This window comes from Labrus bergylta, chromosome 21 (genome assembly GCF_963930695.1).
Source record: "Labrus bergylta chromosome 21, fLabBer1.1, whole genome shotgun sequence".
NCBI lineage: Eukaryota > Metazoa > Chordata > Actinopteri > Labriformes > Labridae > Labrus > Labrus bergylta.
In genome coordinates this window covers 15,762,773-16,291,873 of record NC_089215.1, presented here as the reverse complement: position 1 = coordinate 16,291,873, position 529,101 = coordinate 15,762,773, and the positions used below count along the sequence as shown (strand labels likewise).

The 529,101-nt window shown below is 40.2% G+C and overlaps 17 protein-coding genes across 40 annotated transcripts; 7 read left to right on the top strand and 10 right to left on the bottom strand.

Annotated features, from left to right (window-relative positions):
* Positions 1-48,590: 48,590 nt before the first annotated feature.
* Positions 48,591-296,216, bottom strand: cacna1g (calcium channel, voltage-dependent, T type, alpha 1G subunit). Of its 18 annotated transcripts, XR_010664891.1 has the most exons (41): positions 295,474-296,207; positions 294,366-294,682; positions 210,401-210,513; positions 192,619-192,752; positions 175,907-176,004; positions 157,159-157,318; positions 154,754-155,048; positions 154,113-154,205; positions 153,080-153,986; positions 151,895-152,295; positions 135,551-135,702; positions 135,251-135,436; positions 132,640-132,754; positions 129,776-129,931; positions 126,784-126,849; positions 118,879-118,972; positions 117,597-117,778; positions 116,777-117,130; positions 114,956-115,135; positions 114,528-114,628; positions 109,509-109,632; positions 104,513-104,581; positions 101,227-101,411; positions 93,159-93,285; positions 91,029-91,154; positions 90,095-90,184; positions 89,755-89,947; positions 88,012-88,062; positions 71,580-71,731; positions 68,796-68,905; positions 66,335-66,468; positions 63,329-63,399; positions 61,278-61,356; positions 60,752-60,873; positions 60,100-60,528; positions 58,570-58,722; positions 56,021-56,143; positions 53,553-53,748; positions 53,009-53,178; positions 52,432-52,683; positions 50,248-50,386 (listed from the first exon to the last, which is right to left on the bottom strand). XR_010664891.1 is itself a non-coding variant. In XM_065949277.1 (40 exons), exons 2-40 carry the CDS (start codon positions 294,673-294,675, stop codon positions 49,352-49,354), a joined length of 7,788 nt encoding a protein of 2,595 aa, XP_065805349.1. In that variant the 5' UTR covers positions 294,676-294,682; positions 295,474-296,197; the 3' UTR covers positions 48,591-49,351. The 18 variants fall into 18 exon arrangements, 17 of the variants coding, with proteins under 17 accessions (XP_065805349.1, XP_065805343.1, XP_065805344.1 ...); XM_065949277.1 differs by lacking the exon at positions 52,432-52,683 and having other exon boundaries at positions 48,591-50,386; positions 58,570-58,674; positions 295,474-296,197; XM_065949271.1 differs by lacking the exon at positions 52,432-52,683 and having other exon boundaries at positions 48,591-50,386; positions 295,474-296,196.
* A 21,700-nt stretch (positions 296,217-317,916) lies between these two features.
* spata20 (spermatogenesis associated 20) lies at positions 317,917-356,792 on the bottom strand. 4 transcript variants are annotated; one of them, XM_020650324.3, is made up of 16 exons: positions 356,543-356,792; positions 355,381-355,509; positions 355,229-355,293; positions 354,979-355,133; positions 354,760-354,903; positions 354,408-354,609; positions 354,163-354,293; positions 353,736-353,840; positions 353,481-353,555; positions 351,471-351,683; positions 350,650-350,842; positions 349,041-349,209; positions 344,722-344,930; positions 337,553-337,752; positions 336,231-336,311; positions 317,917-318,843 (listed from the first exon to the last, which is right to left on the bottom strand). In XM_020650324.3, exons 1-16 carry the CDS (start codon positions 356,740-356,742, stop codon positions 318,649-318,651), a joined length of 2,466 nt encoding a protein of 821 aa, XP_020505980.2. In that variant the 5' UTR covers positions 356,743-356,792; the 3' UTR covers positions 317,917-318,648. The 4 variants fall into 4 exon arrangements, with proteins under 4 accessions (XP_020505980.2, XP_020505981.2, XP_065805878.1 ...); XM_020650325.3 differs by having other exon boundaries at positions 356,631-356,788; XM_065949806.1 differs by lacking the exon at positions 354,979-355,133.
* A 798-nt stretch (positions 356,793-357,590) lies between these two features.
* LOC109996270 (PI-PLC X domain-containing protein 1-like) lies at positions 357,591-362,270 on the bottom strand. Its single transcript, XM_020650318.3, has 7 exons — positions 362,102-362,270; positions 361,469-361,591; positions 360,517-360,641; positions 360,309-360,440; positions 359,120-359,275; positions 358,844-359,027; positions 357,591-358,176 (listed from the first exon to the last, which is right to left on the bottom strand). The coding sequence occupies exons 2-7, from the start codon at positions 361,581-361,583 to the stop codon at positions 357,944-357,946; spliced, it is 945 nt and encodes a 314-aa protein (XP_020505974.2). The 5' UTR covers positions 361,584-361,591; positions 362,102-362,270; the 3' UTR covers positions 357,591-357,943.
* Positions 362,271-363,402: 1,132 nt separating this feature from the next.
* Positions 363,403-375,128, bottom strand: LOC109996281 (polycystin-1-like). Its single transcript, XM_065949980.1, has 21 exons — positions 374,853-375,128; positions 374,514-374,709; positions 374,260-374,427; positions 373,840-373,980; positions 373,305-373,515; positions 372,897-373,020; positions 372,566-372,715; positions 372,066-372,474; positions 371,779-371,893; positions 371,464-371,675; positions 370,774-370,976; positions 370,486-370,683; positions 370,227-370,381; positions 369,795-369,995; positions 369,165-369,339; positions 368,913-369,089; positions 368,120-368,224; positions 367,889-368,023; positions 367,608-367,810; positions 366,590-366,701; positions 363,403-366,493 (listed from the first exon to the last, which is right to left on the bottom strand). The coding sequence occupies exons 1-21, from the start codon at positions 375,060-375,062 to the stop codon at positions 365,576-365,578; spliced, it is 4,518 nt and encodes a 1,505-aa protein (XP_065806052.1). The 5' UTR covers positions 375,063-375,128; the 3' UTR covers positions 363,403-365,575.
* A 971-nt stretch (positions 375,129-376,099) lies between these two features.
* Positions 376,100-377,178, bottom strand: LOC136177315 (polycystin-1-like). Its single transcript, XM_065949984.1, has 2 exons — positions 377,073-377,178; positions 376,100-376,965 (listed from the first exon to the last, which is right to left on the bottom strand). Exons 1-2 carry the CDS (start codon positions 377,176-377,178, stop codon positions 376,229-376,231), a joined length of 843 nt encoding a protein of 280 aa, XP_065806056.1. The 3' UTR covers positions 376,100-376,228.
* Positions 377,179-377,984: 806 nt separating this feature from the next.
* LOC136177314 (polycystin-1-like) lies at positions 377,985-379,540 on the bottom strand. The gene is made up of 6 exons (XM_065949983.1): positions 379,520-379,540; positions 379,142-379,424; positions 378,934-379,036; positions 378,702-378,830; positions 378,404-378,554; positions 377,985-378,241 (listed from the first exon to the last, which is right to left on the bottom strand). The coding sequence occupies exons 1-6, from the start codon at positions 379,538-379,540 to the stop codon at positions 378,065-378,067; spliced, it is 864 nt and encodes a 287-aa protein (XP_065806055.1). The 3' UTR covers positions 377,985-378,064.
* A 536-nt stretch (positions 379,541-380,076) lies between these two features.
* Positions 380,077-384,881, bottom strand: LOC136177313 (polycystin-1-like). The gene is made up of 3 exons (XM_065949982.1): positions 384,775-384,881; positions 384,458-384,576; positions 380,077-384,266 (listed from the first exon to the last, which is right to left on the bottom strand). The coding sequence occupies exons 1-3, from the start codon at positions 384,879-384,881 to the stop codon at positions 380,590-380,592; spliced, it is 3,903 nt and encodes a 1,300-aa protein (XP_065806054.1). The 3' UTR covers positions 380,077-380,589.
* Positions 384,882-385,235: 354 nt separating this feature from the next.
* LOC136177312 (polycystin-1-like) lies at positions 385,236-387,025 on the bottom strand. Its single transcript, XM_065949981.1, has 3 exons — positions 386,878-387,025; positions 386,529-386,731; positions 385,236-386,402 (listed from the first exon to the last, which is right to left on the bottom strand). Exons 1-3 carry the CDS (start codon positions 387,023-387,025, stop codon positions 385,629-385,631), a joined length of 1,125 nt encoding a protein of 374 aa, XP_065806053.1. The 3' UTR covers positions 385,236-385,628.
* Positions 387,026-393,722: 6,697 nt separating this feature from the next.
* LOC109996268 (ankyrin repeat and SOCS box protein 12) lies at positions 393,723-397,107 on the top strand. 2 transcript variants are annotated; one of them, XM_020650316.3, is made up of 3 exons: positions 393,723-393,860; positions 394,969-395,739; positions 396,792-397,107. In XM_020650316.3, the coding sequence occupies exons 2-3, from the start codon at positions 394,977-394,979 to the stop codon at positions 396,941-396,943; spliced, it is 915 nt and encodes a 304-aa protein (XP_020505972.1). In that variant the 5' UTR covers positions 393,723-393,860; positions 394,969-394,976; the 3' UTR covers positions 396,944-397,107. The 2 variants fall into 2 exon arrangements, with proteins under 2 accessions (XP_020505972.1, XP_020505973.1); XM_020650317.3 differs by having other exon boundaries at positions 393,732-393,860; positions 394,972-395,739.
* A 2,587-nt stretch (positions 397,108-399,694) lies between these two features.
* Positions 399,695-430,771, bottom strand: LOC109996278 (zinc transporter ZIP11). 2 transcript variants are annotated; one of them, XM_020650327.3, is made up of 10 exons: positions 430,703-430,771; positions 429,015-429,131; positions 427,496-427,534; positions 426,844-427,002; positions 417,776-417,920; positions 405,653-405,820; positions 403,845-403,914; positions 401,608-401,706; positions 401,362-401,520; positions 399,695-400,852 (listed from the first exon to the last, which is right to left on the bottom strand). In XM_020650327.3, the coding sequence occupies exons 2-10, from the start codon at positions 429,120-429,122 to the stop codon at positions 400,774-400,776; spliced, it is 1,026 nt and encodes a 341-aa protein (XP_020505983.1). In that variant the 5' UTR covers positions 429,123-429,131; positions 430,703-430,771; the 3' UTR covers positions 399,695-400,773. The 2 variants fall into 2 exon arrangements, with proteins under 2 accessions (XP_020505983.1, XP_020505984.1); XM_020650328.3 differs by having other exon boundaries at positions 417,797-417,920.
* Positions 430,772-435,579: 4,808 nt separating this feature from the next.
* Positions 435,580-438,528, top strand: LOC109996266 (somatostatin receptor type 2). The gene has a single exon (XM_020650314.3). The coding sequence runs from the start codon at positions 436,105-436,107 to the stop codon at positions 437,122-437,124; it is 1,020 nt and encodes a 339-aa protein (XP_020505970.1). The 5' UTR covers positions 435,580-436,104; the 3' UTR covers positions 437,125-438,528.
* A 3,097-nt stretch (positions 438,529-441,625) lies between these two features.
* LOC109996276 (somatostatin receptor type 2-like) lies at positions 441,626-448,025 on the top strand. Its single transcript, XM_020650323.3, has 4 exons — positions 441,626-441,967; positions 444,786-445,214; positions 445,552-445,877; positions 446,945-448,025. Exons 2-4 carry the CDS (start codon positions 444,827-444,829, stop codon positions 447,374-447,376), a joined length of 1,146 nt encoding a protein of 381 aa, XP_020505979.1. The 5' UTR covers positions 441,626-441,967; positions 444,786-444,826; the 3' UTR covers positions 447,377-448,025.
* A 7,540-nt stretch (positions 448,026-455,565) lies between these two features.
* Positions 455,566-465,991, bottom strand: cops3 (COP9 signalosome subunit 3). Its single transcript, XM_020650329.3, has 12 exons — positions 465,819-465,991; positions 464,926-465,055; positions 464,610-464,722; positions 463,026-463,075; positions 462,447-462,539; positions 461,983-462,162; positions 461,717-461,857; positions 460,424-460,597; positions 458,078-458,164; positions 457,149-457,262; positions 456,938-457,018; positions 455,566-456,377 (listed from the first exon to the last, which is right to left on the bottom strand). Exons 1-12 carry the CDS (start codon positions 465,871-465,873, stop codon positions 456,324-456,326), a joined length of 1,272 nt encoding a protein of 423 aa, XP_020505985.1. The 5' UTR covers positions 465,874-465,991; the 3' UTR covers positions 455,566-456,323.
* Positions 465,992-467,615: 1,624 nt separating this feature from the next.
* Positions 467,616-475,535, top strand: LOC109996267 (5'(3')-deoxyribonucleotidase, mitochondrial). Its single transcript, XM_020650315.3, has 5 exons — positions 467,616-468,286; positions 468,745-468,845; positions 469,939-469,999; positions 472,013-472,127; positions 474,944-475,535. Exons 1-5 carry the CDS (start codon positions 468,014-468,016, stop codon positions 475,081-475,083), a joined length of 690 nt encoding a protein of 229 aa, XP_020505971.2. The 5' UTR covers positions 467,616-468,013; the 3' UTR covers positions 475,084-475,535.
* Positions 475,536-481,297: 5,762 nt separating this feature from the next.
* Positions 481,298-485,892, top strand: LOC109996272 (low affinity immunoglobulin gamma Fc region receptor III-A-like). The gene is made up of 5 exons (XM_029280485.2): positions 481,298-481,328; positions 481,412-481,456; positions 481,554-481,817; positions 481,895-482,134; positions 485,164-485,892. The coding sequence occupies exons 1-5, from the start codon at positions 481,298-481,300 to the stop codon at positions 485,283-485,285; spliced, it is 702 nt and encodes a 233-aa protein (XP_029136318.2). The 3' UTR covers positions 485,286-485,892.
* Positions 485,893-488,488: 2,596 nt separating this feature from the next.
* Positions 488,489-496,033, top strand: LOC110005622 (low affinity immunoglobulin gamma Fc region receptor II-a-like). The gene is made up of 5 exons (XM_020660938.3): positions 488,489-488,524; positions 488,803-488,847; positions 488,940-489,203; positions 489,281-489,520; positions 495,208-496,033. The coding sequence occupies exons 1-5, from the start codon at positions 488,494-488,496 to the stop codon at positions 495,387-495,389; spliced, it is 762 nt and encodes a 253-aa protein (XP_020516594.2). The 5' UTR covers positions 488,489-488,493; the 3' UTR covers positions 495,390-496,033.
* Positions 496,034-507,620: 11,587 nt separating this feature from the next.
* Positions 507,621-525,550, top strand: LOC109996275 (low affinity immunoglobulin gamma Fc region receptor III-A-like). Of its 2 annotated transcripts, XM_065950071.1 has the most exons (10): positions 507,621-507,744; positions 508,029-508,073; positions 508,164-508,427; positions 508,505-508,747; positions 509,220-509,321; positions 509,744-509,800; positions 511,691-511,771; positions 513,408-513,476; positions 513,590-513,684; positions 525,170-525,550. In XM_065950071.1, exons 1-9 carry the CDS (start codon positions 507,684-507,686, stop codon positions 513,682-513,684), a joined length of 1,017 nt encoding a protein of 338 aa, XP_065806143.1. In that variant the 5' UTR covers positions 507,621-507,683; the 3' UTR covers positions 525,170-525,550. The 2 variants fall into 2 exon arrangements, with proteins under 2 accessions (XP_065806143.1, XP_065806144.1); XM_065950072.1 differs by lacking the exon at positions 513,590-513,684.
* The last annotated feature ends 3,551 nt before the right edge of the window (positions 525,551-529,101 follow it).

Here is a 529,101-nt window from a genome sequence, read left to right as displayed (position 1 = left end):
TAATGGTGGCTGAAGAAGTCCAGTAGAAGAAAAACACCCTGTTATAAACACTGACATGTGAGACTACTCTTGTACAATCAGTTAGTACATACTAGTCAATCAGAGACAGAGTAGTGAGGTCCATCTCTTCATCATCCTATGGGAAACAAATGCAGCAAACTACTGAATATTGTCAATCAATCAATGGTGTGAATCAGAGGAGATTAAGAAGTGGGTATACTCTATGGAGACTGAAAAATAAGTGGGTATTCATATATATTATACACACACTGTAAAGGAGGTAACAAGATGGAAGCTATATTTTTGCTAAAATTGACCAGTGAGTGATGTAAAAAAACAAAATCTAGTTTGTGATTTTTTTCCTGCATAGATTTTGCATGCAAGTAAGCATCTTATGATGCCCATACCATAATGAAATATAAAGACAAAAGATGTTTTTTTAAACTCTTACACTTGCGCCTCCTTTATTATGAATAATGTTGTATTCCATATAATGAGTGGACTGCCTTTAATTTTTTATAGTATCCACATCGTTAAAGAATAGGGGTATGTATACACTACACTGTGTATTTTCATTTCGGTTGACAATTTATTTTTAATGAGTTGGTCCACTATAAATAAATGTTTTTTTTCAATACCAATCCAAAGCTGGAAAAACTGTTTGTTTTTTTGTCAAGAAATCCTGAATGTAATTGTGCAGTAAGGATGTGCAGTACATTATTACACATAGAGAAAAAACAGACATGAACACAGCCGTGAGGATATAAGAGGGATAGACTGAGATCATCTTTGAGGGTTCCCTGTCGTTGCAGGGCACTTAATAAAAGTGATGTTCAGGTTGTCAGATAAAAACAGAAAGGTGGGTCCCACCAACACTATATAAAGTATTAACACCTTAAATAGTGTTGGTTGCAGCCCCTTCAAGAAGGGATGCTGTGGCTCAGTTGGTAGAGTCGGTTGACTCTCAACCAGCTCCTGCAGCCACATATCCAGTGTATCCTCGGACTAGACACTTAACCTAAAGTTGCTCCTGCTGCTTCGTCCGCGGCATATGCATATTTTGTATGTACGTACACCTTCAGTCTGGTCTAGGATGGATGCAAAGGAAACTTACTCAAGCTTTAAAAAAAACTGTCGCAATCATGCCTGGAGGCAAAGATGATGCCTGAAAAAGACGATATAGAAAAGTTATTAAATAACACAACTATTGGCCTTTGTGGATTACATGCAATTTAAAAAGAGGCCGATTTGCATTGGAAGGGGTTAATTTGCCCAGAATTTTTGAATATTTTCAAATCTACATACATGCAAATGGTACAGGCACAACTAGGATGCCATCCGCTTGGCAGTGCAGTTTGGGTGCATGTCACGCTTTGCACATGCTTTGTGGATTCCACGCTATATTTTCTCTCTCATGTGCACAGATTTAGTGCCAGCAAAAGCAACGCAATTCTTTTGTGGCCTTAACTGTGAAATCTTTTGTTTTTTAAAGATTTATATTTTAGCTTTTTATGCCTTTATTGTAGAGAGAGGACAGTGAATAGAGTCGGAAATCGGAGAAGGGGAGAGAGTGGAGAATGAAATTAGGGAAAGGAGCTGCAGGTCGGATTTGAACCCAAAGCTGTCCGCGTAGCGTCTGTACATAGGAACTGCAAACTAACCACTGGCTCACCATGTTTAACCTTGTAAGTTTTTTCAGAATTGACCATGGCTTTCATTTAGCCAATCATTTTACTGCTTTTAAAATTCTAAATTAGTCCTCTTCTTCATCAGTTGGTCATTTCATTGTAAACAGTTGTAACCCTGCTCGACCCCAGTCACCTCCAGTCCTCATTAGTGTACACGTTAAGTTCTTCAGGTGTCCCCCCCCCCCCTCATATCCTGCAACCACCCTTCACCAACACCACTGGACTTCACTATCTTATCCTGCTCTCTGCCTTGCCATCTTTTGAACACATAAAGACTTTGTGATGGAGTCTGATTGCTCATTTATTATCCATACGCTTGTAAAAGGAATACTCTTAATGAAGTCTCTCCTGATTGAAATGAACGCCAAATAGAACACGGTTATAGACTTGTTAATGGAAAAAAAGAAAATGCCAGAAGACTTTGACAGGTAGAGGCATACAACCTCCATCAGGGTGTAAGAATTCATGAGGTCTCATTCACATTCCCCCTTTATCCTCATGATCAGAAATATGCAGTGAAAGTGTAACAGCTAAGCAGGACATTTAATAGAAAGCGACAGTGAGCCGTCGCTGTGGATGCAGTTCCAACTGAAGGATAAAACAGACTGTTTCTAAGTGGAAGAAATAATAACACATACAAATGGGTGAAATTATTTATTTATTTTGTCAAAGGAATTAAGCAGTTAGCGTGCCATTATGGTAGAAATTACACGAGATTTATAATCCCTTACACATTTTCTGTAAAGACTTTTTTTTCTGCTGAGGTGTAATAGTCCTTATTTACTTTACTACCTTAAAAACTAAGCAAGATCTACCTAAACCTTTCCCTCTTAAATAACAGTATTACATTTTTTGTTGTAATTATGTATAAAAAAATAAGTACGGTTTGGCTACATATACTGTAGCATATATATACAACATGTAGCTGTATGCTACTTTTCAGTGGTGTTGTGATTAGAAAAAATGAAACTGGTAGACAATGGAAAAAAATCACACATGCAGATAATCACCTGTACCAAACTGACAGCTGTATGTTGTACATATGTGCATATGTCTGGATGTGTTAGCGTGTTGATCCTTGTTTAGCATACCAAATGTCAGGCGAGTTGCTCAGGGCTAATTAATGTATAAACTTGTAAAACACTCCTTACAGACTGCAGAGTAAAAGTCCCAGGGAGAAAACTTTACTTTTCAAAGAGTGAGTGACTCGAGGTGATGGAGTGAAAACAGAGGGATGAAGCAGCAGGGGAAGCTGGCAGGTATCCATTGTGCTGAACCTGTCGGCTTTCACTGCTAATAGACACAAACGCTGTGTGGAATCAGATTGATGAGTTAAACTTGCCCACAAGGTGGCTGTACATCTGCTTACGTGTGTGAGAGAGAGGTGGTATTGATTTCTGTCTGATGTCTGGTGTTTGTGGCTTTGTGTGTGTGTGTGTGTGTTTGCAGACAGATGTGATCACAATCTAATCACTATGGGTTGCACCATTCACTTGAGCCAAACCCCTTTGAAATGGTCCCTGTATGAGTTGGTTGTACTGTTTTACTTTCCTTTCAGTAAACCAGAAAAGAAAGTGATTAGTACATGGACAAATGAGAGTAAAGAACAACTGAAAGCCTGTTTTGACTGGACAAATTGGGAAATTTTTCATGAGGGCTCCATAAATGACATAACTGATGTTACAAATGATTATATCAATTTTTGTGTAGAGCTTGTTGTTCCAACAAAGGAAATTGAAATTTACCTTAATAATAAATCATATGTCACTAGTGACATAAAGGCAGTCATAAATACAAGAAAAGTGGAATCCTGGAGCACTAAAACTTACAGAAAAAGAGTTGAGAATCAGACTGAGAGAAGCAAAAGTGGCACACAGACAGCTTCTAGAACAAGCCTTTAAAGCTAAAAACCCTAAAAGAGTGTGGGACACCATGAAAGCTATGACGGGCATGTCAACTCTAATCAAATCAATTGCAACAGACAATGAACTTAAATTTTCCAATGACCTTAACTCTTTTTTTTACTAGATTTGAATCACAAGACAAAAATTCCCTGAAATACTCAGAACCATCATACCTGCAGCTTCAGACAGAATTATTATCACTGTTGAAGATGTAAGGAAAACATTTCAGGGTACAAATACAAAGAAAGCAGCAGGACCTGATAAGTGTAGCAGTTTTCTGCTAAAAAACTTTACAGCTGAGTTGGCTCCAGTATGGCAACCAATTTTTCAGTCTTCAGTTGACACACACGAGGTCCCTATGTCATGGAAAACTTCGTACATAAAACCCTTACCTAAGATTCCATGTCCAAGGGATCATAAAGACTTCAGACCAATAGTTCTTACCTCAGTGATCATGAAATCGCTAGAAAGAATACTGCTCAAACATCTTGTTAGCAAAACAAATCACACACTTGATCCATACCAATTTGCTTATAAGCAAGGACGTGGAACAGAGGATGCTGTTGCCACTCTGGTCCATATCATCACCAAACATTTAGATAAGCCAAATAAGAGCCCTCTTTCTAAACTTTTCATCAGCATTTAACACAATAAAAGCAGACATCTTAGTAACAAAAATGATTCAACAAAAACTTGACCCCTACTTGACTCTTTGGTATGCTTCTTTTCTCACTAACAGAATCCAGTTTGTGAAGGTGAATAACACCCTTTCATCTGCTGTCACAACCAATGTTGGCGCTCCCCAGGGTTGTGTGAGCTCAGCTGTGCTTTTCACTTTTTATACAGATGACTGTCGGTCTGACACACAAAATCAGTACACTCTGAAGTACTCTGATGATACAGCTCTGATTTCTCTGTTAAGTAACTCTGACGACCCTGGACTGCACCAACATGCTGTGAACAAAATGGTTATGTGGAGTGATAAACACGCTCTGAAGATCAATGCAAAGAAAACAGAGGAAATTGTATTTAGTTCACCTTCTGATGCTCATAAAGCTCTTATTCTCATTCATGATGAAAAAATCAAGCAAGTGTCATCTTATAAATATCTGGATATAATGATCGACCATCTGCTGTCCTGGAAAGATCAAATCGATTACATCTGTAAAAAGACAAAACAAAGAATTTATTTCCTCCACCGTCTGAGATATTTTGGGGCGAGTCAACAGATTCTTGTTTTGTTTGTTACCTCTGTGATTCTAAGTGTACTACAGTATTGTAACACCTCATGGTATATGTGTCTGTCCACCACTCTGAAGTCTAAACTGCTCCAGCAGTTGAACATCTGCTCTAAGATTGTAGGCCAACCCATGCAAAGACTCTATGAACTGGCATACAACAAAAGCATTTTAAGACTGGGTAACTGCATCACTTCTGACCCTGACCACGCCCTGAACACAGAGTATGAACTATTACCATCAAACCGGAGATACAGGGTCCCACGTTTTAATAAGGTCAGACTGAAACACTCTTTTGTTCACCAATCAATCCTAAAATTTAATGTGGAGCTGAATCCTCGACCAAAGCAAGTTTAGGGTCTCTGGGTATTTGTTTGGCGTTTGAGTGTTGTTTCAAATGTTTATATCTTGAGTGTTGTGTTGTGTTTGAGTGTTGTGTCAAATGTTTGTATCTTTGTTTCCTGTCTTAATTGTTGTGCCGCAAACGGAGCCGCTGGGACACAAGGCAAATTTCAGACTACGTCTGACAATAATTCTATCCTACAACAAACAAAAGTAAGACGGGCCTCCCTGTGCACGTCTGTTTGTTAGACCGACGTCAAGTAGCTATTCAGGTATCTGTGAAATCTTACTCCAATATTTTACATTTTTGCTTTGAATTTCCTCTGACCTCGGTTCTGTTTACATCTCACCCATTGTGTTTCTGAGATTTCAACCTGCACAAACACAAGGACTTCCTGTGGGTGAAGCAGGAGAGACTGAAGAAACATCAAAGCCCAAAACAGACAGCCAAGCCTGAAAACAAGCTCAACAATGTTTTTTTGAAGACTAGACCATGTCATGCAAAGCTATATTTTACTTGAATTCTCATAACTTCATTTGATTGATGGATGCTGTCTAGTGCATCGACTGCATGCATCCTAAAATATTTAGGCAGTATTTAAGCAATATTTCAGAAATGTTGAGGTCGAGAGCTCGGTTGTTGTATGACGTGTCTCACATTCTTCACTCTAAGTTTGAGCTCTTGCCATCTGGCAGATGATACACAGTCCCCAGATTGCAACAGAACTGGATCAACATTTTGAATAATGTTAAGGCTTAAGGCTGTATGGATTGTGCAATAGTGTTATCACATCATCAGTTGCTGGTGCTTAAAGTCCATAACAGACAGCACATCGCTGATAATCACAGTCCATTACAGCACATTACACACATGAACATGAATCAAGTCACATGAACAATTGATTCATGTGACTTGATTCATAAAGTTTGCCTTTTTTATTTTTTGTCAAGCCGCAAAAGACTCACATTCGGCATTGGTTGCAGTGTTTCCCACAGAATGACAAGACCAATTTTATGAATAAATGAAAAATTAAATAAAAACAAGTCGGAAATATACTTGGGCGGCCCACCCAGGTATCATCTATGTGTGGGAAACACTGGGTTGAGTATCACAGCGCTAGGGCAACCAGCGCCATAACCTAGAACTTCCACCAGATACACATGGTAAACATTATACTGTAAATATTAAGTGACATCAGCCGTCTGTTACGGCAGGGGGCTCTGGAGGCTCATCAGCAGCAGCCGCCATCCTGGATAAACTGTCTCGGCCTAACGTTCATTCAACTTAAAGGGATATATATATATATATTTATTCAGAGTAGTATTACCGTTGGTGCGTTTCATATGCGCTCCGCGGTGTCCCGTTTGTGTGCCAAACAGAGGCGGCCCATTTCCGCATTCTAAATAGGCGGATGCGGCGCGCATTGGTGATCACGTGATTGATTGGTTTATTTAATGTTACAGATACATTGCTGTGGTGTTAATAAAATATGGATTCAAATGTTTAATTCAGTGATGAGTAGGCCATATGAATGTAACAGATTATAAATTGCTCATTCATGAGAAAGTGTGTTTTGTTTAAAATGTTATGCAATTCATAACGTCCAGTGGGAGGGGCTTCTTGCTTTTAAAAAATGGCTGCTTGCTGCTTTCAAGCATGATGAACTGTAGGATTTTGCACTTCTGCATTGGCTTCACTTATCAACACCGGAAGTTGCTTTTCAGGTTCTGCTCTCTGCTCCTTCGTCCATCAACACCCGCAGGCTTCATTTTCAGAGTTAATTATAGTTTCTCTGCGAGGTATAGTACTAATCATTCACTTTTGTACAGCACCCAGAGCAGAGGAAGACGATTCAGGGCCAGCGCAGCATGTGTCTGAGCAGGCAGAAAGCGAGGGAGTGTGTGGTGCTGTAGCTCCCAGGCCAGCAAAGAGAAAGAGCAGTGACAGCATGCTGGAGGAGTATTTGAAGGAGGAAGCTAGAGAGGCAGAGAGAGCTCTACAGAAGGATTACATTACACTATTTCTTCTGAGCTTGGCACCTGCGATGAGGCGCCTGCCCCCAGAAAGGCAATCGTGTCCAGCTTAAGATGCAGGAGTTGTGCCATGAAGCGGAGTTTGGTGCTGTGTATTCTTCAAGTTCTATCCTAATTTAACTTTTATTTAGTTGTGCTACTTTAATTAATGTTTAAACTCAAGTGTTTCATGTTTTGTTCTGATTTATTACTTGTGTTTATTTTTCTCATTAATTGTTGTCATGTATTATTATAATGTTTTGCTCTAATTGATAATTCTTATTCTGTAGGTGGCAGTAGCTCAGTCTGTAGGGACTTGGGTTGGGAACCAGAGGGTCACCGGTTCAAGTCCTGGCAAAGACCAAGTATGGAAGTTGGTCTGGTAGCTGGAGAGGTGCCAGATCATCTACTGAGCACTGCCAAGGTGCCCTTGAGCAAGGCACCAAACCCCCTCCCCACCTCCAGCTCAGGAGCGCCCACTGTGGGCTGCTCCGTCACTCTGACATCTCTCCCATGTCCATATGATTCTGTTTGTGTGCATGTGTGTATATACTTCAGCCTATGTGTGTGTTGCATGACTACAGAGTGTAAAAACTGAAATTTTTCCCTTGCGAGGATCAATAAAAGTAAATCTTAATATTTTTATGTATTGTTATCTATTAAATACTAATTGATTGAGGCAATGTCCTGTGTGCATTTGACTGAAAAACAAGTGGTAAGGCAAGACACATAGCTTTTATTTCTATTTACAAATCAAAGCATATTTACAGAAAGTTTACACACTTTCTATACAAAAGGCATTTCATTTAATAGTATTTGAATCTTTAAAAAGCCTGAACATTAAATTAACCAGGGTTAATGCAGATTGCTTTAAGGAGCAGAACCACGGCGTACATACGCATATTGCCGAGGAACTTCTCCGGCTGGGGAGCCCTGGGGAGCCGGATGCCCTGTTCCCCCGCAGGTTCCTGATTGGTTGAAGGATGCTCTCTCCAGCATCATCATCACCTGGCTCTCCATCATCTGGGTTGTGATCCCCTTCAGCAGACCGCATGAAGTTGGAGAGGATGCAAGTGGCCACTCGACGGGCTCTGGAGAGGCGGTAATTAAAGACGTGGATGTATTCCTGATGGTGACGCGCTGGATAGGGCCACAACCACAAATAGTAATGGCCCCAGCTCTGATGCAGAAGGAAGGGGGGGGATGGTGCATCAAGCTCACATTTGCCAAGATTGGAGTTAGCAAAGATCCTTGTGTCACTGTTGCTGCCAAAGCCACCGATTTCAACAGCAAGGAACTTTTGTCTAGCTGCAGCACTGTGATGGAGTGTCTCCAAAAGCACTGCATATGATGAACAAACGCGCTTCATTGCCTTTGCGCGCACAGCCCATCTCGTTGGGCATGATGACATCGTCGGCTCCAAAAAGTGACAGGAAAAGTGTCTTGCATTTTGATGATTCACCAATTGCAACAGAAAGGCCCTGCACAAAATTTAGCATGTCTGCTACCAGGCGTACTTCTCTTGCCAAATCAAATCAAGTGCGTGATTACTGCAGTGAACATGCAGCGCAGTGGGGCACTGCGTCTTTAGTTTTGCTTGTACACCCACAAAACGGCCAGACATCTTGCTTGGGCCATCAAAACAAAATCCTTAAAGGCGATCTATAAAACGGAGCGCTCTGACGGACAACTGCCACCAGATGCGCGTTTCGTCCGTCGCCACTCCTTTGAGCTGATAGGTCTTCACTTTATTCAATGTGTGCGCTTCCACTCGGTCCGCCCCACTGCGTCTCACCTCCGTTTGAGCTCTGGACAGACACGCAGGGCTTCTGTTTTTGCTGGATGCCGGAGCCCGGCGCATCAATTTAGCACAGAAAACAACAAGCGGGACGGGAAGTCAGACACCGATACGACATTAAAACATCCGGTTAATTTTCAAAATAAATCACTCCGTTTTGATGTGTGTTTGTTTATGTGTTCATGAGGTTTATATAGCGTTTTATACCACATACATCGTATTATCTAGCGAGTTCATTTGTAAAATTACCACGGGAATTCCTTTGTCTCTGCACTCCAGCTGACGGCTGTGCACCGTTGAACGCAGCCGGTGGGTACTGACGTCCGTCGAGGGTGCACAGAGCTGAAATGGACCGGAGTGGACGCGCACTGCACACGTATCTGGTGGAAGTTCAGGGTGAGAGAGCTGGTTTATACAGGGTCACAAATCTCCTCTGGTGCTTGATTCACGTTATATTTTGACCAAAGCACAGATGTTTCATTTAGACCACAGGGGACTGTTTGAAAAGGTGGAAAAAGGGTATAATATGTCCGCTTTAAACAGGCAGCCCACCACATATGAATGCTGCCAGAGCTGTTTACAAACTGGACTTAACTATGTATCCTCTTACCTCAGACATACGGCTCATTGCTGCTCCGGGTCAATCGGTTCCCTAAAATTGTTCCTCTGCCTTCACAGCTTGGAGTTAGCTGTCGGAGCTAGCTGTTGGAGCAGTGTTTCAAACTGTCCCACAGTCATCCTGAAGTAGGTCCTGAAGCGGCTGTGCTACAGTTTCAGCTCCTGAACCAAACAGTGGAACTCACCAAGTCCTCCTCTCTTTTTCAGGATCTGACGTACCCACTTATCTCATTTATTTCTCTTATTTAGTAAAACAAGCACCAGATCATCGTCACCTGATGTCGAGTCCATGATTTTTTGCTGTCTGGGTCTTGACTTCTGCAACGCGATGGTGAATTTACATAAATTGTTTGTAAAATCGCAATGACCCTGATGTGCATAGACTAAAATGTGAGAACAGGTCTAACCCAACACTGACCTGTAGCACCTGCTCTTCCTCCTTCCTACCCTTTGCTATTTTATTTTTTTGCAATATCAAATAGATTTTATTTTTTTCGAGTTGAAACTGATTTTTTTTAGCCCCGACCATAAAAACAGTTTCCATAGAAACCAAAGAAAATCATTGTTTACATAGGGGTGGATGACACATCAATGCTGCCCTCTCACTATATGTACATGTAAAATTGAGGTACCACTTTGTACATATACTTTACAAAGAGTGAGTTTGTTCTTTATACAAGAATGTGTTTGTGAACCTTAATAGCTGTCATTATTTTTACCCTATTATAGCCTGATGATCCTTGTATCATCAAATCCATATAATTCTTAAGTAAAATTGCATGACTGTAAAGAAGTTTGTTAAGTTGTTCTCATCATGGACTGTCATCCTTATATGCACCTTGTTGTCAAGGTTGAGCTGTTTCAGCCGTGGGGACATCAATGTTTCCTTCAAATATTCTCTTTGTTTAAATAAATATTTTTTTATGCTGCTCTCATCTAACAGTATGTTTGTTCTATGATAGACTTCCCAGAAATAAAAAGTTGAGTACAGCTCCTGGATAAAAAAAAACAACAGCAATAAAATAAAGGGTTAATTTTTAAAAGTAAAATTGCTTTTCTCATATTGAAAAAAGATTTACTTCACATCCATGTCATTTGATTGCTTTTTAAAACGGGGCTTTGTGTTCTTACACCGCGCCTACGGGAGAAGTGAATCAGAAGTGGAATTTCCTGATGCTGGGTTCGCCTATCCTCAAACCTGACTCCCTGAGGGGTGTAGATTGGCCATTGGCGGCTCAAAATAAACAAACAAAGTCAAAGAAAAGAAGTAAAAGACAATGTTCTGTATTATAAAGTCAATCGTTTTTAGTGTTGATGCTGCAATGCTTTAATGCATTTGCCACAAATACACATTTTTAAACAAATGAAATAGTTTAATTAGTTAATTATAAAACCTACACTCTTTATTCAGACTCAACAGTTACTACAGATGAGATAGACATTGAGCTGACACAATAAAAAGTTGAGTGTAAACTGTTGAATTGGATGATAACTTTCTGTGCAGGGTTCATTACTGTGAGCCGACTTTTGACATTCCATGGTTATTTGACCCATTGTCATAAATGTAAATGCTCTCGGGATTTACGAGCTGAATCTCAGTTTCAGACCCGATGATGAGCAGTGCAGTCATCTCCAGACTATCCCAAGGACATTAAGCTCAAGTTCATCACTTGGGTACAGTATTTTACCGTCTGTCCATCATCGTCCTTAATCTAGTAATAAATGTAATTTAAATGAGGATTGGTGGACGAGACTTACTTTGGACTGTTAAAGATATGAACTCACTGCTCTTCCAAACTGCCACATTTAAATATTCCTGAAAAGAAAAATGTAGATACGTGCAGGTGTTTTTCAGATACTAAGGCCCCATCCACATGTATATGGATTTTTTTGAAAACATAGTATCTTCTCTCCCTTTTGGCCTCCCGTCCAGATGAAAACAATGGAAAACAGGGTTTTTGGGCACTGCAAACGAAGTCTTTGAAAAACGCAAGGTGGAGATTAAAAAAATGCTTGCTTGCGTGTGAACAGGTAAAACTGAGCTTTTTGTAATACTGACGTAAGACACATCTATTAGCGCCCCCTACTGGCTTTCCATAATTTTTGAGTTGCCATGTGGACAGGATTTGTTTTGCAACCGGAGGGGGGAACAGGTTTTTAGAAAAATACCTGTAAACATGTGGACGTGGCCTGAGATAGAATCAGCTTGTGGACTTACTTAATTTTATTGTGAGCCCACCAATTATATAATGGATATGGATGTGAAGATGTAACACCATTATTTTGTACATTCATTAAAATAAATGTGATTAATGTTACACTAACACAGTCCATGTGTGGTCCTGTTCAGTTGATGTATTGCTCGGATTATTGCTTTTATGGCCTCAGCAGCTCATCAGTATGATTCTACAGGCAACCTGGACTCAATATTAATCATATTAAAATGTTGTGCGCAGGATAATAAAATTAAGTGAAGACTCTGTCATGGTTTACTCTTTTTGGGTTTTATTAGGGCCTGTGTCCACAGACTTTTTTGCGCTGGAACTGTGAGCGCAGCCAAAAAAATGCTGATGCCCTCTGCATCGTCTTGGTGCTCAGGACGCTGAGCCCTGAAAAAACAACATTTGGTTTTGTATTAAAAACGAGCGCCGTCTGTGGACACAGGCCCATAAGAATGTGTTTTGGTAGTTCTTTAGGTTACCTTTTATTATTTTTGCTTTTCCTTCCTCATGTTTCTAAATCTCCCTGTGTGCATTTTACCAAACATTACTATTGACTTTAATGTTTCCTGTCTTGTTTATTAATTAATGTATTTTGTTTAACCTGTTGCTTGTACTGTTTCATTTCAAACTTTAGTCTGTTTCCTCTTTTATTTTGTAGTTCTCGCCCCTGTGTATCATGTCTAGAGTTACTTCCTTTGGTGCATTTCCATCCGTTTTTGATTGCATGTGTCATTTTCAGCTGTCTTGTCTTGGTCTTGATAACCCACGCCTCTGGCCCTATCTGAATAGCAACTGTTCAGTATGGAGTGCAGACTTTTCAGTAGACTGAACCCTTGCGGGTCAGTGGGTATTTTTTGGGTCCACCTCAGTAGTCTGAACATTTCAGTATGGATACTAACTTCTGGGTTTTGTGCAGTCTGGTTTGGATACAACCTTTCAGGAAATGAGTTATATTTTAACACCCACAATGCTGTGCAAAATTAAACATAATCCGTCACTTCACAAAAAGAAATGACAAGAAAAAATTGTCTGTCACTGGTGGTCTTGACCGGTCTTGATTTGAAAATCCGGAGTCCGGTCAGTACAACATTGAGATAAGACCGAGTAAAAAAAACCTTCAAAACATGGTCTCGAAACTGGTCTTGAGACCAAGACTGATTTTGAGTTCTGCAGCACTATCATGTATAGTTAATATACTGTTAATGTTATTATTGAATCAACAATATTAAGTTCAATTAATTAGTTATTTAGTTAATCAGATGGATCGAACATGATATAAATATTGTAAAGCATGAAAACATTTCTTTTAAGAGCCCATAATAAAGTCCACAACGAAAAAACCCAGCATGGTTCAATAGTGTAGCTACATAAAAAAATCACTGAGGTAATATAATAACTATATGTACAGATTGGAAAATTCAAATACCAATTCCATCTTAGTCAAGAATTTGAAGGCCTTAATAAATTAAACCGCAAATAACCATTTCCTGCGCCAGCATTATGGGTGATTTTATACTTTAACTGCATTTGAAATGCCTATTCTGAAACATGTCTTTCTTTATTAAAAAATGAATCATCAATATTACAAAAGTTGAATATTTATGTTGTGTATACAATTTTACCTTTAATTTCTGCTGTTTTTGTTTGAATTTTTTCTTGGCCAAGACTTTCTGCTCTGACTTCTACATAAAATTGGATTATGAATCATGTTTGCTTCACTGCCACAGGAGGAGATGAGTCAAAGCTGTATTAGAGGCAGGTCCTGTAAGGACACAGATAAATAATATCAATAGCACTGCAGGATCTATGGAGGTACTGCAATAGTGAGTTACCTGGAGCTGCCAAGGTTCATGGTCTATGGGTCAGCAGATTGCACCAATGTAGTTTTAATTCTCTTCTGAATTCACTCCGCTCTCAAACTCAAACATCTGATGATCATTATGAAATGATGTGCCAACACATTTCAGCCATACAAAAACTGGGTTGTGGGATGATGTTAGGACTCATCGGACATGTTGCCTAGCTGGGGATCGAACCCCCGTGGCTGAGCCACAGCCGCCCCAGTTTATCATACATTAGGTAGTTAAAACTTTTAAAGACATTTGAACTTTGGGATAAAAACACATTACAATGAAAACGATGTATGAGTAACATCAAGGACCTTCATGATTAAAGGAGATACTTCTTTTTTTCAATGAGGGCTTGTATGAGGTACAAATATGTGTTGCGGCCACTACATAAGGCTAGTAGAAAGGGGCATTCTGACAGTGAAGACATTTCTAAATATTGCAAACACTTAACATTTGCTAATCATGTGATACAAGCGGCCCTGTCTGTGTACTTGGTTCCATTCTGGTTTACCCCGGACGTTTTTTTTAATTCAGGAACTTTGCTGACCATCATCTCCTGTGGATAAGTTACAAACATATTATTGAATACAAGTACCTCATCCAATCCCACTTAGAAAATACAACAACTATCTGACTGGTAATACTTTATACTCTAGAACGAAGCAGTGTTTTGAGTCCATACCAGAGGATGTTTGGACACAATATAAAGCCATACTACATGCAAGAAGCAGCATCAAAGCATAATGCAGGAGATTAAAAAAAACAAAAAAAAAAACAACAATCTGCTCCCACTGAGCTTTTGTTAATGTTGAAAGACACTTAATCACATTAAACACGAGAACAAAGTGTTCATGGTGGCTTAAAAGGAAGAAGTTGCTCTTTCAGGCAGGTTGTGGTTTAGCTCTGTAAGATAATAACATGCTGAAAGCTGTCATACACCCGAGAAAGTCAAAGAAAAGAGGGTGGAAGAAGGACGTAAACTCTCCCAAGCATTAGTCATCAAGAATTTGTTCCATTTTTAAAGGTTTAAAAATAATCCTGTCCACACACGCTAAGCTCTCAAAAACATCTTCGTCCACATGAAAACACAAAACCCACTGCTACAGCTGTCATGAGTATGCCAAAAACGATGTCCTTGACATGCTAACAATCTCGTCATTCCTCTGCAATGACCATTTATTTTACAAAGTTGTCCATTCAGGCGCCTCAGCTCGTCAACATAGTGGGAGAGCAACTGAGCATGTATGTGTAAGCATGTAGAAAGTCCAGTTAGCAACGTTAACACGAGCACTTGTTTGATTTTGTCTGTTATCACACTGATCTCATGTAAATAAAAGTGACAGTGTTGGACAATGACGTCAAAAGGAGAAGAAACCAGCGCACAGTTGGACATTACAATTACAATTATCCCAGATGCACCATGAGCACCTCAAGTCTGTCAGCATTACCGTTTTGTAAGGTTTCAAGAGGCTGAACCCTCGTAGTCATTTAGTTGGCTTTTTTTGGGTCCACCTCAGTGGACTGAACATGCATGGATACTAACTTCCTGGTTTTGTGCAGTATGGTTTGGATGCATACTTTCAGGAAATTAGTTGTATTTTAACACCCACAATGCTGTGCAGAAATCCCAAACACTGCACCTTTCCTAAAAAAGAAAACCCCTTAATTTACTACTAAACATCTTTGTCTCTTATTGATCTATTGATATCGGAATTTCCTGTTTATTTACGCATACTAGCACAGGCCTTGGTCAGATGGTATATTAGAATGTTTTTTGTTGTTTTTTGTTGTTTTTTTACTTCGGATATCGCCCTCTTTTTTTCACCATACATGTTTGCTTTAATCACGCTTTAATTACCTGACTTAATTCTGAACTAAATTAGCTACAGGTGTTATGCAAATGAGACAGCAGCTCCCTTCTCTCATGGCTGTGAGCATAGACTCTCGCTATGTTAATTACTTGTTCACAGGAAATTATGCTGTGGGAGAATGTGAGGAAAGTGTTCTTGGCATGGACATGTGTTCGGGAAATTTCATTCACAACAACAAGGTGTTTACATCCAGATTTTTAATTACTTTCCATTTTCTTCACTCTCTCAGTGGATTCAGACGTTTTTCCTGGACAGCTGTGCTACAGTCCAGATCTAATTTTGGTTTAAAGAAAGTGTGAATAGATATCTGTTTATGAGTTGATTGAACTGGCTGCTTAATATGTGCACTGTAAAAACTGTTACCTAGATCTAACTAAAAAAGGCAACATTTTTAGATTTGTGAACTTTTTATTTTGTGCTGAAAAAAACCTAATATGTATTTTACTGTATGCAACTTAATTAAGTAGAGTCTACAAGAAACAGCCAAGAAATTGAGTTCAACCATAGTCAAGGAGGATACTTAATTATCACGTTATTTTGTGATACTGAATTATCACGTTATTTCGTGATACGTTTTTGGCGGTGTTGGACTCCACTGTTGACTGGCACTTGGACTTTTGCAATGAACCAGCGTCACCATGGACCGAAACACGGGTACACCGCTGTTGAAATTTCTTCGTAATCGAGGTGTACCAGAAGACTGCCTCTCATGCATGGGACAAGAACGTGTAAGTGAAATGTTATGTTTACATGTATGTATTTCATTGCTCTTAAGGGTCATCCCACGTTATGAACGGATAGCATAAGTTAGCTAGCTTAGCTAGCCAGCCAGCCAGCCTTGGTAATACAGTCCTTCTTTACAGTTACGTCTTTACTTTAAGCTAAAGCGTTTGCTGTGGCCTGGTTTGAGCTGTTGATGACTGGGAGTGAACTGCGTTGTTGGTAAAGCTAGGTGACTAAAGTTAACTGACGTTAACTAAAGCTAACTGACGTTAACTAAAGCTAACTGACGCTAACTAAAGCTAACTGACGCTAACTGAACTCCGCCGTGACACAGCGTTAAGGAACAGACAGGCGGTGGATGAAGGAAGACTCTGGAGATGTTTCTTTGTTTTTAAAAACACCGGCATAGCCGCCGCCGGAAACACGAACGATTTACTCCACGGGCTAAAGCTAAAGCGTTATCAGAGAGTACGGCGGTACGGGAATTGAGTCGGGACGTTAACCGGGAAAAGTGGAAGTGAAAGGTAATTGGTGAAGCTGTCATTGCTCGAGGCGTTGTTTATGACCGGAAAAACATCAGAGGAGTGGATAACGTGCCGCCGGTGTGACGTCATGTTCCTGTGTATACAGTAGTGACAGACGGTTCAGATGATTGACACACTGAACCAGGGGCGGATTGGCCATCTGTGTGTTCTGGAGAATCACAGAACGGCTGGTACTCCAGGACGCCACGCAGTCATCACCAGTTTTTTTTTTTTTTTTCCTGCTGTTTTACACTCCAGTCCGATAGGTGGCAACAATGCGTCTTTAAGTTGGATGCCAGCTGGCAGCCGCCCGTGCCCACCAGCTAATTGAAAAGAAGAAGAAGAAGTAGTAGCAGCGAAGATGATCTTTGGTAGTAGTAGTGAAGCACAAAAATATGGATAACGTCGGTAAAACACACAAAGAAAAGGGTGGGGCTGAGAAGGCAAGGGAAAAAAAATGCGACATTTAGAAAGTGAAGCCGCTAAATGTCGCAAGCTCACTGAAATGTTCAGCAGCACAGCCAGCAGCAGCAGCAGCACAGCCGGCAGCGGCACAGCATCCAAGAAGTTAGCAGCATGAGTGAAGAAGAGAGTGTTGAGGCGAGCCAGACTCAGCATGGTAGGGCCACATGTGATGATAAGGGACAGAGAGATGAGCTGGTTCCACAGACAGATACAGGGCAAGTAAGTATGAAACATGACATGAGAGAGGGAGAAAGAGAGTTACTTGCTGGCTGATGTTAGCAAATGTTATTCAGGTGTTGCTTTTATCTATACCCAGTTTGTGTTGCTCAGTACAATGCAAAAAATTAAATGAAATAAAAGAAAGTGAAATAATGATTATAGTAGTTAAAACAGCTCCACTTTAAACATTTTAGGTGTAAAATGCCACATGCAGTAATATTAAGAAATAGGCTATATACTGTATATAAAAAAACTGTTGTGCTGTTTTTCTTACCACCCTCAGAAGAAGACATAATACCTGACAGTACAGCAAGTGTTTAAACACAAAGATGGGACTGCAGTGTGATGACACCTTCATTTCTTTGTGAGTATTCAAGTAAGACTAGAATACTATGCTCTTAACACAACATCTATTCAACATCAGTGCTATTGCTGTAATTTGGATGGTATAGTGTCATGAGTCATGATTAAAGTATTGTGATACCCGTGCCAGGCGTTGATGACTTTCCGCGTACTGATTGTTGTGGGCCAGCCGAGTCAAAGTCCAGGGCTGTTTTGTAGTCCCAGTCCGTCCCTGCACTGAACTCAGGTTAGACTCGCCTGATCAAAACATGTTACACAGTGTTTATGTTTTATAAACTGTTTATAAAACATAGGTGTGGCGGAAGGATGTTGCAGGTGTCTCCAATCTTGTCCTTGAGTTTTCATTTTATTATGTCTGTCTTCACAGATTGATGCCACAATCATTGACTTTATGGACGACAACAATCTGGCTCGCTACATCCCAACATCTGGAGATCAGATAGCAGCAAGACGCTTCTGTGTGGAAAATCACAGTACAAGTGCAAAAGAATCCAAAAAACATTCACTGCTTGAAAAACTAAAGACAAAGATGGGTATCAATGGAAATGATGATGAGAAATCTCATTATGAGGAGTCTTCTGCTCCAAAGTGGAAAAGAAGTTATGGAAAAAACAACAAATGGGCTGAAAAAAATACCAGAAAAATTGAGTTGGGGTGGATTCATGAAGGTAAACAATTATGAAAACGCAAAGGAGGGGGAACAAGGGCTCTTGATGTACCCAAAGAATCAAAAAAAGCAGACATATTACAATACGCTAAAGACCTTTTCTTCCCAAACGGAAAAAGTACATTTGGAAGATTTGAGACATTCAGTCATGACATATTAGACTATTAAGAGGAGGCTGTATTTGATGAAGATATCACAGTTGGGGAACTGTACACAAAACTAAGAATGGGAGTGTTAAGATTTTACCTGTGCACTAAGAGCCTGACCGATGAGGATGATGAAGAATCTGATGGGCAACAATCAGATGTAAACAGAGATATACAACTGAGAGACATACATGAAGAAGATGAGCAAGCTACTCAAACCATTGTCATCTTGTCACCAGATTTGAAGGAGGTTGATGCAGATGTATTATCAGACACATCTGAGGTGATGATTGGCGCCGTCCTTGGAGAACCCACGGCTAGTCAACTTGATGACACTTTGATACATCAACCCAGCCTGCAGTATGAAGGAGATGAGCTGTTCGTAACATCCATCGCACTCCCCTCAACAGGCACAACACCTTTTACTCCAAACACAGCACCTCTAGGTGATGAAGCAAGCAGTTCTACATCTTCATATGATGTTGTATGTATCACCATTAAACTTCACAGGGTCCATCTTCTGGAGGAGATGATTAGCCAGTTTAAGGATCCAGTACTCCTCCAACACACCCTGAAATACGCTTACATAAATGAAAAAGGAGCTGACACAGAAGGTACCTCAAGAGATGTTTATGCTGCATTTTGGACTGAGTTTATGGACCACACAGCTGAAGGCGAGGACCTGAGGGGTTCCATTACTGTCTCCTAAATGGCAGGAAGAAGAGTGGAGATCCATTGGCCGAATTCTGTTGAAGGGATTTCAAGACCATGGATACTTTCCCTGTCGCCTTGCCCCTGTTTTCACTGTGGCACTTATTTTTGCTGAGAATGAAGTCTCTGATGATGTGCTGTTTGGAAGTCTTCTCCTGTTCATAAACCAGTCAGATAGGGATCTGATAACCACTGCCCTAACAAAAGATCTTTTAGATGAAGACAAGGATGAACTACTTGATGTTTTCGACCGCTTGGGTGTAACAACGTTTCCAACACAAGATAATTTGAAAAGTAATTAATAATTTGAATTCCTTCTAAAAGTGGCACACAAGCGGTTGATCCAAAAACCAAGATATGCAGCAGAAAAAAATGTCATTAATTGCTAGCCACTTCCTTAAAGAAGCGTTTGTGAGCTCATAACATGTCCTACAAATGTATGAGGATAAAAAACCAACAACAAGAAAACTTTTGAAATTGCTGTATGCATCTCCTACAACTCAAGCAAAGAACCAGAGCTTTCGTTGTCTGCAACAGTACATCAGAGGTCTGTATGATGCAGGACTAAGAAGGGTGTTAAGGTTTGTAACAGGGTCAGATGTTATCTGTGTTAACAAGATTGAGATCCTGTTCACACTAGTAGACGGACTGGCAAGACGACCAGTAGCGCATACCTGTGGGCCAACCCTGGAACTGCCATGGACATACACCTCCTACCCAGAACTACGAACTGAAATGGACAGTATACTGGTCGCTGAAAGCTTCTATTATTTCAGCATAGCTTAGGTCAGTGATAAGTTATCTTTTTGATAGCCAGCCATACAATCAAAAGTATTGATGGATTCATGAAAAACAGACATGTGCAGACATATCAATTGATAATGATGTCTATGAAAAATAATACATCCACTCAACAAACACAAGGTAAAGCCATTGTAACACTAACAAAGAGGGTAAATGTGGAGGGAACATGTATTTAGGTTGGCAAAATTTAGAAGAATAAAGAATTCCAATAATTGCAGTTCTCATAATCTGTTTTTGAGGGTACTGTTAGACATTTCTAGTTTACTCGTTGGAGTAATGTTTATGAAGTATGTTAAAGCAATATAGTACCTTATGTTCTTGAGAGCTGGAGGTACAATAACTATAGAAATACACACAGCTTTTATATTTGCCAAGTTTGTTCGAAATCACACTTTGTGATATTGTGATGGCTGCTCTGCATCTTGTTACTGTGGTTTACTGGAAATAAATGGGCACAATTGCACCTTTGACACTGAATGGTTGCTGCATTTTTGGTCTGGTGTAAAATGTCACTTGTTTTCTCCATGTGTATTCATAGGGGGTGGTTTTCAAATGATCATTCCAAAAGTCATTACCAATTATATGCACATTTATTAATGAATATATTGGTGTAATCAACAGATATCTTACAGTCATTTAATAGGCAGACAAGGGTCCCAGCTGCAAGTCAGAATGGACTGACCCATGGACAGAATGATGGACCCTGACTCGACCTGGGGACTCTTTATACTCCAGCAGAACTTTTTGATACTGTAACACACACCCATATTTGGGCATATAACACATTTTCATAAGCATTGTTAACCCATAGTTAATTTCAACAAATACCTCTCTATTTTGTTCTCTATAAATGAAAATACTTTTCACTTTTTTAATATATTTTAGCAGTTCACAGAAACCTGTCACTAAGTGTGGCTGTAAATAGTTTTACTGAATATTGTAGTCCAAATTTCAAATAATAGCATTTAAAATCAATCCTCATTGGAAACACAGGAGTTGACAAATGTCTTTGGTATCAGCAATAAAAAAAAGGCTGTTTTGTATTGTGAAAATGAAAAGTGATACAAATCCAGTTTTTAGAGAAATACAAGCAAGAGCCTTAAGGCTCCAGAGCTCCTGAGGTAATGTTTAAGTCTTTATATATTTATGTTCTCAGGAAGAGATACAGCTCTATGGCTTCATCTGCTGTTGTGGGTGAGAGTAAGAAGTTTTCTGCCATTATAAGGCTACACAAGCTGAAAACTGTTTCATCACAAGGATAAGGTCCTCTATGTTGGCATTCTTCTTTACAAGCCTCCACTGCTTCCTGAGAGACCTCTTTCAGGTGATCTTGTCCTCCAAACAGACGAGGGATGGTGTACATGAGAATTGGACGTCCACTTGGAGCTACTGCATTTCTGCTGTTGCAGATAATGTGGGTATTCCACATATGTTCAACTCACTGCAGCTCTTCCTGTTAAAGAAAAATACCAGTGAGAACAAAGATTAATGCAGTGCTCCCTATTTTGAGTCAATATGAAACATGCAAACAGATACTCTCTTAGGGGCAAGGGGGGTGACTTGGCGGTGAGGAGTGGGCCTTTTATATGCCACAGGCAAAATGTTTAAATCAGGAATAAAAATATCTCTATGTCCAGCAACGTGCAGTCAAAGTCATTTATATGAAGATTGCCAGCCCTTTGTAGAATTCTTTGCCTACAAGGTTACAAGTGATAATAATTAGGGTGACATTATGCCTACATTGTGTTGTGGAAAGTAAGCTACAGGACTATTGCTTTATTATTAACAAATGGTAATATCTTGTAGCATCCCCAAGGGATTGCTATTGGTTCCTTTACCAGCATGTTATACGAATGCTGTTAATAAAAACACCTTTCTTATGGAACCCACATTGTTGTAATTCAGTGTGCGTTACATTAGCAGCAGCTGTTGTAACTACTGGAAATTAGCTTACGCCAATTAATTGTAGCTATGAAAACAAACAATAAAAAAGCTGTTATTGGCTTTTCATCAGGGCCAAATTTCAAAACCATCTTCAAGTGTCTGCACAATTACAATGGTTATTCAATGATAATATCACCATAATTTAGCTAAAATATGTACCAGCGCAACAGCACCCTGGACGAGAGGTCAGGCTAGCCGGACAGCAGCCACTACCCGGCAATGCCACTGTGAGTATTCTCTACGTACGTTTGGCGGGTAGTAGAAAGTGGCTGATAAGAGAAAAACCTTTTTTTTTCCCGTACCGGATACTGGCGCACCTGTGTTTTTCTCCCAGGGGCTGGGTTGGGGTGTCGAGGCCGCAGCGGAGGACAAGATCGCCAGAAGGGATTGCTGTCCGTGCTTATCTACTTTTATATCAACTGTTTTTATTGGACTTTCAACAGACTTTTAATCGAGTAAAATAAAATGATTTGATTGATTGTTATCTTCTTTTTATCCAACTCTCCCCTGCTTTTAAACAGCCGGTTTTATTATTGGAGTCCTAGGCTCCCTTAAACACCTAGGTGGCGTTGTCGGCATTTTAAACATAATGTTAAAATTATTTTAACTTCTCTAGGTCACGTCTATTCTTGGCCTTTTTAATAAGTATTTGTAAATCCACTAACACACACACACACACACACACACACACACACACACACACACACACACACACACACACACACACACACACACACACACACACCACACACACACACACACAGGGACAGAAGGAGAGTTATAGAGACATAGCCTACCTCGATGATTTTCTTACAAGTAAACAACATAAGCTGTTTGTCCAAGAAGTCTCCAGAGAAACAGTCATAGTCTTTCAGTTCCTGGAAATGATTCATCCACTACTGGGCTTGATGGGTTCTCAAGAAGGCCCACCAGCTTTCGATCCGCTGATTGTGATTACTAGACCCAGAAATATAACAATTATGGGCGTGGCGATGCGCACTCCATCGTAGGAATCTCTGCATCTCTGCCATGGTGACATTTTCTGTTCCCAAATGTGGGAATTCATCAACAGTGATGATGGGTAAAGTCATCCGTCCCTTACGTAGTGTGGATCCTTCACAGACGGAATACCAAGGGCTAATCGAGGTCGCAGAGGAAGGTGGGGTTAAAGGTTCAAATTTCCGCGAATTCTGGCAGCTGTCCCCATCCTCTTCTCAACTTCTGTTATGAAATAGCCAGCGATGATCTTGGGATTGCTGTTTGTTGAGTAGGCATGAAGCCATACCATGAGTCGAGAAAAGCCATCAATTTCTCCATTTATGCATACACCAAATGGCTTTAGTTTGTCGTAGGAGTCAATGTGCCACATATAATTAGGCCCAGGGTTAATGTATCTGCGTCGCATCAGGCGAATTCTCTGTCTTTGCTCAACACCTCGGGGTCTAGAAACTTTAGCAAATGCCTCACTGTACTTTGGGTTACAACATACCCAGCTTGGATGCAGCTGAGATGGTGCAGCTTGTATCCATGGAGCCTTTCGTGCCCCTCCAGCTTGTCCATGATAAATGAAGCTACCTCCAGAGGGTCGGACTTATTCTTCCTTCTGTAGAGCCCCATGCATTTTAAAATTTGTCTTAGTGTACGCATACTTATCGTTATGTTATCCAAAGTGCTCAATAACAACAGAATCTCTTCATGTCTTAACCCAAGCATGAAGTAGAATTTGATCAAATCATCTAAGTAAGCCATATTCATCAAGTTCTCCTACTCCTTACAGTTTCCCCATTCAAACTTATCATGAAATAACGTGATAATTCAGTATCACGTTATAATGTGAAACTTATCATGTTATCATGTAAAATCTGGCATGGCAACAATACGCTTCCGCAGCATTCAGTATGAGTTGTACCATGAAATACATTTGTGACCTCCGGTTTTTAAAATGCAGCCTTTGCAGTTCACTCTTTTACTGTTCCTCATACATTTTAAATGGTAAATGGAGTTCAGCTTGTAAAGTGCGTTTCTAATCTTCTGACTACTCAAAGCGTTTTTACATCTACAGATTCACAACCAGATGGTAGATGCTGCTATGTAAAGTGAGCATCAGAAGTAACTAATCCCATTCATACGCCAGGTGACGAAGCAGCGGGAGCAATTTGGGGTTAAGTGTCTTTCCCAAGGACACATCGGAAATGAGGCTGCCGGAGCTGGATATTGAACCCCTGACCTTCCCGTTGAGAGATGATCAACTCTACCAACTGAGCCACAGCCGCCATTTAACAGTAAAGAACTTCTGAAGTCAGCTTATAAAATCCAGTTTAGCAAAACTACAGTCTTTGACTGTTTCAATCCATTAATCTTTATTTGTATAGCACCAATAAATAACAAACGTTATCTCAAGACACTTCAAGACAGATGAAAAAGCAGGTAAGAGACCTTACTCATTGTTAAATATTTTTCATGCAAATATGCATGCTATCTTCGTTATGGACTGGGGCAACAACAAGCTCAATGATGCCTTTGAAAAGCATGAGCAGAAGCCAGGCTGGATCACTTCAAGGTATACTGTAGCGTGTCTAATAATGATCGTCAGCAGTCATATGAGGGCTCAATTTGTGTGCATTTCCTCTGATCCTCTTCCACGAGGTGGAGGTTGGCACTGGCTGAGGAAATGTTTTTTAGGGGATTGAACTTTGATTCTTCCACTGGATATGTAACAAACGTGTTTTCAATGGTTTGTTTTTGTTTGGGATCCTATACACTCTACTACCACTTTGCTTCCATGTTCCTCTTCATATTGTGGCTTTGGGTTAGGGGATTCATGATGAGCATCACTGAGGTCATTATCCTCTTCAGAGGATTCAAAATAAAGTTGTTCCTCTGATTCTGTTAGCTGCCTTTGACAGATTATGCATGGTTTGAACTCCTGTGATGTATCTGGTGTTACGACTGTGAGCCGTAATTTGTACTAGAGGATGTGTGGCTTGCTGTGTTAGCCTGGGTTAGCCAGACCCAGGAGCCGATTAGCCGATCAATTTCCTGCTCCTACCAATCGTACGCTGTGGAGAGGGCTTTCTCTCTATAAGAGTAGGAAGATGATGTTGCTGCGGTGCAGGGGGAATCCCATCTTCTTGGCTTCCCAACCTGCCATGACATGTACACTGTGTTCCGTTCTTAGTACTTTAAACTTGTTAGCTCATGTTTTGGTTAGTTAGGGAGGCAAGTTGGTTGTCTTTTGTTTTCCTTGATTTATCAGGTTAGTTCGTTTCACCAAGTTAGCCTCCGTATTGTTTGTTATGTTTGAACAGCAAATCACCCTTATCCTTAGTTATTGATATTGTCACTATTATATCCGTGTTTAATATCTAATTTATCAAAATAAAGCACATTCTGATTGAAAGCTTAAAATGGTTCTCCGTGGCTGCTTGGGAAGTGAGGGATTTGGGTCTTTGTTCATGTTGTGTTTTGGCTTCCCCTTGACAGGGCATAACAGTGAAGTACGTTTCCTGTGATTGTGTGTTGCAAAAGTCCCACAAACATTTGTTTGGTGTTCAGACTCTGCAAAGTCACACTTCAAAGTGTCATTATTCTACAGATGATGACCGATGGGTTCACGAAATTCCTTTTCATTAGGAAATCCAGGTCGTTGACATAATAGGCATGTGAACAAAAGGTTTACTTATGGTTAGTTAAATGAGTAGACTTATCAGAGGTGTCTTGACAATTGACAGCGAAGGGAACTCCAGTTTCTAAAAGAACATAGGCAGTCTATTTTTAAACAAGGCAAGGCATGACTGTGTCCAACAGCTCCATGATGATGGAGTCAAACCCATTGCAGCGCTCTGCTAAGCAATTCTGATTCTGATACATGGGAAGTTGTTTGGAAAAAAACATGGATTTGAACAAATATTTATACATGAAAACAGGTCGTTTTCATCCAATGCGGCCATAATAAAAGACTCCTCATCTGCATACCTATCTGAATGTATTGCTCTGCTTTAAGTCTGCTTTGCCTCACTATTTCATTACTTCTATCTGACCTTTCTCTGTAACAGTGTGCCATACAGACTCTAATCAAGCAAGACAAATCACTGTAGACTTGTGAGAAAATAAACCCTTTAAATGTTTGTTAAGAAGATCATCAAGAAGCAACTTTAAAGGGGCTATATGTAACTTTCAAAAATACTGCGTTTGCAGAGATACCGCATGGCCGTTAGGCGAACTGCACCAGTAACCTGTCGCTCGCTCTCCCTCACGTGCTCGTCATACGTGCTCGTACGTACACAAACGAGCATCATCGGCCGCGAAACACTGGATATTTACCAGCATAATGTTTACAGAGGAGGTAAGTGGTCATACACATGAAAGTCTGTGAAGGAGTCTGTGTGTCTGTATTCATTCTCCATCCTACAAACGACAGTCTCTGCAGGCACTGGTTGAGAGCAGGAGTGTGTGATGAGTTTGTCCACCTTTGAGAGCTCCTAGGGCGGATAGAAGTGTGTGGAAGACGGCCTCTGGCTGTATCGGGAGTGTGTGATGAGTTTGCACTGTTGATCTCTGTAAGCGGAGCGGAGTGAGGAGGGCGTTGAGAACACACATAAAATGTCACTTCCTGGAGCTTTCGCGACCCGGGGAAATTTTATATACAGGCAACACAGATAGACAGTGAACATCTACTTTTTCACATCAGTTAACCGTTCGCTTATTAATGGGCATATACATGTAAAAAGTTACATATAGCCTCTTTAAGAAAATTAGAATCATTGAATGTGTGCTTTTTTATCTGCTGTCTTCTCTTCATATAAATCTTGGATTTGTGTCTGTATGGAGTGCAAGTGTGTGTGTGTGTGTGTGTGTGTGTGTGTGTGTGTGTGTGTGTGTTTTAACATTTGAGGAAAAACAGACAACAGATGGTATTCATTGGTTCAGAATCAGAGGAAATTCCGAGACTGCTACTGTAATGTAAGACTTCTTATGGCGGAGCCAACTATGACAAGCTCCATATCTCTGCACAGTGTGTAAGTACCCTGTCTCCTGTGAGGTATGCACTGTGATCAAAGTAAAGATGAACTAATAATTAAAAAAAAAAGGTTTTTGAGGTAGGCCCCATTGTCCTTACATGGCCTGAAGATATGCAATACAGCCCATTTCAATCAGGTGAGAAAAGTAAATGAAGAGGAGAAAGACATATTTAAGAAATACAGCAGCAATATGATGGACTGACGATGAGGGAGTTGTGCTATTTATTGAATAGATGTGACCAGGTGACATAAACAGCTAATGACTACACGAAAATGAGTGAGCATGTGTGGAGGAGTGATGTGACAGTATGAGAATGAACATTTAAACCAGCGTGCAGGAGATAGAGTCCTTCCTGACTGAACTTTCATAGAGCTACATTTAAATGTCTACAACATTTTATCACCTAACAGTAACCAGAACGCTATCAAAAAAGTTTCAATGAGTTGTAGATTTTCAATTCAGACGTGTTATTTTTAGTTTTCTAAGTCATCATGGCCTCTTAAGAACTCAAATCTATTCCAAACATATAAACCTGGCAGCAGGCTGTCCTCTGTAGTTACCCTGTAGTGTGGTGTGACAGTGTACAGCATGGATACATCATTCTGGAGCAATAGCGAGTGTGACATGGCATCTGCACTAGAAATATCATATCAACAAGACTTTAAAACCTTATCAAGAATGTATAAATGCTCTGAGACACATGTCCAAATGTCTCATATCAGAACTACTTTCTTTACAGTGATTCATTCATTAATATCATCATACAAGTGTTCCTATGTTATAGGAATAACTCAAATGAAGCGGTCGAGCAGTTGACCAGCAGCTTTGTATTTTGTGGGGTGAGGTGAAGTTACGCTTTGTTGTCAAAGGGGACCGATGCCCGCGAAGTGATGGATGTTACACGTGTATCTGGATAACAACCTGAACATCTGCTTTGATCATTTCCATCAGACGCTTAAAAATAACAATCTGTGCATGTTAATGAAACTTTGAGTCGGTGTACATTTTCCCTGAAAGATCGAATTGAAATCATTCCAGACCTTTAGCCTAAAAAATGAATCTATTTTTTTAATCTCATGTCTGCTGTTCTATCTCTTGTTCTTCCAAAAATTAGAAAAAAGTTGACATTTTTCAACTTATATTATTGCATCCTCACTTTGAAAGGTAGACCTTGTTTAATATAAAGTAAAAGATTGGCCAACCGGGATGAAAGTGAGCTGTATGACGTGATCCTGAGGGGAAAAAGCAAATTGAAATACCAGATCCCGATCATTCTTACCAAGATTACATCTTTTGAATAACTGGCCCTTGGACACTACGTATGTGTCAAAAGATTTGTGTGCCTTGAGTTTTTCTCTAGTGCAAACGCTGGATAGAAAGGCTGTTCTTCAATTTCAGCAGGCTTGAATGCACCAATTTAATAATAGTAGTTGTCTGCACTTTCTACTTTTTACTTCTTGAATCAATGTCAAGCTGAACCATAAATCTATTTCCCACCAGGTCTTTTATCTGCACACTCCATGCACCATTTCTTTCTTTTTTTTTATTCTTGTTACTGGGGTTTTGAGTGAGCTCATTGAAAGAGAGAGTGCATGTGTGTGCTCCATGGGGGAGAGAAGTAAAGCAGCGGTCAGTGCACAGGAACGATCCAGACTCACCCTCCGAAGTGCTCGACATGCCCGTCTTAACCTGCTGTATCAACACACGCTGGGATGAAACGAATTGGAGAGATGTGTCAGAGCGTATCAGTTGTAGGGGCATCATGCCCCGCAGGCGTGAATGGAGCTGTGTGCATAGACCTTTTATAACAGAGGGAGATAGCAAAGGGAAAAATAGAAGAGAAACAGATAGTTTTAAGTCTCTTTAAATGGTATTTACTTTGCTTTTCTGTGCCCTCCTGCTAACTAACGTTGATGATACATTTAACACATCGGTGCAGTGCCCTTCCTACTTCTTCTCCGATATGCCCCTGGTCAGATCACTTTGGTTGGATGACAGCATCTGTGGTGCTATGTGCTCTTCTCAGAGAAACAAGTCTGAATATCCTCTACGAGCAGTGGACCATGTAGCCATGGTGGAGGGGTCAAGTTGGAGTTTGACCTGCACCACTTCTGATGAAAGGGCAACTTGTGACTTTTTTAAAATCCTTGTAGGTTTAATTTACATCTATGAAGTGGCAATCCTCAGAAGAAAAGTGATTCTGGTGACATCTGTTCTTTGAAAGGATGATTTGGTTGACGCCTTTAGCTGTCAGGCCTACAAATGTGGATTCACTTAAAAAACAAGGAACCTTCTCAATAAAGCAGTCATATTGAACTTCTTCTGAATATCTTCATGTTTGAGACGTATTAATTCTGTGCCATTTATGCAAAAAAATTTGCTAAAAATGTCTAAAAAAAGAAGCACGTATTAGAGAATATAGCCAATGATTCAAGCAGATACCTTTATTTGACAGAACATTAGTTTCCTTAGATCCGGTCCGATCCCGTCGGCGTTACTGGAGAGTTTAATAATTAATGAGGAAACGCTTTTGTGCCTCACGCGGAAATGTTCACTGTAGTTGCCTGATGGTTTCTGATGTTGTGGAAATCATTCAGTAAAATAAATCTTCAATCCGCCATGAACATCAATTTCATACAGCGTCCTGTGTGTGTTCTGTATGTTCTTCAGGCGCACATGAAAGGAGAGAAGTTAAATGAGCCGACTGGAGTTCAGTCTGTCTCTGAATTAAAACTGAAATCTGCAACGTCAGTATCAACCCACCAGCCTGCAGGCACATCTGGCTCTTTAATGAGAGTTTAAACTTTGATTGGTTTGATTAATGTTACATCTAAAACACACTAATGTATAACCAAGAGACTTAATCTAAGATTGTGCGCCGCTTAGATACCAAAATGTAGTCGAACACTCTGTGGAGTAAGGACTTCTCAAACAGAGAGTGAAGTCAAACTCCCTCTGGGTTTATTGTTCTCAGCTCTGTAAACACTGACGGGACGACGCTTCCTTCAGCTCATTCATGTGTCACTCAGAGGATCAAACATGTATCGTACATGTTTTTTTTGTTATGCCTGAGTAACACATTATGGTGGTATTTGTCTATGGCAGTGAGTCGGGAATAGGTTATTAAGGAAGTTGCTGTGTGGTTCTATGCATGTACAAACTCGAGGAATTTAGCATTGACTCTGATGTTTTCACTCTGTCCTTCTCATTTTGCATTAAATGATTTGAATTCTACATTACTTTTTTTAGACAATGTTTTTTCAAATCTAAATATACAAAAATAGGAGATTTAAAGTGGGTTCAAGATGGACACAAGAGGCTTCAGTGTGTGTGTGAGAAAGAGAGAGAGAGAGAGAGAGAGAGAAAGACAGACAGAGAGGCGAAAAGACAAAGAGGCTGAACAAAGGGATCAGGAGACAGAACAATGATACAGAGGTGTGTGGAACAGTTAATACATTGAGAAAGAGAGATGATGAGCTGGGAAAAGGTTAAAGGTTAGAGCGGCTGAGAGACAACTGAGCTTTCATGATCTTCAGTGTCCTTAGTTGAACACAACATCAGTACAGGGGCAAAGCTGTTTCTGCAGACGGGTCACAGAGGGAGGAACAGTGGGAGTGTGTTCATCTCCAGTACAGAGGGGAGGACCTTAAATCATTTTCATACCCTGCTATGGACACAACAGTACACACACACACACACACACACACACACACACACACACACACACACACACACACACACACACACACACACACACACACACACACACGTTTTTGAGTAAGTGTGATGTCACTGATGTCAGGCTTCATCACCTCGAACTACACCAGTGATTTATTTTTTGCAAGCATTTTAGAGACTTAATTATAGATAAAATAAAAATCATTATGTGGCATGTTATGTATTTTTTTTTTAGCAGAAGTATCTTATTTATGATGCATACAGACAAGAAATAATCAACTCATTGTTTAGCAGTTACATTCTTGCTGTACTATCTCCTCCATCTACTGTCCTTATATGAGGATGTACAGAACCGAAGGAGGAAACAGACCGTGTAGAAACTGAGATAAAGTAAGGAGATGACAGGAAGGAAGCGAGAGATAAGGTTGCTTGAAAGACAGGGCCACACCTGGGCCTATGCATACACACACACACACTAAAGAGATGTGTGGAAGGTTACGCAGCACAAGTCATTTTGTCACAGTTTAATGACGTACTTGTTTGTTAGGAAGCTGATCAAATCGAGGCTTTCCTGAATGGCTTTCCTAATTTTGATCATTTTAAAACATAAAGCATTTGATAGCTAACTTTGTCTTTTTGTCCGAACAGTTTTCATTGGCAATAAGGGCTGCACAATCAATCCCTTAAAAACATGAAAACAAACTGAAAAAGTTGAGATTTATGTTTTCGCACATCATGTTCTGTTTAACAAGAAAGTAAGATAAGGACTGATGACAAACTGGTTGCTTTGCAAAAGCTCCTCTGGTTATGTTTCCCACTTCCATTAAAGATAAGCAGCAGGCGTTTCCCTGCACTTTACAGGAAGCATAAGACCACCCAAACAGTGAGATTATAAAGTCCCAAATGAGCTGTGAAGAAATAGGACTAATGTGTGGTGGCCGGAGTTGAACTTTAGCTTACAGTTGTAATATTATACTATTATAATATCCATGGGGCGTTTGACATAGAGCTCTTGAGGAAACAAAGACACAAGGCAGGGTCGGTAACCTTTTCTATCAAAACAGCAGCTCATCCAAAAAAATCCGCCTGGAGCTGCAAAACTCTCCACATTACAGGAATACATCTAAATGAGTGTTCCTTGATATCTCATACCCCATTACATGCAAATGCTGTCCAGTGTGTGATGGATAACAATGACCCGCTGGAGAGTTGTTGCATGTAAAGGGGTAAAAGATATCTGTTTATCTGTCTGTATAACATACAGGAATGTAGTGGGTTCAGATTCGTTTAAACCCGCTAAAAGAACAACAGACCCAATGGTCCGATGAAGAGAAATGTACATCATATAATAAAACAACTTTAAATGAGAAGTCAATACAGAGGCTTACTCTCTCTTTTATCCACAGTTAGAATTCCTCCTGATCTGGAGCGCTCTGTTGTCTCACTTGTTGTTATCAGGGAGCGACGTTAACGACACACTGTAAAACCTGATGAGTTAATTGAACTCATTATTAGCTTTTTTAAGTGACACTAACTTCATTTGCATGTTATTGTTGCATGTATTAATAAGTATTATTTATATGTTTTTTTTATTTTGAGTTTAATTTAGTTTTGAATACTTTGGTAATTAAAAACTCAGCTTAATTCAAACTCAAAACAACATTTTGCTTAAAACATTTGTTGAAACCGATTGCATCAATGTTTTTAAGTTGCTTTGACACAATTTTCCTAAATACACAAATTCTTAGTGAACATTAAAAACATTTTAACACAGAACTTTCAATGCATTCACTTGACTAAAACATTAGCCAAACATTACAGTAAAAAAAACAAACCTTAAAAATTAGTGCAAGGACTTTGGCAAACAGCCATCCTATGATCATTTATGTTCAGAACATTTACATTTTCCCCAGTTCAAGATTTAATGTAACAAACATTTGTAAATATTAAAATGATTGCCTCAGTATGAGCAGCATGTCAAAACATCAGAATTACATATACGTGAGTAAAGATGGTATCTCCTGACCTGTCCTCAAAACACAGGAGCAAAATAAAGTATAGATATAATATCAAACTTCAACCAAAGAAAGTCTGCTATTGATTGAAAGACACGTCAAAAGTTCAGAAACAGTAAAAACTAAGAAATAGTTCACTAATGTAGGAAAATGGTCAGATTCTGTTGCTTGATATAGCACAAAGCCGATGACGACTTAATATACAGAGAAATATAAAAAAAATACCAACTTCAGCAAAATCAGTATGGCAAAAAGGTGTAGCAGTTCTGAACATCCATACACCACAAAAACCCAAACATTTCCAACAGAAACACATTCATACTTCGAGTTTAACAGGCATCTTTTCAAAACACATCTTTACCATGAAAAATCCCCTCACTTAGTTTACTGCTCTATGCAATGCCAAAATTAAACAAGCACGAATTACACTTGTTGGTTGTGCGTGCGTGCGTGCGTGCGTGTACATGTCAAAAGGTCGTTTTTAAGGCTCAATACCCGAGGCTTCCACTTGTCATCCTGGAGGCCCATCAAGACTCAAAGTCTTTCGGGTAACTTAGATGCATAAATTAGTGCAAAAAATTATTACTCACCGGATTAGCACGGTAAATAAGATAGCAGCAATGCTACATCAGTCAGTGCATTTAGCAGAGTGGAGAAAGAAAACTCCTGCATGCCTGAACAAAAGTCACTTCAAAAGTCTCAGTCTCAAACTAAAAAATATCTCCTTTGTGTATCTAAATTGTTCTGAAGTTGCAAAGTTCACTGTGGCTCATTCTTACCGACTGGATGCGAGAGCAAACATGGCGGGCTCTCCGCCAGGTTTGGTGAAAGCACGTACACACATGACCATGACGTCATGTAGATCTGATCAAATCATTTGAGTTCAAATACGAAAAATAATTAAATTGGTTGAGCATTGTTTACTTGAAACTAAGAACGTGTTCTAATAACTATTTTGAATTTCCAAGTTCAAACAACCCAACAGGCTTTTACTGTTTGGTCTTACAGTGTAGGGCGAGTGACTGAGAGAGAGAGGGAGAGGCGAATGGGAGCGTAGCAGAGCAGGGATGTTGAATATTTAGCGATATGCTTCATTAAACCTCATGTAAGGGTCTACATTCAAAACGTTCAGGGGTTAAAGGCAGCACCCTTCAGTTCGGAGTGCCTAACCTCTTTCTCCAGTCCGCCCTACATCTCGGTTCAGTTTTTGAGGTCTGATATTTTATTAAACATTTCTTTTACGTTCTTCTGGTCTGTGACGCTTTCCCATGCATTCTGATTTCCTGAGCGGCCACGAGTCAGTCTTAGAGGTTAATGAAGAATTAATCAGATTCTTAAAAGTACCTTTGCTGTGCTCTGCCCTCTGCAGCAGTACAGAAGTCGCTCTCTTTTTCTCTCTCCCAGGCGATCAATTTTCACAAATGCAATGTGCTGTTCTAGAGATGTAATACATTACTTTTTGTTGTTTTCAAATTTTTGACCACAGATAGCCTAATAAAACAATGAAAGGCCGCACATTTTTACGGTACCTGCGGTGTAAAAAGCACTTTAAGTATGAGTGGACATAGTTCCCACACTCATACAAACATGCACGTTTGTGTCTTTAGATTTTTTTCTCTCTCTGTATGTCTTTTTTGATATTCTGTATGCTAAACATAAAAAGTATGGAGCGTTTCATTTAGGTGGTCCGCTGGTACCTACCTTTTCCAATAGAAGTTAATGTTGTTGTGTTTTCTTATTTGCTGTTGGGCTTTGCACTTCAGGACCACCATAATTTAGCCCTGTAACCCTTTAAACAGCACAAGTCACAATAAAAGATTAAAAAAGGCTAACAAAGAGATTAAAAAAAATCAAGCTTTCATACATTGCAAAATGTTTTAAACCACTTTTTGTTACTTTTTAAATTCTATTCTTTAGTTATATTTACTCATTTCATTCTGTCAGTCTGTCAACAATAAAAAAAAACAATTGTTAAGCTCACCAAGTGTTTCACTGATGTAGAGGTCATTGCATCACAGTCGAGTTGAACAATGAGCTTGAGGCCCCCCCCCCCCCCCCCCCTGAGTGATGTAATGGTAAATAGTGCAATTTGCTTTTGCTTTCCATGCTTCCATGTACTTGTCTAGTAAGACAGGCGAAGAGATAAAAAACTAAGGAGTTGCCATTTAAACATTGGCAGCGGTGACTCATATGGTAGAGTCAGTCGTCTCTCAACCAGAAGGTCGGGGTCCGACCACATGTCCGATGTGTCCTTGGGCAAGACACTTAACCAAGATGCCCCCGCTGCTTCATCTACGGTGTATGACTGTGGATTTGTTACTGTACTTCACTTATAGCATCCTCTGCCATCAGTGTGTCAATGGTTGGGAATGTGTAGGTGCGACCTGCGGTGTAAAAGCACTTAAAGTAATCAGAAGACCAGAAAAGCGTTATACAAGCATTACCATTTAAACCCCTTTTGAGGTCTGATACCATTAAAGATATAACGAACGCTGCGGCTGTTGCTGAGTGGCAGAGTCAGAGTGAGTGATCAGAAGACTAGAAAAGTGCTGAGTTAATACAGTCCATTCACCATTCACAATAACTATTCAGTGGTCTGCTTATTACACTTGTGTCTGGGTTTCCAGGGTCTTTAATCTGAGCAGGATTTGAGGTTTTCCTCAATCGGAGATCTGACCAGGAACAGACTGATAAAATATGGAAGGCAAAACAAATCCAAAACCGAATCTTTGCATACCTGAATTGCCAGATTCCATAAAGAGTCATCACTGCCACAATAAATGATGCCTGAAAAACCACTGAACAATTCTGAATGAATCAAATGACCTAAATTGAGAAATCATACTTTAGAGCAGTCGACAAACTACGGACGCTTGCAGGACGTGCTCGTCCCCACATTTAGCCCGGCTCTCAGAACAATTCCAAATGCATTTTGAAATAAAAAAATGTAATATATTTATATTTATATATATATATATAAATTTAATATATAGACCTATAAAAGTTTGGCTTTTAAAATAAAATGTTCCTTTGCCGCTTAACTATTTTCATTATTAACTATTCAAGGCTTAGTTAGTTTGTAACTTTTCACACACGCACAGAACATGACATTTGACGTGACATTCCATGGTGATCGAGAATTCAAGTCTGATCAGGTGCAAGTGAGCATGCTAAAAACCTCAACAAGACAAAAAAAAAATGGCAAAAAGGTTAGGGAAGAGAAAAATTGATTCAGAATGCAGGGTATTTCACTAACAGTGGAGGAGTGATTATTTTTGTGTTCGATGTAAAGAAAAGGCTGTTTGTCTCGTCAAGAGGCGGTGGCTGTGTTCAAAGAATACAATCTGCAGTGACATTATGAATCTGGTCCACAAAGACAAGTAAGATAGCGTGCAAGGCTGAATGCAAGCAGACAAACTATCAAAGCTGAAGAGTGGGCTGTTATCCACTCTCTCCATTAAAGGCACAAAAAAGCCCAAAAGTAAATCTGCATATTTTTTACTAAAAGGACCTCTTCCCCGCCATTATTTATAAGTGTGGAAGCTTTATAAGTTGAAACCTCCCATTCTGCTCCTGTCTGGCATGTACATAGCTAGAATACTCAACTGGGATTTCTTCACACATTTGAATATGAATCATATCTGTTAAAGTCAGTGTGTCCAATTCAAAATTAACAAACGAAGGGTCTGTGGCTGAGAGAAACGAGAACTAAATGGGCAAGTCTAGAAACAGGACATGAACAGATAAGCTTGTGATTAGTCAGACGGTCACAGGCGAGGATATGACAGCTGGAGGCAAGGCCACTGCAGGCTTCATTTCTTGTAATCATAGAGGAGTGTTTGGTGCATGTCAGTTGGCACGCCTTGGGTTGGCTTCTCATTTCAGGAGTGCCTTTTTGTCTGCTACTCTGCTGTGCCTACGTCCTTTGTCCTGAAATGCTTGTCCTCCGTAATGGCCGCTCTCCCCACCCCCCCCCCCCCCTCCTTTCCTTTGTAGAAGAGCCCGCAGTTCAAGTGAGGACACTAAACCAAATCAACTTAATCAGATTCATTTCCGTCACTAATGAAAGACAACATCATTGAAAACTAAGGTACCTTTCCAATCTAATATATATGGTACACATTACAAGGTCACATCTGATTGGCCTGTCAAAGTCCCTTCATGGAAACTTACTTTATTTGATTTAGCCAGAAGTCTCCTTCAGTTAGTGCAGAATGCCTCCATTAAAAAAACTGCATTTAAAGCTAAACTTAAAAAAAAAAAAACACAATGGCAGCAGCTTGTCTGTTTTATAGAGAAGCGTTCAGTGCCCAGCTGTGTGTCTGTCTCTCTGTGAGTGTGTTTAAATAATGCACAAAAGAAGGTCATGTCTCAGGCAACATAAAATGATAGATGGTATGTATAAGTTATAGGCATAGTTATAGTCCTGAATAATTTCCTACTAAACTTCCTGTCCAGAGGCGATGAACAACATCAAAAGAGAAACATAAAGTATTCAGGTCCAGCTCTCTGAATGTCACTCAGGTTAATAATTGCGGTGCTCTGAGGAAGTAGAAGTGAAACCTATACTCACCACTGTACAATGCTTTGCTGTTACACATCAGCAATATCAAATTGCTTTTACACAACATGGCATTATTTTTCATTTACACACACGCACACACTGATGGCACAGCCTGTGGGAGCAATTTGGATCCAGGGATTAAATGGTCAAACTGTTGCTCTGACATTCTAACTCATTAGGATGTAAATGGGCTATGTGGTTTATTTTTGACTCAGTCCAACATGCCCCATCCTGCTGCCGTGAATTCTCAGTGGAGCACTTAACTAGACCCCAACAAATACACAAATTACTCTGAAAGAGTCTGTTTGTTAAAGAGATTATGAAGCTTATTCAAGAAAATATTAGGGCTGTCAAAATAACGTGTTTAGTTTGTTTAATTACAGAAAAAAAACGCAAATTAGTTGCAATCTGACCTTAGGGGCTAAAGGGAAGCAACTTGACTACTCAAAGCGCTTTTACGCCGCATGTCACCCCTACGCATTAACACACTGATGACAGAGGTTGCTATGCAGTGAGACCATCAGAAGTAACTTATTCCATTCATACACATTCTTGCATCTCTTCGATGAAGCAGCAGGATTCAGGGTTAAGTGTCTTGCCCAAGGACACATCGGACATGTAGCTGCAGAAGCTGGGGATCGAACAGCCTACTTTCCGGTCGAGAAACGACCGACTCTACCAATTGAGCCACAGTCGATTAGATAAAAGTAAATTGTGATTTCACTCTTAATGAGATGAAAAACAGTACAATAAAACATGGAAGCTATAACCAACTAGAAACAGGGTTATGCAGCTAATCTAATTGTAGTGCAATCCTTCTCACATTATGGATGTATGCGATTAATTGTGATGAAAATCCTTTTATGAATGAGAGTTTTTGGGGGGCTTTTGTGCCTCTATTGGAGAGACAGGACAGTGGATGGAGCCGTAAATCAGGGGGAGAGAGAGCAGGGAATGACATGCGGGAAAGGAGCCACAGATTGGATTCAAACCCGGGCCGCCCGCCTGGAGGACCACAGCCTCCACACAAAACCACTACGCTACCAGCGCCTGATTAATTAATTATTTTTTTATTTACTGACAGCACTAAAAACTGATTGTGACAATTTACATGTAGTACAACATATTTGATTGAAAATACATTTTTCGTAACAGGAAGTAGTACTAATGTTTTATGAATTAAAAATAAATCCTGGTATATTGTAATTGTGTTACATAAGTACTAAGAAAGAGAGATATTGCTTGAAAGGCTGGTACACTAAAGCCATGAGGGTTCAGTACACAGCAAATAAATCCAGAGTTGCAGGCAAAGGCAGGGTCAAAAGGCAGGCGAAACTCGTACACAAGAAGTAACTCGCAAGAAAAAGGGCAAGTTAACAAGGAGGAAGAGGACACAAACTGTCAACATGAGGGAGGACACAGGGATATACAGACAATCAGGGGAGGTGAGTTCATTCAGGAGCTGACACACAAAGCGAAAGGGAAACAGGGAGCAGCTGCTAGAACACAGAAGCAGTGCCTAAAACTGCAAACTTTCATACTATTTGTATTTAAAATGACATCATATTGAGTTTGTAGTATGTTCCAAAAATCATAGTATGCAATTTTTCCGTATATGAGAAATGCCCACATGCATGTTAAATTTGCCATGTAACGGGAGCACACTGGTCATACTGAACCACCACGTAAATGCATCGCGGCTCTCATGCTGCTCCAAGTTTCCGAGTTGGGAAGTCGTTCTTCAGTTCGGAAAAGTCGTAACAACAGCAAAAAACTGTGTTGATGCGATGAAGATCTGTGGAATGTAACTGTTAAAAGTTTTATTTGAGCAAAATGTTACGGAGCCCCTCTGGTGACGTTGGTGAAAATTGTATAATTTGTGCCAACGAAATAATAATACAGTCAGCATCAAGAGCAACACCTTCAAAACATCACATCCGGTTAGCGCTGAGGGGAAACGTAAATAAACCGCCAGGCACAATCAGCACAATGCTGAAGGGCTGCTGTGCCCTTCGTCACAACAGATAAACTGAAAAATCTACATCCAAGGTTTTATATATATTTTATATATTACCCAACCGCAGCACAGAGCTGAGTAGGTGAGATGGGAGGCGTGAGGACGAGCTTAGTCGCCAGTTGGATCCAAAATTCAGCCGTGTATGTCTGTAGTGAGCACCGCAGTAGTACAGTTAACTTTAACGTTATTTTCACCTTATCCAAAGTGTGTAAGATTGTTTCAGGGGATGTGGATTGATCTCTCATGTACACGAACAAACAAATCAGTGACTCGCTCACTTAATAAAGTACACAGTATATCCTGCATTGATACAAAAAATATAGAAGACTAGACGACTGGTTCAATAACATAACCGAAGCTTAATCTTTACATTTGTAGATACATTCATTCAGAAGCAGGAGTAAGTTCACTCTTTGTAACAGCACATATGACTGTGATATATTGAAACATCATCCAAGAGACTCTTGTTTCTAAGTTCAAGAATAATATTGGCCAGAAAGGACACATGCAACGAGTTTAGCTGGTAAAGTGTGCTCACTATGTATGAACATTAAAAGGAAGATAACATTATGATAAATGCAGTATTGTATTAGATCGTTTTACAGTATTTACATTAAAGCAGTGTGGATAAGATTGATGTCAGAGGGAAAGGATAATAATATCTACATGGATAAGTGTGTGACTGTAAAGTAAAGATAAATAACATTCACACAGTGACAGTTCTGATGCTCTGTGTCTGTTAAGCAGTTGTCAGAGTGACAGCCTGTTTAAAAGAAACTGTTTTTCTGTCTCATTGTGTGTGCGGTTAGTGCTCTGTATCCCCTACCAGACAGGAGGAGTTTAAACTGTGATGTGGAATTAAGTTAGCATCAATGCTTTTTTTCCTGCAGCCTGATTCTGCCCTGTTTGGTGGTAGATGCTACCAAACATGGAAACTGGATTATGTAGAATTATGGAGCAGAACGTGATCAGCAGCTCCTGAGGCATATTGTACTTCCTGAATCTATGAGGGAGGTCCACTATACACTGCTATGCAAAGTGTCCGTCAGTATTAACTAATTAATTCATACACACTCACACAGGGTTCAGGGTCTTGCCCAAGAACACTTCAACATGTGTCTGCAGGAGCTGGATACTGATACTGAGACAGCTTGCTAAAGCCCTCCCACCCTGGTATTCTATCAAATGACTCTTTCTCCAATGACACATCAGTTATCTTTAATTAGGACATCATTACTTAGCAACACTATGCTGCTGCATGCTCAGTCTAAAACACTGTTGCCACTAGTACCACAGCATGTTATCAACCATTCACAGCATCAACCCAAAGACTCTGACTCTCTTTTTTATTATCTCTACCAGCAGTCTCCACTGCGGCTTAACACTTCATCATTGAGCAGTGCCGTTGAATCATGAATCAATGAGATCCGTTCAGAATACTGCCACTGAGCTCCCCATAGAGCGCAACAGTTATACAATCAATCAGACACTTTGCTGTTTGATTTGTGGAATAAAATAAGTCTCAGGTTCACAGATCTGTCTTAGATTCCACAGCGTCAATCTGACATCAACTTTAAACACTGTTGATTCCAGATAAAAGCTTAAAATGTTGCATGTGGCTTTAGCTGTTGAAAGTTGATGGATATAAATATCATGGCATATTGCTTGGATCCTAAAGGAAAGAAAGTAAAACGTTTAGACAGTAGTTTTCTCCAAGGACAAAGAAGAACACTCCATACAAAGCTTGTCACCAAGTGCAAGTACTAGAGCTTAAAAGACCCCTGATTGGATACTGAACTTTCTGACAGGCAGACCTTAGGCAGTCTGGAAGGGCAGTACCCACATCCTCCTCTCTGATTGTCAACATGGTGCCCCTTAGGGCTGGATGCTCAGCGGACTCCTGTTCTCTGAATGTCACAAGGTTGAAGTTGCCATCCATGAAGGACCTCAGTGCCCAGCGGTGTATGAGGTAGGCTGACAGGATCATTAAAAATTCCTCTGCTGACACAAACATTTCTACCTGCTGTTTTCCTGAGGCACACCATCAGATCAGTGTCATTATGCACAAAGATAGATGTTAGGTATTTTTTTTCTTTGCATCATTTACATTATTCACCTTCACAGCGAGATATTTGGGCACCAAAGTAACTTTGATGTTTATTAAAGAGGATTTAACAGAATGTACTGGGACATTTATTCCAGGGCATTACAAACTGTTCATTATGTGCTCTTTAAAAAAAAAAAAAAAAATCAAGGCCTTGAACCAGCTCTAATTAGTAAGGTGATGAAAGTGTTGACTGAAATTCATGGTGTCTGGCAATAGTCTTCCAAGTTAGTTTAATGCACAATATTGAAACCACTGCAACTTTTTAAATAAGTATGAATCATGGATCACAAACAGATAGAGAATATTTAGCTGTGTGCTTCTTTTTTTCTTCAACTGAAACATATACTGCTTGAATCTTTTACTCTGCTGACAGCTCCACCAATACATTTTTTTTTTTTTTTTTAAGAGTGACTCTCTTTGTTTCTTTCCAGAACTTTTGTGTTTGTCAGTGGATTTCATAGAAAACACTTTTCTCATGTTGTAACTTGCATCTTATTTTTGGCATCAGTGCACTGCTTTAGTTTAGATTCTTTGATGCAATACCCTTCCAACTTAAAATAGTAGTTTCAAAGTTGATCTAATATTACAATGACTTTCAACAGGAAAAGAATGGGGCCTATCCCTTTTTCACAGAGTGCTCTTTGCCTGCTATCAGCTCTATATTCATTTTTGTCGTGGCTCTCGTGAGAAGTGCTTACTACACTGGTTATTCCCCAGCCCTCAGGTAAAAAGAAGCCAGTTAGCCTGTCTCAGTACTACAATGGCTGAGGCTAAGAGACAGAGGAGGAGGGTGATTGATGAAGCTAAGAAGAGAAAAAGAAAGAGTGACTGAGCAGGAAGCCTGACTAGAGTAAATATTGGACCTTGTCAGTGATATGGTTCTTTGGCTTCTCAAAACATCTTTGCCATTTTCATGTCAACAAATGTTGTCTTTGAAGGGAGGCACAATGCGTTTTTCTTTACAACAGTGCAGTTGCAGTCAGAGATCTATGAGCAGTGCCAAAGTTTACCAAAAGCAATTCCTACATAATGCTTCTAAAAGTATTCTGTGGGATCAGATGAGGCAAGTGCAATGGCATGTGCAGTCATGATATATAAAAAATAGTTAAGAAGTAACTTCACACCTTTCCTTCTCTTTGGAACAATCAGGATACATTGCATTTGGTTTTTTCCAAATTGATCTGAACGCGCTGTCATCTCTGCTTCCTTGCATCGAGTTCATTTAGCAGACGCTAAACGTCCAAAGCGACATACATCAGAGAGTAATTACAACACGAGCAAAGGAACAAAGAGAAGGAAATAACATCAGCAATGAACAGTTTTAAGTCACATTGGACACACGTGCTGACAGGCAGCGGACAGAGTCAAAGTAGTTTGTTTATTATTTTTTAAGTAAAGTTAATATATCACCATCAACATCAGCATCTGCTGTTAAGAGTTCTAATCAGCATCAAACCCATTCTACATATCGCCATCATTATCAAATTATTATGTCCGTAGTATGCATATCCTTAGCCATTGATGGGTCTACAGATGTAACAGATAATGCCTCGCTTATGGTGTAAGACTTTTTCACAAAGAGAAAAAAGGGATCTGTGAGGACCTGTTGGGTGTAACACCACTTGAGACACACACAAGAGGAGAGGACATACTGTATATGAGGAGATGCTGATAAAGAGGAGGATTGATCTGAAACAGGTAATCTAAGTACAGATGGTGCCCCGCCCTGGTAGGAAGAGTGAGGGGGGCTGTGGCACAGATAAAACAAGACAATCCTGATCTCATAGCGTACCACTGCATCATCCATCAGACTGTTCCACTTGAAAGGAAGTGTTTTCTGAAGTCCTGAGCACATGACTAAACTCATCAACTTCCTCAGTGCTTCATCATTCCATCAGCATCGCCTGCTGAGAGAATTTCAGAGAGAAGTTGAAGCAAATGCAAATGACCTACTGCTGCACAACAACGTAAGATGGCTTGGCAAAGGAAATGCTTTGGGACGCTTCAGGTCCATTCGATAGGGAATGAGCACAAGATGGATAGGTTGCTTTTTTTGACATCACAGCACACCTTAATGAGCTCAACTTAAAGCTGCATGGCTGAAACAATTCCATTTCTGATTTGGCAACAGCTCTCCTCTCCTTCCAGAGAAAGCTTGACATTTTCAAAGGAGATCTGGAGGTGAGATTGAACACCCTTCCCACAAGTGAAGGAACAGTTTCAGCGTGAGAGAGACATTTCTCCGTACGTTAACTTCAGAGACCAGCTGATAAGAAACTTCAGTCGAAGGTTCGACAGCTTCAGCCTTGGTAAACAGCTCCTCCGGCCAATCCAGAATCCAATTTCTCATTAGAGAAGTCAGAGGATTTTAAAACGTAAGTGTGTATGTTGAAAATATTTTACTTTAATTTTTTGGGTTTATTATTTTTATTCTTATATTTCTTATATATATATATATTTTTAACACTTACGGAGAAATATTGAGAGACAACAGGTGATCCAGTGGCTGAGAGAAATGAGTAACTGTTACACTATGGAGAAAATAACCTATATTCTGAACAGGAAAGGTGAAACCTTTAAAAGATATGGACACCTTCCACCCGTTTGCTGGGTAATGTTGACGTGTCAAATATATTGTAAAATGATGAAAATGAAATTCCATGACAGACTTGATTAACAATTAAATAAGAATATATGTTGATGTAGTTTTGTTTCACAGTTGTTGTTTTTTTCCCTTATATATAAACTACATATTGACTAGCAAGCAGCCTTTTTTTTATTCAATTGTCATTTGTATACCACAAAAATGAATTTTCCATCTGATGTGACTGTGTGAACTATATAGGATCTTGCTGTTTATGACCAAATTATTATTATTATTATCTATAAATGTTCTATGTTCTGTCATGCTGTCTTGTTTTCTTTTTTGCATGTTTTTTTAAATATATACTGTCAATGTTATGTCTATATGTTTGTCTTGTTTTGTTACTGTGTTACTAAATGAGAATACAAATAAAAATATTGCTTAAAAAAAATGTATATCTTTAACATTTCTTTTTTAACTGTTTAAATAAAGATTCACATCCATTCATTCACTCACAGGAGTAGACACATACCTTCAAATGGGTGCATGCTGGATCTCTACAGCTGGACCTCAGTGATCTGCAAGCAGATGTTTAACTTAGAGGGAATTTCTAAGCAAGTGACCCTGCTAATTTCTGGCTACAGACTGTGCCTGATGTTTTATGTACTTACAGTTGTGAGTCAGCATTCTCTGCTACATTATTAAAAACAAGTACTGTTCCAGGCGCACCACCGAGTACCTACATATATGCATGAGAATGGCACTAACTCCATTCAATCCAATATTCAAGCTACTGGTATAGGGCAGTCACATTTCTCTCACTAGGTAAGGATTTACAGAAATATGTTAAAAATAATAATGATATTAAACGGAGAGGGGTTGCTCAAAGCTCTGTTTAGACTTAGAAGAGTATTTTTATTTTATATAGTTTACTGTATTTGAGTTGAATAGATGCTGCAGCTTAAAGACACAGCTCAGTGAACTTAACTTCAAGTTCCCCCTCTGTTATCGATACACACTTGTGAGTGTGATTGTTGACAGCAAACAAAAGTTTTTTTTTTGCCGTCCCAAAGAAGCAGAATCTACTTTCTTGTCTCCCATTAACCTGCAATATGCGTCCTTCATGAGTTTGCCAACATAACAAAGAGGCGCTGTTCTCCCATCTTCTTTAACTTTTTTTTCAGTCGTCTCCTTGTGGGCAAGGTTGATATCCTGACTTTGATGAGGCTTATAAAGTAAAATGATATGTAACAAGTCATCTTGACAATAGTTGCCTTAATTTAATTGAGATTTCACAGCATAGCTCTGAGTTATATCTACTTTATGTGTTGTTCATATAAAGTACACATAGTGTTTACACCTCTCCATAAGGGTTACGAGAAACTTCATCCTAATAATTATAGACCTAACCCTACCCTATTATCTACTCCATTGTTGAAGTGTTTGAAAAGAAAAATACTTATAATCAACCTTCAAAGTACAATAATAAAGTCCATTCTCAATATCAATTTGGTTTCAAATCAAATTGCTCCACAACTGTTGCTTTCTTAAAATTTACTAACAATTTCTTCTCAGCATCTGATCATTGTCAACTTACACGGGTAATATTTATTGATCTCTTTAAAGTCTTTGAACTGGTCGATCACTATCTTCTATTGGATAAACTACATAAAATTGGTATGTCTCAACATGCATTGCTATGGGTTAGCTTGTATCTTTACAACAGAAAGCAATGTGTGTTTTTTTGAGTGTGTAAATCAGATGTGTTAACACCAGCAGAAAGGTGTGCCTCAGGGCTCAACCTTAGGACCACTTTTATTCTCTATTTGCATTAATGAGCTTCCTCTCAATTTGTCTGATTGTTATGCAGATTTTACTATTATACATCCAAAGCCTAAACATAACTTATTTAGTAATCTTGCAATCTGATTGTAACACCCTACATACCTGGCTGTCAGCAAATAAATCACAGCTAAATAAAACAAAAACCTACTCAATGACTATAGACAATACTGACATTGTTTACCATAATGCATCTCAAACTGATCTTTCTCCTAATTGTTATATATAATAGACTCTGCAGATCTATACCAAGCAGTTCTTTTTTGATCACTGTACAATGTAAGATACACTAAGTTGGCTCCCTCTCAGTTTAAGATGCCAATTGCATTGGTATCAATTTGTTTCCAAATGCATCAATTTTCAATATCCTTACTGTCTTACTAGATTTTTTTTTATTATTGCTATTTTTGGGCATATTGAGCACATTTTGTATTTATTTCATAATTATTATCCTTTTTTTATCGAACACCACTTTTTATCCAAATGGCTCAGCACACAGCCAATAGCAGTAGCACACTTGTTAATTGTTTACTAATGGCTTTTTGGATGCTTTTTGTGTGTGTGTGTGTGTGTGTGTGTGTGTGTGTGTGTGTGTGTGTGTGTGTGTGTGTGTGTGTGTGTGTGTGTGTGTGTGTTTGTGCAGTCCACACACCTACTGAGACACGTTTGCTTTGACACAAGTTGGCCTGCATGCTCCTGATGTGACAACTCCATTGTATCATTGTATTATGCAGTATAGATAAAATTTGATAAGGCACCTGGAGGAGGAAACACACAAAGGACCAAAATATCACCAACTGTAGCCCAGGTTTGTATCTCTCCTCATGGCACAAAACTAAGTTTCCAATTAATACAAAAAAAAAAAAATCCCAAACTATGAAGGTTTTTCTCATAGACTCAATTTATTTGAATAAATATTCTGTGCTGCAAAATGAGATTTTTTTAAGCTACTTTACAGTTTCAAGTGAGTTTATTTAATTCATTTTTAGTATTAAAATATGTAATATCTTGACTATACCAACCGTATAAAGCGCTTTCTAAAGTTCTGATCACTCAAACTGCTTTTTTTTTTTCAACATGGCGCAATTATCCATTCACACACACATTAATGCACTGGTAGCATTACTGGCTGGAACATTAACACCTATCACATTATGACACCAAAGGAAACTGGGGTCCATGTTCACTGCAGGAGCTGGGGAACATACTACAAACCTGCCGTGTCACTTCCTGTTAACGTCATCATTTGAATAAAGAGAAGAGGCACAAACCAGGCATATAGACAAACAATTGCTAATCTAGCAACATATGGACGTATACATTAAGGAGGTTTGAAAAGTTTTAGCGAATTCTAAAAAAATTCATCCTTAAAGCAATATTATGTATGACTTTAGTTTGGTACGCTTTGGTGCCCACCGAAGGTCTCTGAGTGCAACTGCACTGTCAAAAGTCACACCTGGTGCTGTTTTGTCATTTGTTTACAGGCATCAATCAATGTTGGGTCTTTGTAGATAATATAGTAATGAGTAAGGTCTTTTACCTGCTCTTTTGTAAAGTGCCTTGAGATAACATTTCTTATGAATTGCCGCTATACAAACAAAGATTGATTGATTGAATACGGCACAGCTCTTTAACTTGCTGCTGCAACTCATCTGCTGATAACAGCTGAGGAAAGAGGTTTTCTAAATGGAGGCATCTTGTGAACTTAATTGACAGGACATTAAAACATGCAACATGTTTGGGTGTGTTCTACTAGGCAGCTGTGATTCTAAAGACAGAAGGGTTGCAAACTAATCACAGGCTTCTCAAGTTCACATGACGAGGTAGGTAAGTTACCCAAAGTTGATTTTTATTAAACATATCCAGTTGACTCTTCCAAGACCTGTAAACATGAAAACTAGATTTACATCCAGGTGACTTTTGTTTTGCCTTTTCTCCTTCTGAACAGGAGACTCCTGCTGTACCATCAGCTTGATTTTGATTCTTTCATTGATAATGATAATTGATAATCATAATAGAGTGAGAGTGCAGTCAGGGCTTTGTAAGTCGTAGGTTACACTTTGATCCATTGAACCAACACAAGTACGCAGGCTGAACAGTTGGCATCTCTTAGTCACATACACCATCACTTGTCGTTACCAGATAATGTAGACACTGAAAAAGACAGTTTTATCTTTTTTCATTTATGTCACTTTTTTTTTGTATAGTTAGAAGTCCCTTCTATAAATCTGCTCTTCAAAAAACTATTGACATTTTACTTACCTTTGTTGTCCACTCTGTGTCGTGAGTTCATATTTACTATGCTTGTGTGTTTGTGCAACTAAGAGTCATGTGTCCGTTCTTCAGATGAAAAAAATGTGAGGGGTGGAAATCAGGCTCTGATGTCCAGAGGGATATGAATCTGCTGCAGACACAAACACAACCTGAAGATGAAAGATTGGATGAGCAGCTTCTATGAAGTCAAGCTCAAAGTCATGTAAAAAAATAAATAAATAAGGAGAAACTCTATAATCAATTTAAAATTGTGTTTTTCTTCAGTCTTCTTCACGTCCTGCGTTCAGAGGCTCTCAAGAGAATCACGCAATCAATGAAATAAACAAGAACAAATGTCGCCTTCTTTTTGTTCCAACAATCAAACCACAAAGCTCGAATGAGTGTGCTTAAAAATCCAAGCTCAGTTTAATGACTTGATTTTTATATATATATTTATATATTATTCCTACAAATACATAGTTTTCAGCACTTTGAAAAACGTTCACGTTCCTCAGTAAACCAAGAAAGCTAGAAATATCCTACAGTGAAAAAAAAAGAACAAGGACAAACAATTTGACAACAAATGAAAAGAAAATCACAAAGAAAGACGAAAAGATAACTACTGAGTGAAATAAAAAAAAAACACATTCTGTACAAACACTATGGCCCAATAATTTAAGAAAATAGTGTCTCTAAAACGTTCATATTGCTTTGTACCTCCACTGACCGGGCAAAGCCCACCCTGTGCAACACCAGGCAGTTCAGATAGCAGCCACAGAGGGCGCCAGATCCCAGGTGCCGATGTCACTCCAGAAGTTCTGGGTGAAGCTGCAGCCAGTGGCATGCAGGCATAGCAGAAGAGAAACAGTCATGTTTTTGTTGTTTCGTGTATCTTCTTCTCTGGTTGTTTTGGCAGTAACAATACAAAGACAAGGGATGGTCACACTACTACAGTACTTCAGTCCTTATGAAACAAAGGATGTTTTAACTGTTTCTTTGTAGTTTACCATTATTACTCTCTACAGCATTATTACTAGAACTATCACCATCACAGATACACAGAGTGCATCGTGTGTTTGTGTGTGTGGAGGCTTCGTCCAGCTGTGTGTGTCAGTATATGTGTGTGTTTGTTTGTGTTTGTGTGTTTGACTATGCTTGTTCAGTGCTCAGAGCTCGTCTTTTCAAAGGAGAAACTGGGAAGAGTCAATAGCTTGGGGTTGGTGTTGGGGTTTGGTGAGACTCCATCCTGTCCCGATCCCTCTCCAACTCCCAGGTCAAAGGAGTCCTTGGATTCACTCGAGGGTGCTCTCCTCCTCAGGCAGCTGTCCCGGCTGGGCAGAGGAGGAGGCATCCCTAATCCTCCCAGCCCCATCCCCCCTAGTCCACCAAGGCTTGGGTACAGGCCAGAATGAGGCTCTAGTCCTTCAGGGGGGTCCACAGAGATGCAGGGTGGGCTCATCTTCTTCTTGCGACGTGGTGAGAGCAGTGAGGTCTGGGTTGGGGTCTGGCTGTGGATCTGAAGGCTGTCGGCCCGCGACACAAAGCCAGAGGAGGTGGAGGTGGTGCTGCGTTGGGGGCTGGACTCCACTGAGGAGCAGACTTCTACAGAGTGGCGTCGCGGGTCGTCCAACCAGGAGTAAGGGCGGGGCTGGGGCAAGAGGGCGCTGCGGCCATGTGTGTCAACACTATGGAATCTCTTCAGCTGCCTCAAACATGGACTCTGACTCTCCTGGTGGCCTGGGTAGTCACTGTAACCCTCATTACTGCCATCGCCACTGTCCTCTGCCATGACGTCATCACTGCCAGCAAACCCAGCACAGGTGATGAGCGACACTTCCTGATCCACAGAGGCCTCCTCCTGTTGGTGCAGCCTGGCTGGTAAAGGTGGAGGAATCGAGGAGGAGGACCCAGAGTAGGAGGCGAGGCAGTGTTGGTCGTGAAGCTGGATGTGCACACTGCTGGGGCGCGAGGGTTTAGGGGAGGCACCAGGTGTGGCTGGGACCAGGCAGAGAGCAGGCTGCTGATGATGATTGGAGCAGGGTGAAGGGGAGGTGGAGGAGGAGGAGGAGGAGGAGGAGGAGGTGGTGGAGGGGGATGGAGGGAGACCTAGAGAAGCCACATTCACAAGTCCTTCTATGCTCTCCCCTCTGTCTTCTGAACACAGGGCCTCCTGAGAATCAGTAGACACTGCGACCTGGAAGACGCAGCAGGGAGTGGTAAAATGGGGGTGGGGGGTGGGGGATTAGGAGAGAGGAGTGGGGAGATGCAGGTAAATATGTGATGACCAGGGTTGGGAGAATTTAGGGAAATGGGAAATGAAAGGGGAGACTAGTTAATTTAAGGAGATGAGGATGTGAAGCAATAGTTTGGGTCAGAGTTCATAGTATTGCTGGCATTTTCCCAGAGTTCTCTCTTGGTTTTTCTTATTGGAGGAGGCGGGTTGACTTCAAATGCAACACTCAAAAGGAACAGCTCAGTAGGGATGTAATAATACACTCAAATCATTGAATTGGGATTACGATATGATTTTATCCTGATTTTATTTCTCTCTTACTTTTCATAAAGAAGAGATCGAAGTCGATTTATGAGTAAATGCAACTATTTGGTTCAAATTATCTGACAATAAATATGCAAAATATATTTTTTTCTTAGTACAAATAAGTAATACATTTTTATTGTGAGGTTGCATAGTTACTAAAAATGTTTTTTTTTTCTTTATAAAAAGTGACACTGATAAATATCTTACAAAAACAGCTGTTTGAATTTGTTATTCAAAATGTTTTTTTAAAACAAATCAAACAGTAGAAAAAGGAGCACACCCAAACAAAACTCTTCAGGTACACAACCACAAAAGCAAGTAGAAAAGTCAGCACACTTAATGTCAGGCTCTTTTCTGAAACACCCTCGTTGCTTGTCTGTACTCTTGCTGCTCTACGTAGATTAAAAGAGGTTAAATGATATTAAGTGTGCTGACTTTTCTACTTTCCTTTTTTTTTTTTAAATCCTCAAATGAATACATATATGGCACTGACGGGGAAACTTATAGAGATTTCAGTGACACTGAAAGTGTCCTCAGTGTCTTCTTTAGCTACTGACGTTGATCAAGAGAAGCCTAAACAGACAGCACCCTCTGCTGGTTAGAAAACAAGTATCACAATATATATTTATTTATTGGTTTAAATTGTCCCTTATTTGTATCGATTTTTTTTTTATGTATCATAACATCCCGAAAACAAAGAGTTATTTTCTCAACGAATTGGTAAGTTTTATAGTCTTAAAATGTCCTAAAAAATTGTCATGAAATATCGATCAGTGTTTCTTAAAGCAAAAGAAACTCACCGTTGCCCAATGGGTAATGCTCAGAGAAGTCTTGGTAATTGGATGGTAAAAATCAGTTACTCAACACTGATACAGTGAACTCTGAACCAGACAACCTGACCCTCTGACTTTTGACCAGTCACACAAAACCCTGTAAAGAATCAGCTGTGCTGTTTTCAAATAAATTTGCAACCAAATTCTCATTAGTGTTTTCCCTTCTGTCACTCCTATCTCTAAACCATCCAGAGTGTTGAGGCCAATAGTCAGAGGGTAAACAATATGTAACTGCTGTAGGAGAGGAAGGGTTAGTATAAGCACAATGGTTGCTGAAACTCATAAAATGTTCTCATGAACTAATGACTTGAAAGTAGAACTCAAAGTGAATCAAAGTATTTTGAATGTACAGAGATGAGGAAAAAGCATGCATTGGTTATAAAGCTCTTTGAGAATTGTTTGTAGTCATGGGCTTCCCTGCTTGAGCCTGAACAATGTGACCACAGGGACACCTGGTGGTGAAAGATATCACACTAGACCTGGCCAATCACCAGCCACAGTACCACAAAACAAAAGTGTATACTTTAACATTACCAAAAAGTTACCAAGTTTATTTTTTAAGCAGAGTTTAGCAGTTAACAACTATGTACTTTTAAAGCACTAGCCTAGTCAATAGAAAATCACAAGTGCTCCATCACTGTGGTACTGTGGGTACAAAATGGCCAAATGCATATGGACAGCACTTGCTGTTCTGTAGCAATCCCCTGAGTTGTATAGTTTATGGTGTAGTAAGTGCACTGCATTGTGGGACAACCTCTCTGCCAAAAACATCTTTGTCTGGCTTTAATACATTCTATTCTGCAGTTACTGAATATTTAACAGATATAATGTAACACCCAGCTCCTGCGGCTTGTATAAGATGAATACCTTTGAGGTCCCATCAAAGTTTCCTTTAGGCAGAGAGTTTGAGATGCTTTGTGGCTGATGGATAGCAGTACACTAATTCTAATGAGTGACAAAGGGACAGAAGCTTGGATCGTTTTGTCTTCTGGAAATGAAAATGGAGTCCAGTGTTTCTGAAAGGCCAAGCGTTCTCTGAAGTTTGTCACTGTTTCAGAAACAGGAGTATCTGTGTTTGTGCAGTAGCTCAGGGTCAGGAGGCTTTTGGGCCCAACTGAGCTGAGGTCAGAGAATGACAGATACAGTAAGGTGAATGAAAGAGCAGATACGTTAGCAAGAGAAAGGAATACCAGGAAAAGGGGGAGAAAGAAGGAGAAAGAAAAGTGACACTGTTTAGAACATGCAATAAGGAAACAGATTCAGGATGAAGCCATTTTTTTATGTGTCAGGGTCACATACCCACAGTTTGAAGGAAAAACAAAAATAAAAACTACTGACATAAAAAAAAAAGTTTTCATTGCAAACGATAAAGATCACAACAGAAGAAGACCAATTCACTGATTGCAGAGTAAAGTGACAAAAAGAAAGACTATGAGTTAGTCACCTGTCTACGGAGGGTCCGGCTGAGCGCGTGTGTGCGCCTGGGAGGGGGTAATCGTGGTATACTTTCCGAGTCCGAGTGGCTGTGAGGGCTGATGGGTCGGAAAAAGTCTCTGGGAACAGTCAGCTGCTGGGAGGACTCTTCAGGTTGCGAACGTACTGAGACACTGGAGCCTGAACATGACAAGCGATGGATTAAATCTGACTGGAAAATAACATCAGGTGTGTTGCTTCATAAAGGTGAAAGTATGGAGGAATGCCTGTCCATATTTTTATGGTGAAACACAGACTGTATAGAACTGGACATAGTATCAGTGATGTCATACATTGTTTTCATTGTTTTTATTGTAGAAGTAGGACACTGGACAGAGTCGCAAATCAGGGAGAGAGAGAGAGAGAGAGAGAGAGAGAGAGAGAGGGAAATGACATGCAGGAAAGAAGCCACAGGTCGGATTCGAGAAGCAATAATACGCCATCAGAGCAGAAATGGCCACCATGTACTAATGGAGAAATTAAATCAAAAGGCAAAAGACAAATTTGAAAATTACCTCCTTGGGCCCTATTAGTGCCCAGTATGTGCTGGGGCCCCGGTGTCTGTCCTTGTCCTTGTACTGGAGCCAGATTTGACTGCGGGGGGAAATACATGTAGCTGTCGTTGGGCAGGGAGTGCGTGCGACCCACTGTTGGCTTCTTGACACTCAGCAGGTTGCCTTCCAGTGACTCCCCAGGATCAAGCTGCTCTGACTGGGGAGAAATAAAAGAGGGTCAGGGTTCCTTTGGAGATGGGAGGTTCGGGGTTCATTTTTCACTCAAGCACTCTCACACTCTTTCAAACACAACCACAGCTAACATGTCGTACAATGTGAACAAAGAGGAAGGGGGTCATCAGCATACACGGAGGACAGACGTGAGATCTTTGAACATTGGAGTAGACTGGCACAGAGCTGCCACAGATCATAGACAAGAGACCATGCTAGGTTGGGATCTCAAAGCCCCTATTATTTTAAAAGTGAGACATTCTTCATCATAAAATGTGTTTTCCTTTGCATTAATAGAACTTAACATGAGTCTGTCCTGTGATTGTGCGTCAGCTGGGGCAGTGTCCGGCAGCCTCACCAATTACAAAACCATTCATCCCAGAACACCTGGAGCTCCAACCAGGTTTCAAACACGACAATTAAGAGAGGACTTCAAACCACTACAATGCCGGAGGACAGAAGACAATTGAACACAAAACAAGTCAGGTTGGGAAGGACAGTGAGAGAAGACTTGGACTAACATGTAAAGCACAGAGGAAAAGACAGAAAACGGAGGAAAGGAAGAAGGAAAGGGACAGAGAGAGAAAGAGCTGAAGAATTAAAGAGTAAAGAGAGAGACAGGAGAAAATAATAAGAGAGAGGAGAAGAGACGACGGAGAGAAAACTGTAAACTGGAAGGAGGCGCACTACTCTACTGGACTGGACTGGACTGGACTGGACTGCAGAGTAACACACATTAGGCTGGAAAGGTGGAATGAGAAAGTTGGAGGGCACATGATTAGATTCAACAGGGTCTTTCAGCGCCTCTTGCCCTCCTCTCCCTCTTTTGTCTCTTCCTTTTCTTTAACATTCTCCCAGCACAATCCAGTTAACAGTGATTTCATGTCATGTGTTGGCCGAGGATCTCTGGTCCTGAGATCAATGATATAACTTAACAATACCTTTCTGCATCACAAGCCTGATGGTGCAGCAATGGCCAAGGTTACTGTGACCCTCTTTGGGTGGAGACATGATAACTCATGGATGTGATGCGACCCTTAATGAGCAAAAGTGGTTGTTAATTATACGCAGACAACCAGATGACATTCAATTCATTTTCAATTTGGACGGAGATGTCCTTTACCTCAATGACAAAGGCATGATCTCTAGGTATGGATTAATCCAAAGCCAATGCATGACAATGTGCCCTGGCAACAGGGATTAATGGTAGAGGTGGTAAATAAGAGCACTATAAGTGTCATCCAAGCAGCTCTATCAAAGTTCAAATCAAAACATTTAGAGGTTGTCAATGTGGTCATACCATGCCCTCTTAATGCAAATGTTTGCCAAGTGGCATACAATGTACTTCTAAAAATTTGAAACTTTATAGCCCTCATTTTTAATGGTGGTTTACCCTCGACAGTGGTGGAAGAATTGTAATATATTATTTTCTAACTCATTTCCTGTCAGTCAAATCTGGATTTGTAGATGCATTCATGTATACGTTTACAGGGTAAGACCTATTTTTATTTGGTTCTGTTATGTATTTAAAGTCAAGTTATTGAACTTAGTAAGCTAAGCTTTAATCATGGACTCCAAAGTTGTTAACATGCACCTTTCTTTGTTAACATTACAATACTATAGAAAACTATTGAATCTAAATGGTAAATGGATTTGAGCTTGTATAGCAGTTTTCTAGTCTTCTACACATTCTCACACTGATGGCAGAGGCTGCTATATAGTGAGACCATCCGAAGTATCTAGTTTTATTTATACTTATGCGTGTGATACATTTGTCATTACTGAGCCATTGACCAACAAACCTCTGGTTTGAAGTCTATGGGACAGTATTTTTTAAATTTCTTTAAAGGATATTTTTTAGCCAAAAATGCACTCGTGACAGTTAAAAAAAAAACAGTGACGTGAGAATACAATGAGATAAAAAGAGATGACGCTATTTGACCTGGGCAGAACTGAAGTAAGGGAATAATTTTCTGTGTCAATTCATAGGAGAAACGCAATAAGTAGTCATGGGATCCTTTGTAATGTAAACATACTGCATCTGCTTTAATTTATTTTTATTGTGCTGGGAGTAAAACTGCAAATGAGATGTTTTTCTAAGTAAGCACCCCCCTGAGTCTGTAGTAATTCTGTTTGTGAGAGTAGTGGAAGGACAAGAGGCTTTGGAAGTGCCCTGGGAAAGGACAAACTGCAAGATACTGCAGAGGGCAAGAGGAGAAAGACAGGTGGAGAAAGAGAAAGAGATGAACTGTCAGTACATTGCATTCCAGACTGGTTAGAAAGAAGGGGTTAAAATCATCGGGGGCCGAGTCGTCTGTCAGAGCTAGGGACCACGATTTCTCAGAGGCCAGAGACAGAGCTTCCATCTCCGCTAGAGGGATCTAGGCAGGAAGAGACAATGGCTTGTGAGCAGAGAAACACATGCACACTCTGTAACACACAGAAATAAGGACGCTACACATTGATAAGACCTGTAGTTTACAACAAGTACATGTTTGAAACATAAAACTTGAAGTATGTAGTCGAGCAAAGCAACAGTAAAAAAAGACAAAATGTATGAACTAGAAACCACATGCAGGTTCTTCACCTGCTAGACTTTTATAACTGTGTCGCTTGTAATGAGGGGTTACCAACATTGATATAACATCATCTAGAAACACAGATACCAAAACAAGGGCAGATCCAGACTTTTTTGACTGAGATGGCCCAACTTGAGCATCTATACAGGCGGGGAATGAGGTTCTCTATCGTCTCGACACTATCTCTCCAGCCTCGGACGTGTAATGTAACCGGGTGGAGAGATATTCTCTTCACTCAGAGAACCAAGGTTACAATGTAACTCTACGTTCTCCATCGTCTCGAGACTATCCCTCCATCCCGTTACATCACACGTCCGAGGCTGGAGAGATAGTCTTGAGACGATAGAGAACCAAGGTTACGATGTGGGAGAATAACAAATCACAGTTTGGGATTTTGCAGGTCACCCCTGGCCATGGCCTGGATTTACCCCTGACACACACACACACAGAATACAAACAGCAGCCTTATGAATCTGAACAGCAAACAAACTGTTTGACAGGATTTAAAACACACTTTTTTGCTAAACCAAACATGCATCTGAGCTGGGGATCGATGACGATTGTAGATTGTCTTTCTGTGTTTAAAAGATAATGTAATGTTTGCCTTCTGTTTATAGAAAAACATTATATTTGGCATTATGAGGAGTGCTCTCTGAAAGGCAGATGGGCCATCTAAGCAAAGGACGAATAGAAAACATTTCTGTCTTCTACTTCAAAGTTGAAGTAGAGCGAGGTTTTCCAACAGAGTCTATAACGACACGACGTCGCAATCCCAACAAAGCTCTTAGAAGATGGGAGCATGCTGATGTAATTGGTCAAAATTCTCAATCAGTTGAGGAGAGTCCCCCTGATGAATAATTCAGTGACTCAGCGATCTATTGTTTATTGATTGAGTCTTTGCTCCGCAGAATTCTGTGTAAGAGGCTGAACTAAAAGCTTTAGTAACACCTTTGTTGTGTTGCCATTTTGCTGCTACAGTTTTGCATACACACATTTATATACACACAAACATGCCACATTTAACTACAGACACCGTCTCACACACACACAACGTTGTATCAAAGAGACAGAGCGAACTCTTAACTATGTCACCGAGGTTGATGAACAAGACACAAAAGCAGACAGGCATGGATGAATATGAAGGAGTGGAGATGTGAGCTAGGGAGTTCGATCACAGCTGAGGCGGGTTATGACGCACTGCTGTTTGTTGGGCTATCGGTCTGGGAAGAAAGGGAAAAGCATTCATTGTGGAGGAATGCATATTATAAAGAAACCATCAGAAGGATTTCTTTTTTTTTTTTACATTTTCCATGACTTAGTCTGAAAACTATCAGTCTGTAAATAAAAAAGTCTGGTACTGAGTCATACAGTTTTATTTTCATTAATGTAAGTGGTGTATTTTGCCAAAAGAGTTGAGATAATGTCCTCTGTTATCCATAAAAATCTATTACTTCAAAAGTTAGCCAAGCTCATTTCAATATCTGTGAATCAATCGTCATTATAGAATTAGCCATTTCTTCCTAATTATAATAATGATTTGTCTTACTTAACTCTAGAGTAAAGTGAAAGCTTTCTTGGTGATATGTCCTTGAATGACGGAATATTAAGCACACATAGATATTTAAAAACAGACCTAATGGTCCCTACTGAGGATGGCAGAAGTTCTGCAACATAGCAACAATAAACACCTGTAAGAAATGCGTTTCACTGAACAGAACACCCTATGGATATTTTTGTAGGCACTTTACCTTTAGCTGAAAGTAGCAGTAGTGAAAATATATTTGCTTTTTATTTGACATGTTATTAAATGCCATGAGAAAAGAAACCCCCCAAAACCCTCAAACAAAACATTCACTACGTATGTTGACATTGGGGCTCGGGGCATAAATCTTAAAGCCTGAGATAAAATGTGTCTTTGGATTTTATTGGGGAAAAACACTGTTAAACTGAGATTTTATATAATGTAAGTGAACATAACCTGACTTAGGCATTTAAAACAATGACTATGTGGTCTTTGCTTTGATTAGAGGAAACTAGAGTATCTGAAAACTTTTTTAAATTTTTTTTATAGTGTTTTTAATAATCAAAAACTAACAACTGTGTACTTTAATTTTCTTCTAGTTTAACCCTTCTGATCACTTGTGCAGCCCTACATGTTTGGACAGAAAAAAAGGCCCAATAAATGTATGAAATGGAGGAAGTGAGTCATCGCTCTGGTGATTATTGACCTTCTTGTCGGTGCTGTGCTTGCTCGGCATGGGGGGCAGTGCGTAGTAGTGGCAGATTGAGCCGGACAGGTTGTCCATCAAACTCAACTCTCCCTCCATTGAACCCTGGATGACCAGGGAAATCGAGTCAAACAGCGCCCTCCGTTGGACAAACTTATGTAAAAAAAAGAGAGAGAAGAAAGAGAAAAGGGGGGGACAACAGAAGTTTCAAAATAAGACAAGGACCAGGGGGAAGGACAAAGGTCGAAACAGACACACATATATAAACATTGGAAGAAGATTGGAAGGAAGAGGACAATCAATGAAGAAGAAACACATCGATACAAACAGAAATAAGACAGCAGGAGAATTTATTCATCTATAAAACTTAGCCTTATTTAGTGTTTGAATTTGTGTTTTAACCAATAACTTGTTAAGACTTTTAAGACGCACACAGACACAAATTATAAAGCACATGCAAATTTCACTCACACATATCTGGCTCTTTTGCAATACCATTCAATTCCACAAGAGTGCACTGCAACACTGCAGTGGAGCCGGTCTCCCACGGGTGGGAGGGGAGGCAGCCGCTTAAACAAAATGTTTGGAGGAGAAGTGGAGGAGGTACTGATAACATCTCAGACAACGATTGCGAGACCTCTATTTCCTATCCCCAAAAAGTTCCCTGCTGTCTAGAAATAGCTGTTGAAGTGAACAACAAGGCCCTGTGGTCCAGCTTTCCCATGGCACTGTGACCTCTCTTTGACTGGCATGTCCTCTAGGGAACAGTGACAGACACACACACACACACAAAAACACACACAGCCATGCGCTCACACAAACCGTAAACAGTCCTGATGTGGGTCGGCATTGGTTTCAGAGAATACGTCGGCATAATGTGTACATTATTACACATGACAGACTTTACAGAAATCACAACAAAGTCACTTTCAAACAAGTGTGTCGACGTGAGGAGACTGTATGGGGGGGTGGGAGGGGATGCTATTATGGTGCCGTGTAGATGGCATCAGATTCATTTACAAACTTCTTTTCAATAAGTTAAGTAAATATATATTTCTTAATATGGCCGTATATCCACACATGTGAATTTACTGTTACTACATTGAAAAAGTGAAGAGACATTCCTCTGACGCATTCTCATCATTTAGCAAACGAAGCAGCTTTCTCAGCATCCCTCCACCTGCCAGAAAACTAACTTATGGTTTGGACTGCAGTCAGAACTAATGACCAGAGAGTTAGGGGTCACCTGACCAGCTGCACAGCCTGGCCCCCCAGCAGGAAGTGACCTCAGAGCATCTGTCATGGCAACATAGGACGCTGTGTAGACTACTGAGAAGTCTCAATACAATATTTACAGCAGCTATACAATAGAGAAATATTGTACACTTTATCGGGAAATAAGCTGTAATATATTTTGAGGAAGGGCGCTGTGCATTCAATATGCTTTAAGAATTTGTAACCAATGTACAATACAGTCCACATGGAAACTCAAATATAATGCTTGAATCCACTAAAACAAAGATTCCTTACCTCTGGTTGGTGCTCTAGGCATGAAGGGGAATCTGCTGTAATGTTTACTGGGTCTCTGGGTATATTAGCAGTGGGTGAGTCCATGGGACCGTCCCTGTCCTGCTCCCTGTCCCCTCCTCCTGTGGACCTCGAGGGGGAACCCCCAGAGCTGGACCTGTCCATGCCCAGTGCCAGAGGGTTAAGCTGGGGCGACCTCATCATCGCGTCTCCCCCGTCCATCGCGAGTCTGTTCTCCAGCTCCAGCTCGGCCTCCAGCTCGGCCTCTTCCTTGGCTTCCTTGTTGCTCTCCTCCAGGTGCTTCATCAGGACAGCGATGACGACGTTCACCAGCACGAATTGAGCAGTCAAAACGAAGGAGACAAAGTAGAGAGGAGAGACCACAGTGTTGTAGCAGGTACCGGATTCGTTTGCACAGTCTCTCAACGTGTCCTGGAAAAAAAAAAAAACGTGGAAAAATGACAAGAGCAGAGAAATTTAATTTCCCCCTACAAGTAGTATCCACAGAATTGACAGATATTCAGCCATACAGCTTGCTGAAATAGATTATAGCTATTCCAGTAAATGATGTACAAACACATTAACCCTTGATTTTCCTTAGGTGGTCCTCAATGCCACTTTAGATGCGGATCTGAGACTGCAGTGTTAGTTTCACCTTCATTATGCCATTCCAGTTGTCTCCAGTGGAAACCCTGAAGAGCAGCAGAAATGCCATCCCAAAGTTTTTGAATGTAGCATAGCGCCCTAAACCTTCACATGGGTGAAGCTCATCACAAACTGGGGAGACAAGGAGGGGTAGGGGACGGGGACGGGTTGTGAGACAGAAAACAAAACAGAGACTTCAACATTTGGAGATACTTCCGTGGCTTTTCAGTTATCAAAACATAATGCTTTGAAATGAGATGATAATGAGCTCTAATACTATTTTATTGCTCTGACAGCTACAAGCTTCAATTAGAGAAATCCATATGGCGTTTCAACAAAGGGTTTTAGGAAGCAATTAACATCAGATAGATTAGAACTCACAGAGGGGTGAATTAACTACTCGGTGCATGGCCCGAGTGGTGTACAGTATGTGTGTGTATGTGTGTGTGTGTGTGTGTGTGTGTGTGTGTGTGAAGCTTTGTGTGCGCTTGTCTGGTGTGCCTGTCTGCCTGTATGCACGGTGCATATGTCCTTACTCAAGTCACCAAACAGCTCCACTCCCAGTGCTGCGAAGATAAAGAACAGAAGCATGAAGAGAAGACCCAGATTCCCCACCTGCAGAGACACAACAGGAAGACAGCCAGATTAGTCAGAGCAGAGACAATCAGAGGCAAAATAAAATCCAGTAACAAGGGACTACAAACAGAACATTCATGTCAGAGAGAAAACAGCAAAGCAAAGACGCAGCGAGCAGAATATAAAGGCTAGAAAATGACTGTTGACTAAAAACCCACCCACATTATTGCCAATTTAAAAAAAATAGCTAAAGTTTAGGATATCTCTGCAAGTTGAAGCTTTGAGAATGTGGCTCCAATGGGATCCAGCGTGAGAGTAAGAAACTTAAGAGACATATTTAAAGCTTATTTGCCATATTTGATATGTTAGTTATAAAGAGAATGACCGCGCCGATAGCCTAGCGGTGATGTAGCGCGCCTCATGAACAGAGGCTTTAGTCCTCATTGAGTATACACTTATGTCAGGGCAATCAAACTCATTTTAAAATAAAATGTTTGGCAATCATTGGTTAAACTGATTAGGTACATTGCATAACAAAAACAGGGCTGTGCCTTTATTTGCAGGTCTTCTATAATCAAAGTGTTGCCAACAGATGGATGGAGTATTTTAAACGCACTCATTCCCAGTGGTAGCTTTAGAATGAAGCTACAAGTTGTTGACATATCTGTCAGACACAGTCGGGATTTGAGCCAACACAATTGACAGATAGCTTGAGGACATGTGACTGCTTTGTCTTGCCTGTCAATCATCTCAGACTATATGTGTCTTCCTTGACTTGCCGTGATTGACTATTGCAGGAGAGTAACAGTAGCTAACTCTAAGATCGAAGAAAAGATGAGGAGAAAAGGTTTGATGAGCTTTGGAGTGGCAGTAGCTCGGTCTGAAGGGACTTGGGAACTTGGGTTGGGAACAGGAGAGTTGCCGGTTCAAGTCCAGGTAAGAATGGATGTTGCTCTGCTGGCTACAGAGGTGCCAGATCAATCTTAATTTATTTCGATCAATCCTTATTTGTAAAGCGTCAACTGATAACAAGTGTTATCTCGAGACACTTTACAAAAAGCAGGTTAAAGACTTTTCCAGAGAACTGCAGAGGTACCCTTTGAGCAAGGAAACCCCCAACAGCCTCGGGCTGTCCCTGTGTAGCAGCCTCACTCTGACATGTCTCCATTAGATCCTGTTTGTGCATGTGTGTATTTCGGGCCTATGTGTGTGAGAAGCATGTCTCTCAATGATGGAGTGTAAAACCAGAATTTCCCCTCAGGGATTAATAAAGTATGTAAAATAAAGAAAGGCTTTTAGTTGTGCTTCTCCTGCTGTTAATGCCTTTTAGCACAAGAGAGCTATATCATAGTGCAACCTATTCCCAGCCTAATCAATTAGGAGCACTTTTTATAAGCTCTAGGAATGAATGAATGAATATTTTTTTATTATGGTCATTTATTATGTCATGCACCCCATGTACAGAGGCTATAGTCCGGATCAGAGCGGCCATGGGTTCAAATCCGACCTCTTCCCTTTGCTGCATGTCATCCCCCACTCTCTGCTCCTGAAATATCATGTCCCTCTCTAAGTATCAAAAAAACTCTGACTAACACACAAGATTTCTCTAAGTGATAGAGGTGGTATCAAAGATGGCTGAGAACATAGGACTTAGTGTTCTTTTTTTTCCAATTACAACAGAGTTATTCCAATTTACCAACTCCACCACTCTAAAATCAACCCACCATTATTCAGAACAAAACCTCAGGCTTTTCAGTCCCTGTTGGGGGACTGTCTATGCAAATTAAGATATCTAAAACTGGCAAAAAAGGGAACTCGAGGGAAACAACGGCACACTGAGACAAGGGAATATGTTCCAATGAGGAGATGCATGTGGGATTTAACTCTAGGGGCAGCTTCAGGGGGGACATGTTAGGTAGTGAAATATCCATGCAGAGGAATGCAAAATGTAGAGCGAGAAGAAATGTCAGTGGCTTTAGTGGATGTTATTCTATACAGGATTGACGATTACCTGGGGCAGGGCTTGCATAACGGTGTCGAGCAAAGCTCTCATCCCGACAGCCATCTTCAAGAGCTTCAGTACTGTGGAGACACACACACACACACACACACACACACACACACAATGACATGAATATTCTGCCACCACGCCTTTTTGTGACACTGAAATTAACCAACATTTTCCTCACTGACACTCTAATCTTCTTTTAATGTTGTTAGAAATGTCCTTTTATTGAACAACATTAAGCTTTCAGACGGCCTGATTGAGGTCATGTCTTCCTGAATGGGGTTGCTGCTTGATGAGGGGAGGCGTTGGCATAACCTAACCGTGGAGTTACACCAGGAATAACAGAAAATGAATGAAAATAAATGGAGTAGTAGAGGCGTATATAAGACTGAGAATGTTTCTTGTCCTTGTTTAAACCTCTGCTGGTTACCTTGGAGATAAAGAAAGAGTTACAGGAAGTAGAAACCTGTTAAACCAGACAGTAGTTTTTTTACATTATCATTTTATCTATTGGTTAAAGAAACCATACAAATGTGTTTATCTGCAACATGTATGGGTGAGTAAGCAGTAAGTAATTGATTTCTTCACCATCTGAAAGAAGTTAGCTGTTAATATATTACATTGAGTATGGCTATAAATGTATAAGTAGATGAAATATCAAATCTTGTGATCCCTGCGTGAGCCTGTAAGTCTTTGTGGTGTAACAATCCATTGATATGTTCTTCTCTGAAGGGCGATTGAAAACTGCACCAAAACTAAAGGCATCCTGATTCTTGAGTGGCCGCCCACTCTGCTACTTTCTGAGATCCAAACAATCAGCCCTCTGAAAATTGCTTCTCTAACTCACTGCAAGGCAACCTCATGCTCTCCTGGGTGTAATGAGGCCCAATCCTAATTTCACCCACTTGGTCTTAACCCTAGATTTTGGAGTGCCCTTGAGTGGAACGCTGCCCTTTAGAAAAGAGCTAGAGAGGGTATGGGTTGAAATGGTTACCTAGAAAATGGAACATAACATGTTATGTCATATTTTTGCAGCGTCTTGCATGCATTATGGATCGAACTATACTGTCAATTAGATTATAACTGAAGAATGTATCCAAGTTTTATCACAGCAGCACATACAGGTACACTACGGCAGCTTTCAGTAGCAGCTCCCACTTCCTAATGAAGCGGTCTTTGGCGTAGCATCCGGTGTTTCCTTGGCAACGATAATCATGTCCGGGGCGTCACAACTATATTCTACTATTTCTCTGGCTTTGATAACTGTTCAAAATATTCAACAATATTTTTCATGAAGGAAAAAAAGTAAGATTAAAGAAACAAGAAACAGAAAAAGTAACAAAGCTTCTGAGGTATCTACGAGAAAAGTCAATGACAATGAAGGTGACAATAAACCCCTTCTGCAAATTAGTGAAGCTTAACAACTTCTATCCAAGATGAATTTGAATGCACCTTGAATAGATGACAGAAACTGGGTGTTAAACTTTGATGCCCTACTAATAAAAATCAAACAATACCAATACCTGTTTGGATACATAGCAACAAAAGTAGAAGTCCGAATATATCCACCAATTATTGGGTCATTTCTTGTTTTTAATTACCAAGAATTGCCACTAAACTTCTGCACACAGTCACATACAATGATGAAACGTTGACGATGTATTTGTGGAACTTAATGTCTCGTCCGCTGTCGACTCCTCTGCTCTCTGTTTGATTAGAGAGTAACTAACATAATAAACAGTAGCAGTCAGTTACAGACAGAAACTAAACATAGACAGACAGTAACTTAACATAACTTTTGCATCTTTATGAGACTCCAAAATAGACTTTCCACTGCTCTCTCTCTTTTGCTCGAGGCAGCTTTGTTAGAATTAGATTAGTTAGAACTGGTTAGATTTGACTGAAGATCCCCCCCCCCCCCCCCAATTAAAATCAATCATGAGTATTATTATTATTGATCATTAAAACAGATTGTATCATTTTGGTATGAAAAGTATCATGTTCTTGAAGATGGTTACAACCGTAATGACACCAAACTTAATCCCACACACTCACTCCACACAACAGCTCTGGGCCGTCGTCTGTTTGACAGAAATGAATATTGATTTCTGTGTAACTTCTCTTATTAAACATTCAGTCCTCAGCCAAAACAGAAAAGCTTCTCTTCTGCCACATTTATCTCTTCTTTCTCCCAGCTTTAAGGGTCTCCTCCTTCTGTTTCCTCCTTCCAGCTTTCTCTTATCTTTAATTACCTGGACAGCAATCAGCCTGAAGAACACTGCAGGTTTAGCCTTCTCCTCCCTCTTCTCTCCTCCTGCCAAGTCCACCCCGTCTTTATAACTCAACCTGCCTGATTCCCTGCCTCCTTCACCCTTTTTCAGCGTTTAATCTCTCTCCAGATACACAGAATGTTCTCTGTTTCACGCTTGCAGTGACATACCTTATCTCAGTTAATTGATCTTTTATTATCCTCACTGACCTCATCTTAACTTTTTCACTCTAACATCAATTGTTCCCAACTTCTTTCCATCTTTCATTATCTAGTTACTGAAAAGTAGTTATTCATCATCCCTGCCTGCTCCTTTCATATCTCCTCTCTTGCCCTCCTCCTCTCATTTTCCCCTTCATACCTTGTCTCAGTCTCTCACTGTTTAATTCACTTACTGTCATAATGTTTCTTGGCTCCCCTCCACCCTCAGCTATCTGTCCTCACATCTCTTCTGTTTTTCTCTCAGTATTTCTCTCTCTCTCCCCTTGCCCGTTCTCTGAGCTTTGTTTGTCAGCTGAGTGTGTTTCTCTGTGCCATCTGGTCGACTCACACCCTGCGCAAAACCTGCTGAGACCTGCCATGCAAAAATGACAAAGTGGGGAGTCCCAGAGACGCGGCTGTTTTACAAAGCATCTTAAAAGTACAGCCCGAGCGTGTGTCTGTGAGGGAGTGTGCTGGGGCAGGTTTTAGAGTGGAGGCAAAGTGGAGGGGATGGGCACACAAAAAGCAGGGGTACATACCACGTGCAATCCTCAACACTCTCATGATGCGGATGATGGTGGGGTTGATGGGCAGAGAAGCGTTGACCTCAATCTCCTCCAGAGTGATGCCCATGATGGACAGCAGCACTATGGCCAGATCCAGCTGGTTCCACCTACACAAAAACACAACTTGGGTTCAACTGGAGCTGAAACGGATGCAAACAACCCATTTCTGATACTCTCACATAGTAATGATATCGGTCACAGAGACCGGACTTAAGGTGGTATAGGTTAACAGGTCAGATAACTTCATTGTTGTCTCATGTTTAGCAGCTTTATCGGGTACAGCAAGTTATGTCTCAGGCCTGAATCCAAATAAATAAATAAATCCATCTTATGTCAAGAAGTTGTCTCTTTCCTTGTTGATCTTCAAGTTAGATGTATAACTGTTTAAGACATACTGTAAATTTGAAAATATAAGCCTTACATATCTATATAAAGTAGCATGGAACAAATTAGCCTCTCCGATGTAGCCATTTACTCACTGACTGTCATGGCAACAGTTGAATAAATATACTCCACATGCAAACAGGCTGAAGACGCTTGCAGAGTCCTATTAGCTCAAAATCCAGTAAGGTTACTGAACCTTGTCAGTCGACATGGTTCTTCGGCTTCTCACAACGACTTTGGATATTGTATATAAAGGTGCATCAATCCTTGGCGCCAAAGCGCACAGACTGAAATCCTACATATCGTTTCTTTAATAAGGGTAACTTTTTCACACGTGTTAGCTCCCAATGCCCATCTGAGCACCACTCAACCACACATTTAGGGACGCCAACGTTTATACATTAGATTCAGACAAACACCTTAACTGACGTGCCAATTAGGACAAAAAAACACATATATTTAAACCCTGGGTTTGAATACTTAAAATTAAAAGTCTCTGTTAAGATAACTCATTTTGCTAAAGTAGCTGTTCAGGGGAGCTGATTAACAAAAAAAAACATCAATAAAGCATGAGGAATAGGTTTCCAGTTTTCACTAGAACTTAAGAGAGTTTCACTTAACTGAGCAACAGAAGGCTATAATAGACTTCTGAAGATAACAAAACCCACATACCTGCTCCCCTAGAGCTCAACAATCAGCATCACTTATCTTGTTTGTTTAATCTGTACAAAAACTAAAGTTACTGAAGGTTGTGTGCCAAATTGTTTCTTGGCTATGTGCCGTTACTCCGTGGAGTCTGTGCTGGTCGCCTGGCAACTTCCCAGTGACGAGATATAATGTGTTAATTAGTTAGCTTTAGAGATAATGGAAGGTGGATTGTATTCATCTTTATGCAGAGCAATGCTTGCTGTTTCAACCTGGTGTGTGTCGTTGGGCTAAGCTGACCAGACAATCTACTGGCAGTATCAAATTCTAACCATTGTTTGTGTAGCCTGCTGGACATATGGCTCAATTAAGACAAGCTTAAGGATTGGTTTGATGAGTTATATTGGATATTTCAATACTTTTTTTATCATGTTCTGTTTTTGTCATTTAATGTCAACAACAGGAAGCCAAGCTCTGTGAGGAGGTGAGCGATTGTTTTTCAACCTTGAATGGAAAAAGGGGTGATTGATATTGCTCAAGAGATATATTTTTTAAATATCTATAAAAGAAAACAAGAATCATTCTTTGCCAGATACTGACTTCACTTGAAAATGGAAGTGTTGAGACCAAATTAAATGTTCTCGTCTGTTTGCAATAAATGTGTGCTGAACAAAATGTTGGAACAATGTGAGAAATGGTCAGCGTAAATAGTCTTGGGTGGTCAAACTGATCCGATTAGTCCATTTCCATTATTACTTTTCCTTAATACTCCACTCCCTTCTGTATCCCTCATATCCTCATTAAGATGTTCAAAGTGTATGAATCAAGTGAGTGGGTAGTGAGCTGATATCCAACTGAACCACTGCCAAATGCAAAAACCAAGAAAAAATGGCTTACTCTGGCAAAGAGAATGGGCTTCATGGAGCCATTGGTGGTCAGATCTGGTCCAAAAGAACATTTCCTCCTGTGAGATGTGTAGTATAGTGTGTGTATCTCTGAGTGTGCAATGTGTGCTGGTATCTATTTGCACTGTTGTGATTCATTTGTGCATTATTGTGTGGTTTTCAGCAGGAAGCCAGGGATTTCAAAGCTATGAAATCATCTAAGGCTGCAGGTTTTATGGGTGTTTAACGAGGCAGTTTGTATTCATACAAGACTCGCTGAGAACCGTCCACTGGAGCACCTTAGAAAAAAGCTCATTTAAAGTCTCTGAAAGCAGCCTCACATTTTCCACTTGAAAAAACAATACCTTTAACCACAAGTCTGTTAGAAGATCACGCCCACTACAATGTCGACCCCTCAAATGGGGGGGTAAATGGTAATCCAGGTTTTTAGTCTCTAATATGTGCGGGATTCATTTGGGAAAAGGTCATTACATTTGGGAGCAAGGTATTTAAATACTGACTTGTCCTTGAAGAAGCGTCGGAAGCCGAAAGCCACCAGCTTGAAGACAGACTCCAGAACAAAGATGAGGGTGAAGATATAATTACAGATCTTCAACGCCTCATCCAACTCCTGAGGACGTCAAGGGAGAAAGAAATGAAGGATTAATAAAGTGCACAAGTATCAGTCCTAACAAATCAGTTTACCAGATATTCTATTTTCTTTCATTTTAGCAGACAGAGTTATTTGTTTCATTATAAGAAACTACATGAAAAAACAATAACACGTTGAAATGACAGTTATTCTCAGTGGCTTGTATGGTTGATATTTTTGCTGAGATGATATATAATAGTCCTGAATTTGCGGTCTTTGAAATTCCAGAGGGTCTACAATTTACATTTCTGCTAGTTCCAAAATGCACAACCTAAATATTATGAATGATGTTCCTTGTGACTAATTTCCTAGTCCGTTAAACGGATATATAAATTCAGACTTATAAGTGTAACAAAAAACTCTGAAAACAGTAAAATTTAGAACAATTTATTTTTTTCAAATCTGCGGGTAAACACTGTTTTTTGGTTTGCAGAGTGTGGCTAAAGTTAGCAGTGCTAGCACCCAAGCCTTTGGTCCTCCTTGTAGATTAACGTCAACATGTCCGTACTAAATATGGTAACGCCTTACTCCGGTCATATGCCAGTTTAACCTGACCTAGTTTTTATCTTGTTTTTCTAGATCAAAATACCATGCTGCTCTTATGAGATGCTATTCATTCACTGGGCTTGTTTACATCCTGGCAGTAGAGCCAGAGGAGAAGGCCCACTTTCTGGGCATACAGCCATCTATTGCTACAGTCTTCACTAGTGCTGGGTAGCTGCGTTAAAGTTTGAGCACAATATGTGACCGGCAATGTTTGCTTACGTTTAAATACAGTAATAATTAATCTAACCAACTAGTAATCCTGGTGCAAACTAGCGATGGTTGACGACATTTGTCTGTTCAGTTGGCTAGTCACGCACATTCCTAACTATTTTATGAACTACAACATATTTTACACATAATTAAAAATAGCCTGTCTTTTCAGATACTTGTATCTTCCTTCCTTGTAGCCTCGTTGAATGTTGACAGTTGTAACTGTTGTAGTCTGTAAAATCAAGCCGAGCAAAGAGTCCAGTGTAATACATTAACTTAAATCAAAGATTTATTGGCATTTTGTCAGAGCTGTCTTTTAGTGAAATTGTTATATATTGTATTTTTTACAAGTTTGTTTTTTTCCCTCCAGTAATTTTCCCTCACATACATTTTCAAAGTTTTGGACGAACTTAAAAATTAGAGATATTCTTTTAGCGTGTTGCATATCAGGTTAGTGTGAAATTTGTGAGGCAGCATCATTTCTGTTCTCCAATATTAACAGCTCTATTAATAGATTTCTCACATCGCCTTCCCCACCCTCTTTCTTAATGAAAAGGCCATAAAAATCAAAGTGTCCAATTTTGCCTATGGGAGAATTCACAGCGCCCATCTGGATGTAAAAACTGACCTTTAGAAGCGAAATGGGGGGGTGGAATTAGTGGTCTACAGGGGTTTTTCTAAATCCTGAGTGGTAGAGTTTTATCCGCTAACAGCTACTTCTAGTTTGGGATACATCCCTTTCTACCTCCACCCTATTTTAATCCACCATGCCTTTACCGGCACTGTGTATCCTTTAACCCCTTTCTATATTCTTCTGTTTTACCTTTTTTAAGCCACATTTGTCTCATCTTCTCTGTCACTGAATATGGACTTAAGTCCAAAGTATCTTTACCACACCATGGTGTAAATATATATTAATACATTTGACTTGAATCTAATGATGAATACCTTTGGCAGCATTCAAACCATTTATTTAACGTCTTCTCTTTTTTTCTCAACTGTTTAATTATCTCATCTTTATTACTTTGACCCCACTTTAAAGTTAATTATCACTTCCCTTATCAGGTTACAATGATTCTTATCTTACTTTCATTTATTTTTTCTATTGACCTCATTCCTTTTTTTAATGAACAAGTGTGCCCTTGTGACCCTCTGAAAACCTAGATCTGGTCTTCTAGTGAAGGATTAATGAATATTCCAAATGGATTCATCTTTAAAGGCCAATGTAAGACCTTATTACAGTACATTTATTATTAACTAAAAACAACCTGATCATTCCAATGTTAAAAAGAAAAACTTAATCAAATAGGATAAGCCTCTAGCGTCCCCCCCTTTACAAAATGTCTTGAGTTGCTTGTACATTATAATGTAAAATATCCAAAAATGTCTCAATACATTTCCTTATATCCAATAACAATCTTGTTATTTCTTCATTTTATAGCAATTACTTTTTGTAAACAGTCTTCTGTCTTAACAAGTAAACATATTATCATTGAGAAGTTTTCACTCGTGTTATTCATTAATAATAATCAATATGCCTGTGTCCTGTAATAAAGAGATTTTGTTATTACATTTTGAAGATATATATTTTTTTTTTTATGAAACAGGACATAGGTAGCTAGTTTTCATTGGTACAGCAGATTTCTGATTTATCTATGTCAGCCAAAGCGGTTGCTCGATTCTGATTGGCTAACGTGGTGTGTGTTATTTTTTTAAGATTGGCACCCCAAAATAACACGTATTTCGATATGCAGTGATGAATAAAAAAACTTTATTAGTTCATTTTTATTTTTGTTCCATTACTTTTCTCTATTGTTTTCATGACATGGTAGCATCCCCCCCCCCCGACAACCCCCCCAAGGCCCAGGACCCCCACTTCACATCATCAACATCTGACCTTGGGCTGCTGGTAGTGCTCCATGGACATGGTGATGACGTTGAGGCCAATGACGATAGTGATAAACAGGTCCAGGTAGTGGCTGGTGCACATCTTGTGGATGAGCAGGCGGGTGGGGGAGTAATCTGAGTAGTAGGGTTTACTCTGAGCTTCTGTTGGAAGTGGGAGTTTGCAGGGGGGTGGGGTGCAGGGAGCAGGGTAATGAAAAAGAGGAGGAGGGGAGGGGGGTTCAAAAAGTGAGATAGTAGGTAATATACTGACGCACGCTACACTAGACCTGCTTGGTAGAGGACTTCAACCACCACAGCTGCTTGTAAAAAAAAGATGGTTAGTAACACAATACTCTCCTGTGCACTTCAAACTGTTACAGTCACTCAAGGTGGCATTTAGAATACGAGACGTTTCAGAGAGATGGGAAGAGATTAGGAAAAGGGAGAGGCAGATCAGATAACGGACAGAGAGGAAGAGAGACTCCAGCCTAGCACTCCTGGGGTTTGCAGTCATGACTAATCAAATCAATTCTTCTGCTTTGATCAGCAATTATTAAAATGAACTCTCCCCTGAGCGAGTGTGAAGGGAGATAAAGAGCACTGCTTAAAGTGTGTGTATGTGGGAGAGAGAGAGGGAGAGAGAGAGAAAGAGAGAGAGAGAGAGAGAGAGAGAGAGAGAGAGAGAGAGAGAGAGATTATTATTTTTCATTATTACTATTGTATTATATGTTATTATAGGCTTTGGCAATATATTTTACACATTTATGCCAATAAAGCTATTTGAATTGAATTGAAAATTGAGAGAGAGAGAGAGAGAGAGAGAGAGAGAGAGAGAGGGAGAGAGAGCGAGAGAGCGAGAGAGGGGGGGGGACTCCTTTGAGGGGACTGCTGTCAGGATATTTTTGTCTTCAAATTTGACTATGTCTCTCTCTGACTCCCTGATCGTCATGTGACTCAGCCTCACCTTATTCCTTTCACTTCCATCCTCAGGAGAACATAACGCAGGAGAAAACTTTTCCATACTCATCCATCACTCTGTTTCTCACCTTTTCCCCGCTTTGGAGATGACTGATGGATGTATGGGACGGGAATTAGGATGAGGAAGAGAGGAGAAGGCTTGCTCTTGCTCTCTCTCTCTCTCTCTCTCTCTCTCTCTATCTATCTATCTATCTATCTATCTATCTTATTGCTTTATCAGTGAAGGAGAGGTTTTGGGTCATACGGGAAAGGGAACAGCACACACACCCACACACTCAAAAGTCCTCTGGGTGTTTGGAGTTAAATTAGCCCAGGTGTGCTGCTGTGGCTGTTGCCGTGCTGGGCTGGAATGATTCCCATGGGTTTATTTATTGTATGTATGTGTGCAATGCATGGTGGGTACCCTCTGGTTTCTATGTCATCTGGGAGAGAGGCTCTTCCCAGAGAGCTGAGGTACACACTTGGCACAAATTACTACCACCATATTGCATCTCCTGAGTTATAACAAACACTAGTTCCTACTCGCTTGGACTGCAGTGTGGTAAACTGCATCAAATACAGACTTTAGGCTTAAAAAATCTGAATTGGACACAGATGTGGAAGCCTTTACCCCCCTGTCTAGAATAAATGCTGCTCACCTCTGCTGTTAAGGTAAATAATGAACCCATGCAAATAAGAGGGTTGCTTCGGTTTGTCAGAGGGCTGCTCTCTGCTGAGAGCCTTCAAGTTAATTATTCTGCATATGTGTTCAGGGTCATTTTTGCTGAGAGCTTATTTTGCACCTGCTGGTAATTATTGATATTTACAACAGGGGAGATGAACCTGAAAGCTGGTAGTACTGGCTGAACCACAGGGCAGCTAGTGTTGAAATTTGAACTGCTTCTGAACTCCTATGGAGATGTGCGTGCCAGAAAGTGGAAATAATGTGGCCTCTGGTGTGCTTGGTTCGGCTTTTCAAATACATGCACTAAAGCAGGATGACATACTCAGTCAGCTGCTTTGCTTCTCAGCAGCTCAGAACCACTGCAGCAATACCTCCTCATCTTATCTTCTGCTGGATATAAATGAGACTAAAAGTTGGACCTTTAAGACACTGATGAAGCAGGTTTAAAGAACCTGGGTATGTCTGAGAACATGTCTTTGAATCAGGACAGTCAGGTTTAGCCCTTGTGGAGTACAACAGCTTAGTTAGTTCACTAGGGGCCCCTATTTGCAGGATCCTCCATCATCTATGGGTGAGCAAACATTGTTTTTACCCTGTTCTAGATTCTGTCTGCAGGTGCACTGTAAGCTAAAGCAGACATTAAAACTCACAAATAGTATTAGTTATTTTTCCCCCTCCTGCCCTACAGTATATTTCCTCATTCATCTAAATATGCTCCAACATTCCCTGCTGTTATTCCCTACTTATTTCTATTTTATTTCAGTAAACTACATTTAAGGCCAAGAGAAATACTTTTATATAACTGAGAATGGAAATATATTGGTAAACTTTCTTAAAAAAGTAATTTCAGACACTAAGCGTGCAACGCCTCTCCTGTTACAGATGTGGCAAAGACAGCGAGACAGACCAAGAGACAAGAGGACAAGAAAAAGAAATGGGAGCAAAGAGAGAGAGAGAGAGAGAGAGAGAGAGAGAGAGAGAGAGAGAGAGAGAGAGAGAGAGAGAGAGAGAGAGAGAGAGAGAGAGAAACCTTTTGGTTAAGGCTCAACTATTCTCCGGGGGGAAAGAGTAAGGAAGAAAGTGTGGGAAGAAAAGGTGAAAGTTTAGGAGGCTAAATTACACTGCATGCTCCAACTCCCCTGCTCTCACTTCCACTCTTTTCTACTCCACAGAGCGAATAGGAGAGGCGCTTTCTATGAAGAAAGGAGTTTAAGCTGCTTTTGCTTTAAATTGTGCTGGCATCTATGTAATTAGTTTTGAGTAAAGAACCAACATGGGAAAGATATTTGGTGTAGAGATATTATTTAGCTCCCGCTGTCTCTCCTCTCCCTCACTGATTTAAGCTCATCTCTCAATACTTTGCACTTAATCCTCATTTTGAAAAGCAATGACGATGGATGAAAAGGCACCTGCCTTCTGCATTTCCTTCCTCATATTTAACACCACCTCTGTGTTTTTTTATTGACCACCCTGGCCGGTCAGGTCATTGGGTCTACATTTCCTAGACATGATTATTTGTGTGACCCAAAGGCATTTTTGTTGTGTTTTCTCTTTAATTTGATTACCCTCTCCCTGTTGGGTTGAGACAAAACATACTTCATGCAATACTTTGCATTCTATCTTCTGCAGCTTTTATTATTGTAAATGTCCACCAGATCCAGTTTTAGTGCATTGTGACTCCATTGTGACTCCAATATGGCTGCGAGAAAAGTTACAATTCTCTAAAGAAATGTCCACTGTCTTAATGACATGAGCGTATGACTTGCAGCTCGTAACTTCTTCAGTGCTATGTGTGTGAGCTGGTTCTATTTCTCGAGAGTAAGTTCTATACAGTCCCTCAATGAAATCCCAATGTCTTAATTGCAACTATTGATGCAAATTAGGGTTGCAGGTAAGTCTAGTGTTTGAGGGGAGGCCGTATGTACAGAGGCATAATCCTCTAAGCGAGACCAGTGGTGTATCCGACCTGTGGCTCCTTTCCTGCATGTTTTTCCCCGCTCTCTCTCCCTGATTTCTGACTATACTGTCCTATATAAAGGCATACTGTATATAAAATAATAAAAGCATTAAAATCCTCCCCAAAACATAATTATTAAAAATGATTTTTTAATTAATTAATTATGAAAAAAGCCTACAAAATCCTGGAGGGACTGTCTAGAGTTCTAGAGCCTGACAGAACTTGTAAATGGTTAACCAGCATAAATACAAAGGGCATTTTTCATGTTTTGAATGGGGCAGAGTGGAGAGCTGTTATGAAGTGTGCTGTGTCGATTATGATGGAAATAATAGTATTGACCAGAGTGCCTAATTAGCTCAGCCATCCATGTAGCCGTAAAAAGATGCAGTCATTAGCATTGGAATTGGAGATTAGCTGGAAAACAGCAGCTGGATCTTGTGGACAATCGGTCATGAACTTTATTGACTATAAGGAGATCAAAAACCCCAATTGATAAAAATGCCTGAGGTTCAACACAAAAGCAGAAGAGAATACATTTTTAGAACACACTGGAAGACGTATAAAAAAAAAACCCCGTCCAAATACAACCCCAAGAGCCATTTCCCTTACAGTGCACTCACCTTCATCTTTGTTGATGTGGTCTAAGAATTCACTTAAGGGGGTGAGGATTAAAAGGGCATTAGATTTGACCTGGGGATTGCTTTTGGACGTGGACACTTTCAGAAACATAATCCATACATTTCCAAGGCGGTCTTTGTTGGGAAATACAGACACAGTTTGTGTCCATGGTTGTTGAATTGATGAGTAGAACGGCACAGCTGTAAGGCTCCACTGTGAATGTGCGGGTGAGTGCGGGCTGGACGTGTCGATAATGGGTCTTGAACTCAGTGGACCTACAGCTGTTGAGAATGTGGTGATCATGTGAGTTCGTCTATAGAAGGTTGTGATGGAAAAGGGAACTTTAAAATGAACTTTAAACAACACTAGACCCCGCTATGACTTTGATTCAATACTTTGTGCTTTACCGGGTCTCCTCTTAATGTGACCCCCTCTGAGGGTTTTGGTAGCTCTGTCAGAGTTTTATGGATGATTGGAATCGCCGTTAGAAATGTTGATTGAAATGGCTGCGGGGAATAGAGGAGATGTGGGGACTAAAAGACAACCAGAGTTTATATTCTGCATGAAAAAACAATGGCTGTGAAACAAAGAGAAGGACATGGGCAGTAAAAGCAGCAAAAGTGAACTTTAAGTAAAAAGGTCTGGATGAAAGTGAATAAACCCGGACAAGTCAGAAGTTAAGTTGGCTGCTGCTGCTGTTACACCCCTGTCCTTCTTTGTAAATGGCTCTAGAGCAGGGTTGGAAATTAACTTTTTCTTCTACCTGCCACTGTGGTTGGTGGATTCAGAAATCCACCAGCTGTCATTTATTTCCTGCCAGACACTTTTTTTTACCAGCCACATTTTTTATGAGCAGCATTTTGGAAAGTTGTATAATTTATCAAGGCTTATAGTATTGAAGTAACAGGCAGGGGAAAATACTAGCATGCTCTTTGTCTAGCTTGTTTCCGATGCAGCAAGGCTGATTTTGCTGCAGCTCAACCTTGTCTGAGATAATCAATGTCGTTTTAAAATTATGAGCTTATATGAGATGTTTTAAGTCAGTGTCTTCAGCTCTCAGTACATTGAAGCTCCATCTGAACCCTTGTGGTGGTAAACACACCCACTCTGGCACAAGTAGGAGGCAGCGTTTTCTGGTCAGTGAGTGTGCAGGAACACCTGGCTCTACTAGTGAAGTCAGACAGAGCAAGCAGAAGACTTCAATTCAATTCATGTTCCTGTCACAAACCACTCCATTATGATGCTTTGATTTACCGGCCATGTGGCAGGCAAGTTGAGCAATTTCACCCAACACTGCACAAAAACAACTGCATTTGACGGGAACTAATTTCCAACCCTGCTGAAGAGTTAACCTTGATACTCAGTGTCTGCCAGAAAAATTGTCATCCGTCAATGTCTTGGACTGGATTTCACACTTTGATATTCAGCAAACACTGAGTATAAGAACAAAAACATTTGTCAAAATAAACAGTTGCTGTGAAACAATCAAATAAAAATTGAACAGGAATCCTGGAATGCTCTGCTGCCTTGGTTACATTTCAAACAGGGAGACACAGATGAAGAGAGAAAAAACTCTACAATGATAAAAAGAAAAAAAAAATTAAACAGGGGAATAATAGAGAGGAATAGCAGAGCAAATTCAGGAGCTCGGAGGAAAAAGAAATAATTAAAGAAACAAGGAAACATGACATTCAAAATGACAAGGCATGATAACACAACCACACACATCTGCACTCTAGCACACAAACACATTGTGCTGGTTCACATGGTTGACTGACACACCTCTTTCTGAGTCATACTTGAGCAGAATGGACCAATTGAAATGGGGGACTGAATGGTGACGGCAAGCGATTGGACGGCGTGAGTGGAGGGCGGAGTAACGGGTAAAACAGTGATGACACGGTACAGACCAATGGGAAGCTTTTTAATAGAACTATGACAGCGTTTAACCCTTTCTCATTTAGTTGAGACAACCCCCCTTTGGTTATTACCTGAGCAACAATGTTAATACAGTCCCTATCAAGTGCACGCAACAGGAAACACGAACCATTCAAAAGTTGAATTCAATGTCTTAGCCATCCTGACTATCATACAATACAGTCATTGTGAGTCTTTTAAGTAAGCTGAAGTTGATGACTTTAGCACGTGGTGTACTTTCACCTAGAGGTAAAGACTAAAGACATGATTATCAGTTTTTGTAGGTCACAATCCAATGTTACCAATACTGCCATTCAGGATTCGGTTGTTGAAATTGTTCCTCAATACAAATACTTGGGAACCTTCATTGATCATACGTTATGGGCCTGTTTCACTAAGAATGGATTGCAGCCGATTATAGTTCCAAAAACTGCCTATTATTTGTTCCCGCTATCTGCACCGTCTCAAGGTCTAATTTACAAAGCATCTAGTGCTAACAATATCCAGGCACAAACATGCCAATAAAGTTGTACTGGTAGGATATCTGACCTCCATGTGGCCTGACTGAAGAGACCTCTAACCATGCCTCAAGGCAGATGGTCTGTGACGACGTATGTGATGCTCTGTATGCACATGAATACAGTCATCATCACTGTCATCCCTCAGTTCTTGTGCTCTTAACCTTGCTAAGAAAACTTCTACCTTATGAGTGCTATAGCTAGTAAGCTCTGTCTCTTCTTAGACTGCTGTTGGCTCAGAATTAGCTTGACTGCCCCTGTTGAAATTAGCTCATGATGCCTTTACTGGCGTAAGTGGCTGCCTGTGGAGCGCTGATTTTGAGTCTCTGTTAGCTGTGTGTTAGCTTTGTGTTTCAGGATGAGAACCAAGAATAAAGTAAGAAGTCTTCCATTTGCCCTTGCCCTCAGGGGTGCAGCTTATCTTTACACTTAAAGGACCGGCTTGCGGCATATCCAATCTGTCTGGGAATAGTCCACCCCAGGAGAGCATTGGCTGAGCCCAAGACCTGTGGTTTTTTTTTGCCAACTCGGGCATTCAACCGTGGAGAGGTGGGTTACCTTTGTGGAAAAGTGAGGGGAAAGACTTTAGTCTAATGGCTCTGCAAGTTAAAGGACCCAGCTTTGTCTGTGTCTGACGACGAGGAGCCCTTGGCTCAACGTCCCCAATGGTTGCAGGGATGATCACATGCCGTTTGTTGATGGGTTAACAAAACGTGAGCGGGAGCTCTCAGAGAGCACTAGACAGCTCCTGCTAGGACTAGCTGCTCATGTGCTGGACATCACCTCCCCCAATGTTCAGGGTCAGACCACCCATTTCCTTTCCTTTCTGAATATGATCAGTCCGGAAGATTGGTTTTCAACCTTCGATTTCACAGAAGCGTACTATCATGTTGGGATACACCCAGACCACAGGCAGTTTATAAGGTTTGCATTAAAGGGCATAGCCTACCAATTATTTCTGCTATCGTTTGTTCATTCTGTCAAAGGACAGAAATTAATCCCCCTCCCAGAGATAAGAAGTTTTGACATTCCTTCAAGAATTGCTTGATAAAGGTCTGTCCTTTTCCACAATTCAGGTTAACTTTGCAACTATATCTGCCGCCCATGTTGGCTTTGATGGAGTGACACCAGGCCCACAGACACTTGCCATCTGTTTTTTAAAGGGAGTTCACTGGCTCAGGCCTTGTGGTTCCATGTGTTAAAACTAGTGAATCAACTGAAAGGAAATAAAATGTTATGACTATAACTTCTGTTCCCAGAAGAAGTGGAATGAGGTACAACACTTAGTTGCCCCACTGCACAGTATGACAACCAACCAACAGCTATCGAACTGAGGGATGACGGCTGTATATACATCATCACAGACCATCTGGCATTATTAGAAGTGTCTTCAGTCGATGTGATATCCCATACTATGTGTTGTACCTCGTTCGTTTCAGAAGTTATAGTCATAACATTTTGTTTTGTGTCCATCTGCAACTTTACTCGTTGAGCTGTCTTATCATGGAGACTGAGCACAAGTGTGTCCACATAAAGATGTTGATCTAGGAGGGGAAGAGAAACCTTTCCAGGGTTTATTTTGATGCTCGACTTGTTTCACAGTTAAGAACAAAGCTTTCCCTTTAAATGGAGCAAACATGTTCAACTCATCATGAGTAACAGCTCCAGACTGTCTCCAAGGATGTGGAGGAAGTGTCGAGCTGCTGACAGTCCCAGACTGGATTCACCCCTGATTATATGAGCTATATTAATGTCAAAGTAATATTTACAAATTTTATATAGAGCTTTGTAAATTTGAGTCATACAGAGGCAGGGTTGTTTGACTGATAATAGAAAGTTGATGAGTGAAATCTCCCAAATACTGTAGTGCAGTTACCACCTATCTCAACAGATGGTCGTTGCTCCGCTGTAACTGGGTGTGGCTATTAGCCCCAGTCTTTGTGATTAGTATGCTATCTGCGATGAGGCACATTAACATAGAAAAGAGCCAATTTTCCCCCAAACGACTGAACAATTTCAGCGTCTGGCTCAGTGTGGTTGAGGTATGCTTCTTTTTCACTTGAGCTGAGAAATTTCTGTATCTCTGCATTAATATTTCTGATGTTTTTTTGTTGACTGTTGTGTCTTGATACTTAGAATGCTTTTAATTTCTTTCTGGCATATATATCGTGTTACAGTTTTGGACTTTTATTTTAAACAGTGAGTAAACGTGAACAAAAATATTCACGTGGTGTTCAAAAGTTAAAAGGTAAAAAGGTACAGCAGTGGCAATGGCGCACCAATCCCTCCCAGTTTATCCAGGAAGTTTCATGAAGGCTCAGCTCAGGACTGCTCTTCATAGTTTAATATTTAAGTGGTGCTCATGTAGGTTGGAGGGGCTGCTGGGTGCTGCCACTGTTGCCCTGCGGGTGGCTTACAGAATGCTTGCCAATCAAACCAAAAGAGAGTTTTAAGGGAGGAGTGATTGAGACAGAGGCTGAATTGCTTTTCAGGTACATTTTTTTAAAACTTTGATTCATGCAAACTACTCTTTAAAAATCCCAGACTATATTAAGAGCTTGAAATTAGCATAATCTGTAATATTAATATCTTCCAATTTGTCAGGGATCTGTTCCAACCCCCATGCAAGTTTATTTCACTGATCATTTAATCTGACAATTAAATAGAGGAGCTATGATTGTCACTTGTCACTTGTTAAATGAACAACCCTTGATGTGTTGCAAATTAGCATTTTGCTATAAACACTTGTGCAGGGTTAAATTATACAGCACCAATACACCAACTGTATGTCCCTGTCAAAAAGAAATATCAAATGCCTTCAAAGATCACAAATCCTCACAATTCCCTTTAACAACACAGAGATACTATTCAAAAACAGATATTTTACTTTTTTAAAGAAAGTAAAAAATTGCATGGAAAGAGTAGGAAAAAACTAAAAAAATTGAGTTATGACATCAGTACAGTGGGACATTAGGTGACCTATAGCTGTGTTAAAAAAACAAAAACCTGAAGGTCGGGGGTTCTTTCTACCACTTTGGTTCTGGATATCTCAAGTCACCTAATCAAATGACCCAATTATTACACCGATTGTTGCAGAAGCCAACAGACTACAGAAGCTAGCTACAAGTATGAAGAACACTCGGAGCTGCTGCTTGTCAACAGGCAAGGCAGGAAACTGCCAGGGGCCCCAGGCCAGTAGTGGGCCCTTGGTGGCTGACAAACCACAGCTTTGACTCATAACACAGATATTGCAAATGACAGTTGGAAAGCTCCTTAAAGGGGCCCCATCTACTCTTGTATCGCTAAGCGTTGCACGCATTATCCCTTTACAAACCTAAGTTTGGCAATAAAAGTCACAGAAGAAAAATTAAGAGGAATCATCCATCTGGTAATGAAAAAACAGAGGAATACAAAAAGAGGAAAAAAGAAAGCAAGATGGTGGTTATGTGGTCAGATAATAATAACTGACTATACATGAAGTAATTGTGGGATGGTGCTAGTCGAGCCTGAAATATACTGTAGGGGATATACTTGAACGGCATACGAATGACAATATGGCACTTGTTCTTTGACGCAGGTTGGATGGGCTCCATATGAACTTTTGTCTCTAATGCCCAAACAGTCTCTACAATCGATACTGAGAGCACTTAAGTAGTTTGAGTTTTCTACCAACCTGACAAGCCAATGCTCAAAGCTCAAAGCCAGACTGTTACCCTCTCCCTGTTTCTTTATCTTGAAATTCATGATTCCTGTCCAGATAAAAGAATTCCCACAGAGTTAATCTGCTACTTCAGCTTTGGTACTGAATGCCTGTCACACTAGGACAGTGGTAAAGGCATGTCTTGTGTATGTGGATCCCTGCATGAAGGAGACCCTTGTTTAAGAAATATTAGCACAAATTCAAATCTAGCTCATATCTCTTGCATCACTACAGTGAGTGCAGCAGGGCAGCCGTACAGTATATCTGCCTCTCTGCTTGGTGCTGTTCGCTCCTTGACATTTCTGTAGATGAAATATTCAGAGTGAATGTTCCCAACATGAAACATTCATAGCGAGTGTTGTTGAGGCAGTTTTTCCTCCCAGAAATCTCTTCCAGCTTTTTCAGTCTAACAAAGTTGGTACAGTATGTTCTTTCACAGCAGGTGCAGCAATAATTCATGGTACAACATTGCCTTGGAAAATAATGACCTTCGTTACTCATTCTGTTAATTTGGATTTTCTTTCACAGGCAGTTTATTTGCATTTAACCTTTCCACTACAGAGCCATTATCACCTATTCATGCCTCAAGATTTATGGTGAATTCATATGTTTAATGTCTCCAAGAGCTAAATAGGCTTTGCTGCATTGTTGGATGTAACAAAAGCACATTGCATGGTTGGGGTTGACTTGACTATCACACTATCTACTATCACACTTCAGACGCAGATATAATTTAAAGGGTCATGCCCATGCAGTCTTGACAGGCACACCACAAAGCAGTCACAGTAACACACTTTTCACTCACTGCTTACTCCTTAAAGTTATGACAGATTCATCCCATTCAACACAGCATGTAGTACTACTACTTACACCTAGTGGCATACAACTTTTACAACCCCAACAGCCTCCCAGACTTTTTACACAGGCATCTCACTTTCTCTGAGGTTTTTCCCCTCCTTTCCCTTCCCAGCTCACACGCTCTATTATTCACCCTCTCCCTGAAGAACTGGTGTTATTAATTACAACAGAGGAGAAGAAGACAGAAAGGGGAGCAATGTAAAACTTCCGTTAGATTCATCTCTGTTAGTTCTGACCCACTTACAGCGAGAGAATGGCGCTGGCTGGCTGGTGTGCCTCCATGTGTGTGAGCTATTAGATGAAAAGCAGCTCTTTGTGGAACGTGAAGCTGCTGTGCATAGTCCCACATTTATATTTTTGGACGTCTGTGTGTGTTTATTTTTCCTCATCTTGTTGTTGAGTGGTGTCCGTGTAAGTGACGACAATGATTAACACCACAACATAGAGGATGTACTCTGTTTACCCACCTCTAGGTGATGAGGAATTACGGCTCTCCATGGGGATGTGACAAACACATTGTCGGCTATTGTCTCATTATCAGCACAGTTTTAGAGTATCTTGTTGCATTATGGAAAAACATTCTATTCATGAAGCAGACGCTTAACATCCTATTCTTTTCTTTCACCAACACAAAGACTTGCTGACCTGAGAATAAAGATGCGGATTATGCGGTGGGCTTAGTTTAAGATTTGCCTATATTGTTGGGTACTCTAAAAGGGTCAAAAGTTCAGAAACTTTGAGAAAGTGTTTGCAACATTACATTTGTTTGATCAGTTCTTAAAATATATTGTTTTTAAGTTGTAGAAGAAGAATCACTGCAGGTCCTGTATGAACGACACAGTGGTACAAAAATGTGCATGGTGACTATTTTTTGCTAGGCATGCACTGCTGGCAATCAGCCCTTAGATATGCCAGTTCCCATGGCAACATGAGACAACAAACAGAGGGGGAAACAAGTTATGCCTTCCATGGCTCAAATGGCCAGCATCATTAATTTAGGGGGCAACAGGCTTGGAAGTAATGGCAGCTTTTTAAACAACACAAACTACAAAGACAACCAAACGTGACATGTATACAGTCAACATGAAGAAGGATGGTTTGCAGGGCTTGTGTGTGTTTGCATTATTCTATCTATGCACGTTTTCCTTGATAAGATGACCGGTTTGTCTGAGATGTTACGAGGTTGTGTTATGACAGAGTGAATTCATGAGGGGGCTGACCCAGACAGAGCTGCTTGGGCTGCAGCGTTGATCTGTTCAGCCTGTTTGGGAAGACAAGGGCCATCTGTTAACATGGCAGAGCCCCGATTCTGACGGCCTTCTAAGGGGAGTACAAAGGTAGCAAGCGAAAAGAGAACAGAAATACAAAGTCACCTCACGAGCTTAAAAAGCAACACCTTACAAAAGGTAAACAACAACTGCAGAGGTTTCAAAATGTTTACAGGTTACATATATATATTCCCTGTTGTTGACAGACTTTGAGCTTGTTCTGACTGCTTCTTCTGATCTGAGCTTTTCTTCTTTCTCTTTGTATTTCAGTTTTGAGTCTTAGTATCATTATAACATAACCCCAGGGATTCAGGCGGCAATGTTTGAGTTGTAAACCAAAACAACCTTTGTTCAGCTAAACTTTTGTAGTTTGAAAGGCTGACACCGACAAGGATATATTTAATATTATGTCCCAACGCCCCAATAAAAATGTTAAAAGATAGTAAACTCAAAATATTGTTTCATTTCATGTCAAATACCGACTTCTGTATAACAAAGAAATCAACAATACGAACAACAACAAGTTCTACTACTTCACTACTTTAGTAAAGGTTTCTTCTTTAACTCAGTGTTTGTAAATCCTGTCTCTTGGAAAAGACGTTTTGTGTTGAACACTCTTCAACTTGATTCTATGCTATTTTTTAGTGTTCAGTTGTTTAGCTTTACCGGGGTACTGAGACAGAAAGCTGATACCGATACACTGATTTCCTACAAATTTCATTTTAAACAGAACATTTTGTAAAAAAAAAAAAAAAGAAGACCCTAACATAAGTTATTGTTGATGATAAAAAATATATATGGCCTATCTATGAATTCTATTTTAATGTCTGTTTTTCCCTTTGTCATGATGCTTTCGATGTCTTCTGAATTGCCTTGTTGCTTGAATGTGCTGTAGAAATAACAGTGACTTGGTTTAATCTGTGGCATTGACATATTTTCAAAAGACTGATTTGGTAGCATGTTGTTAATGGCGTCATCAGACACAAGAGGTGTAAAGAGAAAAAACAATCATTCGTTTCAGCCATTAAAGAATGCCACATCAGGGATGGCAAAATTCCTAGATAATTTCCTTTTTGCTGATTAGTCCAAACTCTTTACAATTAACAGACACGTGTGAACAGACAGTTTGTTTTTACATGTTTTGGTCTTTGTTAAACTTGAACCCCCAACCCTCCAGACGAGAGACAACAGACTCTACCAACTGAGCCACAGTCGCCCCTAATGAAGAGATCTAACGATAACCTGAATATTTACGGAGTCAAGTAAATGACTTAACCATTGTCTTTGTGCATCGATTTGTTTCCCGGGATTGGTGTTAAAATAAGTTATTATTACAGCTACAACTGGATTACTCTCTTCATTGAGTGCTTACGGTTGTGTATTGTTCCCGTATTGGGCAAGTTACTTGTAAAATCATGTGAGCTAAGCTACCAGCACTAAACTGAGACAACACCCCCCCCCATAGATAAATCAATAAAAATGTAGCAAGCAAAGCTACAATAACGTATTAAAAAAGCTTGCTGCATTGAAACTTGACAATGATTGATTCTGAGTGAATGCTACTATGATGGTATTTTAATCCAGACTGCTCTGTACTGAAAAAAGGAGCAACATATTCTTGTTCAAAGTAAGGGCCATAACGTCATTGCCTTATAATATTGCAATCAATTCACCCCAGACCCTTTTGGACTACTTTGCCCCATAGCCATCAGGCAAAGGCTTGAAAGTTAAAAAGGTAGGTTAATCATTGACTGAATTATTAATACGGTTTTATGGTTTACTTTTGGCCAGGATAAAATTGCTTTAACAGAACAGACATTTATCTGATAATGCTACTTGTAGTGCCATTACTGAGTAATTCTACCATTTCTCTGTTTCTCTCCTCTTTCTCGCTCACCATTATCTCCTCTCCTTTCTTTATTGCTCTCTTCCTCCCAGCAGCCACAGAGGGCTGCTCCAGCGCAGTGCAAGCTCAAGATAAGACTCCACAAGCTCAAGACGAATCGATTCAGACCTCCCTCAAACAAACACCTTTTCCTGTGATTGTTAACCATTGCAGACATGCACGGCTGACACACCATGAGCAGATCTGTATTTTATGTGAGTTTTTTTTTGGTTTCTTGGAGCTTCTGTAATTATCTCTGGGCAAAAAAAATAAAAATAATGCACATATTTGTGCATTGCTACATGACTGCATCAACAAAGGGGTGTGGCGGTCCTTCTCCCCTCTCAGGAAGCCGTCCAGACTTACAGGATAGGCGATTTGAGGAAGAGAGCTCCTCCTTAATATTTTACAACCCAGCGCTCTCTAACACATCCGCACATAAACGGACGAAAGGACACAACCACAAGAAAGGCTGCAGTCTAGCACTGTCGAGTGTACTTTCCAGGAATGTTCTCCGACTTCACAGACATCGCAAATGGATGTGTAAACAAAGACATAACCATTAGCACAAGAGACTTTAATAATCTAATGATTGGGGAGAGGTTGCAAGCAGCTCCTACCTCGCATAACCAGATTGAACCAGATTAACAGAGAAATACAATTCAACCATGTAAAACAATACAAATCAGCCAGAGCAGTCAGTCAGTCCTCGGTTGACCTTTATGCTTCACAAGAGCCGACTGCTGTTAGCAAACCTGCTGTGGTCTCACCTAATAACAACTTGAGCTACCATGACCTTTGTACACAGTTCATCGTAGTTGAAGATAAATCCACACAGTGAGGCACAAATCTTAATTCAACATTATAATAGTAAGTTTATCATTCTGATTCCTATCAGATACAAAAGACAGTATAAATAGATTGTTTTCCACAGAGGAAACTTTTCCTGTTCTGTACATAGAACAATCGTTATAAAGACAATGCTGTGGAGAATGAAGCTAAGAGAACTAGCAACAAATCTAAAACTAAATATTGTGTAAAGAGCTCGGGGTAGTAAGCATGCTAACACTATGCCATTTTCACATAAGCACGCCTAAAAATGATAGTAGTGGTCACGTGCATACAGTCTATGGGTGTGCACTTTTTGCACGCATAGATTGATAGACTGATCGCAGGGAATAAACGTCACCACCCCTCCCATTTGCTCGGTGTGATTTCTCCTGATTATCTCCTGCTGTGTTCTCACATCAGCTCACCCGGACTTTCCGCTGTAAATACTAGGGGGCTGGCAGGAGACACTCCGGGTAAAGGTAAAGAGTGTAAAATTGGTGCTGTTTGCATTCACACTTGCAGCTCCTCCTGCAAACACTCAAGATTTCAGTAGGTTTGTGCAAGAGTAACAGTCCTATAAGAGGGTAAACTCAAGTACCATTTTGCCTGTGAGCCTCACAGATCTGCGATGATTGCTGTTAACTCTTAGCCTTGGTTCCAACCCTTACCCTAAGGCTGTTATAGGTTGTGGGCCAGTCTAATAGTTGGATTATTAATTGAAAGAGTATCCAATTTGTAGAGTCATACATGCTTCCAAGAAATAGGAAATTCAATGACTAATGCTCCCCTCCTATGAAAAAAAGCACAGTTTTATACAAAGCAGCAGATAAGATTGCCATCAAGAAGAAATAAGAATGTTAAACACTGGGATTTGTATTTAAACTACTGAAACGATTACAACACTTCCCCATCTCACCATGCCTGCATCTCTGTTTCCCTGCCATCCTAACCTGACCAGAGTCTTCTCCTTTAGTGGTGGTGGAGCTGCGGTGCAGTGCTGTTGACAGTGGATGGTTGCATATGGTGCAATAGAGCTGTGAAAAACAAAGCCACGACAGAGAAAACAGGTAACAGCATGTCCAGAGGACTGCGAGCTGATGGGAGAGAGGCAGGGGGGCGGGAACGCGGGATGGGGCCCTACCTCCCGTGATCATAGAACTTAGAACCCTAGCCACCATGGTGGGTAGTCGTGGTCGGTGGTGGTGTGGGATTTAAAGGGACACACAGAACATGCTGGAAACTCTGTACCTTTCAATGTGCCTTCAGAAAGGGCCCAACTCACCCCCGGAACCAATAAATCTAGAGGAACGAGACCAGGTTAGTCAGAGAGAAGCAGAAGACAGCAAGGAAGGAAAGATGGCTGCTAGTTTGAAACATGAGAGAGTCAAAGAAAGAGAAAGAGGGATGGAGTAAGGCCAGAAGGAAGCGATGAAAGATTAAGCTGGTTTATGTTCCTACGTTTTGTCTTTCCAGTGATTCTGAGTCCAGTTCTTTGGATGTACACGCTTTTTTGTCTTGAATCAGTCGGGAAGCCATCGAATCTCAAATCGAAGTTCTCAAAGCGAAACATTTGAAAGCTTCAGGGACTATTAACACCAGTGAGCTCGGAGCTGTCACTCGCTCTAAATTACCTTGCCGTTTTATCTTGCTGTTTTGTTGTCAATTAAAGCCATCTTCTCACCCTAAACAGCACTGAGTTGAAAACAAATCCTAGCAAAAAGAACAAAGCCAGAAATAAAGAAGACAAACTTTCAAGCAAAAATTCCCAAAAAGGGTTAACTTGGAAATATGGAAGGTTTGTGTGTGCTTTAAGGAAGAAAAGAAGGGTCTCTTGAGATAGAAAGTGTACATGTGTTAAATGTGCACTGGTCAGGAAGAGTTGCTTGATTTTTCATACACCCTGGAAGATGCCCCCTGGAAAAAGGAAAATCAGTTTCCATCTGTATTTCTCAAGACTTGGACGGAAACATTCAGATTTCTAAATTAAATCATCATCTCATATAGACGGCCACAAGGAGATTTATTACAGCTTTAAGAAATCAATCGTGTCCACTGCTCCTTGTATACATTACAAAAAGATCATTTGGATAAAGTGGGTAAAAAAGCAAAAGTATGTATACCCACTAGATTTTCAAAAGTCTAATGCTAGCAGGTGCTAGCGCTTGTTTTTGCATAAGGAGGCAGTGGAAAGAAAAACCCAAACCAAGCAGTTTGTCACCAATTCCTATACAGCCGAAGGGGAGGGGCAACAGGCAGATAATAAACTGACTCCTTTTAATCTACACAAGTAGTGTGAAATCTAAGCTACAGGAAAACTAAGGGTAAACTATTTATTTTCTCCTAGCTTTTAATCTATCCCTGCCCCTGCGGCTGTACTAAACCACATGCAGAAGAGGGGAAGGGAGGGGGGTCGTTTTTCTTTTTTTTTCTTTTTTTTTTTTCTCCGTTTCTGGCGATTTAGAGATCAACAACTCCCCCTCCCTCTAGCTCTGTATATCCACCACCATGCAAGCCCCGTCTCTCGGCACTCACTGGTCATGCTCAAAGGGGCCATCCCAAGCACGGCGTCTGTGGTAGACCAGGCAAGGTAGGGGAAGGAAAAGAAAGGAGCTAACACCAGCAGTCAGCTGTCCTCGCTCTGCAAACCAGCTGATCATGGAAGCCTTTCTTATCACCCAACTTGATCAATATGATGCAGGGGTTGAAGAAGGGCTTCCACAGTCTGTAGCAAGGTCTGTAGAGTCAGAACGGGTGACCACCGGACTGCAACAAAAACTAGCCGGAGGGCCTACAGGGAAAGGATTGTCGACGGAAAGGAAGGGTTCTACCGCAGAGTAGCAACTGTAGTTTGTACTAGCTCACTAATTGGGTTTCTGTGGATTCGGCCAAACCAAATCAAAAAAGCAAAAACAAAAAAAGGCTCAGGCTCAAATCAAGCAGGACTCAGAAAGATGTGGAAAGACTACCGACCAGCCAGCTCCTTCTCCTTACTCCTTCTCTTTTTCTCCATGCGTTTCAGTCTCTTCTCCTCCCTGCGCTTGGCTTCCTCGGCCTCCTGGTGGCGCCGGCACTTGTGGAAGTTCTCCACCACAACACCGACGAACATGTTGAGTACGAAGAAAGCCACAATCAGCAGGAAGGAGATGAAGTAGAGCAGCATCCACGGGTTGTAGTTCATTATCGGCTGAAATAAACACAGAGCACAGAGGTTTTGTAGTTTTGGCAGTAATTATAGAAGCCTTTCACTATTTTTTGCCTTTATCATTAATGTAAATCTTAGTATTAATATCCTGTCATGAGCTTAAATCAAATCAAGTTTGTACATATTTACCTGCTGGTCAACTCCTACAGCATCTAGACCGTCATACATGATATCCACCCAGCCATCTTTCGATGCCAAAACAAACAGAGACATCAAGGCCTGAGACAGGAAAGAAGGGAGAACAGAATTAAATATTGACATTAAAGCCAGGTGAGCACTTGAATTTCAGCCTGTCTAGGCCAAATTGCTTCGTCAGCCTTTTGCATGCATGCAGTGAAAACTGAGGCACAAAGTTTGATCGAGGCCCAATCAGCTGCTAACGACCGGTCAGGTGATTTTCTGGCACGTTTGATATTTTTGTCGTAGGACTGCACACACGCGCAAAATGAGAACAGAGCCACAAGCTGATTCCCCCCTAATTCGGAACATATCTGTGCTTGCACAACTATTTGTGTATATCGGGCCTATCTGTGTCCCACTAACAGAATGTAAACCAGAATTTCCCTCAGAGATTCAATTAGTATGTAAAAAAAAGAAAGAATTTGTGGCAGACAGTGTCCGAAATCACCATGGCATCAGCAGGAATGCTTGTTAAATCTGTCTACCCCTTCCGATCATGAAAGAAATGTTGGCAGGATATATCTGCTCACCTTCCGCTCACAGGGCGTATTTGTCATGATTTTTGCCAGTCACGATGCTGCTTGTTGCTAGTGTTTATGTATGTTACAGATTGTGTGTGTGTGTATGTGAGAGGGAGGGCCGGTGTTTGTATTTAGCAACTGAAATACACATAGATCTTCAACTGCACTCATTAGCAGATTTTCAATTGACAATTGTGAATACTCTGTCCTGGTTAAACTCGTATAGTGTGATCGTTCCCAACCGAGAGCATGTGAATCTTGAGCTTTGATCATGCATCGTAAATGATTTAGTTGTACACAGGGCTTAAAAGGCATTCCATAAAATACTTTATCATCTGAACTTAGTATTTTTGAAGCATCACCTGTCCGAGGTTGTCAAAGTTGTACTTGTGTCTGACCCATCTGTGGCTGTTGAGTAAGCAGTCTGACTTGTTGGTTATGTTCCCTACATCTTCCCCTTGACAAACAAAGAACTTCCCCTTGAAGAGCTGCAGAGAAAACAGACACACAAATGTTTCAAGGTTAGTATTATAGTATAGTATGGTACATAGCATAGTATGGTGTTGGCCATATTGGCACACCTCATCCTTGTCTACGTAAATAAACATAACTATATTTGCGACTGGCATTAATGCAATATCATAAAATGAGCTGCTGGCAAGGTCTACCTGTCTGTCATTTCATGTTGTGATCAACTGAACACAGCAGCATATTTCTACAGGTATACATACATCTCACCATTTTCAAAAATATATATTTTTTAACTTTGTACCGAGGTTTCACAGTTGGGCAACTCATGTTTGTATAGTTTAAAGTATTTATTGAAGCAGAACATAGTTTGTGTTTGGAGTCTAGACTCCGACCTCATCACTCCTCACAATTTACATGCAGACATTTGAGGAGTAATGGGATGATATCTTAACCCCCCCCCCCCCGACCAAGAGTGAAGTACTGGTGCAGGTCAGAGCTGACAATGACAGCTAATTGGAAGGAGATGTTGTCAGATGATTGTTGAGAATGATGCCAAGTTTGAAATCAGTACAGCTCGAGTTGACTGCCTGAACAAGCTTGCAGGCGTCGCCTCATTCCTTTATACCAAGAGCCATTCTTTCATTGATAGTGGTACCACATTGAGGTACCACATTGAGCTGCTCATACAGGGAACAGTCGCCTCCAATGATGGAAAATATAGCACAAAAACTTCCTGAAGCATTTTGTTTTTTGCCTTCATGTTGACTAAGTCAGAGGAGTTTTTGTTTCCTAACGCAGTTTTTATACTAAGCTGACCAGTTTCTGGCTTTAGCATTATATACTTACTTTACAGGCCTGATAAATGTATCAAGCTTCTCATATAATTGTCTGCTAAAAGCATAGCTGTATATATCCCCAAATTAAGTACAATGATTAGAAATGCAGCAATTGCATTTTCTTTGGCCGATTCCAATTTCTGATTTTGACCTGGTTTGACCTGCCGATACCCATTTTTTGCCGGTGCCAATTTTCTGTCTTTAAAGCTTTATGATTAACAGCAAAACAAATGATTAGAGATGAATTGAATGTTCGGTGGACGTGTTTTCATGTACCGTATGTAAAGTAAAAACAAAAAGAGGTATTCAATTATTTTCTTAAATGATACATGGATTGCTTTTTCTGAATTTTCACATTGTAGAAAGATTGAAACAGACATTCAGCCAGAGGATTTGAATCGATCTTATTTATAAATCAAATTATAGAAACAGTGAAGTTTACTGCTTTACTCTCAAGTCTCCCTGACTCCTGAAGAAATGATCCCTTACAGACTGCCTCGGTGAAAGATATTGGCTGATGCAAAGATTTTCAATCCTGTTTACTGTATATGACACTATTACAGGGGTGACCACAATTTGTCGAATCTTGAGGACAGCCTGCTCAGCCCTGACCTCACCAGTCATTTCAAATGATACATCACAGTAAAACAATAATGGAGTGAATTTATATTTCCCCCAAAACAAGGCCAGATAAGCATCCCAATAAGCTGTGTTTGTATCAAAGGTTCAGGTTTTAAAGGCACTTGCTGGTAAAAGTAGTGCCATGAAACTAAAGAAAAAATATGCATGAATCCTGTGGAATTCTCTTTAAGAGCTACAGATCCTCTTTCTAGTCCATCATGGTATCAGCACCGCCATTAACCCTTCATGACACCATTTTACTCAGACAGATGGTTTGAGGACATAAACATGGCATGGCAGGGAGACTGAGATGTGCCACGCCCACAGAGCTGGTGGGAATAGATTGGTCCTTGATAGCCATGAAATCTCTTTTCCCGACCATAAAAGAATTTAAAGCGTCCTAGTGCATGAGTTATAGTGCATGATTTGTTCTTAGATGTCCTTGTGTATGCTTTACATAAACAAGTGAGGAGAAGGTGAAACTGTATGTCTGGTTATCTTCGCTTGGCACTTAACACCTTTTCGTTTTCTCATTATTTCAGCTTTCCCCTTCTCTGCCCTCACCTGTACTCCCAGGATGCCAAAGATAATGAAGAAGGCGCAGCAGATGACCACAATGTTACCGATGGGCTTCAGTGATGACATCAGGGTCTCGACCACCAGCTTCAGGCCTGGGGCTCTGCTAATCACACTGGAAGACAACATACAATAGGATATTAGTGTACTGCCTGTATGTGTGTGTTTGAGTGTGTGGTGTTTGTGCAGATGACCCTCAGGGCACTTACAGCACAGCTCACACCAGATGGAGCAGTAATGCCTGCAGCACTTCAACCTGCAACCACAACACACCCTCAGGCCCTAACACGCTCACACACACACACACACACACACACACACACACACACACACACACACACACACTTGCTTTTTTCCTGATTACTCCAGATTGACCACAGTCAGAAAGATTTATTCTCATTCACACTTTTCAGAGCTTTTCAAATTAAAACTCATCTTGGCTTATAGACAAATGAAATCCTCTTTCATTCACCTTAGCCCTTTTCTACTTTATTTCATATCTTCAGTCAAGTAAACAGACACACATCTAATTAAGCCAACAAGGTGTGGCGACTCGTCATTAGCACCAGCATGGCTCCCAGCACTGCACTGCAGCTGAGCTCCTTCAGCAGGGTAGGACAGAAACACATATGAAGCTCATAAAAGCTGCCAACGCACGCATACACACACTCACTGCATGCACAATTTACAAAGAGGGCCGACGTACATGCACGTGCACACAAATGCAACACACACACACACACACACACACACACACACACACACACACACACACACACACACACACACACACACACACACACACACAAACACACACACCAAAGTCATGTATAATCTTTTGTATCCATGACACAAAAAGGCTTAAAACAGCCAAACAGGCATGGAGACAGTCGAGGCGCTAATCTGCTCTGCTTATGTCGATTAGTCTTTGTCTACATAGTATGTTTTCTGCTGAAGAGACAGCTGAGGGACGGAAAAGTCAATATCACATTAGGAGGAGACATGAGATAATAAAAGGCCAGGACTGACGGAGGCCACTGATCAATAGCCCTGATCAGAGAAAAACGAGTGTATGGCTACACCTCATTACTCCGCAGCTGACTGCCTCTCTTGACAATCTTGCTGGGGAAAATCATGTTGGGATGCAGTACCACTGCCAAGCTAGAGAGGGCACTGTTGTTCAAGGGCTTAGTCTGCGTGTGTATTCTTTCAAGATCAATGCAGGTATGCTGGCAAGAGAATACGTTTTCATTAAATTGTTCAGCACAGGTAGGGATCTAAGCCCAGTTGAGTTGATTTTAGTCTTAAGAAGACTTAACTCTTCAATTGAAGGGCTTATGGCACAACTTTTTAACTTGAAGAGAAATAATAAATGCATGAAGAGTGTTGTCCTTTTCCCCCCCGCTCAATATTAAACCTATTATGATGCTGATTCCATTTTCAATTAGTATTTCATTGGAATGTCTATAGTCCCTGATCTACTCAGAAAATAAAAAGTTACTGCAAAAGAGAATATTCAAATCCCCCCTCCCAAAGAAAACCTAGACTTATTGTGGACATTTGATCCACTCCGCTCTTACAAATATTCTGAAGTGAAAAGGCTTATTAAGGCGGAGAGCGGGGTAGAAGGGCCTCTTTTTATGAGTCAATAGATTCTGATAATGTGGTATATGAAGGACACACGCTGCAAAGGGCTTCTCTCCGTTAATGTCTATTTGCATTTGACAGGAACAAAAGATGCGAAGAAGCTGAATGAAGCTGAGCCGGGGAGAGAAATGTTAGTGCAGGCTTCTTCTGAACTGCCTCTCTACATAAGTTCACAACCGATTACAGCATGCCCTTGTTTTTGTGTGCTACACAAAGGAGAAGAGGTATTCTGCTGCGATACACAACACCATACCATGCACCACCCATCTCTCTCATCCACCAGCATATTCTTCATACTTGGGAAAGAGAACAACAAGTCGGACAGGCGCCTGTGAGCACACTGAGAGTAATTAAGAGACGCAGGGAGAAGAGCAATAGGTGAGTGAGGGGGAAGATAAACATGCAAGGATACAAAGAGAATTAAAAAAAATAAGTGAAGCAGCTACTTTCTTTATTTTGTTGTTTTAACTTGTATGTGTTTTTTTTTCTTTCCCTCCTGCTATCCTCTTTTTCAAGCTACAGCTGCCTTCGTCTTCAGCTGTCAAACTTACTGTGAATGTACCTGGAGCTAAATGTGTGAACTGTAAGCAACACAAACATAATCCAAATGCTTTGAAAAATGGTAATTATGGGCTAATTTAATTGGCAGCTATCAGGACTGTCACAAACAAGGCATGGGGGAAATAAAAATGAAAACACAAGTGTTAAGGCACAGAAACAACCCAATGGAAGCCTGGGGATAATTACATCATCATCAAGTGACGGACGAGCTCAAAGGCAGAGCTGACAGGGACAACCGCATGGGGGATTTATTAGTAAACAAAGCAGTTGGCCAGCATGACCTCACAAACACCACAAAGCTGTTTAAATCAGTCTACCTCCAGTGAAGTCAGGGAGTGTGGCAGGTACAATTAATTGACACACTTTGGTTGAGGCAGTTTTTTTTTTTAGGTCGCAAGCTGAATTGTTGATGAGGTGTAGGTGGTATTGAGTGACATAACAGTGCCACATGGTGAAACAGGGTTCAAACCTCTGGGCCATCCCTGAGGCCAAACCTCAGGTCAGGTAGAAGGGGCTTGATAAATGACTGCGGGGGGGTCTGTGTGTGTGTGTGTGTGTGTGTGTGTGTGTGTGTGTGTGTCCAGTTAAACAAAGCTGATGCATCACTGTGTCTCACACACAGACAGACAGACAAACAAACACGTACTCGTGCACCCCTGTTGACCATCGTCTCTTGTGCATCCTAATCCCATCATTTAGATCTCTAATGAGAGCGAACACAAACAGACACTTGCCTACAAACACAGTCGGACTACAAAGTCACCTGCCTGCTGCAATAACATTCAGACAGACACGCAGCAAGAAGCGTAAGAACATGATGATGGTGCTCCCTGTGTGAACCTCGTGTGTGCTGCGCTGCCAGAGGGGAAAACTGAGACAAGCTGATATAATAATAACAAGCTGATATTGAAACTAACACAGATGCTTTATGGGTTACAAAGCTGTGCCAGCCGTATGGTATGTTGGATAAGAAAGTATTGCTTTTTATTTGAAAATCAGCTTCTTTTTTTTTTTTTTTAACAACACACCATACGGTCGAAAAGAGATACAGTATACGGCGTTTCTGTAACTTTGTTTGTTTGTTTGTTAACTTTGTTGGTCTTCTAACAACTTTTTTTTTTTCTCCAAGATTAGATGAAACTAATAAACCAATGACTGAAACTGAAATGATTTATGGGGGAACTTGTATAGAAGTACAGTCATTCTTAATTGATTCTTAAAGATCATTATTTAACTTGGTCGTTGATTTTCGAATAATTCTAATATTCAATGATTTATTTGAAAAACACAAGTTTGCTGTTTGCCAGCTGTCAATAAACAACAAAAGAAGAAGAACGCAGGAGTGTGGTTACACAACTGTAGCGTCAAACACAAGATAGAATGAAAAAAGGATTTAAAATCTAAAGCTCTTAATGGCCAGGCACCATCTTACCTTAAAGAGCTAATAGTGCATTGTTACCCTTCGAGAAAATTGCGCTCCCAGAATGCAGGTCTGATCGTGGCACCTACAGTCTCTAAATGTACTATGGGAGGTGGAGCCCCTTGTCAACAGGCAAGGCAGGCAACTGCTCGGGGTCCCAGACCAGAAGGGGGACTCTAGAATCACCGCTGCCTCTCCTATCAGTCAGGGTCCAGGAGGCAGACACACTCTGTACCTTTAAGAATAGACTTTCCTTTTTGATAAATCTTACAGTTAGGGCTGGGGCAGGTATGGACCAGCTCCTAGTGATGTTACTATAGGCTTAGACTGCCGGGGGCACCTTGAGCTCCTATCTCTCTCTCCCCCCCTCCCTCCACCCCCCTCTCTCTCTCTGGGCGTTCACATCATATCACTGTATGTCACTATCTGTAAATCTTCATGTGCCATGTAAGTTACTAACCACAGTTTTTCCTAGCATCTCCTGAGCTCTCGTCTAGTACCCCCCCCCCCCCCCCCCCCTTGGTAACTGGTGCTTGGTTTATTTACTGGGTGAATTTAACAGTGGTTCCCTGTGTGGTTTTCATCAGTCAATCCTACAGTCTGCTGTCTAAACATCTTGTCAAGTATTTGAAACTTACGAATTCACTGTATTTGAGATAACAGTTGAAGTTGTTAATTATTTTGCACAAGATCTTATAGTCCCACCTCCCCAACTCGATGAACTTTGCAATTTCACAAAGTGGTTTTCTTCACGACCATAACAAAAGCATGGCGTTATTAGATCTTGATTCTCTCTAGCAGAGCAGTGTTACTACAGTAAGTATGTGAGAACATAAACAGCAGCACATGAATAGCTACAGCCTTTAACTACCTTTAAAAATGATTTTACACTATTACTTTCCTGTAACTCGTCTGCACCCTCAGGAAAGGAGAGAGCCAATCTACAGAGCTGCCCATCACTCTTTTTTTCCTTTTATTTTTCCATCCTCTCCATTTTCTCCCTCACTCACTCTCATCATAAAGTCTTCCTAATCCCATTTGTCAATCTGCCATTTTGCATTTCTCACAAAGTAAAGACCTCCCTACACAGAGAAATTGCCCTTTGCTCAAGATAATTCTTTCACAAAACTTGAAATTTGTCCAATTTTCTGCTGTCATTGCTACATATACTCTAATCTGACTTAAAATTGTTCCTTCTCAACGTTAATTCCGTTTCAGACACGCCTCTCTCTCTGGGCAATAAGAAGTGAGCAAACAGCTGAATGATTCGCCAGCATTTAGACTCAGATACTCTTTTCAAGTGCTCAGGCTGTAGATGTTGCACAACATGTTATAAGACAACAGCTGCATGACAGCAAAGTGCTCTTTGTCAAATACATTTCATTTTGCAAACCATCAGAATACCTTTTTATTTTTCAAAAGGCACGGAAGTTGTGCAGAGTTTTTTGGACGAACTTGAAGTACCTAGTGGTGTTTCTTTAGTATTTTAAAAGACCCCTCTCCAAAAGCATCATAAATAGTCTTTACTACCCAACATGACTTGTTTGATGGAAGTGCAGTGAGGAGGGATTTACCTCACTTCATGTTCTAAGTCATGATTTTTCTTAAAGAAAAAAGAAAACTTGAAAAAAAAAAAAAAAAGAGAAAAATAATGAATTGAACTCAGGGCTCGAATTAAATCGTTGCCTCATAGTGGGTTCAAGCTAAAAGTAGTCCTGTAATGCCCACACGAGGTGCAATATTTACACCCCTGTGATGTCTAGATTCAATATGAATGTCACAAAAGCATAATGGGGGGACCGGGGGATTCCACCTCTGTATCACCACTGTGGTAACAACAGAGCCGTTACAGATGGGAGTGGCAGAGCCAGCAGGACAGAACAGCGCTGAGAGTTTGTGGATGTCTGAGTGAGTGTGTGTGTGTGTGTGTGTGTGTGTGTGTGTGTGTGTGTACTGTATACAGCTCCTGCTGTTTCTCTACACGTCGTGCTTCCGCAACACCATAATGCAATGTGAACGCACAGACTGGGACACCAGTATTAGGCCATTTTTGGATCAATATGAAAAGAACAAAAACACGCAACGATGCGTAATCGCTATATGAAAACAGCCATACTCTGTGTTCACGAGATGTTATAACTGCAGTCGTTTTCACATATGCACTCCTGATGAACATCTAGATAATTTCAGGAGATTCTCCTGACCTCGTTGTTCACATATGCTCCTCACAGCTGGAGACTATCCCTGTCAGAGGGGAGGGGGGACAGGGATAGTCTCCTGAGGTAAGAGGTGACGTGAAAAAAAAAAGACGCGGAAGTGGTGGACGAGTCAACTATACGACGCTATAATTAGAATATTTGCCTTTATATCAACGCTACATGTAGTCCGGAATCATCGGTCCGGAGTCATCGGAATGACATCATCAACAAAAGAGCGGAGAGCAACATACTGACAAACAGAGAACGTGTGTGGAGATTGAAGCAGCTGCATGCAGTCTATGCAGCAGTCACAATATATATTTGTCCCTCCCCTCTCCCATTGGCTAGAGGTGAAATCTCCGGAGAATATCCTGCTGCTTTCTCACATCAGCTCACTCGGACTCACTGCGGTAAAAATAGTAAGCGGCTGGCAGGAGAAACTCCAGAGGAAGTCTGAGCGAAAAATGTGGCCGTTTGCGTTCACACATACAACTCCTCAGGCAGATATCAAGATTTTTCTGCAAGTGTGAAAGCCCTATAGGAGGCTTACGGGAATGCCAATGCTCCGGCACCTGCACTGCAACAGCAGGGAATGAGCTCGGTGGAGTGAATATGGCAGGTGCAGCAGACACACTCTAGAGCGCTACATTAGAAGCTTTTAGAAAGCGAGCTTCAGTAGTACCTCGACCTATACACTTGACACCTGGCATGAACATTTCCCCCTCACTTGCTTCTTTTTATCCTGTGTTAGTCTCTCCCACCGTGCGAGAGGCACAAGGAAACATACAAGAGACACGTCCTTCCCTCTGGTGTGAAGTGAGGGTTACGAGAAATGATTGAGGCAGCTGATCACAGCTGGATAAGCTGTCAGCTTCAACAGCTGCAGACATTTTGGATGGGGCAAACAAATAGAACAGTCCTTTAAAATATGTTACTTTCTAAAAATCTTTTTATAATTCCAAAATGTTTTAAAGCTGTTTGTAAACACTTTGTAACTTTGTTAAATAAAGTGCAACGTAAATAAAGTTTCTCATTATTATAATGAAAAACATTCTACACTATCCCCACTTGTAAGACTGTAACAGTCACTTGCAATCACTACTGATTTTTCTTCAGTTAAGTTCCAATGGCATAGGTCAAAGTGTCACAAAGAATATAAGAGCACAACCTTTGCAACCTTTGACTCAGGGTTCATCTGTTGTTCGACAGAATGATTAATGTTCATACCAGAAGAAATCCTGTTCAGAACATACAGCTCACACAAAAACAACAGTATTCACTCAGAGACAAAAGTAGTCATTGGTTTGACACCAAGCGTTACTGCTGTGCTCATAAAGTCGGTATGGCAATGTACCGTCAAGTGCTCCTTGCAAATACATGTATCGATGCAGGTGTTACAGAATCAATATGATTGAAAAGCTGTGATGAGAGTTTTGAAAGACAATGGACCTAATGGTGCAGCTCACAATAACATCAGTGTGTGTCTGCTGTTATTCCCAACAATAAAGAACAGCTGTTGTAGTGAACTCTGTGTAGGACAGGGTCATTATCCAAAATCAATGTACGTCACAATACTGTATGTATCGTATCTTGGCCTCTGAATCGTCATACATATCGGCAAACCCAATCTGAGGCTAAACCTAAAGGAACTGAAGCAGTGCACACACAACACTTGCTCCTTTCTTTATCTCTTTATCTCTCTCTCTCTCTCGCATTATCTCTATCTCTCTTGCTCTCAACACACAAACACACTAATTGGGGATGCAAATACAAATACACTCTCCAAATTGCTTTCTTCTGCCTTAATTCTTCATAAATAAACATAATTGAGCAATTTTATACACACTGAGAATAACACGCATGAATCAACAATAAAAATTAATTCCTACAAACACTCGCAAACACACACACACCCAAACTTCTCAAAAGCTAAACATGGAGCATGTCAGGGCTGAAAAAAGCTTACTTTGGTTTCAAAAAGTTTAGCAATGGTCTAGAAAATGACGACAATTTAAATATTAATATTTCTACTTCGTTGCTAATTGGGTCATTTCCTTTAAATCATGCCCACAAAGTATGTCAAGTCATTTATTTGTAATAGATTGCGGATGGAAGGTGTACGACGTGGTTGATGGTTCCTCCTCACAGTTTAAAGGGGAAGGTGTCTGATATCTCAGTGTGCTTGGTTTTCCATGAACAGTATTTCAGGATCCTTGTAACAGGCATTTACCGTAGCGGCCTCAGGGTCCTTAGGAGCCTCAGCACTCTGAGCATGCCCAGGATCTTTGTACCAGAATTGGAGATGAGCGACACCAGGATGTCAATAACGGAAATCATCACCAACATCCCATCCAGAATGTTCCAGCTGCTCCTCAGGTAGGACTTGTCCCCGAAACACCAGCCCAAAGCTATAATCTGGACACATAGAAGACACAAAGGAGAAAGAATACTAGTTAGTGTATGATAATTAATCTGAAAGCACAAAGGGCAAACTGGACCAACTTTGTTTTCAATTCACCTAAAATAAATATTTAGAAGCAAGAGGAATGAATCAGATATTATGTATTGTTTTTGTTTGTGCATTTGCAGATCTGTTTGTTATTCATTAGGAATTGATGCTTAACATCCTTTGTGCACAGCCTATTGACTTTTCAGAGCCATTGTTTACTTGAAGCTTGGAATTCAAATGCTGCAAGCGCTCCCAAACCTCATATCGAACACTACAGCCTCCCATTGAATTCTGCCCAGAAAACAATTTGCAATCCTAAAAATGATAGAAAGTAGCTCAGACTTTTTTTCAATCAGGCCACACTCCATGAATATACAAACATCAACTTTAACTGCAGAGATGAAAGAGCAATAGAGAGTGAGATGGATAGATTATGTACATTAGTGGATGCTAATCAACACATAAGGGGTGAAACTGTATATGAATAATGTGGCAGGGGAACGATCAAACGGGCTGATCAAACTTTAAGAAAAACAGCCAGACAGCCTCCTCGGACTCATCTCACTCTCTGCCTTTGAATTAAACAGGAATAAATTACATTTTATTGTTGGGCCTATAATTTATAACACCGAGGCGTGTGATTGGCAGAGAACAAACAAGCAAAGAAATCTACAGAGCGCACAGCAGAGTGCGGCACTTGGCATACGTTTGGCTGCGCATATTCGTAACCTACAGTGTGTGTTAAATTCCTGCATACAAGGCTGCAGTTGTAGTAGGGCTGAGCAAGAGCTGCTTAATAGTAGGGATGATGCTTATCATGATAAGATACATATTGTGAAACTTTGCATTACTCTAGGCAAATGTAAAAGAGGAGCTGTGAATTCAACTTACTGTGTAAAAGACCATATTCCCACGATGCCCATGATGCTGTGACGGCATGCATTAATGTCGTCATGTTATGTTACAGGTTTTAAGTCGTGTAAATGTTGCAAATCTGGGTTACTGCTTTCATTTCAAAACTTCCTGATTGATAAAAACTACACAGACAATGGATACAGAAAATCTGGAGAGACATCGGGCCATTTTCTGATTTAAAGAACACATTTAATAAATCATTATTACCCTTGGAACACAGCTAACATCATTCAGCAACTTCCTTCATTTTTACTTTTGAGAATCACGGAAACTATTGGAAAGGCTTCTATTGCTCCTACATCAGTGGTTCTCAGCTGGTCTCAAAGGTAAATGGTAAATGGACTTGAGCTTGTATAGTGTTTTTCTATTCTTCTCGCTACACAAAGTGCCTTTACGCCGCAGGTCACACCTACCCATTCGCACACTGGTGGCAGTGGCGCCATGTAAAGTGTCCATCAGAAGAAATTAATCCAATTCAGACACACATCATACTCTGACAAAGCAGCAGGAGCTAATTGGGTTAGAATTCTTGAGGTGAAATGTATTCGGGTTAAGTGTCTGGCCCAAGGACACATCGTGGCATCAATGTGGCTACTGTGAAACGACCAACTCTACCAGCTGAGCCAACAGCCACCTCAGGACACACCACCAAATCATTCATGAGAAATTGCAACTAATATTATATATGAGATGAGATTTTTTACATGAAAAAAAGGACGGTTTGGACCTCAGATGGTACAAAGCATGACAGAACAAAGACCCACCTGATCCGTCCTGACCCACCAGTTGAGAACCACTTTCCTAGATAATTTTTTATCTTAAACACATTTATAAAAGTTCGAGATAAAACAGACTGGATTTATCAGAAGATTACAACGTAAACTTAACTGTGTAGTTCGCCCTTCAAGCTCCTTTTTTTTAATTATTATTACTCTTTCTTAAAGTACTAAAAATTCAGTCTAAATATGTCTTATTAGCTAAATGTATTCACAGTATCAAATGCAAAAAATACACCACTTATATTATCATTAAATGTTTTGCACTTCTGGTTCAGGCATGTAAGAATTATATAACTCTTAATGAATACAAATGATGAATATATTAATTAAACTATACAGAATGATAGTTAGTGCAGGGTCAAGAACAATGATTGAGTTTGTCAGATCAAAGATAAAGATTAAACAAAACTTAATCAGTAGTGGCCACAAACTCCAACTAGTATAGACATTACAAGGACAAGATGTACGTGGAAATTAAAAGATGGAAATAAAGAGGTAAACGTCAGTGACATTAATATGGATTATGGTAGAATAATATATATATATATATATATATATATATGTATATATATCTATCAGTTTTGATGGCTGGACTTGCTCTACAGTGTCTTCTGTCTTTGCAGTATTGAAATGGTAATGAGGTTCTGTCTTAATTGTCATGAATTCTCACGTTTCACATGTTTTGTAATAACCAAGCATCACTTGTTTTATTTGCACTTCAGTTAAAGTGATGAAATACTAAATGAAATGATAAAAACCAGTGCTTTTCGTAAAGGTACTGAAGGAGTGTGTCTCTGCGTGTGCAGGTCCTTCGCTCCTGAGCCCACGCATCACACTCGGACCAAAAATAGAGACAAAGGCTTTTCGATGAGTGACACCCATGAACTTTTCTCCCCTCTGCCTCTGCGTGCTCCTGTTCATGCCTGGGTACACCTTCATTGAAAGCTGGTCCATTTGAATACGGTCGAGACAATCTTCCAGGCTCTAATGAAACAGCCCTGTGAGTGTGTGTTCCATGTGGTGTGTGTTCGCTCTTTGAGTCTCAATCTCTGCTTCCCAATCCTCTGACTTTCTTTTGTCTTTACTCGGTTTATTCTGTATTTGTATGATAACACAACATTGAGTCTTTAAGCACACTGTATAGTCTCTGCAGAGACTGGGTTTCAATGCAAAATGTCTTCATTGTACGTGTACAAAGATGAGTCATCTGTTTCCAAAGACAGCAACATACCCCCTTTTTATATGAAAATGATACAAACTGAAAATAATTACAGGTAGACTGCATGACTTAAAAGGTCAATAACTTTTTCACCAGTCTGTCCCTCTCACAGAACTATTTTAAAAACTGTGTCATTGGATTCACAGCGTCTTACCTTAATAGTCATCTCGGCCACAAAGATTGCGGTGAAAATGTAGTTGGACAATGTGAGGAAGATCCGCTCCTGTAGGAGAGAAGGGGAATAGATAGGTTTAGTGCACATACTAATGGATAATTCAAAGTGACTCAAAATACACATTTGAAACATGGTTTTCTACAGAGTTTCATTTCTTCATCTGCCTCTAAATTGATCTAGTGTACAGCTGAATAATGTATGAGGCAGCTATTTTCCTGTTGCACCCGCTAATGATGGCTAGCAGGCAATTACAAACTTTATTATTTATTAGCACTACAGGAAATAGTCAAACAAAGCATCTGAGCCTGAACTGTTTCCGTTTAACAAAAAAAAAAAAGAATTACTCAGGGAACACGTGGCATTATACCACCTGTGGAACACTTGATGAAAATATAATTTGTTGTGAATTAAAGATTTTAAGGCTGACAATTGATTTTTCCAAATTAAACAAGAATTTAGCATCTCACTCATTTATTTTTTCAGAAATAAACAGTCAGTTCAACAAGCTTGCACTTAATTTTGTATGCTAGCCTGCACACAACAGAACACTAGTAGAAATATGCTATTCGATATCTTTGCGCACATAACTTGACATCATGGCTCAGTAAAATGTGTGCACGCAGAAGTAGGTGGGATGATATCTTTACTGAGGGCTGAGAAAAGAAAACAGGCAAACCAGCAGGAATAAGATCCCTTCACAGACTGCTTATGTACCCTACTTCCCCTCTGTCAGAGGAGACACAACTCACTATATGTATAAATGTGTGTGTGTGTGTGTGTGTGTGTATGTTTGTTGAGTGCATGTGAGTGGGTGGAAGTGGATGCCTTTCCCACGGCCTCCAACTAACATGGTCCATGCTCAGAGGAACAAACACACACACAGAGTGACGGCAGTCTGCAGCTCTTTTGCGAAGTCTCTGGGAATGTCGGGCATGACATCACCGGGAATGCTGTCTTTGAGAGGGTTTATAAATTCCAGGCTTGACAGCAGCTAATTCCTGCTGCTGTGAACCATTTTATAATTTCATTCACAATGTACTTACAGGCATGTGGTAGGGGACGAGAGAGGGAGAGGAGAAGTAGAAGATAGGGGAGTAATAGAGAAGAGAAGTGTGGATATTGGTGCCCTAAATCTTATTCAGAATGGCCTTAAATAATTCATTGGGTCAACAGTTTTCCTTGAGGTGTTTAATCATAAGCAGCTCCAGCATACAAGGTGTCATCTTTAGCTATTGCAGATTACAAAACAATGCTGTAATTTGCTACTAGCCAAAATATAGCAAATAAGAAGCTGAAACAATGCTAACAGGTCTTTATACTGTCAATGCAATTAGTAAACAATTCTAGTCCTCCAAAGTTGTGCATTTTTCCTCCAAAAGAACATTCTTCACTGTAAAACTGGAATAAAGGAACAAATATGTAACCAAACAGATAATTAAGGCACAACGTTGTAGTGCCAAAATAATAAATGGCTGAATGTAGGCTACTGAGTCATGCTAACCACCATCTCACAGCTATGCTAGCTTTCAATTGACCATTTTGTACATGTTGTTCAGCAAACATAAGTCCAGCAATTATATTCTATCATCAATGTACAGTACAAATAAGTCATAAATAGCCAAGGTGGAGTAGTGCAAGTGAACTATTTGTGAACGCAGGAGTTAACACCTTACAAGCTCTATTGAGGAACCTTATGTACAGATTTATCGGTCGCTTGAATGACTCAAAGAATGTAATTATAATGCTGCTGTTGAACCCAAGTTATAGTGCAGTACGCTACCAGTCGTACCTTTGGAGACATTGGTATAAGTGCCTTTTATAAGAGGCGGGAATGTTTTTATTCTAATGTATATGTGTGTTGTCTATTTTTTGTATTGTATGTCTTTTAAAATGGACCTTGAGTCTAATAATAAAAGTTGATGATGATGATGATAAACAGAATACTTTCACACAATTTCCACGTGAGAAGGTAAATTGCAGCAGCATTAGCAGCAGAGCCTATCCTCCACACTTTATGTTAATCTCTCTGCTCAAACGCAGCTGCTGCTCATTCACCAGGAGGGGGCACTATACTACACAAACATCTGCTCAACAATTTAACATGAACTAAAGACTGGATATTCAGATTGATGACTGCAACATTTCACTTTTGAACATCCACTTTTGCTTTTTTTATTTACTTTTCGATTCGTACCAAGTTTCTTTTTTGGTGGTTTAGTTTATGTTATAAGCAGGTTGTAAAGGACCCTTAGCTTATGCATGTACAAGCATACAAAATAAAAGCATTACAAACTTTTTTGAAATACAAAATAATGGGATTTCAAAATTCATTAAAAATGCAATTACTGCTGATTAACTATTGAATTTCAGCTTTTAATCAATGATTATGAATGATTTTTTCGACAGCCCTAGTTAATATTGATGGACAGACAAATCTAAAATGAACCACGAGACATTTTCCACTTTCAGTATGAATTCAAACCACCTTAAGCTCTATTTCATCCATGTGAAAATGTGTGATCTCTACATACTGTATATTTGTGGGTTAAAAAAGTCCTGATTCCAATTCTATGGAAGTCTGGAAGTATAACTGGACACACATCCACACATTATGTTTTACTCTGTTTTCCTGTGATAATGTGATTGTTTTGTTAAGATGTGTATAAATGGGATAAGCTCATGCTGATGGCCACTTTACATAGCAGCCTCTGCCATCAGTGTGTGAATGGGTATGTGTGACCTGTGGCAAAAGCTCTTTGAGTGGTCAAAATACTTTAAAAAAAAAGAGCTAAACAAGCACATGTCTATTTACCATTTACAATCTCTACTTATTCACATAATTTTCTCAGGATAACAACACTGGTTTTTCCATGACAGCAAGTTCATTTATCATGAAAATTGCTGAAATTAACCAATTATAGAAAGTAAACCAGTGTTGTAATCTTGGGATATCACAATAAATAAGCTGAGAACTAAAATGTACTCATTATCCTGGAGAATGGAGTTCAATAAAATGTACTGATGCATGCCTTCTTAAGGCTTCGGTAAAATACTGTCATTGTCAATTTTCATCACACACACACACACACAACAAGTGGTTAGAAGATAGACTGACTGGAGATTGTTGTGGACATCTTTCAGTTCACGGTGGCATTGTTTCATATGCAGCCACAAACCTCCTGTGTTATCGAGCAGAGGAGAAAATAAGGGTCAACCCACAGTTCCTGGAAAGCTTTAATCACAGTCCACTGTGTATCACCATCTCTTTGTTCATGTGGTCTGGAGCCAATGATGTGGAAGCAGATAACTTAGATGGATTCTGTTTTATATTGTTGATGCTGATACAATTCAATTTTAAGCCCCAGACAATGATGTATTGTCCCCAAGATCAATTAGGAATAATAATCCATAATAGGTGGTATAATCAACCTAAATCATATCTATTGAGCAACAGGAAGGCAGTATCCAGGCAACCCTCCAGCACCGAATCAAAACAAGCAAGGGACTACAAACCGAATACAAAGAGTGTGACATCACTGCCATAAGGATAAACGAATTATTAAGCTCACATTCCACGACAAAATGTTACTGACAAACACATTTTATCTCTGTTACGGCAAGTACATTTCTTTTTAGGGAATTCAACATGTTCCTTTCGTCAAGCTGGGGCCATGGGTGAGGTTAAGCAGACACTTCAAAAGAGTTGCAGCAGAGTGATAAATTATACATGTTTGGTTGCTATACACAGCCAAAACAGAATCAACGAGTGGAAATCGATTCACAGGCCTCTCCATTAATTCAAAACAACCCACACAGACAAACACACACATTGTGCAATGACCACCCGGGCAAAGGAGATCTGCAGCACTAAGCATCACAGCCCAGAAATGTAATGACAGATCATTTCTTATTGTGGGCTGGGTCTGCTGTGTCATACTTTCCCATCTCAGTGCAGTAATGGCCTCAGGGTGCAGAATGGATTGGGCAGCCACAGCAGGAGGTTGACAAAATATACAGGATGTAAAAGATCTCTCTGATGTTGGTGTGGCTACAGTAGTGAATGTGTGCATTTGTTTTAGTTATATTTGTGTGTGTGTGTGTGTGTGTGTGCAGAGGTGAGAGGCAAGAAATCATCCCATCTATCTGTATGTGTTCTGCTCTGCCGCTGATTAAGCCGGGCAGCCTGTGGGGCAGCCTCCAATTGTTGAACATCTCCTTTCCTGGACATTAGCCACGTACGCCAGCCCACAGATAATTGAATCAATTACAACAACGCTGTCTCCTCCGTGTTTCAGCCGCAAAACAAGCAGAACGGAGTGTTCCAGCGAGGCCGAACCGCAATTAGGCCCATCCACGGAACACCTCACTCAGTGAGAAAAAAAAAATCAAACAGTGATAATTATTGTGTTTTTTTGCATGGAGCGACTTGGCTGCGCTCTGCTGCTATTGCTGGAAGGACAAGGACTGAGATGTGTGTGTGTGTGTGTGTGTGTGTGCAAAGTATTCAGCCAGCCCTCTGAATTTGAAGGGACGGTGCATTTCCTGCAGGAGGTGATGGTATTGCGTATGGCACACTGCCACAAATGCTTGGTAACAATCAACCAGAACGTATTCACTGCTTTATGTTCCACTATTTCCTCATTGAGCTACTGTAGTGATTGTGCCTCATTCGAGGGTGTGGGAGATGAACAGTAAACAAGTTTGGATCTGGTGACAGGTACTTTCTTCCTTTTTTTTTAAAATCCATACCTGTTTGCACTTTAATGAGCTGCCAGGCAGGATTCTTTGTGATTTATTTGTACACTTTCTACACATGACTGTACGCTGTTTGACTGTCAATTAGCCTGGTTTCCTTGTCACTACATTTATTTCTTTGTCACTGAAGGCTGTGAAGACTTTATTGAGTAAATGATCACACAGTGTGACTAATACTTTTTTTTTTTTTCCAATTCCAAAACAAAAGTTTTATACTCACAGCACTGCCGGACTCGATGTGAGGCCGCTCCATGGCGATCGTGATGCAGTTTAGGAAGATGATGATCAACACAATGTGGTCAAACATCTTGTGGTTGATGATCTTATTGCACACGATCCGAAACCTGCCGAGATATAAACATATATTAAACATCGAACAAGGTGCCCGCCTGTCCGTCAAACCAGCCACGCCTTCTGTGCCTAATTAAGCGAAACTCTGAGCCTTAAGAAAAATCCAAACGGATGGGTGATAAAACAATTGACCCCTGTACAGCTTTTACGCATAAAAATGAGCTATAGAGACCAAATGGTAATTTTGAACAGGGTAAATAATGAGGACTCCTTGACTTCCTTCGCACATTTTATTGCTGAGTCATGCCATCACCAGGGGTCTTTGCACCTTTTGTTAATACATAAAGTTTTCATTACTTAATTGATGTTCAAGCACAAGGTGCAAAAAGATGATCCCCATTCATTATATACATTTTATTATCGCTGATGCATTCAGGTGTATGTAACGAAAGCAGAGTCCTTATAGTAGTTGGTCACATTGAATCTTCCAATAAAACGAGCGGTAATGTAATCTACATTGTGTCCTATTTTAAAATGTTGCCATATATTCTGTCTTATAAAGCAGTTTTCACATATGCACTGCTGAAAATATCTAGATCATTTCAGGAGGACTGCTACGGATATTCTCCTGACCTGGCTGTTCACATATATGTTCACAAATTACTAGGGGGTCTAGCAGGAGAAACTCTGGGTGAAGTCCGAATGAAAAATTCAGCTCCTCCTGGAAACATCAGGAGTTTTGCAGGAGTTTTCTGCAAGTGTGAAAACCCTATATATGACATTAATGTGTATGAGTTCAAATGTAGCAATCACAAAGGCACATCCAGGTTGCTAGCTTTGGAACGACTTGGAAAAGAAATGTTACGTCCTTTACAAGGACATTTGCTGAAACACTTAACATGTAATGAGGAATCACATTCAATTAACAGTGAGAGGTCTTGTCACACTCACAGTAAATCTCTAATGAACCCTTGTAGAATTAGGAGTCATTAATTATGTCTGACTTTTATTACACAACACGAGAGGAATCGCAGGCCTTTAGCTGGTGACAAAAGAGATGAAGAAAGAGGGAACACTTGTTATGTGTCTCCAGAAAGGATCAAACTGTGCATGAAATCTGCTCACGTTGCTTATATCAGTCTTAGTGTACAGCAGGGGACAATATTGAAAGGCTCAGATCTGGATCCACAGCTTTGTTTGGCAAAGCAGCAAGCATTTCCGAGTATTGCCGAGTCTGGGTGCACGTGTGGTTCATCAAATGTGGTGATGATTATTATGCATGCAGTTTAAAGACTGGTTGATTTAAATCTTCTTTGATAATTCCATGTCAGTAACCTTATGCTAAATGTTCAAGTGTCCTCTCTTCGTCCTCAGGGAAGAGGGAGAGAGAGAGAGGACACATGGCAAACACACGTCTCTGGTGCCAGCTTCTCCACTCCTCTTTGAAGGGTCTCGCTAGGTTAGGTTCAAACACACACACACACACACACACAAACACACACAAATCAAAACCTCAGGCCAAACCTGTCACAACATGTTCTAAAATAAAGCAAAAATAACCCTTCCAGTCAGACCTGGGATTTGAAACAGTCTCTGACATCTTAATGAACTGGTGTTGATATGCAAAGACTTTGACAAGTGTAGGAAGCTTTTTCCTCTGACGATATTTACAGAAACGTGAGTTGTTAGGATTGACCAAAATCTTTTCTACGGTTTGCATTATATTGTTAAAATATTTCCAACGGTTCCATTAGTTAAAAGCGGGGTTGGTAATTTTCAGAAAACTAGCATGATTTTGAAGGTAGCATTCTCTCAGTGCTCCGTCAACACACCAACCCCCTCCGCTCTTGTTCTCTCTCAAAAGCCACGCCCCTCACTCACATGCACGAGCGCCATTGGTGCAGGAGTGGACCTCAGCTCATAGCTTGCATTGTGTAGAAACTACGTCGTCTCATGTCTCATTCAGCGGTAAATAAACACTAAACTTTATCACAATGCATGTTTAAAAAAAAAAAAAAAACGATTTTACTACTAAGAATGAAAAACTCACAGTATAATCTCTGTCATCAGTGATGATCTTGGAGTGTGGGCTTGTGCACGCTAGAGGTAGAGAATGAGCAGGGAGACAGGGAGGAGTGATTTGTTCATCAGATTGGTACCTCGTGGCAGACATTGGTCGAAATTTTTTCATGCTTACAACTGCTACAGATGACAGATTTTCTTTGTTCCTTTTTCAGAGCACGAGTTATTAATGTCTGTCAGGACTTAAAGACAATTTCAACCAGAATCTTAAAAAGTGTATCTGGAGAAAATAACCAATCCTGCCTTTGAAGCTATGAATCTGTACAGTTTGACTCAAACTATTTATTTTCCACATTTTTTTTAATTCTTTAGAAATCTCTGCTGTGGTTTTAATATGATCTCAGTGTGTAGTATGGCTCTAGAAGATACTAGCCGCTTCTCCTAATCACCAAGTTCTTTTTCTGCGCTTTCAAAGAAAACTATAGAGGCTGCATCACTTCTTGTTTCTTGGATTTCTGCTTTTATCAGGAAAGAGTTGACAGATGCCAAAACATTGAATGCTTTTTCAGCTGAAGGCTCTTATATGTTGAACAGTTTGCCACTGGAAAGCAGGAACATAAAAAGCTGAAACATAAACATGCTGCAGATCATTAACTGCACACATTACTGTACTGCTGAATCCCCGTCCCTGCTGTCTTTTTGTTCTATTCTTATCTGTATCTAATTATGTGTGTTTCATATGACCCATATCTCTAAGGAGTTACAGTGTAGTTCCATGTGAACTAAACATAAACTATATCAACCATATGGACACCCTAAGATAGCTCTGCACATACCAGGACCTTATGTTCACAGACTGCTGTTTAAACATACGGGCCATTTATACAGCTGAGGGACGTATCACAGTATGTATTTGAAGTCAGTCCCACTACTCCTCTCATTCAAAACTTCCCCTGCAGTAATCTGCAGCAGCAGCAGCAGCAGTACAACAGCGAACACAAAGGCAGGTTGAGGTGAACGCGGGTACATTGGAAAAGCCACTGGACTCCCGCCTCCCACCACGCTCCTGTCTCTTGATGTGATTGTGAGCACAGGCAGGCGTCCACATGGGTTCAAGGCCAAAGTGGGCGCCACACAGAGCCCGTGTCCTCGGTGTCGCTCTCAACCACAACTGAACCTTCCAGCCTGCTGTGACGGAAAGCCAGCTAGAGGCCCAGTTTGAGCCAAGATCCTGATTCCGGTTTCTTGATACTCTGACAATAATGGACTAGAGGGAGCTTATCCTATTAACCTTTTTCCAGGTTGTATAATACAGCCATCAGAAAGGAGAACAATCCAGTTGATGACATGGCTCAATTTCAAGATTTTACAGTAGGTCTAAAATGCAACTCAATTGAGCCATTATTTATACTGATAGTTATGTTGGATCCCTGACAATATTTTAAAACACCTTAAGCGGACATTTCAATTCCTTTTAAGACTTTAAAAATGTGAACCATTACCATGAATCCTTTTTGTAGAAACAGTACCTTCTTCGCAAGTCTCTTTGGTGGACCTTTTCTCTCTTTTATCATGTTATACAGACCAAAGCATCTAACTACTTTACCAACTCTTAACACTTCGTGAGGATACTGCTCTTTATATGTTCACATGCACAATGTAGACTTGCATGGTTGGCTAACTTGGCTTCTACCTTGATGAGTGGTGAGTTAGCGCGTCTTCTAACAAGAACATGAATTCTATTTATCTAAATAACCTGCTTTGTAAGTGGCAGCTTCATCACACTGTTCGTCCCTCATGTTATCATGTTTGTTTGATGATATATCGGACGGTCTGAGAGCGAACAGAGAATAGACGAGGCAGCGTTTGAAGCAAAGTAACCGTGCACAAAAAAATACGCTTTACACCCTGTTTCTGTGAGTAAGTCCTCCAATGTCTTCCTATATGTACAGTAAAGTACATAAACACTCACACAGCCTGGGCCGTCAGAACCGAACCGAAAACCATGACGAAAAAAAACGAGGTACATTTTGAACCTTGGGCTGACTGCAGTTTTGCGACCCTAAGACATCATTTATTTGGCACTGAAATCTCCTTCAACTATGTGAATTGTTTTATGCTGTGTCTGAGAGCCATTGCATTGGAAACATCTGCTCATTTGCAACAACATTATGACACCGGTGATGGCTAACATTCCCTTTGGATGTGTGGCAGGGGGCTCCTTGTTTGATGTTTAATTAGCGAGTTGCAAGGCTGTGGTGGCAGGCTGGGGGCCAGTATGTTGCCTGGTGATGCCTTCATAGCCACATCCCCTAACAGACAGCAGCGATGCATGGATCAAAGCCCCAGAAGAGGAGGAGGAGTGAAGGAAATGGGGGCGAGGAAAGGTGGGAGGCAATGTATTCAGCACGTGGCTAAGATAACACGCCGCTCACTCAGTAGGAGAAACTCCCTTCCCTCCCTTTGCTCCTACTTACTCACCCCTGACATGGCAGAAATGTGCAGATAAAAGAGACTTCTGAAAACAGAATGTGGGAGGGAACAGGAGTGGATATAGGAGGACAGAAAAAAAATGCTGTGCTCACACTGCGGCAAAAAAACCCAAAAAAAACATTGCCATTGCATTCAGCATCAGTCAAATGCAATGTTAAAAATGATGATATTCTTGTCAAGAGGAGGGCTCAGCTAGTTCCTGTACACTGATAACACCAGAAAAAAATATTTAACATTTTTTTAAATGAACCTTTAAATACACTTATAATTTCTCTCAACTTCCACAGGAGGAGGTTACAAATCTTCAGACAGCCGTGGTGGACTCAGAACTTCCATGAATATGTTAAAGCCAGTATTAAGGGGAGAGAACCTGCAGGACTAAGAGCAGGGCAGAGAGGTGGAGATATGGAGATGAGTAGAGTTCATATATTACCTCAACTCTGGAGGGAAGAGGTAGAGGGACCAGGTGTCCCTCTGTCGACACCACTCCGGCTGTTTCTTCTCCAGCCAGTGAAACATCCTGGCAACACGACCCTAGGGAGGGTAGGGAGTGCACACTTCATTATTTATTTATTTATGTATTCACTATTGCTTGTTGCATAATTTGGCCCAAAATTATTCTAAACATATACAAGTTTTTTGATTAGTTTTTCTCTTGCACATACTGTATGAATAAATCAGGGATTACCAAAAAAGGCAAACAGATACAAGGGGCATGCTAATTTAAGAAGAAATATGCATTGCTAAGATTCCAGCTGCTTAAATTGCTCCAAACTTAAATATGTCTTTAAACAGGGAATGTTATTGTATTTTTTGTTTGAACAGAGGCATAGGAACAAGCAAACATGCAGACGGACTGACCACGTTGGCCTCCTCCTCTGCATTCTCTTCCTCAGTGTTGTCCTCCAGAGAGACATGAGTGGGGCCCAGGACTGATGGAGAGCCCTTCCCATTGCAGTCGCGATGCTCCGGGGGCAGCAAGTGGCCCAGTGAGGGGGGTCTGGAGCTGTGCATGCTGGCTGAGCGGTACAGGTATGGCACCTAAACGAGGAAAAGGACATTAAGGGCAGAGGAGATGTAGTCACACTTAACTTCTTTGGTCTCATCACTTTATTTTTTATTAATGGTTTTCACATTTGTTTTCTTATATAGCCCACAGGTGAACATGTATACAAACAAACAAGACTGAGACCTAAGAACACCCCAGTTTCCCACTGTACCTCTTGTGGTCTCAAACAATATGGCTGTTTTCCATTTTCAGTCTCCATCCAGATAGATATTTTCCCAGACATCAACTGTATTTTTTACCCCAGTCCCTTATTGGTACAGTTCCCTCAGAAGAATTAATATTACACAGAAAGAGCATCATGAAGCTCAACAAACATTTTCCAAAGATGATAATATTAATGACACAACCCGACATATCTGAATGAGCTGCAGCTATAACTCCACAATCTCCACAGCATGGTAGACTTTTGTTTAATATTTGATCCTGGCCTTCTGTGTGACAAAAAAAAAAATTGATCACATTTTTCCTCCATATCGGAAAATTGCTGGATGTTTGATGTATTTTCCAAATGTCATGTCAGTCATTATCTGAAATTGTCTTAAGAAACTCAGATTCCTCTTTTTCTTGTACATTTGAGTTGCGTAGAAAGACTGTGGGGATAGACGCCTACCAGAGGGGAGGAGTTTGAACAGTTTGTGTTTTGGGGTTGTGGTGGTCTGCAGTGATGTTATCTGCCTGTTTTCTGACCCTGGACCAGTAAAAGTCCTGGAAGGAGGGCAGGTCAGCACCACTGATTTTTTTCTTTACTCCTGACTGTCTGTTGCAGTTATTTGTAATCAATGTCTGATATGGTACCGCAACTGGCGGCCCCAATCAACCCTCAATGTGGCCCCCATGTCAATTTTTACATATCAATTTATTGGAAACATGAAGAAAACATGACAAAATCTGCCATGAAATCATGAAAACCAGAAATATGTCCATAATAATATTTGATCACTGGTATATGTTGAGTTAAATTTGAGACATAATTGACTGTAATTGTTTTTGTATACTACAACTTGGCCCTCTGGCAGTGAGAATAAAATTAATGTGGCCCTTGCTGTGACCAAAGTTGCCCATCCCTGGAATAGACCATTGACTGGTCCGAGAGAACCAACCACTAGAGAGTTGGTGTGGTAGATTCTGTGATGTGTATCGTCTTTATAAAGCAAACACAGGCAATCCAACAGTTGTTACACTTGGCATCATTATAAGCTCAGAAAAGAACCCAGCCTCCCGTGAGCACTTACTCTCGACAGGATAAGGTTGAGTAAAAGACGTGTTGTATCAGTAAAGAGACTTAAATAGAGCCAATCATGTGCTATTGGGAAAGGCCCAGTCAGTCCAGAAGATTCATCAAGCTTACAAGCAAACATTTGTATTATATCTACTATGCATGCATTATCCAAAGTCATAGTTTTTTTGTATTCTTTGATGTTGAACAAAAAAGGGAAAGATGTGTCAGTTTTCGCTGACATCTTCTGCTTAAAGCTGTGACTGGGATTAAACCAGTGAATGAGAATGCTACATCTGAGCATGTGACATGCCAAGTGAGCAGGCCTTACGATTTGTGAAGCTTGAGGTGTCATTATTATTGTTCCCCCATTGTTTGATAGATTTACAGCATGTACCTGCAGCAGAGCATCAGGAGGCAATTCCATGGAGCTCCGAGTCTCCACTGACTCCATCCTCCGATGTCGGGGTCCTCTCTGTGACTGGGACAGGGAGTCCGTCCTGGCCAGAGAGGCATCATCTTCATCCATCAACCCACCTCCTCCTCCTCCTCCTTCTTCTCCTCCTCCTCCTTCCCCTTCCTCCGAGCTGGAGCCACCCTCCCCAGAGAGGAGGGATCGCCGCTCCCCCGACTGCCGCTTCTGTCGTTTGAGTGAAGGGGCACGACTCAGGCTGTTCCAGCTGGACCGGCGACTGGTCCTGCCGCTGCCAGAACTCCATAGGGCATAGGGGGAGACGCTTCGGGCACTGGTCTGGAGCAGGTGGACGACCAGGTGGGCAAGAGGAGGTCAGAGTGGGATGTAGAAAGCAGGAGGAAGGAGAATTACCAAAGGGACTGCATGTCAAATGTGTTGCTAAAGTGTCTTGGTTTGTTGGGAGCTGATTTCAATTAAAGATTCATCCTGAGAATCAGACAGCAGCAGATGCAGAGATCTGGGCTTATGTTTTTCAATCTTGAGGCTAATTATAAGCTTGTCATATAATTAGTGGTGGTAGCAGCAGTAAATGTGTTGGACCAGCATGCAACATTAATCATCATCAATCACTATGACCGCAACACACCAGCAAAACATGGACATAGAGTTCAGAGAGACTCTAAAGGGCACACATCCTCCTCACATACGTATTCATTTTGGCTTCCTGGCATCCTGAAAATGGGTTGTTACGATCGGATTGCATGCATTCGGTGTGAGCTGAAATGATTTTGCATGTACAAACCGGTGATCTTTCATAGCTCGCTGGGTCTATGGAGATGTTGCTCCCTCGGCGGGAATCGAAGCCCACGGCGGGTTCACCTCCGACAGGCAACTTGGGTACGGGCATTGGCGTGGCAGCCGTGTGGGTAATTAAAGGTGGAGTCAGGCTGGTCTTCAGGTCCACATGACCGTTTACTGGCACTACTAGCACAGGAAAGAGGGGTCAATTGGAGCGTGGGGGATGGGTAAGAATAGGGATTGTGTGGGGTTTGAGGTGAAGAATAGAAGACGGATGAATAAAATGGTTGCATCCCAAATGACAGAAGTGTGAAACAGAAGGGACCAAACTTAGAACACTTGATGATAAAAAAAAACAAACAAAAAAAACTTTAAAGGCGAATAAAAGTTAAAAAAAACTTACAAAAACAACTGGGGGAACAGAGAACAGCATGAGGTGGCACATGGGTGCACACTCAGTAATGCAGCACAGCGTACTTAAAATGGATGCCTCGTACTGGTACTGAGCAACATGAATATTTCAGCAGGGCATTAATCTTATGGGATGCGTGGGAGAGGATATTATGTTTGGCAGCAACACAAATACATGACATGCAGAGGGAAATGCAACTTTAATAACGCTAATTCCTCCGTCTTCCGACTTTTATCCGAGGCCTAGAAGATGTCTATTAGACTCTTCCAGCTATGTAAGCAGTTTGATGCAGAGCGTCAGAAGGAGCTGAAGGGGGAGGGTGATACCGTACGTCTGGGACTTGTTCTCCATACAGTAGTGTTTCCACTGGGCTTTTCAGTCTGCGCGAACAGTAATTAGAGGGGATGGGAAACCGGCGTATGAGGAATTATGGATGAGGCTGCTGTTCTGGTTTGATGCTGTGCAGGGAGACAGGCAGACACGTGCCTACTGAGTGAGGTCTGAAACCAACTGAGAAAAAAAACTGAGAACAGAAGACCACTGACACGCAAAAAGGCGGGGCGGATGTTTGACTAGGGCAACGTTTTAAAAGCCCCTGGCTTAACCAGCTGCTGTATTACAATCTTTAACATACATTTTGTAAGAAACACAACAGGGTAAGTAATCTGCGGGGGGTTTGACAGAGATTAGTGAAGCAAAATGCAAACAGCTACAAATGCAAACACAGATGGTTCAAGTTTTGCAAGTGTGTTTAACGGGGGGCTTTGATAAATCACAACCGAGTTGAATTGATTCGCCCACATTCCACTTGATTCATGGAGTAGATAGTGATTGTGTTCCGAATACACAGGTACAGTTTATGTGTGTGCCTCACCTGCAGACGCTGATAAATCCTTCTTGCTGCCGTTGACATCCTCCATACTTCGTGCACAGGAATCAATCTCAGAACCTGATTTAGAAGCATCTCCCTTGACACACAAAAGCACATAAAAGTGTTAGCCGAATACACCTGTAAAAAAAAAAAAAGAAAAAAAAAAATTCTCTCTTTCTTGGTAGAGTTAATAGAAAGCAGCTGGGTTGAAGTTGCCTCTAAACACAGATCCCTGCTTTGCTGTAGCTTAGTCACAATGCATCAATCGTCGTTCAGATTGGACCCTTGGATCACTCCCTAGAGGCAACCACACTCCTGTAAGCGGGGCGGGTGAGGTTGCGGTCTCCCTAAACCCTGAGTTCAAATCTCACAGGGTGCAGAGAGAGGGTGAGAAAGATTAATTGTAGATAGTGCTGGCATGCCAGGAGGGTGAGAAAGATTCTTAAGAGAAACCACACTGAAACTCAACAAGGAAATGGCAACATTATAATTTCAGAGAGCTTGGTCCGTATATTGAGTTAATAAAGCTACAAGGCATTTTGTTTTTAACTCGTCTAGACCCTAAGGAGCTTCAGTGTGGTTGCTAGATACAATTTTCACACTTAAACACACAACTCACACCAGGTGTACATAATTGTATTGTAAGGCACTCTGCAAACCAGCAACAGAAATTGGCTTTTGTCAGAAGAGCAGAAATAGGTATGCCTTGTTTTGATGTCAAAATAAGTTCTTCTCACTGCCTCACGTTCACTTACAGAACATCTCATCTCCAGATTATTGTGTTTCAAAGAGTTTTTCTAAGGCTAACAATTGCTCTCTCCTTGCTGCTGCTTTAACCCTGCCCCCACTTTCCAAACTACTGCAGTATATCTCAGAGTTCCCTGCGTGTATTTGTAGCACTATGCCAGAGCCAGCGGACTCCATTAAGGTGTGTGAGAATGCCAGGTGGATGCTGGATTAACAGAATGCCAAACTGGGTGAGTCAGAGCTCCGTAGCAAAGTGATTTAACTGTATGCAAAAAAGCCTCGGGACCTAATCACCAAGGACCTCCATTTTAAAATTAACAAATTAATGTCTTGATACTTCCTAAGAGTTTAAGAGTAAGACTAATCAAGTGTGGATGTTGTGAATACTGAGTTTGTTTACTGCAGGAAAGGTACGACTGCGTCTGAGGCATCAATTTGTTTTTTTTTTGTAATTAAAGCCACTTATTTTGTGTACCCGACTGATTTCCCCGACACTGTGTAGTGTGGGAAAATAAGTTAAAGAGAACAGATGCTAATGAACGAGCAACCAAGAGGCTGCTTAGAGCCTTCATGTTTTTGCCGTGCTCATCACATTTCCGCAACTCATTTCTCTTTAGAAATGTAGGCTCACGGCAGGGAACATGAAGAGCCCAGGGATACTTTTAAAAACTCACAATATTAGGAATTTAATTTCTATTAATGAATATCTTTAATGGCCCTCTTTCTTCTACATTTTATGATTGCGTTGTAATGCTTTGAGCATTATAGTATGTTGTTAGCATTTAGCTTTAAGCATTACTGAAAGTATTGACATTTTTGATTGTTGCTTTTTTTTAATGGCTGATTTATTCTTCCAGCATTTTAATCAATATTTTCATTTCCTGCAGTTCCTTGTTTCGTCTTTTTTTTAGTTGTGTGTTGACAGAGGAAGCCTTTGAGCTTAATAAAACACTCAGTGAGAAACATCCTTCAATAATCCCAGGGCCTGGTTCACAGAAGAATTGTGCAGCATTTGCACCCACTAAACCTGAGCCTGATCTAATTTACAAAATACAGAAGGGTTCAATGCACTCCTACATTTGCTGCAGATCAAACAGTATCTCTGTGGGCCAGTGCTGTTTGTTTGTATTTTAATGAGCCATTATGTCGTCCTTTAGGGGGCCAATTGACCCTTTCTATGCAAATCCAACTCTATATGAATTTATAATAAATATTCTGTAAATACAGTCTGAAAATATTACTGCAACACCACTCTTATTTTAATAACCAGAGGTTAAATCAGTCCTGGGCTTTTCAACGGCCCTACATTTCATCCACATATTTGGGGAGGTCTGGAGCTGTTACGCATGTGAAGGATAGAAGGGTTGTTGTTTTTTCTTAAAGCTCTCCTTGCTTGCCCCATTCAAGAAGGAAGCTTTTTTTTTAACTTTGAAACTCGTTTTATATTTTTCGAGTTTGGCCTCAGAATACACTTGAGAAGGTTTCCCCAGATCTCTTTGCTCATTGTCATTATGTGGACAACATAGCGCTCGTTCAGCACAAGAGCACAGATCTGTGCAGAGTGAATGTGCAGATAGCCTCTCTCCCGATTCAGACACAGAAGAAAGAACTGTGGAGCAGGACAACGTTGTGGGCGTGCTTGCGCCTCAATATTTTTAGCACTATGTGCTTTGTGAATTAGACGTCTAGACTGAGCAGATAATGGGAGCAAATGATGAGCACTTTTTGAAGCTATTAGTGGCTGCAATCCATTCTTTGTGACTCAGGCCCTGAAAGTGCTCCACCTGCATACTTTCTTTTCAGATACATTTCTCAGAGTAAAATGCAGTAATCAACTGTTCAGTTTTGTTATTCTTGACTGACTAGTATTTCACCTGCATCTTCTATTTTATTTCTTCTTTATATGTTATGGAGCTACCACAAAATGGAGAGGAATTTGTGAACTTAAAACAATTTGGCCAATAGTGCTTATTCTCATTCTAGTCAATTAGCATACACACCATAAGGGCTAATTTTGTCTTTGGTCATGTACTAATTTATTTTAAAACATACAAAAACACATTCACCATTACACTGACAGCAAATACCCACAACAATTTATTCCCAAACATAATCGAAGAAAAAAAACGCCGGTGTAACCTCAGTTAGCGCCTCTTTTCTGCAGGGCTCATCCAGCCACAGGTAATCAGTCAGAATAGAGAGCTCCGATAGGACAATACCAAGTGGAGTGCAAGGCTCATCTGTGCTCTTGTTTTAGAGTTTGGGTGTATGTGTGTGTAAGGGGGGGTGGGGTCAAAGAGATAGTCCTGGCTTTGGTCCCTGCTGAGAGGTGCTCAGTTAGTGTTAGCTTGTGTCTGCAGCAGCCTCTGGTCATTTTAAAGGTCAGTCTGACGGAGTGGTTGGTACTCACTGTAAAATCAAAGTTAGGCCATGGACTTTGTTGTGGTGACCTTGTAGTGTAAGAATAAGGATGAGACCTGACAGGCCTATGTGAAGAGCAACAGGACAACCTGACCCTCATCTCTCCTTTCTGAGGCACACAGACAAAATATTAAAGCCTAAGATTCTCGTATGGTAACAGCTCTGGTTTAGTGAGCACTGAGATCAGCCTTAGCTGCAGGACAAAAACACAGGCACACATTGACTATAAATTTGCGTGCAATCTTTCGCCACTCAGTACAGTTGGTATATTTATAACAGGGCACTGAAACGCAGGCTGCTTAATGTGTCTTTTGCAGCTGTAGTATAACAATTTCAGAGTTTACCTGTTGACCTAGCAGCAGGTCAAGACTGAAACTGTGCAACTATTTTCGCAAAAGCTCAAGCTGACCAAAGATCTGTTCTGCCCTTATCGTCAGGAGTGCACAGTACAATTTAGAAACCCAGTCAGGCAGTCAACAGGCTGCTGAGAAGAAGCCCTCACATCAGTGAACCTACATGAGACTAGGGGGAAGAGATTAATCCAGCTCAGACATGATTCTGATTTTTAAAAAAATATATTTTTCACCCTCTCGCTCCCCTTTTCTTTTTTTTTTTGGCGGGGGCAGGGGGGGGGGGGTGGTAGGTCTCAAGGGAAATCCTTGGTCCCCAAATAGCCGGGCTGTTTAGATAGCCTGTTTACACTCTGCCACCCCAATTTGGGCATGGTGGTGGGAACAGGAGATAGGCCAGACCAGGCCTGCTGCTGATAGCCGGACAATAATGGACACCAGCAGCACACAGGGGGATCTCTATCATATCCCTTTAAAAAAGGGTGTAAATAGGGGGACAGAGGGTGGATGTTGATAGGATGTAATTGTGTTTCTGTATGTGTGTGTCGGCCAAAAATTGCATCCTTCCACAGCAGCATTAGAGACTGAAATTAAATCAGATACGTGTGCTGTTATAGCCCGCTAAACCAACACCAAGGACTTAATGGCATCCACAAGAATAATTAAATGGAAACCTATATTTCAAAATCTAAATACAATTATGTAACCATTATTTCACTCATTTTAATCTGTGTAAACTTTTGCTAAAATGCTATAAAGAACAGCACATGCTGACAGTTGTGTCCCCAGCTGAGCAGGTATTTGTTTTGAGGGAAAGGACTAAAACTTTCATGAAATCCATTAAAAATAATTTTAGTCTCAAACAACACGGTGTGTGTTACCAAACATCACCCATACCACCATGAGGATAGCTGAATTGGATTAAATTCAAAATGGAAATCTAATGGAATTTTTTTTTTCAATTATTCGTCATAACCTCTCAATAGCAAAAATTGTGTTTCAAACAAATGCATTTTTCTTTTTCATCACTAAATCCACACATAATGAGCAGACACATTTCTAGCTGCTTATTGATTGATTAAAAGCTTCATCATTGATTTAATGATTTAAACGTAACATAAATTGGTCCTAGAATACCCAGAAGATGTACAATGTGTGCAAAGTGGTATACATTTCAAAGAGGCAAACAAAAAGAGTAACATAACCGAAAAAACAGGTTAAACCATTAGAATCAGCCAGCAGACTCCGCTCAAACACCCATCTGAAGCTTAGAACTCGATGGTCCTCTGTATTTAAGGAAGAGTCCAAAAGAGATTAGACAAAAAAAAAAAGAATCAGAGCATTTGCCTATTGGAAAAAATGTCCTGGTTTAGTTAAGGATTCAATTCATCAGTGTAAAATTAAAGGACAGGGAGAAGACCATCTTGTTTTCAAAGGCCTCATTTCCCAGAGTGCACTGGCCTTGCCTTAATAGTCATACAAACAAAGCTGATCCGCCTCCTTTTTATTAGCTCTAAACCTGTAGCCTGGTTGGATTTATCTGGCTCTACTAGGGCTTTTCCAAAAAAAAACCTCATTCAGCCCCAACCTGTTCTCCTCTCTTCTTAACTTTAAAGGTCACATATTATGCAAAATATACTTTACCATGTTTTCTAACACTAAAATGTGTCTTTAGCCTGTCTACAAACCCCCCCACGTTTTGAGAAATGTCCATCCTCTGTGTCTTTTGTCTGCGCCACTTTTCAGAAAATGTGTGCTCAAACAGGCTGTTTGGAGATTTCCCCTTCGAGACATCACAAAGGGCAGTAACCCCTCCCCCAGGTGCGTGACACTCCCACAGTTGGGTGTATGTTCTGCCCACTCATCCGCCTTCTTACCCTTAAAAATAGGGCATGGCGAAAGAAAGTCCAAGGCCTTCCAGAGAGGGGGTGTGGTCAGACACAGCTCATTTGCATTTAAAGCTACAGACACAGAAGCAGCCTGTTCGGAAATAAAGGGGTTAATAGGAATGATAAAATATATGGTCAAGTGAATTTGTTAGCAAGAAGCTTCAAAGACATGTTTGGGGAGCTCTGAGACTTATTTAAACTTGATGAAAAGGAGGATAATATGTGACCTTTAAATCGATCCCCCAGCCAGATAAAACTGAAGCTGAGAGAGGAAGACTTAGGCAGCACCAGCGTAGCTTTCTTACCCCGAGGCTGGAAAAGAAAAAAGTGAGGGGAGGGGGGCCTGGTTGGAGTAAAGCATTCGCCCTGGGATTTGATGTGGAGTCTGCTTTTTAAGTTAGACAAGAAAAGAAAGAAAAACACGCAAATACAGCAAAGTGAAGAAATTCTTAGAACTCTTTGTAGTCTCTTCTACTGAACGGTCACAAATTTCCCAGTTAGTATTTTGCATCATGCAGAAAAGCAGGTGAGAGGACTTTTTGGTAATGTGGTACATTCTCTGGCAGCCAGGTTGGAGGTTATAAGCATAGCAACATAGGTGAGTAACTTGACTTCTGTAGTTGTGATTCAACAGCAAAGAGATTTGTTCATTTTGGTATTTTGGAAGAGGCTGGTTGGAGTGACACATTCAGTTCCACATCAATATCAAAATACTAACAATCTTACAATCAGCCAGTCCATGACTGGTGAAGCAACAGACTTCAGTTTGTGGTGCAGAAGGGTTTTAAATATGACTTTAGAAAAATGATTGTCCCTTTAAAACGTTGATTAAATCTGCAATTTCTATTTGGTGGTTTTTTTGGTGGCTCATTTTGTAGACAGCAAAATGTTTTTCTTGAGTCACTCTTTAGAATCATTTCCATTTTCTTTCTTCAAAATCATGATCGGTGAATTCTAATACCATGTTACAAAAGTGTAACAGTACACTACATGCACTCTTCACTTTAGAACTCCAGTTTTCTGGTTGTTACTTTGGATATAAGTTGACAAACACTAAATTATCATCATTTTCTTTAATGTTAAGCTCTCACAGTGTCTTATTGGACTAAATTCTTAAAGTAAAAACAACATTAATACTCCATCTAAGACTCTGTTCTGCCAGTAATTCCTTAAAACTCACAGCTGTGACTCGTTGATCGAGGGGAAGACTGAATTAAACTTTGAACAGAAGACCAGCCTAGAGATGGCTGCCTTCTTCCATCTTCACCCCTTACCTCAACATAATATACATCAGTCTTAATATAAAGAAATCCTGAATTCACATTAAATGTTTAAATACATATTTGTGTGGTGTGGTTAGTTAATCATCACACTAATGTCACAGGTGGATACTGGATAGCAGCAATAATAGACATTTTTAACATTGTCTAAAATGGCTCAATTTCTGGGCCAACTAGCTTGCTACAACTTAACTAACTATAACTAAAAGGCTACCACACTTTCTGAAAAAAAGAGAGAGTCACTCTTGCAAGGACATAAATGGTTACAGTGACCCACAAAATTAGAAGTCTGAACCTTGAATTCTGTTTTCATTTCAGAAACTTTACCCCCCTACAGTTTGGCCTGCGTCTATGGAGTAGAGGGGAATGATTGTTACAGTTAGAAAGAAAGCATGTGTTCAGTGTTGAGATTCATATAAATAGTGGATTGATTTAAAATGCCATATATAAAGTCAGTGCTTCTCAAAGTGTAGTCTTGAGCGTCTTGTTGTTATGGGCAGGACTCTCAGAATTTTAAACTGTTTGGAGTTGTTCCTGACTTCTCTTTTGGCTTGTGAATTTTTTTTGAAAGCACTCGATATTTTCTAACACAGTTACTCATCTTGTGTACTGATGATTCAACTGCTAGAGTTTTTGTCCATTCAAGCCTTGGAAAAGCTCCAATTGCAAGCTATTTGACGCTCTCTGCGAAAGGAGAATGAACTGGACTTGTACTTTCTGAAGCTCTACTCTGTGCAATTGGGTTGGCAACGAGACACTTCTGAAAGAGCAGCAGCATCTGAAAGAGTCTGCGTATAAAATAAACTTTATGCACGGCTTTATTTAATGAATGGCCTAAAACACAGAATATTTTGTTGTTTTAATTGGGTGAATTTGCATATAAATTATTAAAAATCTGCTTAAGTGTATTCAATGAAAAATCTAGCTGGTTTGTTAATCAGATTCAGAATCAGAAATACTTTATTAATCAACCAAATAATGCACAAAAGCAAAAGTGAGAACAGACCTACACAGTCTCTGCGTAATCTTGCAACTATTAATAAATGAGATGCATATAACCTTCGAACTGTGGCTGTTTCGAGATGTGATACATCATCACAAAGCCTCTACGGGTAAGGGTGTTGGGAGTGGGCCAAGAGGGTGGGCAGAGGGGAGGTAGAAGTAGGACGGCAAGACGATTAAACAAGGGGAGGGAAGGGAGAGCTGCAGTGCTTTACATACCCCTGACTCTACAGGCAGCTGAATCAGGCTCGGCTGGACATGCAAGTCCTCCCGCTTGGTCACTTCCTATAGTGGAAGTGAGAGTTGCAGCCGGACAAGGGAGGGAGGCGCACACAGGAAAAGATGCACAGAGGTGAGAGGTGGAACCATTGCAGTGGATAAGAGCAGAAGGAAACAGTTAAAAGGAGATTCAGCCTGTTTGTAACATCTTGACTTTACCATGCAACAGAGCAAATCAAAGCTACTGTCCTGGATCACAGTGTGCAGTCATGTGCTGCACATGTCGAAAGCATGAAAAGTCAGGACAGCAAAGAGCAGACGTGAAGAGCACAGCTATGTTTTTACCTTCCATTCGTTGGTCCGGTCATGTTTAGTATGAAAGTCCGACAGCAGTAATGAGAATGGTCTTGACATATACATTTAATGACACTGCAGTCCAGCTATGCATTGTTCAGGACATTTTGTGCTCAGAATGGAAGCATGCCTTTGCAGCAGACTGTCATGTAAGCTCTTATCCTGCGTGTGTGCGCTTTAATGTGATGTGCATGGTTGCGTGTATATTTATTGGCATTGTGAGAGGTGTTATAGAAAAGAACAACTTCAGTCTCTCTGCTGTTAATAGGTCTCCATGAAAAAAGAGATTGGTGTGGTTGCACTCTCTGCAGCGGATACTGAATCCTCTCACATGTACACACCATAACAACCTGACACACTGAGAGAAAGTGTGTGGATGAGATGAAGATGATGGTTGAAGGAGACAAATATAAAAAAAAGTGTGGGGGAAAAAATACCTCCTTAAGAATATTTCCCCTTTGCCTTTACACTCAAAGCAATAAAGACATTGAGCGATACACTTTTTTTGTGCATGGCTGCGTGTGTCTCAGCTCCACAGCCATGTATCTCTCCTGGCTTGGCTCACGTCGTACAAGCGCCCGTTACCTAGCAACCCTGACGCAAGGAAAGTTTGGGCCGACTAAAAATAAACTTAGTGTTTGCAGAAAAAGGATGTTAAGTTGAAAAAAGAGAGGGAGAATGAAGCCGACAGCTGCGGATACGAAGGGGGGGGGGGACAGATCACAAGCTGAAAGACCTAGAGGGGGCTTCGACATTCGGTGGTGTGTGTGTATCTGAGTGCGTATATTTCAGTGTTTTTGAAGAGTTCTCTCTTACCTCCCATAGATTTTGACAGAGGTAAAACTTAAACAAAAAAAGACACTTTTTCTATTTCTGTTAAAAAGTGACTGCACAGTATTAGCTTTAAAATTAGCATCATAAGCAAAGTGCCTCTTAATAAAGGTTTGCAACTAATATTTTCTTCTCTCTTTAGCTGCCCATATATTTGACTCTCAGCAGCTTCAGTGGTCAGTCAGTTGATATTTATCTGCTGCAACGTTAGCTTACATCCTTCAGCAGGGAGGCAGCTGGGGCTGTTTTGCCCTTTGTGGGTGCTTTGAAAAGAACATACAGTACTTTCTTTTTGTGGTATTTTTTTTGCAAATGGCTGAAACGCCATTCTTTTCTTAAAAACGTTAAAGTTTTTTGGGGGCTTTTTATGCCTATATTTAAGAGACAGGACAATAGCTAGAGTAAGATTGAATAAAAAAAAAAGATTGAATACATTTTCCTCTTATTGGATTTGACCAAAAAGAATCACATGTCAAGACGAAACATTAAGTATTAAAGAATGCTTGGCTTAACCTCAGCTTCATTTTAATTCTGGCACCTTAGTCTGGTCTTAGTCTGCATTAAAAACCTTCATCCTATGCAGCTCAGTGTCTCATACCTGATATTTGTACAACAGATCAGCTCAATAGCAATAGAAACCCATTACAATGAATCAATTTTTTATACCGCTGTCAGCCTCTCCCTGCCACCCCTTGTATTCTCTCTCCTCTCATCCAAAGAACCAAAGACCATCAGAGATCAAAGCGGAGGAGCCGACACCCCTTACAGACAGAGGGGGGGGAGGGAGACTCTTCCCATCTGTCTCACCCTCTATTTCTTACCTGTACTAAATCTATCAGTCCCAAATACAACTTCCTTGTTTAATACGGACCTACATATTTCAGGGAAACTACTCTTCTCAGCAGCTGTCTCTTATAAAACATATTTCTATATCTTTTCGTTGTCTCTTGGTTTTTATTGTCTCAAAGAAGAAGAATGAGAAAATATAGTTTGTGGGTGGACAGCGTACTACTCTTCAGTTTTTGACAAACGAAGAGTTATACTAGGGATCCCGAAGATCAATGTGATGAAGGTGTTAGGTATGACAAGAAGGCATCTGTAACTCATGTAACAGGATATGTTGGTATGTAAACAGTCACTGTCTAGTCTAGCAGACATAGTTGTCTTATGATGTACTTTATGGCATGACTGCATTGGCAGAAAAAAAAAAAAAAAAAGAAGCAGAACAATAATAAGGTTGACTGCTGAGATAGTGGGAACGAGTGGGAGGACAAGAGGCTGACAGAGAGATGAAGATGAAGAGGAGAGGATAAACACTGCAACATAGTGTGCTCTCATATCTTCACCCACTGCAGAGAGTACAAGAAAAGGTACAGGTTAATGCCTACAGGGTCTGTGAATGTGTTATGTAGCCTGTGTGGGCATGAGCATCCATCCATTAGGATTATTATGGTTGCCTTTACTGAAAAAAAGGATTTTATTGAGTAATGTAGCCTCATATTTCTGTCTTGAAAACTATTTCTCAAAAAATAGTTACATCAGGGTGTGATTAGAGTATATAGACACTACTTTCCGAAGGACTTCCTTTTTTACAGAAATAATTGTGGTTACGCCTGGAAGCGAGCCAGCTCCGTCTGCAAGGTTACTTAGCTCACTTGTTATCAGAAGAAGAAAAACAATCTCACCCAGGGGGGAAAATCAGACTCTAAAGACTTAAGGAAAAACTGGACTGAATTTCAGGAAAGAATAGTGAAGTTGTAATACAGAATGGTTAGTTGTGTACATGTGTCCCCAGCCAACACTGTACCTCTGTCTGGAAACCTTCAACCAAGATGGCCACCAGCAAGTTGAAGAGGACGTAGTTGCCGAAGGTCATGAGCGCAATGAAGTAGAGGGCAGCCACTGGGGAGGTGGACGCCATGCCATTGTAAAGTACCTTGTTCCAGTCCTCCTGTGTTAGAATCTGGTGGAGAGGAGATGGAAAAGTATTACATTATGTAGTAGTTACAGAGTATTTGTTTGGTGTTTGACTGTTTGCTGTTCCAGGTTTTCCATCTCACAAGTTTGAACCAACAGACGGAGATTTGCCACACCAAAGTCTGGGGAGGTTCTGACAACATGGTTGATTTTTCATGGATGGTTGATTTTGGATTAAAGTAGACAAAAGCATACATTTCATATCTAGATAGGACACCAGCTGGCACTAGCCGATTGTACCAGCTGTAGCTAACCAGCTAAACTAATACTAGCTCCACAAGTGAATTTAAATTGCTGTCTCTGGCTGGCTTCTAGCAGCTGAAGAGTTCCACATATTCACTTGATTGCAATTAAAAAGTTAGCTCTTGCACCAGCTGATGATTTAAACTTAGAAAACATTGCTGACTATAGAAAGAAGCTGCATAATATATGTTTGTTCCCCAATGTGGCACTAGTTAGTCTCTGTATTCCACATACTGCTTTTGTTTCCTTCTTACAAAACCCTCTTAGGCCTTCTAGATTACATACTAACATCGGTCAATCATTTCACCAGTATAGCTACTGTGCGGGTTTTTACGACTGAAGAGACGACTTGATATGAAACTTTGCTTTAATCATGAGGCCTCTACAGTTCTGTATACCATACGTGACATATAAGAACAACATCTCTTTTAACCCTGAAACATATGTCTCCTCAGGGCACTGAATTATCACAAACTCAGGTCACATCTCCTTATCGAGTCACTCATCATGCAGAGATGTAGTTGAAGCATTATAATGGGGCGATCTGACGTCAAAACTGTCACCTGAGAAGATAGTGAATTTCTATGCTAGTCGGGAAAAGAGGCGCTTTCTGTTGCATTATGTAAGTCACTCAGTGTCTTCTGTTCTCTGGCAGTAATAGAAGGCTAAACATACACTGATGTACCCAAGTCAGGATGTTTGGAAACATTTGGCTTAAATTGGGCAAAGTGTTAAGTGCGTCTGTATTCTTAGTGGTTAGCTTAACAAGCTTGGTGGGCTCAGGACATTTTGTCTGTGCAGCAGAGCAGATCTAGAGGATGACCTTAGGGGCCCTCTTGAAATCTGTTGTGCGACCTGAAAATCGCAAATCACATGTTTGGACCACTTTGCAACAGGCTGCTGTCAATGTGGTACATTTAGAAAAGCCTAAATTCAAAGTAAATATGAGCATTTAAGCTTTGCCTAATCCTGGTTGATGATGGCTAGGTTTGGTGAAGACGAAAACGGCAATCAAGAGTGGAACTGAGCGGATACCTTCTTGAACACTGACAGTATCCAGGTGAGACTTGCAGACACGACTGAATAGTGCACAGAGAAGCTATGCGGCTTTATCCAAACAGGTAACATGCTCACAAAAATATTCTAGTTAGCTTAAAATTCAATCTTTCACTTTTGAACCAACACTGGAAGGATTCAGCGTCTGTTAATGGAGCGCCCACGCTATCTAACTGAACTTCCTGGCTCCCCGCTTGCTTTTTGTTGGGTAAAACAAATAACAAATAAACATGTTTATTTAGTTTCTAGCACTTGAACTTTTCACTTTAAATCACAAGGGCTGCAGTGTGCAGTAAACACCATTAAGCATTCTGCTCTCTGTAATTGTTTTAAACCAGGTCAATTCTGTAACATTCCCATAGTTGTGTGTTGATGAAGTTTGAAGTAAGTGGATAATTCTCTGTGAGTAACATACACTGCTACACATTCTGTACACCATCCATTTTACATTCGACGATGACACAACACTTCAATGTAGAAGCTTTAATGACTTCATAGACTGAACCAGTAGAGTCGCGACGAGTAACATCAGCGGAATGGAAACGAGGGAACATGTCAGTACAATGTTCCCTGCAGCATTGTTCATAATCACGTTTCACTGAATTATAAATGTTTACTATGATTGCAGTGATAAAGACTATATCATAGAAGTGTTTCCCATAAAATGAAGCTGTACCTGGTAGGTGGAGTCGGTGGGGGTGGGGTGGGGGGGTCGTAACAATGTTTTTTTTTTTTTTCCATCTTAGGTTATATTTAAATATGAGGGTAGGCAAACGACTTACCGGTAATCTGCTCATTTTACATCCCTTCCATTCTCTTGTCACACACCTGCACCTCCTTTCTCACACACAGCGTCTCTCTCTCTCTCTCTCTCTCTCTCTCTCTGCTCTCTCTCTCTCTCTCTCTCTCTCTCTCTCTCTCTTTTAAAGAGAAAATAGAAAAAAGGTCACAAATAGTCTTGGTTGGCAATTAATACATCTGGGAATTGGAAGAGTGTGAGGAAACAAGGGAGAAAAGATAAAGGCCAGGTGGTTAAGACGAGTGAAGATACGGGGGTGAGGAGGAATGTTTAATATGATATAATTTATTTATTCGAGGGGGAAATTGTCTTTCAGCCTCTGAATGGGGACAGCTTCAGTCAGGCCCAATGAGGCAGAAGGATGTTACGTTGGTAGCTCACGGGTATTTCAGCAGGTACAGTTTGATCACACAGGAAGTTCAAGCTTACAGATGGCAGATGAGCTTATTTACCTTGAGGCCACACTCTGCTACACTGTTACCATCTCAACACACTGTGAAGTGATACATGAACTGCAGCTAAACTGGCCATAACCCAGTCGAATATGAATATTTAATAGGGAACGGGACGGGTGGTTGGGGGGGTGTTTTGCTCACCTGGAAGACAGTCACTATGGCCCAGAGAAGAGAATCAAAGTTTTTCCTGTCTGGTAGAGTGTCTCCATCCCTCTCTGACCCAAACTTACATCCAAACAGATGCATCCCGAGGATACTGAGGAAGGAGGGACAGGAGAAGACCAAACAGGAAACAGAAGAATAAATGTTTACACGAGACCTAGTCATTAGATACAGAACAAATAAATGGAAATGAACATGCTGCAAAAGGTTGTTTATCTGGTTTTGACTCCACTAAGGATCATACCAACTGCTAGAAAACACTGTGGCAGAATGCATTGCATGTAATTACAAAAGCAATAATAAAAGTATTCAAATGAAACTAGCTTTACAACAGAAATGATAGAACAAAAGCATGAAAAAAACGACAAAAGAATTGCCCATAATGCATTGAGGACGACATGTTGCCAAGAAAGGAAGAGGAAATGGAGCAGTTTTGCCAGATTAAGTTCAGCACCATGGAGAGCGCTGCAAACCCCGGCAAAGTAATCTGATGGATTTTCATGTAAAGCACTAGTTTAAGTAAATAAACGGTAATAGCATTAGAGACAGAAGATACAGTTTCATAAGTCTGTAAAGTTGTAGTTCATCATTATTTACATTTTTTTCTTAGAGTAAGAGGAGGCGATCAAAGACAAGTCTTTAAGTATAAAGCTCACATGAGGGATGGATAACTGTGCTGTGTAAGAAAACTGGAAACAGGAGGGAGTATTAAGCTTCTCTCCATCAAAATGTAACAGAATCTGCAGAGGAAAACATATGTAGTGCACAAGCTTACATCCCACGACTAATTTGTTTAATCTGTACACGAGCAGTACAGTGACAAGAACAATTTGCATTTTCAGGGGGGGGGGGGGCAATGGGTTGTTTCTAAACAGTTTATCCAACCTCCTGGATCATTAGTGCAGCATCACAGTCGGTTGCGTACAAAACCTCGCAGCAAAAACAACATTCTGGGAGGTCAGAAGTTCTTTAGGAAAAGTTAGAGGTTTCATCTTTTTCTCCACTTTCCTGTTAAATGACGGATAACTTTTGAACTTAGGTCAGACTCAGGCTAGCAGGCCTGCCTCAAGTCTTTATGCTAAGCTTCTTTAGTTGCCTCCAAGCTCTTTTCCATAATCACTACAAAGACATTCTGCTTAACAAACCCTGGGAAAGAATGCAAATAACATTTTTTTTTTTTTTTTTTAAAGAAAAAATGTAGCAGTGCGTCTGCATCCAATCTTGTTTCTATTCAGGAACGCAGACACCGAAGCTCAACTGGAGCTGAGGGATCAATGAGCAGCACTGAGCTGTGTCAACTTGGCAGCCCTTCACTCAAACCAAGGGCTGTTTATCTATGAATATATGAAGCCCTTGGAAAACTCTGTGTGTGTCTTTATGTAGATATGTGATGTCACATGCCACTGCAGAAATCAGGATTTTGTGACCTCTAATGACACTAGTCAGTTCTTCTGTCACTTTTTTTTTTTAATCAAATCTGATCGGACAAATCAACAGTCCTGATGACAGTTTTGTTAACAAACCATTGGAGTCTCATCAGAGACCAAAAAAAAAAAAGAAAACAAATGATATATAATCAGGTGTGTGTGCATGTGCCAAGAAACTCCAAGCATGTGTTTTGTTGAACTTAGCATCAGGCCTATCCAAACAGAGACAACAGTAGAACATAATAAGATGTATCGTTCAATCTTTTCATCCCATTAAATCATTTCTGTCTTTTCTCAAGTCTTTTCTGTACTCATGTTGAATGTATTTAGTATTGATCCACCTTTATCTTTTTTACATCTTGGTGCTCTCATCTCAATCTGCAGATTTTTTTGAATGGGTCTCTGATTATTCATTTTTTAAAATTTTTGTACGCCATTCTCACAAACTTTGCAGCTCACACATTCAGCCTACATGCACTGGAGGATACTGTCTCCTATGGGGCACTGAGGTTTATCACCAATCTTAAAGCCCTTACTTACCACTGCTCCTCGTGTGCTTGGATTTCCCCGTAGACTAAACCACTGGCAGATTTTTATTTATAAGGGTATTTTCTGTCTGCTTTCGTCTCACTTACGGAGCTACATACTTCAAGAAAGTACTGGAAGTTACAACCTTCTCTCTCAGGATTTATACCTTTAACTATCCCTCAAGCCCGTACTGAGTTGGGAAAAAGGGCGCTGTATGCTGCTCCCTCTCCTTGGAATCGGTTGCAAAATACTCTAAATCTTCAGGAGCTGGTTTCATTGGATGTTTTTGATCTGGAGACAGGCATTACAGTCTGTAGACTGACTCTTATTGCCCCTTTTTGATCGCCTTGTTGTTGATAATTTAAGACAAATCTTGATGAATGCTTCTTTTATTTTGGGATTCCTGTATTTATGTTAATGGTTGTTAAACATTTTATGTCTGAAACCCAGTCATTTGTGCTGGTGTCTGTCTTGGCCAGGGCGTAAAATTGATTCTTAATCTCATGACACCTTTCCTTGTTAAATTTTTTTTTAAATAAAAATGATTTCCTTGAGTTTGTGGCACCGGTGAAATGTTTCTATTGTACTTTGCATTGAAAGACAGAGTGCACGCCGCTCACTCTCCCGCTGCCTACCTGAAGATGAAAATAAAGAGCATGAGCAGCATGCAGAAGGTGGCCACGTTGTCCATGGTCTTCATCAGCACCACCAGCTGCCTCTGCAGGGCGGGCATGAAACGGACCAGCTTCAGCACCCGCATCAGCCGGAAGGTCCTCAGCACTGAAAGACCACCACCCTGCTGACCCACAATCTCCCAAACACTGTAAACAAAAGGAAAACAACAATGTGTTTTTTTTAAACACACACAGAGCACTCACACGAATTAGAAAGGAGGACATTCTATTGTCTATTAGATGATCTTCTTCTGTGCTCACCTGATGACCACGATGATACCGTCAAAGATGTTGTAGGGATTCTTGATGTAGCCAAAGGGTCCGTAGACTAGAACCTTCAGTAGCATCTCCAGAGCGAACAGGCTGGTGAACACAATGTTACTGATCTCCAAGGCATTGGTCAACTCGTCAGGCTGAGAAAAAAAAGAGAGAGACAAAGAGAGGGGAGTGATTAGTGGACTACTGTGGTTTGCTACACTCTTGCATGATACTCCAAATGGAACAAGAGCTAAAACATTTGTTTTGTTTTCCAGCACTTTGAACGTCTTCCAACAGGGCTGGATGAGCATCATGCATCGTCTATATTAAACCTGCAAACCAGCAGACTGGGTAAGCAAGACATTTATGACTACAGCAAAAACACCTGCTGCTCAACATGTGCACATGGAAATTTGCCAATGATTGAATTCAATTGAAATATGACCACCCTATCTTTTCACACTCGTGCAATACACACACTCGACCTTTATCTTGCACCACACACACACACACACACACACACACACACACACACACACACTGATTACAATGCCGCTGCTGAATATGCCCAGGACGTCTGCTCAAAGCTCATCAGAGAATTGGACTGCCACTCACATCTCAGATCAAACAACGTGAGTGTGTGTGTGTGTGTGTGTGTGAGTATTTGAGCGTGGGTGTGTGCCAGAAAAAAATGGCTTTGCAGACAGACAAGAGAAAAAACTAAAGCCGAAAATAAAAAGCGCAGAACATCCAAATCTGACACGATAAGAACATCAGACAGCCATAACAAGTGTCCATAATTATGGTACAGAAGAAGGGTCAGTGAGGATGCTGTCATGTGTCTGCAGCCTGTGTAGCACTCCAGGCTTCACAAGGCCTTTCATCTCCGAGCAATAAACAGTTTACACAACTCAAACATGGTGTCATACACACTCACATTACACGGACATAACACAGAGGATGGAAGGTGTTCAGGGCCTGATCTGTGTTTGCATGTTCCCCATTATAAAAGTGTGAGTGAATCTGTGCATACATATGTGTACGACTGCCTGGCTGACAGTCTCAATATCCCTTTTTAAGTGTGTGCATAAGTAGAGCTGTCGCCCTGACAGAAGCATTATTCCAGGGCTGCACCAGGAGGTAATGTAATGTAATGTAAATACAGTGTGTGCCATTTAGTCTGCTCTGGCAGGCTGCCACTCATCACTTTACACCCTGACTGTTTAAGCAGTGACTACTAAAAAAAAGAGAGAAACATAGAAAGACATTTCATGTTAAAAAAAAACAGATCCTCATGCTGTATTATGGCACCAGTTTGTCTGGAGCACTTTAGCATACTGACTGAGTAGTTATTTATCAAAAAGTGTTACACTGCTTTAAGGTCATGTTTGAAAGAAATGGTTGCTCCAGTTTCTTTTCTTTGAAGCGGTGAACATTTCAAATGAAATTCATTCTTGGCTTTCATTCCGTGAAGTAAATACTGTGTGCAGACAGAGTTTAGGAGTAGACTATTTCAAAAAGGGAACATATCAGCAATAAGGACGTATTATAAATGATTTAAATACAATCTGAATATCAGCTGAAAATAATGTTTCATTATGTGAAACATAATGACGCATGACGCATGTCATTCCCCACTCTCTCTCTCCTCGATTTCCAGCTCTATCCACTGTCCTTTCTCTACAATAAAGGCAAAAAAGCCCAAAAATAAAAATCTTTAAATAAAAAAAGAAAATAATGTCTCACATTAAGGGATTTGCTCACTTGTTCTCAAGCACAGAGTAAGATTAAATGTTCTATACCAGTGGTTCCCGAAGTGAGGGTCGGGACCCCCTGGGGGGGTCGCAAGACACTGAGAATGGGGTCGAAAGAATTCTTCCAAAAACATATAAAAGTGAAAAATGACTTAAAATTGCATAATTTGAACCACTATTGTAAAAAATATATAAGGAAACTATAGCTCAAGAGATGACTTATGTTTTACTTCAATCATTTCTTACAACAAATTACTAAAATAATGTTACAATGTTACAAATGTGTTACAAAGCAGGTTTGTTATTGTCTGTTGTTATAATGCTAGTGTTTGGATAGGCCTATAAGTGTGCCCGGCTGTGCACACCAGGTAATGTTTTAACCACCTCCATGGACAGTGTGGGTCTCTAGCACCTTATTTCTGGGGGTCATGGGCCGAAAAGTTTGGAAAAACTCTGCTCTAAACAACTCTAGTATCCGTCCATTAAACATTGTATTAACCCTAACACCATTACCTTCCCTCACAACAAAAACACAACAAACAAAAGTCTGTAGCAGGCTTCTCTTGGGTGGTTAGCTGGTCACATTGTGTCCGTATCCGTCAAGAAAAACAGATAATTTAGATTTTAGGCTACTGACCACATATTTGTTCTAGTTTCAATTCACTTTTTTTTAAAACAAAAGTGAATGTCTATTTCTCAAAACTTTTTCTTGTAACTTCTTGCCTTGTATCAGAAGTACAGAAGTGTGACTAAGTGATGTTTAATGTGGCCAAAGTTGCAACAGACTGAATCCATACCTCTCGGCTGCATTTTAGGTATCCATTTGATGTTAGTTAGAAAAGAAGGCATTTTCATAACCACAGCATGGCAGCACATTTCACATTCAGGCAGAAATGTTAAAGTGTATGGTTGAAACTTGAAAGGGGTCGTTCACTATGTGCTCTGAGGAAGCAGTCAAAAGCAACCACTGTCTGCAGATAGCTTCAATAAGAGCATCTTGACAGCATTCCTGAGTCAAACCTTACAAGTCATTTCTCAGTATTAAGTCATTACTCCCATAAGACCAGGATGCAACAGTGAGCCCTGAGGCAGAAAAGATGTCCAGCAGCACTAAAGCCTTATGTTGCAGCATAATGGAAAGCCTGAAACTTCCAACCTGAATTTCACTGACTTGTGAGAACTTACTATCTATGTTAACATTGTTTCTTTTACATTATGGTGACAGGAAGGAGGCTTTACCTTTGACCTTCTGCTCATTTACTCTGTGCATTATATATGTAATACAGGCTTTGTCATGCTCCTGGATGAAAACAAAAACATGTGATTGGGTTGGCCTGTTCATAGATTAATAGAAATCTATGCACAATGTCCATGTAATAATACATGGACATTGTGCCGGGAATAAATCTATAATAAATATTACATACATACATATTATGGCGTCAAATTAAATGTTATCAAATATAAATATATATATACATTTCACCAAAATAATATAACCACAGGTTGGAAGTTGGTCCTGATATATATAATTGAAATGACATTTTCATTTCAATTTTATTGTTATTGACATTTTATTGTTAATGTAATTTTTACACTAAAGTTTGTTTACAAACTGAATTCCAAAATGTGACCAACCCTCGTGGACTTCCTATTTCTGATCCATTAGGTACCAAGCACCAGACCAGTATTGTCTCAGTTTCAAGTATTTCAGGATAGAGTAAACTCTGTATAAGTGGCTAAAACAAGATCATCTTTCAAAATGTTATAGCTCTACAGAGGCAGCGGGTCCTGAATATGTCCTCCAGAGAGGGCAGGGTAAAGTATGGGCCACTTTCGTCCATTCAGACAGATGTTCCCTAATTGAAAGCCAAAGCTCAGTTTAATTAAACCTCCTTTTCACTGGAAACCTGCTCTACCTCTGTGTGACAGCCATGCACAAAAGATGCTAAATAAATAAACATGAATCCATAAAAAGGACATTTCTAAAGTGCTGATTGACAAAATGTGTAGACATTGATTGGAAAAAAAACCATTATTTGCTCTCTTGTGGTTATAGCTTGTCATTTAAATGGTTTTGATTTGCTAAGATACATTTTTGGTAATGAAATGACTCGAACCAATCAGGGGAGAGTGTCTATAATCACCTCTTGTTTAACAGGTTTTGGTAAGAGTTTAAGAGTTTTTTTCATAGGATTAGAAAAGGCTGAAAAATATTTAAGACAACAGTGCAGAAGTGTTGAAGCTGGCTTATTTCTTCATTCAAAATACAATCAAAGTACTGTATTTATTTGTAGTAACTACTAATTATTGGGAAATATTGAACCCTTTCTTTTAAAAATCATCAAGTAACTTCTGGTCTACACCAAACGACTGCATTTTCTTCCTGCCTTCTTTCTTGAAAACATAACTTTACTATGCCTGAATCATCATATCCGCCAATATGCTTCGTTCTTTTGTCCAGTAAATCGGAGATGTGTTAGAATTGTTCTCCTATGTTGGGCAGATTTCTACATTTCAACAGAAAGATGGCGACAACAAACACTTTTGAGACCATGAGTGCAATGACTTGAATTGGAATCAGTGGCAGATAATTAGCTTAATTAAGTGCATTTCACTAAATTACATAGTCCACATGTTCATGCTAGCACCATCATGCAATACATGTGCAATGCAAAAGGGACCGTGAAGAAAATATAATCAAAGAAAAGAGGACTATCTTTTTTTCTACTGTTCCTTTGATAAAAAAAAAAAAGAATAATTTGCCCACGGCCTGCAGTGCAGCCCCTGCCAGGGAAACCCGCTTCCTGCAAAAAAAACAAGCAGTTCTCTGTTTCATCTCACCTCTTTGTCATTGTCTGTGTCTCTTGTGTCTGTTTCTGGGTTCACAGACACAGACAAATCTATTCGTTTGATCCCAGTGCTTTATTGTGTCCATTCATTTGTTCACTGACGAGCGAGGCGGCGGCAAATCCTTTAAACAAGCACATAAGCTTTGTGCGATTAAGAGAAGTTCAAAGGGTAAACGAATGCTGCTGCACTTAGATGTTTATGTGTTCTTTTAGATGAATGCCCTTACACACTGCTATACAGAAACACACACACTCGTGAACAGATGTGTGTAATACCAAAAAATACAGAGGGATCAACCAAGAGATAAAATACAAACCAAGTCGGCCACACACATCAATCCACAACTCACACTCAGCATTCATTACCATGCACATATGCTGCATGCACAAAGCTCTTCATAGAAACACACTTTTAACCATACCCATAGACAAACACATGCACACATAGCTTTATAATAGATGTGATTGATAAGCCAGAACAAAAAGTACACTTTTTATGAGGTGAGACTTGGACTGTAGACATCTGGCCTTGAGAATGAGGTTCAGGTCATTATTTTTCCCCCACTGTTTCGCTCTGCTATTGTTCCAGCTTGTATATTAGACATTCCTCAGACATCATGCAAGATTACTGCAAGAGAATGAGACCATAAAAGTGTTTCTCACACATAGAGAAGCACACAGGAACGGAAAAAAAACAACAATTGGCAGTACAAAAATACACCAACAACCAACCAACCAACCCAACACACACACATGCTAACATCACCAAAGGTTCAAAGCCATTAACTTTTCAAGTAGGGAGATTTTTTAATTGACTAATAGCACTGAGGTGTAAATACTACCTACAGGGAGATGAATGTGGCTATATGTGCACAAGTTTGTAACTGAGAAAGATGTCCTCACTTTTCTAATTGCTTGGGTTGATGGCTGTTACCTAGGTAATGAGGCTGCAGAAGCATTAGGAGGTAAAGTGTGCTAGATGAGGAATAGTGTAATCTGGTTAGTGCTAATGTAATGCCACCTAATCTGATGTGATCTAATCTAAACTGGGTACTGCGAGCCGCACTATTCGAGAATGTCAATGATCCAGCACTGACTGGTACGTTTGTGTTTGTGGGTGTGGGTGTTAGTTTAAACAAGTGGTCTGCTTGGGAATGATATAGGAGAGGACATTTCAAGCATGAAATGTTAAATGATACATTCACCATCATGGTTGGTTGGTTGTGATTTCATAATGATGAGGATATGTCCCAGATGACTGAGTACTGTGTGATTTTACCTTGGTTTTTGGATCATTGAACATGATACAATTAAAGCTACAGAGGCCATAGGTTTAGGCTTATATAACCCAAATAAACAATTATAATATACTTTGCTTGTTCAATTATCCAATCCTTAAATCTGGTGTTACACAGGGATCAATATCAGAACTCTTGCTCTTTTACATTTCCAAAGATTTTGTCTTTACTGATTGTTTAAAAGGCTTACTATATGCGATGTTTAGAGCAGAATTTCATATCCAAACCACGCTGTCTTCAGACACTCCTCCTTCATACATCAGCACCCCCACCCCCTCCTCTCTCCACATCTCCTCCACCCCTCCCATACTCTTTCACCCGCAAATGAGGCAGAGAACATCAGACGAGTGCTAATAAACATTTAAACACCATTCTGCCATAAATTTTAAGGGTGGCTATGAATCACAAAGTTGATTCACTTGGTGCTCCACACCAATTGCCCCAAGAGGGATTAATAAAGTTAATTTAAAGTTAATATAAAGTTAATAATAAATTGAATTGAATTGATTCGGTGATATGTTTTTGTCTTTCTACGCAAAATCAAATCTTAAATTCGGGTTGAAAGTCTCTTAACCCTTGCAACAAAACACCTCCATTGTGTTAACATACTGTACAGCCTTGTCCTTGACTTGAGCTGCATTGTTGTGTTAGCAGGCTAATGGTAGCGCTCTTAAATTAGCTTGTAGCTTCACATTGTATGTAGATTTACACGGAATCACCATGACCTAAAAATGCTTACGTGACATTCAAATAAGCAGTGAGTACAGTAGGTTATTCTTCTTTTTCAGAGGATATACTGGAATTCTGCTATGCCTATGTTAAAAATGTCACACATTCTTCCTTTAAAAGAAGTCACTTCTGTGCAGTTCTTGAAAGCAATAATAGATTAGAAATTAATCCGGACAACATTGATTGGCAACTGTAGTAAAAAAATATATACAATCAACAAAATATAGCAACCAAAGATACATGCTGCATTCCAACACTTTTGTTAATCATTTTGGAGTTATTCTTGATAAGTTAAAATACAATTTTTCTCACATTCTCAACCCTGTTGAACTCTACAAAATGCAGGTTGTTCAGTTTGATATGAAAGCTGAAACCAGAGCTCGACAATCAGAGGGGAGTCAAATGGGAGATTCAGTATAGGAGCTAGTACGGAGAACTTGCAGCATGTGATTTGACATCTCATTGAACCAGGAAATAACTGAATCCACCATTTGATCACTTCATTGATTCTCCCTTTTTTGATTTCATGGCCTTCAGGGCTGGAAAAAGCCATCCTTCCATAAACTGGGATTAAAAACTGTTGTCTTTCCGTTTTGGTCTCAGCATTTTACAAATGAGAAAAACACTGTTCTTCGGTTTGTGTTGGAGGGAGGCCAGAGTCTTTGGATGCCAACTCTATGTTCCACAGGCAGGCAGGATAAAAGCTGAATAAATATTGTCTCCGGAATGGAGCAAGAAGCTTAGTGAAAGGGTCTTACCACTGTCTTTATGGGTTGGCAAGGAATATGCAAATGTGTGAGCACACAATAAAGCATCATAAGCCTTAAACATACTGACACTGGGCATAAATTCCATAGCCTATGGAAATAAAACAAGTCATTACTTTCTATAACCTATGGAAATAAAACAAGTCATTACTTTCCAGAACCTATGGGAATAAACAAGTCATTGCTTCCCATTTATGCAAATACAAGTCTTTAAGGCAACTTTGTCTAATTGTACTTTTACATTTTTAATGCTAAGGTGCTTTCATTTTGGCCGCAGAGTGTAGGGGCAGATAAAAGTGGCTTAAGGAGGAGGATGTAAAATACAAACACAGCATTCAGTTAATCCATAAGGAACAGAGTGACATATTGATTCAATGGGGAATATATCTTCATCCTGCAGATCCTTTTGGCTCACACTCAAACAAGTGGGATCTCTTTCTCTGCAGTTTTAAGACGAGCTGGCCAATTCATTTTTCAAGTGTGACCTCTTGCCACCTACAGCTCCTTTTACAACATCAGTTTTTTAAAGGGGACACATTACGAAAAATCCACTTTTACAGTGTTTGTGAACATATATTTGGGTAACCTGAGTGTATACTGACCCCCAAAATGTGAAATAAACCCATCCAGTCCTTTGTTTGTGGTCTGCAATAAATCTTACAACACAGAGAAAAATGCTCTGTTTCAAATGTGCTCTCCTTGTGCTGTCACAGTGGGATTCTGGTAAACAAATACCCTCCCCTCCCCTGTTATCTCCAACCATGGACTCCACCCCCAGCCTAGAGCAACATTTTTGCGCAGGTCCGCCATTTTTGTTCTCGCTACAGAGGAGTGATGTCTACCGGGAAAACTCGGGGAGGGGGGGCTCATTGCATTTAAAGAGACACACACACCAAAACGGAGCTTTCTGAGAGAGCTGGTTTATACAGGGTCACAAACCTCCTCTGGTGCTTGATTCATGTTATATTTTAACCAAAGCACAGTACAGATGTTAGATTTAGACCACAGGGGACTGTTTGAAAAGGTGGAAATGGTTATAATATGTCCACTTTAAGTAATGTCAGAACAAGAGTTTTCTCCGTCTTACAGCATGACCAAGTTTCTGCTCATGTCATTCAGTTTCAGCTGCATGTTATTTATCATGCTTAAAAGCAAATACTAGCATGCAAGCATGCTAATTCAAGACATGGTAAACATCATGCTGACTTAATGTATTCAAGTTGTTATTGTTGGCATGCTAGCATGCTAAAACTTATAAAGCTGCTAGCATGGTTACTGACTCTTAGATCCATCCATCCATTATCTTTTACAACCGGGAGGGGCTGAAGCCATTCCCAACTGTCATTGGGCGAAAGGCAGGGTACACCCTGGACTGTTCACCAGACAATCACAGGGCAGATCACAGGGCTGAACCCACGCATGCACGGGGAGAAAATGCAAACTCCACACAGAAAGGGTCCTGTCAGACGGGGATTCAAACCAGGAACCTTCTCGCTACAGCGCTAACCCCTGAACCATCGCGCAGCCCATAGACTCTTAGATGTTACACTTTTTTCAGAAAAAAAGCAATCTTCAATGCAGTGTGTCTGCACATGCTGTTTAACTGTGCTTAAGTCAATGCCAAGCATTTGACTCTAACCTACAAATCCAGGAGTAACTACTGCCTTCAATCCATAACACAGTAATGCCTCACTGTTGAGCAGCACTCAGAGGTTTAAAGACCCACTCTACAATATGTACTTTCTTTTCAAGTGCATAGCTTTCAAGGTTAATAAAGTAAAACAACTCTTGAGGGAACTGTTCACCAAATGACCCAAAAGTTACAGTTCAGATCACTTTGTGCTCATGTAACAGCTACATGCTGAATCAATATTCATGTCAGTGCTAAAAAGCTTCAACTATAACGCAGCATCCATTTCTAAAACAGAAAACATGCATTTCACCCCACTTCTCCCCTGACACTCCTGTCTTTTCTATCCCTTTTAACCTCTCCTAAAACTATTTTGGCATGTGCACCATCGCCGAGGGAGGGGAAAAAAAAAGACTGACAGGAGAGCTTCAGAAAAAGGAAGCAGGGAGGAGAGGGATTGGCTCTCTGTGGCCATTAAGACAGAGAAGAGTTTCTTATGTAAAGTGAGAGAGAGGTTGACCTTCCCAAGTAAATAGACTATGGGCTGTGTCACATAGTTGGCAGACGCACAACTATTCCATCAGCTCCACCATAAATGGTAACACTCTTAAACTGAATAGAGATAAAGCAGACACCGTCTCCTTGCTCGTCCAACCCGTCCGCCTCCACTCATCCACCCATCAGCTCCTCTATCCCTTCACTTCCAAGTCCTCACACTCTGTCATCCCTATCCAACGTTTCTATTTAATCTTTTTTTTTATCCCACCATCTCTCCGTCCTGCACATATTTACATTCACTGCACTTGCTTCTTCTGCTGGCCTCAAAGGGAGAGCATGTACTGTATGAACTGTTTCCGAAGAATTTCCGACTGTTTGTGTGTTCACATTTGTGAGTGTGCGTTTAAAAGATAGGAAGCAGACAGGAGGCTTCTGTTGAGTGTCTTGGACAGTAAGGGTTCAGACACATCAGCCCCCGATGGATTGCAGGTTAACATGTCTGTGTTTAAAGAACACGTGTGCATAAACACTATCTGCTGCGGTGCTTCCATTCAACGGGGCAGTTTTATAACTACTACATTACAGAGTACATCCTGTACCTTTATGGGAGTGTTTGTGTTTGAATGCATTACAAAGTCTGATCCAGTTCCCCAGTTTCAGCAGTACAAGTCTAAAGACCTAGTAGAGAGGACTGCAGGAGGAGAATTAAAACAAAAGGAGACTGTGCCGTTAAGGTTGCAGCACCTGAACTTTGGAACTGTCTTCCTCGGGATCTGAGAGAAGTGAAGTTAAAAGTAGTTAAAGGAAGAATGTGTGACTTTTTGATCCAGTAGATGTCACCCTTGAGCACCAGCACTAAACCAAAACAAACTGGTATTTGGCAACACCTCATGTACGCTATTCTGAAGCATTTTTTCCAACTCCAGCGGCACACCTCCAACCCATCTCCACTCGAAGGAGTTGAGTTATGAATTAGAACACACCATAACTACGCACCATTAAGCGCAAGTGGCGGACGGAAATGTCCTTTGCTCAAACTGCAATCGCCTGTGTCCTGCATTGTTGTGTTAGCAGGCTAATGTTAGCACGCTTTGGTCTGACTTTAACTCATAGCTTCATATTGCACATAAATTAACACAGAATGACCGTGATCTAAACACACTTACATAAGCAGTGAGTAGGCTATGTTATGCTTCATTTCTCTAGTCCTTGACTTAAACAGCTTTAATACACCAGGCCATCCCGTCCATGTTAACACGACTCTGACAACATTACAGCCAGCAGGACTCTAGCTTGTCACTCATTGTAGACAGTCATGACTCAGAGAGACATTTACAGAGGATATACTTGATTTCTTCTGTATTTGTGTGTAAAATGTGGCACATTCTTCCTTTAAACACCCATCTGTTTAGTCTTGTCTGCTTCTATGTTATTGTCTGTATCTAATATCTCTGTTTCTATAATCTGGTTCATTGTGAAACACTTTGTGACTTCTGCTCTAGAAATGGTGCTATATGAAGTAACTTTATATGTACCGACGAGTTATGTATGTCAGCTACTCTTTTATGACAACATTTGACAGATATTCAGTACAATGGTAGAACAAAAATAAGTTTTAAGTTAGTGTACGAGTATACAGGGGTATGCATTATACTGCTAGTGGCTTCTAAGAGCACTCTGTACTCAAAAAAAACAAAACATGAAGAAGCCTGCCAGCCAATATTAGCATGGGTTTAAACAATGCAGATGTTTAAAGAAAGCTCTGCAAATAATGAATGAGGAAGGAAACACATTCACAATGTTCATTAAGCCTCAGGGATGCACAGAGAACATCAAAGTGAAACACATAAAATAGAGAAACATCTCTGAGTGTGAAGCTATGTGTGCATTCACTTTGGATAATGTATCCATTACTATTCCGTTATTGCTTACACATCTGGTCAGTGATCAATCTTAGAACTCATTCGGAGTCATGTTTGTAACAACCTGAAGTAAGTCCACTATTCACCCTCAAGCCATTTATCTCCTGATTGTTGCAGTCTTCATCAGTAAGTGGCTTACTCTGGATAACTGCTGTTTGAAGTGGGCATGCAGGTTACATACTTTAATTTTTGCAGAGTGTAATACTCATCTATGGAATCCATAAAGGTACAAACACCAGCAGTTGCAAAAAAAACTCTTCATGACAAACTGTAAGCACATCTTTGAGAGTCAAGTGTACCCACCCTCTTCATAGTCAGCAGAATATATGATGAATCAGCACATCATATGCACTTATTGTTAGTAAAAGCATTGACTGGTCTGTATTGGAAGCTTCAGTTCCAGTGTTTCTTGGTTAAAATAATTGATCTCGTCTTGTACAACATCTACACCCTATGTGCAAAACAGCAGAAGAAAACTTGACTAAAGGATGTATGGAAAAAGAAAACAGTATCTCCACCATGTAGATACATTTACAGAGACAAACAAAGGCTTAGTGATCCATGTGTGTATTGAATGAGGATAGACTTCCAATCAATGCAGCGTCTCAGTAAAGTCTTCACCAGCCTGTCTGGAGACTGAAGGAATCCATGCTACTCAAACTAAGTAAGAGGAGGAAAGTTTTGAGGGGAGTGAGATGTGAAGGAGAAAATTCAAGGTATAAAAAGAATTTAAGACAAAAGGGGGGATTAGAAGAGAAGGAGAACAAGAATAAAGAGAAGGAGCAATGGGTAAAAATGAGAAGGTGAAATATATGACAGAGGCCCAAAGGATATGAGAAAATGATGTAATGTGCAATAACATTATTCAATGTTGTGAAATTAATTGTGGTAAATACACAAATGAAACAGAATATATTACTACTAACTTATGTTTCTGTGTCTGTCTGCTGTTCTTCTTGATCTACAGATTATCTGTGTTTGCAACAAGTGTCTTCTTAATCCAAAAATGAATTAAACAAACTTTCTTTTTTTATTATTCAGAGATTAGCTGATAGTTAGCTTTAGCTTCATCTGACTGCATCAAGAGGGTGTAAATGCATGGCTATTATACACAGACCTCCATACAGCAGAACTGGTACAATGTACATATATTGAGTGAGAAAGCATTGCTTGACTACATTAAAAGTGTTTTTTATTCACTGCGATAAATTCAGACTATTGCAATGCGTCTACTGCGAAGGCTCATATCGCTATAACAATAAAATTGTGATTAATTGTGCAGCCGTATAGTTTGAGATGGCACAAGAAAGATTACACAAAAACAATGCAAAAAGAAAGAAAAAGGGCTGATGGGGGAGAAGAGAGAAAAAGTAAAGATCGAGCAAAAACAGCTATAAAAACATCTGTGTGTGTGTGTGTGTGTGTGTGTGTGTGTGTGTGTGTTTTTGTGTGTGTGTGTGTGTGTGTGTGCGTGTGTGCGTGTATGTGTGTGTAGGTGTGTAGTAGGAGATTGAAGCTTTGCCAGGTTTATGGGGTTACTTTCGGTCCCTGACACAGTGCCTATAAACAAATCCAGATGGCAAACATCCTCAGCAGGAACACACACACACACACACACACACACACACACACACACACACACACACACACACACACACACACACACACACACAAACAAACACAACACTTGTGTCACTTACTTAACTTGTGTTATACAACCTTTTACAGAAATACAGGGTCTAAAACCAAACACAATAGCCTCAAAGACAGCACATATTCAGAATACTTAAACAACACTTGCTAAATAGTTTTAAGTAAAATAATTTAATTTAATTATCTGAGACGTGAAACATGAATTCCTCCTGTAGTATTTGTGTTTAATTATCACAATTAAATGCTGGAGGACAACATAAATCCAATGGAAGAACAACACTAGCAGCAAAACTAGGCCCAAGGTAATGCATATCTTCAACTTCTCCAATTATAAAATTACTGAAGTTTGCTAGACCTTCTCAGGAGTCCACAAGTGAGAAGGCTCATGTCCCATCCACAAACATGTGAATTAGAAGTTGCTAACATGCCCAACTCAAGATTAAATCTGACTAATTTGCATATTTGTAGCTATGCTTTTGCATCAAAGTCGCAGGGAGGATCATGGATTTAAAACCAATTGACTTTACAAATAGAGCGGCTGTGGATCACTGGGAGAGTCGGTCGTCTCGCAACCGGAAGGTCTGGGGCTCGATCCCCAGCTCCTGCAGCCCCATGTCCGAAGGGCAAGACACTAAACCCCAAAGTGCTCATCAGAGGCGTATGAATGTATATGAATGATTTGTTAACTCTGATGTTCACTTTACATTGAAGGCTCTGCCATCAGAGTGTGACTGGGTGTGAATGCGTAGGTGTGACCCAAAATGTAAAAGCACTTTGAGAAGTCAGAAGACTAAAATCGCTATACGAGTTCCATTCGCCATTTACAAACAATGATACCATATATTCGATGTTTTCATCCAGTGTCCCGTCTGTGGTTAAGTTTTGGCAACAAAAGCACTGTTGAAGGTTAATAAAAGATTTAGGTTGGATATAATGTTAAAGACCACATGATTTCTTAAATACTACAGATTGAGTTTTCTGAAACTTGAACCAAATGCTGAGAAGCCACATCCCTACAAGTTTATACTGTACTGCAAGTTTTGATATTGTGGCAGAAAACAAATGACCCACATAGTCAGAGAATATTTTCCCGATGGAGTCAGAACTAATATGTTTAAATATTCCACGTTTATTCATTTCCAACTTTCCCTGTAAGTAATGGAAAAAAAAAACCTCTTGCCTCCATTATGGTTTCCTCTAAAAAGTTATTAGCATAATAAAGAGTATTAGGGGTTGCTTGGGGAAAAATGTTTCTGTATTAATAATGATCTTTACCAAATGAAGTTTGGTGACAGTTCAAGCAGGAAACACTGTCCTCATCCCTCATTCAAACCCACACTCTTCTTTTCTCTGTTGTTCCAAGTTGTCATCCAGACAGAACACAGTAATTAACCTTCATTCACTTTATACTTAAATCATTCACAATGACCTAGATGACTGAGAACCTACACAGACAGTGATTGACCTTCAACCATTCACCTTCAATTTTAGACTTCCTTTACATCCAGAATGCAACCCCATTGTCTCCAGGCTATTGTTGGTGGCTAGGCTTTTCTGCCCCATTAAAAATACACAATGACGGCACAATTGGTTCAACTCTTTCCACATTTTTAATCAGCAGGCTCAACAAGCTGGTGAGGAAGGCACGCTCTGTTGTTGGCCTGGAACTGGACAGTTTGGAGACGGTGGCTGAGTGGAGGATGAAAAACAAAATCACAGCCATACTGGACAACTCCTCTCACCCTCTCCTTGATGAGCTGTGGCAGATGGGAAGTTCCTTCAGCCATCGTCTCATCCCCCCCAGGTGCAAAACTGAGCACTTCAGACGCTCCTTTGTGCCTACTGCCATCAGACTGTACAACAGCAGTGGGTCCTGCAGTCTGTCTTCTTAATCACATCAGACATCTTGCTTGTATTAGTTGTAAATACTTAGTACCTTTATCTTTATTTGTATTTATTCCTATATATTCTAATTGTATTAATACATATGCATGTTCTTCCTGTTGTCTTTTACTGCTGCAACACTTGAATTTCCCCACTGTGGATTATCTTATCTTATCTTATTAAGATATCTGTTGGCGAATAGTTATGTCTTTTTGTGATTTAACATAGTTTGTTAAAATCATAAATGGGCTACATTACGTATGCAAGAATGTGTCATCCAGTTGGACATATTCCTTTATTGCAGCATAGTGAAGAGGAGGAGGTGAAATGGGTTGTGACAGAGGAGGTGCAGTACACTTGAGACTGTTTGATGGAGGCTGCCTGAACTCACAACTAATCCCTGATAGGATTTCTGTTTCATGTGCATCTGGTATTAAAAAGTGTTTCCTTATCCACTGTTCTTATTAGGGACCTCAGGTGGAGTTACAGGACGTATAAACATTTATACAATTGAAGTGAACGTGATGCTGTGGCGTGCACCATAGTGTCTTTGTTTTATGTCTACTGTACTGGAGGTCACCTCTGGTTTTTTGACAGGCAGTCTGAGATGGCAGGACTGGACCTTTTAACTTGTTGGGTGAGTAAGTTTGAGATTGTACAGGTTGCGTTGTAACTGACCCACTCTGACACCTAACTAAGTCATTGTATTGGATCACTATGTGCTCCAAACTACCTCCAGATGTGGTCAGGTCGATCAGGTATACTGTAAAATTCCAGTTGCAATGTGTTCTGCATGTATTTACACTTGCATTAATTTATTGTTTTTAAACAATAACAGAAGTTGTTCCTATAAGGATTGCTGTTAAGATCTGCTGTAAGTACACTCAATGACAACTTCTGTAAAAGTGAAAGATTCAGATTAAGAAATAAAAAAAGAATAGAAAAAAACTCGGTCAGTTGTTATAGGTCCTTCCTGTTCCATTAAATCACCCCTGTTCCCTTTTCTCCCTGTATCCTCTTTCTCTCATACTCTCTCGTTTCTGTTTTCTCTCTCACATGGCTGTAATTATGCTCATGTAAACAAACGAGACCAGAGAGAGACATCAGGAATTCCAGTTGGCCCTGTGGGATCGGTGTGGCTACATAACCACACAGAATGACACGCACGTGCAAAGACGATCTGAGTTAAACTGATACCTTCCTACAAGCTCCAATAAGGTCTCAAATATCACTGCATACTATGCTGCACTTCCTACACCTGTTTGAACTTTGTGTAGGCACTCAGGTTTGCCAGTAACTCAACTGAGAAACATTGATATCCATCTCATTTTAACAATGAAAAACACAAATGTACACTAACCTGCTCATGGTACTCGATCCCCATGCTTAGCGTGTTGATCAGAATGGCAATCATAATCCCTCGTCCAAAGTATTTGCTATCCACAATCTTCCTGAACGTGTCGCAAACCAGCCTCCAAAAGCGAACAACCTTGGCCGCAGTTTTGCCCAGCCTCAGGCGCTTCTTTTTGGGCTGCCGGCTGTCTCTCCTGTCCCTGTGGTGGAGATCCTGGGTGAACTCATACAGGCCCTCACTGTCTGAGTCCCCGGGGGTCTCGTTGCCCTCGGTGCCACCCTCTGAATCGTTGGCGAGGGCTTTGGCGCAGTAAGGGCAGCTCTCGGGGTCCAATGTCAAAGCAGCTGTGTCCATGGCACTGCTGATGGTGCTGAGGTCACGAGCCGACAGCTGGCAGGAAAGCTGGGCTGCAGCGAAAAAGGTCAGACGGAGGGAAAAAGGTCAACAGGAGGAACTGACACAAAGAAAAGCGCATCACATTGAAATCAGAGTGATTAGATGATTGAAGTGGTTAAGACAATTGGTCTTATCAAATTAAAATGATTTGTTAAAGAAAAAAATGTGGGCCCTTGCTTGTGTGTCAGGGGGAGTGTATTTGACAGTGATGGGCACTGTGCACTGAATGAGTAATGACTTGTCTCCACAGGCTGAGGCTGTGTGGCTAGCTGCCAGACTCTCCACCAGGTCTACAAGCTGAACAGACCTTGCCTGACTTTTGCTGAGCCTTCTGTTTTTTATGACTTGGCCGGGGGAAAACAAAGCTGGCAGTGAGCTTGAACATGAGGGATTAACATTCATTGACTGTAATGAGCACTTTCCTGTATCTCACAAAAAACCACTCTGGACACTGTTAAAATTTGAGGCTTAATCACCACAGGTCGATACAATACCCCACTTAAGTGGTGATTGCTGAAAAAAAGATCACATCCAGTGATTTCTTGCTGTATTTGCTTCAACATTGCTATGGAAATTAAACACTTATTGTGCCTGAATGAGACACTCTTGTTATTTTCAAACCCCATTATGCTTTCCAGTTTTACACTCTATGCAAGAGCTCGGGAAATCATTTTTTATTTAAGACAGCTTACTCAAAGGAATGCAGCTAATGGATAAAACCAACTACTTTGCAGTTTTTTGTTGTATTTATGGTTTTTTAGATCAACATATTTGTGAACACATCTCTTTGACTACCTGTGGGAGTGTGTGTTTCCACCAGGCTTGATGGGCGTCTCTCCAGGGGCAAGGGTGGGATATTCAGGTTGAAGCTGAAATTGGTCAGAGTGCTGCCTGCAACACTCCCTCGTCTAGACTCCGCCAGAGCTCGAGCCTGCAGAGTGGGGTAGTTCTTAGGACCTGGGCCAGCAAAGGGCACAGAATTTCTCTTCATATTCCTGGACATGGGAGCTGGGGCCAAGGAGAAGGGGCCCAGGGATGTCCCCAGGTTTGAGGGAGAGGGAGTACAACGAAGAGTTTCTATGTTGAGTACACTGCGAACCACTGAAGAATCAACAGCTCCAGCAGCAGGATTGGACAAAGTGGACAGGTTTGTATCAGAGGTTGCTGCAGCCACAGAAGACGGCAAGGCCAAAGCAAGATGCCCAGTGCTGGTAGTTGCTGCAAGAGCCCCTCCATTGTTGTTATGAGCGCCAACCTCTAAATCTCTACCCTCCAGACACCTGATGCTCCCTCTGCTCCTTACGCTGCCATTCCTCAAGTGGTAGTGATGGTGGTGGTGGTGATGATGGTGCACCATGTGATGTGCGGTCAGGGATCCCTGCCTTGATGACTTCCTCCTCCTTCTCTGGCTTCGTTGGGGCTCCGCTGGCGGGGGTGTGGCGGGGATGTTGAGCCCCGCACGGCGAGCTAAGAATCTGCAGACATGGGCCACTTGTCTGGCCCCCTTGCGAATGATGTGAACCAGGTACTTGAGGAGTTCATCGTAACAGGAGCCCGGCTCAGAGAGGGAGGCAAGAGTGCTGGCGTTGGACATGAAGCGCACCCTCTGCTCCTTCATCAGCTGACTCTCCCTCTGTTTGGTCTCCGAGAACTGGGTTGCAATGACGACTAGGCACAAGTTGATCATGAAGAATGAGCCAATCTATGGACAAGCAGGGGTGCATGATATTAGGAACAGGGTCAGTGGATGGTCATACAACTGTACCCCCAATTGGCCCACTCGTTCAATCATCAGCAGACACACATGAAGACAAAAAGTGGCACTTACGATGATGAGCAGGATGAAGTAGATGAAGTTGTAGAAAGAGTGAGCGTCCATCACGAAGTACATAATGTCCACCCAGCCCTCAAGAGTGATCACCTTCAGAGAATCGTGGTGAAAGGGAAAGAAATAGAGAGAAAAAGAGACAAATGAATTTATTAAGCAACAAATTTAAAAAAGAGAGGAGAATTAAAAATAGAAAACTATAATTCATGGGCCAGATTGTCCCAAATACTAACTCGGTGATAAAACCAATCCCTAACATTTCACACGTGTTCTTTACCCCACAATGGCAAACTGGAGAAGCAGCAAGACTATTGGGAGAAGTCCTCTCCATTCTGGATTTTGCTCTCCATAATTACCCCCCTTCAGCTGAACAGGGATGACTGAACACTCCAACAAAAGGCTTTCCCGATTATATGGAGATAGCAAACAAATGGTGTGGAAAAACTCTGCAGCAGTCGTAGCTGTGGCGACCTGCTAATCCTGTAAGCCCCATTTCTCTGATACACCAGTCTCTCGGGCAATTAGGCTCCCTTCCTAACACTTTGTCTCCATCTTGTATTACAGGCTTCAACATCAGCCAGACCAAGCGTCGCTGCAAAATGTTATTTTTTAATTGTTTGTCATTACTCTCAGGTGAGTACCTGAAAGATGGCAATCCAGGCGTAGCAGATGTTATCGAAGTTGATGGCTCCTTTGAAGGGGTTGACCAAACCAGCAGAGCAGTTGGTGTAGTACTGGTTCCAGTTGACACATGTAGTGTTGTCAGTGCTGTTGTAAGAGTACATGTCAAGGTTGCACTGTAGGACTCCCTCCTCATACAGCTTGGGCACTGAGCCACAGTCCCTCATGCCATTTTCCCGGGGCTGGGAGCAGATGAATGGGTTCTCGTCATCATTTTCAGTGTGGTAGTATTTTTCCAACTGCACAGAAAGAGGGCTATGGGGAGGAAAAAGACTGCTGATTTTAATTGAGACACAATGTAATACTAAATAGAAACAAGTAAAAACAAATAACATGATTTCTGGGATTTGGGTTTTAGCCTCTAGTTTAACTTAGTTTTGATTCCAGCAAATACTTTGGCTTCAATGTGAAGTTGGCGATATGACATGAAATTTCTTTTTTCAATAGATACAAAATCTTACTACATGATATGCCTTTCCACTAAAAAGGACAGTGCAAATAGGTACTTGGGTGAGAACCATTTTCTCCAAAACGATAGGAAAGCTTCGTTAACTATGACTACCTATAAAAAGTTCAAACATAAACATAAAGATTTGCAAAATAATCTGACATGTCTCTCTTTAAAGAATGTTAATGCTGGATGTTTTGAAATGAGGTGATCAAGTCTGGCTTCAAGCACAACCTGGGTGGAATTTAAAAATTAATTCCTAAATTATTGGGGTTTTATTTCCCTGCAAATCCTGCAAAGCATTTAATCACAGATTTACAACAATTTAAGCAGATAGGAAGAACTAATCAGTGATTCCTATCTATATTGTGAAATGGCCACACATATTTTTTTCCCCTGCTACAGCTCCTTTAAGCGTATCTGTTCTATAGTGCTCCTCTGTCTGGAATAAATGCTGTGTCTGGTGATTGTTTGCAATCTGGCTTGTCTTGTCAAGGAAAATTCAGCTGGCATGCTTCGTTAAATTCATAGTTGCCTCAAATACTTGAAGCAACCAGACCAGTTAATCTTCACTGAAACACAACCTTACACTGTATTACTTATTTATACATTCTGAAAAGATGCTTCACACCTTGTGATGAGCTATAACAACATTTACGGAAAGAAACACATTTGATTTATCACACCTAGAATGAATGATGAATGATGGATGGTTCCTTACGTTCCTGTATTCCCAATCAGACTAATAAATAGTCACTGTCATTTATAGCTAACAGCTGTTACTGGTGTATCAGTGATTTTAAGAAAAATTGAGGCAGGCATTAAACAGATATGTTTATGACTTTACACCTAGAGCCAGACATAAATACACTTCATCAGATGCAGACATACAGACCTTGCAAGTAAAAGAAGGTCAAAAATTTGATTATGATGGTGGAAAAATAATATGCGAGTTCACCAAAGTCATTATGCATGATCTTAAATTACAGCTGTGAGATGTCATAAATCCTATAGAGAGTAATGAAGCCAGGATGACCCAGGGAACATGAATAAGTCATGGTGCCCATGTTCTATATGTGATGGGCCACATGAGGTCTTTCTCATTAGGGTCCAGGACTTGTCACTCTGCCATTCATCACTCTGATGGGACTCTATAATCTATTACCTCACTAGCTTTAGTGCATGACCTAGTTTAGTGTGTGTGTGTGTGGGTGTGTGTGTGTGTGTGTGTGTAGCGGGGTCAAGGTTTAGCCTATAGTTTTACATTGTACTTTGATTGGCCTATTTGTGATAGTGATGAAGAGCAGCCAGCCACCTTGTGCTTGTTAGAAATAACAAAATATTTATCTCAGTTTTGGAAGCCAATCTGAGAATACAGAGTTTTTAACGTAGATTAATTTGTTTTGATGTTTTATTTTCCACATATCTACCCACCATTGTAACTGGCTTCAGTGGAGAACACATTGATCATTTTAAACAATTTGAATGATGGTTAAAAAAAATAAAACATCTAGCCAAAATGTTACCAAATGAATGTTGGTGTTTCTTTGAATTTTTTTTTGCTGTATGTTAATGTTTCAGTTTTTGCACATGACCCTAAGAATCCATCATTTCATTCTGTGGTGTTTCAGCCAAATGATTCATGAGACTTATCCCCTTATACTTGAAAGATTTTGAGTCAAAGAGAATTCATTAAGATCCTAAAAGTTCAAGAGAAGTGCAGTATATAAGTTTATTTTCCTGACATTATATCTGACAGATGGAAAGGAGATCAAGAATTCAAATTAACCTCACAAAGAAAGAGCTCATTCTCATGCAAATTACTTTTTAAACATGAAATAGAAACTGGAATATTCTATAAACAATGGAACAAAGACATGGTTAGAATATTGATATGTATACTGTAATAGAACTTACAAGGAGAAGTTGTCTTCTACAAAGCAGCGGTTTCTTAGAAGGCCTGCCCACAGCTGGACGCCAACAATGCCAAATATGAAGAAGACAAAGAAGCAGAGCAGCAGAACATTGCCCAGCATGGGAAGTGTGTCCAGCAGCAGAGTCACCAGGATACGCATACCTGAAAGAATGGGCAGAGACAAGGTTACACGGCTGACAGCACACATCAGTGCAGCTATGCAGACAGTACACAGTAGGATACTTGTTTGGAATAGGGACAGATTAACATTTCAATTGTCAATGTAAACTCTTTGTCTTGTAAGTACTGCAACATGTTTTGCTGATATGAGTACAGAGAAGCTGATTCAAAAGGCTGGATAATATGAGTGCCAATCCAACTACCTCTAAATTGTACAGCCCTTTACACTGCCTATACTGGCTCATTATAAAACACTCACAGGGACAAGTGCACAACTCAGATTCCTTATTCAAGATGTTCTTTTTAGTATTAAAATAAATCAGAAAATGTTGGGATTATCCCTTATATTTATGGATTTCTGATGTGACCCAAATGAAGACAAACTGAAAGTGATTAAAGAGTCGAAATCTGAATTAAAAAGAGGCAGATGATGCCACTAGTGCAAATGCCAATTCATGGTGATAGGCCACTATGTTGTCTTTCTAGTTGTTGTTTTTTTTTGCACAAGTGTGTGTCAATGCATTTTGATCAATCCCACAAAAATTACAACGTCTGTCATTTTCCACAATAGCACATCCCTCTACTTGCTTCTGCTTTGCTTCATATGGCATCACAAAAGAGTACAGGCCAGTTAAGTCGACATGTGCCTCCCCTGCTATGTAATGACATATTATGCTGCTGTTAAGACTTTGGTATGCCTGACTAAAAGCATATTACTTTTGTTTCACTGACACAGTTCCTTCTGACTTACAACCTCAAATAGCCTATTTTCATTTTCAATCACTTCATTCCAGCTATGTGGAGTTTGTCTATTGTTATTGAAGTAAATCTTCAAACAGTAATTTAACAGACTTTGTTTGTTTGGTGGTCTGACTTGCACACACTGGCTCGTCAGTGTGTGTGCCTGCTGTATTGGACATGTGTAATGTTGTTTGAAGGTTACATAAATGCAGACTTAATGAGTGAGAAAAATCAGGGATCAAGTCCTGTAACAGATTAAATTGTTAATCCAAGTCTAAATGATAAAAAGCTTAATGATGTGGTTAAACTCAAATAAGAATATGGATCAATGAGCGCAAAAACAACAACAACAAAACATCTGAGAATCAGTTTTGACTATTTAAATTCTTAGTCAGGCCTGGTTTTAGTCAAACCAATGCTGACTCAAATGACATCAGTGGAGGCTATTTATGAGATTTCAAATACACACATAGAGCCTTTGCTATTAAAAAGAGGATAACCTGCCAACTTAATGGCACTGCAGTTTTCAGAACCTGCTCAAAGTTTTAAACAGCTGGGGTTAATGATATATTGCATTGAAAACACACTGATCTAATCTTTATGTGACATGTAGAATCCCTAAACAACAACAGAAGTGGAAAAACATCCTTTAAAGTAAATAAGAGCAGCATTGTACATTAAAGGTCGTATGTTGGGGCTGTGTAAAACATCAATACAGAGTATCTCAATATCTCAATGCTATATTGGTTTTCCACCCCCACATTGACACATTAAAAGGATTATTTTCCATATATTCCTTAGATCACAAGAACCTTCGCAGCTGTTCATGTAGATGTTCAGCTAGTAGGCTGGCTCCTCCACGCTAAAGCTGCCGCGAGCAAGAAAGAGAGCAGCGGTCGTTGAGTTTCAAAGAGATAAAACGAAGCATGAAAGCATAGCAGCTGTAAATTAGGCATCAAAAGAAATAAACAACTTAGTATTGTATGACTGTTGTACAGTGTTTCAACTCTACTGAACTTATAAACTGACTAATATGGAAGTGTTAAATTCTGGTGCAAAAACCCTGTGTTCTAATAAATTGGATTGGAAATGGTGAATCAAATAGAGTTGACTTATTAACACAACAAGCTGTATTCTCGGCTCCAATTTGAATTTTTCAATCCATGTATGGTGATACATACTGTATATATCACAAGGTTCTTGCCGATTCCCAGCCCAACATGAAACCCAAAACCAGAGACAGGCTACCCCGTGTGTCATTGGGGATCGGTAGCTACCAGTAAAACAGCCTTGGAGAGCCATTTTGAAGTGACACACAACATCAGCACATCACAGTCTCCATTGTTGAATATCAAAATGGATTTTGCTGTTGTGAAGCTATGCTGGCCAACAGAACCTGGGCAACATGTATCATATTCAGTATTTCCATATTCAAGAGTGTGGTCATTCAGTTTGAGAGTGTGACTTATTGATTTCATGTCCTTTTCCTAAAAAACTCCTCTCTTTTAAAATAGACGCTGCTTGCCCTTGGATTGGCTCTGCCGGTGCAAAAACTGTATGCTCGCTCACAGATACATTGCTGCTTGTACAGATTTCCTGAGAAAAATATTTATTAAACTTGAGGGCATGCATGGATGAACCCTGTTCGAGAGAAATCAGCCATACGAAACTGAAGCAAACACAACCGTTGTGAGGCACGGATCATTGCATTGGTCAGCACTACATGGTGTTCTAATGGCTGAAGGGTTTGAATGAGGATTGTTGATCAAAAATTAAAGAGCTCAGCAGAAATCCAAGAGCAGACATTTCAGAAGAGTGCAACGAAGAAGCGTTAATGTCGATGCAGAGAAAATCCGTGTTGGAGACAATATATCTGAGTGCAAGCATACAGTTGAAACACAGGAAGAGCAACTCCTAAAGCAAGCTGCAGAACTTCTAATGAAAGACAGCATTTTAAGTGGAAGCATTGCGAAATCTGAAAATGAGACCAGGAGGTCAACAGTCCAAAACTGAAACTGAACATGCTATGGAATACCATGGGGAAAAAAAGCCAAAAGAAATACAGTTATGTAGTTGAATAAGGCCGGAAAAGTAGTGATAAACCAGAAAATGATCCCTGCACTGCTGTAATAAAGTGCACATGAGCAAAGCACAAAGCCAAAGAGGAAGAGAAAGCCTGTTATTGCATTGTGTCAGTTGTGGGTGTGAATTTGTGTGACTGTATAAATATTAATCAGGACTTTGTAGGAAACAGAAAATGTGCTTAGCAACATCCTTCCTCGGATGAATAAAGGTTAAAAATACATTTGGATAAGACACCAGATTCCTGTGTCAAACGGAAGTGCAGAGATTTAGTTAGTAGCCTGAGCGTGTGTCAGCGGTACACCTACAGTTTGCTCTGAAATAATGCCACAGCAAAAGGCTCGCTTGTTTCGCCTTTCATACAGAACATCCAGGCCTCTGTTAGCTCTGGACAGTGTTCCCTCAAGTTTCTGACAACACACAAACACTTCCTGCCACCCACACACCCCCTCTGCTAAATCTGGCTCTGTCCCTCTGTTGCAGCTCAGATTTTGCACTTGTTTTAATGCACCAATTTCCCTCATTCTATCTATCTATCTATCTATCTATCCATCCACCCATCCATCTATCTTTGTACTGTATTCTCTCGTGTCCTTCGTCGCAGTTCTCTTGCAGCCTACCCTTCAACAGTAACCCAGTAATTCAGGTGTCAAAAATGAGGATCATTTTACTGATCAAGGGTTTTCTGGGTATTTGGCGAGGCAGGAACAGTCGCCGTTGAAGCACCTACAGAGCAATTGGCGGGTTAAATTATGATGAGAGACTTTTGAGTGAGACCTGGTTTGATGAAAAGCTCAAAGTGTTACCGAGCTGTTCAAAAGTTTGTATTCAAACTTTCTCCTGTGTTCTGCTTTTCTTTAAATTGGTTGTATTTGAATCCTTTTTTTCTGAGCAGTCTACATAATGTGTATGGCATCTTGGTGGGTTTTGGTGGTGTTGATAGACCTGCGCATATTGATGGCATGTTGAACATCGGAATTCTGTTTGCATTCAAACACCTTTTATCTATATTGAGCCAGCTGGAAGTGTTGCAACAAACCGCATGAAAAACTTCTTCACTTTTGTAGCAAGATTCCCGAAAAACATCATTTTTTCATGTGGGTACACACACACACACACACACACACACACACACACACACACACACACACACACACACACACACACACACACACACACACACACACACACACACTAACTGAGACAGAGACTCCTGGTGCTGACAGATGGAAGGAAAACACCGAGGATTTTGCAGACTTGCAACGATATGGCGAACAAGTGAGGAGAAGACAGCTAGGAGATAAAGGAAGAGGGAAGAGCAAAGGTACTACTGAAGGACAGGCAAATGAGTGACAGTGAGGAGCATCTATGGGATAACGTGTGTTCGGATTGTGTCTTCCACAGCATCATCGTCTCAGAGGACTAGATCCGAATATGAAACAGGACTAAGGAGGAGAGTGACAGCGGTAAAAACACACAAACCTCTTGAATGATTCCTGAGACTTTTCAAATACACTGTTATTTCAATGTGCGTTATATAGCCACCACATTGTTCCCTGGATGCAACGCTCATTACAAAGAGTCACACAAACACAGTGTGAGCCATAAAGCTTTTATAATCACAGTGTGAAAAAAAGTTATTAAACGCTGTACTACACTGCTGTAAACACGAGGGACATCAAGTCATCATTCCAGAGAAGTGATCCATTGCAGGGAGTTATGCCAGAATGAATCTGTGAGTCATAGCTTGTGGTGATTTTGTTGCCACTTGCCATTCGGTAGTTTAACATAATTACCCTGAAATCGTAAAGAAAGAGTATTCTGATGTATTCAGCTGCAGTTACAGAGGTGTGGAGGCTAATACACTCTGACAGACCTGACTCACTGCTTACACCAGATATCCCTTCTCTCTCTGTTAATGAGCAGTGCGGGTACACACACACATGCAGTGCCTTACTGTAGGCTAACACATATTGCACACATCCACACACACACACACACACACACACACACACACACACACACACACACACACACACACACATATACAGTACAAAGCACACATTAAGCAGCAGCTCCTTCAAGTGATTGCCTTCATAGTGTAATGTGCTGAGCTGTTAGGATGCTGCTTAGCTGCGGCCGATTGAGAAGGCAGCTGGGATTAGTGTCCGCTGCAGGCCATGGCACACTGACAGGTTTCATACGCTGCGATCCAGAGCAGCGATCCATCTGCACTCTTTACAATAATACTTCAACTACCCAGGGCTGGTATTAAAACAGTGGAAACCAAGGATAAAACAACACATATCCTGTCACACTTTGTTTTCTCACTTTTAAAATCATCTTCTATGACATTAAAACATACACTGTACATATTAAAAAATAATGAGCAATTGGCAAAATGTATAATATGAGCCTCACTTAATTTCCTAAAGAGGAGAAAATAAATTGACCTTGAGTTAAGATGTTTGTGTCAAAGTCTATAATTTGGTATTTACATCAACAAATACACTTAAAAAGAGAATCTTTATTTTCTATGCTGATAGTAACTTGTCTATTTGATCTTTAATTATCAAGAGTTGTTCCGATGACTTTAGCAGTTTCAGAAAATGACCCTAAACCTGTTCCATGTGGTGCATCTGGTATAACTGAGTACACCTGAAAACTACTATTTAAGGAAAGTAGAACTGATTTCAGCTCATTTTCCAGAAAGGGGTCAAAAAACAGCAATGGTAAAATAGAGGATCGTTTATAGTCTGCTGACTCCTCAAAGCACATTTTACATGCATTCACTCATTGATGGAAGAGGCTGCTATTTAACAAATCCATTCATACACGTATACACACTGCTGACACAGCAGCGGGAGAACGATTTTGGGTTTAAGTGTCTTGCCAAAGGACTCATCGACACGTGGCTGCAGGAGCTGTGGAATCGAACCCCCGACCTTTCGGTTGAGAGACGACCAACCAGAGAAACACAGCCGCAATGTAGTGCTTTGCTGGAGCTCATTGTACAATACACAATGAATGAGGATGTATTTTTAATCGCGTCAAGTCACACGCAGTGTGTGATGGTGGCTGCAACTTTTTAGATGAAAAAGTGTGTCTTATACACCGGATTTGACAGTACTTTTGTTTAAAGTTTACTTTTGGTTTGTTTAAATAAGCCGTACTAATCAAACTAATCTAAGGGCTGATGAAGGATCTTCAAATTCCCTAAATGCAACTGGAGGAGATGAGGACGGAAAAATAGGAGGCTTAAGGAGGTATGTCAAGTCTTCTGACCAAAGACTTGACATGAATGGTTTGGAGGGATGTCATATGTTGTTTAACTTGGATGATTGATAGTGGTATAACTACCACTAATATTTAAATAAACAAAGCAAATAAACTAAAAGGTTTTGAAATCACTTTTAAATGAGGTGTTCAGCGGGGTAATGCAGGTGAATCAGTTGTGCATCTTGTCATCAACTTATCGTCAGACTGATGCTGCGTAGAGTAGGAGGAAGTGTTAGATTTCTCGTTTGGTAAATTTGTCTCCCCTGTCTTCATGTGTCTTTCTATTCCTCCCTGGGAGGAGCTAAGACGCAAGGACACAATGTGAGTGATGGCCGTATAAATGCATGAATTGAGAAAGGCCCAAGGTAAAGCACTAGCTGAATACTTTGCAGCAGTTCATACCTGGATATGAGCCACACTTGAGTGCATCTCTTTAATCTGCAATGCAGGGAACCATAATCAAACAGGAAAACCTTTGTTTGTCTCACACAGGTAAGAGAACCAATCCCCTGAGCCCCTCCTAACCTGAATAGTGTGTTCATTCCAAGTGATCGACATTTCATATTTAATAACAATCATATCCTCCTCCGCCTCTATGCCCTCTCCAACCTCGCTGTTGGGCGGCCACTCCATTCCAACATGGCTGGCAGGCGGGTGGCTGTGTGTGATTGGGGAGCCATCTGTTAGCAGGCAGATTAGGTCTGCTTCCTCTGCTCTCCTGTCCAGGTCTAGCTTAGGCCACAGCCAGCTTTGTAATCTCTGTACTGTGAACTAATGGGCTTTCTGAGTCGAGCGCCAGTGTACACCTGCGTCTCTTCTTATTTGCTCCGAGTGAACGGTAACTAGCTCCATGTCAGTGGCTCCAAACGGGGGTGACTAGACATCTCTGAAATTGAAATGTGTCTCTGAATACGTGTGCGATGTGACCCGTAATGAGACTTAAGAGTTCAGAGGCTTTTTATACTTTTCTGCTTTGTCTATAGAACCTGTTGTTTTCTTTGCCTGAGTGGTCTGATCCGTCATGAATGAACCATGGGTACACAGTTTGGTGCTTTAATAATGGGTGAGCTCATCTCCATCTATGAATTTTAATAAAACTATCCCGTTTACTTGACTAAGTTTAAAATCAAAACTGACCATGCAGACATTAAACACAAACTTCTGGTTACAAAATTGTGTTTTACAGGGTGAATTTATTCCACAATTACACCCACAATCCCAACCTTTTCTTTCAACCGGATGATCACCATTTCCTCCAGAATTTAAGGTTTGCTATAATTTACTCTTCTTCTTGTTTTTGTGGGACTACTTCACTAAGAACCTGTGCCTTTACTCTGTTTGTCAGGATAATTGTTATAATTCTGCAGTATTAGGGAAATGTTGAGACCATTTTTTTATCTGATAGGATTAATAAAAAAAAAAAAGTCCATTAAAAAAAAAATCAACATTATGTCCTCAACAACCTGTCATGATATAAAGAAATGACCCAAAGAGCATCGACATCCTCCAACAGTCGGGTTACAACTAAGGCATGTCGTTTAGGGAGATGGAGAGGTTCATCGTTGGTCTCCAGCAGGTCCAGCATGGAGCTGCTATCGTTCCCCATCATGAGAGCCTCAGTAAAGTTTGTTGTGGCAGTTTGCTTCTTGCTGATAATTGTGCTGGCCTTCACTTACTGAGCAAGCCCCCTCCCCCCCACCCCAAGCTAATGTAATGTATACTCAACTTATTTAAAGAACCAAATCTTTACCTCACCTTCAAACATTATACCCTTTTTTTTTTTTTTATCTTTACCCCTATCAGATTAAACACCTTGGTTACACTGATTTTATTTCAGTAATGTGGCGAGCTGAGATTCTCACTTATAAAAATACCTTCTTGGGTGCAGCCATAGATTGCTTATAAATAGTGGAAGTAGCGATGGTAATGCCACCAACAAGTTTGTGAAAAGACTGTTTTAAAGCTTCAGGTTTGGCATTTTAGATGTCCATATATTAATTGGCTAAAAGAAGTCACCCTACAGTATACGGACTAAAAGGTTGGTTCACTGAAACTTTTTTCCAGCATGTTTTTTCCAGACAGGGGCTCTCTTGTCATGAATGTCTTCCTGGTCATTCTTGGTGAACTTAAAATGCTCCCACACTGTGGTCTTCACTTGTTTCCCTCTGTCACGGTAAAGCTAATGTAGCGTAGCTTGAAAAGGATGCCATGTATTGCTGATGAACAACAGCTGGTGTCCCTCTGGTTTCGTTTTGTGCAGGTTGCACCACAATTAATGTTGAGGGCCCCCTTCTTGAGAAGGACAACAGAAACATGTGGTGCGCGGAGCCTTTAGTGACGTTTTAAACTGTGATTAACCGTAAAACCGGTTAGCTGCTTCATCTCAACACTCTCAACAGAATGAATATTTTTAAAAGAACATTTTTCCCCCCATCTTTACGCATCTAGTCAATCAAAAGCTGCCGTTGCAGAGCTTTTACTGAAATCTCTTTGACATATCACAGCTCTGTGGGGGAGGCTTGCCTACCTGTCTTCAGGCTATTTGGGATATCTGAACCACAGCGCATCAAATGATCAAAGAAATGAATTTCAAGCCTTAAAAAAAACCTGTAACAGGGTAAAACTTGAACTGAAGCAATTCAGACAAAAAACCCAAGTAAAACAAAAATCTCTTCTCCTTTTAAGTAAAAGATAACTTGCATGCCAAGAGCTTCTGGGAGTGTTCTTTATCATAGTGAGATTTGACGAACAAGACCTTTCATTTTCAGATTGACAGCAAAGAGCAAGGATGACTCTGTGACCTTTTCTGCTCCAAGCTAAAAACTTCCTCTTCTGAACTCCTTCTAACCTTATCAGTCTTTCATTTCAGCTTCCCAACTCTCAAGCAAGGAACCCCCGGATCAAAGCCGTCCCCTGACTCCTCCAGGCTCTCCTACTCGCCCTCAGAAAACAATACAACAGCATAAGGGGAGACGTATAGTTCTTGTGTAGAATGGAAGCTAGGTCGTTCTTGTCTCTTTAATTACAGTAATGAGGCCCTGCAAACAATGTTCTATAGGAGAAGGAGGGCAGGAGCACGCAGGGAGTTGGGAGGTCGATGCTGTTGTGTTGTTGTTGTTGTTGTTGTTGCCTTTAGGGCTTATCCGGACAGAAGAACAAGAAGCCGGGGCTGCTCAAAAACCAGGTCTGACAAAGCGTGGCGAACAAGACGAAACAATCTGTTACTTGGGTGAAAATAACTGGAGCAAAGTGCAAACACTGCAGGTCTGTTCATAGGCAAAGGGTTTAGGAAAACATGTCTTGATAAGACTTTGGGGAAAGGAATAGGATGTGCCTGAACACCTGAGAACCTAAAGAAGGCTTTTCTGGAAAGACACTGGTCAGTATGTATTTATTTGTGCATGTGTTTAAAGGTTTCTTTGTCCTGCAGTATTACTTTTATTTTTACATCACTAATTTCCAAAAATACGTTTTGGAAAAGTGTTACATTTAAAATTGGCTGTGATGGACACAGTAAAAGGTTGTAGGCCGTACAACTCACCACAACACTCACTATGTTTGGTTAATCATTGGTTTATTAGAACTTTAGATTTAAGTACACACAGCGGATTTATTTTGTCACTACTTGTTTATCAAGTAAAGTTCTATTTATTAATTTCTCTTTTCTTTTGAGTTAGCTGGCTGACGTGCTCTCCTTCCTGGTTTGAACAAAGGATGAGGCTGAGGGTGGAGCTTGGCTTTGTGGAAGAGGACCATACCAAGTGCTCGGACAGCATGGGAGGATCTGGGCTCCTCAACCTTGTTAACTTTTAGTTATGTTGTGTGAAGTCCTCGCCTGTGCGTTGGGTTTGGTTTGGTCAGTTGGCTTAAATATCCCCCTCGGGTCTCATTCTGTTAGGTCTGTTCGTTGAGTTCATCTCCTGTTCAGTTAGCACAAAGTTTCACTAGTGTTATGTTATTTTGACCTCTTTGAACAAATCCTCTACTTGAATATTTTGATTCACTTACTTTTTGCTTTTGTTAAAAATCATTTTTGAATTAAGAAACCTGACTTTTGAACTTTTAACCTGTGTTCTCTTGCCTTGACTGTTTTGTCCACGACATTGCCCTTACCAGTCTTACTGTGTTTTCATTTTACTTGATTAATGCAGATTAAGTGACATCACTCAGCTGATAGGTAACAACGATGATAATGTTATTAGTTTGTCGATTTTGCGCAAGCAAGACGCAAACTCCGCTGTAAACAGTTAGAATCATCTGATATGCTCCACTGATATAACCTGATGCATCTTCAATACATTCTGTCTGACTACGGGGTGACTCAAGAGAGGCTCAAAATAATGTATCCCAACAGAGAGTAACTGAGGTCCTGGTGTTGAACCGCTTCCACCTTGATACTCTGAATTCAGAGAGTATTATCTCATAAGTCAGAAAAACAGATTCAATGATTTATTTTTCATGCACACATATCTTGTAATTATGTGATAATAAGCTCATTAATTTAGAACGGAGCAGATTTTCCCCCTAATGTGAATTCAACACACATTTGTACCATTTGCCGTCTTAAAACAAAAATTGAGTGATCAAAGCTGAGGGACTCGCTGGAAATCTGCTTTCCCTCCATGAATAATCAGATCCCAGCAGAGTATTCAGTCTTGGGGATTGTTCAGGGTAAACAATATTTTACAAAGTATAAGATTTGGTTTTCTTATCTTTTGTTTGTTTATTTTAAGACGGATGATGAATTAAGTGTAGAAGCTATCATTTGCAGTCAAGTACAGTAAAGTCCTAAAGATGTGTGACAGCTCTTTGGATTTTGCTTCCAAAAAGCCTTCACAATTATTGGTCATTTGTAGCATTCTTAATTTTAATCATGAGAAACCAGTAGTATATATCCCTTTAACCATACTGTTATAAGACTCCATGTCATTTATGGTTCCATACTGTGGTAATTTATTGTCTCCAATAATAAATAATCCTCAGTAGATTTTTATCTGTTAAGGTGTTTTCACACATGGAGAAAACTCCTGAAAACTGACGCTGCATGTGTGAACGCAAACAGACACATTTTTCACTCCATTTTACCCAAATTGTTCCTGAAAGCCCCGTCATTTTCTGTGTGAAGTCAAAGTGAGCTGATATGGAAATAAACAGGAAAACTCAGCACAAGTGAGCAGGAGGGGGTCGACGGTGTTATTGCTTCATTATGCTTTCTGTCCGCCAGTATGTTCTTCTCCACTCCTTGGTTGATATCATGAATATATCAAACTTGCACATCGAAGCATTAATAAAAAGCACAAAATCACATCTGGACTGTGTTGCTTCGTTCTTCCACTTCCATGTCATTCTTTCTACGTCATGTCTCCTGAGATCCCGACTCCTCCTGTCCGACAGGGACAGTCTTAGGCTGTGGGGTCATGTGAACAAGCGACCCAGGAAGATTGCAGGGTCACTCTGCCTGAAATGTTCTTAACATTCAGGAGTGCATATGGGAAAATGGCTTTGGATGCCATTTTACAAAACTCTGCCATTAAAGAAAATCATAAATAATATTTTCTGAAGTCTTTGTGACACTTTCTAGGACTTGTTAACTGGCATTTATAAATAAATTCAGTAAAAGTTCTTTTACTGCTCTTGGCAATAAGGTAAAAAATAAAAATGTAAAAAAACATTAACCCCCGCCAGCAGGAAAATGATGAATTGCAAATTCAGACTGCAGCCGAAACACGCATTGGCAGGTGAGCAGCTGGGTCCTTTTATATTCCAAAAACACGTGTAACTTGGAGAAAAAAACGTGTTGGTAGTGAAATGAATGTGGCATTTTACCCTGAGGATAAAGATTAATCAATTTTTCTTCTCTGTATAACTATGGCACCTTTACTCCCATGACAAAGAGATGGAAAAATTACATTTCAGCATTCTTAAGTCAGTTTTCGAGGTTTCACTGCCCTCAGGCTGAAACTAAAACCCATTAAAACAGATCTTTGGTTTTAAATACATATCTTAACAGCTGAATCAGGGTCACAAAAGTAGCATTTTCTGATAATATACACTAAAATGTTAAAGATTTCAATAATAGAATACTTTCCTTAAAAGGGGAGAAAAAATATTGGTTTGGGTTTTTCAATAATTTAGCAAATATATAAGAGAGAACTTATTTTCAATGTATAATCATACCTGTGCAAACTCTTACAACAACATCACTGGCACAAAGTTTGTTACCATACACAAGGATCGTCCTGTTGATGCTTCCATTAAATGTGGCTTGGGAGCTGCACTGCTGCCAACCGCAGGAGCCTGCAGCGCACAGTGAAGGCTGCTGAACGGATTATCGGTGTCCCACTCCCCTCTCTTCTGGACCTCTACGGTACCCGCCTCACCCGCAAAGCAACCAGCATTGTGCGTGACCCCACCCACCCCTCACACAAACGAAATTTAGATTCCACTGTATGTCTGGCATATTTTGACTTTGACTTTGACTTTGACTTTGACTTTGATATTAAGACCCACATAACAGCACGTGTGTCACAAGTTTTCATGTCTGCCTTGATGTAGCCAATTAAAGACCTGGTACAAGGTCCCTGCAGGCTGCTATGAAATGGGGTGAAATCCAATCAAGGGGCAGATTTTGGGTGATGTGTGATGTGTGATGTGATGCTGACACACCTCCTGGGACTTCAGTTTTGTTGGCAGCCTGTGGGTGAAGCCTGCAAAATGTATCTGTCACTTCCACTGACGGTTCAGCCATGTTCGTGCGTCAATCAATGCCAGAACCAAGGACGTGGAAACAAGCCTTGGAAAAATGTGTTTATTAATAAAAGTCTGAGGATGTGTGTATGTGTGTGTGTGTGTTTGCATGTGTGTGTGTGAGTGTGTGTGTTTTCAGATGAACTCTAGCCTTCTGTTCCAATACCCTCTTCAGAAAGGTGTAACAGAGAACGAGAGAGAAAGGATCCATGTTGGCCTCTAGAAAGTGAGGCAGATGGAGCACTCACACTTCAAACATCTGAAGGTCCTATTTGAGCAGTGCACAAATATCAGCGAGAAGATTTGAAGTTTATACTGCCGTGTACTGACAGATTGAATGAACCCTGTTGAGCAAGCTCGTATGAGCTATTGCATCGACAGTGAGTCAGCTAAGGTATGCAGCACTGTCTGCATCTTAAGCTTTATATCAGTCCTGACTCTGTTTTCATCCCAGTTTGAAATGTACCTCATATCTAGACTGTGTCATGTTATGATTTACTGGGCTGCACTCACACTTTGAATACAGTTTTGTTTCAGTGTACACAGTGACAAAAAAATATCACTCCCTCAATAAAACCAAATTTATGACATGTCATTACTCTCATAGAAAAATGATGGGTGAATCTGACAGCTCCTTGTTGAAGGAGAATTATGAAGAGCTGTTCCACACAGTTTATCTATTCGTTCTGACAACCTGTTTTATTTGTCTACTCTCAAGTGTTTTAAATGTGTTTTTATTTACGCAGTAACTACTGTATGACATACTGTAGATCAGATGCTTTTTATATCATAGTAAATTCAGTTAGTAAAGGGGGGCGTTCAACCAATAAATCAGTAAGATAAAGAGGCATTTGAGTGATCAGAAGTCGCTTTTTCCTCAATGTGTCTCAGTGACCTGGTCTGCAATCCCTTTTCTCTTTTTCAGTCTTAATCTACCCATTTCATTTAGCTTTTTTCCTCTCTGTGCTGATTTAATGAGATCATTTCCTGGTTGACCTCTTACTCGACATGGACCACTGGACGGGTCAGAGGTTTTAGACCACAGTCTGAACTGCTGCATTGTCTTACATTAGAGGTAGCATATTGTCAATTTATAAACTGTGTAACCAAAAATCAGACACGCTGTTCCAAAATGCAGCTTGCCTTGGATAGCAGACCGTCATGTTTCCTAATTTTTATTTTTCTCTCATGCAAGTCCAAGCCAATCTCTTCATGCTGAATAGCCAAATAAAGCACCACGATTAACCACCACGCTAATGAAATATATATGAATCTAGAGTCTATTCTTTAAAAGCACAGATAAACTCCACAGTTTTTACAAACACAGAATGATTCATAACATTTCACATTGGGAACTGTCAATGTTACTTAATATATATAGCCTAAGTCATTCTGCATTGATACAACTGTGAACCTGTTGATCTGAACGCCAATAAAGCAGCAGGAGCAACTCTGGGTTGAAGTGTTTTGCACAAGGACACATTGGACCTGTGGCTGCACGAGATGGGGATTGAACCCCTGGCCTTACAGACGACCGACTCAACCAACTGAGTCACAGCCACCCCTGGAATGTATCAGTGCAGGTCATATTCCTTGTCCATGGTTAACTTTGATAGGGGCGGCAGTAGCTCAGTCTGTAGGGACTTTGGTTGGGAAGTCCGGGTGCAGAGCAAAGCATGAAGCTGGAGAGGTGCCAGGTCACCTTCAGAGCACTGCCGAGTTGCCTTTGAGCAAGGCACAGAGCCCCCAACGGCATTGGCATGCTCCTTGTGTAGCAGTGTATAGCAGCCCTACACTGACATCTATATTAAGAAATAAAATAAAATTGGACCTTGTTGGTTTCCAAACCACACAACTGCTTAATAATGGAACAGGAAATATCCTTAGTTAGTGGCATTAAACCAGTTTTAGTTCTTCAACAAAACACACAACTCCGATACTAGAAAAGTACAGCGGTACCCAGCTGTTCAAAACTATAAACTACCACCTTTAATACCATCAATACCAATGCATTATGAATGACAGCGTTTTAACTTTTAACTTCACTGCAGATGAGGGGGTTTGTGTGTGTGCTTTTCCAAGCTCTGGTGCCACTCCCACCGAGGCATTGTGGGCAAGTCCAACATTTGCTTTCTTTCATGGTGAGAAGCGGAACGAGAGCCATGGCTGCTAACGTTTCAGATGCTAGTTTTGCAGACTCGTCCACAGCTTGTTGACAAAGCATGATGCACGGAGCGAAAACAGCATTATTTCGCTTACATCGACGACAGTCAGGGTAAACCCCCAGACACCACAAAGCCTGTGTGTAATAGATGTTTTACACCCACGCAGACCAGTGGAGCCAACACGTCTAATTTGGCAAAGCATCTCTCCAACAGACATGCTGACTTGTTCAAGGAATTCAAAGAGTGACAGGTTGGTTAGCGAATGTCACAAATGAAATAATGAAATGCCCTTATAAGTACAAAGATAGAGGAGACCTCCGTTTTTAAGGAGGTGTAGTTTGTAGATGTCCATCTACTTAAGTGCCCCGCAGTAGTGCAGGCTAATAATCCTGGGTTTGAGCTTTTAGAATACAGAACTGCCAGAGTTGCTGTCATTTCTGTGTATTGTTTTTATAGGCTATCAAACTGAATCATTAAACTATTTAAACAAACATTAGCATTATTTATATATCCCTCCCACACCACAAGGCACACAAAACGATTGCTACCAAAATCAGCAACCATCCAGTTGAGACAGCCTTCCCCTCCAGCTGCATGAGGAAAACAACGAACAGTATGACAAAGACTCAAAAGATGCGAAAAGACTGAACAGAGCAGTAAAGTTAATTTCTACAATAATAATGTTTATAAATTGGTGATAAAAATGCTCAATCGTAGTGAAAACACCTATCATCTGTTGTCGATTTACAAAGCCCTTTATTCTGTCATGTCTGGACTAATGCTTTTTATATTATATCATCACTTTTAGGTTATTTGCCATGGTTTTGTTTCAGTATTGGTATTGAGATATTTTGGGCAGGTATTGTATCTAAGTCATAATTTTGGTATTGTGTCAACTCTACCAGAAACTTTCTAGATGTTGCATGCTTCTCTGCTGGACTGGAATGGGCCAACGATGAGGGAGAGTTAGAAGGCAGATATCAGCCAATCCAAAAGGCTCTAACCTAACCTAGTAACACCACCACTAATTCTCTACCGCCTGACATTTTCCCTGCAGGGCGAGATCCAGACCAAATCATTCACACATTAATGCTGCTATTAGTCCTGTGATTCGGAAGAGGAATGCTTGGATGCTTAATGAGCGTACTGTGCACGCTCTGAGCTTCTGTACATGTCGCCTAATGAGCAGTGGTGGATCCCTACCACGGCTATGATTGACAAGAGGGAGTGATTTCAGAAGAGGTTTGAAGTGCCTTTGACAGAGGGATGGGAGAGCTAGGAAGGGGGTTGACGTTCCATTCATACACCTACATTAGCTAAACACTTGAGTAAAGATACACACACACAAACACACACCTTGTTCATTCTTAGTTTTCCTGCAATCTCCTCTGAGCAATTGAGGGGCTAATGACACAATTAAGGTCTGTGCTTAAATGAAAGCTTTGCAAAGGGTGGGAACAATGTAAGAACAAACGAGCAGAGGGGGGCCTTTGGATGGTATAAAGTGCCTATGATTTAGTTTAACATAAATGTGTTCAGTGTAATTCAATCAATGCCGATTAAACTCTGGTAGCATCTGAAAGGGAGAGGGGAAAATAATATGAGTGGGGTGCTGGGATAATTTGTTAGTGTAAAGAATGGGAGGTGGGAGGATGAACAAAAGAACTAGCAACTCACTGTTTTGTGTGTTTGCAATATACAAGCATGATAGTGTTTGTTTGTGAGTGTAGCTATGAAATCCAGCCCTTTAATAAAAGGCAGTGAATTGGAAAATTGCATATAAATCAGTCTGTTCCAAAGATGGTTGGCTCGGGAAAGCCATAACACTGAGACAAAGTGAAGGCAGCAGACTAAGTATAGGAAGGCTTGGCCCTGACCTACATTCCAGTGCTGTGTAGCAATTGAGTCCACCTGCATGATCACCAATTATATCAAGTACCCTAACAGAGGAGCAGAAGTCCAATATACTGCTAAAAAAAAAGGAACATTCCATCATCACAGAGTAACACCAAGTCCGTTAAACTTCAGGGATATCAATCTATTGAGGAAGCACAAGTGAATCAATTTCAGCAGCTTTGGTGCGAATGGAAGTGACAACAGGTGCAATGGAGAGGCAAATGCAAGACAGCCCCCAAAAAGGGGAATGGTTTTGCAAGTCAGGGAAAACTGATTCTTCTTTATTTTTTTGTTCTCCTAGTTTCCTTCTCTCTAGTGGTAGCATGAGGTGGTACCTGTTGCAAAATCCGGATGCAATGGTAGACCAGTTTCTTCAGAACTGCATATCCATATGTGCGGTCGCAAGAAGGTTTGCAGTGTCGGATAAGGTTAAGCTCTTTAGATTTATCAACCGGCTGGCCAGAGACTATTTCTTGGTTGGGTGCTGCTACAGGAATAACAACCCAAACACACAAAATTTGTCTTTTTTACATGTGTTGTTGTTGTTTTTATCTTGAAGTTAAAACAATGAGTTAACAGTTTACAGTTGCTGGTGAGTGGATTTGACTTCCTTTCAACAGAGGCTGCTAAGATTTTCCAGACTTATGCTAGGTTAAGCTAAATTGCTAAAGTCTGCTTACTGTTTAGTGTTGAATGAAACATTAGATGACTGTGCCTTACGGTCGGAGGTGTTGATGCAGCTGCAGTGTGAGCACAGAAATGTGTTGTGTTTAACTATGGGAAATTCAGTTCATCCTGGTTATTTAGTCAACTTTAAGGACAGCTACAGTAGCTGTTTGCAAGCACTGCTTAACAACAGTTACAACCTAGGTTTGGAGCAAATTCACAAGAAACTTCCAACAGGAAAAACAAATCTACAAACCTTTACACACCAAAATATTCAGGCTGCTCTGGATAGACTGTATGTCAGAGACTGTACACTACCAAATGTTCAAACACCAGATACATCCTCACATTATGTAATGAATATTCTGCTTCAGATAAAAATGTATTTTAGACAAAGGCCCTGCTATATGTATAGTGTTGCACCCACTCTTTGAACTTCTTTGATCTTCTATCCAAAGTAATTTAAATATTTAGAGCCAATGACGGTTTTAAACTATTTACAAAATGACTCTATAATGGTTTTGCCTTTTATCCATTTTTATGATCCAGACATAGCATTGTTGAAACATCAAACCTCAAATCTTTATTTGAACATGGGAATTGTTTTTTTTCCCATATGTACTATTTTTAGTTTCCACAGCATTCTCATACTGGTAGGTCTCGGAACAGCATTGGGTTTTTAAGATGTGTGAATCTTGAAACTCCAACTTTGATCAGGATTTAGTCTTACAAGACAAACATATGGATTTGTTGTGGAGACAAGCTTAAGATAAACGTATAAACCAATCACACTATCAGATTAACACATAGCCAATATTGTAGGAAAAAGTAGCATCTGGTGTTGGCTTCTTTACAGTCTGTTCTTAAGTTTGAGATCAAATAAGTTCACTTGTCTCCAGAGGCAGCCAAAGCGTTGAGGTATTAAAGGATGATATGAGAGTCTGATGAGGGAGGCGAAGAGTGAAAGTTCCATTAGGTCTGACTGTTAACTTACTAGGCACTCTGTTGATGGCTCTCAGAGGTCTCAGCACACGAACCGTCCTCACTGCAGAAAAACTGACATTCTGCAGGTTGAGTGAGTACTCCAACATCCTGCAACATATGGAGAGAAAGAGATAACATGTTTAAATCAAGCAACAACAACAAACCCTTTAATTGCTACTACAGCTTTGCTTTCTGCAGAACCTGCTCAGGGAATAAGAACACAGAAAATGTAAGGGAAATTTATGTAGCCAATTATATATTGCATGTATTACATGCTCTCCCACTCTCTCTGGGCAAGTTATAATTAATCCTCTAATGTCCCGAATTTACATTCTTGCCATTCAAGACAACTGCACTACATGTGTTCTGGCAAACAATATGCTTTCATTCCAATGCTTATTGGGCTGAAACAAACAGAGCAGAAAGTAAGAAAAACACTAAGCTGCATGTGTTTGTTCTTGTATATGGAACACCGCACACACGCAATGTTTGTGGACCTGAAGAACACATGCATATATTCACATGCACCTTCACACAGTCAACCTTCAAAGGTGCAAGCGGCATATGTGCATCCCCTCTGAGACGTCAAGGGTGGCTGAATCACTCGTCATTGAGAGAAGGATGTGGCATCCACTGTACATAAAAGAGCAGTATCAGATGAGTCTTCCTTGTAAACCTTGAGACAGCACAAACACTTAACAGCCTCTCCAGCAACTCTTTAAAGCCTCTCTCAGACTCTGATGGGAGGTTAGAAGGACAGTGCTTAGAAGGAAGAGCAATTGTTGAATGCTCGAATAAAAAAAATGTTTTTCTTGATCAGTGTTTATCGTTATCTCTTCTCCAACTCTCTCTCCCTGTGTGCGTGTGTGTATGGAGCAGATGCTGAGCACATGTGCAGCCTGAAGAGGCGTGCAGATGAAGGAATTCCCTCCTCGCACCAAGTCCAAGTCTGTCTTTCTGACAAATCCCCAACACATGTGGGATTGTGTATGTGTGTGTTAGTGTGTATGTGCAATCCTGTTGGTCACCTTAAGTGCAAGAAACTCCCTTAATGGATGTGTAAACGAGAGGTGTCCCAGTACGAGTCCTTTCTGGTTTGTTACACCAAAGTAGCACGAAACAAGATTACACACACACACACACACACACACACACACACTGTGCATATACACACACATACTCAGAGCTGACAGATGGCTTGCTGCCTACAGAGACAAGGTAAATGGGTAAACAGTTAACAGAACAGTACAGAAATGCCATTTACACCAGCTGAGGGACACAGAGCTAACAGTATCTGGTAGTACCAGGGACCAGACAAATCACATCAGCAGCTGTGTAATGTTCAGTAATGGCCACCACAAGAAGGCAGGTCAAGAAGAATCCACTAGAATATTTATGAAATAACACATTAACATTAAAAAAGAAACACTTTCGGAGCACTAAACAGAGAAAACCTGAGTTATCAAAATCCAATCAAAAAATATCATTCCCAACATGGGGTAAGCTCTTATATACTAAAGGACCATGGTTAGGAGGTGTCAGACCACAACATAGCAAAACACTTTGCAAACGGGAAGACCACATCTGCATGAACAGAAAAAAGATATGCAAACGTCAGAACACAAATGTAAAATCTGTTTGCCAGAGCAAGAAAAATGACCACAGAAGATAATTGGCTATTCAGGATACTTGTTTACCACGAATAGACGTTTGTCTGATTATACACACTACATCATGAGTTGCCAAAGTAATCTTTAATAGTTGTTATGTGAATTTTGTTACAGTCATATGGAGACGGCTAACTTTCTTCCTGTTGTTGTTTAAGCCCCGTTTTTTTTTTTATGGTAAATAGACTTGAGCTTGTATTACTGTTGCAAGGTATAGCACAAAATGTTGTACTACTCAAAACCGTTTGGTACTAGAATTTCCAAAAGTTTGGTTCTCTTCAAAGGACAAATGTGGCTCAAGTTTGAGTGACAGGACCAAGACTGAGAGAATTCAAACACATTATCTGTGTATCCACTAGGGGTCAGTTTGAGCAAGGTAGTCAAGTTAAACTGTTAATGGTGAAGTAGACATGTGGCAGTCATTCATTTAAGTTTAAACAGTGCAAACCATTGTCTCTTCCTCAATATTTCCACTACCATTTACCATGGTAAATGGACTTGAGCTTGTGGCTGCAGAAGCAGATCGAACCCGCATCCATCCGGTGCAGAGACGAACGACTCTACCAACTGAGCCATAGCCTTCCCTTTTTCTTTCAGATGAATAGACCATTTATTGGTTAGCTCTGTACATTGTATACATCTCTGTATTAGTTGTGTGTTAACAATACTGTCCGACCAGAACTAATCAGTAGACATATAAACTCATACAAACACCTGTCACAAATGACAGACAGGTTAAAACATGGCTTATCTACTCTAGACAATAAAAGGTATAGGACGCACATGTCATATCAAGTAATTATGTTGGAGATGAGCCCTATGTCCAGACAAGCTATTAAATAAAAAACACTGGCAAAAACTGGAGATATGCTCCCATTGAGTTTAGTTGAAGGAGAAGGCTTCAGCAAGCACATGGCGTTTGTTGAGCAGGAGTACAAGCCACCGTCATGTCTAACAACAGCTATGAGATTTGAAAGGATGAGGCAGAATTGTGGACAGCTCTCACCACGGAGTCATATGTTACCATCATGTGTCATTCAGAACTGGGATTTGAAGAGCGCTGTCCTACAGACACACAGCACGGATGGGCAACACTTCGCAGAAAACACAGTGGGCCATTAGGAGGCCCGGGTCCGATGGGGTTTTTGTTTTTCACGGGAAAAAATATATAATCAGCGATTACTCATTCATAACGTAATGAGAGTACTTTAGAATTTAAGTTACTGTAAATGCCCAGGCTTACTGGGTAGCACATCTATTGTATTCTGATGACAGGTCAAATACATGGGGCACTGTTAACAAGGACAAAATAATAAAATCTTAAACGCAGGGAAAAAAAGGTGCTGTGAAGACAATATCACACTAAAAGTTCATTTAAAGTAAACATCATGTATAGGCTGATGAGCATGCTTTTGAAGCTTAAGAATATTAAATAAATCCATCATGGCTTCAAAACTGAATATTATAGTTTCTTCTGGAGATATATGGTTATGTTATAATGGATACCAAAGAGAACAGTCATCCGTCAGTGCCACAGACACGCTATAAATCTCCAGAGCAATAGAATATAAATATTAGGGTAATTTTTCGTCTGACAGAGTTACATAAACAAACTTAAAAGGAGATGATGAAAGATGTCTGTTGAACAATAGTCCATGCAAAAACACTTGCTTGCCCTGATGAGAGCCAGATGAAGTTTGGTGTGCTCAGTGAAAACTGACCTATCCCCCCCCCCCCCCATCTGGAATGAAGAAACAGCCGAGGAGAAATGGAGTGTATCAAACAAACTATGGAAAAGACAGGAAGTTGTGCTCCGCTTTCGTCAGAGTCCGTGCCAGTGCTGATGATGCCGTTGCAGGCAAGGGCGGTGGGAGGCAGCCTGAGAAATGAGAAGCAGGAGAGGACGGGGAGGCCTGACCTTGGAAGGAGTTTGCGTGAGGAGAATTCCCGAACTAAAGCAAACAAAGCAGATTTGCGCACAGCAACTGAGTAAAGGGCAAAAAAAAAAAACAGTTTTACATCTTGTCTTACACACTCTGACATGATACTTGTGCACATCTTGATATAGAGGGATCACTACAAGGACAAACTCGAAGGAGACTGTCATGAAATTCATAGACGTCCGAGAATAAAGAGCTCCCATAGAGGTATGTGAACAAAACCACACATACTCCTCCCGCCGTGTAAACCGCTTGTTTCTAAGCTCATCCTCTCTTATCACAGAGTGTGAACGTGTTTGTTTGTGCCAAAGCAGCCAGGCACATGAAGGATGGTATACATACAGATTTCCAGATACACCTCCTCTGAAAACAATGGCAACAGTAGCTTGGAACTGGTTGTGCACAGACAAACATACACACTTAACAGAATGCCACCCAGAAGCCCTATAATAGGAAAAGTACGCAAGGCAGCTTAGTAATGTAGAACATTGTGCAATGTTTAACTAATATATCTTCACCTAACCTTTATATGCTTGCAGTTGTCTATCTTAGACAGCCTAGCAAACTGCCTTCCTGCAGCGTTGCTCTGTTGTTGAATGATGTATAATAATGTTAATGTCCTATAACTGGCAGATGAATAGGAAGGACTTGATACTTAAATATTGAGTCAAAAGATTCCCTAACAGGCTGATAAATTGTAAAAAAAAAAAATCAATGGTTAGATGGATGTAAAAGGAACCTCATGTGTTTATTTTTTTTTCCATTTTTTCCTTGGCTGGGTTTCCAGCACAATATTTGTTTGCAAAATCATCACGGATGGACTTAGAAAACAAAGAATTGAATGGACATATTTTAATGGAGTCCACTCATTTGTCACGCTAGATTTGTGGTTGGGGAGTTTGTTTGAACGAGGAATTATTTGATAAATAATGTGGAAAATACATTTGCTGAATAACAGATGAGGCAAGCTGGGTTATTCTCTCTGCACAGCAGGCTGACAAATGGCTTCGTGTGTTCTGCAGTATTTGTATCGGTCATGCCAGAAAAAATATTTGTCAAGCAGATACAATGCACATCCACTGCTTAACCTATTTAGCATTACATGTAGAGACCGATATCAATATGCCCATTTATATTGGTCATCTTGTTGCCCAGTGTCAGAGGCTAGGCCAGAAATGTATGTAGAGACTTGCCAGGATTTTATAACCCTAGAATAACATTACCACTGGATACAGGGAGGAAACGCTATCTAGTTGAATTGACAAGCTGGTGAACTTTAACATGCACCCATTAGGCCTGAAATATACTGTACATATAAATGTCATGGTGGAACATCAGCTCACACTGTACAAGTAAATCATTTACGACACACGACAGAAGCTCATGAGTTCTGCGCCCTCACTTTAGGCCAATGGCTGAGTGCTTAAACTAAGCCATAGTGTAAGAATGTATAAAATCGTCACAGAGCATTGACAATTGTAAATAAAGTTTCCTTTGAACTCCCTCAAACAGAAGTTAAAGTCCGATCTGTGAGTATTTCAGTTGTCTTATATGCACTGCTCGAATAGATAAGTATAGTCACACTAGGCCCAGTTGCCCCCTACAGTGTTAAAGCCCCAGTTACCAAGTCTAGCCTTTACTCACATTGCTCCAGGCCTGAACACTGATTACTTCTCATTAGGGCCCGACCGATATCTGATTTTTGGGACCGATACCGATCTCAAAATTGGGGAGAAAAAAAAAGTGATACTGATATATTGGCCGATATCTTTCTTGGATCTATGTTCGTAGAGATAGATAGACAGACATAAATGTAGACATTTATTGCCTTGATACATCAAACACTTGTGGAAAAGATGCACAGTATAAACAAGTCAAGATGGTCACTCAACTGGAAACTGCACCTGTACATGTGTTAGTGCTTGACACTCTGGAGGGTGAGCATGTGAGCATGTTTGTTTTAATCCATGTTGGTGAAAGCCAGAAAGAGAACTGCTAGCGGAAGTCAATGCTATTCAAATTAAATGCTATTTGACTGGTAAATAAATAAAGTTAATATAATACTGTCAGATATCTGCAATAAAATCAGCCGATACAGAGAGTCACTTGATGTGCTAATAACGGCCGATATCATTGGCCGGCCGATTAATCGGTCGGGCTCGACTTCTTATACATACTGTACACCTTCAGCATACATGCAGTGATACAGGTGGCCCCGGAACGACACTCTGGATTTTTTTTTCTCCAAGTGAGGAAATAGAACGTTTCAGTTTCCATAATCCAGTTGAAATTCATATACACTTTTTTGAGTGCTTCAAGAACTGATCATCACTTAAGCGTCATGCGAGAGAGACATTAAAAACAAAGACTACGGTCAGTTATCATTTTGACATTGAATGTGGCTTGATTGATTCACGATGTCAACTTGTGGCTTGAGTAACATGACAGAAAAACCGTCGCCTTCAACTTTCTGGGAGCTGTACGATAGCTGCCAAAGACTGTATGATAGCGGCACATTGAATGTTATCTGGTCTAACATGAAGAACATGTCCGCAACTTTACTGACTTTGTCATCCGACTGACTGGGAGCAGCAGATAAATCTTTAACTTTTTAACTTTCTTATTTTTGTTGAAAAGGTTATACAGAGATAAGGTTGGTGGATAACTCCAAACCAAATCAAATTCTCAACACGAAGCCTTATTAAAACTTTTCCCTCAATATGCTCGCTTTGAAGAGAACTCTCATTTCAGGGAGTTCCTGATGGATGGTGGACTCTCGTTTTAAAACATGTTGGTGGGACCATTTTGGATATTTGCATACAAAATGCTTGCACCCTGCAGAGAAATCATCTGAGCATGAAATATCAATTCATATTCATAAGAACTTAGAAATGTTTTCAAGTAGCTAGTTATTTTGAGTTTTGGGAAGCTAAATCCTTGATTCAAATGTCAGTAAATGTTGTTTTTCAGTTGTCACATTAAACGAGATAGATCCACAGTCTGAAGTGTGCTTCACAGTGTCATTCCTTTAGATAATATCTCTGTTACTCGATTACTGGATAATAACCCGACACAACTAAAGCTGCCTATTCATGCATTACATCCTGTGTTGTCATTTATCCCTTATCATAAAGCAACCAGCCATCTGCAATGCCCTCTGATATTAGTCACATATTGTTTGCATCAGAGACAGGCAAGTTGTCACAGTGGCTGTCCCAAAGAAAAAGCCATTTTGAGTGATGGGTAGCTCTACAGTGTATGTCTTTTTTCTAGTGTCGTGCATATGTCTTTGTACACAGTTAATTGTGCCTACAAATGCTGCAGTATAAGCACAATAGAGGCAAGTAACACAAAAAGATGTCTGAACAATAGCAGGTCACTGCATTGACAACAGCTAATGATGAGAGTCTGATAATATCAGAGTGAGTGCATGTGGCATCATTAGGGAGAAAACGCAGAGAAGAAAAACCACAGAGAACAGACAGATGGAGTGTTTTCATGCTGAATCAGATTGAAAGCCTTTCATCATCAACACTTTGTACCATCAACCCACTCTGCTGCTTATCTAACCCAAATGTTAACCAACTTATTCTTCACAGTCATGGGACTGAATCTTTCTTTCTGAGCATATCCGATACTTCAAGGGGATTCTCCTTCTACGCTCCCCAAATCAAATCATATTAGAATCTTACATGTAGCTCTCAGTAGGTGGGAAGTACTCAGCTATAATAGGTGTATTGTTTTCAAAGGCGGGATAACCAGATGGTTTACTTGGTTGTTTGGAGTTTGCAGTGCATTCTGTAAGAGATTACATGTTAGAGAAATGTATGATTACTTTATGACACCCTCTTTCATTTTCCCTGCACCTGAGATCATTTCATCTGTTCAATATTGAGTGCGTGCGTGCACAACGTCAAAGAGATGAAGCCATTTTAGGTATAAATGCCTTGAGTCCTATGATGAGGCCACACAGTACCCATCCACTATATTTATTACACAGTATCAATACTGTTAGCAATATTTCAAAAATATATTTTTTATAGGCTCTACAACAGCATCTTTGTCATGAAGAGAAAACAAGATGCACACATTCACTCACATACACCCATGCACACAAGCAAAAGCAAACCTACAGACTGAGATTATGATAAAGATCTCGTTTTCATGTAATTAGAAAAGAGTAGACTTGAACCTGATCAGCCAAGCCACTGCTCACACAAGCAGAGCATCGACTTTCTGTGCACGGCTAGGGATTCCTAGCAATGATTAATGAAAGCAGGATTCATTTGGTGTGAATAAACAGTGGCTCCAGCACACTCTGCTCTATTAGGCTGGTGGGGCTTCGCTTGACAATAGCCATTGTTTACCTTGCAAATGCATCCCTGTGAAACTTTCCAAAATGCTGCTCACATTTCAGTCGAATCTCTTTTCTGTATATCTTCATCATTATTCAATCTTCCCTGCAGCCCTCTCTAACCTCCCACGCTCCCTTGCTTCTTACATCTGACTGATAACATATTGCAGATCAGCTGACCCACTTGTAGTGGGGAGATAATCTCGCTAATGGAGGAGAACCCAGGTGGATAAGGACGTCAGGACAAGAAAATACTGCAGTCCTGTCCTGTTGCTGTACAGTGAAGCTTACAGAGAGGGGGGGGGCGCGAGAGACCCACTGATGGATTTTCAACGGCAGACAGTTTATTTAATGGCCATCATTGTTCACGGATGCTGTATCCTTGTCTGTGTCCTTTCTCCATCTCTATCTCTCTCTCCGTCTTCTCTCTCTCTCCTATATGGCTGTCATCGGTGAAATAAACTTAATTTGCTTTCTGTCTGAAAGTGAGATGAGAAAACCGATATCAATCTCTGTGTGATTAGTATATAAAGCTGGAAAGGGGACACCTAAGCCTGGCAAAGTATACAGAATGGAGAGAGAAGACAACAGTCTGTCTCTGGCTGCAGTAAATGGAAAACAAATATGAAAACCAGAGAAGTCTAGCAATCGTTGAATCCTCCCCATAAACCCCCCACATTCATGTTTCTTTGCTATAGGGCTGTCAGCATTACCTCATTAATTGTAATGTGATGGAGGTCCTTTTTAACACTTTTATTTTATTTGAGTTTGTCCCTTTTGGCGCACTGTACTTAAGTCGCCGTAGCATTTACCTGCTTGTGTGAAGATGAGAAATAATGAGAAACCACTGTACTTTTTAATGGCATATAACACTTTTTCAAAATCTCCTGTGTACTCAGATTACAAGTCAGAAATAAAATGTCACTGCAGTACTTTGAGTTTGAGCTACAGCCTAAAAGCTAAGCAGCCGAGCAGATTGATGTCAGCGGGGAACCACGTCACCAAAACTGGCAGAGATTCACCAAATCACTGCAGACCTGTGGATGAAACTAAATCCAAGACGTTAACTGCCGCGGTTGCTTAATGGGTGGCGACTGACCGCAGACCAAAAAAACACTGTGGCAGGCTCAGGTGTGAGAGGCGTCATATTTTTGTTTACGGACTTTATTAAAGTGCAGCACATTTTGCACTCCTGCACATTTCTTCATTCGTAACAGTGTCATTATTAATACAATAAAATAAAGACACTGCAAATGCATAGAATAAGCATTCAAAGTCAAGATCATTAGCACATCTTTGTATTCATTTGATTCTCAATTCAAGACAATGACAAGAATAGCTTGACATTATTTGATACAAATTAATGCATTATTTTGCATATCAACGATTGTGCGATTCGATTCAGCGATTAGGCACAAATAAAAACAGTTTGACATCCTTTTAAACAATTCTCTACACCGATTATTGGGGGGGGGGGGGGGGGGAGGAGCCTGGAGGAATTAGCTGGTTAGAAATAACTTTCAAAGTAGATGTTTAGCTTAAATATTAGTTCTGGTTTACAAAAAAGGTAATTCAGTTTTCTTTCTGCAACTCTGACAGCATTTTGTATGTTCCTTTCTTCCACAGTTTTTAATACCTTTCTGCTCACTTTTGTCTCCCGCTCTCCCTCCCTCTTGACATCTCTGCCACCCACACACTCCCTCTTCCATCCTCACATTTTTTTTTTTTTTCTGTCTTCCACTGCCTGCTAAACTGGGCTGGAGCCTGATTCAAAGAGCCATCAATAAATCATGAAGAGAAGAAGAGAGGAGACACTGAGGATTAGGTTCTGTGCTTCTCCCTGTGACTCAATCACAGGTCTGAAATCCAAGAGGATGTGTTGAATATTTAAAGGCAGTTAAAGGTGCTAAGCTTGCATTTAAGATGTCTATAAATCCTTGTTATATTAATAGTGATGCATATGATTACCTTGATGATTAGGACCACAGTCAAGGTAATGGGTGCAACATATGTTCTCCACTTTCTGCCAAACTCTTCTTCAGAACATTCATTGCCATTTGTGCAAGTTGAACTTAAGACAGGCAATTTTCAAGTTGATCGATTTTTGCTTCTTTCCACATTAAACATTTACCACTTTGAGAAACTTTTAAAGTTCTAGCTCTGGGTGTGCAGAAAAACAGAAAGATACCCTCTACTGAGTAAACCTGTGGATCTCTTGCATTATTTAAGATTGTTACGCACAAGACAAAGCAAATCTTTTTTAGCTAATCTTTTTTTATTAATTAGATAATTCATTTGTCCAGAATGAACAAAACAAAAAAAAAAAAAAATCTATTTATGGTGTTTGACCTCCAAAATCAGACCACATAACCAATTGACAAAATGAATCAATCCGACCAGCTTAGCCTCTCTTTCTCTCTCTGTCTGCCTTTTTCTGTCAATCCATCACCCTTCCTCCGGTTCCCTCCTGACTTCTCCACTTCCTCCTCAGTTATCCTTTCTGTCTCTCTCCATGAGAAATCCAGCCACAGAGTGTTAGATCAGATCGATGCACCATGGATAAGATTCCTTTTCTGCTACAGTAAACACCGCTATTCAGACTCCCTCTTCGATCGACCGGGCTTCCACTGCACCAATCAATAGATAAATACATAAATAAATAAAAACACCTTCCAAACAAGTCAGTCAAAGAGCTGGAGTGAAATGAAAGTCAGCTTTGCTACACTTTGGCACATCAGTAGCTTGAGTTGTGTTCACTCTTTTGATAGGAAGAAGCTTTGTCCAAAACTCAATGTGTTCTTCAAATTCAAATCTCTGGTACAATATGTGTCACTCATAGACTCTAAATATTAATAGACGAAACTGAGTGACGTCACCCATCTGTTACAGATTCAAAGTAAAGTTATCACCTGGGGTTTTGTACCATTGCAACCATGAATTCATATCCTTATCTTACATGTAATGCTAATAACTGATGATATATTTGAGTCTAGGTCAAAGTGGTGGACCAATAGACAAAACACACCTGACAAAAGAGACAATCCATAAAGGATTGTCAAGTTTAAAATCACACACTTTGGTTTGATAGCTCAGACATTTAGATCCAGAACACATCTCAATCTTCACACACAAAAAAAAGACAGATGATCGGCTTATTCTGTGTTCACATGATGCACCAAGAACTCAACTTGACAAGTGAAAAATAAATGTTGAAAGTGTAAACACAAGACTCCTGTAGCCAATAAGTAGCCTGGAGGAATTTTTCCATTTACACAAGGTGCTGTCATCAGCTGTTTCACACTTCTCACACAGTCAGCAGAAGGCAGATACGTCCAAGTTTATGATTGAAAGCAAAGTAAGCCAAACAAAGTCAACCAGAAAAGAAATATCACGGCGATCCCAGTGATGCAAATGCAGAATTGACAACATTTATGCACAATTAAAACACTATTTGTCAACTGTGTCATGTTTACCGCCAGCAAAATGATGTAAACAAGAAAGAAGTAAATCCATCCTGCATTCCCTCAACCGTACACTGACCAATAACTCTCTGCACATCTCTCGCTCTTCTTCACACTCCACCTGTTTTGTACACTCATCCCTCCATCACTGCCGCCTGTCTCCCTCCTGACACGGAGGTGATTAGGAGGAGAGAGTACAGACCTGCTGAAAAAGCAGCTTAGCTCTAATTATCGTCTCAGAAAGAAAGAAACAGTTCATCAGAGCCTTCCTCTGCAGGCTAAACAACTGTTGCCAGCATATATTAAATGCTCACAACCAGCCGTTGCCTAGGTTACCGTTGTCTGAGTTGGGCTGGGGCTCCCTGTATAGATGAGATTGCTTTTGTTTCAAAATGGCAACATCCCTAAATACATGGAGACAGATTAACATATGCAGTGTCACTCTCAGAGGTAGCCAACATACATGCAGACATCAGAAGATATGGACATTATAGAGAAGTTAATTTCATATCCCATGTTTTCTGTTACGCTCTATATCATTCATGCTCTGATAAACACACCAAACCCATGGCAAGCTTTTTTCATAAATCACTGTCATGACATTTTTCCCTTTTCATGAAATGGGAAAGCGTGACAGGAAATATGTTCAGGAAGAAAAAGGGCACACCTACTCTGGGTTTTAAAGTTTGCATCATTACTGGACTGAAATCAAGCGGGAGATATGTAAAGGATTTCCCCTTACCTAACAAGTCTCAGATTACATAATTTACATATTAAGCAACGCTACAAGCATGCCGTGCGTGTCTTCATGAAAATGAGTCTAGCCTAAATATATTTCCAACAGGAGGAGCTGCATGTGCACCATGTTGGGCATTACGTACAGTGAGCGGGCTGTAATAAGAGGAATGGAACCCTGACAGACTCACCAGGACTCCAACGCAGAGCAGAGCAGAGGGGTCTTCCCTCATGTAGTCAACTCCATTATTATGATTGACAAGACAATGCAAGTGTCGCTAAGTGTAGCCATAAGTTCATATACTCAAACATTTTTTTTTTTATCAATTTTGCGTCATGCCACTGAAACAGCAGCCACCCTCATCTTTGTAAATTGACACCCGTCACAGACCAGGCTGCAGCAACCTCGACTCGGGCAAACCAAAGACTGTAAATATTAATTTACAAAACCTGAGTGACATCACCCATCAGTGACGACATTGGTTAGGCATTTAGGCTAATCGACAGGCTAAGAGTTGGAGCCGAGGTGGGTTTTAAGCCTCCTGACAAACCATTACATGGCGCCCACCTGTCAACCATGTTAGCTACACGGATAACACGTATCGTTTTCAAAATTGAGCAGTTTTAAAAAAAAAATCACCCCCCAGTAGAGTGTGTGCCAGTGAAGACGATAATGTTCATTTATGCTGTAAAAAACTGGATTTGGTGTGTATGTGACTCAAAACCACTTGGTGCAAAAAATACAGACCTTTGTCATTTGCCTTGAGCTACATTTTTACAACTTGAATGCCGAACTCATCGTCTCTCCCAGTGCACTGCACAGCTCCTACATTACACCTTTTGTATAATTTGTGTCTTTTATTTTTATTTTTTTTAATATTTAATATTTTACATTTTGAAATTCTATAATATATATTGTAATAGCTTCTTATACTGTATTATTCAAGTTGTTGCTAGTTCTGCGTTATATCCTTGTTAATTGTTTAGCACCAATACACCAAGTCAAATGGTTAAATGTACTTGGCAATAAAACCCGATCCTGATTCTGATTCTAACATCTCCACGTTTCTGCACATATATAAGATACCTGTTTATATGCTCGCACGAAGCATATGATGAAAGCTTGAGAAATTACAACTTGGGCCTTAATATTCTGTTCACATGTTGTGTATGTTTTTTCACAGTGTTGAACAAAAACACTGGCAGAAAAATACAAAAGAAATGGGGGTTTTTTTTGCCTTCTTTTTTTCATCAAAGATAGTAAACACAGCCTGCTTTCAGCTTCTCCAATGAATGTTTGTGTTGGACCATGTTCAAAAGGTACATTAATTTAAAAATGTAATTTTGCTGCCATAGAGGTGACATTCATAACGCATAGTCCAGTTATAGTCAAGATTAGAAAAACTATAATTCATTAAATTCAGATACCTGCATTAAACAAAAATATAAACTGTTACTTATACTTAGTTTAACCATTTAAAAAAAAGTTGATACATAAATTTGGACATATTTTCTATTATTAAATTGACTTATCAATGAACACTTCAATACTGTGATAGTTCAAGTAATATCTATTTCTGAAGTACATCCTATTTTCTCTATTTTCAAGTTTGGTTGTGTGAACCACTTCAGCTAGTCTAATTGATTTTGATCAGGATAATAGTATTGGGTATCGTGTTAGAGCCATAGTCTATCTGTTCTTTGGAGGAGAAGGCTGTTCCAATCAATCAGTTGGATGAGCAATGGTGTTTCCATTAAGCATGATACAGCTAGTGCCTCTAACTGTAGCAGAAGCAGAGCACAAGAGAAAGACAGGTGACTTAATATAAAGAACATCTGCATCAAGAGGTGGGTATAGGTCAAACAAACAAAGGGCATTCTCCCAGATGAAACGATTGAAGGAATTGACAATTTAGGAATCATGTTGTTGTTTTTTTTTACATAAATTGCAAATAAGATAGGGCTTTCATTGTCGAACAGTACACACCACTAATATCACTAATCAGGAAATCTCTGACTAACGGGACAACGCAAAAAAAACAACAACATTGGCTTGCATTAAAAACAGAAACAATTGTGAGAGGAGAAGAACCATCTGGCTTGTTGTGAGTGCACAATTAAAAAGCCAGCATCTGCGATAGTATGAAGGTGCATTAGTGCAAATATAGGCTGGGGAACCTGCACATTGATGCTGAACCATACATTCAAGTGAGAGTAGAGTGAACTATGCAGCCAAAGAAAGAACTTCTTTTTCGGAGAAAGCCATACTTTTTTCATGAAGACAATGCCAAACCACATTCTGCATGAACACCAGCATGGCTCCAAAGTTAAAGAGTCTGGTGATTAAACTGGCTTGCCTGAAGTCCTGACCCGTCACCCATTCTTTCATATTTTCCTTGAAGTAGACCTTCCAAGTTTAAAACGAAAACCAAAATTTATCATTATAATCTAACACATTTGTTTTGGTGCCTACACTGCTGCAGACATGTTGGTTATAACAGATAACAGATACCAAGGAGTCTTCTAGTCTACTTGTAGGTGCAGTTTGCCTTGTCGGCGGCGCACAAACTTTAGCGATAACAACTAACAACACACAAAGCAGGTTTCCGCACTGCTACAATGACCTAGTTTCTCCCCCACTGGAAATAATGGTTTCATTAGTATGCATCTTAGGGGGATATCTTATTACATCTGATTTTATTGCCTGTTACTGTAGTGTAATTCTGAACATTGTTTCATTGGCCTTATTATCACTCAGCGTATAAGTCTCAGAATATCAGACATCAAGGGTCCTCTGGTATTCTGGCACTGGAGTTCTCTGAACTGGGACAGGCAATGAGGTAGTAGCTTTATGATCTATAATATTACGAAAAGATTTGCACTGATGGACCCATACAGGTACATAAAGAGAAGAGAGCCTATATTGAAACCTATACCTCATGGTAATCAAAGTTATGCATATTACTGTAGGGTTGTTAACACATTAAAGTAGGTGAACTGTCATCTCTGCGACTGAAGGACCTAAGCACACATAGTGTACCACACATACCATTATTACTGGAGTTGTAACTATAAATCTGTTTTATTCATTGTAGTTGTTGTTGTTAGTCTGTTTGTCTCTAACCATCTCTTTCATCTGCATCTCCCTCTATCCCACTTTCTAAGCCCAGCACAGTTGTTGCTCTTCACCATGATCCTGGTTCGGTTTGAGGTTTTCTTTCTGTTTACAGTTTTTCCTTTCAACTGCTACTTGACTAAAAGCCCCCAAGTGCCTCGTTCATGGTGGATTAATATTGGGTCTATGTAAATAATAATACAAATATCACAGTTTAGACCTGCTCTTTTTCTCAAGTGTCTTGAGTTGAAAATGTTTTAGGAATTGACGCTATACAAATAAAGATGGATTGACAGTGATGTTGTGAACATCCTGTTGTTGACATTTCGGCCTGTGTTTTCCTGCTGAGGTCTAACTGCTTGCTCGAGTAGATTTCTCGGTTGTACTGAAACTTATCGTAACAAATCTAGACTTCTGTAAGTCTAAAGTTTCATGACATAAAGTTTTGTTGATTTGACCAAAATGACATTGACTTTAATTACACGTTTACATAGAAAGAAATGTGCCCTGTTCCTGCTGACGGACAACAGAAGCTGTGGCAGAAGGATGGCATTAAAAGCCAGCAGGGGATGAAGTGTGATGAAAATGTCAGACCAAAAGCAGCAGGCTATGTTCTGTAACATGTTTAATCAAATTACGATTTGTGTGCATTGCTGTGTGTGTGTGTGAGTGTGTGTGTTTGTGTGTGTGTGTGTGTGTGTGTGTGTGTGTGTGTGTGTGTGTGTGTGAATCTGGCTGTGCGTGTGACTGCTGCACATTCCAATTATGCATGCATTATCATTTCATACCAGTAATAGGGTATATACTATTTTTTTGAATATGAATGAAAATGTATAATAATGCCAGCATGTGCATGTGTGTGTGTGTCTTTGTTCTGAGTGTAATGTGCCCATAGGTTTATACATGTGTAGTTAGTTAATAGGAACAGGTTTTTTCTATATCTGCATTCACTCAGCGTAAAAAGTAATCCCAGTCTCCTCAGCTGTTTGACAGATTCTGTATTAAAGCGAGTGCTTGCTTCCATTTTCAGGTTAAAAGGCTTTTATGGGACATCGAGAGTAACATTTATTTAAGAACCAGCCTGGAGGAGGATACAGGGAAGGAGACTGATGTTGCTTAGAGGACTGGTAACTCCAGCTTCTTGCTTTAAATTCATGTTGTTTGATGTGCTCTGAGATCATAAAGCAAATGAAACCGTGCAGCTTGTTGAAATCTAGGACGATCACATTTGCAAGCTACAAACATCTATTACACTCCTGAGTCTGTCTCTGTTCATCAATCTGTCCCTGCACTCTTAAATCCTAATGCCCAGATTCATTGCTTTTCAAATGTGTTGCCTGTGTGTGTTTGCACCGCTTCTTGTGCAAGCCTCCAGTGTTTCTGCAGGGTGAAGTTTGGCCACCTCTTTGTGTTTGTGTGCTGCTCTTGTGTTTGTTCTTGCATAACTCACCCAGCCACAACTATGAAGAAGTCCAAGCGGTTCCACGTGTCTCCAAGGTAACACTTCTTGCCAAAAATCCCCAGAGCCACCATCTTGATCACCATCTCAATGGCAAAGAACGCAAAGATGAAGTCATCAAAGTCCTGCACAAAAACACAGACACAAAACATCCAAGAAAACATGATTATTTGACATAAACCAATGACCCTATAGGTGGTAGAAGATAAAAAAGTCTAAATATTACTACAGTTATTTTAATGTGAATTTACATAAATGATTGTATAAGATTTTTAAGGAATCTACCAAAATGTTCTGAGACACTGGACTCAACCCCAAAAATTCCAAACGCCTCATGATGCTAGAAGAAGTTAGGGATGCCTCAAGACATTAGGTATATAGATATAAAAGAGCTCTGACTGTCTGAAAAAAGGGTCAATACTTAAGTTTTGCGTGTTAGATAATTAATTGGATATGTGTTAATCTGCTGATGGCATTTGATTCGATTTTGCGATTTACAGTAATTGAAAAAAAAATTTGATTGAGGTCTTTATAGTACTTGGAAATTAACAAAGTCATAATCTACAACATGACTTTGAAATGAAATTATGATCAATTAGCAAATAAGTCCAATATTTAAGAGAACAAGTACAACCCAATTTCCTCAACGTTTTAGATGCTGTGTAAAAAACAAAAAATCTAATGTGGAAACTGATACATTTCATAGTTTTTGGAAAATGATATGCCCATTTTTGGATTTGATGCCAACAACATTTTTCAAAACAGTTGGGTCAAGGGAAGCAAAAGATTATTATTATTTTTTTTTTACATAATTACAAATAATCTGGGATTTTCATTGTCTACAGTACATACCACTTATATCACTAAAAGATTCAGAGACTCTGAAGAAATCTCCGTACACAAAGCAAAAAACAGCAACCCAACAGTGGCTGGCTGTGATCGTCAGGCCCTCAGACGCCCCTGCATTAGAAACAGACACCACTGAGAGCAGAGAGACCATCTGGCTTGTTATCAGTGCCATAAAAAGCCAGCATCCGCGACAGTATGGAGGTGCATTAGTGCACATGGGATGGTGAACCTGCACATATGAGAAGTCATCACTGATGCTGAACCATACATACAGGTTTTGGAGCGACATTTGCAGCCAAATAAATATTTTTTTATCTGAGCAGGCCATACTTTTTTTCATTAAGACAATGCCAAACCCACGTTCTGCATGAATTACACCAGCATGGCTCCAAAGTTAAAGAGTCTGGGTGCTAAACGGGCTTGCCAGAAGCCTTACTTGTCATCCATTGAAAATATTTTGAGAAGTATAAAATGCTAAATATGATAAAAGGAAACCCTGCACTGTTGAGCAGCTCAAATCATCAAGCCACCACTTTCACCATGACAGAAACTGATCTCCTGACTGTGGTTAAAAAAAGAGGCGATGACACAAGGCAGTAAAAATGAGGGGAAGTCTAATTCACTTAACACTAAATATATAAATGATAATTATTATTACTTATATGCTTAAGCTATTCATATGTTAGGGTCCAGTTCAGTCATGTTTAATGTTTAAAAATAGCCCACTGGAGACTTTTGACAGAAATGTGATGCTTTATTAAATTCAGCAGGAAACACTTTTCTGTCTGTGATCCTTACTCAGGAGGTCAGACTCCCTGTTGGAGTGGGGAAGAGAAAGAGAAGGGATAATAGCCTTCCTGCATTTGCAAAAAGTTTCTTGCGCAAGGACACTTTCGCAAGGCAGTTGATTGCAGTCAACACAGGTTGTCAGGCCTAATGACGGTTTTGTACACCGTAATGTTACGACACTGCCCTTACAAAGAATCAAGTGACAAATGCCGCCCCTTCCACAGTAAACATTGTAATAACCTGGAACAAGCCACTGATTACATTAATCAGTATTCCTGCCCTCATTACTGCCCGACTGTCTGTATGACTGAGCTTCAGCTCTCCAAGTCATTATCAGACTGGTCTGAGGAAGAAACCAAGGGCGAGAGAATGAGGACGGAGGTTGGAGAGAAATTAAAAAGAGGATAACCATAATTCTTCAAATATGAAAATCCATACATAAATTTGTAAAAGGCAGATGAGAAGGAATTGGAAATGAGGAGGGAACATTCCAGCTCAAACTCAAAAAAATAAAAGAAAGATTCTGGAAGAAGATCAAGGCAGAGGACACCCACTGATAGATGAGTCATCCAAACATGAACAGAAAAACGTATAAATATATCAAATCCTGTTAGCTTGGGCAGAAACTAGCCTCTCACTGCTCTAGAGTTCATGTGGAAAATGTAGGTTCACACGGGAATTTATATACTGTATATATGTGTGTGTGTGTATGTGTGTGTCTGGAGAGCATATATGCATGCCTAGAAAGCACAAGAGATTTTGCTCTACATATAGGGTTGCACTGCTATTTTAGGGCATGCATTGTATCAGACGGTTGATTTAGTTTGCAAACGGCAGTACCACGCAGGTGGTGGTATTCCCTACTCCTGAGCACACATCCCTCAGTGTTTTACACACCACTCATTTCTTCCACAGAGGCGGAGTAGGTTCAGAGAAGATTGTTCAGTGATGCAGAATCCTCTGCAGAAAAGGAAGAGAACATTTTTCTTTAATCGATAACTCTTGATTTGTATAGTGCCAATTCATAACACATGATTATGATTGATCTGAATTTAAGTTAAACTGTCTAAGAAATACACTTTTATATGCAGGAGTACATGATGAATGAAATAAGGATTTGAAGTCATCTAACACGGTTTGCCTCCTGCACCATTTATTATCTTTCTTGGAAATGTCACAGTAAGAAAGTACATTAACCACTTGGTTGGGTACTCTAATTTCTGATTAATGTCAAGCTGCCTAATAGGCTAATTATGTTTCTGTTTGCCATTAGGTTTTCACTTCTTTCTTTTTTATTTCAGCCTGCCTTTGGTTGATCCCACGTGTAATTGTTTTGGGACATTTTGAAGGCTAATACAGTTTTGAAAAAGGAGAAATTAAGATCTACAAATACAGTTGGGGGATAAGAAGTCTGTTTAGAATAACAGATATTCGGGGGAAAAAAGTGCTTTAGAGATGAAACTTTTTTCTTGAGTGTGTTTTTTTTCTCTCCGCACACATTTATGCACAGCTATGAAAAAAGGCAATTTCATTAGAGACGGGGGCGGAGCTACCAGGGTCCACCTTAGAAATCCCAACCCCACATATGTCAGTGCTCCAGTTGGTGATGATCAATCCCTGTCCAATGATCATCACCTGATATCTTCTTCTCATTTGGATTGCCGAAAGTTGTATGCCTTGACCTTGGGAGAGAGTGTGACTGATGCTACACCCATGACACTTGGTGAAGCCAGATTCATTTAGAGGACAAGATGATATACAGGAAGCTTGTGATTTCCTTCAAAGTTCAAGCTCTCAGTGTAAAGGTGTCTGACAAACAAAGAGGAACATATATGGATATATATGGAATTTCAATTGTTGTCTGTAAACTTGCAATTTATTTTGGGTTATCATCATAGTTATTATTTACAGTCTATGGTTTTTATTCATGTGATTTATTTTGTACGCACTTAGGAACTGAACGAAAGGTGCTTTACAAATAAAGCATTATTGTATGAGTAAAGTTGTTTATATTCTTATGCTTTATGATATATTTACACAAGAGAGTATAATAAAGAATTAAATTAAGAAAGGAAGAAGGTTCTGACATCTTATTAAGGAGAGACAGAGGACCAGTTCTTTACCCTTTACGGGTTGCAGGAAGGGTCATGGGAATAAGCCAGTCCTATGTAAAGTCCTGTGTCTTGTGGCCTTAGAAGGGCTTGTGCCTCAGTCCCACTGGGAATACTTTTCATGGACTATGGCGTGCTGGAGCTGATGCTTCAAGCCATACATATCTTGTGTTAGCAAATTAGAAACTGTGTTTGTATTCTCCACACAAAGTCAATAAAATGTCCTTTTTTAGGTTCATTTTTTTTTCAGTTTCTTCTATGTAGAGATAAGATAGTGGACAGAGTCAGAATTTGAGGAGAGTGAGCGTCTGGAAGACAAACAGGAAAGCCACATGCCGGACCCGAACCCAGGCCACGACAGCCTCCGGATCACAGCCTCCGTACAACGACTAACCAAATCGTAAGGCAGTTCCAAGGCAAGGTAACGTCAGGTTTGGGGAGCTAATAATTATCCATAATTTCCATATTGCTTGGACGTGGGTCTGTTGACTTTTTAAGACCATACAGTGGCAGTTTGCAGCAAAATGAAAAGTGGCTGGGATAAGGATGAAGTTGTTCTCTATACCAAAATAAGAGTCCTCCATCCAACTAGAGAGTATGTTTCCAAAGAGTTCAGTCATCCCTGGATGTAGTTCACCAGTAAGGGTAAAATGGTGTGGAGATGGACAGGCAGATTGGTGCACTGTCAGCAGTAATGTGGTTGATTATATTTAATAAGGGTGCCGCCTGCAGGCACTTCCCTTTGAAGGTTTTTCAGGCAGGTCCATCTGACAGTGACCTGGGGATAGAGCAAAAAAATCTGCTGTAGGGATTACATATCTTGGTCAGCTATAGAACACTTTTGTTGTCCCCCAGGAGAAGCTCAAAAATATAGTGTGGGTGAGGGATCCCTTTAATACTGCGCTCAGGATCTTGTTACCATGGCCCGACTCCAGAAAAAAAATGGAATAGGATGAATGGATCAAATATGGGAAAAAAAACAAGGCCTCACATGCAGCTTTGAAGTTTTGTGACCTCCTGGCTACAGGTCAATATTTACCCACAGCATGAGATACAGTTTTTTATGTATATTTTTTCCTGACACATATTTGAATGATTTATGTCTGCATGGCTAAAAAAAGACAACAAGGAACCACATTCACTTGTTAGCATCCGCTCTTTGAATGATGCATTGATCTTGGACCCTGCTTGTTAGGACAGGGCACATCAACTCTCTGTTGTTCTCTGTTGATTTAAGACCAACGACTGACACTGTTCCTGTATTAGATGGATGACCAAAAAGAGCTAGCATTCTTTGAAATACTAAAAAAAACATCATGCTGAGCATAAAATGACTTCTTTCATTGTCCTTTGGTACTTTATAGTTTCTCTCTTTTCTCTTTAGTTTAATGAAGGAGCTGCTTGTCATATCTCTGCTGGGGAGTAATTACTCATCAATTTTGCATTAGCTAAAGCCTGCATGCCCGCAGAGCCCATAATGTAAGGAAGCCCCTTAAGACTTGAAATGATTGGGACCATATCTATATTGTCAAATCGTCACATGCAAACACACTCTACACCCAGCTGGAAATCGAATTCATCTAAGTCAACAAGACATGCTGCCCTGAGGCATTCCCAGAGGAGCATACTGGTGTAGCTCACAGCAGCTCAACATCTGCAATCAGGATACATTGATTCCTTCAAACTTGTTACTTGCATCAGTGGAGCGTGAAACGTGTTTTGTGATTCAAATGAACACAGATTTAATATCTAAATATACCAGAAAAGCTCTGTAGATAGTGATACCACATCAATCACAGGCTTAGGTCTCTACGGCTTCCTGACATTGATGACACTAAGCTGACTATTTACCAAAATGGAAATGTGTGCGCGTCTGTTCATTGTCACCATGGTTCACTGATGGTACATCCATTGGGGGACTAGAGAAGCATACACACACATGCCGGCCTTAGAGTGAATAGACACAGTGACCCATTCTGAATGGCTCACTGCTCACACAATCCCTAATTGATACCCTCCACTGCTTCCACTCCCTGTGACAGACTTACAGAGGAGCAAAATAGTTAGAAAATAGTTCAGCAACTTTTAGAATGTCTGCACAGAATAATGAGATTTCTACATAATGTGAAAACAAAAATGAAAAGTTAATTATGCTATATCATCCAGCCTAATCCGAGCTCTGACAAGCCTCATGAAATTGGTTTTCATCTGCCGTGACAGTCACAAAAGTGTGAAATAGGCCACCAAATGAAAGCAAAGATGTGGTAGTGAGTCAATCAAAACCTCTTCAGAACTTTGAGGGATGTATCTGAAATAAAAAGGTGGATTCAAGTTGTCAATCAGATAATGTAATGCTTTCTTATTTGGCCAGCTGAAAGCCTTTGTTGTGTATATAATATCTCCAACCAGGGTCCACTTTTTACCCCAGTTTTTCATGTGTAGCTTTTACCCATTTTGTTAAGTCCTGCAGTGGGTTTAGCACCGCATCTTCCAGAAATCATTTGTCAATGAAATACTGCTGGCACTACCGTTAAGTCTTTGTCTTTTGTTTTTGTGTGGGTGGCAGGTAATGCTGCTCATGCTCCTATATTTATTCCAAACAAACCGGTTGCTGCTGCCAGAAATGGAAAAGCCTTTACTTCCTGTGCACCAGACAAACCCTGTTAAGATTTACCAGACACTGACTGTTTAGCAGAAACAGCTGCAATTGTTAAAGGGACAAATTATAAACTGTGGCTACAGGATTAATGTCTATTATGTAACGACAAAGAGACAAATCCTGCTAGCAAGATCATGGGGTTTACTCTTTCACTGAATTTGAATTCCCAACAACCAATTGTGTTAACACTGTAAAATGTAAGGACTATATTTCAAATATATAATGTGCAGGGTGGAAGTAAATGGACTTGAGCTTGTTTAGCACTTTTCTAGTCTTCCCTTCCAAAATCTTACGATTGAGAAACAACGACTCTACCAACTGAGTCACAGCCGGCCCTGTGTATTAGGAAGGTATCCAACCCCTCTTTCTGTTGTTAAGGGGTATGTGGGTGAAAATTAGTAAAAGAGTAAAGGATCCTTTGTTAATCGGAACTTTGCTTTGGGTATAAAATGAATCATGCCAATAAGAGATTCATCAGCTAACCCTTTAAAGTTGGTGTTTTGCTATATGTTTGTTGCCAGTTTACTGACTGGGAACACATATCTAACATAGAGTCCTGAATTGCAGTTTTATTTGCTGTAGCAATATTACTATAGCAGCAATGGTTTTACATCAAGACAGAGGCTGTGTGCATTAAAGGACAAGACTGAGCTGTGTCACTTCTTTCATTTTTAAAAACCTTCAGATATGCTCGATAGATTGTTCAGAACATAATTGGAATAAATATGCTATGTGCTTAACATCCACATTAAGACTGGAAATGAATCATTCTGTGTTTCTTCTGCTTGATTGTAGCTTTATTTATCATTGATGTGGAGTGGACACTGAACAGGTTGATATCTGGCCCTTGGCAAGAATCAATCAAATCAGGACAAATCAAAACATGACCAAGTCTTCTGGCATAACCAGAGCAGTCTGCCAAATGCTGTGTAATGATGCCAAGAGACTAGGAGTCTAAGCTTGTACCCCCTAGTCCTCTGTCCTATCAAGAACTCCATTTGACCCTATATGACCAATTAATGGAGGAGTGAGTAAGTGCTTCAACCTGAAAGTAATGAATTCAATCAATCAGTCTTTATTTGTATATACCCAATTCATAACAAATGTTATCTTGAGACACTTACAATAAGCAGGTAAAAGACCTTACTCACTGTTGAACTAAGGACATGATTCCCCTAAAAATAAAAGCATATAACGCTAATGATATTCAGGTCTAAACACACAGACGTCTCTCAGTGGAGTTGGTGGACTCTCAACCAGAAGGTGTAGGGGGGGACACTTAACCCCAAGTTTCTTCTGCTGTGTGTGAATGTGTATGAATGGACTAGTTAATACTGATGGTGACTTCACATGGCAGCCTCTGCAATCAGAGTGTGAATTTGATGTGAATGGGAAGTTGTGACCTGCAATCTAAAAGAGCATACATTTCAAGTCCATTTACCATTCTCACCCAGCAAGCTGTTCTTCTCCCTAATTTACGGAAAAGTGGCAAAAAGGTGTCTGCACGTTTACTCAGGTGATTTTAAACACAGATCTATTTAAGATTTATTTTAAAGTCACACAGAGGCGGAAAAAATACTGGTCTCAGCAGACGGTCTCTTTTGCTCCACTCTAACTGCATGTGGCTGTTAGTGCCAGGGTTTGTGAACTATACTTTTTTTGCAATACTACTTATTTGCATAGAAATGGCACAGTTTTTCCACAAATTACTGCGTAATGGTTAATTTAAAAATGGAAAAACATCACTGATGCACAGAGATACTGTTTGCTCTACAGCATAGTTAGGGGTGCACAGGTTTCAGCTGGCGTACAAGCAGCACAATTCTTCTGTGAATCAGGCCCAGAATGTTAGTTTTTTTATGAACTTGCCAAAGTTGGAACAACTGACTGTGGAGAGCACCCTTTAAATGATACTCATTTCACATTTGACCTCAGCCTAGGGTTTTTGTTGGTCCATCTCCACCATGTTCACCAAGTTCATAACATCAAGTGTTCAGCTCCTTAGAACCTGAGCTCTTCAGAAGTCCCTCCCCCAACACATACATCTTCAGCGTGCCTTCACTACCATCCCCAGAACAGACAACACTACCATCACTGTCCAGAAACATTTGGGGAGGAGATGCATGGCTTCATATTCTCTCAATATATAAATTGTGATGGAACAAAGGAGTTGAATTGACCAAAGACACTCCCATCATTTATCACTCATATGACAATAGAATATACATATAGAAGTAACATGTGCAGTAAGTGTAGTGCCCTTAATACAACAATTACATTCATGATGGATCATATCATGCAAAGATTGTGGCAAGCCATAAACCCATTCCAAGCTGCAGACCACAACTTTAGCAATATGCAGCTGATGTCATATATGTGGTATTTTTCCATCTGTGGACAGTGGTTAAAAACAGAGGCTGCTTAACAGGACGGATTTCTCTTTTAAGATCCTCATACTCATTTTATATACCAGAAACATTGAGATGCACACTTAAGTCTTTTGCCTCCTGCTATCATTATCTGTTCTTCCTGCTTTTGCCCCCAGATGTATACGTTGAATAGGATCCCTACTGTACTGTAAAAAAGCTTGCAACATTCCCCTCTCATTCCTCTCCTGTATACCAATGAGTCCCATCCTGCTCATCTTTATCTCCCTCTTATCTTCTTCTCTCGCTGCCTCGCCCCACTCTTCTGATTATGCCTCAAACTGTATCTTCCTGATTTGCCAGTGTGTGAGGGTGATGGTACACTCAGAGCGTGCATGCTTGTGTGTATTTAATTTTTCATGTGGAAGCTGATAACATCAGATTGTTTTGAGTAGGACAATGTGCTTCTCTATGTCTACGTCTTACACACAATTACACTTTATGGAGACACATAAAACATTCAGCAGACAGCGTCTTTCTTTCTCTCTCTCTCTGTCTCTTTGTGTGTTTAAAGTATTGCTTCATCCTGTCAGCCTAAACATTGACACCACATGTACACCTAACAGCGTCTCACATTCCCTGAGATCATGTGTAAACACATGTGTCCACCAGGCACATGTCAGCGAGCTCTATAACATGTTATCAATGCCTTAAGTAAGTGTCAACTTGACACGCCCTTTCATCACCCCCTGAACAGAGCCTTTATGTACTAAGTGTATTTAATCACTAATGCTGAGTGCACTCAAAACACTTCCTAATGACTCGACTTGGCTTACTCAATAACCTTAAGTGTCAAAGCAGATATTACATACAGTATGGCCGCCAAGTGTGAAGTGCCACAGCTACTGAGGAATAGTCAAGAGCTGCAGATAGGAAACATTTTTGTACAGTATTCAAATATTGTCACAGGTTTTATTTTATTTTATTTTATTGATGAATACTGAGCACTCACGGAAACCATAAAAAGCACAAATAAACTAACCAATAAAGCCTAAACTAACCGATGAAGCCTTTAGTTACAAATGTCAAACCTGTTATGATGTTAAATCTAGCCATGAAACTTTGCTTTTGCTGCAGCCAGCAATAACAATTTCTGCACAGGAAAGGATTTCTCTAGACTTAACAAAAAGTCCATCAGATAGGGTTTCATAAAAAAAAAAAGAAAAAGAAAAGATTCAACGTCTTTTATTGAAATGAACAGGTGCCATCAATTCTGTGAAAACAATTTCCTGCAACCTCTCCCAAAGATAAATACTATTTATGCTATTTATGCTAATTCTGCCTGTCACAAGTTTGAGGGCTATTATCGCAGGGGTCGGATGCTTCCACAAAAACAGACTGAGTCAGACAGGCATGTGAGCAGCCACATGTGCTGGTGAATGAGTTGTATGATTCATGGGGTGAGGACAATAGGGTTGGGTAACCGTATTCTGCCATTCAGTTGGGTTCAACTCCTTGCAGGTGGAGGGAGATAATATTGTGTGACACTACATTCAGCTCAATCGCAGACATTCAAAGCAGTCTGCCAAACAGCGCGCACAATCACATGCACAGAGGCAGACGTCCTGTCTTCATCCTGAAAGCACACATGCCTGTTTAAGATTGGGGGCACGTTCCCCATAATATATAATTTAAATTATTTTGCTTTTTTTAGGTTACCATATTTTGTTTGTGATGTGAAGTTATGATCATTTTGTTGTATGAGACAAAGCGATTTATGTTTATATGTCATAGATTATGCCTTAAACAGTCACACTCCCATTAATCAGTTTACAACAGCAGGTACGACACACTTAGCATTAATCAGCTAGCTGGTTATCAATGCTGAAGGAGATACCGGCTAAAGCCAAAAATGTGTTTCCTGAACTCGTTTTTCCTTCATTAGACCTTTTATAAAACGTAAACGTAAGTTATTTAACAAATTGAATCACATTGGTGAAGTATCAGAGCAGAGTTTGCGTTACAAGATAACGAAGATTTGGTCATTACTAGCTTAAGTAAGCCAGCCCTCAGTTCAGCTGTGAAGCCTTCTGACTCGCTAGCACAATGTGGGAGCCTCCTATTTCATACTGGTATTCAGGAGCTTGGGACTCCTGTGAATTTTCATGTATACCTCTATAATTGACAAACTTACTGCTAATACTGCAAATACTTTACCATTATTGCTGACATTGTAACTATAAATCCATGCTATTCATTGATGTTGTTGTTACTGATCAATTTGTCCCTGTCCTTCTTGCTACAGCTCCCTCTTCCCACTTTCACACAGTTTCAGCAGATGGCTGTTCATCATGAGTCTGGTTTTGCTCAAGGTTTCTGTCTCTTACAGGACGTTTCTCCTTGCCACTGTATCGCTGAATGTTGCTTAGTGATCATTATGGATTAAAGGCAGGGATGGTAATTTTCTCCAGATAGACTTTTTAATATTTTGGTTGAAATTGTCTTTAAGTCCTGACAGAAATTAATAATTCATGTGCTCTGAAAAGAAAATCCTTCATTTGTAACAGTTGTAAACATGTAAAAACTTTGACCAATGTCTGCCACGAGGTACCAATCTGACGAACCAATCATGGCTCACTGTCTCGCTGCTTGTTCCCTACCCCTTGCTTGCACTATCCCACACTCAAAGTGCATCTCTGTTGAAGGAATTTATATTGTGACTTTATTTTGGCCCTTATTGGTCGTAAAATAGTCCGTGGTTCTCTGCAGATAATAAAACAAAGAGTAAGGTCTTGAGTTGATAGATTAATGTCACAGATTCGATAATTTTTTGGTCTCCCAAAAAACATGTGTATAACTCGTACAGCAGATCTCCATGGCGACTACATGCACTAACTAACACTGCTTTCTTTTCACAGAGACTCAGCACATGAATTTATTTTTCACCATGATAATAAAGTTTTCCATCAAACCACGGATCATATGCGTTCTAAACCTGGGGGGATGATCTGTTCGGATCACGGGAAACCTGTGATCTGCAACTGGTGTAGACCATTATTTACAGCTGCATAACTTTATTTGTGACCATTATGGAATTTTCCTTTTTCTATCAATATAAGCTCGCCATTCACAATGGTTAAACAAGAGAATGCCTTCCCGTAGCATAAAAATTGGTAAACATTTACATCTTTTCATATTAACCTTCAGATTTTATATTAGTTCTACAAAATTATTCTTTGTTCAGGTGGACTGGCTGAATATTGTTATTTTTTACCCGTTATATTTTACCCGTTATTTTTTACCCGCTTGTCCCCGCTTGGGGCTCATCTAGAGTCATGGCCTGCATGTCACTCCTGCAGGTACATCCAACCTAAACAAGTGAGTAGCCTAATGAAATTCAATCTACATTGGACCAGCATGTGGTCTATGTAACAACCAGACCTTGAATCTCTGGAGGGATTATTTTAAATGTATGTCTTCTCCTGCCAGACGACTCGTCTCCCTCCTTCTTCCTTTCACTCTATTTCTCTTTGTAGCTTGCTGTAACCAGGTGTTCCCATTGTATTGGCACTGAATTTATTAGATTTTCACAGACATAGTTCTGTATGGGCGCTGCAGGGAGACACAGGAAGGTTAAGTATCTGTGGTGGCATTCAGAGCAGAATGTTTTCCATTGAAATCTCTCCTTCAGGGAAAAAAGTAGCCAATCCTTAGAAATAATTTGGCTGCATATATAAGAGACAGAGTGTGACGTTTTTTTTGTTCTTTTATACTCTTTAAGCTGTATAAACTATATATATATATATATATATATATATATATATATATATATATATATATATATATATATATATATATTTATATATATATACATATATCTGTGTGTGTGTGTGTGTGTTAGACTGCACCAGAAAACTCAGCAGCACTGCAAATTGGCAATAAACCAAATTATTATTTGTTGACAAATCAACTTGCCCATAATAATGAGATAAAAAGTTATGAGATGAAAAGATGAGATGTTAAATGTTTAGCTGATTGTATTTTTTTAACCAATAACCAAGTTTTAGATGAACTTTATAATTATTTGTTTTTCAGTGTTATGGCACTAACAACAAAAAGCTTGAATAGCTTTAAATGTTGTTGTTTTTATAAATATTGGATCAAAATCCATTCGATGGTTGTTACACAATATGTCAGAGTAGACCAAAGTGATGAATTTGCCATACCCAGGGCTATGCTGATTGGTCGAATGCTATTGATTAACTTTTAAATGCCTCTTAAACTATTAAAAAATTCAATATAATTTTACAATCTACTTTGACAATATGAATCATTTTAATGTAACCAAACTGTGGTAATGAAGTCTATTTAAAATAACCTCAAAGTGTCATTATAACAAACTGTAAACAATGCGTCAGCATTGTTGATAATCCATGGGTCAGCTCTCCTTCTAGCCTGCAGCTACACAGCAGTCTTCAACCATTAGCTTTGTCAGGAGATGAGGCCTCATTTAGCTTGCATCAGAGTTGAGAGCCATTGAGAGGCCTAGCAGAGCCCCCTCATTAGTACTTATGCTACCATGGCTATGCTGAGCACAGGCCTGATAGAAGAGTTCAGGGACATGTCCTACAGTCACATTGATGTTAAAGGGAATGTAGCTTTGATGTAACAATATGCCTACAGAAGACAAAGAATCCTGTTCAACTAACCACAGTCACTTTAGTTTCTAACTGCACTGAATCTTCAGTGTCTGATATAGACTTAAACTAATATCACTGTAGCCTACAGGAACACAAGCCAACAGTGAAGCAAAGGAACATATTCAGTATCTCACCAACACCAGACTGTCGGCTGTGATATAGTTTAATTAGTGACATAATTACATTTAAGTGTCAGAATAAATGAATGGAGAGGAAACTTTCTAGACCTGGGAAAAAGTCCATAAAGGTCTAATCTGCCTCAGGATTGATTTCTGAACACAGCTAAGTGAGCCAGCTGAAGCAAGAGCAGCAACCTGCAGTGTAAGTAACAGATTTCTCCCCAAAATGGATTTTGAAGCATACAATGGAAAAAAAAGAAATGAAGCAAGCGGAGACAAAACAGCTGATAAATAGAAAGTCCAGCAAAATGTACTTAGTTTAGAATGATTTGAATGCAATCACACTAGACTTCAAGCCAATGGCATTGTATTCCAAAAATGTATTCAACTATAATAAAATATCAGTATTAGTCATTGTTATAAAAAAAGGAAATTAAACTGTGTTTAACAGCTACTAAAAAAAACAGGTCTCATGTTCTGGTATTACCACTTGGTTTAAAATGAGGAACAGTATGCTGCTACTGAAGTCATTGCTTACCATTGACTTACTGCCTTACAGGTAAGGAAGGTTCTGAAATCCTCATCAGTCCGTCAATGTCCTTGCACCAGGGACATCCGTTCAAACTTCAAGACTTATTTCATACAATGAGACAAAAACGCAATCAAAAGTTGTGTTTCTTCTCTCTTTACCATTTTAGTGCTGTCGCCTCAAAGGAAGGAGGTTTCCTCCCAAAGACCAAAAACGAGCTTGTTTAGTTATATGGTGATGCTAAATTGCTGATAGGGTTCTCTGCTTGTTTATCTCTGTCAGCCTTGTGATTGACTGGCAACCTGTACAGGGGCTACCCTTCCTCTGGCTCAATGACATCTTGAATTGGCTCCAGCCCGTATGCGACCCAAAACAGGACGAGTGGTTTTGAGATAGAATAGATGAAGATACAAATTAATCCAGACTTATGATGATTAAGCACACTTTGCCACAGTAGGACTGTACCATGACATGTGTTTGTTACAGACTCTTTCAATCGAACATGTACAAAGAATTATTTAAATCATAGTGTGTATGGGCTTCATGCAGACAAATCCACAACATGAACTAAAACTAAATCTTAACACATAGCCTTACTTTTCTACAGTGGAACCACTGAACAATGCAATCAAAACCTGTTTTTAAATGACATATTGGGAAAGTATTTGTACCTCAAGTTATAAATAACTACCAAACTCCTGTTCAAGAAGAAGTATGAGATCATGGAAGAAAGTCTGGGGCAACAGCAAGTCGAGTGTGAGATAGAGAGGATGAAAAGAAATAGAAGTGAGAGTCTGTAAAAGTGAGAAGGCTTCAGCATCAGTTTGTGCCAGACAGCATGAGTGGGATCAAAGACAGGAAAGGGCATTCATGTGTGTAGGTTATGTGCCTTCACGACCCCTTAACATATCGGTGGGGATAGAGTTATGAGGAGATTGAAACGGGGGAGGCAAAGAATTAATGAGAATGCATTTAACCTCTAGGCCGTACATTCATCTGTGCTCCAGAGAGGAGACCCACTGAATTAAATCACATCTCATATCCGAGAGCAGAGCTGTGGAAGGAGTTGATGGGCTCCGGCTGCCCTAGTAACAGCAGCAGCCTCTGCAACGCTTCTTCTTTTGCTTTCTTTTCATCACAAAACCGACCCATTCTCCAAATACACCTGCAACATGCCCTTCTCTCCTGTTCATCCATATCCTTTCATTTCTTCTCTCTTTTTGTGTCCCTCATTTCATCCCTCTCCTTTGCTTTCCTTCCTTTCCTTGTCCCTCTCATGTCTTTATCGCCCCTTTCTCTTCTGTCTTCTTTTCCCTCCCCTGTCTTCTTTAATTCCTCCTCTGTCCTCTTTGTACTCTTCCATCCTTTGCTAAATTAATGTTAGATTTAATAAGTGAGCATGTTTAGAACCTGAGAGTATAATCACATTTTTTGGAAATAATTTCAGATCAGTATATGTTTCCCAAAAAAGTATGTCTTGGACATCAGGAAGCATGTAAAGATGCTTAGATATTCCATTTCTGGAAGAAACTGCTCAATTTCACTGAGTCAGTGGACGAGAACATAGGAGGAAATTGTTCTGATTCAATCCATTTGGGACCACTTGGAGAGCAAATGATCCCTTCAACGTGCAAGATGAACAGTGCCAGATAACACAGATCTATCCCACTGCCTCTATCTGCTTGATTCTCTCATCCAACACACACAAAAAAAATAATCATTTTCTATCCTCTGTGTTTGCATGACAACAATGCTGTTCCATTAGTGTTTGTCAGGTTAAAGGGGGTGCATAAACTAATGGGAACGCCTCTCACAATGTTGTTTATTTTCCATCTGAGATGGTACAATTGGAGGGAGCTGCAGAGGCCAGATATGCTGGATAATATTGTTTCAGTAGCTCTCTGTTAGGGCGCTGGTTTAGAAAATTGTGTTTCATATCTTCCTGTTCCCCACCTGACTGACTGCGTTAGAAAATGATATGTGCTGTTTCCTGCTGCCACACAGAGCTGATGATTATACTTTGTTGTTATGTATGATCTGCACTTTCTGACCCTATCCTCTAGTGTCACATCAACCCGCGCAAATGTTTATTTATCCCCGTGATGTGTGTTAGAGTTTTTATTTACCACTCATCCTGCGGGGCTCTCCTTTGGATGCACTTGTCTTATTTAATTAAGATCAAGAACGATTAATAAATCCTTGTGATGGATGTGTTCCTCTGTCATGTCTCAAAGTGCTTTCTTTCAGCCCTACACATCAAACATAGTTTCAATCAAGAGTTAAACCACTGGTTTTGTGTCGACCTATAAAATGTACTTTCTGGACTGATTCTGATCGGGCATCGCACTGCCTACTTTCTGATTCCTAGCATTTTATCAAAGAGCAACTTGCTGTGTTTTTGGTTTGCTGCCTGGAAAGTAAATACCTCTTTGATTCCCTGACCTATTCACCTTTCAGTCTGCTGTATTATGTTTAAACCATGACAGTTCAGATGATAACGTTACAGCTTTTGCAGCAGTAACCACTGATCATTAAGCCTTAAAGATTGTTGTTTCAGGGCAACTAGAAACTTCATCACCAACACATACGAATCATGCTTCATTTCTTCAAAGACGAACTTCAGAGAAAAAACTCTTGTGAGCAATGGTTGCATCATGGAGTTGATGTTGTTACAAAAGTTAAAAGTTAAAAGTTAAAAGTTCTCAGACCACTCATTAACAAACAAAACACTTCATCTGGAACTTCACCTGTTTCACACAGAGTCAAGCAATCCGTCAAAGGGAGTAATAACCAGTAGATAAAATATGTAATGACTCCTTCATGTCACACAAATGATATCATTTGAGGAACTTTAACTTGGCTTAAAGACAAAAAAACGTTTTTTTTTTATTAGGCAGAGAGGGCACACCACACATTAATTTATGGTGTTATTATTGGAACTGTAGGAGGCAGCATTTCTGGAATAATTCTATCGTTTAAAAAAATCATTGAAGCCCACTTAAAATTCGAGATGATTTAATCAGGGCAATTCTTCATGTGGTAAACTGTGTCAGGCAAGTAAATTAAAAACTGTGTTCATGATGAGGATAACAACAAGTAAGGTCTTCCCCTGCTCTGTTGTAACATAATATAACAATGAGTAAGGCTTTTTACCTGCTCTTTAGTGTCTTGAGATAACGTGCTATGAATTGGCACCATACTAATAAAGATTGATGATTGATTGATTGATTGATTGATTCATAGTTTCTACTTACAGGAATACATTACTTTACAAGTTGCTCAAAAGACAGTGTCATAGCTTCCATTAGTTTATCTGCCAGACATAAAACTTGCATCACAGGAAGAGTCAGAACAAGAAATAAACACAGATGGTTCCTGACAATCAAACCTCTGGTCACAGAATAGTGTTGATTTGTTTCTCAGGTAGTGACTCTACATACGTGTGTAGCACCTGTGCCAAGCTAACACATCACAGACTCTTCTCCAACTAAAGCAACATGTTTAAAAGCATCAAAGCCAACCCTTCGTTGGTGTCACTGGGATTAGAAAACGAAACCAATTTACTGAATGTAAGAATGGTAAGCTTTTTACACAGTTTTGCATGAAAAGAGAGCATACTTTTTCAGAATGGATGAAGCAAAAAACTCTTACCTGCAGGATCTTGCACCTCTCAGAGTCACAGTCGATGTCCTCACAGGGATGAAACATGCCCAGTGTCACGCAGTTCAGCAGGATCACCAGCATGGACGCTCGCTCGAACCATGTAGAGATAACGAGTTAAGGATTGTGGCAAATACAGATGAACACGTTTTAATAACAGCACAAATCAAAAGCACATATCTAGTCACAACCCTGCAGTGATGAAAAGCAAGAGATAAAAGCGTTTCCTCAGGTGACTTCATTATCAAGTGTTTAACTCAATGACAATGGTTTACGTTTTTCTGAAAAGAAAATGAACCACTTTTTGGTGGGTTGCTTTGATTACATTGTTTAACCCAGTTAACCAAAAGACTGTCGGCAAGGTGTATTGGAAGATGTTCAGAATTTTAACAAGGGTGCTGGATAGACACGCTAAAGAGATTGTGTGAGTAATAAAAGACAACAGAAGAAGAAGCTGAGAGTGTGATGACAGTTTGTTTTGCACCTCTGTATTGGCTTAATCTTTCATTACCAGATGTTGCTGCATGGAAAAGTCAAAGCCTCTGCCCCCCTTGAGATCTTAAACCAATGATCTAGAGATACTTTTCTTAAGTATATATATATATATATATCAAAAGTTACTTTTTGCATTCAACCCATACATCTCAGAGGCAAGTACTGTGTTGTTGAATTCTCTGCATTTTCTGACAGCTTTATACTTCACACATTGCCATTATTATCGCATCAGGACAGGAAGTGTTTATTCAGAAGTTGAGAAACTATAGAGTAATGAAACTATAAATCCCAAAATATTTAACTTTTTAAATATACTTTAAAAAAAAAACTTTTTTGAAAGACTTGATCAAATGGATGCAGCAGTGATATTAATGCAATCACATCATATTTTACTGTTGTTGTTCATAATGAGTACTTCCCATAATTCAGGGAGACTGTGCTGATAACACTTAGCTTTTTTTAACCTCAGAAATGTTTGAAAGTTTGTCGAGGAGAGCTTTTATTACTGGCTTCACAGTTAGTGATGGTGAGGACATCTTAATAAATTACGAATGAATTTTATTGACCACAAGGTCGAAGTGGGCATTCCTAATGTGGTTAGGTTAAACACAAGTCTGAGCTATGTGACACCAATCAATGATGAGGCCAAACACCGATTAGGCCGATACCGCCTCAGTAAAGGCACAAACCCACACACGCACACCAAACACAAACACACACACACACACACACACGTATTACAGATTGTACTGCAGCCAGCCCTCTTAATGATATTAGACAGAATGGATTGTTTGTCATCCATGTCTGTCTTTGTCTGTATGCGTTGAAAGAAAAACTGTGCATTTTATCTGTGTATGTGTGTTAAAGTGGGCACACAGGCTGTGAGGACAAACGACCCGTCTGTCCTTTATCGCATTAACAGACACTTGCTCGTTTATCCAGCTGACCCATAATGCAGCTGGGTCAGCGTGGCGGCACATAAAAAATTGAGTGAGGGATGAACAACAACACTGAAACCAAGCTTTTTCACTTTCCTACATAATGCTTGTCAGGAGATGCCGAAGCTAGCACAAATTTTAAAGCAGAACACAATGTATCAGGCTGCCTAAACCTCAAATATACCTGACACTCATTCAACAAATCAATCAGGTTTAATCTTCCAATGAATTTGGGTAACTCAAATGATTTATTTTTTTTAATCTATCCAACAGTTTTTAAAATACTGATTTGGCAAATGTATAAATTATTAAGAGATGACGGTATACACAAACTCATTTATGTATTTTAAATATATAGATTGGAAAAGCGCCGGTGTAGCCTATAGCGGCTAGTGCACGCACCCCATGTACAGAGGCAGCGAGCGGCCATGTTTGAATCCAGCCTGTGGCTCCTTTTCAGCATGTTGTTCCCACACTCTCTCTCTCTCCCCAGTTTCACTCTATCCAATCTCCTATCTCTAACATAAAGCATAGAACGCCCCAAAATACATTTGAAAAACAAAGACATGAAAGTCAGTGCTCCTCCATCACCTCTAGTCTCCTTTATACCTCGCTGACAGAGCGCCTTCTGCCTCCAGTGTTGTCTCAGAGAATTCACAACAGACATATATCATGTCCTGGTGAATCATCCAAACTGAATTTAATTCTCAGGGATTCAGGGCTACAACTTGATACACTGTGGCATTTCCAATACAGTATTGAACTGGAATATTGAATAATACATGCAAGGCTGGAGGGAGGTTTAGTTTGTGACCACAAGGAACCTCAGTATTGTTTTACGGGTAATGGTTACATCTGGAAGGCACTGCAGGATTACATTACACACTAGAGAATGCAAAGAAAGTTCTGTTAGTCCAAAGGGATGCAATTAAAAAGATCAGTCGGTATGGAGAGAGGGATCATTAAACAGGAAACAAAAGCTCAGGCACCTCTTGTTTGAGAGTGAAAGTTTTAGGGGGAGCAAAATGCTGTTGACACAGCACACAAAAGCATCGGCAAAGGTTTGCATTAAAGGGCAGAGAAGGTGGGGCTAATTAAAAATAATGAGCTGCATGTGTTGTCTGTGTAAGCTAGTGTTATCATTAACCTTCATCAGGGTGAAATACAGTGTCATCTTAGTTCACTTAACTTTCAGGTCATCACTAGGATCCATTAGACTCCAAACAAAGCAATTCACCTTTTATCTCCAGTTTACTCTGAAAACGAGGTCTACAACAAATACCTGCTATCACCATGGACAACCAGGCCACAGGTATTAGTACTGACCATCCAGTGGCCTTTCAAGAGACAGAAGGTTTAGAAAATAGTCAGTCTGTCCAGTTTGGAAATATAGGAATACAGATATGTACTTCTTTGATGCTAAGCACACAAAGCATCAATATTTAAATCCTGACTTATTCTGTCTGTGTGCCTGGTAGTTCAAATAATCAATGAAGTAATGCAGCTATGACTCATGGGTATGAGAACACAGTAAATCTCTTGATGTGGAAACACTTCTCTGATGCAGATACGGGATCATTATATGTATTTTCATGTTGTTTACAAGGAAATGAAAGGAGGGAAGTTAAATGAGGTTTTGTTAGAGTTAAAAATGTTTTTTTTTCTGGGAGCGCAGATAGCCTAGCGGTTAGCTTGTGCAGCATATATGAAGGCTGTAGACCACCAAATGTGATTTCTTTCACACTCTGTTTGCAGAAGACCAGTATAATTAGCATAAATTAAAATAATGTACAAAATAAATAGCAGGGTCAGGTCTGTGTTAGCATATGCCAAACAACAAATATTTTTAGATTTCAAAGAGTAATTGGCCTTGACTAATTCAAATCTTAACTTTGAACTGAAAATGTATTCAGGACTTGTAGATTTGACCACTGTCTGAGTCACTGCAAGCGCGAAAGCAGTCCTAATTAAGGAAAAGGGTCTTCCTCAGACTTGCAAAGGTCAGCATGAAAACTCTCACAACATTCAAAAGCCACAAAAAAACGACAATGTAGGCTACAAGCAAAACTAGATGCTGCACCTGCAGCGAAACGAGAGCACAAGTGGCTGTAGCGTGCGATCAGGTTAGGGTAGGTTAGCAGGCCAATTGCTTTTGATGCTCCATAAGTTTTCTTCTTAGACATGCACAAAAATAATTGGGTTTCTAAGAGTATTATGATATAGAAGTAGAAAGTGGATCAGTTCTTCATGAAGTGTCTGGACCAAGATGTATTTACTTTAGCAGTTATCCCAAGTGTTTTTCTTTTTTTGGGGTTCACACTCTGTTATTTATAGGGACATGCTTCTCACACACACAGGCCCGAATCACACGCATGCACAAACAGGATCTGTGAACATGCAATGGTGGAGACATGTCGGAGTGGGGCTGCTAGAAGCTGCTAAGCAGAGAGCGCACCAGAGCAGTGGGGTTCGGTGCCTTGCTCAAAGGCACCTCGACAGTGCTCGGGAAGTGCCCTGGCACCTCTCCAGCTACCAGACCAACTTCCAGATTTTGTGGGCAAAATGAAGTTTCCCAAGGACCTCGTTAATACTCTCTCTGGAGGCGGCTGAAACATTACCAAAGAAACCAAGATCCATAGTAACAAACACTTTCTGCAATGGTTACAAATTCCTTAAAGGATGATTTTACTCCAAGGCCGATATAACAAAGACAGTCATCACAGTGACCTGTCAACTTAAATATTGATGCTTAGTATCATTGCCATCTGCTGCGTTGGACAGTCGTCCACTGAAAGCATTTCACTGTCTGTTATAAAGTAAGGCTGCTATCAAGCCACAGTATTAGACAATCATGTTGGGGTTTTTTTGGGGACTTTTACAAGACTTATCCTTTGAACTTAAAGTGAGGCTGTTAAAAAATAAAATAGAAGCGCCTCTTTACGCATATAAGGTTAAATTCAGAATTAATCATTCTGAATCATTCTCATTAATCTTACCTTCCTGTTTGAGTTGTAGAAGGCTACAACAACAAACGCTATAATAAACCCATCATACAGGTAAGCACCAAACATCAGGCATACATCTCAAACTCATATGATGTTCTCCACCCCGAGCACCAGCTCCTCCCCTCAGGCAGACGACACAGGGTTCCCTTTTCTATTAAAGCTTTTTCACCACCTAAGCTGTAAGGTGTGTGTCTATATGTGTGTGAGGGTGGGAGTGTGTGTGAAGATGTAAATGCTGTTGTTCATCACTGCTCCGAATTATTACATATTTATGATTTTATTTATTTCCTTTGTATGGAATTTAATGAGTATTTAACTGGGCATGTTTGACTGATGAATAGATGTAATTGGATATTTTGTTACTGTTATCAGAGCACTGTGAAGTCCAAGGCAAATATCCCACTGGGACAATGAAGTACACCTTATCTTATTGTATCACAGAGCTGGTGGTGCAGTGGTTGGAGACAACAAAAGAGCCAAAAGAAGGATAAACGATGGACCGACTTTTGCACATTTTCAGAAACATGTCGTTCTGCATCTGCTTGGCCAAACATGCTAATGGTACGTTGAAAAAGATGCACTCACACAATGCAGGGCTTTTGGTGCTACAGCCTTTAAAGAGCCTTATAGCTTTGGTTTTGCTAATGATGCGTGTCTGATTTGTCTAAGTCATTTTGCTCATTGTTTTCTGGAGGCTACTTGTACTACTGTCAAACGAAGTGTTAGCATAGACTTACTTTGATGCAGCTAATGCTAATGTTGTGAATCACTGATGTCGTTAAATGTGACAGATGTTTAGAGAAATGACTGAATATGTAATAAATCACAGGACTAGATTATGAGTCTGAATGTATCTAACATGTTCAAACTATGTTTCACTACATAATGAGTTAAAGTTGATCGGGATTTTTAAAAAAATGAGCAAAGTGTGGAGAAAGAACCCAGCCCTGTGAAGAAATTAGACTTGAATTTCTTACTTAATCTGCCAAGGCGAGGAAGCCTCTTTTAAAGGGCAGATGGTTGAATCTGGCAGCCACTCTTCCAGCCCTTGGGCAAACTTTCAGCCAGCAGACAGATTTAACTGGTGCGCTTCAGTCTGGTCAAGTTCAGATGTGTTTGAGAAGTTTTTTTTTTTTTTTTTTTTTTTTTGAGGTCATCAAACTTCGTCATCAAAAAAAAAGAATATTAAAAAAAGAAATAAAGGAGAAGAAAGAGAAAATGGCTTTGGCAGAAGGATGGAGCAAAACATTAAATATGAATAATCTAACTAATTCAATCAATAAGTCTTCCTCTCTTCCCCTCATTCCCTTCCTCTGCGTCCCCAGCTGGTGGGCTATAATTAAACAATAAGGAGAGAGTGATCGCGGTGTTCAGCCTTCATTGTGTACACACACACAAACATGCATACGCACACACCTTCATGGTGTCAGCATATAAACAAGTGGTGACGCCCTGAGGGATGGATTCAATTAGAGGAAAGATACACAGGGATATGCTCTGTCAGAAGTCTGAAAGCGAGATGTCGGCTCTACACCATAGACACACACACACTCACGCAAAAACTCACACACAAGAATGATTTCATCTGAGAGGCAACTTCAAATTAATCAACACCTCCAAAAGTATTTGTGATCTTCTCTCAGAGGTTATTTTCAGCCATTTTTCTAACTTTTTCTTTATCGTACATTATTATACACACACAAACATCAACCTTTAAGATGCTTGTTTGGAATTTGAAAGTCTTATATTCTCCCCCTGCCTCCCTGTATTACACTGCTGATTCACTCTGTTTCTGTCCGCTAATGATGTGACCCCAGACATTAAGACACAAAGAAAAACACAAAAGGGAAACAGTGTGAGTACATGTATGTGCGTGTGTGTATGTGTGTGTCGAGCGGGTGAAGTTTGGTGCAAAAACAAAAGTTTCAGCCCATTTCATCAAGCTCTGTCTGATTCTTCGCTGTTTCATGCGAGTGGGGGAATGAATCCTCAGCAGGATGAGATGAGGTGCACACACAGACGGAGGGCGATCGATACTGAAGAGCCTCTCTGAATAGATATTATTCATTGTGTTTACTATAACTCTCACAGGACGTGGTTCTGCATCTGTCTCTCCTCTGCCCCGCTCACACAGCCTTGGCTTTTTGTGCGCTCTTTCTCCAAATCCATATCTCTCACCACAGGGCTGTGCATGACGTGACACGACTAAATCCGTAGCATGACGCTAACACAAAACCTCAATCGAAATTAACATTAGTGTTTTAAGCTACAATGCTAAATCGACTGTACTTATGTATGACCACCTGAAGCGCTTTTATACTGCATGTCTCGAACCTATTTATACACTCATGGCGGAGGCTGCTATACAAAGTGCCCACTAGTACTTACTAATCCCTTTCATAAATGCTGCTGGCTATGCCACTGGGAACAATTTGAGTTTCATGGATACTTGTACATGTAGAGTGCAGGAGCTTGGAATCTAATCACAACTTTTTAAATAAGAGACGACAAACTCTACCACTGAGATACAACCACCAAGTATGATCTCAGAAGCTGGAAATTTGAATTGGGGTTGCACATAAAACAATTTGCATAAAAGAGCTACATTTTTCCTGTCAGATTCCATACCCATCAGTAAATGTTGAGCTTACATATGACTCCATCTCTCAGCATAACACATTCTTATTAACACTTAAAACAAGGTGTTGCAGGTGTGATTCAGCATAATTATGCAACGGAACTGCCTAGATCACACCTTTCATTTATCCAGAATCAGAGAGATGTCATGGTGTTTCCAGATATTTTCTCAAGTTTTTCAAAAATTTGAATGGAGAACAAAGATTAATTTTACTCTCCAGAGATAGTGAGGGGAAAAAAATGATCCACTGTGCAGCAGAGGTACTCAGCACTTGAATTCAGTCATCTTTGCTGTAAAGTTGAATTCTAACTATCAAGTTGATGAGACATATACTGCACCCTAAATTGCTTAAAAAGCTTTCTTCATTAGTCCAAATGGGATTTCTAAAACATGCATCTAATCACTGCTCTCTTGTACACTACAAACAGGCTGCTCACGAGTGAACGAGCCATTGAAACTCAAGCGTGTCTGACAACACACTCATAGTTGAAACCTTACAATTCTTGGGAGATTGCAAAGTTTCTAAAGAAAAGACAAGAAATGTCAGGATGAATTTGGGTTAAATTTGTGGGGGAAAAAAAGCCGAAATGCTGCATCCACAAAAACATAGAGGCTTCAGTTTAAATATTTCACTTTGTTCAAACATCATTCAGTTTTAAGGAAAAGCTGAAAAAATGGTGACTAAAGAAATACATCATACTTCAGAAAATATGGAATTAAATATTCTTTTAATCTAAAAGGAAAACAGTGTTAAAGTTGCATTTTATTGTATTTTCTTTTACATTCATACACAATTTATACATGAACAGCAAGCCTGTCATAGAAGAGGATAACCAGCCTATAAGGATCTCATTTATTCATACACTCTGGCTCAATGTGGAAAGCGTGTGGAGTCTTTACCAATGAGACAAAAAAATATGGACTGCAAGAGGCGGGGACTGAACCTAAATGCCTTTTTCGTGCGGCCACTCCGAGCGCTCAAGTTGAAAATCTTTCAACTTTTCAGAAAGGCGCCGTTGACGTAACTGGCAATCTTTTCCAAATGTTTGATATTCCATGTATTTTTGCCGCCTTCGGATCATGTCTTGATCGAACGCTAGGTGGACACGGGGCCTTACATGTAAGGTTATTTTCCCGTTAAGTGGCCATCTTGTCTTCATTATACTGGATATCTTTTCCACAAGTGCTTGCACGTGAGGGATCAATGCAATACATGTGTACATTTATATTGATCTATAGCTACAGATTTCAAAGATCTAATAAAGTTTTGCCCAGGTCAGGTCTCTTAGCATGTATGACCCTATAATGTATTCTATAATGCCTGAAGAAGAAGGAACACTGCTTTAACAAGAATGTTGACTTGTTCATTAAAGACGTGAATTATTCTTGTCAACAGAGTAAGTTTAGAGTTCAAGTGTGTTTGTATCTCTGTGCTATGCATCAAAACCTTTTGCAGCTGATGATTTTAAAATGTGTATTGACCCAAGGTAAAACTGCGCCAATGTTGCTAACTCTGTAGCATGCAGGTTAGAGTCCTTGATGCAACCTGCTGTAACACAGCGTCACCATTCTCCATTATATTCATGAAAGGAATACAGATCAAAGTACAGAGGATGAGCATAGGTACCCTTTTTCTTGATTAAGAGTCGCTCTACCCTGAAGTTCAAACATGACAAAGACTGAGTCGTGCATGAGCAGACTCAAGGTGTCCAGGCATGGGCAGCTGCTGGAACACTGAGCTGGAGGTGGGACAGGTGCGCTGATATTCAGCCATACGTCCCAATAGATGAGTATGTGGGGGAGTGGCCTCATTAAAAGCTGTCGGTGACAAAGGGCAGGCTGGACTGGAATGGCTTGGAAGAACTAGACAGTATGAATCCAAGTGGGCTCAGGATGTGTGAAACAGGGATAAAGACAGGAAGGTTTGATCTCTTTATTAACAAGGCTTTTGAATCGTTTTTTGTACATATTCTTCACAATCAAAACATCAAACCTAAGTATTAAGTTTTTTAGATCCAGGTTTAGGTTAGAGAGATAGTTTTTATTGCTACAGTAAAGGAAACCAACGTTGATTGGAAGAAAAAAATCAGAAGGTAACAGCAGTTTCCTGTGTTATACTCCAATCTGTGGCCTCTCTTGTGAATGACCCTTTTGTTTGTTTTTGGGCACACTCTGCTTTGAACAGCCCTTAGAGTTCCTGAGTCAGTAAACGTGGGGAAGTAGCAACATTAGGTTTCAGGACAGAAGCAAGTTAGAGTCAGAAAGTAATTGAAGCTTTTCAAGTCTGTTGACAGGAAATCATTGGGGGACGATTATAAAACGGCTCTGTGAAGTGGAATGCTGACACCACCATCTCTCTCCTCTCTTTAGTTCTGTTTTTCTACTGCGGCCTCACTATTTAACACCCTATTTTCTCTCTTTACCCCTTTTTCAGTTTTGTTTCCTCAGGAATGAAATGCCTTCTCCTCATAAGACAAACTTGACAAGACAGCACAACGCTCTGTGAAGTTGTGCAAAACAGGAAAGAAGGTATAGCTCGGGGTGAAAAGTTAGGGTTTATCTTTAAAGTCAGAGAGAGAAGCTGCTGCTTCACCTTCGCTGCTCATCTTCCCATCGTTGCGCCGTTCTCTCCAAAGCCCTCAAAGCACTTTTCCCTTCTCTGATCACTTTCCTATCCCTCGCCTTTCACTTTTCTCTCTGAAAAAAATGAAACTTTTTTCTGAGGAAAGAATGCTGAACATGCCAGAATAAAATAAAAAATGGAGGAGAGAACTAGGAAGGATGCTCATGAAATATTGACGGCGATTGCCGAAGCCTTTTGTAACGTGCAATCTGTCACTGTCACTGCGTTTAAATGTGATTATGTGTGCTCATGCCTGAGACTGCATTCACACGTCTACCTTTATCTGTGAGTCACAACATAGAGAAACGCCCCTTTATTGTAAAAAATAGATGTCAGATATCATTTATATCTTGCTGCTGTCCTTTACACTTACCACTATGTATGGCCACTTTACCTCTCTCTCTCTCTCTTTAAAATGTCAAGGAGCATTTGTAAAGTCATTGGGGTTTGAATGCTGTGTTAAAATGTGAATGAGAAGTTTGCTGCAAAACATGCCATCTTTCCAGTCATCTGCAGCTTCACAGACTTCTCCCTGTAGATCGAAGTAGAAAAACATAAATCAACAATTCCTTTTCATTCACAACTACTTTGTGGCCAGGGTAACTTAAAAAAAAAAAAAAAAAAGAATTTCCAAATGGGCAAACCAAATCAAGGTTTGATGCTTAATTAGAGTTTCATCAACCACACCGCGTCTATTCAGCTAATCGTAAATTAATAAAAACTTCTCTTGTAGGAATGTAGAGACATCTTGTAGGTTAACACTTGCAGCTATATTTTTCTGTCATGTTGAGAACTGTTCAACTCTCCAGGGTCAAATAGAAAGCTTGAAACCTGTAAGATGCCATCTTAAACTCAGAGGCGTAAGTGCTCTTAAACAAATTCAATGAACAAACGTTGAAGAGTAACTTCATCTGTTTGAAGCTGCTGGAACAGCGCTAAGATGGCTTAACTTTTATGAATGTATTTGTAAAGTACTCTCATGTTTGGTTAAAGCCTTCTTAACTAAACACCTTAAACTGTTGACTCTTGCTACGTTTCATAACCCAGAGAGGCAAAAGGGAGATTTAATACCTGAGAAATACTGGGAGTTTTTCCTCTGATTCAGCTGCCAATAAGTGCTCCTGAGTATAATCAAAAATCATCTCGCTTAAAACGAGTATTAAGTTTGTAAACTAAGCTGTGTCAGCAACATACTGAGAGGCACGACTCTTAGCAAAAGGCCAGCATGTTACAGCAGAGCATCTCGACTCATGGTGTGGAAAATCCTGCTGGTATAACACTGCATATCCAAACCGCTCGCTGACACGGCTTATCAGCAGCCTGAGTCAGGAGCTGGGGAGTTAGGAGGTTGAGAGAAATAGCGGCATATTGTTACATCGTCTGTATCAGTGCCTACCATATGAGAGCGAGGATGAAAAACAGGCAAGAGCTGAGCGGCGAGGATGGATGGGAGGCAGGCAGGCGGTGAAAAGGAGGGAGGAGGGCATAAGAGAGAAGAGAGGAATATGTGAGAGACAGAGGAGGTGTGAGTGAAAGAAGAGGTGACAAGAAACGGAAGGAGCGACAGGAGAAATGTGAAAAAGTGAAATCGGGGGGGAGGAAGATAATACACAGTAGCAGGGAAAAGCTGAATATACTGGCTTAATGCCCTTACAAGGCATTTCACCACGTTGTGTCCGCACTGATACACGAGTGTTTATCTTTATTGGGGAGTGTCAGGGGTTTGATAACTGACCTGAGGATTTAAAGAAAGGGAATGGAAGATAGTTACAAACACCATCAAATATTCATCTGCTTACATTATTAATAGAATCAGTCTCACTCTGAGACATTGTCTACATAAGTGGGCACCAACATAGATCCATGCTCTCTGCTCATTAATATAGATACATACAGTAAACAGACTCTTATACTGACACAGTTGGGACACAATAGGGAACTTTATGAAGAGTTTCATTTCAATGGTAGGTAGCAAAAAAAGCCTTCTTTCATGACCTAGTCACCTGGTCAGTATTACAACAGTTACAACAATTACAACAATACAGTGCATCATCTCAGCTGCTGATGCCGATAGCGTGATGTGCACTCTTGTCTGTGCATTAAAAAGTGAGTTTCACATGTGAAGTGGATGCGCCAAGGGGGAGTTCCTAATGTGCACAATGCACAAACAGATTCTCCACACACACAAACTCTCACACACACACACACACACACACACACACATCTCCCTCATCGGCCAGGAAACACCCCTGTTTCTTGCCACTGCAGACGACGAGTTGCTAAGCAACACAAGCTTTCATCCGGGGGAAGAATTGTGAAGTCAGATCTCTTATGGTGTGGTGTCTGTTGCTGACTTGTCGGAGTGATGCAGAGCAGAATCTTGTAGGAAAGGCTTTCTGAAAGTCTGTGATGTGTCTGATATTTAATGCACGTCATCATCAACCACAGAAAACAATTGAGAACTCCCCCCCCCCCAAAAAAAATATCCTTTTATATCATCACCCATCAGGTAAGACTCAAGGTGTGCTCTTTCATCAGAGCTTTATTTACATGCACTCCTTCAATATCCAAACGGTTTGAGGTGCATTCGGTTGGAAGAAGCAAAACGTGACCAAAGAGTTCATCCAATACTTGTATTGTCAAAAGACTTTAGACTACCGCATTCAGGGCAGGAAATATCTCTCCACTTTACAGAGAGGAGAGAGAAAGGGCCGTTGGAGAGAGATTTCACACTTCAGCAGGAGCTGGCTTGATGACGTAATGTAAGGAAACATCCCTCTTTCCACCACAGTCAGCAAGAAGGAGGAGAGGAGAGACCATGCTACAGTATATCATACTCTGCCACAGTTGCTGCTGCCATTTGGAGTTTCTACATGCACAATTTTTGCGGCATAATTTGTGATTGATCTTATTTGCTCAGTAAAAGGCTTCTTTGCACTGATCCCAGAGTGTCATATCAGCAGCTTTGTAAAGGCAAAGTAACCTCTCGATGCCACTTACGTTATATAGTGGAAATCTTTATTACCCTCGGTTCACGCTCAGGAGCTGATGGAGGGGTTACATTGTTATTGTGGTCAACACTGTGAGTGGACACAATGGGAAGGCTTATAGGTTAAGAAATCAAAGTCTTATAAAGATCCAGATGAGTGAAAGCCAAGCAACTCTTCTGAGCAAAAGGAGGAGAATGTTTTTTCTATAAGCCAGTCAGTATTCCTACCAAATTATGTTACAGACTGTCCAGTGATAGTCCTGTTTTGATTACTAATTGTGGCTTCAAGACCTGCAAAAACTCAAATGTCTTATGTTTTGAGTATATTTACAGTTATACTGTCGGGAGTAGTTTGGATGTCTGAAATGACTGAAGCTTTGTTTTTCTTACTGAAACACAAGATCATCTGTGAGTTAACATATCAGTGTCATGACGTGTGCAGAGGGCTGTCCAGGGGGTGACATGGCCCACCCTTTGAAATAGTTTCTATTTTGTTCCTGTTACTGCATCATCAGTTGCAGTAACAGAAGATCAGCAGAAGTCTTTAACAACTGCACGGCATTCATTTTCTACTTAGCTATTACATTGCACAGCATTTCCATAAAGAGCTGCGAAATAGTGGTACAGTGTTACATCTGCTCACCCAGAGACTGAGCCCACTGGCTGAATAAAGATCAATACATGAATCGATAAGGATCAACCTTCTCTGCCATAGCAGGAAGGTAGTTTTCAAACAACTTTTCAAAAAATCAAATGCAATTTTCTTATCTCTTGAGCCCCTCAGGAGACCCAGAGAAGGTAAAATGGGGGAAAAAAGCCAATTATTTCCTCTATTTCCAGCAACAAAGAAATAAAGCTAGTCAACCATATCTATGTGCCAATGCACCACTACCTAATCCTGACAAAACAGGAGGATAATGTTGCAGAAATACCACTTTACTTGTCCTTTGTAATAAAAAGAGGGAAGTCATGTGAAGGAAATGTTTACAGTAATACAACGCCACTGCTGTTGTTCTGCCGTTGAAGGAAAAGTCTAGGATGAGAAAAACTGGACGGACACAACCGAGAAATATCACAACTGCTGCATTTCTACAAATAGTGCAGGTGGGAGACACAAATAAAAGAAACTAAATTAAATTTGGACACATAGTAACTGAGGACCGCACACAGAAACACCTGTGGCCAGGAAGTGCTCCAAAGGCTCAGAATTGGCAGATGTTGTGTGTTTGTTGAAGAGGATACAGCACCACATCTGTCACTCTAACTGAAAGATATGTACTGGCCAGTGTGTGTGTGTGCGTGTGTGTGTGTGTGTGTGTGTGTGTGTGTGTGTGTGTGTGTGTGTGTGTGTGTGTGTGTGTGTGTGTGTGTGTGTGTGTGTGTGTGTGTGTGTGCATGTGGGTGTACAGGTGCTTCTGAGAGTGAGTGAAAGCAGCAAAAGGGGAACAGATAGCATATCTATTCCATGGATTTAAAAATGAAAAAAGTTTGAGGGCTAGATAAAAGAGCAAGCTACACAAAGTTAACTGGAGATTGAGAGGTGAGAGAAGAGCAAATTAAACAGGCAAAAAGTGAAAGGGAGAGAGAAAGTGAAATGAGGAATGAATAATTGATTCGAAGGCCATGAGAGGCTTATATCCCAGGCAGAGTGTTTTTTATTTCTTTTTTTCACAAGACACACACAATTGCGGAGAGCAATTCTTTAACGCACCTGGTCTGTCAAAAAGTGTGTGTGATTGAGAGAGCGAGGGAGTTAAGAAAGGGCAAAGGTCAGACTGTGTTTCAATTCCCTGAAGCTTCTCATTAATTAAGCACTGGCTGAATCACTCGCTCTCTGTCTGTCTCTCAGCCTATCTCTCCCTCCTTGTCTCTCACAGCTGCCATTTCATTCATACCCATAGCTGTTCAGAGACCTCCTTCCATTCAGATGAATTAGCATTGAATGCACTATCACAGATGAAAACACACACACACAAACACACGCGTATACTTGTGCTTGAAGAAATTCATTGCCAAAGCAAACAAATGTGCTTTGAACTGCTCAAGGAGAAGAAAGAAGAAAAAACCATTTGTCCTGCAATAACAGGTCAGCTAGAGGTCAACAGCAACTTAAACGAGTGAATGAAGAAGGAAAGGAAAGTGGAAGTGAAAGAATGCTGCATTGCTGAACTAAAATATGCAGATTTCAGGGGATTTAGGATAGGAGAAAAATGTAGTGCAGCGCCAGAATCAGCACGATTATCAAGAGGTCAGCTCAATCAATGCAGCTTATCTGGATCCCAAAACAGAACACAGGATAATATTTTTTGAAGTAAGAGAAGGCACGCTACTGTAGTCTGCACGCACACACATACATTACACACAGACCTATTAGCAAACAGAACCTGTGCAATGATGACTTGCAAATGCATTTTAACCACGTACAAATAAAGCAAAGATCCTGAAGTGCTGGAGAAGGCTCTAATAATCCATGATAACTGAGCAATGAAATCAATCTTGGACCACTATGTGTAACCACAAAACTCTTGAGTTAGTGCAAAGGTCCAATTACAATCTTCAGAAAGATTTCAAAGCGTTTGTAGTCTTATAGTTAGTTTGACTCAAACCCAGAGCTATTTGATTTAATATCACAAAAGACGGCCATTAAGCATTTGCATGTAAGGAACTTGATACACATTATTCCTAGATGTTCAGAGAATATCTAAGAGCAAAATCAATAAGGGACTCACCAAATCTGAAATTAAAGAAATAACACTAGTTATTGTAATAGGACTGTAGTATAACCATGGGTTAGGAGCCCAATCAAAACAATAATAAAAATGTTTTTTTTTGCTTATTCAGACCCAAATAAATCTCAGCTCTTAAAGTAACGTGTCTACCTTCAGGGACCTGCTTTTCTTTCAAATAATATGCTTTGATGTCCTGGTAATGTAACTGTATGATCGGATTCTGTACCTTAAACACTATAAAAGACGTAATAAACAATATTTTTCTCAGTTGAAAAGTTAATTTAAAAAGTGGGGCTCTGAGGTTGGTGTAATGTCTGGTGTGTGCTGCGTTTTGTCTGGTTCTTAGTGCAACCTACCCCTCAATCTCCACTTGGCTGCCGCTCGTGACCACTGCATCATGAATACACATGCCCACATGTACACACACACACACACAACACACACACACTTATATACAGTCATTAGAATACAGATCTGGGAAACCTTAGGCTGAAAACAGCAGTCTTTCCTAAGCCGACCTCTGCTTTGCCTCCCTCCCTAGACTCCACTTTCTCCTCTCCTCTGGTCTCTCCTTCCAGCCAAGCCTGTCCTCTGGCAAAGAGCAGCCCCATTATACCAAGCAAATAAGCCATGGCTATAGGCTCCAATAGCTTCTCAGAAAGGGAGAGTGAGGGAGGCAGCAAATGTGTGTGTGAGGGAGTGAGAGAGAGAGAGAGAGAGAGAGAGAGAGAGAGCCCATAAACTCCCGTTACTCTAAAAGCTTTGCCAATCTCAAAGAATGCCTTGTGGATATTAAGTGTTGGATGACTCAAAACTTTCTCTGTAGCTTTACAAGAACCCAAGGTCTGTGTTGTTTGGCCCCTTCTGACATCAGAAAGAAGAAAAAGGAGGGAGAGAGGGAGACTTCTAGAAATTCATCTCTGAGAAGGAGTTGCAAATGCAAAAACAGCAAATTTTAATCTTCAAACATAAGCTCCTTTTCGACAGTCTTTGCCTGGCGGTGATGTCTTTGTCACAAAGTTCAAGCGTGCAGGAAAAACCCAAACAAGAACAAACTGTTATTGAACAGCAAACCCTGCATAACCTTTCCCAGACCTACACGTCAATACAAAGCCAGAACCCGACGCACTCTTAACCACAACCTCCACAGTCCAGAGCATGTGGAGTCTGCTGGAGCATTCCTCCACCTATTCATGACACCCACACTGTGAGTGCCATGAATTATTGCTAGTATTAATATGTTACAACACCCCAGACCTTCTCTTGCTTTCTCTCACACAACCTCGGGCAACACATTTTTTTAACTCTCTTGCACACAGAGAGTGTGAGGCAGTATGAAAAATCAGAACAAATACATGGCATGCAAACAGTGTCCATTTCTCCATGACAACAACAAAAAAAAAAATGTTTACACTCTTGAAAGAGCAGCCTCTTCTTGTTGGTTTCAATTCGGTTTCTATGGCAATGAGGTCGGCATCTCTGTGTTTAGGCATCGTGAGCTGCAAATGTGTTGATGTTACGTACAGTACAGGAATGTGTACACATATGGCTGTAATTACACAAACACACACACATGCAGAGATGCTGCAAGAATATCATGTGTCTCAAGATGATCACTTTGACCAATGGCATGCCTTTGAAACAACTAAGTGCTCTCATTGGCTGGGTGCATTCTTAATTCATCTCATCAGTAAGCTTTACTCTGAAACCGGGATTAGATATAAAATGCAAAGTCCTGCCTAGATGTGTTTCTCACTCTTCTTTAAGTGATCATTCAACAAAATGCATATACTGTACTCACATCAGACAAGCGAAGGGACAGGTTAGAATTAATGTAGGATCAGTCGTACTTTCTATGCCAACAGATAAACAATCAAAATCTCAAATACTCCATATCACACACATACTATACGGCCAAGTGTCGTTCCGCACAGCCGTCATGGAGCAGTGAGGCAGGATGTAGCCATCGGCAGGCCTCTGTTAATGAGGGAACACCAGTAAGGGCCAGGGGAAAAAGAAGCAGATGGAAATAAAAATGGACGGAGAAAGCTGGGGAAAGAATAATTGACAAATGAAAATCCAAACAATAAGAAGCAAACAAGATGGGAAACCTCATAACAAAACAGCTCTTTGTCGAGATGGACAGAAAGAGGCCGATGGGTGTTGAGAAGGGCAAAATAAAGTAAAGTGACATTTTCTTCTCATACTGAATATCTCTTTTGCATTTTAAGGCAACATGGCCCATATCTCAGTCCAGAAGGTTCCAAACTTTTCAGCTTGCGACCCTCAAAATAAGGGACCCACACAGTCACTGGAGGTGGTATATAACATCTACACAATCACGGGTCAAATATACAATTTCAAAATGATTTTAAATTTGTATTCGTTTTTTTATGAGGGCATCCCTCAACCTACTCCTCCAACCTCTTGTGGCTTGCTGGCTTGAAACCCCTACTTTGGGAACCCTTTTGTAAATGCTTCACTAGAAGTGAATAAAAAGGTACAGACCTCCCAGGTGCACACGGCACAGGCAATGCAGCTTTCAGTGACAAACAAAGAGAGGAGCACAATGTAAGTGAGACAGCAAGTCAGATCTACAGCATGAACACAATAGATTTGCACCTTTGCTGCTATGACGTGCATCAAGGAGCCAATATTTCCTCTTTTCCAAAACAATGAAGTAGCACTTCTAGAAAGACACAATACAAACATACAGTGGATTATATGCTTTGTTATAAGCTGTCTAAAAAGTGCGAAATGTTTTCAGGAAACAAATGCAGCTTTTCCGGCCAGTAGGTCTCTAGATGTGATTTAGCTCAGTCCCAAATGTGTTAAAATGTACCTTTAATACAAACAGGGGGAATTGTAGCCAAAACAAGCACATCATCACCTCAAATAACACTTACATCCTTTGAAAAAAAAAGACTGTGAACACTTTGTTTCAGATGTTTCCCTTCACATCAATGATCTATTTTCTGCCAGGGTGTTATTATCCAAACTGTCTACCACCTGTTTGATTTGCATCGGTTTGATCTTGGTTTGATCTGTTTTCCAGCGTTCATGTGATAAAGGAGACATGTGGCACAGACACCTGCTAATGTGACAAACAATAGCTCCGACCAACACCAGAGATGGTTGTGCTGGTGGAGAATACTGAGATTTTCCCTCTTGATATATTGAATGTTTAGATATTTTACAGACAGGGTCTATGGTTTTAATGATGTGCAACCTGATGCTAGAAACAAATAGCTCACAAGGTGTTGAGAACACAAACTGTCTGTGCTTGTGTGAAACATAATAAGTAATACTGCTAATAGCCATTGAGCTAAACATGGATGTCATTGGGGTTCGATGCACATCACTGAAGAGATACATTTGCTAGCGTAGCAGCTGGTAGACAAGAGAGTCTAATAACAGAGTGAAAGAGCCAGCTGGGAATGCTAATTAGCCACACAGGCTAACAATCAGATATAATGGGTGCTGAGTAAATACCAGCGGTTGGTTAATAGCCATTAATGTCCTACAGGAGAGTCAGATAACTGTAGCACAAAAGCTATCAAATGTGTGTCTGTGCATGTGGGTGAGGAACTATTGTGAGGCCGCTTTGTCAGTCATCCTTTTGCACAAGGCAAGTTTAAGATGAGGTGAGTCAGTGAAAAGTGTATAAATGTTTTAAATTGTGTCAGCTTTTAATCAGGATCCCTTTATATGTAAATGATGGGGTTTACTTTCATAGATTTCTTCACACAATTGGTTGTTGTATTTCCATCCATCCATTGTCTACTGCTTATATTTGTTCAGGTCATGGTGGCAGGATAATGGGAAAGGTATTCCTGGTACAGCTCTTTCCTTGAGGGGGATCCTGAGACTTCCTCAGACCAGATGAGCTATAAAATTCCTCCCGTGTGTTCTGGGCCTACCCTGGGGTTCCTCTAAGGTCGACACTAAAACCTCTAAAGGGAGGTAGCAGGGAAACATCAGATGGCCGAATCTCATTTCACTGGTGAAGTGCCTTTACTACATGCTCCTCACTTTATCCCTGAGGTTAAGCCAAGCTAAGGAGAACACTGATTTTGCCTTCTTTTACGACAACCTTTTACAATTCAACAATATTTGTCAGGCACAACAAAAATAGTATTACAACAGGTGATTGTTGGAACATGGATATGCTGCCAAATCAAACGCTTTCATTTCACTCCAAATTCCTCTTCAGAACAATGATTCTGTTCGATCCCTGCTCTATTGCAAGAATCTGTCTGTCCATGGCCCAGGTAGCAATTGAAGGGGCCATTTCCCACAGTTTAACTGGAATGTACATAAATTAAATTGCTGTTGACGGCCAACAGAATTAGTATCTTGACAGTATTAATTTTCTTAGTTTCAGTAAATGAAGACCATTCAACGACACCTTTACACTTAAGTGAGGATGGCAACTTCAATGATGCCTCTTAAACTAAGTGAAAAACAAACTGTCGACACAATCCGACAATGAGACAAGCAAACATTTCTATCAGACCGGTTTTCCTTGGGTACAAAAAGTAATTTTCCAATGCAACAGTGATTACCTGTGATCATTGCATGGTCTAAGTAAGAGCCATGTTTGTTTGATCTCAGAAACACCAAATAGTTGACTAAATGTACCTGAAACAAAGTCAGCATACCTTAAAAAGATTCTTAAAAATGCAAAAAAATTACTTTCTGACCATTTTTCTCACTTCCCCACAATTGGATGAATTTGGCCAGCTGATAAATTTGCTCTGACACCATCAGGGCTTTCCTGTGACAAGAAGTTCATCCAGACCTAGCTTTCTTAACTTCTTATTGGTTTCTCAAGTATGTGTTTCCCCCTCGTAAAATACTACAGGTGTCTGGTCTTGATTTCACCAGCTTTACACATAAGCCACCAAACGCTTGTAGTCTGTGATGCAGAAAAAGACTGACTCATGACTGGAAAGCTGTACTGGAGTTATGTGGAAGTATATTTACAGAATGAATTTGGAAAAACATTTAAACATCCGGTGGACTCTTCATACTGTTCACTGACAGAGCTTATAAAAACACAACAGTCCAGTTGAAATAAGGACACGTGAAAAACCAACAGGACAAATGCTCAAATCTAACTGTCCAAACACAGACTACATAAGCTTAAACCAATTTTAAAAAAGACAACACAAAAGTGACCTCATTGAGGAGATTTTTGAAAGTACGGTAGTTTTTGAAAGTAGGTTCTGTTTCATTGACTTCCACTGCTCTTAATTGGAGGTGCCGGCAGTAGCTAGGCTAACCCTGTTAAGTTGTTTCAAATTAACATCAGTGAGGCTGCTTGACTGCTGCTAATTCCCAAGGATCAGACAGCACAAGACACTTACAGACCTTCAAATGAGTGATCCATCCTCAAATAGGAGCTGAAGGCTTCTTTGTTAACTTTAAAAGGGCTGTTAGCTTTGAAGGGGTTGGGGAGAGAGGGTGTCACTGCATGGTTGGATGCTAATAAAGTGATAGTGTTATACAAATTATTTAAAGGTCAAACTGTTGCTACCTTAAGTTTGGGCATACACTTTCACTATGACTTACTGTTTTTGTCGTGCTTGCCTCATTATTGAAATATGTATATTGTTAAAAGTCGGATTTGCTACCTGTGACGTGCGTTTTCGATATCTATGTGCAGGTAATTACCTGAATAATTACATTCATCAGAGGTTTTCCCACAGGCACACTGGAGTGAAACCGTCTCGGTCTATGTCTCGGTCTATGGGCTACGCTTATTTGCGATGGCACAAAAGAGCAAACTGATCATCAGGGGCCCGGCTCCATTTCCATGTCTAAATGTCACACCGGGTCCCTCAGGAGACTTAGCTAGCTCCTGCTAACATGAGATGACAGGGCTAACACAATAGGCGTCACATAGTTTGCACACAACTGATTCTTCCACTGGTTTGGTGTAGGAAGAAATTAAACAGCAAAACATGTACAGTATGTTGGCAAAAACCTTAAAAATCCATCTATCCTGACAAAAATATAATTAGAGACTGTTGATTTAGTGACAAGTACACAGGATGGACGAGACAGCCTTTTGACCATAGGATAAACACATATCCTTGCCCACGCAGACAAACGCACATTGTCCTCCTGTCAGAGTTAAGTATCCCCTGATGCTCCGGCAGCGGTAATCAATTCCCGTTTGCATTCCAGCCAGGATTCTCATTAACTGGCTGGTCCACTTTTTTTCCTCTGGGACTTTGTATGTCTTTATCACTCTCTCCATCTCTCTTTCATTCACAATCTGTGGTTTGGAAGGAGGGGAATGGGCGGCTTAATCCCGACATCCTTTTATTCCGAGGTAAACAGAAGAAGGAGGCCATTTATCTGCACATGTGCACTCAGTGTTTCATAGATATTGCTATTCTGGGAAATACCTAGTGTGGGTAGGCTTAGGCTATAGTTCATGCAGCATGGAAACACATTTTTCCCCCTGCACCTGCTATGATTCACCATTTATGCAGATCTACTTGCACTAAACTGTTAATCAATTAAATTTTCAGCATTTCATGTTTGATCAATAACTCCTTCATCAAACAAAAAGAACAACCTACAAATTCCAACTGTTTAATGGAAATTACTGGTTGCCAACTTTTCTATGTGCCACAGCATCACCACAATACGTCTTCTGTCTTTTCGACACAAGTAGTAAATGTGTGTGGGCAGCTACAGAGCAGGGATGTGGAGGCAGCAGGTATAAAGCCGTGGGGGCCCGAGGCTTACAGTGCACTTCCACTGCAGGATTGAAACGTGCTTAGAGACTAAAACTCTCTGTTCCATTAGCTCAACGAGCGCTTGTTTCCACACAGAAAAGCCAGATTCAGAAAAGAAATATGCCTTGCACTAGGTGAATCCTAATTAACAGAGGATTCCCATAAAGCTTTGGGGTTTACAGTCAAGCTTGTCGGAAAGTCTGAAACCTAGCAGGATAATAAGCTGAAAGGGGTGTGCAGCAGTTGACAGGATGAGGGGATGTTGATTTTTATGGAATATTTCTTCTTTGATTTTTTTTTTTTTTTAAATCAACTCATAAGCACAGGGGACCTTCCTTCAGTTACTTTAATATGTGTGGGTGAAACGCCTCCTCTCTTTATTGCCTCCTGAAGGTAACCTTGTTCAGAAAATGTTGTCACTTCTTATTACCAAATATGTAGAGTTTACTGAAAGAGTCAAAGGGTCCCCAACAATTCCCTGTAGGGATCTGCATTCCCCATAAAGGAAACGTACAGGATTCCTTCTCATATAGGGGAATGCCCACTACAACTCTGGGCTGGATATGTATAGATCAATCTGCTGGCTGATGTGTGTTGTGCTCTGTAAATGGTTGATCAGGGTTGTCAACTCACAAAAAACATTTCATGCAGAAGAACAAGTATAGCACAGTCTTTGTGTGATTCTATGTGTAGCTTGCCTTTACTTTATACAGTGTTCAGTATGAACATGAACTTACAGAAAACAGGAAAAATAAAACTCAGATGACACAACATGATGTCATGAACTTATTTCCAACAACAGAAATGAAGTCCCCTTGCCGCTTGTTTTTAACACAGTTAATCAAATTGAATAAATACCTGCAGATGAGCTGGGTTTTCCATGTTTCAAGTGGACTAAGTTCTTGTTTTTAACAACATCAATGTAGGAAATGCAACGTCAAAACAATATGACACACCCACAATGGTGAAATGACAGAGTATTATCAGACAATTTGGATGCACCCTTAGCGGTACTATTAAGCTCGCTTCAGCTGTCTGATCCACAACTTGTTTCGAGTCGGTGTCGCAGCTTTCATATCATAGTTGTTGACCGACAGGCAGATGTTTTAAGCCCCCAATGGGCAAGAAATACAGAAAAGAGAAGTTTGTCAGGAAGATATGGGCATCTTTTGAAAGAGTAATTGCCATTAATGAAATATAATATTTACTATATGAGTGTATCAAGGTCTAAAAATAAGACTTGAGTTTGTCTACGATATTATGAGCTTTTTTCTTATATTTCAAAGTAGGAAGTGGGTCACGTGCACAGTGTCCACCATAGTGAAATGCCATGTTTCTACAATAGTCCATAACAGACAAATGAAACGTTGTCTCAAGAGCCAGCCCTTTATCCACTGTGGGCATCCCTGCTCCCCTGCAAAGTGAAGATCACAGGAGCAGTTTTCAGTCTCAGTTCTCCTGAAAATGGCACTAAATTGTTAACCCTTCTCCCTTTAATTTTAAAATCTCTTATTTTGAATAATGAAATCTCTTATCAGTGAGGATTTCAACCTCAATGATGCCCGTCCCTATAGACAGTTTTGCACAGATGGTACTGTTTTGCACTCACATCTATTGAAAAGGAAAAACACAGTTTACGACCATTACTAAATCAATGCTACTACATTGCATGAATGCAAAAAGGCCACACACACACACACACACACACACACACACACACACACACACACACACACACACGTGCAAACACATCCTTATGGCCAATATCCCATGATATACCTTAATGGAATCGTGGTATGCACTGATCAATATCTCATTAACTGGATGTACAAATGGACACCATTCCCATGGGAGAAGCTGATATGCTGTAATGGTCAAGGTAAAACTAGTCACCACCTTTAAGAAACATCCATGGAAAAAAAACGAAACACTGGCACCAATGCAGAAGACATAATTTACCAAAAAGGCAGACACAAAATCAATAATAACAAATTCCAATTTCGCAATCTCACAGGTACCTCGTCTCCTCAAATTGATCATGGGAAACCACAGACTGAGGATGAAGTCTCGAATCCCTCCACCCCTTTGTCTGACTGTCACTTTCTATCTGTCTCCATTCATCCCTCTCCCTCCTTTTCAACGCCTGTCTCTTTCTGTACATCCAGCTCTGCATCATCCTCTGCACAACTTCTCCCCGGTGATCACAGGAGAGCTTGCTGCTTATTTCCACGCGTACTTTGTTGCCTGCTTCATACTTGAACTGCTCCTCTATCCATACCTCTCAAACCATCGATCACCTGATGAAGTCTGCCACATTCAGTGAACCCTTCCATGAGGGGAATCAATAAACATACACAACAACTTAGACCCAAGAAGCTTTTCTTTAAAACATCACATTGCAAAAGGGACATCTCGGCATAAAGAATATCAGGGAACTATTATGTAAAGTATACTGTGAGTACATGTTGTGAGAGGAGACAATCAATCAACATAGTCGTCATTATGAACAGAATCAAAATCAGATACAACTTCCTGTTTAGCTGTTTGGTAAATGGACTGGGCTTGTCTTCTGACCACTCAAAGTGCTTTTACACTACATGTCATATTCAACCATACACAGCACATTCATACACTGATGGCAGAAGCTGAGAGTGCCCAACCAATCAAATGGTACCATTCCATTCACACACATTCACAAGACAGCAGCTTAGCACCGAGAGCAATTCAGGGTCCAGGGCCCAAGGACATTTTGATATATGAAGCAGGAGCCGAGGATCAAACCCCCGGAGGTCTGGTTAAGAGATGACTGCCTTCACCACTGAGCAACAGGATTCATCCCCTGGTTGAATGTCTCCAAAAAAGGTCTTGGCAATTCATTCCGTTGTTTTGATATTTCAGCCTGAACAAAGCTGATCAAATTGTATACAAATCAGTTGTAATTTTCAAGGAATTTGTAACATTGTTGTTTTTTTTTGCGTGATCAATTTGAAATCTGTTTATGTTCCATTTGAAGTCATAGGAGGATTCCTTGTACTTTCCAGCCAGTGTGTTCCTTCAAAAGTCACTAAACAAAATCCCTCTTTTTTGAATGTTGACCCTGCTTTATTCATTGTATTTGAAAGTTTTCAAATACAAGATGTATCTTTGTATTTTTACTTTGTAACCTTATGAACTTCATTCTATTCACTTTAGCTCTAAAACAATCCACATAAGTGAAAGAAAAAAGTATTTAGACAAAAATCTTGAGAGCATTTCGTTAACCTTGAACGCCATCACACTCCATGCTAAAGGCTGGATGACGGTTATAAGGGGATATCAGAATTCCCCCCAGCAAAAGTCCAGAAAAGACTTCAGTAAGCACAATGTGAATGTACGTGTTGTATTTCAGGAACAAGCGACTGGGGGTCTATTGTGGCTCACAGTGGATAGCTGAGGTGAATGAGGGAAAGCCATGTGTCACCGTGTTCTTATCTGAACCTTTCTTATACTCTCTGCTTCTCACACAAAAAAAATCTGCAAGCTCTGCATCTCTTTTTCCAAAAAGGTAAAGGCGTTCATTACATGCACAAGCAGAAAGTGTGTATCAGCGAATAGGCATTTACAAAAACACATCTAGTAGACTTTAGCCAACACAAATGCACACACACACACACACACACACACACACACACACACACACACACACACACACACACACACACACACAGACAATCACATATACACATATATACACACACACTGCCCATCTGGTTTGCGTTACTACATCGACAGTGGAGAAGTGCATTGGCGCCCCGCTCCCATTGGTCCGTTGCTGCCGGCACTGGTTTTAATTGGACATCTTAGTGCCAGACCCTCAAGCTCTTGCACTCATACACAACAACAATACAATCTCACACACACACACACACACACACACACACACACACACACACACACACACACACACACACCACACAAAACCACCTCTGGCTGGGGGCTGAGATGGAGAATGTTATTGAAAAAAATGGTGAATAGTGGCCAAACTTTCAAAGTTGAGCTAATTCTGAGCCATCCCCCCCCCAAAAAAATCTTTCGCTCTCATGGAAGCAGGCCTTTGACTCAGCATTCTGTACAATTACCAGAACTACAATACCCTCCGGTGTGTTTGTGAGTGGGAAAACAGAAATGCAGCATGTCACAGGGCTACCCCCTATTAGATACACCTACACACACATACGCACACTCGCATGGGGTCTCCCAGAGTCAATGCCAGACAGAGATTTTCCTTTAGTCTCAAAGTTGCTGTGAAGGAATACACACAGCTGGAGAGCACATGGCGACTGGCTCGAGGCTGAACAATGCTCATAAGCACTTTTGAGAAATCTTTACTTTTTTTTTTACTTTACTTTGTCAGCATTAACAATCGCAATAAAATAAGGTCTAAAATTAAAGCATGATTTTTTTTTTTATCACGATTAATCACATGCTATTTTGTCCCTTTCGGTGAACCGTGGATAAGCCTCAGCAGTGCCTCCCTGTAGTCATAGTGATGGAAAAGAATGACACTGCTGCATCTTTAAATGTCTCCTTTCACATTGTTAATGTTCCTTTTGAGCAGTTTTCATTCACTCTTTGATCAGTAACTAGTTCCTTTTTCCGTGGGTGAGTAAATGTCGTAACCTTCAATCTACTGGAAGGTCCTTGTTTTATTTCAAAATAAAAGCAGGGTTGAATTCAAACTGTAAGTAAAGTACTCACCGCTAAATACAGTATAAAAAATTCAAAATGAAAGCTTACATTTCTTTTTTTTTTTTTTAAATGCGGCATAATGGAATTTCAAACCTGCAATTAAAAATGTGAATAATCACAATTAACTATGAAAATTTAGTGATTAATCACAATGTATTTGTTGTTGTTTGCCAGCCCTATACTTTAAAAATACACATTCCAACATGTCAATACATCACAGATTACTCCCTCTGGTAAGAACATATATTAACTAAAATCCTCATCCCTTTATTACTCCTTAATCACTATCCAGCTTGCAACCTGTTTTATGCTCAGCCAGACTTGTTATCATGTACAACTGTGACTCATCGATGGACGAATCAAGCAGACAAAATCCATCAGAAAAACTTTGATGCATGCAGAATCATGCTGTGCATTATCTGTCCACTCCTATTGAAAGTGGCTCTTGGGGGAATAAAACTTAAGCGTATTAAATGTGGCAGCAGCACTTGCAGTGGGGCTGTATTTCCTCGGGAATAATCCACACAAGGATCAATCAATATCTGGGATCTGGTCAGCAGCCAAATAGGGCTCTGTTACCCCACTGCTACTTCTAAAGACATATACAGAGCTAAGCTTGTGAATGTGTCTCTATCTCTCCTCTGTGTGTGCTAGCATGTGTTCTATAACCGTATAAAACAGAAAGCCAACACACATGATATAAAAATAGCAGCGAGACAGGGGAACATGAGAAAACTGTAGATCAGTAAGAAAAAAAAAACATGTTGGTATTTGTGTTTGTGTTGTGAAAAGCTTGACAAGTGATGAAAATCCTGCATCTCTATGCGTTTAGTTTTGACCTCTGGCATGAGGAGGAGAAAGTCAAATTCAGGAACAGCAAAGTGAATCCAGACAACTATCCAAATACAACACCCTGTTCTGACACTTTTATCAATGTAACTCATGTTTATAGCAGACAGCTGACAGAATCAAATGAAGAAGCAGCAGGTCCACTTCTGAAATGACCATTGTCTGTTGTTGTGGAGGCCAAAGCAAAGACATGTTCCAGATTAGGTTTTCCAAGAGGCAACACAAATCTCATCATATCTTAATAAAGCTCTTTTTTTTTTTTAAGATTTATTTTTGGGCTTTTTGTACTGTTCATTGAGAGATAGGACAGTGGATAAAGTCAGAAATCAGGGAGAGAGAGAGTAGGGAATGACATGCGAGAAAGGAGCCACAGGTCAGATTCAAACCTGGGCCACCCGCTTGGAAGACTACAGCCTCCATACATGGGGCGCGCGCACTGACCACTGTGCCACCAGCGCCCCAGCTTAATACTAACATCTCTGAGCGCCTCCTTCTTTCAGGCTATTGCCCATCCACACTGCTGCAAATTTTAAATCTATGCAAATACAATTTTAATCAAAAATAACTAATTACACTTATTGTAAATCACATTAATCTGCCAAAAATAAGGCCTGAACACCCGACAATGAGTGAAAATTAGATGTCTATATTTAAATGAGTTAGTACATCTTATTCAGGCCTTATTTTTTTTGCTGGACTTGTCAGATAAATATGGCTTATAATAAGTTTGACAAGATATTTCTTTTTAGAAGTTAGACACAAACACTTGCTTAAATTTGAGTTTTTGCAGTGACAAGATCTCTCTATTATAACAAAACCTCCTCGTCCATGGGAGAGCACAGGTTGTGATCCAGGTTCTGGTCATCTCAGGTAAAGACTACTGAAGCTTGCTCCTGGCTGGTGTGCCATCCAAGCGCTATCTCATCTAAATGCAGCAACATGGCTCGTCTTTTCCGATGGTCACCCACACAAATACTACTACTGCTCTGTCTTCCAGAATATGCTTCCAACCATACAACCCTGCCTATATCCACTACACTCTGATGCTGCAAATTGGCATGCTACCCTCTCACCGTGAGTGGGGACCAATCTAGAACTCAAACAAATGACAACAGTTGCTGTCCTGGCTCCTAAATGGTTCTCAAAAAGATTCACGTAAGCCCCCAAGGGGACAACAGAGGCTTTAAGCATTTTTTGTCAGTGACTGAAAAGTCAGCTATTTGGACTGCACCCTGGCCCATAAAAAAACATATCAAAATCTTTTTTTTTTTTCTTATGTTCAAACAGATAGCACTTATAACAATTGTATCATATGTATGGATGTAATGGTAGGCTACACACGGGTCACGGTTTGGTTTGTACCTCGGTGTTGGGGTCACGTTTCAGAACAAGTTCGGTTCAACAGGAACAAAGCAGCAAAACGTCATAGGAAAAGTCATATTTTATTTGAACTGATAGTAATGCAAGTTACAGTTTGTTCCATCTTATGTTATTTATAATATACCTGTGATGGTTGGTACAGCCTGTAGTGTATTAAACATTCATCAACAAAAGAAGAAAACAAAACAAAAAGATGCAAAATAAATATTATAACATCTCCTGAAGTGAAAATGTGAAATGAATACAATTTCAAACACAATACAAAATGAAACATGTGCCTTAAGGAAAGATGTATCATATTTATGATTGATGAAGTGTGCGGCCACATTGTGTGAGCGGTTATGCTCAAACACGCCTTAAAGAGTAGAGACCACGGACTGGTTCACGTGCACACGGGATAGTAGCCTACGTCGTAAGAAAAGCTTGAGCACTTTTAATACACACTTTAAGCCTGGGTCCTCTACTCCTGCATGCGCTCACAAATGCTCGGCTGTCTTGCTTTCACAATCAGAGGCTCTTTAAAAACAGCGGGATAAGTTGCTGGACTGTTGTCTTTCCACTCGCTCCGGTGGTTGGCACCTCTCAACGATGCAGTTTACTGCTGACATGTTTAATGTGGATCTAATCTAGTTTGTCCACACAACTGATGCAGGTTGGTCTTGTAGCTCTGCACTGTCAGGCTGCTACCTGTACTGCTTACTGTGTGCGTTTTGTTGAGTCCGCTTCTTGTTTGGCTGTTGTTTAAAAGCAGTTAGCAAACAGTTACGAGCATTACCGCCACCTGGATTGGGGTGTGGGTACTGCCTCCACTCAGTAAATGAATCGTATGACTGCATGACCAAACCGTGACATCCAAACCAGGACAGTACAGGAAGAACACAAATACCGTTAAAACCCTTATCACCCAACACCTACATTTTAAACAACCATGGTCAGACCCTACATGTAGCCATTCCAAATCATCAGGGTTCTGTAGTGATAGTTGAGGGGATATCCCAGATTTACTCTTTTGAATCAAAGTCCAAATAATGCTTTTGCGCTGTTAATGATAAATGAATTGGTTTTGCATCTTTTTGGGTATGAGCAGGCAGAGACCGCAGTGACTCCAGCAATCCTCCAAGGAGAAGCACACTACAACGTTTTCAAAGCTATCTTTCGAGACTACAAGTAAATAAAGGTAAGTGTTTTGAACTCAAAGTAAGATCTTTGTTGTGGTACTGCTTTAAAAAGATCAGTGTTTAGTGAAGAAAACATTTCCATGACAGGACAGGAGGAAAATAAGCAGGAGAAATTGTAGACGAGCGAGGGGAATTATTAGGCAAACCATAAAGCAGCAGAGGAAGAAAACAAGCCCCAAAAATGAAAGAGCGAGCACAGAATAGAGAGGGGGCAGAAGGAGAGAGAGAGTGTTCTTTGAAGTGTCAGGCTGCAGGCTTGGCTACTGGTGGCGCTTTTAATGAAGGCTGGGGCTGCTGGATATGTGTGTGTGTGTGTGTGTGTGTGTGTGTGTGTGTGTGTGTGTGTGTGTGTGTGTGCTTTTGTGATGTGTGTGTTTGCGATGTAGATCATGAAGACTGAAAGGTCTGTGCAGTGCTTGACTCTCCATAAAAGTTCAACAGCCACAGGGCTTTGGAGGAAGGCCACACCACGCTGGCCCCCGAAACCTGCCTCATGCCGGCTCCAAACACCCACACATACAAACACATACATACACACACATTCAAACACAACGTCAACACAAGCTTACAAGGCACGCAATGCTGACATCATCTATAAAGCCACAAATATGGGCAATCAAACTAAAGGAATAAAACACATTGATACTGACATGCGCACACACACACACACAGCACACACACATATTCACAAAGTGCAGCCGCAAACTTGGCAAACGCCAACGATCTCGTCATACGGTCCGAACCATAACACTAATGCAAAAAAGATGGAAAGTATGACAATCAAACATCCCCACGAGTGGAAAGAAAAAAAAAAAAAGCAGTGTGCATTAAAAGTAGCACATCAAATATTATTTGAAGAATGGTTTGACCTAATACGAACCAAACCAATGTCAGACAAGAAGCTACACTGTGTTTCCATTTGAACAGAGAGAAGGAATGACTCAGACTGCTGCTAACTAGACCATCATCCACCGGAAGCTCCAGTGTACTGCGGCGTTCACCCTGTTGCGTCTGTTGCCTGTGGGTGTGTTCATTATGTTAGTTTCCCTCTGGCACTCCGGACTCATTCACGTCCTGTCATCTTTTGTGTTTTGAGGTCGTAGATTGTGCACAATACAAACACATACTTTTTTTTTCTTTTTAGTATTGAAAGAGGGGATTTTAATCAATGCACAGAATATGATGAACGAGAAAGAGTTTATTATGACCCTATAGACTGCAAACACCAATCAGACCTGTCATTGGGAGAAAGGCGGGTTACACCCTTGACAGAGATGCAGTCATTCACACTGCTGACACAGAAACAAGCACGGGGAGAACATGCAAACTCCACTCATAAAGGCCCCTGTCAGGCAACAGCACTAAGTACTGCAAGTCTGAAACACCCATCAATCCAGTCCACACACTCCAATAAACACTGATGGGCGACAAAGTAGAAAAAAAAACAATTGATTGTAGAAAAAAAAAAAGATTCTTGAAAATTCTTGTGACAATGTCACCGACTCACAGACACCATGAGTCATAGAGTTTATCCTTCAGAGAAAAGAGATCTCAACTACTTGAACGACTTTAATTATCATTATTTATTGAAAAAAGCTGACTTCAGAAATCTTGATTATTTCTGCCTATTTATCCGTGAGATGAACACCACACATTGCTTGCAATGCTATCAGGAATGTTAAATAGATAATCAATGCCGTGCTTTTGGACACGTCTTCTATGGTAAAGGAATACTCAAGCTTGCAGTGGCTGCAAATTCTACTAAATTGGCTTATTCCAAAAATTATAATGACCCAGAAAGAAAAGAAAAGAGAAGGAGTAGAAAGATTTAGGCTGGTGAAAAGGAGCGTGAGGTAACAAACGACCATTTCCCAGTGGTGATGTTTACATAAAGTATAATGCATCTCCAGGGACTAAAACATAATAAAGATAATATGCAATCAGTCATCAAGTACTGCCGCACATTTACACATGAGCTGTTCCCGTTAACACACTTGAAGAATGGTGCTTCCTCCAAAATACACACACTTCAGTCATTTGCCTGTGGTGTTGTTGACCTTTTTTGCAAACAGTTTCTCAATGATTGCAATCTTTTCTCTGTAACGACACAACCAAAGTACCAATAGTTCTTTCAATAAAACAACGCATACAAATATACACAGCAACTAAACCACCCACTAATCCTATCACTTACACATAGTGTCGCTTTGGTGCCCACAGTAGTTACAAATCATTTGTTAGAGTGCATGGGAGTTTGCAGGTAGGAGTCACCAGCTTAAGCCCAGAGCCATAAACTGCATTGATAAAAGCTATCCATACGGAGACTGACAGCTGGGTTGAAGCCCTGCAGGCATGTGGTCAGATTGGGCTCCGTGGATCAATGGCAGTTAAACAGAGTGTAACAACTGACTTCTGATCGTTCTCTGGGGCCAGATGTGGTGCACAACTGTCTTCAAAAATACAATCCAAAGACTTAAAAGGCATATTTCCATTTTTTTTTTTTAAGTAGGGTTTTATGAGGTATTTGAGTAACTATATGACTAACAAAATGAATGTGAATGGGGTATGAATCAAAACCTGCCAGCAAAGCAGAAACATGTGTATATGAAATGTTTAAATATAACTGCCTAAACCCTCACATCACTGAAAAAGATGAATATGACCAAAGTTATACTTTTTAAGGATTGTGCCGTGGTTGTAGAAGAATTGCAATCTTCATATGTTCTTTTTTACTGCATCCTGGAAGATGAGGCTACAATTATTCATAGCTGACTTTGTCCATCAAGATTCTTTAGGAAATGTAATGCTAGCCAATGGGGTTGTGCAATATTTCACAAGTGTATGCAAAATGCAAACGTCCACATGGAAGCTGTGTTGTTCTGCATTGAGTCGTAATGTGTTGGTTGGTGAGGTGTTTCTATGCGGTATATTTTCTTCTATCTCCTGTTAAACCTCCGGAAACAGTCCAGAACAAATGTTCTCAAGGGGAATAAATGTTATATGACACAGTGAAATAGTAGTGTGGGAACATGTAGGGGAGTTTGATGTTTAAAACAGTGAGGATTAATAAGATGAATGCGGCAGAGTAGCAGGGTGCTGCTGTGCTCATAAACACAAAAGGAGATTCAGAGGGAAACTGCAGCTTGCAGCACTACCCTGGAAGGTAACAGTATTGACATTCAGTCTGTAAGAATAAACTTCACCTTCTTTTTTTTTTTCCACCCACCCACCTTCCTTTCTTTCTTCTCACCCCTCATCCCATCTCTACCCCCACCTCTCCCCTTCCGCTTGTCAAACCAGGTGTGAAACTGTCAGCTACGAGCACTTTAGGAAGCAGCAATTAGAACAAGAAGAGAGACTTTTTGGGACGGGCACACACAGGCGTCTGGAGTGTTTTCCAGCAGGAGCGACCTCAAAAACGGTCCTCATCACTTCGGATAATACATTCTTTGAACAGAAATAACTTCCTGGAGCTGTGTGTTCTTGTCATTAGGGTTTACATGCAACTCCAACATTAAAAGAAAATTGGGCCGACACACCGGTTTCCTTTTTTTTTCACAGGATGCTCCTGTTATGTGCCCCTGTGTTTCAGCACATATAGTAATGGCAAATGCAAATGTATCCATCTGCAGCCAAGTATATGTGAGAAAATGTTTTTTTTTTTTTTCTATACAGCAAATCGAGTCTCCTCCCACACTGCCTCCTTCTGTCATACATAGACATATCTCACAGGGCAGATGTAATGTGACCCATAGCTCTGCCCTATACTACTCAATCCATGATTCATTTAGCAGATGGGATGTGAGCATGGCTGTGTATTTGACATACGTCACACTATGTGACCTCGATCCAATGGGTTAATGAAGTGTCAACTGCTAAACAGTAAGGGATCATTGATGGCTACACCACACTGTTTTACTAGCTAGAGCAGCTAAGACTTTCATACCATTTATTTAAAAAGAAGGTATATAAGATGCATTCTGATATCTCAAGTGAGCAAAGAGGTGACAAAGAATTAGAGGTCAGAAAATGTAGCGTTAAATAATGTGAGTTGCTAACGACTCCAACAATGGACAGGAAAGAAAGTTTCTCGGTTAGGATTTCTTCAAATCAAAACATGCTAGACGTTTATAATATTTTATAACAACACCAATGTCCATCCTGCCCAAAAGAGGATTAATATGTTCTAGTATCTGTTGTGCCTAAGTACAAAACACGTTTATATTAGAAATAAACATTCTTCAAGAAAATAATGGTATGTAACTTGAAGACATAGGTCATATTATGAGTTTGCAGAAAAAAACTGAGAAGCCATCCCCCTCCTTCCTCCTTCCTCCCCCCAGAGGAGAGCAGTTGTGACATGGTGTGAACATGCTAATGGTCTCACTTTCTCAGCCACACCTGGGCTTCCCACGCACACATAACGAATAAAAACATAGAAACACAGAAGAGAAGGCAGCAAAATACATGTCAGAAATAACATGTTGATAACCAAAAAGCAGCGCAACTATCAGCTTCAGAATAACAGCAAGCTCTTAGAAACTGATTTGTTTCACTCTCAAATTCACCCTTAAACTCTAACTCAGTAAAATCAATTGCAGGGCTGTTTTTTTAATTTAAGACACCTAACATCACAGCATACTGAGAAACTGAAGATGAGCTTAATTAAGACAGGATAAGAAAGACTTCAAGTTTGCAGTATCACAACAAAAAATGATGCATAAATATAATGGAAATATCCATGAAAAGGCTGAAGAATAGGCATTACGATCGCAGTCATTTTCACATAAAGATATGCTAAATTAATTTAGCCCAAATGATATAAAGTAAGTCCATGGGCTCTTCATTGTAACTATTGGGTTTGGTTGCTACTCTATGTTACACCAAATTTAAAACAATGCAAACTCAAGAATTCTGACTACGAGTCAAACATAGAATCTAGTGACAATAAAGGGTGAGAAATGCAATAAACGAAAGAAACTAACAGGATAGGTGACTGTAAAAGGAGACTGGCTACTGTACTTATAAGGTTGACTGTTCTGGAGTTACCTCCATGTTGTGCAGCTAACTTCAAACTAAAAGGCCTCAATCAAGTATCCCATCGGTCTGCCATATAAATGCCATTGACTTTTCAATTTAAAAAATAAATATATTCACATCTTCATGGACTTTGAATCAGAGTTACAGTATTTGCAAGTTTAAGAAAACCTTAGCTAAAGCTAATTTACCCACTTTTTAATTTGAAAATGAAGAAGATAGAAGTAGAAGATATAGACATTTATTATAGAGAAAGGTCAAAATAAATGCTATTCTGTCATGTTTTTTTTATGCCTTTTCCATGTTCATATCAAGTTTCACTAAACTGGATTATAGAGATGAAAATCATTTTTTTATTTATTTTTTTAACATTTATTTTTGGGCTTTTTGTGCCTTTAATGTAGAGATAGGACAGTGGATAGAGTTGGAAATCAGGGAGTGAGAGTGTGGGGAATGACATGTGGTAAGGGAGCCACAGGTTGGATTTAAAACCTGGGCCGCCCGCTTGGAGGACTATAGCATCCATTCATCGGGCTCGCGCACTAACCACTAAGCCTGCAGCGCCCCTATGATGAAAATCAATTTTGAGTTCATGTGAAAATGAAAATTCCTTTGAAGAAGCAACATATTAATTACGACCTTAAAGCTGCTTGCCACGGTGGTAAAATGGTGATGTCTGTCAGGATAAAAGAAAAGGCTTACGGCCTCTAGAAGGTGAGGGCAAACATATTTTTCCCCAAAACATTGAATATAAAATGTTCAACTGTAGAATAGTTCAGTATAAATTTACTTGGGTGACAAGCTAAATGCATGGCTTCTGCTTTTCAAAGACTTGCAAAAAGTCTTCTCAGCCACGTTGATGTGAGCAGGTGATTCTTCTTTCCATTCCTGTCATTATGAACGTAGCAATTTTCACAGTACATTTACTTTCTAGATGGGTGTTGGAGGCCACATGCGGAGAGAGAACAGGGAGGTGGATGAACACGGATGAGTTAAATGTAGACAAGTACTGATACATTTATTTTGCCTCAGCTGGTTAGGCGAGGCCTCGGCACACAAGAGATTAAAGCCCACTCCAGAGCAATGAGCTCCAGCCAATTAGAACCATTAAAAATCATGAGATTCATATACATGCTAAAATATGCGGAGTGCTCCTAGATGTGAAGAGCTGGAGAATCTGAGGATGGAGCAGAGTGTGTGTGTGTGTTTAAATGTGGATGTCAGAGAATTTTCAAGCAGTGGGCTGATTCTTGAACACACTTGAGTGCTTTTCGGCAAAAAAAAACAGGAATTAAAATCAGAAAATCGTTTCACTGGTGGCCGATTGCTTTGTCTGCCTTAACGGTATGAGCTAACAGCTAATATTTATTTATCAGGTTTCCCCTTCAACCGTGTTGGCTGATAAATGCAAACAAATACAGAACGTTTCTGCCACCTTTTATCTCTGCCACCCACTACGAAGCCACTTACAATTTTCTTAAGCAAGAATGACTATACGAGATGAATGCAGCAGCCTCCCACTGGGAATGATATATGCTTTGCACGATTGTTTCTTCAAGCGCATGGTGAGTCTTAAATCATACATTTTCTTCTGCCCCGGAGCTGAGATAATTCCACTCTTACAGGGATTTTATGAGTCAATGGTTGTTTTTTCGTTAGGAGCTGCGTTAGAAATGTACGTATCAAAATATGTGCTGCTATTCATTGTTCACATTTTGAAAGTTGTGTGCTTCTCAAAACACTGCTAGGCTATGTGTACAACACTAAGATCACAAGGAAGGCAAGGAGAGGAAAGAAGAACAAGCAGAGGGATTTGAAAGTTTAAAAGCAAAAGGTAAACAAGAGAGGGGTTGGGAAGAAATAAATGGAGGAAGATTTAGAAAGAAAAGAGCTTCAAGAGGGGAGAAATGGGGGCAGACAGAGGATAAAAGAGTAAGGTGACGGGGGGGGGGGGGGGGGGGGGGGTGAGGGGTAATGTGGGGCATACGAGGTTTGTTAAGACAATTATATTTGATGAAGTAGGGACAGAGGCTTGGTGCATGGATTATAATAGTGCAGGTAGGGAAAACACTGAGTGTGCAGATCCCTCTGTGGTGTGTTGCACTGAGGCTGCCCTTTCACAAAAAAACATGTCCTTAATGAACAGCTAACAACAAAGGAAGTGTTCATTAAGCTGCGGATATTAAAAAAAACATTCCAAACTTTCCAGATGACCTTGTGCAAAATACCTTTTCAAGCATAAGTTTGTTAGTTTTGCAGTTCTGGCTCTCCTCTCTAACAATCATTAGAGTTGGATGGAAAACGAGACATCTACTGTAAGTGTAGTAGGTCTGAATTGACACATAAAATCTGTTTTAAACATTTGGGGATGTTTCCAAAGGAAGGACTGAGTAATAATTGTTTTTTTTTTTCTTTGAATAAGGTTTACTGTGAAGTTTTAACCCTTAAGCTGCTGGTGTTTCCTCACCTGTCTCGACTTACTTCTTTTTCGGCCATGTCGTTAAATTCCTGGATTTCAGAAATGACATTGAATAAACAATGTTGATAAAAAAGGAATGGCCAAACGTAGAGAAAAGAGAGCCATTATCCTGAAACTGACAAATAGGGCAGAAATAAATTTGTCCTAAACAAGTCCCATGGTAACCAACATGGCGTACAAGTCGCTATAGCAACAATAACCAAGATCACAAGATACTGTGGCATCACACCACACATTTTATAATAAATGCTGCCAAAGAAAAACATTATTTTTGAATGTTTTTTCAATTTTTGACTGCAAAAGACAAAAACGTCCTGATTTTTGACACTATTTCCAAAGCTGGAATTCTTCAGGTAAGTGGTCGTGAATAACAAAACTGAATAAAATCAATACAGCCAAGGACACCTTTATGCAAACATAAAGTCCTTTGCATCTCCATAACTAGATTGCCAGGGACAAGAAAAGTGTTTGTAATTAGGTGCACAATCCCACTTCCCACTGTCAAATAGGAATCCTTGTACCTCGGTGACATTGTCTATATAAACTGCATATTCCCATCCAATATCCCTTGTCTTTTGACTAATATGTAAATTTCCGAAGTTTTCAAGACTTCCAAGCTTTTTATCATCTGTGGGCAACAGTGTGGTCCATGTTTCTATTCCCTAGTAAGATAAAGATCTTAAAAAAAAAACACAAGAAAAGTAGGAAAAGGCCACAATATGACTTGCTTTGTAAATGATTCATTCAGCCTCAACAGGGCTCGGCTTTGTGTTCAGTAATAGACCTGAGCTCAACTCTGAGGTCAGAGGCTGTGCAGCCATCACAAAAAAGACCTAAGACACATTATAAAATTACAGATAAAAGTGGCTTTGAATTACTTTTCTTGATTCATGTTGAGTTTTCTGACCTTGTGTATCAGTATGATTAAAAAGTTTCTCCTTGCAAACTATTGCAGAGAAAAAAAAACTTTGTGCAAAATGTCAAAACTATCCTATCTCTCCAGACCCAAATACATACTGTAAGAGAAATGTTCCTTCAGTCAAATGAAGACTGTACTGACTTTGTTTGATGTAAAAATAGAGGTTGGTATTTGACAGGAGATGGGGCTAAATTTAATCCATCCACTGCAGGAACATCATGTGAGACATTATTAAATGTGCTCAGCGACAGTTTCCCCCGCTGATAAGTCAGCCCCACTGTGGGTAATCAGGTGTTGAGTAAACACAAACTTTCCTTTAAATAAGAGGGGCTGTGATGAATTATTCATAGAATAAGGTGTTTGTATGTTTGTGTATTGTTGACCTAGTTACCGCCCACTGTTGTTTTCAAAGACGTAGTGAAAAGAACTCAACCCACAGCTGAACTTTCTAGTGAGGGTGTCTGATGATGTTGTTGTGCTCCAGTCACAACTGTGATCATCTCAACCAATGTTTCCCTGCTGTTTTCCCTCAGCGCTGCATGGTGAACTCATTGTACCCCTTCATCATCGGCTGCTGTCATGTTTTAAAATATTTTCATTAGAATAAACTTTAAAATGTTTATTATTTAATACTATAGCCTACACAGAAGTACATCTACTCTTATTATAACAAGATTTCCAAACTTTAGTTTTTAAACAAGTATTGTTTTTGTCATAATGTAAGTGCTGGTGTTTGAACATTTCAACCTTCTAACCATGGTGTATGTTCATATCAACCATTTGAACCAATGCGTTTGAACCATGTATTCACTCTATCTCCAACCATCTGTCCATGACTTTTAAATGGACTTGAGCTTGTTTAGCGCTTTTCTAGTCTTCTGATGACTAAAAGCACTTTTTACACCGCACGTCACACCTAGAGGGGGCTGTGGCTCAGTTGGTATAGAGTAGTCTGCTCAACCGGAAGGTCAAGGGTTCAATCCCCAACTCCTGCAGCAACATGTCTGATGTGTCCTTGGGTAAGACACTTAACCCCGAATTGCTCCCGCTGCTTTGTTGGTGGTGTATGAATGTGAATGAATGGAATTAGTTAAAACTGATGGTCTCACTACATGGCAGAAGTAACTAATCCCATTCATTCACATTCATACACCACCAACAAAGCAGCGGGAGCAATTCGGGGTTAAGTGTCTTACCCAAGGACACATCGGACATGTCGCTGCAGGAGCTGGGGATCGAACCCATCGACCTTCCGGTTGAAAGACAACGACTCTACCCACTGAGACACAGCCACCTTTTTAACCTTTCGATCAAAAAATATATCCATTATTAATTTAACTTCATTACTTTTAGCTTAGACTTAAAGCTGTTAAACCATTTAAATCATTAAGTTGGCAAAGTATTGGAATTCTATTATAGTCCTTTAACTGTTTTAAACTATGGTTTTCAGATTTTAATATATTAGTTGAAAACAAAATGTGTTCCCTACTTCTACTTCATCAATCATTTTCCTCTCACTTTAACCACTGAGATTTGCTTGTTTTTGGACATTAGCAGGAATGAATTCAGTACAATGAGATGATTGTGTTGGAAGGCAGTGTTCAAAATGTTTGTCACTTTGGTCTTTTGTGTACTGTTGTAGCCTAAGATTGTATTTATATCTGTAAAGCAAAGACAAATGTTAAAATCCAGAGATCCCAGTCCACAGTAGTGATTGGTTCATCGATCTTTTCCAATCAATTCAACCATTATTTACAGTAGTGCTGGCACTTTTGTGTGTGTGTGTGTGTGTGTGTGTGTGTGTGTGTGCGCCATTTGCTCCTCTTTCTCACAACAGCTGCTGTGCAAGTTTGGGATTTTTGTTTTGTGTGAAGTGTTTGTGGCTTGGCATTACGCACTGTGAGTGCGGTGTTTTTACCATTGCCTTAAAGCCATCTCTCTCAACAGTTTGGGTGGGCACCATTTCTTTACATGCATCCACAGCTCTGTTTGTGTTGTATCTTTCATGAATTACTTTTCTTTTTATGAAGTTACTACTCTTTGATTAAAAAACAATGTGTCTTTGATGTATCCAACAACAAAAAAACACCACCCTTAGTAAAATTAGAGCTTCTTGTGATTTGTCACTTAATCAAACCTGGTGGCTTTTTGGAGTTTGGTATTTTTTAGAACAGTTTAGCTCTACACATTTCTTCATATTGTAGTATTTCCTTTAGTTGAGAGGTTAAATGTATGGTGACTGTTCGTTAAACTGCTAATCACTTAGATGCTTAGAGTCATTAGCGTTTTCCTTTTGATCAACAGTAACCTTTTTGATAACCTCAAAGTTTTGAAGTGGTCTAACCTTTATCTTAACCTTTATCTCCTTGTGTGTCCTCAGGTACTTCGGCTTCCTCACACATTGGTGGTCATTCATTGGAGACCAGTCCAGGGTGTACCCCCCCATCTCACCCAATTAAGGCCGAGATCGACTACAGCTCCCCGGGACCCTAATCGGGTATATATAATAGATGTACTTATAAAATATAATGAAAGGCGATAGTGCTTCATGATTATGTTACAACTAGACAACAACGACAAGGCTCAGGTGTTTTTTCAGTTTACATGTAGGATGACATCAATAAAGCTCAGTCAGTGAAACTTTGTTTGACGGTCTCTCTCCCTGTACTCCCCTCTGACTGTCAGCTCCAGAGCAGGTTAGGTATAAAGCATAATCTGCCATGGCGGTCTACCCCAGTAAGAAGTGTTGACTCTTGTTTTAAGAGGACCACCTTCACAAATCAAATTCTACCCTACAAACTTGTCTCGCCAGCATTTTTGTCAGCCCTCTTTAAAACTACGCCGACCATGTAGCAAGCCATTTCATCCACATTCTCTGAAGCGATCAGTTAACTGATGCTTCCCTTACATTATGTGTCCCGCACCTTTAAAGACAGTGAAGTCTGGTATCCCTGGTTCCCTACCAATGGCTCTTGCCCATTGACTGTGCAGAGCCAAGCTCTTACTGGCATTAACTATGAAATAGGACCAGTTCCTCTTTACCTCCTACATTGTTCCGCTCTAGGAGCTGGCAGCATTGACAGCTTCTGTTGCCACTCAACAAATTTCTTTTGTTTGTAGCGCCAGTGCTATGGCTACCAAACAAACTTGCCTAAACTCCCCCACAAGAGTCTCAATTTCTCTTCTTTTGAGAGCTGACATTGTGTGTTTTCTTAGCAAAGAAAAGAACATTTACGTGTTTACATATTACTATAAACCACTTTCTTTGAGTGGTTATTGTTGGTGTTAAATCTCTGAGTTTGGCTTGTTCATATGCAGACAGCTCTACATGGATACGGATAAGGATTGGTCAAACAACATCGAAAAGGACATTAGATAATACGTCTTTAGTCGTATCATTGGGTTGCTACACACTTGCACAAAACTCCTGACAACTTCCTCTGATTTTTTTCGGCGTGAATTGCATGTGTGAAAGTGTGAACGCAGAATTATTCACTCACACCTTACCCAGATTTTTTTAAACTGCCAGCCACCGCGTAAATTTTCAGCATGAAGTCAGGGTGAAGAAACCAGCGGAAAAGATTTAAAAAAAACGTCCCTGGATGATGATGAAGATGTGTATATTCTGCGACCGGCACCATAGACTTTATGTGTGGAACCGGTACAATCTCAGCGCAAGTAATGAAACCGCTTCATCATCATTGTCTGTTTCAGTACTCTGCTCTTTGGTTGACATGGTGAACCCCACATAGCGTTGATGTGAAGACAAACACTGTCATTATATCATCAGACTCTTTTGTTTTTTTCCTTTTTACGTCGTCGTGCCTTGCCTCCTGAGATCCTCCCCTCCCGTCAAACAGTGATGGTCTTCCGCTGCAGTGCATGTGTGACAATCAACCAAAATCAACTCAGGAACTTTTCAGGAGTGCATTTTGTGAAAAGTGCTTTTGTGAGTGCAGGCTTATTAAAGTAATGAGTCCATGACCAGCACAGGATATTTAATCACGGCAACTCAATAAGGGCACACTGACCATGACTGGCAATTAACTGCAAGAGCAACCATCAGGAATAAGCCATAACAGGGTCAGGGAGCCAGAGTGTGGTAATCAGTGAAAAAAAAAGTGATCGGCTCAGGAAGGGCTGATTTGCCTTTGTGTGTACAGTATCTGTGTCACTGCGTTTCTAAATGTGTGTGTTTTCTTCATGCATAGTTCTCCATGTTTGTCTGCATGCATCCCCGTGTGTGTGGCTGAATGTCTGTGTCTGCGCTGCAGCTTAGGAGGGAGAAAAAAAAAAAAAGTAACCCTAATCAGAACCATATGCACTGTACTCACAACATGCAATAAAGTCCCGCATTCTAACCAATCACAGGTCTCCCAAGTCATATATTACACAATTCTGTGTCTTGTCTTTGCACAGTGGCTTGCAGAGAGCAGAGAGACACAGCCACAGCTACTGACAACATGTAAATCAACTGGGACTGCGCCACAATGCCACCATGAAGAGGAGGCTCTAAAATGGCTGCCACCAGAAAACAGGAGATTATAGCTCTGAGTCGGTCTCTCTTTGACATTCACTGTGTAAGCTCAAGACTACATTTCTAGAGGAGGATTTTTGCGCGGAGAGTTTTTCCAAGTCAGAATTTACTCCCAGGGTGCCTTGAGAGTTACTGTCAACAAGTAGATAGTAAAATTGTCTTGTGAACGTGGATTGAAGCCATTCTTGTATACGTGCCAGCTCTCTGTTTCAACTGGCCCTTTCTTCCTCTCAACGACCCCCTCTGCACACCACACACACACACACACACACACACACACACACACACACACACACACACACGCTCAGCCATGACAGTATTGATGTGATGCCGCACTTGAGGCTTGTGAACACACACTGTCCATCCATGTAGCCTGTGAGCCTCTGAGAATAGCAACAGATAGCATTAACAGAGAACAAAACAAATCACAGCGCAGCCAGGGAAGTCAAATAGAGAGAGAGAGAGAGAGAGAGAGGCGGCAGGGAGGAGGGATAAAAGTAGACGGGGAAAGAGGGAGAGAGAGAGAGAGAGAGTGAAGCGTAGCAGAGGAGAGCAGAACAAATCTCTCCTTCAGGACTTTCCCACTGTTTGGGACTTGGTGGCGCATTCCCTCCATCCGTCTACCACAAAGTCTATATCCTTTCCGTCATTCCTCCATACCGCCTCATGCTCGTCTGTTTGGATCTAAAGAGCAACAGAAATGATTTAGCACTTGACAAGAGAAGAGGGCTGGACTCATGAGGCTTGGCCTGTGTTTCCACTGGGTATTGTACGCTAATAATGATGTAGAAAATGAGGCTTACTGATGTCACAGGAAAAACTTTATTTTTTTTTCCGCCCTTAAGTTTATTACTTTAAATTTAAACTGAGATATCACCCCTTACAGTTTCTTCGTTATCTGATTATCAAAACCTGAAACTACATATACCCAAAACTCCTATATTAAAGGCTTCAGTTCATTAGGTGGTTTTAGTTCCACCTCATTGTCGCAGGTCATTACACACCTGATGGCTGTTCACCTCACCAAACAGAGACCTGCTTTATTTGAACATAATGAAAAGGAGTAGAACGCCAGAATGGTTAGAAACACCCGATTATACCATTCCCACTTGTTTCAACTAAGTTTATAGTTTCTGATAATGCGTCGAAGACTATATGGACCGTTCTCAAACTGCTCCCTCATCCCTTCAACTCCGTCACAGGGGAACTCCGTCAAGCCCACAGCTGAGTGAAGTAGCCTTTGTTAATGTGGAGGGGATCAATACAGTAGGAAGCTTTGGGGCAAACTCCCCTCACCATGTAACCATTTTAGGTCAATGAAATGATAAGCTATCCACATAAATGATGTCAGATTTAAATAACTCTACATGTTACATGTGTGGTGAAATTTATTTAAAAAAATCGTATCATTTCAATCTATTGTTTTTTATCCATGTCCATCTCCCATGATGAATAATAAAAGGTGTTACACCGGTTCAGTAAGTCAGCATCAGTGCAGACTTGTTTGAGGGTTTTTGACGGCACTCAATGTGGCAGATCCTCCACACAAGCATGGAAACGGAGTAGAAGTGTGTATAGTGAGGATGTAGGGAGTGGTTTTACTCAGAAATACAACCCCAAAGATCCCTTCAGCTCTGCAGAACTTTTCTTCACTATGATTGCATTGGCATTGTTTTTCAGCAAAGAATACACTGATGAGTCAACTGTACGCTGCCTGTCCAGCAGACAAACGGTTCAAATGAACACAAAGTCGGACACAGGACACAAACTGCAGCTCATGACTCAAACTGAATGCAAACTGTTGCTCTGTCTTTTGACAGTACAGAGACATCAAGGTAGCTTTTAACTATCAAGCACGAACATAAATGTCTGGAAAATATTTGAGTCTGAAAAAAAAAACTGTAATGTTCACACAGCAGAACTTTTTAAACAGGGATCTGTGGACCTGTGAAAAAACTTTGACATCAGTTAAATGGAGAGCTACTTCAAGTTGAAGTCTATAACACATTTCAGAAAGAAGGCAATTAAAAAAAAGCTAAAACAGAAACATTAAAGTAAGACATTAAAAACAAACACTAAACCAACAACCATTAACAATAACAGAGATGATAAAATAAGAAAACAATAAGATCCAAAAGAAATACAGAAATATGACATTAAGTGAAAATTAGATATTAATACACAGAATATGCTCTGCGCAACTTTCTGTGTTTTATTGCTCTGGAGTCCCAGGCCTTCTGGTATTGCATAATCGAAATGAGTTCAACATAGAACGTCTTCTCAAGTATTTAGACTTACAGTTTGTTCTGTTTGTGTCGGGCACAGCCCTAAGGCACCCTAAAAACCAATCCCATCCTGGGCTGCTTCCACCTTAAATGAAGAGTGTATATATGCCTAGACACTCAGAGAGAAAATGTGAGGAGCAAAACAAAACAAGAGCCTTAAAAAAAAAATTGAAACGCCAGCCTGAAGAACACATAAATTACCACAATTATTAAACAAAGTGGACGTGCAGGAACAAAAACAGAACAGGAGAACTTGCTCTTGGCACTTTGCAACAATGCACAATCGCGGCCAGCTAGTCGTGAATTTCCCTCGTTCTAATGAAATGCACACAGTGTGAGAGAAAACCGCCTCTTTAAAACCGTCTCTAATAATGATTTCAACGAATGTGAGTCTCTCCTATTACAGTTGTTTTTTTTCCTGTCTGAGCAAGAAAGTAGGAATTAAAGCACTTATATAAAGATGTTTAAACGAGCGACATGGTGAAGATAAATCCTGCTGAGCTGTAAGCATTGTCAGGGAACGAGAGGGAGGAGGAGAGGGCGAGTGAGTGATGATCTTTATCTAGATTACTGTGGGTGCGAAGTGTGTGTGTGTGTGTGTGTGTGTGTGTGTGTGTGTGTGTGAGATGAGTCATCTTCAACCTTAAACACCCCCTATAATCACAACATCAACACAGCACAAGACACACTGCGCTGCCACAAACATTCCCGCACTGATCGGACTGTGGATGGGACTTGAACACTTATATGTCTCTGTGTGTGTGTGTGTGTGTGTGTGTGTGTGTGTGTGTGTGTGTGTGTGTGTGTGTGTGAGAGAGAGAGTGATGATAGTTCCGTTATTGTTCCAGTTGGTTTTGCTTCAGGGATTATCTCGTGCTGTTTGCAGCCTGCACAGTCACCTCTCCAACTCTACAGACAGAAAGCATCCAAAATAGTTATTTCACTCATGTCTTCAACAAGTGTTTGATGCATTCAGTAGTTACGGTGGCAAAAAGTGTTCATGGTTGGGCAAAATCCAACTCTTCAAAGAAAGTAACTTTGGGTTAAATCATTTATTGAACCCTATCTTTGCAGAGAGTCACATGCATATGTTAAGAGTATGCATATCACTAAATGTATGACCTGCACTTCACACCACCCAAACATTACGAGGACTGTTGAGCCAAAATACAAAGGAGTGACTGACTAAAGCTACTGTGAAGAGTTTTAGCTGGTTATTTCACCGACTGAAATTCATCCTATATGACCTACAAAAGCAAAGCAGACACCAACACCAAGACTGTATATTTCTATAGAGATCGTGTAAACACAGCAGGGTGGTTGTCAAACAGGCAGACACAGTCTAACTAAATGGTAAATAGACTTGAGATTGTATAGCTACTAGTCTTCTGACTACTCAAAGCACTTTAACAACTGTTACTTACACATGTACGAATCAAGCTCAGCAAGGAGGAAGGAGGTAGCGCTTTGTCCAAAACTAACACAAACCGAAGGATCCTCACAGGAGCTTCAATGTGTGTTTTCATTTCTGAGTAGCCAAAGACATACTGAAGAGCAACGTGTATGGTTCAAATGCCATTACAAAACGAAAAAATCTACACCTGAGGGATGGGTTATCCTTCACAAGAAGTGTCCTAGTTCTTGTTAATTGAACAACACGAACAATAAAACTGAGTCTAAATAAGTTGGTACTATTGTTTGTAAGTGTGTGTGCATGCACGTGCAGAGGAGTGCGTGTTTGCGCGTGCCTTTCCGAGCATCTTTGAGTGTCCGTCTGCTGATGTGGAGAGGGGTGTGTGTTTGTTGTGGAGATGTGGCGGCACTGTGAGTGGACAGTGAAGGGTGCCATTAGAGGGAGAGACAGCAGCTGATTAGGACTGAACTTCTACTCTACTTCACTAATCCACACATGCACACACACACACACACACACACACACACACACACACACACACACACACACACACACACACACACACATGCACGCACACACTAATGCTGAGAACAGACAGACACACTCCTGTTAAGATAGAAGGTAGTTCGTTTATTAGCCTATCTCAGCCTCCCGCACAGATTGCATGAACGTCTCCCAACATGTGCAACTGTATCCAGGGGTTTGGCATTGGGGTTTTATATTAATGCATGCCAGTGTCGTTCATGTGCAAGTGGGTGTATGGATGTGTGTAGTTCCTTATACACTTGTACCTAAGTGCGTGTATGCATTTAAGTGAGTGTGTGTTTGTGTTATCAGGGCTGTTGCAGGTCCTCTCAGGTCTGGAGAGTGTGGAGCGACTGTGGCTGAAGGACTGCAGTGATTAGGAAGAGATAAACAAGCAGCAGCAGCCCAATGACAAACAACAGCACTGGGACTAGACATGACAACAGAAGACAGAAGACTGATGTTGATCGAAACACATTCATATAACTGTTTTACATGCCTTTAAGGTTAAAAGCTGTACATGCAGTTTAGGATTCTCGTTATTAGAAATTGAACTGACAAATTATTTCAAATGATTTACATCCCACTTGGACTTGAGCTTGTAAAGCGCTTTTCTATTCTTCTGACTACTCAAAGCGTTTTTTACACCGCATCTCACACCTACACATTCACACACTGATGGCAGAGGCTGCTGTGTACTGAGACAATCAGAAGTAACTAATCCCATTCAAACGCATTCATACACTGCTGATGAAGCAGCAGGAGCAATTCAGGGTTAAGTGTCTTGCTCAAGGACACATCGGACATGTTGCTGCAGGAGCTGGGGATCGAACCCTCGACCTTCCAGTTGAGAGAAGACGACTCTACCTCAGCCGCCCCCACTAGTGCATCAATAATGTGTTTGGACAGGAGATAGAGACACGCATTTCTTTCTCATAGAAACATAAAATGGCACTCAATGTGAAATAAGGAAAACTTCTTAAAGAGTACCTCCTCCACTGCATTCAAATATTTTTTTAAATTAGACTTTTTTTTAAATATCCTTCTGCTCAGTTGTCCTGATCACATAAAGTATCTACGCTTTATACATGAACTCATATCAGATCAGAGATTTCTTTGTCAACAAAAAACCACTGTCACAGCTGATGCAGCCACTTCTCCATGTATTCATCTGTCTGAACATTTGATGTGCTAGAAGCCTTTCTAGGGCTTAAGCGCTGAAACTGTATTTAAAGCTGTCTGTTTTGCTTTTGCGTGGGCGGGGGCTGTTCCCGCCAGTCTACAAGTCATTGGTCACTTCACAAAGGCCTCTTGGGTAGAACCAGAAATAATGACCCCTGACCTCAGAAGCGTATGATAGAGGTTGTGGGACGTCTCTCTGACGTAGGAGAAGCTAGATAAACCGGCGCTGTTTACTCAGCTGACCAACTAAAGACGGAAATAGCAAAAGAAGAAAGTGCAAGAAAGGAAAGAAAATGATCGATTGGACAGGAGTGCAGGAATGTCAATCCACTGACAAATAACAGAGGGACAGAGCCAAATAGTTAGTCAAGAAAGGGAAAAGAGACCCAGAGATCCAAAGATAAAAGAGAAAGTGACTATGATTCAATTGACCCTCTTAGGGATGTGAATGTGACTTAACTTAGTGCTTTCCCTTTGATCATAAAAGATGGTGCAAATTGCTGCAATATGAGCTGTGAAAATGCAAGAAAAAGTTAAAGTAAGTGAAGTAACAAAAAAAAAAGAGAGAAAGAAGGTTGTAGAGAGAGCAGCCTGAGTCCAAGGAGCGAGACAGGAGGAGAAGGGGTTAAGCGAGAGAGGGGAAAGATCCTGCACAAATACTAAAAAAGAGAGAATTTTAAGGGCGAGATGATTAAAACAGTAAAGGTGGAAATGATACTATCTTGTCCATCTTAATCACCAATTGCAAGTGGACTGTCTGTAGAAGAAAAAAAATACTTGTAAAGATGTCCAAGTTTGAGAAGAGAACGCTTTGACCATGATTTTTTAGAGAAAAACATACTGAGTTCATTAAGAGAAAGAACATAGTTGGAAGAAATATTTACAACTTCAAAAGCTTAAAGGACAGAGTTCAATCATATTGTTTTAAGTGAAAAAAATGGGAATTAGAAAATGCACAAATTAAAGCCAGATTTTTGTTCTTGGCTGACTAATGCTTTATGGTTAATAGCTCCAAACACGAGGGCCAACATTTTGATACTTGCGGAAAGCCATCAGCACATGTAATACATACCAAATTTGATCGTAGAGAAGTATATTATGTCAATAAAAAGCTGAATACAGTTAGTGAGTCAGTGCACACAAATGCTACTCGAGCTACAGGAACTGGAATAATAAAAGTAAGTTAACCTAACCAGAGAAGAAACACTCCAATTTCCTGGGAGAATTTGTTTTTCTTTTTGAAATTTCTCTGTAATGGAACCTATTCCAAATGCTCATCTATCATTCTTTCAAAGCACTGAAATTCAAGCATGTTCAGCTTCAAAAACACAAAGAACTTTCCCCATTCCCATTTTCGGAGTTTTGCTTGGCTGACCTGCCGATTCCGATTATTGGCGGATCCGCTTTGGGCAGAGATGTGAGGCGGAAAGCAAATGCAGGGAAATCCTCCAACACATCAAACCATGTTCCTCTCTGCTGATGGGCACCTCACGTCTACGCTGCCGACATGGTAACAAAAAAAAAAAAAAATCGGCTATACTTGTGGGTGCCGGCTGATCACCTCAGCAGAGCAGCAGACTCCGGTCACATTCTGATCTATCGGCGCACCTTAAGTGAAAAACAATGGGAAACAACTTTGGTTTTCAATTGTCTTGGAGGACTTTCCAGTCACATTTCATCTTGTCACAACAGCTGATACCATGATGAAAAGCTTACAGACTGCTCTCTGAGATCAATTCTTTCTTCTGATCTGAACCAATACCGCCCTTTAAACAATGTAAATAAATCAATGGGTGGAAGAAAAGGAAAAGAATCGACAGAACTTGGCTCAAACGCCATTGAACAAAGCATGTTAAGTGGGCTCAGTGATCTGCTTTTTGCCTTCTTTGCTTAATCCTCGCAGGCTGCCATCTGTAGCTTTAACATGGTTCTCACGCCACTCAGGGACCTCTCCGGGGGTTTTCCCCTGACTCCCCAACACAGGGCACTGTCTCCTTCCCCTCTCCCCTCATCCCTGTATCCCCTCATGCAGGAAGAGTCTCTCTTGAGTTCTGCTTAGCCTTAATTCATTCTCACCAGCGGCCCTGAGGGTCGACCAGGAGGTAAAACCAGCCGCTGTGAAGTGAGCCATCACTCATAAGCCTCATTCTCTTCTCCTTTTGTCTGCTCTGTCATTCGCTTCTGTTTCTCCTCTGGCCAAATTGATCTATTCCTGTCCCTTTCTGTGCTGTTTCCCCCTCCGCTCCTTCCCTCTGTTCTCCCACTGCCCCAGTCCTACAGCCTCCATCTCTATCTGTACCACCACATCAAAACAAACTATAATTCAAGATGGACCGCCACAACCTCCCACCAGTTCCTATAAAAGACACGGCCAACAAAAAAGAGAGGAGAGGGATGAGGACACGGAGGGAGTGGGAGGTTTGGGGTGGAGCAAATCACCAGATAACACTGACATGATGAGAGAGAATGAGAGTGATAGCAGGAGGGCAAATACAAGAGGTGGACAGTGAGAGGATTGGTGGGAAAAAAAAAAACAGGTGAGATAGGAGGCATGGGGGGGGCTGTAGAGGTGTGTAAAAATGAGGCACTCAAAACCAATGGGAAGCTAGAAAAAGGAGGAGAGAAAGAAATGAGAGGTGAGGGTGAAAAAAAAAAGGGAAAGGAAAATGACTGACTCAGAGGGGAATTGATTAGTGGACTGGAGCTGAGGAGAAATTCCTACAAAGCCAAGGAACCGCAGAGAGGAAAGGAAGAAAGGAAAGTGGGGAAAGAGAGAGTGGATAAAGCACAGGGAGGGAGCACTGAATGAAAGTAAGGATCGAGCGTGGTCAGGGGAAATGCAGAAAGTGAGATGAAAGTGTAAACCGAGGAAGAGTTGGTGGGAGGGGAGGATGAGAGTATTGGCAGACAGCAATTTAAAGCTGGTCACAGGGGATCGGAAAAGGGATGCTGTGAAAAAATAAGCATGCACACATACAGTAAACATACAGGGAGTAGGCAACACATTGCTCTCATAATAATAATAATAAAAAAAGAGTGATCCAAGGCAGAGCGCGCCTTCAGACAGCACTGACAGAGCCCATCCCCACCGGTAAATGAAGAAGTGCATGGAGGCACATGTGAAACTAACCACTGAGACAGAACAAGTTTGCTTCCATTCATCACTCATTAAACAAATGGTTTCATTAAACAAAGGCATTAGCAGTTTTTTTAAAAAGTGTTCAAGACATAGAGGTTGAGGGTTCAGAATACAGCTCCTGCAGTCACAGGTCGAAGTATAGGTGGGCAAGACACTTTACCCCAAATTGCTTCCGCTGCATAGCAGGTGGCTTTTGTATGCATGTGAATCAAGCAGCAACCGCTGGTGTTGGAAAATGAAGCCGATGCAGAAGGGCATAAAAACTGCATTACCTTGCGTTGACCAATTGAGGCTCTCTACCAAACTGCCTTTGTCCCCCACATGACCGTTTTGACAGCAGAAATAAATGTTTACTACCTGGTACAAAAAGCATTTTTTATTCTTTTTTTTTTCATTCTGAATGGCCCATATCTTCAAATGTTCACACTATACCGGGGGTGATTTTGTTTTATAACATCATTTTCCATTTTCTTTTTATGAAATATAAGAGGTATGCATAATTAAGGGCGGGGCTGATCGTACTCCAAGCGAGCATATTGTATCTGTTCGCCTGGAGGCTTGAGGCTGTGTGACAATGTGATAACTCCTTTTTTTAAATCAGCTAACATAACTAGATGATTTCATACAGCTAAAGTTGGAATACTGTTGTAATGATTTCATTTGACCAAGTATAGGTAAAGCACATACCTTCACATACAACTGTGTCTGGCTGTATTGACCGCAATGTGGGTCAGTCACTTGTGTCCTCGCTTCAATATTATTTCAAAATGTTTGCCATGAAATTGTGAGAGACAATTGTGGAAGATGAATCTTGTTGAGGTAGTTACATAATCTGTGCAGACAAGCTGAATTTGAAACGTACAAAAATGTGCATTCCTTATTCCTGATAGAAGATTACTCAATAAATGTCGCTTTTCAAGTTTCTCAAAGCAGAAAGGTTGCTTGAGAGTCAGAGCAGAGAGTATGGAACTGTTTCTGCAGAATGAGTTGTACCGATCTTGGCACGTCACCATTAATCTATTGTTTATGCAGTAAAAAATGCATGCAAAAAAATATAAACTCCTCACTTGAAGATATGGAAGGACAATGTATGCAAAACCTAAACCAGCCAAAATAATGTGGATTTTAGTACACGGTGAAGCAGCATTATGCAACAACCTGCAGAAAACCTATAAAAGCCTTCCATTCCCAACCTCAGCAGGTCATAATCCTGTAGGGATATGACTTTTATAGCTGTTCCTATCAAAATAAAGCTACAGCCAACACCATGACGGGAGTCTCATGCTAGTGGAGAGTCAGCCCAGGACGTGAATGAAGCTTAAATGAGGCTGATTAGATCCCGTCTACATTATTCCCTCCAGCCAAGGAAACACCAAAATGACTTGTTATTCTTGCAACACAGCCAGAACCCGTTCAATGTCTCTTATTTATAACAACGATCTTCATTTTCCAACTTTCACGTCACATTTGGGTCTTAGATTGACTTCAAATATGGGAGTCAAACCGCTAAAGACATACATGCTAACACACTCTCTCTCTCACACACACACGGCAAAATATGATCTCAGGCATACACAGACTGACTTCATCAGAGGAATGCTCTGGGTTTAGAGGTATTTCCTGATATCAGGGTATCATTCAATCAGATTGTGTGTGTGTGTGTGTGTTTGTGTAAGGGTCTACATCTGTGAAGTGGCCTTTAAAGATGAGAAGAGAGGGAAGTTAAACGAACTAAACGAAGAGGAGAAGAAGGAGACAAAGAGGCCTATGTAGGGAAAGAGACTGGCAGAGCCCTCATTTAAAGCAAGCAGGTTTTACAACATGCTGAGGAATGTAGACATGAATCGGCTTTTATTGTTTTACACAGAGCAGCTGTAGGCTACCAGGAACCCATATTTACCTCTATCTTTATACCACATTCAATTCTTTCTGATCCCTTTTATCTTAATGTCTTCTTCACTCCAATCCCCCCCCTCTATTTTCCTCTCTAAGTACTCTTTTTCTGTACTCGCTGTACTCCACAGCTCTGTCACCTACTAAACACATGAAGATACTTCTTGGAGTTACGAAATATACTCTGAGAAAAGGAAAGAAATCTGACATGACACCCCCCCCGACAAGTCACAGGAGGTCAGTAGCGACTAACATCAGTGCAGGGATTTTATCTTTTTGTTTGAATCTGTGGATAAGATCAGCAGCAGTGTTGACTTTTCAAAAATTAGCCAAACAATCAGATTCCTCTCTAAAGGCGCACTCACACTAGGCAATACTTACCGTGCCCGAGCACGCTTCACCCCTAAAGTCCAGTTCATTTGACCAGTGGGAGTGTTCCGATCAATGATCAAGCACGGTACACTTACTTGGCCCTGGCACTCTTTGAAGAGGTGTGCTTCGGCACGGTACAGTTCATGCATGAGCACAAGCACGGGTTCACAACGTTGACAAACCTCATCAAGGACTAAAATGTCTGAAAATAAGCCCCAAAGTCAGTCAAATATCTGTCTTGTTTTTCTCCGATGTGCCGACGCAGTCCTGACAGCGAGTTTTTTTTTTTTCCCCCTCTCAAGTCCGTCTGTATTGTAGACTAAGGACGCTTCAGAATTATGTAAAGCCATTTATGTGTTGTAATCAGACGTTGTGTACAAGAGGTAACCGTGCTCAGGCCCGGGTAGTCCTGGAGGCCAGCGGGGGAATGGGGAGGTGGGAAAAATCGTGCTTCAGCGCGATACAGGACAACTTTGCTAGTGCGCCCTAAGATTCACTTTTCACTGCAATGAGTTTTAAAAATGTATGAATGATTGTACGTTGAGATTTATAATAATAATGAATAATGATTTCCTATAGGATGAGTAAAGCTAGATTTCACGTTTCAAATTATTCCTATAAATGCTCACTACTAACAAAAACATTTTCAAGATTTCCTTTTTGGAATGCATTGATAATTATCCTATTAAGTTTTTTAAAGGTTACTGACTTTTCTCTGGCACCTGACTCCCGGTACATTTACATCTCTCATTAATTGGGTGAAATTATTTACTGATTCAGCTTTTCTAGACTTTTCATCATTTTGAGGTGCTAATGGGTCAAATTCTAATTATTCAAAGAATCACGAGGTGGGGGTTCTGTTTCTCAAAATGGCCTCAAATAACTACTAAAGACTGAGGTTTAGAAAATTAGAACAAAATAAAAACCCAAAAAAGTTATTGAGAAACACCCACCATTTTTATTTATCTTACATAATAAGTTCTATTTTTTTAAATAGCGTAAGTATGCTGAGTAAAGATGTGTGTCTTTGTGTTTGGTGCACATTTTTTCTATTGGAGATCAAAAGTGTTTGTGAGTATCCCCATTTGTTTGCACAGTCTACAGTGGGTTATATAGATATGTATCCCTTGCAGTGTATGCATGTGTATGAGTGTGTAGGTAAGTATGATGGATGATTGTGTCTCAGCAGTAGCAGGCAGAGTGTGTTAGGGGTTGACCAAGGCCGTCTGCTTGTGATACACACTCTCTCTACGCAAACACTTATAGAAGCATGTCAGCTATGATAAAGCTAGGCTACACACTGCAGAGTTCCCTCAGGTATACTTAGCAAGGCAAACCTGCATCACACACTCTGTCATAACGCAAGGGAGGAAGGGGGTAAAGACGGAGCACACACACATATGACACACACTCCCACTGTATACAGCACACACACCATACATTAAAGTCAACTGCAGGGCTGTGAACACCCCCCTCACACACAAACATGGGGAAAGAACTGAATTGGAAATATAGTTACTCATCCATATAGAATAGACCTGGCCACTTTGTCAGTAGGACAGTAGAGTTGTGTCAGATTTTCAGTTGCAGTAAATGATAGTATTGCCTTACAAAGGCAATCCATCACACAGACACAGAGGGGGTGGTGGTGGGGGGGGGTGTATGTATAATCTTCTCGACTGAAATATACAGTAGTTTACCGTAGTTTAATTTTGATTATAATAGTAGTATATGTATCACTAACATCAAATGCAAGTGCTGTTTTTTTCTTCAGTGTCTGCACCTCGCTCTTCTTAATTTTAGTTTTAAAATAACTTAAATGTATCGCAAAAATAATGATTGCATAGTGTATAATAATACAATATCAGTAGAAGCGTCACAGTACTACTATAGTAATATGAGAAGTTTTGTGTTTGATACTCTAACTACATTTTTATGACGACACTTCTGAGTTCATTAAATTCTTGACTACATTGTTGTAATGCTTCTTAGTTTAAGTGATGCATCTAAATCACTTTTTGTGATGCTTTTCTTTTTTTAATCGCTTAACTTAACTAAAAATATGTCCGTTTTCGCCATATTCCAAATTTTATTTTGCTAATAGTACTAAATAGCAGCGCAAAATGTTCAACAATCAATCTTTATTTGTATAGCACCAATTCATAACAAATGTTATCAGAAGACACGTGGAGGTCCAGACCTTGCTCTTTATTATATCATTTGCAAAGACCCACCATGAGCAAACTGCCTTCAGGCGGAAAACTCAAGCAAATCCAGACTGTTTTCCTCACTGAGCGATTATCCTTTCCTTTAGGGCACAAGCAAATGGACTTGAGCTTTTATAGTCTTCTGACTACTCAAAGCACTTATTACACTGCAGGTCACATCTTCACATTCACACCCTGATGGTAGAGGCTGCTATGTAAAGTGACCATCAGTATTAACTAATCCCATTCACTCACATTCATACGCCGCTGATGAAGCAGTGGGAGTAATTCAGGGTTGAGTGTCTTGGCCGAGGACATTTCGGTGACTGCAGGGGCTGGGGATCAAACCCCTGGCCTTCTGGTTGAGAGACGAACGACTCTATCAACTGAGCTACAGCCGCCCTAAGTTGCCCAAATGTGATTATTTCAAATTCACCTGCATTTAAAAAATAAATAGAGTCAATTAACATTTCGGGAATACGCAAATTTAATATCTGTATTGTAGCTAAATATCACTAGATATATGTAGAAACTACAAAGCTGGACCAGTCCTTTAACTTGATTGCTTTTATTTGGAGGTAGAGTATATCAGGAGAAGCAGGTTTCTCACAGCTCACTACATCATCAAAAAATGTGAGTGAGTTGGCATGTTGCTAATCCTTGACTTTCTTTCATTTCAAGCCAGAAACAGGGCTGATGGTAAAACAGCAGCCAGACTGTGTTCCCCCCGGAAGACTAATTCGTTAAAATCACTGTGTAGCCATCCATTTAACACAAATCCTCCTATTCATTTTTTAACACAAAGCTCTTCCCATCAATCTCTGGATCTCTTTATCTGTCTCTCATGAACCATAATTTATGCCAAAACATATGCTGCTACGTCTGTTGCTGCTGTGATGCTTTGTGTGTTCTATGAATGAGTGTGTGTGGTGTGTGTATGTGCCTGTGGGAGGTGTAAAAAAAGAGGAGCAATTAATATGCGTAATCACTAATATAGGAACAAAAGAAGAAAACTTATACACATATATACACACATGCAGAAATTCCACCAAATATGTACTCAATCATCCTTGCACTGACATGTCCATGATGCAATTTTCATGAAGCATCACACACAGACACATCTGCACACACCATCCACCCACACACACTCTAATATTCTTCAACCTCATTGACAGCAGAGTTGCTGATTCAGGCCTCTCGGGGGGTTAAAGGCCGTTAGTGTTGGTGAATGAGCTACTATTGCACACACATATTACATATTAGCATGCGAACATGCAAACAAATAGCATTACCTGAAGAAACAGATGGACATGCATTTTCCAAACCTGCAATAATCGTACATATTTTAAGTTCTGGCCTGTGTTTGCCCGTGTGTAAGGAAAGGCAAGCATGAGGCTTTGATCCAAAGCTCTACAGAGACTTGCTGATGCCTCTCTCTGTATGTGTGTGTTTGTGTGTTTTTGTGTACACGTTGCTAGCGTGGGTGCGTGCATGTGTTTGTCTGATGGGTAAAGGCCTTTCATGTTGTTCAGCTGTCTGCATATGCGGAGAAGCAGCTGAAATAAATAGAGGGATGCATGCAGGGAAAAAAACAGCTTCAGAAACAAGGACTGATCAGTGTCTTTAACCTTTCAAGCACGTCAGAACACAGCTCCAATGTGTAAACACGTGCCAGGCGAACACAGGCTAACTTTAGAGTTGAATTCAAAAGTCAATAAATCAGTTCAATATAATACAACACAGTGTAATTGTGTGTGTGTTTAATTGATTTCCTGATAGTACTACTCCTCTACTCTCCCCAACTGAATCACTATTTAAAGTACGACCATGCCTCAGTGCTCCTGTACACCTGCAATATAGAAAACACACAAATAATTACCATCTTGTGTGCTCACATCAACCTTTCCTTTCTTGACGTTTTGTTTCTCATCGTCAAAGGTCATAAGTGCTAAAAGCATCAATTCTTTCTCTTAACTTTGGTCACAGATACATTTTCTTTAAAAGGAATCTATGATCTTTCTTCTTGCTGTGAAAGTTCATCTCTATATACACATATTGTCTTGATATTTAAAACCTCTTTCAGTATCATTACCTCGCTGTGTCGGTATCTCCTTACACACAACGATTGATTTAGCGTCGCTCTTCCAGTCAAGGTTTCTAAATTCTATATTTGAAGTAGTGTTTAAGGGGCCTGTCACTCACATCATTATGTGTGTTGTTTGCTATGTATTATAAATGAACCTTTCAACCTGAGGTGACAGCTTTTACCACTTAAGAGATACATTACATTAGCTTGGCTTTCTGCCTTTAATTCATCAAAATCCTCCAGTGACAGTCCCCCCCCCCCCCGCACTTCAAACACTCACATATTACCAAATTTGTATTCACTTCAATCCACATTAACATTATATTCTAATATATTACTCGCAAAAAACAAGGCTTTAATCAATGTAATGAGTTGCTAGCAGCCAGCGGTCTTTCACGCAGTAAACAAAATACAGGCCGATGATCATTCAGGCGTGAGCTTTCTGCCTCGGAAATACCGACAAAGTGTTCCCCAGCTCGAGTTAAATGCACTAAAGATAAGAATATAGCAGTGAGTTGTAGTCAATGTGCAGGAGAGAAAACTTCTCTTCCAAGAATGAAGCAGCGAGCCAAACAACAACACACCTCTAGAGAGCCCCGTGCTGCAGACACCTGAGACCCAGGAGCATCTCAAGTTAACCGAGCAGACAGAGAAGCAGCCACTCCATCCAAACTGCTGGCTTGATTTAAAACACCGCCTGCACCACAATCGGTAAACCCGGACTATACACTGGTAGACAGGTATGTTGTCTGGGATGTGCAAATTGAAAAGGACTGCAGTGTTCTTTGACATGTGAGAAGTCACAGCACAATTCTGCCACAGCAACACTAAAAACATGAACGTAAATATCGCTCGAGTTACTTTCCCCAAGTAAATAGTTACTTGTATAATGCAATAACCTGTCAGTCAGTCAGTTACTTTCTGATAGTAGTAACTAGTAACTGTAACTAGTAACATATCTTCAGTAACGTGCCCAACACTGTACACATGAATTTCATATCATGGTAACTTGTATTATGATTCCAAAGAGCCTTACAGGTGTTACATCTTTAACTTATTGGGGATAGGCTTAGCAAACTGTCCAGTATCTTCTTTTTTTTGCGCTTTTTGTGCCTTTAATGGAGAGCTAGGACAGTAGACAGAGCTGGAAATCATGGAGAGAGAGTGTGGGGAATGACATGCGGGAAAGGAGCCACAGGTGGGATTGGAACCTGGGCCGTCCGCTTGGGGGAGCGCTTGGGGGAGCGCTTGGGGACCAGCGCCCTGTCCAGTATCAAACTTGGATGAAAGGTAAGGCAAATTCCTAAACAAACTGTTAATCCAAGACATTTATAATCTATTTATTGTTCTATAACATCATTTGTGTTCTAGCTTGCTCATATGATGTCATTTTTGGCGTCATTTCTTGTAATTAGTTTTGTTTTTTTCTGTTGTTTCCACTCTGAAATATGAACTGTCTTGTTGCCAGCAACCAAATCTCCCAAAGAGGAACAACTGAGTTTTATCATAATCTTATCTCTAATGACTCATCTCACTTAAGTTCATCTTAGCTTCCCTGTGCCAACTCTGATTCCCACATTTCTCCCTAGACAGGGTTTCCCTCTTTTCCTAAATGCTTTTCACTCTCTGAAATTGCATTCTCCCTTTTCCCCTGGCTGCTCCTCCTTACTCCATCCCTTGCTCCCCGTGAGGCAGCATGCTGGGCCCACAATCCCCTGACAGTTACACAGATAGCTTCACACAGTGAGCCCAGAGCAAGACCACTGAGCACACTTTCTGGTGAATTTTGCACACACATATATTTCAATGAGCTGACTGTGGAGAGAATGCCAGTGTTAAGTGGGTGGACAGATGACAAGAGCTGAGGTAGACAGACTGGGAAAATAGAAGACGAGGAACAGTTTGGAGATGGATGGAGTTCAGGTATGGCCAAATAAGAGGACGTTAGCAGTATATAGAGAAATTGGAAAATATTGCATTACTATGAAAAAAAGGGTGAAATGGATAGAAAGTGTGGAAGGGATATGTATGTTTATTCCATGTCATAAAAGGCAGACAAAGATACCTGTCCATTTTACACACAACCACACCCATCCTGAGGCTTTTTCAGACGGCCAATGAACGCAAACAGCAGCTACACACCGTAGCCTTCAAGGCAGAACAATAGCTGCATCCTCTGCCTCGGAAAAACAACCAGTCAGAAACAAAAGGCAAAAGAAAAAAAAACAGTTAGAAGAGGAAAAAAACATTGGAAAAAAATCTTCTAGTATATTAGAAAAAAAAAAAACTTACATCGCCATAGCAACCCTGGCTTAAGGGGGGAGGTAGCATACCAGAAAGATGGAAAAATAGCCTGTTAGACAGAGGAGAGGGGAAGGAAAGGAAAGAAAGGAAAATAAAAGTGCTCAGAAAGATGGTATTGATGACTGAAATTAAAAGATTAGAAGATTGAGGAAAAGTAAGGCTTGTCAGAAAAAGAAAAAAAAAAAACGTTGGAGATTCAAGCCGAATAGTTTGCCTCTTAAATCAGGACCTTTCTATATCACATTCTGTTCTGAGGAAGTTGCCCAGCTGGTCTCTGCAGGGTCAATGTTTTCCCATCAACCTCATCAACATGACTGTTCAAACAAGCATAATTGCTGAAGCTATGACAGAAAGCAACAGCTCATATTTGAACTAAAATTAACATCCTATAGTGCAGATTTGTTTAGATTTGTCATCTCAAAAAGATGTCAGGATTAAAGGATATGTAGGATTAAAACTTTGTATTTATTTTACTTTTTTTTTTATCATGGATTTCTTTCTTCTAAGAGTGCAGGTCTGACCTGACATTTTTGCTGTCATTCTCTGGTAACATCAGTCCTAGTTTTCACTACAATTCATCTACTAGTTTGAAGAAAGTGGAGGCTGACAGTCCAACCAATCATTCTTAGGACAATGTGGTATCCATTGCCGAAAAAGAAACAAAGAGAACATAAGTGATATAAGGCATCAAAAGGCACAACAAAATTCAAAATTCTTTCAGCCAACCCTCGAAAACAAAATGAAACAAAAAAATATTATCCCTTGATCAATGTATCCACAACCCTTCTGACTCTATATTGTGTTGCAATTTCTCTTTCTTTTCTATCTTCACCTGCATTTCATTCTGTTTCTTCCATAGTGGTCATATCTTCAACACTTTTTCATCTGCATTTCCTTGGGGTAGAGATATATTAAATTATTCAGAACGGGCCCTGATTTATAAGAGTGCTTGTAGTGCCCAGACGTCTCAGTCTGGCGGCTCATTATGGTTAACGAATGGCATGGCAGCTTAATCTCTGATGACATGCTGCTGTTCCTAAATTGATGTTTAATATCCCTCATTGTGTTCTAAATGCACTCGTTTCATCAGGCTTGGTGGCAATGGTCGGCCATGATGTGTATTTTTTATATTGTCATGTTAAAACAAAAATCCTAACACCTGATTTGTTGGTTCAGAACCACATCAGCAATCCCCATTCTCCCCCACCCACAACACCCACAACACCCACAACACCCACAACACCCACAACACCCAGCTGCACTGTAGATCAGCATTAGGCCCTTCTGACCAACAAGATTACATTGTTCAACAGAATACCACAGTAAAAGGTTGTAGGCCACACAACTCACCACAACACTCACATATATATATATATACACTATATATATAGGTCTCATTCTGTTAGGTCTGTTAGTTGAGTTCATATCCTGTTCAGCACAAATTTTCAGTATAGATATGTTATTTTGACCTCTTTTAACAAATCCTCTACTCGAATATTTTGATTCAGTTACTTTTTGCTTTTGTTAAAAATCATTTTTGAATGAAGAAACCTGATTTTTGAACTTTTAACCTGTGTTCTCTTGCCTTGACTGCTTGGTACACGACATAAGGAAAAACTAACATTGGAAATTTGGGTTGCAGAATTGTTAATGTTTGTACTGTATCCGGGGACATAATAACAGTGGGAAGAAAGTGTATGATAACAAAAGCAATTCTCATACACTGATTATATTGTAAATTTGGAGCTAATTGGAGCATGGGGAAATCAAACAATTATGCAATGTACTGGGGTTTCCTCTCAAAAACCACAAACTTAAATGAAAAGCTTGGAGCATCTTACAAAAGAATTACCAATCCGGATAGTATACACAGTATGTTAAATAGATATAAACATTGATTTCAAATCTGTCGTCAAAAACTTAAACAATAAACTGTTTGTTTTTTCTTATCCGGTAAAAATCAATGAAGATTTTACTTAAGACAAGTGCAAGAAACTAAATTCTCAATAACTTAAACTCAGAGCTTCCATTAAGATTCCACAGCATCTTCTGTAAGCGGCCAAAGCTAAATCACAAATGTTCAGGGTCTGAATAAAAGGATGAGCACCATTAATATACAATGCTGATTAAATATTTATCACTGCAATCTGAAAGAACATGTGTGGTAACCAACTTTTGCATACTTTACTTTTCATAAGCTACTTCCTGTTAATAAAAGAGATTCAAAGTGAGTGCTCGTTAGGGGATAAGAAATAGTTCAACATTTTGGTGAGGGCGCTACCTTCTTTGCTAGATGTGAACATTAACATCCGCCTTGCTTTTATTTGAGAGGAAATGCAAATGCTACAAGGACTGAAGTCTCTACATGGAGCGCTAGCTCTACCAACTGAGCTAAACCAGCACCCAGTCTTTTTGAGGCAAAATATAAAGATACAGCTAACTAAAGCTTAGCATGAAGACGTTGCAGAGGGACAACCTTAACCTGGTCCATGCAATGGTAACAGGGCAAAATCCTAATATTGCTATTTCTTTGGTAGGCATAGTAACTTCTTTCTGTGTCTCTAATGTTTTATTATATATTTTTTCTTTATCACACTTTGTGTACTGTCTGTAGTGAATCCACAAGGTATAACATATTTCACTTTTGTTTAACTTGGCTTAAAGCATAAATTAGTCGAAACAGGTACTGTGATTCTGTTAATTCTTGAAAAAAAGGCAAAAAGGCATGTCTTCAGTTTATCAATTATCATATTGTTTAATCTGTACAAACACATGACTGTATAAGTGGCATGTTTCTCTCCATGTTGCTGTAGTTTTAAACACACCTGGTGCGCCCAAACTGTTGGACATTTCTCTTCAAACTAGAGATTTCTCTCCGATCTCCCAGTAAGTCTGTAAACTAGAGCTCAGGAAACGTTTTATGTTCTGATCTGATCTTCCCTTCTTTTGGATATGCGGAGCTGCCCCCAAGTTGAACATTTTCTTTACTTCAGTGCACAGAGGCGCTGTTTGTCAAGAGGTAAGGGAGGCAACTGCCTGGGGCCCCAGACCAGCAGGGGTTCCCTGAGAGCTGACAAACTGTAGACCAAAACAGTGGCCCAAAATTAGCAAATTTTGCATCAACAGTAGAAAACCTCCCTAAGGGGGCCCCATCTGACAGAGCTCACTTTTGTTGCCCTGCTAAGCATTGCATGAGTTATTGCTGTGAAAACCAAAGTTTGTCAATGAAAGTCAAGCAAGAAAAAATAAGAGGAATTATCCGTCGACAGGAGAGAACAAAAGAGACAGGAACAATAGGAGTGTCAGGGCAGTGGTAAACATAAGACATACGCAGGTTTGAGGGCCCCCCAATTGTTTTTGCTTAGGGCCCCAACAAAATCTCGACTGTCAGCGCAGCGCGCAAGAGCGGCAAGGGATACCTTGCACTGCACTCAGCTCGGTGGGTAAACTATTACATCCTTCCCACCTTCTAAACCCTGCAGATGTTCTGTGTTGTGGTAGTATTGGTGTGTCCATGAGTGTGTGTAGTTGAAGAGGTCAGCTGGTCATCACACTAAGATCAAAGTATCATGTTCAGTCCAGTAAGCACAGGATCATGGATCAGGTGACAGGAATGATACCTCCAGGGATAACGGACTCCCCGGGGGATCACATGTAACATGTCCAATTAGGCCTGCTAAATGGGGGCTGGGATCTTCAATAATGCAAACACTCACACTGACGCTGACCATCTGTAGATGGCCAGTGTTATCACAAGCTCAGCTAACACAGACAAGCTGTGAACTTGATCCCAGTGAGCTCACAGTATGAGGGTATAGTCGAGGCATTAAAGAAAGCTGTCAGTCCTAGAATGTTTAACTTCCTTAACAGGGAATGAGTTGCTTCACTGAATCAAGCGAGCCAATCAGAAATTACCTCCTTGAATTTTTTGAGGAACAACACTGTTATAATGTACCCATAGTTTTCGCATAGTTGAGTCCATCTTTTCTCTTTGCAGGCTAAATATTTTTTCTCTAAAGTAGACTATAAATACTTGTCCAAAACATACAATTGAAAGAAAAGAACAAAACGGCTGATCAGATATTGTTTCCTCCATGGCTGACCCTGTGGATGTTTCTAATTCTCCCTCAGAAAATCAAGTCAAAGCAATTTTACTATAGTTGTAGAAATTAACACAACATATTTGCGGAGACAAAGAATGAAGATAAGATAATAGTAATGGGAACTCCAGCTATGTTAGTAAATCACATCATCATCGGCTTTAGGATTCAGCCAAATTTAAAAAAGCCCTTACCCATTATTAGTATGTACACAAACTGTACACCAAGTAAATGATTCAATGATTGCATAAAACCATGACATTTCCTGAATACCATCTCTAAACGTTTTGTTTTTTTATATAGAAAACCTTGACAAGACAAAAACAACACACTATTACACATTTGTAAGACCATTTTCGATTGTATCAAAATTGACATTATAGGAATTTCCTGTGATTCTGTCTTGTATTATTATCAAAGAAAAAAAGAAGAATGATAAAAGGAAACGGAAGGAGTCAGCTCATTTGACACTTAATTAGTGTAATTAGGAATATACTGAGACATTGGTTGAAGCAAATATAATACAGCTTAAAGGCTTTATATGCGATTTTTTGATACAGCAGATGTCGCCCTTGAGCACCAGCATGAAACCAAAACAACTTGCGCTGCATTGTTGTGTTAGCATGCTAATGCTAGTGATCTTTATTATGCTCGTATCTTCACACTGCATGTAAATTTACCCGAAATGAGTGTGATCTAGAAACACAGTTAAGCAGTGAGTACAGTATGTTATTCTTCTTTTCTCTAGTCGCTCAATTAAACAACTTTTATACATGAGGGGAGGAGTCAGCCGGCCGTCCCGGCGATGTAAACAAACTGAAGATATGACTCGGAAAACTCGGAAAACATCACAGACAGTGGGACTCGGGTGTTACACCCATTGCAGACAGTCATGACTCACAGAGTTATTTTCAGAGGATACATTTGATTTCTATTACATTTAAGTGTGAAAAATCGCATATAAAGCCTCAGCATATAGCAAGAAACATCCATCTGGATTGTACACAGAGACAGGGGTTCAGCATGTGAAGAGCTTTGAGGTTAAATCTTTCATAAACCTTCATGTCAGTCTGAGCAAAGTAATCTCTTGTACACACTACAGAGCAGCGCATCTCTCCTGCTGGATTGGCAGCTTCTTTGCAAAACCTTCTCAACCTTCTCCCGTATTAGCATCGGGAATACAGCCTCAGCATGTTCATACACTAGTTTGCATGCATTTTTATTCATCCGACCTCAGGTTCATTGGTTGTGTGTTAAGATTCAGCTCCAGGGAACGTGGGAGTGACATTTCTAATGTTTAAATTTACTCTGGAGGGTCATGGGAGCAAAGTCACTGAGTCATATAAAGTATGATACCATTGATACCGCGACATGACGAGTACCCTGGATTAAGAGTCAAAAAGCAGAATGAAACATGGCTGTCCGTTCATAATCATTTAAGCAAGCCAAAGAGGAAAGCTGTTACTGAATGAGTTAATCAAGTAGAACATTTAGAGATCAAGAAAGTGAATGTTGTACTAATTTTAAGAAAAGGTCGGCTTATACGCACATCACAATACAATACAATACAGGGCAAAACACAAACAGCAGAGAGAAGAAGAAGAGATCTCTGCACAAAGGTTTCAAATCATCACAATGTTTCAACTGTCCGACTTCTTCTTCAGGGGAAACATTATGTTTTTTGTTTTTTTTAATTATCACCTGAATTTTCAGACACCCAATGGCACAGAGCCTACCAAAGGTGTGATGATGTACACAAAAAAAATGTTTAATGCTGCCATATTATTTCAATCGTTTCTCCTAGAAACTTTGTTAACATAAGAAGTTGTAGTGACTACCAAGGTTTTTTTTTTTTAGATGGATAAATAACACATTACTGCAAAGAGGATGCAGGGTTGAGGTTTGAAAAAGCCTCAGCTAACATCCTGACGTGTCTTGAGTCACATGTTTTTCAACTGCTATGACAAACATTATCTGTCCTCCCCATTTTTTGTCAAGTCAAACCCAGCACAGTCAAGGTGGACGGCTGTTCAACATGAACATGTTTCCACCTGTTAAAAGGCAGTTTTTCATTGGCACTGTAACTTTGCTTAATGTTGCCAGGTGCTTTGTTTATGATGGATTAATGTTGGGTCTTTTCTGTAAAATGACTTGAGATTCACCTTGAGATGAATCCACACTCTACACATAAAGATTGATTGGTTGATATTTTTGCACACAATAATCTTTCGCTACTAAACACAAAAAAACATATATCTTAGGGCCTGATCGATATGTGTTGTCTGGTTTCTTTTAAGCAATATTACAACACTGTCTCTTAGTAGTAGCTGTGGTTGTAATAGATCTTTACAGGCAACATTAGACATTCAGTATCAGTATCAGTATGATAAGGTAACATCAATACTTTTTCTGTTAGTTAACAAATATTTCCATCCTTTCATCTGGAATATAAAAAAATAAAAAATAAAAATTTAAAGTCTTCAAATAAATGAAGTTTCACAATATGTTTTTATGCTTGACAAAATGCACCGTGATGTAGGAGCATGTCAGTATTAGCTTCCTTTCAGTGAAAACATTATCTTGCCCTTTCTCCAGAGCATGTTATACAATACACATGATGAAGCTCTAACACATCCATATAAGATGAGAGGTGCGACAGGCAATAACAATAACTGCATTTAAATGCACGGAGTGAGGAGCACCAGAGAGCAGCTTTTGTTTAACACACACAATCAAACATAAAGGATGAAGGCAAACAAGCCAAGCTCCCCTCAGAGACACAGGCGAACGCTTTTATTTATGAATTTAAGCTGTGTTTTTCTTAAAGAGGGAATTGGCGGCATGCCTCCACACATAGGGGAGTTAGGACCCAGAGGAGGACAGCCAGGGAACACTTTAAATTAGAAGCAGACCTCTCTCTCTCTCGCTCTCTCTCTCTTTCTCAAAAGACAAAGAGATGTGGAGGAAGGAAAGGGAGAGGAAAAAAGACAGAGGAGTCTGGAACTGGTTTCGTAGCCACATCTTGTAGGAAATCCTGAACAGAGCATGTTAACGAGGGACACCGAAACCATGAATGCCAAGGCACCCTCCCTGCATTGTGTGTGTGTGTGTGTGTGTGTGTGTGTGTGTGTGCGTAAACGTGTGTGAGTTTGGTGTGTGTATTACAAAGTAGATAGGCTAAATGAGCAAACGGAGCCACTACCAACAAATTAACAATGAAAACACACATAAATACTCTGCATCAAGGACTGACAACAACGCAACGCATAGAGACTGTTTAACACACCAACACTGAATTACACTTTGCACTAACAAGTACACGGAACTAGCTTGTTTCATGTAACTGACTAACACACATACAGGAAAACACACACACTTGAAACCCTCACACACCTCTCCGGGGACCAGACAGGGTTTCCCTCTCAGACTACATCTGCAAATTGTAGTTACCAAGGGGTGAATGCAAAACTCACACAAAAACACACAAGCCAACATACACACTCACATGCACACTACTGAGCAGCTAGACCTCCACATTTGCTTGTATAACAGGCCCAGCTATGCTATGTTGGCTGTATGAGGACAGAAACAGAACAGATCTTACATAATGGAGGGCAACAGTATGCACACTTGTTATAAACACATACTCTATGGGAAGGAAAAAAAAAAAAGGCAATGATAAAGTGTTGAATAAAAGAAAAATAATTATCAAGACAAAAGAGAATTACCTCGCTCACTTTCTCATCCACCATGTAGGATGGTCTGCACCCTCGGGTGGAGTACACACATTTTTCTCCCAGAAATGATATTGTCACAGTTATGAATGTGTGGGAGCCTCCGAATTCAATATGAGTGGTGGGGGAAGAAGGTTGAGTTGTTTGCATTAAGGTATCATTTGTATGTGTGTGGGGTGTGGGGATTGATGGCATATTCAAGTGAGCCTCTGTTGCCCTGTGAGTGACTGTGGAAGCTGGTGGGCTTTCAAGATATATAGAATTTTTTATTACTTTGTCTTACTTTTTTTTATTACCTCACAGTCTACGATTGAGTCACTAATCTGGCAAGACCTCATCTGAAGTAAAAAAAAAACCTGAGCAGTATTTCAAAAGGGCGGCTGTGGCTCAGTGGTAGAGTAGGTCTTCTCTGAAGGTTCGGGGTCAAGGATTTCTTTCATATCCCTGAGGGGCAATTTGCTTTACAGCCATTTAGTGTAAAAGCACTTTGAATGATAAGAAGACCAGATCTATGAGTCCAGGTGTATATTAAATGTTAGTTTAATCGTTTTTTGAATACAAGGTCCCTGAAGCTAGAACAGCTGATTGAGTACAGACTCTATTGGTGTTAATACTCAAAATAATAAATAGGTTTATTGCAGGAACTGCTGAGATGAATGAAACAACAAAACTTCAAATAATACAGAAATCACTTTCTTCAAGACCTCTTCACAGAGATGACTCTTTCATCGGGGGCCAAAGCACTGATCTATAATATTATTCTATAGATTACACCTGTTTCACCTGACCCTGTAACAGTCTTTAAATCTGGTAAGCCTCAGGCTCAGGAGACCTGAGCACATTTCCTCCACAACAGATCTTAGCACAGGTGCAGCTTAGGCTCGGTGCTTTCACAAAACGCTGCAGCCACTATCACCGAGTTACCCCTGAGACATTAAGCTCTAATGGCTGCGAAACTGTAAATGTCACAGTGATTTGGGCCAAGCACCAGGGGGAGAGATCCTAAAAGAGTGTGTGTGTGTGTGTGTGTGCGAGTCATGTCAGTACTACTGCTGGAGCAAAACGGATCGCACTGAAAGGGCACTGATGTGAAGCGGAGTAATTACAGAATGACAAAAGAAAGTACAAAGACGACATGCGCTCACATGACGATGATCACACACAGTTCTGTACATCAGCTGCACACAAGGAAACAGTTGCAGCTTTAGCACTGAAAATTATTTTAAGGGAAACTTTGGATCATGAAACAGAAGAAGACAACAGCGGGTTTCTCAATTCTATCAAGTAGCCACTCATTTTCAGCAAAACGACAACCTTTCCATGTCACATTTTTTCATCTAAAGCTTTTTTTTGAATCCATTTAATTCATTTATTTTTATTTCACAGGGACATTGCATGTTAATCAACATTTCTGTGAATAGGCCAGAATCTGCCCAAATTCTGTTGTATTAAGCTTACATGAGATACATCTGAAATGTAAATTTGGGAATTTGGGAATGTTTTTGGCTTGAGGTGATGAGGTAGTTAGTTCTAGTATTGATCATTGAGTATGATAAAAAGAGAAAAAAATAGATCAGCTTTGTCGTTCATTCCAACATAAGACTTTTGACTGTGATTGACACTTCAGAAGATTGAAAGGATTAGTACTACTGGATGTGCTTGGCAAATGTAATGCTGTCTTTTATAAGTTGCGGCATCAAGTGAATGGTAAATGGACTTGAGCTTGTATATTTCTTTTCTAGTCTTCTGACTACTCAAAGCACTTTTACACTGCAAGTCACACCGACACATTCACACCCTGATGACAGAGGCTGGTATGTAGTGAGACCATCAGAAGTAACTAATCCCATTCATACACATTCATACCCCGCCGATGAAGCAGCTGGAACAATTTGGGGTTGAGTGTCTTGCCCAAGGACACATCAGACATGTAGCTAATGGAGCTGGGGATCAAACCCTCGACCTTCCAGTTGAGAGATGTGACTATGCATCGAAGTGTGACGGCGAATACCAATTCCGTTACAGGCCTACATTAGGCATATATGACAAGATTAACAAAGACATAAATGGTATTACTTTTCTCTCAGGGTTTCCCAAAATCAATACAAACAGATGGTTCCTCACGGGAGATTGGCTCCCTTGCATGCCATAAAATTTAGAAATTGTTGTATTTTTTGGATTATATGAATTTGAGTCTGATTATGTGACCTGAAAAATATTTTCTATTTTAGAGGAAAAAGTGTGTGTTGGTCTGCACTTTTAATCTTTTTAAGATGGTTATTTTGTTTTTGTTGTCAATATAATTTAAGTTTGTTTTTTTTGTATTTTACAGCGAAAAAAGGGACGTTTCTGGATAAATCGGTTTAGACTTCATGTCTTTTGGAATATGAGATGAGGCCGAGGAAGCTGTGTCAGCACTGTAGAGATACAGTTCATCTGTGTAATAACGACAGTAAGCAAAAAATCTCGACGTGCTCATGTTTACAGCTTGTGTACGAGCAGACGAGCACACTATTAATCTGTTCCTCTGTAGCTCTGTATGCGTCCGACTCAAAGATGCAAAGCTTTGTAGCTGGCCGGGGGGAAGGTGTTCAGAGAGGATATGCCCGAACATGTGCTCATCAATACAGGGTTAAAAAAATCAGTCCATCCTTCCTTCTGCAGGACATTTCTCACTCACTGCAGGAGGATTGGACACAACAGACGTCCATAATGATGGAGAACAGTCTACCCCACTGTGCAGACATGGCTGGTAAAGTTCATTAAGTTCCACTAGGCCTCTCTTCTACCTGTGTTAACAGGAGAAAAAAAAAAAAAAAACAGGCGTACTGCACATGTTATGTCGAACCATGCAGTGAGCTTCAGGCACACTGTGGAACCAGAATACTAATTGAGGGGAAAGACCATCTTGCAATATGTTTTATGATTATTGCATGTGATATATACTGCATATATAGATGGGAAGGATTTATTAAAGACTGGCCCTAGGTGCAGGGAGGAAACTGACCTCGACATGTACATAGCATGAGCAGGCCACACATGCTGACAGATGTAGGCATCCCAACTTACACACACACACACACACACACACACACACACACACACACACAGAATCTCTTGCAAAGGATTAAAGGCCGACGGACATATCATGACTCTTACATAAGCTTCCCGCCTCCAGAGATATTTATATCCCTCGTTTGTTATCTATAATAAGACATCTCTCTCTTTTTTTTTTTCTCGCTCCTTTACCAGACTCCCCGGTCCTGCAGCGGGAAAATCCTGATTAGTGCCCTGATGACTTGACAGAGAGCGATTGAGAAAGAGATAGAGAGACAGAGAGGAAGGAGGAGAGGTGAGGAGAGGAACAAAAAAGTGCAGAACAAGACAGGAAAGATGTATTCCTGTACCTTTCTGGGTGTATCTGAATTATTGACCCTACTGGCAAGTCCACTGCATGCTTATTTGGCAGATAGTTACATTTCACACCCTACATGTAGTCTCTCAAAGACAAAAGAAGAGGGTTGAAGTATGTCTGTGTACAGTATGTGCTGGTACTGAGATAAGGCCAACAGTAAGGTCTGGTGTGTGTCCACGGCACCTGAGTCAAAAGTCCTATCAGACATGGAATCCCCTTCAGTAACTTATCAATGGCTCTAAAGAAAAACAAGCGGGAGCGGATGAGATGTCGTGTTAACAGGAAGGAGGACCTGAGGTTGGATTATGAATGTGTTAAAAATAAAGTCATAGGAGAGACTCAAAATACGATCCCCCTTTTTTAATCTAGTACATTCTCACATTCAGGACTAGCTGTAAGGTGGCATAATAATAAAAACTCACACATACAAAGAATGACAAATGACAAAGTATGTAGATTGCAGACTGGTCTCCTTTCTTCTCGAAGCTTGTGAGGAAAAGGAGAAAGAGAGGTTGCCATGGTGGAGGAAGCTGAGAAGCGATACGTCTGGAAATAAGGAAAGTATGCTGAGTCTGAACTATGTGTTGGAGTGAAGAATTTTTTTGGGAGGGGGGGAGCAGGGGAGTACGCTAAGAGGTGAAAGTAAAAGGAGTGAGGCCAGGGTTTATGTTAAAGGACAAAAACAACCACAGTGAGAGAGCTGAAGACAACTTCATTCAGGTACCCAGAGATATTTTGCTGTGTAACAGCTTGCCAACCCCCCACCCCTCCCTCCCCCTCCTCCTTTTTCTTCTGTACCCCCACCCCCTTCTGTTGCCACTCTATGCAGCCAAGCTAACGTCTTCTACACTAGCCTAATGAGAAAAAGCTGGTTGGAAAATCTTGGACTTAGTCCTACATAAACTTAGAGCCATCTCACGGAACAGCCCACAGAGCGAGGGGGGGGGGCTTAGAAAAGAGGAAGAAAAAAACATTGAAAGAAAGCGATATTAAAAAGAAATCAAAAAAGGTCCTTATTCCTTCTGTAACTCTAAAGTTTGTCCATTTATACATTTTTAGACAGAGTGAAATCTGTTGTTTCTAGGACCTTTTGGTCTGTTGTTTATACAAAGAACTCTTGAAGTGGTTTAGCTCTCATCTAAACGCTTTGTGCTTGATTTAGGTTAAAGGTTTTATTTTACTAATAAGGTTGTACTTATTGTGAATGATGTGATATGATAATGATGTAAAATGTTATTGAGGCACTGTCAACTAGCTTAACATTCAACCAGCTAACCAATCGCTACCTAACATCCAATAAACTCATTTGTAATTAACTGCATGTGACAGTGACAGAACTGTTTGGTTTTTTTTCACACATCCTTCATTTATAGGCCGTCCTTTGCATGTAATTGATATAAATTACTGACAAATGTGCAGTCTGGAGACAAATGACAAAATGGGGTACAGATACTGGTGCTAGAAAAGAACAAAACGATCATATCCGAATGACACCCAACACGCACTGTGAAGTGATTTTTATAGAGCCGCAGACACGTTCACAAAAAACAACACATCTGTAAATCTCTATCCTCCACCCTCTCAGTCTCACTACCTCAAATATGCGTTTTCCTTTGCTCTCACTCTCCTGCTTGTGCTTGTGTTAGCGAGCTAGCCTGTGGTTTTTACAGGATTCACATTATATGTGAACTAGGCCAGTGGAGTCAAGGGTTGGAAGAGCGCGACGCAGGCTCACAAGGGAGATGAAAACATGTCAAAGTTGGTCGCTGCTGCCTTGAACTCTTTCAGGGAAAACGCACAGTTTAAAGTTTTCAGAAATGTCCATAAAAGTTGTCTTTGTTTCATTCACATGAATGGAAGCAGGAACACAAAAACTTTAAAATGAGTCAAATCAAACAAAAATATCTAAAACATATCAACAAATTTATACACACAAAAAAAAAAACCTAATACATGCACACAAAGAAACGCACGGTGAGAACTCTTTCTGCTAATGTCTGGCAATCTACACTGGAGTTAGCAGTGTGCCTCTGAATCACTCTCACTGGATGTGTAGCAGTGTGCCACCATTCACAGACACACAAACACATAAGACAAAAGTTGGGCCGAGCACAAATACCAATAATTTAATTTAATAGCTCTAAAGCAGATTACTTAGAGAAACCAGCTTACATATATTATCAGAGGAGGCGTGATTGCTTTACCAGAGAGTTTTTATAAACTACAGCTTCCTAGCAGTCTCCAGACATTCAGATTCATTTAGTGCAGTACTCAGATGCATCACTTTCTGTCCAGAATAGGCAGCTGCTGATTTTCACTTTTCGGACTGGAACACAACTTAAATACACACTTAAATAATTTCAGTTCGTTCTGTGATTTTCAGTCAATTGTTATTTGGTTTTGTCTTGTTAATTTGTCTGTTTGCTTTGTCTTTTAGCCAATAGAGGAATGTGGGCCAAAAAACCTGCCGTTCCTCAAGTATCCATTGGCTTAGAAAAAACAGCTGATATCCATTTTCACCCAACTTGCCCATTTTGACAGCGAAAATGAAAATATTTACAGCCTGGTAAAAAGAAAAATGTTTTGGTCTGAATAGTTCCAGTCTGCATCGACAAACACTGTACAGGGGATGATTTTTTCAATAACCCCTCCGTATTCATTTTACCAAGTGGGCTGTTAAAGGCTGTTTGCCAGGAGGCTAAAGGCCCGCCTAGGCTCCAACTCTTTGCCTGTTAGGCGGTCGACCAAATGTTAGGTTGAGACATCATTTCCAATATGGAAATCGCCATTGTTGGGCTTTAAAATTGTGCCTCAGATACCAAGTGCTTGCTTTACTAACACTACGTCCATACTTTATACAGCCTTTGGAGTTTAACAGAATCATTTTGGGAAGGCTATGGGCTTCACCATCATGATGTTTGCAGCCCAAAGCAAATAAAGAAAGAAAAAATGCTTTTTAAATCGATACTATTATTTCATTTTTTATCATTATTGGGTTTTATATACTACAACAAAAGGCTCTCCATCCCAGAGGTTGCTGGTTTTATCAGAGTGAGTGGCTGAGGCTTCAGATTTAGTGTGGCAGTCCACTGATTGGAAGTGACAGACTCCTGATTGAGTATGTGTATATGTCCATATTCTTTTTATGTAGCCACTATAACAAAATCTCCTTGACTTGAAGCAGCAGGCCCTGAGTTTTGGGGGAATGCATTCCCTCTATTATGGACACTAAACTTCAATCTCAGTATTTTTCTGTTTGGTCTGACTGATGAGGATTAGTAAAACATACATCCCATTGAACTAAATGGACATTTTCCATGTAGAATATCTAAACTCGTTAAAACAGACTTGAATAAACCTAACAGTTGAAATGCTTCTATATAATTTCATTTCTACTTTTATTTTTGTAGGAGAGGATTTATTTAGAAACATCTGCGTCTGCAGCAACAATTGGAAGAAGATGCTTAATGCAGCAGTGTTTTTTTTTTTTGTTTGTTTAAATAAAAGACATGTCTCAGCTGGACTGATTGATTTCTGATGTCGGATCTGTGGTGTGTAACAATGAAACACCCTCAGTGCACCGAAGAAAGGGTGTTTCACAGAAAAACTGTCCAAACTCCATGACAGAGACGCGAAATGATTTAATAAGCATACTATAGACAAATAGGTCGCTGAGCATAAAGAAGGATTTATTTGTGCCTATTCTGTTTAACAACTTACACACTGCTCTTCATTACAAATAGACCTCATACTGAGACATCTACTAACACCTTATTGCAGTCTGAGCTTTAGTTCAGTCGCTCTCCTGCCTGCTCTGTCTGATTGTCACTCTTGTTATTCATCAATAATTGGCACTTACAACCCAGCAGTGGCTGAATAACTGAGTTTCTCTCTCTCACACACACACACACACACACACACACACACACACACACACACACACACACACACACACACACACACACCGTATTGTGTCAGGAGGGTTTCAGGAGTTTGGCATTGCTAGTGAACTAATCCGTCACCGTCCGTCAATGAATCAGTGTTTGGAAAGGGTTCAACACATTATGCTAAAAGAACCTTGACTTTATTCAAACCACCTTGGTGCCTGAGAGCGAGAGTTGCCTGTACACATGACAGATGTCAGTTTAGGTTTTAGGACACACACATTAGTGCTGCAGGAAGCCCATAAAACATCATTGCAATGATTCTTGTAATTATTGCAACTGGTATTTAAATAAGGTATTTAGTAAACATTTATTTACTTTCGTCTGAGGCAAGGGGAGCAAAATCTTAGTGACTAACAGTGAAAAATCCCTACCAACCTACAATAAATACTGAGTGTACAACAGATTTTCTAACACAATAACAAATCTCGACACCCACACCCCTGCGTGAATACAAGCTACAGTCAGAACTCGATGTTTTTACCAGAGCTTTCACTACAGAGTCTAGTGAGCTTACAGAAAGTCTTATTGGATAGTTATGTGTTGTCCCCATTTCCCCTGTTCACATCTCAGCTTCTTACTGATTTGCTACATTTCCCAAATCCTACAAGGATGCAGCTAAGCCAATTACTCACGGGTTAAACATTTTAGTGCAAAGAACAAAAGCAACATTTTTCAATTTGCGAAAGGAAATCTCAACCCAAGTTTTCACTGCATTGATCAAATGAACATTTGTAATAGGAACAGGGTATAGACTTTGTGATTTGAACACCTTTCAGCTCATTGTTTTTGGGTTTTTGTTCTCTGTCCTAGTCTCACTGTTTTGACAAGCTTCATTTACACTTTATTTTTAAACCAAAAATCTCATGGGTCACCAAAGCCAAACGAAGATCAAACATCCAAAATGAGCTCCAGAAGGTTTCCATTTTGGATACAATATGCAAGAGTCCTCTGTTTAATCAACTTTTTTTCCAAAATGTTCTCCGATGGATAAAAGATGCACCATCCCAGGATTAGCCTAAAACAATGAGTGACTGGGGGAGTTTTACTAAAATCCAACACATAATCAGCAAGGCTTCTTTTATCCCTTTGTTTTTTAAAAATGTTTTGTCTTTGTGCGTTGCTTGATGTGACAGCTGACAGGATATGTTAACAGGAGAGAGAGTGGGTTGCACAAACATCACAGGGCCATGGCTGGTAGTCAAACCTGCGACCGATAAGGTGATGACTTTATCCACTGTATGTGGGACGCCTGCGCTACCAACTGAGTTTAAGCAGCAGCTCCATCAGAGAGGCTCCTGATTGGTCAATGATACTTACATCGCTTTCATCACATCCATCCACTTGAAATGTAACAGTAAAAGTTGGTTTTTTTTTTAAAGTCTGCGTTTGATGTTAAATTCACCTGTTCAATTTTAATATGATTGTGTGTGCAGCTCATAAAAGTACACACAAAATACATACACACACACACACACACACACACACACACACACACACACACACACACAGACACACACAGAGACAGACACACATCCCTTGCGGCCAGCATTCTACATGCAAAATACATGCAAGTCACATCACATGCTCAGTGAGACACATGAATCACAGACTGAAGTCCCAACGACTCTCTGACACAAACTCCACACACACACACACACACACACACACACACACACACACACACACACACACACACACACACAAACACACACACACACACACACACACACACACACACACACACAAAGCCTTGCGTGGATAAGTAAATGAATACTTCATCAAGCATGATCTTTCAGTGCCTAAGCAGAGTTCACGACAGACTCGCAGTGAGTTAAAGAGAACGTACAGATTGAGTTCACATCGAGAGTATGAGAGATGTACACACACCCCACACTGACAGAGTGCATGTTTTAAAGTGTAGACCCGTAAAGACACACACACACCTATGATAGAAGTTCTGATGGAATTTGCAATGAGGATCAAAACTGCAAGATGCAGGAAATGTCTGATGTTCTTATAGCAAGTGGGAGAGTGGGGAAAGGGTGAGGGAGTAGAGGGAAAATATGTAAGTCAAGTTGGTGACGGGTACAGACCTACTTTTTCACCTCTTAAAAGATGCTCTCTAAAAGCACTCGACTCTACTACTGAGACGTTTACTCCCATCTTCCTTTTTTTCCCCAATATTTTTTTCTTTTGTTTTATTTTGTCTTCTGTTTTTGGAGTTGGAGATGGCATACACACACATCCCCTCTCACTCTCCAGCCAAAGGCTTTTAACTCAAGAGAAAGAAGAAAAAAGCAAGGTATCCAGAAGAAAAAAATAAGCACAGGAGGAGGAGGTGGGGGTGAGAGGAGAAAAGGTGATGGTTAGTGTAGGATTTATTTCCTGCCTTGAGAAAGTATTTGCTCATTATTTGAGGAATCAGAGCAACGAGCAACAGATGAGAAAGTCTGTTTTTTTGCTCAGGAAAAGAGCAAGAGCTAAATAGTAGAAAACGGGAATCAGTCGCTTCTTTAAACAAGAATCCCCTCCAATCCCCGGAGCAGAAGTGGTTTGTCTGTCATCCAATGAGGCAATTTCATTGAGATGACAAAAGCCTAGCCTGACCAGGTGCCCTCCCTCACCGTTCTGAGCCATGTAATCCTCTAAAATCAGTGTAAGCAAAAGATAGAGAGTGCTGGACGCATTCCCAAACTCCCCTCCTCTTCCTCCGTCTTGGCACAACATCCACCTCCCCGCCAGAGAGGAGACACCTACGGGAGTCCTGTGGAAGTGTGTGTGTGTGTGCGTTTATGCATGTGTGCTGCTTACACAACCCCACTCACACAAAAGCCTTCACTCTCTATCGTGCTCAGATTCTGCAGGAATCATTAGCAAAACCAGCAGAGGGGATTTCACACAGGCAATGTGCCGGGCAAAACATCACTCAGAGCATACACCCCAGGGGTCTTCAATTAGACCCTAAATACCTCAGCAAGTATCCAGGGGTCCTAATTACTTCAGACTGCTGAAAAGGGCCGCGGGCCTCTTCAGGCCGAGGGCTTACCGAGGATATGCCTGTTTAGAATAGATTCTGGCCCTGAGATCAGTCGGGTTTTCCTGTGTTGTTTTTCGCTCTGCAACATCAGACAGAGGAAGCAGTCTCAGTGCATCGGAGCTAGGCCAGTGCTGACTGCTGGTGGTGAGCTGGGGTTGTATTTATAGCAGGAGGAGAGGGAGACTACTGCAGGATTTATTCTACTACTACCATAAAGCAAAGAGAGAAAGCGGCTGAGAAGGGCCACTGATAAAGACAGCAAGGACATCACAAGCCATTTTCACACAAGCACTGCTAAATATTTCTCACACCTCACAGAAGGGGACTTTCCCTGTTGTACGGGGGACAGGGGGGGTGTCTCAGGAGGTAGTACGTGATGTAAAAAGAACAGCGTGGAAGCTGCAGACAAAGCAACAGCTTCTGATGCTATGATGACAACGTTATGTTTGGTTTGACATATTTGCAATAGCCACAAAAAAAAAAGCAGAGACGAACATTTGAACAGCATCATGTAACAATTTTATGACATGCATGGAGATTGCTTCCCTTGAATACATACAGCACAGTCTATGGTTGTGCGCCAGTCGCAAGGATATATAAACGTGATTACCCATGCATTCAGGGGGGACTTTTCCTGAATATTTCCTGCTGCGCTTTCATACGAGCTCACACCAATTTCACACAGAAAAAAATCGTCTAAAGGGCTAGCAGAAAAAAAGTCATGGTCAAGTCAGAGGGAAAGATGTGGCTGTTTGTGTTCACACATACAGAGCTCTTCTCCCACGACTTCAGAAAGATTTCAGCAGTTTTGTGCATTGGAGAAAAACGCCAAAAAGTGATGTTGACTACTTTTTTTTTTGCAAGTTACCTGGCCTGCATGATCAGGATGCAAAGAGGTTGGATTGTGTTTTGGATGTAGCGTGGATCAAACCAATCAAGAGTGTCAGCTCTCGCTCACTGCGCTCCAGGCTGGCGATTTTATATTTACATGGCAAATGTCTGTCTTTATTTTCAAATAAACCAAACTCTGACCGGCTCATTTAACTTCTCTCCTTTCATTATGCCCCTCAACATGCAGAACAAAGACAGGACACTTGGAAGTGATTTCATGGCAATATAACGATCAGGGCCTTCATGAACATTTCCACATGAGGCACAAAAGCATATCCTCATTCAATCCTTTAATTACCCAGACACGCTGACAGGAGCGGACAGGATCTATAGTGACTAATGTTCTGTGTCCTCAACATCAAATAAAGGTAGGCTGCAAACATTTATTTACTTATTTGACCTGCTGGAATCCTTGGCTATATTCTCTAATGAGTCTATAATGGACACTGCACAGTCTTCAATAATATCTGTGGGCCCGATTGTCGATGGCACTCATAGTTATGTACGAGACTTACTTAATCCAACTCTCAGATGCATGAGGAAACGTGAGTACGTATGTTTCTTGTTGTATTAGACAATACAGAAAAAGGATTCTCTAGGTGAAGCAGGCATCTAAGACGTAGCAGTGAGCGTTTCATTGTAGTCTGACATCATCAGATCAGAATAACAAGAATAACATCAGACAGGGAAACAGAAGCTTGCAGACTCTCCGCCCTCTGTCCCATTAAATGTACCAGCAAATACAAAAATAATACTTAACTAAGTAGTGCTGTGCTTTCCCGTGTGTCTAGCAGGTAGAGTGAAAGTCTGCTGTGAACTCATTCATGTATGCCCATCTTTCTCACGCGCCAAAATCAGGAATTTACCGCGCCACAGACTTTACATGTTAGACCAGGTCTCAAAGTCGATTTGTGAGTCCTCAAAGCAGAACGAGCCAGCAATGCGTCAGACAACACTTCATTTTAGGTCAAACACACCCCTGGGTGCAAACAGGGGCACAAGTCAATTTGCTTTACACAATGTGGGCGCTGGGTGAGAAAATGGCAAACTGAATCAGGTGGAAAATAAGAAGAAACACCGGCGCAGCACACAAAGATGCTTCGTGGTAAGACAAAGCCTTAAGAGTTACAATGTTAGTAAAATATACATCTGCTCTCTGGCAACAGAGCATTGGAGCATACACAGTTACAAGCACGCGCACGCGCACGCACGCACACACACACACACACACACACACACAAAGGGAAAAGAAATAGATCAATGTCAGTAATGATATGATGCATTACAGAAGCAGTGACCTTTCCCTTAATCGCTACAGATAGACATGAAAGGGCATAAGAGAATATAATCCCTACGGCCCTGCGGATGCATGTCATCACACATACAGAGACACACGTAATCATCATTACCCAGCCGACTTCCAATACTTTCAAATCCTCATTCCACTTCATAGGAGGTTCTGGCAGATTCAAGTCGAACCACACACACAATTTGATTTTGAAATAATCAGCTGTCATCTGAGGAGTGTAAGGCAGGATGGAGCTCATACCAGGTTCCATTCACTAAATGAAAGTACAAATCAGAGAAGACTAACTCTAGTGCAATCTTCTTACATTCAGTACAGATGTTGGCATATACCCAAAGCTGAGTGTTCAATTCTTCTAATCTCTTTGCAGCTAAAATGACAATAGGTGCAAGTGTCTATTTTGACAGAGTTCGAGCTTCAGCCAGCGACAGGCTGATGGAAGCATTAACGTAGGTCTATAATCCCCATTTTAAGAAACCATTAACCCAATGCTTAAATCTCAGCCTTAAAATGATGAATGGGTATAAATATGTGATTTATTCATTTATTGCTAATTTCATGAAGGACAAGCTAAAAATTCACTAAATGGAGCCATGAATGTTATAAATGTTTCAAAAGTTATCCTCATCATGAAATGATCTCTAATTATTGACTACTACTATAAGACAGTACAGTATCTTCCTGACTGAGTAGCAGACATGACTTTACTCCATACAAAACAAGGGTAACACTTTTGTTTTCCTTGAGTGAAGGAACTAAGACGCCCTCCAGTCAGTCAAGTCCTAAAATGAAATGATAAAAACTCCTTTAAGCTTCAGCCCTGCAGGGTGCAAAATGAGATGGGCGGGCCATGGTGCATGCTGAAATCTGACTGGTTAGTGTCCATTTCTTTAGATTTAGGACTGAAACAACTTTAGCGAGACGTTGAGTGACTGTAATGAGCTTTTCTTTTTTTATCTTTTCTGACATTTAAAAATATTACTGTTCATTTCGATGTAACCTTGTAGAAATCAATAAAAACAATCACTGCAGCTCCGACTGTGTCCTTTTCATTGCTTTCACTCAGTACGCCCTGTGATACTTGGTAATTAAATAATTGAATAAACACAACATAATATTTATACTATTATGCAATTTTTCAAGAAACTAATTACACATGCTATTATTAAATGGAACAGATATCATCTATCAGTGATTAGTGGCTGGCAATACAACTGGATTCTTTGAATGTATCATTTTGCAAACATTTTTACATTTCCATAACTACATGTGAAATGATCGGAAGTTGAGTCATGAAAATATATATTATAATATATATTAGTTTAACAATCTATTCTAATTTCACCAGCAGATCAAATCTAAAGGCAATTGGTCCAATTCAAATAGCACTAATGCTGGGGTCCCAGAGGGAGGTCTGTGAAATAAACCAGTTTGAGAACCCCTGACTTGACTGATATTATCAAGCGCTGCTCTGATCCCTTAGGAGCCACAAGGGACTCATCTGCCCCTGTTGCTAAGAAAGTCTATTTGTAAGACCTTTAAAGATTTGGCATTTACAGACATGGAAATTAGCAGTGAGTCGATGGGAGACTAAGGCAGCGTAAAGATAGGAAGAAAAATTAAAGGAGGACAACAGAAGAAAATGAAACAGGGGGCTAACAGGATGACAACTGTGAGCAGCATCTCGGACAACGTTTCCCAGGGGGGAACTGGAGGACACGCCCACTTAGCATCTCAATTAAAACAGTGACAAATGAGAACTAGGGGCTTGGGGATAGGATGTAAAGTAAAAGACAAGGCAAAATGGATGGATGGATGAATGAAGGAGGGCTGAGGCATAGGAGAAAGGCAGACAGGGTAGAGAGGAGTAGAGGTAATCTAACTGACATAAACACACACACATATACACAAACACACACTCATATACACAAACACACACTGCACCCACAAGACAACAACAAAGGCTGAAAAGTGAAGCAGAGCGATATCAGCCAAGGAAAGAATCATTCCAATAGCTTCCTCACATCTAGAAATCAAATTACAAATGTATGTTGCCAAGACAGAAAGAAGAAGAAAGAAAGAAAGAAAGAAAGAAAGAAAAAGTCTTGACATAAAGAAAAGAGTCTCAAGAGAAGTGAATCTGTGCAGGCCTATACAAGTATGAATCAATAACACATTTAACAGGCAGGGATGATTCAATAAGGCTCTGTGACTTGAATAGACTCCACCCTTCTGCACCTCTCCACCCTGAAGGAAAGGCCAGCACTCAATAAAAAGCCACTCCAGGTGTGTATCAATAAACTAATTATAGCACGCAGCCCCTCACTGTAAGCCCAGTCAGTCGATGTCAACAGATCCATCACTTGCATGTGTTATGAATAATCGATCGGAAGCTAACACCAGCTCAGAGGAATCAGAGCATGACATGTGAACAGTAATCTGGAAAGCGTGGGACTGAGGTGCAAAACACACAAACACATGCAGTGTCAGGTGACTGGATGTGGCCCCAACTCGCACTGAATTTATATTCAGTTCAATTCAAATAAGTGAATTTATTGCCTCATATTAAGTCTTTTTTTTAATCACACTTTGTCATGAAGCTCCACTACTCTGTGCACACAAAAGGAATAAAAGGTTGATCAATTCAGACGCATAAATTCATGTCTGTCAAAACATGGGCTTCTAAGCGGGACATGTGCTCACTTTATGATGTCACGTTAATGTGGTCATAAAATGCAACCCAGAGGTCAACTGGAAAGCTGCACAGACACGGTGATATCTCTTACCTGCCACGGTTGCACATGACCAGATTCCTAGCACAAAAGTATCAAAAGGATATGGATTGCAGACCATCTTGAGACACCAACTCCGAGGCCTGGTCGTTTGTTTCATGTAGAAGAAGACCACAGGGGCCAGGGTGGGGTATGGCAGGCTCTCCTCGCCGCTCGCCGACCCTTCCTCCCCAGCTGTAGAGATTCCATCAGGCGCCGGGGACGCTGGCTCCACCACTACATCGGCACGCTCCCCGCCTCCTATCCCAACCCCGGACAGGTCATTTAGCCGGATGAAAGTCCTCGGCAGAGAGGAGCGACCCTCTGAGTCCCTGGCATCAGGGACCCCGGAGAGATTTCCCCCATCCTCAGCCATCATTCACCTCCTGCAAGCAGTAAACATATGGTCAATTGACTGCATAGTGTCCTTCTATTGTCTTTTGACTGCTTAACAAAGTAAATCCCCCCCCCCCCTCTCTCTCTCTCTCTCTCTCACACACACACAAGCACCAGACACAGCTTCTGGTTCAGTATACTTTTCCACATGGAGCCCGGAATCACAGAACCTGTCTCTAGATTATTGATGATTACTCGATTATTCTACCTCCTGAGCAGCAGCCACCCTCATACCATGAAAAATCATGGACGTGCTCAAGTGTCTGCAGCAGCCCAAGAAGAGCACCTTCTTTTGATTTACAAATATATGTATTCATCAAAATGGATTGATTCGATTCTAAAATTAAATGAAATTAATCGATTTTGCCTCCATAAGTAAAAAAAAAAACAACAACAACATATTCTTATAATCTTAAATCTATATGATGTAGGAAGAGGCATCAGTAGGGAGCCCTGTGGTGGTGGATGGGTTATTTTAAGAAAAACTGCGCACAGCTCAATGACAAATTATTTCTGGAAAAAGAAATCAAAAGATGAGAGCGTACCTGACATTTTTCGGATGGATACAGAAAATAAAGTATGTTTGTATCATAGGATGTGAAATTAAAGACTTTTATTAGGGACTCGCATTCCTTTTCCTAAAAAAACAATCACCAAATCACTCTCTCCACAATCAACAGAATATTGTTTTGAGTTGTTTCTTAACTTCAGCTTCATTACTAACACATTTTTTGTGTATTTTCGACAGTTTGTTCTAAGAGCATCTTGTACAATTTATTACCTGTAATGGACTCGCTAGATGTGCCCAAAGCGCGCTCAGTCATCGCATGATCAGTGTTTGTCGTGGCTGTAAAGTCCACATCAGCTTGAAGAAGGAGCCCGGCTGCTTGAATGGGGAGACAGAGTCGCAGGTTGAGGAGAAGATTTGAGAGGGGTCCTCGGGGTTCGGTGCGTCTGGTGGTGACTTTCCAGGTGGTGCGCTGTTGCGCGGGTCCGTCTGAACAGACACGCTGCTCCCAGGCCCCGGTCTCCTCTGTTGAAACCTCTCTAGGGGCCTCACCAAACCTTCAAAACCATACCCCCTAGATATAAAAAAGGACCGAGTGATGCGTCTACTTTTGCAGCGTTCCGCCTCCTAGAATATAGGCAATGCGCCGCGCAAAAAAAAAAACTTCTTATGTTTCCCTCTCCTCAGAGCTGATGGCCAAAGCCTTAAAAGGAGAAATGACAAAACTGAGTATTATTTTTTTCCGTTTTCCTCCGGTGTTTACCCTTTCGAAATTAAGTATCCAGTACTTTTGTTGCATCCACAGGCGGTTTTCATATCCCGCATCAGCGCTTTAAAGATCCATGGAGATGCTGCATCCTGCCGCTGAGAGCAGAAGACGACACTGAGACCACCTCTGATATTTTCTAAATATCACAAACACCACCTCTCTCCATTGTTGCATGTATAAACGACCGGGCGCTCCTGCTCGCACTCTTTTCTTCTCCACACTGTATTCGGTAGGTTCCGTCCATCAGTACAGCTCTCACAGCTGGATGGGGGATCCTAACTTCTCACTCCCCGCCCTGCGAGCGCCCGCTCTGCACCAATCAAGGCGCGACCTGACTCCAATCTCCCTCCTCATTCGTTGAGCTAAATGTCAGTGTCAGTTTTACAGCGGGAAGGAGGGGTGAAACAGCTGGACTCTTAATGTCAACTGTCGGCCAATAAGAAGAGAGGGAGCGACGGTATCAAGAAGCGCAGCTTTGTGATTGGTGTAAAGCTTAATTAAGTTTGAGGGTAAAAGTTCGCAGACCAATTAACAGATGGTAAAAAGTTAGTGGTTTTAAGTCACAGAAAAATCTTAAAAATGAAAAGGGAAGTTTTTCATTTTAATGTAAACATAAAAACTGCAATTCATTATTAAGATGTCAAAAATATTAAATAATTTATTTATTTAGGAAGCTTTAGGGAGCTATCAGCTCTGGATGCTTGCTCTGGTATGTTTGCTGGTGGCCACTAGAGGAAGATGTTTCCTTGACTTATCTGCCTCTATCTCTCTCGCTCTCAGACATACATCCACACACACAAACACACACGCACGCTCACACACACACACACCCACACCCACACACACACACACACACACACACACACACACACACACAAAAGCACCATAGGCACACTCCACAGACAGTTCAGCAGCTTTAGTGAGTATTTCAGCCTGAGGCAGAGCACAGAGTTGATTCTGCTGGGTTCTTAGTGTCACAGTCTCTGAATCACAATGCTGGCCACCATTGCACCTCTATTTCTTGTTTTTAAGGACCCTACAACCCTTTTTAACATACACATACAGCCTCAGCACAAGCACAAAAGCAGCTGAATACTTTTTTTCATTACAGTGTATGACCATTGATCCGGGAAGAGGAGAAAATCAATATAAAGGACCAATTTCTTCTTCTAAGCACCTGCCACAGCTAGCGCATCTGCAGAAGCAGATATTTATCTCCTTGGTATTCACACATAGCTCATTATGAACACATGAAGTACTGAGGATCACATATGCACACATGACCTAAAAAAACACCTGCATGTGTGGGGGGGGGGGGAGTGAGCGCACAATATAGCTTATGTCAATTAATCTTGTTTGTGCTAATATTTGTATACTATCTGAGTTCTCATTAAAACATGTCGATTCATCGGTGCTTGTCCCTTAAGGTAAATTAAATAATGCTCAAAATACAAAGGAGAAAGGAGTTCTCAATCAAGACAGGTTTTGTAAACGTCTGAAGTTAACTCATAAATAATAAACAACACAATTATGTATAAATCATTCATCAAATGGAATAAAGCATTTGCAGTTCAACTCTGAGTACCCACAAACACTTCCCAAGGCGAGCTGTTATGAGTGGTTGATGAATGATGTTTGTTAGTGCGGGCCAGTTCCAGATAAGACCCCAATTTATCAGAGTGAGTGATCTCCGCTCCCAGAGGAAACTTTCTCTCAGGGCTTCTCTGCAGGCCTCTGACCAGCAGAACAGTTTGCACACACACATTACCACTCATCTTCAGCTGACAGAGAAAGCCTCAGTTTGCGGAGCTTAATAAGTTGACTTGCCTTTTCTTTTGATAACAGGAGGCTCAGATTTGTGCTAACAGCACTGTGAAGACCTCTGATCCAAAGAAGAATGTTCATTTTTAAGCAGTTCTCAAACTTTTGCCGTTATGAAACACATCCCGATGTGTGGCGCATAATGACAGTATCTTGATCTATAAAATGGAGATCAAGTTATATCTTGGCTGTGTTGAAAATAATAACAATCAAGACACTTGAAAAATAAATATACATATGCCGGCAAGCAGAGCTGGTGGTTGGGAAAAATATTAAAAATGAAAACAGAAAGATGAAAATGAAAACAGGCGTATCGACTGGAGCATCAGAGAGCTTTGAAATGAAAACAGGCATCACTGTTAACATAGAGGACTGAAGTCTGGTGAAGTTAGCAATGCTAACGTCAGCCACACTCGGCAACCCTATCTGCTCCGGAGCAGGTTATGTTGGAGATAAGAGATCAACCTGTGAAAATCTTCTCCACTGACCAATCAGATCTTTTAATCGTGGAGTGGGGAGGACACTTCATGTGCCCCATTTGCGAAACACATTCAGTTAAGAGAAGAAACACAAGTTATAACCATCAGTTCTACGGTGAACTAACAATGGGAAAAAGATTGATGAGAAACTACACATGCCGAGACGTAAGACCCGCCTGTCAGCGGGACGAGGAGCCAGGGATGCCTCGAGCTGGGCTGGACTGGTGGTGTCGGTCCTCTCACTGTTTACCTATGGACACAGACATAGAGTTTGTTTTCTGCCAGGAATTTCCAAGATGCCAATTCCTTCTGGAAGAAATCTCTGAACCATTTGAGGAGACGGCCGTATGTGTTGTAGTACATGTAAGCAGAGACACCTCCCACCCCCACCAAGGACTGTTTTCCCTGCTGGACTCTGGAAAGAGGTTCCGCAGCTTCTGAAGCAGAACTTCCAGGTTCTGTAACAGCTTCTTCCCACAGGCCATAAGACTTTTGAACAGGAAAAAATAATCCCTCCATTCCCCCTCAAACCCCCACACAGGACTACCTCACTGGACTGTAAAACACAATATAACGTGCAATATATTTATCTGTATAGTATTTTTATATATATTTTTTATATCTATTTATATCTGCACCTTATTTTTATTTTTTATATGTAAATACATGCTGCTGTTTTTATCCTGCACTACAACGAGCCAAATGCAACGAAATTTCGTTCTTATCTGCACTGTAAAGTACAAGTTTGAATGACAATAAAGAAAGTCTAAGTCTAAGTCTAAAGTCTAACATGTCTGTAAATAGAGGAACCTAGCTTCAGTGGGAGTGGCCTGCGGTGCTGTGCATTCTGGAAGCTGTTGTCTGTCAAGAAGGCACCAACTTCAATATGTATTTCACATTTCTACTACATATATGACCCAATGTTAACACAGATTCATGTTTCAACGGGTGAAGTATCCCTTTAACGTTACATGGTCGTTATTACACTAATATGAGCATGTTTGTTGTCCCCCAGCAGTCTCACCCAGAACTTCCACCAGATACATGTGGACAGCCGGAGTCACGAGACCAAGATAATACAATGTATAAAACCATATTAAACCCTTTTGAACACATAAGGTCATTATTCCCAACCCTCAAATCACAGTGTCTTATTCTGAAAATAAACCGGATGTTTTAATGTTGTTTCGGTTGTGTGTGACTTCCTGTCCCGCTTCATCTTCTCTGTGGCCAATTAATGCGTCATGCTTCGGCATCCGGCAAAAATAGAAGCATTGCATATCTGCTGCAGAGGACTCTGGACCGCCCGGGCTGAGATGCAGCGCAGCTGAGACACAGCTCAGCGGAGCCAGTGGAAGTAAAAACCCAACAGCTCCGTTGCAGTGGCGAAAAGGAGACGGATCGAACATGCATCTGGTGGAATTTAGCAGTAACCCTAAAGCGGCATTACTAGAGGTGGACAGACTTTGCCTCTCAAACAAAGAAATAATAATTAAGCAGGAGACAGGCCTGATAATTAAAGGCTCCACCTCCCATGTTAATTGTGGAGATATTCATTACTGCATTCAGAGAGTGCCCCTCTGAGGTATAATCATTTAAAACACCCATCAGAACTATCTTGTGAATGGAAATATTAATCTCCCTTTCACTCACCCATTTCAAATGGAAATAGCGTGACACAAATGCTAAGGCCCCAGTCTTTTGATTAATCTAATTTATTCATTCAAAAGGCTGCACGCTTTGTGTGCAAGTGCAGTGTCCAAACATGCTGGTTCAGTCAAACACTGCACAACTGGCCACTAAGGAGATTTTAAACATGTACAGGACACATCACATACTTCTGTTGTCCTTCGTCTTATGATAAAGAGTCACTTTTCTGGCCTGTTCTGAGGTGTAGCATAAAAAACGTTTCATGCATGATCACAAAGTTTTCTCTGCTTGTGTAAACTTCTGTTTGTCGAGGGAGTAGTATATGTCGGTTTTTATATTTTCTGTGTGGGTGTGTGTGGAGATGTGATAGGCAGTTGAATAGACTTGTCAGATGCAATTGGCAGGTAGCAGCTGGGAGGTCAGAGTTTTAGAACATACACACATCCGCACAAACCCACAGGTCAGGTCACCTTATTAGTACTGTCCCAGTAATGAAGGGGTGGGAAAAGGGACTCTGTGTGGACAGGTCTGACAAACTGGATGGTTAGAAGTAGTCAAAGGCACAGAAGTTTGAACACTTGTTAATGACAGTGACAAAAATGTCCACGAGGGATTGTTCTTCTCAAAGACAGCAATAAATGATCAAAGATGTAACCTGAGACTTCATTATGAGGGAACAAATGTTTATTTTACTGGCTTTGAAAATAGCAAAAAATGGGCAAATTATTGGGGAATACCCCACAATAATGTGTTAGCAATGAAGGAAGGATGCAAACTGATCTGAGGAACTCAACCCATAAGCTGATAAAATGATTGGATAAATGATAAGTTGGATAAAATGGATTGAAGGTGACTGTGAAGGAACAGGGTTGCATCTGTACAGTGAAATGACATATTGATAACAGAAGAGAGGAGGAAAGATTTAAAGTTTGACAGCAGCAAAATGATTGGTTAATTATGGCTGTGGCAAATTCTTGTAAATTGAATAGTTGAATAAACAATGAATTAATAAATTATGTTCCCTCCTGGACAGAAAAGTTAGTGTTGGTGTTGTATTTTTAGATTTGAATAAATCATCACCAAGTTCTACTTTCTAAACTGACTCACTTTTACTTCTCATAGCAAGCTATAAAGTAGATAAAGGTCATACCAATCAAACAGAAAGAGGTGTGTCTTGGTAACTTATGTCAAATCTCTGTACATTAAGTGTCCAGTTGGGGTCCCACAAGGCTCCATACTATTTTATTCTCTTTCTGTATCAATGATCTCCCCAATACATGTCCAAATGTCAATTTTCAAATGTATGCGGATCATGCAGTAATTTTGACACCAGCAGAAATATCAAAGAAGCTTCACAAATTCTCATAACAGCGTTGTCCCACATCCATGACTGGCTCTCCATATCTAGTCTCCAATTTAAAAAAAAACAAAACAAAAAAAACACAGTGTGCATGATGTTTTCAAAAAGTCCAGAAAAGACTTCAAGCTCACATATCTTCTTCTGGGGAGAAGTTGTTAATGAGTTTAGGTACTTTGGGGTCATCTTAGATTCTTCACTTTTACCAAACACCAAAAAAGTGTCAAACATCGTCTAATTTAACCTGGGAAATGTTAAGCAAATTAGGACATCTCTGGCCGTCATGTATTTGCAGTGCAAGCTATTAGGCTTTGACATTTTCCTTAAATGTTAAACTGCCTGTTGTGTGTATAAAGTCCTACTTACCTCCACGAAATGAGTACATCAAACAGAAAGCCATCAGTTACTCTTCAACCAGGACCATCAGAGCCCTTGTAGAGGTGACCATGAGATTCTCCTTATGTGATCCACATTTGTTCAAAATGTTTTGTCTTTCAAAGGGAGGTCACATGATGGAAAAGCTAACCTGCAGCACTTTGCCACTTTAATACTGCGACACTTTACATCCCATAGCAGAAACTTTAAGCACTTTAACTCTGAACGTCTTTTATCCTCGTTTTGAACCACATCCCAGCCGCTTTTTAAGCCTGTGTATACTGTACATGTCTATGTCGACCAATGATCCGTTTATGTTTGGTCATTACTTGTTGTTTGGTTTTTGCTTGTCATTGTGGTTATTTAAATTTGTATGTACCAACCTGCCAAGGGACTACAGTAGGAAATTAGCCTATGGCTACAATCTGGCATATTTACATATTTATGTTCCTTTTTAAAAATCAAATCAAATAAATAAATGTGACGCAGAGTCCGCTGCTGTGGGTGTTAACATTCATGCAATATACTGTATCAATATGATGCATTATCACTTATAATTGGCACAGACAAGTCACATATAGACCTGAACCCCAGTCCAATACTCCCAATAGTTCTGTACACATTGCTAGCACAAGCTCCAGATCATGGCCCTATACCGCCCTGCCCCACCCCAGGGACAGCAGCTCGTCCTGGGTTGACTCACTGAGACCCCCAGTGGGAGCTCTGTGGGAGCCGACACTGACGGAGCTGGAGGATGCTCAAAGAGGAAAGATGAAAGAAAGAGGCAAGGAGGGAAGTGCTGAGGGCCCCTTCTGTTTCTCCCTCTCGTTTGCCTCTACTATGCCTCACTTCTGTCTCTGTTTTGTCATGTTGCAATAGCAACTTCTTGTCATCAATTCACTTTTGTAAAAGAATGGAAGGGGAAGGTATCAAAGAGAAAACAAAAGTAGAATGTGGATTTTCAGTCTCAGTACATATCTATTTGTCATTTTTTCACAGTGCTGCCAACATAAGCATTATTCAACTTTGTGCGGATCCTTTTAAACATTTTTCTCCTTTTTGCTTCTTGTGCTTTTCCACCCTCTTTGCACAGCTGTTCTTCTTCCTCTCACCTTTCTTCTTTCCTGATCCCTACTACCACACCTCTTTTCACATTATTTACTTTCATTTGTTTGACCCAAGATTACTTCATCTTCTATTTTTTCTACTCTCACTATCTCTATCTTGCCCCCCTTCTCATTCCTCATTTTTGCCTCCATGTTATTACAGACTTATAATTTATGAAGTGTTAGAAATGTTCCTCTCCGAGCTGCTCTGCTTTGTAACCAAGGATACCAACATGTGAATCAGTATCACTGAAATCTTCTGTGATTTTTAGATGGGCAAGAAGGAATGGAAATGCCTCAAAGTCACAGCTTTGTATAGTCTGGAGTCTTGTGTTTAACATTTTAAATTACAAGTGATTTTTGTTTATGTGTGACTGATATTGTTGTTGATCTTCTTTGGGCTCCTACAACAGGCCACACACACATGATCACTTTGCATGAGTCACACAGTGCATTGTATTACTGTATTGTTTTGGATTGCATGAGGGCTAGGATAAACTGAAAAGCTTATTTTCTTTTATTTATCATTCAGATGATAAATAGAAAATTGAGACTGGCAGCAATCGCCTCAATCCCCTGGTCCTAAGCCTGGTCATGTCCTCTTATGTGCAGAGGCTTTATCCAGCCATGTGAGTATCTGTTTGTTATTGAGGTGCAGCAGGACCACAGAATCTCCAGTCCTTCAGCATCTCACTATGATCATTGAATGGTAAATGGATTTGAGCTCGTATAGCACTTTCCAATTCTTCTGACTACTCAAAGCACTTTTACACCTCAGGTCACACCTACTGATTAACACACTGATGGCAGAGGCCGCAATGTGAAGTGTCCATCAGTATAAGCTAATCACATTCCTATGACATCGACAAAGTAAGTGTCTTCCCCAAGGACACATTGGACATGTGGCTGAAGGACCTGGGTGATCTAACCTACGACCTTACCTTACCTAACCTATTCTTAGTCTACACTGGATCTGGTCCTAAACATAATAGTAATCATTTAAAGAGTATTTGAAATGAGTTCAAAACCAAATTAGTAGTTTATTACTGATGTGTATTGTTAAATAGGGTTGTTTTTTTAAAGCCATCATTGGGCTTTTAATGTTAAAATGTTATCACAAAGACACCATCACTTAGTTTCCACTGCAAGTTCTTACAGGAAAAGGTGATGAGTGTGCACTAGGATTTTTCATTTTTGGCTGTGGGTTTAAATGAGGGCTGTTAATAATCTAGTATGTCAGTAAACTTGTGCCGAGATTATCGATATTTGATATAGCACTAAAATATTTCAAAACCATAGTTTAGCTCAAAACCATCATTAAGCGTTTCATTTATAGCTTTGAGAGCAAATAGGATCTGAGCAAGCATTACATATTGTAGCAATGCCTTGAGCTGGATTAAAGACCCGGTTTGTTAAGAGTGTTGTTTATGTTTTAAACAAGCAATAAGTTCTTCATGTTTGTGTTGTTTATGTCTGTCATTTGATGATGCTGTGTGCATTTGAATGTAAATTTGTCATTTTTCTTTGTTTTTGGCTGTGACTAAGGAGACTGTTACCTGCATGTTTGGCATCACTGAATACACAACCACTAGTAGTCAAATGTTACAAATATGCCTTTTTGTGTCACACGTGTAAAGCACAAGTGAAAAAATTTGCCATTACATGGAAAGTTGCTTATTGTGAAGACAGACTCCTGCAGAAATTCAGAGGTAGCATATTTTGTTAAAGTGACAACCATAATAGAACAAATTATTTTCTATCTTGAATGCACATCCCTGGAGTGAAAAGGTCTCCTCTTCAAGTGAGCTGAAAAGCAAAAACTGAAGAATTTGTCTGCTTTTTTGTCACCAGTAGCCATAGGCTTGAGCGGGGAAAAGTCCTTCACCCAACCCTTGAAAAAAAGTATCCTGAGATTTATAGCCATGTATGGGAGGTAACTGAACTATTTTCTTGAACACTAGCTGATGAAACTTGAACACATCCACAATGCTTAACCCAGCCTCATAGTGTGTGTCATGTCTTCAATCATGAGTTACCCTCACCTGGGCATCGCCAAGGGGTCCCCGGCAAGTCCTTCCAGATTCACAGCCAAATCGAAGCCTCTTCTGCAGCTTCTGTGATGCTCCTGGTGTATTTTCTCTCCTGCATCCCTCCAATGCCCAGGAGACTGAGAGTCCACTATAGACACTGGCCTGCTTCTCACCTCATTGAGATCATTGCTTCACCCATGGCTTTTGCACTCCTCCACCAGATTGAGATATTTGACCCTCTTGTGCTTGTGGGCCAGTCTTCTCAGGGGACATTTAGTTACACCATGACAACCTGCTTGGCTGACTCTGATGTAAGAACCAGATCTGGCCTGAGTGTTGTCCTTTGCGATCTCAGGCCGTGACCAGTTGAGGCCGTGTGTACCACCTGAAGTCTGAAGCTACTAGCTCCACATTTGACTACATGTACCTCCCCTCTCCCTGCAGCAGCTTAGGATACGTTCAAGGGAACCTTTCCAAAGGGAAAGTAAGTATACTGGCAAACATCAAACACTGTCTGGATAAGAAACTTGAATCTGGCTAGTTTTGATTTCCAAATCTTTGTCCAGGTGATCTAACGGGCAGCTGCAGGATCCCAGTTAGTCTGTAAATTGCCATGGATTTCCCCCAGATGTTTCTCTATCTACTGGCCTCTGTCACACTTAAATCTACTAAAGCTTCCCAGCCTGGCTTGTTCTGCTGCCACTGTGTCATGGACTGGAACTTCATATATCAGCAGTGGCAGGAGAAGTCTTGGCAGGACACCATGCTTAAAGATCCATGCCTTGAGCTTTCCTGGAAGTCTAGTCCTCACTCGTCCAATGCTGAGGGCCATGTTTTCAATTCCATGAAAGTTGACTGGACTACCGCTGAGTCTTTCAGAGTGCAGTCAAAAATCTTGCACATATAGGCTCTGCACAGGCTTCTCAGAAGCTAATGAAATCTGGACTCTTCCTAGAGTTAAGCAGTACTTATTAGACATTTTCTAACTCTCTTTTAACAACAATAAAGATCTATTCTATTCTATTCTACTTTTTCAGAAATAATGTTCTGGATTTGTCTCGCTTGAAGCTCATCCTGGCCCAAGTGAAGACTTTCTCTAGTACTTTGAGGAGCCATTGACATCAGTCAGGTCATCCAGGAAGGCTCTGATTGGATGTTGACGGATGCCAAATTTGGACAGAGATCAGTAATCAGTAATTTTTTAAATAAAGTTAGAAGTAAAAAGTTTTAACATTATTCTGTTTGGGCTTTGCTGATGTCTTCACCTGCTATACTGACCAGTATTCCATGACAAAAGACATCATGTATCATTCATCAGTAACAATAAAGGAATACAAAGGAGAAATCCTTCCTGCACATTATCCCAAATGCTCTTTTGTAAAGCGCCTCGAGATAGCAGTTGTTATGATTTGGCCCTAAACAAATAATGATTGATTGATTGATTGATTGATTGATTGATTGATTGATTGATTGATTGATTGATTGATAAATAGTGATTTTTCTCTAAAGGGATCACCAAAATTGACCCAAAATGAAAGGTCCTCATATAAGCGCCTAAGAGAGGTTATGTCTAAGTAGTTGAAATGTAACATTTGTTAAAATATCCATTTTTAGCAGGTAGCATGGGTCCAAAGTTGTCTGACAATGCCACCCAGGGGAATTTCATCCCCAGGTTGAGCACAGCAAAATCCTGCATCCCTCTACATGCACAATGAAATGAATGCCTCTCCCAGGCAAGCCCCGTGCAGAGCCACCTGTCCCTCCAGACACGCAGTCAGACACGCTGTGAGGATTACTGTAGGTTATCTACATCACACATGGGCTCTGACAAAAAAGGGAGGAACATGAATGCCAGGAACGGATTCACCACAGAGGAGACAATGCGAAAGTGTTACACCCTTGAAAAGGGGGAGAAATAATAACAAGAGTGATTCTGTTGTGTTTCCTATAAAGCATATACATACAATATACAATAAAGAATGAAGTAAATCATGTCTATTCAACTCTCTTATGTACAGATAAACATAACTGCTCTGTTCAATCATACACGTACAGACCAAGCGTCAACCTCTGGTGTTGAAAAATGAAGCCAATGCGGAAGTGCAAAATCCTGCAGTTCGTTGAGGCTGGCTCCAGGAACCCTGGAAGTCACATAAACCCTTTTCACACATGCGGAAATCTCCTGAAAAACTCAGGAGATTAGGCTACCCGGAGGTGCTTTAGGGTATATGTGAACGCAAATGGCCAAATTTTTCATCCGGACTTCACCCGGAGTTTCTTCGGCCAGACCCTTAGTATTTTTTCCTCAGAAAGTCAGAGTAAGCCGATGTCTGAACGCGGCAGCATATACACCGGAGATTTCAACTCGAGCCAATGGAAAGAGAATGACGTTTATATACAGTGAGTGCATAAAGTGAGTGCACACGACCTCTACAATCTCCATGCACGTAATTAAACGGCTGCATTATGTTTTCTGTTCATCAGTATGTTGTTCTCCTCTCTTTTGTGGATGTTGTCATTCCATTGGATTACACATAACATTGATATAAAGGCAAATATTCTCATTATAGCGTTGTGTAGCGGACTCTGTTGCTTCGGCCGCTATTTCCTCTTTGTTTTTTTACGTCACAAATCCCCCGATCCCCCTCCCCTCTGACAGGGAAAGTCCCCCGCTGTGAGGAGCATATGTGAACGGAAAGGTCGGGAGAATCTCCGGAGCAGTCCTCCTGTAACTATCTAGATATTATTCGGAGTGCATATGTGAAAACGGCTATACACACCACAGCCAAAAAAAATTTTTTTTTTTATGTTTAAAGCCTGGTACAAAAAACTAAATAGGTCTGATTAGTTATTGTCATTACAGGCACACACTGTCATTGTGGTGTTCTTCCATTAATATTTAAAGTCTATGGTACAGACAAACATACAGGTATAAGCAAAGCAGTCCATCACTGAAAAGACAATGAGGAAACAATACTATACATACTCATAAATACTCCCGCTAACAAGCCTACTGGGGATCATAATAATGCATCTGAATTATATGGAAAATCTGATAAAGATCCAGTGCTCTGACACAAAGTTATCAACAAAAGGTTGAGACAGAATGTAGCAGTGGGTTCGTCGCCATGCCTCGCTTTGCCAAAAAACAGATATTGTTTACGGCCAAGTGGGATAACAGATATTTGGAAAACTTCATTTAAAGAAATCATATTTTATTTAAAATCCATTTTTACAGAATAGCGGATTTAAACCTCTTGCAGATGGAAAATGGCATTAAGCTGACTGTCACCAACACACATGTCATTCTGTCATTAATGAAGCTAGACTCCTTTCTCCTAATAAACACAGACAACCAGAGTTCCTGTAGGTTTCCATTCATTTCTGTGTCTCAGGATCCAGCAGTTTATTATGTAAATGAAGCCGCCTCGCTCATCATGGGACTGTGATGAAGCTGGCCAGCCAGGAATGTCATCTGGACACAGATCAGAGGGAAGGAGTGGGAGTGGTACCGGGGGAACAGATGTAGTATCGTAGGTAGGAGAGCATTTCCATAAGTCAGTCAAAGCTCGAACCTGTAACACACACACATAAACACACACATACACATTGAGACTGAATCGAGATATTCCTTGATGCCTAAGTGTGTGTGTGTGTGTGTGGGTGTGTGTGGGTGTGTGTGTGTGTGTGTGTGTGTGTGTGTGTGTGTGTGTGTGTGTGTGTGTGTGTGTGTGTGTGTGTGTGCGTGTGTGTGTGTGTTGGAAATATGAAGGCCGTAACCCTCTCCTCAGTGGGTTTTCTGTGCGGGTCTCTCCTGTCAGAATGGTCACACTTGATTAACCTGAGGGAGAGAGCCAGTGAGAGAGAGAGAGAGAGAGAGAGAGACAGAGATGGGTGTGTGTATGTGTGTCAACAATGTGGCCGGCCTTCAGATGTTTTGTCAGTAGGTCTGGAGAGAGTTACTGCCACAATAGCGAGAAGCCACGCAAGTGCTCGCTCTCTCCTGCAAAATGTCCAAAAAAAAACAAAAAAATGATTTGCAGCTTTTCTCCATGTTTTGGTGGTCACAGCACTGTTTGGAGTTTAGTTTTCTCATGAAAACGGAATTCTACTTCCACTTTATGAACCCTATTTCAAGGGGCCAGGAGTCTGTGAAGTAGCTTGCAGATGTGAAATGCCTGCTGAGGTTTGAACCCTGGTTCTGTCATTACATGCAGAAGATATAACATCATGGGTTATAGGTGATATTAAGGGTTTGTGTATAAGATAAGATAAGATAATACTTTATTAATCCCCAGTGGGGAAATTCAAGTGTTGCAGCATTAAACGACAAGAAAAAGAACATGCACAGGAGTACTAATAAAATTAGAATATATCGGAATATATAAGCAAGAATTAGATTTATAGTATCATAATATAATATATCGGTAAAACAGTGAAATCACCCGATTAACCACATGATGGGTTAATCTGGTTAAGGATAATTCTGGTTAAATCAAAGCTGTATCTTATTTACGTTGTCCATTTCTTCCCATTTTCTTTTTTGGGACAATACATTGTATGAGAATGTATTGTATTGACATCACCTTTCTCACAACATCAGATATCCTTTCAAAATAATGTTTTCACCTATATGTACCTTTAGTACTAGCTAGCGTGATTTTCTCCTTACGCTTCTCACGTTTAGCAGCCAGAGCCTGCTTCTTGCTCTCCTCTCGAGACTTCTCCAAGTCTAGCTCCTTCTGAAGGATGCTAGCATTCTTGTTAGCCTTGGCTGCCTGCTGGTCTTTGGCTTTGACGATGGTTTCCATGCACTGGTGGCACATATATATCCTGTGTTTGAAAGGGTGTCACGTGTTCAGGATGAAGTGGTTATTTTACAATCACCTTGATAACTCGTCCTTTACATTTTGACATATGGGCGGCTGTGGCTCAGTGATGGAGTCGGTGGTCTCTCAACCCCAGCTATCCCCGGCTCAATCATGTCAAAGTGCTCTTGGGCAAGACGCTAAAACCCAAATTGCTCCCTCTACTACACCGGTGATGTGTTGAATGCATGTGAATGGAGTAGTACTGCTGAACAGTTGGGCACTACATATTGTACTGTTCTGCCATCCGTGTGTAAATGTGGTTTGAATGGGGGATTGTGTCGTGTAGTGTAAAAGTGCTTTGAGTAGTCAGAAGACTAGAAATACAGAATGCTATACAAGTAGAAGGCCATTTACAATTGTTATAATGGGTGAAGTTACTACAAATTATCCACATGACATCAAACACAGTAATTCCATTTTCAAGCTGCATTATTCAGGATTTTTATATTCAAAATAGATCAAATAATCATTTGTCATGTGATGTGCTGTGGCCTGGAGTGAGGGGTCAAGGTTCTTCTGATTACTAAAAAGAGTAATAATAATAAATTCTAATAATTCAAATAATAATTCCTTCCAATAACAAAACAACAGAGTTTGTGTATGGATTACCAAACATACAAAAGAAAATTTTAACAGCAAGATATTTTCCTCAAGAGATGGTGAAAACTGGCCAATATAAGAGGTGCAAACATGGTACAAAGTGGTGCTATTTCACTGTGTGTGCATTTTATTTTATAGATTATTCTACTGCTGTCCAGTGGCTGTTCTTAAAAGAGTGATGGACATTTCTGTTCCTGGCATATAATTCCTGGCACCTTCTTTTTTGGTTTCCCTCAGTGTCTTGATTAGTCAACACCAGAAACGGGATTCATCTATCTAGAGGCTTATCACTAGTGTGCCAAAAAGCAAAAAAGAACTACATACATATATTATAAATAAGGAGCACAATTCTCACCACACTAACACTGTGTCTGATCAAAACGCATATTGTGTTTAATAGAGAAATAATTGCCTCTATATCACTGCTTTGGCAGACTATCTTACCATAATCTTTATGAAACAGCCAAAGCAGCACAATTGACCAAATACACAGTCAAATTTAAAGTTGTAATTATAGCATTCCATCGAAGCTGAGTTATTAAGCGAAGGTGAACATGAAGTATTAAAACAATTGTATCTACATTGGATACATAATATGTATCTGCATATTATGTTTTCTTATTACAGAAGACAATTCAGCGATGAAAAGTGACACCAAATCAATGGCAATGCAGCAGTGATCCACTTATCATGACACTATGTCTCACTCACAGAATAATATGGGTAGAAATGAACTCAGTTCGATCAAATGGAGCGTTAGATATATTCAGAAACTGTTTTGCATTCTTCAATAAAAGACCATGCGTTGCTGCCAAGATAATTCGGCGCTACCAAGATTATTTCCATTTATGTGCATCATACTCTCATGGGTTCACAACTAAATTGATTGCAGGGATCATTTGTATCCATATTATGAAAACATTCCTCCACTCCTTTATCCATGTATATTTGCAATACATTTCAGCCGTTACTACTAAACTATCAGGTAGATGTTGAAATGCTTCACAGGATAAGAGAAGGGTTAACATGTTTGTGAATCTTCATGCAACATTACAATATCAAAAAAAGTTTAGCACTCATTCTCTACTGACCAAGAATACCTATTTAGGATTTTACAGCAACATGTAGTGAAAAGGCAGATTTGAGTATTCAAAAGACTAGAAAAACCCTTAAAGGACCAAGTCAATGTACCTGTCTGTTGGTTTTTTGCAACACTGTTCAACTTTTTTGTCAACTTGCAAGAAGTTGCACTCAACTAGATGCAACGTTCCTGCACCTCAACATATCTGAGCTCTAAACTCGGATTCATGGACAATAAACTCAGCTGCTACCATCAAACAAATGGCAATAAACAGGAGCAGTTAAAGTCAAGATCAGAAAACCATACATTTTAACTACAGTACCACAAGTCACCAGCAATCTCCTCTCACTCATCTATCAAGGTATTGTCCAACCCATCCTGTTACAGCGTTCATATTGTTTCTTCGTGCTCTGTCACAAACAAGATTTAAAAATTAACCAAAATTAACAACATTGTTACTACACACAAAGTTAGATGCAACTTCACTTTGTCCCCCGGGTCAAGGTTTGGGTCACTGAGGTGTAGAAGAGTTTGATTTGTCATGTTCATTTTCACCAGAACATTCATTCTTATGATCAAAGATCTAACCTTGTAACTACTATTTCCTCAGCTCAGTGGGTGCTATGTTTGAGGAATTGTGCAATGCTGAGAGTCTATATTGGTCCTCCTCTAAGTTACAGCAGGACTGAATCATGAAGCACCATATGCTTACAATAAGTGTCTCACTCAGCATCTGTCATACAACATCTCTTGATATCATTTTCATCAGAGAAGCCTTGCCAGTCACAATTTCTTCATTAGTAAAAATCACTTTTCAGAGGAATGTTGTTTTGAGTTCATTTACTGCTGATAATGAATCTTTTATTTGACTTGCATGCAAACCTATGGCACATTGTTCTATAATAAAACAGCACACAGTTTGAAAAGATGTAATATTCACATGCGTGCATACATGTAATAATTATTCGTTTTGCTGATGCCGACTTGTCATTTTCATCGTCCCTTTGAATATTTATCAATATGTTGCAATGTTTTTCCACCTTGTGGAAATTACTGTCTTTGGGCTTTTTTCGAACCAGCATTTGTAACGTTAAGTTCTTCTGACGATTCCGGTTAAATTAAATTGACAAAAAAATGATTGCAAAAGAGTCAAGTAATGGATAAAATACAGCAAAGGACGGGGCTGCATAGTAAACTGTGATAAGGACTTTGTTTTAGTGGAAAACAGGCTGAGCCATGAAAGGCTTCAAAAATATAATTTTTCAATTTTTTTAATTTGAATTTTTTTTTTTTTTTTTCACAATATGTTCTTTAATAATCTCTAAGGGAAATTCTGGTTTTACATTCTGTTATTAAGATAAATGCTTCTCGGGGGTTGCGGTTGGGGGTTCGGTGCCTTGCTCAAGGGCATCTCAGCAGTACTCGGGAAGTGCCCTGACACTTCTCCAGCTATTACACCATGCTTGTTTTTCAAACACTTAAAGGTCTTGTGATTATCTTTTAGATGGTTATGAAACAGACTTATTCAATACTGTTTTCTCTTTTTGAGGTACAAAAGCAAATGAAACCATAACCGGTACATTTGATTATTTCTTTTTTGCATGAAACTGCTGCTGTGGCGTACATGTCAGACTATTAATTGCTTCCTGCTGGGGAAAAAACACGACTGAAAGCACAAAACTGAGAAAAAGAGAACAACACAAACTTAAAGTTCCTCACATGAGCTTTAAAAAATAATATTACTATACCTAGGGAGTTTTTATCCCAAAAAGATTAACCTCACTTAGATTTAGTTTAAACAACTTCAAGTTATCTGCTAATACTGAAGTTTTATTGTGTCTACATAGCAGACCTTGCAAAGCAGCGACGTGCCTCAGAAAAGAAGCAGCACAAGGGACCATAATGACACTGTGTCACAGTACACTTAACCTCAGATCTGAAGCCATACCACCAGATGGCGGGTCCTGTTGACATTTGGCCATCACTATTCTACTTCCATTTTTGATAAACTCTAAAACCAGCAGTTAACATGTGTCCACAAATGTCACCAAATGTCAAAGAAATGCCAAGGACTAAGACTTGAAGATGGGGCATAAATACTCGGTCTTAGAACGTGTGCTGGAAATCTGTGTATGCATGTAAAGTTGTCCCATATAAAGCTGACTTCCATCTTCTCTCTCACCATAGAAACAGCAGCATGAACACTTTATCTATTAATCCTACTCCTCCAAGTGAAAAGACATTTTCTTCTGCAATTGGTGAACCAAAGTGATTGCAAAAGGCACCAATTATGACAAAGCCTTGCTGTACAGGTATTGACAATGATATTACACACGTTTGCTTGTGTTTCTCTGTGTAAGCATGACAAAAACCTGTGAGACTGGCTGAGAGGAAAGAGGGAGAGACTGAGTAAATTACAAAAACAGCACAAAACAGAGGTGGAAAAAAGGATTTAATGAGGATATCGTTCTCTCTGCTTTCATCTAACTAGGCTAACATGATGAACTAGTTGCCCCTCTTCCCTCTCAGCCTACATCGCTCTAGTTACCTCCCTATCCACTACAGAAACCAGGTCTAGCAACACATGATAGATTTATAGGAAGTGCAAGAAGACAGAGAAATGGATTGAGTGTTCACTCTGTTGCTGCAACAGATAAAATGCTGATTAGTTCTTTTTCTTCTTCATTGGTCGCCCATCAGCAGATGTGAGTGAATATGTGGCATGCATTTTTAATTACAAAAGAAAAAGAAAATCCAAAAACCTGGCTGAATACAAAAGCTGGAGTACTCCAATTTCATCAAATCAATCTAGGTTTTTATATTTTGAACTACTGTAAAACACAAAGATTAATGCATTTTTGTATTATGGTGAGTGCGAAAATTAAAAAAAATCTTAAAACACATTAATCTCAATCATATAAAAAAAGGAGCTTTCAGAAAAACAGAGTACGCAAATATAGCACTACCATGCCAAAGCAATAGCAGTTTGATGATGATCAATATATTCAAGGTCAGTGACCTTAAAAAAATGAATGCAGGGATATGACTCTGTCATTTTTAGAAACTTTCTTACACACAGTATCAAAGCTCAATTTTAAAATGTTGCATCCTAATGATTAATAAGTCCACTGATTTCCAAAGTTCAAAGAACAATTAGGAGTAACTCTGACACCTAGCGTTTAAAAAGTGTACTGCAGTCCAGATAGAAAACATTGGAGGGAGCTGGTGTCTCCCCCCTGGCCCTTCTCCCTGAAGTGGATGCTCACGCAGGTAGCTATGTCGCGGACACAGGAGCTTCAGTGTTTATCCAGCTCTGCATCGTTTTTGAAACTTTTCTGCCTTCTAACCTCTCTGCAATTTTCAAAAACATCTCCAATATTGATCCTAGTTTGAGCACGTTTTCTGCTCGTGGAGCTTATTAGAAACATGCAGAGGCTTTTTAGGTCGGGTACAATCACTTCTATCTGAACCAGTTCTTTTCACGCTTTCATCGCTGCAACACCTGTTGGTTTGTTTGCCTGGCTAACCGAGGGGAGAACAAAATGGCCGTGTGGTTGTATCTTAAAACGGCCTACTTCTCTAGTTTCGAAAAAAAAAAAAATAGGAAAAACATTCAAAATCGAAATCAAAACCTAAAAGGAGGACATAATTCATGCTGCATTGTTGTCAGAGAAGCCATCACTTGAACATAGCATGTTTCCTTAATGTCTGATCATATAGTAAGGTCACTTTATGATCAAATTCAGTAAATATCTTACATATTGGATCTTTAAGGCTTTGCCTGCTACTAAAAGGGGGGCAAAACAGAAGTTTAACTGAATGTCAGTCTTTCATCCTGGGAGCAAGCAGCAACCTGCGGGGTTGAAAATGAAGCCAATGTAAAAGTGCAAAATCCTGCAGTTCGTCGATGGTCAGCTTGAGGCTGGCTCCAGGAGTCCTGGAAGTAACATACACACCACATTCAAAAATTCCCATTTTATACAGCAGAAATTAGCATGTTTACAGCCTGGTACAAAAAGAACATAGTTCTGATTAGCTATTGTCGTCATGGGCACACGATGTATGGGGGGGTGATTTTTTTTTTTTTAATGCATCTGTTTTGATTTTATGAACGTTACTTGTTATCTATAGTTTGGCACTTATCTGACCTGATTGACAGTTGGGCCTGATGTAACGGTACAGTATGACATGAGGCTTAAAACCCGCCTCAGCTCCAGCGCCTAAGTCGATAGGATGACTGAAAGTTTGGCTGAGACCAGTTAGAGCATGGCAGCCCTGCTGTAACAGGTGGATGATGATGGACTGAATGCATGCATACACTCAGTGACTTTGTGATGTAATAGAGAAAAATGATTCCCACAGGAAACTTCTTCAATATGTGTAAATCCTCTGCAACACATGATTTAATAAAACAAATGTTCATGTTCCAAAATAACGTGTTAACATACAAAATACAATTATTGTGTTCATTAACAGTCAATTAGGCCCAGTTCTTATATCTACTAAAATGTTTCCCTTTAGTACCATTCTGAGTGAATCAGTATTTGTTCAATTTAAAGCAGTATTTCCACCTCTTTACAATACGACACATATGATTGTCCCATTGGGAAAGTTTCACTAGGACTCCAAAGTGCTGCATTCATTAAGCTGCCTCCACAAGACAGAAAGCCACAGCAGCATGTGAGTCTGGTTCACAAGCAGAGCGTTCAACAGCTTAGTTTTCCTTTTATGCCCAATGTTAGTCATAGTTTTTTTTTTTATAATCCATTGAAATATCACATCATCTTCTTCATGGATTGGTCAAAAATATGGGTTCAGAGATTCATGGTGCCCAGGTTGTTTTGTGATTCCATTGCTTTTCATCGTATGCCAATATTACTGTTAGACGGACTGCACTGATATTAAGTACACAAGCTCCTGTCCACAGGATGAATTACCTGTTGACAATTCACTAACCTTTTAGCTATCCCAACCACCAGTTTAAAGGTTTGGGACATTCCAAACAGCCACATCTGTACTTGGCATTATCATCATGTGTTCATGATAAAATGATTTATTTTATTTTAAGACAGTGAGCATGATAGACTCCTTCAAGCATCAGCTCATTAGCATGTTGCTATGCTTGTGTTAGCCTTTAGCTAAAAGCAAAGCCTCACAGAGTTGCTGTCATGACTGTAGTCTTTGTTAATTCTTTTCTTTTTTTGAAATCAAACAATTTATTTCACCAAATGAATGCCTCAATTGTATCCAGTCTTTATTTTAGCCATTCTCTATATTTACCATGTACTTACATTGTACTAGAATAAGAGCGAAGTCATCCATCCTTCCATCCATTATTTATACCGCTGTTCCCGTTCGGGGTCACAGGGGGGCTGGAGCGGATCCCAGCTGTCACTGGGCAGGAGGCGGGGTACACACTTGATTGGTCGGCAGTCAATCACAGAGCTGACAGATAGTGACAGACAACCTGCCTTACTCACCAACGTGCAATGTAGAGTCACCAATTAACCTAACTGGGAGGAAGCTGAAGTAACACAAGAGAAGCCATGCACGGGGAGAACATGCAAACGCCACACAGGGAGGCTCCTGTCACACTACGAAGAACTAAATCATCTTCAAGAAAATAAAAAAAATCAGCTCAAAAGCATCAGACAATAACTTTTCAATGTTATTTTTGTTCTCTTTTTGTTTCTTTGAAAATGGCCTATGGTTACAAGTAAACTTTGACTGATAACTTTGCAATCTGTGGTGGATAGAGTACAGCTTCATCACTAATGGGCCAACTGGTTCACCAGGGTCACTCACTAATCTAAGTTCTAATTAAAATTTAGCCTGTGCAGCACATCAAAACAATTAGTGCAGAACGATAATGAGGGGAGTGATGGAATGTAAGTGGAGGCCATAACAAATAGTGTGATAGATTTGTTTGAGTAAGAAGATTGAATAAATAACAAGACAGCCACTCTAACAGGGTGGGATTGAAAGGGAGAGACAAAGACTGTGGGGTCCCAACCTGATAGGAGAAGAGAGAGGTATAGAAGTGAGGAGGAATTACGTTAAAATGCATTAAAAAGGGTAACAACAAATAAAAAAAGTGGCCGTGACAGGATTAAGAAAAGGAAGATTACGGACACACCAGAGCTAAAACAGAACCTAGGGATCCTCGTTACTATCTCTGTCTGCGTCATTACCATGTTGCCCTCTTCTCCTCCTTGTTCATTTTATGATTTTTTTCACAACTGCTCTCTCATTTTGGCGGCAACAAGGACCTCTCTAAATGTAAAAAGAGTAGAGAAGTAGAGGAATAAAGAAAAAGAGGAGGGAAAGAAATGATAGCAGATGTTCAACCAGAGATAATGGCGTTGGACAGGATGTAGATGCATCTTACTCCTCAGGCAAGGTGAGGGTTAAGAGAGTCAAACATTATTTTTTTTCAACGTATCTCCTCCCTTCTTTTCTAAGCCAGAGACCAGAGCAGGGCAGTCTGAGATGTACTCCCTCACTCACATCAACAGTGCATCTGTCTCTCTAGCTTTCAAATACACACAGCATGTAATATGAATTACAACACAGTCACTTCGTTTGAGTGCATCACACGCCTTTATTGAGCCTGCAGGTGGAAGAGACGAGGGAAAAGAATGCACACCAGTGGGGGTTTTCTATCCATAGGACTTGCTGGGAAACATGTACTTCGTTTTTTGCTGACATTTCCCGAACTGGGATGAGACAAAACTATATTGTAAAAATATCACAAAACATATCTTACATAATTTATGATATCAAAAATAATCGTACAGGTCTATAGGTCTCCACTGGAAGATCCCTGTGATACTTGAAGTCAGCGCTAGGAGGGGACAACATGGCCGACTAGTTCATCTGTAAAATACTCCCAGTGTTCTTCCGCTAGTGCCTATTAGCAGTCTGTAGTTTATTTCTATACCACCAGACAAGTTTTATAAGTGGGACTTCTATCTGAATGTACATATTTCTTCATTGCTCTTTAAAGCCTGCTAAAAAAAAAAACTTGATTTGATAAGTGAGGTTACACTTAGCTGGTCTTTCTACCAAGAGAAGGCTGGAGTTAAAGGTCTTAAAGAGGGAAGAAGCCCCAGTTACAACATGGTACTGTAACAACTTCTACCCATGTAGCATTTCTCTTCTCTTAAGCATCAGTATTCTATTCTTGCAAGCCTGACTGACTAGCCAATAACAGCAGAAATAAGCTAGGCTAAGGGTGCACATTGAAAGAGTCCAGGCTTTGAATATTACAAGCCTTTCATTCATTCTTTGTCAGTCAGTTCTTTAACCATCATTCTGTTTGGATCTCCGTGGTTCCATCCAGCAGCAGTCTGCGTAGCTCCTGGGGGTCAGTGACAGGGAGAGAACAGGTAAAGTCCTGGCAGACGTAAGCAGTGGCAACACCACCCTGCTGGGTCATGGAGGCGAGTGCAGGCAGACGCTGGCTCAGGAAATTGTCTGCATCATTGTCAAGAAGCATCAAGACCTGAAAACAGGGAAAGAGGAGTATCAGAGGCAGAAAAGACGTTGGTTAAATATGTCAGTGTAATTTTTTCTTTTGTGCACATTTTGTTGTTGCTAGTTTACAATTACTTTAGGAAGCCCAACGCTGCTTAAAGGCAGAATAAAGCTCTCCAATGAAATAAAAAACACACATAAATACAGTTTTAATGATAGAAAATGGTGCTGTATGAATTTAATAGTAACCTTTTTCATAAACTTTGTCTCATTTTCTTCAATCAGCAAGCTAAGTATTTGTTAACTTATTTTACCAATCATGAGAGAACAGTTAAGTCAAACACATTTAGTGAATGTTTTTACATTTTGAGACCGTACTGAAGGGAACAATTCATGTTATGATGACTGAAGCGTGAGTAAGATACACAGTGAAGGTGAGGGACTATAGCGCTTGATTATGCTTTGAAATGTACATGTTTATATCCCTGTTAATGTTTCTTTTAATGTGGACCCCATGAAGAATATCTGAGCCCTCAGGTACAGCTAATTGGGATCTTACAAATAAACAAAAACGATAGATATGACTGTTAGCAGGATCTTATTCTGTTGCAAGAATTTACAGAGTAGGAGCGTTTTGCAGAGAAATGGCCATAACTTGTTCACAATTTGTCCAATCATCATAAATCTTGGTACAGGTGTTCAGGGCTTAGTATGCAGTACGTCTTGAATACTGCAGACTACGTTTGACAGGAGTATGTAGAAGTGAACCACAGCAAGCTAATGGCCACTGCTTACGGTCTCAAAAAAGCTGAAAAGTGACTAATTTAGATTTTCACGATTTTGAAAATCAAAAAGGATAAGTAGTATCCTCGTGCTTGTATGAGATGTACGTCCGTAACTATCATTTTGATTCAAGTTTGATGTTTGTGTTGGGAATGCTGTTAATGAAGTTTTGTATTCATGCACACCAGCTGGCCTATATTGTTCAATTTATTAGATTTATTTGAGGTTGAGATTTGATTCAATTTCCTTTATTTAGAAATAATCGGTCTGTGTTGAGTTAAATGCTGCCGACAGTAAGTTTCATTTCATGAATTTAAGAAAATGTCAGTATTTAATTTGAGTAATAATTTATTAGACTTAGAAAATCTTAATATGAATAGTTCATGTCTTTTATATGAAGGTAATGATATTGTGTCTATTTCCTTTTATTTCTTGGAAGGTTTTCAACCTAAACGTTTCTTTCTGGAATTCATTTCAGAGATGAAGCCTAAGAGGATATGAGTTAAATGATGTAAAGAAGAGTGAGTTGTACTACCAGTCCTTTTAGGGTGAAGCTGACTTATTCAAGTTTGGGCAGGAGCTGAGGTAAAAAGAATCTAACATTATTTGACACACACTGAGTTTCATTCAAATCTGTGGAAGGGTGGACAAGTGGTGGAAAATTAAGTGTGCAAATATGGAAATGCTGCAGGCTTTGTGGCGTGTGATTGGTCTTCCTGTGTTTTTAAACAGAATTAAACAAGCTGAAAGTGACATTTTTGAAGCTATGTTGAGGCTTGAAACCTGCTGCTTCAAAAGGGCTGGAACCCACTTTTTGCCACTATACTAAAATTACATTTTTATATTTACTTGTATAGAAGCAATAGGGCATCTCAAATGACATAGACCACAGTTTAGATAGTGAGCATTTGCACAAACCAACATAACCTTAATGGAGTAATATTTTCTGTTGGTTCAGTGTCTGCCCATAGGCTCCTGTCAACAATCGATAAAAGAATATGGAGGGATTATATTTATTTGTGGTTCACATGTCCAGCCAGCACATACAAGACTCAATGCCAATTCATCATTGATGAATTCATTACTGAAGAAAAAAACAATTTAAATGTGTGAAATTATTGACAAGTTTGTGAATGTGTGTGTTTATGTGTGCAATGTTCATGTTGTGGTGTTGCAGAGCAAAGCTAAAGGGGACTGCCCTGTGTGTCCCTAAGGCAGCTTCCTGTCAAACATGAGATTTCCTATTCGCCAAGCAACACCCTGGTTCATGCCAGAGTGAGGAATGACAACATAAACAATGACCACAGAAGGAAGTGTTAAGAGGAGGGGGAGGAAGAGACAGAGAGATGGATTGAGGAGCACGGTTCAGTGATACATCTTATCTCAGGTGAAGTTCTCCTAGAGACAACTGACATTCTTATGATGGACTACGGGTAACTGTATTGATGCTAATATAAATACAGAGGGCCAGTTTGATGAATTATCAGAGCCAGACACAAAACAGAAAATGCCCATCATGTAATCACAACCAGAAAGGATTCAACTTTTAGGCATTCACCTCTTTACTTCAATCTTAAATAATTCATAAAGATGATGTACTCATATAAACAGTGTGAAGATTATTTGAAAAATCCAACAAATCTATGGCTCCAGTCCCAGTTGATGTATCCTTTAAAGCAAATCTTATACTAGCATGACACCAACCATCGAGACTGTCAGCTTCCTATTGTCAAAATGTACTTGAAACATCATTGTGATACGTGGTGCATTCAAGCATGGTATTGAGTGAAGGTCTCTTGCATTGTAGTGGAATATAAAAAACCCAAAATTAATCATTGTAGTATGTAACTTGGATTGTGTTTAAATGTGTATATCAGAGAACAACATGAACTATTATGCAGCTGAGTATGCAGGCGAAGTTAATCCTCTTTGTAATGATTGATTGAATGATTGTCATGGGTGTTATTATTGAGCTGATTTCTGTCAGACTTCAGGTAGGACAACATCTATTTTCACATGTTCACTTGATAGTTTGACCCATGTCCCATCTGTTATCATAGAGAAGGCAAAGTTTCTTACCAATACTACAGCCAGTCAGCAGCGGGAACTCTAGATATTTTGGCTTTGCTCCTAGGCGGGTGTTGCTCTGTCCATCTTAATATATAGCCCACGGTTATCTGTAAAGCACCTGTACACAGTGACTGAACGGAACCACTTCACACAAAGAGATGTACCCGTTTAAAGGGGCTAAAACGATGGACATCTCCACAACTCTACATTTCCCTGTCTTCATCCTCACTCTAATCTTGGCCATTAGACATCGATTCCATTAGACAAGACACTCCTACTCTTTTCCCTGTAGGACTTCCTAAAAGCATTTACTCAGGCAAACATGTAGAGTTGTTTGCAGCCTCTCCATCCTGTCTCAATGAGCCCCATGTTCACAATCAGCGGTCGTCTCAATGTGTCCCAGGTGCTGCGCGTAGCCATTTAGACGCTCATTTGTGCAGGAAGCCATCTGCACTTCTAATGTCACGAAACTGCCAATGGGGTGCGCTGTCATTGAAGATGTCTCCTTTGCAGCGAGGTATGGGTTTCTCTCACAAAGCGAGTTACTTGATAAATAAATTCCTCCTGATGGGACAATGAAGTGATGATGTTCCATCTAGTCTCTTACAGTGATATCAGGAAACTTGATTGAGACAGCTCCGTGGGTTGGGTGTGTAAACACACACACATAAACTGAAAGGCTCGCTAGGAGTGTGATGGGCTGTGGTCATAGTGCTATGACTGTTGCTATGGAAACCAAAGGAGGACTTCCCTGCCAAGCTGAACCTTTTCCTCCCTGTCTTGACTCTTCTTCTCACTTGTCAGCTTCATTCAGTCCCTCCCTGGGCCGAGACCACATCAAGCCACGTGCCCTCAATGTAAAGGCTGCGCTGTTGTCTGTCTGTGTCACAACACCACTGTCTACACACACCCCTGAGGACTGACGAGGACTGCTGCTGGTATAGAAGTGCTGGAGTAAGTGAGCAATGGAAAAGAGACAGAGAATACATTATCTGTGAATGTGATAAAGTAAAAGACAAAATGTGTGTTTCCTGTGTTATGTGTAGCACAACATTTGTTCGAAAGTGTCTGTGGGTTTGTGTGTGTGATGTAGCAGACAGCACAGTTGGCTACACATGAGAGCACAGTCTTTCTCCCACAGGGATAATCTCCTCGTACACTGAGCAACCCTGAAACAAACACACACACACACACACATAGGTGTGAAGACACACACACACACACACACACACACACACACACACACACACACACACACACACACACACACACACACACACACACACACACACACACACACACACACACACACACACACACACACACACACACACACACACACACACACACACACACACACACACACACACACACACACAGTCCCTACACTGACAACTCCCTCACACTCTAGTCTAGCTCAGAAACATTCAAAGAACACACCGTACCTGTGTGGACTAATAAAACGGCTCACACATATCACCCACTTTCTAATCAAATTACAGCTCACAGTACTCGTAGGCTGACCAGGTAGAGCCAAAGGTACAAAACAAACACACTGCCATACACACACACAATTTTGAGCGCTCACACACACACACTATATGGTGTGCCGTTTATTTCATACACACACAATGACGCACTCACACAAGCACGTCTGATTATTTCATAAAAGTCCTTTTGTCTATCACTTCATGTGCTTGTGTTGTTTTTATGTTTTTATTGCGGCCACCAGGGTCAGTACTGTCGAGGTTACCGTGTATGAATATTATGCAGGAGAGCAGGGTTGGCGACACACCTGGTGGTTTCCCAAACTTCACATTTATCATTGTTTTTTATTGCCCAACATGCAACTGAAGCACGTTTCATAATTCCTGAAACATGGATTATTCACACAAAAAAAGTGTGCCTGAATCAAACAAAAAGAGTGTTTCATTTTGGTGTGAATAAATCCATGCTTCAGAAATGATGAACTGTCCTTCAGATGCATGATGGAGAGTAACAAACATTATGTGACTCATGATAAATGTGAGAGCTTCAGAAAAGTACCATCACCTGTTCTCTCCCATGATATCCATGCTCGATACCTCTACACTATTGACCCTAATGTGCACCATGTTTAAAGGTCCCCTTCAACTAGATAACAGCACCTGAAATGAATGAAAAAAAAAAAAAAAAAAATGCAGGTCAATCTGTAAGTCATGCTGCGTGCATTATTTACAGACACACATGTCCATACGTGTTGGAGTTTTATGAAATAATCCGACATGCATGCGTTTTTTTGTGCGTGTGTATGAAATTAAATGTGCCCTACACACACACGGCCACACACACACAGACACGCACACACCTGCTCAGTCTTCATAACAACCTGGCATCTGGTCCGCTGCCTCCGGACAGAAACAGACCCACACATTGACACAAAATCTGGATGATTGAGGGGGGCAATGAAGCTAGGCCAAATGTGCTGCACACATTGTCAGTCATACACCGATACCAACTTCACAATCAGCTTCACTCGTCAACTGAATATTCACCAGAAGAGAGGAGACGGTTGCCAAGGGTGAGCTGAGAGGCCTTGAGAAAAATATTATGCAAGAGAAACTTGATTGGAATGACAGAGACAATAAACGGAATAAAAGACATAAAAGGCAGATTGTAAAGGAAGCATTTCTTAGATATAATTAATGAGTTTGGCTCCGAAAAAAAAAAACATGTTGAAATGACCCATATTAGAATATACAGATGAATTGAAGAAAAGATTTAAATGTATGTGTTAAAAATCAAAAAAATAACAGATGCCTACAGAGAGGCCTAAAAGGCTCACTGAATGGCATGAACATTTGAATCATTTTAGTGGAACTCTTCCATATCTTGAGATCTTGACAAACACAGTCGGTCGTCTCTGAACCGGAAGGTAGGGGGTCGATCCCCAACTCCTGTAGCCACTTGGCCGATGTGTCCTCAGGCAAGACACTTAACCGCAAGCCTCTCCTGCTGCTTCAGCGGCGTCGTAAGAATGTGTATGAATGGGATTAGTGAATACTGACTGTCACTCTGCATAGCAACCTCTTCCATCAGTGTGTGAATGTGTGTGAATAGGTAAGTGTGTTTTGTCTTGAGTGGCTCATGGGTCAGATGTTTGGATCCGACCTTAACTACTCGCTCACATATTTGGACTGTTCTGCTATGTTTACATAGTGCAGTTTCTTTATGTAGTCCTCAGTTTATGGGACTTTTTGCTGTATAAACACAAAATAAATGTGTTGGATTAATGCAAAACTAGTTTTCATTTTTTCTGTTTTGTAAGAAGTATTTGAATGTCTTGAATCTAGAACAGTATTACTATTGTAGAACTTACAATAAGGTAGATACACTTGAAATGATTATGGGTTGGAAAATTATGGCAAAAAAAGCAATGCCTAATACTAGTAAGCAATGCTAACTTCAAGACATTTTGTCTCAAAATGCCAATTTCTAATCTTATTTCAAGTTGGTTGTGGACTTAAATTTAGAACAGTGTCACTATTACAGAACTAAAAATGAGTTTAATAGACTTCAAACGAAGAGGACAACATGCTACTTTTGAGAGGAAAAATACAAATTTTGAGCATTCTAAGCTTATTATGAGACACAAAACTTCACAATACTAGAAAAATATGGCTAAGAATGAGTTTTCCCAGCTATTTTCAAGATCTCTCTTATCTTGTAAAGCTTAAATCTAATGTCTTATTTCAAGACATCTTATCAAGGGAATTTTCACTTGTTCTATTGGCAGATTTTTTTTACAAGCAAAATATATCTTGTATTAATTTTGTTTTACTTATTTCTGGAGTGGCCTTTTTTCCAGTGTGACCAGCTGTGTAAAAGCGCTTTTTTCCATTTATTTTGCCAGACATTAATAGTGCAAATCTCAATTGTGAATGCTAGCATAATTACAGATAAGAATGAGTGTTTTTTTTTTTCCCCATGTCCAACCATAAAGGGTGCATTTAGTTTTACAATGAAAGAAAAATAAACTAGGCTGCTGTTATTGGGCATTAAAAAGTCAAGGTTTAAGGTATTGTGTTTTTTCAATCACAGAAACACTTTCGCAAACGACTATGATGCTGGCCCTTTACTGGCCATTATAACGCACTTCTCAATGCTTCATGCATGAACAACTTTGAGGCCATTAACCAAGAGGCTTTCAACACTTAACCAATTAACTGGATACTTTTCAGTTCTAATGTGCTTTCTTAGGTACTAGAATCAAAGACAGTGGTCCCACGATACAGTGAAAAGTGACTTTAAATACTTTATATAGGCGGATATAAGGAAGTTATTTAGTGAAAACCCTTCGAAATGACCTGGAAGTAGGGGAATGTGGTCACAGTGCTTAAAAAGAGAAATGATTCTACTTTGATGGATGTTAAAAAGTAACTAGATATTTGTGAATATGTGTAACCTAATATGAAGTGTAGACAATGTTTTCATCACTAATTAAACAAACACTCAAAAAATACACATACTCATACAAACACACAAAAGATGAATGCTCACTAAACCTAAGCATGGGAGTGAGTAGTTGAGCCTCTTGAGGCGATGTGCTCTGTCCTTTGTCACGCTGAGCATCAGGTTTCAGCTGCTGACAGCCTCTACAGGAACCTCTCATCTAAATCACCATAGTCTGCAGTGAGACGTGATGGTGTCTGAGCAGAATGAACAGCCCGTCTCCTCAATCAGTCCCTGACACCTAGGACGTACTTCATCTGCTTCTGTTGCATTAAAAGATGAAAGGGAGTTCTCCTTTGCTCAGACGGTGAGAGTCATTTCGAGTTTCAAAGTTGAGGAGTCTGACATATTGGGTATTTGAAAAAGATATACAGCTTATGGGTAAAACAATGGACTCAATTCAGTTTAGAATAACCATTGGCAGGTTGTGGATATTACTTCAAGGTAGGGTTGGTAATTTTCTCCAGATACACTTTTTAAGATGTTGGTTGAAATTGACTTTTAAGTCCTGATAGGAATTAAAAACTTATGAGCTCTGAAAAAGGAACGAAGCAGTCATCAAAACTTTGACTAATGTCTGCCACGAGGTACCAATCTGATGAACCAATCACACGCCTCCCTGCCTCCCTGCTCGCTCCCTACCTCTTGCGTGCACGAGCCCACACTCAAAGCGATGAGCCGAGGTCCGCTTCTGGACCAACGGCGCTCGTTAATGTAAGTGAGGGGGCGTGGCTTTTGAGGGAGCACAGAGGGAACGCTACTTTCAAAATCATGCTCTTTTTCCACCCTGCCTTTCACCTGGATTTTCTTTTATTACGCTGAGTATATTCTTTAGAAGTTATTATTAGATTGAAACAATGTTCACACAGAGTACAATCCTTAATGTAGACGGGGTCTGTGATTGTGTTGCATTCGACAAAAACAAGCGACATCCATATGTTTCATGGGATATTTCCAAGATGCTCAGTTATGAACCCTGCATTTAGTTGCCTTTAGTAAGCAGTTGCTATCTGCAGTGACCAATAAAGTAAAGAAAGTATTTTTATTAGTTTTAAGTAGAACTAATACTGTGAAGAAATACAGAACATATGTTTCATGGTCTGCATAATAAAAAATAATTGATTAACCATGTGTGGTTCTCACAATAGTTCTCTCTAATAATGATTTCCTAAAAACAATGAACCTTTGAGGGTATTTCATCAAAAAGAGTCACCATGGCAATGTGTCATTACAGCACATAACACACTTCAGAGGGGTTTGTTGAGAAAGAGAAACAACTTGTTTGAACTGTGAAGGATATATTGAAAAGAAATGGTAAGAAGATTCTCTTCTTTAAAAAACACGACGCACATTTATAAACTACTTTCTTGCTGTCGACTTTGGCTCTTGTTTCAGGGGGTCTTGATATTACAGTTTAAGGTCAAGCTGCTGAACACAAAGGACCCCTAACAACCACTGTCCACTGTATGTACAGTACAGTGTGTGTGAGATTCAAGACTGCTGGACTCCAAGAGAGGTGTTTCATTAACTCTAAGTCACACAGCGGGTCAAAGTGTCAAATACGATTAGAAAATGACTGCTTTTTATCAAACTCATCAGTTGAAGCCAACTCAGGACGGTGTAAATAAACAGAGTCTTGTCCCATGTGGGAGCATTACCAGCTGGGACATGAGGGCTGTTATATCACACCTTTGGGATCATCTGCACACTAGGACATGTCTTACATCATGCTATAATAATATGTACACATATATATGGTGTCTTTACATCGCAGTATAGTGCAATCTAGAAACTACATGATACTGAATTTACAGTGGTGGGAAAAAATAACCAGGAAGGGTGTGAGAAGAGACTTGGACAGAAAAGACCATATGCTATTCAAATTCTTGAAGAAATAGAATAGTACTGTACGATTTTTTAAAAATTCAATTAATCCACAAGGAAAGGTTTTTTAAAAACATTTGCTCAAGGACACCTCTGACCTGATACCTCTCCAGCTACCAGGCCAACTTCCACATTTTGGTTTGCACCTGGACTTGAACCGGCGACACTCCGGTTCCCAACTCAAGTCCCTACAGACTGAGTTACTGCCGCTGATTTTTCTGATGAACAGTCAACTTTTTTTTAATGGTACAGAGGAGCAATGATGATAAGACAAAAACATGCTCGACTGCCTTTTAACGTTCTTCTTTAAACAAGAAAAACGGTTAGGACAGCAGCCTGTTACACGCTAAAGAAGAGCGTCTGCTCGAAACGTTCTGTTTTGGAGTGCTGTCCTAACAGAGGAGCAATAGACAGTGATCTGCCCCTTGCACTCTCTACATTATTACACTACTTCCAGCATTGCGCAGTGTTCTGGTGATGTCAGAAGATGGGGACACGCTCACAGCTCATCTTGCCTATCTTCAGCTTCACTTTTGGGATATTCCTGCTCGAGCCCTTGCATGGTCAAGACTCAAGTGGAGATTGAGATCAAGCTCTCACTTCATTCGGTGCACGCTCACTCTGATGCATGCAGAACACCATGGCCTTGTGAATTATTCAAATGCTCAGAGTTGCATGTATGTCTTGATTGCCAATGAGGTTTTTGATATTGAAGGCTAAATCAACTGATAAGTATAATCGTTTTTAAAACAGTATTTTTTTAAAGATTTCGGGGGGAAATAAGAGTAAGACCACTTCATCTAAATTGTATCAACAATATTTGAAGGGTAAATCTACTCAGTGTTAGTTCTTACTTTTTTCAGTCTATATCCTAATAAAACAATTTTTCCAGGCAACACCAGGTTAAATGGAAACAAAGTCAAAACAAAGTAATAGACAGATAATTATACCAATTAATAAAACATGAAATAAGGTAATATATGCTAGAGTATTAACTGTTTTATCATATTTGTGTTCTCAAGTAGGAATCTGCAACATTACATTTAATAAGTTCCACAGGCATAACAGTAAAACAAGTACTGCTATAAGAAGACGGTGTGTTAAAATAGCAAACACAACTTCTTAATCGCAGTAAACTCTCCCATTTGTCAACAAAAACAATCTTTAACAAAAAAAAACTGTGCTTGAACTCGGGAACTGCGTTAATCCGGACATCATCCCTGATTATATCAGAGGCAACATTCACAGCCTATAGAGATAACGAGAGCGCAACAGAGTGAGGAAAACACAGCAGAGTTTGCTGCTGTGTGTGCGCGTGTGTGTGTGCGTGTGTAAACGCATGTGCACAAGAGTCTTATCTGTTAAGCCAGGTTTTATTTACCAAGTTGGGATATGGATAGGAACTGAGCACCAAGCACAGCTACAGCAGACACACAGACAAGATACAACCACTGAAAGAGGATTATATCTCCAGCAACACCGCTGCAGCTGTCCAATCTCAGCTGGAACACGAGTGTGCGCACACCTCCCCCAGAGCTTTATGAATGTTCAGACACACTACAGAATAACCATCATGAAGGATGAAAAAAAATAATAAATGGAAAGATGTGTAAAATTTCAGATTAAGAAGTCTAGGAAGAATTGCGTGAGATAAATGCATCAACGTGAATGTGTATTTTATAAGACGATGGCCCACAAAGTAGTATAAGAAATCAGGAAAAAGTGGATGAGTGGATATCTGAGAGCGTTTCAATCCGTCTTCAAAGCACTAGCCAGCAAACGTAACCATCTGGGATATTCCAACAGCTGTCAGTCAACCTGAGATCTGCTCTCTGGTCGTTAGGCTCAGTGGTTTGACAACAGGAGGATCAATACCGTGCACAGAGTACCACACAAACGAAAACACACACCTGCAGCTTTTGATGAGAAAACAAAGGGATTTTCATTGAGGGGAGGAGGAGAGTATGAAGGAAGCACATGGAAGTGAGGGAGGCCAAAGGTCACTAAGGAGGAGTGTGGGACTGCTTAGCTATAATCCTTCTCTGTTCACTTCTCTCTTCTACATCCACCCTTATTAAAGAACCTCTGTGTGTGTAAATTGGCCTGGAAAGTTACAGACATGGTCAATTCGCACCGGTGTCTTCTGCAATTATGAGAAATTACCAGAGGTCCTCATGTGACACCAATCCTGTGTGAATAGGGTTTAAGACGTAGTCGGTTTTATGGGGTGTCCCAGAGGGTAAAAAAAGGTTTAGACTTTCTTCTTGCATGTTGATTTTCATTGCACACGGTTCCTGTGCAGCTGTCTAGCTCTTAGGCCCTTCAAGCAGTATGAAATGGTCTGAACCAGTACTCCACGAGGTTTGTTTACTTGACAGTATACCACCATTGTGTGCATGCTCATCGCAAAAGCCATGATTGCCTGACCTCCCCAAAAAAAAAAAAACACGCATAAAATAAAAAGATCTCATTGTCTATCATAATGTGTGACTATCGACTTCAACATGCTTTTTGGTAGGCAGTGCCAAATCCTACACTGTCCCCTTCAGGAAGTCTTTCATTTTGTAATCATACATAATCCCTGTAATACCTTGTTCTCTTTCTTACAAGCATTTTACATTCATACTAGCATGTTGTGGTCCTCCTTAACCTTGGCCACTGACACCTCCCCCTTTCTGTGTCATACAGTATCTACTCAATTGCCTTACTTAAGCGCGCTCCAAAAACGACCTGCACAGTTACCTGCTCTCTGTGACTCTTTGGCTCGAATCCTATAACAAAGACAAAAAAAACTACATAGGAAAGCTTTTTTGGAGGGTAAGGCACAACCAAGACTGATATATGGTAATCTGCATGTAGGCTTTTACTATCATTGGGATTCCTTGTGTTTTATAATATATATTCCCAAGTTGTGAATCAGAGATAACATTTTTCTGAAACCAGTATATCTCTTAAAGTCGTGATTTGCTGTTATTTCAAACCTCCATATGAGGGAATCAGAGGGCTGAACAGCAGGGACAAAGAAAATACACAGGACTGTAGAAAAGGGTATGAGAGGTGTCGAAGGGAGGGAAGAGCGAGCTTTGTAAAGGTGACGTCATCCCTAATTATCTTACTAATTAGGTGACTCCCCTCCTCTTACAATTTCAAAGCCTCCTTAATTAACTCAACCCGACCAAAACCGTAACAAGATTTATTTATGTGTAATAGGAATATTAACCAGAATTGATAGCAGCAATTACAGTCAAGTGTGATGTTTCAGAATGACTGATAATTATTTCCCACAAGCTGAGAGTGCAGCAAAATTGAGAAGCAGAGTGTTGTGTCGAATGTGAACAACAACAAAATGAAATGATGTGAAGAATTTGTAGAATGTGTGTGTGTGTGCTGGTGTGTGTGTGTTAGCGTGTGCACCTCAGCTGGAACACTTGGAGCAAGCTTGTCTCAAACCAGGAAAACAGGAGAGGAGTTATTTGATTCGAATAGGACATGTTCTCTTCTCAAAACAACCTAATAGAACATAGAGAACAATCCCATCACTCTTCCTTCTACTTCTCCTGTTTACCTTATTCAACATTTTTTCTGTCTCTGTTCAACCTCTGCACTTTATTTGACCCTTTGACTCCATCAACACGATTTAATTGACTGATTCTAAACTTCCTTTTTAATCTTTTTTTTTTTTTTTTTTTTAACTTTTCCATTGTTCTGTGTATTTTTTTTACTGCTCTTATTGTATCTCTTGGACCTTCAGAAAATGGTGAAAAAGGCTGCTTTTACAAAAGTAGGACTAATTAGCTTTCAACAAAACTGAACAACAATGCTAATGATTTATTCATCGAGTAAGAAATGTTGGTGTTGCATCTCAAGTTTTAAGCATTGCACTATGTATGGATTAATATAGTGCACATTCAACCATCCATTTAAACATCCGCATGAGTCCCAAGGAAACAATGAGAAGAAGGCAACAAAGTGTTTACAACTCAGCTGAGTTAGATAGCAACAGTTGATCAAATCTGCAAGTGAAGGTTGTAATTTCAACAGATTAACTCATGGCTGCTGGCTACAAATGATGCCCACAGCCACCATTTATTAGATAAGCATATACTGTGTGAAAAACTTAAAAACATGGACGGGAACAGAAAAGAAATGGGGAGGGGCATAGGAAATGTCAACAGACTTCAAGTTTTCTCTCTTCACCAGTAATTTGTGTGTAAATGTAAATGCTTTTGCTTTAATGTGTGTTTGCAGGTATAGAAATGTTTATCTGACTTGCTTGTGGACACACACTTCACAAAGCCTGTGTTCCTGCTAGAAGAGCTGCTGCAGGCAGCGTGCTTTTACTTTGTGAGATTGTGTCTCATATGCCCATATGCATCTGCGTATGGATGTGTGCTTTGGTGATTAGGATTGTGCTGGATCATCACATCTCCGACCAGCAAAGATAGTTAGTACTCTTCCTAATGGCCAGATGTTCTCTCGGCATCTGGACACAAACACACATACAGATAAACAACACATGCACATTCTATTGCTCTCTCTCACTCCTTTGTCTCATTTATTCTTTACCAATTTCCCCCTGAATCTCACCTGATGTCCAAAGAAGATTCATTAGAGCAGAATCCCTTCTTTCAATCTGAAAGTCAAGACTTAAAGTCTTCTTATTAGTAACATCATTCCATACCCAAGTACACTTGCATATGTACACATTCTGATACAGCAGGTGGCATACTATGCACATAGTTTGTTTGCAAATCAGTCAAAAAGCAGAGAGACGAATAAGTAACCATAGCAACCACTCACGGACTGAGTCGATCCTTCTAACTGTGGATGTTTTTGTTAATTCTGAGAGGCCAACGACCTTCTTCCTACTTCCACATCGTGCAGCTCAGAGGATGAAACAGCCCCGTGCTGTGCAGATAATACACTTCTTGGTTTGAGCACAGTTGCATTTACAATCTCCTGCGAGTACACATGAATCGTGTCCAAGACCACCTCTTCAAGCGGACTCGGACTCGGGCTCGATACCTGAGTACAGTACGAGTACAGTACGTTTTGTGTTCACACTAATCAAATGAACCAGACTTTGGGTTCAAGCGAACTCGGATCTGGGCCGGGTCCCGAGTGTGAAAACACCATTAGTCTGGTCAACACAGAGGCACACACATACAATGAGAACTGTATTGTTTATATTAAAAAAAACAAAAAACGCCTCTTCACATTTAGTGCCCCATCTTTCACCCAGCACAAAGAGCAACAACACACAGTTGTCTTTGCTGGGTGCTTTCTGATATTTATGAAATGAGACATTCAAAGGTGCAGTGGAGTTGTTCTTTTCCATCACTGTGACAAAAGAGAGACTATACCGGGTTGGGTTACCGGTGCACCTAAAGAGACCAAATAGCAAATTAAAAACAAATAATACATGATGATGATTATTTGTACATAATACATGATGAAATGATTTCTAGCTTTAATCGCATTGTGGTGACATCCCTTATAAAGTCATCAGACCCTAACCCTCAGAACAGTTTTCCACATTGCCTCAGTCAATTTTAAATGACCGAACTGTGAGAAGGCAGCGGAATTTCTGGATCTGGTTTTTATACGGTTTTCTTTGCATGGTAGAGTTTCAGCTTGCAACTAACTGTCTGTAACTGTGTTCACAGATGATGGTTTTAGAAAGTGTACCTGAGCCCATGCAGTGATGTCCACTTCAGAACTGTATGTGTTTTTAATGCAGCGTTTTCTGAGGGCCTAAAGATCATGGCCATCCAATATTGCTTTTTTGGCTCCGCCCCTGCATACAGACATTTCTTTATATTCTCTGAATCTTTTAATTATAGTCTGAAATTTAGCCAATGAAATCACCAGCTTCTTTGCAATCCTATGTTAAAAAAAAAAACTTTAATTAATACGTGTTGCACTTTTACAGAGTGGACCCCTCCCCATCTTTACTACAGTAAAGAACTTAGCTTCTCTAGGATGCTTTTTATACTCATCAAATCACTTCACAGTTTGCCAGTGAACCTTTTTAACTCTGAAATGTTCCATTAGTTGTTTTCTTATCATTTCTGGAAACATTTCCAAACACACAAAAAATCAGTTTCAACATTTGACATGTTATCTTTTCAATCTATTTTCAATCAGATGTGGGATTTCAATGTTTTGTCAATCATCACATTCTGTTTTTATTTACATTTTACAAATAGGGTTGTACAAGGCACATAAGTGAGATGGTGAGAAAGGGTTTTTTATCGAACACAAGACTCTTTTTGTAAAGTGTCCCATCTGTTGATACCAACGGATGAGGAAACACTCAGCTATCTCCTCAACCTGGCTTCAACGCAAGAGAGATTCCTGCTAATGGCCTGCATGGACCAAAAACTCCAGACGAGACCAACCTCAAGCTCTCCATCATGTTACTTACGCTGATGCCTGCTCTCTTTAGTACATGCTTAAATACAAGCCCTAAACCCAGTCTAACAAAACCAAGAGCTGGATTTATCATATTATAATCCTCAAAGCATAACGTAAGTGTATGCTTGTGTTGATAAGTCAGGCATCTGAAAACAACCATTTTGGAAATACCACACCCATATCGAGTCGAGTCGAGTTTACGACATGGAGGTTTGTAATGTGGCACAGAAGAGAAACTGCTATGACCTGTAGAGTGACACCATAACAACAGAAGGAGGGAAGAACAAAGTTGTGTTGTTTGGCAGCCTGAAAAGTGGAATTAAACGCCTGTGAGGAAATCTCTGCTGCAGTCAGCAGCATTGGTGTGGACAATCAAACTCCAGCAGCCGTTTAATTACGTGCACAGAGATCGTAGTGGTCGTGTGCGGACACTCTATGCATCGTGCAGCAGTAACAGTATGGAAATGTCACTCCCCCCTCCTATTGGCTCGAGGTGAATTCTCCGGATGATATCCTGCGGCGTTCTCACATCAGCTCAATCGGACTCGCTGCAGATAAATGACTAGAGGTCTGGCAGGAGAAACTCCGGGTGAAGTCCGAGCGAAAAATGTGGCTGTTTGCGTTCACACATACAACTCTCCTCAGGGAAATATCAGGAGTTTTTGAGGAGATTTCTGCTAGTGTGAACGCCCTATTGGATAAAGACTCAGCTTGCAATCAGCAGAATCATATTACAGGCTGATTCAATGTAAACCAGTGAAAGAGGTTCAAATACATACAGAGGTTACAAATTGAAGGTGCATCTTTCTAAAACAGAGACAGGTTTATATTTTAGGTATTTAAAGTTCCAAAATTCAATCATCCAGTTTATTGCTATGCTATACTGGTAATCTGCTGTCCACTGTCTTTAGAACAGATATGTTGTTAAGTCATCTTTTCATTGATAGTAACTGACACCAAGAGAGCTAAAGTTAAAGCTAAAGCTTCAAGTTACTTCCAGCTAACTTAAAGTTGCTGAAACTTCCTAAGACACATAAATATGACAGTCTTGGCTACACATTTCAATCTGACTCAGACTGACAGCTGTCCAATTATTAACCAATAGCCTGTGTCAGGGCTGGAAGGGGGACTCACAAAGACACAAAGAATCTCCTCAACATCAGAGCTTATAAATGTTACAAAAAGGACTACGCTTAGATGACTCCTAAAGAGAAAACGCTAGGAAGTTACCACACTCTTGAGACTAAAATAAGGAAGCTCTGGGTGGCCTAAGGAAAACCAACTGGCCCACTAAGCATGTGGCTGTGGCTGTGTCTGTGTTTTTGCTGGAACATGTTTTCAAGGTGATGCAGGATCTGTAGCCGCTGTGAGGGTAAATGGTAAATAGATTTGATCTTTTATTGTGCAACATAGTTAAGGCTTGTGTAGTTGCTTTTAACACAGCATGTCACATTCACCCATTCACAAATTGATGGCAGAGGCTGCTGTGTAAAGTTTCCATCAGTATTAATTAATCCCCTTCACACGCATTCACACATCAGTTGACGTAGCAGCAGGAGCAATTTGGGGTTCAGTGTCTTGCCCAAGGATACTCGAAAACCTCCAAGTGACTCTAATACTGAGCCACAGCCATGATGTACTGCAATTTGTTTTTTTACCTTTAAGGTTTTACTTAGGGGGTTGATGACATGAAAGATTGTAAAGAACATGCACCACTCCACTCACTCACTCTCACACACGCCCGCACCGCACGCACGCACACACACTTACTTTGTGTGGTAGGAAGAGGGAGTTGACTGCTTCTAAAAGACCTGTGGTGTCTGGGGCATCCCTCTGGCCACAGATTACAATCTAGAAACAAAAGTGGAGATAGGTAAGAGGATGGAAAATATGAAGGAAAAGGAAGAAGGATGAAGATAAAGAAATTACAATGTGGACGAGAATGATTAGAGGGAAATGATAAGTAGATAAATAAGATGAGAAAGGTAATGCATAAGAGGGGTGGTGAGTGGGATGAAGTGGTAAAGGTCAGTACTGTATTTGTAGCTGTAATAAGGGAGGCAGGTGTTTTCCCTGTGACTGCCTCACCTCCCCTCCCCCCCCTAAGCTTGTTACCCTCGACCTCCAGCTTCAACTCCCCCGCAGGTCGTATCTGACTGACAGAAGGCTAACTATTCACCTTCTATCTCAGGTTCTAATCCTGTTCCTTTAACTTATGTTCTTCTGTTTGTGCAGAACATACCTTCATACTAAAAGTTTTCTGAGAGTGGCCAAAAGAACTTTTGGGTATCATCTGGTATGCAGGTACAGAATGATGGTTTGAGGCTATCTGAGGGAGTTGAGTCAAAATAAATGTTTCACCTAACAACTCAAATAACATTGTGTGCATGCTGACTGTGAAATAAAGGCTTTCAGAGTTTGTTTTTTTTCTTTAGATTTAATGTGCAATGTATGCAGAGTGCTGAGTGCCGGTGAAAGCACGGACACTACAGCAGCAGGCTCAAGGGGCTTTCCTGAATCTGTGGTGAGAGCATATACTGTAATTATTAAGGTTGATAGCTGGAGTTATATGAAACCCCCTGAACAGCCAATCAGAGTGATTCCTCTCACCAACCATGCCGACAGATCGACGCCGATTCGACATGTGGAATTGGCCGAAAAAAAGGCCAACAGGGGCAGACAGGTAGCAACGGAGCCGGGCACACAGCAAAAACTAGGGCGACGATCTCTCACCAATGGTCCTACTGCGACCGAGGGCTGATGATCTTCTTGGTGTGTCAGGGCCTTAACAACCAAGGTTTTTTTCTTTGCTTGGTGTAAAAACTCAAAGAAAGGCTCTCTGACCATAACAACTTGATAATGCTGTCGATATGAATCAAAAACTAGGGTTGCACTAGTCAGCAGAAAGGCAAGATATCCACCTAATTAGCAGAAATATAGTGTCTTATACGTCCTCTCCATTAGAACACTATTGATTTGAAGCATCTGGAGGCTTCAACGGTGAACACAGAGTATTAAGAAAATGGCTGTTTTGCATTCACTAGCATGTACTCATCATGTCGAATAAGTGTAAAAGTAGATGTAAGAATTACCTGTTTAAGTGTGTAGTGCTGTGCCATTAGAGCCCTGACCATTTCCGGCAGTGCTATGGGGACCCGGGTCAGACGGTCTGAGAAGGCTGCTAGCAGCTGTTGGGACCTCTGGAGCCACTCCTGTCTTCCAGTATAGTGAGACAGACGCAAGAGGTTGAATGCCGACGCAGAGTTACCACTGGGCTCAGCTCCATCCTGATCTGAAACACACAAAAAGATTTATAACAAAAAAAAATCAATACACCTTTATTTGTATAGTGCCAATTCAAAGACAATGTAAAGACACTTTTCAAGGTCAAGGTCAAGGTCAAGGTAAACTTTATTATCCCAGAGGGGCAATTTGCTTTACACCCAGCAGTGAATCTGAAATACACACAACAATAAATTACACACACCAAAGAGGGGGTGGGGGGGGGGTTTACATTATATTGACAAGACAGTTCAGCATGTGACAGCAGAAGCTGGAGATCGAACCCCCAGTCTTCCAGTGAAGAGATAATAGACCACTGACCACTGAGTCACAGACATAAATGGGAGATTCTGATCTTCTACACTTGTGAACGATAATTTACTGGTTCTGTGAAAATTATTAAAAAAAGTTAGATTAGATCCAATTCAGTACAACAAAAGCATATTAGTTTGTATTTTGTTATTTGTTTCAATATTGTACACTGTTTTTCTTTCTGCGTCATAGTGTTTGAATAAAAATAAATATTCTAATTAGAGAGGGGCATTTAAATCAAAATGTGTCCTTGGGCTATATTGATCTCCATCAGAGAAAGTATAAATAAACTGCATGCAAATGACAGAATGTTTATAATATAAACATCGCACAAAAAGTAAAGAAATTTGAAGAAGAATAACATACTGTACTCACTGCTTAATTGAACGTCACGTAAGCGTTTCTAGATCACGGTCATTTCGTGTAAATGTACATGCAGTGTGAAGATACGAGCATAATAAAGTGCGCTAGCATTAGCATGCTAACACAACAATGCAGCGCAAGTTGTTTTGGTTTCATGCTGGTGCTCAAGGGGCGACATCTGCTGGATCAAAAAATCGCATATCCTTCCTTTAAATGCTGCCACATTTGTAAGGAACATGCATTTGTGGGATGAGCAGCAGAGCTGAGTAGTCTTCTTGGGGCCCCCACTTCGCAGCCTGTCTCTGACATCCCCCGTGAAATGGAACTTGGTCTTCAGATGGTACTAGGCTCACTCCAAATAAAGCTGCAACTTGGTTGTGCGGAACACCAGCTTGAAGTAGCCCTATGGCACGGGCCCTATCCAGATCAGCCAAACGTGGCATGCTTGAGGCAGACACCAACTGACCACCATGCTCACAGGTGCTGCCAATCAGGCTCCAATCAGGCACCTGATTGTCAGGACCTGGGGTATCAGAAGCTAAAAACAAGAGGCAATAGCAACAGCAGAATAAGCTGTTTGTTCTTTGTTTGTTCAGGTCATACTGCACAATCATGTTACACTTCACATCAAATGATTGACAAGGTTTTTTTTTACACCTTAAGAAAGAGGCCAGACATTAAGGTCTTAACTCTTAAGTGTTAAATCTTGTAACAAATGTGCCTGGTTGAAAACAAAAGACTTCCTGTTAGAGTTTGTCAACGTAACAGGAAAGATAGCTAGCTGTTAAGTTAAATTACAGACCCTTTGCCTTCCCCCAACTTCCCCTCGTGCACAACCACTTCAGTGGATGGTGTGGTGTGACGTGACGGGACTAACAGATGACCTCATGACTAGGCTGTGTTAAGTGATTGGTACTTATCTCTTATCAGTGTGGAATGAGAGCTTGGAGGGGATCTTCTCATAACCCATGACCTCAATTCATGTCTCCCAAAGCAACGCTCTGGTGTCTGTTTGAGAATGTGTGATGGGATAGGTGGATACTGATGGATACAAAGCAACCTCTGCCATCAGTGTGTGAATGTGACATTAGTAAAAAGCGCTTTGAGTAGTCAGAAAACTAGAAAAGCGCTAAACAAATTCAAGTCCATTTACCATTCCAAGTCCAATTATATTTGACTTTGTATCTTTTAGTGTGGACACTTTGAGACTGTCTCGAAGAGTCTTCTTATATACAATGACAAAAGTGCCAATTTTACTTACTCACTTAACAATGAGGACTCTATAAGACCTTTTATTACAGCAAGCCTGACCATCAGCACGAGGAGTGAACATTTACATTAACTAATTCTTATAGCCTTTAACTGTTGAGTCGATTAACTGCAGGCTGACTTACAAATCTTTTTCACATCAAAGATAATATTCAATTACAACCTGAAACTCACTCATGTAATATTGTTTAAAGGTCACATATTGTGCAAAATACACTTTAACATGTTTCTGAAAAATAATGTGTGTCCAAGGCAGGTCTACCCCCCTCCCCCCTCCCCCCCAATTTAGGAGAAAAGTCAATCCTCTCCTTAAACATGTTCCCTCTGTGACATCACAAAGGGCAGTAACCTCTCCCCCAGGCAACACTTCCACAGCTAGGTGTTCATTCTGCTCTCCGAGTCTGCCTTCTTACCGTAAACAATTGGGCATGGTCAAAGGCTGGAGCCACCTCCGCTTCCAGGGGGGCATGGTCTAAACAGATCCTTTGCATTTAAAGCCATAGACACAGAAACAGCCTGTTCTGAGCAGGGCTGAAATCGAGTGGTTTGTATGCATTCCAAAATACAGGTTCTCAGAGGATTATTAGCAAGAAACTTCAAAGATATGTTTTGGGGAGCTCTGAGACTTATTGAAACTTGTTGAAAAGGAGTACAGTATGTGACCTTTAAATGAAGGAGCTGTAAAAATGTTCAAAATGTGCAAGCAGACAGCTAGCATTATCCCAGGTCAGTCAAAGCAGACCAGTCCTTAAGTATGCATTACCGTACTGTAAAAATGAAAAAGGGATTGGCTGATAAGCTGCCTGACTTGATAATGTTTCTGAACACTTTTTGGCAATTTTTCAAAGTGAACATAGAAAAGCTGACATTATTTAACTGAAGCAGCCCATATTTAGAAGTCATGTGGCAGTACAAAGTATAATTTGACCAGAAAGGTTTTTGTATTGCCACAGACAAAAAGCTTCAACAAAACAGACTACTTTTTAGTATAAAAGTGTAATGTAACCAAATAGGTACTGTTTATTATTTTAACCTCACTCTACAAAAACAAATACACACAGGACTGTCTGGCAGGGCTGAGTTGTAAGTGGAGGAGTAATCCGTCTCGCAGTGACAGGCGATGCTTCTGGGACTGGTGTCCACACTGTGGCGGCTGTAGCGTCACTAATGGGATTCAACCCTACACAACACTGCAACCCCACTGGTGCAGTCAATCTCTCAAGATGAAGACTCTCTCACATGTCAGCTCTATTATTAACACAGTGATGCAGGTGTCATGGCATACTGACATGCCTTCATACTCACACAAAAGCTCAGTCAGATGTTTAAATAGCATCTGTGATGTCAAATGTTCTGAACAAAAACCACAATTATCTTTTCTACCATTCACCCGCCCACTTCTTGTTGTTTTTTCAAACTATTTGCACTGAGCTATCTGTCACAAGCACAATGTTAACATTGAAAACAACTGAGATTATGTGGATTTAAAAATAAAATGATAAATGCAGTGTATTTTCATTTATATCAAATACAATTTCAATCAAACAATTATACTTTAAATGATATCTGTCTTAAAATCCTTCTCTGATTTCAATCTTACCGACTTCTACCACACAGTGGGTCCAGCACACACGGAGAAGTAGAGACAATATATGGAGAGAGAACAGGAAGTGTGACACTTTGCATCATAAACTTTACAAATACTTGGCTTGGCTTGCAAAGGTGTCGTCATTCATTTATAACAATGTTCAAAGTTATGTTTAGTTTGCACCACCAGCCCAGTGACACAAACGTCTGATAAGACAAAAGTTCACCATCTTTAACTGCCCGTTACTCACTTCACTGTGTGTGCTGCCCCTAAAAGTGAACAATTAGCAGCACATCCGCTCTGTTAACGGTGAGTGTATGTGCCCACAGTGAGCCAATGCAGCTGATGTGCTGCTGTGTTGTAAATTAGCAACTGCTATAAACACTATGATACTTGCATTGGATTGCTGTTTTCAGTTTGTATATTGTATATTGTTTCGGTCCCTATCAAATAAACCATCAAACAAATTAAATATAGGGCTGTGTAAGTAATCAAGTTTGTTATATTTTGGCCACAGAGTGTTTATGTTCGATAAATGCATGTGATGCAGATGTTGTGAAATCAATCAGTAATCACGTCTAATAATCGTGATCTCAATTTAAAAAAACATGATTAGGATTTTTGCCATAATTGAGCAGCCCTATGGCCTAAGCTGTAAGCAGGAATACTCATATTTTAAATCGGCCTTTTGTAAACGAGCGTCGGCCTCGAGCGTCATACTAGGATAGGTGACAGCAGCAGCGTTTCCTGTATGTTCTACATTTAACAAGCAGGAGCAATATCTACCCTGCGTTCATGAAGGTCAGTTCAGTGACCACTGAAGGTGATCTCAGACGGACTAAACTAGTCAGAAAACAAGAAAAGTGTTGGTTGTTGTTTTTTTTTTATCTAAAAGAAGCAAAGTGGCATGATGTGCTTCAGGTCACACGATTGCCGTCCCATGTCCTGTAAGGCTCCTGGAGAGAGCAGGAAGGAGAAGGGGAAGAGGAAGGAAAAGGAGCGTCTGGTAAACACTACAATACAACATAATTAAGGTCTTTACTGAGATGATTTAACCAACAAACAAGATCCTTAGCAAGAAGACTGACCACTGTTATATAGAACTTTGGTGCCAGACGAGGCGATATGTCACACAACACTCCTTCAGAAGGTTCAGGACAAGATCAGCAAGGAGATCAAATTCAACGTTTTGTTTGTAAGTTGTTCTTGGTGACCCAAACAGCTAATAAAAGTTCTTCACAGGAGCTTTAAGTTGATTATACTTCTTATAAGAGAAGCTGTTTACCCACGAGACTTATACACTTCTCTAATAAAACATTCAAGACTCTCTCTTTTTTACTGACTTGCCTGCTAATCTGGTCATTTACAACGTGAACAGTTCTGCTAGTTACTGAACTTTAGCTTAGCAATGGCCTCTCTCTCTCTCTCTCTCTCTCTCACACACACACGCTCTAGTTCTCTCCTACTCCATGTTATAAATGTTTAGCAATTCCTCAGTCACATTAACATCCCATGCAAGTCACCCTTTAACACAGCTCATCTGGGTCTCGCACTGATTGCAGGGCCTTAGGACTGTGTCGTCCCTCAACCACCGCCGGACGCCCAGCCACCACCATCGGACTGTGTCGTCCCCTAAACCATCGCCTTCCTCATTCAAGCTCACAGGTCCTGCCAATCAGGCACCTGATTGTCAGGACCTGGGGTATCAGAAGCTAAAAACAAGAGTCAATAGCAACAGCAGAATAAGCTGTTTGTTCTTTGTTTGTTCAGGTCATACTGCACAATCATGTTACACTTCACATCAAATGATTGACAAGGTTTTTTTTACACTTTAAGAAAGAGGCCAGACATTAAGGTCTTAACTCTTAAGTGTTAAATCTTGTAACAAATGTGCCTGGTTGAAAACAAAAGCCTTCCTGTTAGAGAACTGAACCACTTCAGTGGATGGTGTGGTGTGACGTGATGGGACTAACAGATGACCTCATGACTAGGCTAAACCATCGCCTTCCTCATTCACGCACGGCCTTCTCCGACCTCCACCTCAGCGGCAAGGAAGTGTGGACAATAAGAGGCTTATTGCTGCTACTTTTATTCCATTATTAGATTAAGGCGATGTACTGTACATGAATGCTGGATGCTACTTATCATTGTGCGTTAAGATTCATTACCGGCTGTAAATCGCTCACCCATCATTGCACCCTGTGCTCTAAAGTAGGTTGGCTGTCCCTGTCAGCTCGTAGATTTCTTCACTGGTACATCTTCATTTATAAAGCAATTACGGGACTACTCCGTTCATACCGCTCTACCCACCTCACTTTCAAATCAAATCCATCATACAGTTTGCGCTATCTACGTCAGTCCCCAGAACTCGTACTGAGATTGGGAAGAGGGCCTTCATGTGCTCTGCTCCCTCCGCATGGAACAGTATTAAAAAAAACACTGAAATTGCAGAAACTCATCACTATTAATGATTTTAAAACTCGGCTCACAAGTTTTTTTAATGGCTAATTTTGGAGTGTGTAAATGTTTCACTGCAGAGTATTTTATCATCATCACGTAATTGTTCTGTGTTTTGTGGTGCACTGTTGTGTTTTGTTTTTGTTTAACATGATCTCATCCCCCTCCTTCTCGTCCTCCTCCTTCTTCTTCTTCTTCTTCACCTTCTGGACTGTGTTTGTCTCTTTTTCTCATGCCTGTGCTTTCTTTTTAGGTTTGTCTTATATTTCGTTTTTTTTTCTGCTGCCATTTTGGCCGGGCCTTGCTCAAAAAAGAGGTCATTTGATCTCAAGCAATTCTTGCCTGGTAAAATAAAGGTTAAATAAAAAATAAAATAAGTGGACAACAGGAACGTAGGAATGCAAAGGAGAAATCCTTCCTGCATATTATCTCATATGCTCTTTTGTAAAGCGTCTCGAGATAACACTCTGTTATAAATTAAGGCTATACAAATAATGATGAGTGATTGATTGATTGATTAGGGGAAAAGAGAGGTTCAGTGTCCTATATAGCCTAAGGACACTACAACTTGTTTAATATCATGTCCCTTGATTTTTATTTTTTACAATTATGAGGTCATAAATGTAATTTATTCAAATGTTTTGACTAGTTAACTCACTGGCATTTTTTTTGTCTTAACACTGGTATAACTAATGACATTCCCTAAAGCCCCTGCTGTATTTGGGTTTAGTAATAATTAGGAAACATCTGCATGCTCTTATAATGAAGTGAGATTTTAAACATGGTAATCATGATTTGAGTCAAGAATACTAATTCATTCTGTAAATTGAACCTTCTGGCGGTTTTCATTGACAGACAAATATGACTTTCTATGGAAATGTAATAACTTTTTTAGTCTAACTTCTCATGTCATTAGTGTCGGGAGAAACTTAAATTCACTTTTTAAGAAAAGACTGATATCTATTCATTTGTCATTGGTGCACCCCTCACCTTCTTTAAGCTGCAGCAGTACAGTACTGTCAGTGGGATCACTGCAGAAGTAGCCTCCGCCATGGTCGTCCCAGAAGAGCACATCCTGTCTGAGCTGCAGCTCCTCTGCCCACTGCAACCACTCCGTTTGCAGCGTGGCCTCATACAGGTCGAGCAAGCCACAGATGATGAACGCATAGTCATCCAGGAAGCCAGATATAGGTGGAAATCTAGAAAACACAGGGGAATGGAAATCATGTTTTCTCTTAGGAATTCATTGCTAAAGCACAGAGTATGTTACGACCATTTTCTCTTGGCAAATCAGTTCTTCCTCTATTCATCTGGCTTTGTCTATCCCAGACCTATTTTTATTTCCCAAGGTTTAATAATGTTAATGTTTATTGTGAATCCAATGGGGAAAAATTAATTTGAAAAAAATCCCAAGTGCTATGACCCAGCTCGTAAGGGAAACAACACTGTGGCCCCCCCAAAAAAGTTTTATTCATAGTTTACAACAACAGAAGTTTGAGGAAACAGCGTACAAATTAGAGTAGGGGGGGTTTGAGCCTTTGCCAAACCAACCATTAGTCGACACATTCTGAAGGGTGATCTGTTATTAAACTGAAACAAACAGCTCGAATACACTTTAGAAAAAAAACACAAATCTCTTGGTGGTCTTTTGAGTGTGGAGCCGTGTAGTTCTCTTGTTCTGGGTCACTTACTGCCCCCATGTGGTTGGAAACCAGAAAACAACCAAGACAACCGCAGAACGTAAGAACTGCAGAACTGGAGGTGAGCCAATCCTGCTTTGAAGAGCAAACAGGGGGCACGCTAAGGTGACTTTAACTCTTAGTAAGAACTGCTTTACACAACACAAAAGAATGATTGGGACTTACTTTCTTGGAATATGAAAGTCTGGTTAACTTCCCCACTTCTGAAATAGGGTAGAAGTATCCCCCCCCGAAAAAAAAAAAGATTTATCTGGTTTATCAGAACTTAGGTGGTATTTTTCAAGTCTTTGGCATTGTTATGCAAATGTAATTCTAACTGCCATGTATCTAATTATAATTAAATGAAAATGTCAATTTCCTCTCCACTATAATACAGTTAGTTTGAGACAGACTTCTAGTTAAATACATTTCTTAATTACTTTCTTCGGTATTCTTTCCTCCCCCAACACTTCTTGCCCACAATGCATCACATTGTCCCTTCTCTCGCACTCAACATGTTTTCCAGCTGAGGTGACTCCAGCCTCAGAGATGACATTTGAGACAAGACCTCAAGAGGGCTTCACTAACACACAAATACAAAAACACAAGAAGTTATCAGGAGGCTTTAAAGCCTTTTCGTTCGACCCTTGACGTAGTGAGTGAAAAGGAGTCCCTGGTAACAAAGATAAAACAAGCTTATCATATCAAAGTACTCGAGATTATTCTAGAATAACACCTTTATAATCATTCTCTCATACACCAGCTACATTACTGTCCCTTTGAAAAATGACAAGAGGGAGGAACAGGAACCGACTGAAGCAATAGGGATCAAGTTAATACATCGCGGCCAACCTTTTTTAACAGAAGTGATCTTTATGTTTAAGTCTCCGTGAAACAGAACTTCAAGTGTATCTAAATGCCGTGTCAGGACGTATTACTTACTGAAACAAGGATAGAACCAATCAAAAGAGAGAAGGCGGGACATAACGTTGGGATGAATTTGATTATTTTGTTAGCTTTGACAAAGCTTATCTCAAAAATGTGACAATGTCCATGAGTGCAGGATGAGTCATGAGACATTTGAAGCATATCACAGGAAGAGAAAGTACAGCTATTTTGATGTAAAAAAAACCGAGATGATGCTTTATTGTAATATATTTGGCAGATAAGTAAACATGTAACACAGGAACGATTTAAAACTAAAATAACATTTAATCTCTTGTCATGCCTGACCATTACTTATGTAAAAACTCATAATAACGATGGAGAGGAAACCAACTGGAGGGGTGATATTTTTGTGTTTGACAATATTCATCAAGAAACTTTTAAAGGTTTGTGTGCCTGTAACGATCCAGCGCACTTGAAATCCAAACCCCATAGTCATATTTAACCATTTTAAACTACTTTTCTGGACTATTTTCAAACAACTAGATTTCCAACTTTAGCTTGAGAAAACTCTGCCAATGTGCAATAAGCGCTGTCTACATGGTGCATGCAGACAGACAGACAGACAGACAGGCAGACGGGCAGACAGACAGACAGACAGACAGACAGACAGCTAATTTATAATTCCATGCGCTCTGAAACAATTAGACCGATGCCTCAAATAATAATAAGGAAACGTCACCAGTGTTGCACTGAGACCTAGCCACTGTCTCTGCAGTCCCCATTGCTAGGCTCCACTCTGGTCCCTGAAGACAGCAGTAAGGGCAATCAATCATCCAGTGCCAGGTAAGGGCCACAGAAAAACAGAAAGGACCAACACCTCCACAGCCTATTAACCCAGTACATTTCTGCACCTACCATTCTTCCTGGTAAATGACATGCATGGATTTACCCATGGATGGAAACAGGTTTGATAAAAGGGCCTTGGTAAGCATTCTCTATGCTGACACCATACTAAATTGGACAATTATGAATTAGACAGGAGTCGTGGAACAAGGCCAAGGAGTGTTGAGGCACATGTGTGAAACTGTTCCTGTGTGTGTATTTTTCTGCTTATTCTGTGCCATTTTGCACTCACTCAATCGCACTAAGTAGGGCAAGCAGTGCTGGCAAACAGAACGAGGACACCTGGAATCATAGCGTACAATGGACAACAAGGTACTGAGTATTAGTGTCTGAATGTCTGAATGTCTGAATCCTGCCGCCATCCAATCAGTGGATTTATCATTGTGTTTGTTACTGCTGCATAGGAGGACCAAGTCCATTTCTTATATGTTGTGATCAGGGTTCAGAAATGTGTTCTTACCACAGCTACATTACTGATGGAGGGATACTAATTCAATGGCAATGTTACGTTAATCCAAAACATCAACAAAAACTAGGTTAAGTCAGTACAAAAAAGACTTTACAGATGATTATACGAGGGGTGGAACAAAATCTGAACATGTTATCCTGTCTCATGTATCGTATCCATGGAAGGGCTGCAAGATTAATCGTAAAAAAAAAAGTCACCATCACGATTCACAAATACATGCACTCTCAATTTTACATGACGGTGATTCACTCTCTCCTATATCTCCATGCATTCAGAACAAGCTGTGCACTCTGCAGTGTTTCCCACACATAGCCAATACACGGGCAGGCTGCCCAGGTACATTTATGGCCTATATTTCAGACCTTTTTTTAATTAACTTTTTATGTATTAATTAAATTGCAGGCCGCATATAAGAGAGAGAGAGAGAGAGAGAGAGAGATGTTGAGAGCGAGAGGTCCGCTGTCCGTTCTTCTGGTTCATGCTCTGATTGAGGTGCAGCACTCCTGTCATTTCAAACCTGAAGCTTCTCGTGCCTTGGTTTCAATAATGCTTGGAAGTTTTTAAAACTGTACTTTTGTTGTGTGTTGCATAGAATCCCCTGAAGGCTCAGTTAAGGAAAAATGAAAAGCCGTTTGAAAATTTGTGAGTGAGGTCTATCAATTATTTCCATGTAGCAGAGCATACCAGCTCTCTCTCTTTTTCTCTCTCTCTCGCTTTCATCGTGCAGGCAGGCAGGTGCGACTTTGTCTGTTATCTGTCTTGCCCCCTCTTAAAACAAGAGAGAAAAAGTAACCCAGTAAAAAAAAAAAAAAGATCAGGTCCTCCCTGTATGACCATTGTCACAGAAATGCATGTCTGATGAATATATGAGATTTGAAAAAGATGCAAAAAAAGGACAAAAAGACTACATTATAATCGTGTCGTTTTGCAGAAAAGGCACACATTGGTGCATAAACATTGATCAGAATGCAGTGAAAGAAATGTTTGGTGCCTAAAATTAGCTGGGGGAGACCCCAAGATGCTGTTTTCACTTAAAAGGTTAAAAAATGATCTCAATTCTCAGGGAGAAAAATGGTGATTGAGATTTGAAGATTTGAAGATTCCATTGCCACCGAGGAAATCAGAGAGCAGCAAACACTGGTAAATGCTCATGCACTCTTTTTTTATACAATTGCTATAGATTGTTTAAATAAGGGACCATGTCTCTCCTATCGACCACGGCTTACATCAAATCACCCAAAATGATACAGGAAGCACAAACAAAGTGTTCATATCCAGTAATTTGATGTCTAATTCAACTAAAAAAAATAGCTGATTCAGAAAACAGTGGTAAAATCTCAACAGCCACCCTAAATTCTCTCTCTGCTTACATCTGTTGAACCTCCATCTGGTCGCCACGGTAACAGGATCGGAGGATGGTTTGCCGCTCAGCATCCCACAGGTGCTCCTTTAGGAAGTTGCCAGCCTCTGTCGCCCTCTCCAGCAGGGCCTTGTCCCCCAGCACAGCCCCCACACGAGCATAAGCTGAGAGCATCAGACCTGAGGTAAATTAAGCCAAGAAAAAAAGAAGAAAAAGAAATGGTGATTGTGGAGGGATGATTTGATTTCAAAAAGTGATATCAGGTCCACTCTCCCCTGAGGTGCCAATGTGTAGTTCCACAAAAATCTCAGCATAGTTGTTACTCCCACTCTTTGAAGTTACCCTCTTTATTCATTCCTTTTACCCCACACTTGTCTTTCATGTAGTGTATCAAAGTACGCATCCTGTGCTTCAAAGCCATGCAGTGGAGAGCTGGTGATTAATGGAGAGGTTTCTTCATTAGAGACCAGAAAGGGAGTCTTCCATTTTATTGGAAAGTTCTCAAGTTTGCAGAGCCTTCACTGACACACTCAGCCCTGTAGAAACATTTGTTATGAATGTGTTTTTATACATGTGGTTTACTTTTTGTTCCTGTAATGAAGCCCATCCTTGCCAATGTGCAAGACAAACAATGTTGAGAGGTGTCCATATTATTATTATTATTATTATTATTATTATTATTATTATTATTAATAATAATAATAATAATAATAATAATACATTCATTTTATATTGACCATATAACAGTTATAGAGAGTGGTAAAGACTTGTGTCTCTAAAGTGATATATGCACATTAGTTACACTGTTTATAACAAAAACCTTTTCTTCTAATGCATCTTCTATTTATCTTTAAATAATGTATTAATATGTTCATAGCTGGACATTTGCTGATGGTTATTTGGTACACGTGCACACACACACACACACACACACACAGGTAAATACCAATATATCTATCTATCTACTGTATCTCTAGTATAGGGCTGTCAGCATTAACTAGTTAATCACAATTATTAAGGTCTGAAATCTTTCTTTTTATCTCGCATGCTATTTTGTAGAGGTGGGGGGAATCGGTAAGGCACAGTATCGCAATATTTTGCGTGGTGATGTATTAATTCATGTCAGCCAAGTATCCATATTTTGAATATATTAATAGTAAATATGTTTTTTGATTTTTGAATTGCTGAAGGCGTTGCGCAATTCATTTTGAAAAAGTTGCATTGTTAAAAATGACTGCTCGTACAATACGTCCATACATGTTGGGGTTCAGTTAAGTTAGATTAGATTGAAATACTAGCAGGTCAAATTGTGAGGTTTGACTTTTATCACAGTGTTGGTCAGTCTGTCTGCATGATGTGTGTGTGAATTTTTGTTTTCAAATTTTCTCAAAATGTAAAAATCTAGAGTGTGTGTTTTTATTGATGAAAAAGATCCCAGTGTTGAATAAACTTAACAATTCAGTAAACGCGTCTTTATATGAGGGGGGTCCCTTTCATAACCACAGGAAGCCAGTCTGAGTTTGTGGAGGTGAAAATTACACTTTATCCCTTTGATTTAGTGACCACAAAATAAATATGACTGCTGTGTAAACTTGTGTGCAAACTGGTCTTTTCTTTACCATTCCAGGAGGCCAACATCTTGGTGTCCAGGTGTGGCCGGAGCCGACTCGTCCTCACCTCTGCCAATTTTGCCCTTGCAGAGGCCAGGAGCTCTTGGACTTTCTCAATGCGGATGCCGAAGTGAGCAGCAGTTAATTCGACTGAATAACGAACGATGAGCACATTCTGGCCCTGTAGCTCCCCATGGGGGTCCTGGAAACATTTAGAGTGCACTCAATCAGAGGCTGTTCACACAAATGAACACTAACTCCCTGGGAAATATGTATATATAAACATTTTAATGTTTTAGTGGACCAACTTTAGCATTTAGGGGCTAAGACCAACTCTTTGAACATAAGATTAATGCTTGTAATCTTCTTTAACCCATGACTGCACTTTCCTAAAGGACTATAGTACTTTATTTATATCGCTGCCATCCTCTGGAATTTTTAACCAACAGTTACATTTTTCTTTTCTTGGTTGTGTTGCACTGTCCTATGTCTTTTTATCTGTTGTATTTTTGTCACATGCTGGAAATCAAATGTCTCTTTCAGGGACAATAAAGGTCTAAACTGGGTAAGGTAAGTGGGGGGGGGGGGGGTGACTTTATTGTATTGTTGGTAGATTGTGTACAGAGAGTAAAGAGTCTGCAGTGCTTCTAGCTGCAAAATGATCTTAATAACTTTAATTACTTTGACAACAAAAGTTCTATATCTGTGTCTGGTTTACCTGATTTTAGATATTTTCATTTATCCACCAACTCTTTTGTTTTGAACTGTAAAGTTACAGTAAAGTTACAGTAAAGTTACAGTACATGTGCGATGGTAAAAATCACAGATACCTGTTCTGGAGCAACATTGCCTTGCTCCTTCACCCCATAATGGTGCATAAAGATATCGGCCTGTGTGGCAGATCCAGTGGCACCCTCCACCACATCCTGCAACAGTTCCCGAACCTCTGAGGCCGTCCACACACAGAAGGCCCCTTCACGCTTTTCTGGTCCCCCTGACGCTGGTACAGAGTCCGCATCCTCAGCGCTGTAGAAACCTCCACACTGTTTCAGAAAGAAAAAAAAAACAGAAATGGAAAAACAAATGTCATGGTGTGCTGGTATGAAATGAATACAAAAATGTGATGAAATATGTTTAGTAAGGCATATAATGAACAGAATCCAGTTTTCTTAACTGTCTAAGGGTCTTATGTTTAAGCATCAAACTCATTTTTTTCAGAGTCTTTTAGAGTCTTGCAAAGCACCGGCTGTAATCGGTAAATTTAAACTGATCAACTTGATTGGTATTTCAAGGCTTTCAAAGTTTTGTTTGTAGTACTGTTGTGCTTTTTTTTGTTTTGTGTATCTATTGTTGAGTTCAATGTATTTGAAAGGCCCATCTAGGGACGGGCATTGTTATCTAGCTTAGGATGTAGTGTCAAAGCTGCAGTGAGTGGCATCAGTTTACTTGCTCATTAATTGTCCCTATACAAATGAATAATATTTCAGGAGTTTTCTGCAAGTGTGAAAGCCCTTCATGACACAGCTTCATCCAGAGTTGTTATAACAACTAACCAGGTTAGTTTGTTTTTGAGAGAAAGAGCCTCCTGCAGAAACAACAAATCAGCAGTGATTCTACCGACGAAGTGAAGATCAAATGTTACTTCACTCAGCTGATCACTCAAATCCAGGACTTTTAGGATGTCTTTTACTAACTAGTGTGTTCAAAAGTTCATCTTCCATGCATTACGCAACTGATTTACTCTGAGTTCATACCTTCTAAACTCTATCTCAGGATCTTTAAAAAAAAAAAAAGAAGTGTAATCTTTATTTAGTAATGAAGAGAACTGGAAGATGTCCGCCTAGCTATGGGAAGTTCATAGATCTCGTAGCACAAAAGAAACATACAGTGTATAGCAAATTGAACTTGGGGCAATAATTCATGACTGTATAATGACATAATAAATCTTAAGGAATATTAAGATTGCAGGGAGTGTGGTTTTAATTGAATGTCCTGTTTGCTGCTGCGGACACATTAATCAAAAGAAAAAAAAGGGTTGACCCTTAGAGGAGAGCAGGGGGTTTAAGAGGCTATTTATCAGCAGGGTCCCACCCCCTTGACCTAGCGGATGTTTAAACACACAAGTACACACACATAGACAAACACACACTCATCTCCTGGTGGAATAACAGCTGTTGGTTGTGAGCAGTGAGTGGAGCTCCAGGCCAAATCTTGTATAAGTCTGTTTAGAAAAACTTTCATTTGCCATTATGCAATTAGAAAAAAGCTATATCAACCTAACCTTAATACACATCCTAACTGCAACATAACTTCTGGGGCTACACGGTTGGAAAAAAACTGACATTACGATAATTATCGCAATTTAAAAAAATTGAAAATCAAACCTCAAACCTTGTAAATGCAGTGTGATGGCTTTTTAAAAAAAATATTTTGATAACAAAATGAAGGGGAGTAAATAAACACATATTCAAGAGTGCAACTCAGTTTTCATGTCTTTTATCAGATGATATCAGTTAATCTGAAGCATTATGATAAGTTGCCTGGAGCTTCATCTGACTGCATCAACATGTTGTTGAAGAATGACCATCACACCTGGGCCTGCATCAAACAGCTAAAATGTGCACATGAGGAGTGAGAAATAATATCATGCTGCAACAATGATGCCAGAGCAACTTATTGTGCAGCCCTAATGACTTCCATTCTACATAGCTGTAACGCTGGAACACTCTTTGATCTTCGTTTTATCTGAGGAAACCAGGTTCCCGATGAGACCCGTGGCTCACAGAGAAGACACCTTCTTTAAACACACAGAAGTCCTAAAATGGCTGCGTATGATTCACCTTGTCACTCAGGTCCCTGGAGACGTAGAGCAAAATGTCCTGAGCTACATCTGCAAAGACCCGCTCGCCTGATACCTGTAGAAGCAGAAAAAAACGTTCAACTGTATCACATCAAAAGAGATAGGTTTGTGTTTAGTTTGATTTTTTTTCGCTGAATGGCTAATATGTTGAGAAAGTAGGACAGGCACCGAATATTAGAGGGATACCATGTCAGATACAAGAAGAAGAACACATACAGTATATATCCACACATACCTGGGATGCATTAATGTAGGCCACAGCCAGCTGAGCCTGATCGTACAACATCTTTTCAAAGTGGGGGACATGCCAGGAGGAATCTGTAGAATACCGATGAAACCCCTGCAGAGGACCGACATGAAGACAGATGCAGTGTATACTTTCAGACACATGCAGTAGTCTATTTTATTTACTCACTTCACAACAACCAATGTCACATGACTGGCATGACTGCAAAGTGTCATCCATGCATGTGTGAGTAACTTTGCACATACATACTTAGGGCTGCAAATAGGGATGACTTTCATTGTTCCTTAATCTAATGATTATTGTCTGGTTGAACTAAAATAATGATGCCAACAGTGTTAATAAGATGTATGTTGTGATTTCTCTGAGCACCAAATGATATCTGAAAATTTGTTTTCAATTCCATGATGTTACGGACCTGGGACACGTGGTCATGGATGCCCCCTAGCGCCATCATGCGGAGTGTGTGCAAGGCCATCTGAAGTGCCTCAATCCCTTCTGAGGTGGAGCGGTTTACAGACCAGTAAGTCATAAGAAACATCAGATTCACTGGGGAGAGATAAAAAGGGGAAAGGGGGGGAGGGGGGGGTGGAGAGTAAGATGAAGAGCAGACCACCAGGACCAAACCTGAAACATATGGACTGTGGTTCTTGTTGAGGGTACCTGGTGTAGGAAACTTTGGAGCATCTCTAAAGCCACCATACTCTTCTTCAAAGGAGTGTGCCAACTGTTGGAAGCAACGCTTGGCGATATCCGGGGCCAGGGGAGGACTTTCCCCTGGGTTCGCGTCCACAGCCGTGCCTTTTTTCAAAGCCTCGAGGATCCTCTCTCCACTGGACTCCAAAGCAGTACGGTTATTTTGCCACTGAGGATCATAAGTCACACAATACAGACAGAATCCTACTGTAAAATGATTGCACACAGAAACACAACCCGGTACAAAAATAGCAAAAACATAATTTGTAAAACTGAAATACTGGAAACAGGATTTAAACAAAAAAAAAACCCTCTAAACCTGATTTATTATTCTGGTGAGAACAGTTTTGAGCCCAGGTCGTCTTCCATGGTCTCTGGGGGGGAAGTAGGTTCCTCCAATGAAAGGTCGAAGGTCAGGGGTCAACCACACACTCATGGGCCAGCCTCCACCTCCACTAGTTGCCTGTAAACACGAGCAAAGAAAAGCTATAAGAGAGTAAAGCAAATGAAAATCAAACATAAACACACGCAAACCCACCTGCACAAAGGTCATGTAGACCTTGTCCACATCAGGTCTTTCTTCACGGTCTAATTTGATGCAGACAAAGTTTTCACTAAGGATTTTGCCAATTTCCTCATCCTCGAAAGACTCCCTCTCCATTACATGGCACCAATGGCATGTTGAGTAGCCCACTAATAGTCCAAGCATATATCATTTCCATATGAGGAACAATGATAGTGAATCAGCGTGTATATGAAATGAGCATGCTATGAGACTGGCTTCTTACCAGATAAAAAGATTGGTTTGTCTTCATGCTTTGCTTTGTTAAAAGCATCTTCTCCCCACGGATACCTGAAACATAATGACATTTTTTGTCAGTATGCCTGTATGTCATTTTGAAGAAACGTATGCCTACATCTGAAGTTCAAATGCTCTCACCAGTCAACCGGGTTGTGTGCATGTTGTAGAAGGTAGGGTGACCTCTCCTTTGCTAACCTGTTGGTGTGTCTGTGAGGGCTGGATGATGAACCTTCACCCCCTGATGCCATGCTCATAAAAACAGAAGAGCTGCACACATACATAAAAACAATTGTTTTCACTGACGACCAAGAGAAATCTAAGGCTTCAACAAAGTGTCCAGTGTGCCCTTAGTTAAACCACATGTGCCTATAGGATCAGGAAACCAACATTCAATAACAGACTTCTGCTTACAAACACTTTAAGGTGTTTTTTTTGTTATATTAATTTGAAGGCTATATTTAAATACTTATTATTGTTGATTATTTTTGCTCTGATGAATCGATTTCTCCCTTCTGTAATTTTTCCAAGTGATACTTTTCAGGTTTATGATAAAGCTAATCTCTCTAAATCAATAAATCCATCCATCTATATACAGAACATAAATGTATTACCAATGTGGCTGATGGATATATACTTCTGAAACACCTGCCTTTTTATTCCTGCAATATCTTGAAGGTGTTGCAAGTCGTTAGCCAGAGGACCGACGTACCAAACCCCGTTTGAATATTGCTCTATTTTATGCGGTTTTGCTCGTAGGCAAACTACTGTGCCCTGCTGAATATACTGAACACGGTTTCGGACACTTTAGGCAACTTGGTAAAATACGGCGAAATACATATCACAAATGCATTTCGATTTATAAGTTATCTGCCCACCCACGTCACTACATTTGACCGCATGGGTACCTGAGTTACTGCGCAAACCATTCAGAAAAGTAGAGACAGTATTGAACCTTAAGGACTGCGTAGTGGATTATTATCGACGCCGAATTAAGACTCGAGGTGTTTGGACTTTATTGAAAGTGTTAAACTACGAGGACATGTCTTCTGGTGTTGTTAATATCGTGGGGATAATTTTTAGTACGATTAAGTAATGGAGTTTCGCTCATTCCTGCTCACGTTATTGGTCCGGAAGCACGTCCTTAATCGTCATTGCAAATACCATGTGGCGAGCAACATGACACTAAACAGCTTTGGCAAGCAATTCATCGTGTTGCCGAATTAAAATGATACATGTCTGCTGCTTAACAGTGTTACGAGTAGCGTTAGCAATAGCAACCTCTTAGCCGTGGTGGCGTTACCTGGGGTAGTAGGCCGGCTGGAAGTGTAGCAGCGGTGATTTATATCTTGGTAGGTGGGGGTTTTGTGTGCGTAACCTACAGATGTTACCTCCTGAGCTCTGCAGTGTACCGTCGGCTCTGAGAAAAGCTGCAGATGAGATGCGTATATACTCCACACGGCTATATTTGGACGCCGACCGACGCCATGCCAGCCTTAACATCCTAATCCAACAACTGTAGCCTATTGCTGTGTTATGTGCAATGCTTGTGTTATCGCATTTGTTGACACCAGCCAAGAAAGTACAATGCATGAGGTGAACACTTCATTGCAGTACCAAAAACTCCACGCGTCATGGCGCGACAGCTGTTCAAAGTTACTCACAACAATCACACTGTTACAAAAAAAAGAAGAAAAAAAATTGAATTTATTTAACCTCATTGAGATTAAGAATCTCATTTACAAGAGTGTCCTGGCCAAGAGAGACAGCAGCACAATAAAGAGTTACAGACATATAAAACACAGAGTAATCACAAACACAGTTTAACATGTCATGAGTCACAGAGCAGAAAGTCATCAGTCAAAGCATCTACAATCAGAAGCGTCTTCCTCCAACACCTTCAATCTACTTTTTAAATGATTTAAAGAAACCAGCTCCCCCAGACACAGATCATCCTGCAGGAGATTCCAGGCCGCCAGAGCAGCGTACCTGAAACTCCTTTTTCCCCATTTCAAGACGCACTTTGGGAACAGAAAACAGCAATCATTTTTGTGACTGGGTTGCAGAGCAGAGATTGTGTCTTCCAGCACTTTTCACATGAATACAGTTACACAAGTATGAGGGCAGCAGGTTAAGTAGGCCTATAGCCTTATAAATAAGGACATGCCAATGAGTTTGTCTACGCTTAGATAATGCAGGCCAGCCGACTCGATCATACAGAGTACAATGATGAGTCAGGCCCCTGAGATTTGTTATAAATCTCAACACACCATGATATACAATATCCAAAGATTTCAGGCACTGAGACGATGCATGTATATATAAAACATCACCATAATCAATCAGGGGCATGAAAGTAGCAGCAACAAGTTGTTTTTTTTGCAGCAAAAGAAAAACAAGATTTGTTTCTGAAGTAAAAACCCAGCCGCACCTCAAGCTTTTTTACAGGTTGCTGAATATGAAGCTTGAAAGACAGAGTATCATCAATTAAGAATCCAAGGTATTTCTAAGATGATACAGACTCAATCACATCACCCTGAGATGTAACAACAGGGGGCAGGTTTAGAGGCCTTTTCTTTGAGTTTGAAAACATCATGAGTTTAGTTTCATCACTGTGTGTAGGTAGTTACAGTTACAATGTCTTGATTAATTTTAACATTTTAAAGACAGACAGAAGGACAGGTCAGAAATTCCATTAATCATTCTAAGATTTGTGAATATTGAGCTTGATAATGGATGGGACAAAGTCGTCACGAGTCACCAAGTCTGAGGCCACTATGTTGACAGGCGTTCTGGCTGCTTGCTCTTTCACCCACTGCAGCAGCCTTGGCAGACTCCGTTGTATAACCTTTTTGAGGTTGTCACAAAGGCGAAGGATGTACCTGAGGATCCTCACATCTTCTGGTAGTGTCAAGTTCAAGCCACATACAAAAAAACCTGTGGGTCATAAGAAAGTATTGAAAAAAGCACCTTCTTGCATTGTGACGTGTACAGAGCCCCTGAAGTCCTGAACAAGAGAATTATAATTATGATCGGCGAAAAGTTCAGTTACTCAACAAATCAAGTTTCACTTTAACCTAAGAATATCACACGGTGATATTTATGGAAATTAAAATTAACTCTGTTCACATGTGTATGTGTAGCCTACATGTTAATAAAGTAAATTACAGTACAATTCTATAACTCAAAGAAAACGGGTGCTTAGGAAAACCTACAGAGCCCTGGGAGTCCCGAAAAGTAAAAAAAAAAATGTATCTTGTGTGCACAAGATGATTATGTACGTAGCCTACATATTGATACGAGTGTCAATAAGTAAGGTATGCCTGCACTTCAGTCAAATACTTTTCAAAGAACCCGTTTTCTACTAGTTATAGAATTGTACTGTAACTTACTTTATTAACATGTACACATACAAACATGTGAGTTTTTTCATTTTTCTAAGTAGGCCTACACTAAATAATAACCCACAAGTTATTATCTTGTGCCTACAAGATGTATTTGTTTTTACTTTTCGGGGCTCCATAGACGTGTGTTTTGTAGGAACCAAACACATTAAAACAACGACTGCCCAACCCAATGTGCTGAAGGGACAGAGAACACTTACAATTAGAAGGTCTTGATTTCTCTAAAGCCTGGCGAAGCACTGATTCAACTTTTGTTGGGTCCATACTATTGCCATAGAAATATGTGATTTTACTCCATAATTCGATGTGATGAATTGCTGGGTAATCATATGAAACTATGATATTTCTGCCTTTGTCCCAGCATATTTTCAAGGTAGGGACTTCCTGTTGAGACACATTGAAATAGTTGTAATTAAAGTGGTATAAGCTCACAGTATAACTCTAATCATTGATATTAAGATCATGGTTCAGGATACCGTGTTAAGGAAGAGTCTGGCTCCAAACAATGTCTTGATGAATTTGATAAGATGGATGTGGAGACGCTCTTCCATCTCTTTGAAATGGGACAATGCCAAGATGATGATCTCTTTGGGGTGCTTCTCTGCCCAGTCGTGTATGACCTTTAGAACAGTCTGAGTAATGGCAACAATGTGTTGGTTAATAAATATCGAATCAAATTAAGATATTTCTTCTATTGTTGCTCGTTGTTTTTATTGCAGGTTTTTTTTTTCATAAACACATTCAATTTAGTTGAGCATCTGTTTTTTTTTATTGCTCATTCAAATATATTGTATTTTCCCCTTTAATAGTCAAATGTAGGCTATGGTTAAACTTCAAAACACAATTTGAAATCATTTTTGATAGCATCCTTTGTGTATGATAAAGGTCCTGGGATTTTAATTCATACATGTTTGACAAGTGAAGAGAAATGTTGGATTCAATGTCGACCCAGGGACACTTCTGTAGACATGTAGTTGAGGACTGAGCTAAGTAGAAAGGCGAGCAATTCTACTTAGCACAAGCTGCCCTGTTATAAAGTAGACTTGAGTAGTATTTTTAACCAATGTGGTACAGGGATGTCCTACAGTCAATACATTTTGTATTATCGTTTTTTTTTAGAAATGTGGTCATTTATATCTGTATGTTTTTTATTCTATTTTTTTAAACATGCGTCGGGCGCAGCGCTTTTTGAAAAGGCGTCTGTTTTTTAAAAAGGCGTCATCCTTTTTCCATTCTCCATAGGCTTATATGTAAAAAAGGAGCTGGCAGTTGAAAAAAGAAGTCAAGTGTGAACACGGCCTATGAGAGGCTTATTTTAGTTGCATTGTGCAATAAATCCTTCCTACTTGTTGTTTTGTGTATGTCATGTTTTATTTTCTCTCTCTCTCTCTCTCTCTCCTACACACACACGAACACACTCTCTCTTTCAAGTTTCCACCTGTTAAAATATTCTATTCTTTGCCCCGTTGGCAAATTTCTTGCCCGTAGTGGTTCTGTGATATGAGCAAGAATTGGGTCTGGACCTGCTCTGGACATTTTCTCATGATTTCTTTCATGATAAAATTTACCTGACTAGACAAATAATCCACAAATTGTTGACTTCTAAATATTTACTCATGCTGACAAGAAGAATGCATTAGGACAAAGGGATTTTTCCAACTTTACCTCCACATCAGTGCGTGTGTACAGGCCATGATAAAAGAAAAGCCTGGTGGGGTTGGTGTCATTTGGCTTGCGAGCAATCCTCATGTCAAAGTAACGAACACCAGCATCCAGTTGCTTTGCGATGGTCTCCTCCTGTGTTACAAGGAACTACAATAGTCGATCTTTCCCTTATAAATGCATTATGCACTGACACTGAACCAAACTTTACCTGAGTGACCGCCCATCTGTTCACTGTTCGACGGGCACAACAAATCTTGCTTAATATTTTCAGTCTAGCAGGCTCTAATATGGAGGAGTTGATGTCCAAGTCATAGCTCATTGAGTCGTGGCTACCTGGGAATTCACACACACAAACACACACACAGTTATTAAAATTACAATATTACTGTTTTAATAAACCTCACATAGTCTCTGTTAATAAAAACATGTACACGTTCCTCTTGTTTTGTTATCAGGGAAGCTGAGTATTGCATGGACTGCTAAGAAATGTTGTAAAGATGTTCAACAAGTTAAAGAATCCAAACCAGGCACGGCTGGCTATTTCTCTAATGCAGCCACAATGTGCATATTTCTTTGCTGAAGACAATACATGTCCAATCAGATGTCCAATCAGTATTGCTGAAGAAAATGTAAATCCTTATTGCTTATAGACTAAGAAAGCTGAGTGTGTACAATGATACACTGTTCCAAAGCAAACACAGGATCTTCCTTGTTCTTCTGCATTTCATGATATGGCGTATAACCTGAGTCAGTCCAAAGACTGTAAAGGAAATACACCCTGCACTTATAGTCTTTGGTGTCATTTTGGCTGTTGACAGCATTGGTGAGCAGTTAGTTTTCATACAAGCAAAGGCATTGACCAAATACAATTCTGAATTGTGACTGTTAGCAGGCTGATGTTAAAACAAATGTTAAGTCATAAAAGAGAATACTTACTGAGTGTGTTTTGTTAAGCAAAATGATGATTGTTACTTTATGATATTTATTTATACCTACCAAAAGATTTAATTTCCATACTTTTTTTTTTTTTTACAAATCACAGCTGCTAAGTTTTTTTTTACTTTGCAGCAATGAAACAAGTTGCATTATTTAAGAATCAGAATCAGAATCAGAAATACTTTATTAATCCCAGGGGGAAATTCTGTAATTCAGCCTCATACCTGGTATGGCCAGCATGAAGAGAGACCTGTTGTGAAGTTCAGGTGGTAGTTGTGACATCCAGTCACAGTAGCTCGTCACTTCTCTCCTCCTTTTGCCTTGTTTTGACATTGCCATCTCAAATTCTACACAGAACAAGTCAAAGTCAACCCTTAGCCTCTTGTAATGGAAAAGTATATGTTCTTGCTTATGCATTTAACATGTACGAATTTCTGCTTACACAGTGGAAAAATCAAAAGTAACACGTACACAAAACAACACACGAACATAACTTTCATGAGATAATTATAGGCACGTCTCTATAGGCAGATTAAGACACATCAACGTGAGTCAACCAATGAGAGTGCCCTGCTTTGCGAAGTCTGATATAAATGTCTTGATGTAACCGCTCCCGAGCAGGATTCTGCTATGCACTTGTGACGATAGTCTCCTCTGTATAAGTTTCCTCCTTTTTGTAAAAAGAAACCCTTTTATTCTGATAATAAAATACACAAAGACAAATCTTTGACTTGAGAGCTTTTGTTTAATACAGAAAAATCCACAACACTCTCAACAGTACATTTGTAGCTTACAATAAATAGGCTGTGCATGAGACACGTCTAAAGAAAGTTAAGGTTAAGATAAACACCACTTACCCTTCTAAAGTGATTCCCAGTCTTCGTATTGTTCATTAACTCACATTTGAAATTGCAGAAATGTGAAAAGTAGCAATATTGTCTAGGTTTACAAAGTGAAGATGCGTATTAAAAAGCTACAGGTTTACATAACCAACTTGCACTAGGAAACTGCTGCATTGTTTCAGTTCTGTCATCCAGATGCCCAACGATGAGGAAATCTGAAACTGGTTTTTACTGGAATGTTTGATCAGGGTGATATGGCACCAAGGTGAAACTCCCTCATACCATCAGTGTGCTCAGTAATCCAGTTTCTGTGGTGCACTTATCAGAAACTCCAGAAACTCTATAATCAGTCAAAGAAACTGCAAAGTCGACTCCAAAAGATGGTACAAAATAGTGTTTAACATACAATCAGTATGTTTACAAGTTGGTTCACCAAAAAACAGAACTTTTAGAATACATGTATAAATGTAAATCTCTGAAATCTTACAAAGTTAGACTAACACACCTACATAATGCGATTGAGTGTCAATTTATTCTTGCATGTATATTACTTAATCTGCCCCAAACTTGCTAGGGCTTTCTGCACATGCGCCACATGCTTTGACCAGCAGCATAAATGCATAAAAGCCAGTAAGAAAAGAAGACAAATGTATCTGCATGACGAACCACAGACCACACGTTTTTAGACAGATGAGGAGACACAGTTAATGTAAACATATTAATCGCAACTTTCTGTCTCTCCCCTCTTTGCCTGGTGTTATACTGAGAATGCACCTCACACAATTCAAAATATGGCAGACACAATTTCTACACGTCCGTATATTGCATCCACCCTTAAATTGATTCTACAGACACTTAAGTGGTGAAACAAGTTTGTCAACAACATGTTTGTAGGTCTTACGCAGGCTAATGAAAATGTGTATACTACAGACTCTACAGAACTAGTAGACTGAGATATCAACTTCAGATACTTTGTAATCACAGAACTGGCACCTGAAATAAGGTTCATGCAATTCTCGGCAGGAATGCATTTCTCTGCACAACATCTGCACTAGCTATGACATTACACGTGATACTGATGTGTCAGCTGAAAAAAAAGGAGACCAACGCGATCAGCAGTCTCGTCTCATCTTGTCGTTAGGGCGTGTTCACACTTGACTTCTTTTTTCAGAAAAAAGCGCTGTGCTCGTGTGAGTGTTCTGTAACCTTAACAACAGGATCCAGTCTGCGGTGCAACCGTGCCGGAGCTGGCCGGAGCACAACACATCAATTTAGCACAGAAAAGAACAAACGGGACGGGAAGTCAGACACCGATACAACATTAAAACATCTGGTTTATTTTCGGAATAAAAATCTCTGTTTATACAGTTCAGAAAAATAATAATAATAATAATAATACATTTTATTTAAAGGCACCTTTCAAAACTCTCAAGGTCACCTTACAGAGCAGAGATAAAAAAAAACAACAAGGTAACAACACAACAATAAAATTAACATTAAAAAACACAAATGTACAGGATGTAAAGGAGTTATGAGAACGGGTGGAGAATGATCAGACTGAATGATCATTCAAAATGGCTGTTTATGTGTTCATAAGGTTTGTATTGACTTTTATACCACGAACATCGTATTATCTCGTGCTGTCGCGAGTGAATCCGTAAAATGACCGCGGAAATTCCTTTGTCTCCGTACTCCAGCTGTCTGGCTGTGCTCTCCGTGCTGCAAACTGAGAACACATCCGGTGGGTGTTGACTGATGAGGATGCACAGTACTGTAACAGACCGGAGCGGACACGCAATGCACACATATCTGGTGGAAGTTTGCCGTTTTTGGGCACAGGTAACTAGGGACGTAGGTTACTACTCGTCCTGATTGTTCAGCTGTCAGAAAAGCGCTTGACGTCACCCAGCGCTTTTCTGAAAAGTTGAAATAATTCAACTGAAAAAGGCGTCGGGTGCAGCGCTTTTTGAAAAGGCGTCATACTTTTTCATTTTTCCAGTGTGAACACGGCCGTAGGAGCAAATGAGGTCAGTTGGTAGAGTTGTCGCCTCTCAACCGGAAGGTTGAGGGTTTGATCCCCAGCTCCTGCAGCAACAGGTCCTTGTGTCCTTGGGCAAAACACTTAACCCCGAATTGCTCCCGCTGCTTCATCGGCGGCGTATGAATGTGTATGAATGGGATCAGTTACTTCTGATGGTTTCACTACATAGTAACTACTGCCTTCAGTGTGTGAATGTGTAGGTGTAAAAGTGCTTTAATTAGTCAGAAGACTAAGTGCTATAAGCTCAAGTCCATTTACCATTTATTTTAGTTGGAAAAAGAAAACTCAAGAAACGAAAATGACATAAACGGAATCCAAATTTAACCAAAGTTAAATGTTAGATATATCATTTTTTCAAATTAACGTCCATGTTAAAAAAATAAAAAAAATAAAAAAAATAGCAATAATTAACGTCTATCTGAGTCTTTCCCAGGTGCTTGTATACTGGTACAGGGACAGTAGTCCAATTATACGTCCTACTGGAGATATAACCAAATCTCTATTTAACTAGAGAGGTCACGAGCCAATCACATGGCTAGAATAATGAGATAAATAACTGGTCACCCTCATATTCACATCTACTGGCAATTTAGAGTCACTCAATAACCTACTGCGCATGTCTGACTGTAGGAGAGGAAGCTGCATAACAGGAAGGAACCCATGCATGGACGGGTATGGCTGGGGATTCCAACAAGAAACCTCCTTGCTGTGAGGTGCAGGGTGATAGACAGAGCACTGATGGGCAGTCCCACATATTACATTTTATGTACTTATTTAATTGCAGGTCTCATGTGGTCTCTTTTTAAAACAGTGTTTTCTGTTACATGACTTTTATATCAAGGTCTTAACCAAAAACATGAACAAAAAAAACAAGTGCACACACTACTGCAGCTAGTATGACACAGAAGGACATTGTCACAAGGTCTTTGTTCTTCTGCAGAAAAAACATCCACATAATCTTTAAAAAATATGAAAATATATACATACATATACAAACATATAATTGCATTTAAAAGAATACTATAGCGATAAAAAAAGGCAATATTTACAAAGAAATTACGAAACAGAATTTTTTTTTCTGAAGTGTCACTCAGTTTCCAAAAACTTTCCTTTACCCACACACAGAAAAGACTCAATTTACTAAAATAATTGAGAGATTACATTGCAAACCAATGCCACACTTGTTCAGTATCTCAACAAAGGCTACAGGCAAGCTCATGGATTGAACAAAGCATTTCTCTGTGTTCTAATGACCAATAAAACATCGACTAACATTTGTTTAATAATGAGAACGAAGCCCTACCATTGTGCATTGTCAAAGACAACAGCTAAAGTTCAACTGTTCCACACATGCGTTTGCATATAAAATACATACAGAGGTCCAGTGGGTTCTTCTAACCCGTGGGAGAATAGGCTCTTTTAATAAGTTTTCAAGTTTGGGCACATGTTTATTCTTGCTCAGTCTCTGATGGCTCAGAGATCCAAGCCTTCCTCTTTACTGGGACTCCATTGCTAATGTCCCTTCTCACCCCCTGGTCACTCCTTGGTCTGCTGTTTGTGAGTGCTACATTTTCTCTTCCATTGCCACATGTAGCCACTCCGCCTTGGGTCAGAAAAATCCTCTGAACTGCATCCGCTGAATGAGAACTCCCAGAATGCCAAGCCCTTCTTCGATGGAACCCATCAAATCCAAGACAACCTGCAGTATGCAAACCACAGTTTCCAGGAGCATCCTCGGCAGCTTCAAACGTATGGCGGTTGCTCGATCCCTGAGGCTGATATGGTGCCGATTCAGACTCAGAGTAGGCACTACGTGTACGGGGAAACATGCAGGTAGATGCAGAGGGGTTGAGAATTTTAGAGGGAGTGAAAGGATATGCTGATGGCAGGGAGACTCTTGATTTTGAGTAAAAAAAACCTGTCCTCCTGTGTCTAACTTCTTCTGTTTTTCTGCTTTCTCCTTCAAGATCATTAGGGTTTGCTGACTCTCTGTATATATCTGATCTTTCGAGCTTGTAACTGATCGACCTCTTTCTTCTTCTAGTTTGAGCCTCTTCCAGTTTTATTTCAAGATCGTGAATATCCTCAGTAATCTGATTGACCTGATCAAAACGAAATAGCAGTGAACTGACACCGGGCAGCAGACGGTCAAGGTAGGGCTGGATGTCAATCCCAGACTCAGACACTGAAGAGTCCTCTGACCTCACAGAGAGAGCTGAGGACAGGGCACGGTGGGATGAAAATGAGGAGCTAATGGAAGGAGAGTGGTGACAGGAATAAGAGGGAGACACAGGAGAGGGACAGGATTCCTGTGAGGACCTCGAAGGTGGCAAGTCCATACCTTCAAACTTTACCCTGTGTCTGAACTAGAAAAGGAAAAAACAGTATGTAGAGTCAGAAACATTGAATCTAAAAATTCTAATTTCTACAAACAAATGCACCAAAAATAATGCACTACCTACTTCTTTGGCTTTAATGAGTCCCATCCACAACTTGAGTCGCTTGATGAAGAACTCCACCATCTCATAGTCCTGAGGTTCAGTGGTTGGTCGGTACAACTCAGCCCGCTCTCTCCTGAAGGACAGAAAAAAACAAATTGTTGGGCTTCTGGGCAATTTTTGTTTTACTTTTGTAGCAGTGTTCCAGTAGCAAAGTTCTGTGAATAAGGCAAGTTCATTTGCAAAATTATGATCATTTGAGTCTGTTTGTCTGATGTATTTTCAAGAATGGGATGGGATCGAATGAAAACGGGCATTTTAAAAGAAAAGAAAAATCTGAAATGTCATCAAATAATTAATTTTGGCTTTAAATTCCAATCGACCCTGAATATTTGGCAAAAAAAAAAAAATCAAAATTAGTATAATCAGATGGGTTGGTGCCATGATCTCTTGTTCAGTACACTCTTCAAAAATGTTTGTTCATTATCCCTTTTTTTCATTTTGCAGTCAGAAAATATGGTGCTCATTATAGAATACAATAGCACTGAGATCTGTCTATAGGAGTGTTCAGTTATTGCTTCATCTACTGAGTGTTAGAACTCTCTATTGCAACAGGAGAACATCGTTTGTGTTTGCTATGGGCTAGAACTCCATCTCGCTGCAGATTTATTTAAATACAGAAATTTGAGTGACGATATAATATGTTTGTATATGAGTATTACCGTAGTTCACTATCTTTTGAAGGAGCATTTCACATGCTATTTGTTTTTAATCTAGTTGTAGCATTCACCATGTAGCCTAATTATTGAAGTCTGTAAATATGGCTGGTGTTTGGTATTTGGTTCATTTTTAAAGATTTGTAGAAATATTTTTTTGTCATAACTGATCTTGCTGTTTTTCTGAAGTGTTCACCTACTGTAAGTACCAAGTTGAAGTATTTTAAAAGAACTTTGTTTACCCCCTCTTACATGTGCATTCATGGGATTTTATCTGACTTATAAAACCTGTCATACTACTGATAAAGTGTACATATACTCCATACCTGTATGCATGGATAAGAACAGCGCCACAGAGTCTGACTAAGAGCCAAACACCTCCCACCACAAGAAGTAGTCCATAAAGAGGACCCAGGACAGGGTGGAACCTGCACAATCTTTGGAGAGTTTTTCGGCCTCGCAGGAGCGACAGCACTGAGACTCCAGTCTGACAGACTGACGAGAAGCCTTCCACTGAATGGGAGAATAGCTGAAACAAAGAAATTTGCATATCAAATCCAGTTTCTTTTTGTAGATATTTGATTCATTGAAACTTTTCCTCACATACAGTGTTTCCGAGGTGGGTGCAGAGTAGTAGCAGCAAGAATAGAAGCACAGACAGAGCCAACAGCTTCCTCCAGGCTCTCTGGAGAACTTTACCTAACAGCATCCATCTCCGCACAAACCTTAAGGTTCCCAGAAGCTTGAAAAACACAGCAATAGAAATGAGAAATTCAAATACAGTGGAACGTTGTGGCACAAATTGCTGTGATATTAAATAACAGGAGCTGTCATTTACCTTCAGGACAAGTAGGGTAAGCAGGACAGCTGCACACTGAGAATACCTCTGTTCCAAAAGGGCAGCGCTGTGGAAGTTTATGTAGTTTTTTGGCTTGGACCTCAGCTAAAAGGCACAATACAGGTTATTTAAAAGTCATCAAGACATTTTCAACAAAAAAATCATCCTTATTGTTCTTAAAAAAAACTAAAGCATGGAGGGCAACTTCCTCAATGAGTAATGGGAAATCAACTGGCTAGACTCCTAGTAAAGGACACAAAGGTTTTATTCTTGACCCAATCTCTTCAGACAGATATCTGTTAGGGCAAAGATTTGGGGATTGGTAGTCTGCTACTTTCCACATGCAGTCCGAGTTGTATTGTCCTTTAACATTTCAGTGGGTTTAGGTACAGTAGTATGCAGGAAAGAGGTCTTTGTGGAGAGCAAAATGATGCATCAGCTGCTGCTATCTGTTAAAGATTTAACATTTTATTAAGTGCTCTAAACAGACATCTGCATATATGTGCCGGTAACCATCATAGTCACTCTGCTCCTCATCCATTCTGTGGTCTTAAGTGTTAGGTGGACTGTAAAAAATGGGCATTGCATGGAAAAACAAGTCTTAGTCTCAAAGCATTCTTTATTGCTTGTCTGAAAAATGGCTGTCATTCTCAGCCTCTAGCCTCTTGAGATGATAAGGGTTTGATGTTCTTTATATTGGCTAGTGTCTACATTTATTTAAGAGATCAGTTGAAACTCATGTGGAAGTCAACATTTTGGATAAAACAAGATTCATGTCGTCATTTTTTCTTACTTTTGAAACAGAGGACGTAACCAGGGACAGAAAGCACAAATACAGGATAGCTGTTGCCATGGACAACAAGGCCAGAAAAAGCTGGAATAGGCTTTGATGCAGACACTGGGCACTCTCAGTAGACATTGACCACAGTTCTCCAAACAAGATGATGAGGCCAGAGATGAGAAGGAGAACCTGCCGTGCATATGCTTGGATTAATTTTAGAGTTTAAGAATATATGAATGAGTGGAAATGATAAATGATTGTTACCATAAGAGCTGTCTGCAGGTCCAGTCCATGGTATAACGAAGGGATAAGGAATGGATGGATGAAGAGAAAGGCGTTGAGTCTTTGTGTAACAGCCCACTCCAGTTGTACAGACACACACACAAATAAAGCAGACTCTCTGTAGGAGTGTGTGAAGTCCATCGAAAGACTTTTCAACCTGATGTAAGAAGTGAATTTAAATCAATTAAAAGTGTCAAATTTCCTTAATTGTTTGAACTTTTCACATAAAACTTTATTTATAATTACTAAATAGAGTAACAGACCAAATTCATTTTACCCCCTACTCTATAAAAGTTTACATTTCTTCATTGCAATGGGAGGGTTAAGATCAAGAATGTTAATGTTTGAGTAAAAACTCATCAGAACAATTAGTTCCCCAGTAAAATTATAAATAATAATTTGACAATCTGGATGCGGAAATTATCATCTCATGTTGTATTGCTGTCTATTTTTGCCCTTCTAATTGTTGAAAAAATTACAATGTGTTCTTTATTAACTTTATTTTGGTCCGCCAGAGAATGCGCTTCTTGCAAAATGAGTATCTTAAAAAGGCAGGTATTAATAATACATGGTTACAATGAATGCTCCTATAGTTGGAAACAATTCACTCACTGTTTTGTGCTCCATTCTGCAATGTGCAAGTCAGCAACAAGCTGTTTGGTTGTTACGCTGCTATCTCCCAGGAAATATGTAGCCAAAGGACTGAGGGTATGTTTATACTGCAGCCGGGGGAATCCTAAAAGACGTAGTGAAGGGCTGTGGTGTAGAATCGGCACCAAGGTGTGGTTGATCCACTGTTCTGCTTCAGACCAGCTAAATAAAAACAAATCAACACAAGACTTAGATTGTGTGTGTGTGTAAGTGAAACATGTGATGCAGGACATCACAATACCAATGTTGGTGAAGACAAATACATGACATCATCAACTGTCAAGTGGACAACAGGGTCCTCTCAAGGTTTTTCACCCCTTGATCATATTTAAGTAACTGCAACTGGTATGCTGTAGCATTTTTCGACAGCAGAAAGCAAAATGTTTTCCTTACTCTCTGAGTGATGTGAGGTTAGGGACTCCCAAGGGTGCTGTGTGTAGTCGGCGTCTGACAGCAGAATGCAGCAGTCTGCCCTGCTTTTTCTCTACGCTGTCCTGGTAGTTCACCATCAACACCAGCAACAGAAATAACAGCTGGCAAATACCGTGCTGCAAAAAGGATGCAGGGGATCACTTACACAAAACATATATATATAAAATAGATTCTGAAGGCTAACTGCCACTGAACTGTCATGATGGGTTTTAAGTCTCACCGTCATAAGTGATCGCATGGCTTGGACCTTCCGGGCCTCCTCTTTAGCTTGAAGAAGCCCGTAGCCACAAGGTGGTCTAACCTTTCCACCATGCTCTCTAAATGCCCTGACCACAGTTGACTCCTGAGCAAGCTTGTCCTCCACTTCTGGATCCACAGGCCTCCAAAGTGCTGTGTTGATCAAGGCTCGCACACACACCTGAGCAAGACAGATGGAGAAACAAATCAAAGTAAAGATAATCCAAAAATCTATGAAGTCGATTACTTAATTGTAAATGTTTGAACTCACTTTGAGAGGTTCAAGCAGTAAAGCGGAGTTGAGGAAGGCAGAGAGCACTGAAACAAGCCACATGAGGACTACTGTCCTGGACATGTGGCTGCCGTAGACTCCAACCACAGTTATGCAAGCTCCCAGCAGCACAGCCACCACGGGGTAAATCACACACAGCACCCAGCGGGGGAGCAGCCAGCTTGGTTTACCTCGAGCAACGCCTAGAGTGGAGGCAATCGGACAACAGATACCTTAAACTCTGTTCACTCAGGATGCGAAAATGAGATGATAAGCGGCTCTTTACTTGGTGTTTTAAACCCAACCATGTAGTACTATAGTGGGTACTTCTTATGTAGAAGAATTTGACTAGCTCTATGGTAATATGAAAATATAGAAAGTAAGACGATTTTTTTTGTTGAATCCAAATATTAAGTCGATTAACGGCAACTCATGGCTGAAGAAAGAAACAATGTTAAATCTTCTTTCATCTTTAGCAGAATGTAAAGGGGAACTTTTCCAAATGGATGAAAATGCTTAATATTCATCTTTAAGAACACATTATTTTAACAATATGCACCTACAGATACTTTAAAAATCATTTGAATCCAATGCACTCCTAAGCAAAGACATCTCATATTTGTCAATAGCATGTCGGGGATGAGGGAATGTTTGTCTACCATGTAGGATTAGTAATCAGAGGTTTAGTACCTATTCGTGTGGCGGAGCAAGAGCGTGAAGAGTCTGGAGAAGGGCTTGGCAGGAAGGTGCTGGCCATCGAGTCTACAGATAGCACAGAGGGACACTTGTAGAGTCCTGCACCAGACAGGAAGGGGCAGGACTGTGGATCTGGCTTGTGGGTATCACCAAAAAGTGACTTATCCTCACTTTGCTCTGACCAGCTGCTGCAAGAGGTGCTCTGACTGAAAATCACAAAATATGACATAAAAATGAAAATAATTTGGTAAAATGAAGACAACTAATCCATGATCTAGCGTTTGTGCGATTAACAGAAGTGACCCCTACATGTTTGAGAGTGATGACGTGGTTCTTGGGGAATCCCGGCCACTGTCTGAGTTGCTGTTATTTACTTCGACTGGGTCCTCTGATGCCGCTGCTATGGACATCAGAAGATCCTCCTCTTGGATCATAATACAATTGAGAGGTCAGAAACAAGGTGATTTTTGCAATACAATACTGACTTTGACATGACCACATGGCTGAAGACAGGGGACTCATCAGAGGTATTTTACCCTCTCATGGTTAGTATATATTAAATGTGAATTTCTGAGTTAATTTGAGCTGTTACTCACCAGAGAGAGTTAGAAATGTTGTCAGGTTGTGGCTATGAGCTTGCACAAAGTGGGTGTTCAAGCTGGAGACCCTTTGTCCATGTGTTGGGGATTGGTGGGAACTGAAAATGCCTTTTGAAAGAGCAAATGTGCAAACTGGAGAGCGAGAAGCAGCAGTGGGGTAAGTGGAGGAGGATGAGGACTGGCAGCGCTGCATCAGGGCCTTTTTTCTCCTCAGCTGGTTTGACCGGCCAAGAGCGGGTGACATTTCGGTGAGATATGGGTCTATTGGTAGATTGAGTAGGCTTTCACAGGACCACAATGTCTCTGTGCCCACCTCTTGACATGCTCCGTTGAATGTTTGTGGCACCAAGCCAGATGCTGACCAAAAGTCCAGAATACTAGAGTCAAACACCTTGCTCTCCAGTAACTACAGATACCAGAGAAAAAGTTAATGAGCAAGGAAAAGACGACCAATCGTTTCTTTATGTGTACGTGTTCACATGTGTGTGTGCTCTCACAGATTGAGGGCTGTCCCGCACTGGGCCAGAGGAGTCTGCAAGTGACAAGAAGGAGGGGCCAGAGAGCGCTGACTGGCCAAGGTTGACGTCCATCTCAACAGTGTGACACACAAGAGAAGAATGATCTGGCATGTCTTCGGCCACCTGCATCTAACAAACGCAAAATGACCACGCGTATTTGACTGTTCAGTCAGATAAATGGCAATCACTAACTATTATTACATTTTGACTGATAAGAGTTTTGTTATTCCAAGTAAGATCAATCAAACTGATTCAGGTCACTCGAGGACAGAAACAAAATGCATCATGATAGTATGCAGTTTGAAGTTACCTGATTGTGACACTTTCCAAACAGGAAACACAGACAGCACTGGAGAGGAAACACCAGTAATGCAACAGTCATCCCCACAGCAATCGCCTCCATGTTTACTGGGAGCTGGGCTGAAACAGGTCCACTTGTGGTAAAGGGGCATATGTTAGTTTCACCTTGTCAACTCTGTAAAAGCAACTGATATACAGGTTGAATGGAAAATGTTGAATTTGATGTCATGCATTAACTGATGAAAAGACAGTGTCACCTTGATTCAGCCAGAAACACTTTAACATTACATTGTAATTTCTTTAACTCATAATGCAATATATGATTTGAAATAATCAATATTCAGTTTTAATAAAATCATTTTAGTTATAAGAAGAACTGTACTGTACTGTGTATATCAAGGACTTAAAAGAAGCCTACCTGCCACCCTCAGTACCAACAGCCACGTACCACAGAGCACCCATTGCCATGTAGAGGTGCAGCGTAAGGGCACTGCATGTGACCCTCTGACACCTGGTCAAACGGCTGTGGGCAGGGCATTCCCAAAGGGAAAGCCACAGGTGGTGCTCAACCATCCCAAACATGAACTGGGTACTGAAGACCCTTTGAAACTGAGAAAGCTCCTCAGGACCTGGGACAGATTGAATTAAAAAGCTGAAAGAGTTGTTTGGACAAGCGCACCACATCATTTCCTGACTTCATTTGAGTTACATCATGGTCTCTGTGTGCTTGTATGGGACTCTGCGAATATTAAATGTTATAATTCATCGATGACTTCCAACCTCCATCTTTTATTCTTAAACCTGCAAATGAAAACTACGCCAATGCAATGGTAGATTTACATGTTTCATTACGTGCTACACACTGAAACAAACTGCATGCCCCTCTTTAAGGAAAATGATCTAGCTTGTTCTACTTAACATTAAACAACATGGCAGGAGGAGATTCAACTTACAAGAAGCTAGCACTTCCTTCTCCACAGTGCTATTCTTTTGATTCTCCACGGAGAGCCAGTCCTCCAGCAGGAAGAAGAACATGTGGTCAGTCTGAGGGTCCCAGACCACCACATGTTGAACATACCAGGACGGGTCCAGACCTTTATTGACATACAAGATATTCAGCCACATTCCCATCAAGTATTCAGAGGACTTTGCAGTGTAAGTTTGAAGGTTGGTATACTCTCTTCCTCAATGACATAGTTGGATTTGTTGTGGGGATGCGGTAAAAAGTTATCAAATATCTATATCATAGAGGAAGAAATGATTTAGCTTGATTCCATTGCAACTAACAAATTATTTTAAATTACTTGTTTTGATATGGGGGGGAGGGTCATTATTTGTTTAAAAAAAACACCAACAATTTCATTTCCAGTTACCTGTGTTATCATGCCAAATACGAATTTTCCAAATTTCCCCCAGGTTGTCATCTGTTTCCAGATGAAACTGGTCAAGACCGCCACGCTGAAAAGCTCCCTCCCTCTGCAGATGGCGAGAGCCGCTCTTTGTTACACCATACAGACAGATGCCAACATGGGCCGTGGTGCCTGATGTATAATGACACATAGTTATTTCCCTTATATTTGTTTTGCATAAATTAAAACAGTTACATGCATTCTTCTCCTTGGCTGACCTGCTCCTCGCCGCCAGCCAGTCTTAACCAGCACTCTGTAGTGGTACAGCCCCGGTCGGCCACACAGAGGGACCTGGCTCACCCTCAAGCTGTCCAAGTGGTCCAGTTTATGGGCGATGAGACCCACCAGTACGTGAATCAGAACCAGGACTGCGCAAACAATCCCCACCACCATGTTTCGTGTGGGACCACTTGGCTGCACAGATAAGGGATGGCGTGAGAACAAGCAGAGCCTATTGATGACTTTCTCTTTCTAGTTCTGACTTACTCTATTATTTAAGGAAGGGAAATGTTTGAAAAATCTACTCAGAAGTGTGTGTGTATTGTGTTTTCACAAACCGGTGGCAGCAGTACAACAGCCCCAGGATGAACAAACATACTGGCCCCAAACAGTGTAAGGTGCTTGGTGAGACAGTGCGCTGCATGGAGCGTGCTACCCTCTAGTGACTGCAAGCCCTCACTGCTCCAACGCCTCTCCTTCACACTGTAGTACTGGCACAGAGAGCTGAACACACACACTGACACGTGGACAGGGCAGCCGTCTCCCATTGACGAGGTCAGGTTTACAAAGAGAGGCTTGTTCGTCCTGTTTAAACTGGAGAGGTAAAAGAGCTTTTACTTCATTCAGCAAAAGAACAATCATTCAGAGCAGACATTCATTGAGAAGAGTGGTGACTCACAGCGGAGAAAGGAAGATGGTTTCCTCTGTTGAAGTGGTCGAAGCAGAAAGAGTGAGAGACAACTTTCTTACTGACAAATCCAGGGATGTATTTGTTCCTGCCAGTGAGGGGCTCACTTCAATCATTACATGTCCCAGACAAACAGAATTGGGTCCTGTAGAAGTGGGTCATAATGCAGTGACAGAACATCCTTTAAATTTGCAATTCAAGCCAAAATTGACAGATATAAAGTAACGGTGTGATAGAAGGACATGCAGGAAGAAGGATAGGGACAGACATTGAAGCAACAACAACAACAACAACAACAACAACAACAATGAATAAGATTATTGCTACAATGTCAGTAATAATGGTAAAAGTATGTAATATTAGCAGTAACAACTAGTTGAGCAGCTCTAAGATTCACTTCAATCTATACAACCACACTATATTACATTATACTATAGGTGGCCATGCCTTAAATATTGATGTTTATTTCTTATGTATTGGCAGGATTTAATCTAAACGGAAGTAAAACTGTTTGGAAAAGTTATACCTTTAAACATCGACTGTGACATCATACTGTGTTCACAAATTGTACTGCCAACAAATATATTACTGGTTTAATGTTTTTAAATAATGTAAAAAATTAGCTTAAGAATATTCTAATTTGGAGCAGCATTAAACCCTTTTTTTATTGAAATAGGTGCCTTATTATCTACCTACTTATTATCTATTTCAACATGGATAGCCTTTAGCGTTAGGTAATTTGATCCGATTTTAGTAGAAACATTTTAGTAAGTGCAGCTTAAAGTGACCAGGTGCAAAAAATATAGTTTTGAGGTTTATATTGATTGCATTAAATGTTATCTCTGTTTTCCACAAAAGCAATCCTTAGATCTTTAAATTGGAGATATTTTAAAGATTATATAATCACATACAGACCAATTACAGACATACAAGGGCTCTAAAGAAATGCAAACTGGCTTTGTATCAGAAGAAGACATGAAAGTGTAGAGCAAAAGGTCATTAGCAGAACTAAGTGCAAAGTCTAGATTAAAAAAAGTCCAGAGGATTTACTATACCTGAATCATGGCTGAAGTTGAAGGATATATATAAACCTACGTTTTCATCCAGACCGTCCACAGCGTTGACTGTAAAGTTCAACTTTCCTTCAGTTGGTAATGTTACAGTAAGACATGTCCCATTCCCAGATTCACTTATGCCGCCATCTCCACCCAGATCGTTCTGTCCCAAAGGGAACTTGTTTGGCAGGGTGACCCATATGGCCTGATCAGGGTCCAGATCCTGGATGGGTATTGGTTGGCCCTGAGGTGTGGTTAGCTCCATTGCAACCAGAGTAGTGGAAATTGGAGGGTCTGCTGCAGTCAAAAAAGAGTTGGATTCTGTATCTACATCCATACCAAAGAGAAGCTGCACCACTTCAGACTCCTGGTTCTTCAGGTGAGTAGTAAAGGAGGTAGGGATATGAAAGTGACAATAAGAACCCTTCGATTTGTCACTTGATGACCAATCGAGATGGTCAACAAGATGTTTGTTTTGTCTGGATTGGGGAGTGCACAGGAGGTCAGAGGGGTCTCCATGGAAACCCACTGTGTTTACATATGAGCTGGAGAGTGAAAGAGGTGCCTCACCGGGCACACGTGCAAGCATCAGAGAGTGCATTAGGGCACCAGCATGACCCAGCGCTGACAGGAAGATTGTAGAAGCTGGCTGCAGTGTGCTTGAGTAGTTTTGATGAGAACTGAAAGACACAGCAGCCAGCGTATTACCTTGAAACACAGAAAACAGAAAACACTGTCAACTATTCTGATCACAATCAGTTGGTTCCATGCAGGGGATTGTGGCTGACAAGCACCTATGATGTTAATGATGTTACTTCCTGTTTCAGCTGACAAAGCCCCAGGACTCATCTGCTCCTGCATCACATGGATCATCTTTTGCACTGCCTCGAGAACCTTCTCCTGGCAGCTACGACACGCCATTTCACCAGGAACAGCCTTGAGAAAACATAGAATAGTCTGGTCTTTATTTTATAGAATTAAAGCTTCACAGATTGTTCATCTATATGACGGAGTATTAGGGCCATGTTAAAGGAAAGAAATCTCTAATTTTGAGATCAAAGTCGTACATTTTCAAGATAAAAGGCAGGGTTGGTAATTTTCTACAGATACATTTTTTAAGATTTCAGTTGAAATTGTCTTTAGGTCCTGACAGAAATTAATAACTCATGTGCTCTGAAAAAGGAACGAAGAAAAAACTTGTAAAAACTTTGACCAATGTCAGACAGGAGGTGCCAATCTGATGAACCAATCATGCCTCCCTGTCTCGCTGACGTAGTTTCTACACAATGCAAATGATGAGCTGAGGTCAGCTTCTGGAGCAACGTTCATGGTAAGTGAGGGGCGAGGTTTTTGAGAGAGCAGAGGGGAGGGGGTGGGTGTTGACGGAGCATTGAGGGATTGCTACTTTCAAAATCATGCTAGTTTTTGGAAAATTACCAACCCCGCCTTTAAGGGGATTTTTTTTTCATGATTTAAGTCATACATTTACGAGAACAAACTCGTACTTTTGTGAGAATAAAGTACTCAAAATAAAGCAATTGTTGAGAAGTTTAAGGTAAAGCTTTGGTGTAAAATGGCTTTCCTGACCTTTTAGTTTGTGGTCCTGTGTTAGATAGAGTCAAACTGTGGAAATCAACTTGGGCATATAGCAAAAATGACCTACAATATTCCAATCCAAAGTTTTTGCTTTTATTTCATCTAGTACAGTTTCTCACAAGGATATTTAGACTGAGAGCAAAGGTTCTCAACAGACTAAAATTATGTTCTTTTCATTTAACATCTAGCAGATGTCTCCTCTAAAGCACTTTCAGTAGCTGAGAATATTAAGTGGTAGGGGATTACATACAGTGGACAGTGACAATGCTGAGCTGATCTGATCAACGTCCATCAAGGATGAAACAGGCAGAGAGGCCAGGGCTTGGGTCACATTTTCCCGTATCTCTCTCCTGACTTTGAGCTCCCTGGCAGTCTGTCCAGACTCCATCTGTGGACAGGTTAGTTCATATTTGAACAAAATATAAACCTTTAAGAATATCACACACAATACGGTCATAGTTATCAGTTATTCTGATAACAGCAAGGTAATTACTATCAATCAAATGTCATTCCATGAGCTGGATAAGAAGAGAAGATTCTGACACCATACCTGATTGAGCTGGCTGGTGAGGGCAATAGAATAAGGGATGATCTCTTGTGGGTTGCCATGCTGGACTAAAGCCCAAAGCTCTGTCCGTCTCTTGTTTGTGAGCCACTGACTGGCAACCTTGTCTCCTGCAGGATTTTCAACACTCAACACTCTATGGAAAGGAGTAATTGAATTAAGTGAAGGTTCACCAAAACATGACAAAGACAGTTTACATCACATGTAACTACCTAAATGATAAAATAGTGGCAGTTTTTTTTGTTTTTTTTTGTTCTGAACTGATCATGTTCTGGTTACGAACCTGTTCAGAGCTATGACCTTTGCCCCAAGAAAGTCTTCCACCTGCACTGTCACTATAATTACTGGTCTGCTTTTAACTGGTGAAGGAATTCCCATTGGAACCAGGGTGCCATATGTTGAACGAGTACCCCTAGGGGCGGAAATTATACATAAAAATTATTTTGAAAACATTCAAGTAAGGAATATTCCTTTTCCTCAGATCCTTTCTACTGTAAGCGGAGATATATATTCACCTGTACAGAGTAAGCAGGGGGCAGGCTGGGCCAGTGGACTCACATGGTGCCACCTGGAATGTATAGATAAGCTGCGAGGCCTCGCTTTCTTCATCTTGCCATCCTGCCAAAAGGGAACACGTGTTGGCTCAACAGAACATTGTTGAAAGATAATTTATTGGACTGCCACTTGGATTTGTCAAAACTGTCAATGAAACCACAGTATTACCTGAGCAGTTATAGGTTACCAATGTATCCAGCAGACGGATATCTGATTGTGGACTAAGATCACACAGGCCTCCATGAGGGGGATTGTTGGGTAGTATTGTGATGCTGGCACTGCCCCACTGAACTCTGCCAGACTGGGATACATTGAGACTGAAGGTATAACTCTGCCTTGGCTGCAGAACACCTGACCTTATCACCAAGTTAGCAGACTGACTCCCTGTCGAGGTGGATACCTCATTAAGGTCAAGGTTCATGCCAGTCTGGTCCTTAGCACTCCACTTGTACTGTGAAAAGACAAATTGATGAAAAATGCAATTTTCAGTGTTTAGTTGTGTATATCTGCACAGATAGGAGCAAAGAATTGTGTTGCTAAACTAACTTTCTTATTAAGTATCGCCATGATTAGATATAAAGATGGACTGCCAAGTTGCATAATAATTATCTAAGAAGATAAACATTTATTTGCACATAATCATTCTCTATTGAAACTGTATCTAAACTTCAGTGGCTTCTGTATTTACCACTTTAATTTTTCACCCCATAAAAATCTCTTATTTAAATGTTGCCATCCTTTGGAATAAAGGTTGTTGTTTTTATTGTCCATGGACAGTGACATGGACAGTTGTTAATAAGACAACCATAAAAAGAACAATTCAAATTGATCATTGTTAATTTCATCAAAATGGCTGAAAGATAGTATCAGAATATTTACCTTTGCATCGCCATCACACTGTTCACATTTTCCTGAGAGAATGATGGGAATGTTGTAACTTATAGTGTGAGGTGAAAACAGGACAGAGCATGAAACACATTCCACAATCACTGGAAGCAATGTAGAACCGCACACAGTCACCTAAAGATAAGAAGAAGAGTATTTTTAATGTAAATGTTTAAACATAGTTTGTTCAACTAAATGTGTTGCTATGACTATTAAAAGTTATTTCACAATTACCAAAAACACAAATTTGCAATTAATGTTCCATGTGAAAATGCAATTTTTTATCAGCTAAACTGAAATTACAAAAAATGACAGAGAGAAAATATGTTATGTGACAAACCATGCAAAAGTAGACAATTTGTGTCAGAATAGAGTGAAATTAAAGAAAGTACTGACTGTCTGGTTGACCCGGCCATGTTGTCTTCCTGTCTTGTGTACAGTCAGGGTAAAAGCATAGATTGTGCCTTGTTGAAGCTGAGTGCTGAATATAGTAATTTTACTGCTGTTACTCCTGGTTAAAGGCTGCTCTACAAGATGGTACTTGCTGTGATTCTGGAAAAAACAAACATCTGCCAGTTACACCTACAGTAATCTTAAGTAGGATATCAAATAATGAATGTTACAATGTCCACTGTTTTTAAATATCATCATACAATTTCTACTGCTGACCTTTCCAAAACACAATAATAGCATTAAATATCACCTTCAGTCATTACACAAGGTTTTCAACATCATGAGGCCTTTACCAATGTCATCATTGTCCAGTTATACTGTAGTGTATCCTCCACTCCAGGCTCTTCATCAGGGTCTTTGGTGCCAGAACCGTCCAGGACAAGATCACTGGTGCTGGGCCACAGTCTGTGTGAGCCTCCCTTGATTACAGCTACTAGCGGGGCATGGGCCACTTTAACAGTGGTTCTTTGTTGGACAACAAGAGGAGTTTCCTGGAGTGAAACTTTGAATAGAAGGCAATACTGTCCAACGTCAAGACTAAGCTTGGGGACTAAAATAAAAGGTGAAGTTCTATCTACCTTGCTTTTAAGAACAACTTTATTTCCATATAATTCTAAATTGCCATTGGTACAATCTGACTCTCTGAATATCTCCCATAGGTACGTGGTTTTGTAAACTGAGCAGTTGTTGTCCACCCTTACTTCGAAGATATTCAGTCTAGACCTGAAGATGGTAGACTGGTTCTGGACAAAGGAAACTTGTGGGCTGGTACACTGGAGCTCCTCCACTTCCATGTGTAGCTTTGTGGACACATGGCCAACACTATTGAGAACTTTGACCACAATGCTGTACTTCCCAGGAATATAATATGTATGCTGAAGTGTGCTATCATCTGTTTGCATTGTTTCAGAGGAGTCTCCAAAGTTCCAGAGGTAACTGAGGTTGCTCCCTCCATTTACTGTTGCAGAAAACTTGACAGAATGTCCAACAAATATTCTTTCTGAATCACAGACAATGTTAACATGCTTAAGAGGCAAATGAACTGTAAGAGTATAATTTAGTGTCTTGGAGCAGACTCCACTAGTGGCAAACACACTAAAAGACAATGAACCACTATCTTGTGGAGTAAAGATCACTTCTTGGCCTATGAGCCATGTGGGTTCAGACCCCATAAAATAAAATACCCAGGTATAGTTGACTGGAGGTCCACTTTGAACTTCCGCCTTAAACTGGATTTCTTTGAAAGCCTCTAAATCAGCAGAACAACAATTCACAAGTCGTAAACCTTGAATCTGCTCAGTGACCAGAATGCTGGCAGACATCTCAGAACAACTGACCTGGTTCCAAGCTTTCACCTTCAGTAGATTTGTTCCTGCTGGAAGGCTTGATGTGGTGAACTGCCCTTCAACCATTTCCAGACTATGACTCCAGTCTTTATTTATAATTGCTATAGCAAAGCTTACATTGCTTCCTCTAGAGATTGCTGGAGTAAATGTTACTTGTTCTTCTGTGCAGACAGAAGACTTGGAAGTGTTCAGCATAAGCCCTGTGATTGCATCAAGGACTTTAACAATGTGTGAAACTTTCTGCCAATTTATCCCATTTGAGACATTCAAAGACACCTGATAGATGCCTGCATGTAGAAAAGTGTTGATAAAGGTCTGGTTAGCAGCACTAAAAGGCATTTTTTTACTGTAAACATTCCAGATCCAGTTCAGATCACTACCCCCTTGGTTAAGCCCATGCAGTTTGACAGCAACACCCGTAGGTATATAGAATGGAAGTTTCTGTCCTTCAATTTCAAAGTCCACCTCTTGGACCTCCTCCTGAATTGTAAACTCTAAGGTGACATTTCTGTAGCCAAGCGCATTCTGAACTGAAACTTTGACAAGACAGTGACCCAAACTTGCAAAAGTGTGGAGTAGAAATGGGACACATGTCCTAAGGGGTAATATATCAGATTTCACATACCAAAAGTACTGTAGGTGAGACCCAGAAACCACGGATACAGACATATTCACCAATTTACCTAATGCAAAAATGTTTGATTGTTTTGAGATATTTGCTACAGTTATACGCTGTACTGCCTCTAAAGAAACAATGCTGGTGACCTCACCCAACATGTTAGAAGCTCTTAGCTGAACTAAGATCTGTCCAGGAGTTTCAGTAATCATTTGAAACCAATTGCCACTAGCAGCAATTTGTCTATTCACTCCACTTGCAAGCCAGTGATAAGTCACATTAGAGCCCTTGGTGACTGAAGAATTAAACAGAAGCTCCTCTTCTGTAGGTACATATTTCATGTTTGATAGGCTCTGACATTTTATCTGAAGACCCTCTATTCTTTCAAAGACCTCAATCAAAATAGTTGCCTCTCTTCTACTTACCAAGTTCTGTGCTATAACTCTAACTTGATAGACTCCAGGTTTCCTGAAAGTAAACTGAAACTGATAAGTACCTTGTTTGGTTGAGGTGACATCATCAACTGTCCAGTAGTAGTTTGTACTACTGTTGGCACTGCTAAATGCTGAAATTAAAGTTTCTTCTCCCACTGCAGCATATGGCTGGTCTGTGTTAAGTAATAGGTCTGATACAGGAAGTAAAACATTGACTTTTAGGGTTACAGAATGGCGGCTGACAGCATTAAATGCCGTGGCAGTGACAGTGAATTGACCTTTCGAGGTAAATACATGTGACACATTTTGCCCCTGCTCCACCTTAGAGCCATCTCCAAAGTCCCACAGCACTGACACATTGCTTCCAGTGCAGCTGACAACCCAAAAAAATGCTGATTTATTGACTGTCATTGCATCTATTTGACTGTCATGGGCCACTGACAGGTTCCTAACAGGGTTTTGAATGGTGACACTAGTTTTGGCGGTTTTGTTACTGACTCTGTTACTTGCTGTTACTGATATCTCTTCAACTCCTTCGTACACAAAGATCAAACATTGTTCAGAGTTCTTTGTCATTGCACTGAAATTAGATGGACTTCTTAACCACCTAAAAAGGTAACCTTCCATCTGATCAGGGGATACTGACACTTGGAAGCATACCTCTTCTGCTACTGCCACTACTTTGCATGATGACTGCACTGTCATGTTAATTATTCCCAATTCCACACATATACTTGTATTAAATGACACAGATGTAAATGAACTAAACACAGTCAAATCTATATTAAAAGATCCTGGGCTTTGAAATCTGTGCAGGGCTGTTGACTGTCCCTTCACTACAGCCAGAGGTGATCCATCACCAAGCAACCAATGGAAAATTAGAATTGATATGTTCCCATTTACTAGAGCACTAAGCTGTATCTCTTTTCCACTCATGACACAGTCTGTTGGAAGAACTCCACTAACAGCTAACTTATAGACCTCTACACTGATTGACTGATGAGCTTGACTGACAGAGTTTGAGACAGTTGCAATTACTGTATAATGCCCTGGTGATTTATAGATGTGGGCGATTGAACCATCTCTAATGTTTCCCTGCAGGGTCCCATCCCCAAAGTCAAATTTCCACATGAGACTTGTACCAGTGGCCACTGTAGCTCTGAAATATGTAGGAGAGCTCAGTTCACTGGGTCCATTGTTGCTGACTGTCAATCCAGAGATGTTTTCCATGACTTCCACCTTGAGCGAGTTGGTCAGAACTGTAACAGTGTTGTTAGCACACACTGTGATGTTATAAACTCCAGCAGATGCAAAAGTGTGGCTTACTTTACGGTTGGTACCAAGGAACGCTTCAGAGCCATCCCCAAAGTCCCATGTATAAAGGACAGCATGGGTGAATGGTTCTGGGAAAGCTTCCAAAAGGAGGGTCTGTTTTACTAGGGGCACAGCAGGGGTAGAGGAAATATCGAGGTGATGTAGTTTAGGCTGGACGCTTATCTTCGTGAATGCATCAACAGTGTTGTATTGGTTGAAGACTTTTACATGAAGTGTGAAGTCATCTTCATAAAAGAAACAGGACAGAAAATTAAACTTTGAATATCAAGTACAGAACAGTTAAATTACATTTTCTAAATTTCAATTATTATTTATTTTTTATTTAAAAAAATAATACATATATAAATAATTTACAGTCCTAGTTGTTACTATAAAAACATTCAAGTCCCAGCAATGACAGTTAATGTGTGCTTACCTTTGAAAGAATAAGAATGGTTAACTGAGTCCTGAACATACACTTCCTTCTCTTGTGTGGTCATACATGGAGCTGACTGGGTATGAGTCACTTTGCTACTCCCATCCCCAAAATCCCATCTACATGACAAACACAGAATTGGAATTTAATAATAATAATAAGAAGAAGAAGAATTGGAATTTTTAATAGTAAAAGTATTACAGAGAAGTATTTTTTAAGGGACAGGTTCTTGTGATATCAAGGGTACACAGTATGCCATCACAATGATGTTATTTGAGTTTATCTTTGGGTCATCTGTGAATTATAAAAACCCTTACCTAAAAGTGACTGGCAGGGACATGTCAGCTTTGACCCTGAGGCAGAAGAGACTTGTAGCATCCACAGCTACAACCTCTCTGACAAACAAGAACTCTGGCTTAGCCATTGGGGCAACTTCATCAGCAGTCAAGAGGATCAGCTGGCTTTGGGCGCTTACAGGGTTGGAAGCTGTGACCTAGCAGAGATAAGTTACAATTGTTTATGTAAATGGGGATCGGAACAAATAACTTAATATATTATCTAACAATACATCAGTTAGTTTTAATGAACCTCAATTAAAAAAAAAAAAACTATTAAAAAGAAGTAACGAAGCAAATTCAACATTATAAAGGGAAATACAATATCTTACCTTTAACTTATACTCAGCAGGTTTCTTAAACACGATACTGTAAGATTTTCCTTCATGAGCATAGTTATCCAGATTGTCAATCACCCATGTGAATATGACAGAGGAGCCACTCTTCACTCTGGCCATAAAGGACTACAATGTGTGTGTCGGGGGAGGGGGGGGGGATTACAAACATATCAATGTTAGAAAATATAAACATTTATTATAAAGATAATATACACTGTAGTTTAGTTTGTATGTCCAACTTCCTTTGACAGAATGTGAAAGGGTAGAATGAGGTTTTGTTTTCATTAAATTAAGCCTTATGGTTATTGGGTTTTTTGGGAGAATATCCCAAACATTTATTTGAATAACTTTGGGATCATGACGTTGGGTAATAATCTAATGCTTTTAAAGAGATTTAACTCTTGACAAAGGTTCTGGCCAGACGCTGTTAGAGTTTCTTGGTGATCCCACTAATAACCAAGTGATAGTCAAATAAGGGGGGATTTGTATGTTGTGAATTTATTTTTGAATTCTCACCTGTGGAATGCCTACAAGCATCCTCCTGCATCTGTGTGGCTCAACACTGAGTCCTGTCACTGCCGTATAGCCACAAACCTCGACACTCAGATTCTGAGAGCTAACTGCATTGACCACACTGATGTTCAGCATTTGAACTCCCTCTGTTGGAATTACCAGGATCACAGACGAGAACCAGGCATCATGGGACTGCCTCTTACAGTCAGGCAAAAACTGAGTCACCTCTTCAGGGCAATATGGAAGAAAGGGGATTCCTGTCTGCTGAATTGGGGCCGACCATGAGCACATGGCATTTTCCCCAGACAGGACCTTTACAACAATCAGTGTAGGGACATTGATTTGGACATGAATCTGGTTATCTTTATCTGGCACAGGATGAACAATGTTCAATCCAAATGTAGTACTTGGAGTAGGACCATTTTCCCAGGCCCAAACTACTGGAGCTGTGGTTGTTTCTTTAAAGGAGGAGCCTAAGTTATCGTCCTCTGTACCTCTAGGAAGATTGTCTTCGTAAAGCATCCTCAGATCACACACAACCCCATCAACCCACTGTCCCTCTTTGGGCAGAGAAGTGAGTGCCCCCTCCCACCAGCCTCCCCACTCTGTCCCCCTGAGAGACATGTAACTCTGGCGCCATGGGGATTTTAGAGAAGCATCACTGTTCAGGCAGTGTAAAAATGTTCCAAAGTCGCGAGTGTGTTGTATAGCCACAATGTCATCCGGGTACACCAGGATTTCTCGATTTGAAAGAAGCATCTGTTACAGAGGACACAAACAAAACAGGAAATAGCGTCAGGAAACTATTTTTAAAACTATGTTTTTTGCATTCAATCATAAAGGGACCATAATAGCAGCAAGAAAAGCCAATAACATGTAACTCACACTTAATACGCTGAGATCGGGGCTAGGGTTTATTGTCAGAGGCAGGTCTGCCACCAGGTGATAGAAGGGTGGTAATGCAGCATACCTAGGAGGTAGAACAAAGCCCCGGCTCTCTGCTGCAGAGTCATAGGGGCTGCAGGGACAAGTGGTGCACACACAGGCCTCCAGCAGATGGCACCAGTACTGACCCCTGCTGCAGCCCCCTGTGGTGTTACACAGAGGTACTGCTGAACAGCAGCTGAATGGATTAAGGAGGGAACTACAACCTAAGGATCACAAAAGAACTTGTTATCTACAGCACTTGACATACTGGAGCTTTGGGACAACAGTTCTAACAATTGCTCTGTACCTGGAGGTACTAAATGTTGGTTAGGATTGCAGTAGGGTCTGAGGATCTGGACACGGGCTAGAGAGGACTTTGTACTGGGCTGAACCACCAGCTCCACTGATACTAGCTGACCAGCATGACTGAACCACATCCCAGGGAACAGCTGCATCTGTGGGTGTTGGGCAAAGCTGACAAAATTAGGCAACATACATACGATCAAGTCTGTCTCACTAAATTAACTTGAGACTTACAGATTATGACCTAGGTTTAAAAGACAATACCATAACATGATTCTCAAGGTAATGAATAGTTCTAATTCAACATCACACATGATGTGGCTTAGAACACTCCGGTCTTACACATATGATATTGTGTAAACTGTATTGTTAGTGAATTCATAATACACTTCTGTGTCAAAGCCCACTTCCCTAAAATAAATAAATGTATGCATTTTCATACTTTAACTTATCTTTCATACACTCAAACAATTTTGCTGTTTTATTATAGAGTTGTAGGATACACTCAAGTTTCCCTTCAGCATCAACACCTTGAATGTTTACACATGTTCCTTTGAAACAGATATAAATGTGCATGTTTTTTTTTTGTGTATTTACGTTCAGTTTCAGTTCAGTTTATTTTAGTTCAGTTATTAGTTTAGTTTTGTTAACTTTAACAAGTAACCTCTTTGCTATTCCCCTCTATCCTACAACTTAATCTGTCATCCAATTCATTTTCTAATTTGTTACATCCATTTAGCCATTACTTTTGATCGACTACCATTAAACCTCAAGAGAGGCTTACCTCCGCAACCACTTTGAATTGAGCCAGTGTTTAAAGTTAACACCTTACTAACCTCTACTTTCAGTTGGCTGATGTCAGGGGCAGAAGTTAGTGGGTGTATCTGGGTCTGTGCATAGACGCCGGACATGAAAACCAATCCAATTAGATAACTGTCCGCTGATAGTAAAGGCTCTGCATAAGGAGAGATTGTCACATGTCACATCATAGTACTTTTAAGACAAATTTAAAAATGAAGTAAGAAAAGCATTAACTAACAAACATGTCACAGGTTTCGTTTAGGTGTTAAACATTGTCAACGTGTGAAGAGTGTTAGATGTTGATAAGTATCTCTGTTGATCTTGTGAAAAATATGGGTCCTACCAGTTACTTGTTTTTCACAGAGGAAGAGATATGGTGCAGTACAATTAGCTTTCCTCCATCTTCCTTGTGTCCCTAAGGACATTTGAGTACACAACATCGGAGTCACACTGTCTCTGGACCCCCATGCAGGACTTATTGGCTCCACACCTGCAGCCTGATCAGACTGTACTCCCTCTGATCCCTTTATCCAGATCCATGAAGTGGTTTTCCTAAACCAACACAAAAGTAAGCATACATTATTATATTAGTTATAGACATGTGAAAAGAGTCTACTGCATGTAACACTCACATTGGAAAGGAGTAAAATATAAAGGTTTGCAGCTCCAGGCTGGAAGTTGATGCCAGATCTCCTCCTTCGGAGCCTTTGCATGAGTCCTGTCCTCCAGACCATGAAGATGACGTCTCAGAAAGCCAATAGCATCTCTGGCTGCCCAGGTGGATCCGCCCACCTTTTGGACAAGGAATCTCCACTGCAAAGCAAAAGACACATTAAAATAACATTTGTTTCTCAAAAAAGAACAATTTCTGCTTAACATATTACTTTACATTAAATTGTGTTTTTATAGAGTATGTGTGTTTGATTTTCCTGCCGTTGGACTTTAAACACATCAGAGAAGCTCATACACAGCAGATCAACTCAAGCCCCTGTTTGCTCAAGAAAATTAACAGAAACTCTGAAACATGACCTCAGTGGCTGCTGAGTCCTGATAGCTATAGAGTATATGCTGAATGAAGCACAAAGAACAGAAGGTTTCAGAAGGTAAAAAACTATGAATTTAATGTAAAGGAGTTTTTAACAATTGTGATTATCTTTTTTTCAACATCAAATTTAAATAAAAATCTGAGGGTTTACAATTATACGCCTCTCATTTGAACACTTTTATTCATAATTAACTGAGCTTCTTTTTTTTTTTTAAATGTTGCTTTCCAATTCTTAGGGCATGCAAAGTGACGTTAATGTTTTTTGTTTTTTTAAATCATTATGTTGAACAAGTTACAGAAGTGTCCACTAGAGTGGACACCATGCAGAAGAATTTCAATTTTCAATTTCATTCATTTAAAAAATATATTGTTTTGATCAATAAAACTGTGATATTCCCTTTAAGAATATAAGTCAATTGTTTTACTGAAAACTAGTTTCTCCACAACAAATATTATCAAGAACAGCAAAGTCTCTATAATAATATTCATCATAACTGAAATAAAGCCAACAATGATTAACATCCAATTCCAGGGCCCATGGCATAGGCAGTATAGGGAAATGTTAGGGGCACCTGCCATCCATAGGGGGCGCCCTGGTCTCCGAAATGAGTGAGGACGAAAAGTTGAAGATAAGAAGAAAAAGAAGGAAACATGTTTTACTGTTACTTAATGTTATTTTATCTAATATAATTGTTGTGCTAATAAAGCTTAACTACATCACCTATTTAAAAAGGCTATATTTTCCTGATCCCTGCTCAAGCACAGAATGTAAATATGAATCACAACACCGCTGCTCATTGCCTGCTCTTTGTGGGGAGGAGGGCAGACGAGTTATCAGAAGTGAGTGACACTAAATATCAGGTTTACATGAAGAAAAGCTGTAAAACATAAAGCTGGATGCCAGTTTTCTTAAGTGTATGAATATTGTGATTGGTGGTGAATTAGTTGCAATATGGGGCATCAGCTCAAATTTTGCCTATAGGGTACCAAGGCCTGTCCAATTCAGTAGACAGTTGATCAACCACAATTTTCTAGAAACCTAAAGCAATTTCATGTCTTTTTTGATTTGACTTGATGTTACAAAAAAATCATCTTCTTGAAGAGAAAGATTAGCAAGATTGTCCTGTGCTGCATGGTATTTCTGACCTTCCATTTGTCGTTTTTGATTTTAAATTGTGTTTTTGGTACTCTGGCAGTGTACGGGATAATAAAGGTCCAATAAAGTTGCAGATGTGAAAACATTCCATAAAAACCCATGTCAGTATTAAACAGCTGTAACAGCTGTCCACTGCAGTGACCACTATGCATGAAAGAGTCGAGTCTCATATTTACCTCTAAGCTAAATGTTAATTGAAAGCTACTGAGTTATTGTATGTTTATTACACAACAACATAATCATTACTTACATTTGCAACCTCTATGTTAAAAAGAAAAAGCAGTTTCAAAAATTGAAGATAATATGAAATATATAAATGCAGCCACAACCTTATGACTGATTCCAATTATAAATAACGTCCTAATGACAGGGTGAACCGCACAATAGTTAGCTTTAACATGAATTCACTTGCTCAATAATCAGTGCATCATTTTCCAAGGCAGAATGATGACTTATAAAACCATAGAAGACAAGTTGACATATCCAAACAAAGCAGCCAGGGTTGCTTTTCTTAAACACTTACCATTCACATTTCAGGCTGCAAAACAAAAACATTCTCTAAACTAGAAATCGTGTTTTCTTTTAAACTCAAAAATTAAAGTTCTTACCTCCAACTGCTGCGATCAAAACCACACTTAGAATCCACAATCTTTGCGTTTGTGATTTAAGTGTGCATGTCATCTTGTAGAGCACATCAAATCCTCTTGAAATCAAAATAATAATCTACTACCACATGGGCATTCTTGAGCTCGGCACTCACCCATCAGTTCATTAAAAAATGTGGAATCCTTTCATCTTTTTTTACTCTCATTTCCTGAAGACTTGAGCAGGTTTTGTATTCCTTTTAGCCCCTCTTCCTTATCTTAATCCCAACTCTGTGTCTTTCCCACACACTCTCATTTCCTTAGCTGACTCTTCCTCCCCTCATCCTGCAGACACACAATGAGTTATGGTAGTGTCGTTGTGTTAAAGGCCTCTTCCCCACTCTCTCTGAGCGCCTCGGTGACTTATACTTTGTCTCTCAGCAACGGCTATAGAAGTAGAGTAGACAGAGGAGGCCAGCGCTGCTCATTACCATGTTTTAAAACCCCTGGCACTGAATAGAAACTGTCAAATCACTCAGGCAGCCTAGGTCCTGAAGAGAACACGTTTCAGAGACCTGAGAGACATTGCAGTCAGCATTTTTGGTTAAACAATATTTGTTTTCATGTTTAACAAAATAAGAGGTATCAATTTGTTTGTTTGGTTGTCAAAGCCTTTCCCAGTAGAAACACATTTCAAATCATTAAAGTCTCTTTTCCTGCATTGTGCCCTCAGCCTGTTTTCTGTGCACAATTCCCGAGACAAAGACTCTGTGACGCACTTGCAAACTAAACAGACCTACTTTTAAAAGAAAGGATGCCATCCTGGTTGCCTGGAGAGAGAACAGATAGAGCTGAGGGCAGTGATAAGGCAAGCAATAGAGAATTGTCTGTCCAGTGCTATGGATACAAATCTCTCTTTTTAAGACTTTTCCTCTAACAAAGGCAGAAGTTTTCCAGTTATAAATCGTGTCCTACTCTACATACTCTATACTCTAAGTATGTAGATATAGTATAAGGCCAGTTGACTGGCTGATCCCAGAGGCCCAGGATTTTAAACAATCAATTTTTGGTGAACATACCATTTTGAGTTGCTTTACATTCTTGGAAAAGTTTGGATTTGTTAATTCATGATAGCTTTTTAAATGGTTCGACAAGTTTGTTGATTACCATCCAACATTATAGAATTGTAACCAAATATTATCCTGGGAGCTCCTGAGCTCGCAGGTCTTGTAGGGTTCCTCTGGATTGTTGGTGGGGACAGCTTGCTGCTATGGCCCCCCTTACACACTTCTGTTTGTTGCTGGTGTCAGTGTGTTAGAAGCCCAGGAGGCCTTGTCCTGGCAGAGAATAGGGCACGACTACCTCCTGACGTCCCTGGACTGTGTCGCCCCCACAACCACTGCCGTCCTCATTCATGCACGGCCTGCTCCGACCTCCACCTCAGTGGTGAGGAAGTGTGGACAACAGGAATGTGAGGAATACAAAAGAGAAATCCTTCCTGCATCTTATCCCATCTCCTTTATCTAGTTTTCCTTTTGTTACATAACAATGAATAAGGTATTCACCTGCTTTTTGTAAAGCGTCTCGAGATAACATTCATCATGAATTGGCGTTATAAAGAATAATTGAATGACTACAGCTGACAGCTGTAAAGGCTGTTTAATACTGAATTCTCCAAAGTGCCTGTTTGAGCACATGTTTTCTGTGTTGCAGGAGGATGGATTTATCTCATACTTGGGGGTTTGTAGATGGACACATATCGTTAGAAACAAAGGCTAAAGTGTGTTTTGCATAATATATGACCTTTAAGCAAAGAAAGGCAGATTGGGAACTGTTCTCTGAAAGCTATTGAGGAGTTAAATGGGGAAAGGAACATTAAGTGGAATAACAGTTAGTTCAGATGATTATCAGCAGTGCATATGAATGCATACTGATTAAGAAAAAATGCAAAATGAGAATAAGTGCACCATGGTGAAACACGGATTGTGACAAAGCAGTAAGAGGAAGATATTGTGCTTACAGATCACTAAGGCAATAACTTAGAGAGAGAAGTGCAATAGAGTATAAAAGGTTAAAAGACCCAGGCATGGAAAGTGTTTAAGTCTGAAAAAAAAGAGTGTTGGAGAAGATACTGTGGAGGTGTAGAGGAAGAGCGCAGTAGTTTGGAACAAAGCTAAACTATCGAAGGAAGGAAAGAAGGAAAGAAGTGCTACCAAGACTGGCCTGTGAGAGGTCTATGGGGTGGTGAATGGGGTGCATAGAGAGGAACAATTATCCAATCCAACACAATTTATCAAGCATTGATAAGGTCAGTGTTTGATGACCTTATGTTTGGTTATAATAAGTCAAACCTAAATGGCAGTGGTCACAATTCTCTAGTTTTGTGTTTCTCTAAAGAGACATGGAAATGGACTTAATTGCAATGCACATGTATTTGGGCTCCTGTTCCTTCTTGGATAATGTTAGAATCTGATATATAGTTTTGCTCTTTTATCCACTGTTCAAGATGAGGAAAGTGATGTAAGTTTCTGAGTTGATAAATAAATAGTCAATGAAGTCATAAAGATATGTACTGCTGGCTCTACAGACCCAGAGAGAGGTGACACAATAAGATATAAACATGTTTCATTGAGTTAATGATTTAATATCTGTGTTCACGACGGAATTGAAGTAATGATAAAAGTGATATGTTCAGACTCAGCTGCAGCCCTGATGTCCCTTAAGAGGAAGGTGATCAACATCCTGAACATTTTAACCACCGTGTTTAGAGTTGGAAAACTGAACTGTGAAGTTCGATTAGTCTGGATTCTGGGGAAATGGGGTCATGGGAAATAAAGTTGCAGACAGGAAATCATCTCTAGAATGAGTTAATATAGATTTTAATGTAACATTTTGAAAACTGAAGGTAGAAGTAAAATCGAAGAAGGTCTTGAGAGGAAGTGGCAAGAAACTTGGGAGAAGGAAAAAAAGAGGAAGACATTATTTGAATCTACAACCTGTGTTGAAGAAGTCTTCTGGAAACCAGCGAGATGAAGATACTGTAACTAGACTGAGACTGGGGCACTGTGGGTTAAACCAGCATTTACATAATATAAGAAATCTTGTTTTTCAGGTTGCATGGCCAATACGAGAACTTGACTGCATAAGCAATTGTTCATTTTGCCCATTCCACAGGACTTTATAAGTGATGTTTTTGGAGAATGGTTTAGTTTCTGTCTATCTGTAGAGGGCAGCAATACGCGTAGCTGCGTCTTAGCTACCGGGATATCTAAAAGAAGAAGAAGAAGCAGATTGGCCTGTGAGAGGCAGCAATGTGCCGTAAGGTCTCTAGACTGCCGGAAATCCAAAACATGAAGAAGAATATGAAGCTGAAGAAATCAGCTGATGGCGACATATCTGAGGTAGGCCAATCTAAACCGAGAGGGATAAAAACCAAAACAGCGTCTTGATGTTTCAGTAACTCATCTCGACTTTCAAACGCGTTTATTGTCCAGCTTTGTACCGACAGGTTGTTTGTCTTCGCTTATTGTTCGCTAGTTTATCCTGTAAGGGGATCGAGTATTACTAATATGACTTGCGTTTCCGTTTCTGTATGTTGAATGTTGACCGTAAGTAAATGGCCTTTAAATCCAGGATAGTATTTTTTTTAACCTGTTCTTTTATAGCCTGCGTGAATTCATGCAGCTGCTTTACACCAAGGTAAAGTTACAGGCTATATATATATTATACTATTCTTTAAAATAGCAGAATGACACCGTGTTAGCAGATGTAGCCTTCAGGGTATTGAACGGAATCACATGAGGTTTTATTTGTGTGCAGGGTTCTCTAAACGTCCTTATAAAACATGTGAGAAGACTCTTAGACGACTGGTTGAGTATATTAGCGTACGAGCCGACACAGAGTGTGATGGATTCTGGAGGGAGTTTGGTGCAGGCTCACATAGTGGACATTTATCGTGTCCGATGCTGCGTTCAGGTGCTGCTCGGGTGGTCCAGGTTTCCGAGTCGTTCTTCCGACTTCAGTGTGTTCACGTGATTTTAGTTCGGAAAGTCGGAATGTTGCAACAACAGCACACAAAAGCGTTGATGTCACGAAGAAGATCAGTGAAATGTTACTGTTCAAAGTTATATTTCAGCAAAAGGTTGATGTGTAATACCTGAATTAATTAGTATGTTAACATTAACTAATCGTATTTAACTAACACGACGTGAATGCAACATTACATCTAAAGGTAACGACGGATGTTACAGTATGGAACTTGTAACATTCATTGTTACATCGTTTATATAATAAATAAGCCATAAATAAAGAAATAAAAAATTCTCGTTTCTCTTTTTTACTTATTTAAAGGTTGAATTGTTTTCTGTGCCGTTTTAAATAAATCTGTGGGGAGGGAAATTAAAAGCATCTGTCGAAATAGACCACGTTTCATACATTTTACTTAGTGTGCTACAAAAATGTGGTTAAATAAATTAATTTTGTGTTGTTGTTGTTGTTTTTTTCCCCCAGCAGATTCTATGATCTGCTTAAGGACCCATGCAGAAGAAGAAAACAACTGTGAAATATCCCAGCTTAGAAAAGCAGTGTTACAAAACAATGACAGACTTCTTGAGGAAATGCTTTGCCAGGAAATCTACAAGAAAGTTATTAACTGCAGAGGTGGCTGGGGAATCTCAGGCACACCTCTGCATGCTGCTGTGTCCAAAGGCCACCTTAGCTGTCTACAGGTTCTGCTTGCCCATGGGGCCCTGGTTGACTGTGTAGATGTGAAGGCTCAGACGCCGCTCTTCGCAGCCGTGCGTGGGAAATACCTGGATTGTGTATTAGCGCTCCTCGGAGCTGGTGCCAACCCCAACGGAAACTCATCCAACAACTGCTCCCCTGTGCTTACTGCTGCTCGCGAGGGGAACGTGGATATCTTGAAGGAACTGCTTAAACACGGTGCTGAGGTGAACTCCCGCTCCAAAGTCTTGCTCTGGACCTCCGGTGCGAGAGTATCCAGTGGACCGCTGTACTTGGCTGCCGTTTATGGACACATGGAGTGCTTCAAACTCCTGCTTCTCTACGGGGCGGACCCAGATTACAACTGCACTGACGCAAAGCTTCTGAGTTCTATCAAGCAGCCCAAAACCGTGCTCGAGATGTGCCTCAGGCATGGATGTGGCGTGGAGTATATACAGCTTTTAATTGACTTCGGAGCTAATGTCTACCTTCCCACACTGATTATCGAGAAGTCCACCAAGCAGAATGAGGCTGTGGAGCTGCTTCTGCAGGAGAGGGGTAAATGATAATATAACAGGATATTAGTACTTACCGTATAGTAGTAGGAGCAGTATAAGTATGTTATATTACATTAAACAGTCAAACAATTTGAAGTATAAAGCAAGCACAACTCCTTTCCTGTTGCAAACACGAACTGCACAGAGACAATTTAGAAAGAGACGAGCAGAAGGTCCTGAGACCATTCAAGAGAAATGGAAAAGAGCACACACTTAGACCAGAGAACCACATATTGGACTTATCTTTCAGAAGCCAAATATTCTGTCACTCTGACAGTAAATTTACTTTTTTTTTTTTTTTTAAACCGACAGATCAGTAGAAAATCTGTTTCTGAATTAATATAAAGAAAAAAGGAAAAGTTGCTCATCATGTTCCAGGTTTGATCTGATAATATGTAGGCCGCCTGTACTTTCATTGTGTATTTTTTCGGCCTTTCCATAACAGCAAAAAATATCAAAATCTGCTTTTTATCAACCTTAAGGAAGAGATAAATATTGTATAATGAGATGACTGCATCTTTGAGTTGATTGATGCAGATACTACTCAAATTATGAAAACTAGTCACTAAAATCTCAGAGCTTTGTGGAGTTAAAGGGGTCATTTGGTAACCCTAGAAAAGCACTATCTTCTCTTTGAACTTTCCAATGTGCTCAATGATTCACTAAAATTGAAAAGATTTCTTTAGAAGCTGTAAGCTTAAGAAAAGTGCCTGCTAAAACGTCACGGTGATAGACGGGTTCCTGCTGCACCTCATTGGTTGTTGAGGGTTTTAAAGGAACATCCTCCAATGGAATAGTTACTTTAAAGCAATAGATATACATTTAAGTTGTGCATACTCTTTTGCAGATGTTATCCTGTGGTTACCAGTAAATGAAGCCATTAAAAAGAAAAAAAGCAGTCTGATATTTGGATGTGTTGAAAAGGGGAACTTTAGGCATACACAATTTTTGCCTGTAGTTTTGCACAAATCACGTTCAGATTGCTGAAACAAAGAGTCAACCTTTTTAAATTTGACGTGTTAATTATGCTCCCATTGTCTGCTGTGTCTCCAGGAAATCCAAAGGCCTTGACTTCCCAGTGCCGACTTGCTGTCCGAAGATACCTCAAAGATATCAATAAGGTCCATTGTATCGACCAGCTGGATATGCCAACAAGTCTCATTAACTTCCTGCAACATAAGCCAGTCCCAGTCATTGTTCTTTAGGTGATGAAGCTGGTGGCACATTATGTAAAATCATTTTATTTTGGGCTTTGTTTTTCCGGTATAGAATATGGGCTACGTTTTTCTTTTTCAATGTATTTTGTAACATCTGTCTGTTCTGTTAAGACTGATTCTTAATTGAAAACATTAAATATGTGGAAGAGTGATGTGTACTTACATGTAATTGTTAGTCTTTGCAGCTATTGTTACAATTCTTTTTCAAACATTATTACAAATTAGTCACACCTTTAAGAGGAGCTGTTTGCTGAAGTTAAAGATATAATATATATTTGCCTACATTTTGCTCCACAAATCTCAGTCAGTTGGGAGTAAGGTGAAGAAGCAGCAGTTGTACATTTAGCACGACATAAAAGCCGTTTACTAACTCTACATTCAACATTCAGAAACACAAGACTTATTACTAATATGCGTCTGTATGATGATAAGCTGCTGAAGATTCAGTTGGTTCCATTACCCACACTCCTATCGAGAGGTGCTGCTTGTCAACAGGCAAGGCAGACAACTGCTTGGGGCCCCAGGCCAGTAGAGGGGGGGCCCCAAACAGCTGACAAACTTTGAAACCAAAGCATTGCCTCAAATTGTGCAAATTTAGCAACGACAGTGGGGAGTGCTGTTTTGCAAAGCGTCACAGCATGATTCCTGTGAAAACCAAAATTTGTCAATGAAGGAAAATTAAGAGGAGTTATCCTTCTGGGGGTGGAAAAAGAAAGAGGGAAATTCATTGGAAGGGGCCCCCAGTGAACCTTTGCCTAGGGCCCCAACAGACCCTAGAATCGCCCCTGCTCCTATCACATGAAATTTGTAACACTGTGTTTTCTCCAGTAACAACATTTTTATGATTGCACATTACTAAATATCCATTAATAAGTTTATCTGTGTTTCAGAGTCAGTGAACTAATACAAATAAACAATATGTATGACAAATTAAAGTTATTCTAAGGAGATAAACATGTAGACTTTTTCAGGAAATATTTCATTTTTAAATAAATTGATGTTTAGGAACGAGACTCAATCGACAGTGATGATAGCTGCTCTGTGATGCAGTACTGCTCTGAGACAGCAGGGCAATGCTGAACATGTTAAGGAGGCAAAGCCATGAACAAGGTCAACCATTACATTACTGGAGGATCACATTTGATCACAGTATTACTATCAGAAACAACAAATCACTGTTTCAAGCAATGATGGTGTAAGATGATGCTAGAGGAAACTGGCTATTTTACAGACTCCAACCTGCTGGTGGTACAAGATAAAAAGTCCCATGATCACCTCATTCAGAAGGATTCATCCTAAGGGGATAATAAGATCCACTGGATGATATAAAACAAGAGACAATCCAAGAGTTTGTGTAATTACCAGAAGGAAGGACATGGTATTTGTCTTGCGAATATGAGAAGAGATCTAAAAATACTAAACATATAGAGTTTCCATCAGTATCATTGTAAATGGTTAGTCTTCGTTACTCCATATCCAAAGTATCCATCCATCCATTTTCTATACCGCTTTTCACGTTTGGGGACGTGGGGGGCTGGGGCTGATCCCAGCTGTCATTGGGCAAGAGGCGGAATACACCCCGGACTGTTCAGTCAATCACTGGGCTGGTCATATTTAGAGTCACCAATTGACCTCACAAGAGAAAGAGAACCAACACATGCACAAGGAGAACACACAAGCAGAGAGGCCTTGTCCAACTGGGATTTGAACCACAAACCTCCTCGCATTAATTCAACAGTGCTATCCATTGTACCACCATGCAGCCCATATCCAAAGTAGCATATATTCATATTATATTGATAACAGAGGATGCCTTATTGCTTCCCTTGTGCATGTTGCAATATACTGCCACAAACAAGTGTTGAACACGGGGAATGAAACAAAGTCTTAAGCTTGACTTGTGTGCATTAAGTCTCAAGAGACTGCCATTGGTCTCTAAAGGGAAGGTATTCTGGATAGACATTGAATTCTTCTTTTATTAGCAATTAGATTTAAAAAATAAAATAGGATTTACTTTTGAGTTATTCTTTAATTCGCTTTTTTTTTGTTAAATAAGTGACCCATCCTTTGGTGTTTCTTGCATACAGGCCCAGAGCTTCATCCATTAATCTGAGACATAAGGTTGAAATACTTACTGATGGAAGTTGTCGATGTACGTTTCTATTTTTCTGAAGTAGAAGTTACTTTAAATTTCACATATGTGTGAAGTTTCTTGTTCTAAATCCACTCTGATCCTGTATTTGATCATGTCTATAAACCCCTCTATTTCAGCCCTGCTCAGAACAGGCTGTTTCTGTGTCTGTACCTTTAAATATGTAAATGACCTGTGTCTGACCACGCCCCCTCTCTAGAAGGGCTTGGGTTGTCCTCTGGCTTTCTCGATCCATGCCCTATCGTTTACGGTGAGAAGGCAGACTCAGAGGGCAGAACAAACACCTAGCTGTGGGAGTGTCACCCACCTGGGGGAGGGGCTACTGCCCTTTGTGATGTCATGAAGGGAAAATCTCCAAACAGCCTGTTTGAGCACACATTTTCTGAAAAGTGGAGCAGACAAAAGACGGAGAGGATGGACTTTTCTCATAACTGGCGGGTTTGTAGACAGGCTAGGGACACATATTAGTGTTAGAAAAACATGCTGAAGTGCATTTTGCATAATATGTGACCTAATAGTGGATGTCAAACTCAAGTCTTATTTCAGAAATGGGTGTCATGTCTTGAAAAAGCAGACGGATAGCAAAATCCAAGAGAAAAAAGGAATTAACTTGTTTAATCAAATAAACAATTTGCATTCTTTGACATTAATTTCAGCATTTAATAATTAAATGTAGATCACAACATGGAATTCTTCACAATGAGCCCTGATAGCTGTGCCCTCAAAAGAAGGCACTGTATAATCTGAAAAGTGACTGTATCTTATCATATATATTTTGAGTTTGTCATAATATAAGAAAAATGCCATTACATGTATGTTATGTATGATGTTAATTGTTATATCTTACAAAAGTCATAATTGTGAAGAGCTTTACCCCCAATTTCCACATATTCCGTCCGTTTTGCTGTGTCGGATGGCGCGCACCCTACCCCGATTTTTGGAACGTAAGCGCAGCAGACACAGCCATGAGCAGCAGTACACACATCTCAGGAGGAAAACAAGATCACGGGAATAAAGAGAAAGACGTGCAAACATGTTGCTAGGTCTTTCTGAGGATGATATGTTGTTCATGCGGTGCCTACTTTGACGCAATGTTGATAAAGGTATGGAACATGCGATCATGAGTCTGTATATTGTGTTTTATTTTGAAATTGACCGGACGCTTTGTGCGTTTGTCAGACTTCCTGTCCAGCTTGACTCATTGCCTGCAGCGTAAACCGTTGAAAATAGACTCGCAGCGTATTTGAAGCGGAGCAGAGCGTAGTGGCGCAGGTTGCACACTCCCAAAATGGACTTCAGCAAATAACAAATCAAATAACATACTTCAAGTATTGCCAACAAGAGGTCATACATAGACTAGAAGAAGTAAAATAACAAATAGCATTCATTGGATTTTCACAACTGGCAACATGAGTTAAACATCAGCTCTAATAATATGACATTAAGTATGAAACACGTTAAATATAATGTATTACAAAATATATCGTGTCACTTTTATTATTGCTCAATTTCAAGTAGTTTTTTTTTGTTGTTTTTTTCAAAAACTTACAACTAGTGCTTGAGTATAAAACACTTCATATTTTGGTCCCCTTTTAAAAACAGAAGTCAGCAGCACTGATGAAATCGAGGCCATCGAGGGCTCGAGGACTTCTCTCTCTCTGCTCTGTCATCCCAGCCCAACGTCCAGTGACATCATCACCACAAAGCCCAATATGGAGGTTAAGGATGCCAGCTTACCATTGCCACTGTTGATACCAAGTCAGAGCCAAGAAGTGGAAGAGAGAAGCAGAGACAGATGCTGAAAAAAACTGGTTTTGCTATTATAAAAGGCCTTTGCACACTGAGTCCGTTTTTTCGGATGGGTTTTTTGTGATGTTACACACAGACTCCTTGCACACTGATGAGATCTTTCTAGATCCTTGCTTGTGTTGTACTAACTCTCTGATGTACATCACTTTGGATAAAAGCATTTTGTGTGAATATGAATTGTAGAATTTTTAGTTTCACCTGGCAATAAATTAGAGTTTTTCCAGTCATTAAGCGATCCTGTAGTCAGAACAAAAATGTTTTGACGTAAAAAAGTTTCAGACAAGGTGTGCAAACATGATTGACATAGCACAAGATCATATTTCTTATTGTCTGTACCTCAATTTCAGACGAAAAAGACGGACTCAGTGTGGAACGGTCTTAAGGCTGAACTGTCATTCAACCCTAATTACAGTTAATCTAGATTAAATCCTCGTTTATATCTCACCTGACTTGAGCTTCAGGTATGATGTCATCCACAACGACATAAACCATTGCTCCGGCAGCAAATGCCAATGCATATGGCAGAAGAGGTTCGGCCATAACAACAGCAGCAGCACCCAGCATGCCAGCAATAGGCTCTACCATGCCGCTTAGCTGGCCATACCTGTCAGGAAATGGAAAGCTTATACTGTAGTGTTCATATTTAAAATTAAACTCTTTGACACAGACACATGTTTTTCTTTGTGATTACCAGAAGGCTGTCCACGTTGACACTCCTGCACCTCGGAGTGGCAGGCTCACAGCCAAGCCTTCTGGGAAATTTTGGATTCCAATACCAATGGCCAGATTTCTGAGATGACAAAAAAAAGCAGTCAGACCTTTTCTTACAATCCTGACACACATTAACAACCTTCCTCATGGGGGGCCTACATAAAGTACAGTGGATTTGTGATAAACCTTTACTCCATAAAAACACAAAGATTCATAAAAACCCAAAAGTGACCCGCTTTGTTCTAAAAAAAAAAGAAATGCTGAATAAGTGTTAAGACCCTGATTGATTTAGTTTAGCATCATTACAGTTCTGTATATTATAAGCTCCACTGTCATTGTGATTTTGTTTTTTCTGTGGTTGATATTTTTCTTGACAATTGTGAATAACCTTTATTAACCTTTAATACATTATGTAATGTCACAGTATTAGAGTAAATATGTGGCAAAGTTTTTAACCCAAGGCTATTGGATGGTTTTCTTACAGTCGGACTGTAGTTTGAACACACAACCCTGAGAATGTACTTTGGGTTTAGCACTTCTAGAAAATCTAAAACACAGAACACTAACCTAAAATGGGTAGATATAATTTCTTATTGTTAGGATGTTAAGATGAGGATATTAGCTTTAAACTTAAACTGTCTCCTGTTTCTGTGGCCAAGTAAATGATCTATATCTGGGGGCCCTTTAAGTCCATAACAATGTGCCTTATTAACAGAGAAAGGCTCACACTCCATTTAAAGTTCTAGCATAACATGGAGCACTGAATTTGTTTTCAAGGGACTTTTGATGTATTTACAAATGGGAGATTACCTGAGAGATGTCTTGCACTTTTCTCATGCATTTACTTTTTAGAGTTTGTTCATTTGACAAAAATCTCAACAAAAATGACTAGAACCACTTGTAAAGAATGACTGTTCCTTAAGATTGATCTCTGGTGTTAGGTGATAAAAGCTAGTGACCCACACTCAAGACTCAAAAAACCTCCAGCTGCCTTCCCTCGCTGCAATATCCCCATCTTCCCACTAGATGTCAGCAGTACAAAATACAGCAATAAGGCAGCTGCCTCTTTCTGTAACGCTTTCCAAAAACAGTTGTGGTTGATCTAAGTTTACACAACCCAAGGTGAATTAAATTGAAACATTGAGTAGTTTTGTTTATTTCAGTACAATTTTCTCATTAGCTGACTGGAAGGATATCCGACATCTATATGTCTTTATTGGCTACCCAGGTGCCAGATTATGTATGCTATACAATGGCAGATAGGATTCAAAATAAAAATAAAAACAAAATTGTGTGCATTTAAACAAACCTTACAAATATTTCTTCTTGAATATGTGAATATGTGAAGGTCACATATTATCCTCCTTTTCAACCAGTTTAAATAATTCTCAGCGGTCCACAAAACATGTCTGTGAAGTTACTTGTTATAAACTCACTCTGATCCTGTTTTTGATCATGCTGATAAACCCTATAACTGTTGGAAATGTTAGAGGTAATGTAAGGACTAAAAAAAAAAAAGGTTTAGACATTTTTTTAATTAATTTAGATATTTGAATTTAAAAATTCTAAAAATTCTACATATTATGCATTTAAGAGGGCAAAACAAACACCTAGCTGTGGGAGTGTCACCCACCTGGGGGAGGGGCTACTGCCCTTTGTGATGTCATGAAGTGTAAATCCCCAAACGGCCTCTTTGAGCACACATTTTTTGAAAAGTGGAGCAGGGAAAAGATGGAGAGGACGGACTTTTCTCATAATTGGGGGTTTTGGAGTGTAGGGGTGTAGGGGGAGTGTGGGGTAGGGTTCTACCAGGTGAGATGAAAACTTCTGGCTCTTACTGCTCTATGCATTACAGCATTATGTTACAACTACATGTCAACAGCACACAGCAACAGTAGAGTTTTGGGCACATGAAATGGGATGCCTTCAGTCACAGTCAAAGCGTCCTTTGGTTAGACACTGAACTAACATTCTGTAAAATCAGAAGACTAGAACAGTACCTTGTGTGAAACTTTATTCTGGGTATAGATTAGAATTCTATAACATGTGCCTTGATAATACTTAAGACACTAAAAAATGCCAGATCCATCAATAAATCAGGTTTTAATAAGGCAATTAGTTTCCCAAAGAACAGTTTAGAAATATGACATTTTAGATAAATAAAGACAATCACTGTATGTATGTACGTACGTGTATTGGCCTTAATACCCAGCTTACCTAGCGCTTTCAAAAGTAGCAGATGAAGTCTTTCCAATGGCTCCAAATCCTACCCCGACAGCCAAACCCTCTGCCAATAAAAAAAACAATTGTAAGTGTTTCATTTGGTATTTGACTTCTTTGAAGATGTTAATGTGCACAACTGCCGCCCAAGGTTGGATTTCTACTGATGAAACTGGCTATTGAAGCTTCAGGTACCATATTTGTAGGGGCATTCCTTTTCTCTTAGGGCCTGTTTTACAAGTGAAACCAGTTAAACTGAGTGTGACCTCTGTACAGAACCTGTCTCTGTTCCATCTCTGCACATTCTGAGTAGCATACCTCTAATGTGGTGGTCCATTTGTCTCATTGGATGTGACTGTCATGCATACTTTCATTACACATCATCCAAATTAAAAGTGAAAAGGTCATGGTGGTAGCATTATAAAACCACATAGGTAATAAATAGATATGGCTAAACTTGTCAAATCTCAGGATATTTAAAGTACATTCCTCCATTAATCCTTAATTAAAGATATTTCTCTTATTCTTTTCTGGTTCATAAGATCATAAAGCATTACAGAGACATTGTTTAATAATACCATAGACTGTTAATACTAATGGACGAAGCCTGAGTGACGTCATATGATCATTAGCAAAACAACATTCTGTAGTTTCTTCTACTTTATTGTCAACCAACAAATGATGTGCAGCATATTTAACAAAGCGTACTAAAAAGTCAGCTCCTTGGCAACAGGACCCCCCATAGAGCTCAACAGTGACCGCCCACTTTTTTCCAGTGGCTCTGGTTTTGGAAGTACATTTTCCCAGTTATATCCTCCATTGACATTTAACAACCTCTTTATATCAAGAGACTGAAGCATGTAACCATGACAAACAGCTACCGAGCAGCTAATATTCTTGACTATAAGGGTTAGGGGCTGTTGCGGTGAGGTAATTTTGACCGTGGTGATCCAAGGTGGCTCTATAGCGAGGTGTGCTGTATTATTAGTAATGCATCGTTTAAATCAGTTGGTTCTCCTTTTTCATTTGACTGAAAGCCAAGATGTTACCAAAGGGGCAAAGTTACATTTGGTTTACGTAGTAGTGCAGCTGCCTGTGTGTCCCTCTGAACATTATGTAGAGTGAGGGCTATACAAACCAAGCCAACCCTAACCCTAACCCTTAACGTGCGGTTATGGCGGTTGCCGTCGTTCACCTCCATTCACCATTTATAAATATAAACCATGAATTTCTTAAAACAAGGTTGATATACAAACTTGTGTCTTGTACAGGAGCATAAACCACGTTTCACACACAGGTAGCTTGTGGTCAGTCTACCATAGATTGTTATGACATCATGGTTAATAATCAAATCGACAATGGAGAAAGTGAATGGAACCACACTGCTGAGCCCTATAGGTGGCTGGAGCTTTATATTTATTACACAGACATGGGATGGCTAACAATCTTCTCTCTTATTCCGAGGAAGTGAACACACCTGCTACTTGAGATATCTAATTATACTTCTGGCTAGGGCTTTGGCCTACTGATAATATAATAAGTACGTATTGTATTGACTATGTAGTTATGACTTACTTTAGTTAAACCCATTCTTATGTTATTCCACTACTCTATCTCTCTTTTGCAATATACAAGCTGAAGTGCCTAAAACCCTGGCATAGCATCAATAACTCTTGTGATTCTGTAAGTTTTCCGACTCCGAACAACATTTAAATAATAACTTCATTTCAAATGCAAAACCTAATTAGTCCAACTGATACATTTTCATTTCAGCTTATTTATACAGTCCGATGGCTTTTCCTCACCTGGGATGTTGTGAATGGTGATGGCAAGAATGAGCAGAAGAATTCTTCTCCAGCTGCTTCCTGTCTGCCCCACTTGTTCAGGCTGCTTACTTCCTGTTTCCCCCTCCTCTGAGCTTTCTAAATGAGGTCCTCTCCTCCTCTGGTACACTTCCCCATTCTCTATTTTATCTGTGGCACAAACAAAAATAATGATGGAACAAAAATACGTTAACAATGTTTGAATTAATACAAATGCAAAAACAATTCACTACACAAATAAATCTCGGCAGTGATTTATTTATGGTGGTTAGAAGACTGATTAAGCAAATGTACAATAAAAGCTAGTCAGAGTTCTGAAGACGTCGAAAGTGTTGTAAAAAACTTTGAAACTGACAATGATATAGGAAAAAATCAAACATTATTAATTTTAATTCATGAAGCCTCAGATCCCAGCAAAACTTGTCCAATGAAACTCGACATAAATAGCATATCTAGCTAGACTCGCTTCCATAAATTCCACCAGATGCGTGTTCGGTCCATCTCTGCTTGACAGCAGAGCTAATAGGTTTTACATTATTCAATGTGTGTGCTTCTACTGCCTCCACTGGACTGTATCCCAGCTCAGTCATTCTGGAGCCTTTAGCAGCAACTACACAAGGCTTTTATTTTTGCTGGATGCCAGAGCACAACGCATACATTTATCACAGAGCAGATCAAGCGGAACGGGAAGTCACCGAAACAACTCTTAAACAGCTGCTTAATTTTCAGAATAAAACACTCAGTTTGGCACGTGATCGTATTTCACCGGACATTTATAATAGTCTATTAAATCATGGTCATCAACTCCTTCAGTTGGGAACAATGACCTTATGTGTGTTTGTTGTTGTTTATACCTCTTTTATACCATGTACATGGTATTATCTTGATTCTGCAGTAACTGCAGGATCTTGTCTAGCGGTGATGCTCCATGCTGCGCTCTGAAAACGCAGCCTGTGGGTGTGGACGGATGAGAGGGCACAGAGATGTACTGGAGCGGAGCTGGCATGCAACGCACACACATCTGGTTGAAGTTCTGAGTCTTTGTAAAATGATATACAGGGAGGGACCCAAAATCAACCCAGTATTGGAAAGAATTAAATTACTGAACACATGATGAGAAAGAGGAGAAGACAAAAGCTTGGTGTCCGTAGGCAGTCTAAGCATAGCAGCAAAACTAGCCTGGTCCAAGGCAAGTCTGAGCCAGCACTAAACATACGTTTTATAAAAGGAAAGACTTAATTCTGATCTTAAGAAGATGGTCTGTCTGCCCCCCAGACACACACAGGTGGATGATTTCACAGAAAACAGGCCTACTAACTAAAGGCTCTTCCGCACTTACTGCTCTTAAAGAATTTAAAAGTTAAATAGGGATGACAGGTCACTATGAGCTCTTTAAGACATGATGGTGTCTGACTTTTGAGACCTTTTAGTTGACAAACATTTCATAATATTATTGATTGTGTAGGGAACCAGTGCAGATAAGCTAACGTGGATCTCTTTTCCTAGTTCTTGTCAGAACACATATGATATATATACACATAGGTATATATATACATGTGTGTCTATGTATATATTTGTTTTTATTCTATATATTTATATTTTTAGATTTCAGGCATGGCACAGTAAATTCCGTTGTACTCTTGTGCAATGACAATAAAGTCTATTCTATTCTATTCTACATGTTGTAGCAATTTGGACCAGTTAATAAGTCTTTATAAATGTAGAGCAGTCTTGGTACATTGGGATTGCATGGGATTGCAACAATGGTACATTGGAAATGGACTTGTATAGCCCTCTTCTATTCTTCTGTCAATCAAACCTAGGCGAAGAAAATTCTGTGTCATTTAGAGTGGGATGTGTCTGATTTAAACAACGTAATAAAGGTGAGAAAATAATGTCCTCGAAATTTGCATGTGACATATCCCTATTAAATATCACTTCTAGATTGCTTCAATGTGCTGGATGAGGCTAGCAGGTTACATCCATTACTGTAGCAATTTTGGTCCAACCCCTGTCCTTATCAGTTTTATTATGGTATGTTTTACAGGACATGTTGTACAAACACTTGTGTTGTTGCCGCAAATCAACACGTCAGTCATCCATTTATGATGTCCCCCTAACCTGATGCTCCGCGTTAACTGTTGTTGCTATGGTAATGTTAGTTGTACTTTCTGCTTCAGTCAGCTTGCTTCCTGATTGAAAATTCAGAGTCCGAGCACAGCACAGACAACACACACTTTATTAATGTTAATGAATCTTGAACGATTCCTTGTCGCTGCGTATGGGTGCCATAGACTTTAAATATTAAGGTGGGTATCCCGCCGCACAGAACAACGTTGAGCTGTCACTCAAAAACTCATTAGCCAATGGGGACGCATTCCTCAAAAACCCCACCCACTCTAGAGGCTTGTGCCAGAATTGCAAACAAAAAGTCAGTCAGCACAAACGAGAAAGCTGACATTGTAACCGCAAAAGCCGACAGTGAGAGCAAAAGTCTGATCAGTGAGAAAGAATGAGAGGGAACTGTAAACAAAAGGACTGATGATAAAAAAAAAGGTAAAAGGCCGATTATTTACACGATTACACAAATATTTTAATTGCAATTAATACGTTTTACTTTTAAGAGGACTTTTTTTGCTTCAGTGAGTTTATGTCTCTCTCAATATCTTTTTTAAGACGTTTTGTTTGATTTTTTTGGCACAAATAAGATTCCATACAAACTTAATGCTGTAATGTGTGACTATTTCTCATCAAAAGGCAAACGCCTTAATCAGAGCATTCCATCCATCCATTATTTATATTGCTTTTTCCCATTCGGGGTCGCGAGGGGCTGGAGCCAAACCCAGCTGTCATTGGGCGAGAGGAGGGGTTACACCCTGGACTGTTCAGTCAATCACAGGGCTGACATATAGAGACAGACCACCAGCTTCTCTCACATTCACACCTATGGCCACATTTTTTTGAGTCACTATTTAACCTATGTCTGTGGACTGTGGGAGGAAGTCGGAGTACCTGGAGAGAACCCATGCATGCGCGGGGAGAACATGAAAAGTCCATACAGAGAAAACTCTGGCCGATGGAGACTTAAACCAGGAACCTCCTAGCTGTGAGGCAACAGCACTAACCACTGCACCGCCATGCAGCCTGAACAAGACCATTGTAATGTTAAAAAAACAAGAAATCCTGAGAGAATTTCAGATCAATTGTAGCAACTGCCAAAAAAAGAAGAGACCGAGACAAGACCAAGACAATAAATATCACTGAAAAATAATGAATTTGTGTGCAGGGGGCGTGTCACTCAGGACTGTAACACTGGGAAGTTTGCAGCTGTAACCAGGGGATAAAAATCAAACTTTGAATGAATTGAAGTTATTTGTTCTTTTAGAAAGGGGCGTTTTCTTCTAATCACAGTAATGATGTGGAAAAATAGCCTTTCAGTGACCGGTCCTGATTTAAAATCGGGAGTCCACCCAGTCTGAGACAAGTCCGAGTAAAAATGCTTTCAATTCCAAGACGAGACCTTCAAAAAGTGGTCTCGAGACCGGTCTTGAGACCAAGACGCATTTCGACTAGTACAACACTAGCTGATAGGTTTCACTTTAGTCAATGTGTGTTTCCACCGGCTTTGTCCCAGCTCCATCAGTCTAGAGCCCTGCCGAAACAACATTAAAACATCTGTTTTATTTTCACAACAAAACACTGTTTTTCACTGGACATTTATAAAAGGCAAAATTTGAGAGGAAAAAAAGAGTCAAATCCAAGCCATTCCACCATGTAAGCCCTCAATTCTGGTTGCACTTAATTAAAACTGGGACTACTTGCTACTTGGTCAATATTTGTTGTATTGGCATTTGTGGTATTTGCTTACTGTGTGTATGTAATTTTGTATATGTCTGTACTTACATAGCTACAGGAGGAAATTAGCCTGTGGCTACAATCAGGCATATCAAATTATTTTTTATTTATTTTTTTCAAAATTGGGATTACACCATGTTTTGTTGCTAAGTGGCCCAAATTACATATTCAGCAAACGTCAGCTGTTGCTAATATTAACCACTAAAGGCTACGGGGTATAACAGACTAATTAAGGCATATTTTGAATGTAAAATATGTACAGTGTCATCTCCTAGCTAAAACATAAAAAAATATCAGCAAGGGGCTAGAGACGTTTGCCTGGAGTTTTGTTTGTAAACTACATTAACGTGTTCTTATTAAAATATAAATAGGTGACACTGGAGAAAAGGGAAGGTGGTGTTACACGATGGAACATTTTCAAAAGAAGAAGAAACTGAGGTCAAGAAAAGGTTTAATGGAAGCAGTGTTGGTATCGCTGAGAGGGAATAGATAAGGGAGAATCTGAACAAGACATTTCACTTCACAAGACAAATGGTGACCAGTGGTGTTCTGTCTGTCATGACTATATTAATTATTGTATGGATGAAGCCCTCCTACATCTATCCCCTGAAGGGAACACCAGCTGGACAAAGCTTGGTCTATGCTGTTTCTGAAGGGCCATTTATTCACTTCGGGGTCATGTATTGTCCACAAGCTAGTTTTAAGGCCAAGTTTTTTTCTCGTCTTTGTTCCATTTTCTCCATCTTGGTTTCCAAAGTAAACATGCTCTAATAATAGAGGCCTGTGAACTTGTACTCTTCTTCACTTCTGTCTTCAATCTGTCATTTGTGTTTGGTACTGCTTGACCCAAGCTTTCTGGGACTATTGTAAATGATACATCTTTCAATCGTCCCAGTGGATTTCTAGCCATTATTTTTATCTGAAACTAAACGACAGCACTTTAAATTGAGTATGACCAAATAAGATCAATGCAATTAAAGATTTTTTTTTTGCTTTTTATGCCTTTATTTTGTAGATAGGACAGTGGAGTCAGAAAGTGGGAGCAGACCCATGGCGCCCGCCTGGAGGACCAGCCTTTGCACATGAAACGCGTGCATCAACCACTATTCCATTCCACCGGCGGCCCAATGCCAATGCTAATCTAGTTCCACAACACCGAAAGAAAATAAATAATCTATCGGTAAAATCTATGGAGCCCCTGAGGTCTCGAAAAGTCCAAATTTTGGCTAATGGTGTTCCATGCAGCAACAATAATTATATTGTGAGCACAAGTTATGAATGAAAACTTTAATGGCCCTGGGGAAATTTGCATTGTATCGAAAACATAAAAAACCAATATAAATGACAAAAGACATCAAAACCATATACAGGACAGCACAAAAAACTAAATCATATACAAAAAAAAATTAAAAAAAAATACATCAAAGCATCACATGATTATGTGAGGGATTTCAGCCACAAGTTCAAAAAAGTGGAGATTGCCAAGTCCATCCTGTATGATCAGAGCTTATTAAGAAGCTGAATGCTACTTGCTACAAAGGATGTGAGAAATATTGATTTTTACATTTTTAACCCTTGTATAATCTTGTCTGAGGGCCGGAGTAGGAATAAAAAGCCTTCCCTTTGATACTGTCGGACACAAAGACGAATATGCAGTGCTGGTTGTTTTGAAATGCACTCAGCACTCACCGTGGGCAGAGGGTCCCACACTAAAGGGATGCAACACAATTGGGTGCCAGAGACCTTTCAGCCCTGATATTTTATCTTGCCATTCTTCAAGCAGACACAAAGAAACATCGTCATCCCAATGGATGGCGTTTCTTCCCTTAAGCCCTGTTTTGGTGTCTTAAGCTGCAGCATGTTACAACAGCAACTGCACACAGGCAAACATCACTCACAGAAACAGACTCACAGAAGAAACTGTGCTGCATAAAGGCTGTGTAGGGCTGTATACATTTCCCTTTGTTCTCGTTTACTACTTTTTGTTTTCGGACCCAAAGACTTTTTCATCTTAGAAAAGTTAAGCCAATTAAGTGGCTGCAAAGATGACTGTTGAGTAGGGAAACATGAGGACATGGAGAGATTTTACATAGAGTCCTACTACTTAAGGGCCATTCAGACAGGATGCGTGGATGCTGCACACTGCTGTCAATCCCATTCATTGTCTATGTGAAGCGCCTCGCAAGAGGGTATCTGCGCGCAGTCAAGGGTCGCGCTTGCCATCAGTGCGCATTGTGTGGAAGTAGACCTACTTCCACACAATGCGCACTGAGTTTTAAGACCTACTGAGACATCGGCAAGAAAACCGTAGTTTGGGCGTACCAGGTGTTTAAAAAAAGCAGCAGAAATATTTGTCTTGCTTGTGGTCGTTATAGAGCTGCAGCTTCTGGATGAGCCTAAACTCTTCCAAATCCTGTCGTGCCCTGAGGATTTGATAAACACACCCTCCTCCTCAGCAGAAGAAAGGTATTTTTCTAAATAGTGCTGTGCTTCGCGCCCGACCCCACCGCAAGCACAGCGCGTCCTATCTGAATGGCCCTTATGTCATCTGTTGTCAGTCATATGTTTCCATTCCATCCAGAATGAAAAACCTCCTTCAGGAAAAAGCACTTAGATAAATAAAAGATTCAGTAAGCTCTCTGCCTCTTTTTATATCTGTATATCTCTAGAGAATGCTTCATCTAGTTATATTCTACAGAAAACCTAAAACACTGACATTAGTTGTGCTTGCTAACATTTATTCAGACTTTTCTCTGATCTCAACAATTGCATCATCTCCTCATTAAAAAGTAAGTTGTAATGGCAGCAGCTTTTGCCCTAATGCCTGAAAAAGTATGCTGTTATACATTGAGGAAACCCAGATCCAATCCAATTTTTTATTCAATAGTATAAACCCCCCCCAAAAAATGGAAGACCTCAATATATAGAATTCCATAAGGCTCTCTTCAATTCTGCCCAAAACCAATCGAAGTATTTATGACCTGTGCATTTGTATCGGAAGGAACTATACCAGTTTTGAGCATGCATGAATGGGTGTGCCACATGTTTACTAAGGGTGGTTTCACACTAGGGATTCAGGCTCGGATATCCGAGTACACTTGATCCCAAAGTCCGCTTCATTTGAGCAGTGTGAACACAAACTTACCGTCCTCGGGTACTGTGCCCAAGTCCACTTGAAGATGTGGGTACGATTCATGTGTACACGAGTACAGTCCACAGGAGATGTGAACGCAACCGTGCTCAAACAAGAAAGTGATACACTATACGACGTAATTCTAAACGGCTCCTGACAATTCAAAAACCGTATTATCTGCTCAGCACGGAGCAGATTCATCCTCTGAGCTGCACGTTAAAGAAGTAGAGAGAGGGTCATTGTTGACATCTCAGAAATAACAAAAACACACACAGTTAGCATGATGGGGTCAGTCTGCAAGTGGTTGCCATGGTTGCTTCTTATTTTTTCTGCTTCTTGGCGGATGTGACAACCAACTATTTGCATACTTCCACCTGCTGTATCAGACTGTGTACATACGCAAGTGTAACAGGGCATGGAACGATGTTACTAATGTGAATGTGACTAATGTGACCAGAGGGGGAGAGGGGAGGGGGGAGCAATTGTGCTTGGACATGGTACGAAACAATCGGGTCTAATGTAAAAACACCCTTAGTATCAGAAGGAACTAGAATAGTTTTGAGCCTTACTAAAAACTAAAACTGCTTACTAAAACTTAACCTAACCTTGAGAGAAGAAAGGGCCAGGCTCTATTTTACATTACTCATGACTGATAGAGTAAATAAACAGCGATGAAGCTCTGTTTACTGGGTGGATGGTTTAGTACTGAGATTGTAAGGGAATTTTGATAAACTTGTTTTTTATTGCAGAAGTAATTTGGATTACAGAGGGGGGGACACTGGGTTTGCATTTCAGGATTTCCTGAATCACCTCTCTGTGACTGACCAACTGGTAATTACCATCTCTGTTATGAAAGGTTTGATTTTCCTTTAAGCAGATGCTCTGTTATTGATGTATTGTTTTATTGTGTGTAGGTGGGGTTACCTTCGGGCAGACGTTCTGCTGTTGATTGTATGCAGGTGTGGTTGCTTCCTGTAGTGTTTTATTGTTTTAAATGTTATTTGATGTATTTGAGACTGTCGGATTTCTAGCTATTTAAGGTCAGTATGGGTCCTCTGGAGAGGACAGATGAGAATTTTTCTCCTCCGTGTTCACGTTAATTAAAAGTTTCCTGCATCATATTACATTGTGTTCTTATTTTTCAGAGAAATTGAAATTCCCCTGATTTTGGGAGAAATTTATCTCACAAGATACAGCTGGGTGTCGTCAGCATAGCAGTGGAAGCTTAGGCTGTGGTGCAAAAAGGGGAAGCATGTAGCTGTTGTAACAGTTTCCTGTTTGACTAGAGTCATGACCGGAGCCAAGAAAGAGCTTCAGAGTTGAGGCCAAGTCAGATAGGCTGTTAAGGAAGATGATGCAGGAGACTGTGTTGAAGGCTACAGAGAGGTGCAGGAGAATGAGGACACTAATGTTGACAGAGTCATCAGTAATGAGAGGGTCTATGTGATTTGTGATTTCTGTGCTGAAGTGTGCTCTGAAGCTAGATTGGAGGGGTTCATGGTTGGACAAATGCTAATGGAGATGTGTGGCATCTGCTCTTACAACAGTCCAGTCGTGATAGGAAATAAGTGGCAAATGTGCAACCGCTTGAGTCCACATGAATATTGAAGACTCCTAGCAGGAGTGCAGATGAGGGTGTGGATTGAGGTGTGTAGATCAGAAACCCTAGATATTAAGGTAGCTTAGGCCAGTCCACCACCTTACCCATGGAATGAGGCTTCTGTATGTATCCATAGCCTGACTTGATTGAGTGTCACAAGATCAAGTTTCCTTGTGTGATGATGTCATGGATGATTAGCGCTTTACTGTTTAGGGAGCGAGTTTTCAGGAGCATGAACATGGCAGAGTAGACGCCGTGGGAGATGATGTGGAAGGAATGGCACTGTCAACATAGACCAGGGCTTCAGGTTGCCGGTCCTTGTGTGGTCTGTTGTGATGTAGTCGCTGCCGCATGAAAGACTGTCTATCAGACAGTACAGAAGACAAATAAAGAGTGGGCAAACTTATGTCGGAAGCCCATATGCAAAGGCATTAGGAAAGACAATTTGGAGTGATATGCTGGTTGAGATTCAAGAGGTCCATTGTATGGAGTGTTTTATGAAACCCATTTCAAGAACTAGGGAGGGTCACCTAGATACCACAGCCTAGTGGTGTGTGATAAGATGATCTTAGGTCATGAACGATTAGAATGTGTTGTCAGTACTTACCAAAGTGGCCAAAGAAGGAAAGCCAGAAAACCAGCAATAGGGGTCATTGGCATCCAAGGAGCGTGGAGAGCGAAAGCTGGCCAGTTTTGTTTCCGATTCAACAGTAGAGCTTCAGAGATCTTATTTGTTAAGAAGTTTTTACAGGTTGTGAAAAAAAGGTGCCACAGCACACAGTGCCTCGACAAGTCAGGGCTGTTTTGTCAGCAAAAGGGGGATCTCGAAAACATTAGGCAGGTGGTTATAACTTAATGGCTGATTGGTGTAAGTAAAGAATTTGAAAATGGTACCTTGAGAAATCTTACAGTGAACCAAGCACAGTGATAATATAGAATCATATATCCATAATGTAGACTAATATTCACATTGGGTGGAGCTGTGTCTGCTAGGCAAGGCCGCAGCTGAAACAGAAAGATATATAACAACATGGGGAAAGAAAACTGAGGGCAATACCATCCACATTCATATACCACACTTCTGAAGGATGAACATCTACGATTTTGGATTTGTTTAATCCAGAGACCACTGCTTCACAGACAGGCCTTAGAAACCCTGAAGGGCACAGCAGAATTAGCCCCACCAAGTTCAAGTTGTCTTAGATTGAAAGGAGACACCAACCAACAATCATGTTGAATCATTAGAAAGGAGAAAAAGTAAGACCTCTAAAAGACATTAAAAGAGAAAATTGTGTGAGTTAAGGTAAGCGGGATATTCTAATGCCAAGAAAATTAACAGCATATTTTTGTTATTAACAGAAAAAAACCGAAGCCGTGTGGGAGCAGAAGTGGGGCGAACACGAGCACAAAGCATGTTGCAAGGTGAAAAGTCGGGAAAATAGATACTTTTTGGATGCACAGTATGTTTGTATCTGTCCACTATTAAGTAGAAAGCCCTGATCTTTCTACTCCTGAGGATGAGGAGATGAGCAGCAAAGAGGCTATGTGGTCATGAAAACCTCAGGGTTCAACAGGACTTGAGACTCGTCCAGGAGCTGCAGCTCTATAACGACTGCTTCACACTATCGGACATTTATTTTCAAACTGGATATTTCTCTCCGATGTCCTGGTAGGTCTGTAAACTAGAACTCAGGAAAGTGAGACACCATTTATTGTGATCTGATCTTCCCTCCTATTGGACGTGCGCAGGTGACGTCACAGAACGCTGCACTGAAGTTAAAAATGTTCTAACTTCAGTGCAGCGCGCAAGAAAGGCAAACGAGACATTGCTCGGCGCTCGGCGCTCAGCTTGGCGGGGGTATATCAGGATTTTTTCAGGAGATATCTGCAAATGTGAAAGGTCTATTACAGACATACGTGGATACAGCCAATAAGACCTGATTCATATGCTGGAAGAATGGGTAAACTGTGTTTTACAGCTAGACCGTAAAAGGCCTTGTTTGATAATTTTTTAATTCAGAGGATGATCTTCTGTCGTTGGTTGAACCAATTATTTTAAATACAGTATTAACATCTTGCTATTCAGGGAATAATTTCTCCCAGAAAACCTGGGTTAATGAAAGGGACAACAGCCAACATGATAGTCCAACAATATTGTGCTTGTAAATATATATTCTCTTTTCTGGTAGAAGTAGGGTACTTGAATAATTATTTGATATGCTGATATCACTTGTTTTTAGCTTGGTTACATTTTAAGGAGTTTTGCTCTTTGTGTTTATAAAGTTTAGCACCTCGAGCTGCTAACAGTAGCATGTCCTCAAAAATATCATCAAAGTAACTCAGCACTGTTCACACATTCATGTTCAGATCGTACATACAGCAAAACCCTATTGACCAGACTTCTTACATCAATGACTAACATAAATAAAATCTCTGAATTATTGTGAGATCCCAGCGAGGTTAATGGAAACGAAGAGGTGCGACTCAAACACTGGCTCAGACTTCTCTTATTGTTGGTAGATCTGTGAAGCACTGATTGTGAAGTAGAGCAAGAACCTGAACTGGACCAGAACTGATAAAAAATTGACAATTCATCTTTTTTAACTATAAACCAAATGAACCGAGCGGAGGGTGTAAAGGCAGCTTTGCAAAATCTTCTAGCAATCCTAAACCGACATAGCTTATCCATATTATGGTCATGTTTTATTTGCCGACTTCATTATTTGCTTGAGCTACCTCGTTCAAGACTATACTATTTTTGTTATTTGCTGTATCATTCTTTGTTTGCACAGATGGTGAACAATGGGGAGAATATATTTAAAAAAATTAAAAAAAATGCTAGGTGGGCACGGTTGGGTAGACAACAGCAGACGACCGTCATTCTGGTCCCGTCCAGGACAGTAGAGCTCAACAGTGACCGCCCACTTTTTCGGCAGTTCTGGTTCCAGAAGTGAAATTTCCCTTTTTCTTATAACGAGGTTGATATCTTACGAACATGTGATGGTTATGACATTATGGCTAATAATCAAATCAGCTGTGGAGAAAATGAATGGGATTTTTAATTCTGGAAACCACAATGTTGAGCCCTATGCTGCCTCAAATGGAACACTAGGTTACTTTAATTAGAACTGCCCAGTTTGGAAAAAGTTTGCCATAAAACACACCTGATTTAGCGTGATTAATATGTCAGAAAATTGTATTAACAATCCCAAACCCATGATCACACACCACATGTTATGACCTAAAAGCGTTGCTGATTGAAAAAGCATTAAAGTTAGGAAAGCATAAAATATTAATGACAAAGGGACGGATGAGGTAAATAAAGTTAAGACAGAAAAACCAGACAAGACAGAGGAGGCCATCAGAGAAGCAAGAGCTGAAAGAGAAGATATTGCAGTCTCTCTCCCAAAATGTTTAGAATGAGGGTAATCTTAAAACTTGATCTTCCCACTGGAAGGACTGGACTATTGTTGCTACAAATGCATGGCATTGGTGTGGTATATGATGGGAGGCTTGCCTGAGAGATGTCGAGCTCTACCTATCCTGATAGTCATATCGTCTTCACTGTTCCAGGGTTGGAATTGGGGCTCCTCTGATTTTTCTTTGACCAGCTTTGATTCAGGGGGCACAGCCAAGGCAGTGTGGGGGTCAGCACCTACACCCTGATGAAGAGACAGAAACAGAAATGTAATTCAATACACAAGGAGCACAGGAAACGCTTGATGTTGTATGTACCCTTTGTTTTTATTGTTTTAACTGACACATTCCTTACCTATTTCTAATATATGCAACAGAGTGAGGATACATTTTGTTTTTCTCCCTTGCTGGTTTCCTTTTTGAAAGCTCACTTATAATGGAGGATTCCGTTTACTTAAGTCAAATAACAGTGATCACTAGTGATAACCATAGACTGTAAATAATAATGGCCTAAGTCTGAGTGACTTCACCCATCTCTTACGACATGGGCCACCCATGTTGATCACTGAGTATTTTGCGCTTGTATATTTGTTTCACACTTATGCACAATCAAGGTAAAGAAAGAAAGAAAGGGAAGATAAGTAACTCCCTCAGGCAGATGTTGAACGAGTCAGTGTGTCTGTTTAGAATTAATAAGGAATGCAGAGAATGTGGTCAGACCCAGTAAAACGTCCCCAACATCTATTTAAGTGCATCCACTTGCACCTCAATGGTGTTCACGCACGCACGCACGCACGCACGCACGCACGCACGCACGCACGCACGCACGCACGCAGTCAGTAAAGTAGCTGTCACGTTCTGTGTTGTTCTGCGATGTGCGCGTCCCTTTCATTTTGTTTACCTCTTATTTTCCAGTCTGCCTCTCTTGTTAACTGTGCTCCCTTTATGATCACGTAAAGTTTTTAATAAAGATCTATTTTATTCTATTCTATCAGATTCATTCAAATTGTATAGTTTACCCACTTCGCTTTCTATAGTAGTCCTTAAATACAAAAAATGAAATCACAGGCAAAGTCTGTGATTTTAATTTAGAGACACTGCAAAAGTAGAACAGGATAGCTAAATGTGGACTCCTAAACATTAGATCTCTATCATCTGAAGCTGAACTATTAAGGATGTCTTATATACTACCTGTACGTTTAATGTGAACCAGCATTGTGAACACGTTCTCTTCACCACTGAAAAGTGGTAAATCAATGCATTATTTGACTGATATGAAAGAAACTGTTGATATTCTTGTGTGCATGAAGCATGCCCACTGGTGGCAGAAAAGCTGTGTCTGTTTAAGAGAGTGACATAATCATGTGTAGAAAATAAACAGCCAACTCAAGTCGAAGTAATACTTTTTCTAAATCCACACACTAGGCCATGCACTTAACTGTGACAAATCAGAAGTCATCATCATCATCATCATCATCATCGCCCCCCCCCCCCAATTAATATTAGCATGCATAAAGATATAGTCAAATGTTTATAAATGTTTTAATGCTGATAGAAAGAAAGAGTTCCACCATTATGTCTTTAAAAGCAAACTGCCTTGCTCCTGTTGCTTTGCTTTTTTAGTCTTTCACCATCATGCAATGATCTCAGATTGAATCATTGGACTTTCCATTCAACCCTATTGCTACTGTCACATGTGCAGCAGTAGCTCAGTCCATATAGGGGCTTGGGTTGGGTACCAGAGGATCACCGGTTCAAGTCCCGATGCGGCCATAATATGGAAGTTGGTCTAGTAGCTGGAGAGGTGCTAGGGCACTTCTTGAGTACTGCAAAGGTGCCGCTGAGTAAGGCACCAAACCTCAGACCGCTCTGTTGCAGTGTGTATCAGCCCTGTTTGTGCATGTCTGTGATTTATGTGTGTGAGAAGCTTCAATAACAGAGTGTAAAACCTGAGGTTCCCTCAGGGAGTAATAAAGTATATAAAATTTAAAAAAATTAAAATCAATCAACCGCCTCCTATTTGTTTAGTACACAGTTGATAGAATTAAAAATGGTAATCAAACATGAATGATGAACATCTGGAACGTTGACAAAGGACACAGGAGACCTTGAACTCAGACAGAGTAGGAGGGAAAAGAATATAACACAGAAATCAAAACAAAGATTGATTTGAAGTGAAGACAAAAGGTAGAGTGACCCAGGAACATCAGAAAATGTATTTTGTAAGCCACGGAAACCTTTTTAATTTTTGCAGGGATAAAATTGAAACGTGATTTACAGGGAACAGCTTGATTAAACATGACACGATGGCATCAAAGAGGAAGTACAGAATGTTACACACAAAAACTTAATGAACCGGAGGCACACCAGGGATTAGGTTTCCATGGGTAATAATTAGTGGAATGCCGGCTGGAACACACACACACACACACACACACACACACACACACACACACACACACACACACACACACACACACACACACGTGTGTGTGTGTACCTGACACATTACATTTTTATTTTTCATTCCTGGCACATTATCGTTCCCACTTTTTGTTACCGTCCACATCTTGCATGCCAATGGCCACACTCAACAGATGATACCATAGCAAGCACATCACCTGCAGCTGCTTTGGTCTGCAGCAGGCACAGGCAATACAGGCAGTTGCCTAGGTAGCCATGTGTTCAGGGGGGGCACTTCCAAAAACCTCTATGGTTTTGAAGAAGCCCAACATCATGTTACATGATACAGTATACACAGTTTCCTGCTCTCACTCTCTGTCTCACTCCACCACCTGTTTACCTACAGTCGGACTCTGTTCTAGCTTCATTATTGTGTTACTTTCCAGTTGAGTGACCATCTTGTCTTCATTATATATCTTTTCCACAAGTGTTTGATAACTGCATTTCATGAGGGATCAACACATTTAATGTGTATATATTTATCTATCTATATTTACAGAACGAAGATAGATAAAGAATAAAAGATATCGGATTGTTTCTGTCCCTAATATCGATATTGGCTCCAAAATCCCATCTCGGTCGGGCCCTAGTTATTGTGGCATGCCTAATTAAATTGGCAGTTTCCTGTTACACTGAAAAATATAAGTCCATATCATTTTACTCATTTTACCCCCTCTATATTCAGAAAGATGTATAAATATATTTTTTTATATTATTGTTAAAACCATAAGAGACTGGAATAGGACTTGCAACTGCTATCAAAAACACACACACACACCATAGCCCTCAACAGTTATTTGCTTGGGGCCGCTGAGTTTGGAAGGTGACATTTCATCACAATGATTATTCATAGGTAAGCCGAACAGCAGCAAGAACAGGAGGAAAAACATCTTCACACACACACACACACACACACACACACACACACACACACACACACACACACACACACACACACACACACACACACACACACACACACACACACACACACACACACACACACACACACACACACACACACACACACACACACACACACACACACACACACACACACACACACACACTCTCTTGTCATGTGATATTCAGCAGGGAGCATGAGCTCTATATTCATGCAGTGAATAAATGAGCTGGAGAACCGCTGTTAGCTGCATGAATCATGCGGCTCAATTGGACCCTGGCTACCTGAAAAGCAAGCCAAGATCCACCCACTGGGAAAACACTTGTGCTTCAGTTCATACGAACATTCAACACACAAAGGTTCACTGCAAACATCATGCACAACCCTTATACTTTCGTAGATAACTATCTTCAGCCGTTTCACAGGTTTGTAAAGCAACAGGTGAGCCGCAGCACCCTCAAGTCTTTGAAACTACACTGGATGAGTCTGTATGAATCCAGAATCAATGTCATCAATTCATCTAAAACATACATGCCAGAGGACATTTATCTCTGCAGAGCATGTGTAGACCCGATTGGCCACAGGTTTGGTGTTGTTGGGTACCGTTCAGAGCAAGATTGTGATTTAATTAATCACTTGACTTGCAGACACTGATGTTCTCTGGGACAGCAAAAAATTCAAGTTAAAAAGCCAAGTCATGTGCTCTCATAAGGTTTGCAATCCCTCTGTTTTCTCAGTGAAGTTTGAAGGTGAGAGGCATCATAGAGTACATTTTTATGTTTTATTTTTCTTTGATAAACAAATCGAATGTGTTATTTTGAAAGCCCTACTTACAAATTCATTTTGATTCTCTATCAATATATGTGTAACATCTTGGCTTCACATCAATGGCTCTCTATTATTAATATACTACAGGGTGGTGTTGTAGTCAAGACCACACCAACCAAGACCAAGACATACCCGAGACCAGAGTGCTCCAAGGCCGAGTCAACAACAAGACATTTAGAGATAAAGACCGTATCAAGACCAAGATCAAGACAAGAATAAAACCATAAATATCAATTAAAACTCATTATCTTGTTCATGATGAGGGTTTTGAGCTTGTAAGATCCATCCTCTCCGTCTTTTACCTGCTTCACTATTCAGAAAATGTGTGCTCAAACAGGCTGTTTGGAGATTTTCCCTTCATGACATCACAAAGGGCAGAAGCCCCTCCCACAGCTAGGTGTTTGTTCTGCCAGCTGAGTCTGGCTTCTCATCAAAAACAAATGGGCATGATGCAAGGTATCCTGGTGTTCCGAGACACCCAAGCCCTTCCAGAGAGGGGGCGTGGTCAGACACAGCTCATTTGCATTTAAAGGTACAGACACAGAAACAGCCTGTTCTGAGCAGGGCTGAAATAGAGGGGTTTATAGGTATGATCAAATACAGGATCAAAGAGGATTTAGAACAAGAACTTCACAGACATGTTTTGGGGAGCTCTGAGACTTATTTAAACTGACTGAAAAGGAGGATAATGTGTGACCTTCACATATAATCATAATTAAGGACAAGCTGCAAAGAGTGACAGGCAGCTGCCGCTACCTGAACCCAACAGATTGGCTTTTGGAGCTGGAGCCTCAAGTGAACAGTCAAGTGTCAAAAAGGGCGCACAAAGAAATAGCAAAACATAGATATCTAAAATATGATCACACTGCAAAAAGGTAGCAGTTTATAAATAAGGAAAGACAAGTAGAGGCAGGACAAAAAAAGTGTAAAATATTTTAGGGTTGATACTGAAGACAGAAAAAGTTAATCAAAATGACATTATAGTTTGTCTCAATTTTAATAAGTCACAGCTGGCTGAAATGTTACAAATTCTCAGTGTTCATTTTTTTAAATGTGAATCACAGATAGGGTCTTCATAAAACTTGAATGGGGATTTTAAGCTCTAAACTACTGTGTCCTTCATTATGTAGTGAACAAGGGCACAATGAACCAACAGGGCTGATTTCCATCACATCTCAATATGTATTGTGGAATCTTATATTCTTTATACTTTTATGTTTGCTCATTAACTGATCCAATGCATTACACATAGCATTACACATATCACGTATACATGCACTGTGTCCTTATATGACCACTGCAACACACGAACCTTGCACGATACTCACCTCACCACAGGTGTTTTATCTCACGTACACAGACTCAACAACAGCTCCTTATAAGGACTATTTTTTAAACTCTCAAGGACAAGTTACTGCTACATTCACATATTTATACACTGACCACAAGGTGCTGACACAGATAAAGCTGCACCTGTTTCTTTGATCCTCCTCTGTAAGTTTCGATCACACTATATGCTCAAGTATATAAAGATTGTACGCCCCAAGAGCGGGCAGAGAACTTACTTTGTGTATCCTGTACTCATAGCTGAACTTCTCTCCATGCTGCATGTAATAAACTGGGTGACTTAGCAACTCAACAGTTTCTGAAAGTCTCTTTTATTTACTCTCGTCCCAAGGTTCGGAGGGTTTTCTCTTTCTGCTGATTTTCTGCAGGCCCAGTTCTACCACAGTATGCAAAGTAATGTTTGAAAATCTTTGTAGCAGAGGTTGAATAAGGTGCTTTGTACTGCAAGTGGATAGAACGAGCAGCCTCTTTGAAACATAAAATGTGTTTGATAGCAGTTCCCTATCTGACTTCCTTATTGACCAGCAGGGCATCTTCACCAGAGTAATCCTCTGCCTCTTGCTGTTCATGGTTGGACAACACATTGATCCAATTTAGCGAGGATCTCTTTCATGGCTCTGAAGTCCTGTTGACAGCTTTACCTGAGTAGACTGAAAGAGGAAGGTGTCCTGATCTTAGAGAGGACTGGCAGGAGATGATGGTCTTATAGGTCTTTATGTGTGCAACATTTATATCATATATTAATATAGCCAAAATCCATTATATCCTCTGTAAATATCTCTGAGTCATGACTGTCCACAACTAGTGTGACGCACGAGTCCCGTTGTGTGTGATGTTGTCTGAGCTGTTTAAGTGAGGAACGAGGGAAAGAAGAATAACATACTGTACTCACAGCTTATTTAAATGATTTATGTAAAAAAAATCGAGATTCTTCTACCCGAACTTCTACTTGAATCAAATTGATTCATAACTTCCCCAAAAAAAATTTTTGGGAGGGGCTAAGCTAAGTGCTAAGGCTATCTCTTTAACTTAGCAGAATGCCAAATCGCGCAACAAGAAATTCAGCCATTCTCACAGATGACTGGAGTAGATCCTGAAGTATGTACTATTTCATAAATGAATCCCGAATCAGTTTTGAATCGAAAATCGATTCTGAATCGAATTGTGAGACACCCAAAGATTCCCAGCCCTACTAAAGACCGCTACCACTAGCCTGCTAACAAAACAATGCAGCTCGAGACATGGACAATTTTGTCCGCAGCTTGAGCTAAGCTCTTTACTAATGTGAGTCCCAATTTGATAACTCCTTTGTGCAAATGCGAGTAGAGAGGGGTTGGAGGTGTGTCGCTATAGGAGAGCGGAGGATTCAGTGTGGCGGAGGTGTCACCAAACAGCAGTTTGTTTTGGTATTATGTTGGTGCTCAAGGGCGACATCTCCTGAATCAAAAAGTTGCACATGCTTCCTTAAAAAAATGAATTCAGTTATAACTGATATTCCCTTACATTTTTAAAAACTGAAAATGTTGCTTCCTTGTTTACAAAGTTTAAGTATGTAAATTCCGCCACCAGAGAGCCCTCAATCAATACAATAACAAAAGATGAGGTAAGAGGCTGGCGGGGAATCATGGGAGTTCTCTGTGCTACTTAAGCCCCCCCCGATGAAAAGCAGATACACAACCCCTCCCTCAAAAATGCAAACATTATCATTAAAATCCATCTATCACTCCTATTCACAGTGTCCCCGCTCTCCTCTCTTTCCATTCCTGATTTCTGTATTCATTCACTTTCAGTATTTGTTAAGAAACCGGTAAAAGTGGAAGCAGCAGCTGTCCAAACAGTGATGGCCCCTCGCTCAATGTCTCTGTGAGTGTGTATGGGTGTGTGTGTGTGTGTGTGTGTGTAAGAGTTTGAGTGTGTGAACCCCCCGTGTGCCTTGTGTTCTTTATGCTACATTTTATCACAGTGTGTTTCAACTGTATTCCCCCCAGTGTTGCCATGGTTCCAAAAACAAGACAGTGAGTCATTGCAAAACCAAACGTGATCAATGTGGAGTATGTTTTCACTGATGGGTGTCGCGGCACCCAATCCAATTTATTTTATCCACCAAATTCGATAAGTACCAGCATTTGGCAGGTGGTGGGTGCTAATTTTAGGCGCATGTCATGCTTGACATAGTCAAGTCAGGAGGAGTCCTGCAGCATAATGTTGTATTAATTTATTTATCATTCCAAGAATTTCATTACACCTATAAAGTGTCACACATTGCATCCATACGCCCCTGGAGGTGGTGATGGGGAGAAGGATGATACAGAAACTGTTGAACATTATGGACAATAACATGCATCCCTTACACGATCTTGTGTGTGAACAAAAGAGTGTTTTTAGAGAGAGGCTACAGCAGCTAAGCTGCAAAAAGGACAGATTTAAAAATACTTTTTTACCTACTGCAATTGCACTTTATAACGACTCCCCTTTAAGTAAGGACAGAAGACATTTAAACTTTTAAACTTTAGCCTGAGCTGCATATATCAAACTGTATATTTACACAGTTGACTGCTTTTTTATAATAATTCTTTATTTATGTATCATACTATGCACTGGCAGAGCTAGTGTTTTGTACTGTTATCTATGAGTAACAGCTACTTATGCACATGGACCATCCAGAACACTTTTATATCCTGGCTGTATTGTGGGCTCATGTTTTTTTGTATGAGTGGGATATGTATGTATACATGTGTTGTGTTGTGTGTTTGTATCTATGCTGCCTGCTGGAACACCTCAATTTCCCTGCTGGGATGAATAAAGTATATCTTCTCTTATCTTATCTATACATCCCCCGGTGTGTGGGGTTTTGCAAGACAAAATGTGGTCGAGGAACACAGGGTATGTGTTGTAGTGTTGTCCAATTATTGCTATTTTGCCACACTATGATATATGTCTGTACTCTGGACCGGGGAAACTGGCACCTTGAGCCCCTATCTCTCCCTCTCTCTGTGCATTCACATCATATTACTGCTTGTCACTGTCTATAAATCTTAGTTAATAACCACAAAGAAGGAAAATTCCTGGGAGTTCCTGAGGTTTCTTGGGATTGTTGGTGAGGACGGCCTGCTGCTATGGACCCCCCCTCCCCTTCCATGCCAGAAGCCCAGGAGGCCTTGCCCAGGCAGTAGAAGCCAGGCTCTCGAGTAGACGAAGCTCCCCCAAACTTTAGCGAAGTGATGAGGCACTACAACCACCTGAAGTCCCTGACGCCCAGCCACTACCATCGGACTTTGTCGTCCCTCAACCACGGCTCAATAACCAGCCTCAGTCTTTGGACTGTATTGTCCCATCCCCTGCCCAAAACCCAGCCACCCCATCAGACTGTCGTTCCAACAACCACCGCCGTCCTCATTCATGCACGGCTTGCTCCGACCTCCACCTCTGCGGTAAGGAAGTGCGGACAACAGGAACGTGAGGAATACAAAGGAGAAATCCTTCCTGCATATTATTCTTTAGTAAAAATGTCTAAAGATAACACTTGTTATGAATTGGCGCAATACAAATAATGATTAATTGATTGACTTTGCCGCTATGTAGGTGTCTGCAATATTAAAAATACCAGTGCAAAAATGATGATTTACCAGCAGGGGCATAGCCAGATCAGCGAAGTAGACGAAGGCCGCTCCAAGTGTGAATCCCCCAGCCACTGGCATGAAAGCAAACGAGCCGTATTTCCCAGACTCTTCTGCCATTTCAATTGCTGGTGCAAGCAATGACCAATAGGAAGCAGCAAGCATCACCTAAAACATTGAAAGAAAAGGGAGAAGGATAGGGAAATACAGAAGTTACTGTCAAATGTGGTGTATAAGGGTACTTTTAATACCTGCATCCTTTAAAGCAGTGCAGCCAGAATAAATGCTGAGACATGCGCCATCATGACCGCATGTTCAGCTGCCACCAACATCCACTGCACGCTATCTTATATCGTTAAAAATTTGCCCCCATTCATGGTGTATTGCAAGCAGCCGCTTTACTGCTCGAAACGTGGTGGGAGGACAACGTAGGTTCTTCTTAATCATAAGATCATGATCATGCATTGAAAGAAAAGACCAGGACCCCCTCTTCAAGAGGACTTTAGGGTCAAGTGTACTGGGATCCGGGCCCAGGTTAGTGTGAAGCCACCCTAAGCCCTTACCTGTTTGAACTTTGGTTCTATATTTAATTTTGAGCTGTTTTAAAGTCGTTCATTCAAACAAAGAAACACGTGGGTCCGTAGAAAGACATTTTACTCACCCCAGCTGCAAAGCCCAAACTTCCATCCAAGATTCGCTTCTGAAAAGGGTAGAACAGAAGAGGGGTTGTAAAGTTTTACTTTAAAGAAATCTTCAAGGCTTGGCAATAGAAGCTTAATGACAACAGAAACTTTTTATACAAGTATATCTGATCAATTTGTATAAATGTCTCAATTTCTGAAAAAACAATACATTGAGAGATATATTTTCTTATTATGCCAGATAAAATCAAGTATTGTTATGTAGATATAAACAGTTAGCATAATAACTTAATATCATAATTTCTCATGATTGGAAGTTTAAGTCTATATTTGAACAAAATCTTCCTTTTGTTTATATCATGTTTAGTTCGGGACTCTCCATATTATTCTGAAACAGCAGCAATGAAAAGAAGCGAGACAACGGGTACAATTCATTTATCAGAGGTATTTTATCGAAAGCGACGCACATCAGAGACGAAGTACAAAAAAGTAAGGATCTAGAAAGGCAACAACATTAGTGAGTGCAAACGAACAGCTTTAAGTCTGATCAGACAAACGGGTGCTGTCAGGAAGTGACCAGAGGCCGAGCACGACATCGACAGCAGTTCTTGAGAGCTCTAATAAGCATCAAACCCATCCTAAATAATGTCATTATCAAACAAAACCATCAACATCATCATCACCATTATCGTCATCCATAAGATCATAAAGTGCAAAGGTATTCATAAAGAGCTGGGTCTTTAGCTTTTTCTTAAAGGTGCACAGGGACTCTGCAGAATCAAATGAAGTTTAGTAATTCGTTCTCTAGTTAGAGAGTCAGGACCCTGTTGTGAAGGTTTGATCAGATGGCTTTCACTGGCAGAGCGTAGTAGGCGCACAGCGCCTTTTGTCTTGGCCAAAAAGTTTCACTACAACACACCACGTATGTTCTGCACATATGTGTGAGAGGCAATAACGCTCCATGCCAGCTGGCGGCGGTAATCTGTAATCGTCATTTCAAAAAGGGGAAACCGGGAGAGGACGAGGAAGAACGCGGAAATATAAACCGTTGTTAGGATACGAGAAGACAATTTTCACACCGCTGTCGCTAAACACTCGTAATATAGATAATTCTAATCAAGAATAACGTCAGATAAAAAGTTAAAAATTGCCGCTGGCGTTGTCAGCCCTTGGTCTTTTAATAGTGGAACAAAAATAGAAGAAGCGCTTCCGTATTTCGTCCCGTACACTCTCCTGTTTCGCTTAGCTGAACAGCCTATCAGAGAGATTCCTACTCCCAACCACGACACGCCGATTCAACATGTGGAATCGGCCACAAAAAGGCCAACTGGGGCCAACAGGTGGCGACGGAGCAGGACACACTGCTGGTGTGTCAGGGCCTTCAGGGCCCTGTTGTAAAGGTTGGATCAGACGCCTTTCATTGGCAGATTGTAGTGTGCAGAATATTTGCATCTAACTTTTGCCATGACTTTGTTTAAAACAAAATGTAATGTCTTCACTCAAGCCCAGCAGTTTGGTTATGATGGGTTTACACGTTACCTGTCGACTGGAGAAGACAAACACTAGGGCTGCTCCAGCAGCAGTCAGACCCCAGGTGAACAGAGTTCCCAGCAGGGCCTGTGTAAAAGGGCTGTAGCCTTCAATCATGGTCCAGACCTGGCCAAACAACACAGGTACACCATTACTTAACATGTGGCATATTCATATCATTTTTTTAATTTATTTATTTAAAAAAAAAAAAAAAAAAAATCAACAAATGAAAATACAGAATAATACAGAAATCTAAACAGAAATACAGAACATGTCTAATAATATTTAGAGTCAGACAGAAATGGACGAATAATTAGAAACACATTCATGAACAAAACTCAAGCAATGCTAAACGATCAGATTATAATGTTGAGGCTTATCTTTGATGCCCAAGGAAAATAGAAATACAAATATTAGAGCTCAACTGATCAATCGACCAGCCTATATCAGCCAATATCAGCATATCCAGTGACTATCAGTATCTGCTCATTTTAATCGCAGATATGCACCAATATTACTAAATGTATTCAACAGTGAATTTGAGTATCATTGTATTGGCAGGGTCATCAGCAGAGTGTGTTATGGATTACAACGAGCATTATCACACCGATGACTTTAAAGCGGTCTCTACAGATAACAGAAAGATATCGGCATTGGATTTTTGTTCTCATCCTAATATTGATATCAGCCTCAAAAATCGCTTATCAGTCGGGCCCTAAAAAAATATGACAAACAACACATGATCAACATGTTTAAGCTCTTAGATAAGTGGTTTCTCACACACACACACACACACACACACACACACACACACACACACACACACACACACACACACACACACACACACACACACACACACACACACACACACACACACACACACACACACACACACACACACACACACACACGATGTTAAAATCCTGTTTGCCCAGGTTTTTAACATCCTGGACTTTCTCAGGTAGGTGAGAATTCCCCCTTTGGCTAAAATTGTCTGGGGTTAACGCATAACTTCTTAATGAGGAGATGGAGCAGTGTGTTCTCAAGCAGTAGATGGTGTTGAAACAATGACAGTAACTGCACATCACACATTTTTAGATTGATATTAAGGCGACTGGTTTGCATTGAATTGCAATACATGGATCCAAAAATGTGTTTACTTTAGCCTCGTTTTTTTAATTCATTACAAGATAGGCCTTTTTAACATTGATAATTAGTGGCCACTGGGTCCCACTTGACAATTAATGGAAATTATAAGATGCTAAAACATAGTGAAACAGCTGCAGACCCAATGAGAAAGTCATATTGTAAACAGCAGCAGTATCTACCATTAAACAAGCCTAAACACTTTCAGGTATTACACCCACAGCTAAGATATTCCTCGTTGTGGTTTTTATTTTTGCAGACAGTGTTAGCTGCAAACATTACATTTTGTTGTATAACTGTATTTTCGTTTAACAAGTTAAAAACATGATCACACATTACAAAAGACAAACACAACTGACGCCATTAACTAACTCTGTAAATATTTGTTAACCGGCTTTCTAACGCTGTCGATGTTTTTGCACATATTCTAATAAACCTTAAATCTCTCTTTTTGAAATGTTGAAACGATATGTAGTCGTTTTAAAAAGTTTCATTAACTTAAGCTTATATTTTGGAGTCTTTAATGAAATACTTGCAGGTTTACTCACTTGGTCAAGTGGAACCTCTGCTTCTCTGTATTTACTTCCTACTTCCCGGTACACGTGTCTACTGGTGCATTCAAGTGCTGTCGGACATATCGGAAAAATGATTCTCCGAGTTTTAAAATCCTTATGAACGCCTGCTCAAATCGGAGCGACTACGACGGAGGATTAAGGCCAAATTAAAGAAAAAAAAATGTCTAAAATTTAGATTGATTAATGTCGCTATTTTAGTCTATATCAGAAGAGCAGCAGCAGCCTGATAAACGTGGAGCATCTTGTTATATTTGGTAAAGGTTTCACAAATAAGTAAATAGGCGACTTCCTTGTGTAGTCGGTAAAAAACAGTTAGCCTAGTTCAAGATATGTTTTCACTTCCACTTGCAGGGACTTGTATCTTTAAAATGATGTATGAACAGGACACAAACTGGCTCTGCACATAACCTAGACACTTTAAAGAGGTCATATTATGCCCTTTTTGGGGTTCGTATATTTAATCTATGTACCGACTAAAGTATGTTCACAACGGTTAAAGTTCTAAAAAAGTGTCTGTTTTCATGAACTGCCGCTCCATGCACCGGCTCGCTTCTAGCTAACCCTACTCTCTAACGCTCTGAAGTGCCCACGTTCAGAGTCCCCACGTGTGCCAAGTCTGATCTGATTGGTCGGCCTGTCGGCTCTGCGGTAATTGGTCAGTCGCTCAGCACGGTTCTTGGAAATGTCACGCCCCTTTTACCATATTGGGAATGCAGCTACTTTGTCTCCGAAGGGAGCAAAAACATTAGCACCTTAGCACTACTGTGCTACCGCAGGCTACGGCATATCGTGGGCGAGCTTCAGAAGTTAATGGGCGTGCAACATGAGCTGCTGGGCTTGCCACAACGAGCCAATGGGCTTAGATCAGTGATATGACACTGACAAGACGTCACAATGGCACATTTTTTTCAAGGGGGGCTAGAACCAGAGCCGTGAAGGCCAGCGGGGGAATGGGGAGGGGGGGGGGAAGTGCACGGTACGATAACATTGCCAGTGTGACCGCGCCCTGACTTGGAGGAAGTTGTGTCTGCAGAGGAAAAGGCTGTAAGAGTTCTCCTTTCATCATTTTCGTGCAGCGTGGTCTCAAACTCGTAAATTTTACAAGTTTAATCTCGTGGCCCTAATCCTCCGTCATAGAGAGACAACTCGCAAACACGGCAAAGAATTACAGTACCCGACTTGACGTCATATTCATCATAACATGGGGGGGCAAAATATGTTTTTTTAATGCGTTTGATTAATTCACGTATTGAATAGCAACTTTTTGTTGACATATTTATTTAACGAGAAACATAAGGATAAAGCGCTTAACATCTTTTTCTATTTTTTTTATGATTGGATAAACTAGCCCACACCCCACTGCTAATTTTCAAAGTGACTAATAGCTATATCTTAGAAAAGCCCTGTGAAAAAGAAAAAAATGTAAATAATTTAATCAGATATTGATGTTACCCTATCTGCTCTTAAGAAGACTTTATTCAAATCTAATAACTGACATTGATTCAAGAAATTGGGCTGGGTAGTTTTTTTCCTAGAGAGGTGCTTATTTATATAATTTCATCGCGGCACATGATTTTAAACTCAGCATGACTTAGTTAAGTAGGCTCACTAGATATTAGTTAAACCACATGTTATTTCTGTCAACAACAACTTAGCTTGAACTGTTTTTGCACAAATACATTCATAAATAATACACCACAGTTAGATATAAGGAAGGAATAGTTGATAATAATTCAAGAATGATGGAAGTAACTGGACTTCCGCTTGTATAGCGCTTTTCTAGTCTTCTGAAAATTCAAAGCACTTTAACACCGCAGGTCACACCTACACATTCACACACTGATGGCAGAGGCTGCTATGTAAAGTGACCATCAGAAGTAACTAATCCCATTCATACACATTCATATGAGAAAAGACCATCCTCTCCGTCTTTTGCCTGCTCCACTTTTCAGAAAATGTATGCTCAACAGGCTATTTGGAGATTTTCCCTTCATGACATCACAAAGGGCAGTAACCCCTCCCCCAGGTGGTTGACATTCCCATAGGTGTTTGTTCTGCCCTCTCAGTCTGCCTTCTCACCATTAACAATTCAGCACGGTACAAGAAAATCCGAGCCAACCAAGCCCTTCCAGAGAGGGGGTTGTTGTCAGACACAGCTCATTTACATTTAAAGGTACAGACACAGAAACAGCCTGTTCGGAGCGGGGCTGAAATAGAGGGGTTTATAGGCATGATCAAATACAGGATCAGAGTAGATTTATAACATTAAACTTCACAGACATGTTTTAGGAAGCTCTGAGACTTATTTAAACTGGTTAAAAAGGAGGATAATATGTGACCTTTAAATTTAGCTGTGTGAAATATGTCATCCATTTCATTCTACATATATTCTGCTGTCAGAAACTGCCTAAACGATATCAACTGCTGGATGGCACAAAACTTTCTCCAACTGAACAATTCTAAATCTGAAATCATAGTATTCAACCTGTCAAACTCCACTCATATCTCAAAGAGCAGCCTCGGTCCCTTATTCCAAGAAATCTTGGAATAACATTCGATTGCAGTCTCACCTTTGAATCCCATATCAAAACAGTTGTCCGATCATGCTTCTTCCATCTACGCACCATCTCCAAAATTAAAACAATTCTAACCCAACCAGACCTTGAAAAGATCATCCATGCCCTCATTTTCTCCCGACTTGACTACTGTAACTCCCTCTTTTCCGTAATCACGAATAAGTCACTGTCTCTTACTGGTTGTAACAGACGACATCACATCACTCCAATTTTAGCTTCATTACATTGGCTTCCTGTACGTTTTAGAATTGATTTTAAGATTTTACTCATTACTTTTAAAGCACAGACTGGGCTGGCTCCAAGCTATATAACAGAGCTACTGACACCATATGAGCCAGCCCGCAGTCTTAGATCCTCAGGTGGGGGCCTCCTGGTCATTCCAAAGTCGAGACTTAAAACTAAAGGTGACCGGGCCTTTTCAGTCAAGGCCCCTCGACTTTGGAACGACCTCCCTGAGGAGATAAGACTTGCAGATTCCCTCAATTCTTTTAAATCCCTTCTTAAAACATACTTTTACAGACTTGCTTTTATGTGATGTCGTCTTCTTAATGTCTTCTCTTACTAGTTTTACTATTTTTATCTTCTTTTACTTCTTACTGTTCTTTTTTTTATGCTCTTATCTCGTATTTATGCTCATATCTTAATCTCCTCTTGTGTTTTAACTTGGTAATTTCTTATCTTACTTACTTTGTCTATTTATGTTTCATATTTATATTTACTTTTATTAATATTATAGTTTTGGGTTTTTTGATCCTTTAACCACTTGTTTCTATTTCTTTTACTACTCTTACCTTCTTATTGCTGTTATCTTTTTATTTGCTTTTATCTCTTAGTTTCTTACATATTTTTAAACCTTTTGTCCTCTTGGTCTCAGCTCTTGTTTTTGGGTTCTTGTGTTGCCTGGGTTCTTATAATGGTTCTTGTGATGGTCGGGTTATATATGTCTGTTGGGTATCGTGCACTTTGGGTTCTTTTCTGTTGAATTGTATTTAATAGTTTTTTGTATTTTGCATCTGTTATATTCTTGCTGTTGTTAATGTTCTTCTGTGTTTGGTTTAGTTTGCTTCATTCTTGTTTTTGCTGTTTGTCAAAGCACTTTGTAAACCTGTGTTTTTAAAAGGTGCTATATAAATAAAGTTATTATTATTGTTTATTCCACAGCAATGAATGTGTGAGATAGTAAAGAAAAAAGGGAACTTACAAGGGAAAAACAAGACCAGAGAACAGACAACTTCTCAAAAGCTTCTCTTTTGATTAACTGTTAAGTGTAGTAAACCTTTAGCCTTGAGTAATGTGTGAAAGCTGTCATCCATTTTACTCCGCTTGCCCTTGTGCTGCAGGTTTTGCAGTGTCTGAACACCCCAGTGAAATATTGCCTGTGAAATACAAAGCAGTCAAACACCTCCAGAATTAGTTCTATGAAACAAAAAATACTTGTTATGTTTTTACAGGGGGGTCTGGGCTGGGGTGGAAAGGTGGACTTTATCATATGAAGAGCTTGTCTCAAGGGGGAAGTTAAGCCTCGACCCAACCTGAAGTGAAGACTACAAAGGCATTTCTTCCCATTAATTTGAGACCACTGAAAGCTTTAGCCAAGGTAAGGGCTTTTGAAATCTATGAGGGGATCTGTGGCATCCAATGAGAATCATCCTGACATTAGATGAGATTAGCCACACTTAAAATGATGAAGAGCTGTTGACTTGGAATGAGCTTTTCTTGTGGTGTTGATGAATGTTGGTGAAACATGCTGGAAATTCCTGGGGTATTTCAGCTATGCGTGTCCTAGCTCATCTGGGGTCTTTAATCTTTACCAACACCCTTCCCCCCATTTCCAACCAATCAATCTAATTCCAGCCTTCCTTTTCTGCTTGTCTCCTTTTTACCTTTCTTTTATACTAATACAACTCCTGTTTTTATACAAATATAATAGATGGCAGAATTCAAAGTTAGGGGGTGTCAGGAACCAAAGAAGTAGAAACAGCATGTCATTTCAAATGTCTAGAAAAACAGACAGTAGACTTGCCTTCCTGACAGCAGATGTACTTTGATATGTGCGTGTGTGGGTGTTTGTGTGTCTGTGTGTAAGTAAACCAAAGCAGAGGAAAGATAAAGAAAGTGTGGAGGAAAAAAGTAAAGGAAACAAAAGTAATTCAGCAGATGGGGCCAGCGTTTACCTTGGACACAGCATTACCGCACAGGAACCAGGGGAGCAATGAGGGGGGTTACGCAAAGCTGGAGTTTATCACAACCTCTGTAGACTGAGACTGCTGTGTTTGAAGAGGGTGGGGGGGCACACACACAGAACCAGACAAACTCTTCAGAAATGGGTGGGTGGGATATATAAAGGCTCTCAGAGAGAAGGAGAAAAAGAAGTCAAGCAACCGTTCGGGTGTCGCACCTCTTTTCCACAATGAGCGTGTTTATGGCTGAGTGTACACATGGAGGTCATAGACAAGCATGCGGTCTCCACCACAGAGGAACTAACTTTTAAAGTTTTTGAATTTATTGTATTTTTTTTATTTTTTTTTTAAAGGAATAACAATTTGCTGGAGGAGGGGAGCTGCAGCCTACGGTTTTCTGAACCTGGACATGGTGTTTGATTCAAAGGTTTTTTACGGTTGAGTTGTGTTCTTGTCTGAGAACTTTTTACATCCGCAACGGGCAGTCAAGGGTTGACTCTTAATTTCAGGAAGGAATTCAACAAAGGCAGAGATTTTCTCCTTCTTGGCTGCCAGGTCTCTGAGTGTTATTAAGCAACCCTTTCTCTTTTTGGATCAATCATCAATTTGCTGAGGCAAAATGGATTTATCATTTTTAGTTGATAAAGAATACAATCAGACTTATTTGGATGAACGTTCTTATTTAGCAGACAATATTGATGGCTTTGGCATCACCATGGCTATACTGTACTTGGTGGTGTGCATCCTTGGACTAGCTGGAAACTCCCTTGTCATTGTTGCTATTTTGAAATTGGACAAAATGACGTCTTCCACAACAGTGTACATTTTGAACCTAGCGTTAGCCGATGGACTTTTCATGGTTGGGCTTCCCTTCATAGCGAGCCAGAACTTTCAAAAGCACTGGATATTTGGCGACATGGCGTGCAAAGTGGTTATGGTTCTGGACGGCATTAACCAGTTCACCAGCGTCTACTGTCTCACGGTGATGAGCATCGACCGCTACATGGCTCTGGCTGACCCGCTTCGATTTGCTCGCTGGAGAACGCCACGCATTGCCAAGATAGTTTCAGCATTTCTGTGGCTATTCTCACTCATCACCATCCTTCCAATGGCGCTACACTTCTCATCGATAGGGGGCCAGTGTATACCCAACCTGGTATCAGATGCCTGGTGGCTTGGCACCTTAACTTACACCTTCTTCACAGGTTTTGCCTTGCCATTTATGGTCATGACAGTAGCCTACACAGCACTGTTGCTAACACTGCGGTCCAAGCGAATTAGAGCAATTGCGCCGCACAAACAGAGCCAAAGGCTGGAACGGCAGGTCACCAAAATGGTGGTGGCAGTTGTGGTGGTGTTTGGAATGTGCTGGCTGCCTTTTTACACCTTTAACTTCTGCTCCCTGTATCAAAGTGACCTGGTCCAAATCTTTGCCAAAGCTTTTGAGTTTGTGGTATTGCTGTCATATTCATGGAGCTGTGCTAATCCCATCCTGTATGCCTGTCTCTCTGACACCTTCAAGGGGCACTTCCGCACCCTCCTTTGCCAAGGCAACAATTTATATCCAAGCATACACAACAACACTGAACAGTATGACTTACATGACACCGGTGTGCAGGATGTGAACATTTTGGCATAGAGAAAAGACAAAAACTCCCACACTGATTTACTTAATTTGCCATGATGATTTGCCAATTTGTCATGACTGATACCTTTCATATTCTTTAGACATATTTAACTATTGGATTGTTTGTTGACGCATGAACTCAAATTAAGTCTTTCTACACTATAGTTTAGATACAGTTATTTTAAGGCTTGTAACAACTGTCGCTTATTAGGTGTGGTACAGCACACTGAAGTAACAACCTTCATTCGTAAATTCCACAGCAAACATTTTGACTGATAGATGACTGCAGAATTTTAGGCTTCTGTTGAAAAACACAAAGAGCAACAACTTTAACAGGGGGCGCCAAATTTACCGCAAACCCACAAGTTCCCCATAGGAGCTTTAATTTGCAGTGTATTGTTGTAGCTCTAGAAGTCCCGTTGGACTGATTCTATTATTTATGATTATGTCCTTTTCTGATGCAATATGCCATCCTTTTTGACTGTATGTTGACTTTTATGTTCACATGGCATCAGCTCCGTTCATTACTGTCTGAAATGCAGGTTACAAGGATTACATTTAGGAGACTTGTGTTGACCAAAATACACTTTTCTTCCTGTGAAAAATAAAGTTTTTTATATCCTATTCCTTCGGAATTGTCCAGAATCTTTTTTAAAGGTCATATATTATCTTCCTTTTCAACCAGTCTAAATAAGTCTCAAAGCTCCCCAAAACATGTCTGTGAAGATTTTTGTTCTAAATCTACTCTGATCCTATATTTATTCATGTCTATAAACTCCTCTATTTCAGCCCTGCTCAGAACAGGCTGTTTCTGTAGCTTTAAATGTAAATGAGCTGTGTCTGACCACACCCCCTCTCTGGAAGGGCTTGGGTGGCATGGCTTCCTCACTCCATATCCAATTGCTTACAGTGAGAAGGCAGACTCAGAGGGCAGAACAAAAACCTTGCTTTGGTAGTGTCACCCAACTGGAGGAAGGTTTACTGCTGTTTGTGATGTCACAAGGGGAACATCTCCAAATGGCCTGTTTGAGCACACATTTTCTGAAAAGTGGAGCAGGCGAAAGACGGAGAGGATGGACTTTTCTCATAATTGGGGGGTTTGTAGACATACTATAGGAGCACATATTAGTTTTAGAAAAACCTGGTAAAGTGTATTTTGCATAATACACTTTAAGGCATGTTAATCAAAATCACAAGACCAGAAATTCCCTTTTGTTGATCATTTTATCCAATTTGTCCTTCAGCTTTTTTGAGATTAAATTTGTAAATAGATTGTAAATAAATGCAGGTGACTGAGAATTTTTTGGTTTTGTGTTTTTCAGTACCAATTACTGACCAATTACTGTGTCATATTCTGTTTTCTTGTGATGATTCTAGGATACAATTGCTCTAATAATACTGTATACATTTTTTTTTAAAGAGTTACTTAAAAAACTAGACTTAAAAAATATTTATTTGGATTTTAGGGGCGGAAGTAGTTCAGTCTGTAGGGACTTGGGTTGGAAACCGGAGGGTCGCTGGTTCAAGTCTGGAAATTGGTCTTGTAGCTGGAGATACAGAGCTATGTGCAAGTAGGCCAAGAATGAATGATAAGGTGATAATGTGCAATAGTAAATTATACAATGGGAACTAACTAGAAGATCTGTATGAAAATAAATAAATACTGAATGAATACAGTGATAGTGGTGCAATGATGGACAATATACAACAGGAATTGAGTGTAACCAGAGCTGTGTGAAACTGATAGAAAAGAATAAAGTGATAATAGTGTATGAAGACCAAATAAAGCAGAAGACTCATGGAATTATAGAAAAAAAGGAGGTAGATACAATAAACAGAAGTCCAACGCTGCATCAGTGTTTTTGTCTGATAAGCAGTAGAATACCTGATAAATGCTAAATAACTGGTCCTAGTATTACTAGGAGTAAGTATTACTCTTAGGCTCCCTGTATCAAAGTGACCTGGTCCAAATCTTTGCCAAAGCTTTTGAGTTTGTGGTATTGCTGTCATATTCATGGAGCTGTGCTAATCCCATCCTGTATGCCTGTCTCTCTGACACCTTCAAGGGGCACTTCCGCACCCTCCTTTGCCAAGGCAACAATTTATATCCAAGCATACACAACAACACTGAACAGTATGACTTACATGACACCGGTGTGCAGGATGTGAACATTTTGGCATAGAGAAAAGACAAAAACTCCCACACTGATTTACTTAATTTGCCATGATGATTTGCCAATTTGTCATGACTGATACCTTTCATATTCTTTAGACATATTTAACTATTGGATTGTTTGTTGACGCATGAACTCAAATTAAGTCTTTCTACACTATAGTTTAGATACAGTTATTTTAAGGCTTGTAACAACTGTCGCTTATTAGGTGTGGTACAGCACACTGAAGTAACAACCTTCATTCGTAAATTCCACAGCAAACATTTTGACTGATAGATGACTGCAGAATTTTAGGCTTCTGTTGAAAAACACAAAGAGCAACAACTTTAACAGGGGGCGCCAAATTTACCGCAAACCCACAAGTTCCCCATAGGAGCTTTAATTTGCAGTGTATTGTTGTAGCTCTAGAAGTCCCGTTGGACTGATTCTATTATTTATGATTATGTCCTTTTCTGATGCAATATGCCATCCTTTTTGACTGTATGTTGACTTTTATGTTCACATGACATCAGCTCCGTTCATTACTGTCTGAAATGCAGGTTACAAGGATTACATTTAGGAGACTTGTGTTGACCAAAATACACTTTTCTTCCTGTGAAAAATAAAGTTTTTTATATCCTATTCCTTCGGAATTGTCCAGAATCTTTTTTAAAGGTCATATATTATCTTCCTTTTCAACCAGTCTAAATAAGTCTCAAAGCTCCCCAAAACATGTCTGTGAAGATTTTTGTTCTAAATCTACTCTGATCCTATATTTATTCATGTCTATAAACTCCTCTATTTCAGCCCTGCTCAGAACAGGCTGTTTCTGTAGCTTTAAATGTAAATGAGCTGTGTCTGACCACACCCCCTCTCTGGAAGGGCTTGGGTGGCATGGCTTCCTCACTCCATATCCAATTGCTTACAGTGAGAAGGCAGACTCAGAGGGCAGAACAAAAACCTTGCTTTGGTAGTGTCACCCAACTGGAGGAAGGTTTACTGCTGTTTGTGATGTCACAAGGGGAACATCTCCAAATGGCCTGTTTGAGCACACATTTTCTGAAAAGTGGAGCAGGCGAAAGACGGAGAGGATGGACTTTTCTCATAATTGGGGGGTTTGTAGACATACTATAGGAGCACATATTAGTTTTAGAAAAACCTGGTAAAGTGTATTTTGCATAATACACTTTAAGGCATGTTAATCAAAATCACAAGACCAGAAATTCCCTTTTGTTGATCATTTTATCCAATTTGTCCTTCAGCTTTTTTGAGATTAAATTTGTAAATAGATTGTAAATAAATGCAGGTGACTGAGAATTTTTTGGTTTTGTGTTTTTCAGTACCAATTACTGACCAATTACTGTGTCATATTCTGTTTTCTTGTGATGATTCTAGGATACAATTGCTCTAATAATACTGTATACATTTTTTTTTAAAGAGTTACTTAAAAACCTAGACTTAAAAAATATTTATTTGGATTTTAGGGGCGGAAGTAGTTCAGTCTGTAGGGACTTGGGTTGGAAACCGGAGGGTCGCTGGTTCAAGTCTGGAAATTGGTCTTGTAGCTGGAGATACAGAGCTATGTGCAAGTAGGCCAAGAATGAATGATAAGGTGATAATGTGCAATAGTAAATTATACAATGGGAACTAACTAGAAGATCTGTATGAAAATAAATAAATACTGAATGAATACAGTGATAGTGGTGCAATGATGGACAATATACAACAGGAATTGAGTGTAACCAGAGCTGTGTGAAACTGATAGAAAAGAATAAAGTGATAATAGTGTATGAAGACCAAATAAAGCAGAAGACTCATGGAATTATAGAAAAAAAGGAGGTAGATACAATAAACAGAAGTCCAACGCTGCATCAGTGTTTTTGTCTGATAAGCAGTAGAATACCTGATAAATGCTAAATAACTGGTCCTAGTATTACTAGGAGTAAGTATTACTCTTAGGCTACTATTCATTTTTTTAAAAGGGATAAATCTTGTGTGCACAAGATATATATATTTTTTTGTACTTTTTGGGACTTCTAGGGGATCCATACACAAGATGGAGCACAATATGTTAATTTACACAATTTTGAATTGTGCGCTCAATATAATAACTTGTGCACACAAGATATTATCTCTCTCTCTCTCTCTCTCCCTCTCTCTCTCTCGCTCTCTCTCTCTCTCTCCCTCTCTCCCTCTCTCTCTCTCTCTCTCTCTCCCTCCCTCCCTCCCTCTCTCTCCCTCCCTCCTTCTCTCTCTCTCTCGCTCTCTCTCTCTCTCTCTCTCTCTCTCTCTCTCCCTCTCTCTCTCTCTCGCTCTCTCTCTCTCTCTCTCTCTCTCTCTCCCTCCCTCCCTCTCGCGTTCAGTCCATCTGCTCTGACTGTCTTGTCGCGTGGGAAGAATTGGTGTTATTAAGACTGTGTTGTGAGCGCACTATATCGTCATTAGACGTGAAAGCTGCGGTAAATTGTGTTTGCTAGGTCAAAAAAGAAATGACAAGGGAGAAGTGTGAGGAGAATCAGCTCTAGCAAAGGTGGCCAGTGGGCGGCTCAACACCACCGCTGTGCGTAACGGTAACCCCGGACAGCAGTTGGAAGGAGAGCTGGCGACATGCAGCTTTCCAGCAGGTCAGCGCTGATCCGGAGCGCCTGGACTCCACTCTGTGTTGAATGACTTACTATGAGGTTGACGTTTTCTGCTTAAATGTAAGTAATGCTTATAAATTAAGATTTATTTATTTTATTTTTTTGCTGAAGATTATTGGCATTTCTGTGTTGTAGCGAAAATTCAGACCGCTTTATTGTGTCTGTTTAACTAAACAGTTTAACTAAACACTGTAGGCTAATAAAGACTAATAATATCGATTCAAGCGGTAAGCCTTCTTAGTTTTGTGCACCAGAAAGAAATGAACTAATAGCATTTACTTTACGCATATTTTACTTTTTAGTGCCAATTGGTAGGCCTGTATAAGAGGGTTAGGTAAATGCTTCTCACACCTGCTTCTTTCACGGCTCAAGTCTTACAGGTGCAGCTCCAGTGAAGAAATTCCTGTAGCTTCGTACGTTAGTTTACGAGAAGAACTGCTAAGCCTAAAATCCATCCATTTGGCTTGAATGTTTTAGCTGATAGTTCGTGAATGCAGCCAGGGGTATCATACAGGTCATAATTGGAGTGGGGTCAGGGGGGTCCTTCTCAGAAAAAAAGGTAAAAATGATGCCATTTTGTGTTGACGAAAAATAATTTTAAATAAGACACACACGAATAGGTACAAAATCACGAATAGGTACAGAAAATACTAACTAGATTTGCACACTAAGAAGCTTTAAAAGGATTTGTTGATTTATTGAAGTGACGTTTCGAGCCAACATGCTCTTCCTGAACATGTATTTTGTTTGAGGAAGAGCATGTTGGACACATCACTCATCAATAAACACTGGGATCTTCTTGGTGTGCGGATCCTGTATTTTTTTCTTTACCTATTTTGTGTTTTGAAATTAAAGGCATATCATCTCCCTAACTGTCTGAAAGTCTGAGGGAAACCTCAGTTAAATTATGCACAATTCCTCACATCCTTATTGCTCAAATATTTTAGTAGCTTTCATTTATCTGACCAGGTGCGTAGTGTGAATTACAAAGACAGACTGACTAAATCTTTTTAGAGATGAATAGTAATAATATATCTGGCTGATTGTCATTGTTAGATATTAAACAAATTGATAGTTTTATTTTTAAAACACTAAGACATGATAATATATTGTTTGATTTAGTTATAAATAGTTGAAATGTAAAGGTCAGCCTTATCCTGCTCTTTTGGCCTTTTGACTTAAAAAGTTGCATATCTGAAAAGTTTTTTTGAGAAACTTGTTTTCAATAATGAAATGGTAAAACGTTTGCCACATCTGTGCATATCATGTCGCATCATAATTTAGGTAAAAACTGTTCTCGTTGAGCAAGCTGCAGAGGAAGATCAAATGATCCTGCCACGGTGTACAAGCTGTTTGTCCCCGAGATCAATTGAATAAACATTTGCTTTCAGTGGCGCAGTGCCCTTGTTGTTCTCCCACTGAGTTTTAACCTGTTGCATATATGCAGGCATGGGACAGCACACACACGGAGGCACACATGTGCTCATTCCTTGAAGGATTTATAGACCTGAGTTGGACAACGAGAAAAGAGAATAGGACCAGCTGATATTTTGACACTGGATAAAAGCACAAACAGTGGCAAAATTTCCCAGGGAACCCTCTAACCGCAGCGTTCATCACCATAAAATTATAAATACGTTAACAACAACAAAAAATGGAAATGGCAAAAAATGATGGCCAAAGTTCAAATCGGCATTAGTTTATAAATATAAAGAACAGTAATAAAGGTCAAAGAACATAATAATACAATATTAGCGGAAGTTGCAACGTTAAGCAGCAAAAGAGAGTGAGTGCCTTATGATGGGGCCGCCTTAGGGAGTTTTCCTACTGTCATTGCAAACTTTGCACATTTTGGCCCCTTCTGTGGTTTAAACTTTTTCATCCTGGGGGGGCTCCCTACTGGCCTTGGGCCCCAAGCAGTTGCCTGTCTTGCCTGTTGACAAGCAGCACCAAATAAGTCCAAAGTAAAGTGTAAAGTAAAGCTCATGATTAAATTGGTAGGAAACCAAAAAGCTCCAGTCGTTTTAAGTTGTGCCTCAGGTGGGGTTTTAAAACGAAGGAGACATTCGGGCCTCATTCACTAATATAGAAGTAGAAATGTTCTTACTCTGGACATAAAATAAGTGCATATGCAAAATCACCGTCGGTTTCATGACACGTGCGCACTGGCCAATTTTGTTCTCATCACCCTGTGTATATTAGAGAATCGTTCTAAATTGACCTGCAATCATCATACTAACATGCCCCCTTCCCTCAATTAAAGGACATCTGATTGGTGTATCAGGACTACAGTGGTGAGGTGAAGACAAGTAGAAGTTGCGATCATAAAAGGGTGTGTTAACATTTTCTGAGAAAGCTGGTCCATCATCATTTGTGCGAATGCATGGTATGAGGAAGTTCCCTTTGGACACTGTCTGGACTGAATGTCTTGGGCTTGTCTCGGTCTTGGAGTACTCTGGTCTCGTGCATGTCTTGGTCTCGGTTAGTGTGGTCTTGACTACAACACTACTGTCTACCAAGTGCTTGCTTTAAGTGGAATAAGAAGTTTTGTTTATCAAGGAATGTAAATAACTGATAATAAAAAACTAGATACTTAAAGGTGGTAAGGCAGATGTATGAAATAACGTTGCAACTGTTTCCATGGATCCTGCAGGACTAACATTTGTCAAAAGAAATACTCTTTGTATCTCCACTGTAGATACTCATCCTTCACTCTGGACTCTCCTTCCACAGATCTTTTTCACTCTTTCTTTTCAGCAAGAATTTGATATTCGTTGTTCTACATTAAGGATAAATCATCCTGTTCAAAACTTCCAGTTGTTAAGATCTTAAATTATGTAAAAATTAACTCCTTTGTGATTTCACATTTACCTCTTAGGCCCTTTTATCATTTGGATCCATTTGATACCCTAATCTATCATGGCCTTGGATCAGTTGCCTTTCCTCCAAACTCCCCCAAATATCTCCATCCCTGAGGCCCTCCAGTACGACAGCTTCATCCAGGGGAATGAGTCAGACCTGGACCTAAATGTCTCTCATACCAGGGAGCTTCACCAGGACAAGACAAGCTCAATGGTCATCACCTTCATCTACTTCGTGGTATGTGCGGTTGGGCTGTGGGGCAACACCTTGGTAATATATGTCATCCTGCGATACGCCAAAATGAAGACGGTGACCAACATCTACATCCTGAACCTAGCTGTGGCAGATGTTCTGTGCATGATGAGCCTGCCATTCATCGCTCTGCAGCTGACACTGGTGCACTGGCCTTTTGGAGAGGTGCTTTGCAGAGTGATCATGACTGTCGGTATGTATAAAACAAGGATTTACACTGAAATACAGCAGCAGTCTTTCTTGCTTATGTTACAGTATGCCTGCAATATGAAGAAATTCTAGATACACATTGTTATTTAATTTATTCTTGAGTCGAAAGGGGTTTTGTTCACATTCTGGGACATTTAGGGGTCTGAAAGGAACACGTTTATTCATTTGCTTTATTGCTAGAAGCAAGATCTAAATATACCACATTTTCATCTTGACATTATATAATACTAATAATATCATAACTTAATCACTTTTAGATAAACAACATCACTGTATAAGGTGCATAAGTAATTGTCTTTTTGTCTTTCTCCCTCTCCCAGACTCTCTTAATCAGTTCACCAGCATCTTCTGTCTGATGGTGATGAGCATTGATCGATACTTGGCTGTGGTCCATCCTATAAAATCCACAAGATGGAGGAAGCCTCGCATAGCCAAGCTAATTAACCTGACAGTATGGGGTGTGTCGCTGTTAGTCATCTTACCTACTATGATCTTCAGTTGCTTAAACGAGGTGCCAGTGTGTGGGATAGTGTGGCCAGAGCCCCAGGATGTCTATTACAAAGTGTTCATGTTCTACACCTTCTTGATTGGATTCCTTCTTCCACTGACTGTCATATGCCTGTGCTACCTTCTTATTATTGTCAAGGTGAGTGTCAGACACTATAATGTAACATAGTCTGTCTTCATTACCCTTATATTGAATGACATTATATTTTATAAATACATCAAAAAAGACAACAAACATCTAGCAGTCAAGATAGTGCCAATATTTGACCCTGGTGATTTACGTGTCAATTGAATCACATAAATTGCTTGATTTAAAAAGTGATTGAAGCACAAGTGCAGAGTAAATTGATGTTAGCTCTAAAATTTACAACAGTGTTAGTGCTGCGTGACTTTTTTTTTGCAACAATACAGTTCATTTTTACATGTTGGGAGCCAAAGAGATTGTACAAAGAGACAGCCAATAGTGGTCTTTCTTGGTAGGCAAGATGTAAGTCCACGGGGCGGTGCTATGCGCTGATATAAATCTCAAAAACAGCCTTGAAATGACTCTCTTGAAATCCACAGGATATTTAAACATGGTGAGTTTTGTGTTTGTCCTTTATTACCACTGTCACATGGGAAGTGAAGATTCTTTCAACCAATCAACAGACTGCAGTGTGTCTAGCTCCAACCTTTAGGGTTGGATCAGTATGCTTGGCAACCCAACAGAGGGTTACCAAAAAAGTAGGACAGTACGGATCAGTTATTTTGGTACCCTTCCCAACTTTTGACAATGGAAAGGCCAATAAATACATACCGAACCATGTGTTTGAACAAAGGCTACCTAAAGAAACTTTACCAATCTAATCATTCACTAAATAAATCCATACTTGGAGTATTGTTATTATAGTCATTCATGATGCTACTTCTTTTTTGACTACTCTAAAATCATGTTTTGTTATTATTTTAAACTATTAGTAACTAAAACATGACTAACATCTGGTAATCTGATATCCATTTGGCTTTGAATGGTCCTTGAAAAGGGTTATGAGCTAGCTAGTACTTGCTTGGTGAAATTTCTAATCTAAAATTAATAGTTCAACATGGGGGGGAAATTCATTTATTTGTTTTTCTCTGCAAGAATTAGATGAGAATGCAATACCTCTACCTTTCCATAAATGTGTTTCACAATACAAACAAGTCAATGACAGTCCATTCCTTTGACAGGTAAAGTCATCTGGTCTGAGAGTGGGTTCCACCAAGCGCAAGCGTTCTGAGCGCAAGGTTACACGGATGGTTTCCATTGTGGTGGCGGTGTTTGTCCTCTGTTGGCTACCTTTCTACATTTTCAACGTTGCCTCCGTCACCAGCTCCATTAACCCCACCTCTGCTGTGAAGAGCACCTTCGACTTTGTTGTAGTGCTTGGATACACCAACAGCTGCGCAAACCCTATCCTGTATGCCTTCCTGTCAGATAATTTCAAGAAGAGCTTTCAGAATGTACTGTGCCTTAAAAAGGTAGCAGGTCTGGATGAAATAGAGCGCAGTGACAGCAGGGCAGACAGGAGTAGGATGGTCAATGATGCAGCCATCATTAACACCAACTTGGAGACGCACAACGCTGCCCTTCTCAATGGTGAGCTGCAGACCAGCATCTGATTGTTACGGGAAGTCACATCCTAGGAGACAATGAAGCTAAGGGCTTCCAATTTTTTTTGGCTGGCTTTAGTGACCCTATTTACATATAAAGGTGAAGTCAGAAGCATGATGTAATAGCTGCTGCTCACGGACACTGACACATGAACAAAGTCTAAGTGAAAATAAACAATTTCCAGAGAGCTTTCAGAGGTTAAGCAAAGTACACTGACTGAAGCACAAATCTCCTGAACTTGTTTGCCCTGAATCAGAGTAAAACAACTCTAGTGATTCTCAACACTACATAAACAAGTGGTGTTGAAATCAAATACTGTACATATACACACTTGAGGTTTCTATTGATTGATCTATTCTATTATTCTATTCTAATGAGACATCATTTACTGTGTTACTTTTTAAGTAGCTATATGTCCACAATTGGTTTCTGCGAGTGTCTCGGGGGAAAGTTCCCGGCATGGATGAAAATGCAGTATAATTATGTTAATACCTTGATACATTGTAATGCTCCAAGAAAAGCTATGAATGGACCTTTGGGAAAATCCTTACATGAACTTTCCTGTATATTGTATTTTGATCATATATTCTATTTGCTACCCTGCCTGAAGTGCCACTGTAAGAGCCTTTTATTAAATGTGTCCTTTGAATATGTTATATTTCCTCCTGATTTGATTTGATAATGAGTTTCCTCACCTGAGCTTCACATTTGTCTCATGTGGCATTTGCTTGTAAAAATGCTTAGTCTCAAAAAAAGTAGGAAATTATAGCAAACAGGGGTAATGATTGGGGGGATGAGAATGAGAGTTGAGAACAAACAAGCTTGTGACTGTATTGTGTCTTATGTGAACAAAAAAAAAGAAAACTAAGCCTGAGAGATTTGTTGTGTGGATTGTTGATCAAAGCTGTAATGCCTTTAAGTTGAGAAAATGGCTATTATATAAAAAATGGCAAAAATGGAAGCAGCAGGAGTCAAGATTTCCCATATTTTATTCCATAGTAAAGTCAATTTAGTAAGGTTTCTCCATTTCCCAAGACAAAATTGGTTAGCATCTTTGTCAGACTAAACTCGATGCTTTATTAATAAAACAGAGAAGAAGAAAAGTCTTGTGGTGGAATTTATCTGAGAAATCTCCCCATGTTGAGATAAATCTGAAGAAATACTGTAAGCATGGGTTAAAATACGAGACTCTGGCATGTTCTCAGACTCTGTTGTGCTCCTTTTAGAGATCCAGGCAAATACATACAATTTCAAACGTGTTCACAAGCCAGTCATGAAGCACATCCTTACCTACCTCACTTTTTTAGAAAACATAAATTGTATGTCTTATTAGTTTAAATAGTGTAATCATTAAGCAGGCAGCTTGTAATCATTCTTCATCAAGTTTGTGGAGGGATATGGCTGCTCTCTCTGCTCCAGTGTCTGCTTGTAAAGAAATGTTACTTTTTTTTCTTCTTTTTTTTATTTGTCACTACGTATAGCCCTATAATAATTCTGACAAAGTGATGCAAATCTTGGCAGGTTAAAGCTTTTTAATCAAACACATCAAACTGTGAGATGCTATCATGAGCATCAGGGACAATGTATTATTACCACTACTTACCACTCACTGTCACTTGGGATAAATCAAAAATGTTCTGAACTTTGATGGGGACATGCCCATATCATCCCTACCCAATCATAGCCTTGGTGTTCATACATATTTCTGTATGCTCTGTAGCCACTGCTTTTGAAACAAAATTGTGTGAATAATGAATGGAATTACTCAATGATTTTGTGTGTTTGCTTGTTTCTGTATTTTTGTATCCTACCAACAATATCTCAACAATTTATGGGTGAAGTGCTGTACAGTTTGATAAAGACATTCATTGTCTCGACAGGTTGAACTTAACTTTCCATGAAGCCCCTAAATAATACATTTGCTCACTGAATGTTCATCCATCACAAATTACGAGTAGAAATAATATCAGTCTAAGGCTTATCCTCATTTTGCATTTAGGGCCTTTTATCTGTTAGCATGCTAGCAACAGGTTGATGTATGGCAGCATTGTCACTTAAAGCATGGTTGCATGCTTATATAGCATTTAGCTTAAAAATTAAAATTTTAGCTAAAATTTATAGCAGTTTGCTTTGTTAATTAGGCCAACCAAGCTTCAACTTACAGTCTCATAATCAAGCAACAGCTGAAAGTGGTAGCCTACCACAAAAAAACATTTTTGATAATAACCTGAACTTGAAAAACCACCCTATAAATGCTGACTGGAAGAACCCAATTCCATAGCAGATATGTATTTATTTTGTTTTTGTTTTTGGATATAAGGCTGTATGTCTTTTTTTTTACCTACTTCTATGTTGGTGCCAAGCATAATTGTGATTTGGATTTTTGTCAAATAACTTCTAAGCTTTTGGTCATTCACCATATACATCAGTGCCAGTGCATTACTTCATATTAATGTATCAGTCAAGAAATAAGCCGTTAATCAGTCGAATCTAAAGAGATGATTCGTAAACAGGGCTCAAAACAAGAACCACAGCCATGTTTGCATATATTTTTAGATGTGACATTGTAGAATGGTTTATATAAGAAAGTATTTTATGTGTCAATTGTATTAGGTAGAAGGCAGGATCTGGATTTTTTTTATATTACTTTTAAATGTATTATATGTCTGTTTATCTGTCCCTATCACTTGCATTCTAAGCTTTAAAGGTCATATTAAATGCAAAATACACTATACCATGGTTATCTAACACTAATATGTGTCCCTAGCCTGTCTACAAACAATTATGAGAAAAGTCCATCCTCTCCGTCTCTTTCCTGCTCCGCTTTTCAGAAAATTATTTCTCAAACAGTCCGTTTGGAGATGTTCCCTTTGTGACATCACAAAGGGCAGTAACCCCTTCCCCAGCTGGGTTACACTCAGTGTTGGGACTTGCACGTTACTGTTACGCCACTGCTATTTTCAATAACTAGTAACAAATTACTTACTTTCCAGATTCATGTTAGATAGTGTAACCTTGTCCTAGGTTACACTAACGTCAGTACGGTAGCATCCTGGGAGTAAGAATGTCGTGCCACTGTATACAAACACAAACAGGGATCATTCATCTGTGAGCTGTCATGTCAACAGCTGAGTATGTTGCCTTCAGAGATCTAATTAGAAAAATACCTCCAAATAGAAAATGACACAGTTGAAGTTGTCACAGCAGAATTCTGCCACAGCATCACTAAATAATGTGACAGTTATGAGGATGAGGATATGCTGAGGATGAGGATATGCTGAAGTTACTTTTATAATGCAGTAACTCTAATATTTCCACAAGGAGCTGTATGTGAACGCAAACAGCTGAATTTTTCGCTCGGATTTAACGCAGAGTTTCTACTGCCAGACCCTAATATTTTTCCCCCAGTCCGAGTGGGCTGATGTGAGAACGCCGCAGGATATTCTCCGGAAAATTCTCCTCGAGCCAATAGGAGGGGGAAGTGACATTTATATACTCTGACTGCTGCACGGTGGTATTCACGCAACAACTGCGAACTCGGTGCATGTAATAAAAAGACTGCATTACGTTTTCTGTTCGTCAGTATGTTGGTCCGCTCTTTATACGATGTCATTCTGTGATTCTTCATGTAGCATTGATATAAAGGTTAATATTCTCATCATAACCTCGTATAGCAGACTCTGTTGCTTCGTCAGCTACCTCCATGTTGTTTTATATAGCACTTCTTACCTCAGGAGACTCCCTGTCCCCACTCCCGTCTGACAGGTATAGTCCCCTGCTGTGAAGAGCATATGTGAACAGCCAGGTCAGGAGAATCTCCGGAGCAGTCCTCCTGAAATTAGCTAGAAAACGGCTCGAGTCTGCCTTCTTACTGATAGTTCTTACTAAAGTCTGAGGCGTGGCTTTGCCCCTTTACTTTCCTGAGTGTAAAGAGGTGGAACCCAGTGTAGATTAGTCTATAGCAGCTCCTATTGCCCCTCAGAAATTCAAGATGTGCATAACAGTGTGCTGGTGTCCTGAAGATGATTTGGACCCAGAGCGTTTTGATAGTCCCAAACAGGCTAAATATGGTCTGGTTCTCAGACATTCCATCATTGATAAAGAGCTGGATATCTTGGTGACTGCTAGTCCAGAGGGATTTGCTCTCACTGGACCATGAGGCTCTGTTTCACAACTTTCTTTGGGCCTGGCCCCTGAGAGGCAGCTTCCTAGTAATGGGTCTACCTTGCAGAGCGGTGTAGATCTTACAGAGAGGTGCCTGCCAGAAAAGGCCCAAACCTGGGAAAAATTGAGGCTTCATCTGGAGGAAGTGTCAGAAATCTGGGCCCACTTTGGAGTGTCTTGGGCGATCTATCTGCCTCCAGGGGGAAAACACATTTAATTCCTGTTCATCTTCCTGGAAACACTGGAATGGGAACTGGTATTACAAACAATCCCAGTAGATGATTTCCTCTCAATCTATCACTTTTCTTACCCTTGGCTATTTAATTGCCTAACAGTCTTATTTTTAGAAGTGATATGTTTATTATTTTTAATAAAAAGGTTTGTATCTTCTTTTTCCCTTCTTCTGCACCGAACAGATTGTCTTTTCAGATATTGCTAGCTATCTCCATCTACTGGACAGTTTGTGATGTTGTTGGGCCAAATGTCCTGTTTTAAATTAATTACTTGGACTGTAAAAACTAGTCTAACTATGTTCACTTAATGAAGCGAAGGCAGCAAAATAATTCAGGAACAAAAGGTTCTCCAACTTCCTAAGCAAAAGAAATTAGGTGTACAGAAATATGCTTTATCTACTTAGATTTTGAATCGAAGTTTGTTACAAAGACAACTAGTCTTAGTTGAACATCTTGAAGACGTTTCACCTCTTCTCCAGTTCAATTAAGAACTGAAGAAGCCTTTCATTTCAACATTTTCAAGTACAAAGCTGCCCAACATCTTACATGAGTGACTGAATTAGTCCTGATTTGGCTGTTCTATGTCGTCCTTTTTAAAATAGTGTATTTGTTCCTCTTCTGAATTTGACCAACCACCATGTCTCTGGTTCTTATCACATAGCTTTTAAAAGGAAAGACTCAGCAGGTTTGTATTGGTGCTATGCAGTTCCTTGTCAATACATTGTGTAATTCTGGGAAAAAAATACTTTTTTTGGGGTGGACTGATCAAATCCATGCACTAGTCATTACGATATGATTAGACACATCTGATTTTGGTAAGTTAACTATTAAATGAATATAAATTGTCTAATTTACATCCTTAGCCGAGCGACAACCAATAGAATTGTTGTGCCAAGGAGGTATCCAACAGGGATGTAGGCAGTGGTTGTAGTCTTTCAACTTGCATCAGATAATTAATTCTACCGCTTCCTGCAGTATCAGCTCCTACTGACTCTGTGAAGGAGGACACATCTGATCTGATAGCATATCCAACCGCAAGATGATATTGGCACTCAGTCGGGAACGCACTTACATTGCAAAATCAACTCACTTTTTCACAGATAAATATGTCATGGCAAATAAAGGAGGCATTGAAATAACAATTATTTAAAATATTATATTTACAAAAATATGAATTAAGTTGCAAAAGAGACAAAGTTTGGATGTCAGTAGTGTTAGTTAAGTGAGTGTGTGTGAAAAGTGTTTTGTGCATGTGTTGGATGGAGAAGGAGGACACAGTACTCAAACAAGGCACATGCAGAAATTCTCTCTAACAAGCACTTTATGGTTACTTCCCGGAAGAGAAACATAACCATTTCTAAGAAAAAGTTCAAAGGCCTCTTCAACACTGAGCTCCCCCTGGCAATCAACCCAAGGAAACTCACAATAAACCCTTGTCAATGGATTGCATTAGTTTGTTTCAGTTTTAACTGAAAAAGCATGACAGTCTGTTTTCCAGTGACCTTTGTTACGACAATAATTACTAAACAAATCACTGTTGCTCTACTGTCTCTGGATTCAATGTGGGACTTGAACACACCACTAGATATAGCCTTTGTCATGTCCTCTCTAATAAAAAAAAACAATCAGTTACCTACCCAATCAGTTTAGTGTGACAAAACAAACTCATCAACTCCTCATCTGTTTCAACATTCCTGAAGCATGGGCAATATGCTTTTCATAAGCAATGACATTTCATGAGCTTGAAGGTCAGAAGATTTGACTTTTGAATCATTTAAACTGTAAGAGACAGCGCTGAGCAGGCTCCTAGTTCAGCTGCACTGTTTATATTTACGACATTTGATACAAAGGACATACAAGACTCGGAGTGTGGGCAATTTCTCCTGAGCTGAAGGTGGATGTGTTTGTAGTGCTGCAACCAACATGACTTTGTTTAATGTTTCATGTCCAGTAACACGAGATACACCCAGACGCAAACATCAAGGTGATTTATCAAATAATGATGTTGACAAAAGTATTTTGATGCATTCATATATCAAGGATAACGTATGTGTAGTTCTTCACATTCACTCAACATTACTACACTGGCTGAAGTTGGTTAGCACTGGAATTTCAACAGTATCTCACAGGGTGTCATTGATGCTGTTTTCATGTGCTGCTCAGATGGACCAGAAGCAAAAAGTTTGTGCAATACGTTGTTCCCACGTCAATCAAATTTCTGAATAATATTTTGTAAGGCTGTGTGGGGTGTGCAATAGCGTCATGGTGTCCCTGTATGCTTTTAATATTTTCTTACCTTTGTTACTTTGTCTCTCATGCATTATGAGTAAGCATGAGATCTTGTGCAATATGGCTAATGTGCCATATATGTTATGCTGTCCTGCATTGGTATGTGCCTTTTTGTTAATGTGTGGATGGGGTTTTATCTATTGTTTTTATTTACTGATTCGAGTGAAAGCAGCTGAATGTTTGGTAACACTTTGAGTCCAAGACAAATGTCCACAAGGGTACAATGAACTGTATCGTATCGAATGATTTAAAAGTATCTTAACATAAAACATTTTTAAAAAATTATCCCATGTGACTGATATGAAGTTAAAGTCGGGCACCTATTTCTTTCCAGAGTTTCCAACCTTGTGGTCAGTGGGCATTTTTTGGGTCCACCTCAGTAGTCTGAACATTTCAGCAGGGATACTAACTTCTGGGTTTTGTGCAGTATGGTTCAGATGCATCCTTTCGGGAAATGAATTGTATTTTAACACCCACAATGCTGTGCGAAATTACATTTAAAATGTCACTTTGACATGCGACTCCAAATCAAAATAAATGAGGATGGACCAAAAGAAAACAAAACAGGATGGATGCAGCAGGTTCAGATAACGCACCCAAATTGTTTACACACAATGTGAACCTTTGTATTATTTACTGAGCCATCGTGCATATCACATCTGAGTTGGAGTGTCAGTAACATGAGGCGGGCTAATGACACCACTTCCGCACTGACTGAATCAGACGAAGTAGGAACAAATATCGGCCTACTGTGTGTGCCTACTGAACAGTATTCAGCACAGATAGAAGGGAATGTCTACTGTCAGATTGTGTAGGCACTTTGCAATTCGGAAGCACTTAAAAAATGAAGCCGATGCGCTAGTGCAGCGAGTGTCTGGGCGAGTGTTCGCTTGAGGCTGGCTACAGGAGTCCCCAAGTCACATACACACCACAGCTGAACCAGCCTGTCTTTACTGCAGATATTAACAGTCTGGATTTTGGTTAAAACAAATGACCTTCCCTTTATTAGGCAACAATGTTAAATTTGAAAGAAATGTAAACTAAGCAATAACACGAGGGGGAGTGATGTTGTACTGAATATCAGCACTAGTGTGATTATCTTTGGCACTCGGCCAACCTTTTCACGACTTTGATACTTCACCAACTTCACTAGTTCCGCAATTTGACTGAAACTTGACTGTTGGCAGGCAACTGAAACATTGTATTTTACTACATTCTTGCTACTCTGTTTGTGTCCAAGGTTACCACAGAGCAGCTACTTTGACCTTTACTTGTAAGTTCAAATTTATGAATTTTATCATGAAACCAGTCAAATTAGAGTCAGTTGTGTTATTCTGAGGTATGAGGTCGATGAATAAGAAAAACACTGTCAGGGTGATACATGCTGTCCCAGTGATGTTGTTCTCCTACCTCTTGTCCAATCAGATTGCTTGGTCAGAACAAACTGTTGTATAATTCATTTTGAACAATATATAAGCATTTTTCACAAAGACATGTAACCCATAACTATATCATATTGGTAAACAATTTATTATTAACAAGTAGATCCACAATTGCAAACCTCAATTTTCCAAATGAATGACAGTTTGGTTCCATCTGTTACCGTCAAAATGTTTTAATACAATGCTCCATCGATCACTAGTGGATCTTTTCTAAAAGTCTAAAGAAAAGGAAACAACAAAAAGAAAACAGTGCACCAGCTGTTAGCAACCGCTCCAATGTGCCGAAATCAATCAAGGGCACCCCATATACATAGTACAGAATCTCTATTGATGGTATCTACATTTTAACCTAAAGAAGAGCTAGAGAGGGAAACGATCATTGCAGTCTTGACAGATGTAGAATATATCAGGTTTATTCCTCACCAGCCATCTTTTTTTTTTTTTTCGTGTAATGCCCATATTTTACGGCCATCATGCAGCAGGAAAAAAGAATAAACGCCGAGCTTATTCACACAAATGATTGGAACAAAATAGTCCAGTTTTTATTTTTTTGTGGTTTCTGTAAATGTGGGAGTGGTGCTCTGACCTGAACATTGATAAATAAAACATTCACAAAACTGCTATTATGTTTTCCTTTTCTGTCAGGATCTTTTGATATTCTTTAGACACTGAAGAAAGAATAACCAAAAGTATAATCATTCCATACAATTAGATTTTCCTTTGACCAATGTCCTTATGCAATAGAATGTGTATTTTCCTCTTTAAAAAATCCTACTCATCCTGGGAAGAACATGTTGGCTAAAACATTCTTTCCCTTTTTAGGCCCCTCATGAATAACTTGATGTTTTGCTTCCGACATCGTCCTCCTGAGATCCCAAACTCTGAAAAAAAAAAAAGGAAAAAGTATAGAGATATATATATATGTTACAGTCATCCAAGCACCTGGTTGAAAAAAGCTTCCTGCTGCACTTCCATAACACAAGGTCTAACTTTTTGGAATCCTTTTGAACTAAGTAGTCATTTTTTTCCAGGTATTTATACTAGAACTGGTTTGCTGGATTTTTATTGTGAGAAAACACAACAAATCATACTTTAAAATGGTCCATGTTGAATTTGAAGGTTTTACTAGGAAACTCAGTAAACTTTCATTTCAAAACAAATATCCTAAAACGAATAACCATTGCCTTTTTTTGTCACAGTATCAGAGCTTTCATAACACTTCAATATCATTCAGGGCATCGTGTGTTGGCCGTTTACCAAGTTCACATTCCTTAAATCATATATTTCAGCAATTTTAAAATGTAATTGGTGTACAATACAGTTCATCTAGAACTAAGAGAAAAAGGTGGAAACCAGCACATGCAAAAGCAAAAAAATCGGTTCGATTAAGTAGTAAATGTGAATACAACTGACATGTTTGGTGTAATTTAAATAACCTCACCTTTTGCACAAACTGGGGGTTTACTGTGATTTCTTGATCCATAGACTTTAGTTTCTCATCCAGCTCTATACATTTCAACATCTGGACAAAAAGCAGATCAGAAATAGAAATCAAACATACTTCTAGACAGTATACATAACATTAAGATGTATATGATACAGATATCATGTAAAGCAAGACAACATTGAAAATAACAGGAGCACATATTTACCTCTTGGTCTATTTTGTGGAGCATAGCTGGGTTGTTGTATTTTTCTGGGTTGTCGTGGAAGCAGACCATACCATCCTTTTGGTTAATACTAGCGTAGATCTCACCATCTTCAATCTGCAAAGAAGCAAAATATAATAAATGGTGACTAAACTTGACCTTGAATGGCGCTTTTGAGTGGTCAGTCTTCTGACATCGCAGATCACACTTGCCTATTCAAAACACATTCACACACTGATGGCAGAGACTGCTATGAAAAGTGTCAATCGTTCATATCTTTCTTAACATGAGGGGCAGAAATCTCCTGAAAGACTCAGGATATTTCCAGGAGGAGTTGTATGTGTGAACGCAAACAGCCAAATATTTTGCTCGGATTCACCCGGAGTTTCTTCGGCCAGACCCCGAGTAATTTTTCCGCAGCAAGTCCGAGTGGGCTGATGTGAGAACGCAGCTGGATATTCTCCGGAGAATTCAGTTCGAGCCAATAGGAGGGCGGGTGACGTTTATATACAGTGACTGCCGAGTGTGCACGCGACCGCTACGATCTCCGTGCAGGTAATTAAACGGCTACATTATGTTTTGTGTTGTGTAGCGGACTCTGTTGCTTAGTCCGCTACTTCCGCGTTGTTTTTTTTAACTTCACGTCTTACTTCATCAATGACTATTTTTCCAGGACAAAAATGAGATGCTGGCGAGACACCAAAAATTTTATTTTTTTTACCTAAGAACAATCTATCTAACACTAAACAAAGTATTGTTGAACTTATCATTTGTCTTTAGTGCTTTTAAGAGAAGAGAAAATAATGTTGAAGAAAATAACATTCAAATCATTTTATATGCCCTCATGTGCAGTAATAAAACATTTCATTTGATTGCCACTAAATGGGTGGATGGTGCATTGATCTAGGTTATTCATTATTTAATCAACTCACCATATGTAACACATATTTTTCGGCTTCCTGGGGTCCTGAAAGCTGCACTCGACTGGCCATGTCTTGCAAAGACAGCGTCAGGAAGGTCTGCAGCAGACAGAAAGAGAAACTTGCACTTAGAGCATTTACACAAAAAGAATACCAGGTTCAATGACTGAAACCTCATCAATTGTTACTTTTCATTCGATCAACCCAGTTGGATATTTCAAATTGGTCAATTAAGATGCACAAAGCTCAACTACATATGGTTCTTGGAAGTTGACATTCATGTATTGTCATTTTGTTGTCATCTGTCATTTTGATAATGCAGCACGGTTTGCATAGGTTCATGATCATTATTTTAAAAAGTCAGATATACTAAAATAAACACAACCTAAGTAAACCGGTTCATTTTTCAGTGTTCTTTAAACTTGCTCTGAACCACTGGTCAGTCTCAAGTCCCAATTTAGCCAGTATTTCTGATATTGGTTAAACATCCCCGGAAAACAATGTTTAAAGCCACTGTGAGGAACTTTCATTATGTGACTTACTTAAAAAAACGGGTGGACAAAGCAGTTCCCTTTATATCTTTATTCATATTGTCTCGTACATATTCCGTTATTTTTACTGACCAAAAGTCTCATCCTGCTGTCAAATATATATACAGTCAAATGTTTCAGTCACAGTAAATACCTGGAGAATGTTAGATTAGAGGCTGATTTGGGATTGTGCTGTAATTGCCTAGTCTGACACCAAGCCAATGGCAACGCTTACAGGCAATACAGATAGTTATACGGGCAGTATTCTTTTGTAGCTCTTATAGGGTCATCAGTGTTGTTATCAGTCCATTTTATAACAAGCTTAACACTCCTCACAGGAGCTTTACACCTATCCTTCAAATGAACATCATGCCAGTGTTATGCTTGACATGACTGCATTTTTGTTGGTGTTTTATAATATTTCACATTGTGTCATTTGCAAATCCTCCTGCCCCTGTACCAGAAATCTGCAGTGTTTTTATTTGTTGAAAATATATATCTTTTTATTTGTAAAGGGACCATGTACAATATTCAACATAAATGTTGCCATTTGATGCATTGTACCAGAGTTATCTTAGAGCTAGTTTACATCTGCAGTACCTCTACAGGTCACAATTAAAACATCACATAGTAATAAAACATTAATAAAAAAAGAAACTATATCAAACAGCAGATTATCCCAGAGCATGTTATCGACTCCGATGAGTGAAAGTTAATAAAGTGACTTAATGGCTGTGGCGCGTGTGGGAGAAGAATATACTGATGAACGGAAAATGTAATGCAGCCGTTTAATCCAGTGTATAAGACTTTAATATCTATTTTTTCGTCTTAAAAGTTGGCTGCGTCTTATACACCGGTTAGACCAATATATCAGTATAAAATGGTGAAACGCACCGTCATTACTGCGGGTGCAGCAGCCACTTGCACTGCAACCTGATGCAGTAATAAATGCAGCCCCATTCATTGTGTATTGAAGGTACAGTACAGACAGTCTATGGTCATGCAACGATCACAGGAAATAAACGTCACCACCCACTCCCACTCCCACTCGCTGAGGTGAATTCTCCTGATAATATCCTGCTGTATTCTCACATCAGCTCCCTCAGACTGTCTGCAGAAAACAAACCTGAGGGCTGGCATGGAAGGGAAGTTTTTGGTGGCTTCATCTGTATAGTTTGGTATTAAAACTTTCACTTCCTGTGAGTAGATGATCTAAGTACTTTCCCTCTATCTACCAAGGTAAACAAACTCATGTGTCAAATCATATGTGGTATTTTGCATTTTTACAAGGTTAGCACACCAACAGCCTAAAAGAACTAATGTTTTTTAATATAAACTGAGATCTTGCATAAAGTAATTATTTCCGATAACGATTTTTCAGGTTTCTTGAATACGCTAGTGTGTACTAATGCTAGATTATTGTGACAAATGAGAGGTCCAATCTAGCGCTTGTTTCTAGCAAGGCATTTTCTAAGTAAAAATGCTTGTTTCTAGACAAAGGCACCCTTTTTGCTAACATTATTCACATACTAGTTGTGTAACAAAGCAACAGCTGAGTAGGTTAACTGAGAGTAACGCTAGGTCATGAAAATTGAATCACACTCATTCAAACTGATAGTCAGGTAATTTGTAATAGGTTGTCCACTCTGTGCTGATCTGTAGTGCAGCAGTAGTGAAGTTTTTGTAGCAAATGAGAAGCAGATGAAAATGAAAAATTATTCACAAACATTTCATCTTATCTGTCAACCAATTCAATTTGGTACCTGCTTCTAATTTGGAACCTAGAAACATACAAGAAAACAACGAACAGACAGGCAGACACACCCACCTTTGTTAACCTCTGGATGTTCTTCTTGTAGAGGGAAGAGAGGCATTGTTTGACTAGGCCTGTGTTGTTGTCTCTTGTGAAGGTTTCGCTGTGTTTATTGACCAGGTTGCGCAGTTCAGCTGGGTTGTTGGTGGTGTAAACCTGAGATAACTCATGGTATGCGTTGCTCAGGGGCTAAACAATAAAAACAGAAAAAGAGACAGAACAGCGGGGGAAAAAATAAAAATTAATGGAACGACCAACGACCAACAGCAAAACTGTATATACTGGTTTAAGAAATGTGTGCAACATGAACATTGAGTTACTGAAGTCTATTGATCATAGTTTATTTACAGAATTTTGCTATAGCAAAATGAAAATTGCCACTCCTGTGGAAACGCTCTATAATCATATTGAAAAATATCTTGCTAACAACAGAACTTATGATCAGTGTCTGTTAGAGGTGGGGGAAAAAATGTATACAGCATGGTATCGCGATATTATATCGTCTAATAGTCGCCAAGTATTGATACTTTTTTAATATCAAATATGCATTGTTAAAAATTCACATACCAAGTTAGATTAGACTGAAATACTAACAGTTAAGATGGTGAGGTGCATGGAGCATTTTACAGAAAAACGTTTTTTTTTTAACTGAAAAAAGATGCTAGCGCTAGGTGGACATGGGCCTTAGAGGACTATATTATAACCACCAGGCTATCCAATGTCCTGTACATTATCTATCTTGAAAGTAAAACACACAATTTTGCCAAAGGTTGTAAAAAAAAATAATAATAATAAAAAATAAATAAATAAATGTACAGCCGGTTTTCGTTAAATCTTATTTCTGCAAAGTTTACAGTCTAAAAAATGTCATACCCAGCTACAACAGAAAAATAAATCTGGCCTGATATTACATTTCACCATGATTGTACCTCATATGATTGCATGAAACCAATAAAACTTGACTGACTGAACCAAATATTCACAACTGCCTGCTGGAGTGTCAACACTGTCAGGATGAATATTATTAAGCACACTTACCTTAAAACAATGCTGACAAAGCACAACAGTACAATACAACCTGCTTTGAAGAAGTTAATATACATTTTTGTTCAAACTGTTAAAGAGAGCTTATCATTTTGGATCCTGCAGTTTGTGGCTCTATTGAAACCTAAACTCAATTAATGACCTGTTACTATATCACATTAAACAACAGCACCACGAACTTCTCCGTAATGACCGAACATTTAAAAAACATTTTAAACAGTTACAACAACAAAAATGCAATAATTCCATAGAAATGTTTCGTACCTTGATGAACCTTCCTACTATTTGTGAGGTGTATTTAGGCAGTGGCTGCACTTTGCCATGGAGAATGAGTGACACCAAGATGTATTTCTTGTAGGCTTCCAACATGATGTGGCTCACAGCCATAGCTGGAGTGGTTATGGCCTGACGAAAGAAAAAAGAAATCAGGGCAAGAGAAGTAAAAGTGACAAACACTGAAAAGGTTATTGGTCATATTAGCAACTGATTCTTAAGGAAAGTTTGTAACCCTTTAAGATGTGTTGAAGTACCTGTTCATAAAAATACAGTGCTCTTTCAAAGTTTTTGAGTCCGGTGTAGATCAGTCCACCATAGTAGTAGTAGCATAAAAAGTGCTTTGCGTCGTAAGCTCCATTCTCTTTGCAAATGTCCATCATGTCCAACTCCAAGAAGGGCAGGGCGGGCTTAAAGCACTTCGCTAACAAGCACAGCTAGAAGAAAAAAAAAGGTATACATGACTCAGAGAGTTACACTGGACAGTCTTGGAAAAGATATTGCTTAGAGAAAGCCTGTGTTTGAATTACTAAAGACGCATCACAAACAGAGTAAACTATTGTTTTAAGAGGGAATCAAAAACATTTAGGGGTAACTTTGGCATTGATAACAAATGGAGAAGCTAAAAGCATTACAATCTCTGGAAGAAAAATAAAATTCAAACTCAATCATGACGGCATTCAGCATGGGGATTCTATATGGGGGGGGGGGGGTTACTTACCTGACACAGGTCTGCATGAACTGAGGTAAGTTGGTTTGTGTTCATCTGCATTTTGTCTATTGCCTGTTTTAGGACAACAACACCCCTCAATGGCTGTCGGAGAAGGAAAAAACAAAAGTTGTACTCAGTGGCAGCTTCAGAGATAATCAAACACATCAGCCTGTAGAGCAGTTTAAACAACATCAAAATCTTTAAATCAAGGAGGACAAGGATAGCATGCTAATCTTTGATGTTGAATCTCAATGGTGTGCTTATTGGGCAACTCACTTTTCATCAAAATTAAAAATCTGAATTAAATGTACTAGTTTTCCAAGGCTGCCAGAGCATGTGTAAACATCCCATTTAAAAGCTACATCAAATATAGACTCTCTCTTTGCTCATCATGGGTCATGATGGGGTAATATTACCTATTTATAAATTAAATTATCTATCATTATATTTAAATTTATTTTACACTAACTGGGTACTACAAAGAAATCTCTACACTTATTCATCAAATTCATTAATTAATCAAGAAAAATATTAATTTGGGGTAAAATTTCCTTTCAAACCAACAACCCTCAGCATCAGCAGTCTTACCTGTTTACGTTCTACAAGGGCGTTTGTCAACTGGTGACAGAGACCAGCAACTGCAAGAAGAAACAGAAAGGAAATGAAATGTTAGATGATTATCTTGTTCAGATGGATGTGCAGAACACATCCAAACTAATTCTAGGGGGAAAAACTACAAAAAAAAATTATATTTTCTTAAGTAAATGCATGTTTTGAAGTGTGATATTTGTAATGTTTTTATTTGGTTAATAGTCTGTAATTACGCCCCTACTAGTAGCAATGTGGGTTTTACCAAGAACTTTTTAGAGCTATTATTAAGTCCTCACAATCCCTTTGTTAATTGAGATTTTATTCTGTTTTGTTAGCTGTCATTTTATCAATGTATTTTGATAATGATTTAAAGTAAAGCTGAGCTCAAAGAGAATTTTCTGGACTGTGATTTTTTTTTGGTTCTTAAAATCTCCCAGATTGCAGGTAACTTCCTGATTAACAGTGTTTTGAAATCCATACATACCCTAACAGAAGGCTGTTTTTGTGGATATTTTCATCACTTGACCTGGACTTCAACAGCCATTTCTTTTGGAGCTATGTTTTAAACTGCACCACAGCCTTCAATTATTGAGCATGCACACAGTATCAGATCAGATGTTCTGGTCAGCGATGATGAGTACACATTAAAATTACACAAATGAAAAGCTGCATTCCTCCACAGAACACAGTGTGAGCTACATCATGACCAGGAAACTCCCTTTGAGCCTTCTGGAAAAGCACAAGCAAGCACTAACTGACTTTGATATCTTCCTCAAAGTGAATTTTGGGTTCAGTGTGTCATGTCCATGGTATTTTCTGACCCCAAACAGCTGACATATGAAGGGCATTATACACTGCACAGCAGGCATAGGAATGAGAGGCCCTTGTAAAGATTTTAATTGTTGTTTCAGTAAATTGAAGGCTGTTTCAAAGGCCTTTTGTGTGATGTTTAGGTTGTGGACGGGCCAATTAAACTTCAGTGTATTGAAATGACGCAGGTGCAACCCTTTGATTGGACGACTGGATAGCGTTGTATTTTCCTTATTTACAACATTTCCGATATCTCTGCCATTTTCTCAATTCTGATAAAGTACGCTGCAGGCCAACATAATCCACTGCTTAATATTTTTCAGTGCCAACATAATATGATCTGTGGGACAGCTGTGGCTCAGTGGTAGAGTCGGTTATCTTTCAACCGGAAGGCTTTAGGCCAGTAATGTCACACTGATATAGCCATACCAGCAACAATCACGCAATGAAGGCTGAGCTCGCACTTTTGCATAAAGAGCAGTCTGAAAAGGGCTAATAATAATATTCAATTGCAGTTGTTATGCTATACACCATGCTTTCCATTGCTGTTTGATATGTTGTCTTTCTGCTCTTTTCAATGAAACAGGTTTTAATGTTTTGCTAATCATCACATTCTGTGGGGTTGTTGGGGTGAGCATCACCCAACCCTAATACTGATCACTGCAGAGATCTGTTGTTTGTGACTGAAAAATCTTCAGAACAACAAGTAGCCACGACAGACATGATTCAAAAACACTCAGAAGCAGAGGACTTATCAGAATCTTGACTTACAAGTGTCTGTTGCATATCTTATGTGCTCCCCATTGCAAGTGCTGATGAAGAGCTGAACTTGGGAGAAAAGCGTCTCAAAGTCAGGGATGTTTGGCATGGAGAACTTCACAAATCTGAAAAAAACCAAAAAAAAAAATAAATGTGATATAGAAAACACCTTGCAAAGAAACAAGGAGAACTAGTTGGGGACTATGTGGGACAAAAAGGAAATTGCAAAATTGGTAGGTGTATTTCTTACACATCTTCAATGGATACATTGAAGTTAAATGTAAAGGTGTAAGAAATACACCTACCAATTTTGAAAAAGTCTACTTACAGCACAGCCAGCACTCCCAGAGAGTGCTCCTGGATGTCCAATGCCCCTAGCACCGTATCCAGGTGGGACAGATTTTTGGCAAGCAGCTCCCCACTCTTGTTGATCAACTCACACAGCTGAGTCATCTGACCTGGGTGTTTGAGGACCAGGAGCACAGAGAGAAAGTTCTTTTAGACCTTCTAGCATACCATTAAGTTCTTGTATAGAAAGATACAGACACATACACAGGCGTGCCTGTACTATTGTAAAAAGAAAATGCATAAAAACAAATTAAAATTCTTATAATAACAATCCCTCAATATCAATAAGTAAATGAATAAATATTTTTCCAATGGTTAAATTTGTCAAAAAAAAAAAAAAAATGGTCCTGTCCATGACAAACAAGAGGCCAATGTGCACAAATGTACATAAACAAACAGGCGTACAAAATTGTTCATTAACAGCCAGCTCTGGATGTGTATATCAATTTAAATCAGCCGATCAAGTGTTATATCGAGGCCTTGCAGAAGAGCTATTGCAAATGGGATTGACAGATGACTTAAACCAATAGCGTGCACGGGTTCCGTCCGCCAGCCAATCATTTGGGGACGAGGCGGAACTACCGGTAGTCGATCCCCAGAAATTATTTTTCTACTCCAAAAACAAAAAGTGTGTTTTTAACGTAATCATGTAAGAGCTAACAAGTTCGCAGTCAACACTGGAATCTCCGAAAACTGATGTACATTCTTGTGGTACTTTAGAAACTCTATCGGCAGAGACTGTCATTTTTGCGTCATGTTTACATGATAAAGCAAAAAGAGGGCTCTGGCTGCTGAGCGATCGGCAGGGCAGTAGATAGCATGTGATAGCTAACACGCTAATACTTCTCATTCTAACACATTCAGAAACCATACCTTGAGCGGAGAGCTGCCGCACATTGTTCACAAACTGCTCCAATGCAGAAGCCATTATTTCCTGGGTCCGAAGTGGAGAAAATGTGCACTGTTTTTCATTCAAACGTCATCGACAACTCTGTCCGGATTAAACAAGGGGCAACGGGCCACACAGCCGCCACTGAGGTGAAGATATCGCGAGATTATAATACAAGAACGACTGCAACGACATTTACGAATCAACCACTGAACTCTTAAAGAGCCAGTCACACTATTTGCTGACATTTAGCTTCACTTTGAAAAATACTATACCGTACATAAATAAATATATACTATATACATACATATATATGTATATACAATATGAACACACATGAATATGTATATATACATATATATGTGTGTGTGTATACATGTATACATATATACACACATACATACATACATACATATATATGTATATATATATTATACAATAAATTATTTTTTGTCATAAAATAAGCATAATGAGTTCAATAGTTATCTATTTTCAAACTGCTGCTAGTTTCCTCTTTACGCAGAAACGTATTCGGTGTTTAATTTGGTATTGAACAAAGATGTTGGTAGATGTAGGAGCCATAGACTGTAAGGAGCTCATTTCTAAATTGAATTAAAAGACCACTGATAATAGACTGGACACCTACGTTTCTTGTTTTGGAAAAGAGTTACAACTAAATTTAAATCATGCATTTTCGATTAAACTTGTAAATTATATTCTTTTAGCACTCTTTTCGACACACTTTTTTTTTTACACTGTTAATATGTTTCCTCTTTTTCAGTCTAACTCTAACAGTGTTTGAGTAAAATATAAATGTTTCTTGACTTGGTATGGCAGCATATAGCAGCCTTGTTTTTCCGCTTTTATAAACTTTTGTAGCTTCCAGCATTGTTTCTGTTACAGAGCTACTGTATTGTAGAGTATAGTAAATAGTGTAATGTACGTAGTTTAAGACTGAAAGCAAATAAATATTAAATGAGTTGCAATAAATATTGATAAGCAAGGGAAACTGAAGTTTATTTTCTTATTTGACACAATTTCAATACATTCATTTTCATTCAATGTAATAACTTCTGAAAATAGAGAATTATAATATATTAAATAAGTTATACAAATTCCATATTCATTTAGAATTGGTTATTTACATTTGGACAGAAATAATACAATGTGCCTTAAATATACCAACCATTAAAGCCATTTACTTTCACCATTACTACTGCCACTACCACTCCTACTTGTTATAATAATAATAATAATAATAATAATAATAATAATAATAACAATAACAATAACAATAACAATAACAAAACAAATATTGTTAAACTGTGGCAAGTCAACATTGGTCTCATTAAAAACATGGGAGGAGTGAATCATCTCGTTCACCTGCAATATCTTTGCAGCGAGCAGCAGGCAGTACAGTTCTGTTGCATTCAAGTGCTATCGGACACATCGGGAAAACGAGTTGTAAAATGCACATGAACGCCCGCTCTAGTCGGAACAACAACTCGGACACTCGGGAAAACAATTAGGTGCCCGACTTGTCAACTTTAAGTCACATTCGTCATCACATGGGGGGCAAAATGTGTTTCGCTAATGCTAAGACCCTTTTAATAAATTCACATATTGCACATAAACGTTTTACTAAAATATAGCTCATAACATTCACACGTCTTCTTGGTACGATTTTTTTGTAGTTGTTACAACAGTCTATATTTTCGTGTGAACACAGTGAAGTCGGAAGACCAACTTCACAACTCGGAAACTGGGACCTTCCGAGGAGCACTTGAATGCAGCATCAGTGCGTCTTCTGTGCAAAGATCTTCTCGCCTCGACGCTGCAGTGCTTGTTTTGTAAACTTCTAGGTCGTTTTAGTTAAGGTTGCACCAACACATACAACAGATGCAGTGCTTTAAGAATAATATATTCTTGAGATGGCTGCAGTACATGCTGACAAACTGTGCAAACAGCTCCAGTTTTCTGTGGCTAGAGGCATTTCATGTTTGACCTGCCCGCTGCTGTGCAGATAGCCTGAGCTAAAGTTTGCTACCGTCCTTCAGCTTACCTCCAGCTGGCGGACATAAATAATTACAATAAAGCAAAAGGTTTATGACACGGTAAACTAAAGTATAGCCTATGCCGAATTAATTAACTATTTCTACTCGTGGTTTGGTTCGTCATTATGTTTCTGCTATCAAGTGCAACACGTCAGTCCGGAAGAGGGGAAACTTCGCTTCGTTACATGCTACATAGGATTTGCCTTAAAATGTCTTCTTCTGCCTCGGGTAAGGCGCTGCGTGTTTTGGTAGACATGGACGGTGTCCTAGCAGACTTCGAGGGAGGGTTCTTGAGAAAGTACCGGAGCAGATACCCAGAAGAGCCCTTTATCACCCTGGATGACAGAAGGGGTTTTTGGGTGTCGACGCAGTATGGGCGGCTGAGGAGCGACCTGTGTGTGAGTGATGTGCAGAGATTACATGTGTACTCAATAACAACCCATACGGAAATTCAACTTTTAACCCTCCTGAGTGCAAGAGGCCCATGAGAAGTTTTATCAGTGCATGTAAAATTGTTTAATTTTTGAATTAACTTCAGTGTATCCATTGGAGATGTGTAAGATTGAGTGTTTACAGGTGTGAAACTTGTAAAGTTTAGGTGTAGGATTTAAACAAAAGTGTAATCATACTTTTTTATATTGATTAATAATTTGATAACAGAGCAGTTCCTGCTTTGTTATCTTTGAAATAACAGTACACTGTTAAATTGCAGCTTTTACTATTCCTTTGGACAACAAGTGTCATGCTGACCCTGAAAAAGTTTCGCATGAATAAAAGCACATATTATATCAGTGGACATCTATAAGGTGTGTGTATAAGACTTATGTGCTTTGTGGGGGTTTTTTTATAACCTAAGGAAAAAGCCACTAGTATCTGGGAGTCTAAGGACTTCTTCATTGAGCTGGACCCTCTACCAGGAGGAGTAGAGGCGGTCAAGGAGATTGCCAAGATGGATAAGTAAGTCTTGATGATGTAGTTCCCTCATATAATTTGCAAGCTGATTTGGCTGCTGCTGATACAGTCACAGCATGTGATGTTAACATATTGATTGTAACTGATAGAGGGTGGTGACCTGTTGTTTCACTAATTACCATGTTTTGTCAGATTTATATTAGGTAGATTTTATTATAAGTTTTAAAAAAGTGGAGGAAAACTTAAGACCAAAAAACAAAAGTATAAATATTTCAGGTCCAGGCACTCAGGGTGGTTGGAAAAAATAAAATGCCTTTAATTCACAGGGCTACAAATCATTAAAATACTCTTAAGAGGCATCACAAGGAAAAAAAACACATCAAATCCAAGTAAAAATACAAAGAAGAACTATCATTTACCAGGAAAACATAATCAATAAAGTGTATTCAAGTGAAACTCACAATGTCAAAATAAACACTGTAATGGGACAGCAGATGTTGATCATGAATTCAATATGCACAAAATTAGTATCAGTATTTACATTTACCACAACCAAAATGACCTTTAGGTCGCTGAAGCCAACTGTCTACTTTAGGAGCAGGAAGGTAACTTCTTACTAGCTTGTCCTTGATTTTTGAGACTCTTCTAAAACTGATCCCTGGGGTTCAGTAAACGTTACAATGTTTACAATTCACTTAGCAGACGCTTTTATCTAAAGCGACGTACATCAGAGAGTGAGTACAACACTAATCCAGTCACACACCGACACCAACAGTGTAAACACATGGAAAATAAACTGTTTGTGAATTTAAAAATAATAAATAAAATTGTCCTTAAATACAATAAGAGGAGGGGCAGGGTTAAGAGGGACAGACAGTCATCATCAGTGAGATGAGAAAAAGGTGAACTGGCAGCTCTATAACGTTATTTTAACATAAACTATATCGATATTAACGGTATTGTCTTACCCTATATCTTGTTTGAAAATATATCGATTCAGCTTAAAAACTCGATATATTTCCCAGCCCCACCAGAAAGCCCACCTCCTGTAGATGGTCATTAATTCTAGTTATAAAGAATGTGTCTGCTGGTATGTTTTTTTTAACTAAGGTTTTGTTGTGTCTCTGTCTCTCCACAGTACAGATGTCTTTATTTGTACAAGCCCAATCAAACATTACAAAAACTGCCCGTATGAGAAGGTAAGCACTCTAACATTCAACATTACACCCCTTCTTCCTTAAATGTTGGGACAAATAGAGTGTAAAACGTAAATAAGAGTTCTCCATTCCAAACATCCTTGACTTTGAGATACCACGTTCAGCTCTTTATGAGTACTCGCACTGTGAGCGTATTAGATATGTAAGGGACTCTTGCAAGATGAGATCGAACCCTCGACCTTCCAGTTGAGAGGCGAAGACTCTACTAATTGAGCCACAGCCCCCATAATATGGGAATCATATTTATGTGCTTCCTATTTGTAGAAAAGTTTTTCAGTTAAAAACAAAAGCATGTCCTTAATGATCAGTAGGTGGGTTGGGTGATTCAAATCATATTAGTACATTTCTAACTCTTAAAGTTGGGATGTTGTGGGAAATGAAACAAACAATAAAACTCCTTAGCCGAATGTCTTTAGCTGTTATGATGCTTATATTAAATTGTCATATTAATAACCAGTCTTTTAGAATATTTTCAATCACGTGTGGATGCATACTGTTCATATTGCATGTGTTAATGAGCTTGGGGGTCAATTTTGGACAAGTGTGTACGAGGCTGGGAGGGGAAAAATCAGAATATACCCAGTACTATAATCTAGACTGTACCATTAGCCACTTTTACATGGACAGCAATATTACAATAATAACCAGAGTAAGAGAGAGTAAGCCATAATTGAATTAAGACATGTGGAGTATGCTGATCTTTAATCGCATTATTGTAGATGCATGTAAGCACCTTAATTGCATTATGACATTTTTCCGTAGCTTTTTGCAACACATACAGCAGTTACCAACTGCTTTACGGCGCAAGCCCTGAGCGGGCTCCAGAAATCAATTTGGAGATAACTTTGGGCGTATGAAAGGAGTGGGTCATTAATCAGACTATGCTCTTTTTACATTTTGGCTGGGCCTCTTACCTGAAGAAGTTTACATTTTCCACGAACTTCTTTTAAAGATCTTGAACGTTTACAGCTTTGGTTCAACTGCCACCTTTGAAAATGATGACATAAACAGAAGTCTGCTGCTCCTATGATGCAAATAAATATGGATGGGGGTAGACCAATACAACCTTTTTTCACGACACTGATTTGGATTTTGTTTTGATGATCCAAATCGATATATGATTTAGATTCAATTAGATGATCTGGATCTGGATATATATTGATAGCAGGGAGGGAGAGAGATGGTTGATCTGGCGATCTACATTTACTTTTTTCTTCAGGCTCGCTGAATCTTTTAATGATAGTATGTACATTAGATGATGAAATACCCAGATTCAATCTTGAAGTGTTTCACTATTTACCAGCGCAGTCTTTCACACAGTGAACCCCTCTTCACCTTTACTGTAGGGCGCGGTCACATTGGCAATCCGTACCGTGTCTAAGCACGCTTCAACCCTAAAGTCCAGTTTGTTTGGCCAGTGTGACCGCTCCACCTCATGCACGAGCACGAGCACGCGGATAAACAACACTGACAACCTTCATCATGGAGAAATCCGGAGTTTCATGGCTGTATCTGACTAACATGACTCAATATAAGCCACAAAGTAGCTGTCATGTTCTGTGTTTTTCTCTGATGTGCAGATGCGGAATCGACTGCGAGTCCCTTTTTTTTTTTCTCGAGTCCGCCTGTTTGTAAACTGAGCACGCTTCATAATAACACAAAGCGTGCGTGTGCTGTATTACAACGTGAACAAGAGGTAATCGTGCTTAGTCACGGTTGGTCCTGGTGCAGTGTGACCGTGACCGCGACCGCGTGCCGACCAGCGTCGGAATGACGCAGCTGGGGGCCAATCGTGCTTGAGTACGGCACGGTACAGACTGCCAGTGTGACTGTGCCCTTAGAGAGACTCAATGTGTTGCCAGTTAGCGATGTGATGTTTCATCAGGTGTTCATTTCAGCACGTCCCAACTCAGGCAATGGGGTTTTATTATGTAACCTCTCTATTGACATCTCACCATTTTATTTTTGTTTGTGTGTATGTTTGTTTGTCTCCAGTATGCCTGGGTGGAGAAGTATTTGGGCCATGACTTTCTTGAGCGGGTGATCCTGACTAGAGACAAGACATTAATCACTGGAGACATCCTTATAGACGACAAGCCTGATATTCTCGGTAAGAAATACACGTTTTTTGGAATGTGTGCAAACAGTATTTTTTCTTATCAGAATATCTGAAAGTGGGAGGACTTCCGGGACACGTTCAAGATGGCAGCTTCATATTGGTGCTCTCCAACAGGTTTACAAAATAACCCTGAAAATATCTCACATAATACAAAAAGTGCGTTGGATACAGAGTTGCAACAAGAAGTAGGAAAACCACGTCTTCGACTGAAAACATTGATGAATGGGGGACACAAGGTAACTCTATCTGAAGTAGCTCTCGGAACTGATTGAAGAAGCAGAATCAGCATTGCAGGCCACAATGATAAAACTGCTAACATGGAAGCTAAGTTGCTTGACCGAGGCTCACAGAGGAAACATCCAAATCAAACACGAAGAAGCAGAAGGCAAACGGTGCCTGCTGTGTGAACCAGTATTAGCCATCTACAATACTCAAACAACGTGCTGAATATGCTGAAGCTTGAAATTGTTAAAGGAAATGAAGGTGAAGTCTCAGAATTACTTTCCAGCGAAACAAAGGGCGCACTCGCACTAGGCAAAGTTCTCTCGTAACCGTGCTTAAGCACAATTTTCCCCCCTCCCCATACCCCCACTGGCCTGCACGCACACTGCTCCAGGACTAACGGGGCCTCTTGTACTTGATGAATACATGCATGGCTTTATGTAATTATGAAATGTGCTCATTTTACAAGACAGACGAACTCGAAAATAAAAAGTTTAAAAAAATAAAAAGGATGCGTGGTCGAGTCCGCATCCGTACATCGGACAACAACACAGAGAAAATGACAGCTACCTTACGGACCTTGTGGCTTATTTTGAGTCATTTTAGTCAGATACAGCTATAACACTCAGATTTCTCGAAAATGAAAGCTGTCCCACATTGTGTACTGGTGCTTGTGCTTGTACCGTGCAGAAGCACACCTCCTCCAAGGAAGTGTACCATGCTTGAGCACAGAGCGGAGCACTCGCTCAAAAAAATTGGACTTTGGGGGTGAAGTGTGCTTATGCAGGGTTCGAATGGCTTATTGTGAGTGCAACCTAAGGGTTTTCTACAGTGGTACCCCTCTGTATCAGAGTGCAGCTGAAGCAACAGAAGACATGGCTTTGCATGGACTTCCAGTCAACATCATACCCGCGCAGCCAGTCTGGAGGACAAGGAAAAACACTATGGAGGCTTAAATCAGACATACTTAATATGTCACTATTGAAATCACAAATGAGAGCAGATATAAAAACCCTCTTTGAAATCAATAATAATGGTTGGATCACTTCTTGTGGAATGGATTATTGTTTCTAATGAAAGAGTGCACATCTGATTAACTATTTTCTGGTTATTTATTGAATATTTTGAACTGAAAACAACACATTTTAGTTTTAAAGTAGAAATGAACTTCTATAAAACAGTAGAAAATAAATAACTTGCATTTCTTGCAAACCGTTTTTCTGCACTGTTTACATTTGACTTCGGCGTCGTCTTCCCTAAAGACAAAATGTGTCTAAACAATGGACATTACTTCATGTTCTCTTTTTTTTTTTTTAAAGATTTATTTTTGGGCTTTTTGTGCCTTTAATGTTGAGACAGTGGATAGAGTCGGAAACCAGGGAGAGAGAGCGGGGAATGACATGCGGAAAGAGGCCATGGGTGGAGGCGAACCCGGGCCTCCCACTCCAGACGACAGCCTTAATACATGGGGCGCGCGCACTAACCATTGCGCCACCAGCGCGCCCCACTTCATGTTTTCTTGGTGATATTTCCTTAAGTAAAAACAATTATCAAGCACACAGTTCAGTTAAAACCAACGTATCGGCCACTACTGTGGGAAGCTGAACATGCGCTAGTTAGAAGCGCTCTGAAAGCGAGGTGGTCGGCGCTTCCAGCACCAAAAAGCGCCATCAATGGAAACAGGCCCAAACACCATACAGATTTTCTGGAAAACAAAACACAAAAGATACTTACTGTACATACTACTATCGATGTAACCATGTTGTTCAATCCCCAATACATTATCAAAAGATTGCTTGTTATTCCTAGTTTACCTGTCAGTCGCAGTGAGTAAGACCGGGTTGTAACTTTCTATAGTATTCTAGTATTTGTAAACAGTTTTTAACTCAAGATCACTGTTTTGGAGTGTAAACTTTAGATATGATAACATTTGCCCAGATGCTGACAGACACCCACTACAGCATGTCTGGTAAAAACATAAGAATTGTCCTTCACTTGAAACAGTTTAATAATAAAAGATAGTTACAGTCCAGTCCTCTTTACGTGTGTGGTTCCGAGAGAGTATATACAAATGAATACCAATGGTATATGAATCATAACAAAATGTATGTCCAAGTAATCTGGTACAAGTAAATATTCTATTTACAGAATAAAACTGAAATAAATGAACAAGTGACTTACATTAGCTTCACGCACAGTCAACACGCTGAAAGTTAAAGGTCAGCAGGCAGTCACAACTCAGGAACATGTGGGAGCACATGGTGCACTGCCTAATTAAGGTACCAACTGAAAGTGAAACTACATGTCCATTAATATGCCTTTATATAAATGTTCACTAAGGGGCGCTGTGCTATGCCTGAACACAATTGCAGCTTGTCTGTGTAGGTTCCCAGTCATCCAGGTCATGGTCATTTCAGAGCTTGATCCAAAGGCAACTGGACTGGTTGAAGATCTTGAAGATTCTTAATTAAAACATTGTATCACTCATTTTTCTTTTAATATCAATAGTGTGGATCACTTATTAAAACACAGGAAATAAAGACGCTTGTCAATTATGTAACGTTGTACATATGTCTCCTAATCAGGTGTGGAGCCCAAACCAACATGGGAACACATATTGTTCACTGCCTGTCACAACAAGCATCTTTCCATCAGCTCCTCTCAGAGACGATTGCTGTCTTGGAATGATGACTGGAGGTCCATCCTTACCAGCAAAAGGCAGTGAAAAGCTATTTTGCCCAACAACATCAGCAACACGTGATTTCCAAGACCTGGAGATATTCTTGTCTTACCAGAATTCATCCCAAAAGAGAAGAACATTAAAATGTTTGGAGGGAAGTCAACAGCCAAGTACCAATACTGTGGAGACAAGACGGGGAAAAAAACACTCTTGCTGCTATCTGCTTGGAGAGGTCATTTGGGTCACCACAATGGGGCACTCTAAGCCTGAAGTTATGTTGTTATCCAGATTTTAAACTATTTAATTGAAACAAATATGTGCAAAACAGGATAAAATTATTTCAAACTTGTTGCATTGATGTTACATTTGACCTTCTTGGCTGTGTCTGACTAAAGTATGTCTTCTAGGAAATTTGTATTTGTAATCCATCTTCTGTTCTGTATGCTCTACTTTACAAAATACATTAAATTTGATGACTTTTTTTCTTAACTAATAAAGATTTCCCTCCTCTTTTATATACACACACACACACACACACACACACAAATACTGGGAAAATTGTTCCCATAGAAATAAATGGATAGTAGACAAATAACAGCTCAAACATACCGACTTGTGGGTCTGTACACCCTCTCATTTGGCAATGTAGATCATATAGCCTAATGGTTAAACAGATCACAAGACTTTAGACTATAACCTTTCACGCATAATGTCCACTTACAAAAGCCATTTTCTGCTAAATGCAATGGGTTTTGATGGAATAGTTTCACATAAGCCAGCTCAAGGGACTTTAGCAAGTCATAATATACACTGCCAATCACAGGCCAGTAGTTGTAAGCGTACCAAAAATGTCGTCTTTGGGCGCACTCACACTAGGCAAAGTAGTCCCGTACCGTGCTTAATCACAATTGTCCCCCCTCCCCATTCCCCCGCTGGCCTGCACTCACACTGCACCAGGACTAACCTGGCCTGAGCAACACAGAGAACATGACATTCACTTTACTGACTTTGTGGCTTATTATGAATCATTTTAGTCAGATACACAGATACAGATGCACCGTGCCTCTTCCAAGCGTGCCAAGAAGTGTAGGATTGGAGTACTCGCACTAATCAAACGAACTGGAATTTAGGGGTGAAATGTGCTTCACTACGGATTACCTAGGCCCTAGTGTGAGTGCACCGTAAATCAAGTTGGCCTAAATCATAAATGCCATGTGGCTCAGGGATCTTGCAAATTCTGTAATTCTAGAGGAGTCCTGCAAGTGATATTTTTTGTTATATCAAGTAAAACCTAATGTACAATAATCTTAAAATGTCCAAGTATGGATTTGAGATTTTGAAAAAAATCATGAATTGGACATCATGCATCAATATTTCCAGTCCAATCAACAGTAATACTGAGAGTTGGCTGATCTTGAAAGTATTAAGTTTTATTATCAAACTGTAACTTGCAGGCTTTTTTGTTAATAAAAATAAGGTTTTGTGTGAGTTATTACATCTGTTTCATTCAATGTGTTTCAATGGGAGGAGCTCAATTTTCTAATTCAAACCGATGCTATTCATGATATTTTCTCTCCCATTAAATATATTCTGTTGTCTGGCAGTCTCTGGGCAACATCTGTAGAGGTAATTTGACCTAATTAAACATGTTTTTTCCTGTAATAAACTGGAAAATTAAAGACAGAAAAACCTTCAAACACAAATTCAAGAAACTTAAAATAATTCTCCCCATCCCAGTGAAAATGTGTTTGTTTTGTTATTATTTTTGTGTTTGTTTTGTTAATCTTTGTGCCAACATTTTGTAGTCATTATAAAGCAAATTTAACTGCCTGTAGTTGTTTGCATTCAAATGGTCTTCCACAGGTTTTGGCAACAATGATACGATGCCTGTCTGCATTGTAACTCTGAGATAGGGGCCTCAAGTTTTTCTTCATCTTCCTCTTTTAACTTAGACAAAGGTGGATTATTGAAGACATTGTCTAACTTGTTTTTCCATCTTATATTCAGCGTTAGACAGAGATGCACACAACTTCTGAAGCTAACATTAATAACCTCCTGATCAAGTCTTTCAGTTGCTATGAAAGCATTTTTTTCACATTTTCTTACCTTTTTGTTCTCAATTTAATGCAAAAGCAGACTTTTTATGCATCAGCTTGTGCCTGAGCCCTTGCCAAAAGTAATTCCTTAGTCAAAAGAATGTTCTGTGGATCTCCCATATGTTTCAACTCAACATTTTTAAGCTTAGATAACTAATCATCTTTCCTCAGCAGCTTGTTGTTTTTATATGATGAATAGCTAATGATCCAACTACCAAAGGTTGATTAGCTTTAAATGCTTGCCAGACTGTCTGGATTAGGGTTTGACTGTTTGTTGTATTAATGTATTAATGGTAATACATATGTAATACAACAAAGCTGTGGTGTGTAATTTATTTTTTTGTGTTATTTGGTTAAAATTCCATGATATTCGGTCAAGGTGTTGTATTTACTGGGGTCTGAAAGTTAATCAGCACTCCTTAGCTCAGAGGGAACCTACACACCTTCCACAGGAGGCTTAAGTTAATGGATCACTTCCAGGGGGAACAGAGGCGGGAGCCTGTGCCGTTCACTGGACCGTCCCACTGGTCACCAAACACAGACACACTTTCACCTGCTATTTCTCAACTCATCCATAAAAACAACCTTGCACTCACACATTGGCGCCCCCTGCCACACAGAACGCACATTAGTCAGGAACATAAACGCATCATCAGAACATTGGGTAATCACAAACAAATAGTCATTAAGCCAGCAGATAAGGGGGGCCAAATAGTTATTCAGGATAGAGACAATTACATCTTAGAAGCACACAGACAGTTAAATAACAGCACATATTATAAAACACTGACACACTCACTACAATTAGAGACACAGACACTAGTTAGAAAGATTACAGAAACACTCTACAGACAAAACTTCATCAACTTCAAACAAAAACAATATTTGGACGGTCCCAGTGAACCCAGGCCACGCCTCTTCTTTCTGCTCCCCAGGATCCACAAGCCTCCTGAGACCTGGACGGTCCCCTCTGTTGTTCCGGTCGGCCGCCCCATCGTCAGTGACTGCAATTCAGAAACCTACACAATAACAGAATACATAGACCACTTTATCAACCCACTCGTCAAACTTCACCCCAGTTACATCGAGGACACTTACGATTTTGTTAATAAAATAAAACACCTGCAGGTACCCGGTCACACATTCCTCTTCTCCATAGATATAGATTCACTTTACACTAAAATAGAAACACCAATCAGCCTAGCTGCCATACAACACAACACATACTCAATAAACACCCAGACCCAACAGCCACATTTTACAGCTACTACAGATCACCCTCACCCGTAACGACTTCATGTTCAACAGTCAGCACTATCTCCAGCTGTGCGGCTGTGCGATGGGCCGGAGAGATGCCGATATCTACCTGGCCCACTGTGAGGAAACGGATTTCACCAAACTCCCCATCAAACCCCTCCTGTATTTCCGGTACCTGGACGACATCTTCGGCCTATGGGAGGGCACACAACAGGACTTTCTGACATTTCTGGACATTCTCAACTCACACAACCCTAAAATAAAACTCAAACACAACACACAAACATCTGCAGTCGAGTTCTTGGACACCTGTGTCTTCTTCCGTACCTCCAGTCCAAAACACTGGCCACAAAAGTATATTCCAAAGACAGGGACCGCCGTGCACTCCTCCATAAACTGAGCTATCACCCCAGGCACACGTACAGAGGCCTGATAAAATCCCAGCTGATACGCTTCCACAGAATCTGCACCTTCCCGGAGCATGTGGAGGAGGCCACCAGCACCCTCTTTAGTGCGCTGAGGCCCAGGGGTTACTCGAGGCGCTTCCTCAGAACCATCAGGGCGGAGGTCAGCCGGACCTTTAACGACAGGTACAACAACCCGAACGCCCGGCCGTCCAGTCCTACTCTTGTCCCCATGGTGACCACCTACTCTGAGAGTTTAAAGACCTTTTAATCAACTCTCAAGAACAACTTTGAGGGGGCGAGGGAGGGCTGTGACGTGCTGGGCGACTGTCGGCTGATCTCCGCCTACCGCAGAAACAAAAACAAACAAGAAACAATTCTTGTTCACACTAACTTAAATAGAGATGAGCAGAATGGGGAAGCGTCTCGAGGCTCTGACATTGGTTTTATCCGTCTCCCCCACATTTTTAACACCTACGCCACAGTCGGCACAAACCCGTGGCAGGCCTTGAAACCTTGTACAACTAATGCAGTCTATGCTATCAGATGTAAGGCCTGCCACAGACTCTATGTGGGTGAGATCAGGAACGACATAACAGCCAGAATAAAGCAGCACTTTTTCAAAATGAACAGCGGGAATGGTACCAGTGTCATGCACATTTTAAACTCCACGGCCAACACAATGTTGAGAGCATGGGCCTGGAGAGCAACAGGGACCACTGTCCAGAGATGAGCGGCGGAGAGGAAATGGATCCATCTACTGAAAACTATAGATCCAACTGGTCTAAATGAAAAATACTAGGGTGGATCCATTTCCTCCCTTTTAATGAAATAGCTTCAGTATTTATTAGAAATGCTTTACGCCTGGTCTCCCAGGGCCTCTCTCCTACAGGTTTTTATCAGGAGGGCTCCCGTCCGGGGGGAGTCCTTCTCTTAAACTATTTTATTAATAAAGCTCTTTTAGAAAAGCCTTGGATGTGTCTGGTGATGGTTTATTGCACTTTTATCCTTTAATTTATTTTTTTATATATTTATTTATTTATAAAGATCTTTTATGAATTGAATCATGGGTTTTAGCTGTTTTAAATAGGTGACTGCATATATATATATATATTTTACTATGACGGTTGTGTGAGTTTTACTTTTACTATTTTAGCAACTTTTTTATTCCTTTTATTGTTTGATGTGTTTTAATTTATTCTGGGCACTTTATATATGTATACATTTTTTAGACAGCTTTAATTCTTTGAATTCATAGCACTCTTTCTTTTATCTAATCTTTATACTTTCTTTAAGGTTATTTATATATATTTATTTAGCAATGGCCATAGCCTGGACACTCCTCAGATGGTTTAACAGAGGCCCTAGGACCCCGGAGGCTTTTAATTAACAATAGAGCTCCGCCTGCCTCTCCTGCACAGTGGTCTGGTCACCTTTTTATCCAAATTTTAATACTGTCATAGAGGGCTTTTATGAAACACCGTTGTGTGGTTTTTAAGGAGGTTTTAATACCCATCGTCCCCCGAGTGCCCGTGCCCCTCATAGTGTCCCCCAGAGGGGGACCCCTACCTAACCTAACCCTACCCTAACCCCACACCCTTTTACTAAACCTAACTACTCGGGATGTGTTGCAAGTCTCAGCAAGTACACAAGTCGACTCACAAAAGAGACACAACAAACTGGGTACCCATTGACTCCGAATGCTCTGAAACGTGCTCCTAACGTGCTCCTTTTTCACATCACAGCTCAGCCCATTCATTTCAGATGGGCCCACGTTTAGGCATATAACTCCACAACGGACCTTCCGTTCCTGAGATATGGCCAAAAACACTTCAACCAGTCACCGTTTGAACACTTCCCGACGTCATACACACTCATGGGTGGTACCAATGGAAAGCCAGGGCCTGTAAATGGGGGAGCACATCTTGGTTCCAAGTCTGTGCGACCTTCCCATCAAGAGTTATTCAAATTTCAAACATGCAACCCCTTTGCATCCCTATCTAACTGCCTGCTCTTAGTTGACTCGCGGAGGGGTCATTGAGTCTATGCTTCCCCAACCTAACCCTACACTAACCCTAAAACTAACCCAGGGCCGAGGAAGTGTAGCGAGCACTCACATTAGTCAAACGAACAGGACTATAGGGGCCAAATGTGCTTATGTACGGTACAGATGTCCGAGTGTGAGTTCTCTCTTAAAGTGCTGCTCTAGAAAGATGAAGCGCTTAGAAAAAAGATGAAGCTATGGCACTGAGCCTGTGTGTGTTATTTCAGTTTAAACTAGTATCTGCATTTAAACCACAGTTTGCTCTCACAGACAGTTTGTCTCTGTTCATTTTCTCCGCCTTATAACATTTAAATGAACCCCTCAGGGTCTTGATCAGTTTGTCTGTGGTAAAATTATTCAACCCTAACCACAAACCATGTATCACATCAGCACCAAATATAAGCAGGAGACCCCTCCTCACCTGCTGGACGCTTCAGTCATAAGTTCGGAGAGTCATCATGGCGGTCAGTGCTCTTAACATCAGGCCGTGTGAGTATGATTCTTTATCTGTTTGATAGATATTTCCGAACCTCTTTATCTGAGATCTAACCGACAACTCTTTGTCTTTTCAGTGATCTGTGTGTTATTCCTGCTGTGTGCACATGTTCAAGATGTGGGTATGTACCGTTTAGTTTTTCAGTTTTATTATTCAAAGGCTGCATCTTGGTATTTTGTATGGGATAAGAGAACTCGTCTCTCTTTGATTTGTTTCAGATTCACTGATTCTCCGTCCTGAACCAAACATGCTGCAGTTCTTTGAATATGAGTCTCTGACCTTTCATTGTGAGGGCTCTTACGACTCAACTGGACTGAAAATTGTACATCGGTCCAAAGGGGAATTACAGACATGTGAAACTCCAGTGACATCAAAAAGGTCATCCTGCTCCATTAACACTCTTTATTTAGATGAAAATGGACAATACTGGTGTGAGTCTGGAGATGGGAAGACAAGCGACATCATCTATATCACTGTTACTGGTATGTTTGCATTAAGACGAGATCTTTACATGAACTCATCTTTGTTTGATATAAAATATGAACCCTATGTTGTTCAGCTGGTCCTGTGATCCTGGAGAGTCCCATCAGTGTGGTGGAAGGAGAGGATGTGACTCTGCGCTGCAGAAACAAGACGACCTCACACAACCCAGCTGATTTCTACAAAGATGGACGCCTTATCGGAAGAAGCTTTACAGAAAACATGACAATCCCTGGCGTTACCAAACGTGATGAAGGACTCTACAAGTGTACCATCTCTGGAGGAGGAGAATCAGCTGAGAGTCGGATGGCTGTTGAAGGTACATTTCTGTCATTTGGTTTTCAGCGTGGTGTTTAGACGCTCTGTGTATTATTGGATGGGATTAGTGTTTTTATTGGCAATTTTTATAAACACAAAGGAAACATACAGTAACAGTTAAACAGTTTCAGACCTTAAACCCATACATGTATCAACAAAATACACAAACTCACATGCCCACACTCAACTTGCACACATTTTTAGATCAAAAATAAATAAAATAAATTTTACAATTTCTGTTTAGGTGAAGCCTATATTCCTGGCTTCTATAATGTTCATATATGGTTCCCAGAGCTGGACAAAATCTCTCCGTTTGCCTTTAGCAATGTACGTTAGTCTCTCCAAGCCAATACACTCTGAAAGTTCCCTTATCCACATTCTCAATGTAGGAGCATCCATACTTTTCCAACATGTGCGTTTGTGTAAAGTCCTCCAGAAATATTCCAAGTACACAGAGTTTGACATTTAAAGACATTTTTGTTTTAAAAACCTCTGACAAACATTTTACAACATAATTTATAATTATAATTTTATACTTTATTGATCCCGCGAGGGGAAATTCGTTTTTACACTCTGTCTAGTAAACATGCTACACAAACATAGGCCGAAATACACACACATGCACAAACAGGATCCTATAGACATGCACTAATGGAGAGGTCTCAGAGTGAGGGGGCTGCCCACAGTGGGCGCTCCTGAGCTGGTGGGGGGGTTAGGTGCCTTGCTCAAGGGAACCTCGGCAGTGCTCGGGAAGTGGACTGGCACCTCTCCAGCTACCAGGCCAATTTCCGGACTTGGTCCGTGCCGGGACTTGAACCCTCCGATTCCCAACCCAAGTCCCTACAGACTAAGCTAAAACATCTTTCCAAAAGTCCTGAATCTTTGGACATTCCCATAGACAGTGGATAGGAGTACCTTTTTCACTGACACATTTAGTACAAACATCTGGAATTTTAGCAGACATATGATGAAGTTTGACAGGAGTTATGTACATTCTTGTTAACGATTTATATTGTAAAGTCCTTAAAGTTTGTAGTGGTGGTAGATACCGTCATTCAGTATTCACGGGTCGCGGGTGCCCGCTGTTGCCCGTGGGAAAACTTTTCTAATTCTTGTGGTGTTGAGGAGAGATGTATCTTACCACCATATAGGACTCTGAGCTTACAGGGGTTGTGATGAAATCCTCGGAAGGCATTATTGTCAACAAACAGCTTTGAAACCAGGTTGAATCCCCGCCTGATACGAACGTGCTTGACGATAGATAGATAGATAGATAGATAGATAGATAGATAGATAGATAGAAAATACTTTATTGTCAGACGTAGTCTGAAATTTGCCTTGCGTCCCAGCGGCACAACAATTAAGACAGGAAACAAAGATACAAACATTTGACACAACACTCAAACACAACACAACACTCAAGATATAAACATTTGAAACAACACTCATACACAACACAACACTCAAGATTTAAACATTTGAAACAACACTCAAACGTCAAACAAATACCCAGAGGCCCTAAACATGCTTTGGTCGAGGATTCAGCTCCACATTCAAGTTTAGGATTGATTGGTGAACAAAAGAGTGTTTCAGTCTGACCTTATTAAAACGTGGGACCCTGTATCTCCGGTTTGATGGTAATAGTTCATACTCTCTGTTCAGGGCGTGGTCAGGGTCAGAAGTAATGCCGTTAGCCAGTCTTAAAATGCTTTTGTTGTATGCCAGTTCATAGAGTCTTTGCATGGGTTGGCCTACAATCTTAGAGCAGATGTTCAACTGCTGGAGCAGTTTAGACTTCAGAGTGGTGGACAGACACATATACCATGAGGTGTTACAATACTGTAGTACACTACTGTAGGTAATGAACAAAACAAGAATCTGTCGACTCCCCCAAAAAGATCTCAGATGGCGGAGGAAATAAATTCTTTGTTTTGTCTTTTTACAGATGTAATTGATTTGCTCTTTCCAGGACAGCAGATGGTCGATCATTATACCCAGATATTTATAAGATGAGACTTGCTTGATTTTTTCATCATGAATGAGAATAGGGGCTTTATGAGCATCAGACGGTAAACCAAATACAACTTCCTCTGTTTTCTGATAAACAAACTCCTCCTGAAATTTTAGGAAGCGAACAAGCACGGCTCTGTTTTGGTTGGGCTTCCCTGATGTTAGCGTGCGGTGCACCCGCTCCAGCGTGAATAATCTGTTATCATCCAGCCCCAACCACCGTGGTAATATGTCATTAATGAAGTCGAAAAGTGACTGTTGCCCCTCAGCTCCCTCTCAGATTCCAAAGATCCGTAGATTCTTCCTTTTTCCCCGGTTCTCCAGGTCTTCTGTTTTGGACTCAAGAAAAACAATATGTTTGATTGCAGAGTCTAGTGCGGCTTCTGTTTTTTCAAGAGTTGTTTCCGTCTCGTTAGCCTTCAGCTTCTTCGTTATGTGCTGCGTTGGTAAAGACATCTCGTTTTACCTCTGTCACTTTATTTTCCAATGCAGCCATTGAGTTCGCCATTTCAGTCAGACGGGTGTCAATACTGTCCAACTGAGTGCCGAAGTCTGCACGAAGTGATTTCAGCTCGTTCAGTACTTCAGCTATATTAGCCATGTTAGCTTCTATATCACTCGGTGGACTCGGTGAAGTAGTTTTCGTGCCCGTCTTGCATCCTCGAGTGAAAATATCACACTGTTTGACTGCAGAAGTCTTTGGCATATCAAGACCGTGGTTCTTTTTTAAATGTGAAACATTTTTATCAGGTCTTATTTAAGTAAATCATGCACAGTTTCGGGAGCCTCCTCACTTAACTGCCATCTTGGTCCTGGTCACGTGACCCCCTCGGATGGGATTAGGAGGGTTGTATGAATAACTTTTCAATATACTTTGTATTACCAAGATAAGATGACTGTTATCCTGGCCCCTGTTTGGAGAAACCAGTCTGAGTGTAACCACGGAAGCTAAGCAATGTAGGGCTGTGTTTGGGGCTGTGGTAAAATGTACTTTTACTAAAATTTATGTCTTCTTTGTAGAGCCACACCAGGAGATTCACACGTCCTCAGATCTTCTGTTCATCATCTTCAGAAACCTTCTCCCTGTAGTGATGATGGCTCCGCTGCTGTTGCTGCTGGGACGGCTTCACTGTCTCAGCTGATTTCAGATGCCGAAATAAAAGATAAGACAGGCTGAACAATTAAACAGACATTTTCTTGTTTGGTTGCCAGAAATGAAGAACATCCCATAATGCTTCATTCATCTGCTTTCTTTCATGTGTTACATCATCTTGTTAATTATATGTAATGATGATCCACTTATATTCAGTTCATGTTTTGCAAACCAATGAAAACATTGTACATTTCTAAACAGCTAAAAGAATCCAATCATTAGAAATGTTTTGCAATGAGCAGATGAAAGATAATGGCAGCTCTTCCTGTTTCACATGTTTCACATATTTAATTCACATGTTGATTCATTTAGATTTGTCTCCAGCAACAGATGTTCTTTCTGCTTCTATATGAAGGTGTGAAGATTCTAAAAGTAAATTGACTTTGTGCAAACCACAGTTTGTTTCAGTGTCTTTCTATTTTAAGATTCACATCTGAGACCACGTCTTCTCTAACCCTAACCCACGAGCCTCAGAGCTCCACTTTCTGTTTGTATCTACCTAAAATATCGACCTATAATTCGAACATCTGTGATGGTAACATGAACATTTCAACTGTAATATTCCACTGGATGTTTTTATATCAACAACAATTCAAAGAACATCTGTCTATCTGTAATAATAGTTCACATGTTTTATTAAAGATGTGTGATAGAAGTCTTTTTTGTCTTCTTTTGCTGCAGTGAGGTCGGTGAACAATACGATACACTTTATTGTCCTTTGGGGAAATTCTCTGGAACTCACAGTGCTGCCAAACATTCAGCTGATCCCTCCACAATCAATAATAAAACCAATAGACAAACTCATCCACATGTAAACAGGCACATACCAATACAGAACAACACAACATAAAGTGCACATTACCCATAATGCACAGGATCTGCAGAAACACAGCATGGGAGACAAGTGCACAGGTAAGAGAACATAAAAAGCAAACAGGGACCCCCTGATGCTATTGCCCAACCCACACAGCCTTACGAAACATTATTCAGAATTTTTATCAACGTAAGAACAAAATAGTTTTTATAAACGCTCAGTTTACATCAGGAGACTTGTTATCATCTGCCAGAAGGTAGAAGCTCGTACTCAGAGTGGAGGACGTGAGACGGCTCAGACAACACTCTCTGTGCCAGTCTGAGAACAGACTGCTCGTTGACTGTAGGGAGAGACGTCTGCACCAGACGAGCAAGTTTAGATTTTAACTGAACAGAGAGATTACTGTATCATGCTGACATACCATTCCTGAGGACACTCTCCAACACGACCTGATAAAACAAAAACATGATCTGATAGTCAACACCAAACACCCTGAGTTTACGTAAGAAGTCTTTGCTGTAAACGACAACACAAATGATCAACATGACTTTTCCAGCTTAACAGGTTGTCAAGATGTATACCAAGATACCTGTAGGCACCTGGTTGATTCTTTTGTCATAGATAAAAACATGGGTATGATCTCCCCCAGAACGACGATCCAGCACCATCTCCTCTGTTTTAATTACATTTGCAATAAGGCAGTTAGCATCACATCACTGAACAACAGTCTGTACTTCAGTGAAATATGATGAGGGGTCCATGTCCTGGTACAACAGGCTTAGAATGGCAGTGTCATCAGAAAACTTAAAAAGCACAGCAGGGGGCAGAGAAGAGCTTGTTTATTTTTAGTGTGTTTGTGTCAGAGGTAGAAACACAAAAATGGCCTTGGAGACTTAAATTACACGTGGCTACTCAAAAAAAGATGAACATTTTTGATTTCAAATATTTATAGAATCTTGTTTGGTCGACAAAGTAATGTTTACAAAGGAAAACACATGCTAAATATTCAATTGACAATGAATCAAAGCGCATGATGTTGTTTAAGTTGTTCTGAGTCTGATGATGGATTAAAATTAAAGGTCAAAACAGTAATTTCATTCACAGAGAGAACCCATAAAGACCACCATAGAAAACAGCACATAACACTGCAAATAGTGATGAGTGAACCCAGAAAAAGACAAATCTGACAGTCACATGTATCACTCAGTCATGGTTTCTTCAGGAGCTCTGGTTTAGCTCAGAGGGTCGAGTAGAGATAGATAGATAGATAGATAGATAAATACTTTATTCATCTCCTGGGGGAAATTCAGGAGTGTCCCATAGCTTTCAAGTTAGAAAAAACAGAACAGAGAAAACAAAACATCAATATTAATTTAAAACTGATAGAACAGCTCCAACATTTCACTGCACACATCAAAAGACCAGAGCCTCCTCAAGAAAAAGAGTCGGCTCTGTCCGTGTTCACAGTCCACTCAAGTTTATTGTCCAGATGCACATCTAAGTATTTATAGATTTGCACCACCTCAATGACTTCCCCTCTGATGTTAACTGGCTTAAAGGGTGACTTGGACCTGCGAAAGTCCAAAACCATCTCCTTCGTTTTTGCAGTGTTAAGCAGGAGGCCATGAAAACTAGAAGCTACAGTCCTCCAAGGTTCAAGGCACTTTTTGGTACCTGTCTCCCCACATCTTCTGTCCCTCTACATCTGTCCAGTGGAAGAAAAGACCCCCCATTATAATGTAAAATAAATGGATGATTGTTCAGCATGTTTAAAACTGTCTTGTCAGACACCTTTCATGATTTTGAAGGTCAAAACCAGAAACTGTATTTAGTATCACTTTGTTTCAGAACTGTAATGACCTCATAAACATCCCTTTTTTCCTCTTGCAGTGCCAGTGGACTGATCTGTTATTTATTAAATAATTCAAGAAAAAGAACAACATCAAAAAGGACTCATTATGTTCCCTTCAGCCGTTGCTGTAGTTAAGTAAACATGGAAAGAAACAAGCTAGCATGCATAAGGAGGCTGGAGATATGGTGAACCTTTTATCTAATTAACATTAGCATGTTAGCATGGTCATTTCGAACATGTTAGCATGCAGATAATAGCATTCAGCTCAAAGCATTCGTGTTCCTTTGCTCAAAATCCAGAGAATCACTGACTCTGAGAAAAAGTCATTTTTTGTTTCGGCTTCAGTCTTTGGCTCCGCCAAATGATGCAAATCTATCAACTGAGGCTACACCACCACCACAGCAGCTCAGTCAGTGTGAACATTGTTTTAAAAATATCTAAATGTACAACTTGACATGAGCAGCAGAAATAAGCCACACAGGAAGAAGCCCCTCCTCAGCTATAATTCAGTTCAGTGTTCAGACAGTCAACATGGAGGTCGGCGGCCTCCGCATCAAACTCTGTGAGTACGTTTGGTTAAACTAAATGATGTTCTCGTTAAAGGTTAGGATGGTGATAAATAACAATCTCTGAGACCCTTCAGTGGTTTAATGCAGAGGAAGCTATTGGTGCTAGGAAAGGCTTTCAGGTTCAGAATATTTAAACAAAGTTCAGGACCTGAAAGATAAAACTTTAAAAGTCAAACATCAAAGGCAGCTTTAGGAGCTGTAAGAATGAGTACAATATACGACTGTTAAACAAGTCTCAGTGATTTGGAGCTCTTCTCTTTTGTTATTGCAGTGGTCCACATCTTATTCCTGCTGTGTGCATGTGTTCAGGACGTTGGTAAGTACCAGGTTGTTGCTTGGCTGTATTTTAACTTCCTTTGGTAATTTCTGATGAAATAAGAGAACTCGTCTTTCTTTGATTTGTTTCAGATTCACTGATTCTCCGTCCTGAACCAAACATACTGCAGTTCTTTGAATATGAGTCTCTGACCTTTCATTGTGAGGGCTCTTACGACTCAACTGGACTGAAAATTGTACATCGGTCCAAAGGGGAATTACAGACATGTGAAACTACAGTGACATCAACAAGGTCATCCTGCACAATGAAAACTGTTTATTTAGATGACAATGGACAATACTGGTGTGAGTCTGGAGATAGGAAGACAAGCGACATCATCTATATCACTGTTACTGGTATGTTTGCATTAAGACGAGATCTTTACATGAACTCATCTTTGTTTGATATAAAATATGAACCCTATGTTGTTCAGCTGGTCCTGTGATCCTGGAGAGTCCCATCAGTGTGGTGGAAGGAGAGGATGTGACTCTGCGCTGCAGAAACAAGACAACCTCACACAACCCAGCTGATTTCTACAAAGATGGACGCCTTATCGGAAGAAGCTTTACAGAAAACATGACAATCCACGGCGTTACCAAACGTGATGAAGGACTCTACAAGTGTACCATCTCTGGAGGAGGAGAATCAGCTGAGAGTCGGATGGCTGTTGAAGGTACATTTCTGTCATTTGGTTTTCAGCGTGGTGTTTAGACGCTCTGTGTATTATTGGATGGGATTAGTGTTTTTATTGGCAATTTTTATAAACACAAAGGAAACATACAGTAACAGTTAAACAGTTTCAGACCTTAAACCCATACATGTATCGACAAAATACACAAACTCACATGCCCACACTCAACTTGATTACATTTTTAGATCAAAAATAAATACAATACATTTTATAATTTCTGTTTAGGTGAAGCCTATATTCCTGGCTTCTATAATGTTCATATATGGTTCCCAGAGCTGGACAAAATCTCTCCGTTTGCCTTTAGCAATGTACGTTAGTCTCTCCAAGCCAATACACTCTGAAAGTTCCCTTATCCACATTCTCAATGTAGGAGCGTCCATACTTTTCCAACATAGTGCAATAGCTCTCCTTGCTTGTAGAAGTCTAAATTCCAGAAGTTTGGTCTGTTTGTGCGTTTGTGTAAAGTCCTCCGGAAATAGTCCAAGCACGCAGAGTTTGACATTAAAGACATTTTTGTTTTAAAAACCTCTGACAAACATTTTACAACATCTTTCCAAAAGTCCTGAATCTTTGGACATAGACAGTGGATAGGAGTACCTTTTTCATTGACACATTTAGTACAAACATCTGGAATATTAGCAGACATATGATGAAGTTTGACAGGAGTTATGTACATTCTTGTCAACGATTTATATTGAAGTAATTTAAATCTCGTATTTATTGTCTGTTTCTGTGCCTTAAAACAAGCATCATTCCAGTCTGCTTCATCAATATCTTCTTGAATGTCATTTCTCCATGCATTTAGTTTGTCTAGTGTTGACTCTTAGGCATTGGACATTAATACATTGTAATATTTAGAGAGGTGACCCTTTTTCGCCAAATTATGCAGGGTTATCTTCTCTATTTCCGTTAAAGGTGGAATACACATAATCTGCCCAGACTTTGATGACATAAAGTTTTTTAACTGTAAATATTTGAAGAAATGTTTTTTGGGTATTTGATACTTACATAATTGATCGAAAGTAAGCAAAACTCCATCCACATAAAGATCCTTTACTTTCTGAATACCTTTCATACTCCATGACATAAATCCTCTGTCCTTTCTACCCGGTAAAACTTGTCATTACACCAAATAGGAGTAAATTGAAACAATGGGGGCAAATCACTGACATATTTATGTGCAACATGCCAAAATGTAATTGTATTTCTTAGAAAGGGATTTTTTGTAAAAATGTTCAGTGTTTAAATATCTGAAGAATATAGATAAACATATAAAGGTAAATCTGGAATGGAATTTTTCTCGATGTCTGCCCAAGCTGGAGGTGTTGTTGGCAAAAATAATGTGAAGTTAGCTGGGCAGCCACGTAGTACCATCTAAGATTTGAAAATTGAAGCCCCCCTCTCTCATAAGGCAGATATAATAGTTTAAGTCGGAGTCTATCTTTTTTATCATTCCCAATAAATTGACTAAATAACTTACTGAGTTTGTCATAAAACGTGTCTGGTAGTGACAATGGGAGTGTTTGGAAATACTGTAAAAATTTAGGGAGATTACTCATTTTTATAATATTTATTCTTCCGATCATAGATATAGGCAGATTAGACCAGTGATTCAATAATTCAGTGACCTGGTCCACCAGGGTGGTCATAATTTGCTGGGATTATGTTATTGAGTTCAGGGGTGATTTTAACATCCAAGTACTTAAAACCTTCAGTGGTTGTTAAAAATGGAGTGTTAACTTTGGGATTCTTTCTTTCCTCCTCATTGAGAAACATTAATACTGATTTAGAGTCATTCATTTTATATCCAGAAAACCTTCCCAAGTTTTCAATAACTCATCAAATTAGGAATGCTATTTTTTAAATTTGTCAGGAAACATATGATGTCATCAGCATATAATGAAATAAGATGATCTTTCCCCCCTGATGGTAACACCTGATATCCCTATGTGCTCTCTAACCGCCATGGCCAAGGTTTCTATTGCCAGAGTGAATAGTCATGGAGACAGGGGGCAACCCTGCCTGGTTGATTGCTGTAAATTAAAGGGCCTTGAGATGTTACTATTAGTTAGGATTTGTGCAGTAGGGTTTGTGTGTACAATAAACAAATCCATTTGAGAAACATTTCACCTAACCCGTATCTTGGAAGCAATTCAAAAAGGTAGTCCCATTCTATTCTATCAAATGCTTGACATGCATCTACAGATAGCATTGCTGTGTCTCTTGCATTATGTCTCTCATGTAATATATTTAGTACTCGTCTGATGTTGTGATAACCCTGTCTTTTTTGTACAAAACCTTGTTGATCATCAATAGCCAATTTAGGGAGATATGTATCTAGTCTTCTAAAAAGTGCCTTGCAAAGTATATTTTTGTCACATCCCATTAAACTAATTCCACTGTAAGACGAGCATTCGGTTGGAGGCTTGTTTGGTTTTAGTATAAGGGTTATTGTGGCTAGTCTCAATGACTCTGGGAGTGTTCCTAAACCAAGTGATTCTACATACATGTCAAGAAGTGGTTGAACAAGTTGTCTTTTAAATGTTTTATAGTTTAAATTATTTATCTATTGGTAGCCCATCAGGCCCAGGTACCTTACCACTATTTATATCTCCTATAGCTTCACAAATGTCATCTGCTGTTAATGGGTTACCTAGTGTTATTTTTTTCCTCCTCTGATAGAGTCTGAAATTGTAACTGGTCAAGAAAAGCATCCTGTGTCACGGATCAAGACAACTAAGAGGAGGACCCAGATGCAGAATTAACAAAAACTATTTATTCTTAAAACATAAAAAAGGCACACAAAAATCCAACAAGATAAGGAGCCACGGGTAAACTGCCATACAACAAACGCACCCACAAACGACAATGAACTGACACAGAAGGGCAGAAACACAGAGACTAAATAGACACAGGGGTAATCAGACACAGGTGAGACTAACAAGACACAGGTGAGGACAATCAGGGCAAACAACATAGAGGGAAAACACACAGAGGCATGAATACAATACAAGAAACACTGAGGACAACTACAAAACTAAATCATGAAACACTAAAGACACACAGAACTCAAGAATGAACAAAACACACTAGAACATAAAGAAACACTAAACACTGAAATACAAAACTAAATAAGACCAAATCATGACATCCTGTGCTTCTCTATTTCCTGTACATTCTGACTTGCAGAGTGATTTGTAAAATTCTTTAAAATATGTCATTTATTCCTGATGGTTCTATAGTTAGACTGCCAGATACTGCATTTTCTTTATCCTCCAAGCCAATAATTTCCCTGCTTTTTCCCCTTGGTCATAATATGTTTGTTTAGTCCACATTAGACTTTTAACCACTCTCTCAGTTGTTAGCTTATCATAATTAACTCTCATTATAGACAGGATATGTCGTTTTTCAGGGTCGTTGTTCAAATAAAATTCTGTTTCAGCCTTTTTTATTTGGCTTTCTAGGGCTTTTAACTCTTGGTTGTGTCGTTTGTTTTTAGAGCTTCTGAAACCAATAATTTCCCCTCTTATATTGGCTTTAAACGCCTCCCATCTAATACTGGCTGTAGTTTCATTCTTATTTAATTCAAAGTACTTCATACTCATACTTATCAATACAACTTTCTACAAACTTAACAAAGGCTGGGTCCTGCAAAAAAATAACTATCTTATAACCTCCATCCCCCTGAACAATGCTCAATCCTACCTAATTGAATCTCCATAGAGACTACTGCGTGGTCACTGATTACAATACTATTGTAACAGCATTTTTTTACACAAGACAATAACTCCACATGAGAATGAGGACCCCCCCTCGCATGACTATTAAAAGAAGCATGAAATACATGGCCTTGCCATCTTTTAGTCAGGAAATGTATGTCTGAGGCAATCAAATGTGATTCCTGCAAGAATACTATTTTAGATTTTAGATATTTAATCCTGTTTCAGACTTGTTTCAGTTTAGCCATATCTCAGCATCTGGTATAGTAATATTATAATTATAACAAAAATTGTGCAAGTACAAGAATGTGCTTGATGATAGATAGATAGATAGATAATACTTTATTGTCAGACATAGTCTGAAATTTGCCTTGCGTCCCAGCGGCTCCGTTTGCGGCACAACAATTAAGACAGGAAATAAAGATACAAACATTTGACACAACACTCAAACACAACACATCACTCAAGATATAAACATTTGAAACAACACTCAAACGCCAGACAAATACCCAGAGACCCTAAACTTGCTTTGGTCGAGGATTCAGCTCCACATTAAATTTTAGGATTGATTGGTGAACAAAAGAGTGTTTCAGTCTGACCTTATTAAAACGTGGGACCCTGTATCTCCGGTTTGATGGTAATAGTTCATACTCTGTGTTCAGGGCGTGGTCAGGGTCAGAAGTGATGCAGTTAGCCAGTCTTAAAATGCTTTTGTTGTACGTCAGTTCATAGAGTCTTTGCATGGGTTGGCCTACAATCTTAGAGCAGATGTTCAACTGCTGGAGCAGTTTAGACTTCAGAGTGGTGGACAGACACATATACCATGAGGTGTTACAATACTGTAGTACACTTAGAATCACAGAGGTAACAAACAAAACAAGAATCTGTTGACTCGCCCCAAAATATCTCAGACGGCGGAGGAAATAAATTCTTTGTTTTGTCTTTTTACAGATGTAATCGATTTGATCTTTCCAGGACAGCAGATGGTAGATAATTATACCCAGATATTTATAAGATGACACTTGCTTGATTTTTTCATCATGAATGAGAATAGGAGCTTTATGAGCATCAGACGATAAACCAAATACAATTTACTCTGTTTTCTGATAAACAAACTCCTCCTGAAATTTTAGGAAGTGAACAAGCACGGCTCTGTTTTGGTTGGGCTTCCCTGATGTTAGCGTGCGGTGCACCCGCTCAAGCGTGAATAATCTGTTATCATCCAGCCCCAACCACCGTGGTAATATGTCATTAATGAAGTCGAAAAGTGACTGTTGCCCCTCAGCTCCCTCTCAGATTCCAAAGATCCAAAGATGGTTAGGGATAGGATTGAACCTTTGGTCAGGGTATGAGACCCAGGATGGAGTGTCTTCACGAGAAATGACCCTCCATTGGAACCATAGGAAATACAGTACACAAGCATATTACATCTTGGAAATCTTGTGAAAAGTTGAGTTGGAAATCCATCGAGCTTGTCAACACATCGCTAAACCAGCAAGATGATCTACGGCAAAACATACAGCAAGGTCAAGATGTCATGATAATGTCCTGAAGACCCCAACCAAAAGGCTTTCTTTGAAAAATCTCGAAGTAAACTTATTGAAGCCACATTGTCCTGAAAAGTCCTGTAAAACATTTTAAAAGATATATAAGCGGAAAGGCCTGAATTGAAAATGGTGAGTATCCAGACATGTCTAGTAGATCGCATTACTCAACAAGTAAACATTTGTCCCCTGTTGGCATGATTTTAAACTTACTTAAAGCAATTCTTTCCTCATTTTATGCTTCAAATGTCTTAAATTACGATTTTCATCCTGTCATGTCAGGTCATTGTGACTCAAAATGAGTGTACGTTGACCTTTATTCTCAAGGCTACCTCCCATACTACGTTTGAAAACTTGAGGCACCACGAGAAGGCGTGCATTATTTATATTTCTGTCTTCTTTGCAGAGTCACACCAGGAGATTCACACGTCCTCAGATCCTTTGTTCATCATCTTTAGAAACCTTCTCCCTGTAGTGATGATGGCTCTGCTGCTGTTGCTGCTGAGACGGCTTCACTGTCTCAGAGGTAATCCAACAGGTAATCAACGGCACCTCGTGTGCTCTCAAACCGAGATGGAGATACCGTAATAAAAGATAGGACAGGCTGAACAATTAAACAGACATTTTCTTGTTTGGTTGCCAGAAATGAAGAACATCCCATAATGCTTCATTCATCTGCTTTCTTTCATGTGTTACATCACCTTGTTAATTATATGTAATGATGATCCACTTATATTCAATGCATGTTGTGCAAACCAATGAAAATATTGTACATTTCTAAACAGCTAAAAGAATCCAATCATTAGAAATGTTTTGCAATGAGCAGATGAAAGATAATGGCAGCTCTTCCTGTTTGACATGTTTCACATATTTAATTCACATGTTGATTCATTTAGATTTGTCTCCAGCAACAGATGTTCTTTCTGCTTCTATATGAAGATGTGAAGATTCTAAAAGTAAATTGACTTTGTGCAAACCACAGTTTGTTTCAGTGTCTTTCTATTTTTAAGATTCACATCTGAGACCACGTCTTCTCTAACCCTAACCCACGAGCCTCAGAGCTTCACTTTCTGTTTGTATCTACCTAAAATATCGACCTATAATTGGAACATCTGTGATGGTAACATGAACATTTCAACTGTAATATTCCACTGGATGTTTTTATATCAACAACAATTCAAAGAACATCTGTCTATCTGTAATAATAGTTCACATTTTATTAAAGATGTGTGATAGAAGTCTTTTTTGTCTTCTTTTGCTGCAGTGAGGTCGGTGAACAATACGATACACTTTATTGTCCTTTTGGGGAAATTCTCTGGAACTCACAGTGCTGCCAAACATTCAGCTGATCCCTCCACAATCAATAATAAAACCAATAGACAAACTCATCCACATGTAAACAGGCACATACCAATACAGAACAACACAACATATATTGCACATTACCCATAATGCACAGGATCTGCAGACACACAGCATGGGAGACAAGTGCACAGGTAAGATAATATAAAAAGCAAACAGGGACACCCTGACGCTATTGCCCAACCCACACAGCCTTACGAAACATTATTCAGAATTTTTATCAACGTAAGAACAAAACAGTTTTTATAAACGCTCAGTTTACATCAGGAGACTTGTTATCGTCTGCCAGAAGGTAGAAGCTCGTACTCAGAGTGGAGGATGTGAGACGGCTCAGACGACACTCTCTGTGCCAGTCTGAGAACAGACTGCTCGTTGACTGTAGGGAGAGACGTCTGCACCAGACGAGCAAGTTTAGATTGAGAGGGTTGCTATCCAGTCTGGCAGTTTAGGTTAAGATAAGGGTTAGCACAAGGTACAAGTGGAATGGGGGGGTTAAGGTTTGGGCATAATCCTTGAATGGTTAGGGTTAGGATTGAACCTTTGGTCAGGGTATGAGACCCAGGATGGAGTGCCTTCACGAGAAATTACTGGTGAAAAGACAAAACTTTGAGTTGGAAATCCATCGAGTGTGGGGCCCGTATTAATATCAGGCATGTTCATGGACACTAGGCACCCCCCCAGTCTCATTGTTTTTGATATTTTATTTTATTATCTTGTTCAATCATTCTGTTTATTTCTGTACAAAGGCACCGTGATATTTTAGTTGGTACATTTGTAGGTCAAATTGAAGTAGTATCACACAGGCACTTTTGGGGCAGCTCTGGGCAGCACAGGGGTCTTTAATGCCATGCGTAGCTCAGTCGACCCAGATGTCCGAGAGTGTGCAGCCACGCTGAGTTGATGTGTTTGTGTCTCTGTGTTTCAGGTGAGCAAAAGTGATAAAAGTGACAGTTGGAAATCCACAGTTAGCCTTCTTTAATATTTACTGTGTGTGTGTGTGTGTGTGCACAGAATATTTGTATAAGTGTGTGAGAGAGTCATAAGCATCATCTTTGATTAGCAGGTGTTTGATGCCATGCATAGCTCAGTCGACCCAGATGTCCGAGAGTGTGCAGCCACGCTGAGTTGATGTGTTTGTGTCTCTGTGTTTCAGACCAAAGTAAAAGAATGATCATAAAACCCATGCACGCTTGGTTCTTTGTGTACAAGTGTGCAACAAATATTGGCAGCACCGCTGGGATGATTAGCGTCGTGTACAGTGTGACAAGAACGCGCACGGAGAACTTTGAGCGATGACAACAGGAGCGCACAGACTCAGGGGCGCGGTCGCAGCCGCAGCGGACATGCAGGAGCTTGAGGAGTTAGCAGAAACAGTGTCACAGAGACTATGGCTGCTACAGATGGATAAGCTCAGAGAGGTGTGTGTTTTCGCCAAGATCTCAAGTGAAGGTGTCACAACTAGACGAGCATTAATCAGATTACTCACCGAATCCATGGACAGTGTTATTGATGAAGAAGAAAAAGATATTGCAATGTATTTTCTAAAGACACTATTTAACACAGTGGAGCATAATAAAGAAAACGTTTTCAATACTGAAAGTGAAGAAAATACAGAGAACATAGCACAAGACATTCAGGAAATCATGAAAGAAGTGAGTTTAGAAGAAAAGTATTCACAGCTACAGAAAAACAGTCTTGCTCTGCAGGATGAAGTGAGAAAGCTGAGTGAAAAAGTGAACAGTACATCTCAAAGTCCATCTTCAGACCCACTAAGTGTGCAACCTGCAACTGTGAACAGACTTCCTGAAGTGACAATAAGAAGAGAATTCAAGATTTGTGGCCAGATCGGGGAAAAAGGACAGAAAGACAGACTCTCATTCACAAACCTGATGCATCAAATTGACAGAGGCCTGAGTAAGGGGCACAGCGAGGCTGAAGTGATGGAGGCAGTGATCAAGTCGATCAGCCCAGGTTTGAGTATTCGAGACATGTTAGAGATTAAAAGTGACCTCACCCTTTCCCAGTTAAAATCTATATTAAAAGGACATTTTAAAGAGGACAGTTCAACAGACTTGTATCACAGACTAGTGAACATGACACAAGACAGTCGTGAGTCACCTCAAAACTTTCTCTTTAGAGCCATTGAGTTAAGAGAGAGACTGTTACTTGCTTCAAGAGAAGTGGAATCAGAGGAACAGTATAGTCCTGAGCTCATACAGAAGAAGTTCTTAAGATCTGTCAGTACTGGACTGTTAAGTGACCATATTAAGTTTCAGCTTAAGCCGTTTCTTGATGACCAGGGCAGTGACAGATGACGTACTTATTGACAAAATAAATGAAGTAGCTAGTGTTGAGTCAGAAAGACAGTCTAAGCAAAGAAAGAACACAAGCAGCAAAGGTCCAAAAGTAAATGAGCTACAGACAGAAATGCAAAACAGTCAGCAGGGTTCATGGTTTAGCCAAATCCATCATAGGGGTTCAAGAGCAGTCAGCTGAGGTGATGAAGCCTAAAAGTCGCAAAGCACCTGTTGTCACTAGCTCGAGAGATTCTGAGCTTTATGAAACAGTTAAGTTGCTTAGAGAAGAGATGGCTGAAATTAGAAAAAGCATAGCTAACCCTCAAGGGCCCACCCGCCAAAATAAAACAAGAGAGGATGTAAAGTGTGTAGGGAGCAAGAAATAGGTGACCAGTGTGAACACTGTTTCAAGTGTGGACAGTCAGGACACTTTTCCCGAGACTGTAGAGGACAAAGGAGACTGGTAGGGAAATCTGACAGCATGAACGTGACAATACAGACTGTCAAATCACAAGAACCACTGACTCCTAGCCAAGCTGAACAAGAAGACAGAGTGCATGAGCTTCAGTGTGATCGCATCAGGCAGCTGGAGGCGGAGCTGGAGCAAAGTGGGGAGGCTCAACAGACTGTAGGTGCTACTTATGCCAGCCATCTCTCCTTACGTCGCCAAGCCAAGTTAAAGGCTCTCATCGGGAAAAAGTGCATTGTGGATTGTTTCTTTGATGGAGTAGCAACACGAGCTCTGTGGGACGCAGGATCACAGGTAACCATCATCATTGAAAACTGGAGAAAGTCCTGTCTTCCACACACCAGCGATGAGGTGAACATGACAATTGAAAAATAATTATTTAGTATTTATTACAAGATATTTGTTTTCTCTAGAACCCTGTGAAGTCATGGAGTCTGTGGACAGTGTCAGCTTCACACCAAAAACTTTAAGTATTAGAAAAAATAGTGTTTAAGACTGGCATCTATTATTATGAGTTGCAGCTACCTTGTTCAATATTATTCCTGCAGATGTGGCTCATAACAAAAAAACAGCCTGAGCTGTCACATGTAGTTAACTGTACATTTTGTCTTGTCTGAGGCATTAATTGAACACCTTTGTATTTCTCCTATAGACACAGTGTGGATTATTGGTGACTGGTCCGTCGAGGTGCCCAGAGAGCTGCAGAGACAGAGGAAGAAACCTGAGCTTCAACAACATCTGTATTTGTTGGTTCTTCTGAGGTGGACTTAGGTTGCTTCTCTTCAACAGCTCGCTAATACTAATGTAGTTCATTTCTTAAAATGGGATGGAACAGAGTCATTGCAAAAATATGGCCTTAAACACAGCCCCATTCTTAAATCAAGATACATGGAGAGTAAATAAGATCAATAACTTGTGAATAAAAACACAGTTAAAAATGATTTAGAAATGTAGTCTTCCCTGATCTATATCACATAATATCAACTTCTCCCATCTAAACTGGACAAAGGGTTTTAAAATGGGAAGAAAATGGTTTGATTGCAAGTTGTTGGGAGGAGATCTATTTTTATTTGAACAGCATGAATACAGTCTTCCAAGGTGCAAACCCTCCTCCTCCTGAAGCTTGTGGAGCTCCTTCATGTACTGCTGTCTTATCTGCTGGCCATCTTCTCTCACCAGAACTTCGAGTGTTGAAAAGTCATTCAGAAGAAGCTCGAGCATGTGACATGGATCCAGGAGAACATGGACTTTTAGTGAGGGGTCTTCAGGATGGAAAAGAAAGAGAGAAAATAGCAGTTATTTATTAAATCATTTTTTTTTGTTCTCATCTATTTTTCTGTATTCATCTGTGTGTAAGAGCACATTTATAAATTCAACAGTGTACTACCCAGACAACAAAGGTACAGTATTCAGGTAATCAACATCTATTCAAAGTTAAGAAGATAAACATTATTGTAATCATGCTGTGTTCAGCTCTCTCACTCACACAATGATATTCCACATCAAATTGTCTCAGATTTTGTGAGGAAAAATTAAGCAGCTTATTGTGGATAGTACTTCATCTTAACATGAAACAAATATAACCTGAATTATTTAAATCATTAACAGGTCCCAACTCTCTGTGCTTTAGTACAGAACATACAGTAACTCATCTGTTATTAACATGAGCTCAGTACATGGCTGTACTCTTCAAACTATTTATTATACTTTATATCTTATTTTCATTCCATATGTTATTTATATTTTATATTTCTAAAGCTATATTCTGTGTATGAATTCACTGAAAATTAATATGGTTATTAATATAGTTTTTTTTAAAATTTGTTAACAGTTTGCTCAAATCTTAAGACACTACATCAACCATGTAACTTTAATGTCATCCTCTATAACCTACACAGCAGATTAGGTTCAGTTCAGTTTATGTTACTGACGGATAATTACTACACAAAGTTTGTTTTTTAATGTCCACATTTACGTGGAGTATAACATTCATCATAACGTCAGATAACCACCGAGCTGAACCTTTAGCTTCTAACATCACACAAACTCATTATTTTCAACAACAACATCTTAACAACAAACATTTCTAAAGCATTGTAAATAATGAGCTACACTGTTAGCCGACTGGTTTACAAGCTAACGCTAAACAAGCTAGGTCCGTAAATATAAATACCGACACACAAGTATACAGTAAATATAACACTACTATATCACTTACCGAAAAAAACTGAAGCATCAACTTGTTGGATGGTCTGTTAACTGCACAGCAAGCCATGTATGTTGTCAGATATGTGTTAAACAAACTCTCCAAACGAAGTAAGAAAGAGGAGAAATCAGACGGATCAAGCTGTTAGCCTCCTGACCTGCTGACCTGACAGACAGATGCAGAGCTGTCAATCAAATCTGACACAACCAAATATGGGCATAGTCGTTTTCCTTAATAGAATAAAATCCGATGAGTTATAAAAAAATTCACCCCCCCACAGTGTGAGGAGAAGGGGCCGTCAACTTCTCAGATATATCTCGTTTTTTGAACCAGGCTGTAAACATGTTGATTCCTGTGGTAAAAACGGGCTTTTTTGGCTGTGGGCTTATGGCACTTCCGGCGCTTCTGCAGCCAGCCTCAAGCGGAACCTCGAGGAACTGCAGTTTTTTGTACTTCCGCATAGGCTTCATTTTTCGAGACCGGAGGTTGCCCCTTGTTCAGAGCCAGCAAAACAGAGCAAAGAAACACTATGACAGAAAGACTTATGGAGTAGAGCTTCAGCCAGGATGCAGAGTACTGGTGAGGAACTTCAGAGACAGAGGAGGACCTGGAAAACTCAGATCTTACTGGGAGGATCAAGTTTATGTGGTGACTGAAAGCAAACACAAAGACAGTCCTGTATATGTTGTACAACCTGAGAAAGGCCCAGGAAAGACTAGAGTCCTGCACAGGAATCTGTTACTGCCCTACGATTTCCTGCCAGTGGCAGAAGACGACAAACTTGAGATGAGGACAATAAAGAAAACATCCAACACAGACAAGAGGAGAAAACAGACAAAACAAAGAGACAGAGCGCCTGACAGCAGTTCTGAGGATGAAAGTAACTGGAGATTCATCACGACACGTCCTGCAAGACCATCCAACCACATCAGAAGTCAACTGAGAGTGGAAGCTGAGGACTTTCAGCCACAAGAAACTGAAAGAGAACTGGAGCAAGACAACGAGAAAGCTGAACTGCTAGACCGGGAAGATGACATCATGATGGAGCCAGAGGTGGAGAATGGAGAAGTAGCAGCTGAGCCAGAGAGGTCTTCTCATGAAGCAGACGAGAGAGACCCTGAGACGCAGCCAGCAAATATCCTTTGCGACAAAGAAACCCACCTAAAACACTGACATACAACGCATTAAGTCAACCTTCAGTTACACATAGAAAGTAATGTTTACGAGAGAAAATGAAAGACAAGTTCATAGTCACATGTTAAGTTCATGGCAGTGACAGAAAAAGAAAGTAAATAAATTCATGGAAGCACTTAAGGCTAGTGTTAAAAGATAAATTCATATAGCATAGGATGTAAATGCACTTGATATATTAAGTTTAGTACCAGAAAGTAGACATTTAAAGACACTGAGATTTGTGTGAGGCATACAGTTGTGTATGTGGGTCTGTATAAAATGGGTTATTGGTAGTAATAGGGTTTTCACCTTGCAGTCCAAGATACTAACCTGCAAAAATGGCGGAGTAGAACTTCAGGTGTCACCTGGCCAGTGATGTCTGTTGCTCACACATGACATGAAGAGGGAGATGTATGTCATGTAATAAACTGTTGTTGTGCAGAGAGTATCACGAAAGACTGACTCCCATTCAACCCACCTTTCTAACTCATAAGTTGAAGACTGAAAGCCTCTGGGAAATTCTTAATGTCGAGACGACATTTATTTTGGAGGGGAGAGTGTGGGGCCCATATTAATATCAGGCATGTTCATGGACACTAGGCACCCCCCCAGTCTCATTGTTTTTGATATTTTATTTTATTATCTTGTTCAATCATACTGTTAGATATTTCTGTACAAAGGCACCGTGATATTTTAGTTGGTACATTTGTGGGTCAAGTATCACACAGGCACTTTTGGGGCAACTCTGGGCAGCACAGGGGTCTTTAATGCCATGCGTAGCTCAGTCGGCCCAGATGTCCGAGAGTGTGCAGCCACGCTGAGTTGATGTGTTTGTGTCTCTGTGTTTCAGGTGAGCAAAAGTGATAAAAGTGACAGTTGGAAATCCACAGTTAGCCTTCTTTAATATTTACTGTGTGTGTGTGTGTGTGTGCACAGAATATTTGTATAAGTGTGTGAGAGAGTCATAAGCATCATCTTTGATTAGCAGGTGTTTGATGCCATGCGTAGCTCAGTCGACCCAGATGTCCGAGAGTGTGCAGCCACGCTGAGTTGATGTGTTTGTGTCTCTGTGTTTCAGACCGAAGTAAAAGAATAATCATAAAACCCATGCACGCTTGGTTCTTTGTGTACAAGTGTGCAACACGAGCTTGTCAACAAATCGCTAAACCAGCAAGATGATCTACGGCAAAACATACAGCAAGGTCAAGATGTCATGATAATGTCATGAAAAATTAAGTAAAAAAATGAAAAAATAAGTAAACTTGATGAAGCCACATTGTCCTGAAAAGTCCTAAAAAACATTTAAACATATATAAAAAGTAAACATTTGTCCCCTGTTGGCATTATTTTAAACTTACTTAAAGCAATTCTTTCCTGATTTTATGCTTCAAATGTCTTAAATTACGATTTTCATCCTGTCATGTCAGGTCTTAGTGGCTCAAAATGAGTGTACGTTGACCTTTATTCTCAAGGCTACCTCCCATACCACGTTTGAAAACTTGAGGCACCACGAGAAGGCGTGCATTATTTATATTTCTGTCTTCTTTGCAGAGTCACACCAGGAGATTCACACGTCCTCAGATCTTCTGTTCATCATCTTCAGAAACCTTCTCCCTGTAGTGATGATGGCTCCGCTGCTGTTGCTGCTGGGACGGCTTCACTGTCTCAGCTGATTTCAGATGCCGAAATAAAAGATAGGACAGGCTGAACAATTAAACAGACATTTTCTTGTTTGGTTGCCAGAAATGAAGAACATCCCATAATGCTTCATTCATCTGCTTTCTTTCATGTGTTACATCACCTCGTTAATTATATGTAATGATGATCCACTTATATTCAGTGCATGTTGTGCAAACCAATGAAAATATTGTACATTTCTAAACAGCTAAAAGAATCCAATCATTAGAATTTTTTTTAAATGAGCAGATGAAAGATAATGGCAGCTCTTCCTGTTTGACATGTTTCACATATTTAATTCACATGTTGATTCATTTAAATTTGTCTCCAGCAACAGATGTTCTTTCTGCTTCTATATGAAGGTGTGAAGTTTCTAAAAGTCAACTGACATTGTTCAAACCACAGTTTGTTTCAGTGTCTTTCTATTTTAAGATTCACATCTGAGACCACGTCTTCTCTAACCCTATAGCCCACGAGCCTCAGAGCTTCACTTTCTGTTTGTATCTACCTAAAATATCGACCTATAATTGGAACATCTGTGATGGTAACATGAACATTTCAACTGTAATATTCCACTGGATGTTTTTATATCAACAACAATTCAAAGAACATCTGTCTATCTGTAATAATAGTTCACATGTTTTATTAAAGATGTGTGATGGAAGTCTTTTTTGTCTTCTTTTGATGCAGTGAGGTCGGTGTACAATACGATACACTTTATTGTCCTTTTGGGGAAATTCTCTGGAACTCACAGTGCTGCCAAACATTCAGCTGATCCCTCCACAATCAATAATAAAACCAATAGACAAACTCATCCACATGTAAACAGGCACATATCAATACAACACATAGTGCACATTACCCATAATGCACAGGATCTGCAGAAACACAGCATGGGAGACAAGTGCACAGGTAAGAGAACATAAAAAGCAAACAGGGACACCCTGACGCTATTGCCCAACCCACACAGCCTTACGAAACATTATTCAGAATTTTTATCAACGTAAGAACAAAATAGTTTTTATAAACGCTCAGTTTACATCGCAAGACCCGTTATCGTCTGCCAGAAGGTAGAAGCTCGTACTCAGAGTGGAGGATGTGAGAAGGCTCAGACAACACTCTCTGTGCCAGTCTGAGAACAGACTGCTCGTTGACTGTAGGGAGAGACGTCTGCACCAGACGAGCAAGTTTAGATTTTAACTGAACAGAGAGATTACTGTATCATGCTGACATACCATTCCTGAGGACACTCTCCAACACGGCCTGACAAAACAAAAACTGATCTGATCTGATGGTCAACACCAAACACCCTGAGTTTACGTAAGAAGTACAGTGTGACTTATTTGACTTTTGCAGCTTAACAGTTTATTAAGGTGTATACCAAGATACCTGTAGGCGGTGATTTGGTTGATTCTTTTGTCATGGATAAAAATAGGGGCATGATCTCATCCAGAACGAGGATCCAGCACCATCTCCTCTGTTTTAAAGGTCCCATATTATGCTTTTTCTGGTTTTATATGCCCTTTAGTGTGTTTTCCAAGCGTCCTGTGCATGTTTAGGTACATCTATGTGCAAAAATTCAAATTTGCGGAAACACGGCTTCTCCTACGTCCTCCTGTTAGCTGTAGCATTAGCCGCATGTAACGCTCGGTTCTAGCCCTCCTTGAAAATAATTTGTCAGTGCAGCGTCATTGTCAGTGTGAGATCACTGATCTAGGTCCAGTGGCTCGTTGTGGCAAGCCCTGCAGCTCACGTTGAAATTTCCGAGACACGTGTTGAGCAACTGACCAATAACGACAGAGCGGTTCGGCAGACCAATCAGAGCAGACTTGGCCCACATGGGGTCTAACAGTCTGGGCTCAGCAGAGCGTAGCTGACCCCCAACCCCGAGCAGTACATGAAAACAGACACTTTTTTCAGACTTTAGCTATTGTGAACGTACAAAAGTAGATACATAGATTAAATATACGAACCCCAAAAAGGGCATAATATGGCCTCTTTAATTACATTTACAACAAGGCAGTTAGCATCACATCAACTGAACAACAGTCTGTACTTCAGTGAAATATGATGAGGGATCCATGTCTTGGTACAACAGGCTGAGAATGGTAGTGTCGTCAGAAAACTTAAAAAGCACAGTAGTGGGCAGAGAAGAGCTTGTTTATTTTTAGTGTGTGTTTGTGTCAGAGGTAGAAACACAAAAATGGCCTTGGAGACTTAAATTACACGTGGCTACTCAAAAAAAGATGAACATTTTTGATTTCAAATATTTATAGAATCTTGTTTGGTGGACAAAGTAATGTTTACAAAGGAAAACACATGCTAAATATTCAATTGACAATGAATCAAAGCGCATGATGTTGTTTAAGTTGTTCTGAGTCTGATGATGGATTAAAATTTAAAACAATAATTTCATTCACAGAGAGAACCCATAAAGACCACCATAGAAAACAGCACATAACACTGCAAATAGTGATGACTGAACCCAGAAAAAGACAAATCTGTCACATGTATCACTCAGTCATGGTTTCATCAGGAGTTCCGGTTTAGCTCAGAGGGTCGAGTAGAGATAGATAAATAGATAGATAGATAAATACTTTATTCATCTCCTGGGGGAAATTCAGGAGTGTCCCATAGCTCTCAAGTTAGAAAAAATAGAACAAACAGAGAAAACAAAACATCAATATTAATTCAAAACTGATAGAACATCACCAACATTTCACTGCACACATCAAAAGACCAGAGCCTCCTCAGGAAAAAGAGTCAGCTCTGTCCGTGTTCACAGTCCAGTCAAGTTTATTGTCCAGATACACACTTAAGTATTTATAGATTTGCACCACCTCAGTGACTTCCCCTCTGATGTTAACTGGCTTAAAGGGGGACTTGGACCTGCGAAAGTCCAAAACCATCTCCTTCGTTTTTGCAGTGTTAAGCAGGAGGCCATGAAAACTAGAAGCTACAGTCCTCCAAGGTTCAAGGCACTTTTTGGTACCTGTCTCCCCACATCTTCTGTCCCTCTACATCTGTCCAGTGAAAGAAAATACCCCCCATTATAATGTAAAATAAATGGATGATTGTTCAGCATGTTTAAAACTGTCTTGTCAGACACCTTTCATGATTTTGAAGGTCAAAACCAGAAACTGTATTTAGTATCACTTTGTTTCAGAACTGTAATGACCTCATTAACATCCATTTTTTCCTCTTGCAGTGCCAGTGGACTGATCTGTTATTTATTAAATAATTCAAGAAAAAGAACAACATCAAAAAGGACTCATTATGTTCCCTTCAGCCGTTGTTGTAGTTAAGTAAGCATGGAAAGAAACAAGCTAGCAAGCATAAAGAGGCTGGAGATATGGTGAACCTTTTATCTAATTAACATTAGCATGTTAGCATGGTCATTTCGAACATGTTAGCATGCAGATAATAGCATTTAGCTCAAAGCATTTGTGTTCCTTTGCTCAAAATCCAGAGAATCACTGACTCTGAGAAAAAGTCATTTTTTGTATCAAGATTTTGCCTCACATATGTCGGCTTCAGTCTTTGGCTCCGCCAAATGATGCAAATCTATCAACTGAAGCTACACCACCACCACAGCAGCTCAGTCAGTGTGAACATTGTTTTAAAAATATCTGAATGTCAAACTTAGGGTGACATGAGCAGCAGAAATAAGCCACACAGGAAGAAGCCCCTCCTCAGCTATGCTTCAGTTCAGTGTTCAGACAGTCAACATGGAGGTCGGCGGCCTCCGCATCAAACTCTGTGAGTACGTTTGGTTAAACTAAATGATGTTCTCGTTAAAGGTTAGGATGGTGATAAATAACAATCTCTGAGACCCTTCAGTGGTTTAATGCAGAGGAAGCTATTGGTGCTAGGATAGGCTTTCAGGTTTCAGAATATTTAAACAAAGTTCAGGACTTGAAAGATAAAACTTTAAAAGTCAAACATCAAAGGCAGCTTTAGGAGCTGTAAGAATAGAATCAGTACAATATACGACTGTTAAACACGTCTCAGTGATTTGGAGCTCTTCTCTTTTGTTATTTCAGTGGTCCACATCTTATTCCTGCTGTGTGCACATGTTCAGGACGTTGGTAAGTACCAAGTTGTTGCTTGGCTGTATTTTAACTTCCTTTGGTAATTTCTGGTGAAATAAGAGAACTCGTCTCTTTGATTTGTTTCAGATTCACTGATTCTCCGTCCTGAACCAAACATGCTGCAGTTCTTTGAATATGAGTCTCTGATCTTTCATTGTGAGGGCTCTTCCGGCTCGACTGGACTGAAAATTGTACATCGGTCCAAAGGGGAAGTACAGACATGTGAAACTCCAGTGACATCAACAAGGTCATCCTGCTCCATTAAAAATCTTTATTTAGAGGACAATGGACAATACTGGTGTGAGTCTGGAGATAGGAAGACAAGCGACGTCATCGATATCACTGTTACTGGTATGTTTGCATTAAGACGAGCTCTTTACATGAACTCATCTTTGTTTGATATAAAATATGAACCCTATGTTGTTCAGCTGGTCCTGTGATCCTGGAGAGTCCCATCAGTGTGGTGAAGGGAGAGGATGTGACTCTGCGCTGCAGAAACAAGACGACCTCACCCAACCTCTCAGCTGATTTCTACAAAGATGGACGCCTTATCGGAAGAAGCTCTACAGAAAACATGACAATCCACGGCGTTACCAAATGTGATGAAGGACACTACAAGTGTACCATCTCTGGAGGAGGAGAATCAGCTGAGAGTCGGATGGCTGTTGAAGGTGAGATACATTAGTGTTTACAAATCAAATGTAAACATACATGAGATATAAATCTGTGTTGAAACTGAAGCAGAGTATATTTATTGATTTGAAAAAGGACAGTGTACATTAATCAACATTCAGATGGATGTAAATGTACTTCTATGTGGGATGGGTCTTTTAAATGACCTGACACGAAAAAAATATATTTATTCATTCATTCATTCATGGACCCAAGTTAGCCCAAAGGCTAATTTTTGGCTCACATCATCTTCAACTCTTTGTAGGTGACAATGATTCAAGAGTTTTAAGAAATTTGAATTGTGCTAGAAATCAATGAGCTCTTAGAAGCTCTCATTTAAAGATGAACTGCAAACATTACATTAATATTAAAAGTTGAAATTTACAGGTTTCAAATCATTTTATTTTTCTTGTCATCTGTCAACCCATCCTAACCTAAAATCCTCTTTCATTTTTAATTTAATCATTCTAGAACCCAACGAGATGGCCTTCCCATGGAAAGTTATCATCGTTTTATTGGTTCTGCTGGTGCTGGTTGGACTTCTTCATCTCGCCAAAGGTTATTGGAACAGAGGTACAAACACATTTCACTAACGAGAGGCACTTATAGCGATTGATGAGTCACAGTTCCCTTGGAACATTTGCACTTGAAGTGATCTTAGAAGTCATTTTGTTGAATGTATTTAATGGAGGAATGGGCCAGTTAATAACAGTGAGGTCTTAAACACAGCTAATGTATTCTTACAACACCTGAAATCAGTAGAGTCAAACCCTGATGATGCAAACATCCGGCACAGAACTTATTATATGAATGGTTGGTTGTAACCACCTTTTTAATTCATAACTGTATTTGACAAATATCTTCTGGAAATAAAGCAAGAACAAAACAAGACCACTGCAAGTCTTTAGACCAGGAAGTGGCTTTATTGTTTTATCATGTCTAAGTCTCTTCCTGGTTCTCTGTTGATAGTGTTTTTTTTATTTAATGCCCTGCAGTGTTGCTGTACTTGTCCACACTGGCACCTCAATCAGGCACAACTGAGGTTCAAACAGGTAAGAACAGGTATCATTAGGATGTTCAGGTCAACTTGTGCTTCATTCAAAGGAGTGATTAGTTAAAAAGGGTTAGCCTGCTTGTTTTAACCAGGATAATCTGATCAAATATCCTTTGAAGTGTGAAAAGGGAGCAATTAAAAGTGTTCTGTTTCCAGAGATGTTTATTTAGATGTTTTAGTCAGTGGTTGACGTTCCTTTGATCCATGGGGACTCGAGTAGTTAAACAGGTTTCATTCTTTTGGGGAGAGTCGTTGGGGGTCAGGCATAGCCAGTCTTGCTTATGTCACCATTCAAAGTTTGGCTCACAAACGTACACATTACAGAGCTCTTGGCCCAAGCAATATGAAAAGATGACAGAATAGAGGGGTGGAAATTAAAGGTACAGAGCACAATCTGTATTTATTTTTATTTAACCTTTATTTAACCAGGAAAAAGTCTCATTGAGATTAAAAATCTCTTCTACAAGAGCATCCTGGCCAAGACAGGCAGCAGCATAATTACAGGGGTTAGGGGTTCAGACATGAAACACTTAACAACAATTTACATAACAGGATTCACAAAATGAAACATTGATCAAAATCTGTCATAAGTCATCAGCAGCAAAGCTATCAAAAAGGGCAATATGAGTTAATTAAAACATCTACAGTCAGATATTTCTGCCTCCAGATCATTAAGAAGACCTTTAAAAACATTCAATGAAACCAGCTCCCGAAGATTTAAAGTATCTTGCAACCGATTCCAAGAAGAGGGAGCAGCTTACTTACGTCCTTTTACCAGCTCAGTACAAGGATGGTAACTTCCTGTATGTAGCTCTGTAGGTAGGATGGAAGCAGGCAGAGAATACCCTTATAAATAAAAAATATTCCAGTGGTTTAGTCTACATTCAGACAAGGCAGATCAACCAACCAGAGCATAAGAGGAGCACTGGTGAGTAAGGGCTTTAAAACTGGTGATAAACCTCAGCGGCCCAAGTCAGCTGGAGTGTTAACATTTATGAGAAAATCTGGACCTGGATTGGGTTTCACAGTCCTTCATAACAAAATCACAAAGACAGTTTATGGAAATGGTCAAATCGTCTTGGAAAGCTATTACACTGATGAGACGGGACATGATCACAATGTCAGAGGAAAAGAGATGTAGGGGTCATGATTTAACCAGCGCACAGCCAGATGCACACGTTCCCCGGTATGTTGCGTAAGTGCTCGTGGGGGCTTCGTCCTGTGCCGTACAAAATTAACAAACACAGTACAGTGAAGAGCAACAGAATTTAATGTTTCTTTCCCATATGAAACAGCATAAACCAGTTAGAGCAACAGATATTTGGTTCACACAGCCTATAGTCCCAAATCACAGCGTGGTGGGCGGATTCAAAGTTTACCGTTATTTCACAGACAAAACGGGTATCACTCAGTCATACACAATAAATGACACACAGACGCTCTGACAGGTAAAGATGTGCTGCCATCTTGGATGTGCTGCTACAGCTAGAAGGCAACACACAATAGGGTTATTTGCAGATGATGTCTGTCTTACTAAATTAATGAGATTGTTAGAATCCTATCACTATTTTTCCGGATACAAACTAAACACTGCAAAAACACAGGTGTTGTCTATAAATTACCCATACAACAGACATATAATTTCAGATGGAACACAAAATCACTCCAATATCTAGGAGTGATCCTCCACTCCAATTTGGGTTAGGGTAAGACGAGACAAGACGCCTCATAGCCCATTTCTAATGAACAGAATGATCCATGCATGCGCCGAACCGTGGCTCTGGAACCGAATGGTTCGTATTTTTGTCCGTCCGTTCCATCCCTAATGTCTATATATTTGTAATGTACTGTATCATTGTGGATTCTTATCACGTGTTTTTATTTTCAGTCTCTGTTGAGGCCGGTCGAGAGGCAGCAGATGCAAACCAAGCGATGTACGCTGTGGTTTTGAAAAACAGGACAAAGAAAGGTACCTCACCTGACAGTTTATTCTGTAACAGTTCATTTCACGTTTAAGATTGTCTTTCCTATGTCTTGATATTAAACTCTTTTTCTCTTGAACCTGGGTTAGTTTAACAACATTAAATGAGGCCTTCACAAGTCCGTATCTGAAGGCCATCTGTTTTAGCATAATGGTAAAGTTCTTCACTGGGAAATAGAAACAAGTTATCATGTTTCTCTAGAGTAAAAGCCTGAGAGTTAAAGTATTTTCTGATAAATTCTAAAGAGAAGTAAAAGTACATTCAAACACTGAGAATATTCAGTAAATAGCACTTTGTAAACCCTTGCTATACACATAAAGTTATTATTATTGATTATTAAAACTTAAAAAGTAAATTTTACAAGCTTGACCATGTTGTGTATTTAATGCTGTTAACAGACATAGAACAGGGTATCATCTGCATTTTGATGAATGATAAATTACACACGAGAGGAAGCAGGAAGGAAAAGCTAAAAGTCAAATAGGATTTAAACCTGAGCCATGGAGAACCCAAAACAACAGGATAGCAAAAGATAAGACAGGTTAAAGCAAAGAATTCTTTTCATTTCATTAAAAATAATTAAATACTTAAATATAAATACTAAATAGAAAATGTGCTAAATAAGGTGAAATGTTACAAGCTTAAAGAGCATATTGCAGGTTAAATTTGTATGTAAATTAACACTAAACATTGTCTGATAAAGGCTGTAGAATATGTCAATGTTTGATTTGATGTGTTATACAACACAAAAGGGCAAAAAATTTGAGGAGAAAGTGGCCGTTTTCAGTATAGCTGTTTAGAACGCTCTTTTTTTCAACATCGCGTCATATGACGTAGCATGGGGGACTCGGGTTCTCTGACTCTGCTTTGATCCAATGTGCAGTAGGTGGTAGTGAGTGAGAGCGGGCATTTCTGTCGTGTTTATTGTGTTTCTTCCATTTTATTACATTTAATTTGACCAGTCATTAAGATGGTTAAATATTGTTTAAACACTGTTTCCCTAATAGGAAGAAACATGGAGTTAGCTTTCATGCCTGGATTCGCTTTGTGCAGTTGAAGAGATGAGACTTTATTTCTGCATCTGTGATCTGTCACAAAAAACGCGGTAGTCTGTGATGCTCATTTTCGGTAGAAAGGTTATGTGCCATGATGGAGTTCAGGATGGGATACCGAAGCCAGGTATTAGTGAGCACAGCTGAAGAGAAATGGGAAATGTTGGGAGGAGAGAGTGGGGGAATGACATGCAGCAAAGCGCTGAGGTCAGGTTTAAACCCACAGAAATTGGGAGGAGGACTATAGCCTCCGTACATGGGGCGCATGACATAACAAGTAGGCCATCCGGCGCCACATAAGTCAGGGTTTTTAATGGAATTGGACAGCTTTGATTGTCAGCAGAAGTTTCCAGACAACCAGCTGATACTGTAGGAAGCTATCTTTGTCCTTGTTTTACAGCCTTTAAAGAGATAAACTTGTGTCATCAATTGGCATAGCCTCGTACTGATGGATTTGATTGAAGCATCCAAGGGAACAACCATATATTCAATGCAAGCCTTGATTTCACTGTGTTAACATCTTGCTATAGGGTATAAACTGAACAATCCTTGAAATTGTCTTTGCTTTCAGTTGAGGCTGAATCGTCAACTCCAGCCTTTTACTCCACTTTGGCTGATCCTGGTGACACTCAACAACTAGGTGAGACTTATGGTAATAAAAACTTAAACTAAATGGTACCTGATGTTCAAAATAAGTGTTGTAGTTAGTATTTTGGCAACACTGTGGGATAATTCAACCTATACTGAAAACAGAGCCAGGAGTATCCGCAATCACGACGGGGACAGTTCGCTCAGCTGGCACCAGCCAACCTTTGACCCAGGAACCCTGCTATTCTATGATCCATTAGGTAAGACTCAGGGCATTACTGAAATTCACACCATGTAGGATGGACAACGGCAGTTAGAACATTACCCATATTTACAGCATTCAACCGTTAATGTCATTGGACGTTGATGTTCAACCAAATCAATCAATCAATCAATCTTTATATTTATAGGGTCAACTCATAACAAGTGTTATCTCGAGACACTTTACTAAAACAGGTAAAAGACCTTGCTCTTTGTTTTTTTTAATATTACAACAGAGCAGGTAAAAATACCATACTCATTGTTATGTTACAAAAGAGCAGGTAAAAAGACCATACTCATTGTTATGTTACAAAAAGAGCAGGTAAAAATACCATACTCATTGTTATGTTACAAAAGAGCAGGTAAAAAGACCATACTCATTGTTATGTTACAAAAAGCAGGTAAAAGACCTTACTTATTGCTATATTACAAAGACCCGGCCTATCAATCATGAGCACTTTAGCAAAGCAGCAAAAGTTACAGTGGTAAGAAGAAACTGCCTTATTAAAAGGCAGAAATCTTCGGCTGGATCCAAGGCTAATGACGAAACAGCCTTCACAGGCCTAGACTGCACCGGGCTTGGAAAGGGATAGAGGTGGGATATGATGCAGGAAGAGGGATAGGGAACAGTGGGGAGGTGAGGGGGTTGTTGTTCAGGCAAGCCGTCTATCAACGATCCCGAGGAGCCTAAGAGAGCTCCGATGCTCCCAGGAAAATAGTGATGTGTCGTTCGTGAACGATTCATTCAAAACGAACGAATCATCTGGGTGACAGAACTGCACTGAATCACTTACTGAAAAGAGTCGTTCATTTCTCAACTTCAGTTGCGCTCTCCTCTCTCCCGTCTCGTGTCTCTCTCTCTAGACCGTAAGAGTCGCTCAAAGCCCGCCCTCCCTCTCCCTTCCATGTCCGTGATACGTACTGAACCAACAGGACGGAGTCGGTCGGGAGCTCTGTGTCTCTAAAGCCCGCCCTTACTTCTCCCTCTCATTTCTCGAAAATTGAGGAAGTAGCAAATATATTATTTAACATTTAGGTGTCGCAAAAATTTATGTGCTTTTTATAGCTGCTGTCAGTTTGCAAAAGGCTTTTATATCCAACTTAATTTCACTCAGCTGACTGTTTTAACATCCACAAACGATCGTGTTTCAGTCAGTACAGTGTGTGTGTGACTGAGGCTGGTGACTCGCAGTCTCGCTCGTTCACGTTCAGTCAGTGTTTCGTTCACTTAACGTACTGACTGAGAGGAAGAGAGTGGCTCGGAGGCGGAGCTCCCGTTCAGTATGTTCAGTGAACGAAACACTGACTAATTGTTATTAAAATATTTAGTGCCGTGCTTCCTCAACTTCGAGAGAATTGAGACCCAGGGTTCTTGTTCATTGTACTAGTATGTTGTTCAGTGTATGAATCATTAACTATTTTTTTATTTATTTATGGCTGTGTCTGATTAAAATGGTTTAAAATAAGCTGCAAAGTCAGTGAAGTAGCTGTCATTTTTCTCTGATGTGCAGACGTGGACTCCACTGCGCGTCTCTTTTTCTCTCGCTCTCTCTCTCTCTCTCTCGTCCGCCTGTTTGTAAACTGAGCACGCTTCTTAATAACATAAAGCGTGCATGTGTTGTATTAAGACGTTATGTACAAGAGGTAATCGTGCTTAGGCACGGATAGTCCTGTGTAGTGTGACCGCGGGCCGGGCCGGCCAGCGTGGGAATGGCGCAGCGGGGGGGTGCAATCGTGCTTGGGTACAGCACGGTACAGATGACCAGTGTGATCGCACCCTGACTGATGCTCAGTGAGTGATTCGTTCACTGAACGGGAGCACCGAGTCTCTCTCTACGAGTCTCTCTTTCCCTTTCAGTCAGTGAGTGAGTGATTCATTCACTGAACGTACTGAACAAGAGCTCCGCCTCCGAGTCACTCTCTTTCTCTCAGTCAGTCAGTCAGTCAGTGATTGGTGTACTGAACGTACTGAACAGAACGGTCGGGGAAAATATATGTGATTGTTTTAGCAGCTTTCAGTTTGCAAACTGTAGCTTTATCCAACTAAATTCTCAGCTCATTGGCTTATTATTCACCACCGGCTATTCTCAATACGATCGCTAGCAGAACTAAACGTTCGGCCGTGTTTCATCTTATTAAATTCTGATTCACAGGCAGAGCTGCAGAGAAGTACTGAACGATTCGGTGAACAAATCTTTTGAACGAATCACTTTACTGAACTGATTCTACTTATTCAGTACACTGAAAAGAACTGCTTTTCCCATCACTACAGGAAAATATGTGGTTAGTGACTGAGATTTACAGATAGAAAATGAGAGAGAGGGAGAGGTAAGAGCTGAAGGTGCCAGTTCCCCCGGTAGTCTACACCTATAGCAGCATAAAATAGTAGCCGGTCTACACCAGCACCAGCCCTTACTATAAGATTTAGCAAAAAGGAAAGTTTTAAGTCTATTCTGTCTGCCTCCCGTACCCCGGCTAGAAGATGATTCCAGAGGAGAGGAGCCTGATAACTGAAGGCTTTACTTCCCATAGAACATTTAGAGACTGTATGTACCATGAGCAGGCCTGATAACTAAAGGCTCTACCTCCCATAGTACATTTTGAGACTGTAGGTACCAGGAGCAGACCTGATAACTGAAGGCTCTACCTCCCATAGTACATTTAGAGACTGTAGGTACCACGAGCAGGCCTGATAACTGAAGGCTCTACCTCCCATAGTACATTTTGAGACTGTAGGTACCAGGAGCAGGCCTGATAACTAAAGGCTCTACCTCCCATAGTACATTTTGAGACTGTAGGTACCAGGAGCAGGCCTGATAACTGAAGGCTCTACCTCCCATAGTACATTTTGAGACTGTAGGTACCAGGAGCAGGCCTGATAACTGAAGGCTCTACCTCCCATAGTACATTTTGAGACTGTAGGTACCAGGAGCAGGCCTGATAACTAAAGGCTCTACCTCCCATAGTACATTTTGAGACTGTAGGTACCAGGAGCAGGCCTGATAACTGAAGGCTCTACCTCCCATAGTACATTTAGAGACTGTAGGTACCACGAGCAGGCCTGCATTGTGGGAGCGTAATGTTCTTGTAGGATAGTATGGCACTTTTAGCTCTTTAAGATAAGATGGTGCCTGACCATTTAGAGCTTTGTAAGAGAGAAGAAGGATTTTAAATTATATTCTAGATTTTATAGGGAGCCAGTGCAGTGAAGCCAATATAGGAGTAATGTGGTCCCTTTTCCTATTTCTAGTCAGTACACGAGTTGTAGCGTTCTGGACTAGTTGAAGAGTCTTTAGAGACTTACTAGATCACCCCAATAAAAGATAATTACAGTAATCCAACCTGGAGGCAACAAATGCATGAACTAGTTTTTCTGCATCGTTTTGCGACAGAATATTCCTGATCTTAGATATATTACGAAGGTGAAAATAGGCTGTCCTTGAAATTTGTTTTATGTGCGAGTTAAGGGACATATTAGGATCAAATAGAACTCCTAGATTCCTAACAGTGGTGCTAGAGGCCAGGCTGATGTCACCTGCAGTTTTCTGGGAGTTTGTTCCAGATATAAGGAGCATAGAAACTGAACGCTGCTTCTCCATGTTTGGTTCTGATTCTGGGGACAGAGAGCAGACCTGTCCCAGATGACCTGAGCAGTCTGGATGGTTCGTAATTAATCAGGAGGTCACTAATGTATTTTGGCCCTAAACCTTTAAGCGCTTTATAAAACAACAGCAGGATTTTAAAATCTATTCTCTGACAGACTGGGAGCTAGTGTAAGGACCTCAGAACTGGACTGATGTGATCCATTTTCTTGGTTTTGGTGAGGACTCTAGCAGCAGTGTTCTGGATCAGCTGCAGTTGTCTGACTGATTTTTTAGGCAGACCTGTAAAGACACTGTTGCAGTAATCAAAACGACTGACGATAAAAGCATGGACGCAAGTTTTTCCAGGTCCTGCTGGGACATAAGTCCTCTAATTCTTGATATGTTCTTCAGGTGATAGTAGGCTGACTTTGTAATTGTCTTAATGTGGCTTTTAAAATTGAGGTCTGAGTCCATCACTATGTCCAGATTTCTTGCTGAAGTCTTACTGACTGAAGCTGATTGCTGACTCTTAGTCGCTCCTCCTTTGCTCCAAAAACAACAACCTCAGTTTTGTCTTTGTTTAGCTGGAGAAAATTTTTGCCCAACAATTATTGACTTGTCTAGATTGTTCTTTTTTAATAGTGGCTTGATGACTGCTGTTTTCAGGGCCTGTGGGAAGACACCTGAGAGAAGAGACAGGTTTACAATTTGTAACAGATCTGGAGCCATGACTTGGGAAACTTTTTTGAAAAAACTTGTTTGCAGAATGTCAAGACAGCAGGAGGAGGAATTTAATTGTTGTATAATATCCTCCAGGTTTTTAAGGTTGATTTTATTAAATTGTGTCATGGTGCTTTAGTTGGTTTTAAATGGACACAGCACATATCCTGATCCTGATGATGAGTTACTGACAGTTTGTCTAATTTTCTGGATTTTTTCAGTAAAGAAGGTGGAAGATGTATTACAGGCCTGGTAGAATGAAATTCAGATACTATTGACACAGGAGGTTTTGTTAGCCTGTCGACAGTAGTAAACAGGGCACAAGCATTATTATTGTTTCTGGTGATGATGTCAGAGAAGAAAGATTGCCTTGCATTCCTCAGTTGTGAATTATAAATCTGAAGTCTCTCTTTGTAGATGTCATAATCAATCTGGAGATTAGTTTTACGCCACCTGCGTTCAGCTTTTCAACAATCTCTTTTTCCGTTTCTTACCAGTGTCGAATTTCTCCATGGAGATTTTTTCTTGCCAGAGACAACCTTCACCTTAGTGGGAGCAATGGAATCAATAACATTTGTGATTTTAGAATTGAAGTTATCTATCAACTCACTGACTGAGCCCCAGGAAAGGGCAGCTGTGGGAGAGAAAACCTGGTTAAATATTTCACTGGTGTTTTCAGTGATACACCGTTTTGTGATCACTTTTGTCTGAATACTTTTGTACACTGACATAGTACTCTCAAATAAAACACAGGAGTGATCAGAGAGGGCAACATCTGAAACAACAACCTTAGAGATGTCCAAGCCCTTGGAGATGATGAAGTCCAGACTGTGCCCTCTGTTGTGTGTGGGCTCTGTCACGTGCTGAGTCAACCCAAAGCGATCAAGAGTGTGAAACAGATCTTTAGTCCCTCTGTCCTGGGGGTTATCAACATGGATGTTAAAATCACCAACAATAATAATACAGTCAAAGTCAATACAGATCACAGACAGCAGTTCAGTGAAATTATCGAAAAAGTTTGCACAGTATTTAGGTGGCCTGTAAATATTTAGGAACATGGCTCTGGGGGTGGACTGAAGGGTCACATATTCAAAAGAAGCAAAACTTCCAAAAGATAATTGCTTACATTGGAAGGAATCATTAAACAAAACTGCAACTCCTCCTCCTCTCTTATGCACTCTAGCCTCGCTTACAAAACTGAAGTTGGGAGGGGTTGACTCGATAAGAACAGCTGCACTGTTATTTTGATCTAACCAAGTTTCAGTTAAAAATATAAAATCAAGCTTGTGCTCAATAATAAAATCATTGATTAAAAATGATTTCCCTGCCAGTGATCTAATGTTTAGTAAGAGCCAGCTTTAGGGTAGGCAGCTCGAGTGTGACGTAGAGCCTTCATGTATTTATTATGACTATCCTGCCAAAATAAACAAGATTCTACCATTTTGGTGGAGTGCCATATTCTTTCAAATTTACGCAACGTTTGTTTTAGAGTACCACTTAAGGCAGCATTTCCTGAATGCTTTGGTTCAAACTTTTACTCTCATGAGAGTCCACTGGGGAGTCTTTGGAGAGGACGCTGGCGTTGGCTGTTCGCCTCTTCTCCACCAGAAAACCTACATATTACCTGGTCTTGGTATGGAATTTGATCTGCTCATGTTGTAGAAAGTTTTAGCACTTATACACTTTGAGCCTTTTTTGCACGGTTTATACTGACCTGACGGTGGCTTTCCTACCCACTGTCATCTTTTCAACACCGGCAAACTGCGGGTCAATCTTCTGCTGTCGGTAGACCTCAACCCGGACCTTCCAGTCTCTGTTTAGAGCTACTTCTGTGAGGTTTCTCCCGAACACCCTCACAGCTGTTTCCCGGTGCTGATAGGCTCGCTATCTCGGACCGCTACCTCCACTACCAGCTAGCCGTGAGATACCTGCCCTCCAGTCAATGAGCGGCTGTCGGCTACGCGCTGACTCCAGGCTAACACTACCGGCAACCGTCATGATGTTGAAACAACTGTTGACACTCAATAACTGGACCACTCCAACATGCATCACAGCCATTAAACAACTTGGACTTCTGCGTCGGCCCCGTTACATCAACCGAAGCTCCCGTCGAAAGTTTGTTTACTTCAAGCCCGGTCACTTTATTTCACCATCTGGTCCTCAGCCGAGTGCACCTTCGCACGTCTGCCACATCATCAGTATGCTGCCGTCCCTGGAACAAGTAGCACTGGAAACTCTGCGAGATCACCACACTTCAAGCAGCACAGAAAACGTGGAGTGGACTCCCGTCTTCTTCGGCCTCTACAACGTTTCTCCCCTTCCTTGGCAGTCAAAATAGAGCTTTTTAATGCACATTTCAAATAAATCATCCTTTATTCAAAACCACATTTCAGAGGGCATTGACTTTATGTGCCTAACTGAAACTTGGCACCAGTCAGGCGTCTTCTCTGCCCTAAATGAAGTCTGTCCTCCTGGTTACAGCTACCTTGAGAAAGCCTGCAGCTCTGGATTTCGGGGTGGCTGTGTAGCTGTCTTTTTTTCGAAATTCATTTGAACTGTCCCCCCCTGCCCCTGCCTGAGCTGTCCCCATTTGAATGCCTTGCATTTAAATGTAAACCCCCTTTCACCATGACAATTCTTCTCATTTACCAGCCACTCAAACCAAACACAGCCTTCATCTCAGAGATGCATGACCTTCTCTCTTCACTCTGCACAACCTCTGCCAACATTATAATACTATCCAGATATAAATATCCACGTCGACAACCCCTTCTGCCACCCTGCAGCTGAGCAGCTGGACTGTCTCAATTTAACTCAACATGTTGATGTCCCCACTCACACCAGGGGGCACACGCTTGATCTTGTCCTCACTCACTCTGCACCCATTAGAAACATATTACCGTATGATTTGGGTGTGTCTGACCACAAGGCTGTCTCAATGGAGCTGCCTTTCCAGTCTGCTCTCACCAAACCCAAGCGCCAGATTCACTTCAGAAATATAAAAAACATCAACCCAGATTCACTAACAATGGACCTTCAACATCTCTCCTCTGCTAACTTTTCATCAACCAGTGAAGCATTGGACTTCTACAACAAATCCCTGAACAGTCTCCTGGATCTCCAAGCCCCTGTCAAAACCAGAACAGTCTCGTTCCCACGCTCAGCCCCCTGGTACACCTCCGAGCTGCGGAAAAGTAAGGCGACTGGTCGTGTCCTTGAACGGCGTTTCAGGACTCACTGCATAGGCTAGCCTATCGAGAACACCAAAAAGCCTACTCAAAGTCCCTCAGAAATGCCCGGTCACAGTTCTACTCAAATATAATAAACAACTGGCAACTCAAAGCATAAACCATCTCTCAAATCCACAAACTCCCTCCCTCTCAGACACCACAGTTGAGCGGTGCAATGATTTCACAAGCCACAGCCAGGGATCACCCAGCCTTTCTGTTGCCTCTCTGCAATTACGAAACGAGAGACTGAGGAGATCATCAAAAAAATGAAACCTTCCAACAGCCCTGGTCAAATCTAACATCTGCTATAAGTCCCCTCATCACCAAAGTCATAAATCACTCCCTACAGGCTGGCCATGTTCCATCTGCCTTGAAAACTGTTGTCATATCACCACTTCTCAAAAAACCCACCCTTAACCCAGACGTCTTTGCCAACTACAGGCCCATTTCCAACCTTCTGTTTATTTCCAAAGTGCTGGAAAAAGCAGTTGCCACTCAACTTCACGACCATCTACAATACAACAAACTGTTTGAGAAATTTCAGTCTTGTTTCCGCTCTGCCCACAGTACAAAAACAGCTCTGGTCAGGGTCACAAATGACATGCTGATGGCAGCTGACGCTGGCTCTCCATCTCTCCTCGTTCTCCTCGACCTGACAACAGCATTTGACATCGTCGATCACAACATCCTCCTCATCCGCCTTCACTCTACCATCGGTCTTTCTGACTCTGCCCTAGACTGGTTCCGTTCATAATTCTCTGGAAGAATCGAGCATGCTTCCCTAGGAAACAAAAAATCCCGGACTCACCTTATCACCTGCGGTGTCCCCCAAGGATCAGTCTTCAGCCCCACCCTGTTCTACATGCTACCCCTTGGCAGCGTCATCAGCTGACACTCAAATCTACCTAAAAATTAATCAAACCCCCTCTGCACCCCTGCTATCATCGATGCTGACCACCTGCCTGGAGGATATAGAGGCGTGGATGATGCACAGCTTTCTCAAATTGGACAGCTCCAAAACAGAAGCAATTCTACTGGGCACCCCACATGAGATCAGGTCATGCCCCATAACCACCAACACCTTTTCTGGCCAAGTCATCCACCTCTCTCCAACTGTCACAAATCTCAGCATCAAAATGGACCCTCAACTGAACTTTGAAGCCCTCATTAAACATCTGCACAAAAACTCATTCAACCACCTCAGAAACATTGCCAAACTCCGTCCCAAACTCTCCCTGCCAAATGCTGAGAAACTCGTCCTCCTCCAGGCTGGACTACTGCAACACACTCCTCATCGGGATCCCTAGCAAGAGCCACCAGAAGCTTCAATATGCTCAGAACATGATCCTCCACAAGATCTCCACACCATGGGAGACCGGGTCTTCTGCTGTACTGCTGTCTGTGGAACACTCTCCCCAAGCAGCTGAGGGCACAGTCTGCGGACACTTTTAAAAGGGCTCTAAAAACCCACCTTTTTAACAAAGCCTTCTGCTTGTGCTTTTAGTTCCCTTAGTTGCTTGGTTGATGAAATTTGTTTTTATTTCTATTTTTTTTTTTCTGTAGCACTTGGACATTTTTTTTGCTAAAATGTAAAGTGCGTTATAAATTAAATGTATTATTATTATTATTATTATTATTATTATTATTATTATTATTATTATTATTACGCTTCTCAGAATGATACGACTTGTATTTCATATCAATGAGCGAATCTTCATACTTCATTTTTTGGATCAACAACCAATAAAAATATGTTCAGTCACCCAAGTGTACTATGTTTATAGTGTACTATAAACTCAAGAAACATTGACTGTGTACCAGTGGTTCTTCACTGGCATGGTTTTGGGACCCACCACCAGCCCTAAATGACCAGCCGCGACCCAAATTGGTGGAAATTTTCAACTGCTCAAATTATTTAATGAACAAGTATGCCAAAGTATGTACAAAGTATGCCAATTTAAAAACAACCAAACAATGATTTAATGGTCAACCAAAATAACCAGCAGGTGGCAGCTCTGAAGAGCAAAAAAATATATATCTTTCTCTAACTTTCAATTTAACTGTAGCTGGGATAACCCTACATCAGTAGATACAAAGTAAACACCCTTGAATTAATGAAGATTAACACAGAGATTTGTTTGTCAGATTGTTAAAAAATATTATACCCTCTCCCTTGCATGGACACATTTAATGTGTTCAACAGTTCGTAACACATTAGTAAGGTATGCAACTTGCGCAAGCCACACACTTTCGCTAAACAGGTCAGCAAGTGGTGAGTTGTTCTCGGAAAGAAAGGCTCCGATTTCTGTCCTTAGTTTATAGAAACGTGAGAGTACCTTTCCACTCGAAACAAGCGTACTTCAACATGAAACAACACCTGCACATGGTCCCTGCCCAGGTCTTGGCACAGTTTTTGAAAGTTCTTTGCGCTCCGTTTGATGTAGTTCATCACTTTTATGGCATCTTTCAATGTTTCATGAAGCACTGGTACCATGTCCTTTAGTACAAGGGCCTCTCTGTGCAAAAAACTGTGGTTCCAAGTTGCATCTGGTGCCTTTTCAAGTACTCTTCACCACCCCAAGTGTTTTCCATTCATGGAGGCAGCACCATCATTAGTGACACCGACGTACATAAACCAGCTAAGGCCCACTGAACTCAAATACAAGTCCACAGAGCTAAAAATATCCTCTGCAGTTGTAGTTGTAAAGAGCTATTTTGCAAAGACATTGCTCCTGCAAGTCCCCCACACACATGCCTCTCATAAATGAGTAAAACTGCGTTGTTTGTTATGTCCGTAGATTTGTCTATTTACTTGCTTTAATGCTGAGGTGATCTGGCACTACTACCACCGGTCACCTAGCCACCATCATCGGACTGTGTTGTCCCCACAACCACCGCTATCCTCATACATGCACGGCCTGCTCCGACCTCCACCTCAGCAGAAAGGAAGTGTGGACAACAGGAACATGAGGAATACAAAGGAGAAATCCTTCTTTCATATGCTCTTTTGTAAAGCGTCTCGAGATAACACTTTATGTATTGGTGCTATACAATTAATGATTGATTGATTAATGAAAGTTGTCGTCTGATGTTTGAGGTCATCCAACATGTCTTCAATGCGCCTACTAACAGTATGATTCGAAAGTGGTAAGGTTTTCAGTTTATTTGCTGCAGATTGATCCAACTCATCTCTGATCATGTCCATGGCTGCAGGTAAGATAAGGTTGTCTGTAATAGTGGGAGGCTTCTTGGACTTAGCAATACAATGTGCTACCTGGAAATATGCATGGAGGGCCTTCTCTTGCTCATACACAGAGAAGCGAGGCACTTTTGTGATGTACTCAGAACCTGGAGACGTCATTGAAGTAGTCAACTGTTTTCTCTTTGTAAGTGTGAGTGTTTTGTTTCTAAATGATGTTTCAGTTGTGGCGGCTTCATGCTTTCATGTGCCGGCATTTTTCTACACAACAAATTGAGGTTTTTGTCCACAATGTAAGAAAATCCAGATTTCATGTACTCAATGTCATTCTTGCATTTCACCATGACAAATTAGCAACAGGGTAATAAGAAAACAAAAAGTTTGCAGCTCTTCTTCGATGTTGTGTAATGGCCGTCATTAACTACCATAAGTGCACATTAGTGCTACCTAATGTGTTGGAGTGGGAATTCTCTGATCTACCGCTGCAAAAGACCCTTCACATTAAAAGCGATTGCACATTTAGACCTTTTTTTATGGGAAACGGCCACTGAAAACGGCTCTGCGACCGACTTTTGGGTCGGGACCCATCAGTTGAGAATCACTGCTGTAAACACTAGAGCACACACATATGCCAAAGCAATGATATCATGTTGTTAGCTTAAAAATACAGTTAATGCAAGTTTTGGTTCTGAATCAGAGTATTCTTACTGCTCAACATCAATCTCTTGTCTTGTGTTTCTGATATTTACAGCTTGCAAAAGCTCGGGTGACAGACAGTATCACCATCGTCTTCCCTCCGTCTCTGTCAGGACCAGGAGGTGGTAAACATGACACAAAGGAAAGAAGAACCTGCATAAATCAGGAACATCGGTGAATGTGTGTTTATGCAATCAGTCACATGCAGGACGCTCCAAATCTCTTTATTCTCTGTAAATATACTTTCTATCTCTGTAAAGCTACATAAGGAATGACGAGGAGACAGAAGAAGGAGCTGGATTGTCTCTGAGGCTTTGTGCCTGTAAGAACATCAGACTGAAAGTGTAATGGAGGGAACGCTTTCAGCAAATCTTTATTCTAAATGAACTGTTCTTTCTTCTCTCATGCAAAATTAAAAGCTTCAAGCATTGACAAAGTTGTCTGTGTTATGTGTCATTTATCAATCAGAGATTTTCTGAAGGTGTGGAAGCTGTTTTTGAGAGTTTTAATCAGCATCAAAACCATCCTCACATCTTAATCCATTCAGAACAAAGAGAAATGTACAAGAGAATTTCAGTTTTGACTTTTAGTCGGACCATTATTCACTGAAGAAAATTCAAATCTTTGTTTCAAGACATACTGTGTTTGTGTTTAACTCAAAACATCCTGACTCCCTGCTCATCATTCTGGGGGATTTTAATAGAGCAAATCTGTTCCCCGGTAGTCTTTTTTTTTGTTTTACATAGATTTTTATTGATTTTTTCACCATTACAAAGATCATTTAACACCCTAGTGCTCTTACATTTGCAGCAGTAAAAATAGGAATAAATAGAATAAATTACAAACAGCCATCACCATCTTATGTAACAGAAGCAGACATACATAAGAATGGAAAGCACAAACTTGCAAGGCCCATGACTGTCACTTCATCTTTCGACTAAAACTCTACTAAAGGTCCTTGTCTCCTTGTATCTTTTTGTCACCTGTTCTTATCTACCACCCACCTTACTCTTCCTCCCGCCTTGGAGGTAAGAAAAAGATAAAAAAAAGGAAATTCCACTAATTCAGCTAGGGGCTAATGGGATCACCCCAGTCCAAAGCATACCTGCCCTTCTGTATAATGTTCCTAAGGGATGGGGGTAGATATAATAAGAAGGTGGACAATGTTCTTTCGAATAGACCCTCATCCCCCTTTATATATGCCGTCAATCTTTCTAAGGGCAAGACTCTATGGAACCACTGGGTAACTGAGCGAGGCCTATCATTTACCCACTGCTTCAGAATACATCTCCTGGCCAGCAGTAGGAGTTTGTCACATAGCATGAAATTGTAAGTTCAGTATGAAGAGACCTGGGTAATTGGGAATCGTCAATGAAAGAATCTTAACTAGTTCGAGTGCTGTTACTCCAAAATTTTGAGATCTCTGAGCATGTCCAGAAATTGTGAATGTATGTCCCGACCTCTGTCTTGCACTTAATGCAGAGAGGAGTTGTCTGATTATTCATTTTATTAAGTATATAAAGCGTTATATGGGATCTGTGGAGCATTTTATACTGAGTTTCTCTCATTCAGTTACATATGAAAGTGGTTTTGGTAGAAGCTATCGCTTCTTGCCAGTCATCCTCAATATAGTTATTTCCTAGATCACGCTCCCATTTTTGTATGACCGGACCTATGTCAGAGGGATCCAAGGAGTTAAACAGCGAGTAGGAATGTGAAATAAAATGTTTTGTATCTCTCCGCTTTAATAAAAATAAATCTGTCACTAAAGCGGGGAGTGCCCGAGGGGAGATATATTTTTTCATATCTTGCCAGACTCTCATAGTTTTGCGTATTATAGGATTAGCCTTAATAGATAGATAGACAGATACTTTATTGATCCCGAGTGAAATTCAATTTAATTTCAGAGGTTGTATTTTTTCTATCGTGGTTTGTCAGTTTACTTAGTAAAGAGAAGGGAGTAGGATACCATTCATCCATGCTTGTTTCTGAGTTTAAGTGAGACTGCAGCCATTCCCAAATTATGCGGGGTATGGCAGGCCCAATTATAAAACCTCAAATTGGGAAAGGCTAAGCCTCCTTGTTCTCCAGGCAGTTGTAAAGTTTTCATCTTAATCCTGGGCTTTTTATCATGACAAATAAATCTAGAGAATGTCTTTTCAAGGTCCGAAATTTCTCTTCATATCCATAAAGGTAACATTTGTAGAGGATAAAGTAATTTGAAGAGTATGCTCATTTTTATCAAGCTAATCCTACCAATCCAAGAGAGGGGGAGGTGATGACATCTCTCCAGGTCATTTTACATTTACATTTTTAATAGTGGGTGCAAAATTAAGTTTCCAGAGATCTGCTACATTGGGAGACACTTTTATCTCTAGTTAAGTAAAACCTGAGGTGGCCCATCTAAAGGGGAAATTTGCAAATGAGCTTGTACTGCCAAAATGTCCAAGTGGCATAGCTTCAGACTTCATGTGATTTAAACCTGATATTAAACCAAACTCATTTATAATTGAGAGTAACTGGGACCGAGGTCTCAGGGCTTGTAAGAAAAAGCAAGATGTCATCTGCATACAATGCTGTCTCTTGTATAGTTCTACTCAAAGAGACACCATGGATATCCTTACTGCCCCTAATACAGTTTGCGAGTGGCTCCAGCGTGAGGGCAAAAAGAAGGGGAGACAATGGGAAGCCCTGCCTAGTTCCTCTATAAAGCTTAGACTACCCCCAGTAGTCCAAGCGTATAGCAGCAAAACGCTCCAAATATTAACTTTATTGTGTTTCTGTGTTCTCGCTGGTCGCTCCTCTTGTTTGTCTGAGGGCAGCCGAGTCAAACGCCACTCTACGCTCGTGAAAATCTTGTGAACCACAGTGCATGATGGGATATATTGCTCGGAAAGTGACCATCACGCTTACACTACTTTTCACTTCTCACTCAGAATTCTGACAGCACTACAAAATGGTGTGTTCACTATATAGTTGATAGGGAGTGATTTCGGACACAGCCATATTCTCTTCCTCAGGTCAGTATCATCCGGTCGTTGCGACTACGGTCAACACGGAGGATAGTAGCAGAGAGAACTCCCATGATTCCCCTCTAGCCTCGACGTCATCTTTTATTATTGTAGTATTGATAGAGAGCCACTGGTGGTGGAATCTACATATTGTATCTTTAAGTCTGACTTTTTAATCCATAAGAAGGCCACGTCCCCTAATTCTACATCACTTTAAGCCTCAATAGAAGTAACCAGGGTCCCGTTTCTGAAAGCAGGTTCAACAAACCCTCAGTCTGACTCTGAGCTCTGAGTGGATTTACTCTCAGGGGGGAAACTCTGAGTTTCTGGTTCCAAATCAGCTGAGTTGAGTTTGTTAAATGAACTCTAGGTAGGTTCACTCCATGACGATAAAAAGCCAACATTAATGGAGCCCTGATTCTACGATTCACCATGGCAACAGGAGACAAAAAAGAGATCCTCGTACTTTAACCATCACGAAATATCTAGGCTTCATCTTCATGCGAACAGGTTTTAAGAAGGAAAAAAGTAACACTGCTGCAAGGAGAGAGAAGAGGTGTGGGATAAGACGGCTGCTCGCATCAGCGTGTAATAATGTAAAAAGTAGAAACTGGTGGAATGGTATTAGTCTAAACCTAAAATGTATTTTCATTAAGATGCAATCCAGCAGAAGAAAATCGACTTTAAACAGCTCAAAATGAAATATAACAACAAACTAGGCTCATGGTGGTATTTCACTCATATTTTGACATATTAAACAAAGTAAACTTCATTCAGTGTCTATTTCAGAATCACAATCAGCAACAAGGAATTTTACTTTGGTAAACTGTGATCTCTTTGTACAAAGGTATAACATTAAATATCAACAATAAACAAAGTTTATCCTCCTGAAGTCCAATGACATCTTCACAGTCTTCAGCGGGTTCAGCTCCAGATAGTTCTGACTGCACCAGAGAGCCAGCTGTTCCACCTATCG

Coding starts and splice junctions, on each gene's coding strand:
- LOC109996275 (XM_065950071.1), top strand. CDS start 507,684: ATGCTTCAGTTCAGTGTTCAGACAGTCAACATGGAGGTCGGCGGCCTC. Junction 508,428..508,504: donor CATCGATATCACTGTTACTG/GTATGTTTGCAT, acceptor TATGTTGTTCAG/CTGGTCCTGTGATCCTGGAG. Junction 509,801..511,690: donor CACAACTGAGGTTCAAACAG/GTAAGAACAGGT, acceptor TTTTATTTTCAG/TCTCTGTTGAGGCCGGTCGA.
- cacna1g (XM_065949271.1), bottom strand. CDS start 294,675: ATGATGGCTGAGGATGGGGGAAATCTCTCCGGGGTCCCTGATGCCAGG. Junction 210,514..294,365: donor TCTCAAGATGGTCTGCAATC/CATATCCTTTTG, acceptor TCGTTATCTCTA/CATGGTTCGAGCGAGCGTCC. Junction 61,357..63,328: donor TTATGCAAGCCCTGCCCCAG/GTAATCGTCAAT, acceptor GTGTCTCTGCAG/GTGGGGAATCTGGGTCTTCT.
- LOC109996268 (XM_020650316.3), top strand. CDS start 394,977: ATGATCTGCTTAAGGACCCATGCAGAAGAAGAAAACAACTGTGAAATA. Junction 395,740..396,791: donor GCTGCTTCTGCAGGAGAGGG/GTAAATGATAAT, acceptor CTGTGTCTCCAG/GAAATCCAAAGGCCTTGACT.
- LOC136177314 (XM_065949983.1), bottom strand. CDS start 379,540: ATGGCGATACTTAATAAGAAA. Junction 379,037..379,141: donor GGTAACCTATAACTGCTCAG/GTAATACTGTGG, acceptor CCCTTTTGGCAG/GATGGCAAGATGAAGAAAGC. Junction 378,242..378,403: donor TCACCAGCCAGCTCAATCAG/GTATGGTGTCAG, acceptor ACCTGTCCACAG/ATGGAGTCTGGACAGACTGC.
- LOC109996272 (XM_029280485.2), top strand. CDS start 481,298: ATGGCGGTCAGTGCTCTTAACATCAGGCCGT. Junction 481,329..481,411: donor TGCTCTTAACATCAGGCCGT/GTGAGTATGATT, acceptor TTGTCTTTTCAG/TGATCTGTGTGTTATTCCTG. Junction 482,135..485,163: donor GAGTCGGATGGCTGTTGAAG/GTACATTTCTGT, acceptor TCTTCTTTGTAG/AGCCACACCAGGAGATTCAC.
- spata20 (XM_020650324.3), bottom strand. CDS start 356,742: ATGTTAAGGCTGGCATGGCGTCGGTCGGCGTCCAAATATAGCCGTGTG. Junction 351,684..353,480: donor CCAGGGACCTGAGTGACAAG/GTGAATCATACG, acceptor TTTCTGAAACAG/TGTGGAGGTTTCTACAGCGC. Junction 344,931..349,040: donor CAGATGGAGGTTCAACAGAT/GTAAGCAGAGAG, acceptor TGTGTTTTCTAG/ATTTCCACCTATATCTGGCT.
- LOC136177313 (XM_065949982.1), bottom strand. CDS start 384,881: ATGGCTAAGCCAGAGTTCTTGTTTGTCAGAGAGGTTGTAGCTGTGGAT. Junction 384,577..384,774: donor TCCCTGCCAGTCACTTTTAG/GTAAGGGTTTTT, acceptor TTTGTCATGTAG/ATGGGATTTTGGGGATGGGA. Junction 384,267..384,457: donor CCATTCTTATTCTTTCAAAG/GTAAGCACACAT, acceptor TCTTTTATGAAG/ATGACTTCACACTTCATGTA.
- LOC109996276 (XM_020650323.3), top strand. CDS start 444,827: ATGGCCTTGGATCAGTTGCCTTTCCTCCAAACTCCCCCAAATATCTCC. Junction 445,215..445,551: donor CAGAGTGATCATGACTGTCG/GTATGTATAAAA, acceptor TCCCTCTCCCAG/ACTCTCTTAATCAGTTCACC. Junction 445,878..446,944: donor ACCTTCTTATTATTGTCAAG/GTGAGTGTCAGA, acceptor TTCCTTTGACAG/GTAAAGTCATCTGGTCTGAG.
- cops3 (XM_020650329.3), bottom strand. CDS start 465,873: ATGGCTTCTGCATTGGAGCAGTTTGTGAACAATGTGCGGCAGCTCTCC. Junction 460,598..461,716: donor TAGTAGGAAGGTTCATCAAG/GTACGAAACATT, acceptor TTTATTGTTTAG/CCCCTGAGCAACGCATACCA. Junction 458,165..460,423: donor ACATCCAGAGGTTAACAAAG/GTGGGTGTGTCT, acceptor TGTCTGCTGCAG/ACCTTCCTGACGCTGTCTTT.
- LOC109996270 (XM_020650318.3), bottom strand. CDS start 361,583: ATGGCAATGTCAAAACAAGGCAAAAGGAGGAGAGAAGTGACGAGCTAC. Junction 360,642..361,468: donor CTTCATGCTGGCCATACCAG/GTATGAGGCTGA, acceptor GTGAATTCCCAG/GTAGCCACGACTCAATGAGC. Junction 360,441..360,516: donor ACAGATGGGCGGTCACTCAG/GTAAAGTTTGGT, acceptor CTTGTAACACAG/GAGGAGACCATCGCAAAGCA.
- LOC109996278 (XM_020650327.3), bottom strand. CDS start 429,122: ATGATTGAAGGCTACAGCCCTTTTACACAGGCCCTGCTGGGAACTCTG. Junction 405,821..417,775: donor TAGAGCTCGACATCTCTCAG/GCAAGCCTCCCA, acceptor TTTGTGCCACAG/ATAAAATAGAGAATGGGGAA. Junction 403,915..405,652: donor CACCATTCACAACATCCCAG/GTGAGGAAAAGC, acceptor TTTTATTGGCAG/AGGGTTTGGCTGTCGGGGTA.
- LOC110005622 (XM_020660938.3), top strand. CDS start 488,494: ATGGAGGTCGGCGGCCTCCGCATCAAACTCT. Junction 488,525..488,802: donor CGGCCTCCGCATCAAACTCT/GTGAGTACGTTT, acceptor TTGTTATTGCAG/TGGTCCACATCTTATTCCTG. Junction 489,204..489,280: donor CATCTATATCACTGTTACTG/GTATGTTTGCAT, acceptor TATGTTGTTCAG/CTGGTCCTGTGATCCTGGAG.
- LOC136177315 (XM_065949984.1), bottom strand. CDS start 377,178: ATGGCGTGTCGTAGCTGCCAGGAGAAGGTTCTCGAGGCAGTGCAAAAG. Junction 376,966..377,072: donor TTTGTCAGCTGAAACAGGAA/GTAACATCATTA, acceptor CTGTGTTTCAAG/GTAATACGCTGGCTGCTGTG.
- LOC109996266 (XM_020650314.3), top strand. CDS start 436,105: ATGGATTTATCATTTTTAGTTGATAAAGAATACAATCAGACTTATTTG.
- LOC109996281 (XM_065949980.1), bottom strand. CDS start 375,062: ATGGGAGACGGCTGCCCTGTCCACGTGTCAGTGTGTGTGTTCAGCTCT. Junction 374,428..374,513: donor TGGCTGGCGGCGAGGAGCAG/GTCAGCCAAGGA, acceptor ATTATACATCAG/GCACCACGGCCCATGTTGGC. Junction 369,090..369,164: donor ACCTGCAGACAGCTCTTATG/GTAACAATCATT, acceptor TATGCACGGCAG/GTTCTCCTTCTCATCTCTGG.
- LOC109996267 (XM_020650315.3), top strand. CDS start 468,014: ATGTTTCTGCTATCAAGTGCAACACGTCAGTCCGGAAGAGGGGAAACT. Junction 468,287..468,744: donor GGCTGAGGAGCGACCTGTGT/GTGAGTGATGTG, acceptor TTATAACCTAAG/GAAAAAGCCACTAGTATCTG. Junction 472,128..474,943: donor CGACAAGCCTGATATTCTCG/GTAAGAAATACA, acceptor TCTCCTAATCAG/GTGTGGAGCCCAAACCAACA.
- LOC136177312 (XM_065949981.1), bottom strand. CDS start 387,025: ATGCAGCTGTTCCCTGGGATGTGGTTCAGTCATGCTGGTCAGCTAGTA. Junction 386,732..386,877: donor CCAACATTTAGTACCTCCAG/GTACAGAGCAAT, acceptor GTAACACCACAG/GGGGCTGCAGCAGGGGTCAG. Junction 386,403..386,528: donor CCGATCTCAGCGTATTAAGT/GTGAGTTACATG, acceptor CCTCTGTAACAG/ATGCTTCTTTCAAATCGAGA.